The following is a 452,500-nucleotide window of genomic DNA, read 5'->3' as shown; positions in this document are numbered from 1 at the left end:
CTCACTCTGTCTCTCACTCTCACTCTCTCTCTCAGTCTCTCTCGCTCTCTCTTTGTCTCTCACTCTCTCTGTCTTGTCTCTCGCTCTCTCTCGCTCTCACTCTCTCTCTCTCTCTCCCTCTCTCTCTGTCACTCTCTCTCTCTGTGTCTCTCGCTCTCACTCTGTCTCTCGCTCTCACTCTGTCTCTCACTCTCTCTCTCTGTCTCTCCCCCTCTCTCTGTCTCTCTCTCTCTCACTCTCTGTCTCCCTCTCTCTCTCTGTCTCTCTCACTCTCTCTCTGTCTCTCTCTCTCTCTGTCTCTCACTCTCTATCTGTCTCTCTCTCTCTCACTCTCTGTCTCCCTCTGTCTCTGTCTCCGATTGTCTCTCTCTCTATTCACTCTCTCACTCTATCTCTGTCTCTCTCCCTCTCTCTCTGTCTCTCGCTCTCTCACTCTCTGTCTCCCTCTCTCACTCTGTCTCTCACTCTCTCTCTCAGTCTCTCTCGCTCTCTCTCTGTCTCTCTCTCTCTCTCTGTCTCTCTCGCTCTCTCTCTGTCTCTCTCTCTCTCACTCTCTGTCTCCCTCTATCTCTGTCTCCGATTGTGTCTCTCTATTCACTCTCTCTCACTCTCTCTCTGTCTCCCTCTCTCTCTCTCACTCACTCTGTCTCCTTCTCACTCTCTCTGTCTCCCTCTCACTCTCTCACACTCTCTCTGTCTGTCTCTCTCTCTCTGTCTCTCTCTCTCTCTCTCACACTCTCTCTGTCTGTCTCTCTCTCTCTGTCTCTCTCTCTCTCTCTCTTACTATCTCGCTCTCTTTGTCTCCCTCTCTCTCACTCTCTCTCTCTCACACTCTCTGCCTCTCTCTCTCAGTCTCTCACTCTCTCTGTCTCCTTCTCACTCTCCCTCTGTCTCACTGTCTCGCGCTCTGTCTCCCTCAGTCTCTCGCACTCTCTGTCTCTCTCTCACTCACTCTCACTCACTCTCTGTCTCTCTCTCACCCTCGTTCGGTCTCTCGCTCTCTGTCTGACTCTTGCTTTCTCTGTCTTTCCCACTCTCTCTGTCTCTCTCACACTCTCTGTCTCTGTCTCTCTCTCACGATTATGTCCATAATGTACTTATGAATGACTCCACGAGGCAATGTGTTATACTCAAACTGTGGTGACCTTGTTCCTTTATTTCAAACTCCAGAGTGAGGCAGCCGCATGGTGGCTCCGCTTTTATACAGCCCCCGCCAGCAGGGCAGGAAACCCCGGTCTCCACCAGTTGCACCCTCTAGTGGTGCCAGCATGTATATACACAGTGTAACCTTATTGACAGTATATCCGGTAAACAAGTCTCCATCTTATGCAACTATGCAGTGACTACACAGAGAGTATATCTATAGTCCGCATATATAACATCACTCTCCCCCAAGTCCTTTGTGCCAATTACCTTTGCATTATGTGCTCTGGCTTAGCTCTCCCCAGACGGAAGTGCCAATAACCCTTGCACTTTGGCTGTGCTTTGGCTTGGCTCTCTCCATGTTAACCCCCAAGTCATTTTGCCACAACGTTGGGTAGTGGTTACCAGTTTGGATGGTTTGATGATGCAGTGGAGGTTCCAGTGGGTTCTGGGTATGATCCATGTATTTGTCCATGGCTACATACATCCATTTCCCTCCCCCGAGACCGCCCCCTCCACCTCTCCCACAGCGAGATCATGCAGCTGGCCTGTTACATTAACATACAGGATCAGACACATTGCAAGTACAAAGAAAAGAAGAAAAAAACATTTTTTTTTAGTTTGTATTGTGACACCTTGGTTCAGTGACTTACATTCGTTATGTTTTACGGTCGTGCACCAGGATTGGATAGATTGCATTCATGGTTCAGTCATGGTCAGTACTGAGGTAGCAGTACGGTGTGCGAGGACTCTGGTTCCAGAGTGTCTGATGGCGGTGCTGCACCCCCTGCTAGCGCCTGCCATTCTGAAAAGGACCCGTTAATCCCGACTCTCTGCTTCCTGTCTGCCAACCAGTTCTCTGTCCATGTCAGTACATTACCCCCAATACCATGTGCTTTGATTTTGCACACCAATCTCTTGTGTGGAACCTTGTCAAACACCTTTTGAAAGTCCAAATACATCAGATCCACTGGTTCTCCCCTGTCCACTCTACTAGTTACATCCTCAAAAAATTCCAGAAGATTTGTCAAGCATGATTTCCCCTTCATAAATCCATGCTGACTTGGACCAATCCTATCACTGCTTTCCAAATGTGCTGCTATTTCATCCTTATTGATTGATTCCTACATTTTCCACACTACTGATGTCAGGCTAACTGGTCTATAATTACCCGTTTTCTCTCTCCCTCCTTTTTTAAAAAGTAGTGTTACATTAGCTACCCTCCAGTACATGGGAACTGATCCAGAGTCGATAGATTGTTGGAAAATTATCACCAATGCATCCACTATTTCTAGGGCCACTTCCTTAAGTAAACTGGGATGTAGACTATCAGGCCCTGGGGATTTATTGGCCTTCAATCCCGTTAATTTCCCGAACACAATTTCCCGCCTAATAAGGATATCCTTCAGTTCCTCCTTCTCACTCGACCTTCGGACCCCTAGTACATCGGGAAGGTTATTTGTGTCTTCCTTTGTGAAGACAGAACCAAAGTACTTGTTCAGTTGGTCTGCCATTTCTTTGTTCCCCATTATAAATTCACCTGAATCCGACTGCAAGGGACCAACGTTTGTCTTGACTAATCTTTTTTTCTTCAAATATCTATAGAAGATTTTGCAGTCATTTTTTATGTTTCCGGCAAGCTTCCTCTCGTACTCTATTTTCCCCCTCTTAATTAAACCCTTTGTCCTCCTCTGCTGTATTCTAAATTTCTCCCAGTCCTCCGGTTTGCTACTTTGTGTAGTTAATTTGTATGCCTCTTCCTTGGATTTAACACTATCCTTAATTTCCCTTGTTAGCCACGGTTGAGTCACCTTCCCCGTTTTATTTTTACTCCAGACAGGGATGTACAATTGTTGAAGTTCGTCCACATGATCTTTCAAGGTTTGCCATTGCCTCTCCACCGTCAACCCTTTAAGAATCATTTGCCAGTCTAATCTCGCCAATTCACGCCTCATACCATCAAAGTTACCTTTCCTTAGGTTCAGGACCCTAGTATCTGAATTAACTTTGTCACTCTCCATCTTAATAAAGAATTCTACCATGTTATGGTCACTCTTCCCCAAAGGGCCACGCACAATAAGATTGCTAATTAGTCCCTTCTCATTACACATCACCCAGTCTAGGATGGCCAGCTCTCTGGTTGGTTCCTCGACATATTGGTCGAGAAATCCATCCCTAATACACTCCAGGAAATCCTCCTCCACCGCATTGCTACCAGTTTGGTTCGCCCAATCAATATGTAGATTAAAGTCACCCATGATTACTGCTGTACCTTTATTGCATACATCCCTTATTTCTTGTTTGATGCTGTCCCCAACCTCACTACTACCTTTTGGTGGCCTGTACACAACTCCCACTAGCGTTTTCTGCCCTTTGGTATTCCATAGCTCCACCCATACCGATTCCACATCATCCAAGCTAATGTCCTTCCTTACTATTGCATTAATTTCCTCTTTAACCAGCAACGCCACCCCGCCTCTTTTTCATTTCTGTCTATCCTTCCTAAATGCTGAATACCCCTTGATGTTGAGTTCTCAGCCTTGGTCACCCTGGAGCCATGTACCGTGATGCCAATCACATCATACCCGTTAACTGCTATCTGCGCAGTTAATTCGTCCACCTTATTCCGAATACTCCTTGCATTGAGGCACAGAGCCTTAAGGCTTGTCTTTTTAACACACTTTGACCCTTTAGAATTCTGCTGTAAAGTGGCTCTTTTTGTTTTTTGCCTTAGGTTTCTCTGCCCTCCTCTTTTACTATTCTCCTTTCTATCTTTTGCTTCTGTCCCTATTTTATTCACCTCTGTCTCCCTGCATAGGTTCCCATCCCACTGCCATATTAGTTTAACTCCTCCCAAACAGCATGAGCAAACACTCCCCGTCGGACATTGGTCCTGGTCCTGCCCAGGTGCAAACCGTCCAGTTTGTACTGGTCTCACCTCCCCCAGAACCGGTTCCAATGTCCCAGGAATTTGAATCCCTCCCCTCTGCACCACTGCTCAAGCCACATATTCATCTGAGCTATCCTGCGATTCCTACTCTGACTACTCTGAGATTACTACTTTTGAGGTCCTACTTTTTAATTTAACTCCTAGCTCCCTAAATTCGTTTTGTCGGACCTCATCCCGTTTTTTACCTATATCGTTGGTACCTATATGCACCACGACAACTGGCTGTTCACGCTCACTTTTCAGAATGTCCTGCACCTGCTCCGAGACATCCTTGACCCTTGCACCAGGGAGGCAACATACCATCCTGAAGTCTCGGTTGCGGTCGCAGAAACGCCCATCTATTCCCCTTACAATCGAATCCCCTATCACTATTGCTCTCCCACAATTTTTCCTGCCCTCCTGTGCAGCAGAGCCAACCACGGTGCCATGAACTTGGCTGCTGCTGCCCTCCCCTGATGAGTCATACCCCTCAACAATACCCAAAGCGGTGTATCTGTTTTGCAGGGGGATGACTGCAGGGGTCCCCTGCACTACCTTCCTTGCATTGCTCTTCCTGTTGGTCTTCCATTCCCTATCTGGCTGTGTACCCTTTACCTGCGGTAAGACCAACTCACTAAATGTGCTATTCACATCATTCTCAGCATCGTGCATGCTCCAGAGTGAATCCACCCGGAGCTCCAGTTCCGCAACACGGTTCGCACACCTGGGGCAGGGTATCAGAATCAGCCCCTTTGCCCTCCCGAATTCGCTCGCTTACTACTTTTGGGGACACTTTATTCCCGACATCTCGCAGCAACATTTTGTTCTTTACATTCTTAATCATTTCGTTACATTGATTGCCATGCATACAATGTCTCTTTAAGTTCAGTTGGTTGCAGGTCTCCTTTAAGAAAACCCTGCCACGCCATGCTGCACCTCGCTGCAGCAGGGACGCCATCTTGCCTCTGTCCTCGAGGTCAACTGCCTTGATCCTTCTCTCCCACGATTCTGCCACAAAAGCTGGAAGAGTGCCTGTGAATTTGATCTTCTTCCCCAGGAGTCCTGCCATTGGAGTCAGGAAGGTACTTTTAGGTCGGATCATTGCCACGCAATCATGCTGGAAGGTCTGTGCCTCAGGTGCTGCACTGGTCTGTTCTCTGGTGCCTGGCCCAAGCGAAGGTGAGGTTTTGCTCCGCCTTTGAGCACGGGGGACATTGATTGCTGAAGTGAAGAGGTCTTCCCATTTCCACTGGATCTTCCCCATCTACCTTCTTCCGAGTAGCGTTGGACCATCACCTGCAACAATCCAGAGGTAACTTGTGCACCACGCCATTATGGATTACACTTACATCCGCACTACCAAGGACTGGGATCAGCTCCTTGGCGTAGGTGCGCAACTTTTCCTGTACTGGAACCAGCTCAGGTCGTTTTTCGTTCCATAGCATCGCAAAGGCATCCTGGCTTATCACTGACTGGCTAGCTCCTGTGTCCACTTCCATGAAGACTGGAATGCCATTTATCTCGACTTCCATCTTCACTGGAGGACAATCTGTGGTGCAGGTATACACTCCATACACTTCTTCTTGGGGCTGAGCTGCCTCTCTCGCCAAATCATCATACTCCTCGCTGGATTCAAAGTCATCTACCGACTCATCTGTTAGACGGTGAATCGTGTTTCTTTTACACATACGCTGGAGGTGGCCCTTCATGTTACAGGCTTTGCATATGTACTCAGCAAACCGACACTGGTGAGCCCTATGGTTTCCTCCGCAACACCAGCATGGGGCTACTCGATTAGCACCCCTCGGCAGACTCTGAGTTCTGGAACCCTGAGGTCTATATTCTCTACCCTGGGCAGAGCAACATTCTACAGTCTTGCCTGTGAAAGGCACCATTCCGTGTACAGTACTTGCCGGGTTTGAGTCCACAGGATGAATAATTTGCTTGGTGCTGCAGGTCGAGGTCATGAATGCCTGACTGATGCTGATGGCCTTCTGCAGGTTGACTGTGGTGTCGGCAGATAATAGCTTGTGAAGGAGGCCTTTGTTATATATGTAAACTTCTATATACTCTGTACAGCCACCAGAGGGCTCATCCCCTGGAGTCCCAAGGGGTCCCACAATCACTAGGGAGCACAGGTATTTAAGGAGGCCTCGCAGTTTGGAGAGGCACTCTGGAGACCTGCAATAGAAAACTAAGGTCACACTTTAATTTGAGCTCACAGTATTCAGTCTGACTCTTTCTTCATACATAACAACTGGCGACGAGATACAGATAACGAACCCAAAGATGCAGGGAACAGTGGGCATCCTGGAGAAATTCTCAGAGGGAAATGATTGGGAAACCTTTGTGGAGCGACTTGACCAATACTTCGTAGCCAACGAGCTGGATGGAGGAGATAACGTTGCCAATCGAAGGGCGATTCTCCTCACTGTCTGCAGGGCATCAACGTATGGCCTCATGAAGAATCTGCTTTCTCCAGCGAAACACTCGGAGAAATCATGTTATGATTTGTGCACACGGGTCTGGGAGCATTTGTACCATAAGGAAAGGTTTCTGATGGCGAGGTACTGGTTCCACATCTACAAAAGGCCTGAAGGCCAAGAATTGCTGAGCTAAGACACCTTGTAGGACATTGCGAATTTGAAGGACATTTGGAGCACATGCTCAGAGACTTTTTCGTACTTGGCATTGGCCACAAAACCATACTTCGCAAACTTTTGACTGCAGAGACCCCAACCTTGAGTACGGTCGTAGCGATAGCCCAGGTGTTCATTGCCACCAGTGACAATACTAAGCAAATCTCTCAGCACACAAGTGCTGCTACAAGTACTGTGAACAAAGTGATGTTGTTTTCAAATCACAACGTACAGGGCAGGTCACACATGCCTGCAGCTACACGTCCACAGATGTCTCAGAGTCCACAATCAAGAGTGATGAATGCAAGGCCATTAACACCTTGTTGGCGCTGCGGGGGTGATCATCGTTTCTATTCCTGTCGCTTCAAAGGGTACGTTTGCAAGGGCTGTGGAAGAATGGGACACCTCCAACGTATGTACAGGCGAGCTGCAAATCCTGTTAATCCCGCAAACCACCACCTTGCAGAGGAGGACAGATCCACGGTGGATCACGATGAACCAGAGCCGAGGAGGCAGAGGTACATGGGGTGCACACATTTACCACAAAGTGTCCCCCGATAATGCTGAATGTTAAACTAAATGGACTCCCGGTGTCAATGGAGCTGGACACGGGCGCGAGCCAGTCCATCATGAGCAAAAAGACTTTCGAAAAATTGTGGTGCAGCAAGACCTCAAGGCCAGTCTTAACTCCAATTCGCATGAAACTAAGAACTTACACAAAAGAACCGATTCCAGTAATCGGCAGTGCTACCGTAAAGGTCTCTTACGATGAAGCGGTGCACAAGCTAACACTCTGGGTGGTACCGGGCAATGGTCCCACGCTGCTCGACAGGAGCTGGCTGGGAAAGATACGCTGGAACTGGGACGATGTCTGAGCGCTATCGCCCGCTGTCAACACTTCGTGTGCCCTTCACTATTCGAACCAGGCATCGGGAAATTCCAAAGAGAAAAAGTGCAGATCCACCTAATTGCAGGGGCGCGACCCATTCATCACGAGGCAAGAGCAGTACCGTACATGATGAGAGAAAGGGTAGAGATCGAGCTAGACCGGATGCAAAGAGAGGGCATCATTTCACCAATCGAATTCAAAGAGTGGGCCAGTCCGATTGTTCCAGTCCTCAAGGGAGACGGCACCGTCAGAATCTGTGGCGATTACAAAGTAACTATCAATCGTTCCGTAAGGGCCATATTTAATTCCCTCTTGAATATATCCAATGAACTGGCATCAACAACACTCTGCGGTAGGGAATTCCACAGGTTAACAACTCTCTGAGTGAAGAGGTTTCTCCTCATCTCAGTCCTAAATGACTTATCCCTTATCCTTAGACTGTGTCCACTGGTTCTGGACTTTCCCAACATTGCAGTGAGTGGGTGAGTGGGTGTGTGAGTGAGTGAGTGTGAGTTTGTGTGAGGGTGAGTGGGTGAGTATGAGTGGGTGGGTGAGTGGGTGAGTGGGTGAGTGAGTGGGTGAGTGAGTGGGTGAGTGGGTGGGTGAGTGGGTGTGTGGGTGAGTGGGTGGGTGGGTGAGTGGGTGGGTGGTTGAGTGGGTGAGTGGGTGAGTGAGTGGGTGAGTGGGTGAGTGAGTGGGTATGTGGGTGCGTGGGTGAGTGAGTGGGTGAGTGGGTGAGTGAGTGGGTGGGTGTGTGGGTGAGTGGGTGTGTGGGTGAGTGGGTGAGTGAGTGGGTGTGTGAGTGGGTGAGTGGGTGGGTGAATGGGTGGGTGTGTGGGTGAGTGGGTGAGGGAGTGGGTGAGTGGGTGGGTGTGTGAGTGGGTGAATGGGTGAGTGGGTGAGTGTGTGGGTGGGTGAGTGGGTGAGTAGGTGAGTGGGTGGGTGAGTGGGTGAGTGAGTGGGTGAGTGGGTGAGTGGGTGGGTGAGTGGGTGAGTGGGTGAGTGGGTGGGTGGGTGAGTGGGTGGGTGAGTGGGTGAGTGAGTGGGTGAGTGGGTGGATGGGTGGGTGAGTGGGTGGGTGAGTGGGTGAGTGGGTGAGTGGGTGCGTGAGTGGGTGAGTGGGTGAGTGGGTGGGTGAGTGGGTGGGTGAGTGGGTGTGTGAGTGAGTGGGTGCGTGAGTGGGTGAGTGGGTGAGTGGGTGGGTGGGTGGGTGTGTGAGTGAGTGAGTGGGTGGGTGAGTGGGTGGGTGTGTGAGTGGGTGGGTGGGTGAGTGGGTGGGTGAGTGGGTGAGTGGGTGGGTGAGTAGGTGAGTGGGTGAGTGTGTGGGTGAGTGGGTATGTGGGTGAGTGGGTGAGTGAGTGGGTGAGTGGGTGGGTGGGTGAGTGGGTGAGTGGATGGGTGGGTGGGTGAGTGAGTGAGTGGGTGAGCGGGTGGGTGAGTGGGTGGGTGAGTGGGTGAGTGGGTGAGTGAGTGGGTGACTGGGTGGGTGAGTGGGTGGGTGGGTGAGCGGGTGGGTGAGTGGGTGGGTGAGTGGGTGAGTGGGTGGGTGAGTGGGTGGGTGAGTGGGTGGGTGAGTGGGTGAGTGGGTGAGTGGGTGGGTGAGTGGGTGAGTGGGTCGGTGAGTGCGTGAGTGGGTGGGTGTGTGAGTGGGTGAGTGGGTGGATGAGTGAATGTGTGAGTGTGTGAGTGCGTGAGTGGGTGAGTGGGTGTGTGAGTGTGTGAGTGAGTGAGTGAGTGGGTGAGTGGGTGGATGAGTGAATGTGTGAGTGTGTGAGTGGGTGAGTGGGTGGGTGAGTGGGTGAGTGGGTGGGTGTGTGGGTGAGTGGGTGGGTGAGTGGGTGAGTGGGTGAGTGGGTGGGTGGGTGAGTGAGTGAGTGGGTGAGTGAGTGGGTGTGTGGGTGAGTGGGTGAGTGAGTGGGTGAGTGAGTGGGTGAGTGGGTGAGTGAGTGGTGGGTGAGTGAATGGGTGAGTGGGTGGGTGAGTGGGTGTGTGGGTGAGTGGGTGAGTGAGTCGGTGTGTGGGTGACTGGGTGGGTTAGAGGGTGGGTGAGTGGGTGGGCGAGTGGGTGAGTGGGTGGGTGAATGAGTGGGTGTGTGGGTGAGTGGTTGAGTGAGTGGGTGAGTGGGTGAGTGGGTGGGTGGCTGAGTGGGTGAGTGGGTGAGTGGGTGAGTGTGTGGGTGGGTGAGTGGGTGAGTAGGTGAGTGAGTGGGTGAGTGGGTGGGTGAGTGGGTCAGTGGGTGGGTGAGTGGGTGAGTGGGTGAGTGAGTGGGTGAGTGGGTGGGTGGATGAGTGGGTGAGTAGGTGAGTGGGCGGGTGAGTGGGTGGGTGTGTGGGTGAGTGGGTGAGTGAGTGGGTGAGTGGGTGAGTGAGTGGGTGGATGTGTGGGTGGGTGGGTGTGTGGGTGAGTGGGTGGGTGTGTGGGTGAGTGGGTGGGTGGGTGGGTGAGTGAGTGGGTGGGTGAGTGGGTGGGTGAGTGGGTGCGTGGGTGGGTGGGTGAGTGAGTGGGTGAGTGGGTGAGTGAGTGGGTGAGTGGGTGGATGGGTGGGTGAGTGGGTCGGTGAGTGGGTGAGTGGGTGGGTGAGTGTGTGAGTGGGTGAGTGGGTGGGTGTGTGAGTGTGTGAGTGGGTGAGCGGATGAGTGAGTGGGTGAGTGAAAACATAGGAACATAGAAAATAGGTGCAGGAGTAGGCCATGCGGCCCTTCGAGCCTGCACCACCATTCAATAAGATCATGGCTGATCATTCCCTCAGTACCCCATTCCTGCTTTCTCTCCATACCCCTTGATCCCTTTAGCCGTAAGGGCCATATTTAATTCCCTCTTGAATATATCCAATGAACTGGCATCAACAACACTCTGCGGTAGGGAATTCCACAGGTTAACAACTCTCTGAGTGAAGAAGTTTCTCCTCATCTCAGTCCTTAATGACTTATCCCTTATCCTTAGACTGTGTCCACTGGTTCTGGACTTTCCCAACATTGGAGTGAGTGGGTGAGTGGGTGTGTGAGTGAGTGAGTGTGAGTTTGTGTGAGGGTGAGTGGGTGAGTATGAGTGGGTGGGTGAGTGGGTGAGTGGGTCAGTGGGTGGGTGAGTGGGTGAGTGAGAGGGTGAGTGGGTGGGTGAGTGGGTGTGTGGCTGAGTGGGTGGGTGTGTGGGTGAGTGGGTGGGTGAGTGGGTGAGTGAGTGGGTGGTTGAGTGGGTGGGTGAGTGGGTGGGTGAGTGGGTGAGTGGGTGGGTGAATGGGTGGGTGTGTGGGTGAGTGGGTGAGTGAGTGGGTGAGTGGGTGGGTGTGTGAGTGGGTGGGTGGGTGAGTGGGTGAGTGGGTGAGTGTGTGGGTGGGTGAGTAGGTGAGTGGGTGGGTGAGTGGGTGAGTGGGTGGGTGAGTGGGTGAGTGGGTGAGTGGGTGGGTGAGTGGGTGAGTGGGTGAGTGGGTGGGTGGGTGAGTGGGTGGGTGAGTGGGTGAGTGAGTGGGTGAGTGGGTGGATGGGTGGGTGAATGGGTGGGTGAGTGGGTGAGTGGGTGAGTGGGTGCGTGAGTGGGTGAGTGGGTGAGTGGGTGGGTGAGTGGGTGAGTGGGTGAGTGAGTGGGTGTGTGGGTGAGTGGGTGCGTGAGTGGGTGAGTGGGTGAGTGGGTGGGTGGGTGGGTGTGTGAGTGAGTGAGTGGGTGGGTGAGTGGGTGGGTGTGTGAGTGGGTGGGTGAGTGGTTGGGTGAGTGGGTGAGTGGGTGAGTGTGTGGGTGAGTGGGTGCGTGAGTGGGTGAGTGGGTGGGTGGGTGAGTGGGTGAGTGGATGGGTGGGTGGGTGAGTGAGTGAGTGGGTGAGCGGGTGGGTGAGTGGGTGGGTGAGTGGGTGAGTGGGTGAGTGAGTGGGTGAGTGGGTGAGTGGGTGGGTGAGTGGGTGGGTGAGTGGGTGAGTGGGTGGGTGAGTGAGTGGGTGAGTGGGTGAGTGAGTGGGTGAGTGGGTGGGTGAGTGCGTGAGTGGGTGTGTGAGTGGGTGAGTGGGTGGATGAGTGAATGTGTGAGTGTGTGATTGGGTGAGTGGGTGTGTGAGTGTGTGAGTGAGTGAGTGAGTGGGTGAGTGGGTGAGTGGGTGTGTGAGTGGGTGAGAGGGTGGATGAGTGAATGTGTGAGTGTGTGAGTGGGTGAGTAGGTGTGAGTGGGTGAGTGAGTGGGTGTGTGAGTGTGTGAGTAGGTGAGTGGGTGTGTGAGTGTGTGAGTGTGTGAGTGAGTGAGTGAGTGAGTGTGTGAGTGGGTGAGTGGGTAGGTGAGTGTGTGAGTGTGTGAGTGGGTGAGCGGGTGAGTGAGTGGGTGAGTGAAAACATAGGAACATAGAAAATAGGTGCGCGAGTAGGTCATTCGGCCCTTCGAGCCTGCACCATCATTCAATAAGATCATGGCTGATCATTTCCTTTGTACCCCATTCCTGCTTTCTCTCCATACCCCTTGATCCCTTTAGCCGTAAGGGCCATATCTAACTCCCTCTTGAATATATCCAATGAACTGGCATCAACAACTCTCTGCGGCAGGGAATTCCACAGGTTAACAACTCTCTGAGTGAAGAAGTTTCTCCTCATCTCAGTCCTAAATGACTTATCCCTTATCCTTAGACTGTGTCCACTGGTTCTGGACTTCCCCAACATTGGAGTGAGTGGGTGTGTGAGTGAGTGAGTGTGAGTTTGTGTGAGGGTGAGTGGGTGGGAGTGAGTGGGTGAGTGTGAGTTTGTGTGAGGGGGAGTGGGTGAATGAGTGGGTGAGTGTGAGTGGGTGGGTGGGTGAGTGGGTGAGTGTGAGTGGGTGAGTGGGTGGGAGTGAGTGGGTGTGTGAGTTAGTGAGTGTGAGTGTGTGAGTGGGTGGGTGAGTGAGTGGGAGTGAGTGGGTGTGTGAGTTAGTGAGTGTGAGTTTGTATGAGGGTGAGTGTGTGACTGGGTGAGTGGGTGGGTGAGTGAGTGGGTGTGTGAGTTAGTGAGTGTGAGTTTGTATGAGGGTGAGTGTGTGAGTGTGTGAGTGGGTGAGCGGATGAGTGAGTGGGTGAGTGAAAACATAGGAACATAGAAAATAGGTGCAGGAGTAGGCCATGCGGCCCTTCGAGCCTGCACCACCATTCAATAAGATCATGGCTGATCATTCCCTCAGTACCCCATTCCTGCTTTCTCTCCATACCCTCTGATCCCTTTAGCCGTAAGGGCCATATTTAATTCCCTCTTGAATATATCCAATGAACTGGCATCAACAACTCTCTGCGGTAGGGAATTCCACAGGTTAACAACTCTCTGAGTGAAGAAGTTTCTCCTCATCTCAGTCCTTAATGACTTATCCCTTATCCTTAGACTGTGTCCACTGGTTCTGGACTTTCCCAACATTGGAGTGAGTGGGTGAGTGGGTGTGTGAGTGAGTGAGTGTGAGTTTGTGTGAGGGTGAGTGGGTGAGTATGAGTGGGTGGGTGAGTGGGTGAGTGAGTGGGTGGGTGAGTGGGTGTGTGGGTGAGTGGGTGGGTGTGTGGGTGAGTGGGTGGGTGAGTGGGTGGGTGGGTGAGTGGGTGAGTGGGTGTGTGGGTGAGTGGGTGGGTGTGTGGGTGAGTGGGTGGGTGTGTGGGTGAGTGGGTGGGTGAGTGGGTGGGTGAGTGGGTGGGTGGTTGAGTGGGTGAGTGGATGAGTGAGTGGGTGAGTGGGTGAGTGAGTGGGTGTGTGGGTGAGTGGGTGAGTGAGTGGGTGAGTGGCTGAGTGAGTGGGTGAGTGGGTGGGTGTGTGGGTGAGTGAGTGGGTGAGTGAGTGGGTGTGTGAGTGGGTGGGTGAGTGGGTGGGTGAGTGGGTGAGTGGGTGGGTGAATGGGTGGGTGTGTGGGTGAGTGGGTGAGTGAGTGGGTGGGTGAGTGGGTGAGTGCGTGAGTGTGTGGGTGGGTGAGTAGGTGAGTGGGTGGGTGAGTGGGTGAGTGGGTGGGTGAGTGGGTGAGTGGGTGAGTGGGTGGGTGAGTGGGTGAGTGGGTGAGTGGGTGGGTGGGTGAGTGGGTGGGTGAGTGGGTGAGTGAGTGGGTGAGTGGGTGGATGGGTGGGTGAGTGGGTGGGTGAGTGGGTGAGTGGGTGCGTGAGTGGGTGAGTGGGTGAGTGGGTGGGTGAGTGGGTGAGTGGGTGAGTGAGTGGGTGTGTGGGTGAGTGGGTGCGTGAGTGGGTGAGTGGGTGAGTGGGTGGGTGGGTGTGTGAGTGAGTGAGTGGGTGGGTGAGTGGGTGGGTGTGTGAGTGGGTGGGTGAGTGGTTGGGTGAGTGGGTGAGTGGGTGAGTGTGTGGGTGAGTGGGTGCGTGAGTGGGTGAGTGGGTGGGTGGGTGAGTGGGTGAGTGGATGGGTGGGTGGGTGAGTGAGTGAGTGGGTGAGCGGGTGGGTGAGTGGGTGGGTGAGTGGGTGAGTGGGTGAGTGAGTGGGTGAGTGGGTGAGTGGGTGGGTGGGTGAGTGGGTGGGTGAGTGGGTGGGTGAGTGGGTGAGTGGGTGGGTGAGTGAGTGGGTGAGTGGGTGAGTGAGTGGGTGAGTGGGTGGGTGAGTGCGTGAGTGGGTGTGTGAGTGGGTGAGTGGGTGGATGAGTGAATGTGTGAGTGTGTGATTGGGTGAGTGGGTGAGTGGGTGTGTGAGTGTGTGAGTGAGTGAGTGAGTGGGTGAGTGGGTGAGTGGGTGTGTGAGTGGGTGAGTGGGTGGATGAGTGAATGTGTGAGTGTGTGAGTGGGTGAGTAGGTGTGAGTGGGTGAGTGAGTGAGTGTGTGAGTAGGTGAGTGGGTGTGTGAGTGTGTGAGTGTGTGAGTGAGTGAGTGAATGAGTGTGTGAGTGGGTGAGTGGGTAGGTGAGTGTGTGAGTGTGTGAGTGGGTGAGCGGGTGAGTGAGTGGGTGAGTGAAAACATAGGAATATAGAAAATAGGTGCGCGAGTAGGTCATTCGGCCCTTCGAGCCTGCACCATCATTCAATAAGATCATGGCTGATCATTTCCTTTGTACCCCATTCCTGCTTTCTCTCCATACCCCTTGATCCCTTTAGCCGTAAGGGCCATATCTAACTCCCTCTTGAATATATCCAATGAACTGGCATCAACAACTCTCTGCGGCAGGGAATTCCACAGGTTAACAACTCTCTGAGTGAAGAAGTTTCTCCTCATCTCAGTCCTAAATGACTTATCCCTTATCCTTAGACTGTGTCCACTGGTTCTGGACTTCCCCAACATTGGAGTGAGTGGGTGTGTGAGTGAGTGAGTGTGAGTTTGTGTGAGGGTGAGTGGGTGGGAGTGAGTGGGTGAGTGTGAGTTTGTGTGAGGGGGAGTGGGTGAATGAGTGGGTGAGTGTGAGTGGGTGGGTGGGTGAGTGGGTGAGTGTGAGTGGGTGAGTGGGTGGGAGTGAGTGGGTGTGTGAGTTAGTGAGTGTGAGTGTGTGAGTGGGTGGGTGAGTGAGTGGGAGTGAGTGGGTGTGTGAGTTAGTGAGTGTGAGTTTGTATGAGGGTGAGTGTGTGACTGGGTGAGTGGGTGGGTGAGTGAGTGGGTGTGTGAGTTAGTGAGTGTGAGTTTGTATGAGGGTGAGTGTGTGAGTGTGTGAGTGGGTGAGCGGATGAGTGAGTGGGTGAGTGAAAACATAGGAACATAGAAAATAGGTGCAGGAGTAGGCCATGCGGCCCTTCGAGCCTGCACCACCATTCAATAAGATCATGGCTGATCATTCCCTCAGTACCCCATTCCTGCTTTCTCTCCATACCCTCTGATCCCTTTAGCCGTAAGGGCCATATTTAATTCCCTCTTGAATATATCCAATGAACTGGCATCAACAACTCTCTGCGGTAGGGAATTCCACAGGTTAACAACTCTCTGAGTGAAGAAGTTTCTCCTCATCTCAGTCCTTAATGACTTATCCCTTATCCTTAGATTGTGTCCACTGGTTCTGGACTTTCCCAACATTGGAGTGAGTGGGTGAGTGGGTGTGTGAGTGAGTGAGTGTGAGTTTGTGTGGGTGAGTATGAGTGGGTGGGTGAGTGGGTGAGTGAGTGGGTGGGTGAGTGGGTGTGTGGGTGAGTGGGTGGGTGTGTGGGTGAGTGGGTGGGTGAGTGGGTGGATGGGTGAGTGGGTGAGTGGGTGGGTGGGTGAGTGGGTGAGTGAGTGGGTGAGTGAGTGGGTGAGTGGGTGGATGTGTGGGTGAGTGGGTGTGTGGGTGAGTGGGTGAGTGAGTGAGTGTGTGAGTGGGTGGGTGAGTGGGTGGGTGAGTGGGTGAATGGGTGGGTGTGTGGGTGAGTGGGTGAGTGAGTGGGTGAGTGGGTGGGTGTGTGAGTGGGTGGGTGGGTGAGTGGGTGAGTGGGTGAGTGGGTGAGTGTGTGGGTGGGTGAGTGGGTGAGTAGGTGAGTGTGTGAGTGGGTGAGTGGGTGAGTGGGTGGGTGAGTGGGTGAGTGGGTGAGTGGGTGGGTGAGTGGGTGAGTGAGTGGGTGAGTGGGTGGATGGGTGGGTGAGTGGGTGGGTGAGTTGGTGAGTGGGTGAGTGGGTGCGTGAGTGGGTGAGTGGGTGAGTGGGTGAGTGGGTGAGTGAGTGGGTGTGTGGGTGAGTGGGTGCGTGAGTGGGTGAGTGGGTGAGTGTGTGAGTGAGTGAGTGGGTGGGTGAGTGGGCGGGTGTGTGGGTGGGTGGGTGAGTGGGTGGGTGAGTGGGTGAGTGTGTGGGTGAGTGGGTGAGTGGGTGAGTGTGTGGGTGAGTGGGTGTGTGGGTGAGTGGGTGAGTGAGTGGGTGGGTGAGTGGGTGAGTGCGTGGGTGGGTGAGTGAGTGAGTGGGTGAGTGGGTGGGTGAGTGGGTGGGTGAGTGGGTGAGTGGGTGAGTGAGTGGGTGAGTGGGTGGGTGGGTGAGTGGGTGGGTGAGTGTGTGAGTGGGTGAGTGGGTGGGTGAGTGGGTGGGTGGGTGGGTGAGTGGGTGGGTGAGTGGGTGAGTGGGTGAGTGGGTGAGTGAGTGGGTGTGTGGGTGAGTGGGTGCGTGAGTGGGTGAGTGGGTGAGTGTGTGAGTGAGTGAGTGGGTGGGTGAGTGGGTGGGTGTGTGAGTGGGTGGGTGGGTGAGTGGGTGGGTGAGTGGGTGAGTGGGTCGGTGAGTGGGTGAGTGTGTGGGTGAGTGGGTGTGTGGGTGAGTGGGTGGGTGAGTGGGTGAGTGGGTGGGTGAGTGGGTGGGTGGGTGAGTGGGTGAGTGGGTGAGTGGGTGGGTGAGTGGGTGAGTGAGTGGGTGGGTGGGTGAGTGGGTGAGTGGGTGGGTGAGTGGGTGGGTGAGTGCGTGAGTGGGTGTGTGAGTGGGTGAGTGGGTGGATGAGTGAATGTGTGAGTGTGTGAGTGGGTGAGTGGGTGTGTGAGTGTGTGAGTGTGTGAGTGAGTGAGTGAGTGGGTGAGTGGGTGAGTGGGTGTGTGAGTGGGTGAGTGTGTGAGTGAGTGGGTGAGCGGGTGAGTGAGTGGGTGAGTGAAAACATAGGAACATAGAAAATAGGTGCACGAGTAGGCCATTCGGCCCTTCGAGCATGCACCATCATTCAATAAGATCATGGCTGATCATTTCCTTTGTACCCCATTCCTGCTTTCTCTCCATACCCCTTGATCCCTTTAGCCGTAAGGGCCATATCTAATTCCCTCTTGAATATATCCAATGAACTGGCATCAACAACTCTCTGCGGCAGGGAATTCCACAGGTTAACAACTCTCTGAGTGAAGAAGTTTCTCCTCATCTCAGTCCTAAATGACTTATCCCTTATCCTTAGACTGTGTCCACTGGTTCTGGACTTCCCCAACATTGGAGTGAGTGGGTGTGTGAGTGAGTGAGTGTGAGTTTGTGTGAGGGTGAGTGGGTGGGAGTGAGTGGGTGAGTGTGAGTTTGTGTGAGGGGGAGTGGGTGAATGAGTGGGTGAATGTGAGTGGGTGGGTGTGTGAGTGGGTGAGTGTGAGTGGGTGAGTGGGTGGGAGTGAGTGGGTGTGTGAGTTAGTGAGTGTGAGTGTGTGAGTGGGTGGGTGAGTGGGTGGGAGTGAGTGGGTGTGTGAGTTAGTGAGTGTGAGTTTGTATGAGGGTGAGTGTGTGAGTGGGTGAGTGGGTGAGTGGGTGGGTGAGTGGGTGAGTGGGTGGGTGAGTGGGTGAGTGGGTGGGTGAGTGGGTGAGTGGGTGGGTGAGTGTGTGAATGGGTGAGTGGGTGGGTGAGTGGGTGAGTGGGTGTGTGAGTGGGTGAGTGGGTGGGTGAGTGGGTGAGTGGGTGAGTGGGTGAGTGAGTGAATGAGTGGGTGAGTGGGTGAGCGAGTGAGTGGGTGAGTGGGTGGGTGAGTGGGTGGGTGAGTGGGTGAGTGGGTGGGTGAGTGGGTGAGTGGGTGAGTGGGTGAGTGAGTGAGTGGGTGAGTGAGTGAGTGGGTGAGTGGGTGAGTGGGTGGGTGAGTGAGTGAGTGGGTGAGTGGGTGGGGAGTGAGTGAGTGAGTGAGTGGGTGAGTGGGTGAGTGGGTGGGTGGATGATTGGGTGGGTGAGTGGGTGAGTGAATGAGTGGGTGGGTGAGTGAGTGAGTGGGTGGGTGAGTGGGTGAGTGTGAGTTTGTATGAGGGTGAGTGTGTGAGTGTGAGTGGGTGGGTGAGTGGGTGGGAGTTAGTGGGTGTGTGAGTTAGTGAGTGTGAGTTTGTATGAGGGTGAGTGGGTGAGTGGGTGAGTGGGTGGGTGAGTGGGTGAGTGGGTGAGTGGGTGGGTGAGTGGGTGAGTGGGTGGGTGGGTGAGTGAGTGGGTGGGTGAGTGGGTGAGTGTGAGTTTGTATGAGGGTGAGTGTGTGAGTGTGAGTGGGTGGGTGAGTGGGTGGGAGTTAGTGGGTGTGTGAGTTAGTGAGTGTGAGTTTGTATGAGGGTGAGTGGGTGAGTGGGTGAATGGGTGGGTGAGTGGGTGGGTGGGTGGATGATTGGGTGGGTGAGTGGGTGAGCGAGTGAGTGGTTATGGAAGCGTTCGAAAGTGAGCAATCACCCGTCACAGCCCGACAGATTATAACGTGGACGAGCCAGGACCACTTATTGTCCCTTGTTAAAAAGTGCGCGCTTCAGTCCAGTGTCCCAGTGGAAATGCAGGAAGAGATAAAACCGTTCCAGCAGCGCAAAGATGAAATGTCTATACAGGCAGACTGCCTTCTGTGGGGTAATTGGGTAGTGGTTCCCAAGAAGGGCAGAGACACCGTCATCAGTGACCTCCACAGTACCCACCCAGGCATCGTAATGATGAAAGCGATAGCCAGATCCCACGTGTGGTGGCACGGTATCGATGCGGACTTAGAGTCCTGTGTGCACAGATGTATCACATGCTCGCAGCTGAGCAATGTACCCAGGGAGGCGCCACTAAGTTTATGATCTTGGCCGTCTAGGGTCCATGTCGACTATGCAGCCCGCTCTTGGGAAAAATGTTCCTTGTGGTTATAGATGCGTAATTCAAATGGATTGAATGTGAGATAATGTCGGCAAGCATGTCCGCTGCCACCACAGTAAGCCTCCGGACCATGTTTGCCACGCACGGCCTGCCCGATGTCCTTGTGAGCGACAACTGGCCATGTTTTACCAGTGCTGAGTTCAAAGAATTCATGACCCACAACGGGCTCAAACATGTTACATCTGCCCTGTTTAAACCAGCATCCAATGGTCAGGCAGAGAGAGCAGTGCAAACCATCAAGCAAGGCTTGAAAAGGGTCACGGAAGGCTCACTGCAGACTCGCCTATCCCGAGTTCTGCTTAGCTACCGCATGAGACCCCACTCACTCACTGGGATCCCACCTGCTGAACTGCTCATGAAAAGAGCACTTAAGACAAGGCTCTCGTTAGTTCACCACGATCTACATGAAAAGGTAGAGAGCAGGCAGCTTCAACAAAGTCAATATCATGAAAGCACAAATGTGTCACACGAGTTTGAAATCAATGATCCTGTATTTGTATTGAATTATGGACAAGGTCCCAAGTGGCTTCCCGGCACCGTTGTGGCCAAAGAGGGGAGCAGGGTGTTTCGGATCAAACTGTCAAATGGAGTCATTCATCGGAAACACTTGGACCAAATCAAACTCAGATTCACGGACTACCCTGAGCAACCCACTTTGGACCCTATCTTCTTAGATCCCCCAACATACACACAGTGGCAACCGACACTTGGCCACGAAGCAGAACCCATCATCCACAGCAGCCCAGCAGGGCCCAACACACCAGGCAGCCCAGCAAGGCCAGCTCCACAGCAGCCCAGCGAGGGCTCAACAGACAATTCACCAATACCAGCATTTGCCCCGAGACGATCAACCAGGACAAGAAGGGCCCCTGTTCGATTACACTGTTGACTTTGGGGGGGTGGAGTGTTGTTATATATGTAAACTTGTATATACATTGTACAGCCACCAGAGGGCTCATCCCCTGGAGTCCCAAGGGATCCCATAATCCCTTGGGATCACAGTTATTTAAGGAGGCCTCACAGGTTGGAGAGGCACTCTGGAGACCTGCAATAAAAGACTAAGGTGACACTTTACTTTGAGCTCAGTATTCAGTCTGACTCTTTCTTCATACCTAACAGCCCTCATGGCCAATTCCTATAATGAAGATGTCTCGCAATACTTCATTGAGGTGCGTGGCAAAATAACACAGTGCCGCAAGTCTCCTGAGGTCGGCAGCATATTTTGTAATCTCCTGGCCCTCAGAACTGCGGTGAGTGTAGAATCTGTGCCTGGCCGTGAGGATGCTCTCTTTTAGTTTTAGTTGATCGTGAATTAGTTCAGTCAGCTCATCGTATGTCTTATCCTTGTCCTTTGTGGGTGCCAGCAAGTCCCTGACGAGGCGGTAGATCTCGGGCCCACAACTGGTCAGCAGTATAGCCTTGCGCTTCTCCGCCGATGTGTCCGTATCCCCTGCCAGGTTGTTTCCCATGAAATATAGCTCAAGCCTTTCCGTGAAGGCATCCCAATCATCAACCTCTGCAAAGTCTTTTAGTGTGCCAAAGGTAGCCACAATTGCATGAACGTCCGTATTCTCGTCGCCAGTTATTATGTCCGTAATGTACTTATGAATGACTTCACGAGGCAATGTGTTGTACTCAAACTGTAGTGATCTTGGTCCTTTATTTCAAACTCCAGAGTGAGGCAACCGCGTGGTGGCTCCCCTTTTACACAGTCACTGCCACCAGGGCAGGAAACCCCGGTCTCACCAGTTGCACCCTCTCGTGGTGCCAGCATGTATATACACACTGTAAACCTTACTGATAGTACATCAGGTAAACAAGTCTCCATCTTATGCAACTATATAGTGACTACACAGAGAGTATATCTTTTGTCTGCATACATAACACTCACTCTCTCTGTCTCTCTCGCTCTCTCTGTCTTTCTGTCTCTCTCACTCTCTGTCTCCCTCTCTGTCTCTCTCTCTCTCTCTCTCGCTCGCTCTCGCGCTCTCGCTCTGTCTCTTGCTCTCTGTCTCCCTCTCTCTGTCTGTGTGTGTCTCTCTCTCTCTGTCTCTCTCACTCTGTGTCTCTCTCACTCTGTGTCTCTGTCTCTCTCACTCTCTCTGTCTCTCTCGCTCTCTCTGTCTTTCTGTCTCTCTCACTCTCTGTCTCCCTCTCTGTCTCTCTCTCTCTCTCTCTCGCTCGCTCTCGCGCTCTCGCTCTGTCTCTTGCTCTCTGTCTCCCTCTCTCTGTCTGTGTGTGTCTCTCTCTCCCTGTCTCTCTCACTCTGTGTCTCTCTCACTCTGTGTCTCTGTCTCTCTCACTCTCTCTGTCTCTCTCACTCTCTCTGTCTCTCTCACTCTCTCTGCCTCTCTCTCTCTGCCTCTTTGTCTCACTGTCTCTTTGTCTCTCTCTGCCTCTCTCTCACTCTGTCTTCCTCTCTGTCTCTCTCTGTCTCTCCCGAACTGTCTTTCTTTGTCTTTTTCGCTCTCTCTATCTTTCTTTCTCTCTCTCTCTTTCTCTCTCTCTCTCTCACTCTGTCTCTGTGTCTCTTTATCACTCACTCTTTTTTGCTGTCAAAGGGTTGTGGGTTCAAATCCCCATTGCAGAGATTTTTAAGTGATGTTAGTTGAGGGATATTTATTGGTCCCAGGACACACTGCTTTTTCCACACTGTGGTCCTGGGATCTTTTACATCCACCTGAGAGGGTAGATGGGGCATCAGTTTAACATCTCATCATGAAAAGTGGCACCTCCGACAGTGCGGCATTCCCTCAGTATTGCCTTTTCGACAGTGCGTCGGTCCTTCATTACTGCCCCTCCGACAGTGCGGTGCTCCCTCAGTACTGCCCCTCCGACAGTGCGGGGCTCCCTCAGTACTGCCCCTCCGACAGTGCGGTGCTCCCTCAGTACTGCCCCTCCAACAGTGCGGTGCTCCCTCAGTACTTCCCCTCCGACAGTGCGGTGCTCCCTCAGTACTGCCCCTCCGACAGTGCGGGGCTCCCTCAGTACTGCCCCTCCGACAATGCGGTGCTCTCTCAGTACAGGAACACGAGGCCAATTCAGCCGCTCGAGCCTGTTACACAGGAACAGGAGGAGGCCCATTCAGCCCCTCGAGCCTGTTACATAGGAACAAGAGGAGGCTCATTCAGCCCCTCGAGCCTGTTAGACAGGAACAGGAGGAGGCCTATTCAGCCCCTCGAGCCTGTTACATAGGAACAAGAGGAGGCTCATTCAGCCCCTCGAGCCTGTTACATAGGAACAGGAGGAGGCCCATTCAGCCCTGCGAGCCTGTTGCACAGGAACAGGATAAGGACCATTCAGCTTCTCGAACCTGTTATATAGGAACTGAAGGAAGCCAATTCAGCTGCTCGAGCCTGTTATGTAGGAACAGAAGGAGACCAAACCCCTCGAGTTTGTTGAACAGGAACAATAGTTGGCCCATTCAGCCCCTTGAGCCTGTTACCATAGGAACAGGGGGAGGCCAATTAAGCCCCTCGAACTTGTTACAAATAGGAGGCCATTCAGCCCTACGAGCCTGTTACATCGGAACAGGAGTTAGACCCATTCTGCCCCTGGAGCCCGTTATATAAGAACAGGAGAAGGCCCATTTAGACACTTAAGCCTGTTACAGAGGAAGAGGAGGAGGCACATTCAGCCCCTCGAGCCTGTTACAAAGGAACAGGAGTTAGGCCCATTCAGCCCCTGGAGGTCATTACATAGGATAGGAGGAGACCCATTCAGCCCCTCTAACCTGTTACATAGGAACAGGAGGAGGTCCATTCAGCCCCTTGAGCCTGTTACATAGGAAACGGAGGAGACCATTGAGCCCCTCGAGCCTGTTACGTAGGAACAGGAGGAGACCATTGAGCCCCTCGAGCCTGTTACGTAGGAACAGGAGGAGACCATTGAGCTCCTCGAGCTTGTTGCACAGAAAAAGGAGGAGGCCCAGTCAGCCCCTCGGGCATGGTACATAGGAACAGGAGGGGTCCATTCAGACCCTGGAGGCCATTACAAAAGATAGCAGAATGCCCATTCGGCCCCTAATACATGTTACATAGGAGCAAGAGGAGGCCCATTCAGCCCTCGAGCCTGTTACGTAAGAACAGGAGGAGGTCCATTCAGTCCCTGGAGTCTATTACGTAGGAAAGGAGGAGACCATTCAATCCCTCGTGCCTGCTACATAGGAAGTTGAGCAGGCCCAGTCAGCCTCTCGAGCCTGTCACCATAGGAACAGGAGGAGGCCTATTCAGACCCTTGAGCCTGTTACATAGGAAGAGGATGAGACCCATTAGCTCCTCGAGCCTGTTACATAGGAACAGGAGGAGGCCCATTCAGCTCCTCGAGCCTGTTAAATAGGAACAGGAGGAGACCCATTACCTCTTGAGCCTGTTACATAGGAACAGGATTTAAGCCCATTCAGCCCCTCGAGCCTGTTACGTAGGAACAGGAGGAGGCCCATTCAGCCCTTTGAATCTTTTACCATAGGAACAGGAGGAGGCCTATTCAGCCCCTCGAGCCCATTACGTAGTGACAGGAGGAGGCCCATTCAGCACCGTGAATCTGTTACCATAGGAACAGGAATAGGTCCATTCAGCGCCTCAAGCCTGTTGCACAGGAGCAGGAGAAGGCATATTCAGCCCCTGGAGCCTGTTACATATGAACAGGAGGAAGCCCAATCATCCTCTTGAGCCAGTTATATAGGAGCAGGAGGAGACCCAATCAGCCCCTTGAGCCTGTTACCAGGAACAGGAGGATACCTATTCAGTCCCTTGAGTCTGTTACGTAGGAACAGGAGATGACAATTGAAACCCTCGAGTCTGTTGAACAGGAACAGGAGGAGGCCCAGTCAGTCCCTCGAGCCTGTTACAGAGGAACAGGAGGAGACCATTGAACCCCTCGAGCATGTTGAACGGGAACAGGAGGAGGCCCATTCTGCCCCTCGAGCCTGCTACCGAGGAATTTAAGAAAGCCCAGTCAGCCCCTCGAGCCTGTTACATAGGAATAGGAGGAGGTCCATTCAGTCCCTGGAGTCTGTTACGTAGGAACCCCTCGAGCCTGTTGAACAGGAACAGGAGGAGGCCCATTCAGTCCTTTGAGCCTGTTACGTAGAAACAGGAGGAAGCCCATTCAGACCCTCAAGCCTGTTATATAGGAATAGGAGGAGGCTCTGTCAACCGCTCGAGCCTGTTACATAGGAACAGGAGTTAGACCCATTCTGCCCTGGAGCCCGTTATGTATGAATAGGAGAAGGCCCATTTAGACCCTCAAGCCTGTTACATAGGAAGGGGAGGAGGTACATTCAGCCTCTCGAGCCTGTTACATAGGAACAGGAGGAGGCCCATTTCACACACAAGCCTGTTACATAAGAACAGGAGGAGACCATTGAACTCCTCGAGCCTGCTACCTAGGAATAGGAGGAGGCCCAGTCAGCCCCTCGAGCCTGATACACAGGAACCAGAAGAGACCATCAGCCCCTTGAGCCTGTTACCATAGGAACAGGAGGAGGCCAATTTAGCCCCTTGAGTCTGTTACCATAGCAACAGGTGTAGGCCTATTCAGCCCCTCAAGCCTGTTGAACAGGAACAGGAGGTGGCCCAGTCAACCCCTCGATCCTGCTGCCTAGGAATAGGAGGAGGCCCAGTCAACCCTGTTACATAGGAAGGGGAGGAGGTACATTCAGTCCCTGGAGCCTGTTACGTAGGAACAGGAGGTTGTCATGTTTGTAACCTTCATATAACTGCTATCTTATGTAACAACACTGGACACTGCACACAACTGTGAAATGCACACCTTGACCACAGGGGGTGAACTTGTGGGAGACACTCCTCACCTGGTCATCCACGTATTTAAAGGGAGGTCCCACGCAGGGTCATCACTTCTTGGTCCTGGGAATAAAGGTGCAGGTCACGTAGTGACCTTGTCTGCAGTACATGCCTCATGTGATTCTATAGTAAGGTGTAAGGACACTGCATTTGGCGACGAGAAACGGGAATCAACGACCCACGAGGATGGCCACCGGTAGCACAGAGGAACGGTACTGTGTAGGTGAGGACTGGGACAATTTCGTTGAGGGGCTCCAGCAGAGTTTTGTCACGAAGGACTGGCTGGGAGAGGACACGATTGCCAAGCGGAGGGTGCATCTACTGACCAGCTGTGGTTCCAAGACATATGCTCTGATGAAAGACTTGCTCGCACCTGAGAAGCCGGCAGACAAGTCCTTTGAGGAGCTCAGCACACTGATCAGTGAGCACCTCAAACCGGCGAGCAGTATACACATGGCCCGGCACCAGTTCTATATACACCGGCGTCGGGAGGGACAAAGCGTATCAGACTTCATTGCGGACCTTCGGCATTTGGCCAGCTTGTGTAAGTTCACAGATGCCTGCAGTGGGGAGATGTTAAGGGATTTCTTCATTGAGGGCATTAGTCATGCCGGGATTTTCAGGAAGCTCATTGAGACTAAGGACTTGACTTTGGAAAGGGCAGCTTTGATAGCTCAGACCTTCATGGCAGGGGAAGAGGACCAAGATAATTTATGCGCGCAGCCCTGGTTCAAACGTGGCGATGGACCAGGGAGTTAACATTGTAAACGCGATACAGATCCCCGCAGGCAGGCAAGGGCAATTTGACACCAGGCGAGGGCAATTCGACACCGCCCAGGTGGCAACAGACTCTAGGGTGGGCCAGCAACAGAGATAACGGCAGGGGGATCGGCAATTCATGCCATCACAAGGGACAATGCGTCCCGGGATGGGACCATTGACACCCACTAACAGAGTGCTCAGGAGCAATCTAAGAGACAATCAGAGAGGAATGCCTGGTAACAGTCCCTTTGTTCACAACAACCTCAGCTCATGCTGGAGGTACGGTGGCAGACATACTGCAAAAATCTGCAAGTTTCAGCAATTTATCTGTAGGAACTGCAATTTCAGTGGACATTTGGCCAGGATGTGCAGAAAGCCCATAGCGAGGCTAGTTTACGAGGCAGAGGAACCAGACGAGGGGTCTGCAAGGCAGATTGATGCTTGGGGAAAAGCCATGGACGCCGAAGTCCAGAGGGTTCACGTGGCAGACATCCACAGCTCATATACCAAAACGCCACCTATGATGATGAAAGTTCTATTAAATGGCATCCCGGTACGCATGGAGCTGGACACAGGAGCTAGCCAGTCTCTTATGAGTGCCCAACAATTTGAAAAACTATGGCCACACAAAGCTAACAGGCCCAAACTGGAACGCATTGACACGCAGTTATGGACGTACACCAGAGAGCTCATCCCAGTGCTAGGCAGTGCAAACTTGGTGGTCACACACAACAGATCGGAGAACCGACTGCCATTCTGGATTGTCCCGGGGAATGGTCCCGCGCTCTTGGGGAGGAGCTGGCTAGCCGAGATGAACTGGAAATGGGGGCACGTATACGTCATTAAAGCCAGGGCCATGCCATATGTGATGCGTGAGAAAATTGAGAGTGAATTGGACAGGCTGCTAAGAGAGGGCATAATATCGCCTGTTGAATTCAGTGACTGGTCAAGCCCCATTGTCCCTGTCCTTAAAGCAGATGACTCGGTCAGAATTTGTGGCGACTACAAGGCCACCATCAACCGAGTGTCACTACAGGACCAATACCCGCTTCTGAGGGCGGAGGATCTTTTCGCCACGCTGGCAGGTGGCAAGCTGTTCACCAAGTTGGACCTCACTTCAGCCTACATGACTCAGGAGCTGGCTGAAGAATCCAAGCTTCTGACCACCATCACTATGTACAAGGAGCTGTTTGTTTACAACAGGTGTCCATTTGGCATTCGTTCAGCAGCTGCTATCTTCCAGAGGAACATGGAAAGTTTGCTTAAATCCATTCATGGCACAATCGTATTCCAAGATGACATCCTAATCACGGGTCGTCACACGGAGGACCAACTCCACAACCTGGAGGAGGTGCTACGCCGACTGGACCAGGTAGGCCTGCGTCTGAAGAAGTCCAAGTGTGCGTTTTTGGCCCCAGTGGTCGAGTTTTTGGGCAGGAGGGTTGCCACAGACGGGATCCGGCCCACCGAATCCAAAACGGAGGCGATCCGTCGTGCGCCCAGGCCTGGCAACACATCGGAGTTGCGGTCATTCCTGGAACTCTTGAACTACTTCGGGAAATTTCTGCTGAACTTAAGCACATTGTTGGAGCCGCTACATGCGCTCCTGCGTAAGGGTTGCGAATGGTTTTGAGGGGACTGTCAAGAACGGGCTTTCAATCCGGCGCGGAACCTGCTTTGTTCGAATAAGCTGTTGACCTTGTATAACCCCTGTAAGAAACTAGTTTTAACGTGTGATGCATCATCCTATGGGGTTGGGTGTGTGTTACAGCAGAGTAATGATGAGGGCCGACTTCAACCTGTGGCTTATGCCTCCAGGTCGCTCTCCCAGACAGAGTGGGGATATGGGATGGTTGAAAAGGAAGCACTCGCATGTGTATACGGGGTGAAAAAGATGCACCAGTACCTCTTCGGCAGAAGGTTCGATTTGGAAACGGACCACAAGCCGTTAACATCCCTGTTGTCCGACAGCAAGGCTGTCAATGCCAATGCGTCAACTCGCATACAGCGGTGGGCCCTCACACTGGCTGTGTATGACTACACCATACGGCACCGGCCAGGCACCGAAAATTGCGCTAACGCGCTCAGCAGGCTCCCACTGGCAACCACTGAGGGGGCGTCGGAGCAAAGCGCTGAGATGGTCATGGCTGTTGAGACTTTCGACACAGCAGGCTCTCCCATCACAGCCCGCCAGATCAAAATCTGGACCAACAGAGATCCCCTCCTATCACTGATAAAAAAATGCGTCCTGACTGGGGATTGGGCGCCCGCACACGGCGCGTGCCCCGAGGAGGTCAGACCGTTTCACAGACGGATGGATGAGCTCTCCATCCAAGTCGACTGCCTGCTATGGGGCAGCCGGGTAGTCATGCCCCAGAAAGGAAGGGAAGCATTCATCAGGGAACTCCACAGCGAGCACCCAGGCATCGTGCTAATGAAGGCCATTGCCCGGTCACATGTATGGTGGCCGGGCATTGACTCAGACCTGGAACACTGGGTTCGCAGGTGAACGACGTATGCCCAGCTGGGCAATGCCCCCAGGGTGGCCCCACTCAGCCCGTGGCCCTGGCCCACCAAGCCATGGTCACGCATTCACGTACACTACACGGGCCCGTTCATGGGAAAAATGTTCCTGATCATTGTCGATGCATACTCGAAATGGATCGAGTGCATCACATTGAATTCGTGCACGACATCCACTACTGTGGAGAGTCTGCGCACTGTCTTTGCAACCCACAGCTCGCCGGACATCCTGGTTAGCGACAATGGCCCGTGTTTCACTAGCTATGAATTCCAGGAGTTTATGTCACGTAATTGTATTAAACACGTCAGGACAGCACCATTCAAGCCGGCTTCCAATGGCCAGGCGGAATGTGCGGTTCAAATCATAAAACAGGACATGCTCCGGATTCAAGGACCCTCCCTTCAGTACTATCTATCGCGCCTCCTGCTGGCCTATAGGTCCTGCCCGCATTCGCTCACGGGTGTCCCGCCCGCGGAACTACTCATGAAACGCACGCTTAAAACGCGGCTGTCCATCATTCATCCAGCCCTGTCAGACATTGTTGAGGGCAAGCGCCAGTCCCAAGTCGACTGCCATGATCGCAACTCTGTGGGGAGATGCATAGAAATCGATGACCCAGTATTCGTTCTCAATCACGCTTTGGGACCCAAGTGGCTTGAGGGCACTGTAATAAGCAAAGCGGGGAATAGGGTCACAGTGGTCAAACTTAACAATGGGCAGATATGCTGAAAACATCTGGACCAAGTAAAGAAAAGGTTCAGCATGGACACTGAGGAATCTGAGGGAGATCATGAGATGTCACCCACACCACTGCCAGTGAACGAGCAACAAGGACATTCACCAGCATGCACAGTCCCTGCGACCAGCCCGGACAGGCAGGAATCACCTCAGGCGACAGAGACGCATGCCAAGGCTCAAACAACAGAGCTCCAATTGCGGCGCTCCTCGAGAGAGAGCGTCAACCGCCTGAAAGACTCAATCTTTGACCCAAAGATGTTGGGGGGAGGTGATGTCATGTTTGTAATCTTCACATAACTGTAACCTTATGTAACAACACTGGACACTGTACACAACTGTGAAATGCACACCTTGACCACAGGGGGTGAACTTGCGAGAGAAACTCCTCACTGGTCATCCAGGTATTTAAAGGGAGGTCCCACGCAGGGTCATCACTTCTTGGTCCGGGGAATAAAGGTGCAGGTCATGTAGTGACCTTGTCTGCAGTACATGCCTCGTGTGATTCTATAGTAAGGTGTAAGGACACTACAGAGGTGGCCATTGAAACCCTCGAGCCTGTTACGTAGGAACAGGAGGAGACCATTGAGCCCCTCGAGTCTGTTACATAGGAACAGGAGGAGGCCCATTCAGCCCCTGGAGGCCATTATATAGGAGAGGAGGATGCCCATTCGGCCCCTCGAATCTGTTACATAGGAACAGGAGGAGGCCTATTCAGCCCCTCGAGCCTGTTACATGGAAACAGGAGGAGGCCCATTCAGCCCCTCGAGCCTGTTACATAGGAACAGGAGGAGGCCTATTCAGCCCCTCGAGCCTGTTACATAGGAACAGGAGGAGGCCCATTCAGTCCCGCGAGCCTGTTACATAGGAACAAGAGGAGGCCCATTCGGCCCCTCGAATCTGTTACATAGGAACAGGAGGAGGCCTATTCAGCCCCTCGAGCCTGTTACACAGGAACAGGAGGAGGCCTATTCAGCCCCTCAAGCCTGTTACACAGGAACAGGAGGAGGCCTATTCAGCCCCTCGAGCCTGTTACATAGGAACAGGAGGAGGCCCATTCAGCCCCTCAAGCCTGTTACATAGGAACAGGAGGAGGCCCATTCAGCCCCTCGAGCCTGTTACATAGGAACAGGAGGAGGCCTATTCAGCCCCTCGAGCCTGTTACACAGGAACAGGAGGAGGCCCATTCAGCCCCTCAAGCCTGTTACACAGGAACAGGAGGAGGCCTATTCAGCCCCTCGAGCCTGTTACATAGGAACAGGAGGAGGCCCATTCAGCCCCTCGAGCCTGTTACACAGGAACAGGAGGAGGCCCATTCAGTCCCGCGAGCCTGTTACATAGGAACAAGAGGAGGCCCATTCGGCCCCTCGAATCTGTTACATAGGAACAGGAGGAGGCCTATTCAGCCCCTCGAGCCTGTTACACAGGAACAGGAGGAGGCCCATTCAGCCCCTCAAGCCTGTTACACAGGAACAGGAGGAGGCCTATTCAGCCCCTCGAGCCTGTTACATAGGAACAGGAGGAGGGCCATTCAGCCCCTCGAGCCTGTTACACAGGAACAGGAGGAGGCCCATTCAGTCCCGCGAGCCTGTTACATAGGAACAAGAGGAGGCCCATTCGGCCCCTCGAATCTGTTACATAGGAACCGGAGGAGGCCTATTCAGCCCCTCGAGCCTGTTACACAGGAACAGGAGGAGGCCCATTCAGCCCCTCAAGCCTGTTACACAGGAACAGGAGGAGGCCTATTCAGCCCCTCGAGCCTGTTACATAGGAACAGGAGGAGGCCCATTCAGCCCCTCGAGCCTGTTACATAGGAACAGGAGGAGGCCTATTCAGCCCCTCGAGCCTGTTACATAGGAACAGGAGGAGGCCCATTCAGTCCCTCGAGCCTGTTACATAGGAACAGGAGGAGGCCTATTCAGCCCCTCGAGCCTGTTACATAGGAACAGGAGGAGGCCCATTCAGCCCCGCGAGCCTGTTGCAGAGGAACAGGATAACGTCCATTCAGCCCCTCGAACCTGTTTCATAGGAACTGGAGGAGGTCCATTCAGCCCCTCGAGTATGCTACTGAGGAATAGGAGGAATGTAACGGCCTCCGGGAGCTGAATGGGTCTTATCCTGTTCCTGTGCAACAGGCTCGAGGAGTGAATGGGCCTCCTGCTTTTCCTATGTAACAGGCTCGAGGGACTGAATGGGCATATTGCTGATCCTACGTAACAAATTTGAGAGACTGAATAGGCCTCCTCCTGAGGCCATTCAGTCCGTGGCGTCTATTATGTAGGAACAGGAGGAGACCATTGAACCTCTCCAGCCTATTGAACAGGAACAGGAGGAGGCCTATTCAGTCTCTCAAGCCTGTTACGTAGGATCAGCGGTAGGCCCATTCAGACCCTTGAGCCTGTTACACAGAAACAGGAGGAAGCCCAGTCTGCCCCTCGAGCTTATTACATAGGAACAGAAGGAGGCCCATTCAACTCCCGGAGGCCGTTACATAGGAACAGCAGGAGACCCATTCAACCCCTTGAGCCTGTTACGTAGGAACAGGAGGAGGTCCATTCAGTCCGTGGAGTCTGTTATGTAGGATCAGGAGGAGACCATTGAACCTCTCAAGCCTGTAGAACAGGAACGGGAGAGTGACCATTCAGCCCCTCGACCCTGTTACATAGGAACTGGAGAAGGCCCATTAAGCCCCTCGAGCCTGTTACACAGGAACAGGAGGAGGCCCATTCATCCCCTCGAGCCTGTTACACAGAAAAAGGAGGAGGTCCATTCAACCCCTCGACCCTGTTACATAGGAACTGGAGAAGGCCCATTAAGCCCCTCGAGCCTGTTACACAGGAACAGGAGGAGGCCCATTCATCCCCTCGAGCCTGTTACACAGAAAAAGGAGGAGGTCCATTCAACCCCTCGACCCTGTTGCAAAGGAACTGGAGGAAGCCCATTCAGCCCCTCGAGCCTGCTACCTAGGAATAGGAGGAGGCCCAGTCAGCCCCTCGAGCCTGTTGTGTCGGAACAGGAGGAGGTCAATTCACTCCGTGAAGTCTGTTAGTTAGGAACAGGAGGAGACCATTGAACCCCTCGAGCCTGTTGAACAGAAACAGGAGGCCCATTCAGTTCCTCGATCCTGTTACGTAGGAACAGGAGGAGGCCCTGTCAACACCTCGAGCCTGTTACATAGGTTCAGGAGGAGGTCCAGTCAGCCCCCCGAGCCTGTTACATAGGAAAAGGAGATGGCCCATTCAGTCCCTCGAGCCTGTTACACAGGAACCGGACAAGACCATTCAGCCCCTTGAGCCTATTACATAAGAACAGGAGGAGGCCTATTCAGCCCCTCGAGCCTGTTACGTAAGAACGGGAGGAGACCATTGAATCCCTCGAGCCTGTTGAACAGGAACAGGAGGAGGCCCATTCTGCTCCTCGAGCCTGCTACCTAGGAATATGAGAAGGCCCAGTCAGCCCCTCGATCCTGTTACGTAGGAATAGGAGGAGGTCCATTCAGTCCCTGGAGTCTGTTACGTAGGAACCCCTCGAGCCTGTTGAACAGGAACAGGAGGAAGCCCATTCAGCCTCTCGAACCTGTTACGTAGGAATTGGAAGAGGCTCTGTCAACCCCTCAAGCCTGTTACATAGGAACAGGAGTTAGACCCATTCTGCCCCTGGAGTCCATTATGTATGAATTGGAGAAGGCCCATTTCGACCCTCAAGCCTGTTACGTAAGAACAGGAGGAGACCATTGAACCCCTCGAACCTATTACATAGGAACAGGAGGAGGCCCAGTGAGGCCCTCGAGCCTGATACACAGGAACCAGAAGAGACCATCAGCCCCTTGAGCTGTTACCATAGGAACAGGAGGAGGCCCATACAGCCTCTCGAGCCTGCTACCTAGGAATAGGAGGAGGCCCAGTCAGCCCCTCAAGCCTGTTACGCAGGAACAGGAGGAGGTCCATTCAGTCCCTGGAGTCTGTTATGTAGGAACATAGAAATATAGAAAATAGGTGCAGGAGTAGGCCATTCGGCCCTTTGAGCCTGCACCACCATTCAATAAGATCATGGCTGATCATTCACCTCAGTACCCCTTTCCTGCTTTCTCTCCATACCCCTTGATCCTTTTAGTTATAAGGGCCATATCTAACACTCTCTTGAATATATCTAACAAAGTGGCATCAACAACTCTCTGCGGTAAAGAATTCCACAGGTTAACAACTCTCTGAGTGAAGAAGTTTCTCCTCATCTCGGTCTTAAATGTCTTACCCCTTATCCTTAGTCTGCGACCCCTGGTTCTGGACTTCCCCAACATCGGGAACATTCTTCCTGCATCTAACCTGTCCAATCCCATCAGAATTTTATATGTTTCTATGAGATCCCTTCTTATTCTTCTAAACTCCAGTGAATACAGGCCTAGTTGATCCAGTCTCTCCTCATATGTTAGTCCTACCATCCCGGGAATCAGTCTGGTGAACCTTCGCTACACTCCCTCAATAGCAAGAACGTCCTTCCTCAGATCAGGAGATCAAAACTGGACACAGCTGAGACCTCACCAAGGCCCTATGCAACTGCAGTAAAATCTTCCTGTACAAATGTCCTAGCTATGAAGTCCAACATGCCATTTGTCTTCTTCGTCGCCTGCTGTACCTGCATGCCAACTTTCAATGACTGATGTACCATGACACCCAGGTCTCGTTGCACCTCCGCTTTTCCTAATCTGCTGCCATTCAGATAACAGGAGCAGACCATTGAACCCCTCGAGCCTGTTGAACAGGAACAGGAGAAGGCCCAGTCAGTCCCTCGAGCCTGTTACGTAGAAACAGGAGGAGGCCCATTCAGTCCGTGGAGTCTGTTATGTAGGATCAGGAGGAGACCATTGAACCTCTCAAGCCTGTAGAACAGGAACGGGAGAGTGCCCATTCAGCCCCTCGACCCTGTTACATAGGAACTGGAGAAGGCCCATTAAGCCCCTCGAGCCTGTTACACAGAAACAGGAGGAGGCCCATTCATCCCCTCGAGCCTGTTACACAGAAAAAGGAGGAGGTCCATTCAACCCCTCGACCCTGTTACATAGGAACTGGAGAAGGCCCATTAAGCCCCTCGAGCCTGTTACACAGGAACAGGAGGAGGCCCATTCATCCCCTTGAGCCTGTTACACAGAAAAAGGAGGAGGTCCATTCAACCCCTCGACCCTGTTGCAAAGGAACTGGAGGAAGCCCATTCAGCCCCTCGAGCCTGCTACCTAGGAATAGGAGGAGGCCCAGTCAGCCCCTCGAGCCTGTTGTGTCGGAACAGGAGGAGGTCAATTCACTCCGTGGAGTCTGTTAGTTAGGAACAGGAGGAGACCATTGAACCCCTCGAGCCTGTTGAACAGAAACAGGAGGCCCATTCAGTTCCTCGATCCTGTTACGTAGGAACAGGAGGAGGCCCTGTCAACACCTCGAGCCTGTTACATAGGTTCAGGAGGAGGTCCAGTCAGCCCCCCGAGCCTGTTACATAGGAAAAGGAGATGGCCCATTCAGTCCCTCGAGCCTGTTACACAGGAACCGGACAAGACCATTCAGCCCCTTGAGCCTATTACATAAGAACAGGAGGAGGCCTATTCAGCCCCTCGAGCCTGTTACGTAAGAACGGGAGGAGACCATTGAATCCCTCGAGCCTGTTGAACAGGAACAGGAGGAGGCCCATTCTGCTCCTCGAGCCTGCTACCTAGGAATATGAGAAGGCCCAGTCAGCCCCTCGATCCTGTTACGTAGGAATAGGAGGAGGTCCATTCAGTCCCTGGAGTCTGTTACGTAGGAACCCCTCGAGCCTGTTGAACAGGAACAGGAGGAAGCCCATTCAGCCTCTCGAGCCTGTTACGTAGGAATTGGAGGAGGCTCTGTCAACCCCTCAAGCCTGTTATATAGGAACAGGAGTTAGACCCATTTTGCCCCTGGAGTCCATTATGTATGAATTGGAGAAGGCCCATTTCGACCCTCAAGCCTGTTACGTAAGAACAGGAGGAGACCATTGAACCCCTCGAACCTATTACATAGGAACAGGAGGAGGCCCAGTGAGGCCCTCGAGCCTGATACACAGGAACCAGAAGAGACCATCAGCCCCTTGAGCCTGTTACCATAGGAACAGGAGGAGGCCCATACAGCCTCTCGAGCCTGCTACCTAGGAATAGGAGGAGGCCCAGTCAGCCCCTCAAGCCTGTTACGTAGGAACAGGAGGAGGTCCATTCAGTCCCTGGAGTCTGTTATGTAGGAACATAGAAATATAGAAAATAGGTGCAGGAGTAGGCCATTCGGCCCTTTGAGCCTGCACCACCATTCAATAAGATCATGGCTGATCATTCACCTCAGTACCCCTTTCCTGCTTTCTCTCCATACCCCTTGATCCTTTTAGTTATAAGGGCCATATCTAACACTCTCTTGAATATATCTAACAAAGTGGCATCAACAACTCTCTGCGGTAAAGAATTCCACAGGTTAACAACTCTCTGAGTGAAGAAGTTTCTCCTCATCTCGGTCTTAAATGTCTTACCCCTTATCCTTAGTCTGCGACCCCTGGTTCTGGACTTCCCCAACATCGGGAACATTCTTCCTGCATCTAACCTGTCCAATCCCATCAGAATTTTATATGTTTCTATGAGATCCCTTCTTATTCTTCTAAACTCCAGTGAATACAGGCCTAGTTGATCCAGTCTCTCCTCATATGTCAGTCCTACCATCCCGGGAATCAGTCTGGTGAACCTTCGCTACACTCCCTCAATAGCAAGAACGTCCTTCCTCAGATCAGGAGACCAAAACTGGACACAGCTGAGACCTCACCAAGGCCCTATGCAACTGCAGTAAAATCTTCCTGTACAAATGTCCTAGCTATGAAGTCCAACATGCCATTTGTCTTCTTCGTCGCCTGCTGTACCTGCATGCCAACTTTCAATGACTGATGTACCATGACACCCAGGTCTCGTTGCACCTCCGCTTTTCCTAATCTGTTGCCATTCAGATAACAGGAGCAGACCATTGAACCCCTCGAGCCTGTTGAACAGGAACAGGAGAAGGCCCATTCAGTCCCTCGAGCCTGTTACGTAGAAACAGGAGGAGGCCCATTCAACCCCAAGAGCCTGTTAACATAGGTACAAGAGGAGGCCCAATCAGCCCCTTGATCCTGTTACATAGGAACAGGAGGAGGTCCATTCAGTCCCTCGAGCTTGCTACACAGGAAGAGGAGGAGACCCATCAACCCCAGTAGCCAGTTACACAGGAACAGGAGGAGACCCATTCAGCCCCTCGAGCCTGTTACACAGGAACAGGAGGAGACCCAGTCAGCCCCTCGGGCCTGTTACACAGGAACAGGGGGAGGCCCATTCAGTCCCTCAAGCCTGTTATGTAGGAACAGGAGGAGGCCCATTCAACCTCGAGAGCCTGTTAACATAGGTACAAGAGGAGGCCCAATCAGCCCCTTGATCCTGTTACATAGGAACAGGAGGAGGTCCATTCAGTCCCTCGAGCTTGCTACACAGGAAGAGGAGGAGACCCATCAACCCCAGTAGCCAGTTACACAGGAACAGGAGGAGACCCATTCAGCCCATTGTGCCTGTTACCATAGGAATAAGAGGAGGCTTATTCAGCCCCTCGAGCCTATTACCTAGCAACAGGAGGAGGCCCAGTCAACCCCTCGAACCTGTTACGTAGGAACAGGAGGAGGTCCATTCAGTCCATGGAGTCTATTATGTAGGAACAGGAGGAAACCATTGAACCCCTCGAGCCTGTTGAACAGGAACAGGAGGAGGCCCATTCAGTCCCTTGAGCCTGTTATGTAGGAACAGGAGGAGGTCCATTCAGTCCCTGGAGCCTGTTATGTAGGAACAGGAGGAGGCCCATTTAGCCCCTCAAGTCTGTTACGTAGGAAGAGGAGGAGGCACATTCAGCCCCACCAGTCTGTTACATAGGAACAGGAGGAGCCCACACAGCCCCTCTAATCAATTGCCATAGGAACAGGAGTAGGCCCATTCAGCCCCTCGAGCATGTTACATAGGATAGGAGGAGGCCCATTCAGTCCCTTGAGTCTGTTACCATAGGAAGATGAGGAGGCCTATTCAGCCCCTCAAGCCTGTTGAACAGGAACAGGAGGAGGCCCAGTCAGCCCCTCGAGCCTGTTACACAGCAACAGGAGGAGGCCCAGTCACCCCCTCGAGCCTGTTACATGGGAACAGGAGGAGGCCCAGTCAGCCCCTTGAGCCTGTTACATAGGAACAGGAGGAGGCCCTGTCAACCCCTCGAGCCTGTTACATAGGAACAGGAGGAGGCCCATTCAGCCCCTCGAGCCTGTTACATAGGAACAGGAGGAGGCCCATTCAGCCCCTCGAGCCTGTTACATAGGAACAGGAGGAGGTCCATTCAGCCCCTCGAGCCTGTTACATAGGAACAGGAGGAGACCATGTCAGCAACTCGAGCCTGTTGCATAGGAACAGGAGGAGGCCCATTCAGCCCCTCGAGCCTGTTACGGAGGAACAGGAGGATGTCCGTTCAATCCCTGGAGTCTGTTACATGGGAACATAGAAACATAGAAAATAGGTGCAGGAGTAGACCATTCGGCCCTTTGAGCCGGCACCAGGTCTCCTTGTGCCTCCCCTTTTCCTAATCTGCTGCCATTCAGATAACAGGTGGAGAACAGGAGGAGGCCCTGTTAACCCCTCGAGCCTGTTACATAGGAACAGGAGGAGGCCCAGTCAGCCACTCGAGCCTGTTACATAGAAACAAGAGGAGGCCCATTCAGTCCTTCGAGCCTGCTATCTAGGAATAAGAGGAGGCCCAATCAGCCCCTTGAGCCTGTTACATAGGAACAGGAGGAGGACAATTCAGTCCATGGAGTCTGTTACGTAGGAACAGGAGGAGACCATTGAACCTTCTGAGCCTGTTGAACAGGAATTGGAGGAGGCCCATTCAGTCCCTCGATCCTGTTATGTAGGAACAGGAGGAGGCCCATTCAGCCCCTCGAATCTGTTATATAGGAACAGGTGGAGGCCCATCCTGTCCCTCGAGCCCGTTACATAGGAACAGGAGTAGGCTCATTCAGCCCCTCGAATCTGTTACACAGGAACTGGAGTAGGCCCATTCAGCCCCTCGAGCCTGTTACATAGGAATAGGAGAGGAGGCCCATTCATCCCCTCGGGCCTATTGCACAGGAACAGGATACGGTCCATTCAGCCCCTCGAGCCCGTTACATAGAAACTGGAGGAGGCCTATTCAGCCACTTGAGACTGTTATGTAGGAACAGGAGGAGGCCCTGTCATCCCCTTGAGCCTGTTATGTAGGAACAGGAGGAGGCCCATTCATCCCCTCGGGTCTATTGCACAGGAACAGGATAAGGTCCATTCAGCCCCCCGAGCCCGTTACATAGGAACTGGAGGAGGCCTATTCAGCCCCTTGAGCCTGTTACGTAGGAAGAGGAGAAGGCACATTCAGCCCTTCGAATCTGTTACCACAGGAACAGGAAGAGGCCCATTCAGCCTCTCGAGCCTATTACTTAGGAACAGGAGGAGGCCCATTCAGCACTTTGAATCTGTTACCATAGGTACAGGAAGAGGCCCAATTCAGTGCCTGGAGCATGTTACACAGGAACCGGAGGAGACCATTCAGCCCCTTGAGCCTGTTACCATAGGAACAGGAGGAGGCCAATTAAGCCCCTTGAGCCTGTTACCATAGGTACAGAAGGAGACCATTCAGCCCCTCGAGCCTGTTACCATAGGAAGAGGAGTAGGCCCATTCAGCCCCTCGACCCTGTTACATCGGAACAGGAATAAGGCACATTCAACCCCTGGAGCCCGTTACATAGGAACAGGGGGAGCGCCATTCAGCCGCTCGAGACTGTTACATAGGAACAGGAGGAGACCATTGCACCCATCGAGCCAGTTTCACAGGAACAGGAAAAGGCCTATTCAGCCCCTTGAGCCTGTTTAACAGGAGGAGGCCCATTCATTCACTCGAGCCTGCTACATAAGAAGATGAGGAGGCCCAGTCAGCCCCTTGAGCCTTTTACATAGGAACAGGAGGAGGCCCATTCAGCCCCTCAAGTCTATTACAAAGGAACAGGAGGAGGCCCATTCAGCCTCTCGAGCCTGTCACCATACGAATAGGAGGAGGCCCATTCAGCTCCTCGAGCCTGTTACATAGGAACAGGAGGAGGGGCATTCAGCCCTTCAAATCTGTAACATAGGAACAGGAAGATGCCCATTCAGCCCCTCGAATCGGTTACCAGAGGAACAGGAGGAGGCCTATTCAGCCCTGTTCGAAATGTGGACTTATATTTACTCTGTGCAGCCACTAGAGGGCTCATCCCCTGGAGTCCCAAGGGATCCCAGTATCCCTTAGGAGCACAAGTATTTAAGGAGGCTTCACAGGCACTCTGGAGATCTGCAATAAATAACTAAGGTCACACTTTACTTTGAGCTCAGTGTTCAGTCTGACTCTTTCTCGATACACTACAACTGACGATGAGATACAGATAGCGAACCCAAAGATGCAGAGAACAGTGGGCATCCTGGAGAAATTTTCGGAGGGAGATGATTGGGAAACTTTTGTGGAGCGCCTCGACCAATACTTCGTGGCCAACGAGCTAGATGGGGAAGAGAGCACTGCCAAACGAAGGGCGATCCTCCTCACCGTCTGTGGGGCACCAACATGTGGCCTCATGAAGAATCTGCTCACTCCAGCGAAACCCAGGAGAAATCGTACGACGATTTGTGCACACTGGTCCGAGAGCATTTGAACCTGAAGGAAAGCGTTCTGATGGCGAGGTACCGGTTCTACACCGACAAAAGGTCTGAAGGCCAGGAGGTGGCGAGTTATATCGCCGAGCTAAGACGCCTTGCAGGACATTGCGAATTTGAAGGACATTTGGAGCACATGTTCAGAGACTTTTTCGTACCTGGCATTGGCCACGAAATCATACTTCGCAAACTTTTGACTGTAGAGACCCCAACCTTGAGTTCATTGCCACCAGTGACAATACTAAGCAAATCCCTTAGCACACAAGTGCTGCTACAAGTACTGTGAACAAAGTGATGTTGTTTTCGAATCGTAACGTACAGGGCAAGTCACACATATCTGCAGTTGCAGGTTTGCAGATGACACAGACTCCACCATCAAGGGTGATGAATGCAAGGCCATTAACACCTTGTTGTCGCTGCGGGGGTGATCATCGTTTCCATTCATGCCGATTCAAAGGGTACGTTTGCAAGGGCTGTGGAACAATGGGACACCTCCGAGTGTGCAGGCGAGCTGCTAAGCCTGTTAAACCTGCAAACCACCATGTTGCAGAGGAGGACAGATTCATGGAGGATCACGATGAACCAGAGCCTCAGATAGAGGAGGCAGAGGTACATGGGGTACACACATTCACCACGAATTGTCCCCCGATAATGCTGAATGTTGAACTAAATGGACTCCCGGTGTCAATGGAGCTGGACACGGGCCGAGCCAGTCCATCATCGGCAAAAAGATTTTCGAAAGGTTGTGGTGCAACAAGGCCTCAAGGCCAGTCTTAACTCCAGTTCACACGAAACTAAGAACTTACATTAAAGAACTGATTCCTGTAATCGGCAGTGCTACTGTAAAGGTCTCCTACGATGGAGCGGTGCACAAGCTACCACTCTGGGTGGTACCGGGCGACGGTCCCATGCTGCTCGGCAGGAGCTGGCTGGGAAAGATACCCTGGAACTGGGATGACCTCCGAGCGCCATCGCCCGCTGATGACACTTCGTGTGCCCAGGTCTTAAACAAATTTCCTTCGCTGTTTGAACCAGGCATCGGGAAATTCCAAGGAACAAAAGTGCAGATCCACCTAATTCTGGGGGTGTGACCCATCCATCACAAGGCGAGAGCAGTACCGTACATGGTGAGAGAAAGGGTTGAGATCGAGCGAGGTCGGCTACAAAGAGAGTGCATCATTTCACCGATCGAGTTCAGCGAGTGGTCCAGTCCTATTATAAGAACATAAGAATTAGGAACAGGAGTAGGCCATCTAGCCCCTCGAGCCAGCTCTGCCATTCAACAAGATCATGGCTGGTCTGGCCGTGGACTCAGCTCCACTTACCCGCCCGCTCCCCATAACCCTTAATTCCCTTATTGGTTAAAAATCTATCTATCTGTGATTTGAATATATTCAATGAGCTAGCCTCAACTGCTTCCTTGGGCAGAGAATTCCACAGATTCACAACCCTCTGGGAGAAGAAATTCCTTCTTAACTCGGTTTTAAATTGGTTCCCCCGTATTTTGAGGCTGTGCCCCCTAGTTCTAGTCTCCCCGACCAGTGGAAACAACCTCTCTGCCTCGATCCTGTCTATCCCTTTCATTATTTTAAATGTTTCTACAAGATCACCCCTCATCCTTCTGAACTCCAATGAGTAAAGACCCAGTCTACTCAATCTATCATCATAAGGTAACCCCCTCTTCTCCGGAATCAGCCAAGTGAATCGTCTCTGTACCCCCTCCGAAGCTAGTATATCCTTCCTTAAGTAAGGTGACCAAAACTGCACGCAGTACGCCAGGTACGGCCTCACCAATACCCTGTACAGTTGTAGCAGGACCTCCCTGCTTTTGTACTCCATCCCTCTTGCAATGAAGGCCAACATTCCATTCGCCTTCCTGATTACCTGCTGCACCTGCAAACTAACTTTTTGGGATTCATGGGGGGCCTGACCCATCCACCTCCATGGCACGAACCTGGTATTGCAGTATTTCCAGGAACGGTGCAGTGGCTCTAGGCCTTTTGGCTAAGAGCATTGGCGCAGAGTGATCCTTGATGTGTGCAAGGTGACCTCTGGCGTTTGTGATTTGACAAAGAATTGGAAAGATTGGCAACGAATAAAAAAAAAAAGCTCCAAAAGAGTTTCATGCACAAGGACCCCCAGGTCCCTCTGCACCACAGCATGTTGTAATTTCTCCCCATTCAAATAATATTCCCTTTTACTGTTTTTTTTTCCAAGGTGGATGACCTCACATTTTCCGACATTGTATTCCATCTGCCAAACCTTCGTCCATTCGCTTAACCTATCTAAATCTCTTTGCAGCCTCTGTGTGTCCTCTACACAACCCGCTTTCCCACTAATCTTTGTGTTATCTGCAAATTTTGTTACACTACACTCTGTCCCCTCTTTCAGTTCATCTATGTATATTGTAAACAGTTGTGGTCCCAGCACCGATCCCTGTGGCACACCACTAACAACCAATTTACAACCCGAAAAGGACCCATTTATCCCAACTCTCTGCTTTCTGTTAGCCAGCCAATTCTCTATCCATGCTAATACATTTCCTCTGACTCTGCATACCTTTATCTTCTGCAGTAACCTTTTGTCTGGCACATTATCGAAAGCCTTTTGGAAATCCAAATACACCACATCAATTGGGACACCTCTATCCACCATGCTCGTTGTATCCTCAAAGAATTTCAGTAAATTAGTTACACATGATTTCCCCTTCATGAATCCATGTTGTGTCTGCTTGATTGCACTATTCCTATCTAGATGTCCCGCTATTTCTTCCTTAATGATAGCTTCAAGCATTTTCCCCACTATAGATGTTAAACTAACCGGCCGATGGTTACCTGTCTTTTGTCTGCCCCCTTTTTTAAACAGAGGCATTACATTAGCTGCTTTCCAATCCGATGGTACCCCTCCAGAGTCCAGAGAATTTTGGTAGATTATAACGAATGCATCTGCTATAACTTCCGCCATCTCTGTTAATACCCTGGGATGCATGTCTACTTGAGTCCCATTAGCCTGTCCAGCACTACCCCCCGAGTGATAGTGATTGTGTCAAGGTCCTCCCTTCCCACATTCCCGTGACCAGCAATTTTTGGCATGGTTTTTGTGTCTTCCACTGTGAAGACCGAAGCAAAATAATTGTTGAAGGTCTCAGCCATTTCCACATTTCCCATTATTAAATCTCCCTTCTCATCTTCTAAGGGACCAACATTTGCTTTAGTCACTCTTTTCCGTTTTATATATCGGTAAAAGCTTTTACTATCTGTTTTTATGTTTTGTGCAAGTTTACTTTCGTAATCTATCTTTCCTTTCTTTATTGCTTTCTTAGTCATTCTTTGCTGTCGTTTAAAATTTTCCCAATTTTCTAGTTTCCCACGAACCTTGGCCACCTTATACGCATTGGTTTTTAATTTGATACTCTCCTTTATTTCCTTGGTTATCCATGGCTGGTTATGCCTTCTCTTACCGCCCTTCTTTTTCACTGAAATATAATTTTGTTGAGCACTATGAAAGAGCTCCTTAAAAGTCCTCCACTGTTCCTCAATTGTGCCACCGTTTAGTCTGTGTTCCCAGTCTACTTTAGCCAATTCTGCCCTCATCCCACTGTAGTCCCCTTTGTTTAAGTATAGTACGCTCGTTTGGGACACTACTTTCTCACCCTCAATCTGTATTACAAATTCAACCATACTGTGATCACTCATTCCAAGACGATATTTTACTAGGAGATCGTTTATTATTCCTGTCCCACTACACAGGACCTGATCTAAGATAACTTGCTCCCTTGTAGGTTCTGTAACATACTGTTCTAAGAAACAATCCCATTTGCATTCTATGAATTCCTCCTCAAGGCTACCCCATGCGATTTGATTTGACCAATCGATATGCAGGTCAAAATCCCCCATGATTACTGCCGTTCCTTTTTCACGTGCCTCCATTATTCTCCTGATTATTGTCTGCCCCACCGTGAAGTTATTATTTGGAGGCCTATAAGCTACGCCCACCAGTGACTTTTTCCCCTTACTATCTCTAATCTCCACCCACAATGATTCAATATTTTGTTCATTCGAGCCAATATCGTCTCTTACAACTGTCCTGATATCATCCTTCATTAACAGAGCTACCCCACCTCCCTTCCTCTCTTGTCTATCTTTCTGAATTGTCAGATACCCCTGTATGTTTAATTCCCAGTCTTGGCCACCCTGCAACCATGTTTCTGTAATGGCCACCAAATCATACCCATTTGTAATGATTTGTGCCGTCAACTCATTTACTTTGTTTTGAATGCTGCGTGCGTTTAGGTAAAGTGTTTTAATACTAATTTTTAAAATACTATTGTCCCACTCCTCAATGGAGAAGGCACCGTAAGAATCTGTGGCAATTGCAAAGTAACTATCAATCGTTTCTCCCTGCAGGACCAATACCCACTACCAAAGGCTGACGACCTCTTTGCAACGCTGGCGGGAGGAAAGACATTCACAAATCTGGATCTGACTTCAGCCTACATGATGCAGGAACTGGAGGAATCATCGAAGGCCCTCACCTGCATCAACATGCACAAAAGTCTTTTTGTTTACAACAGAAGTCCATTTGGAATCCGATCAGCGGCGGCGATATTCCGAAGAAACATGGAAAGTTTACTGAAGTCGGTCCCGCACACCGTGGTCTTCCAGGACGACATCTTGGTCACAGGTCGGAACACAGTCGAGCATCTGCAGAACCTGGAGGAGGTTCTTAGTCGACTCAACCACATGGGGCTCAGGTTAAAACGCTCGATGTGCGTTTTCCTATTGCCTGAAGTGGAGTTCTTGGGAAGGAGGATTGCAGCGGACGGCATCAGGCCTACCAACAGGAAGATGGAGGCAATCGAGAACGCACCGAGGCCACAGAACGTGATGGAGCTGCGGTCGTTTCTGGGACTCTTGAACTACTTTGGTAACTTCTTACCGGGTCTCAGCACACTGCTAGATCCACGACAAAAAGGGGGTGAATGGGTTTGGGGCAAAAGCCAAGAAAATGCCTTTGTTAAAGCGAGAAAATTGTTTTGCTCAAACAAATTGCTTGTGTTGTATGGTCCATGTAAGCGTTTGGTACTAGCTTGTGATGTGTTGTCATATGGCGTCGGGTGTGTATTGCAACAAGCTAATGATTTCGGGAAACTGCAACTGGTTGCTTATGCATCCAGAGATGGGCGCTCATGTTGTCCGCATAAAACTACGCCATCCACCACAGGCCAGGCACAAAAAACTGCGCCGATGCTCTCAGTAGGCTGCCATTGCCCACCACAGGGTGGAAATGGCGCAGACCACAGATCTAGCCATGGTTATGGAAGCATTTGAGAGTGAGCAATCACCCATCACTGCCCGGCAGATCAAAACCTGGACAAGCCAGGACCCCTTATTATCTCGAGTCAAAAGTTGTGTGCTTCACAGGAGCTGGTCCAGTGTCCCAGTGGAAATGCAGGAAGAAACATAGAAACACAGAAAATAGTTGCAGGAGTAGGCCATTCGGCCCTTCGAGCCTGCACCGCCATTCAACAAGATCATGGCTGATCACTCACCCCAGTACCTCGCCCCCCACGCCCCCTCCACATCTCCCACCCCACGCCCTGCCCCCAGCCGGAAGGACCACATCCAACTCCCTCCCGAACACATCAAATGAACTGACATCAACAATTCTCCGTGGCAGGGAACCCCACGGGCCAACAACTCCCCGAAGTCTCTCCCCATCCCAGCCCCAAACAGCCCACCCGCCATCCCAAGACCGTGCCCCCCACCCCGATCCGGACCCACCCAACATCGGGACCACTCCCCCCGCACCCAACCCGCCCCATCCTGCCAAATGCCGAACACCCGCGGATGTTGAGCCCCCAGCCCCGGCCACCCCGGAGCCACGCCCCCGCGACGCCAACCACACCACATCCACCAACCGCCATCTGCGCAGTTAACCCATCCACCCCACTCCGAACACTCCCCGCACCGAGGCACAGAGCCCCCAGGCCCACCCCTCCAACACACTTCGCACCCCCCAGACCTGCGCTACAATGTGGCCCCTCCCGTCCCCCGCCCTGGGTTTCTCCGCCCTCCACCTCCACCACTCTCCCCTCCATCCCCCGCACCCGTCTCCCCTCCACTTCCCTCTGATTCCCCGCACAGGCTCCCATCTTGTGGGTGGTAACCTTCTGGGGCCGGGAATTTTAGCCACCAATGTTGAAGTCCTGCTCCCGCCGCAGAATTGGCCTGACCACCCCTCAATGGAAGCGGAGTGCAATTTCCCACACTCCACTTCCTTTGGGGGCAGTTACCGGGGCACGACTGGATGCTTCTGTGACAGTTTGAACTGGTGCTCTCCACTCTCTGTCCTGTAACAGTGGGAACTGGTGCTCTCCACTCTCTGTCCTGTGACAGTGGGAACTGGTGCTCTCCACTCTCTGTCCTGTGACAGTGGGAACTGGTGCTCTCCACTCTCTGTCCTGTGACAGTTTGAACTGGTGCTCTCCACTCTCTGTCCTGTGACAGTTTGAAATGGTGCTCTCCACTCTCTGTCCTGTGACAGTGGGAACTGGTGCTCTCCACTCTCTGTCCTGTGACAGTGGGAACTGGTGCTCTCCACTCTCTGTCCTGTGACAGTGGGAACTGGTGCTCTCCACTCTCTGTCCTGAGACAGTGGGAAATGGTGCTCTCCACTCTCTGTCCTGTGACAGTTTGAACTGGTGCTCTCCACTCTCTGTCCTGAGACAGTGGGAACTGGTGCTCTCCACTCTCTGTCCTGTGAGAGTGGGAACTGGTGCTCTACACTCTCTGTCCTGTGACAGTGGGAACTGGTGCGCTCCACTCTCTGTCCTGTGACATTGGGAACTGGTGCTTTCCACTCTCTGTCCTGTGACAGTGGGAACTTGTGCTCTCCACTCTCTGTCCTGTGACAGTGGGAAATGGTGCTCACCACTCTCTGTCCTGTGACATTGGGAACTGGTGCTCTCCACTCTCTGTCCTGTGACAGTGGGAACTGGTGCTCTCCACTCTCTGTCCTGTGACAGTGGGAACTGGTGCTCTCCACTCTCTGTCCTGTGACAGTGGGAACTGGTGCTCTCCACTCAGTGTCCTGTGACAGTGGCAACTGGTGCTCTCCACTCTCTGTCCTGTGACAGTGGGAACTGGTGCTCTCCACTCATAGTCCTGTGACAGTGGGAACTGGTGCTCTCCATTCTTTGTCCTGTGACCGTGGGAACTGGTGCTCACCACTCCCTGTCCTGTGACAGTGGGAACTGGTGCTCTCCACTCTCTGGCCTGTGACAGCGGGAACTGGTGCTCTCCACTCTCTGTCCTGTGACAGTGGGAACTGGTGCTCTCCACTCTCCCATCCTGTGACAGTTTGAACTGGTGCTCTCCACTCTCTGTCCTGTGACAGTGGGAACTGGTGCTCTCCACTCTCTGTCCTGTGACAGTGGGAACTGTTGCTCTCCACTCTCTGTCCTGTGACAGTGGGAACTGGTGCTCTCCACTCTCCCGTCCTGAGACAGTTTGAACTGGTGCTCTCCACTCTCTGTCCTGTGACAGTGGGAACTGGTGCTCTCCACTCTCTGTCCTGTGACAGTGGGAACTGGTGCTCTCCACTCTCTGTCCTGTGACAGTGGGAACTGGTGCTCTCCACTCTCTGTCCTGTGACAGTTTGAACTGGTGCTCTCCACTCTCTATCCTGCGACAGTGGCAACTGGTGCTCTCCACGCTCTGTCCTGTGACAGTGGGAACTGGTGCTCTCCACTCTTTGTCCTGTGACAGTGGGAACTGGTGCTCTCCACTCTCTGTCCTCTGACAGTTTGAACTGGTGCTCTCCACTCTCTGTCCTGTGAGAGTGGGAACTGGTGCTCTCCACTCTCTGTCCTGTGACAGTGGGAACTGGTGCTCTCCACTCTCTGTCCTGTGACAGTGTGAACTGGTGCTCTCCACTCTCTGTCCTGTGGCAGTGGTTACTGGTGCTCTCCACTCTCTGTCCTGTGACAGTGGGATCTGGTGCTCTCCATTCTCTGTCCTGTGACAGTGGGAACTGGTGCTCTCCACTCTCTGTCCTGTGACAGTGGGAACTGGTGCTCTCCACTCTCTGTCCTGTGACAGTTTGAACTGGTGCTCTCAACTCTCTGTCCTGTGACAGTTTGAACTGGTGCTCTCCACTCTCTGTCCTGTGACAGTGGGAACTGGTGCTCTCCACTCTCTGTCCTGTGACAGTGGGAACTGGTGCTCTCCACTCTCTATCCTGTGACAGTGGGAACTGGTGCTCTCCACTCTCTGTCCTGTGACAGTGGGAACTGGTGCTCTCCACTCAGTGTCCTGTGACAGTGGGAACTGGTGCTCTCCACTCTCTGTCCTGTGACAGTGGGAACTGGTGCTCTCCACTCTCTGTCCTGTGACAGTGGGAACTGGTGCTCTCCATTCTTTGTCCTGTGACCGTGGGAGCTGGTGCTCTCCACTCCCTGTCCTGTGACAGTGGGAACTGGGGCTCTCCACTCTCTGTCCTGTGACAGTGGGAACTGGTGCTCTCCACTCTCCCGTCCTGTGACAGTTTGAACTGGTGCTCTCCACTCTCTGTCCTGTGACAGTGGGAACTGGTGCTCTCCACTCTCTGTCCTGTGACAGTGGGAACTGTTGCTCTCCACTCTCTGTCCTGTGACAGTGGGAACTGGTGCTCTCCACTCTCCCGTCCTGTGACAGTTTGAACTGGTGCTCTCCACTCTCTGTCCTGTGACAGTGGGAACTGGTGCTCTCCACTCTCTGTCCTGTGACAGTGGGAACTGGTGCACTCCACTCTCTGTCCCGTGACAGTTTGAACTGATGCTCTCCACTCTCTGTCCTGTGAAAGTGGGAACTGGTGCTCTCCATTCTCTGTCCTGTGACAGTGGGAACTGTGCTCTCCAATCTCTGTCCTGTGACAGTGGGAACTGGTGCTCTCCACTCCCTGTCCTGTGACAGTGGGAACTGGGGCTCTCCACTCTCTGTCCTGTGACAGTGGGAACTGTTGCTCTCCACTCTCTGTCCTGTGACAGTGGGAACTGGTGCTCTCCACTCTCCCGTCCTGTGACAGTTTGAACTGGTGCTCTCCACTCTCTGTCCTGTGACAGTTTGAATTGGTGCTCTCCACTCTCTGTCCTGTCACAGTGGGAACTGATGCTCTCCACTCTCTGTCCTGTGACAGTGGGAACTGGTGCTCTCCACTCTCTGTCCTGTGACAGTGGGAACTGGTGCTCTCCACTCTCTGTCCTGTGACAGTGGGAAATGGGGCTCTCCACTCTCTGTCCTGTGAGAGTGGGAACTGGTGCTCTCCACTCTCTATCCTGTGACAGTGGGAACTGGTGCTCTCCACTCTCTGTCCTGTGACAGTGGGAACTGGTGCTCTTCACTCTCTGTCCTGTGACAGTGGGAACTGGTGCTCTCCACTCTCTGTCCTGTGACAGTGGGAAATGGTGCTCTCCACGCTCTGTCCTGTGACAGTGTGAACTGGTGCTCTCCACTTTCCCGTCCTGTGACAGTTTGAACTGGTGCTCTCCACTCTCTGTCCTGTAACAGTGGGAACTGGTGCTCTCCACTCTCTGTCCTGTGACAGTGGGAAATGGTGCTCACCACTCTCTGCCCTGTGACAGTGGGAACTGGTGATCTCCACTCTCTGTCCTGTGACAGTTTGAACTGGTGCTCTCCACTCTCTGTCCTGTCACAGTGGGAACTGGCGCTCTCCACTCTCTGTCCTGTGACAGTGGGAACTGGTGCTCTCCACTCTCTGTCCTGTGACAGTGGGAACTGGTGCGCTCCACTCTCTGTCCTGTGACAGTGGGAACAGGTGATCTCCACTCTCTGTCCTGTGACAGTGGGAACTGGTGCTCTCCACTCTCTGTCCTGTGACAGTGGGAACTGGTGCTCTCCACTCTCTGTCCTGTGACAGTGGGAACTGGTGCTCTCCACTCTCTGTCCTGTGACAGTGGGAACTGGTGCTCTCCACTCTCTGTCCTGTGACAGTGGGAACTGGTGCTCTCCACTCTCTGTCCTGTGACAGTGGCACCTGGTGCTCTCCACTCTCCCGTCCTGTGACAGTGGGAACTGGTGCTCTCCACTCTCTGTCCTGTGACAGTGGGAACTGGTGCTCTCCACTCTCTGTCCTGTGACAGTGGGAACTGTTGCTCTCCACTCTCTGTCCTGTGACAGTGGGAACTGGTGCTCTCCACTTTCCCGTCCTGACAGTTTGAACTGGTGCTCTCCACTCTCTGTCCTGTAACAGTGGGAACTGGTGCTCTCCGCTCTCTGTCCTGTCACAGTGGGAAATGGTGCTCTCCACTCTCTGTCCTGTGACAGTGGGAACTGGTGCTCTCCACTCTCTGTCCTGTGACAGTTTGAAATGGTGCTCTCCACACTCTGTCCTGTGACAGTGGGAACTGGTGCTCCCCACTCTCTGTCCTGTGACAGTGGGAACTGGTGCTCTCCACTCTCTGTCCTGTGACAGTGGGAACTGGTGCTCTCCACTCTCTGTCCTGAGACAGTTTGAACTGGTGCTCTCCACTCTCTGTCCTGTGACATTGGGAACTGGTGCTCTCCACTCTCTGTCCTGTGACAGTGGGAACTGGTGCTCTCCACTCTCTATCCTGTGACAGTGGGAACTGGTGCTCTCCACTCTCTGTCCTGTGACAGTGGGAACTGGTGCTCTCCACTCTCTGTCCTGTGACAGTGGGAACTGGTGCTCTCCATTCTTTGTCCTGTGACCGTGGGAGCTGGTGCTCTCCACTCCCTGTCCTGTGACAGTGGGAACTGGGGCTCTCCACTCTCTGTCCTGTGACAGTGGGAACTGGTGCTCTCCACTCTCTGTCCTGTGACAGTGGGAACTGGTGCTCTCCACTCTCCCGTCCTGTGACAGTTTGAACTGGTGCTCTCCACTCTCTGTCCTGTGACAGTGGGAACTGGTGCTCTCCACTCTCTGTCCTGTGACAGTGGGAACTGTTGCTCTCCACTCTCTGTCCTGTGACAGTGGGAACTGGTGCTCTCCACTCTCCCGTCCTGTGACAGTTTGAACTGGTGCTCTCCACTCTCTGTCCTGTGACAGTGGGAACTGGTGCTCTCCACTCTCTGTCCTGTGACAGTGGGAACTGGTGCACTCCACTCTCTGTCCCGTGACAGTTTGAACTGATGCTCTCCACTCTCTGTCCTGTGAAAGTGGGAACTGGTGCTCTCCATTCTCTGTCCTGTGACAGTGGGAACTGTGCTCTCCAATCTCTGTCCTGTGACAGTGGGAACTGGTGCTCTCCACTCCCTGTCCTGTGACAGTGGGAACTGGGGCTCTCCACTCTCTGTCCTGTGACAGTGGGAACTGTTGCTCTCCACTCTCTGTCCTGTGACAGTGGGAACTGGTGCTCTCCACTCTCCCGTCCTGTGACAGTTTGAACTGGTGCTCTCCACTCTCTGTCCTGTGACAGTTTGAATTGGTGCTCTCCACTCTCTGTCCTGTCACAGTGGGAACCGATGCTCTCCACTCTCTGTCCTGTGACAGTGGGAACTGGTGCTCTCCACTCTCTGTCCTGTGACAGTGGGAACTGGTGCTCTCCACTCTCTGTCCTGTGACAGTGGGAAATGGCGCTCTCCACTCTCTGTCCTGTGAGAGTGGGAACTGGTGCTCTCCACTCTCTATCCTGTGACAGTGGGAACTGGTGCTCTCCACTCTCTGTCCTGTGACAGTGGGAACTGGTGCTCTTCACTCTCTGTCCTGTGACAGTGGGAACTGGTGCTCTCCACTCTCTGTCCTGTGACAGTGGGAAATGGTGCTCTCCACGCTCTGTCCTGTGACAGTGTGAACTGGTGCTCTCCACTTTCCCGTCCTGTGACAGTTTGAACTGGTGCTCTCCACTCTCTGTCCTGTAACAGTGGGAACTGGTGCTCTCCACTCTCTGTCCTGTGACAGTGGGAAATGGTGCTCACCACTCTCTGCCCTGTGACAGTGGGAACTGGTGATCTCCACTCTCTGTCCTGTGACAGTTTGAACTGGTGCTCTCCACTCTCTGTCCTGTCACAGTGGGAACTGGCGCTCTCCACTCTCTGTCCTGTGACAGTGGGAACTGGTGCTCTCCACTCTCTGTCCTGTGACAGTGGGAACTGGTGCGCTCCACTCTCTGTCCTGTGACAGTGGGAACAGGTGATCTCCACTCTCTGTCCTGTGACAGTGGGAACTGGTGCTCTCCACTCTCTGTCCTGTGACAGTGGGAACTGGTGCTCTCCACTCTCTGTCCTGTGACAGTGGGAACTGGTGCTCTCCACTCTCTGTCCTGTGACAGTGGGAACTGGTGCTCTCCACTCTCTGTCCTGTGACAGTGGGAACTGGTGCTCTCCACTCTCTGTCCTGTGACAGTGGCACCTGGTGCTCTCCACTCTCCCGTCCTGTGACAGTGGGAACTGGTGCTCTCCACTCTCTGTCCTGTGACAGTGGGAACTGGTGCTCTCCACTCTCTGTCCTGTGACAGTGGGAACTGTTGCTCTCCACTCTCTGTCCTGTGACAGTGGGAACTGGTGCTCTCCACTTTCCCGTCCTGACAGTTTGAACTGGTGCTCTCCACTCTCTGTCCTGTAACAGTGGGAACTGGTGCTCTCCGCTCTCTGTCCTGTCACAGTGGGAAATGGTGCTCTCCACTGTCTGTCCTGTGACAGTGGGAACTGGTGCTCTCCACTCTCTGTCCTGTGACAGTTTGAAATGGTGCTCTCCACTCTCTGTCCTGTGACAGTGGGAACTGGTGCTCCCCACTCTCTGTCCTGTGACAGTGGGAACTGGTGCTCTCCACTCTCTGTCCTGTGACAGTGGGATCTGGTGCTCTCCACTCTCTGTCCTGTGGCAGAGGGAAATGGTGCTCTCCACTCTCTGTCCTGTGACAGTGGGAACTGGTGCTCTCCACTCTCTGTCCTGTGACAGTTTGAACTTGTGCTCTCAACTCTCTGTCCTGTGACAGTTTGAACTGGTGCTCTCCACTCTCTGTCCTGTGACAGTGGGAACTGGTGCTCTCCACTCTCTGTCCTGTGACAGTGGAAACTGGTGCTCTCCACTCTCTATCCTGTGACAGTGGGAACTGGTGCTCTCCACTCTCTGTCCTGTGACAGTGGGAACTGGAGCTCTCCACTCAGTGTCCTGTGACAGTGGCAACTGGTGCTCTACACTCTCTGTCCTGTGACAGTGGGAACTGGTGCTCTCCACTCTCTGTCCTGTGACAGTGGGAACTGGTGCTCTCCATTCTTTGTCCTGTGACCGTGGGAATTGGTGCTCACCACTCCCTGTCCTGTGACAGTGGGAACTGGTGCTCTCCACTCTCTGGCCTGTGAGAGTGGGAACTGGTGCTCTCCACTCTCTGTCCTGTGACAGTGGGAACTGGTGCTCTCCACTCTCCCATCCTGTGACAGTTTGAACTGGGGCTCTCCACTCTCTGTCCTGTGACAGTTGGAACTGGTGCTCTCCACTCTCTGTCCTGTGACAGTGGGAACTGTTGCTCTCCACTCTCTGTCCTGTGACATTGGGAACTGGTGCTCTCCACTCTCCCGTCCTGTGACAGTTTGAATTGGTGCCCTCCACTCTCTGTCCTGTGACAGTGGGAACTGGTGCTCTCCACCCTCTGTCCTGTGACAGTGGGAACTGGTGCTCTCCACTCTCTGTCCTGTGACAATGGGAACTGGTGCTCTCCACTCTCTGTCCTGTGACAGTTTGAACTGGTGCTCTCCACTCTCTGTCCTGTGACAGTGGGAACTGGTGCTCTCCACTCTCTGTCCTGTGACAGTGGGAACTGGTTCTCTCCGCTCTCTGTCCTGCAACAGTGGCAACTGGTGCTCTCCACGCTCTGTCCTGTGACAGTGGGAACTGGTGCTCTCCACTCTTTGTCCTGTGACAGTGGGAACTGGTGCTCTCCACTCTCTGTCCTCTGACAGTTTGAACTGGTGCTCTCCACTCTCTGTCCTGTGACAGTGGGAACTGGTGCTCTCCACTCTCTGTCCTGTGACAGTGGGAACTGGTGCTCTCCACTCTCTGTCCTGTGACAGTGGGAACTGGTGCTCTCCAATCTCTGTCCTGTGACAGTGTGAACTGGTGCTGTCCACGCTCTGTCCTGTGGCAGTGGTTACTGGTGCTCTCCACTCTCTGTCCTGTGACAGTGGGATCTGGTGCTCTCCATTCTCTGTCCTGTGACAGTGGGAACTGGTGCTCTCCACTCTCTGTCCTGTGAAAGTGGGAACTGGTGCTCTCCACTCTCTGTCCTGTGACAGTTTGAACTGGTGCTCTCAACTCTCTGTCCTGTGACAGTGGGAACTGTTGCTCTCCACTCTCTGTCCTGTGACAGTGGGAACTGGTGCTCTCCACTCTCCCGTCCTGTGACAGTTTGAACTGGTGCTCTCCACTCTCTGTCCTGTGACAGTGGGAACTGGTGCTCTCCACTCTCTGTCCTGTGACAGTGGGAACTGGTGCACTCCACTCTCTGTCCCGTGACAGTTTGAACTGATGCTCTCCACTCTCTGTCCTGTGAAAGTGGGAACTGGTGCTCTCCATTCTCTGTCCTGTGACAGTGGGAACTGTGCTCTCCAATCTCTGTCCTGTGACAGTGGGAACTGGTGCTCTCCACTCCCTGTCCTGTGACAGTGGGAACTGGGGCTCTCCACTCTCTGTCCTGTGACAGTGGGAACTGTTGCTCTCCACTCTCTGTCCTGTGACAGTGGGAACTGGTGCTCTCCACTCTCCCGTCCTGTGACAGTTTGAACTGGTGCTCTCCACTCTCTGTCCTGTGACAGTTTGAATTGGTGCTCTCCACTCTCTGTCCTGTCACAGTGGGAACCGATGCTCTCCACTCTCTGTCCTGTGACAGTGGGAACCGGTGCTCTCCACTCTCTGTCCTGTGACAGTGGGAACTGGTGCTCTCCACTCTCTGTCCTGTGACAGTGGGAAATGGCGCTCTCCACTCTCTGTCCTGTGAGAGTGGGAACTGGTGCTCTCCACTCTCTATCCTGTGACAGTGGGAACTGGTGCTCTCCACTCTCTGTCCTGTGACAGTGGGAACTGGTGCTCTTCACTCTCTGTCCTGTGACAGTGGGAACTGGTGCTCTCCACTCTCTGTCCTGTGACAGTGGGAACTGGTGCTCTCCACTCTCTGTCCTGTGACAGTGGGAACTGTTGCTCTCCACTCTCTGTCCTGTGACAGTGGGAACTGGTGCTCTCCACTCTCCCGTCCTGTGACAGTTTGAACTGGTGCTCTCCACTCTCTGTCCTGTGACAGTGGGAACTGGTGCTCTCCACTCTCTGTCCTGTGACAGTGGGAACTGGTGCACTCCACTCTCTGTCCCGTGACAGTTTGAACTGATGCTCTCCACTCTCTGTCCTGTGAAAGTGGGAACTGGTGCTCTCCATTCTCTGTCCTGTGACAGTGGGAACTGTGCTCTCCAATCTCTGTCCTGTGACAGTGGGAACTGGTGCTCTCCACTCCCTGTCCTGTGACAGTGGGAACTGGGGCTCTCCACTCTCTGTCCTGTGACAGTGGGAACTGTTGCTCTCCACTCTCTGTCCTGTGACAGTGGGAACTGGTGCTCTCCACTCTCCCGTCCTGTGACAGTTTGAACTGGTGCTCTCCACTCTCTGTCCTGTGACAGTTTGAATTGGTGCTCTCCACTCTCTGTCCTGTCACAGTGGGAACCGATGCTCTCCACTCTCTGTCCTGTGACAGTGGGAACTGGTGCTCTCCACTCTCTGTCCTGTGACAGTGGGAACTGGTGCTCTCCACTCTCTGTCCTGTGACAGTGGGAAATGGCGCTCTCCACTCTCTGTCCTGTGAGAGTGGGAACTGGTGCTCTCCACTCTCTATCCTGTGACAGTGGGAACTGGTGCTCTCCACTCTCTGTCCTGTGACAGTGGGAACTGGTGCTCTTCACTCTCTGTCCTGTGACAGTGGGAACTGGTGCTCTCCACTCTCTGTCCTGTGACAGTGGGAAATGGTGCTCTCCACGCTCTGTCCTGTGACAGTGTGAACTGGTGCTCTCCACTTTCCCGTCCTGTGACAGTTTGAACTGGTGCTCTCCACTCTCTGTCCTGTAACAGTGGGAACTGGTGCTCTCCACTCTCTGTCCTGTGACAGTGGGAAATGGTGCTCACCACTCTCTGCCCTGTGACAGTGGGAACTGGTGATCTCCACTCTCTGTCCTGTGACAGTTTGAACTGGTGCTCTCCACTCTCTGTCCTGTCACAGTGGGAACTGGCGCTCTCCACTCTCTGTCCTGTGACAGTGGGAACTGGTGCTCTCCACTCTCTGTCCTGTGACAGTGGGAACTGGTGCGCTCCACTCTCTGTCCTGTGACAGTGGGAACAGGTGATCTCCACTCTCTGTCCTGTGACAGTGGGAACTGGTGCTCTCCACTCTCTGTCCTGTGACAGTGGGAACTGGTGCTCTCCACTCTCTGTCCTGTGACAGTGGGAACTGGTGCTCTCCACTCTCTGTCCTGTGACAGTGGGAACTGGTGCTCTCCACTCTCTGTCCTGTGACAGTGGGAACTGGTGCTCTCCACTCTCTGTCCTGTGACAGTGGCACCTGGTGCTCTCCACTCTCCCGTCCTGTGACAGTGGGAACTGGTGCTCTCCACTCTCTGTCCTGTGACAGTGGGAACTGGTGCTCTCCACTCTCTGTCCTGTGACAGTGGGAACTGTTGCTCTCCACTCTCTGTCCTGTGACAGTGGGAACTGGTGCTCTCCACTTTCCCGTCCTGACAGTTTGAACTGGTGCTCTCCACTCTCTGTCCTGTAACAGTGGGAACTGGTGCTCTCCGCTCTCTGTCCTGTCACAGTGGGAAATGGTGCTCTCCACTGTCTGTCCTGTGACAGTGGGAACTGGTGCTCTCCACTCTCTGTCCTGTGACAGTTTGAAATGGTGCTCTCCACTCTCTGTCCTGTGACAGTGGGAACTGGTGCTCCCCACTCTCTGTCCTGTGACAGTGGGAACTGGTGCTCTCCACTCTCTGTCCTGTGACAGTGGGATCTGGTGCTCTCCACTCTCTGTCCTGTGGCAGAGGGAAATGGTGCTCTCCACTCTCTGTCCTGTGACAGTGGGAACTGGTGCTCTCCACTCTCTGTCCTGTGACAGTTTGAACTTGTGCTCTCAACTCTCTGTCCTGTGACAGTTTGAACTGGTGCTCTCCACTCTCTGTCCTGTGACAGTGGGAACTGGTGCTCTCCACTCTCTGTCCTGTGACAGTGGAAACTGGTGCTCTCCACTCTCTATCCTGTGACAGTGGGAACTGGTGCTCTCCACTCTCTGTCCTGTGACAGTGGGAACTGGAGCTCTCCACTCAGTGTCCTGTGACAGTGGCAACTGGTGCTCTACACTCTCTGTCCTGTGACAGTGGGAACTGGTGCTCTCCACTCTCTGTCCTGTGACAGTGGGAACTGGTGCTCTCCATTCTTTGTCCTGTGACCGTGGGAATTGGTGCTCACCACTCCCTGTCCTGTGACAGTGGGAACTGGTGCTCTCCACTCTCTGGCCTGTGAGAGTGGGAACTGGTGCTCTCCACTCTCTGTCCTGTGACAGTGGGAACTGGTGCTCTCCACTCTCCCATCCTGTGACAGTTTGAACTGGGGCTCTCCACTCTCTGTCCTGTGACAGTTGGAACTGGTGCTCTCCACTCTCTGTCCTGTGACAGTGGGAACTGTTGCTCTCCACTCTCTGTCCTGTGACATTGGGAACTGGTGCTCTCCACTCTCCCGTCCTGTGACAGTTTGAATTGGTGCCCTCCACTCTCTGTCCTGTGACAGTGGGAACTGGTGCTCTCCACCCTCTGTCCTGTGACAGTGGGAACTGGTGCTCTCCACTCTCTGTCCTGTGACAATGGGAACTGGTGCTCTCCACTCTCTGTCCTGTGACAGTTTGAACTGGTGCTCTCCACTCTCTGTCCTGTGACAGTGGGAACTGGTGCTCTCCACTCTCTGTCCTGTGACAGTGGGAACTGGTTCTCTCCGCTCTCTGTCCTGCAACAGTGGCAACTGGTGCTCTCCACGCTCTGTCCTGTGACAGTGGGAACTGGTGCTCTCCACTCTTTGTCCTGTGACAGTGGGAACTGGTGCTCTCCACTCTCTGTCCTCTGACAGTTTGAACTGGTGCTCTCCACTCTCTGTCCTGTGACAGTGGGAACTGGTGCTCTCCACTCTCTGTCCTGTGACAGTGGGAACTGGTGCTCTCCACTCTCTGTCCTGTGACAGTGGGAACTGGTGCTCTCCAATCTCTGTCCTGTGACAGTGTGAACTGGTGCTGTCCACGCTCTGTCCTGTGGCAGTGGTTACTGGTGCTCTCCACTCTCTGTCCTGTGACAGTGGGATCTGGTGCTCTCCATTCTCTGTCCTGTGACAGTGGGAACTGGTGCTCTCCACTCTCTGTCCTGTGAAAGTGGGAACTGGTGCTCTCCACTCTCTGTCCTGTGACAGTTTGAACTGGTGCTCTCAACTCTCTGTCCTGTGACAGTTTGAACTGGTGCTCTCCACTCTCTGTCCTGTGACAGTGGGAACTGGTGCTTTCCACTCTCTGCCCTGTGACAGTGGGAACTGGTGCTCTCCACTCTCTATCCTGTGACAGTAGGAACTGGTGCTCTCCACTCTCTGTCCTGTGACAGTGGGAACTGGTGCTCTCCACTCAGTGTCCTGTGACAGTGGGAACTGGTGCTCTCCACTCTCTGTCCTGTGACAGTGGGAACTGGTGCTCTCCACTCTCTGTCCTGTGACAGTGGGAACTGGTGCTCTCCACTCTCCCGTCCTGTGACAGTTTGAACTGGTGCTCTCCACTCTCTGTTCTGTGACAGTGGGAACTGGTGCTCTCCACTCTCTGTCCTGTGACAGTGGGAACTGTTGCTCTCCACTCTCTGTCCTGTGACAGTGGGAACTGGTGCTCTCCACTCTCCCGTCCTGTGACAGTTTGAACTGGTGCTCTCCACTCTCTGTCCTGTGACAGTGGGAACTGGTTCTCTCCGCTCTCTGTCCTGCAACAGTGGCAACTGGTGCTCTCCACGCTCTGTCCTGTGACAGTGGGAACTGGTGCTCTCCACTCTTTGTCCTGTGACAGTGGGAACTGGTGCTCTCCACTCTCTGTCCTCTGACAGTTTGAACTGGTGCTCTCCACTCTCTGTCCTGTGACAGTGGGAACTGGTGCTCTCCACTCTCTGTCCTGTGACAGTGGGAACTGGTGCTCTCCACTCTCTGTCCTGTGACAGTGGGAACTGGTGCTCTCCAATCTCTGTCCTGTGACAGTGTGAACTGGTGCTGTCCACGCTCTGTCCTGTGGCAGTGGTTACTGGTGCTCTCCACTCTCTGTCCTGTGACAGTGGGATCTGGTGCTCTCCATTCTCTGTCCTGTGACAGTGGGAACTGGTGCTCTCCACTCTCTGTCCTGTGACAGTGGGAACTGGTGCTCTCCACTCTCTGTCCTGTGACAGTTTGAACTGGTGCTCTCAACTCTCTGTCCTGTGACAGTTTGAACTGGTGCTCTCCACTCTCTGTCCTGTGACAGTGGGAACTGGTGCTTTCCACTCTCTGCCCTGTGACAGTGGGAACTGGTGCTCTCCACTCTCTATCCTGTGACAGTGGGAACTGGTGCTCTCCACTCTCTGTCCTGTGACAGTGGGAACTGGTGCTCTCCACTCAGTGTCCTGTGACAGTGGGAACTGGTGCTCTCCACTCTCTGTCCTGTGACAGTGGGAACTGGTGCTCTCCACTCTCTGTCCTGTGACAGTGGGAACTGGTGCTCTCCATTCTTTGTCCTGTGACCGTGGGAGCTGGTGCTCTCCACTCCCTGTCCTGTGACAGTGGGAACTGGGGCTCTCCACTCTCTGTCCTGTGACAGTGGGAACTGGTGCTCTCCACTCTCTGTCCTGTGACAGTGGGAACTGGTGCTCTCCACTCTCCCGTCCTGTGACAGTTTGAACTGGTGCTCTCCACTCTCTGTTCTGTGACAGTGGGAACTGTTGCTCTCCACTCTCTGTCCTGTGACAGTGGGAACTGTTGCTCTCCACTCTCTGTCCTGTGACAGTGGGAACTGGTGCTCTCCACTCTCCCGTCCTGTGACAGTTTGAACTGGTGCTCTCCACTCTCTGTCCTGTGACAGTGGGAACTGGTGCTCTCCACTCTCTGTCCTGTGACAGTGCGAACTGGTGCTCTCCACTCTCTGTCCTGTGACAGTTTGAACTGGTGCTCTCCACTCTCTGTCCTGTGAAAGTGGGAACTGGTGCTCTCCAATCTCTGTCCTGTGACAGTGGGAACTGGTGCTCTCCAATCTCTGTCCTGTGACAGTGGGAACTGGTGCTCTCCACTCTCTGTCCTGTGACAGTGGGAACTGGTGCTCTCCACTCTCTGTCCTAAGACAGTTTGAACTGGTGCTCTCCACTCTCTGTCCTGTGACAGTGGGAACTGCTGCTCTCCACTCTCTGTCCTGTGACAGTGGGAACTGGTGCTCTCCACTCTCTGTCCTGTGACAGTGGGAACTGGTGCTCTCCACTCGCTGTCCTGTCACAGTGGGAACTGGTGCTCTCCAATCTCTGTCCTGTGACAGTGGGAACTGGTGCTCTCCACTCTCTGTCCTGTGACAGTGGGAAATGGTGCTCTGCACTCTCTGTCCTGCGACATTGGGAACTGGTGCTCTCCACTCTCTGTCCTGTGACAGTGGGAACTGGTGCTCTCCACTCTCTGTCCTGTGACAGTGGGAACTGGTGCTCTCTACTCTCTGTCCTGTGACAGTGGGAACTGTTGCTCTCCACTCTCTGTCCTGTGACATTGGGAACTGGTGCTCTCCACTCTCCCGTCCTGTGACAGTTTGAACTGGTGCTCTCCACTCTCTGTCCTGTGACAGTGGGAACTGGTGCTCTCCACCCTCTGTCCTGTGACAGTGGGAACTGGTGCTCTCCACTCTCTGTCCTGTGACAGTGGGAACTGTTGCTCTCCACTCTCTGTCCTGTGACAGTTTGAACTGGTGCTCTCCACTCTCTGTCCTGTGACAGTGGGAACTGGTGCTCTCCACTCTCTGTCCTGTGACAGTGGGAACTGGTTCTCCCCACTCTCTGTCCTGCAACAGTGGCAACGGGTGCTCCCCACGCTCTGTCCTGTGACAGTGGGAACTGGTGCTCTCCACTCTTTGTCCTGTGACAGTGGGAACTGGTGCTCTCCACTCTCTGTCCTCTGACAGTTTGAACTGGTGCTCTCCACTCTCTGTCCTGTGACAGTGGGAACTGGTGCTCTCCACTCTCTGTCCTGTGACAGTGGGAACTGGTGCTCTCCACTCTCTGTCCTGTGACAGTGGGAACTGGTGCTCTCCAATCTCTGTCCTGTGACAGTGGGAACTGGTGCTCTCCACTCTCCCATCCTGTGACAGTTTGAACTGGTGCTCTCCACTCTCTGTCCTGTGACAGTGGGAACGGGTGCTCTCCACTCTCTGTCCTGTGACAGTGGGAACTGTTGCTCTCCACTCTCTGTCCTGTGACATTGGGAACTGGTGCTCTCCACTCTCCCGTCCTGTGACAGTTTGAACTGGTGCTCTCCACTCTCTGTCCTGTGACAGTGGGAACTGGTGCTCTCCACCCTCTGTCCTGTGACAGTGGGAATAGGTGCTCTCCACTCTCTGTCCTGTGACAGTGGGAACTGGTGCTCTCCACTCTCTGTCCTGTGACAGTTTGAACTGGTGCTCTCCACTCTCTGTCCTGTGACAGTGGGAACTGGTGCTCTCCACTCTCTGTCCTGTGACAGTGGGAACTGGTGCTCTCCACTCTCTGTCCTGTGACAGTGGGAACTGGTGCTCTCCAATCTCTGTCCTGTGACAGTGTGAACTGGTGCTGTCCACGCTCTGTCCTGTGGCAGTGGTTACTGGTGCTCTCCATTCTCTGTCCTGTGACAGTGGGATCTGGTGCTCTCCATTCTCTGTCCTGTGACAGTGGGAACTGGTGCTCTCCACTCTCTGTCCTGTGACAGTGGGAACTGGTGCTCTCCACTCTCTGTCCTGTGACAGTTTGAACTGGTGCTCTCAACTCTCTGTCCTGTGACAGTTTGAACTGGTGCTCTCCACTCTCTGTCCTGTGACAGTGGGAACTGGTGCTTTCCACTCTCTGCCCTGTGACAGTGGGAACTGGTGCGCTCCACTCTCTGTCCTGTGACAGTGGGAACTGGTTGTCTCCACTCTCTGTCCTGTGACAGTGGGAACTGGTGCTCTCCACTCAGTGTCCTGTGACAGTGGGAACTGGTGCTCTCCACTCCCTGTCCTGTGACAGTGGGAACTGGGGCTCTCCACTCTCTGTCCTGTGACAGTGGGAACTGGTGCTCTCCACTCTCTGTCCTGTGACAGTGGGAACTGGTGCTCTCCACTCTCCCGTCCTGTGACAGTTTGAACTGGTGCTCTCCACTCTCTGTTCTGTGACAGTGGGAACTGGTGCTCTCCACTCTCTGTCCTGTGACAGTGGGAACTGTTGCTCTCCACTCTCTGTCCTGTGACAGTGGGAACTGGTGCTCTCCACTCTCCCGTCCTGTGACAGTTTGAACTGGTGCTCTCCACTCTCTGTCCTGTGACAGTGGGAACTGGTGCTCTCCACTCTCTGTCCTGTGACAGTGGGAACTGGTGCTCTCCACTCTCTGTCCTGTGAAAGTTTGAACTGGTGCTCTCCACTCTCTGTCCTGTGAAAGTGGGAACTGGTGCTCTCCAATCTCTGTCCTGTGACAGTGGGAACTGGTGCTCTCCAATCTCTGTCCTGTGACAGTGGGAACTGGTGCTCTCCACTCTCTGTCCTGTGACAGTGGGAACTGGTGCTCTCCACTCTCTGTCCGAAGACAGTTTGAACTGGTGCTCTCCACTCTCTGTCCTGTGACAGTGGGAACTGCTGCTCTCCACTCTCTGTCCTGTGACAGTGGGAACTGGTGCTCTCCACTCTCTGTCCTGTGACAGTGGGAACTGGTGCTCTCCACTCGCTGTCCTGTCACAGTGGGAACTGGTGCTCTCCACTCTCTGTCCTGTGACAGTGGGAACTGGTGCTCTCTACTCTCTGTCCTGTGACAGTGGGAACTGGTGCTCTCCACTCTCTGTCCTGTGACATTGGGAAATGGTGCTCTCCACGCTCTGTCCTGTGACAGTGGGAACTGGTGCTCTCCACTCTCTGTCCTGTGACAGTTTGAACTGGTGCTCTCCACTCTCTGTCCTGTGACAGTGGGAACTGGTGCTCTCCACTCTCTGTCCTGTGACAGTGGGAACTGGTGCTCTCCACTCTCTGTCCTGTGACAGTGGGAACTGGTGCTCTCCACTCTCTGTCCTGTGACAGTGTGAACTGGTGCTCTCCACTCTCTGTCCTGTGACAGTGGTTACTGGTGCTCTCCACTCTCTGTCCTGTGACAGTGGGATCTGGTGCTCTCCACTCTCTGTCCTGTGACAGTGGGAAATGGTGCTCTCCACTCTCTGTCCTGTGACAGTGGGAACTGGTGCTCTCCACTCTCTGTCCTGTGACAGTTTGAACTGGTGCTCTCAACTCTCTGTCCTGTGACAGTTTGAACTGGTGCTCTCCACTCTCTGTCCTGTGACAGTGGGAACTGGTGCTCTCCACTCTCTGTCCTGTGACAGTGGAAACTGGTGCTCTCCACTCTCTATCCTGTGACAGTGGGAACTGCTGCTCTCCACTCTCCCATCCTGTGACAGTTTGAACTGGTGCTCTCCACTCTCTGTCCTGTGACAGTGGGAACTGGTGCTCTCCACTCTCTGTCCTGTGACAGTGGGAACTGTTGCTCTCCACTCTCTGTCCTGTGACATTGGGAACTGGTGCTTTCCACTCTCCCGTCCTGTGACAGTTTGAACTGGTGCTCTCCACTCTCTGTCCTGTGACAGTGGGAACTGGTGCTCTCCACCCTCTGTCCTGTGACAGTGGGAACTGGTGCTCTCCACTCTCTGTCCTGTGACAGTGGGAACTGGTGCTCTCCACTCTCTGTCCTGTGACAGTTTGAACTGGTGCTCTCCACTCTCTGTCCTGTGACAGTGGGAACTGGTGCTCTCCACTCTCTGTCCTGTGACAGTGGGAACTGGTTCTCTCCGCTCTCTGTCCTGCAACAGTGGCAACTGGTGCTCTCCACGCTCTGTCCTGTGACAGTGGGAACTGGTGCTCTCCACTCTTTGTCCTGTGACAGTGGGAACTGGTGCTCTCCACTCTCTGTCCTCTGACAGGTTGAACTGGTGCTCTCCACTCTCTGTCCTGTGACAGTGGGAACTGGTGCTCTCCACTCTCTGTCCTGTGACAGTGGGAACTGGTGCTCTCCACTCTCTGTCCTGTGACAGTGGGAACTGGTGCTCTCCAATCTCTGTCCTGTGACAGTGTAAACTGGTGCTGTCCACGCTCTGTCCTGTGGCAGTGGTTACTGGTGCTCTCCACTCTCTGTCCTGTGACAGTGGGATCTGGTGCTCTCCATTCTCTGTCCTGTGACAGTGGGAACTGGTGCTCTCCACTCTCTGTCCTGTGACAGTGGGAACTGGTGCTTTCCACTCTCTGCCCTGTGACAGTGGGAACTGGTGCTCTCCACTCTCTATCCTGTGACAGTGGGAACTGGTGCTCTCCACTCTCTATCCTGTGACAGTGGGAACTGGTGCTCTCCACTCTCTGTCCTGTGACAGTGGGAACTGGTGCTCTCCACTCTCTGTCCTGTGACAGTGGGAACTGGTGCTCTCCACTCAGTGTCCTGTGACAGTGGGAACTGGTGCTCTCCACTCTCTGTCCTGTGACAGTGGGAACTGGTGCTCTCCACTCTCTGTCCTGTGACAGTGGGAACTGGTGCTCTCCATTCTTTGTCCTGTGACCGTGGGAGCTGGTGCTCTCCACTCCCTGTCCTGTGACAGTGTGAACTGGGGCTCTCCACTCTCTGTCCTGTGACAGTGGGAACTGGTGCTCTCCACTCTCTGTCCTGTGACAGTGGGAACTGGTGCTCTCCACTCTCCCGTCCTGTGACAGTTTGAACTGGTGCTCTCCACTCTCTGTTCTGTGACAGTGGGAACTGGTGCTCTCCACTCTCTGTCCTGTGACAGTGGGAACTGTTGCTCTCCACTCTCTGTCCTGTGACAGTGGGAACTGGTGCTCTCCACTCTCCCGTCCTGTGACAGTTTGAACTGGTGCTCTCCACTCTCTGTCCTGTGACAGTGGGAACTGGTGCTCTCCACTCTCTGTCCTGTGACAGTGGGAACTGGTGCTCTCCACTCTCTGTCCTGTGACAGTTTGAACTGGTGCTCTCCACTCTCTGTCCTGTGAAAGTGGGAACTGGTGCTCTCCAATCTCTGTCCTGTGACAGTGGGAACTGGTGCTCTCCAATCTCTGTCCTGTGACAGTGGGAACTGGTGCTCTCCACTCTCTGTCCTGTGACAGTGGGAACTGGTGCTCTCCACTCTCTGTCCTAAGACAGTTTGCACTGGTGCTCTCCACTCTCTGTCCTGTGACAGTGGGAACTGCTGCTCTCCACTCTCTGTCCTGTGACAGTGGGAACTGGTGCTCTCCACTCTCTGTCCTGTGACAGTGGGAACTGGTGCTCTCCACTCGCTGTCCTGTCACAGTGGGAACTGGTGCTCTCCAATCTCTGTCCTGTGACAGTGGGAACTGGTGCTCTCCACTCTCTGTCCTGTGACAGTGGGAAATGGTGCTCTGCACTCTCTGTCCTGCGACATTGGGAACTGGTGCTCTCCACTCTCTGTCCTGTGACAGTGGGAACTGGTGCTCTCCACTCTCTGTCCTGTGACAGTGGGAACTGTTGCTCTCCACTCTCTGTCCTGTGACAGTGGGAACTGGTGCTCTCTACTCTCTGTCCTGTGACAGTGGGAACTGTTGCTCTCCACTCTCTGTCCTGTGACATTGGGAACTGGTGCTCTCCACTCTCCCGTCCTGTGACAGTTTGAACTGGTGCTCTCCACTCTCTGTCCTGTGACAGTGGGAACTGGTGCTCTCCACCCTCTGTCCTGTGACAGTGGGAACTGGTGCTCTCCGCTCTCTGTCCTGTGACAGTTGGAACTGGTGCTCTCCACTCTCTGTCCTGTGACAGTGGGAACTGGTGCTCTCCAATCTCTGTCCTGTGACAGTGTGAACTGGTGCTGTCCACTCTCTGTCCTGTGACAGTGGGAACTGGTGCTCTCCATTCTTTGTCCTGTGACCGTGGGAATTGGTGCTCACAACTCCCTGTCCTGTGACAGTGGGAACTGGTGCTCTCCACTCTCTGGCCTGTGACAGTGGGAACTGGTGCTCTCCACTCTCTGTCCTGTGACAGTGGGAACTGGTGCTCTCCACTCTCCCATCCTGTGACAGTTTGAACTGGTGCTCTCCATTCTCTGTCCTGTGACAGTGGGAACTGGTGCTCTCCACTCTCTGTCCTGTGAGAGTGGGAACTGTTGCTCTCCACTCTCTGTCCTGTGACATTGGGAACTGGTGCTCTCCACTCTCCCGTCCTGTGACAGTTTGAACTGGTGCTCTCCAATCTCTGTCCTGTGACAGTGGGAACTGGTGCTCTCCACCCTCTGTCCTGTGACAGTGGGAACTGGTGCTCTCCACTCTCTGTCCTGTGACAGTGGGAACTGGTGCTCTCCACTCTCTGTCCTGTGACAGTTTGAACTGGTGCTCTCCACTCTCTGTCCTGTGACAGTGGGAACTGGTGCTCTCCACTCTCTGTCCTGTGACAGTGGGAACTGGTGCTCTCCACTCTCTGTCCTGTGACAGTGGGAACTGGTGCTCTCCACTCTCTGTCCTGTGACAGTGGGAACTGGTGCTCTCCACTCTCTGTCCTGTGACAGTTTGAACTGGTGCTCTCAACTCTCTGTCCTGTGACTGTTTGAACTGGTGCTCTCCACTCTCTGTCCTGTGACAGTGGGAACTGGTGCTTTCCACTCTCTGCCCTGTGACAGTGGGAACTGGTGCTCTCCACTCTCTATCCTGTGACAGTGGGAACTGGTGCTCTCCACTCTCTGTCCTGTGACAGTGGGAACTGGTGCTCTCCACTCAGTGTCCTGTGACAGTGGGAACTGGTGCTCTCCACTCTCTGTCCTGTGACAGTGGGAACTGGTGCTCTCCACTCTCTGTCCTGTGACAGTGGGAACTGGTGCTCTCCATTCTTTGTCCTGTGACCGTGGGAGCTGGTGCTCTCCACTCCCTGTCCTGTGACAGTGGGAACTGGGGCTCTCCACTCTCTGTCCTGTGACAGTGGGAACTGGTGCTCTCCACTCTCTGTCCTGTGACAGTGGGAACTGGTGCTCTCCACTCTCCCGTCCTGTGACAGTTTGAACTGGTGCTCTCCACTCTCTGTTCTGTGACAGTGGGAACTGGTGCTCTCCACTCTCTGTCCTGTGACAGTGGGAACTGTTGCTCTCCACTCTCTGTCCTGTGACAGTGGGAACTGGTGCTCTCCACTCTCCCGTCCTGTGACAGTTTGAACTGGTGCTCTCCACTCTCTGTCCTGTGACAGTGGGAACTGGTGCTCTCCACTCTCTGTCCTGTGACAGTGGGAACTGGTGCTCTCCACTCTCTTTCCTGTGAAAGTTTGAACTGGTGCTCTCCACTCTCTGTCCTGTGAAAGTGGGAACTGGTGCTCTCCAATCTCTGTCCTGTGACAGTGGGAACTGGTGCTCTCCAATCTCTGTCCTGTGACAGTGGGAACTGGTGCTCTCCACTCTCTGTCCTGTGACAGTGGGAACTGGTGCTCTCCACTCTCTGTCCTAAGACAGTTTGAACTGGTGCTCTCCACTCTCTGTCCTGTGACAGTGGGAACTGCTGCTCTCCACTCTCTGTCCTGTGACAGTGGGAACTGGTGCTCTCCACTCTCTGTCCTGTGACAGTGGGAACTGGTGCTCTCCACTCGCTGTCCTGTCACAGTGGGAACTGGTGCTCTCCACTCTCTATCCTGTGACAGTGGGAACTGGTGCTCTCTACTCTCTGTCCTGTGACAGTGGGAACTGTTGCTCTCCACTCTCTGTCCTGTGACATTGGGAACTGGTGCACTCCACTCTCCCGTCCTGTGACAGTTTGAACTGGTGCTCTCCACTCTCTGTCCTGTGACAGTGGGAACTGGTGCTCTCCACCCTCTGTCCTGTGACAGTGGGAACTGGTGCTCTCCACTCTCTGTCCTGTGACAGTGGGAACTGTTGCTCTCCACTCTCTGTCCTGTGACAGTTTGAACTGCTGCTCTCCACTCTCTGTCCTGTGACAGTGGGAACTGGTGCTCTCCACTCTCTGTCCTGTGACAGTGGGAACTGGTGCTCTCTACTCTCTGTCCTGTGACAGTGGGAACTGGTGCTCTCCAATCTCTGTCCTGTGACAGTGTGAACTGGTGCTGTCCACTCTCTGTCCTGAGGCAGTGGTTACTGGTGCTCTCCACTCTCTGTCCTGTGACAGTGGGATCTGGTGCTCTCCATTCTCTGTCCTGTGACAGTGGGAACTGGTGCTCTCCACTCTCTGTCCTGTGACAGTTTGAACTGGTGCTCTCAACTCTCTGTCCTGTGACAGTTTGAACTGGTGCTCTCCACTCTCTGTCCTGTGACAGTGGGAACTGGTGCTCTCCATCTCTGCCCTGTGACAGTGGGAACTGGTGCTCTCCACTCTCTATCCTGTGACAGTGGGAACTGGTGCTCTCCACTCTCTGTCCTGTGACAGTGGGAACTGGTGCTCTCCACTCAGTGTCCTGTGACAGTGGGAACTGGTGCTCTCCACTCTCTGTCCTGTGACAGTGGGAACTGGTGCTCTCCACTCTCTGTCCTGTGACAGTGGGAACTGGTGCTCTCCATTCTTTGTCCTGTGACCGTGGGAGCTGGTGCTCTCCACTCCCTGTCCTGTGACAGTGGGAACTGGGGCTCTCCACTCTCTGTCCTGTGACAGTGGGAACTGGTGCTCTCCACTCTCTGTCCTGTGACAGTGGGAACTGGTGCTCTCCACTCTCCCGTCCTGTGACAGTTTGAACTGGTGCTCTCCACTCTCTGTCCTGTGACAGTGGGAACTGGTGCTCTCCACTCTCTGTCCTGTGACAGTGGGAACTGTTGCTCTCCACTCTCTGTCCTGTGACAGTGGGAACTGGTGCTCTCCACTCTCCCGTCCTGTGACAGTTTGAACTGGTGCTCTCCAGTCTCTGTCCTGTGACAGTGGGAACTGGTGCTCTCCACTCTCTGTCCTGTGACAGTGGGAACTGGTGCTCTCCACTCTCTGTCCTGTGACAGTGGGAACTGGTGCTCTCCACTCTCTGTCCTGTGACAGTTTGAACTGGTGCTCTCCACTCTCTGTCCTGTGAAAGTGGGAACTGGTGCTCTCCACTCTCTGTCCTGTGACAGTGGGAACTGGTGCTCTCCAATCTCTGTCCTGTGACAGTGGGAACTGGTGCTCTCCACTCTCTGTCCTGTGACAGTGGGAACTGGTGCTCTCCACTCTCTGTCCTAAGACAGTTTGAACTGGTGCTCTCCACTCTCTGTCCTGTGACAGTGGGAACTGCTGCTCTCCACTCTCTGTCCTGTGACAGTGGGAACTGGTGCTCTCCACTCTCTGTCCTGTGACAGTGGGAACTGGTGCTCTCCACTCGCTGTCCTGTCACAGTGGGAACTGGTGCTCTCCAATCTCTGTCCTGTGACAGTGGGAACTGGTGCTCTCCATTCTTTGTCCTGTGACCGTGGGAGCTGGTGCTCTCCACTCCCTGTCCTGTGACAGTGGGAACTGGGGCTCTCCACTCTCTGTCCTGTGACAGTGGGAACTGCTGCTCTCCACTCTCTGTCCTGTGACAGTGGGAACTGTGCTCTCCACTCTCCCGTCCTGTGACAGTTTGAACTGGTGCTCTCCACTCTCTGTTCTGTGACAGTGGGAACTGGTGCTCTCCACTCTCTGTCCTGTGACAGTGGGAACTGTTGCTTTCCACTCTCTGTCCTGTGACAGTGGGAACTGGTGCTCTCCACTCTCCCGTCCTGTGACAGTTTGAACTGGTGCTCTCCACTCTCTGTCCTGTGACAGTGGGAACTGGTGCTCTCCACTCTCTGTCCTGTGACAGTGGGAACTGGTGCTCTCCACTCTCTTTCCTGTGAAAGTTTGAACTGGTGCTCTCCACTCTCTGTCCTGTGAAAGTGGGAACTGGTGCTCTCCACTCTCTGTCCTGTGACAGTGGGAACTGGTGCTCTCCACTCGCTGTCCTGTCACAGTGGGAACTGGTGCTCTCCACTCTCTGTCCTGTGACAGTGGGAACTGGTGCTCTCTACTCTCTGTCCTGTGACAGTGGGAACTGGTGCTCTCCACCCTCTGTCCTGTGACAGTGGGAACTGTTGCTCTCCACTCTCTGTCCTGTGACATTGGGAACTGGTGCTCTCTACTCTCCCGTCCTGTGACAGTTTGAACTGGTGCTCTCCACTCTCTGTCCTGTGACAGTGGGAACTGGTGCTCTCCACCCTCTGTCCTGTGACAGTGGGAACTGGTGCTCTCCACTCTCTGTCCTGTGACAGTGGGAACTGTTGCTCTCCACTCTCTGTCCTGTGACAGTTTGAACTGCTGCTCTCCACTCTCTGTCCTGTGACAGTGGGAGCTGGTGCTCTCCACTCTCTGTCCTGTGACAGTGGGAACTGGTTCTCTCCACTCTCTGTCCTGCAACAGTGGCAACTGGTGCTCTCCACTCTCCCGTCCTGTGACAGTTTGAACTGGTGCTCTCCACTCTCTGTTCTGTGACAGTGGGAACTGGTGCTCTCCACTCTCTGTCCTGTGACAGTGGGAACTGTTGCTCTCCACTCTCTGTCCTGTGACAGTGGGAACTGGTGCTCTCCACTCTCCCGTCCTGTGACAGTTTGAACTGGTGCTCTCCACTCTCTGTTCTGTGACAGTGGGAACTGGTGCTCTCCACTCTCTGTCCTGTGACAGTGGGAACTGGTGCTCTCCACTCTCTGTCCTGTGACAGTTTGAACTGGTGCTCTCCACTCTCTGTCCTGTGAAAGTGGGAACTGGTGCTCTCCAATCTCTGTCCTGTGACAGTGGGAACAGGTGCTCTCCAATCTCTGTCCTGTGACAGTGGGAACTGGTGCTCTCCACTCTCTGTCCTGTGACAGTGGGAACTGGTGCTCTCCACTCTCTGTCCTAAGACAGTTTGCACTGGTGCTCTCCACTCTCTGTCCTGTGACAGTGGGAACTGCTGCTCTCCACTCTCTGTCCTGTGACAGTGGGAACTGGTGCTCTCCACTCTCTGTCCTGTGACAGTGGGAACTGGTGCTCTCCACTCGCTGTCCTGTCACAGTGGGAACTGGTGCTCTCCAATCTCTGTCCTGTGACAGTGGGAACTGGTGCTCTCCACTCTCTGTCCTGTGACAGTGGGAAATGGTGCTCTGCACTCTCTGTCCTGCGACATTGGGAACTGGTGCTCTCCACTCTCTGTCCTGTGACAGTGGGAACTGGTGCTCTCCACTCTCTGTCCTGTGACAGTGGGAACTGGTGCTCTCCACTCTCTGTCCTGTGACAGTGGGAACTGGTGCTCTCTACTCTCTGTCCTGTGACAGTGGGAACTGTTGCTCTCCACTCTCTGTCCTGTGACATTGGGAACTGGTGCTCTCCACTCTCCCGTCCTGTGACAGTTTGAACTGGTGCTCTCCACTCTCTGTCCTGTGACAGTGGGAACTGGTGCTCTCCACCCTCTGTCCTGTGACAGTGGGAACTGGTGCTCTCCACTCTCTGTCCTGTGACAGTGGGAACTGGTGCTCTCCACTCTCTGTCCTGTGACAGTGGGAACTGGTGCTCTCCAATCTATGTCCTGTTACAGTGTGAACTGGTGCTGTCCACTCTCTGTCCTGTGACAGTGGGAACTGGTGCTCTCCATTCTTTGTCCTGTGACCGTGGGAATTGGTGCTCACAACTCCCTGTCCTGTGACAGTGGGAACTGGTGCTCTCCACTCTCTGGCCTGTGACAGTGGGAACTGGTGCTCTCCACTCTCTGTCCTGTGACAGTGGGAACTGGTGCTCTCCACTCTCTGTCCTGTGACAGTGGGAACTGGTGCTCTCCACTCGCTGTCCTGTCACAGTGGGAACTGGTGCTCTCCACTCTCTGTCCTGTGAGAGTGGGAACTGTTGCTCTCCACTCTCTGTCCTGTGACATTGGGAACTGGTGCTCTCCACTCTCCCGTCCTGTGACAGTTTGAACTGGTGCTCTCCAATCTCTGTCCTGTGACAGTGGGAACTGGTGCTCTCCACCCTCTGTCCTGTGACAGTGGGAACTGGTGCTCTCCACTCTCTGTCCTGTGACAGTGGGAACTGGTGCTCTCCACTCTCTGTCCTGTGACAGTGGGAACTGGTGCTCTCCACTCTCTGTCCTGTGACAGTTTGAACTGGTGCTCTCAACTCTCTGTCCTGTGACGGTTTGAACTGGTGCTCTCCACTCTCTGTCCTGTGACAGTGGGAACTGGTGCTTTCCACTCTCTGCCCTGTGACAGTGGGAACTGGTGCTCTCCACTCTCTATCCTGTGACAGTGGGAACTGGTGCTCGCCACTCTCTGTCCTGTGACAGTGGGAACTGGTGCTCTCCACTCAGTGTCCTGTGACAGTGGGAACTGGTGCTCTCCACTCTCTGTCCTGTGACAGTGGGAACTGGTGCTCTCCACTCTCTGTCCTGTGACAGTGGGAACTGGTGCTCTCCATTCTTTGTCCTGTGACCGTGGGAGCTGGTGCTCTCCACTCCCTGTCCTGTGACAGTGGGAACTGGGGCTCTCCACTCTCTGTCCTGTGACAGTGGGAACTGGTGCTCTCCACTCTCTGTCCTGTGACAGTGGGAACTGGTGCTCTCCACTCTCCCGTCCTGTGACAGTTTGAACTGGTGCTCTCCACTCTCTGTTCTGTGACAGTGGGAACTGGTGCTCTCCACTCTCTGTCCTGTGACAGTGGGAACTGTTGCTCTCCACTCTCTGTCCTGTGACAGTGGGAACTGGTGCTCTCCACTCTCCCGTCCTGTGACAGTTTGAACTGGTGCTCTCCACTCTCTGTCCTGTGACAGTGGGAACTGGTGCTCTCCACTCTCTGTCCTGTGACAGTGGGAACTGGTGCTCTCCACTCTCTTTCCTGTGAAAGTTTGAACTGGTGCTCTCCACTCTCTGTCCTGTGAAAGTGGGAACTGGTGCTCTCCAATCTCTGTCCTGTGACAGTGGGAACTGGTGCTCTCCAATCTCTGTCCTGTGACAGTGGGAACTGGTGCTCTCCACTCTCTGTCCTGTGACAGTGGGAACTGGTGCTCTCCACTCTCTGTCCTAAGACAGTTTGAACTGGTGCTCTCCACTTTCTGTCCTGTGACAGTGGGAACTGCTGCTCTCCACTCTCTGTCCTGTGACAGTGGGAACTGGTGCTCTCCACTCTCTGTCCTGTGACAGTGGGAACTGGTGCTCTCCACTCGCTGTCCTGTCACAGTGGGAACTGGTGCTCTCCACTCTCTCTCCTGTGACAGTGGGAACTGGTGCTCTCTACTCTCTGTCCTGTGACAGTGGGAACTGTTGCTCTCCACTCTCTGTCCTGTGACATTGGGAACTGGTGCTCTCCACTCTCCCGTCCTGTGACAGTTTGAACTGGTGCTCTCCACTCTCTGTCCTGTGACAGTGGGAACTGGTGCTCTCCACCCTCTGTCCTGTGACAGTGGGAACTGGTGCTCTCCACTCTCTGTCCTGTGACAGTGGGAACTGTTGCTCTCCACTCTCTGTCCTGTGACAGTTTGAACTGCTGCTCTCCACTCTCTGTCCTGTGACAGTGGGAACTGGTGCTCTCCACTCTCTGTCCTGTGACAGTGGGAACTGGTTCTCTCCACTCTCTGTCCTGCAACAGTGGCAACTGGTGCTCCCCACGCTCTGTCCTGTGACAGTGGGAACTGGTGCTCCCCACTCTTTGTCCTGTGACAGTGGGAACTGGTGCTCTCCACTCTCTGTCCTCTGACAGTTTGAACTGGTGCTCTCCACTCTCTGTCCTGTGACAGTGGGAACTGGTGCTCTCCACTCTCTGTCCTGTGACAGTGGGAACTGGTGCTCTCTACTCTCTGTCCTGTGACAGTGGGAACTGGTGCTCTCCAATCTCTGTCCTGTGACAGTGTGAACTGGTGCTGTCCACTCTCTGTCCTGAGGCAGTGGTTACTGGTGCTCTCCACTCTCTGTCCTGTGACAGTGGGATCTGGTGCTCTCCATTCTCTGTCCTGTGACAGTGGGAACTGGTGCTCTCCACTCTCTGTCCTGTGACAGTTTGAACTGGTGCTCTCAACTCTCTGTCCTGTGACAGTTTGAACTGGTGCTCTCCACTCTCTGTCCTGTGACAGTGGGAACTGGTGCTCTCCATCTCTGCCCTGTGACAGTGGGAACTGGTGCTCTCCACTCTCTATCCTGTGACAGTGGGAACTGGTGCTCTCCACTCTCTGTCCTGTGACAGTGGGAACTGGTGCTCTCCACTCAGTGTCCTGTGACAGTGGGAACTGGTGCTCTCCACTCTCTGTCCTGTGACAGTGGGAACTGGTGCTCTCCACTCTCTGTCCTGTGACAGTGGGAACTGGTGCTCTCCATTCTTTGTCCTGTGACCGTGGGAGCTGGTGCTCTCCACTCCCTGTCCTGTGACAGTGGGAACTGGGGCTCTCCACTCTCTGTCCTGTGACAGTGGGAACTGGTGCTCTCCACTCTCTGTCCTGTGACAGTGGGAACTGGTGCTCTCCACTCTCCCGTCCTGTGACAGTTTGAACTGGTGCTCTCCACTCTCTGTCCTGTGACAGTGGGAACTGGTGCTCTCCACTCTCTGTCCTGTGACAGTGGGAACTGTTGCTCTCCACTCTCTGTCCTGTGACAGTGGGAACTGGTGCTCTCCACTCTCCCGTCCTGTGACAGTTTGAACTGGTGCTCTCCAGTCTCTGTCCTGTGACAGTGGGAACTGGTGCTCTCCACTCTCTGTCCTGTGAAAGTGGGAACTGGTGCTCTCCACTCTCTGTCCTGTGACAGTTTGAACTGGTGCTCTCCACTCTCTGTCCTGTGAAAGTGGGAACTGGTGCTCTCCACTCTCTGTCCTGTGACAGTGGGAACTGGTGCTCTCCAATCTCTGTCCTGTGACAGTGGGAACTGGTGCTCTCCACTCTCTGTCCTGTGACAGTGGGAACTGGTGCTCTCCACTCTCTGTCCTAAGACAGTTTGAACTGGTGCTCTCCACTCTCTGTCCTGTGACAGTGGGAACTGCTGCTCTCCACTCTCTGTCCTGTGACAGTGGGAACTGGTGCTCTCCACTCTCTGTCCTGTGACAGTGGGAACTGGTGCTCTCCAGTCGCTGTCCTGTCACAGTGGGAAATGGTGCTCTCCAATCTCTGTCCTGTGACAGTGGGAACTGGTGCTCTCCATTCTTTGTCCTGTGACCGTGGGAGCTGGTGCTCTCCACAACCTGTCCTGTGACAGTGGGAACTGGGGCTCTCCACTCTCTGTCCTGTGACAGTGGGAACTGGTGCTCTCCACTCTCTGTCCTGTGACAGTGGGAACTGTGCTCTCCACTCTCCCGTCCTGTGACAGTTTGAACTGGTGCTCTCCACTCTCTGTTCTGTGACAGTGGGAACTGGTGCTCTCCACTCTCTGTCCTGTGACAGTGGGAACTGTTGCTTTCCACTCTCTGTCCTGTGACAGTGGGAACTGGTGCTCTCCACTCTCCCGTCCTGTGACAGTTTGAACTGGTGCTCTCCACTCTCTGTCCTGTGACAGTGGGAACTGGTGCTCTCCACTCTCTGTCCTGTGACAGTGGGAACTGGTGCTCTCCACTCTCTTTCCTGTGAAAGTTTGAACTGGTGCTCTCCACTCTCTGTCCTGTGAAAGTGGGAACTGGTGCTCTCCACTCTCTGTCCTGTGACAGTGCGAACTGGTGCTCTCCACTCGCTGTCCTGTCACAGTGGGAACTGGTGCTCTCCACTCTCTGTCCTGTGACAGTGGGAACTGGTGCTCTCTACTCTCTGTCCTGTGACAGTGGGAACTGGTGCTCTCCACCCTCTGTCCTGTGACAGTGGGAACTGTTGCTCTCCACTCTCTGTCCTGTGACATTGGGAACTGGTGCTCTCTACTCTCCCGTCCTGTGACAGTTTGAACTGGTGCTCTCCACTCTCTGTCCTGTGACAGTGGGAACTGGTGCTCTCCACCCTCTGTCCTGTGAAAGTGGGAACTGGTGCTCTCCACTCTCTGTCCTGTGACAGTGGGAACTGTTGCTCTCCACTCTCTGTCCTGTGACAGTTTGAACTGCTGCCCTCCACTCTCTGTCCTGTGACAGTGGGAGCTGGTGCTCTCCACTCTCTGTCCTGTGACAGTGGGAACTGGTTCTCTCCACTCTCTGTCCTGCAACAGTGGCAACTGGTGCTCCCCACGCTCTGTCCTGTGACAGTGGGAACTGGTGCTCTCCACTCTTTGTCCTGTGACAGTGGGAACTGGTGCTCTCCACTCTCTGTCCTGTGACAGTGGGAACTGGTGCTCTCCACTCTCTGTCCTGTGACAGTGGGAACTGGTGCTCTCTACTCTCTGTCCTGTGACAGTGGGAACTGGTGCTCTCCAATCTCTGTCCTGTGACAGTGTGAACTGGTGCTGTCCACTCTCTGTCCTGAGGCAGTGGTTACTGGTGATCTCCACTCTCTGTCCTGTGACAGTGGGATCTGGTGCTCTCCATTCTCTGTCCTGTGACAGTGGGAACTGGTGCTCTCCACTCTCTGTCCTGTGACAGTGGGAACTGGTGCTCTCCACTCTCTGTCCTGTGACAGTTTGAACTGGTGCTCTCAACTCTCTGTCCTGTGACAGTTTGAACTGGTGCTCTCCACTCTCTGTCCTGTGACAGTGGGAACTGGTGCTCTCCATCTCTGCCCTGTGACAGTGGGAACTGGTGCTCTCCACTCTCTATCCTGTGACAGTGGGAACTGGTGCTCTCCACTCTCTGTCCTGTGACAGTGGGAACTGGTGCTCTCCACTCAGTGTCCTGTGACAGTGGGAACTGGTGCTCTCCACTCTCTGTCCTGTGACAGTGGGAACTGGTGCTCTCCACTCTCTGTCCTGTGACAGTGGGAACTGGTGCTCTCCATTCTTTGTCCTGTGACCGTGGGAGCTGGTGCTCTCCACTCCCTGTCCTGTGACAGTGGGAACTGGGGCTCTCCACTCTCTGTCCTGTGACAGTGGGAACTGGTGCTCTCCACTCTCTGTCCTGTGACAGTGGGAACTGGTGCTCTCCACTCTCCCGTCCTGTGACAGTTTGAACTGGTGCTCTCCACTCTCTGTCCTGTGACAGTGGGAACTGGTGCTCTCCACTCTCTGTCCTGTGACAGTGGGAACTGGTGCTCTCCACTCTCTGTCCTGTGACAGTTTGAACTGGTGCTCTCCACTCTCTGTCCTGTGAAAGTGGGAACTGGTGCTCTCCACTCTCTGTCCTGTGACAGTGGGAACTGGTGCTCTCCAATCTCTGTCCTGTGACAGTGGGAAATGGTGCTCTCCACTCTCTGTCCTGTGACAGTGGGAACTGGTGCTCTCCACTCTCTGTGCTAAGACAGTTTGAACTGGTGCTCTCCACTCTCTGTCCTGTGACAGTGGGAACTGCTGCTCTCCACTCTCTGTCCTGTGACAGTGGGAACTGGTGCTCTCCACTCTCTGTCCTGTGACAGTGGGAACTGGTGCTCTCCACTCGCTGTCCTGTCACAGTGGGAACTGGTGCTCTCCAATCTCTGTCCTGTGACAGTGGGAACTGGTGCTCTCCACTCTCTGTCCTGTGACAGTGGGAAATGGTGCTCTCCACTCTCTGTCCTGTGACATTGGGAACTGGTGCTCTCCACTCTCTGTCCTGTGACAGTGGGAACTGGTGCTCTCCAGTCTCTGTCCTGTGACAGTGGGAACTGGTGCTCTCCACTCTCTGTCCTGTGACAGTGGGAACTGGTGCTCTCCACCCTCTGTCCTGTGACAGTGGGAACTGGTGCTCTCCACTCTCTGTCCTGTGACAGTGGGAACTGTTGCTCTCCACTCTCTGTCCTGTGACAGTTTGAACTGCTGCTCTCCACTCTCTGTCCTGTGACAGTGGGAACTGGTGCTCTCCACTCTCTGTCCTGTGACAGTGGGAACTGGTTCTCTCCACTCTCTGTCCTGCAACAGTGGCAACTGGTGCTCCCCACGCTCTGTCCTGTGACAGTGGAAACTGGTGCTCTCCACTCTTTGTCCTGTGACAGTGGGAACTGGTGCTCTCCACTCTCTGTCCTCTGACAGTTTGAACTGGTGCTCTCCACTCTCTGTCCTGTGACAGTGGGAACTGGTGCTCTCCACTCTCTGTCCTGTGACAGTGGGAACTGGTGCTCTCCACTCTCTGTCCTGTGACAGTTTGAACTGTTGCTCTCAACTCTCTGTCCTGTGACAGTTTGAACTGGTGCTCTCCACTCTCTGTCCTGTGACAGTGGGAACTGGTGCTCTCCATCTCTGCCCTGTGACAGTGGGAACTGGTGCTCTCCACTCTCTATCCTGTGACAGTGGGAACTGGTGCTCTCCACTCTCTGTCCTGTGACAGTGGGAACTGGTGCTCTCCACTCAGTGTCCTGTGACAGTGGGAACTGGTGCTCTCCACTCTCTGTCCTGTGACAGTGGGAACTGGTGCTCTCCACTCTCTGTCCTGTGACAGTGGGAACTGGTGCTCTCCATTCTTTGTCCTGTGACCGTGGGAGCTGGTGCTCTCCACTCCCTGTCCTGTGACAGTGGGAACTGGGGCTCTCCACTCTCTGTCCTGTGACAGTGGGAACTGGTGCTCTCAACTCTCTGTCCTGTGACAGTGGGAACTGGTGCTCTCCACTCTCCCGTCCTGTGACAGTTTGAACTGGTGCTCTCCACTCTCTGTCCTGTGACAGTGGGAACTGGTGCTCTCCACTCTCTGTCCTGTGACAGTGGGAACTGGTGCTCTCCACTCTCTGTCCTGTGACAGTTTGAACTGGTGCTCTCCACTCTCTGTCCTGTGAAAGTGGGAACTGGTGCTCTCCACTCTCTGTCCTGTGACAGTGGGAACTGGTGCTCTCCAATCTCTGTCCTGTGACAGTGGGAACTGGTGCTCTCCACTCTCTGTCCTGTGACAGTGGGAACTGGTGCTCTCCACTCTCTGTCCTAAGACAGTTTGAACTGGTGCTCTCCACTCTCTGTCCTGTGACAGTGGGAACTGCTGCTCTCCACTCTCTGTCCTGTGACAGTGGGAACTGGTGCTCTCCACTCTCTGTCCTGTGACAGTGGGAACTGGTGCTCTCCACTCGCTGTCCTGTCACAGTGGGAACTGGTGCTCTCCAATCTCTGTCCTGTGACAGTGGGAACTGGTGCTCTCCACTCTCTGTCCTGTGACAGTGGGAAATGGTGCTCTCCACTCTCTGTCCTGTGACATTGGGAACTGGTGCTCTCCACTCTCTGTCCTGTGACAGTGGGAACTGGTGCTCTCCAGTCTCTGTCCTGTGACAGTGGGAACTGGTGCTCTCCACTCTCTGTCCTGTGACAGTGGGAACTGGTGCTCCCCACTCTCTGTCCTGTGACAGTGTGAACTGGTGCTCTCCACTCTCTGTCCTGTGACAGTGGTTACTGGTGCTCTCCACTCTCTGTCCTGTGACAGTGGGATCTGGTGCTCTCCACTCTCTGTCCTGTGACAGTGGGAACTGGTGCTCTCCACTCTCTGTCCTGTGACAGTGGGAACTGGTGCTCTCCACTCTCTGTCCTGTGACAGTTTGAACTGGTGCTCTCCACTCTCTGTCCTGTGACAGTTTGAACTGGTGCTCTCCACTCTCTGTCCTGTGACAGTGGGAACTGGTGCTCTCCACTCTCTGTCCTGTGACAGTGGGAACTGGTGCTCTCCACTCTCTATCCTGTGACAGTGGGAACTGGTGCTCTCCACTCTCTGTCCTGTGACAGTGGGAACTGGAGCTCTCCACTCAGTGTCCTGTGACAGTGGCAACTGGTGCTCTCCACTCTCTGTCCTGTGACAGTGGGAACTGGTGCTCTCCACTCTCTGTCCTGTGACAGTGGGAACTGGTGCTCGCCATTCTTTGTCCTGTGACCGTGGGAACTGGTGCTCACCACTCCCTGTCCTGTGACAGTGGGAACTGGTGCTCTCCACTCTCTGGCCTGTGACAGTGGGAACTGGTGCTCTCCACTCTCTGTCCTGTGACAGTGGGAACTGGTGCTCTCCACTCTCCCATCCTGTGACAGTTTGAACTGGTGCTCTCCACTCTCTGTCCTGTGACAGTGGGAACTGGTGCTCTCCATTCTTTGTCCTGTGACCGTGGGAGCTGGTGCTCTCCACTCCCTGTCCTGTGACAGTGGGAACTGGGGCTCTCCACTCTCTGTCCTGTGACAGTGGGAACTGGTGCTCTCCACTCTCTGTCCTGTGACAGTGGGAACTGGTGCTCTCCACTCTCCCGTCCTGTGACAGTTTGAACTGGTGCTCTCCACTCTCTGTCCTGTGACAGTGGGAACTGGTGCTCTCCACTCTCTGTCCTGTGACAGTGGGAACTGTTGCTCTCCACTCTCTGTCCTGTGACAGTGGGAACTGGTGCTCTCCACTCTCCCGTCCTGTGACAGTTTGAACTGGTGCTCTCCACTCTCTGTCCTGTGACAGTGGGAACTGGTGCTCTCCACTCTCTGTCCTGTGACAGTGGGAACTGGTGCTCTCCACTCTCTGTCCTGTGACAGTTTGAACTGGTGCTCTCCACTCTCTGTCCTGTGAAAGTGGGAACTGGTGCTCTCCACTCTCTGTCCTGTGACAGTGGGAACTGGTGCTCTCCAATCTCTGTCCTGCGACAGTGGGAACTGGTGCTCTCCACTCTCTGTCCTGTGACAGTGGGAACTGGTGCTCTCCACTCTCTGTCCTAAGACAGTTTGAACTGGTGCTCTCCACTCTCTGTCCTGTGACAGTGGGAAATGGTGCTCTCCATTCTCTGTCCTGTGACATTGGGAACTGGTGCTCTCCACTCTCTGTCCTGTGACAGTGGGAACTGGTGCTCTCCAGTCTCTGTCCTGTGACAGTGGGAACTGGTGCTCTCCACTCTCTGTCCTGTGACAGTGGGAACTGGTGCTCCCCACTCTCTGTCCTGTGACAGTGTGAACTGGTGCTCTCCACTCTCTGTCCTGTGACAGTGGTTACTGGTGCTCTCCACTCTCTGTCCTGTGACAGTGGGATCTGGTGCTCTCCACTCTCTGTCCTGTGACAGTGGGAACTGGTGCTCTCCACTCTCTGTCCTGTGACAGTGGGAACTGGTGCTCTCCACTCTCTGTCCTGTGACAGTTTGAACTGGTGCTCTCCACTCTCTGTCCTGTGACAGTTTGAACTGGTGCTCTCCACTCTCTGTCCTGTGACAGTGGGAACTGGTGCTCTCCACTCTCTGTCCTGTGACAGTGGGAACTGGTGCTCTCCACTCTCTATCCTGTGACAGTGGGAACTGGTGCTCTCCACTCTCTGTCCTGTGACAGTGGGAACTGGAGCTCTCCACTCAGTGTCCTGTGACAGTGGCAACTGGTGCTCTCCACTCTCTGTCCTGTGACAGTGGGAACTGGTGCTCTCCACTCTCTGTCCTGTGACAGTGGGAACTGGTGCTCTCCATTCTTTTTCCTGTGACCGTGGGAACTGGTGCTCACCACTCCCTGTCCTGTGACAGTGGGAACTGGTGCTCTCCACTCTCTGGCCTGTGACAGTGGGAACTGGTGCTCTCCACTCTCTGTCCTGTGACAGTGGGAACTGGTGCTCTCCACTCTCCCATCCCGTGACAGTTTGAACTGGTGCTCTCCACTCTCTGTCCTGTGACAGTGGGAACTGGTGCTCTCCACTCTCTGTCCTGTGACAGTGGGAACTGGTGCTCTCCATTCTTTGTCCTGTGACCGTGGGAGCTGGTGCTCTCCACTCCCTGTCCTGTGACAGTGGGAACTGGGGCTCTCCACTCTCTGTCCTGTGACAGTGGGAACTGGTGCTCTCCACTCTCTGTCCTGTGACAGTGGGAACTGGTGCTCTCCACTCTCCCGTCCTGTGACAGTTTGAACTGGTGATCTCCACTCTCTGTCCTGTGACAGTGGGAACTGGTGCTCTCCACTCTCTGTCCTGTGACAGTGGGAACTGGTGCTCTCCACTCTCTGTCCTGTGACAGTTTGAACTGGTGCTCTCCACTCTCTGTCCTGTGAAAGTGGGAACTGGTGCTCTCCACTCTCTGTCCTGTGACAGTGGGAACTGGTGCTCTCCAATCTCTGTCCTGTGACAGTGGGAACTGGTGCTCTCCACTCTCTGTCCTGTGACAGTGGGAACTGGTGCTCTCCACTCTCTGTCCTCAGACAATTTGAACTGGTGCTCTCCACTCTCTGTCCTGTGACAGTGGGAACTGCTGCTCTCCACTCTCTGTCCTGTGACAGTGGGAACTGGTGCTCTCCACTCTCTGTCCTGTGACAGTGGGAACTGGTGCTCTCCACTCGCTGTCCTGTCACAGTGGGAACTGGTGCTCTCCAATCTCTGTCCTGTGACAGTGGGAACTGGTGCTCTCCACTCTCTGTCCTGTGACAGTGGGAAATGGTGCTCTCCACTCTCTGTCCTGTGACATTGGGAACTGGTGCTCTCCACTCTCTGTCCTGTGACAGTGGGAACTGGTGCTCTCCAGTCTCTGTCCTGTGACAGTGGGAACTGGTGCTCTCCACTCTCTGTCCTGTGACAGTGGGAACTGGTGCTCTCCACCCTCTGTCCTGTGACAGTGGGAACTGGTGCTCTCCACTCTCTGTCCTGTGACAGTGGGAACTGTTGCTCTCCACTCTCTGTCCTGTGACAGTTTGAACTGCTGCTCTCCACTCTCTGTCCTGTGACAGTGGGAACTGGTGCTCTCCACTCTCTGTCCTGTGACAGTGGGAACTGGTTCTCTCCACTCTCTGTCCTGCAACAGTGGCAACTGGTGCTCCCCACGCTCTGTCCTGTGACAGTGGGAACTGGTGCTCTCCACTCTTTGTCCTGTGACAGTGGGAACTGGTGCTCTCCACTCTCTGTCCTCTGACAGTTTGAACTGGTGCTCTCCACTCTCTGTCCTGTGACAGTGGGAACTGGTGCACTCCACTCTCTGTCCTGTGACAGTGGGAACTGGTGCTCTCTACTCTCTGTCCTGTGACAGTGGGAACTGGTGCTCTCCAATCTCTGTCCTGTGGCAGTGTGAACTGGTGCTGTCCACTCTCTGTCCTGAGGCAGTGGTTACTGGTGATCTCCACTCTCTGTCCTGTGACAGTGGGATCTGGTGCTCTCCATTCTCTGTCCTGTGACAGTGGGAACTGGTGCTCTCCACTCTCTGTCCTGTGACAGTGGGAACTGGTGCTCTCCACTCTCTGTCCTGTGACAGTTTGAACTGGTGCTCTCAACTCTCTGTCCTGTGACAGTTTGAACTGGTGCTCTCCACTCTCTGTCCTGTGACAGTGGGAACTGGTGCTCTCCATCTCTGCCCTGTGACAGTGGGAACTGGTGCTCTCCACTCTCTATCCTGTGACAGTGGGAACTGGTGCTCTCCAGTCTCTGTCCTGTGACAGTGGGAACTGGTGCTCTCCACTCTCTGTCCTGTGACAGTGGGAACTGGTGCTCTCCACTCTCTGTCCTGTGACAGTGTGAACTGGTGCTCTCCACTCTCTGTCCTGTGACAGTGGTTACTGGTGCTCTCCACTCTCTGTCCTGTGACAGTGGGATCTGGTGATCTCCACTCTCTGTCCTGTGACAGTGGGATCTGGTGCTCTCCATTCTCTGTCCTGTGACAGTGGGAACTGGTGCTCTCCACTCTCTGTCCTGTGACAGTGGGAACTGGTGCTCTCCACTCTCTGTCCTGTGACAGTTTGAACTGGTGCTCTCAACTCTCTGTCCTGTGACAGTTTGAACTGGTGCTCTCCACTCTCTGTCCTGTGACAGTGGGAACTGGTGCTCTCCATCTCTGCCCTGTGACAGTGGGAACTGGTGCTCTCCACTCTCTATCCTGTGACAGTGGGAACTGGTGCTCTCCACTCTCTGTCCTGTGACAGTGGGAACTGGTGCTCTCCACTCAGTGTCCTGTGACAGTGGGAACTGGTGCTCTCCACTCTCTGTCCTGTGACAGTGGGAACTGGTGCTCTCCACTCTCTGTCCTGTGACAGTGGGAACTGGTGCTCTCCATTCTTTGTCCTGTGACCGTGGGAGCTGGTGCTCTCCACTCCCTGTCCTGTGACAGTGGGAACTGGGGCTCTCCACTCTCTGTCCTGTGACAGTGGGAACTGGTGCTCTCCACTCTCTGTCCTGTGACAGTGGGAACTGGTGCTCTCCACTCTCCCGTCCTGTGACAGTTTGAACTGGTGCTCTCCACTCTCTGTCCTGTGACAGTGGGAACTGGTGCTCTCCACTCTCTGTCCTGTGACAGTGGGAACTGGTGCTCTCCACTCTCTGTCCTGTGACAGTTTGAACTGGTGCTCTCCACTCTCTGTCCTGTGAAAGTGGGAACTGGTGCTCTCCACTCTCTGTCCTGTGACAGTGGGAACTGGTGCTCTCCAATCTCTGTCCTGTGACAGTGGGAACTGGTGCTCTCCACTCTCTGTCCTGTGACAGTGGGAACTGGTGCTCTCCACTCTCTGTCCTAAGACAGTTTGAACTGGTGCTCTCCACTCTCTGTCCTGTGACAGTGGGAACTGCTGCTCTCCACTCTCTGTCCTGTGACAGTGGGAACTGGTGCTCTCCACTCTCTGTCCTGTGACAGTGGGAACTGGTGCTCTCCACTCGCTGTCCTGTCACAGTGGGAACTGGTGCTCTCCAATCTCTGTCCTGTGACAGTGGGAACTGGTGCTCTCCACTCTCTGTCCTGTGACAGTGGGAAATGGTGCTCTCCACTCTCTGTCCTGTGACATTGGGAACTGGTGCTCTCCACTCTCTGTCCTGTGACAGTGGGAACTGGTGCTCTCCAGTCTCTGTCCTGTGACAGTGGGAACTGGTGCTCTCCACTCTCTGTCCTGTGACAGTGGGAACTGGTGCTCTCCACTCTCTGTCCTGTGACAGTGTGAACTGGTGCTCTCCACTCTCTGTCCTGTGACAGTGGTTACTGGTGCTCTCCACTCTCTGTCCTGTGACAGTGGGATCTGGTGCTCTCCACTCTCTGTCCTGTGACAGTGGGAACTGGTGCTCTCCAGTCTCTGTCCTGTGACAGTGGGAACTGGTGCTCTCCACTCTCTGTCCTGTGACAGTTTGAACTGGTGCTCTCCACTCTCTGTCCTGTGACAGTTTGAACTGGTGCTCTCCACTCTCTGTCCTGTGACAGTGGGAACTGGTGCTCTCCACTCTCTGTCCTGTGACAGTGGGAACTGGTGCTCTCCACTCTCTATCCTGTGACAGTGGGAACTGGTGCTCTCCACTCTCTGTCCTGTGACAGTGGGAACTGGAGCTCTCCACTCAGTGTCCTGTGACAGTGGCAACTGGTGCTCTCCACTCTCTGTCCTGTGACAGTGGGAACTGGTGCTCTCCACTCTCTGTCCTGTGACAGTGGGAACTGGTGCTCTCCATTCTTTGTCCTGTGACCGTGGGAACTGGTGCTCACCACTCCCTGTCCTGTGACAGTGGGAACTGGTGCTCTCCACTCTCTGGCCTGTGACAGTGGGAACTGGTGCTCTCCACTCTCTGTCCTGTGACAGTGGGAACTGGTGTTCTCCACTCTCCCATCCTGTGACAGTTTGAACTGGTGCTCTCCACTCTCTGTCCTGTGACAGTGGGAACTGGTGCTCTCCATCCTTTGTCCTGTGACCGTGGGAGCTGGTGCTCTCCACTCCCTGTCCTGTGACAGTGGGAACTGGGGCTCTCCACTCTCTGTCCTGTGACAGTGGGAACTGGTGCTCTCCACTCTCTGTCCTGTGACAGTGGGAACTGGTGCTCTCCACTCTCCCGTCCTGTGACAGTTTGAACTGGTGCTCTCCACTCTCTGTCCTGTGACAGTGGGAAATGGTGCTCTCCACTCTCTGTCCTGTGACAGTGGGAACTGTTGCTCTCCACTCTCTGTCCTGTGACAGTGGGAACTGGTGCTCTCCACTCTCCCGTCCTGTGACAGTTTGAACTGGTGCTCTCCACTCTCTGTCCTGTGACAGTGGGAACTGGTGCTCTCCACTCTCTGTCCTGTGACAGTGGGAACTGGTGCTCTCCACTCTCTGTCCTGTGACAGTTTGAACTGGTGCTCTCCACTCTCTGTCCTGTGAAAGTGGGAACTGGTGCTCTCCACTCTCTGTCCTGTGACAGTGGGAACTGGTGCTCTCCAATCTCTGTCCTGCGACAGTGGGAACTGGTGCTCTCCACTCTCTGTCCTGTGACAGTGGGAACTGGTGCTCTCCACTCTCTGTCCTAAGACAGTTTGAACTGGTGCTCTCCACTCTCTGTCCTGTGACAGTGGGAACTGCTGCTCTCCACTCTCTGTCCTGTGACAGTGGGAACTGGTGCTCTCCACTCTCTGTCCTGTGACAGTGGGAACTGGTGCTCTCCACTCGCTGTCCTGTCACAGTGGGAACTGGTGCTCTCCAATCTCTGTCCTGTGACAGTGGGAACTGGTGCTCTCCACTCTCTGTCCTGTGACAGTGGGAAATGGTGCTCTCCACTCTCTGTCCTGTGACATTGGGAACTGGTGCTCTCCAGTCTCTGTCCTGTGACAGTGGGAACTGGTGCTCTCCAGTCTCTGTCCTGTGACAGTGGGAACTGGTGCTCTCCACTCTCTGTCCTGTGACAGTGGGAACTGGTGCTCCCCACTCTCTGTCCTGTGACAGTGTGAACTGGTGCTCTCCACTCTCTGTCCTGTGACAGTGGTTACTGGTGCTCTCCACTCTCTGTCCTGTGACAGTGGGATCTGGTGCTCTCCACTCTCTGTCCTGTGACAGTGGGAACTGGTGCTCTCCACTCTCTGTCCTGTGACAGTGGGAACTGGTGCTCTCCACTCTCTGTCCTGTGACAGTTTGAACTGGTGCTCTCCACTCTCTGTCCTGTGACAGTTTGAACTGGTGCTCTCCACTCTCTGTCCTGTGACAGTGGGAACTGGTGCTCTCCACTCTCTGTCCTGTGACAGTGGGAACTGGTGCTCTCCACTCTCTATCCTGTGACAGTGGGAACTGGTGCTCTCCACTCTCTGTCCTGTGACAGTGGGAACTGGAGCTCTCCACTCAGTGTCCTGTGACAGTGGCAACTGGTGCTCTCCACTCTCTGTCCTGTGACAGTGGGAACTGGTGCTCTCCACTCTCTGTCCTGTGACAGTGGGAACTGGTGCTCTCCATTCTTTGTCCTGTGACCGTGGGAACTGGTGCTCACCACTCCCTGTCCTGTGACAGTGGGAACTGGTGCTCTCCACTCTCTGGCCTGTGACAGTGGGAACTGGTGCTCTCCACTCTCTGTCCTGTGACAGTGGGAACTGGTGCTCTCCACTCTGCCATCCTGTGACAGTTTGAACTGGTGCTCTCCACTCTCTGTCCTGTGACAGTGGGAACTGGTGCTCTCCACTCTCTGTCCTGTGAGAGTGGGAACTGTTGCTCTCCACTCTCTGTCCTGTGACAGTGGGAACTGGTGCTCTCCACTCTCCCGTCCTGTGACAGTTTGAACTGGTGCTCTCCACTCTCTGTCCTGTGACAGTGGGAACTGGTGCTCTCCACTCTCTGTCCTGTGACAGTGGGAACTGGTGCTCTCCACTCTCTGTCCTGTGACAGTGGGAACTGGTGCTCTCCACTCTCTGTCCTGTGACAGTTTGAACTGGTGCTCTCCAATCTCTGTCCTGTGACAGTGGGAACTGGTGCTCTCCAGTCTCTGTCCTGTAACAGTGGGAACTGGTTCTCTCCACTCTCTGTCCTGCAACAGTGGCAACTGGTGCTCTCCACGCTCTGTCCTGTGACAGTGGGAACTGGTGCTCTCCACTCTTTGTCCTGTGACAGTGGGAACTGGTGCTCTCCACTCTCTGTCCTGTGACAGTTTGAACTGGTGCTCTCCACTCTCTGTCCTGTGACAGTTTGAACTGGTGCTCTCCACTCTCTGTCCTGTGACAGTGGGAACTGGTGCTCTCCACTCTCTGTCCTGTGACAGTGGGAACTGGTGCTCTCCACTCTCTGTCCTGTGACAGTTTGAACTGCTGCTCTCCACTCTCTGTCCTGTGACAGTGGGAACTGGTGCTCTCCACTCTCTGTCCTGTGACAGTGGGAACTGGTTCTCTCCACTCTCTGTCCTGCAACAGTGGCAACTGGTGCTCCCCACGCTCTGTCCTGTGACAGTGGGAACTGGTGCTCTCCACTCTTTGTCCTGTGACAGTGGGAACTGGTGCTCTCCACTCTCTGTCCTCTGACAGTTTGAACTGGTTCTCTCCACTCTCTGTCCTGTGACAGTGGGAACTGGTGCTCTCCACTCTCTGTCCTGCGACAGTGGGAACTGGTGCTCTCTACTCTCTGTCCTGTGACAGTGGGAACTGGTGCTCTCCAATCTCTGTCCTGTGACAGTGTGAACTGGTGCTGTCCACTCTCTGTCCTGAGGCAGTGGTTACTGGTGCTCTCCACTCTCTGTCCTGTGACAGTGGGATCTGGTGCTCTCCATTCTCTGTCCTGTGACAGTGGGAACTGGTGCTCTCCACTCTCTGTCCTGTGACAGTTTGAACTGGTGCTCTCAACTCTCTGTCCTGTGACAGTTTGAACTGGTGCTCTCCACTCTCTGTCCTGTGACAGTGGGAACTGGTGCTCTCCATCTCTGCCCTGTGACAGTGGGAACTGGTGCTCTCCACTCTCTATCCTGTGACAGTGGGAACTGGTGCTCTCCACTCTCTGTCCTGTGACAGTGTGAACTGGTGCTCTCCACTCAGTGTCCTGTGACAGTGGGAACTGGTGCTCTCCACTCTCTGTCCTGTGACAGTGGGAACTGGTGCTCTCCACTCTCTGTCCTGTGACAGTGGGAACTGGTGCTCTCCATTCTTTGTCCTGTGACCGTGGGAGCTGGTGCTCTCCACTCCCTGTCCTGTGACAGTGGGAACTGGGGCTCTCCACTCTCTGTCCTGTGACAGTGGGAACTGGTGCTCTCCACTCTCTGTCCTGTGACAGTGGGAACTGGTGCTCTCCACTCTCCCGTCCTGTGACAGTTTGAACTGGTGCTCTCCACTCTCTGTCCTGTGACAATGGGAACTGGTGCTCTCCACTCTCTGTCCTGTGACAGTGGGAACTGTTGCTCTCCACTCTCTGTCCTGTGACAGTGGGAACTGGTGCTCTCCACTCTCCCGTCCTGTGACAGTGGGAACTGGTGCTCTCCACTCTCTGTCCTGTGACAGTGGGAACTGGTGCTCTCCACTCTCTGTCCTGTGACAGTGGGAACTGGTGCTCTCCACTCTCTGTCCTGTGACAGTTTGAACTGGTGCTCTCCACTCTCTGTCCTGTGAAAGTGGGAACTGGTGCTCTCCACTCTCTGTCCTGTGACAGTGGGAACTGGTGCTCTCCAATCTCTGTCCTGTGACAGTGGGAACTGGTGCTCTCCACTCTCTGTCCTGTGACAGTGGGAACTGGTGCTCTCCACTCTCTGTCCTAAGACAGTTTGAACTGGTGCTCTCCACTCTCTGTCCTGTGACAGTGGGAACTGCTGCTCTCCACTCTCTGTCCTGTGACAGTGGGAACTGGTGCTCTCCACTCTCTGTCCTGTGACAGTGGGAACTGGTGCTCTCCACTCGCTGTCCTGTCACAGTGGGAACTGGTGCTCTCCACTCTCTGTCCTGTGACAGTGGGAACTGGTGCTCTCCACTCTCTGTCCTGTGACAGTGGGAACTGGTGCTCTCCACTCTCTATCCTGTGACAGTGGGAACTGGTGCTCTCCACTCTCTGTCCTGTGACAGTGGGAACTGGAGCTCTCCACTCAGTGTCCTGTGACAGTGGCAACTGGTGCTCTCCATTCTCTGTCCTGTGACAGTGGGAACTGGTGCTCTCCACTCTCTGTCCTGTGACAGTGGGAACTGGTGCTCTCCATTCTTTGTCCTGTGACCGTGGGAACTGGTGCTCACCACTCCCTGTCCTGTGACAGTGGGAACTGGTGCTCTCCACTCTCTGGCCTGTGACAGTGGGAACTGGTGCTCTCCACTCTCTGTCCTGTGACAGTGGGAACTGGTGCTCTCCACTCTCCCATCCTGTGACAGGTTGAACTGGTGCTCTCCACTCTCTGTCCTGTGACAGTGGGAACTGGTGCTCTCCACTCTCTGTCCTGTGAGAGTGGGAACTGTTGCTCTCCACTCTCTGTCCTGTGACAGTGGGAACTGGTGCTCTCCACTCTCCCGTCCTGTGACAGTTTGAACTGGTGCTCTCCACTCTCTGTCCTGTGACAGTGGGAACTGGTGCTCTCCACTCTCTGTCCTGTGACAGTGGGAACTGGTGCTCTCCACTCTCTGTCCTGTGACAGTGGGAACTGGTGCTCTCCACTCTCTGTCCTGTGACAGTTTGAACTGGTGCTCTCCAATCTCTGTCCTGTGACAGTGGGAACTGGTGCTCTCCAGTCTCTGTCCTGTAACAGTGGGAACTGGTTCTCTCCACTCTCTGTCCTGCAACAGTGGCAACTGGTGCTCTCCACGCTCTGTCCTGTGACAGTGGGAACTGGTGCTCTCCACTCTTTGTCCTGTGACAGTGGGAACTGGTGCTCTCCACTCTCTGTCCTGTGACAGTTTGAACTGGTGCTCTCCACTCTCTGTCCTGTGACAGTTTGAACTGGTGCTCTCCACTCTCTGTCCTGTGACAGTGGGAACTGGTGCTCTCCACTCTCTGTCCTGTGACAGTGGGAACTGGTGCTCTCCACTCTCTGTCCTGTGACAGTTTGAACTGCTGCTCTCCACTCTCTGTCCTGTGACAGTGGGAACTGGTGCTCTCCACTCTCTGTCCTGTGACAGTGGGAACTGGTTATCTCCACTCTCTGTCCTGCAACAGTGGCAACTGGTGCTCCCCACGCTCTGTCCTGTGACAGTGGGAACTGGTGCTCTCCACTCTTTGTCCTGTGACAGTGGGAACTGGTGCTCTCCACTCTCTGTCCTCTGACAGTTTGAACTGGTGCTCTCCACTCTCTGTCCTGTGACAGTGGGAACTGGTGCTCTCCACTCTCTGTCCTGTGACAGTGGGAACTGGTGCTCTCTACTCTCTGTCCTGTGACAGTGGGAACTGGTGCTCTCCAATCTCTGTCCTGTGACAGTGTGAACTGGTGCTGTCCACTCTCTGTCCTGAGGCAGTGGTTACTGGTGCTCTCCACTCTCTGTCCTGTGACAGTGGGATCTGGTGCTCTCCATTCTCTGTCCTGTGACAGTGGGAACTGGTGCTCTCCACTCTCTGTCCTGTGACAGTTTGAACTGGTGCTCTCAACTCTCTGTCCTGTGACAGTTTGAACTGGTGCTCTCCACTCTCTGTCCTGTGACAGTGGGAACTGGTGCTCTCCATCTCTGCCCTGTGACAGTGGGAACTGGTGCTCTCCACTCTCTATCCTGTGACAGTGGGAACTGGTGCTCTCCACTCTCTGTCCTGTGACAGTGTGAACTGGTGCTCTCCACTCAGTGTCCTGTGACAGTGGGAACTGGTGCTCTCCACTCTCTGTCCTGTGACAGTGGGAACTGGTGCTCTCCACTCTCTGTCCTGTGACAGTGGGAACTGGTGCTCTCCATTCTTTGTCCTGTGACCGTGGGAGCTGGTGCTCTCCACTCCCTGTCCTGTGACAGTGGGAACTGGGGCTCTCCACTCTCTGTCCTGTGACAGTGGGAACTGGTGCTCTCCACTCTCTGTCCTGTGACAGTGGGAACTGGTGCTCTCCACTCTCCCGTCCTGTGACAGTTTGAACTGGTGCTCTCCACTCTCTGTCCTGTGACAATGGGAACTGGTGCTCTCCACTCTCTGTCCTGTGACAGTGGGAACTGTTGCTCTCCACTCTCTGTCCTGTGACAGTGGGAACTGGTGCTCTCCACTCTCCCGTCCTGTGACAGTGGGAACTGGTGCTCTCCACTCTCTGTCCTGTGACAGTGGGAACTGGTGCTCTCCACTCTCTGTCCTGTGACAGTGGGAACTGGTGCTCTCCACTCTCTGTCCTGTGACAGTTTGAACTGGTGCTCTCCACTCTCTGTCCTGTGAAAGTGGGAACTGGTGCTCTCCACTCTCTGTCCTGTGACAGTGGGAACTGGTGCTCTCCAATCTCTGTCCTGTGACAGTGGGAACTGGTGCTCTCCACTCTCTGTCCTGTGACAGTGGGAACTGGTGCTCTCCACTCTCTGTCCTAAGACAGTTTGAACTGGTGCTCTCCACTCTCTGTCCTGTGACAGTGGGAACTGCTGCTCTCCACTCTCTGTCCTGTGACAGTGGGAACTGGTGCTCTCCACTCTCTGTCCTGTGACAGTGGGAACTGGTGCTCTCCACTCGCTGTCCTGTCACAGTGGGAACTGGTGCTCTCCACTCTCTGTCCTGTGACAGTGGGAACTGGTGCTCTCCACTCTCTGTCCTGTGACAGTGGGAACTGGTGCTCTCCACTCTCTATCCTGTGACAGTGGGAACTGGTGCTCTCCACTCTCTGTCCTGTGACAGTGGGAACTGGAGCTCTCCACTCAGTGTCCTGTGACAGTGGCAACTGGTGCTCTCCATTCTCTGTCCTGTGACAGTGGGAACTGGTGCTCTCCACTCTCTGTCCTGTGACAGTGGGAACTGGTGCTCTCCATTCTTTGTCCTGTGACCGTGGGAACTGGTGCTCACCACTCCCTGTCCTGTGACAGTGGGAACTGGTGCTCTCCACTCTCTGGCCTGTGACAGTGGGAACTGGTGCTCTCCACTCTCTGTCCTGTGACAGTGGGAACTGGTGCTCTCCACTCTCCCATCCTGTGACAGGTTGAACTGGTGCTCTCCACTCTCTGTCCTGTGACAGTGGGAACTGGTGCTCTCCACTCTCTGTCCTGTGAGAGTGGGAACTGTTGCTCTCCACTCTCTGTCCTGTGACAGTGGGAACTGGTGCTCTCCACTCTCCCGTCCTGTGACAGTTTGAACTGGTGCTCTCCACTCTCTGTCCTGTGACAGTGGGAACTGGTGCTCTCCACTCTCTGTCCTGTGACAGTGGGAACTGGTGCTCTCCACTCTCTGTCCTGTGACAGTGGGAACTGGTGCTCTCCACTCTCTGTCCTGTGACAGTTTGAACTGGTGCTCTCCAATCTCTGTCCTGTGACAGTGGGAACTGGTGCTCTCCAGTCTCTGTCCTGTAACAGTGGGAACTGGTTCTCTCCACTCTCTGTCCTGCAACAGTGGCAACTGGTGCTCTCCACGCTCTGTCCTGTGACAGTGGGAACTGGTGCTCTCCACTCTTTGTCCTGTGACAGTGGGAACTGGTGCTCTCCACTCTCTGTCCTGTGACAGTTTGAACTGGTGCTCTCCACTCTCTGTCCTGTGACAGTTTGAACTGGTGCTCTCCACTCTCTGTCCTGTGACAGTGGGAACTGGTGCTCTCCACTCTCTGTCCTGTGACAGTGGGAACTGGTGCTCTCCACTCTCTGTCCTGTGACAGTTTGAACTGCTGCTCTCCACTCTCTGTCCTGTGACAGTGGGAACTGGTGCTCTCCACTCTCTGTCCTGTGACAGTGGGAACTGGTGCTCTCCACTCTCTGTCCTGTGACAGTGGGAACTGGTGCTCTCCACTCTCTGTCCTGTGACAGTTTGAACTGGTGCTCTCCACTCTCTGTCCTGTGAAAGTGGGAACTGGTGCTCTCCACTCTCTGTCCTGTGACAGTGGGAACTGGTGCTCTCCAATCTCTGTCCTGTGACAGTGGGAACTGGTGCTCTCCACTCTCTGTCCTGTGACAGTGGGAACTGGTGCTCTCCACTCTCTGTCCTAAGACAGTTTGAACTGGTGCTCTCCACTCTCTGTCCTGTGACAGTGGGAACTGCTGCTCTCCACTCTCTGTCCTGTGACAGTGGGAACTGGTGCTCTCCACTCTCTGTCCTGTGACAGTGGGAACTGGTGCTCTCCACTCGCTGTCCTGTCACAGTGGGAACTGGTGCTCTCCACTCTCTGTCCTGTGACAGTGGGAACTGGTGCTCTCCACTCTCTGTCCTGTGACAGTGGGAACTGGTGCTCTCCACTCTCTATCCTGTGACAGTGGGAACTGGTGCTCTCCACTCTCTGTCCTGTGACAGTGGGAACTGGAGCTCTCCACTCAGTGTCCTGTGACAGTGGCAACTGGTGCTCTCCATTCTCTGTCCTGTGACAGTGGGAACTGGTGCTCTCCACTCTCTGTCCTGTGACAGTGGGAACTGGTGCTCTCCATTCTTTGTCCTGTGACCGTGGGAACTGGTGCTCACCACTCCCTGTCCTGTGACAGTGGGAACTGGTGCTCTCCACTCTCTGGCCTGTGACAGTGGGAACTGGTGCTCTCCACTCTCTGTCCTGTGACAGTGGGAACTGGTGCTCTCCACTCTCCCATCCTGTGACAGGTTGAACTGGTGCTCTCCACTCTCTGTCCTGTGACAGTGGGAACTGGTGCTCTCCACTCTCTGTCCTGTGAGAGTGGGAACTGTTGCTCTCCACTCTCTGTCCTGTGACAGTGGGAACTGGTGCTCTCCACTCTCCCGTCCTGTGACAGTTTGAACTGGTGCTCTCCACTCTCTGTCCTGTGACAGTGGGAACTGGTGCTCTCCACTCTCTGTCCTGTGACAGTGGGAACTGGTGCTCTCCACTCTCTGTCCTGTGACAGTGGGAACTGGTGCTCTCCACTCTCTGTCCTGTGACAGTTTGAACTGGTGCTCTCCAATCTCTGTCCTGTGACAGTGGGAACTGGTGCTCTCCAGTCTCTGTCCTGTAACAGTGGGAACTGGTTCTCTCCACTCTCTGTCCTGCAACAGTGGCAACTGGTGCTCTCCACGCTCTGTCCTGTGACAGTGGGAACTGGTGCTCTCCACTCTTTGTCCTGTGACAGTGGGAACTGGTGCTCTCCACTCTCTGTCCTGTGACAGTTTGAACTGGTGCTCTCCACTCTCTGTCCTGTGACAGTTTGAACTGGTGCTCTCCACTCTCTGTCCTGTGACAGTGGGAACTGGTGCTCTCCACTCTCTGTCCTGTGACAGTGGGAACTGGTGCTCTCCACTCTCTGTCCTGTGACAGTTTGAACTGCTGCTCTCCACTCTCTGTCCTGTGACAGTGGGAACTGGTGCTCTCCACTCTCTGTCCTGTGACAGTGGGAACTGGTTATCTCCACTCTCTGTCCTGCAACAGTGGCAACTGGTGCTCCCCACGCTCTGTCCTGTGACAGTGGGAACTGGTGCTCTCCACTCTTTGTCCTGTGACAGTGGGAACTGGTGCTCTCCACTCTCTGTCCTCTGACAGTTTGAACTGGTGCTCTCCACTCTCTGTCCTGTGACAGTGGGAACTGGTGCTCTCCACTCTCTGTCCTGTGACAGTGGGAACTGGTGCTCTCTACTCTCTGTCCTGTGACAGTGGGAACTGGTGCTCTCCAATCTCTGTCCTGTGACAGTGTGAACTGGTGCTGTCCACTCTCTGTCCTGAGGCAGTGGTTACTGGTGCTCTCCACTCTCTGTCCTGTGACAGTGGGATCTGGTGCTCTCCATTCTCTGTCCTGTGACAGTGGGAACTGGTGCTCTCCACTCTCTGTCCTGTGACAGTTTGAACTGGTGCTCTCAACTCTCTGTCCTGTGACAGTTTGAACTGGTGCTCTCCACTCTCTGTCCTGTGACAGTGGGAACTGGTGCTCTCCATCTCTGCCCTGTGACAGTGGGAACTGGTGCTCTCCACTCTCTATCCTGTGACAGTGGGAACTGGTGCTCTCCACTCTCTGTCCTGTGACAGTGTGAACTGGTGCTCTCCACTCAGTGTCCTGTGACAGTGGGAACTGGTGCTCTCCACTCTCTGTCCTGTGACAGTGGGAACTGGTGCTCTCCACTCTCTGTCCTGTGACAGTGGGAACTGGTGCTCTCCATTCTTTGTCCTGTGACCGTGGGAGCTGGTGCTCTCCACTCCCTGTCCTGTGACAGTGGGAACTGGGGCTCTCCACTCTCTGTCCTGTGACAGTGGGAACTGGTGCTCTCCACTCTCTGTCCTGTGACAGTGGGAACTGGTGCTCTCCACTCTCCCGTCCTGTGACAGTTTGAACTGGTGCTCTCCACTCTCTGTCCTGTGACAATGGGAACTGGTGCTCTCCACTCTCTGTCCTGTGACAGTGGGAACTGTTGCTCTCCACTCTCTGTCCTGTGACAGTGGGAACTGGTGCTCTCCACTCTCCCGTCCTGTGACAGTGGGAACTGGTGCTCTCCACTCTCTGTCCTGTGACAGTGGGAACTGGTGCTCTCCACTCTCTGTCCTGTGACAGTGGGAACTGGTGCTCTCCACTCTCTGTCCTGTGACAGTTTGAACTGGTGCTCTCCACTCTCTGTCCTGTGAAAGTGGGAACTGGTGCTCTCCACTCTCTGTCCTGTGACAGTGGGAACTGGTGCTCTCCAATCTCTGTCCTGTGACAGTGGGAACTGGTGCTCTCCACTCTCTGTCCTGTGACAGTGGGAACTGGTGCTCTCCACTCTCTGTCCTAAGACAGTTTGAACTGGTGCTCTCCACTCTCTGTCCTGTGACAGTGGGAACTGCTGCTCTCCACTCTCTGTCCTGTGACAGTGGGAACTGGTGCTCTCCACTCTCTGTCCTGTGACAGTGGGAACTGGTGCTCTCCACTCGCTGTCCTGTCACAGTGGGAACTGGTGCTCTCCACTCTCTGTCCTGTGACAGTGGGAACTGGTGCTCTCCACTCTCTGTCCTGTGACAGTGGGAACTGGTGCTCTCCACTCTCTATCCTGTGACAGTGGGAACTGGTGCTCTCCACTCTCTGTCCTGTGACAGTGGGAACTGGAGCTCTCCACTCAGTGTCCTGTGACAGTGGCAACTGGTGCTCTCCATTCTCTGTCCTGTGACAGTGGGAACTGGTGCTCTCCACTCTCTGTCCTGTGACAGTGGGAACTGGTGCTCTCCATTCTTTGTCCTGTGACCGTGGGAACTGGTGCTCACCACTCCCTGTCCTGTGACAGTGGGAACTGGTGCTCTCCACTCTCTGGCCTGTGACAGTGGGAACTGGTGCTCTCCACTCTCTGTCCTGTGACAGTGGGAACTGGTGCTCTCCACTCTCCCATCCTGTGACAGGTTGAACTGGTGCTCTCCACTCTCTGTCCTGTGACAGTGGGAACTGGTGCTCTCCACTCTCTGTCCTGTGAGAGTGGGAACTGTTGCTCTCCACTCTCTGTCCTGTGACAGTGGGAACTGGTGCTCTCCACTCTCCCGTCCTGTGACAGTTTGAACTGGTGCTCTCCACTCTCTGTCCTGTGACAGTGGGAACTGGTGCTCTCCACTCTCTGTCCTGTGACAGTGGGAACTGGTGCTCTCCACTCTCTGTCCTGTGACAGTGGGAACTGGTGCTCTCCACTCTCTGTCCTGTGACAGTTTGAACTGGTGCTCTCCAATCTCTGTCCTGTGACAGTGGGAACTGGTGCTCTCCAGTCTCTGTCCTGTAACAGTGGGAACTGGTTCTCTCCACTCTCTGTCCTGCAACAGTGGCAACTGGTGCTCTCCACGCTCTGTCCTGTGACAGTGGGAACTGGTGCTCTCCACTCTTTGTCCTGTGACAGTGGGAACTGGTGCTCTCCACTCTCTGTCCTGTGACAGTTTGAACTGGTGCTCTCCACTCTCTGTCCTGTGACAGTTTGAACTGGTGCTCTCCACTCTCTGTCCTGTGACAGTGGGAACTGGTGCTCTCCACTCTCTGTCCTGTGACAGTGGGAACTGGTGCTCTCCACTCTCTGTCCTGTGACAGTTTGAACTGCTGCTCTCCACTCTCTGTCCTGTGACAGTGGGAACTGGTGCTCTCCACTCTCTGTCCTGTGACAGTGGGAACTGGTTATCTCCACTCTCTGTCCTGCAACAGTGGCAACTGGTGCTCCCCACGCTCTGTCCTGTGACAGTGGGAACTGGTGCTCTCCACTCTTTGTCCTGTGACAGTGGGAACTGGTGCTCTCCACTCTCTGTCCTCTGACAGTTTGAACTGGTGCTCTCCACTCTCTGTCCTGTGACAGTGGGAACTGGTGCTCTCCACTCTCTGTCCTGTGACAGTGGGAACTGGTGCTCTCTACTCTCTGTCCTGTGACAGTGGGAACTGGTGCTCTCCAATCTCTGTCCTGTGACAGTGTGAACTGGTGCTGTCCACTCTCTGTCCTGAGGCAGTGGTTACTGGTGCTCTCCACTCTCTGTCCTGTGACAGTGGGATCTGGTGCTCTCCATTCTCTGTCCTGTGACAGTGGGAACTGGTGCTCTCCACTCTCTGTCCTGTGACAGTTTGAACTGGTGCTCTCAACTCTCTGTCCTGTGACAGTTTGAACTGGTGCTCTCCACTCTCTGTCCTGTGACAGTGGGAACTGGTGCTCTCCATCTCTGCCCTGTGACAGTGGGAACTGGTGCTCTCCACTCTCTATCCTGTGACAGTGGGAACTGGTGCTCTCCACTCTCTGTCCTGTGACAGTGGGAACTGGTGCTCTCCACTCAGTGTCCTGTGACAGTGGGAACTGGTGCTCTCCACTCTCTGTCCTGTGACAGTGGGAACTGGTGCTCTCCACTCTCTGTCCTGTGACAGTGGGAACTGGTGCTCTCCATTCTTTGTCCTGTGACCGTGGGAGCTGGTGCTCTCCACTCCCTGTCCTGTGACAGTGGGAACTGGGGCTCTCCACTCTCTGTCCTGTGACAGTGGGAACTGGTGCTCTCCACTCTCTGTCCTGTGACAGTGGGAACTGGTGCTCTCCACTCTCCCGTCCTGTGACAGTTTGAACTGGTGCTCTCCACTCTCTGTCCTGTGACAATGGGAACTGGTGCTCTCCACTCTCTGTCCTGTGACAGTGGGAACTGTTGCTCTCCACTCTCTGTCCTGTGACAGTGGGAACTGGTGCTCTCCACTCTCCCGTCCTGTGACAGTGGGAACTGGTGCTCTCCACTCTCTGTCCTGTGACAGTGGGAACTGGTGCTCTCCACTCTCTGTCCTGTGACAGTGGGAACTGGTGCTCTCCACTCTCTGTCCTGTGACAGTTTGAACTGGTGCTCTCCACTCTCTGTCCTAAGACAGTTTGAACTGGTGCTCTCCACTCTCTGTCCTGTGACAGTGGGAACTGCTGCTCTCCACTCTCTGTCCTGTGACAGTGGGAACTGGTGCTCTCCACTCTCTGTCCTGTGACAGTGGGAACTGGTGCTCTCCACTCGCTGTCCTGTCACAGTGGGAACTGGTGCTCTCCAATCTCTGTCCTGTGACAGTGGGAACTGGTGCTCTCCATTCTTTGTCCTGTGACCGTGGGAGCTGGTGCTCTCCACTCCCTGTCCTGTGACAGTGGGAACTGGGGCTCTCCACTCTCTGTCCTGTGACAGTGGGAACTGGTGCTCTCCACTCTCTGTCCTGTGACAGTGGGAACTGTGCTCTCCACTCTCCCGTCCTGTGACAGTTTGAACTGGTGCTCTCCACTCTCTGTTCTGTGACAGTGGGAACTGGTGCTCTCCACTCTCTGTCCTGTGACAGTGGGAACTGTTGCTCTCCACTCTCTGTCCTGTGACAGTGGGAACTGGTGCTCTCCACTCTCCCGTCCTGTGACAGTTTGAACTGGTGCTCTCCACTCTCTGTCCTGTGACAGTGGGAACTGGTGCTCTCCACTCACTGTCCTGTGACAGTGGGAACTGGTGCTCTCCACTCTCTTTCCTGTGAAAGTTTGAACTGGTGCTCTCCACTCTCTGTCCTGTGAAAGTGGGAACTGGTGCTCTCCACTCTCTGTCCTGTGACAGTGGGAACTGGTGCTCTCCACTCGCTGTCCTGTCACAGTGGGAACTGGTGCTCTCCACTCTCTGTCCTGTGACAGTGGGAACTGGTGCTCTCTACTCTCTGTCCTGTGACAGTGGGAACTGTTGCTCTCCACTCTCTGTCCTGTGACATTGGGAACTGGTGCTCTCCACTCTCCCGTCCTGTGACAGTTTGAACTGGTGCTCTCCACTCTCTGTCCTGTGACAGTGGGAACTGGTGCTCTCCACCCTCTGTCCTGTGACAGTGGGAACTGGTGCTCTCCACTCTCTGTCCTGTGACAGTGGGAACTGTTGCTCTCCACTCTCTGTCCTGTGACAGTTTGAACTGCTGCTCTCCACTCTCTGTCCTGTGACAGTGGGAACTGGTGCTCTCCACTCTCTGTCCTGTGACAGTGGGAACTGGTTCTCTCCACTCTCTGTCCTGCAACAGTGGCAACTGGTGCTCCCCACGCTCTGTCCTGTGACAGTGGGAACTGGTGCTCTCCACTCTTTGTCCTGTGACAGTGGGAACTGGTGCTCTCCACTCTCTGTCCTCTGACAGTTTGAACTGGTGCTCTCCACTCTCTGTCCTGTGACAGTGGGAACTGGTGCTCTCCACTCTCTGTCCTGTGACAGTGGGAACTGGTGCTCTCTACTCTCTGTCCTGTGACAGTGGGAACTGGTGCTCTCCAATCTCTGTCCTGTGACAGTGTGAACTGGTGCTGTCCACTCTCTGTCCTGAGGCAGTGGTTACTGGTGATCTCCACTCTCTGTCCTGTGACAGTGGGATCTGGTGCTCTCCATTCTCTGTCCTGTGACAGTGGGAACTGGTGCTCTCCACTCTCTGTCCTGTGACAGTGGGAACTGGTGCTCTCCACTCTCTGTCCTGTGACAGTGGGAACTGGTGCTCTCAACTCTCTGTCCTGTGACAGTTTGAACTGGTGCTCTCCACTCTCTGTCCTGTGACAGTGGGAACTGGTGCTCTCCATCTCTGCCCTGTGACAGTGGGAACTGGTGCTCTCCACTCTCTATCCTGTGACAGTGGGAACTGGTGCTCTCCACTCTCTGTCCTGTGACAGTGGGAACTGGTGCTCTCCACTCAGTGTCCTGTGACAGTGGGAACTGGTGCTCTCCACTCTCTGTCCTGTGACAGTGGGAACTGGTGCTCTCCACTCTCTGTCCTGTGACAGTGGGAACTGGTGCTCTCCATTCTTTGTCCTGTGACCGTAGAGCTGGTGCTCTCCACTCCCTGTCCTGTGACAGTGGGAACTGGGGCTCTCCACTCTCTGTCCTGTGACAGTGGGAACTGGTGCTCTCCACTCTCTGTCCTGTGACAGTGGGAACTGGTGCTCTCCACTCTCCCGTCCTGTGACAGTTTGAACTGGTGCTCTCCACTCTCTGTCCTGTGACAGTGGGAACTGGTGCTCTCCACTCTCTGTCCTGTGACAGTGGGAACTGTTGCTCTCCACTCTCTGTCCTGTGACAGTGGGAACTGGTGCTCTCCACTCTCCCGTCCTGTGACAGTTTAGACTGGTGCTCTCCACTCTCTGTCCTGTGACAGTGGGAACTGGTGCTCTCCACTCTCTGTCCTGTGACAGTGGGAACTGGTGCTCTCCACTCTCTGTCCTGTGACAGTTTGAACTGGTGCTCTCCACTCTCTGTCCTGTGAAAGTGGGAACTGGTGCTCTCCACTCTCTGTCCTGTGACAGTGGGAACTGGTGCTCTCCAATCTCTGTCCTGTGACAGTGGGAACTGGTGCTCTCCACTCTCTGTCCTGTGACAGTGGGAACTGGTGCTCTCCACTCTCTGTCCTAAGACAGTTTGAACTGGTGCTCTCCACTCTCTGTCCTTTGACAGTGGGAACTGCTGCTCTCCACTCTCTGTCCTGTGACAGTGGGAACTGGTGCTCTCCACTCTCTGTCCTGTGACAGTGGGAACTGGTGCTCTCCACTCGCTGTCCTGTCACAGTGGGAACTGGTGCTCTCCAATCTCTGTCCTGTGACAGTGGGAACTGGTGCTCTCCACTCTCTGTCCTGTGACAGTGGGAAATGGTGCTCTCCACTCTCTGTCCTGTGACATTGGGAACTGGTGCTCTCCACTCTCTGTCCTGTGACAGTGGGAACTGGTGCTCTCCAGTCTCTGTCCTGTGACAGTGGGAACTGGTGCTCTCCACTCTCTGTCCTGTGACAGTGGGAACTGGTGCTCCCCACTCTCTGTCCTGTGACAGTGTGAACTGGTGCTCTCCACTCTCTGTCCTGTGACAGTGGTTACTGGTGCTCTCCACTCTCTGTCCTGTGACAGTGGGATCTGGTGCTCTCCACTCTCTGTCCTGTGACAGTGGGAACTGGTGCTCTCCACTCTCTGTCCTGTGACAGTGGGAACTGGTGCTCTCCACTCTCTGTCCTGTGACAGTTTGAACTGGTGCTCTCCACTCTCTGTCCTGTGACAGTGGGAACTGGTGCTCTCCACTCTCTGTCCTCTGACAGTTTGAACTGGTGCTCTCCACTCTCTGTCCTGTGACAGTGGGAACTGGTGCTCTCCACTCTCTGTCCTGTGACAGTGGGAACTGGTGCTCTCTACTCTCTGTCCTGTGACAGTGGGAACTGGTGCTCTCCAATCTCTGTCCTGTGACAGTGTGAACTGGTGCTGTCCACTCTCTGTCCTGAGGCAGTGGTTACTGGTGCTCTCCACTCTCTGTCCTGTGACAGTGGGATCTGGTGCTCTCCATTCTCTGTCCTGTGACAGTGGGAACTGGTGCTCTCCACTCTCTGTCCTGTGACAGTGGGAACTGGTGCTCTCCACTCTCTGTCCTGTGACAGTTTGAACTGATGCTCTCAACTCTCTGTCCTGTGACAGTTTGAACTGGTGCTCTCCACTCTCTGTCCTGTGAAAGTGGGAACTGGTGCTCTCCATCTCTGCCCTGTGACAGTGGGAACTGGTGCTCTCCACTCTCTATCCTGTGACAGTGGGAACTGGTGCTCTCCACTCTCTGTCCTGTGACAGTGGGAACTGGTGCTCTCCACTCAGTGTCCTGTGACAGTGGGAACTGGTGCTCTCCACTCTCTGTCCTGTGACAGTGGGAACTGGTGCTCTCCACTCTCTGTCCTGTGACAGTGGGAACTGGTGCTCTCCATTCTTTGTCCTGTGACCGTGGAGCTGGTGCTCTCCACTCCCTGTCCTGTGACAGTGGGAACTGGGGCTCTCCACTCTCTGTCCTGTGACAGTGGGAACTGGTGCTCTCCACTCTCTGTCCTGTGACAGTGGGAACTGGTGCTCTCCACTCTCCCGTCCTGTGACAGTTTGAACTGGTGCTCTCCACTCTCTGTCCTGTGACAGTGGGAACTGGTGCTCTCCACTCTCTGTCCTGTGACAGTGGGAACTGTTGCTCTCCACTCTCTGTCCTGTGACAGTGGGAACTGGTGCTCTCCACTCTCCCGTCCTGTGACAGTTTGAACTGGTGCTCTCCACTCTCTGTCCTGTGACAGTGGGAACTGGTGCTCTCCACTCTCTGTCCTGTGACAGTGGGAACTGGTGCTCTCCACTCTCTGTCCTGTGACAGTTTGAACTGGTGCTCTCCACTCTCTGTCCTGTGAAAGTGGGAACTGGTGCTCTCCACTCTCTGTCCTGTGACAGTGGGAACTGGTGCTCTCCACTCTCTGTCCTGTGACAGTGGGAACTGGTGCTCTCCACTCTCTGTCCTAAGACAGTTTGAACTGGTGCTCTCCACTCTCTGTCCTGTGACAGTGGGAACTGCTGCTCTCCACTCTCTGTCCTGTGACAGTGGGAACTGGTGCTCTCCACTCTCTGTCCTGTGACAGTGGGAACTGGTGCTCTCCACTCGCTGTCCTGTCACAGTGGGAACTGGTGCTCTCCAATCTCTGTCCTGTGACAGTGGGAACTGGTGCTCTCCACTCTCTGTCCTGTGACAGTGGGAAATGGTGCTCTCCACTCTCTGTCCTGTGACATTGGGAACTGGTGCTCTCCACTCTCTGTCCTGTGACAGTGGGAACTGGTGCTCTCCAGTCTCTGTCCTGTGACAGTGGGAACTGGTGCTCTCCACTCTCTATCCTGTGACAGTGGGAACTGGTGCTCCCCACTCTCTGTCCTGTGACAGTGTGAACTGGTGCTCTCCACTCTCTGTCCTGTGACAGTGGTTACTGGTGCTCTCCACTCTCTGTCCTGTGACAGTGGGATCTGGTGCTCTCCACTCTCTGTCCTGTGACAGTGGGAACTGGTGCTCTCCACTCTCTGTCCTGTGACAGTGGGAACTGGTGCTCTCCACTCTCTGTCCTGTGACAGTTTGAACTGTTGCTCTCCACTCTCTGTCCTGTGACAGTGGGAACTGGTGCTCTCCACTCTCTGTCCTCTGACAGTTTGAACTGGTGCTCTCCACTCTCTGTCCTGTGACAGTGGGAACTGGTGCTCTCCACTCTCTGTCCTGTGACAGTGGGAACTGGTGCTCTCTACTCTCTGTCCTGTGACAGTGGGAACTGGTGCTCTCCAATCTCTGTCCTGTGACAGTGTGAACTGGTGCTGTCCACTCTCTGTCCTGAGGCAGTGGTTACTGGTGCTCTCCACTCTCTGTTCTGTGACAGTGGGATCTGGTGCTCTCCATTCTCTGTCCTGTGACAGTGGGAACTGGTGCTCTCCACTCTCTGTCCTGTGACAGTTTGAACTGGTGCTCTCAACTCTCTGTCCTGTGACAGTTTGAACTGGTGCTCTCCACTCTCTGTCCTGTGACAGTGGGAACTGGTGCTCTCCATCTCTGCCCTGTGACAGTGGGAACTGGTGCTCTCCACTCTCTATCCTGTGACAGTGGGAACTGGTGCTCTCCACTCTCTGTCCTGTGACAGTGGGAACTGGTGCTCTCCACTCAGTGTCCTGTGACAGTGGGAACTGGTGCTCTCCACTCTCTGTCCTGTGACAGTGGGAACTGGTGCTCTCCACTCTCTGTCCTGTGACAGTGGGAACTGGTGCTCTCCATTCTTTGTCCTGTGACCGTGGGAGCTGGTGCTCTCCACTCCCTGTCCTGTGACAGTGGGAACTGGGGCTCTCCACTCTCTGTCCTGTGACAGTGGGAACTGGTGCTCTCCACTCTCTGTCCTGTGACAGTGGGAACTGGTGCTCTCCACTCTCCCGTCCTGTGACAGTTTGAACTGGTGCTCTCCACTCTCTGTCCTGTGACAGTGGGAACTGGTGCTCTCCACTCTCTGTCCTGTGACAGTGGGAACTGTTGCTCTCCACTCTCTGTCCTGTGACAATGGGAACTGGTGCTCTCCACTCTCCCGTCCTGTGACAGTTTGAACTGGTGCTCTCCACTCTCTGTCCTGTGACAGTGGGAACTGGTGCTCTCCACTCTCTGTCCTGTGACAGTGGGAACTGGTGCTCTCCACTCTCTGTCCTGTGACAGTTTGAACTGGTGCTCTCCACTCTCTGTCCTGTGAAAGTGGGAACTGGTGCTCTCCACTCTCTGTCCTGTGACAGTGGGAACTGGTGCTCTCCAATCTCTGTCCTGTGACAGTGGGAACTGGTGCTCTCCACTCTCTGTCCTGTGACAGTGGGAACTGGTGCTCTCCACTCTCTGTCCTAAGACAGTTTGAACTGGTGCTCTCCACTCTCTGTCCTGTGACAGTGGGAACTGCTGCTCTCCAGTCTCTGTCCTGTGACAGTGGGAACTGGTGCTCTCCACTCTCTGTCCTGTGACAGTGGGAACTGGTGCTCTCCACTCGCTGTCCTGTCACAGTGGGAACTGGTGCTCTCCAATCTCTGTCCTGTGACAGTGGGAACTGGTGCTCTCCATTCTTTGTCCTGTGACCGTGGGAGCTGGTGCTCTCCACTCCCTGTCCTGTGACAGTGGGAACTGGGGCTCTCCACTCTCTGTCCTGTGACAGTGGGAACTGGTGCTCTCCACTCTCTGTCCTGTGACAGTGGGAACTGTGCTCTCCACTCTCCCGTCCTGTGACAGTTTGAACTGGTGCTCTCCACTCTCTGTTCTGTGACAGTGGGAACTGGTGCTCTCCACTCTCTGTCCTGTGACAGTGGGAACTGTTGCTCTCCACTCTCTGTCCTGTGACAGTGGGAACTGGTGCTCTCCACTCTCCCGTCCTGTGACAGTTTGAACTGGTGCTCTCCACTCTCTGTCCTGTGACAGTGGGAACTGGTGCTCTCCACTCTCTTTCCTGTGAAAGTTTGAACTGGTGCTCTCCACTCTCTGTCCTGTGAAAGTGGGAACTGGTGCTCTCCACTCTCTGTCCTGTGACAGTGGGAACTGGTGCTCTCCACTCGCTGTCCTGTCACAGTGGGAACTGGTGCTCTCCACTCTCTGTCCTGTGACAGTGGGAACTGGTGCTCTCTACTCTCTGTCCTGTGACAGTGGGAACTGTTGCTCTCCACTCTCTGTCCTGTGACATTGGGAACTGGTGCTCTCCACTCTCTGTCCTGTGACAGTGGGAACTGGTTCTCTCCACTCTCTGTCCTGCAACAGTGGCAACTGGTGCTCCCCACGCTCTGTCATGTGACAGTGGGAACTGGTGCTCTCCACTCTTTGTCCTGTGACAGTGGGAACTGGTGCTCTCCACTCTCTGTCCTCTGACAGTTTGAACTGGTGCTCTCCACTCTCTGTCCTGTGACAGTGGGAACTGGTGCTCTCCACTCTCTGTCCTGTGACAGTGGGAACTGGTGCTCTCTACTCTCTGTCCTGTGACAGTGGGAACTGGTGCTCTCCAATCTCTGTCCTGTGACAGTGTGAACTGGTGCTGTCCACTCTCTGTCCTGAGGCAGTGGTTACTGGTGATCTCCACTCTCTGTCCTGTGACAGTGGGATCTGGTGCTCTCCATTCTCTGTCCTGTGACAGTGGGAACTGGTGCTCTCCACTCTCTGTCCTGTGACAGTGGGAACTGGTGCTCTCCACTCTCTGTCCTGTGACAGTTTGAACTGGTGCTCTCAACTCTCTGTCCTGTGACAGTTTGAACTGGTGCTCTCCACTCTCTGTCCTGTGACAGTGGGAACTGGTGCTCTCCATCTCTGCCCTGTGACAGTGGGAACTGGTGCTCTCCACTCTCTATCCTGTGACAGTGGGAACTGGTGCTCTCCACTCTCTGTCCTGTGACAGTGGGAACTGGTGCTCTCCACTCAGTGTCCTGTGACAGTGGGAACTGGTGCTCTCCACTCTCTGTCCTGTGACAGTGGGAACTGGTGCTCTCCACTCTCTGTCCTGTGACAGTGGGAACTGGTGCTCTCCATTCTTTGTCCTGTGACCGTGGAGCTGGTGCTCTCCACTCCCTGTCCTGTGACAGTGGGAACTGGGGCTCTCCACTCTCTGTCCTGTGACAGTGGGAACTGGTGCTCTCCACTCTCTGTCCTGTGACAGTGGGAACTGGTGCTCTCCACTCTCCCGTCCTGTGACAGTTTGAACTGGTGCTCTCCACTCTCTGTCCTGTGACAGTGGGAACTGGTGCTCTCCACTCTCTGTCCTGTGACAGTGGGAACTGTTGCTCTCCACTCTCTGTCCTGTGACAGTGGGAACTGGTGCTCTCCACTCTCCTGTCCTGTGACAGTTTGAACTGGTGCTCTCCACTCTCTGTCATGTGACAGTGGGAACTGGTGCTCTCCACTCTTTGTCCTGTGACAGTGGGAACTGGTGCTCTCCACTCTCTGTCCTCTGACAGTTTGAACTGGTGCTCTCCACTCTCTGTCCTGTGACAGTGGGAACTGGTGCTCTCCACTCTCTGTCCTGTGACAGTGGGAACTGGTGCTCTCTACTCTCTGTCCTGTGACAGTGGGAACTGGTGCTCTCCAATCTCTGTCCTGTGACAGTGTGAACTGGTGCTGTCCACTCTCTGTCCTGAGGCAGTGGTTACTGGTGATCTCCACTCTCTGTCCTGTGACAGTGGGATCTGGTGCTCTCCATTCTCTGTCCTGTGACAGTGGGAACTGGTGCTCTCCACTCTCTGTCCTGTGACAGTGGGAACTGGTGCTCTCCACTCTCTGTCCTGTGACAGTTTGAACTGGTGCTCTCAACTCTCTGTCCTGTGACAGTTTGAACTGGTGCTCTCCACTCTCTGTCCTGTGACAGTGGGAACTGGTGCTCTCCATCTCTGCCCTGTGACAGTGGGAACTGGTGCTCTCCACTCTCTATCCTGTGACAGTGGGAACTGGTGCTCTCCACTCTCAGTCCTGTGACAGTGGGAACTGGTGCTCTCCACTCAGTGTCCTGTGACAGTGGGAACTGGTGCTCTCCACTCTCTGTCCTGTGACAGTGGGAACTGGTGCTCTCCACTCTCTGTCCTGTGACAGTGGGAACTGGTGCTCTCCATTCTTTGTCCTGTGACCGTGGAGCTGGTGCTCTCCACTCCCTGTCCTGTGACAGTGGGAACTGGGGCTCTCCACTCTCTGTCCTGTGACAGTGGGAACTGGTGCTCTCCACTCTCTGTCCTGTGACAGTGGGAACTGGTGCTCTCCACTCTCCCGTCCTGTGACAGTTTGAACTGGTGCTCTCCACTCTCTGTCCTGTGACAGTGGGAACTGGTGCTCTCCACTCTCTGTCCTGTGACAGTGGGAACTGTTGCTCTCCACTCTCTGTCCTGTGACAGTGGGAACTGGTGCTCTCCACTCTCCTGTCCTGTGACAGTTTGAACTGGTGCTCTCCACTCTCTGTCCTGTGACAGTGGGAACTGGTGCTCTCCACTCTCTGTCCTGTGACAGTGGGAACTGGTGCTCTCCACTCTCTGTCCTGTGACAGTTTGAACTGGTGCTCTCCACTCTCTGTCCTGTGAAAGTGGGAACTGGTGCTCTCCACTCTCTGTCCTGTGACAGTGGGAACTGGTGCTCTCCAATCTCTGTCCTGTGACAGTGGGAACTGGTGCTCTCCACTCTCTGTCCTGTGACAGTGGGAACTGGTGCTCTCCACTCTCTGTCCTAAGACAGTTTGAACTGGTGCTCTCCACTCTCTGCCCTGTGACAGTGGGAACTGCTGCTCTCCACTCTCTGTCCTGTGACAGTGGGAACTGGTGCTCTCCACTCTCTGTCCTGTGACAGTGGGAACTGGTGCTCTCCACTCGCTGTCCTGTCACAGTGGGAACTGGTGCTCTCCAATCTCTGTCCTGTGACAGTGGGAACTGGTGCTCTCCACTCTCTGTCCTGTGACAGTGGGAAATGGTGCTCTCCACTCTCTGTCCTGTGACATTGGGAACTGGTGCTCTCCACTCTCTGTCCTGTGACAGTGGGAACTGGTGCTCTCCAGTCTCTGTCCTGTGACAGTGGGAACTGCTGCTCTCCACTCTCTGTCCTGTGACAGTGGGAACTGGTGCTCCCCACTCTCTGTCCTGTGACAGTGTGAACTGGTGCTCTCCACTCTCTGTCCTGTGACAGTGGTTACTGGTGCTCTCCACTCTCTGTCCTGTGACAGTGGGATCTGGTGCTCTCCACTCTCTGTCCTGTGACAGTAAAAACTGGTGCTCTCCACTCTCTGTCCTGTGACAGTGGGAACTGGTGCTCTCCACTCTCTGTCCTGTGACAGTTTGAACTGGTGCTCTCCACTCTCTGTCCTGTGACAGTTTGAACTGGTGCTCTCCACTCTCTGTCCTGTGACAGTGGGAACTGGTGCTCTCCACTCTCTGTCCTGTGACAGTGGGAACTGGTGCTCACCACTCTCTATCCTGTGACAGTGGGAACTGGTGCTCTCCACTCTCTGTCCTGTGACAGTGGGAACTAGAGCTCTCCACTCAGTGTCCTGTGACAGTGGCAACTGGTGCTCTCCACTCTCTGTCCTGTGACAGTGGGAACTGGTGCTCTCCACTCTCTGTCCTGTGACAGTGGGAACTGGTGCTCTCCATTCTTTGTCCTGTGACCGTGGGAACTGGTGCTCACCACTCCCTGTCCTGTGACAGTGGGAACTGGTGCTCTCCACTCTCTGGCCTGTGACAGTGGGAACTGGTGCTCTCCACTCTCTGTCCTGTGACAGTGGGAACTGGTGCTCTCCACTCTCCCATCCTGTGACAGTTTGAACTGGTGCTCTCCACTCTCTGTCCTGTGACAGTGGGAACTGGTGCTCTCCATTCTTTGTCCTGTGACCGTGGGAGCTGGTGCTCTCCACTCCCTGTCCTGTGACAGTGGGAACTGGGGCTCTCCACTCTCTGTCCTGTGACAGTGGGAACTGGTGCTCTCCACTCTCTGTCCTGTGACAGTGGGAACTGGTGCTCTCCACTCTCCCGTCCTGTGACAGTTTGAACTGGTGCTCTCCACTCTCTGTCCTGTGACAGTGGGAACTGGTGCTCTCCACTCTCTGTCCTGTGACAGTGGGAACTGTTGCTCTCCAATCTCTGTCCTGTGACAGTGGGAACTGGTGCTCTCCACTCTCCCGTCCTGTGACAGTGGGAACTGGTGCTCTCCAGTCTCTGTCCTGTGACAGTGGGAACTGGTGCTCTCCACTCTCTGTCCTGTGACAGTGGGAACTGGTGCTCCCCACTCTCTGTCCTGTGACAGTGTGAACTGGTGCTCTCCACTCTCTGTCCTGTGACAGTGGTTACTGGTGCTCTCCACTCTCTGTCCTGTGACAGTGGGATCTGGTGCTCTCCACTCTCTGTCCTGTGACAGTGGGAACTGGTGCTCTCCACTCTCTGTCCTGTGACAGTGGGAACTGGTGCTCTCCACTCTCTGTCCTGTGACAGTTTGAACTGGTGCTCTCCACTCTCTGTCCTGTGACAGTTTGAACTGGTGCTCTCCACTCTCTGTCCTGTGACAGTGGGAACTGGTGCTCTCCACTCTCTGTCCTGTGACAGTGGGAACTGGTGATCTCCACTCTCTATCCTGTGACAGTGGGAACTGGTGCTCTCCACTCTCTGTCCTGTGACAGTGGGAACTGGAGCTCTCCACTCAGTGTCCTGTGACAGTGGCAACTGGTGCTCTCCACTCTCTGTCCTGTGACAATGGGAACTGGTGCTCTCCACTCTCTGTCCTGTGACAGTGGTTACTGGTGCTCTCCATTCTCTGTCCTGTGACAGTTTGAACTGGTGCTCTCCACTCTCTGTTCTGTGACAGTGGGAACTGGTGCTCTCCACTCTCTGTCCTGTGACAGTGGGAACTGTTGCTCTCCACTCTCAGTCCTGTGACAGTGGGAACTGGTGCTCTCCACTCTCCCGTCCTGTGACAGTTTGAACTGGTGCTCTCCACTCTCTGTCCTGTGACAGTGGGAACTGGTGCTCTCCACTCTCTGTCCTGTGACAGTGGGAACTGGTGCTCTCCACTCTCTTTCCTGTGAAAGTTTGAACTGGTGCTCTCCACTCTCTGTCCTGTGAAAGTGGGAACTGGTGCTCTCCACTCTCTGTCCTGTGACAGTGGGAACTGGTGCTCTCCACTCGCTGTCCTGTCACAGTGGGAACTGGTGCTCTCCACTCTCTGTCCTGTGACAGTGGGAACTGGTGCTCTCTACTCTCTGTCCTGTGACAGTGGGAACTGTTGCTCTCCACTCTCTGTCCTGTGACATTGGGAACTGGTGCTCTCCACTCTCCCGTCCTGTGACAGTTTGAACTGGTGCTCTCCACTCTCTGTCCTGTGACAGTGGGAACTGGTGCTCTCCACCCTCTGTCCTGTGACAGTGGGAACTGGTGCTCTCCACTCTCTGTCCTGTGACAGTGGGAACTGTTGCTCTCCACTCTCTGTCCTGTGACAGTTTGAACTGCTGCTCTCCACTCTCTGTCCTGTGACAGTGGGAACTGGTGCTCTCCACTCTCTGTCCTGTGACAGTGGGAACTGGTTCTCTCCACTCTCTGTCCTGCAACAGTGGCAACTGGTGCTCCCCACGCTCTGTCATGTGACAGTGGGAACTGGTGCTCTCCACTCTTTGTCCTGTGACAGTGGGAACTGGTGCTCTCCACTCTCTGTCCTCTGACAGTTTGAACTGGTGCTCTCCACTCTCTGTCCTGTGACAGTGGGAACTGGTGCTCTCCACTCTCTGTCCTGTGACAGTGGGAACTGGTGCTCTCTACTCTCTGTCCTGTGACAGTGGGAACTGGTGCTCTCCAATCTCTGTCCTGTGACAGTGTGAACTGGTGCTGTCCACTCTCTGTCCTGAGGCAGTGGTTACTGGTGATCTCCACTCTCTGTCCTGTGACAGTGGGATCTGGTGCTCTCCATTCTCTGTCCTGTGACAGTGGGAACTGGTGCTCTCCACTCTCTGTCCTGTGACAGTGGGAACTGGTGCTCTCCACTCTCTGTCCTGTGACAGTTTGAACTGGTGCTCTCAACTCTCTGTCCTGTGACAGTTTGAACTGGTGCTCTCCACTCTCTGTCCTGTGACAGTGGGAACTGGTGCTCTCCATCTCTGCCCTGTGACAGTGGGAACTGGTGCTCTCCACTCTCTATCCTGTGACAGTGGGAACTGGTGCTCTCCACTCTCTGTCCTGTGACAGTGGGAACTGGTGCTCTCCACTCAGTGTCCTGTGACAGTGGGAACTGGTGCTCTCCACTCTCTGTCCTGTGACAGTGGGAACTGGTGCTCTCCACTCTCTGTCCTGTGACAGTGGGAACTGGTGCTCTCCATTCTTTGTCCTGTGACCGTGGAGCTGGTGCTCTCCACTCCCTGTCCTGTGACAGTGGGAACTGGGGCTCTCCACTCTCTGTCCTGTGACAGTGGGAACTGGTGCTCTCCACTCTCTGTCCTGTGACAGTGGGAACTGGTGCTCTCCACTCTCCCGTCCTGTGACAGTTTGAACTGGTGCTCTCCACTCTCTGTCCTGTGACAGTGGGAACTGGTGCTCTCCACTCTCTGTCCTGTGACAGTGGGAACTGTTGCTCTCCACTCTCTGTCCTGTGACAGTGGGAACTGGTGCTCTCCACTCTCCCGTCCTGTGACAGTTTGAACTGGTGCTCTCCACTCTCTGTCCTGTGACAGTGGGAACTGGTGCTCTCCACTCTCTGTCCTGTGACAGTGGGAACTGGTGCTCTCCACTCTCTGTCCTGTGACAGTTTGAACTGGTGCTCTCCACTCTCTGTCCTGTGAAAGTGGGAACTGGTGCTCTCCACTCTCTGTCCTGTGACAGTGGGAACTGGTGCTCTCCAATCTCTGTCCTGTGACAGTGGGAACTGGTGCTCTCCACTCTCTGTCCTGTGACAGTGGGAACTGGTGCTCTCCACTCTCTGTCCTAAGACAGTTTGAACTGGTGCTCTCCACTCTCTGCCCTGTGACAGTGGGAACTGCTGCTCTCCACTCTCTGTCCTGTGACAGTGGGAACTGGTGCTCTCCACTCTCTGTCCTGTGACAGTGGGAACTGGTGCTCTCCACTCGCTGTCCTGTCACAGTGGGAACTGGTGCTCTCCAATCTCTGTCCTGTGACAGTGGGAACTGGTGCTCTCCACTCTCTGTCCTGTGACAGTGGGAAATGGTGCTCTCCACTCTCTGTCCTGTGACATTGGGAACTGGTGCTCTCCACTCTCTGTCCTGTGACAGTGGGAACTGGTGCTCTCCAGTCTCTGTCCTGTGACAGTGGGAACTGGTGCTCTCCACTCTCTGTCCTGTGACAGTGGGAACTGGTGCTCCCCACTCTCTGTCCTGTGACAGTGTGAACTGGTGCTCTCCACTCTCTGTCCTGTGACAGTGGTTACTGGTGCTCTCCACTCTCTGACCTGTGACAGTGGGATCTGGTGCTCTCCACTCTCTGTCCTGTGACAGTGGGAACTGGTGCTCTCCACTCTCTGTCCTGTGACAGTGGGAAATGGTGCTCTCCACTCTCTGTCCTGTGACAGTTTGAACTGGTGCTCTCCACTCTCTGTCCTGTGACAGTTTGAACTGGTGCTCTCCACTCTCTGTCCTGTGACAGTGGGAACTGGTGCTCTCCACTCTCTGTCCTGTGACAGTGGGAACTGGTGCTCACCACTCTCTATCCTGTGACAGTGGGAACTGGTGCTCTCCACTCTCTGTCCTGTGACAGTGGGAACTGGAGCTCTCCACTCAGTGTCCTGTGACAGTGGCAACTGGTGCTCTCCACTCTCTGTCCTGTGACAGTGGGAACTGGTGCTCTCCACTCTCTGTCCTGTGACAGTGGGAACTGGTGCTCTCCATTCTTTGTCCTGTGACCGTGGGAACTGGTGCTCACCACTCCCTGTCCTGTGACAGTGGGAACTGGTGCTCTCCACTCTCTGGCCTGTGACAGTGGGAACTGGTGCTCTCCACTCTCTGTCCTGTGACAGTGGGAACTGGTGCTCTCCACTCTCCCATCCTGTGACAGTTTGAACTGGTGCTCTCCACTCTCTGTCCTGTGACAGTGGGAACTGGTGCTCTCCATTCTTTGTCCTGTGACCGTGGGAACTGGGGCTCTCCACTCTCTGTCCTGTGACAGTGGGAACTGGTGCTCTCCACTCTCTGTCCTGTGACAGTGGGAACTGGTGCTCTCCACTCTCCCGTCCTGTGACAGTTTGAACTGGTGCTCTCCACTCTCTGTCCTGTGACAGTGGGAACTGGTGCTCTCCACTCTCTGTCCTGTGACAGTGGGAACTGTTGCTCTCCAATCTCTGTCCTGTGACAGTGGGAACTGGTGCTCTCCACTCTCCCGTCCTGTGACAGTGGGAACTGGTGCTCTCCAGTCTCTGTCCTGTGACAGTGGGAACTGGTGCTCTCCACTCTCTGTCCTGTGACAGTGGGAACTGGTGCTCCCCACTCTCTGTCCTGTGACAGTGTGAACTGGTGCTCTCCACTCTCTGTCCTGTGACAGTGGTTACTGGTGCTCTCCACTCTCTGTCCTGTGACAGTGGGATCTGGTGCTCTCCACTCTCTGTCCTGTGACAGTGGGAACTGGTGCTCTCCACTCTCTGTCCTGTGACAGTGGGAACTGGTGCTCTCCACTCTCTGTCCTGTGACAGTTTGAACTGGTGCTCTCCACTCTCTGTCCTGTGACAGTTTGAACTGGTGCTCTCCATTCTCTGTCCTGTGACAGTGGGAACTGGTGCTCTCCACTCTCTGTCCTGTGACAGTGGGAACTGGTGCTCTCCACTCTCTATCCTGTGACAGTGGGAACTGGTGCTCTCCACTCTCTGTCCTGTGACAGTGGGAACTGGAGCTCTCCACTCAGTGTCCTGTGACAGTGGCAACTGGTGCTCTCCACTCTCTGTCCTGTGACAGTGGGAACTGGTGCTCTCCACTCTCTGTCCTGTGACAGTGGGAACTGGTGCTCTCCATTCTTTGTCCTGTGACCGTGGGAACTGGTGCTCACCACTCCCTGTCCTGTGACAGTGGGAACTGGTGCTCTCCACTCTCTGGCCTGTGACAGTGGGAACTGGTGCTCTCCACTCTCTGTCCTGTGACAGTGGGAACTGGTGCTCTCCACTCTCCCATCCTGTGACAGTTTGAACTGGTGCTCTCCACTCTCTGTCCTGTGACAGTGGGAACTGGTGCTCTCCACTCTCTGTCCTGTGAGAGTGGGAACTGTTGCTCTCCACTCTCTGTCCTGTGACAGTGGGAACTGGTGCTCTCCACTCTCCCGTCCTGTGACAGTTTGAACTGGTGCTCTCCACTCTCTGTCCTGTGACAGTGGGAACTGGTGCTCTCCACTCTCTGTCCTGTGACAGTGGGAACTGGTGCTCTCCACTCTCTGTCCTGTGACAGTTTGAACTGGTGCTCTCCACTCTCTGTCCTGTGAAAGTGGGAACTGGTGCTCTCCACTCTCTGTCCTAAGACAGTTTGAACTGGTGCTCTCCACTCTCTGTCCTGTGACAGTGGGAACTGGTGCTCTCCATTCTTTGTCCTGTGACCGTGGAGCTGGTGCTCTCCACTCCCTGTCCTGTGACAGTGGGAACTGGGGCTCTCCACTCTCTGTCCTGTGACAGTGGGAACTGGTGCTCTCCACTCTCTGTCCTGTGACAGTGGGAACTGGTGCTCTCCACTCTCCCGTCCTGTGACAGTTTGAACTGGTGCTCTCCACTCTCTGTCCTGTGACAGTGGGAACTGGTGCTCTCCACTCTCTGTCCTGTGACAGTGGGAACTGTTGCTCTCCACTCTCTGTCCTGTGACAGTGGGAACTGGTGCTCTCCACTCTCCCGTCCTGTGACAGTTTGAACTGGTGCTCTCCACTCTCTGTCCTGTGACAGTGGGAACTGGTGCTCTCCACTCTCTGTCCTGTGACAGTGGGAACTGGTGCTCTCCACTCTCTGTCCTGTGACAGTTTGAACTGGTGCTCTCCACTCTCTGTCCTGTGAAAGTGGGAACTGGTGCTCTCCACTCTCTGTCCTGTGACAGTGGGAACTGGTGCTCTCCACTCTCTGTCCTGTGACAGTGGGAACTGGTGCTCTCCACTCTCTGTCCTAAGACAGTTTGAACTGGTGCTCTCCACTCTCTGTCCTGTGACAGTGGGAACTGCTGCTCTCCACTCTCTGTCCTGTGACAGTGGGAACTGGTGCTCTCCACTCTCTGTCCTGTGACAGTGGGAACTGGTGCTCTCCACTCGCTGTCCTGTCACAGTGGGAACTGGTGCTCTCCAATCTCTGTCCTGTGACAGTGGGAACTGGTGCTCTCCACTCTCTGTCCTGTGACAGTGGGAAATGGTGCTCTCCACTCTCTGTCCTGTGACATTGGGAACTGGTGCTCTCCACTCTCTGTCCTGTGACAGTGGGAACTGGTGCTCTCCAGTCTCTGTCCTGTGACAGTGGGAACTGGTGCTCTCCACTCTCTGTCCTGTGACAGTGGGAACTGGTGCTCCCCACTCTCTGTCCTGTGACAGTGTGAACTGGTGCTCTCCACTCTCTGTCCTGTGACAGTGGTTACTGGTGCTCTCCACTCTCTGTCCTGTGACAGTGGGATCTGGTGCTCTCCACTCTCTGTCCTGTGACAGTGGGAACTGGTGCTCTCCACTCTCTGTCCTGTGACAGTGGGAACTGGTGCTCTCCACTCTCTGTCCTGTGACAGTTTGAACTGGTGCTCTCCACTCTCTGTCCTGTGACAGTGGGAACTGGTGCTCTCCACTCTCTGTCCTCTGACAGTTTGAACTGGTGCTCTCCACTCTCTGTCCTGTGACAGTGGGAACTGGTGCTCTCCACTCTCTGTCCTGTGACAGTGGGAACTGGTGCTCTCTACTCTCTGTCCTGTGACAGTGGGAACTGGTGCTCTCCAATCTCTGTCCTGTGACAGTGTGAACTGGTGCTGTCCACTCTCTGTCCTGAGGCAGTGGTTACTGGTGCTCTCCACTCTCTGTCCTGTGACAGTGGGATCTGGTGCTCTCCATTCTCTGTCCTGTGACAGTGGGAACTGGTGCTCTCCACTCTCTGTCCTGTGACAGTTTGAACTGGTGCTCTCAACTCTCTGTCCTGTGACAGTTTGAACTGGTGCTCTCCACTCTCTGTCCTGTGACAGTGGGAACTGGTGCTCTCCATCTCTGCCCTGTGACAGTGGGAACTGGTGCTCTCCACTCTCTATCCTGTGACAGTGGGAACTGGTGCTCTCCACTCTCTGTCCTGTGACAGTGGGAACTGGTGCTCTCCACTCAATGTCCTGTGACAGTGGGAACTGGTGCTCTCCACTCTCTGTCCTGTGACAGTGGGAACTGGTGCTCTCCACTCTCTGTCCTGTGACAGTGGGAACTGGTGCTCTCCATTCTTTGTCCTGTGACCGTGGGAGCTGGTGCTCTCCACTCCCTGTCCTGTGACAGTGGGAACTGGGGCTCTCCACTCTCTGTCCTGTGACAGTGGGAACTGGTGCTCTCCACTCTCTGTCCTGTGACAGTGGGAACTGGTGCTCTCCACTCTCCCGTCCTGTGACAGTTTGAACTGGTGCTCTCCACTCTCTGTCCTGTGACAGTGGGAACTGGTGCTCTCCACTCTCTGTCCTGTGACAGTGGGAACTGTTGCTCTCCACTCTCTGTCCTGTGACAATGGGAACTGGTGCTCTCCACTCTCCCGTCCTGTGACAGTTTGAACTGGTGCTCTCCACTCTCTGTCCTGTGACAGTGGGAACTGGTGCTCTCCACTCTCTGTCCTGTGACAGTGGGAACTGGTGCTCTCCACTCTCTGTCCTGTGACAGTTTGAACTGGTGCTCTCCACTCTCTGTCCTGTGAAAGTGGGAACTGGTGCTCTCCACTCTCTGTCCTGTGACAGTGGGAACTGGTGCTCTCCAATCTCTGTCCTGTGACAGTGGGAACTGGTGCTCTCCACTCTCTGTCCTGTGACAGTGGGAACTGGTGCTCTCCACTCTCTGTCCTAAGACAGTTTGAACTGGTGCTCTCCACTCTCTGTCCTGTGACAGTGGGAACTGCTGCTCTCCACTCTCTGTCCTGTGACAGTGGGAACTGGTGCTCTCCACTCTCTGTCCTGTGACAGTGGGAACTGGTGCTCTCCACTCGTTGTCCTGTCACAGTGGGAACTGGTGCTCTCCAATCTCTGTCCTGTGACAGTGGGAACTGGTGCTCTCCATTCTTTGTCCTGTGACCGTGGGAGCTGGTGCTCTCCACTCCCTGTCCTGTGACAGTGGGAACTGGGGCTCTCCACTCTCTGTCCTGTGACAGTGGGAACTGGTGCTCTCCACTCTCTGTCCTGTGACAGTGGGAACTGTGCTCTCCACTCTCCCGTCCTGTGACAGTTTGAACTGGTGCTCTCCACTCTCTGTTCTGTGACAGTGGGAACTGGTGCTCTCCACTCTCTGTCCTGTGACAGTGGGAACTGTTGCTCTCCACTCTCTGTCCTGTGACAGTGGGAACTGGTGCTCTCCACTCTCCCGTCCTGTGACAGTTTGAACTGGTGCTCTCCACTCTCTGTCCTGTGACAGTGGGAACTGGTGCTCTCCACTCTCTTTCCTGTGAAAGTTTGAACTGGTGCTCTCCACTCTCTGTCCTGTGACAGTGGGAACTGGTGCTCTCCACTCTCTGTCCTGTGACAGTGGGAACTGGTGCTCTCTACTCTCTGTCCTGTGACAGTGGGAACTGTTGCTCTCCACTCTCTGTCCTGTGACATTGGGAACTGGTGCTCTCCACTCTCTGTCCTGTGACAGTGGGAACTGGTTCTCTCCACTCTCTGTCCTGCAACAGTGGCAACTGGTGCTCCCCACGCTCTGTCATGTGACAGTGGGAACTGGTGCTCTCCACTCTTTGTCCTGTGACAGTGGGAACTGGTGCTCTCCACTCTCTGTCCTCTGACAGTTTGAACTGGTGCTCTCCACTCTCTGTCCTGTGACAGTGGGAACTGGTGCTCTCCACTCTCTGTCCTGTGACAGTGGGAACTGGTGCTCTCTACTCTCTGTCCTGTGACAGTGGGAACTGGTGCTCTCCAATCTCTGTCCTGTGACAGTGTGAACTGGTGCTGTCCACTCTCTGTCCTGAGGCAGTGGTTACTGGTGATCTCCACTCTCTGTCCTGTGACAGTGGGATCTGGTGCTCTCCATTCTCTGTCCTGTGACAGTGGGAACTGGTGCTCTCCACTCTCTGTCCTGTGACAGTGGGAACTGGTGCTCTCCACTCTCTGTCCTGTGACAGTTTGAACTGGTGCTCTCAACTCTCTGTCCTGTGACAGTTTGAACTGGTGCTCTCCACTCTCTGTCCTGTGACAGTGGGAACTGGTGCTCTCCATCTCTGCCCTGTGACAGTGGGAACTGGTGCTCTCCACTCTCTATCCTGTGACAGTGGGAACTGGTGCTCTCCACTCTCTGTCCTGTGACAGTGGGAACTGGTGCTCTCCACTCAGTGTCCTGTGACAGTGGGAACTGGTGCTCTCCACTCTCTGTCCTGTGACAGTGGGAACTGGTGCTCTCCACTCTCTGTCCTGTGACAGTGGGAACTGGTGCTCTCCATTCTTTGTCCTGTGACCGTGGAGCTGGTGCTCTCCACTCCCTGTCCTGTGACAGTGGGAACTGGGGCTCTCCACTCTCTGTCCTGTGACAGTGGGAACTGGTGCTCTCCACTCTCTGTCCTGTGACAGTGGGAACTGGTGCTCTCCACTCTCCCGTCCTGTGACAGTTTGAACTGGTGCTCTCCACTCTCTGTCCTGTGACAGTGGGAACTGGTGCTCTCCACTCTCTGTCCTGTGACAGTGGGAACTGTTGCTCTCCACTCTCTGTCCTGTGACAGTGGGAACTGGTGCTCTCCACTCTCCTGTCCTGTGACAGTTTGAACTGGTGCTCTCCACTCTCTGTCATGTGACAGTGGGAACTGGTGCTCTCCACTCTTTGTCCTGTGACAGTGGGAACTGGTGCTCTCCACTCTCTGTCCTCTGACAGTTTGAACTGGTGCTCTCCACTCTCTGTCCTGTGACAGTGGGAACTGGTGCTCTCCACTCTCTGTCCTGTGACAGTGGGAACTGGTGCTCTCTACTCTCTGTCCTGTGACAGTGGGAACTGGTGCTCTCCAATCTCTGTCCTGTGACAGTGTGAACTGGTGCTGTCCACTCTCTGTCCTGAGGCAGTGGTTACTGGTGATCTCCACTCTCTGTCCTGTGACAGTGGGATCTGGTGCTCTCCATTCTCTGTCCTGTGACAGTGGGAACTGGTGCTCTCCACTCTCTGTCCTGTGACAGTGGGAACTGGTGCTCTCCACTCTCTGTCCTGTGACAGTTTGAACTGGTGCTCTCAACTCTCTGTCCTGTGACAGTTTGAACTGGTGCTCTCCACTCTCTGTCCTGTGACAGTGGGAACTGGTGCTCTCCATCTCTGCCCTGTGACAGTGGGAACTGGTGCTCTCCACTCTCTATCCTGTGACAGTGGGAACTGGTGCTCTCCACTCTCAGTCCTGTGACAGTGGGAACTGGTGCTCTCCACTCAGTGTCCTGTGACAGTGGGAACTGGTGCTCTCCACTCTCTGTCCTGTGACAGTGGGAACTGGTGCTCTCCACTCTCTGTCCTGTGACAGTGGGAACTGGTGCTCTCCATTCTTTGTCCTGTGACCGTGGAGCTGGTGCTCTCCACTCCCTGTCCTGTGACAGTGGGAACTGGGGCTCTCCACTCTCTGTCCTGTGACAGTGGGAACTGGTGCTCTCCACTCTCTGTCCTGTGACAGTGGGAACTGGTGCTCTCCACTCTCCCGTCCTGTGACAGTTTGAACTGGTGCTCTCCACTCTCTGTCCTGTGACAGTGGGAACTGGTGCTCTCCACTCTCTGTCCTGTGACAGTGGGAACTGTTGCTCTCCACTCTCTGTCCTGTGACAGTGGGAACTGGTGCTCTCCACTCTCCTGTCCTGTGACAGTTTGAACTGGTGCTCTCCACTCTCTGTCCTGTGACAGTGGGAACTGGTGCTCTCCACTCTCTGTCCTGTGACAGTGGGAACTGGTGCTCTCCACTCTCTGTCCTGTGACAGTTTGAACTGGTGCTCTCCACTCTCTGTCCTGTGAAAGTGGGAACTGGTGCTCTCCACTCTCTGTCCTGTGACAGTGGGAACTGGTGCTCTCCAATCTCTGTCCTGTGACAGTGGGAACTGGTGCTCTCCACTCTCTGTCCTGTGACAGTGGGAACTGGTGCTCTCCACTCTCTGTCCTAAGACAGTTTGAACTGGTGCTCTCCACTCTCTGCCCTGTGACAGTGGGAACTGCTGCTCTCCACTCTCTGTCCTGTGACAGTGGGAACTGGTGCTCTCCACTCTCTGTCCTGTGACAGTGGGAACTGGTGCTCTCCACTCGCTGTCCTGTCACAGTGGGAACTGGTGCTCTCCAATCTCTGTCCTGTGACAGTGGGAACTGGTGCTCTCCACTCTCTGTCCTGTGACAGTGGGAAATGGTGCTCTCCACTCTCTGTCCTGTGACATTGGGAACTGGTGCTCTCCACTCTCTGTCCTGTGACAGTGGGAACTGGTGCTCTCCAGTCTCTGTCCTGTGACAGTGGGAACTGCTGCTCTCCACTCTCTGTCCTGTGACAGTGGGAACTGGTGCTCCCCACTCTCTGTCCTGTGACAGTGTGAACTGGTGCTCTCCACTCTCTGTCCTGTGACAGTGGTTACTGGTGCTCTCCACTCTCTGTCCTGTGACAGTGGGATCTGGTGCTCTCCACTCTCTGTCCTGTGACAGTAAAAACTGGTGCTCTCCACTCTCTGTCCTGTGACAGTGGGAACTGGTGCTCTCCACTCTCTGTCCTGTGACAGTTTGAACTGGTGCTCTCCACTCTCTGTCCTGTGACAGTTTGAACTGGTGCTCTCCACTCTCTGTCCTGTGACAGTGGGAACTGGTGCTCTCCACTCTCTGTCCTGTGACAGTGGGAACTGGTGCTCACCACTCTCTATCCTGTGACAGTGGGAACTGGTGCTCTCCACTCTCTGTCCTGTGACAGTGGGAACTAGAGCTCTCCACTCAGTGTCCTGTGACAGTGGCAACTGGTGCTCTCCACTCTCTGTCCTGTGACAGTGGGAACTGGTGCTCTCCACTCTCTGTCCTGTGACAGTGGGAACTGGTGCTCTCCATTCTTTGTCCTGTGACCGTGGGAACTGGTGCTCACCACTCCCTGTCCTGTGACAGTGGGAACTGGTGCTCTCCACTCTCTGGCCTGTGACAGTGGGAACTGGTGCTCTCCACTCTCTGTCCTGTGACAGTGGGAACTGGTGCTCTCCACTCTCCCATCCTGTGACAGTTTGAACTGGTGCTCTCCACTCTCTGTCCTGTGACAGTGGGAACTGGTGCTCTCCACTCTCTGTCCTGTGACCGTGGGAGCTGGTGCTCTCCACTCCCTGTCCTGTGACAGTGGGAACTGGGGCTCTCCACTCTCTGTCCTGTGACAGTGGGAACTGGTGCTCTCCACTCTCTGTCCTGTGACAGTGGGAACTGGTGCTCTCCACTCTCCCGTCCTGTGACAGTTTGAACTGGTGCTCTCCACTCTCTGTCCTGTGACAGTGGGAACTGGTGCTCTCCACTCTCTGTCCTGTGACAGTGGGAACTGTTGCTCTCCAATCTCTGTCCTGTGACAGTGGGAACTGGTGCTCTCCACTCTCCCGTCCTGTGACAGTGGGAACTGGTGCTCTCCAGTCTCTGTCCTGTGACAGTGGGAACTGGTGCTCTCCACTCTCTGTCCTGTGACAGTGGGAACTGGTGCTCCCCACTCTCTGTCCTGTGACAGTGTGAACTGGTGCTCTCCACTCTCTGTCCTGTGACAGTGGTTACTGGTGCTCTCCACTCTCTGTCCTGTGACAGTGGGATCTGGTGCTCTCCACTCTCTGTCCTGTGACAGTGGGAACTGGTGCTCTCCACTCTCTGTCCTGTGACAGTGGGAACTGGTGCTCTCCACTCTCTGTCCTGTGACAGTTTGAACTGGTGCTCTCCACTCTCTGTCCTGTGACAGTTTGAACTGGTGCTCTCCACTCTCTGTCCTGTGACAGTGGGAACTGGTGCTCTCCACTCTCTGTCCTGTGACAGTGGGAACTGGTGATCTCCACTCTCTATCCTGTGACAGTGGGAACTGGTGCTCTCCACTCTCTGTCCTGTGACAGTGGGAACTGGAGCTCTCCACTCAGTGTCCTGTGACAGTGGCAACTGGTGCTCTCCACTCTCTGTCCTGTGACAGTGGGAACTGGTGCTCTCCACTCTCTGTCCTGTGACAGTGGTTACTGGTGCTCTCCATTCTCTGTCCTGTGACAGTTTGAACTGGTGCTCTCCACTCTCTGTTCTGTGACAGTGGGAACTGGTGCTCTCCACTCTCTGTCCTGTGACAGTGGGAACTGTTGCTCTCCACTCTCAGTCCTGTGACAGTGGGAACTGGTGCTCTCCACTCTCCCGTCCTGTGACAGTTTGAACTGGTGCTCTCCACTCTCTGTCCTGTGACAGTGGGAACTGGTGCTCTCCACTCTCTGTCCTGTGACAGTGGGAACTGGTGCTCTCCACTCTCTTTCCTGTGAAAGTTTGAACTGGTGCTCTCCACTCTCTGTCCTGTGAAAGTGGGAACTGGTGCTCTCCACTCTCTGTCCTGTGACAGTGGGAACTGGTGCTCTCCACTCGCTGTCCTGTCACAGTGGGAACTGGTGCTCTCCACTCTCTGTCCTGTGACAGTGGGAACTGGTGCTCTCTACTCTCTGTCCTGTGACAGTGGGAACTGTTGCTCTCCACTCTCTGTCCTGTGACATTGGGAACTGGTGCTCTCCACTCTCCCGTCCTGTGACAGTTTGAACTGGTGCTCTCCACTCTCTGTCCTGTGACAGTGGGAACTGGTGCTCTCCACCCTCTGTCCTGTGACAGTGGGAACTGGTGCTCTCCACTCTCTGTCCTGTGACAGTGGGAACTGTTGCTCTCCACTCTCTGTCCTGTGACAGTTTGAACTGCTGCTCTCCACTCTCTGTCCTGTGACAGTGGGAACTGGTGCTCTCCACTCTCTGTCCTGTGACAGTGGGAACTGGTTCTCTCCACTCTCTGTCCTGCAACAGTGGCAACTGGTGCTCCCCACGCTCTGTCATGTGACAGTGGGAACTGGTGCTCTCCACTCTTTGTCCTGTGACAGTGGGAACTGGTGCTCTCCACTCTCTGTCCTCTGACAGTTTGAACTGGTGCTCTCCACTCTCTGTCCTGTGACAGTGGGAACTGGTGCTCTCCACTCTCTGTCCTGTGACAGTGGGAACTGGTGCTCTCTACTCTCTGTCCTGTGACAGTGGGAACTGGTGCTCTCCAATCTCTGTCCTGTGACAGTGTGAACTGGTGCTGTCCACTCTCTGTCCTGAGGCAGTGGTTACTGGTGATCTCCACTCTCTGTCCTGTGACAGTGGGATCTGGTGCTCTCCATTCTCTGTCCTGTGACAGTGGGAACTGGTGCTCTCCACTCTCTGTCCTGTGACAGTGGGAACTGGTGCTCTCCACTCTCTGTCCTGTGACAGTTTGAACTGGTGCTCTCAACTCTCTGTCCTGTGACAGTTTGAACTGGTGCTCTCCACTCTCTGTCCTGTGACAGTGGGAACTGGTGCTCTCCATCTCTGCCCTGTGACAGTGGGAACTGGTGCTCTCCACTCTCTATCCTGTGACAGTGGGAACTGGTGCTCTCCACTCTCTGTCCTGTGACAGTGGGAACTGGTGCTCTCCACTCAGTGTCCTGTGACAGTGGGAACTGGTGCTCTCCACTCTCTGTCCTGTGACAGTGGGAACTGGTGCTCTCCACTCTCTGTCCTGTGACAGTGGGAACTGGTGCTCTCCATTCTTTGTCCTGTGACCGTGGAGCTGGTGCTCTCCACTCCCTGTCCTGTGACAGTGGGAACTGGGGCTCTCCACTCTCTGTCCTGTGACAGTGGGAACTGGTGCTCTCCACTCTCTGTCCTGTGACAGTGGGAACTGGTGCTCTCCACTCTCCCGTCCTGTGACAGTTTGAACTGGTGCTCTCCACTCTCTGTCCTGTGACAGTGGGAACTGGTGCTCTCCACTCTCTGTCCTGTGACAGTGGGAACTGGTGCTCTCCACTCTCCCGTCCTGTGACAGTTTGAACTGGTGCTCTCCACTCTCTGTCCTGTGACAGTGGGAACTGGTGCTCTCCACTCTCTGTCCTGTGACAGTGGGAACTGGTGCTCTCCACTCTCTGTCCTGTGACAGTTTGAACTGGTGCTCTCCACTCTCTGTCCTGTGAAAGTGGGAACTGGTGCTCTCCACTCTCTGTCCTGTGACAGTGGGAACTGGTGCTCTCCAATCTCTGTCCTGTGACAGTGGGAACTGGTGCTCTCCACTCTCTGTCCTGTGACAGTGGGAACTGGTGCTCTCCACTCTCTGTCCTAAGACAGTTTGAACTGGTGCTCTCCACTCTCTGCCCTGTGACAGTGGGAACTGCTGCTCTCCACTCTCTGTCCTGTGACAGTGGGAACTGGTGCTCTCCACTCTCTGTCCTGTGACAGTGGGAACTGGTGCTCTCCACTCGCTGTCCTGTCACAGTGGGAAGTGGTGCTCTCCAATCTCTGTCCTGTGACAGTGGGAACTGGTGCTCTCCACTCTCTGTCCTGTGACAGTGGGAAATGGTGCTCTCCACTCTCTGTCCTGTGACATTGGGAACTGGTGCTCTCCACTCTCTGTCCTGTGACAGTGGGAACTGGTGCTCTCCAGTCTCTGTCCTGTGACAGTGGGAACTGGTGCTCTCCACTCTCTGTCCTGTGACAGTGGGAACTGGTGCTCCCCACTCTCTGTCCTGTGACAGTGTGAACTGGTGCTCTCCACTCTCTGTCCTGTGACAGTGGTTACTGGTGCTCTCCACTCTCTGACCTGTGACAGTGGGATCTGGTGCTCTCCACTCTCTGTCCTGTGACAGTGGGAACTGGTGCTCTCCACTCTCTGTCCTGTGACAGTGGGAAATGGTGCTCTCCACTCTCTGTCCTGTGACAGTTTGAACTGGTGCTCTCCACTCTCTGTCCTGTGACAGTTTGAACTGGTGCTCTCCACTCTCTGTCCTGTGACAGTGGGAACTGGTGCTCTCCACTCTCTGTCCTGTGACAGTGGGAACTGGTGCTCACCACTCTCTATCCTGTGACAGTGGGAACTGGTGCTCTCCACTCTCTGTCCTGTGACAGTGGGAACTGGAGCTCTCCACTCAGTGTCCTGTGACAGTGGCAACTGGTGCTCTCCACTCTCTGTCCTGTGACAGTGGGAACTGGTGCTCTCCACTCTCTGTCCTATGACAGTGGGAACTGGTGCTCTCCATTCTTTGTCCTGTGACCGTGGGAACTGGTGCTCACCACTCCCTGTCCTGTGACAGTGGGAACTGGTGCTCTCCACTCTCTGGCCTGTGACAGTGGGAACTGGTGCTCTCCACTCTCTGTCCTGTGACAGTGGGAACTGGTGCTCTCCACTCTCCCATCCTGTGACAGTTTGAACTGGTGCTCTCCACTCTCTGTCCTGTGACAGTGGGAACTGGTGCTCTCCATTCTTTGTCCTGTGACCGTGGGAACTGGGGCTCTCCACTCTCTGTCCTGTGACAGTGGGAACTGGTGCTCTCCACTCTCTGTCCTGTGACAGTGGGAACTGGTGCTCTCCACTCTCCCGTCCTGTGACAGTTTGAACTGGTGCTCTCCACTCTCTGTCCTGTGACAGTGGGAACTGGTGCTCTCCACTCTCTGTCCTGTGACAGTGGGAACTGTTGCTCTCCAATCTCTGTCCTGTGACAGTGGGAACTGGTGCTCTCCACTCTCCCGTCCTGTGACAGTGGGAACTGGTGCTCTCCAGTCTCTGTCCTGTGACAGTGGGAACTGGTGCTCTCCACTCTCTGTCCTGTGACAGTGGGAACTGGTGCTCCCCACTCTCTGTCCTGTGACAGTGTGAACTGGTGCTCTCCACTCTCTGTCCTGTGACAGTGGTTACTGGTGCTCTCCACTCTCTGTCCTGTGACAGTGGGATCTGGTGCTCTCCACTCTCTGTCCTGTGACAGTGGGAACTGGTGCTCTCCACTCTCTGTCCTGTGACAGTGGGAACTGGTGCTCTCCACTCTCTGTCCTGTGACAGTTTGAACTGGTGCTCTCCACTCTCTGTCCTGTGACAGTTTGAACTGGTGCTCTCCATTCTCTGTCCTGTGACAGTGGGAACTGGTGCTCTCCACTCTCTGTCCTGTGACAGTGGGAACTGGTGCTCTCCACTCTCTATCCTGTGACAGTTGGAACTGGTGCTCTCCACTCTCTGTCCTGTGACAGTGGGAACTGGAGCTCTCCACTCAGTGTCCTGTGACAGTGGCAACTGGTGCTCTCCACTCTCTGTCCTGTGACAGTGGGAACTGGTGCTCTCCACTCTCTGTCCTGTGACAGTGGGAACTGGTGCTCTCCATTCTTTGTCCTGTGACCGTGGGAACTGGTGCTCACCACTCCCTGTCCTGTGACAGTGGGAACTGGTGCTCTCCACTCTCTGGCCTGTGACAGTGGGAACTGGTGCTCTCCACTCTCTGTCCTGTGACAGTGGGAACTGGTGCTCTCCACTCTCCCATCCTGTGACAGTTTGAACTGGTGCTCTCCACTCTCTGTCCTGTGACAGTGGGAACTGGTGCTCTCCACTCTCTGTCCTGTGAGAGTGGGAACTGTTGCTCTCCACTCTCTGTCCTGTGACAGTGGGAACTGGTGCTCTCCACTCTCCCGTCCTGTGACAGTTTGAACTGGTGCTCTCCACTCTCTGTCCTGTGACAGTGGGAACTGGTGCTCTCCACTCTCTGTCCTGTGACAGTGGGAACTGGTGCTCTCCACTCTCTGTCCTGTGACAGTTTGAACTGGTGCTCTCCACTCTCTGTCCTGTGAAAGTGGGAACTGGTGCTCTCCACTCTCTGTCCTGTGACAGTGGGAACTGGTGCTCTCCAATCTCTGTCCTGTGACAGTGGGAACTGGTGCTCTCCACTCTCTGTCCTGTGACAGTGGGAACTGGTGCTCTCCACTCTCTGTCCTAAGACAGTTTGAACTGGTGCTCTCCACTCTCTGCCCTGTGACAGTGGGAACTGCTGCTCTCCACTCTCTGTCCTGTGACAGTGGGAACTGGTGCTCTCCACTCTCTGTCCTGTGACAGTGGGAACTGGTGCTCTCCACTCGCTGTCCTGTCACAGTGGGAACTGGTGCTCTCCAATCTCTGTCCTGTGACAGTGGGAACTGGTGCTCTCCACTCTCTGTCCTGTGACAGTGGGAAATGGTGCTCTCCACTCTCTGTCCTGTGACATTGGGAACTGGTGCTCTCCACTCTCTGTCCTGTGACAGTGGGAACTGGTGCTCTCCAGTCTCTGTCCTGTGACAGTGGGAACTGGTGCTCTCCACTCTCTGTCCTGTGACAGTGGGAACTGGTGCTCCCCACTCTCTGTCCTGTGACAGTGTGAACTGGTGCTCTCCACTCTCTGTCCTGTGACAGTGGTTACTGGTGCTCTCCACTCTCTGACCTGTGACAGTGGGATCTGGTGCTCTCCACTCTCTGTCCTGTGACAGTGGGAACTGGTGCTCTCCACTCTCTGTCCTGTGACAGTGGGAAATGGTGCTCTCCACTCTCTGTCCTGTGACAGTTTGAACTGGTGCTCTCCACTCTCTGTCCTGTGACAGTTTGAACTGGTGCTCTCCACTCTCTGTCCTGTGACAGTGGGAACTGGTGCTCTCCACTCTCTGTCCTGTGACAGTGGGAACTGGTGCTCACCACTCTCTATCCTGTGACAGTGGGAACTGGTGCTCTCCACTCTCTGTCCTGTGACAGTGGGAACTGGAGCTCTCCACTCAGTGTCCTGTGACAGTGGCAACTGGTGCTCTCCACTCTCTGTCCTGTGACAGTGGGAACTGGTGCTCTCCACTCTCTGTCCTGTGACAGTGGGAACTGGTGCTCTCCATTCTTTGTCCTGTGACCGTGGGAACTGGTGCTCACCACTCCCTGTCCTGTGACAGTGGGAACTGGTGCTCTCCACTCTCTGGCCTGTGACAGTGGGAACTGGTGCTCTCCACTCTCTGTCCTGTGACAGTGGGAACTGGTGCTCTCCACTCTCCCATCCTGTGACAGTTTGAACTGGTGCTCTCCACTCTCTGTCCTGTGACAGTGGGAACTGGTGCTCTCCATTCTTTGTCCTGTGACCGTGGGGACTGGGGCTCTCCACTCTCTGTCCTGTGACAGTGGGAACTGGTGCTCTCCACTCTCTGTCCTGTGACAGTGGGAACTGGTGCTCTCCACTCTCCCGTCCTGTGACAGTTTGAACTGGTGCTCTCCACTCTCTGTCCTGTGACAGTGGGAACTGGTGCTCTCCACTCTCTGTCCTGTGACAGTGGGAACTGTTGCTCTCCAATCTCTGTCCTGTGACAGTGGGAACTGGTGCTCTCCACTCTCCCGTCCTGTGACAGTGGGAACTGGTGCTCTCCAGTCTCTGTCCTGTGACAGTGGGAACTGGTGCTCTCCACTCTCTGTCCTGTGACAGTGGGAACTGGTGCTCCCCACTCTCTGTCCTGTGACAGTGTGAACTGGTGCTCTCCACTCTCTGTCCTGTGACAGTGGTTACTGGTGCTCTCCACTCTCTGTCCTGTGACAGTGGGATCTGGTGCTCTCCACTCTCTGTCCTGTGACAGTGGGAACTGGTGCTCTCCACTCTCTGTCCTGTGACAGTGGGAACTGGTGCTCTCCACTCTCTGTCCTGTGACAGTTTGAACTGGTGCTCTCCACTCTCTGTCCTGTGACAGTTTGAACTGGTGCTCTCCACTCTCTGTCCTGTGACAGTGGGAACTGGTGCTCTCCACTCTCTGTCCTGTGACAGTGGGAACTGGTGCTCTCCACTCTCTATCCTGTGACAGTGGGAACTGGTGCTCTCCACTCTCTGTCCTGTGACAGTGGGAACTGGAGCTCTCCACTCAGTGTCCTGTGACAGTGGCAACTGGTGCTCTCCACTCTCTGTCCTGTGACAGTGGGAACTGGTGCTCTCCACTCTCTGTCCTGTGACAGTGGGAACTGGTGCTCTCCATTCTTTGTCCTGTGACCGTGGGAACTGGTGCTCACCACTCCCTGTCCTGTGACAGTGGGAACTGGTGCTCTCCACTCTCTGGCCTGTGACAGTGGGAACTGGTGCTCTCCACTCTCTGTCCTGTGACAGTGGGAACTGGTGCTCTCCACTCTCCCATCCTGTGACAGTTTGAACTGGTGCTCTCCACTCTCTGTCCTGTGACAGTGGGAACTGGTGCTCTCCACTCTCTGTCCTGTGAGAGTGGGAACTGTTGCTCTCCAGTCTCTGTCCTGTGACAGTGGGAACTGGTGCTCTCCACTCTCCCGTCCTGTGACAGTTTGAACTGGTGCTCTCCACTCTCTGTCCTGTGACAGTGGGAACTGGTGCTCTCCACTCTCTGTCCTGTGACAGTGGGAACTGGTGCTCTCCACTCTCTGTCCTGTGACAGTGGGAACTGGTGCTCTCCACTCTCTGTCCTGTGACAGTTTGAACTGGTGCTCTCCAATCTCTGTCCTGTGACAGTGGGAACTGGTGCTCTCCAGTCTCTGTCCTGTAACAGTGGGAACTGGTGCTCTCCACTCTCTGTCCTCTGACAGTGGGAACTGGTGCTCACCACTCTCTATCCTGTGACAGTGGGAACTGGTGCTCTCCACTCTCTGTCCTGTGACAGTGGGAACTGGAGCTCTCCACTCAGTGTCCTGTGACAGTGGCAACTGGTGCTCTCCACTCTCTGTCCTGTGACAGTGGGAACTGGTGCTCTCCACTCTCTGTCCTGTGACAGTGGGAACTGGTGCTCTCCATTCTTTGTCCTGTGACCGTGGGAACTGGTGCTCACCACTCCCTGTCCTGTGACAGTGGGAACTGGTGCTCTCCACTCTCTGGCCTGTGACAGTGGGAACTGGTGCTCTCCACTCTCTGTCCTGTGACAGTGGGAACTGGTGCTCTCCACTCTCCCATCCTGTGACAGTTTGAACTGGTGCTCTCCACTCTCTGTCCTGTGACAGTGGGAACTGGTGCTCTCCATTCTTTGTCCTATGACCGTGGGAGCTGGTGCTCTCCACTCCATGTCCTGTGACAGTGGGAACTGGGGCTCTCCACTCTCTGTCCTGTGACAGTGGGAACTGGTGCTCTCCACTCTCTGTCCTGTGACAGTGGGAACTGGTGCTCTCCACTCTCCCGTCCTGTGACAGTTTGAACTGGTGCTCTCCACTCTCTGTCCTGTGACAGTGGGAACTGGTGCTCTCCACTCTCTGTCCTGTGACAGTGGGAACTGTTGCTCTCCAATCTCTGTCCTGTGACAGTGGGAACTGGTGCTCTCCACTCTCCCGTCCTGTGACAGTGGGAACTGGTGCTCTCCAGTCTCTGTCCTGTGACAGTGGGAACTGGTGCTCTCCACTCTCTGTCCTGTGACAGTGGGAACTGGTGCTCCCCACTCTCTGTCCTGTGACAGTGTGAACTGGTGCTCTCCACTCTCTGTCCTGTGACAGTGGTTACTGGTGCTCTCCACTCTCTGTCCTGTGACAGTGGGATCTGGTGCTCTCCACTCTCTGTCCTGTGACAGTGGGAACTGGTGCTCTCCACTCTCTGTCCTGTGACAGTGGGAACTGGTGCTCTCCACTCTCTGTCCTGTGACAGTTTGAACTGGTGCTCTCCACTCTCTGTCCTGTGACAGTTTGAACTGGTGCTCTCCACTCTCTGTCCTGTGACAGTGGGAACTGGTGCTCTCCACTCTCTGTCCTGTGACAGTGGGAACTGGTGCTCTCCACTCTCTATCCTGTGACAGTGGGAACTGGTGCTCTCCACTCTCTGTCCTGTGACAGTGGGAACTGGAGCTCTCCACTCAGTGTCCTGTGACAGTGGCAACTGGTGCTCTCCACTCTCTGTCCTGTGACAGTGGGAACTGGTGCTCTCCACTCTCTGTCCTGTGACAGTGGGAACTGGTGCTCTCCATTCTTTGTCCTGTGACCGTGGGAACTGGTGCTCACCACTCCCTGTCCTGTGACAGTGGGAACTGGTGCTCTCCACTCTCTGGCCTGTGACAGTGGGAACTGGTGCTCTCCACTCTCTGTCCTGTGACAGTGGGAACTGGTGCTCTCCACTCTCCCATCCTGTGACAGTTTGAACTGGTGCTCTCCACTCTCTGTCCTGTGACAGTGGGAACTGGTGCTCTCCACTCTCTGTCCTGTGAGAGTGGGAACTGTTGCTCTCCACTCTCTGTCCTGTGACAGTGGGAACTGGTGCTCTCCACTCTCCCGTCCTGTGACAGTTTGAACTGGTGCTCTCCACTCTCTGTCCTGTGACAGTGGGAACTGGTGCTCTCCACTCTCTGTCCTGTGACAGTGGGAACTGGTGCTCTCCACTCTCTGTCCTGTGACAGTGGGAACTGGTGCTCTCCACTCTCTGTCCTGTGACAGTTTGAACTGGTGCTCTCCAATCTCTGTCCTGTGACAGTGGGAACTGGTGCTCTCCAGTCTCTGTCCTGTAACAGTGGGAACTGGTTCTCTCCACTCTCTGTCCTGCAACAGTGGCAACTGGTGCTCTCCACGCTCTGTCCTGTGACAGTGGGAACTGGTGCTCTCCACTCTTTGTCCTGTGACAGTGGGAACTGGTGCTCTCCACTCTCTGTCCTGTGACAGTTTGAACTGGTGCTCTCCACTCTCTGTCCTGTGACAGTTTGAACTGGTGCTCTCCAATCTCTGTCCTGTGACAGTGTGAACTGGTGCTCTCCACTCTCTGTCCTGTGGCAGTGGTTACTGATGCTCTCCACTCTCTGTCCTGTGACAGTGGGATCTGCTGCTCTCCATTCTCTGTCCTGTGACAGTGGGAATTGGTGCTCTCCACTCTCTGTCCTGTGACAGTGGGAACTGGTGCTCTCCACTCTCTGTCCTGTGACAGTTTGAACTGGTGCTCTCAACTCTCTGTCCTGTGACAGTTTGAACTGGTGCTCTCCACTCTCTGTCCTGTGACAGTGGGAACTGGTGCTCTTCACTCTCTGTCCTGTGACAGTTTGAACTGGTGCTCTCCACTCTCTGTCCTGTGAAAGTGGGAACTGGTGCTCTCCACTCTCTGTCCTGTGACAGTGGGAACTGGTGCACTCCAGTCTCTGTCCTGTGACAGTGGGAACTGGTGCTCTCCACTCTCTGTCCTGTGACAGTTTGAACTGGTGCTCTCCACTCCCTGTCCTGTCACAGTGGGAACTGGTGCTCTCCACTCTCTGTCCTGTGACAGTGGGAACTGGTGCTCTCCACTCTCTGTCCTGTGACAGTGGGAACTGGTGCTCTCCACTCTCAGTCCTGTGACAGTGTGAAATGGCGCTCTCAAATCTCTGTCCTGTGAGAGTGGGAACTGGTGCTCTCCACTCTCTATCCTGTGACAGTGGGAACTGGTGCTCTCCACTCTCTGTCCTGTGACAGTGGGAACTGGTGCTATTCACTCTCTGTCCTGTGACAGTGGGAACTGGTGCTCTCCACTCTCTGTCCTGTGACAGTGGGAAATGGTGCTCTCCACTCTCTGTCCTGTGACAGTGGGAACTGGTGCTCTCCACTCTCTGTCCTGTGACAATGGGAACTGGTGCTCTCCATTCTCTGTCCTGTGACAGTGGGAACTGGTGCTCTCCACTCTCTGTCCTGTGACAGTGGGAACTGGTGCTCTCCACTTTCCCGTCCTGTGACAGTTTGAAATGGTGCTCTCCACTCTCTGTCCTGTAACAGTGGGAACTGGTGCTCTCCACTCTCTGTCCTGTGACAGTGGGAAATGATGCTCACCACTCTCTGCCCTGTGACAGTGGGAACTGGTGATCTCCACTCTCTGTCCTGTGACAGTTTGAACTGGTGCTCTCCACTCTCTGTCCTGTCACAGTGGGAACTGGTGCTCTCCACTCTCTGACCTGTGACAGTGGGAACTGGTGCTCTCCACTCTCTGTCCTGTGACAGTGTGAACTGGTGCTCTCCAGTCTCTGTCCTGTGACAGTGGGAATTGGTGCTCTCCACTCTCTGTCCTGTGACAGTGGGAACTGGTGCACTCCATTCTTTGTCCTGTGACCGTGGGAACTGGTGCTCACCACTCCCTGTCCTGTGACAGTGGGAACTGGTGCTCTCCACTCTCTGGCCTGTGACAGTGGGAACTGGTGCTCTCCACTCTCTGTCCTGTGACAGTGGGAACTGGTGCTCTCCACTCTCCCATCCTGTGACAGTTTGAACTGGTGCTCTCCACTCTCTGTCCTGTGACAGTGGGAACTGGTGCTCTCCACTCTCTGTCCTGTGACAGTGGGAACTGGTGCTCTCCACTCTCTGTCCTGTGACAGTTTGAACTGGTGCTCTCCACTCTCTGTCCTGTGACAGTTTGAACTGGTGCTCTCCACTCTGTCCCGTGACAGTGGGAACTGCTGCTCTCCACGATCTGTCCTTTGACAGTGGGAACTGGTGCTCTCCACTCTCTGTCCTCTGACAGTTTGAACTGGTGCTCTCCACTCACTGTCCTGTGACAGTGGGAACTCGTGCTCTCCACTTTCTGTCCTGTGACAGTGGAAAATGGTGCTCTCCACTCTCAGTCCTGTGACAGTGGGAACTGGTGCTCTCCACTCTCCCGTCCTGTGACAGTGTGAACTGGTGCTGTCCACGCTCTGTCCTGTGGCAGTGGTTACTGGTGCTCTCCACTCTCTGTCCTGTGACAGTGGGATCTGGTGCTCTCCATTCTCTGTCCTGTGACAGTGGGAACTGGTGCTCTCCACTCTCTGTCCTGTGACAGTTTGAACTGGTGCTCTCAACTCTCTGTCCTGTGACAGTTTGAACTGGTGCTCTCCACTCTCTGTCCTGTGACAGTGGGAACTGGTGCTTTCCACTCTCTGCCCTGTGACAGTGGGAACTGGTGCTCTCCACTCTCTATCCTGTGACAGTGGGAACTGGTGCTCTCCACTCTCTGTCCTGTGACAGTGGGAACTGGTGCTCTCCACTCAGTGTCCTGTGACAGTGGGAACTGGTGCTCTCCACTCTCCGTCCTCTGACAGTGGGAACTGGTGCTCTCCACTCTCTGTCCTGTGACAGTGGGAACTGGTGCTCTCCATTCTTTGTCCTGTGACAGTGGGAGCTGGTGCTCTCCACTCCCTGTCCTGTGACAGTGGGAACTGGGGCTCTCCACTCTCTGTCCTGTGACAGTGGGAACTGGTGCTCTCCACTCTCTGTCCTGTGACAGTGGGAACTGGTGCTCTCCACTCTCCCGTCCTGTGACAGTTTGAACTGGTGCTCTCCACTCTCTGTCCTGTGACAGTGGGAACTGGTGCTCTCCACTCTCTGTCCTGTGACAGTGGGAACTGTTGCTCTCCACGCTCTGTCCTGTGACAATGGGAACTGGTGCTCTCCACTCTCCCGTCCTGTGACAGTTTGAACTGGTGCTCTCCACTCTCTGTCCTGTGACAGTGGGAACTGGTGCTCTCCACTCTCTGTCCTGTGACAGTGGGAACTGGTGCTCTCCACTCTCTGTCCTGTGAAAGTGGGAACTGGTGCTCTCCAATCTCTGTCCTGTGACAGTGGGAACTGGTGCTCTCCACTCTCTGTCCTGTGACAGTGGGAACTGATGCTCTCCACTCTCTGTCCTAAGACAGTTTGAACTGGTGCTCTCCACTCTCTGTCCTGTGACAGTGGGAACTGGTGCTCTCCACTCTCTGTCCTGTGACAGTGGGAACTGGTGCTCTCCACTCGCTGTCCTGTCACAGTGGGAACTGGTGCTCTCCAATCTCTGTCCTGTGACAGTGGGAACTGGTGCTCTCCACTCTCTGTCCTGTGACAGTGGGAAATGGTGCTCTGCACTCTCTGTCCTGCGACATTGGGAACTGGTGCTCTCCACTCTCTGTCCTGTGACAGTGGGAACTGGTGCTCTCCACTCTCTGTCCTGTGACAGTGGGAACTGGTGCTCTCCACTCTCTGTCCTGTGACAGTGGGAACTGGTGCTCTCCACTCTCTGTCCTGTGACAGTTTGAACTGGTGCTCTCCACTCTCTGTCCTGTGAAAGTGGGAACTGGTGCTCTCCAATCTCTGTCCTGTGACAGTGGGAACTGGTGCTCTCCAATCTCTGTCCTGTGACAGTGGGAACTGGTGCTCTCCACTCTCTTTCCTGTGACAGTGGGAACTGGTGCTCTCCACTCTCTGTCCTGTGACAGTGGGAACTGGTGCTCTCCACTCTCTGTCCTGTGACAGTGGGAACTGGTGCTCTCCACTCTCTGTCCTGTGACAGTGGGAACTGTTGCTCTCCACTCTCTGTCCTGTGACATTGGGAACTGGTGTTCTCCACTCTCCCGTCCTGTGACAGTTTGAACTGGTGCTCTCCACTCTCTGTCCTGTGACAGTGGGAACTGGTGCTCTCCACCCTCTGTCCCGTGACAGTGGGAACTGGTGCTCTCCACTCTCTGTCCTGTGACAGTGGGAACTGTTGCTCTCCACTCTCTGTCCTGTGACAGTTTGAACTGGTGCTCTCCACTCTCTGTCCTGTGACAGTGGGAACTGGTGCTCTCCACTCTCTGTCCTGTGACAGTGGGAACTGGTTCTCTCCACTCTCTGTCCTGCAACAGTGGCAACTGGTGCTCCCCACGCTCTGTCCTGTGACAGTGGGAACTGGTGCTCTCCACTCTTTGTCCTGTGACAGTGGGAACTGGTGCTCTCCACTCTCTGTCCTCTGACAGTTTGAACTGGTGCTCTCCACTCTCTGTCCTGTGACAGTGGGAACTGGTGCTCTCCACTCTCTGTCCTGTGACAGTGGGAACTGGTGCTCTCCACTCTCTGTCCTGTGACAGTTTGAACTGGTGCTCTCAACTCTCTGTCCTGTGACAGTTTGAACTGGTGCTCTCCACTCTCTGTCCTGTGACAGTGGGAACTGGTGCTCTTCACTCTCTGTCCTGTGACAGTTTGAACTGGTGCTCTCCACTCTCTGTCCTGTGAAAGTGGGAACTGGTGCTCTCCACTCTCTGTCCTGTGACAGTGGGAACTGGTGCACTCCAGTCTCTGTCCTGTGACAGTGGGAACTGGTGCTCTCCACTCTCTGTCCTGTGACAGTTTGAACTGGTGCTCTCCACTCCCTGTCCTGTCACAGTGGGAACTGGTGCTCTCCACTCTCTGTCCTGTGACAGTGGGAACTGGTGCTCTCCACTCTCTGTCCTGTGACAGTGGGAACTGGTGCTCTCCACTCTCTGTCCTGTGAAAGTGTGAAATGGCGCTCTCAAATCTCTGTCCTGTGAGAGTGGGAACTGGTGCCCTCCACTCTCTATCCTGTGACAGTGGGAACTGGTGCTCTCCACTCTCTGTCCTGTGACAGTGGGAACTGGTGCTATTCACTCTCTGTCCTGTGACAGTGGGAACTGGTGCTCTCCACTCTCTGTCCTGTGACAGTGGGAAATGGTGCTCTCCACTCTCTGTCCTGTGACAGTGGGAACTGGTGCTCTCCACTCTCTGTCCTGTGACAATGGGAACTGGTGCTCTCCATTCTCTGTCCTGTGACAGTGGGAACTGGTGCTCTCCACTCTCTGTCCTGTGACAGTGGGAACTGGTGCTCTCCACTTTCCCGTCCTGTGACAGTTTGAAATGGTGCTCTCCACTCTCTGTCCTGTAACAGTGGGAACTGGTGCTCTCCACTCTCTGTCCTGTGACAGTGGGAAATGGTGCTCACCACTCTCTGCCCTGTGACAGTGGGAACTGGTGATCTCCACTCTCTGTCCTGTGACAGTTTGAACTGGTGCTCTCCACTCTCTGTCCTGTCACAGTGGGAACTGGTGCTCTCCACTCTCTGTCCTGTGACAGTGGGAACTGGTGCTCTCCACTCTCTGTCCTGTGACAGTGTGAACTGGTGCTCTCCAGTCTCTGTCCTGTGACAGTGGGAATTGGTGCTCTCCACTCTCTGTCCTGTGACAGTGGGAACTGGTGCACTCCATTCTTTGTCCTGTGACCGTGGGAACTGGTGCTCACCACTCCCTGTCCTGTGACAGTGGGAACTGGTGCTCTCCACTCTCTGGCCTGTGACAGTGGGAACTGGTGCTCTCCACTCTCTGTCCTGTGACAGTGGGAACTGGTGCTCTCCACTCTCCCATCCTGTGACAGTTTGAACTGGTGCTCTCCACTCTCTGTCCTGTGACAGTGGGAACTGGTGCTCTCCACTCTCTGTCCTGTGACAGTGGGAACTGGTGCTCTCCACTCTCTGTCCTGTGACAGTTTGAACTGGTGCTCTCCACTCTCTGTCCTGTGACAGTTTGAACTGGTGCTCTCCACTCTGTCCTGTGACAGTGGGAACTGCTGCTCTCCACGATCTGTCCTTTGACAGTGGGAACTGGTGCTCTCCACTCTCTGTCCTCTGACAGTTTGAACTGGTGCTCTCCACTCACTGTCCTGTGACAGTGGGAACTCGTGCTCTCCACTTTCTGTCCTGTGACAGTGGGAAATGGTGCTCTCCACTCTCAGTCCTGTGACAGTGGGAACTGGTGCTCTCCAATCTCTGTCCTGTGACAGTGTGAACTGGTGCTGTCCACGCTCTGTCCTGTGGCAGTGGTTACTGGTGCTCTCCACTCTCTGTCCTGTGACAGTGGGATCTGGTGCTCTCCATTCTCTGTCCTGTGACAGTGGGAACTGGTGCTCTCCACTCTCTGTCCTGTGACAGTTTGAACTGGTGCTCTCAACTCTCTGTCCTGTGACAGTTTGAACTGGTGCTCTCCACTCTCTGTCCTGTGACAGTGGGAACTGGTGCTTTCCACTCTCTGCCCTGTGACAGTGGGAACTGGTGCTCTCCACTCTCTATCCTGTGACAGTGAGAACTGGTGCTCTCCACTCTCTGTCCTGTGACAGTGGGAACTGGTGCTCTCCACTCAGTGTCCTGTGACAGTGGGAACTGGTGCTCTCCACTCTCCGTCCTCTGACAGTGGGAAATGGTGCTCTCCACTCTCTGTCCTGTGACAGTGGGAACTGGTGCTCTCCATTCTTTGTCCTGTGACCGTGGGAGCTGGTGCTCTCCACTCCCTGTCCTGTGACAGTGGGAACTGGGGCTCTCCACTCTCTGTCCTGTGACAGTGGGAACTGGTGCTCTCCACTCTCTGTCCTGTGACAGTGGGAACTGGTGCTCTCCACTCTCCCGTCCTGTGACAGTTTGAACTGGTGCTCTCCACTCTCTGTCCTGTGACAGTGGGAACTGGTGCTCTCCACTCTCTGTCCTGTGACAGTGGGAACTGTTGCTCTCCACTCTCTGTCCTGTGACAATGGGAACTGGTGCTCTCCACTCTCCCGTCCTGTGACAGTTTGAACTGGTGCTCTCCACTCTCTGTCCTGTGACAGTGGGAACTGGTGCTCTCCACTCTCTGTCCTGTGACAGTGGGAACTGGTGCTCTCCACTCTCTGTCCTGTGAAAGTGGGAACTGGTGCTCTCCAATCTCTGTCCTGTGACAGTGGGAACTGGTGCTCTCCACTCTCTGTCCTGTGACAGTGGGAACTGATGCTCTCCACTCTCTGTCCTAAGACAGTTTGAACTGGTGCTCTCCACTCTCTGTCCTGTGACAGTGGGAACTGGTGCTCTCCACTCTCTGTCCTGTGACAGTGGGAACTGGTGCTCTCCACTCGCTGTCCTGTCACAGTGGGAACTGGTGCTCTCCAATCTCTGTCCTGTGACAGTGGGAACTGGTGCTCTCCACTCTCTGTCCTGTGACAGTGGGAAATGGTGCTCTGCACTCTCTGTCCTGCGACATTGGGAACTGGTGCTCTCCACTCTCTGTCCTGTGACAGTGGGAACTGGTGCTCTCCACTCTCTGTCCTGTGACAGTGGGAACTGGTGCTCTCCACTCTCTGTCCTGTGACAGTGGGAACTGGTGCTCTCCACTCTCTGTCCTGTGACAGTTTGAACTGGTGCTCTCCACTCTCTGTCCTGTGAAAGTGGGAACTGGTGCTCTCCAATCTCTGTCCTGTGACAGTGGGAACTGGTGCTCTCCAATCTCTGTCCTGTGACAGTGGGAACTGGTGCTCTCCACTCTCTTTCCTGTGACAGTGGGAACTGGTGCTCTCCACTCTCTGTCCTGTGACAGTGGGAACTGGTGCTCTCCACTCTCTGTCCTGTGACAGTGGGAACTGGTGCTCTCCACTCTCTGTCCTGTGACAGTGGGAACTGTTGCTCTCCACTCTCTGTCCTGTGACATTGGGAACTGGTGTTCTCCACTCTCCCGTCCTGTGACAGTTTGAACTGGTGCTCTCCACTCTCTGTCCTGTGACAGTGGGAACTGGTGCTCTCCACCCTCTGTCCCGTGACAGTGGGAACTGGTGCTCTCCACTCTCTGTCCTGTGACAGTGGGAACTGTTGCTCTCCACTCTCTGTCCTGTGACAGTTTGAACTGGTGCTCTCCACTCTCTGTCCTGTGACAGTGGGAACTGGTGCTCTCCACTCTCTGTCCTGTGACAGTGGGAACTGGTTCTCTCCACTCTCTGTCCTGCAACAGTGGCAACTGGTGCTCCCCACGCTCTGTCCTGTGACAGTGGGAACTGGTGCTCTCCACTCTTTGTCCTGTGACAGTGGGAACTGGTGCTCTCCACTCTCTGTCCTCTGACAGTTTGAACTGGTGCTCTCCACTCTCTGTCCTATGACAGTGGGAACTGGTGCTCTCCACTCTCTGTCCTGTGACAGTGGGAACTGGTGCTCTCCACTCTCTGTCCTGTGACAGTGGGAACTGGTGCTCTCCAATCTCTGTCCTGTGACAGTGTGAACTGGTGCTGTCCACTCTCTGTCCTGTGGCAGTGGTTACTGGTGCTCTCCACTCTCTGTCCTGTGACAGTGGGATCTGGTGCTCTCCATTCTCTGTCCTGTGACAGTTTGAACTGGTGCTCTCCACTCTCTGTCCTGTGACAGTGGGAACTGGTGCTCTCCATCTCTGCCCTGTGACAGTGGGAACTGGTGCTCTCCACTCTCTATCCTGTGACAGTGGGAACTGGTGCTCTCCACTCTCTGTCCTGTGACAGTGGGAACTGGTGCTCTCCACTCAGTGTCCTGTGACAGTGGGAACTGGTGCTCTCCACTCTCTGTCCTGTGACAGTGGGAACTGGTGCTCTCCACTCTCTGTCCTGTGACAGTGGGAACTGGTGCTCTCCATTCTTTGTCCTGTGACCGTGGGAGCTGGTGCTCTCCACCCCCTGTCCTGTGACAGTGGGAACTGGGGCTCTCCACTCTCCCGTCCTGTGACAGTTTGAACTGGTGCTCTCCACTCTCTGTCCTGTGACAGTGGGAACTGGTGCTCTCCACTCAGTGTCCTGTGACAGTGGGAACTGGTGCTCTCCACTCTCTGTCCTGTGACAGTGGGAACTGGTGCTCTCCACTCTCTGTCCTAAGACAGTTTGAACTGGTGCTCTCCACTCTCTGTCCTGTGACAGTGGGAACTGGTGCTCTCCACTCTCTGTCCTGTGACACTGGGAACTGGTGCTCTCCACTCGCTGTCCTGTCACAGTGGGAACTGGTGCTCTCCAATCTCTGTCCTGTGACAGTGGGAACTGGTGCTCTCCACTCTCTGTCCTGTGACAGTGGGAAATGGTGCTCTGCACTCTCTGTCCTGCGACATTGGGAACTGGTGCTCTCCACTCTCTGTCCTGTGACAGTGGGAACTGGTGCTCTCCACTCTCTGTCCTGTGACAGTGGGAACTGGTGCTCTCCACTCTCTGTCCTGTGACAGTGGGAACTGGTGCTCTCCACTCTCTGTCCTGTGACAGTTTGAACTGGTGCTCTCCACTCTCTGTCCTGTGAAAGTGGGAACTGGTGCTCTCCAATCTCTGTCCTGTGACAGTGGGAACTGGTGCTCTCCAATCTCTGTCCTGTGACAGTGGGAACTGGTGCTCTCCACTCTCTGTCCTCTGACAGTGGGAACTGGTGCTCTCCACTCTCTGTCCTGTGACAGTGGGAACTGGTGCTCTCCACTCTCTGTCCTGTGACAGTGGGAACTGGTGCTCTCCACTCTCTGTCCTGTGACAGTGGGAACTGTTGCTCTCCACTCTCTGTCCTGTGACATTGGGAACTGGTGCTCTCCACTCTCCCGTCCTGTGACAGTTTGAACTGGTGCTCTCCACTCTCTGTCCTGTGACAGTGGGAACTGGTGCTCTCCACCCTCTGTCCCGTGACAGTGGGAACTGGTGCTCTCCACTCTCTGTCCTGTGACAGTGGGAACTGTTGCTCTCCACTCTCTGTCCTGTGACAGTTTGAACTGGTGCTCTCCACTCTCTGTCCTGTGACAGTGGGAACTGGTGCTCTCCACTCTCTGTCCTGTGACAGTGGGAACTGGTTCTCTCCAGTCTCTGTTCTGCAACAGTGGCAACTGGTGCTCCCCACGCTCTGTCCTGTGACAGTGGGAACTGGTGCTCTCCACTCTTTGTCCTGTGACAGTGGGAACTGGTGCTCTCCACTCTCTGTCCTCTGACAGTTTGAACGGGTGCTCTCCACTCTCTGTCCTGTGACAGTGGGAACTGGTGCTCTCCACTCTCTGTCCTGTGACAGTGGGAACTGGTGCTCTCCACTCTCTGTCCTGTGACAGTGGGAACTGGTGCTCTCCAATCTCTGTCCTGTGACAGTGTGAACTGGTGCTGTCCACTCTCTGTCCTGTGGCAGTGGTTACTGGTGCTCTCCACTCTCTGTCCTGTGACAGTGGGATCTGGTGCTCTCCATTCTCTGTCCTGTGACAGTGGGAACTGGTGCTCTCCACTCTCTGTCCTGTGACAGTGGGAACTGGTGCTCTCCACTCTCTGTCCTGTGACAGTTTGAACTGGTGCTCTCAACTCTCTGTCCTGTGACAGTTTGAACTGGTGCTCTCCACTCTCTGTCCTGTGACAGTGGGAACTGGTGCTCTCCATCTCTGCCCTGTGACAGTGGGAACTGGTGCTCTCCACTCTCTATCCTGTGACAGTGGGAACTGGTGCTCTCCACTCTCTGTCCTGTGACAGTGGGAACTGGTGCTCTCCACTCAGTGTCCTGTGACAGTGCGAACTGGTGCTCTCCACTCTCTGTCCTGTGACAGTGGGAACTGGTGCTCTCCACTCTCTGTCCTGTGACAGTGGGAACTGGTGCTCTCCATTCTTTGTCCTGTGACCGTGGGAGCTGGTGCTCTCCACTCCCTGTCCTGTGACAGTGGGAACTGGGGCTCTCCACTCTCTGTCCTGTGACAGTGGGAACTGGTGCTCTCCACTCTCTGTCCTGTGACAGTGGGAACTGGTGCTCTCCACTCTCCCGTCCTGTGACAGTTTGAACTGGTGTTCTCCACTCTCTGTCCTGTGACAGTGGGAACTGGTGCTCTCCACTCTCTGTCCTGTGACAGTGGGAACTGTTGCTCTCCGCTCTCTGTCCTGTGACAGTGGGAACTGGTGCTCTCCACTCTCCCGTCCTGTGACAGTTTGAACTGGTGCTCTCCACTCTCTGTCCTGTGAAAGTGGGAACTGGTGCTCTCCACTCTCTGTCCTGTGACAGTGGGAACTGGTGCTCTCCACTCTCTGTCCTGTGACAGTTTGAACTGGTGCTCTCCACTCTCTGTCCTGTGAAAGTGGGAACTGGTGCTCTCCACTCTCTGTCCTGTGACAGTGGGCACTGGTGCTCTCCACTCTCTGTCCTGTGACAGTGGGAACTGGTGCTCTCCACTCTCTGTCCTGTGACAGTGGTTACTGGTGCTCTCCACTCTCTGTCCTGTGACAGTGGGATCTGGTGCTCTCCACTCTCTGTCCTGTGACAGTGGGAACTGGTGCTCTCCACTCTCTGTCCTGTGACAGTGGGAACTGGTGCTCTCCACTCTCTGTCCTGTGACAGTTTGAACTGGTGCTCTCAACTCTCTGTCCTGTGACAGTTTGAACTGGTGCTCTCCACTCTCTGTCCTGTGACAGTGGGAACTGGTGCTCTCCACTCTCTGTCCTGTGACAGTGGGAACTGGTGCTCTCCACTCTCTATCCTGTGACAGTGGGAACTGGTGCTCTCCACTCTCTGTCCTGTGACAGTGGGAACTGGAGCTCTCCACTCAGTGTCCTGTGACAGTGGCAACTGGTGCTCACCACTCTCTGTCCTGTGACAGTGGGAACTGGTGCTCTCCACTCTCTGTCCTGTGACAGTGGGAACTGGTGCTCTCCATTCTTTGTCCTGTGACCGTGGGAACTGGTGCTCACCACTCCCTGTCCTGTGACAGTGGGAACTGGTGCTCCCCACTCTCTGGCCTGTGACAGTGGGAACTGGTGCTCTCCACTCTCTGTCCTGTGACAGTGGGAACTGGTGCTCTCCACTCTCCCATCCTGTGACAGTTTGAACTGGTGCTCTCCACTCTCTGTCCTGTGACAGTGGGAACTGGTGCTCTCCACTCTCTGTCCTGTGAGAGTGGGAACTGTTGCTCTCCACTCTCTGTCCTGTGACAGTGGGAACTGGTGCTCTCCACTCTCCCGTCCTGTGACAGTTTGAACTGGTGCTCTCCACTCTCTGTCCTGTGACAGTGGGAACTGGTGCTCTCCACTCTCTGTCCTGTGACAGTGGGAACTGGTGCTCTCCACTCTCTGTCCTGTGACAGTGGGAACTGGTGCTCTCCACTCTCTGTCCTGTGACAGTTTGAACTGGTGCTCTCCACTCTCTGTCCTGTGACAGTGGGAACTGGTGCTCTCCAGTCTCTGTCCTGTAACAGTGGGAACTGGTTCTCTCCACTCTCTGTCCTGCAACAGTGGCAACTGGTGCTCTCCACGCTCTGTCCTGTGACAGTGGGAACTGGTGCTCTCCACTCTTTGTCCTGTGACAGTGGGAACTGGTGCACTCCACTCTCTGTCCTGTGACAGTTTGAACTGGTGCTCTCCACTCTCTGTCCTGTGACAGTTTGAACTGGTGCTCTCCACTCTCTGTCCTGTGACAGTGGGAACTGGTGCTCTCCACCCTCTGTCCCGTGACAGTGGGAACTGGTGCTCTCCACTCTCTGTCCTGTGACAGTGGGAACTGTTGCTCTCCACTCTCTGTCCTGTGACAGTTTGAACTGGTGCTCTCCACTCTCTGTCCTGTGACAGTGGGAACTGGTGCTCTCCACTCTCTGTCCTGTGACAGTGGGAAGTGGTTCTCTCCACTCTCTGTCCTGCAACAGTGGCAACTGGTGCTCCCCACGCTCTGTCCTGTGACAGTGGGAACTGGTGCTCTCCACTCTTTGTCCTGTGACAGTGGGAACTGGTGCTCTCCACTCTCTGTCCTGTGACAGTGGGAACTGGTGCTCTCCACTCTCTGTCCTGTGACAGTGGGAACTGGTGCTCTCCACTCTCTGTCCTGTGACAGTGGGAACTGGTGCTCTCCAATCTCTGTCCTGTGACAGTGGGCACTGGTGCTGTCCATTCTCTGTCCTGTGGCAGTGGTTACTGGTGCTCTCCACTCTCCCGTCCTGTGACAGTTTGAACTGGTGCTCTCCACTCTCTGTCCTGTGACAGTGGGAACTGGTGCTCTCCACTCTCTGTCCTGTGACAGTGGGAACTGGTGCTCTCCACTCTCTGTCCTGTGACAGTTTGAACTGGTGCTCTCCACTCTCTGTCCTGTGAAAGTGGGAACTGGTGCTCTCCACTCTCTGTCCTGTGACAGTGGGAACTGGTGCTCTCCAATCTCTGTCCTGTGACAGTGGGAACTGGTGCTCTCCACTCTCTATCCTGTGACAGTGGGAACTGGTGCTCTCCACTCTCTATCCTAAGACAGTTTGAACTGGTGCTCTCCAATCTCTGTCCTGTGACAGTGGGAACTGCTGATCTCCACTCTCTGTCCTGTGACAGTGGGCACTGGTGCTCTCCACTCTCTGTCCTGTGACAGTGGGAACTGGTGCTCTCCACTCTCTGTCCTGTGACAGTGGTTACTGGTGCTCTCCACTCTCTGTCCTGTGACAGTGGGATCTGGTGCTCTCCACTCTCTGTCCTGTGACAGTGGGAACTGGTGCTCTCCACTCTCTGTCCTGTGACAGTGGGAACTGGTGCTCTCCACTCTCTGTCCTGTGACAGTTTGAACTGGTGCTCTCAACTCTCTGTCCTGTGACAGTTTGAACTGGTGCTCTCCACTCTCTGTCCTGTGACAGTGGGAACTGGTGCTCTCCACTCTCTGTCCTGTGACAGTGGGAACTGGTGCTCTCCACTCTCTATCCTGTGACAGTGGGAACTGGTGCTCTCCACTCTCTGTCCTGTGACAGTGGGAACTGGAGCTCTCCACTCAGTGTCCTGTGACAGTGGCAACTGGTGCTCACCACTCTCTGTCCTGTGACAGTGGGAACTGGTGCTCTCCACTCTCTGTCCTGTGACAGTGGGAACTGGTGCTCTCCATTCTTTGTCCTGTGACCGTGGGAACTGGTGCTCACCACTCCCTGTCCTGTGACAGTGGGAACTGGTGCTCCCCACTCTCTGGCCTGTGACAGTGGGAACTGGTGCTCTCCACTCTCTGTCCTGTGACAGTGGGAACTGGTGCTCTCCACTCTCCCATCCTGTGACAGTTTGAACTGGTGCTCTCCACTCTCTGTCCTGTGACAGTGGGAACTGGTGCTCTCCACTCTCTGTCCTGTGAGAGTGGGAACTGTTGCTCTCCACTCTCTGTCCTGTGACAGTGGGAACTGGTGCTCTCCACTCTCCCGTCCTGTGACAGTTTGAACTGGTGCTCTCCACTCTCTGTCCTGTGACAGTGGGAACTGGTGCTCTCCACTCTCTGTCCTGTGACAGTGGGAACTGGTGCTCTCCACTCTCTGTCCTGTGACAGTGGGAACTGGTGCTCTCCACTCTCTGTCCTGTGACAGTTTGAACTGGTGCTCTCCACTCTCTGTCCTGTGACAGTGGGAACTGGTGCTCTCCAGTCTCTGTCCTGTAACAGTGGGAACTGGTTCTCTCCACTCTCTGTCCTGCAACAGTGGCAACTGGTGCTCTCCACGCTCTGTCCTGTGACAGTGGGAACTGGTGCTCTCCACTCTTTGTCCTGTGACAGTGGGAACTGGTGCACTCCACTCTCTGTCCTGTGACAGTTTGAACTGGTGCTCTCCACTCTCTGTCCTGTGACAGTTTGAACTGGTGCTCTCCACTCTCTGTCCTGTGACAGTGGGAACTGGTGCTCTCCACTCTCTGTCCTGTGACAGTTTGAACTGGTGCTCTCCACTCTCTGTCCTGTGACAGTGGGAACTGGTGCTCTCCACCCTCTGTCCCGTGACAGTGGGAACTGGTGCTCTCCACTCTCTGTCCTGTGACAGTGGGAACTGTTGCTCTCCACTCTCTGTCCTGTGACAGTTTGAACTGGTGCTCTCCACTCTCTGTCCTGTGACAGTGGGAACTGGTGCTCTCCACTCTCTGTCCTGTGACAGTGGGAACTGGTTCTCTCCACTCTCTGTCCTGCAACAGTGGCAACTGGTGCTCTCCACTCTCTGTCCTGTGACAGTGGGAACTGGTGCTCTCCACTCTCTGTCCTGTGACAGTGGGAACTGGTGCTCTCCAATCTCTGTCCTGTGACAGTGGGCACTGGTGCTGTCCATTCTCTGTCCTGTGGCAGTGGTTACTGGTGCTCTCCACTCTCTGTCCTGTCACAGTGGGATCTGGTGCTCTCCATTCTCTGTCCTGTGACAGTGGGAACTGGTGCTCTCCACTCTCTGTCCTGTGACAGTGGGAACTGGTGCTCTCCACTCTCTGTCCTGTGACAGTTTGAACTGGTGCTCTCAACTCTCTGTCCTGTGACAGTTTGAACTGGTGCTCTCCACTCTCTGTCCTGTGACAGTGGGAACTGGTGCTCTCCATCTCTGCCCTGTGACAGTGGGAACTGGTGCTCTCCACTCTCTATCCTGTGGCAGTGGGAACTGGTGCTCTCCACTCTCTGTCCTGTGACAGTGGGAACTGGTGCTCTCCACTCAGTGTCCTGTGACAGTGGGAACTGGTGCTCTCCACTCTCTGTCCTGTGACAGTGGGAACTGGTGTTCTCCACACTCTGTCCTGTGACAGTGGGAACTGGTGCTCTCCATTCTTTGTCCTGTGACCGTGGGAGCTGGTGCTCTCCAATCTCTGTCCTGTGACAGTGGGCACTGGTGCTGTCCATTCTCTGTCCTGTGGCAGTGGTTACTGGTGCTCTCCACTCTCTGTCCTGTCACAGTGGGATCTGGTGCTCTCCATTCTCTGTCCTGTGACAGTGGGAACTGGTGCTCTCCACTCTCTGTCCTGTGACAGTGGGAACTGGTGCTCTCCACTCTCTGTCCTGTGACAGTTTGAACTGGTGCTCTCAACTCTCTGTCCTGTGACAGTTTGAACTGGTGCTCTCCACTCTCTGTCCTGTGACAGTGGGAACTGGTGCTCTCCATCTCTGCCCTGTGACAGTGGGAACTGGTGCTCTCCACTCTCTATCCTGTGGCAGTGGGAACTGGTGCTCTCCACTCTCTGTCCTGTGACAGTGGGAACTGGTGCTCTCCACTCAGTGTCCTGTGACAGTGGGAACTGGTGCTCTCCACTCTCTGTCCTGTGACAGTGGGAACTGGTGTTCTCCACACTCTGTCCTGTGACAGTGGGAACTGGTGCTCTCCATTCTTTGTCCTGTGACCGTGGGAGCTGGTGCTCTCCACTCCCTGTCCTGTGACAGTGGGAACTGGGGCTCTCCACTCTCTGTCCTGTGACAGTGGGAACTGGTGCTCTCCACTCTCTGTCCTGTGACAGTGGGAACTGGTGCTCTCCACTCTCCCGTCCTGTGACAGTTTGAACTGGTGTTCTCCACTCTCTGTCCTGTGACAGTGGGAACTGGTGCTCTCCACTCTCTGTCCTGTGACAGTGGAAACTGTTGCTCTCCACTCTCTGTCCTGTGACAGTGGGAACTGGTGCTCTCCACTCTCCCGTCCTGTGACAGTTAGAGCTGGTGCTCTCCACTCTCTGTCCTGTGACAGTGGGAACTGGTGCTCTCCACTCTCTGTCCTGTGACAGTGGGAACTGGTGCTCTCCACTCTCTGTCCTGTGACAGTTTGAACTGGTGCTCTCCACTCTCTGTCCTGTGAAAGTGGGAACTGGTGCTCTCCACTCTCTGTCCTGTGACAGTGGGAACTGGTGCTCTCCAATCTCTGTCCTGTGACAGTGGGAACTGGTGCTCTCCACTCTCTGTCCTGTGACAGTGGGAACTGGTGCTCTCCACTCTCTATCCTAAGACAGTTTGAACTGGTGCTCTCCAATCTCTGTCCTGTGACAGTGGGAACTGCTGCTCTCCACTCTCTGTCCTGTGACAGTGGGCACTGGTGCTCTCCACTCTCTGTCCTGTGACAGTGGGAACTGGTGCTCTCCACTCGCTGTCCTGTCACAGTGGGAACTGGTGCTCTCCAATCTCTGTCCTGTGACAGTGGGAACTGGTGGTCGCCACTCTCTGTCCTGTGACAGTGGGAAATGGTGCTCTCCACTCTCTGCCCTGTGACATTGGGAACTGGTGCTCTCCACTCTCTGTCCTGTGACAGTGGGAACTGGTGCTCTCCACTCTCTGTCCTGTGACAGTGGGAACTGGTGCTCTGCACTCTCTGTCCTGTGACCGTGTGAACTGGTGCTCTCCACTCTCTGTCCTGTGACAGTGGTTACTGGTGCTCTCCACTCTCTGTCCTGTGACAGTGGGATCTGGTGCTCTCCACTCTCTGTCCTGTGACAGTGGGAACTGGTGCTCTCCACTCTCTGTCCTGTGACAGTGGGAACTGGTGCTCTCCACTCTCTGTCCTGTGACAGTTTGAACTGGTGCTCTCAACTCTCTGTCCTGTGACAGTTTGAACTGGTGCTCTCCACTCTCTGTCCTGTGACAGTGGGAACTGGTGCTCTCCACTCTCTGTCCTGTGACAGTGGGAACTGGTGCTCTCCACTCTCAATCCTGTGACAGTGGGAACTGGTGCTCTCCACTCTCTGTCCTGTGACAGTGGGAACTGGAGCTCTCCACTCAGTGTCCTGTGACAGTGGCAACTGGTGCTCACCACTCTCTGTTTGTGACAGTGGGAACTGGTGCTCTCCACTCTCTGTCCTGTGACAGTGGGAACTGGTGCTCTCCATTCTTTGTCCTGTGACCGTGGGAACTGGTGCTCAACACTCCCTGTCCTGTGACAGTGGGAACTGGTGCTCCCCACTCTCTGGCCTGTGACAGTGGGAACTGGTGCTCTCCACTCTCTGTCCTGTGACAGTGGGAACTGGTGCTCTCCACTCTCCCATCCTGTGACAGTTTGAACTGGTGCTCTCCACTCTCTGTCCTGTGACAGTGGGAACTGGTGCTCTCCACTCTCTGTCCTGTGAGAGTGGGAACTGTTGCTCTCCACTCTCTGTCCTGTGACAGTGGGAACTGGTGCTCTCCACTCTCCCGTCCTGTGACAGTTTGAACTGGTGCTCTCCACTCTCTGTCCTGTGACAGTGGGAACTGGTGCTCTCCACTCTCTGTCCTGTGACAGTGGGAACTGGTGCTCTCCACTCTCTGTCCTGTGACAGTGGGAACTGGTGCTCTCCACTCTCTGTCCTGTGACAGTTTGAACTGGTGCTCTCCACTCTCTGTCCTGTGACAGTGGGAACTGGTGCTCTCCAGTCTCTGTCCTGTAACAGTGGGAACTGGTTCTCTCCACTCTCTGTCCTGCAACAGTGGCAACTGGTGCTCTCCACGCTCTGTCCTGTGACAGTGGGAACTGGTGCTCTCCACTCTTTGTCCTGTGACAGTGGGAACTGGTGCACTCCACTCTCTGTCCTGTGACAGTTTGAACTGGTGCTCTCCACTCTCCGTCCTGTGACAGTTTGAACTGGTGCTCTCCACTCTCTGTCCTGTGACAGTGGGAACTGGTGCTCTCCACTCTCTGTCCTAAGACAGTTTGAACTGGTGCTCTCCACTCTCTGTCCTGTGACAGTGGGAACTGGTGCTCTCCACTCTCTGTCCTGTGACAGTGGGAACTGGTGCTCTCCACTCGCTGTCCTGTCACAGTGGGAACTGGTGCTCTCCAATCTCTGTCCTGTGACAGTGGGAACTGGTGCTCTCCACTCTCTGTCCTGTGACAGTGGGAAATGGTGCTCTGCACTCTCTGTCCTGCGACATTGGGAACTGGTGCTCTCCACTCTCTGTCCTGTGACAGTGGGAACTGGTGCTCTCCATTCTCTGTCCTGTGACAGTGGGAACTGGTGTTCTCCACTCTCTGTCCTGTGACAGTGGGAACTGGTGCTCTCCACTCTCTGTCCTGTGACAGTTTGAACTGGTGCTCTCAACTCTCTGTCCTTGTGACAGTTTGAACTGGTGCTCTCCACTCTCTGTCCTGTGACAGTGGGAACTGGTGCTCTCCACTCTCTGTCCTGTGACAGTGGGAACTGGTGCTCTCCACTCTCTATCCTGTGACAGTGGGAACTGGTGCTCTCCACTCTCTGTCCTGTGACAGTGGGAACTGGTGCTCTCCACTCAGTGTCCTGTGACAGTGGGAACTGGTGCTCTCCACTCTCTCTCCTGTGACAGTGGGAACTGGTGCTCTCCACTCTCTGTCCTGTGACAATGGGAAATGGTGCTCTCCATTCTTTGTCCTGTGACCGTGTAAGCTGGTGCTCTCCACTCCCTGTCCTGTGACAGTGGGAACTGGGGCTCTCCACTCTCTGTCCTGTGACAGTGGGAACTGGTGCTCTCCACTCTCTGTCCTGTGACAGTGGGAACTGGTGCTCTCCACACTCCCGTCCTGTGACAGTTTGAACTGGTGCTCTCCACTCTCTGTCTTGTGACAGTGGGAACTGGTGCTCTCCACTCACTGTCCTGTGACAGTGGGAACTGGTGCTCTCCACTCTCTGTCCTGTGACAGTTTGAACTGGTGCTCTCCACTCTCTGTCCTGTGAAAGTGGGAACTGGTGCTCTCCACTCTCTGTCCTGTGACAGTGGGAACTGGTGCACTCCAGTCTCTGTCCTGTGACAGTGGGAACTGGTGCTCTCCACTCTCTGTCCTGTGACAGTTTGAACAGGTGCTCTCCACTCCCTGTCCTGTCACAGTGGGAACTGGTGCTCTCCACTCTCTGTCCTGTGACAGTGGGAACTGGTGCTCTCCACTCTCTGTCCTGTGACAATGGGAACTGGTGCTCTCCACTCTCTGTCCTGTGACAGTGGGAAATGGCGCTCTCAAATCTCTGTCCTGTGAGAGTGGGAACTGGTGCTCTCCGCTCTCTATCCTGTGACAGTGGGAACTGGTGCTCTCCACTCTCTGTCCTGTGACAGTGGGAACTGGTGCTCTTCACTCTCTGTCCTGTGACAGTGGGAACTGGTGCTCTCCACTCTCTGTCCTGTGACAGTGGGAAATGGTGCTCTCCACTCTCTGTCCTGTGACAGTGGGAACTGGTGCTCTCCACTCTCTGTCCTGTGACAATGGGAACTGGTGCTCTCCATTCTCTGTCCTGTGACAGTGGGAACTGGTGCTCTCCACTCTCTGTCCTGTGACAGTGGGAACTGGTGCTCTCCACTCGCTGTCCTGTCACAGTGGGAACTGGTGCTCTCCAATCTCTGTCCTGTGACAGTGGGAACTGGTGCTCTCCACTCTCTGTCCTGTGACAGTGGGAAATGGTGCTCTGCACTCTCTGTCCTGCGACATTGGGAACTGGTGCTCTCCACTCTCTGTCCTGTGACAGTGGGAACTGGTGTTCTCCACTCTCTGTCCTGTGACAGTGGGAACTGGTGCTCTCCACTCTCTGTCCTGTGACAGTTTGAACTGGTGCTCTCAACTCTCTGTCCTTGTGACAGTTTGAACTGGTGCTCTCCACTCTCTGTCCTGTGACAGTGGGAACTGGTGCTCTCCACTCTCTGTCCTGTGACAGTGGGAACTGGTGCTCTCCACTCTCTATCCTGTGACAGTGGGAACTGGTGCTCTCCACTCTCTGTCCTGTGACAGTGGGAACTGGTGCTCTCCACTCAGTGTCCTGTGACAGTGGGAACTGGTGCTCTCCACTCTCTCTCCTGTGACAGAGGGAACTGGTGCTCTCCACTCTCTGTCCTGTGACAATGGGAAATGGTGCTCTCCATTCTTTGTCCTGTGACCGTGTAAGCTGGTGCTCTCCACTCCCTGTCCTGTGACAGTGGGAACTGGGGCTCTCCACTCTCTGTCCTGTGACAGTGGGAACTGGTGCTCTCCACTCTCTGTCCTGTGACAGTGGGAACTGGTGCTCTCCACACTCCCGTCCTGTGACAGTTTGAACTGGTGCTCTCCACTCTCTGTCTTGTGACAGTGGGAACTGGTGCTCTCCACTCACTGTCCTGTGACAGTGGGAACTGGTGCTCTCCACTCTCTGTCCTGTGACAGTTTGAACTGGTGCTCTCCACTCTCTGTCCTGTGAAAGTGGGAACTGGTGCTCTCCACTCTCTGTCCTGTGACAGTGGGAACTGGTGCACTCCAGTCTCTGTCCTGTGACAGTGGGAACTGGTGCTCTCCACTCTCTGTCCTGTGACAGTTTGAACAGGTGCTCTCCACTCCCTGTCCTGTCACAGTGGGAACTGGTGCTCTCCACTCTCTGTCCTGTGACAGTGGGAACTGGTGCTCTCCACTCTCTGTCCTGTGACAGTGGGAACTGGTGCTCTCCACTCTCTGTCCTGTGACAGTGGGAAATGGCGCTCTCAAATCTCTGTCCTGTGAGAGTGGGAACTGGTGCTCTCCGCTCTCTATCCTGTGACAGTGGGAACTGGTGCTCTCCACTCTCTGTCCTGTGACAGTGGGAACTGGTGCTCTTCACTCTCTGTCCTGTGACAGTGGGAACTGGTGCTCTCCACTCTCTGTCCTGTGACAGTGGGAAATGGTGCTCTCCACTCTCTGTCCTGTGACAGTGGGAACTGGTGCTCTCCACTCTCTGTCCTGTGACAATGGGAACTGGTGCTCTCCATTCTCTGTCCTGTGACAGTGGGAACAGGTGCTCTCCACTCTCTGTCCTGTGACAGTGGGAACTGGTGCTCTCCACTTTCCCGTCCTGTGACAGTTTGAACTGGTGCTCTCCACTCTCTGTCCTGTAACAGTGGGAACTGGTGCTCTCCACTCTCTGTCCTGTGACAGTGGGAACTGGTGCTCTCCACTCTCTGTCCAGTGACAGTGGGAACTGGTGCTCTCCAGTCTCTGTCCTGTGACAGTGGGAACTGGTGCTCTCCACTCTCTGTCCTGTGACAGTGGGAACTGGTGCACTCCATTCTTTGTCCTGTGACCGTGGGAACTGGTGCTCACCACTCCCTGTCCTGTGACAGTGGGAACTGGTGCTCTCCACTCTCTGGCCTGTGACAGTGGGAACTGGTGCTCTCCAGTCTCTGTCCTGTGACAGTGGGAACTGGTGCTCTCCACTCTCCCATCCTGTGACAGTTTGAACTGGTGCTCTCCACTCTCTGTCCTGTAACAATGGGAACTGGTGCTCTCCACTCTCTGTCCTGTGACAGTGGGAACTGGTGCTCTCCACTCTCTGTCCTGTGACAGTGGGAACTGGTGCTCTCCATTCTTTGTCCTGTGACCGTGGGAACTGGTGCTCACCACTCCCTGTCCTGTGACAATGGGAACTGGTGCTCTCCAGTCTCTGTCCTGTGACAGTGGGAACTGGTGCTCTCCATTCTCTGTCCTGTGACAGTGGGAACTGGTGCACTCCATTCTTTGTCCTGTGACCGTGGGAACTGGTGCTCACCACTCCCTGTCCTGTGACAGTGGGAACTGGTGCTCTCCACTCTCTGGCCTGTGACAGTGGGAACTGGTGCTCTCCAGTCTCTGTCCTGTGACAGTGGGAACTGGTGCTCTCCACTTTCCCGTCCTGTGACAGTTTGAACTGGTGCTCTCCACTCTCTGTCCTGTGACAGTGGGAACTGGTGCTCTCCACACTCTGTCCTGTGACAGTGGTAACTGGTGCTCTCCACTCTCTATCCTGTGACAGTGGGAACTGGTGCTCTCCACTCTCTGTCCTGTGACAGTTGGAACTGGGGCTCTCCACTCTCTGTCCTGTGACAGTGGGAACTGGTGCTCTCCACTCTCTGTCCTGTGACAGTGGGAACTGGTGCTCTCCACTCTCCCGTCCTGTGACAGTTTGAACTGGTGCTCTCCACTCTCTGTCCTGTGACAGTGGGAACTGGTGCTCTCCACTCTCTGTCCTGTGACAGTGGGAACTGGTGCTCTCCACTCTCTGTCCTGTGACAGTGGGAACTGGTGCTCTCCACTCTCTGTCCTGTGACAGTTTGAACTGGTGCTCTCCACTCTCTGTCCTGTGACAGTGGGAACTGGTGCTCTCCAGTCTCTGTCCTGTAACAGTGGGAACTGGTTCTCTCCACTCTCTGTCCTGCAACAGTGGCAACTGGTGCTCTCCACGCTCTGTCCTGTGACAGTGGGAACTGGTGCTCTCCACTCTTTGTCCTGTGACAGTGGGAACTGGTGCACTCCACTCTCTGTCCTGTGACAGTTTGAACTGGTGCTCTCCACTCTCTGTCCTGTGACAGTTTGAACTGGTGCTCTCCACTCTCTGTCCTGTGACAGTGGGAACTGGTGCTCTCCACCCTCTGTCCCGTGACAGTGGGAACTGGTGCTCTCCACTCTCTGTCCTGTGACAGTGGGAACTGTTGCTCTCCACTCTCTGTCCTGTGACAGTTTGAACTGGTGCTCTCCACTCTCTGTCCTGTGACAGTGGGAACTGGTGCTCTCCACTCTCTGTCCTGTGACAGTGGGAAGTGGTTCTCTCCACTCTCTGTCCTGCAACAGTGGCAACTGGTGCTCCCCACGCTCTGTCCTGTGACAGTGGGAACTGGTGCTCTCCACTCTTTGTCCTGTGACAGTGGGAACTGGTGCTCTCCACTCTCTGTCCTGTGACAGTGGGAACTGGTGCTCTCCACTCTCTGTCCTGTGACAGTGGGAACTGGTGCTCTCCACTCTCTGTCCTGTGACAGTGGGAACTGGTGCTCTCCAATCTCTGTCCTGTGACAGTGGGCACTGGTGCTGTCCATTCTCTGTCCTGTGGCAGTGGTTACTGGTGCTCTCCACTCTCCCGTCCTGTGACAGTTTGAACTGGTGCTCTCCACTCTCTGTCCTGTGACAGTGGGAACTGGTGCTCTCCACTCTCTGTCCTGTGACAGTGGGAACTGGTGCTCTCCACTCTCTGTCCTGTGACAGTTTGAACTGGTGCTCTCCACTCTCTGTCCTGTGAAAGTGGGAACTGGTGCTCTCCACTCTCTGTCCTGTGACAGTGGGAACTGGTGCTCTCCAATCTCTGTCCTGTGACAGTGGGAACTGGTGCTCTCCACTCTCTATCCTGTGACAGTGGGAACTGGTGCTCTCCACTCTCTATCCTAAGACAGTTTGAACTGGTGCTCTCCAATCTCTGTCCTGTGACAGTGGGAACTGCTGATCTCCACTCTCTGTCCTGTGACAGTGGGCACTGGTGCTCTCCACTCTCTGTCCTGTGACAGTGGGAACTGGTGCTCTCCACTCTCTGTCCTGTGACAGTGGTTACTGGTGCTCTCCACTCTCTGTCCTGTGACAGTGGGATCTGGTGCTCTCCACTCTCTGTCCTGTGACAGTGGGAACTGGTGCTCTCCACTCTCTGTCCTGTGACAGTGGGAACTGGTGCTCTCCACTCTCTGTCCTGTGACAGTTTGAACTGGTGCTCTCAACTCTCTGTCCTGTGACAGTTTGAACTGGTGCTCTCCACTCTCTGTCCTGTGACAGTGGGAACTGGTGCTCTCCACTCTCTGTCCTGTGACAGTGGGAACTGGTGCTCTCCACTCTCTATCCTGTGACAGTGGGAACTGGTGCTCTCCACTCTCTGTCCTGTGACAGTGGGAACTGGAGCTCTCCACTCAGTGTCCTGTGACAGTGGCAACTGGTGCTCACCACTCTCTGTCCTGTGACAGTGGGAACTGGTGCTCTCCACTCTCTGTCCTGTGACAGTGGGAACTGGTGCTCTCCATTCTTTGTCCTGTGACCGTGGGAACTGGTGCTCACCACTCCCTGTCCTGTGACAGTGGGAACTGGTGCTCCCCACTCTCTGGCCTGTGACAGTGGGAACTGGTGCTCTCCACTCTCTGTCCTGTGACAGTGGGAACTGGTGCTCTCCACTCTCCCATCCTGTGACAGTTTGAACTGGTGCTCTCCACTCTCTGTCCTGTGACAGTGGGAACTGGTGCTCTCCACTCTCTGTCCTGTGAGAGTGGGAACTGTTGCTCTCCACTCTCTGTCCTGTGACAGTGGGAACTGGTGCTCTCCACTCTCCCGTCCTGTGACAGTTTGAACTGGTGCTCTCCACTCTCTGTCCTGTGACAGTGGGAACTGGTGCTCTCCACTCTCTGTCCTGTGACAGTGGGAACTGGTGCTCTCCACTCTCTGTCCTGTGACAGTGGGAACTGGTGCTCTCCACTCTCTGTCCTGTGACAGTTTGAACTGGTGCTCTCCACTCTCTGTCCTGTGACAGTGGGAACTGGTGCTCTCCAGTCTCTGTCCTGTAACAGTGGGAACTGGTTCTCTCCACTCTCTGTCCTGCAACAGTGGCAACTGGTGCTCTCCACGCTCTGTCCTGTGACAGTGGGAACTGGTGCTCTCCACTCTTTGTCCTGTGACAGTGGGAACTGGTGCACTCCACTCTCTGTCCTGTGACAGTTTGAACTGGTGCTCTCCACTCTCTGTCCTGTGACAGTTTGAACTGGTGCTCTCCACTCTCTGTCCTGTGACAGTGGGAACTGGTGCTCTCCACTCTCTGTCCTGTGACAGTTTGAACTGGTGCTCTCCACTCTCTGTCCTGTGACAGTGGGAACTGGTGCTCTCCACCCTCTGTCCCGTGACAGTGGGAACTGGTGCTCTCCACTCTCTGTCCTGTGACAGTGGGAACTGTTGCTCTCCACTCTCTGTCCTGTGACAGTTTGAACTGGTGCTCTCCACTCTCTGTCCTGTGACAGTGGGAACTGGTGCTCTCCACTCTCTGTCCTGTGACAGTGGGAACTGGTTCTCTCCACTCTCTGTCCTGCAACAGTGGCAACTGGTGCTCCCCACGCTCTGTCCTGTGACAGTGGGAACTGGTGCTCTCCACTCTTTGTCCTGTGACAGTGGGAACTGGTGCTCTCCACTCTCTGTCCTGTGACAGTGGGAACTGGTGCTCTCCACTCTCTGTCCTGTGACAGTGGGAACTGGTGCTCTCCACTCTCTGTCCTGTGACAGTGGGAACTGGTGCTCTCCAATCTCTGTCCTGTGACAGTGGGCACTGGTGCTGTCCATTCTCTGTCCTGTGGCAGTGGTTACTGGTGCTCTCCACTCTCTGTCCTGTCACAGTGGGATCTGGTGCTCTCCATTCTCTGTCCTGTGACAGTGGGAACTGGTGCTCTCCACTCTCTGTCCTGTGACAGTGGGAACTGGTGCTCTCCACTCTCTGTCCTGTGACAGTTTGAACTGGTGCTCTCAACTCTCTGTCCTGTGACAGTTTGAACTGGTGCTCTCCACTCTCTGTCCTGTGACAGTGGGAACTGGTGCTCTCCATCTCTGCCCTGTGACAGTGGGAACTGGTGCTCTCCACTCTCTATCCTGTGGCAGTGGGAACTGGTGCTCTCCACTCTCTGTCCTGTGACAGTGGGAACTGGTGCTCTCCACTCAGTGTCCTGTGACAGTGGGAACTGGTGCTCTCCACTCTCTGTCCTGTGACAGTGGGAACTGGTGTTCTCCACACTCTGTCCTGTGACAGTGGGAACTGGTGCTCTCCATTCTTTGTCCTGTGACCGTGGGAGCTGGTGCTCTCCAATCTCTGTCCTGTGACAGTGGGCACTGGTGCTGTCCATTCTCTGTCCTGTGGCAGTGGTTACTGGTGCTCTCCACTCTCTGTCCTGTCACAGTGGGATCTGGTGCTCTCCATTCTCTGTCCTGTGACAGTGGGAACTGGTGCTCTCCACTCTCTGTCCTGTGACAGTGGGAACTGGTGCTCTCCACTCTCTGTCCTGTGACAGTTTGAACTGGTGCTCTCAACTCTCTGTCCTGTGACAGTTTGAACTGGTGCTCTCCACTCTCTGTCCTGTGACAGTGGGAACTGGTGCTCTCCATCTCTGCCCTGTGACAGTGGGAACTGGTGCTCTCCACTCTCTATCCTGTGGCAGTGGGAACTGGTGCTCTCCACTCTCTGTCCTGTGACAGTGGGAACTGGTGCTCTCCACTCAGTGTCCTGTGACAGTGGGAACTGGTGCTCTCCACTCTCTGTCCTGTGACAGTGGGAACTGGTGTTCTCCACACTCTGTCCTGTGACAGTGGGAACTGGTGCTCTCCATTCTTTGTCCTGTGACCGTGGGAGCTGGTGCTCTCCACTCCCTGTCCTGTGACAGTGGGAACTGGGGCTCTCCACTCTCTGTCCTGTGACAGTGGGAACTGGTGCTCTCCACTCTCTGTCCTGTGACAGTGGGAACTGGTGCTCTCCACTCTCCCGTCCTGTGACAGTTTGAACTGGTGTTCTCCACTCTCTGTCCTGTGACAGTGGGAACTGGTGCTCTCCACTCTCTGTCCTGTGACAGTGGAAACTGTTGCTCTCCACTCTCTGTCCTGTGACAGTGGGAACTGGTGCTCTCCACTCTCCCGTCCTGTGACAGTTAGAACTGGTGCTCTCCACTCTCTGTCCTGTGACAGTGGGAACTGGTGCTCTCCACTCTCTGTCCTGTGACAGTGGGAACTGGTGCTCTCCACTCTCTGTCCTGTGACAGTTTGAACTGGTGCTCTCCACTCTCTGTCCTGTGAAAGTGGGAACTGGTGCTCTCCACTCTCTGTCCTGTGACAGTGGGAACTGGTGCTCTCCAATCTCTGTCCTGTGACAGTGGGAACTGGTGCTCTCCACTCTCTGTCCTGTGACAGTGGGAACTGGTGCTCTCCACTCTCTATCCTAAGACAGTTTGAACTGGTGCTCTCCAATCTCTGTCCTGTGACAGTGGGAACTGCTGCTCTCCACTCTCTGTCCTGTGACAGTGGGCACTGGTGCTCTCCACTCTCTGTCCTGTGACAGTGGGAACTGGTGCTCTCCACTCGCTGTCCTGTCACAGTGGGAACTGGTGCTCTCCAATCTCTGTCCTGTGACAGTGGGAACTGGTGCTCGCCACTCTCTGTCCTGTGACAGTGGGAAATGGTGCTCTCCACTCTCTGCCCTGTGACATTGGGAACTGGTGCTCTCCACTCTCTGTCCTGTGACAGTGGGAACTGGTGCTCTCCACTCTCTGTCCTGTGACAGTGGGAACTGGTGCTCTGCACTCTCTGTCCTGTGACCGTGTGAACTGGTGCTCTCCACTCTCTGTCCTGTGACAGTGGTTACTGGTGCTCTCCACTCTCTGTCCTGTGACAGTGGGATCTGGTGCTCTCCACTCTCTGTCCTGTGACAGTGGGAACTGGTGCTCTCCACTCTCTGTCCTGTGACAGTGGGAACTGGTGCTCTCCACTCTCTGTCCTGTGACAGTTTGAACTGGTGCTCTCAACTCTCTGTCCTGTGACAGTTTGAACTGGTGCTCTCCACTCTCTGTCCTGTGACAGTGGGAACTGGTGCTCTCCACTCTCTGTCCTGTGACAGTGGGAACTGGTGCTCTCCACTCTCAATCCTGTGACAGTGGGAACTGGTGCTCTCCACTCTCTGTCCTGTGACAGTGGGAACTGGAGCTCTCCACTCAGTGTCCTGTGACAGTGGCAACTGGTGCTCACCACTCTCTGTTTGTGACAGTGGGAACTGGTGCTCTCCACTCTCTGTCCTGTGACAGTGGGAACTGGTGCTCTCCATTCTTTGTCCTGTGACCGTGGGAACTGGTGCTCAACACTCCCTGTCCTGTGACAGTGGGAACTGGTGCTCCCCACTCTCTGGCCTGTGACAGTGGGAACTGGTGCTCTCCACTCTCTGTCCTGTGACAGTGGGAACTGGTGCTCTCCACTCTCCCATCCTGTGACAGTTTGAACTGGTGCTCTCCACTCTCTGTCCTGTGACAGTGGGAACTGGTGCTCTCCACTCTCTGTCCTGTGAGAGTGGGAACTGTTGCTCTCCACTCTCTGTCCTGTGACAGTGGGAACTGGTGCTCTCCACTCTCCCGTCCTGTGACAGTTTGAACTGGTGCTCTCCACTCTCTGTCCTGTGACAGTGGGAACTGGTGCTCTCCACTCTCTGTCCTGTGACAGTGGGAACTGGTGCTCTCCACTCTCTGTCCTGTGACAGTGGGAACTGGTGCTCTCCACTCTCTGTCCTGTGACAGTTTGAACTGGTGCTCTCCACTCTCTGTCCTGTGACAGTGGGAACTGGTGCTCTCCAGTCTCTGTCCTGTAACAGTGGGAACTGGTTCTCTCCACTCTCTGTCCTGCAACAGTGGCAACTGGTGCTCTCCACGCTCTGTCCTGTGACAGTGGGAACTGGTGCTCTCCACTCTTTGTCCTGTGACAGTGGGAACTGGTGCACTCCACTCTCTGTCCTGTGACAGTTTGAACTGGTGCTCTCCACTCTCCGTCCTGTGACAGTTTGAACTGGTGCTCTCCACTCTCTGTCCTGTGACAGTGGGAACTGGTGCTCTCCACTCTCTGTCCTAAGACAGTTTGAACTGGTGCTCTCCACTCTCTGTCCTGTGACAGTGGGAACTGGTGCTCTCCACTCTCTGTCCTGTGACAGTGGGAACTGGTGCTCTCCACTCGCTGTCCTGTCACAGTGGGAACTGGTGCTCTCCAATCTCTGTCCTGTGACAGTGGGAACTGGTGCTCTCCACTCTCTGTCCTGTGACAGTGGGAAATGGTGCTCTGCACTCTCTGTCCTGCGACATTGGGAACTGGTGCTCTCCACTCTCTGTCCTGTGACAGTGGGAACTGGTGCTCTCCATTCTCTGTCCTGTGACAGTGGGAACTGGTGTTCTCCACTCTCTGTCCTGTGACAGTGGGAACTGGTGCTCTCCACTCTCTGTCCTGTGACAGTTTGAACTGGTGCTCTCAACTCTCTGTCCTTGTGACAGTTTGAACTGGTGCTCTCCACTCTCTGTCCTGTGACAGTGGGAACTGGTGCTCTCCACTCTCTGTCCTGTGACAGTGGGAACTGGTGCTCTCCACTCTCTATCCTGTGACAGTGGGAACTGGTGCTCTCCACTCTCTGTCCTGTGACAGTGGGAACTGGTGCTCTCCACTCAGTGTCCTGTGACAGTGGGAACTGGTGCTCTCCACTCTCTCTCCTGTGACAGTGGGAACTGGTGCTCTCCACTCTCTGTCCTGTGACAATGGGAAATGGTGCTCTCCATTCTTTGTCCTGTGACCGTGTAAGCTGGTGCTCTCCACTCCCTGTCCTGTGACAGTGGGAACTGGGGCTCTCCACTCTCTGTCCTGTGACAGTGGGAACTGGTGCTCTCCACTCTCTGTCCTGTGACAGTGGGAACTGGTGCTCTCCACACTCCCGTCCTGTGACAGTTTGAACTGGTGCTCTCCACTCTCTGTCTTGTGACAGTGGGAACTGGTGCTCTCCACTCACTGTCCTGTGACAGTGGGAACTGGTGCTCTCCACTCTCTGTCCTGTGACAGTTTGAACTGGTGCTCTCCACTCTCTGTCCTGTGAAAGTGGGAACTGGTGCTCTCCACTCTCTGTCCTGTGACAGTGGGAACTGGTGCACTCCAGTCTCTGTCCTGTGACAGTGGGAACTGGTGCTCTCCACTCTCTGTCCTGTGACAGTTTGAACAGGTGCTCTCCACTCCCTGTCCTGTCACAGTGGGAACTGGTGCTCTCCACTCTCTGTCCTGTGACAGTGGGAACTGGTGCTCTCCACTCTCTGTCCTGTGACAATGGGAACTGGTGCTCTCCACTCTCTGTCCTGTGACAGTGGGAAATGGCGCTCTCAAATCTCTGTCCTGTGAGAGTGGGAACTGGTGCTCTCCGCTCTCTATCCTGTGACAGTGGGAACTGGTGCTCTCCACTCTCTGTCCTGTGACAGTGGGAACTGGTGCTCTTCACTCTCTGTCCTGTGACAGTGGGAACTGGTGCTCTCCACTCTCTGTCCTGTGACAGTGGGAAATGGTGCTCTCCACTCTCTGTCCTGTGACAGTGGGAACTGGTGCTCTCCATTCTCTGTCCTGTGACAGTGGGAACTGGTGCTCTCCACTCTCTGTCCTGTGACAGTGGGAACTGGTGCTCTCCACTCGCTGTCCTGTCACAGTGGGAACTGGTGCTCTCCAATCTCTGTCCTGTGACAGTGGGAACTGGTGCTCTCCACTCTCTGTCCTGTGACAGTGGGAAATGGTGCTCTGCACTCTCTGTCCTGCGACATTGGGAACTGGTGCTCTCCACTCTCTGTCCTGTGACAGTGGGAACTGGTGTTCTCCACTCTCTGTCCTGTGACAGTGGGAACTGGTGCTCTCCACTCTCTGTCCTGTGACAGTTTGAACTGGTGCTCTCAACTCTCTGTCCTTGTGACAGTTTGAACTGGTGCTCTCCACTCTCTGTCCTGTGACAGTGGGAACTGGTGCTCTCCACTCTCTGTCCTGTGACAGTGGGAACTGGTGCTCTCCACTCTCTATCCTGTGACAGTGGGAACTGGTGCTCTCCACTCTCTGTCCTGTGACAGTGGGAACTGGTGCTCTCCACTCAGTGTCCTGTGACAGTGGGAACTGGTGCTCTCCACTCTCTGTCCTGTGACAGTTTGAACAGGTGCTCTCCACTCCCTGTCCTGTGACAGTTTGAACAGGTGCTCTCCACTCCCTGTCCTGTCACAGTGGGAACTGGTGCTCTCCACTCTCTGTCCTGTGACAGTGGGAACTGGTGCTCTCCACTCTCTGTCCTGTGACAATGGGAACTGGTGCTCTCCACTCTCTGTCCTGTGACAGTGGGAAATGGCGCTCTCAAATCTCTGTCCTGTGAGAGTGGGAACTGGTGCTCTCCGCTCTCTATCCTGTGACAGTGGGAACTGGTGCTCTCCACTCTCTGTCCTGTGACAGTGGGAACTGGTGCTCTTCACTCTCTGTCCTGTGACAGTGGGAACTGGTGCTCTCCACTCTCTGTCCTGTGACAGTGGGAAATGGTGCTCTCCACTCTCTGTCCTGTGACAGTGGGAACTGGTGCTCTCCACTCTCTGTCCTGTGACAATGGGAACTGGTGCTCTCCATTCTCTGTCCTGTGACAGTGGGAACTGGTGCTCTCCACTCTCTGTCCTGTGACAGTGGGAACTGGTGCTCTCCACTCGCTGTCCTGTCACAGTGGGAACTGGTGCTCTCCAATCTCTGTCCTGTGACAGTGGGAACTGGTGCTCTCCACTCTCTGTCCTGTGACAGTGGGAAATGGTGCTCTGCACTCTCTGTCCTGCGACATTGGGAACTGGTGCTCTCCACTCTCTGTCCTGTGACAGTGGGAACTGGTGTTCTCCACTCTCTGTCCTGTGACAGTGGGAACTGGTGCTCTCCACTCTCTGTCCTGTGACAGTTTGAACTGGTGCTCTCAACTCTCTGTCCTTGTGACAGTTTGAACTGGTGCTCTCCACTCTCTGTCCTGTGACAGTGGGAACTGGTGCTCTCCACTCTCTGTCCTGTGACAGTGGGAACTGGTGCTCTCCACTCTCTATCCTGTGACAGTGGGAACTGGTGCTCTCCACTCTCTGTCCTGTGACAGTGGGAACTGGTGCTCTCCACTCAGTGTCCTGTGACAGTGGGAACTGGTGCTCTCCACTCTCTCTCCTGTGACAGAGGGAACTGGTGCTCTCCACTCTCTGTCCTGTGACAATGGGAAATGGTGCTCTCCATTCTTTGTCCTGTGACCGTGTAAGCTGGTGCTCTCCACTCCCTGTCCTGTGACAGTGGGAACTGGGGCTCTCCACTCTCTGTCCTGTGACAGTGGGAACTGGTGCTCTCCACTCTCTGTCCTGTGACAGTGGGAACTGGTGCTCTCCACACTCCCGTCCTGTGACAGTTTGAACTGGTGCTCTCCACTCTCTGTCTTGTGACAGTGGGAACTGGTGCTCTCCACTCACTGTCCTGTGACAGTGGGAACTGGTGCTCTCCACTCTCTGTCCTGTGACAGTTTGAACTGGTGCTCTCCACTCTCTGTCCTGTGAAAGTGGGAACTGGTGCTCTCCACTCTCTGTCCTGTGACAGTGGGAACTGGTGCACTCCAGTCTCTGTCCTGTGACAGTGGGAACTGGTGCTCTCCACTCTCTGTCCTGTGACAGTTTGAACAGGTGCTCTCCACTCCCTGTCCTGTCACAGTGGGAACTGGTGCTCTCCACTCTCTGTCCTGTGACAGTGGGAACTGGTGCTCTCCACTCTCTGTCCTGTGACAGTGGGAACTGGTGCTCTCCACTCTCTGTCCTGTGACAGTGGGAAATGGCGCTCTCAAATCTCTGTCCTGTGAGAGTGGGAACTGGTGCTCTCCGCTCTCTATCCTGTGACAGTGGGAACTGGTGCTCTCCACTCTCTGTCCTGTGACAGTGGGAACTGGTGCTCTTCACTCTCTGTCCTGTGACAGTGGGAACTGGTGCTCTCCACTCTCTGTCCTGTGACAGTGGGAAATGGTGCTCTCCACTCTCTGTCCTGTGACAGTGGGAACTGGTGCTCTCCACTCTCTGTCCTGTGACAATGGGAACTGGTGCTCTCCATTCTCTGTCCTGTGACAGTGGGAACAGGTGCTCTCCACTCTCTGTCCTGTGACAGTGGGAACTGGTGCTCTCCACTTTCCCGTCCTGTGACAGTTTGAACTGGTGCTCACCACTCCCTGTCCTGTGACAGTGGGAACTGGTGCTCTCCACTCTCTGGCCTGTGACAGTGGGAACTGGTGCTCTCCAGTCTCTGTCCTGTGACAGTGGGAACTGGTGCTCTCCACTCTCCCATCCTGTGACAGTTTGAACTGGTGCTCTCCACTCTCTGTCCTGTAACAATGGGAACTGGTGCTCTCCACTCTCTGTCCTGTGACAGTGGGAACTGGTGCTCTCCACTCTCTGTCCTGTGACAGTGGGAACTGGTGCTCTCCATTCTTTGTCCTGTGACCGTGGGAACTGGTGCTCACCACTCCCTGTCCTGTGACAATGGGAACTGGTGCTCTCCAGTCTCTGTCCTGTGACAGTGGGAACTGGTGCTCTCCATTCTCTGTCCTGTGTCAGTGGGAACTGGTGCACTCCATTCTTTGTCCTGTGACCGTGGGAACTGGTGCTCACCACTCCCTGTCCTGTGACAGTGGGAACTGGTGCTCTCCACTCTCTGGCCTGTGACAGTGGGAACTGGTGCTCTCCAGTCTCTGTCCTGTGACAGTGGGAACTGGTGCTCTCCACTTTCCCGTCCTGTGACAGTTTGAACTGGTGCTCTCCACTCTCTGTCCTGTGACAGTGGGAACTGGTGCTCTCCACACTCTGTCCTGTGACAGTGGTAACTGGTGCTCTCCACTCTCTATCCTGTGACAGTGGGAACTGGTGCTCTCCACTCTCTGTCCTGTGACAGTTGGAACTGGGGCTCTCCACTCTCTGTCCTGTGACAGTGGGAACTGGTGCTCTCCACTCTCTGTCCTGTGACAGTGGGAACTGGTGCTCTCCACACTCCCGTCCTGTGACAGTTTGAACTGGTGCTCTCCACTCTCTGTCTTGTGACAGTGGGAACTGGTGCTCTCCACTCTCTGTCCTGTGACAGTGGGAACTGGTGCTCTCCACTCTCTGTCCTATGACAGTTTGAACTGGTGCTCTCCACTCTCTGTCCTGTGAAAGTGGGAACTGGTGCTCTCCACTCTCTGTCCTGTGACAGTGGGAACTGGTGCACTCCAGTCTCTGTCCTGTGACAGTGGGAACTGGTGCTCTCCACTCTCTGTCCTGTGACAGTTTGAACTGGTGCTCTCCACTCCCTGTCCTGTCACAGTGGGAACTGGTGCTCTCCACTCTCTGTCCTGTGACAGTGGGAACTGGTGCGCTCCACTCTCTGTCCTGTGACAGTGGGAACTGGTGCTCTCCACTCTCTGTCCTGTGACAGTGGGAAATGGCGCTCTCAAATCTCTGTCCTGTGAGAGTGGGAACTGGTGCTCTCCACTCTCTGTCCTGTGACAGTGGGAAATGGTGCTCTCCACTCTCTGTCCTGTGACAGTGGGAACTGGTGCTCTCCACTCTCTGTCCTGTGACAATGGGAACTGGTGCTCTCCATTCGCTGTCCTGTGACAGTGGGAACTGGTGCTCTCCACTCTCTGTCCTGTGACAGTGGGAACTGGTGCTCTCCACTTTCCCGTCCTGTGACAGTTTGAACTGGTGCTCTCCACTCTCTGTCCTGTAACAGTGGGAACTGGTGCTCTCCACTCTCTGTCCTGTGACAGTGGGAAATGGTGCTCACCACTCTCTGCCCTGTGACAGTTTGAACTGGTGCTCTCCACTCTCTGTCTTGTGACAGTGGGAACTGGTGCTCTCCACTCACTGTCCTGTGACAGTGGGAACTGGTGCTCTCCACTCTCTGTCCTGTGACAGTTTGAACTGGTGCTCTCCACTCTCTGTCCTGTGAAAGTGGGAACTGGTGCTCTCCACTCTCTGTCCTGTGACAGTGGGAACTGGTGCACTCCAGTCTCTGTCCTGTGACAGTGGGAACTGGTGCTCTCCACTCTCTGTCCTGTGACAGTTTGAACAGGTGCTCTCCACTCCCTGTCCTGTCACAGTGGGAACTGGTGCTCTCCACTCTCTGTCCTGTGACAGTGGGAACTGGTGCTCTCCACTCTCTGTCCTGTGACAGTGGGAACTGGTGCTCTCCACTCTCTGTCCTGTGACAGTGGGAAATGGCGCTCTCAAATCTCTGTCCTGTGAGAGTGGGAACTGGTGCTCTCCGCTCTCTATCCTGTGACAGTGGGAACTGGTGCTCTCCACTCTCTGTCCTGTGACAGTGGGAACTGGTGCTCTTCACTCTCTGTCCTGTGACAGTGGGAACTGGTGCTCTCCACTCTCTGTCCTGTGACAGTGGGAAATGGTGCTCTCCACTCTCTGTCCTGTGACAGTGGGAACTGGTGCTCTCCACTCTCTGTCCTGTGACAATGGGAACTGGTGCTCTCCATTCTCTGTCCTGTGACAGTGGGAACTGGTGCTCTCCACTCTCTGTCCTGTGACAGTGGGAACTGGTGCTCTCCACTTTCCCGTCCTGTGACAGTTTGAACTGGTGCTCTCCACTCTCTGTCCTGTAACAGTGGGAACTGGTGCTCTCCACTCTCTGTCCTGTGACAGTGGGAACTGGTGCTCTCCACTCTCTGTCCTGTGACAGTGGGAACTGGTGCTCTCCAGTCTCTGTCCTGTGACAGTGGGAACTGGTGCTCTCCACTCTCTGTCCTGTGACAGTGGGAACTGGTGCACTCCATTCTTTGTCCTGTGACCGTGGGAACTGGTGCTCACCACTCCCTGTCCTGTGACAGTGGGAACTGGTGCTCTCCACTCTCTGGCCTGTGACAGTGGGAACTGGTGCTCTCCAGTCTCTGTCCTGTGACAGTGGGAACTGGTGCTCTCCACTCTCCCATCCTGTGACAGTTTGAACTGGTGCTCTCCACTCTCTGTCCTGTAACAATGGGAACTGGTGCTCTCCACTCTCTGTCCTGTGACAGTGGGAACTGGTGCTCTCCACTCTCTGTCCTGTGACCGTGGGAACTGGTGCTCACCACTCCCTGTCCTGTGACAATGGGAACTGGTGCTCTCCAGTCTCTGTCCTGTGACAGTGGGAACTGGTGCTCTCCATTCTCTGTCCTGTGACAGTGGGAACTGGTGCACTCCATTCTTTGTCCTGTGACCGTGGGAACTGGTGCTCACCACTCCCTGTCCTGTGACAGTGGGAACTGGTGCTCTCCACTCTCTGGCCTGTGACAGTGGGAACTGGTGCTCTCCAGTCTCTGTCCTGTGACAGTGGGAACTGGTGCTCTCCACTTTCCCGTCCTGTGACAGTTTGAACTGGTGCTCTCCACTCTCTGTCCTGTGACAGTGGGAACTGGTGCTCTCCACACTCTGTCCTGTGACAGTGGTAACTGGTGCTCTCCACTCTCTATCCTGTGACAGTGGGAACTGGTGCTCTCCACTCTCTGTCCTGTGACAGTTGGAACTGGGGCTCTCCACTCTCTGTCCTGTGACAGTGGGAACTGGTGCTCTCCACTCTCTGTCCTGTGACAGTGGGAACTGGTGCTCTCCACACTCCCGTCCTGTGACAATTTGAACTGGTGCTCTCCACTCTCTGTCTTGTGACAGTGGGAACTGGTGCTCTCCACTCTCTGTCCTGTGACAGTGGGAACTGGTGCTCTCCACTCTCTGTCCTATGACAGTTTGAACTGGTGCTCTCCACTCTCTGTCCTGTGAAAGTGGGAACTGGTGCTCTCCACTCTCTGTCCTGTGACAGTGGGAACTGGTGCACTCCAGTCTCTGTCCTGTGACAGTGGGAACTGGTGCTCTCCACTCTCTGTCCTGTGAGAGTTTGAACTGGTGCTCTCCACTCCCTGTCCTGTCACAGTGGGAACTGGTGCTCTCCACTCTCTGTCCTGTGACAGTGGGAACTGGTGCGCTCCACTCTCTGTCCTGTGACAGTGGGAACTGGTGCTCTCCACTCTCTGTCCTGTGACAGTGGGAAATGGCGCTCTCAAATCTCTGTCCTGTGAGAGTGGGAACTGGTGCTCTCCACTCTCTGTCCTGTGACAGTGGGAACTGGTGCTCTTCACTCTCTGTCCTGTGACAGTGGGAACTGGTGCTCTCCACTCTCTGTCCTGTGACAGTGGGAACTGGTGCTCTCCACTCTCTGTCCTGTGACAGTGGGAACTGGTGCTCTCCACTCTCTGTCCTGTGACAATGGGAACTGGTGCTCTCCATTCGCTGTCCTGTGACAGTGGGAACTGGTGCTCTCCACTCTCTGTCCTGTGACAGTGGGAACTGGTGCTCTCCACTTTCCCGTCCTGTGACAGTTTGAACTGGTGCTCTCCACTCTCTGTCCTGTAACAGTGGGAACTGGTGCTCTCCACTCTCTGTCCTGTGACAGTGGGAAATGGTGCTCACCACTCTCTGCCCTGTGACAGTGGGAACTGGTGATCTCCACTCTCTGTCCTGTGACAGTTTGAACTGGTGCTCTCCACTCTCTGTCCTGTCACAGTGGGAACTGGTGCTCTCCACTCTCTGTCCTGTGACAGTGGGAACTGGTGCTCTCCACTCTCTGTCCTGTGACAGTGGGAACTGGTGCTCTCCAGTCTCTGTCCTGTGACAGTGGGAACTGGTGCTCTCCACTCCCTGTCCTGTGACAGTGGGAACTGGTGCACTCCATTCTTTGTCCTGTGACCGTGGGAACTGGTGCTCACCACTCCCTGTCCTGTGACAGTGGGAACTGGTGCTCTCCACTCTCTGGCCTGTGACAGTGGGAACTGTTGCTCTCCAGTCTCTGTCCTGTGACAGTGGGAACTGGTGCTCTCCACTCTCCCATCCTGTGACAGTTTGAACTGGTGCTCTCCACTCTCTGTCCTGTGACAGTGGGAACTGGTGCTCTCCACTCTCTGTCCTGTGACAGTGGGAACTGGTGCTCTCCACGCTCTGTCCTGTGACAGTGGGAACTGGTGCTCTCCATTCTTTGTCCTGTGACCGTGGGAACTGGTGCTCACCACTCCCTGTCCTGTGACAATGGGAACTGGTGCTCTCCACTCTCTGTCCTGTGACAGTGGGAACTGGTGCTCTTCACTCTCTGTCCTGTGACAGTGGGAACTGGTGCTCTCCACTCTCTGTCCTGTGACAGTGGGAAATGGTGCTCTCCACTCTCTGTCCTGTGACAGTGGGAACTGGTGCTCTCCACTCTCTGTCCTGTGACAATGGGAACTGGTGCTCTCCATTCTCTGTCCTGTGACAGTGGGAACTGGTGCTCTCCACTCTCTGTCCTGTGACAGTGGGAACTGGTGCTCTCCACTTTCCCGTCCTGTGACAGTTTGAACTGGTGCTCTCCATTCTCTGTCCTGTAACAGTGGGAACTGGTGCTCTCCACTCTCTGTCCTGTGACAGTGCGAAATGGTGCTCACCACTCTCTGCCCTGTGACAGTGGGAACTGGTGATCTCCACTCTCTGTCCTGTGACAGTGGGAACTGGTGCTCTCCACTCTCAGTCCTGTGACAGTGGGAACTGGTGCTCTCCACTCTTTGTCCTGTGACAGTGGGAACTGGTGCTCTCCACTCTCTGTCCTGTGACAGTGGGAACTGGTGCTCTCCACTCTCCCGTCCTGTGACAGTGGGAACTGGTGCTCTCCACTTTCTGTCGTGTGACAGTGGGAACTGGTGCTCTCCACGCTCTGTCCTGTGACAGTGGGAACTGGTGCTCTCCACTCTCTGTCCTGTGACAGTGGGAACTGGTGCTCTCCACTCTCTGTCCTGTGATAGTGGGAACTGGTGCTCTCCACTCTCTGTCCTGTGAAAGTGGGAGCTGGTGGTCTCCACTCTCTGTCCTGTGACAGTGGGATCTGGTGCTCTCCACTCTCTGTCCTGTGACAGTTTGAATTGGTGCTCTCCACTCTCTGTCCTGTGACAGTGGGAACTGGTGCTCCCATTCTCTGTCCTGTGATAGTGGAAACTGGTGCTCTCCACTCTCTGTCCTGTGACAGTGGGAACTGGTGCTCTCCAATCTCTGTCCTGTGACAGTGGGAACTGGTGCTCTCCACTCTCTGTCCTGTGAAAGCGCGAGCTGGTGGTCTCCACTCTCTGTCCTGTGACAGTAGGAACTGGTGCTCTCCACTCTCTGTCCTGTGACAGTGGGAACTGGTGCTCTCCACTCTCTGTCCTGTGACCGTGGGAACTGGTGCTCTCCCCTCTCTGTCCTGTGACAGTGGGAACTGGTGCTCTCCACTCTCTGTCCTGTGACAGTTTGAATTGGTGCTCTCCACTCTCTGTCCTGTGACAGTGGGAACTGGTGCTCTCCAAACTCTGTCCTGTGACCGTGGGAACTGGTGCTCTCCCCTCTCTGTCCTGTGACAGTGGGAACTGGTGCTCTCCACTCTCTGTCCTGTGACAGTTTGAATTGGTGCTCTCCACTCTCTGTCCTGTGACAGTGGGAACTGGTGCTCTCCACTCTCTCTCCTGTGACAGTTTGAACTGGTGCTCTCCACTCTCTGTCCTGTGACAGTGGGAACTGGTGCTCTCCACTATCTGTCCTGTGACAGTGTGAACTGGTGCTCTCCACTCTCTGTCCTGTGATAGTGGGAACTGGTGCTCTCCAAACTCTGTCCTGTGAGAGTGGGAAATGGTGCTCTCCACTCTCTGTCCTGTGACAGTGGGAACTGGAGCTCTCCACTCTCTGTCCTGTGACAGTGGGAACTGGTGCTCTCCACTCTCTGTCCTGTGACAGTTTGAACTGGTGCTCTCCACTCTCTGTCCTGTGACAGTGGGAACTGGTGCTCTCCACTCTCTGTCCTGTGACAGTTTGAACTGGTGCTCTCCACTCTCTGTCCTGTGACAGTGGGAACTGCTTCTCTCCACTATCTGTCCTTTGACAGTGGGAACTGGTGTTCTCCACTCTCTGTCCTGTGACAGTGGGTAATGGTGCTCTCCACTCTCTGTCCTGTGACAGTTTGAACTGGTGCTCCCCACTCTCTGTCCTGTGACAATGGGAACTGGTGCTCTCCACTCTCTGTCCTGTGACAGTGGGAACTGGTGCTCTCCACTCTCAGTCCTGTGACAGTGGGAACTGGTGCTCTCCACTCTCTGTCCTGTGACAGTGGGAACTGGTGCTCTCCACTTTCTGTCCTGTAACAGTGGGAACTGGTGCTCTCCACTCTCCGTCCTGTGACAGTGGGAACTGGTGCTATCCAATCTCTGCCCTGTGACAGTGGGAACTGGTGCTCTCCACTCTCTGTCCTGTGACCGTGGGATCTGGTGCTCTCCAGTCTCTGTCCTGCTACAATGGCAACTGGTACTCTCCACGCTCTGTCCTGTGACAGTGGGAACTGGTGCTCTCCACTCTTAGTCCTGTGACAGTGGTAACTGGTGCTCTCCACTCTCTGTCCTGTGACAGTTTGAACTGGTGCTCTCCACTCTCTGTCCTGTGACAGTGGGAACTGGTGCTCTCCAATCTCTGTCCTGTGACAGTGGGAACTGGTGCTCTCCACTCTCTGTCCTGTGACAGTTTGAACAGGTGCTCTCCACTCTCTGTCCTGTGACAGTGGGAACTGGTGCTCTCCACTCTCTGTCCTGTGACAGTGGGAACTGGTGCTCTCCACTCTCTGTCCTGTGAAAGTGGGAGCTGGTGGTCTCCACTCTCTGTCCTGTGACAGTGGGAACTGGTGCTCTCCATTCTTTGTCCTGTGACCGTGGGAACTGGTGCTCTCCACTTTCTGTCGTGTGACAGTGGGAACTGGTGCTCTCCACGCTCTGTCCTGTGACAGTGGGAACTGGTGCTCTCCACTCTCTGTCCTGTGACAGTGGGAACTGGTGCTCTCCACTCTCTGTCCTGTGATAGTGGGAACTGGTGCTCTCCACTCTCTGTCCTGTGAAAGTGGGAGCTGGTGGTCTCCACTCTCTGTCCTGTGACAGTGGGATCTGGTGCTCTCCACTCTCTGTCCTGTGACAGTTTGAATTGGTGCTCTCCACTCTCTGTCCTGTGACAGTGGGAACTGGTGCTCCCATTCTCTGTCCTGTGATAGTGGAAACTGGTGCTCTCCACTCTCTGTCCTGTGACAGTGGGAACTGGTGCTCTCCAATCTCTGTCCTGTGACAGTGGGAACTGGTGCTCTCCACTCTCTGTCCTGTGAAAGCGCGAGCTGGTGGTCTCCACTCTCTGTCCTGTGACAGTAGGAACTGGTGCTCTCCACTCTCTGTCCTGTGACAGTGGGAACTGGTGCTCTCCACTCTCTGTCCTGTGACCGTGGGAACTGGTGCTCTCCCCTCTCTGTCCTGTGACAGTGTGAACTGGTGCTCTCCACTCTCTGTCCTGTGATAGTGGGAACTGGTGCTCTCCAAACTCTGTCCTGTGACCGTGAGAACTGGTGCTCTCCCCTCTCTGTCCTGTGACAGTGGGAACTGGTGCTCTCCACTCTCTGTCCTGTGACAGTTTGAATTGGTGCTCTCCACTCTCTGTCCTGTGACAGTGGGAACTGGTGCTCTCCACTCTCTCTCCTGTGACAGTTTGAACTGGTGCTCTCCACTCTCTGTCCTGTGACAGTGGGAACTGGTGCTCTCCACTATCTGTCCTGTGACAGTGTGAACTGGTGCTCTCCACTCTCTGTCCTGTGATAGTGGGAACTGGTGCTCTCCAAACTCTGTCCTGTGAGAGTGGGAAATGGTGCTCTCCACTCTCTGTCCTGTGACAGTGGGAACTGGAGCTCTCCACTCTCTGTCCTGTGACAGTGGGAACTGGTGCTCTCCACTCTCTGTCCTGTGACAGTTTGAACTGGTGCTCTCCACTCTCTGTCCTGTGACAGTGGGAACTGGTGCTCTCCACTCTCTGTCCTGTGACAGTTTGAACTGGTGCTCTCCACTCTCTGTCCTGTGACAGTGGGAACTGCTTCTCTCCACTATCTGTCCTTTGACAGTGGGAACTGGTGTTCTCCACTCTCTGTCCTGTGACAGTGGGTAATGGTGCTCTCCACTCTCTGTCCTGTGACAGTTTGAACTGGTGCTCCCCACTCTCTGTCCTGTGACAATGGGAACTGGTGCTCTCCACTCTCTGTCCTGTGACAGTGGGAACTGGTGCTCTCCACTCTCTGTCCTGTGAAAGTGGGAACTGGTGCTCTCCACTCTCTGTCGTGTGACAGTTGGAACTGGTGCTCTCCACTCTCAGTCCTGTGACAGTGGGAACTGGTGCTCTCCACTCTCTGTCCTGTGACAGTGGGAACTGGTGCTCTCCACTTTCTGTCCTGTAACAGTGGGAACTGGTGCTCTCCACTCTCCGTCCTGTGACAGTGGGAACTGGTGCTATCCAATCTCTGCCCTGTGACAGTGGGAACTGGTGCTCTCCACTCTCTGTCCTGTGACCGTGGGATCTGGTGCTCTCCAGTCTCTGTCCTGCTACAATGGCAACTGGTACTCTCCACGCTCTGTCCTGTGACAGTGGGAACTGGTGCTCTCCACTCTTAGTCCTGTGACAGTGGTAACTGGTGCTCTCCACTCTCTGTCCTGTGACAGTTTGAACTGGTGCTCTCCACTCTCTGTCCTGTGACAGTGGGAACTGGTGCTCTCCAATCTCTGTCCTGTGACAGTGGGAACTGGTGCTCTCCACTCTCTGTCCTGTGACAGTTTGAACAGGTGCTCTCCACTCTCTGTCCTGTGACAGTGGGAACTGGTGCTCTCCACTCTCTGTCCTGTGACAGTGGGAACTGGTGCTCTCCACTCTCTGTCCTGTGAAAGTGGGAGCTGGTGGTCTCCACTCTCTGTCCTGTGACAGTGGGAACTGGTGCTCTCCACTCTCTGTCCTGTGACAGTTTTAATTGGTGCTCTCCACTCTCTGTCCTGTGACAGTGGGAAATGGTGCTCTCCACTCTCTGTCCTGTGACAGTGGGAACTGGTGCTCTCCACTCTCTGTCCTGTGACCGTGGGAACTGGTGCTCTCCACTCTCTGTCCTGTGACAGTGGGAACTGGTGCTCTCCACTCTCTGTCCTGTGACAGTTTTAATTGGTGCTCTCCACTCTCTATCCTGTGACAGTGGGAAATGGTGCTCCCCACTCTCTGTCCTGTGATAGTGGGAACTGGTGCTCTCCACTCTCTGTCCTGTGACAGTTTGAACTGGTGCTCTCCACTCTCTGTCCTGTGACAGTGGGAACTGGTGCTCTCCACTCTTAGTCCTGTGACAGTGGTAACTGGTGCTCTCCACTCTCTGTCCTGTGACAGTGGGAACTGGTGCTCTCCACTCTCTGTCCTGTGACAGTGGGAACTGGTGCTCTCCACTCTCTGTCCTGTGACAGTTTGAACTGGTGCTCTCCACTCTCTGTCCTGTGACAGTTTGAACTGGTGCTCTCCACTCTCTGTCCTGTGACAGTGGGAACTGCTGCTCTCCACGATCTGTCCTTTGACAGTGGGAACTGGTGTTCTCCACTCTCTGTCCTGTGACAGTGGGTAATGGTGCTCTCCACTCTCTGTCCTTTGACAGTATGAACTGGTGCTCCCCACTCTCTGTCCTGTGACAGTGGGAACTGGTGCTCTCCACTCTCTGTCCTGTGACAGTGGGAACTGGTGCTCTCCACTCTCTGTCCTGTGACAGTGAGAACTGGTGCTCTCCACTCTCTGTCGTGTGACAGTGGGAACTGGTGCTCTCCACTCTCTGTCCTGTGACAGTGGGAACTGGTGCTCTCCACTCTCTGTCCTGTGACAGTGGGAACTGGTGCTCTCCACTCTCTGTCGTGTGACAGTTGGAACTGGTTCTCTCCACTCTCTGTCCTGTGACAGTGGGAACTGGTGCTCTGCATTCTCTGTCCTGTGACAGTGGGAACTGGTGCTCTCCACTCTCTACCCTGTGACAGTGGGAACTGGTGCTCTCCACTCTCTGTCCTGTGACAGTGGGAACTGGTGCTCTCCACTCTCTGTCCTGTGACAGTTTGAACAGGTGTTCTCCACTCTCTGTCCTGTGACAGTGGGAACTGATGCTCTCCACTCTCTGTCCTGTGACAGTGTGAACTGGTGCTCTCCACTCTACCGTCCTGTGACAGTGGGAACTGGTGCTCTCCACTTTCTGTCCTGTGACAGTGGGAACTGGTGCTCTCCACTCTCCGTCCTGTGACAGTGGGAACTGGTGCTCTCCAATCTCTGCCCTGTGACAGTGGGAACTGGTGCTCTCCACTCTCTGTCCTGTGACAGTGGGATCTGGTGCTCTCCAGTCTCTGTCCTGCTACAGTGGCAACTGCTACTCTCCACGCTCCGTCCTGTGACAGTGGGAACTGGTGCTCTGCACTCTTTGTCCTGTGACAGTGGGAACTGGTGCTCTCCACTCTCTGTCCTGTGACAGTTTGAACAGGTGCTCTCCACTCTCTGTCCTGTGACAGTGGGAACTGGTGCTCTCCACTCTCTGTCCTGTGACAGTGGGACCTGGTGCTCTCCAAACTCTGTCCTGTGACAGTGGGAACTGGTGCTCTCCACTCTCTGTCCTGTGACAGTTTGAACTGGTGCTCTCCACTCTCTGTCCTGTGACAGTGGGAACTGGTGCTCTCCACTCGCTGTCCTGTGACAGTGGGAACTGGTGCTCTCCACTCTCTGTCCTGTGACAGTGGGAACTGGTGCTCTCCACTCTCTGTCCTGTCACAGTGGGAACTGGTGCTCTCCATTCTCTGTCCTGTGACAGTGGGAACTGGTGCTCTCCACTCTCTGTCCTGTGACAGTGGGAACTGGTGCTCTCCACTCTCTGTCGTGTGACAGTGGGAACTGTTGCTCTCCACTCTCTGTCCTGTGACAGTGGGAACTGGTGCTCTCCACTCTCTGTCCTGTGACAGTGGGAACTTGTGCTCTCCACTCTCTGTCGTGTGACAGTTGGAACTGGTTCTCTCCACTCTCTGTCCTGTGACAGTGGGAACTGGTGCTCTGCATTCTCTGTCCTGCGACAGTGGGAACTGGTGCTCTCCACTCTCTGTCCTGTGACAGTGGGATCTGGTGCTCTCCACTCTCTACCCTGTGACAGTGGGAACTGGTGCTCTCCACTCTCTGTCCTGTGACAGTGGGAACTGGTGCCCTCCACTCTCTGTCCTGTGACAGTTTGAACAGGTGCTCTCCACTCTTTGTCCTGTGACAGTGGGAACTGGTGCTCTCCACTCTCTGTCCTGTGACAGTGGGAACTGGTGCTCTCCACTCTCCCGTCCTGTGACAGTGGGAACTGGTGCTCTCCACTTTCTGTCGTGTGACAGTGGGAACTGGTGCTCTCCACGCTCTGTCCTGTGACAGTGGGAACTGGTGCTCTCCACTCTCTGTCCTGTGACAGTGGGAACTGGTGCTCTCCACTCTCTGTCCTGTGATAGTGGGAACTGGTGCTCTCCACTCTCTGTCCTGTGAAAGTGGGAGCTGGTGGTCTCCACTCTCTGTCCTGTGACAGTAGGATCTGGTGCTCTCCACTCTCTGTCCTGTGACAGTTTGAATTGGTGCTCTCCACTCTCTGTCCTGTGACAGTGGGAACTGGTGCTCCCATTCTCTGTCCTGTGATAGTGGAAACTGGTGCTCTCCACTCTCTGTCCTGTGACAGTGGGAACTGGTGCTCTCCAATCTCTGTCCTGTGACAGTGGGAACTGGTGCTCTCCACTCTCTGTCCTGTGAAAGCGCGAGCTGGTGGTCTCCACTCTCTGTCCTGTGACAGTAGGAACTGGTGCTCTCCACTCTCTGTCCTGTGACAGTGGGAACTGGTGCTCTCCACTCTCTGTCCTGTGACCGTGGGAACTGGTGCTCTCCCCTCTCTGTCCTGTGACAGTGGGAACTGGTGCTCTCCACTCTCTGTCCTGTGACAGTTTGAATTGGTGCTCTCCACTCTCTGTCCTGTGACAGTGGGAACTGGTGCTCTCCACTCTCTCTCCTGTGACAGTTTGAACTGGTGCTCTCCACTCTCTGTCCTGTGACAGTGGGAACTGGTGCTCTCCACTCTCTGTCCTGTGACAGTGTGAACTGGTGCTCTCCACTCTCTGTCCTGTGATAGTGGGAACTGGTGCTCTCCAAACTCTGTCCTGTGACCGTGGGAACTGGTGCTCTCCCCTCTCTGTCCTGTGACAGTGGGAACTGGTGCTCTCCACTCTCTGTCCTGTGACAGTTTGAATTGGTGCTCTCCACTCTCTGTCCTGTGACAGTGGGAACTGGTGCTCTCCACTCTCTCTCCTGTGACAGTTTGAACTGGTGCTCTCCACTCTCTGTCCTGTGACAGTGGGAACTGGTGCTCTCCACTATCTGTCCTGTGACAGTGTGAACTGGTGCTCTCCACTCTCTGTCCTGTGATAGTGGGAACTGGTGCTCTCCAAACTCTGTCCTGTGACAGTGGGAACTGGAGCTCTCCACTCTCTGTCCTGTGACAGTGGGAACTGGTGCTCTCCACTCTCTGTCCTGTGACAGTTTGAACTGGTGCTCTCCACTCTCTGTCCTGTGACAGTGGGAACTGGTGCTCTCCACTCTCTGTCCTGTGACAGTTTGAACTGGTGCTCTCCACTCTCTGTCCTGTGACAGTGGGAACTGCTTCTCTCCACTATCTGTCCTTTGACAGTGGGAACTGGTGTTCTCCACTCTCTGTCCTGTGACAGTGGGTAATGGTGCTCTCCACTCTCTGTCCTGTGACAGTTTGAACTGGTGCTCCCCACTCTCTGTCCTGTGACAATGGGAACTGGTGCTCTCCACTCTCTGTCCTGTGACAGTGGGAACTGGTGCTCTCCACTCTCTGTCCTGTGAAAGTGGGAACTGGTGCTCTCCACTCTCTGTCGTGTGACAGTTGGAACTGGTGCTCTCCACTCTCAGTCCTGTGACAGTGGGAACTGGTGCTCTCCACTCTCTGTCCTGTGACAGTGGGAACTGGTGCTCTCCACTTTCTGTCCTGTAACAGTGGGAACTGGTGCTCTCCACTCTCCGTCCTGTGACAGTGGGAACTGGTGCTATCCAATCTCTGCCCTGTGACAGTGGGAACTGGTGCTCTCCACTCTCTGTCCTGTGACCGTGGGATCTGGTGCTCTCCAGTCTCTGTCCTGCTACAATGGCAACTGGTACTCTCCACGCTCTGTCCTGTGACAGTGGGAACTGGTGCTCTCCACTCTTAGTCCTGTGACAGTGGTAACTGGTGCTCTCCACTCTCTGTCCTGTGACAGTTTGAACTGGTGCTCTCCACTCTCTGTCCTGTGACAGTGGGAACTGGTGCTCTCCAATCTCTGTCCTGTGACAGTGGGAACTGGTGCTCTCCACTCTCTGTCCTGTGACAGTTTGAACAGGTGCTCTCCACTCTCTGTCCTGTGACAGTGGGAACTGGTGCTCTCCACTCTCTGTCCTGTGACAGTGGGAACTGGTGCTCTCCACTCTCTGTCCTGTGAAAGTGGGAGCTGGTGGTCTCCACTCTCTGTCCTGTGACAGTGGGAACTGGTGCTCTCCACTCTCTGTCCTGTGACAGTTTTAATTGGTGCTCTCCACTCTCTGTCCTGTGACAGTGGGAAATGGTGCTCTCCACTCTCTGTCCTGTGACAGTGGGAACTGGTGCTCTCCACTCTCTGTCCTGTGACCGTGGGAACTGGTGCTCTCCACTCTCTGTCCTGTGACAGTGGGAACTGGTGCTCTCCACTCTCTGTCCTGTGACAGTTTTAATTGGTGCTCTCCACTCTCTATCCTGTGACAGTGGGAAATGGTGCTCCCCACTCTCTGTCCTGTGATAGTGGGAACTGGTGCTCTCCACTCTCTGTCCTGTGACAGTTTGAACTGGTGCTCTCCACTCTCTGTCCTGTGACAGTGGGAACTGGTGCTCTCCACTCTCTGTCCTGTGACAGTGGGAACCGGTGCTCTCCACTCTCTGTCCTGTGACAGTGGGAACTGGTGCTCTCCAAACTCTGTCCTGTGACAATGGGAACTGGTGCTGTCCACTCTCTGTCCTGTGACAGTGGGAACTGGTGCTCTCCACTCTCTGTCCTGTGACAGTGGGAACTGGTGCTCTCCACTCTCTGTCCTGTGACAGTTTGAACTGGTGCTCTCCACTCTCTGTCCTGTGACAGTTTGAACTGGTGCTCTCCACTCTCTGTCCTGTGACAGTGGGAACTGCTGCTCTCCACGATCTGTCCTTTGACAGTGGGAACTGGTGTTCTCCACTCTCTGTCCTGTGACAGTGGGTAATGGTGCTCTCCACTCTCTGTCCTTTGACAGTATGAACTGGTGCTCCCCACTCTCTGTCCTGTGACAGTGGGAACTGGTGCTCTCCACTCTCTGTCCTGTGACAGTGGGAACTGGTGCTCTCCACTCTCTGTCCTGTGACAGTGAGAACTGGTGCTCTCCACTCTCTGTCGTGTGACAGTGGGAACTGGTGCTCTCCACTCTCTGTCCTGTGACAGTGGGAACTGGTGCTCTCCACTCTCTGTCCTGTGACAGTGGGAACTGGTGCTCTCCACTCTCTGTCGTGTGACAGTTGGAACTGGTTCTCTCCACTCTCTGTCCTGTGACAGTGGGAACTGGTGCTCTGCATTCTCTGTCCTGTGACAGTGGGAACTGGTGCTCTCCACTCTCTACCCTGTGACAGTGGGAACTGGTGCTCTCCACTCTCTGTCCTGTGACAGTGGGAACTGGTGCTCTCCACTCTCTGTCCTGTGACAGTTTGAACAGGTGTTCTCCACTCTCTGTCCTGTGACAGTGGGAACTGATGCTCTCCACTCTCTGTCCTGTGACAGTGTGAACTGGTGCTCTCCACTCTACCGTCCTGTGACAGTGGGAACTGGTGCTCTCCACTTTCTGTCCTGTGACAGTGGGAACTGGTGCTCTCCACTCTCCGTCCTGTGACAGTGGGAACTGGTGCTCTCCAATCTCTGCCCTGTGACAGTGGGAACTGGTGCTCTCCACTCTCTGTCCTGTGACAGTGGGATCTGGTGCTCTCCAGTCTCTGTCCTGCTACAGTGGCAACTGCTACTCTCCACGCTCCGTCCTGTGACAGTGGGAACTGGTGCTCTGCACTCTTTGTCCTGTGACAGTGGGAACTGGTGCTCTCCACTCTCTGTCCTGTGACAGTTTGAACTGGTGCTCTATACTCTCTGGCCTGTGACAGTGGGAACTGGTGCTCTCCACTCGCTGTCCTGTGACAGTGGGAACTGGTGCTCTCCACTCTCTGTCCTGTGACAGTGGGAACTGGTGCTCTCCACTCTCTGTCCTGTCACAGTGGGAACTGGTGCTCTCCATTCTCTGTCCTGTGACAGTGGGAACTGGTGCTCTCCACTCTCTGTCCTGTGACAGTGGGAACTGGTGCTCTCCACTCTCTGTCGTGTGACAGTGGGAACTGTTGCTCTCCACTCTCTGTCCTGTGACAGTGGGAACTGGTGCTCTCCACTCTCTGTCCTGTGACAGTGGGAACTTGTGCTCTCCACTCTCTGTCGTGTGACAGTTGGAACTGGTTCTCTCCACTCTCTGTCCTGTGACAGTGGGAACTGGTGCTCTGCATTCTCTGTCCTGCGACAGTGGGAACTGGTGCTCTCCACTCTCTGTCCTGTGACAGTGGGATCTGGTGCTCTCCACTCTCTACCCTGTGACAGTGGGAACTGGTGCTCTCCACTCTCTGTCCTGTGACAGTGGGAACTGGTGCTCTCCACTCTCTGTCCTGTGACAGTTTGAACAGGTGCTCTCCACTCTCTGTCCTGTGACAGTGGGAACTGGTGCTCTCCACTCTCTGTCCTGTGACAGTGGGAACTGGTGCTCTCCAAACTCTGTCCTGTGACAGTGGGAACTGGTGCTCTCCACTCTCTGTCCTGTGACAGTTTGAACTGGTGCTCTCCACTCTCTGTCCTGTGACAGTGGGAACTGGTGCTCTCCACTCGCTGTCCTGTGACAGTGGGAACTGGTGCTCTCCACTCTCTGTCCTGTGACAGTGGGAACTGGTGCTCTCCACTCTCTGTCCTGTCACAGTGGGAACTGGTGCTCTCCATTCTCTGTCCTGTGACAGTGGGAACTGGTGCTCTCCACTCTCTGTCCTGTGACAGTGGGAACTGGTGCTCTCCACTCTCTGTCGTGTGACAGTGGGAACTGTTGCTCTCCACTCTCTGTCCTGTGACAGTGGGAACTGGTGCTCTCCACTCTCTGTCCTGTGACAGTGGGAACTTGTGCTCTCCACTCTCTGTCGTGTGACAGTTGGAACTGGTTCTCTCCACTCTCTGTCCTGTGACAGTGGGAACTGGTGCTCTGCATTCTCTGTCCTGCGACAGTGGGAACTGGTGCTCTCCACTCTCTGTCCTGTGGCAGTTTGAACTGGTGCTCTCCACTCTCTGTCCTGTGACAGTGAGAAATGGTGCTCTCCACTCTCTGTCCTGTGACAGTGGGAACTGGTGCTCTCCACTCTCTGTCCTGTGACAGTGGGAACTGGTGCTCTCCACTCTCTGTCCTGTGACATTTTGAACAGGTGCTCTCCACTCTCTGTCCTGTGACAGTCGGAACTGGTGCTCTCCACTCTGTCCTGTGACAGTGGGAACTGGTGCTCTCCACTCTCTGTCCTGTGACAGTTTGAACTGGTGCTCTCCACTCTCTGTCCTGTGACAGTGAGAAATGGTGCTCTCCACTCTCTGCCCTGTGACAGTGGGAACTGGTGCTCTCCACTCTCTGTCCTGTGACAGTGGGAAATGGTGCTCTCCACTCTCTGTCCTGTGAAAGTGGAAACTGGTGCTCTCCACTCTCTGTCCTGTGACAGTGGGAACTGGTGCTCTCCACTCTCTGTCCTGTGACAGTGGGAACTGGTGCTCTCCACTCTCTGTCCTGTGACAGTGGCAACTGGTGCTCTCCACTCTCTGTCCTGTGACAGTGGGAACTGGTGCTCTCCACTCTCTGTCCTGTGACAGTTTGAACAGGTGCTCTCCACTCTCTGTCCTGTGACAGTCGGAACTGGTGCTCTGCACTCTGTCCTGTGACAGTGGGAACTGGTGCTCTCCACTCTCTGTCCTGTGACAGTTTGAACTGGTGCTCTCCACTCTCTGTCTTGTGACAGTGGGAACTGGTGCTCTCCACTCTCTGTCCTGTGACAGTGGGAACTGGTGCTCTCCACTCTCTGCCCTGTGACAATTTCAACTGGTGCTCTTCACTCTCTGTCCTGTGACAGTGGGAACTGGTGCTCTCCACTCTCTGTCCTGTGATAGTTTGAACTGGTACTCTCCATTCTCTGTCCTGCGACAGTGGGAACTGGTGCTCTCCACTCTCTTTCCTGTGACAGTGGGAACTGGTGCTCTCCACTCTCTGTCCTGTGACAGTGGGAACTGCTGCTCTCCACTCTCTGTCCTGTGACAGTGGGAACTGGTGCTCTCCACTCTCTGTCCTGTGACAGTTTGAACAGGTGCCCTCCACTCTCTGTCCTGTGACAGTCGGAACTGGTGCTCTCCACTCACTGTCCTGTGACAGTGGGAACTGGTGCTCTCCACTCTCTGTCCTGTGACAGTTTGAACTGGTGCTCTCCACTCTCTGTCTTGTGACAGTGGGAACTGGTGCTCTCCACTCTCTGTCCTCTGACTGTGGGAACTGGTGCTCTCCACTCTCTGTCCTGTGACAATATCAACTGGTGCTCTCCACTCTCTGTCCTGTGACAGTGGGAACTGGTGCTCTCCACTCTCTGTCCTGTGACAGTTTGAACTGGTGCTCTCCACTCTCTGTCCTGTGACAGTGGGAACTGGTGCTCTCCACTCTCTGTCCTTTGACAGTGGGAACTGGTGCTCTCCACTCTCTGTCCTGTGACAGTGGGAAATGGCGCTCTCAAATCTCTGTCCTGTGAGAGTGGGAACTGGTGCTCTCCACTCTCTGTCCTGTGACAGTGGGAACTGGTGCTCTTCACTCTCTGTCCTGTGACAGTGGGAACTGGTGCTCTCCACTCTCTGTCCTGTGACAGTGGGAAATGGTGCTCTCCACTCTCTGTCCTGTGACAGTGGGAACTGGTGCTCTCCACTCTCTGTCCTGTGACAATGGGAACTGGTGCTCTCCATTCGCTGTCCTGTGACAGTGGGAACTGGTGCTCTCCACTCTCTGTCCTGTGACAGTGGGAACTGGTGCTCTCCACTTTCCCGTCCTGTGACAGTTTGAACTGGTGCTCTCCACTCTCTGTCCTGTAACAGTGGGAACTGGTGCTCTCCACTCTCTGTCCTGTGACAGTGGGAAATGGTGCTCACCACTCTCTGCCCTGTGACAGTGGGAACTGGTGATCTCCACTCTCTGTCCTGTGACAGTTTGAACTGGTGCTCTCCACTCTCTGTCCTGTCACAGTGGGAACTGGTGCTCTCCACTCTCTGTCCTGTGACAGTGGGAACTGGTGCTCTCCACTCTCTGTCCTGTGACAGTGGGAACTGGTGCTCTCCAGTCTCTGTCCTGTGACAGTGGGAACTGGTGCTCTCCACTCCCTGTCCTGTGACAGTGGGAACTGGTGCACTCCATTCTTTGTCCTGTGACCGTGGGAACTGGTGCTCACCACTCCCTGTCCTGTGACAGTGGGAACTGGTGCTCTCCACTCTCTGGCCTGTGACAGTGGGAACTGTTGCTCTCCACTCTCTGTCCTCTGACAGTGGGAACTGGTGCTCTCCACTCTCCCATCCTGTGACAGTTTGAACAGGTGCTCTCCACTCTCTGTCCTGTGACAGTGGGAACTGGTGCTCTCCACTCTCTGTCCTGTGACAGTGGGAACTGGTGCTCTCCACGCTCTGTCCTGTGACAGTGGGAACTGGTGCTCTCCATTCTTTGTCCTGTGACCGTGGGAACTGGTGCTCACCACTCCCTGTCCTGTGACAATGGGAACTGGTGCTCTCCACTCTCTGTCCTGTGACAGTGGGAACTGGTGCTCTTCACTCTCTGTCCTGTGACAGTGGGAACTGGTGCTCTCCACTCTCTGTCCTGTGACAGTGGGAAATGGTGCTCTCCACTCTCTGTCCTGTGACAGTGGGAACTGGTGCTCTCCACTCTCTGTCCTGTGACAATGGGAACTGGTGCTCTCCATTCTCTGTCCTGTGACAGTGGGAACTGCTGCTCTCCACTCTCTGTCCTGTGACAGTGGGAACTGGTGCTCTCCACTCTCTGTCCTGTGACAGTTTGAACAGGTGCCCTCCACTCTCTGTCCTGTGACAGTCGGAACTGGTGCTCTCCACTCACTGTCCTGTGACAGTGGGAACTGGTGCTCTCCACTCTCTGTCCTGTGACAGTTTGAACTGGTGCTCTCCACTCTCTGTCTTGTGACAGTGGGAACTGGTGCTCTCCACTCTCTGTCCTCTGACTGTGGGAACTGGTGCTCTCCACTCTCTGTCCTGTGACAATATCAACTGGTGCTCTCCACTCTCTGTCCTGTGACAGTGGGAACTGGTGCTCTCCACTCTCTGTCCTGTGACAGTTTGAACTGGTGCTCTCCACTCTCTGTCCTGTGACAGTGGGAACTGGTGCTCTCCACTCTCTGTCCTTTGACAGTGGGAACTGGTGCTCTCCACTCTCTGTCCTGTGACAGTGGGAAATGGCGCTCTCAAATCTCTGTCCTGTGAGAGTGGGAACTGGTGCTCTCCACTCTCTGTCCTGTGACAGTGGGAACTGGTGCTCTTCACTCTCTGTCCTGTGACAGTGGGAACTGGTGCTCTCCACTCTCTGTCCTGTGACAGTGGGAAATGGTGCTCTCCACTCTCTGTCCTGTGACAGTGGGAACTGGTGCTCTCCACTCTCTGTCCTGTGACAATGGGAACTGGTGCTCTCCATTCGCTGTCCTGTGACAGTGGGAACTGGTGCTCTCCACTCTCTGTCCTGTGACAGTGGGAACTGGTGCTCTCCACTTTCCCGTCCTGTGACAGTTTGAACTGGTGCTCTCCACTCTCTGTCCTGTAACAGTGGGAACTGGTGCTCTCCACTCTCTGTCCTGTGACAGTGGGAAATGGTGCTCACCACTCTCTGCCCTGTGACAGTGGGAACTGGTGATCTCCACTCTCTGTCCTGTGACAGTTTGAACTGGTGCTCTCCACTCTCTGTCCTGTCACAGTGGGAACTGGTGCTCTCCACTCTCTGTCCTGTGACAGTGGGAACTGGTGCTCTCCACTCTCTGTCCTGTGACAGTGGGAACTGGTGCTCTCCAGTCTCTGTCCTGTGACAGTGGGAACTGGTGCTCTCCACTCCCTGTCCTGTGACAGTGGGAACTGGTGCACTCCATTCTTTGTCCTGTGACCGTGGGAACTGGTGCTCACCACTCCCTGTCCTGTGACAGTGGGAACTGGTGCTCTCCACTCTCTGGCCTGTGACAGTGGGAACTGTTGCTCTCCACTCTCTGTCCTCTGACAGTGGGAACTGGTGCTCTCCACTCTCCCATCCTGTGACAGTTTGAACAGGTGCTCTCCACTCTCTGTCCTGTGACAGTGGGAACTGGTGCTCTCCACTCTCTGTCCTGTGACAGTGGGAACTGGTGCTCTCCACGCTCTGTCCTGTGACAGTGGGAACTGGTGCTCTCCATTCTTTGTCCTGTGACCGTGGGAACTGGTGCTCACCACTCCCTGTCCTGTGACAATGGGAACTGGTGCTCTCCACTCTCTGTCCTGTGACAGTGGGAACTGGTGCTCTTCACTCTCTGTCCTGTGACAGTGGGAACTGGTGCTCTCCACTCTCTGTCCTGTGACAGTGGGAAATGGTGCTCTCCACTCTCTGTCCTGTGACAGTGGGAACTGGTGCTCTCCACTCTCTGTCCTGTGACAATGGGAACTGGTGCTCTCCATTCTCTGTCCTGTGACAGTGGGAACTGGTGCTCTCCACTCTCTGTCCTGTAACAGTGGGAACTGGTGCTCTCCACTTTCCCGTCCTGTGACAGTTTGAACTGGTGCTCTCCATTCTCTGTCCTGTAACAGTGGGAACTGGTGCTCTCCACTCTCTGTCCTGTGACAGTGCGAAATGGTGCTCACCACTCTCTGCCCTGTGACAGTGGGAACTGGTGATCTCCACTCTCTGTCCTGTGACAGTGGGAACTGGTGCTCTCCACTCTCAGTCCTGTGACAGTGGGAACTGGTGCTCTCCACTCTTTGTCCTGTGACAGTGGGAACTGGTGCTCTCCACTCTCTGTCCTGTGACAGTGGGAACTGGTGCTCTCCACTCTCCCGTCCTGTGACAGTGGGAACTGGTGCTCTCCACTTTCTGTCGTGTGACAGTGGGAACTGGTGCTCTCCACGCTCTGTCCTGTGACAGTGGGAACTGGTGCTCTCCACTCTCTGTCCTGTGACAGTGGGAACTGGTGCTCTCCACTCTCTGTCCTGTGATAGTGGGAACTGGTGCTCTCCACTCTCTGTCCTGTGAAAGTGGGAGCTGGTGGTCTCCACTCTCTGTCCTGTGACAGTGGGATCTGGTGCTCTCCACTCTCTGTCCTGTGACAGTTTGAATTGGTGCTCTCCACTCTCTGTCCTGTGACAGTGGGAACTGGTGCTCCCATTCTCTGTCCTGTGATAGTGGAAACTGGTGCTCTCCACTCTCTGTCCTGTGACAGTGGGAACTGGTGCTCTCCAATCTCTGTCCTGTGACAGTGGGAACTGGTGCTCTCCACTCTCTGTCCTGTGAAAGCGCGAGCTGGTGGTCTCCACTCTCTGTCCTGTGACAGTAGGAACTGGTGCTCTCCACTCTCTGTCCTGTGACAGTGGGAACTGGTGCTCTCCACTCTCTGTCCTGTGACCGTGGGAACTGGTGCTCTCCCCTCTCTGTCCTGTGACAGTGGGAACTGGTGCTCTCCACTCTCTGTCCTGTGACAGTTTGAATTGGTGCTCTCCAATCTCTGTCCTGTGACAGTGGGAACTGGTGCTCTCCACTCTCTCTCCTGTGACAGTTTGAAGTGGTGCTCTCCACTCTCTGTCCTGTGACAGTGGGAACTGGTGCTCTCCACTCTCTGTCCTGTGACAGTGGGAACTGGTGCTCTCCACTCTCTGTCCTGTGACAGTGGGAACTGGTGCTCTCCACTCTCCCGTCCTGTGACAGTGGGAACTGGTGCTCTCCACTTTCTGTCGTGTGACAGTGGGAACTGGTGCTCTCCACGCTCTGTCCTGTGACAGTGGGAACTGGTGCTCTCCACTCTCTGTCCTGTGACAGTGGGAACTGGTGCTCTCCACTCTCTGTCCTGTGATAGTGGGAACTGGTGCTCTCCACTCTCTGTCCTGTGAAAGTGGGAGCTGGTGGTCTCCACTCTCTGTCCTGTGACAGTGGGATCTGGTGCTCTCCACTCTCTGTCCTGTGACAGTTTGAATTGGTGCTCTCCACTCTCTGTCCTGTGACAGTGGGAACTGGTGCTCCCATTCTCTGTCCTGTGATAGTGGAAACTGGTGCTCTCCACTCTCTGTCCTGTGACAGTGGGAACTGGTGCTCTCCAATCTCTGTCCTGTGACAGTGGGAACTGGTGCTCTCCACTCTCTGTCCTGTGAAAGCGCGAGCTGGTGGTCTCCACTCTCTGTCCTGTGACAGTAGGAACTGGTGCTCTCCACTCTCTGTCCTGTGACAGTGGGAACTGGTGCTCTCCACTCTCTGTCCTGTGACAGTTTGAATTGGTGCTCTCCACTCTCTGTCCTGTGACCGTGGGAACTGGTGCTCTCCCCTCTCTGTCCTGTGACAGTGGGAACTGGTGCTCTCCACTCTCTGTCCTGTGACAGTTTGAATTGGTGCTCTCCAATCTCTGTCCTGTGACAGTGGGAACTGGTGCTCTCCACTCTCTCTCCTGTGACAGTTTGAAGTGGTGCTCTCCACTCTCTGTCCTGTGACAGTGGGAACTGGTGCTCTCCACTCTCTGTCCTGTGACAGTGTGAACTGGTGCTCTCCACTCTCTGTCCTGTGATAGTGGGAACTGGTGCTCTCCAAACTCTGTCCTGTGACCGTGAGAACTGGTGCTCTCCCCTCTCTGTCCTGTGACAGTGGGAACTGGTGCTCTCCACTCTCTGTCCTGTGACAGTTTGAACTGGTGCTCTCCACTCTCTGTCCTGTGACAGTGGGAACTGGTGCTCTCCACTCTCTGTCCTGTGACAGTTTGAACTGGTGCTCTCCACTCTCTGTCCTGTGACAGTGGGAACTGCTTCTCTCCACTATCTGTCCTTTGACAGTGGGAACTGGTGTTCTCCACTCTCTGTCCTGTGACAGTGGGTAATGGTGCTCTCCACTCTCTGTCCTGTGACAGTTTGAACTGGTGCTCCCCACTCTCTGTCCTGTGACAATGGGAACTGGTGCTCTCCACTCTCTGTCCTGTGACAGTGGGAACTGGTGCTCTCCACTCTCTGTCCTGTGAAAGTGGGAACTGGTGCTCTCCACTCTCTGTCGTGTGACAGTTGGAACTGGTGCTCTCCACTCTCAGTCCTGTGACAGTGGGAACTGGTGCTCTCCACTCTCTGTCCTGTGACAGTGGGAACTGGTGCTCTCCACTTTCTGTCCTGTAACAGTGGGAACTGGTGCTCTCCACTCTCCGTCCTGTGACAGTGGGAACTGGTGCTATCCAATCTCTGCCCTGTGACAGTGGGAACTGGTGCTCTCCACTCTCTGTCCTGTGACCGTGGGATCTGGTGCTCTCCAGTCTCTGTCCTGCTACAATGGCAACTGGTACTCTCCACGCTCTGTCCTGTGACAGTGGGAACTGGTGCTCTCCACTCTTAGTCCTGTGACAGTGGTAACTGGTGCTCTCCACTCTCTGTCCTGTGACAGTTTGAACTGGTGCTCTCCACTCTCTGTCCTGTGACAGTGGGAACTGGTGCTCTCCAATCTCTGTCCTGTGACAGTGGGAACTGGTGCTCTCCACTCTCTGTCCTGTGACAGTTTGAACAGGTGCTCTCCACTCTCTGTCCTGTGACAGTGGGAACTGGTGCTCTCCACTCTCTGTCCTGTGACAGTGGGAACTGGTGCTCTCCACTCTCTGTCCTGTGAAAGTGGGAGCTGGTGGTCTCCACTCTCTGTCCTGTGACAGTGGGAACTGGTGCTCTCCACTCTCTGTCCTGTGACAGTTTTAATTGGTGCTCTCCACTCTCTGTCCTGTGACAGTGGGAAATGGTGCTCTCCACTCTCTGTCCTGTGACAGTGGGAACTGGTGCTCTCCACTCTCTGTCCTGTGACCGTGGGAACTGGTGCTCTCCACTCTCTGTCCTGTGACAGTGGGAACTGGTGCTCTCCACTCTCTGTCCTGTGACAGTTTTAATTGGTGCTCTCCACTCTCTATCCTGTGACAGTGGGAAATGGTGCTCCCCACTCTCTGTCCTGTGATAGTGGGAACTGGTGCTCTCCACTCTCTGTCCTGTGACAGTTTGAACTGGTGCTCTCCACTCTCTGTCCTGTGACAGTGGGAACTGGTGCTCTCCACTCTTAGTCCTGTGACAGTGGTAACTGGTGCTCTCCACTCTCTGTCCTGTGACAGTGGGAACTGGTGCTCTCCACTCTCTGTCCTGTGACAGTGGGAACTGGTGCTCTCCACTCTCTGTCCTGTGACAGTTTGAACTGGTGCTCTCCACTCTCTGTCCTGTGACAGTTTGAACTGGTGCTCTCCACTCTCTGTCCTGTGACAGTGGGAACTGCTGCTCTCCACGATCTGTCCTTTGACAGTGGGAACTGGTGTTCTCCACTCTCTGTCCTGTGACAGTGGGTAATGGTGCTCTCCACTCTCTGTCCTTTGACAGTATGAACTGGTGCTCCCCACTCTCTGTCCTGTGACAGTGGGAACTGGTGCTCTCCACTCTCTGTCCTGTGACAGTGGGAACTGGTGCTCTCCACTCTCTGTCCTGTGACAGTGAGAACTGGTGCTCTCCACTCTCTGTCGTGTGACAGTGGGAACTGGTGCTCTCCACTCTCTGTCCTGTGACAGTGGGAACTGGTGCTCTCCACTCTCTGTCCTGTGACAGTGGGAACTGGTGCTCTCCACTCTCTGTCGTGTGACAGTTGGAACTGGTTCTCTCCACTCTCTGTCCTGTGACAGTGGGAACTGGTGCTCTGCATTCTCTGTCCTGTGACAGTGGGAACTGGTGCTCTCCACTCTCTACCCTGTGACAGTGGGAACTGGTGCTCTCCACTCTCTGTCCTGTGACAGTGGGAACTGGTGCTCTCCACTCTCTGTCCTGTGACAGTTTGAACAGGTGTTCTCCACTCTCTGTCCTGTGACAGTGGGAACTGATGCTCTCCACTCTCTGTCCTGTGACAGTGTGAACTGGTGCTCTCCACTCTACCGTCCTGTGACAGTGGGAACTGGTGCTCTCCACTTTCTGTCCTGTGACAGTGGGAACTGGTGCTCTCCAGTCTCCGTCCTGTGACAGTGGGAACTGGTGCTCTCCAATCTCTGCCCTGTGACAGTGGGAACTGGTGCTCTCCACTCTCTGTCCTGTGACAGTGGGATCTGGTGCTCTCCAGTCTCTGTCCTGCTACAGTGGCAACTGCTACTCTCCACGCTCCGTCCTGTGACAGTGGGAACTGGTGCTCTGCACTCTTTGTCCTGTGACAGTGGGAACTGGTGCTCTCCACTCTCTGTCCTGTGACAGTTTGAACAGGTGCTCTCCACTCTCTGTCCTGTGACAGTGGGAACTGGTGCTCTCCACTCTCTGTCCTGTGACAGTGGGACCTGGTGCTCTCCAAACTCTGTCCTGTGACAGTGGGAACTGGTGCTCTCCACTCTCTGTCCTGTGACAGTTTGAACTGGTGCTCTCCACTCTCTGTCCTGTGACAGTGGGAACTGGTGCTCTCCACTCGCTGTCCTGTGACAGTGGGAACTGGTGCTCTCCACTCTCTGTCCTGTGACAGTGGGAACTGGTGCTCTCCACTCTCTGTCCTGTCACAGTGGGAACTGGTGCTCTCCATTCTCTGTCCTGTGACAGTGGGAACTGGTGCTCTCCACTCTCTGTCCTGTGACAGTGGGAACTGGTGCTCTCCACTCTCTGTCGTGTGACAGTGGGAACTGTTGCTCTCCACTCTCTGTCCTGTGACAGTGGGAACTGGTGCTCTCCACTCTCTGTCCTGTGACAGTGGGAACTTGTGCTCTCCACTCTCTGTCGTGTGACAGTTGGAACTGGTTCTCTCCACTCTCTGTCCTGTGACAGTGGGAACTGGTGCTCTGCATTCTCTGTCCTGCGACAGTGGGAACTGGTGCTCTCCACTCTCTGTCCTGTGACAGTGGGATCTGGTGCTCTCCACTCTCTACCCTGTGACAGTGGGAACTGGTGCTCTCCACTCTCTGTCCTGTGACAGTGGGAACTGGTGCCCTCCACTCTCTGTCCTGTGACAGTTTGAACAGGTGCTCTCCACTCTTTGTCCTGTGACAGTGGGAACTGGTGCTCTCCACTCTCTGTCCTGTGACAGTGGGAACTGGTGCTCTCCACTCTCCCGTCCTGTGACAGTGGGAACTGGTGCTCTCCACTTTCTGTCGTGTGACAGTGGGAACTGGTGCTCTCCACGCTCTGTCCTGTGACAGTGGGAACTGGTGCTCTCCACTCTCTGTCCTGTGACAGTGGGAACTGGTGCTCTCCACTCTCTGTCCTGTGATAGTGGGAACTGGTGCTCTCCACTCTCTGTCCTGTGAAAGTGGGAGCTGGTGGTCTCCACTCTCTGTCCTGTGACAGTGGGATCTGGTGCTCTCCACTCTCTGTCCTGTGACAGTTTGAATTGGTGCTCTCCACTCTCTGTCCTGTGACAGTGGGAACTGGTGCTCCCATTCTCTGTCCTGTGATAGTGGAAACTGGTGCTCTCCACTCTCTGTCCTGTGACAGTGGGAACTGGTGCTCTCCAATCTCTGTCCTGTGACAGTGGGAACTGGTGCTCTCCACTCTCTGTCCTGTGAAAGCGCGAGCTGGTGGTCTCCACTCTCTGTCCTGTGACAGTAGGAACTGGTGCTCTCCACTCTCTGTCCTGTGACAGTGGGAACTGGTGCTCTCCACTCTCTGTCCTGTGACCGTGGGAACTGGTGCTCTCCCCTCTCTGTCCTGTGACAGTGGGAACTGGTGCTCTCCACTCTCTGTCCTGTGACAGTTTGAATTGGTGCTCTCCACTCTCTGTCCTGTGACAGTGGGAACTGGTGCTCTCCACTCTCTCTCCTGTGACAGTTTGAACTGGTGCTCTCCACTCTCTGTCCTGTGACAGTGGGAACTGGTGCTCTCCACTCTCTGTCCTGTGACAGTGTGAACTGGTGCTCTCCACTCTCTGTCCTGTGATAGTGGGAACTGGTGCTCTCCAAACTCTGTCCTGTGACCGTGGGAACTGGTGCTCTCCCCTCTCTGTCCTGTGACAGTGGGAACTGGTGCTCTCCACTCTCTGTCCTGTGACAGTTTGAATTGGTGCTCTCCACTCTCTGTCCTGTGACAGTGGGAACTGGTGCTCTCCACTCTCTCTCCTGTGACAGTTTGAACTGGTGCTCTCCACTCTCTGTCCTGTGACAGTGGGAACTGGTGCTCTCCACTATCTGTCCTGTGACAGTGGGAACTGGTGCTCTCCACTCTCTGTCCTGTGACAGTTTGAACTGGTGCTCTCCACTCTCTGTCCTGTGACAGTGGGAACTGGTGCTCTCCACTCTCTGTCCTGTGATAGTGGGAACTGGTGCTCTCCAAACTCTGTCCTGTGAGAGTGGGAAATGGTGCTCTCCACTCTCTGTCCTGTGACAGTGGGAACTGGAGCTCTCCACTCTCTGTCCTGTGACAGTGGGAACTGGTGCTCTCCACTCTCTGTCCTGTGACAGTTTGAACTGGTGCTCTCCACTCTCTGTCCTGTGACAGTGGGAACTGGTGCTCTCCACTCTCTGTCCTGTGACAGTTTGAACTGGTGCTCTCCACTCTCTGTCCTGTGACAGTGGGAACTGCTTCTCTCCACTATCTGTCCTTTGACAGTGGGAACTGGTGTTCTCCACTCTCTGTCCTGTGACAGTGGGTAATGGTGCTCTCCACTCTCTGTCCTGTGACAGTTTGAACTGGTGCTCCCCACTCTCTGTCCTGTGACAATGGGAACTGGTGCTCTCCACTCTCTGTCCTGTGACAGTGGGAACTGGTGCTCTCCACTCTCTGTCCTGTGAAAGTGGGAACTGGTGCTCTCCACTCTCTGTCGTGTGACAGTTGGAACTGGTGCTCTCCACTCTCAGTCCTGTGACAGTGGGAACTGGTGCTCTCCACTCTCTGTCCTGTGACAGTGGGAACTGGTGCTCTCCACTTTCTGTCCTGTAACAGTGGGAACTGGTGCTCTCCACTCTCCGTCCTGTGACAGTGGGAACTGGTGCTATCCAATCTCTGCCCTGTGACAGTGGGAACTGGTGCTCTCCACTCTCTGTCCTGTGACCGTGGGATCTGGTGCTCTCCAGTCTCTGTCCTGCTACAATGGCAACTGGTACTCTCCACGCTCTGTCCTGTGACAGTGGGAACTGGTGCTCTCCACTCTTAGTCCTGTGACAGTGGTAACTGGTGCTCTCCACTCTCTGTCCTGTGACAGTTTGAACTGGTGCTCTCCACTCTCTGTCCTGTGACAGTGGGAACTGGTGCTCTCCAATCTCTGTCCTGTGACAGTGGGAACTGGTGCTCTCCACTCTCTGTCCTGTGACAGTTTGAACAGGTGCTCTCCACTCTCTGTCCTGTGACAGTGGGAACTGGTGCTCTCCACTCTCTGTCCTGTGACAGTGGGAACTGGTGCTCTCCACTCTCTGTCCTGTGAAAGTGGGAGCTGGTGGTCTCCACTCTCTGTCCTGTGACAGTGGGAACTGGTGCTCTCCACTCTCTGTCCTGTGACAGTTTTAATTGGTGCTCTCCACTCTCTGTCCTGTGACAGTGGGAAATGGTGCTCTCCACTCTCTGTCCTGTGACAGTGGGAACTGGTGCTCTCCACTCTCTGTCCTGTGACCGTGGGAACTGGTGCTCTCCACTCTCTGTCCTGTGACAGTGGGAACTGGTGCTCTCCACTCTCTGTCCTGTGACAGTTTTAATTGGTGCTCTCCACTCTCTATCCTGTGACAGTGGGAAATGGTGCTCCCCACTCTCTGTCCTGTGATAGTGGGAACTGGTGCTCTCCACTCTCTGTCCTGTGACAGTTTGAACTGGTGCTCTCCACTCTCTGTCCTGTGACAGTGGGAACTGGTGCTCTCCACTCTCTGTCCTGTGACAGTGGGAACCGGTGCTCTCCACTCTCTGTCCTGTGACAGTGGGAACTGGTGCTCTCCAAACTCTGTCCTGTGACAATGGGAACTGGTGCTGTCCACTCTCTGTCCTGTGACAGTGGGAACTGGTGCTCTCCACTCTCTGTCCTGTGACAGTGGGAACTGGTGCTCTCCACTCTCTGTCCTGTGACAGTTTGAACTGGTGCTCTCCACTCTCTGTCCTGTGACAGTTTGAACTGGTGCTCTCCACTCTCTGTCCTGTGACAGTGGGAACTGCTGCTCTCCACGATCTGTCCTTTGACAGTGGGAACTGGTGTTCTCCACTCTCTGTCCTGTGACAGTGGGTAATGGTGCTCTCCACTCTCTGTCCTTTGACAGTATGAACTGGTGCTCCCCACTCTCTGTCCTGTGACAGTGGGAACTGGTGCTCTCCACTCTCTGTCCTGTGACAGTGGGAACTGGTGCTCTCCACTCTCTGTCCTGTGACAGTGAGAACTGGTGCTCTCCACTCTCTGTCGTGTGACAGTGGGAACTGGTGCTCTCCACTCTCTGTCCTGTGACAGTGGGAACTGGTGCTCTCCACTCTCTGTCCTGTGACAGTGGGAACTGGTGCTCTCCACTCTCTGTCGTGTGACAGTTGGAACTGGTTCTCTCCACTCTCTGTCCTGTGACAGTGGGAACTGGTGCTCTGCATTCTCTGTCCTGTGACAGTGGGAACTGGTGCTCTCCACTCTCTACCCTGTGACAGTGGGAACTGCTGCTCTCCACTCTCTGTCCTGTGACAGTGGGAACTGGTGCTCTCCACTCTCTGTCCTGTGACAGTTTGAACAGGTGTTCTCCACTCTCTGTCCTGTGACAGTGGGAACTGATGCTCTCCACTCTCTGTCCTGTGACAGTGTGAACTGGTGCTCTCCACTCTACCGTCCTGTGACAGTGGGAACTGGTGCTCTCCACTTTCTGTCCTGTGACAGTGGGAACTGGTGCTCTCCACTCTCCGTCCTGTGACAGTGGGAACTGGTGCTCTCCAATCTCTGCCCTGTGACAGTGGGAACTGGTGCTCTCCACTCTCTGTCCTGTGACAGTGGGATCTGGTGCTCTCCAGTCTCTGTCCTGCTACAGTGGCAACTGCTACTCTCCACGCTCCGTCCTGTGACAGTGGGAACTGGTGCTCTGCACTCTTTGTCCTGTGACAGTGGGAACTGGTGCTCTCCACTCTCTGTCCTGTGACAGTTTGAACTGGTGCTCTATACTCTCTGGCCTGTGACAGTGGGAACTGGTGCTCTCCACTCGCTGTCCTGTGACAGTGGGAACTGGTGCTCTCCACTCTCTGTCCTGTGACAGTGGGAACTGGTGCTCTCCACTCTCTGTCCTGTGACAGTGGGAACTGGTGCTCTCCAAACTCTGTCCTGTGACAGTGGGAACTGGTGCTCTCCAAACTCTGTCCTGTGACAGTGGGAACTGGTGCTCTCCACTCTCTGTCCTGTGACAGTTTGAACTGGTGCTCTCCACTCTCTGTCCTGTGACAGTGGGAACTGGTGCTCTCCACTCGCTGTCCTGTGACAGTGGGAACTGGTGCTCTCCACTCTCTGTCCTGTGACAGTGGGAACTGGTGCTCTCCACTCTCTGTCCTGTCACAGTGGGAACTGGTGCTCTCCATTCTCTGTCCTGTGACAGTGGGAACTGGTGCTCTCCACTCTCTGTCCTGTGACAGTGGGAACTGGTGCTCTCCACTCTCTGTCGTGTGACAGTGGGAACTGTTGCTCTCCACTCTCTGTCCTGTGACAGTGGGAACTGGTGCTCTCCACTCTCTGTCCTGTGACAGTGGGAACTTGTGCTCTCCACTCTCTGTCGTGTGACAGTTGGAACTGGTTCTCTCCACTCTCTGTCCTGTGACAGTGGGAACTGGTGCTCTGCATTCTCTGTCCTGCGACAGTGGGAACTGGTGCTCTCCACTCTCTGTCCTGTGGCAGTTTGAACTGGTGCTCTCCACTCTCTGTCCTGTGACAGTGAGAAATGTTGCTCTCCACTCTCTGTCCTGTGACAGTGGGAACTGGTGCTCTCCACTCTCTGTCCTGTGACAGTGGGAACTGGTGCTCTCCACTCTCTGTCCTGTGACATTTTGAACAGGTGCTCTCCACTCTCTGTCCTGTGACAGTCGGAACTGGTGCTCTCCACTCTGTCCTGTGACAGTGGGAACTGGTGCTCTCCACTCTCTGTCCTGTGACAGTTTGAACTGGTGCTCTCCACTCTCTGTCCTGTGACAGTGAGAAATGGTGCTCTCCACTCTCTGCCCTGTGACAGTGGGAACTGGTGCTCTCCACTCTCTGTCCTGTGACAGTGGGAAATGGTGCTCTCCACTCTCTGTCCTGTGAAAGTGGAAACTGGTGCTCTCCACTCTCTGTCCTGTGACAGTGGGAACTGGTGCTCTCCACTCTCTGTCCTGTGACAGTGGGAACTGGTGCTCTCCACTCTCTGTCCTGTGACAGTGGCAACTGGTGCTCTCCACTCTCTGTCCTGTGACAGTGGGAACTGGTGCTCTCCACTCTCTGTCCTGTGACAGTTTGAACAGGTGCTCTCCACTCTCTGTCCTGTGACAGTCGGAACTGGTGCTCTGCACTCTGTCCTGTGACAGTGGGAACTGGTGCTCTCCACTCTCTGTCCTGTGACAGTTTGAACTGGTGCTCTCCACTCTCTGTCTTGTGACAGTGGGAACTGGTGCTCTCCACTCTCTGTCCTGTGACAGTGGGAACTGGTGCTCTCCACTCTCTGCCCTGTGACAATTTCAACTGGTGCTCTTCACTCTCTGTCCTGTGACAGTGGGAACTGGTGCTCTCCACTCTCTGTCCTGTGATAGTTTGAACTGGTACTCTCCATTCTCTGTCCTGCGACAGTGGGAACTGGTGCTCTCCACTCTCTTTCCTGTGACAGTGGGAACTGGTGCTCTCCACTCTCTGTCCTGTGACAGTGGGAACTGCTGCTCTCCACTCTCTGTCCTGTGACAGTGGGAACTGGTGCTCTCCACTCTCTGTCCTGTGACAGTTTGAACAGGTGCCCTCCACTCTCTGTCCTGTGACAGTCGGAACTGGTGCTCTCCACTCACTGTCCTGTGACAGTGGGAACTGGTGCTCTCCACTCTCTGTCCTGTGACAGTTTGAACTGGTGCTCTCCACTCTCTGTCTTGTGACAGTGGGAACTGGTGCTCTCCACTCTCTGTCCTCTGACTGTGGGAACTGGTGCTCTCCACTCTCTGTCCTGTGACAATATCAACTGGTGCTCTCCACTCTCTGTCCTGTGACAGTGGGAACTGGTGCTCTCCACTCTCTGTCCTGTGACAGTTTGAACTGGTGCTCTCCACTCTCTGTCCTGTGACAGTGGGAACTGGTGCTCTCCACTCTCTGTCCTTTGACAGTGGGAACTGGTGCTCTCGACTCCCTGTCCTGTGACAGTTTGAACTGGTGCTCTCCACTCTCTGTCCTGTGACAGTGGGAACTGGTGCACTCCACTCTCCCGTCCTGTGACAGTGGGAACTGGTGCTCTCCACTCTCTGTCCTGTGACAGTTTGAACTGGTGCTGTCCACTCTCTGTCCTGTGACAGTGGGAACTGGTGCTCTCCACTCTCTGTCCTGTGACAGTGGAAACTGGTGCTCTCCACTCTCTGTCCTGTGACAGTGGGAACTGGTGCTCTCCACTATCTGTCCTGTGACAGTGGGAACTGGTGCTCTCCACTCTCTGTCGTGTGACAGTGGGAACTGGTTCTCTCCAATCTCTGTCCTGTGACAGTGGGAACTGTTGCTCTCCATTCTCTGTCCTGTGACAGTGGGAACTGGTGCTCTCCACTCTCTGTCCTGTGACAGTCGGAACTGGTGCTCTCCACTCTGTCCTGTGACAGTGGGAACTGGTGCTCTCCACTCTCTGTCCTGTGGCAGTTTGAACTGGTGCTCTCCACTCTCTGTCCTGTGACAGTGAGAAATGGTGCTCTCCACTCTCTGTCCTGTGACAGTGGGAACTGGTGCTCTCCAATCTCTGTCCTGTGACAGTGGGAACTGGTGCTCTCCACTCTCTGTCCTGTGACAGTTTGAACAGGTGCTCTCCACTCTCTGTCCTGTGACAGTCAGAACTGGTGCTCTCCAGTCTCTGTCGTGTGACAGCGGGAACTGGTTCTCTCCACTCTCTGTCCTGTGACAGTGGGAACTGGTGCTCTCCACTCTCACATCCTGTGACAGTGGGAACTGGTGCTCTCCACTCTCTGTCCTGTGACAGTTTGAACTGGTGCTCTCCACTTTCTGTCCTGTGACAGTGGGAACTGGTGCTCTCCACTCTCCGTCCTGTGACAGTGGGAACTGGTGCTCTCCAATCTCTGCCCTGTGACAGTGGGAACTGGTGCTCTCCACTCTCTGTCCTGTGACAGTGGGATCTGGTGCTCTCCAGTCTCTGTCCTGCTACAGTGGCAACTGCTACTCTCCACGCTCCGTCCTGTGACAGTGGGAACTGGTGCTCTGCACTCTTTGTCCTGTGACAGTGGGAACTGGTGCTCTCCACTCTCTGTCCTGTGACAGTTTGAACTGGTGCTCTATACTCTCTGGCCTGTGACAGTGGGAACTGGTGCTCTCCACTCGCTGTCCTGTGACAGTGGGAACTGGTGCTCTCCACTCTCTGTCCTGTGACAGTGGGAACTGGTGCTCTCCACTCTCTGTCCTGTCACAGTGGGAACTGGTGCTCTCCATTCTCTGTCCTGTGACAGTGGGAACTGGTGCTCTCCACTCTCTGTCCTGTGACAGTGGGAACTGGTGCTCTCCACTCTCTGTCGTGTGACAGTGGGAACTGTTGCTCTCCACTCTCTGTCCTGTGACAGTGGGAACTGGTGCTCTCTACTCTCTGTCCTGTGACAGTGGGAACTTGTGCTCTCCACTCTCTGTCGTGTGACAGTTGGAACTGGTTCTCTCCACTCTCTGTCCTGCGACAGTGGGAACTGGTGCTCTCCACTCTCTGTCCTGTGACAGTGGGATCTGGTGCTCTCCACTCTCTACCCTGTGACAGTGGGAACTGGTGCTCTCCACTCTCTGTCCTGTGACAGTGGGAACTGGTGCTCTCCACTCTCTGTCCTGTGACAGTTTGAACAGGTGCTCTCCACTCTCTGTCCTGTGACAGTGGGAACTGGTGCTCTCCACTCTCTGTCCTGTGACAGTGGGAACTGGTGCTCTCCAAACTCTGTCCTGTGACAGTGGGAACTGGTGCTCTCCACTCTCTGTCCTGTGACAGTTTGAACTGGTGCTCTCCACTCTCTGTCCTGTGACAGTGGGAACTGGTGCTCTCCACTCGCTGTCCTGTGACAGTGGGAACTGGTGCTCTCCACTCTCTGTCCTGTGACAGTGGGAACTGGTGCTCTCCACTCTCTGTCCTGTCACAGTGGGAACTGGTGCTCTCCATTCTCTGTCCTGTGACAGTGGGAACTGGTGCTCTCCACTCTCTGTCCTGTGACAGTGGGAACTGGTGCTCTCCACTCTCTGTCGTGTGACAGTGGGAACTGTTGCTCTCCACTCTCTGTCCTGTGACAGTGGGAACTGGTGCTCTCCACTCTCTGTCCTGTGACAGTGGGAACTTGTGCTCTCCACTCTCTGTCGTGTGACAGTTGGAACTGGTTCTCTCCACTCTCTGTCCTGTGACAGTGGGAACTGGTGCTCTGCATTCTCTGTCCTGCGACAGTGGGAACTGGTGCTCTCCACTCTCTGTCCTGTGGCAGTTTGAACTGGTGCTCTCCACTCTCTGTCCTGTGACAGTGAGAAATGGTGCTCTCCACTCTCTGTCCTGTGACAGTGGGAACTGGTGCTCTCCACTCTCTGTCCTGTGACAGTGGGAACTGGTGCTCTCCACTCTCTGTCCTGTGACATTTTGAACAGGTGCTCTCCACTCTCTGTCCTGTGACAGTCGGAACTGGTGCTCTCCACTCTGTCCTGTGACAGTGGGAACTGGTGCTCTCCACTCTCTGTCCTGTGACAGTTTGAACTGGTGCTCTCCACTCTCTGTCCTGTGACAGTGAGAAATTGTGCTCTCCACTCTCTGCCCTGTGACAGTGGGAACTGGTGCTCTCCACTCTCTGTCCTGTGACAGTGGGAAATGGTGCTCTCCACTCTCTGTCCTGTGAAAGTGGAAACTGGTGCTCTCCACTCTCTGTCCTGTGACAGTGGGAACTGGTGCTCTCCACTCTCTGTCCTGTGACAGTGGGAACTGGTGCTCTCCACTCTCTGTCCTGTGACAGTGGCAACTGGTGCTCTCCACTCTCTGTCCTGTGACAGTGGGAACTGGTGCTCTCCACTCTCTGTCCTGTGACAGTTTGAACAGGTGCTCTCCACTCTCTGTCCTGTGACAGTCGGAACTGGTGCTCTGCACTCTGTCCTGTGACAGTGGGAACTGGTGCTCTCCACTCTCTGTCCTGTGACAGTTTGAACTGGTGCTCTCCACTCTCTGTCTTGTGACAGTGGGAACTGGTGCTCTCCACTCTCTGTCCTGTGACAGTGGGAACTGGTGCTCTCCACTCTCTGCCCTGTGACAATTTCAACTGGTGCTCTTCACTCTCTGTCCTGTGACAGTGGGAACTGGTGCTCTCCACTCTCTGTCCTGTGATAGTTTGAACTGGTACTCTCCATTCTCTGTCCTGCGACAGTGGGAACTGGTGCTCTCCACTCTCTTTCCTGTGACAGTGGGAACTGGTGCTCTCCACTCTCTGTCCTGTGACAGTGGGAACTGCTGCTCTCCACTCTCTGTCCTGTGACAGTGGGAACTGGTGCTCTCCACTCTCTGTCCTGTGACAGTTTGAACAGGTGCCCTCCACTCTCTGTCCTGTGACAGTCGGAACTGGTGCTCTCCACTCACTGTCCTGTGACAGTGGGAACTGGTGCTCTCCACTCTCTGTCCTGTGACAGTTTGAACTGGTGCTCTCCACTCTCTGTCTTGTGACAGTGGGAACTGGTGCTCTCCACTCTCTGTCCTCTGACTGTGGGAACTGGTGCTCTCCACTCTCTGTCCTGTGACAATATCAACTGGTGCTCTCCACTCTCTGTCCTGTGACAGTGGGAACTGGTGCTCTCCACTCTCTGTCCTGTGACAGTTTGAACTGGTGCTCTCCACTCTCTGTCCTGTGACAGTGGGAACTGGTGCTCTCCACTCTCTGTCCTTTGACAGTGGGAACTGGTGCTCTCGACTCCCTGTCCTGTGACAGTTTGAACTGGTGCTCTCCACTCTCTGTCCTGTGACAGTGAGAACTGGTGCACTCCACTCTCCCGTCCTGTGACAGTGGGAACTGGTGCTCTCCACTCTCTGTCCTGTGACAGTTTGAACTGGTGCTGTCCACTCTCTGTCCTGTGACAGTGGGAACTGGTGCTCTCCACTCTCTGTCCTGTGACAGTGGAAACTGGTGCTCTCCACTCTCTGTCCTGTGACAGTGGGAACTGGTGCTCTCCACTATCTGTCCTGTGACAGTGGGAACTGGTGCTCTCCACTCTCTGTCGTGTGACAGTGGGAACTGGTTCTCTCCAATCTCTGTCCTGTGACAGTGGGAACTGTTGCTCTCCATTCTCTGTCCTGTGACAGTGGGAACTGGTGCTCTCCACTCTCTGTCCTGTGACAGTCGGAACTGGTGCTCTCCACTCTGTCCTGTGACAGTGGGAACTGGTGCTCTCCACTCTCTGTCCTGTGGCAGTTTGAACTGGTGCTCTCCACTCTCTGTCCTGTGACAGTGAGAAATGGTGCTCTCCACTCTCTGTCCTGTGACAGTGGGAACTGGTGCTCTCCAATCTCTGTCCTGTGACAGTGGGAACTGGTGCTCTCCACTCTCTGTCCTGTGACAGTTTGAACAGGTGCTCTCCACTCTCTGTCCTGTGACAGTCAGAACTGGTGCTCTCCAGTCTCTGTCGTGTGACAGCGGGAACTGGTTCTCTCCACTCTCTGTCCTGTGACAGTGGGAACTGGTGCTCTCCACTCTCACATCCTGTGACAGTGGGAACTGGTGCTCTCCACTCTCTGTCCTGTGACAGTTTGAACTGGTGCTCTCCACTTTCTGTCCTGTGACAGTGGGAACTGGTGCGCTCCACTCTCTGTCCTGTGACAGTGGGAACTGGTGCTCTCCATTCTCTGTCCTGTGACAATGAGAACTGGTGCTCTCCACTCTCTGTCCTGTGACAGTGGGAACTGCTGCTCTCCACTATCTGTCCTTTGACAGTGGGAACTGGTGTTCTCCAAACTCTGTCCTGTGACAGTGGGAAATGGTGCTCTCCACTCTCTGTCCTGTGACAGTTTGAACTGGTGCTGTCCACTCTCTGTCCTGTGACAGTGGGAACTGGTGCTCTCCACTCTCTGTCCTGTGACAGTGGAAACTGGTGCTCTCCACTCTCTGTCCTGTGACAGTGGGAACTGGTGCTCTCCACTCTCTGTCCTGTGACAGTGGGAACTGGTGCTCTCCACTCTCTGTCGTGTGACAGTGGGAACTGGTTCTCTCCAATCTCTGTCCTGTGACAGTGGGAACTGTTGCTCTCCATTCTCTGTCCTGTGACAGTGGGAACTGGTGCTCTCCACTCTCTGTCCTGTGACAGTCGGAACTGGTGCTCACCACTCACTGTCCTGTGACAGTGGGAACTGGTGCTCTCCACTCTCTGTCCTGTGACAGTTTGAACTGGTGCTCTCCACTCTCCGTCTTGTGACAGTGGGAACTGGTGCTCTCCACTCTCTGTCCTCTGACTGTGGGAACTGGTACTCTCCACTCTCTGTCCTGTGACAATATCAACTGGTGCTCTCCACTCTCTGTCCTGTGACAGTGGGAACTGGTGCTCTCCACTCTCTGTCCTGTGACAGTTTGAACTGGTGCTCTCCACTCTCTGTCCTGTGACAGTGGGAACTGGTGCTCTCCACTCCCTGTCCTTTGACAGTGGGAACTGGTGCTCCCGACTCCCTGTCCTGTGACAGTTTGAACTGCTGCTCTCCACTCTCTGTCCTGTGACAGTGGGAACTGGTGCACTCCACTCTCCCGTCCTGTGACAGTGGGAACTGGTGCTCTCCACTCTCTGTCCTGTGACAGTTTGAACTGGTGCTGTCCACTCTCTGTCCTGTGACAGTGGGAACTGGTGCTCTCCACTCTCTGTCCTGTGACAGTGGAAACTGGTGCTCTCCACTCTCTGTCCTGTGACAGTGGGAACTGGTGCTCTCCACTATCTGTCCTGTGACAGTGGGAACTGGTGCTCTCCACTCTCTGTCGTGTGACAGTGGGAACTGGTTCTCTCCAATCTCTGTCCTGTGACAGTGGGAACTGTTGCTCTCCATTCTCTGTCCTGTGACAGTGGGAACTGGTGCTCTCCACTCTCTGTCCTGTGACAGTCGGAACTGGTGCTCTCCACTCTGTCCTGTGACAGTGGGAACTGGTGCTCTCCACTCTCTGTCCTGTGGCAGTTTGAACTGGTGCTCTCCACTCTCTGTCCTGTGACAGTGAGAAATGGTGCTCTCCACTCTCTGTCCTGTGACAGTGGGAACTGGTGCTCTCCAATCTCTGTCCTGTGACAGTGGGAACTGGTGCTCTCCACTCTCTGTCCTGTGACAGTTTGAACAGGTGCGCTCCACTCTCTGTCCTGTGACAGTCGGAACTGGTGCTCTCCAGTCTCTGTCGTGTGACAGCGGGAACTGGTTCTCTCCACTCTCTGTCCTGTGACAGTGGGAACTGGTGCTCTCCACTCTCACATCCTGTGACAGTGGGAACTGGTGCTCTCCACTCTCTGTCCTGTGACAGTTTGAACTGGTGCTCTCCACTTTCTGTCCTGTGACAGTGGGAACTGGTGCGCTCCACTCTCTGTCCTGTGACAGTGGGAACTGGTGCTCTCCACTCTCTGTCCTGTGACAATGAGAACTGGTGCTCTCCACTCTCTGTCCTGTGACAGTGGGAACTGCTGCTCTCCACTATCTGTCCTTTGACAGTGGGAACTGGTGTTCTCCAAACTCTGTCCTGTGACAGTGGGAAATGGTGCTCTCCACTCTCTGTCGTGTGACAGTGGGAACTGGTTCTCTCCAATCTCTGTCCTGTGACAGTGGGAACTGTTGCTCTCCATTCTCTGTCCTGTGACAGTGGGAACTGGTGCTCTCCACTCTCTGTCCTGTGACAGTCGGAACTGGTGCTCTCCACTCTGTCCTGTGACAGTGGGAACTGGTGCTCTCCACTCTCTGTCTTGTGGCAGTTTGAACTGGTGCTCTCCACTCTCTGCCCTGTGACAGTGAGAAATGGTGCTCTCCACTCTCTGTCCTGTGACAGTGGGAGCTGGTGCTCTCCACTCTCTGTCCTGTGACAGTGGGAACTGGTGCTCTCCACTCTCTGTCCTGTGACAGTTTCAACAATGCTCTCCACTCTCTGTCCTGTGACAGTCGGAACTGGTGCTCTCCACTCTGTCCTGTGACAGTGGGAACTGGTGCTCTCCACTCTCTGTCCTGTGACAGTTTGAACTGGTGCTCTCCACTCTCTGTCCTGTGACAGTGAGAAGTGGTGCTCTCCACTCTCTGTCCTGTGACAGTGGGAACTGGTGCTCTCCACTCTCTGTCCTGTGAAAGTGGAAACTGGTGCTCTCCACTCTCTGTCCTGTGACAGTGGGAATTGGTGCTCTCCACTCTCTGTCCTGTGACAGTGGGAACTGGTGCTCTCCACTCTCTATCCTGTGACAGTGGGAACTGGTGCTCTCCACTCTCTGTCCTGTGACAGTTTGAACTGGTGCTCTCCACTCTCTGTCTTGTGACAGTGGGAACTGGTGCTCTCCACTCTCTGTCCTGTGACAGTGGGAACTGGTGCTCTCCACTCTCTGCCCTGTGACAATTTCAACTGGTGCTCTCCACTCTCTGTCCTGTGACAGTGGGAACTGGTGCTCTCCACTCTCTGTCCTGTGATAGTTTGAACTGGTACTCTCCACTCTCTGTCCTGCGACAGTGGGAACTGGTGCTCTCCACTCTCTTTCCTGTGACAGTGGGAACTGGTGCTCTCCACTCTCTGTCCTGTGACAGTGGGAACTGCTGCTCTCCAATCTCTGTCCTGTGATAATTTGAACTGGTACTCTCCACTCTCTGTCCTGTGACAGTTTGAACAGGTGCCCTCCAATCTCTGTCCTGTGACAGTCGGAACTGGTGCTCTCCACTCACTGTCCTGTGACAGTGGGAACTGGTGCTCTCCACTCTCTGTCCTGTGACAGTTTGAACTGGTGCTCTCCACTCTCTGTCTTGTGACAGTGGGAACTGGTGCTCTCCAATCTCTGTCCTCTGACTGTGGGAACTGGTGCTCTCCACTCTCTGTCCTTTGACAATTTCAACTGGTGCTCTCCACTCTCTGTCCTGTGACAGTGGGAACTGGTGCTCTCCACTCTCTGTCCTGTGACAGTGTGAACTGGTGCTCTCCACTCTCTGTCCTGTGACAGTGGGAACTGGTGCACTCCACTCTCCCGTCCTGTGACAGTGGGAACTGGTGCTCTCCACTCTCTGACCTGTGACAGTGAGAACTGGTGCTCTCCACTCTCTGTCCTCTGACTGTGGGAACTGGTGCTCTCCACTCTCTGTCCTGTGACAATTTCAACTGGTGCTCTCCACTCTCTGTCCTGTGACAGTGGGAACTGGTGCTCTCCACTCTCTGTCCTGTGACAGTTTGAACTGGTGCTCTCCACTCTCTGTCCTGTGACAATTTCAACTGGTGCTCTCCACTCTCTGTCCTCTGACTGTGGGAACTGGTGCTCTCCACTCTCTGTCCTGTGAAAATTTCAACTGGTGCTCTCCACTCTCTGTCCTGTGACAGTGGGAACTGGTGCTCTCCACTCTCTGTCTTGTGACAGTGGGAACTGGTGCTCTCCACTCTCTGTCCTGTGACAGTGGGAACTGGTGCTCTCCACTCTCTGTCCTGTGACAGTGGGAACTGGTGCTCTCCACTCTCTGTCCTGTGACAGTTTGAACTGGTGCTCTCCACTCTCTGTCCTGTGACAGTGGGAACTGGTGCTCTCCACTCTCTGTGCTGTGACAGTGGGAACTGGTGCTCTCCACTCTCTGTCCTGTGACAGTGAGAAATGGTGCTCTCCACTCTCTGTCCTGTGACAGTTTGAACTGGTGCTCTCCACTCTCTGTCCTGTGACAGTGGGAAATGGTGCTCTCCACTCTCTGTCCTGTGAAAGTGGAAACTGGTGCTCTCCACTCTCTGTCCTGTGACAGTGGGAACTGGTGCTCTCCACTCTCTGTCCTGTGACAGTGGGAACTGGTGCTCTCCACTCTCTGTCCTGTGACATTGGGAACTGGTGCTCTCCAGTCTCTGTCCTGTGACAGTGGGAACTGGTGCTCTCCACTCTCTGTCGTGTGACAGTGGGAACTGGTTCTCTCCAATCTCTGTCCTGTGACAGTGGGAACTGTTGCTCTCCATTCTCTGTCCTGTGACAGTGGGAACTGGTGCTCTCCACTCTCTGTCCTGTGACAGTGGGAACTGGTGCTCTCTACTCTCTGTCCTGTGACAGTGGGAACTGGTGCTCTCCACTCTCTGTCCTGTGACAGTGGGAACTGGTGCTCTCCACTCTCTGTCCTGTGACAGTGGGAACTGGTGCTCTCCACTCTCTGTCCTGTGAAAGTTTGAACAGGTGCTCTCCACTCTCTGTCCTGTGCCAGTCGGAACTGGTGCTCTCCACTCTGTCCTGTGACAGTGGGAAATGGTGCTCTCCACTCTCTGTCCTGTGACAGTTTGAACTGGTGCTCTCCACTCTCTGTCTTGTGACAGTGGGAACTGGTGCTCTCCACTCTCTGTCCTGTGACAATGGGAACTGGTGCTCTCCACTCTCTGTCCTGTGACAGTGGGAACTGGTGCTCTCCACTCTCTGTCCTGTGACAGTGGGAACTGGTGCTCTCCACTCTCTGTCCTGTGACATTTTGAACAGGTGCTCTCCACTCTCTGTCCTGTGACAGTCGGAACTGGTGCTCTCCACTCTGTCCTGTGACAGTGGGAACTGGTGCTCTCCACTCTCTGTCCTGTGACAGTTTGAACTGGTGCTCTCCACTCTCTGTCCTGTGACAGTGAGAAATTGTGCTCTCCACTCTCTGCCCTGTGACAGTGGGAACTGGTGCTCTCCACTCTCTGTCCTGTGACAGTGGGAAATGGTGCTCTCCACTCTCTGTCCTGTGAAAGTGGAAACTGGTGCTCTCCACTCTCTGTCCTGTGACAGTGGGAACTGGTGCTCTCCACTCTCTGTCCTGTGACAGTGGGAACTGGTGCTCTCCACTCTCTGTCCTGTGACAGTGGCAACTGGTGCTCTCCACTCTCTGTCCTGTGACAGTGGGAACTGGTGCTCTCCACTCTCTGTCCTGTGACAGTTTGAACAGGTGCTCTCCACTCTCTGTCCTGTGACAGTCGGAACTGGTGCTCTGCACTCTGTCCTGTGACAGTGGGAACTGGTGCTCTCCACTCTCTGTCCTGTGACAGTTTGAACTGGTGCTCTCCACTCTCTGTCTTGTGACAGTGGGAACTGGTGCTCTCCACTCTCTGTCCTGTGACAGTGGGAACTGGTGCTCTCCACTCTCTGCCCTGTGACAATTTCAACTGGTGCTCTTCACTCTCTGTCCTGTGACAGTGGGAACTGGTGCTCTCCACTCTCTGTCCTGTGATAGTTTGAACTGGTACTCTCCATTCTCTGTCCTGCGACAGTGGGAACTGGTGCTCTCCACTCTCTTTCCTGTGACAGTGGGAACTGGTGCTCTCCACTCTCTGTCCTGTGACAGTGGGAACTGCTGCTCTCCACTCTCTGTCCTGTGACAGTGGGAACTGGTGCTCTCCACTCTCTGTCCTGTGACAGTTTGAACAGGTGCCCTCCACTCTCTGTCCTGTGACAGTCGGAACTGGTGCTCTCCACTCACTGTCCTGTGACAGTGGGAACTGGTGCTCTCCACTCTCTGTCCTGTGACAGTTTGAACTGGTGCTCTCCACTCTCTGTCTTGTGACAGTGGGAACTGGTGCTCTCCACTCTCTGTCCTCTGACTGTGGGAACTGGTGCTCTCCACTCTCTGTCCTGTGACAATATCAACTGGTGCTCTCCACTCTCTGTCCTGTGACAGTGGGAACTGGTGCTCTCCACTCTCTGTCCTGTGACAGTTTGAACTGGTGCTCTCCACTCTCTGTCCTGTGACAGTGGGAACTGGTGCTCTCCACTCTCTGTCCTTTGACAGTGGGAACTGGTGCTCTCGACTCCCTGTCCTGTGACAGTTTGAACTGGTGCTCTCCACTCTCTGTCCTGTGACAGTGGGAACTGGTGCACTCCACTCTCCCGTCCTGTGACAGTGGGAACTGGTGCTCTCCACTCTCTGTCCTGTGACAGTTTGAACTGGTGCTGTCCACTCTCTGTCCTGTGACAGTGGGAACTGGTGCTCTCCACTCTCTGTCCTGTGACAGTGGAAACTGGTGCTCTCCACTCTCTGTCCTGTGACAGTGGGAACTGGTGCTCTCCACTATCTGTCCTGTGACAGTGGGAACTGGTGCTCTCCACTCTCTGTCGTGTGACAGTGGGAACTGGTTCTCTCCAATCTCTGTCCTGTGACAGTGGGAACTGTTGCTCTCCATTCTCTGTCCTGTGACAGTGGGAACTGGTGCTCTCCACTCTCTGTCCTGTGACAGTCGGAACTGGTGCTCTCCACTCTGTCCTGTGACAGTGGGAACTGGTGCTCTCCACTCTCTGTCCTGTGGCAGTTTGAACTGGTGCTCTCCACTCTCTGTCCTGTGACAGTGAGAAATGGTGCTCTCCACTCTCTGTCCTGTGACAGTGGGAACTGGTGCTCTCCAATCTCTGTCCTGTGACAGTGGGAACTGGTGCTCTCCACTCTCTGTCCTGTGACAGTTTGAACAGGTGCTCTCCACTCTCTGTCCTGTGACAGTCAGAACTGGTGCTCTCCAGTCTCTGTCGTGTGACAGCGGGAACTGGTTCTCTCCACTCTCTGTCCTGTGACAGTGGGAACTGGTGCTCTCCACTCTCACATCCTGTGACAGTGGGAACTGGTGCTCTCCACTCTCTGTCCTGTGACAGTTTGAACTGGTGCTCTCCACTTTCTGTCCTGTGACAGTGGGAACTGGTGCGCTCCACTCTCTGTCCTGTGACAGTGGGAACTGGTGCTCTCCATTCTCTGTCCTGTGACAATGAGAACTGGTGCTCTCCACTCTCTGTCCTGTGACAGTGGGAACTGCTGCTCTCCACTATCTGTCCTTTGACAGTGGGAACTGGTGTTCTCCAAACTCTGTCCTGTGACAGTGGGAAATGGTGCTCTCCACTCTCTGTCCTGTGACAGTTTGAACTGGTGCTGTCCACTCTCTGTCCTGTGACAGTGGGAACTGGTGCTCTCCACTCTCTGTCCTGTGACAGTGGAAACTGGTGCTCTCCACTCTCTGTCCTGTGACAGTGGGAACTGGTGCTCTCCACTCTCTGTCCTGTGACAGTGGGAACTGGTGCTCTCCACTCTCTGTCGTGTGACAGTGGGAACTGGTTCTCTCCAATCTCTGTCCTGTGACAGTGGGAACTGTTGCTCTCCATTCTCTGTCCTGTGACAGTGGGAACTGGTGCTCTCCACTCTCTGTCCTGTGACAGTCGGAACTGGTGCTCACCACTCACTGTCCTGTGACAGTGGGAACTGGTGCTCTCCACTCTCTGTCCTGTGACAGTTTGAACTGGTGCTCTCCACTCTCTGTCTTGTGACAGTGGGAACTGGTGCTCTCCACTCTCTGTCCTCTGACTGTGGGAACTGGTACTCTCCACTCTCTGTCCTGTGACAATATCAACTGGTGCTCTCCACTCTCTGTCCTGTGACAGTGGGAACTGGTGCTCTCCACTCTCTGTCCTGTGACAGTTTGAACTGGTGCTCTCCACTCTCTGTCCTGTGACAGTGGGAACTGGTGCTCTCCACTCTCTGTCCTTTGACAGTGGGAACTGGTGCTCTCGACTCCCTGTCCTGTGACAGTTTGAACTGCTGCTCTCCACTCTCTGTCCTGTGACAGTGGGAACTGGTGCACTCCACTCTCCCGTCCTGTGACAGTGGGAACTGGTGCTCTCCACTCTCTGTCCTGTGACAGTTTGAACTGGTGCTGTCCACTCTCTGTCCTGTGACAGTGGGAACTGGTGCTCTCCACTCTCTGTCCTGTGACAGTGGAAACTGGTGCTCTCCACTCTCTGTCCTGTGACAGTGGGAACTGGTGCTCTCCACTATCTGTCCTGTGACAGTGGGAACTGGTGCTCTCCACTCTCTGTCGTGTGACAGTGGGAACTGGTTCTCTCCAATCTCTGTCCTGTGACAGTGGGAACTGTTGCTCTCCATTCTCTGTCCTGTGACAGTGGGAACTGGTGCTCTCCACTCTCTGTCCTGTGACAGTCGGAACTGGTGCTCTCCACTCTGTCCTGTGACAGTGGGAACTGGTGCTCTCCACTCTCTGTCCTGTGGCAGTTTGAACTGGTGCTCTCCACTCTCTGTCCTGTGACAGTGAGAAATGGTGCTCTCCACTCTCTGTCCTGTGACAGTGGGAACTGGTGCTCTCCAATCTCTGTCCTGTGACAGTGGGAACTGGTGCTCTCCACTCTCTGTCCTGTGACAGTTTGAACAGGTGCTCTCCACTCTCTGTCCTGTGACAGTCGGAACTGGTGCTCTCCAGTCTCTGTCGTGTGACAGCGGGAACTGGTTCTCTCCACTCTCTGTCCTGTGACAGTGGGAACTGGTGCTCTCCACTCTCACATCCTGTGACAGTGGGAACTGGTGCTCTCCACTCTCTGTCCTGTGACAGTTTGAACTGGTGCTCTCCACTTTCTGTCCTGTGACAGTGGGAACTGGTGCGCTCCACTCTCTGTCCTGTGACAGTGGGAACTGGTGCTCTCCACTCTCTGTCCTGTGACAATGAGAACTGGTGCTCTCCACTCTCTGTCCTGTGACAGTGGGAACTGCTGCTCTCCACTATCTGTCCTTTGACAGTGGGAACTGGTGTTCTCCAAACTCTGTCCTGTGACAGTGGGAAATGGTGCTCTCCACTCTCTGTCGTGTGACAGTGGGAACTGGTTCTCTCCAATCTCTGTCCTGTGACAGTGGGAACTGTTGCTCTCCATTCTCTGTCCTGTGACAGTGGGAACTGGTGCTCTCCACTCTCTGTCCTGTGACAGTCGGAACTGGTGCTCTCCACTCTGTCCTGTGACAGTGGGAACTGGTGCTCTCCACTCTCTGTCTTGTGGCAGTTTGAACTGGTGCTCTCCACTCTCTGCCCTGTGACAGTGAGAAATGGTGCTCTCCACTCTCTGTCCTGTGACAGTGGGAGCTGGTGCTCTCTACTCTCTGTCCTGTGACAGTGGGAACTGGTGCTCTCCACTCTCTGTCCTGTGACAGTTTCAACAATGCTCTCCACTCTCTGTCCTGTGACAGTCGGAACTGGTGCTCTCCACTCTGTCCTGTGACAGTGGGAACTGGTGCTCTCCACTCTCTGTCCTGTGACAGTTTGAACTGGTGCTCTCCACTCTCTGTCCTGTGACAGTGAGAAGTGGTGCTCTCCACTCTCTGTCCTGTGACAGTGGGAACTGGTGCTCTCCACTCTCTGTCCTGTGAAAGTGGAAACTGGTGCTCTCCACTCTCTGTCCTGTGACAGTGGGAATTGGTGCTCTCCACTCTCTGTCCTGTGACAGTGGGAACTGGTGCTCTCCACTCTCTATCCTGTGACAGTGGGAACTGGTGCTCTCCACTCTCTGTCCTGTGACAGTTTGAACTGGTGCTCTCCACTCTCTGTCTTGTGACAGTGGGAACTGGTGCTCTCCACTCTCTGTCCTGTGACAGTGGGAACTGGTGCTCTCCACTCTCTGCCCTGTGACAATTTCAACTGGTGCTCTCCACTCTCTGTCCTGTGACAGTGGGAACTGGTGCTCTCCACTCTCTGTCCTGTGATAGTTTGAACTGGTACTCTCCACTCTCTGTCCTGCGACAGTGGGAACTGGTGCTCTCCACTCTCTTTCCTGTGACAGTGGGAACTGGTGCTCTCCACTCTCTGTCCTGTGACAGTGGGAACTGCTGCTCTCCAATCTCTGTCCTGTGATAATTTGAACTGGTACTCTCCACTCTCTGTCCTGTGACAGTTTGAACAGGTGCCCTCCAATCTCTGTCCTGTGACAGTCGGAACTGGTGCTCTCCACTCACTGTCCTGTGACAGTGGGAACTGGTGCTCTCCACTCTCTGTCCTGTGACAGTTTGAACTGGTGCTCTCCACTCTCTGTCTTGTGACAGTGGGAACTGGTGCTCTCCAATCTCTGTCCTCTGACTGTGGGAACTGGTGCTCTCCACTCTCTGTCCTTTGACAATTTCAACTGGTGCTCTCCACTCTCTGTCCTGTGACAGTGGGAACTGGTGCTCTCCACTCTCTGTCCTGTGACAGTGTGAACTGGTGCTCTCCACTCTCTGTCCTGTGACAGTGGGAACTGGTGCACTCCACTCTCCCGTCCTGTGACAGTGGGAACTGGTGCTCTCCACTCTCTGACCTGTGACAGTGAGAACTGGTGCTCTCCACTCTCTGTCCTCTGACTGTGGGAACTGGTGCTCTCCACTCTCTGTCCTGTGACAATTTCAACTGGTGCTCTCCACTCTCTGTCCTGTGACAGTGGGAACTGGTGCTCTCCACTCTCTGTCCTGTGACAGTTTGAACTGGTGCTCTCCACTCTCTGTCCTGTGACAATTTCAACTGGTGCTCTCCACTCTCTGTCCTCTGACTGTGGGAACTGGTGCTCTCCACTCTCTGTCCTGTGAAAATTTCAACTGGTGCTCTCCACTCTCTGTCCTGTGACAGTGGGAACTGGTGCTCTCCACTCTCTGTCTTGTGACAGTGGGAACTGGTGCTCTCCACTCTCTGTCCTGTGACAGTGGGAACTGGTGCTCTCCACTCTCTGTCCTGTGACAGTGGGAACTGGTGCTCTCCACTCTCTGTCCTGTGACAGTTTGAACTGGTGCTCTCCACTCTCTGTCCTGTGACAGTGGGAACTGGTGCTCTCCACTCTCTGTGCTGTGACAGTGGGAACTGGTGCTCTCCACTCTCTGTCCTGTGACAGTGAGAAATGGTGCTCTCCACTCTCTGTCCTGTGACAGTTTGAACTGGTGCTCTCCACTCTCTGTCCTGTGACAGTGGGAAATGGTGCTCTCCACTCTCTGTCCTGTGAAAGTGGAAACTGGTGCTCTCCACTCTCTGTCCTGTGACAGTGGGAACTGGTGCTCTCCACTCTCTGTCCTGTGACAGTGGGAACTGGTGCTCTCCACTCTCTGTCCTGTGACATTGGGAACTGGTGCTCTCCAGTCTCTGTCCTGTGACAGTGGGAACTGGTGCTCTCCACTCTCTGTCGTGTGACAGTGGGAACTGGTTCTCTCCAATCTCTGTCCTGTGACAGTGGGAACTGTTGCTCTCCATTCTCTGTCCTGTGACAGTGGGAACTGGTGCTCTCCACTCTCTGTCCTGTGACAGTGGGAACTGGTGCTCTCTACTCTCTGTCCTGTGACAGTGGGAACTGGTGCTCTCCACTCTCTGTCCTGTGACAGTGGGAACTGGTGCTCTCCACTCTCTGTCCTGTGACAGTGGGAACTGGTGCTCTCCACTCTCTGTCCTGTGAAAGTTTGAACAGGTGCTCTCCACTCTCTGTCCTGTGCCAGTCGGAACTGGTGCTCTCCACTCTGTCCTGTGACAGTGGGAAATGGTGCTCTCCACTCTCTGTCCTGTGACAGTTTGAACTGGTGCTCTCCACTCTCTGTCTTGTGACAGTGGGAACTGGTGCTCTCCACTCTCTGTCCTGTGACAATGGGAACTGGTGCTCTCCACTCTCTGCCCTGTGACAATTTCAACTGGTGCTCTCCACTCTCTGTCCTGTGACAGTGGGAACTGGTGCTCTCCACTCTCTGTCCTGTGATTGTTTGAACTGGTACTCTCCACTCTCTGTCCTGCGACAGTGGGAACTGGTGCTCTCCACTCTCTTTCCTGTGACAGTCGGAACTGGTGCTCTCCACTCACTGTCCTGTGACAGTGGGAACTGCTGCTCTCCACTCTCTGTCCTGTGACAGTTTGAACTGGTGCTCTCCACTCTCTGTCTTGTGACAGTGGGAACTGGTGCTCTCCACTCTCTGTCCTCTGACTGTGGGAACTGGTGCTCTCCACTCTCTGTCCTGTGACAATTTCAACTGGTGCTCTCCACTCTCTGTCCTGTGACAGTGGGAACTGGTGCTCTCCACTCTCTGTCCTGTGACAGTTTGAACTGGTGCTCTCCACTCTCTGTCCTGTGACAGTGGGAACTGGTGCTCTCCACTCTCTGTCCTGTGACAGTGGGAACTGGTGCTCTCGACACCCTGTCCTGTGACAGTTTGAACTGGTGCTCTCCACTCTCTGTCCTGTGACAGTGGGAACTGGTGCACTCCACTCTCCCGTCCTGTGACAGTGGGAACTGGTGCTCTCCACTCTCTGACCTGTGACAGTGGGAACTGGTGCTCTCCACTCTCTGTCCTGTGACAGTGGGAACTGGTGCTCTCCACTCTCTGTCCTGTGACAGTGGGAACTGGTGCTCTCCACTCTCTGTCCTGTGACAGTTTGAACTGGTGCTCTCCACTCTCTGTCCTGTGACAGTGGGAACTGGTGCTCTCCACTCTCTGTCCTGTGACAGTGGGAACTGGTGCTCTCCACTCTCTGTCCTGTGACAGTGAGAAATGGTGCTCTCCACTCTCTGTCCTGTGACAGTTTGAACTGGTGCTCTCCACTCTCTGTCCTGTGACAGTGGGAAATGGTGCTCTCCACTCTCTGTCCTGTGAAAGTGGAAACTGGTGCTCTCCACTCTCTGTCCTGTGACAGTGGGAACTGGTGCTCTCCACTCTCTGTCCTGTGACAGTGGGAACTGGTGCTCTCCACTCTCTGTCCTGTGACATTGGGAACTGGTGCTCTCCAGTCTCTGTCTTGTGACAGTGGGAACTGGTGCTCTCCACTCTCTGTCCTGTGACAGTGGGAACTGGTGCTCTCCACTCTCTGCCCTGTTACAATTTCAACTGGTGCTCTCCACTCTCTGTCGTGTGACAGTGGGAACTGGTGCTCTCCACCATCTGTCCTGTGATAGTTTGAACTGGTACTCTCCACTCTCTGTCCTGCGACAGTGGGAACTGGTGCTCTCCTCTCTCTTTCCTGTGACAGTTTGAACAGGTGCTCTCCACTCTCTGTCCGGTGACAGTCGGAACTGGTGCTCTCCACTCTGTCCTGTGACAGTGGGAACTGGTGCTCTCCACTCTCTGTCCTGTGACAGTTTGAACTGGTGCTCTCCACTCTCTGTCTTGTGACAGTGGGAACTGGTGCTCTCCACTCTCTGTCCTGTGACAGTGGGAACTGGTGCTCTCTACTCTCTGCCCTGTGACAATTTCAACTGGTGCTCTCCACTCTCTGTCCTGTGACAGTGGGAACTGGTGCTCTCCACTCTCTGTCCTGTGATAGTTTGAACTGGTACTCTCCACTCTCTGTCCTGCGACAGTGGGAACTGGTGCTCTCCATTCTCTTTCCTGTGACAGTGGGAACTGGTGCTCTCCACTCTCTGTCCTGTGACAGTGGGAACTGCTGCTCTCCACTCTCTGTCCTGTGACAGTGGGAACTGGTGCTCTCCACACTCTGTCCTGTGACAGTTTGAACAGGTGCCCTCCACTCTCTGTCCTGTGACAGTCGGAACTGGTGCTCTCCACTCACTGTCCTGTGACAGTGGGAACTGGTGCTCTCCACTCTCTGTCCTGTGACAGTTTGAACTGGTGCTCTCCACTCTCTGTCTTGTGACAGTGGGAACTGGTGCTCTCCACTCTCTGTCCTCTGACTGTGGGAACTGGTGCTCTCCACTCTCTGTCCTGTGACAATTTCAACTGGTGCTCTCCACTCTCTGTCCTGTGACAGTGGGAACTGGTGCTCTCCACTCTCTGTCCTGTGACAGTGGGAACTGGTGCTCTCCACTCTCTGATCTGTGACAGTGGGAACTGGTGCTCTCCACTCTCTGTCCTCTGACTGTGGGAACTGGTGCTCTCCACTCTCTGTCCTGTGACAATTTCAACTGGTGCTCTCCACTCTCTGTCCTGTGACAGTGGGAACTGGTGCTCTCCACTCTCTGTCCTGTGACAGTTTGAACTGGTGCTCTCCACTCTCTGTCCTGTGACAGTGGGAACTGGTGCTCTCCACTCTCTGTCCTGTGACAGTGGGAACTGGTGCTCTCGACTCCCTGTCCTGTGACAGTGGGAACTGGTGCTCTCCACTCTCTGTCCTGTGACAATTTCAACTGGTGCTCTCCACTCTCTGTCCTGTGACAGTGGGAACTGCTGCTCTCCACTCTCTGTCCTGTGACAGTGGGAACTGGTGCTCTCCACTCTCTGTCCTGTGACAGTTTGAACAGGTGCCCTCCACTCTCTGTCCTGTGACAGTCGGAACTGGTGCTCTCCACTCACTGTCCTGTGACAGTGGGAACTGGTGCTCTCCACTCTCTGTCCTGTGACAGTTTGAACTGGTGCTCTCCACTCTCTGTCTTGTGACAGTGGGAACTGGTGCTCTCCACTCTCTGTCCTCTGACTGTGGGAACTGGTGCTCTCCACTCTCTGTCCTGTGACAATTTCAACTGGTGCTCTCCACTCTCTGTCCTGTGACAGTGGGAACTGGTGCTCTCCACTCTCTGTCCTGTGACAGTTTGAACTGGTGCTCTCCACTCTCTGTCCTGTGACAGTGGGAACTGGTGCTCTCCACTCTCTGTCCTGTGACAGTGGGAACTGGTGCTCTCGACACCCTGTCCTGTGACAGTTTGAACTGGTGCTCTCCACTCTCCGTCCTGTGACAGTGGGAACTGGTGCACTCCACTCTCCCGTCCTGTGACAGTGGGAACTGGTGCTCTCCACTCTCTGACCTGTGACAGTGGGAACTGGTGCTCTCCACTCTCTGTCCTCTGACTGTGGGAACTGGTGCTCTCCACTCTCTGTCCTGTGACAATTTCAACTGGTGCTCTCCACTCTCTGTCCTGTGACAGTGGGAACTGGTGCTCTCCACTCTCTGTCCTGTGACAGTTTGAACTGGTGCTCTCCACTCTCTGTCCTGTGACAGTGGGAACTGGTGCTCTCCACTCTCTGTCCTGTGACAGTGGGAACTGGTGCTCTCGACTCCCTGTCCTGTGACAGTTTGAACTGGTGCTCTCCACTCTCTGTCCTGTGACAGTGGGAACTGGTGCACTCCACTCTCCCGTCCTGTGAAAGTGGGAACTGGTGCTCTCCACTCTCTGACCTGTGACAGTGGGAACTGGTGCTCTCCACTCTCTGTCCTGTGACAGTGGGAACTGGTGCTCTCCACTCTCTGTCCTGTGACAGTGGGAACTGGTGCTCTCCACTCTCTGTCCTGTGACAGTTTGAACTGGTGCTCTCCACTCTCTGTCCTGTGACAGTGGGAACTGGTGCTCTCCACTCTCTGTCCTGTGACAGTGGGAACTGGTGCTCTCCACTCTCTGTCCTGTGACAGTGAGAAATGGTGCTCTCCACTCTCTGTCCTGTGACAGTTTGAACTGGTGCTCTCCACTCTCTGTCCTATAAACAGTGGGAAATGGTGCTCTCCACTCTCTGTCCTGTGAAAGTGGAAACTGGTGCTCTCCACTCTCTGTCCTGTGACAGTGGGAACTGGTGCTCTCCACTCTCTGTCCTGTGACAGTGGGAACTGGTGCTCTCCACTCTCTGTCCTGTGACATTGGGAACTGGTGCTCTCCAGTCTCTGTCCTGTGACAGTGGGAACTGGTGCTCTCCACTCTCTGTCGTGTGACAGTGGGAACTGGTTCTCTCCAATCTCTGTCCTGTGACAGTGGGAACTGTTGCTCTCCATTCTCTGTCCTGTGACAGTGGGAACTGGTGCTCTCCACTCTCTGTCCTGTGACAGTGGGAACTGGTGCTCTCCACTCTCTGTCCTGTGACAGTGGGAACTGGTGCTCTCCACTCTCTGTCCTGTGACAGTGGGAACTGGTGCTCTCCACTCTCTGTCCTGTGACAGTTTGAACAGGTGCTCTCCACTCTCTGTCCTGTGACAGTCGGAACTGGTGCTCTCCACTCTGTCCTGTGACAGTGGGAACTGGTGCTCTCCACTCTCTGTCCTGTGACAGTTTGAACTGGTGCTCTCCACTCTCTGTCTTGTGACAGTGGGAACTGGTGCTCTCCACTCTCTGTTCTGTGACAGTGGGAACTGGTGCTCTCTACTCTCTGCCCTGTGACAATTTCAACTGGTGCTCTCCACTCTCTGTCCTGTGACAGTGGGAACTGGTGCTCTCCACTCTCTGTCCTGTGATAGTTTGAACTGGTACTCTCCACTCTCTGTCCTGCGACAGTGGGAACTGGTGCTCTCCATTCTCTTTCCTGTGACAGTGGGAACTGGTGCTCTCCACTCTCTGTCCTGTGACAGTGGGAACTGCTGCTCTCCACTCTCTGTCCTGTGACAGTGGGAACTGGTGCTCTCCACTCTCTGTCCTGTGATAGTTTGAACTGGTACTCTCCACTCTCTGTCCTGCGACAGTGGGAACTGGTGCTCTCCATTCTCTTTCCTGTGACAGTCGGAACTGGTGCTCTCCACTCACTGTCCTGTGACAGTGGGAACTGGTGCTCTCCACTCTCTGTCCTGTGACAGTTTGAACTGGTGCTCTCCACTCTCTGTCTTGTGACAGTGGGAACTGGTGCTCTCCACTCTCTGTCCTCTGACTGTGGGAACTGGTGCTCTCCACTCTCTGTCCTGTGACATTTTCAACTGGTGCTCTCCACTCTCTGTCCTGTGACAGTGGGAACTGGTGCTCTCCAATCTCTATCCTGTGACAGTTTGTACTGGTGCTCTCCACTCTCTGTCCTGTGACAGTGGGAACTGGTGCAGTCCACTCTCCCGTCCTGTGACAGTGGGAACTGGTGCTCTCCACTCTCTGACCTGTGACAGTGGGAACTGGTGCTCTCCACTCTCTGTCCTGTGAGAGTGGGAACTGGTGCTCTCCACTCTCTGTCCTGTGACAGTGGGAACTGGTGCTCTCCACTCTCTGTCCTGTGACAGTTTGAACTGGTGCTCTGCACTCTCTGTCCTGTGACAGTGGGAACTGGTGCTCTCCACTCTCCTGTCCTGTGACAGTGGGAACTGGTGCTCTCCACTCTCCCGTCCTGTGACAGTGGGAACTGGTGCTCTCCACTCTCTGTCCTGTGACAGTGGGAACTGGTGCTCTCCACTCTCTGTCCTGTGACAGTTTGAACTGGTGCTCTCCACACTCTGTCTTGTGACAGTGAGAACTGGTGCTCTCCACTCTCTGTCCTGTGACAGTGGGAACTGGTGCTCTCCACTCTATGTCCTATGACAATCTCAACTGGTGCTCTCCGCTCTCTGTCCTGTGACAGTGGGAACTGGTGCTCTCCACTCTCTGTCCTGTGACAGTGGGAACTGGTGCGCTGCACTCTCTGTCCTGTGACAGTGGGAACTGGTGCTCTCCACTCTCGGTCCTGTGGCAGTGGGAACTGGTGCTCTCCACTCTCTGTCCTGTGACAGTGGGAACTGGTGCTCCCCACTCTCTGTCCTGTGACAGTTTGAACTGGTGCTCTCCACTCTCTGTCCTGTGACACTTTGAACTGGTGCTCTCCACTCTCTGTCCTGTAACGGTGGGAACTGCTGCTCTCCACTATCTGTCCTTTGACCGTGGGAACTGGTGTTCTCCACTCTCTGTCCTGTGACAGTGGGAAATGGTGCTCTCCACTCTCTGTCCTGTGACATTTTGAACTGGTTCTCTCCACTCTCTGTCCTGTGACAGTGGGAACTGGTGCTCGCCACTCTCTGTGCTGTGACAGTGGGAACTGGTCCTCTCCACTCTCTGTCCTGTGACATTGAGAACTGGTGCTCTCCACTCTCTGTCCTGTGACAGTGGGAACTGGTGCTCTCCACTCTCTGTCCTGTGACAGTGCGAACTGGTGCTCTCCACTCTCTGTCCTGTGGCAGTGGGAACTGTTGCTCTCCACTCTCTGGCCTGTCACAGTTTGAACTGGTGCTCTCCACTCTCTGTCCTGTGACAGTGGGAACTGATACACTCCACACTCTGTCCTGTGACAGTGGGAACTGGTGCTCTCCACTCTCTGTCCTGTGACAGTGGTAACTGGTGTTCTCCACTCTCTGTCCTGTGACAGTGGGAACTGGTGCTCTCCACTCTCTGTCCTGTGACAGTTTGAACTGGTGCTCTCCACATTCTGTCCTGTGACAGTGGGAACTGGTGTCCTCCACTCTCTATCCTGTGACAGTGGGGACTGGTGCTCTCCAATCTCTGTCCTGTGACAGTGGGAACTGGTGGTCTCCACTCTCTGTCCTGTGACAGTTTGAACTGGTGCTCTCCACTCTCTGTCCTGTGACAGTGGGAACTGGTGCGCTGCACTCTCTGTCCTGTGACAGTGGGAACTGGTGCTCTCCACTCTCTGTCCTGTGACAGTGGGAACTGGTGCTCTCCACTCTCTGTCTTGTGACAGTGGGAACTGGTGCTCTCCACTCTCTGTCCTGTGACAGTGGGAACTGCTGCTCTCCACTATCTGTCCTTTGACCGTGGGAACTGGTGTTCTCCACTCTCTGTCCTGTGAGAGTGGGAAATGGTGCTCTCCACTCTCTGTCCTGTGACAGTTTGAACTGGTTCTCTCCACTCTCTGTCCTGTGACAGTGGGAACTGGTGCTCTCCACTCTCTGTCCTGTGACAGTGGGAACTGGTGCTCTCCAGTCTCTGCCGTGTGACAGTGGGAACTGGTGCTCCCCAGTCTCTGTACTGTGACAGTGTGAACTGGTGCTCTCCACTCTCTGTCCTGTGACAGTGGGAACTGGTTCTCTCCACTCTCTGTCCTGTGACAGTCGGAACTGGTGCTCTCCACTCTCTGTCCTGTGACAGTTTGAACAGGTGCCCTCCACTCTCTGTCCTGTGACAGTCGGAACTGGTGCTCTCCACTCACTGTCCTGTGACAGTGGGAACTGGTGCTCTCCACTCTCTGTCCTGTGACAGTTTGAACTGGTGCGCTCCACTCTCTGTCTTGTGACAGTGGGAACTGGTGCTCTCCACTCTCTGTCCTCTGACTGTGGGAACTGGTGCTCTCCACTCTCTGTCCTGTGACAATTTCAACTGGTGCTCTCCACTCTCCCGTCCTGTGACAGTGGGAACTGGTGCTCTCCACTCTCTGTCCTGTGACAGTGGGAACTGGTGCTCTCCACTCTCTGTCCTGTGACAGTTTGAACTGGTGCTCTCCACTCTCTGTCTTGTGACAGTGAGAACTGGTGCTCTCCACTCTCTGTCCTGTGACAGTTGGAACTGGTGCTCTCCACTCTATGTCCTGTGACAATCTCAACTGGTGCTCTCCACTCTCTGTCCTGTGACAGTGGGAACTGGTGCTCTCCACTCTCTGTCCTGTGACATTGGGAACTGGTGCGCTGCACTCTCTGTCCTGTGACAGTGGGAACTGGTGCTCTCCACTCTCGGTCCTGTGACAGTGGGAACTGGTGCTCTCCACTCTCTGTCCTGTGACAGTGGGAACTGGTGCTCCCCAGGCTCTGTACTGTGACAGTGTGAACTGGTGATCTCCACTCTCTGTCCTGTGACAGTGGGAACTGGTGCTCTCCACTCTCTGTCCTGTGACAGTTTGAACTGGTGCTCTCCACTCTCTGTCCTGTGACACTTGGAACTGGTGCTCTCCACTCTCTGTCCTGTAACAGTGGGAACTGCTGCTCTCCACTGTCTGTCCTTTGACCGTGGGAACTGGTGCTCTCCACTCTCTGTCCTGTGATAGTTTGAACTGGTACTCTCCACTCTCTGTCCTGCGACAGTGGGAACTGGTGCTCTCCATTCTCTTTCCTGTGACAGTCGGAACTGGTGCTCTCCACTCACTGTCCTGTGACAGTGGGAACTGGTGCTCTCCACTCTCTGTCCTGTGACAGTTTGAACTGGTGCTCTCCACTCTCTGTCTTGTGACAGTGGGAACTGGTGCTCTCCACTCTCTGTCCTCTGACTGTGGGAACTGGTGCTCTCCACTCTCTGTCCTGTGACATTTTCAACTGGTGCTCTCCACTCTCTGTCCTGTGACAGTGGGAACTGGTGCTCTCCAATCTCTATCCTGTGACAGTTTGTACTGGTGCTCTCCACTCTCTGTCCTGTGACAGTGGGAACTGGTGCAGTCCACTCTCCCGTCCTGTGACAGTGGGAACTGGTGCTCTCCACTCTCTGACCTGTGACAGTGGGAACTGGTGCTCTCCACTCTCTGTCCTGTGAGAGTGGGAACTGGTGCTCTCCACTCTCTGTCCTGTGACAGTGGGAACTGGTGCTCTCCACTCTCTGTCCTGTGACAGTTTGAACTGGTGCTCTGCACTCTCTGTCCTGTGACAGTGGGAACTGGTGCTCTCCACTCTCCTGTCCTGTGACAGTGGGAACTGGTGCTCTCCACTCTCCCGTCCTGTGACAGTGGGAACTGGTGCTCTCCACTCTCTGTCCTGTGACAGTGGGAACTGGTGCTCTCCACTCTCTGTCCTGTGACAGTTTGAACTGGTGCTCTCCACACTCTGTCTTGTGACAGTGAGAACTGGTGCTCTCCACTCTCTGTCCTGTGACAGTGGGAACTGGTGCTCTCCACTCTATGTCCTATGACAATCTCAACTGGTGCTCTCCGCTCTCTGTCCTGTGACAGTGGGAACTGGTGCTCTCCACTCTCTGTCCTGTGACAGTGGGAACTGGTGCGCTGCACTCTCTGTCCTGTGACAGTGGGAACTGGTGCTCTCCACTCTCGGTCCTGTGGCAGTGGGAACTGGTGCTCTCCACTCTCTGTCCTGTGACAGTGGGAACTGGTGCTCCCCACTCTCTGTCCTGTGACAGTTTGAACTGGTGCTCTCCACTCTCTGTCCTGTGACACTTTGAACTGGTGCTCTCCACTCTCTGTCCTGTAACGGTGGGAACTGCTGCTCTCCACTATCTGTCCTTTGACCGTGGGAACTGGTGTTCTCCACTCTCTGTCCTGTGACAGTGGGAAATGGTGCTCTCCACTCTCTGTCCTGTGACATTTTGAACTGGTTCTCTCCACTCTCTGTCCTGTGACAGTGGGAACTGGTGCTCGCCACTCTCTGTGCTGTGACAGTGGGAACTGGTCCTCTCCACTCTCTGTCCTGTGACATTGAGAACTGGTGCTCTCCACTCTCTGTCCTGTGACAGTGGGAACTGGTGCTCTCCACTCTCTGTCCTGTGACAGTGCGAACTGGTGCTCTCCACTCTCTGTCCTGTGGCAGTGGGAACTGTTGCTCTCCACTCTCTGGCCTGTCACAGTTTGAACTGGTGCTCTCCACTCTCTGTCCTGTGACAGTGGGAACTGATACACTCCACACTCTGTCCTGTGACAGTGGGAACTGGTGCTCTCCACTCTCTGTCCTGTGACAGTGGTAACTGGTGTTCTCCACTCTCTGTCCTGTGACAGTGGGAACTGGTGCTCTCCACTCTCTGTCCTGTGACAGTTTGAACTGGTGCTCTCCACATTCTGTCCTGTGACAGTGGGAACTGGTGTCCTCCACTCTCTATCCTGTGACAGTGGGGACTGGTGCTCTCCAATCTCTGTCCTGTGACAGTGGGAACTGGTGGTCTCCACTCTCTGTCCTGTGACAGTTTGAACTGGTGCTCTCCACTCTCTGTCCTGTGACAGTGGGAACTGGTGCGCTGCACTCTCTGTCCTGTGACAGTGGGAACTGGTGCTCTCCACTCTCTGTCCTGTGACAGTGGGAACTGGTGCTCTCCACTCTCTGTCTTGTGACAGTGGGAACTGGTGCTCTCCACTCTCTGTCCTGTGACAGTGGGAACTGCTGCTCTCCACTATCTGTCCTTTGACCGTGGGAACTGGTGTTCTCCACTCTCTGTCCTGTGAGAGTGGGAAATGGTGCTCTCCACTCTCTGTCCTGTGACAGTTTGAACTGGTTCTCTCCACTCTCTGTCCTGTGACAGTGGGAACTGGTGCTCTCCACTCTCTGTCCTGTGACAGTGGGAACTGGTGCTCTCCAGTCTCTGCCGTGTGACAGTGGGAACTGGTGCTCCCCAGTCTCTGTACTGTGACAGTGTGAACTGGTGCTCTCCACTCTCTGTCCTGTGACAGTGGGAACTGGTTCTCTCCACTCTCTGTCCTGTGACAGTCGGAACTGGTGCTCTCCACTCTCTGTCCTGTGACAGTTTGAACAGGTGCCCTCCACTCTCTGTCCTGTGACAGTCGGAACTGGTGCTCTCCACTCACTGTCCTGTGACAGTGGGAACTGGTGCTCTCCACTCTCTGTCCTGTGACAGTTTGAACTGGTGCGCTCCACTCTCTGTCTTGTGACAGTGGGAACTGGTGCTCTCCACTCTCTGTCCTCTGACTGTGGGAACTGGTGCTCTCCACTCTCTGTCCTGTGACAATTTCAACTGGTGCTCTCCACTCTCCCGTCCTGTGACAGTGGGAACTGGTGCTCTCCACTCTCTGTCCTGTGACAGTGGGAACTGGTGCTCTCCACTCTCTGTCCTGTGACAGTTTGAACTGGTGCTCTCCACTCTCTGTCTTGTGACAGTGAGAACTGGTGCTCTCCACTCTCTGTCCTGTGACAGTTGGAACTGGTGCTCTCCACTCTATGTCCTGTGACAATCTCAACTGGTGCTCTCCACTCTCTGTCCTGTGACAGTGGGAACTGGTGCTCTCCACTCTCTGTCCTGTGACATTGGGAACTGGTGCGCTGCACTCTCTGTCCTGTGACAGTGGGAACTGGTGCTCTCCACTCTCGGTCCTGTGACAGTGGGAACTGGTGCTCTCCACTCTCTGTCCTGTGACAGTGGGAACTGGTGCTCCCCAGGCTCTGTACTGTGACAGTGTGAACTGGTGATCTCCACTCTCTGTCCTGTGACAGTGGGAACTGGTGCTCTCCACTCTCTGTCCTGTGACAGTTTGAACTGGTGCTCTCCACTCTCTGTCCTGTGACACTTGGAACTGGTGCTCTCCACTCTCTGTCCTGTAACAGTGGGAACTGCTGCTCTCCACTGTCTGTCCTTTGACCGTGGGAACTGGTGTTCTCCACTCTCTGTCCTGTGACAGTGGGAAATGGTGCTCTCCACTCTCTGTCCTGTGACAGTTTGAACTGGTGCTCTCCACTCTCTGTCCTATAAACAGTGGGAAATGGTGCTCTCCACTCTCTGTCCTGTGAAAGTGGAAACTGGTGCTCTCCACTCTCTGTCCTGTGACAGTGGGAACTGGTGCTCTCCACTCTCTGTCCTGTGACAGTGGGAACTGGTGCTCTCCACTCTCTGCCCTGTGACATTGGGAACTGGTGCTCTCCAGTCTCTGTCCTGTGACAGTGGGAACTGGTGCTCTCCACTCTCTGTCGTGTGACAGTGGGAACTGGTTCTCTCCAATATCTGTCCTGTGACAGTGGGAACTGTTGCTCTCCATTCTCTGTCCTGTGACAGTGGGAACTGGTGCTCTCCACTCTCTGTCCTGTGACAGTGGGAACTGGTGCTCTCCACTCTCTGTCCTGTGACAGTGGGAACTGGTGCTCTCCACTCTCTGTCCTGTGACAGTGGGAACTGGTGCTCTCCACTCTCTGTCCTGTGACAGTTTGAACAGGTGCTCTCCACTCTCTGTCCTGTGACAGTCGGAACTGGTGCTCTCCACTCTGTCCTGTGACAGTGGGAACTGGTGCTCTCCACTCTCTGTCCTGTGACAGTTTGAACTGGTGCTCTCCACTCTCTGTCTTGTGACAGTGGGAACTGGTGCTCTCCACTCTCTGTTCTGTGACAGTGGGAACTGGTGCTCTCTACTCTCTGCCCTGTGACAATTTCAACTGGTGCTCTCCACTCTCTGTCCTGTGACAGTGGGAACTGGTGCTCTCCATTCTCTGTCCTGTGATAGTTTGAACTGGTACTCTCCACTCTCTGTCCTGCGACAGTGGGAACTGGTGCTCTCCATTCTCTTTCCTGTGACAGTGGGAACTGGTGCTCTCCACTCTCTGTCCTGTGACAGTGGGAACTGCTGCTCTCCACTCTCTGTCCTGTGACAGTGGGAACTGGTGCTCTCCACTCTCTGTCCTGTGGCAGTTTGAACAGGTGCCCTCGACTCTCTGTCCTGTGACAGTCGGAACTGGTGCTCTCCACTCACTGTCCTGTGACAGTGGGAACTGGTGCTCTCCACTCTCTGTCCTGTGACAGTTTGAACTGGTGCTCTCCACTCTCTGTCTTGTGACAGTGGGAACTGGTGCTCTCCACTCTCTGTCCTCTGACTGTGGGAACTGGTGCTCTCCACTCTCTGTCCTGTGACATTTTCAACTGGTGCTCTCCACTCTCTGTCCTGTGACAGTGGGAACTGGTGTTCTCCACTCTCTATCCTGTGACAGTTTGTACTGGTGCTCTCCACTCTCTGTCCTGTGACAGTGGGAACTGGTGCTCTCCACTCTCTGTCCTGTGACAGTGGGAACTGGTGCTCTCGACTCCCTGTCCTGTGACAGTTTGAACTGGTGCTCTCCACTCTCTGTCCTGTGACAGTGGGAACTGGTGCAGTCCACTCTCCCTTCCTGTGACAGTGGGAACTGGTGCTCTCCACTCTCTGACCTGTGACAGTGGGAACTGGTGCTCTCCACTCTCTGTCCTGTGAGAGTGGGAACTGGTGCTCTCCACTCTCTGTCCTGTGACAGTGGGAACTGGTGCTCTCCACTCTCTGTCCTGTGACAGTTTGAACTGGTGCTCTGCACTCTCTGTCCTGTGACAGTGGGAACTGGTGCTCTCCACTCTCCTGTCCTGTGACAGTGGGAACTGGTGCTCTCCACTCTCCCGTCCTGTGACAGTGGGAACTGGTGCTCTCCACTCTCTGTCCTGTGACAGTGGGAACTGGTGCTCTCCACTCTCTGTCCTGTGACAGTTTGAACTGGTGCTCTCCACACTCTGTCTTGTGACAGTGAGAACTGGTGCTCTCCACTCTCTGTCCTGTGACAGTGGGAACTGGTGCTCTCCACTCTATGTCCTATGACAATCTCAACTGGTGCTCTCCGCTCTCTGTCCTGTGACAGTGGGAACTGGTGCTCTCCACTCTCTGTCCTGTGACAGTGGGAACTGGTGCGCTGCACTCTCTGTCCTGTGACAGTGGGAACTGGTGCTCTCCACTCTCGGTCCTGTGGCAGTGGGAACTGGTGCTCTCCACTCTCTGTCCTGTGACAGTGGGAACTGGTGCTCCCCAGTCTCTGTACTGTGACAGTGTGAACTGGTGCTCTCCACTCTCTGTCCTGTGACAGTGGGAACTGGTGCACTCCACTCTCTGTCCTGTGACAGTTTGAACTGGTGCTCTCCACTCTCTGTCCTGTGACACTTTGAACTGGTGCTCTCCACTCTCTGTCCTGTAACAGTGGGAACTGCTGCTCTCCACTATCTGTCCTTTGACCGTGGGAACTGGTGTTCTCCACTCTCTGTCCTGTGACAGTGGGAAATGGTGCTCTCCACTCTCTGTCCTGTGACATTTTGAACTGGTTCTCTCCACTCTCTGTCCTGTGACAGTGGGAACTGGTGCTCGCCACTCTCTGTGCTGTGACAGTGGGAACTGGTCCTCTCCACTCTCTGTCCTGTGACATTGAGAACTGGTGCTCTCCACTCACTGTCCTGTGACAGTGGGAACTGGTGCTCTCCACTCTCTGTCCTGTGACAGTGCGAACTGGTGCTCTCCACTCTCTGTCCTGTGGCAGTGGGAACTGTTGCTCTCCACTCTCTGGCCTGTCACAGTTTGAACTGGTGCTCTCCACTCTCTGTCCTGTGACAGTGGGAACTGATACTCTCCACACTCTGTCCTGTGACAGTGGGAACTGGTGCTCTCCACTCTCTGTCCTGTGACAGTGGGAACTGGTGTTCTCCACTCTCTGTCCTGTGACAGTGGGAACTGGTGCTCTCCACTCTCTGTCCTGTGACAGTTTGAACTGGTGCTCTCCACATTCTGTCCTGTGACAGTGGGAACTGGTGTCCTCCACTCTCTATCCTGTGACAGTGGGGACTGGTGCTCTCCAATCTCTGTCCTGTGACAGTGGGAACTGGTGGTCTCCACTCTCTGTCCTGTGACAGTTTGAACTGGTGCTCTCCACTCTCTGTCCTGTGACAGTGGGAACTGGTGCGCTGCACTCTCTGTCCTGTGACAGTGGGAACTGGTGCTCTCCACTCTCTGTCCTGTGACAGTGGGAACTGGTGCTCTCCACTCTCTGTCTTGTGACAGTGGGAACTGGTGCTCTCCACTCTCTGTCCTGTGACAGTGGGAACTGCTGCTCTCCACTATCTGTCCTTTGACCGTGGGAACTGGTGTTCTCCACTCTCTGTCCTGTGAGAGTGGGAAATGGTGCTCTCCACTCTCTGTCCTGTGACAGTTTGAACTGGTTCTCTCCACTCTCTGTCCTGTGACAGTGGGAACTGGTGCTCTCCACTCTCTGTCCTGTGACAGTGGGAACTGGTGCTCTCCAGTCTCTGCCGTGTGACAGTGGGAACTGGTGCTCCCCAGTCTCTGTACTGTGACAGTGTGAACTGGTGCTCTCCACTCTCTGTCCTGTGACAGTGGGAACTGGTTCTCTCCACTCTCTTTTCTGTGACAGTGGGAACTGGTGCTCTCCACTCTCTGTCCTGTGACAGTGGGAACTGCTGCTCTCCACTCTCTGTCCTGTGACAGTGGGAACTGGTGCTCTCCACTCTCCCGTCCTGTGACAGTGGGAACTGGTGCTCTCCACTCTCTGTCCTGTGACAGTGGGAACTGGTGCTCTCCACTCTCTGTCCTGTGACAGTTTGAACTGGTGCTCTCCACTCTCTGTCTTGTGACAGTGAGAACTGGTGCTCTCCACTCTCTGTCCTGTGACAGTTGGAACTGGTGCTCTCCACTCTATGTCCTGTGACAATCTCAACTGGTGCTCTCCACTCTCTGTCCTGTGACAGTGGGAACTGGTGCTCTCCACTCTCTGTCCTGTGACATTGGGAACTGGTGCGCTGCACTCTCTGTCCTGTGACAGTGGGAACTGGTGCTCTCCACTCTCGGTCCTGTGACAGTGGGAACTGGTGCTCTCCACTCTCTGTCCTGTGACAGTGGGAACTGGTGCTCCCCAGGCTCTGTACTGTCACAGTGTGAACTGGTGATCTCCACTCTCTGTCCTGTGACAGTGGGAACTGGTGCTCTCCACTCTCTGTCCTGTGACAGTTTGAACTGGTGCTCTCCACTCTCTGTCCTGTGACACTTGGAACTGGTGCTCTCCACTCTCTGTCCTGTAACAGTGGGAACTGCTGCTCTCCACTGTCTGTCCTTTGACCGTGGGAACTGGTGTTCTCCACTCTCTGTCCTGTGACAGTGGGAAATGGTGCTCTCCACTCTCTGTCCTGTGACAGTTTGAACTGGTGCTCTCCACTCTCTGTCCTATAAACAGTGGGAAATGGTGCTCTCCACTCTCTGTCCTGTGAAAGTGGAAACTGGTGCTCTCCACTCTCTGTCCTGTGACAGTGGGAACTGGTGCTCTCCACTCTCTGTCCTGTGACAGTGGGAACTGGTGCTCTCCACTCTCTGTCCTGTGACATTGGGAACTGGTGCTCTCCAGTCTCTGTCCTGTGACAGTGGGAACTGGTGCTCTCCACTCTCTGTCGTGTGACAGTGGGAACTGGTTCTCTCCAATCTCTGTCCTGTGACAGTGGGAACTGTTGCTCTCCATTCTCTGTCCTGTGACAGTGGGAACTGGTGCTCTCCACTCTCTGTCCTGTGACAGTGGGAACTGGTGCTCTCCACTCTCTGTCCTGTGACAGTGGGAACTGGTGCTCTCCACTCTCTGTCCTGTGACAGTGGGAACTGGTGCTCTCCACTCTCTGTCCTGTGACAGTTTGAACAGGTGCTCTCCACTCTCTGTCCTGTGACAGTCGGAACTGGTGCTCTCCACTCTGTCCTGTGACAGTGGGAACTGGTGCTCTCCACTCTCTGTCCTGTGACAGTTTGAACTGGTGCTCTCCACTCTCTGTCTTGTGACAGTGGGAACTGGTGCTCTCCACTCTCTGTTCTGTGACAGTGGGAACTGGTGCTCTCTACTCTCTGCCCTGTGACAATTTCAACTGGTGCTCTCCACTCTCTGTCCTGTGACAGTGGGAACTGGTGCTCTCCATTCTCTGTCCTGTGATAGTTTGAACTGGTACTCTCCACTCTCTGTCCTGCGACAGTGGGAACTGGTGCTCTCCATTCTCTTTCCTGTGACAGTGGGAACTGGTGCTCTCCACTCTCTGTCCTGTGACAGTGGGAACTGCTGCTCTCCACTCTCTGTCCTGTGACAGTGGGAACTGGTGCTCTCCACTCTCTGTCCTGTGGCAGTTTGAACAGGTGCCCTCGACTCTCTGTCCTGTGACAGTCGGAACTGGTGCTCTCCACTCACTGTCCTGTGACAGTGGGAACTGGTGCTCTCCACTCTCTGTCCTGTGACAGTTTGAACTGGTGCTCTCCACTCTCTGTCTTGTGACAGTGGGAACTGGTGCTCTCCAATCTCTGTCCTCTGACTGTGGGAACTGGTGCTCTCCACTCTCTGTCCTGTGACATTTTCAACTGGTGCTCTCCACTCTCTGTCCTGTGACAGTGGGAACTGGTGTTCTCCACTCTCTATCCTGTGACAGTTTGTACTGGTGCTCTCCACTCTCTGTCCTGTGACAGTGGGAACTGGTGCTCTCCACTCTCTGTCCTGTGACAGTGGGAACTGGTGCTCTCGACTCCCTGTCCTGTGACAGTTTGAACTGGTGCTCTCCACTCTCTGTCCTGTGACAGTGGGAACTGGTGCAGTCCACTCTCCCGTCCTGTGACAGTGGGAACTGGTGCTCTCCACTCTCTGACCTGTGACAGTGGGAACTGGTGCTCTCCACTCTCTGTCCTGTGAGAGTGGGAACTGGTGCTCTCCACTCTCTGTCCTGTGACAGTGGGAACTGGTGCTCTCCACTCTCTGTCCTGTGACAGTTTGAACTGATGCTCTGCACTCTCTGTCCTGTGACAGTGGGAACTGGTGCTCTCCACTCTCCTGTCCTGTGACAGTGGGAACTGGTGCTCTCCACTCTCCCGTCCTGTGACAGTGGGAACTGGTGCTCTCCACTCTCTGTCCTGTGACAGTGGGAACTGGTGCTCTCCACTCTCTGTCCTGTGACAGTTTGGACTGGTGCTCTCCACACTCTGTCTTGTGACAGTGAGAACTGGTGCTCTCCACTCTCTGTCCTGTGACAGTGGGAACTGGTGCTCTCCACTCTATGTCCTATGACAATCTCAACTGGTGCTCTCCGCTCTCTGTCCTGTGACAGTGGGAACTGGTGCTCTCCACTCTCTGTCCTGTGACAGTGGGAACTGGTGCGCTGCACTCTCTGTCCTGTGACAGTGGGAACTGGTGCTCTCCACTCTCGGTCCTGTGGCAGTGGGAACTGGTGCTCTCCACTCTCTGTCCTGTGACAGTGGGAACTGGTGCTCCCCAGTCTCTGTACTGTGACAGTGTGAACTGGTGCTCTCCACTCTCTGTCCTGTGACAGTGGGAACTGGTGCTCTCCACTCTCTGTCCTGTGACAGTTTGAACTGGTGCTCTCCACTCTCTGTCCTGTGACACTTTGAACTGGTGCTCTCCACTCTCTGTCCTGTAACAGTGGGAACTGCTGCTCTCCACTATCTGTCCTTTGACCGTGGGAACTGGTGTTCTCCACTCTCTGTCCTGTGACAGTGGGAAATGGTGCTCTCCACTCTCTGTCCTGTGACATTTTGAACTGGTTCTCTCCACTCTCTGTCCTGTGACAGTGGGAACTGGTGCTCGCCACTCTCTGTGCTGTGACAGTGGGAACTGGTCCTCTCCACTCTCTGTCCTGTGACATTGAGAACTGGTGCTCTCCACTCTCTGTCCTGTGACAGTGGGAACTGGTGCTCTCCACTCTCTGTCCTGTGACAGTGCGAACTGGTGCTCTCCACTCTCTGTCCTGTGGCAGTGGGAACTGTTGCTCTCCACTCTCTGGCCTGTCACAGTTTGAACTGGTGCTCTCCACTCTCTGTCCTGTGACAGTGGGAACTGATACTCTCCACACTCTGTCCTGTGACAGTGGGAACTGGTGCTCTCCACTCTCTGTCCTGTGACAGTGGGAACTGGTGTTCTCCACTCTCTGTCCTGTGACAGTGGGAACTGGTGCTCTCCACTCTCTGTCCTGTGACAGTTTGAACTGGTGCTCTCCACATTCTGTCCTGTGACAGTGGGAACTGGTGTCCTCCACTCTCTATCCTGTGACAGTGGGGACTGGTGCTCTCCAATCTCTGTCCTGTGACAGTGGGAACTGGTGGTCTCCACTCTCTGTCCTGTGACAGTTTGAACTGGTGCTCTCCACTCTCTGTCCTGTGACAGTGGGAACTGGTGCGCTGCACTCTCTGTCCTGTGACAGTGGGAACTGGTGCTCTCCACTCTCTGTCCTGTGACAGTGGGAACTGGTGCTCTCCACTCTCTGTCTTGTGACAGTGGGAACTGGTGCTCTCCACTCTCTGTCCTGTGACAGTGGGAACTGCTGCTCTCCACTATCTGTCCTTTGACCGTGGGAACTGGTGTTCTCCACTCTCTGTCCTGTGAGAGTGGGAAATGGTGCTCTCCACTCTCTGTCCTGTGACAGTTTGAACTGGTTCTCTCCACTCTCTGTCCTGTGACAGTGGGAACTGGTGCTCTCCACTCTCTGTCCTGTGACAGTGGGAACTGGTGCTCTCCAGTCTCTGCCGTGTGACAGTGGGAACTGGTGCTCCCCAGTCTCTGTACTGTGACAGTGTGAACTGGTGCTCTCCACTCTCTGTCCTGTGACAGTGGGAACTGGTTCTCTCCACTCTCTGTCCTGTGACAGTCGGAACTGGTGCTCTCCACTCTCTGTCCTGTGACATTTTCAACTGGTGCTCTCCACTCTCTGTCCTGTGACAGTGGGAACTGGTGTTCTCCACTCTCTATCCTGTGACAGTTTGTACTGGTGCTCTCCACTCTCTGTCCTGTGACAGTGGGAACTGGTGCTCTCCACTCTCTGTCCTGTGACAGTGGGAACTGGTGCTCTCGACTCCCTGTCCTGTGACAGTTTGAACTGGTGCTCTCCACTCTCTGTCCTGTGACAGTGGGAACTGGTGCAGTCCACTCTCCCGTCCTGTGACAGTGGGAACTGGTGCTCTCCACTCTCTGACCTGTGACAGTGGGAACTGGTGCTCTCCACTCTCTGTCCTGTGAGAGTGGGAACTGGTGCTCTCCACTCTCTGTCCTGTGACAGTGGGAACTGGTGCTCTCCACTCTCTGTCCTGTGACAGTTTGAACTGGTGCTCTGCACTCTCTGTCCTGTGACAGTGGGAACTGGTGCTCTCCACTCTCCTGTCCTGTGACAGTGGGAACTGGTGCTCTCCACTCTCCCGTCCTGTGACAGTGGGAACTGGTGCTCTCCACTCTCTGTCCTGTGACAGTGGGAACTGGTGCTCTCCACTCTCTGTCCTGTGACAGTTTGAACTGGTGCTCTCCACACTCTGTCTTGTGACAGTGAGAACTGGTGCTCTCCACTCTCTGTCCTGTGACAGTGGGAACTGGTGCTCTCCACTCTATGTCCTATGACAATCTCAACTGGTGCTCTCCGCTCTCTGTCCTGTGACAGTGGGAACTGGTGCTCTCCACTCTCTGTCCTGTGACAGTGGGAACTGGTGCGCTGCACTCTCTGTCCTGTGACAGTGGGAACTGGTGCTCTCCACTCTCGGTCCTGTGGCAGTGGGAACTGGTGCTCTCCACTCTCTGTCCTGTGACAGTGGGAACTGGTGCTCCCCAGTCTCTGTACTGTGACAGTGTGAACTGGTGCTCTCCACTCTCTGTCCTGTGACAGTGGGAACTGGTGCTCTCCACTCTCTGTCCTGTGACAGTTTGAACTGGTGCTCTCCACTCTCTGTCCTGTGACACTTTGAACTGGTGCTCTCCACTCTCTGTCCTGTAACAGTGGGAACTGCTGCTCTCCACTATCTGTCCTTTGACCGTGGGAACTGGTGTTCTCCACTCTCTGTCCTGTGACAGTGGGAAATGGTGCTCTCCACTCTCTGTCCTGTGACATTTTGAACTGGTTCTCTCCACTCTCTGTCCTGTGACAGTGGGAACTGGTGCTCGCCACTCTCTGTGCTGTGACAGTGGGAACTGGTCCTCTCCACTCTCTGTCCTGTGACATTGAGAACTGGTGCTCTCCACTCTCTGTCCTGTGACAGTGGGAACTGGTGCTCTCCACTCTCTGTCCTGTGACAGTGCGAACTGGTGCTCTCCACTCTCTGTCCTGTGGCAGTGGGAACTGTTGCTCTCCACTCTCTGGCCTGTCACAGTTTGAACTGGTGCTCTCCACTCTCTGTCCTGTGACAGTGGGAACTGATACTCTCCACACTCTGTCCTGTGACAGTGGGAACTGGTGCTCTCCACTCTCTGTCCTGTGACAGTGGGAACTGGTGTTCTCCACTCTCTGTCCTGTGACAGTGGGAACTGGTGCTCTCCACTCTCTGTCCTGTGACAGTTTGAACTGGTGCTCTCCACATTCTGTCCTGTGACAGTGGGAACTGGTGTCCTCCACTCTCTATCCTGTGACAGTGGGGACTGGTGCTCTCCAATCTCTGTCCTGTGACAGTGGGAACTGGTGGTCTCCACTCTCTGTCCTGTGACAGTTTGAACTGGTGCTCTCCACTCTCTGTCCTGTGACAGTGGGAACTGGTGCGCTGCACTCTCTGTCCTGTGACAGTGGGAACTGGTGCTCTCCACTCTCTGTCCTGTGACAGTGGGAACTGGTGCTCTCCACTCTCTGTCTTGTGACAGTGGGAACTGGTGCTCTCCACTCTCTGTCCTGTGACAGTGGGAACTGCTGCTCTCCACTATCTGTCCTTTGACCGTGGGAACTGGTGTTCTCCACTCTCTGTCCTGTGAGAGTGGGAAATGGTGCTCTCCACTCTCTGTCCTGTGACAGTTTGAACTGGTTCTCTCCACTCTCTGTCCTGTGACAGTGGGAACTGGTGCTCTCCACTCTCTGTCCTGTGACAGTGGGAACTGGTGCTCTCCAGTCTCTGCCGTGTGACAGTGGGAACTGGTGCTCCCCAGTCTCTGTACTGTGACAGTGTGAACTGGTGCTCTCCACTCTCTGTCCTGTGACAGTGGGAACTGGTTCTCTCCACTCTCTTTTCTGTGACAGTGGGAACTGGTGCTCTCCACTCTCTGTCCTGTGACAGTGGGAACTGCTGCTCTCCACTCTCTGTCCTGTGACAGTGGGAACTGGTGCTCTCCACTCTCTGTCCTGTGACAGTTTGAACAGGTGCCCTCCACTCTCTGTCCTGTGACAGTCGGAACTGGTGCTCTCCACTCACTGTCCTGTGACAGTGGGAACTGGTGCTCTCCACTCTCTGTCCTGTGACAGTTTGAACTGGTGCGCTCCACTCTCTGTCTTGTGACAGTGGGAACTGGTGCTCTCCACTCTCTGTCCTCTGACTGTGGGAACTGGTGCTCTCCACTCTCTGTCCTGTGACAATTTCAAATGGTGCTCTCCACTCTCCCGTCCTGTGACAGTGGGAACTGGTGCTCTCCACTCTCTGTCCTGTGACAGTGGGAACTGGTGCTCTCCACTCTCTGTCCTGTGACAGTTTGAACTGGTGCTCTCCACTCTCTGTCTTGTGACAGTGAGAACTGGTGCTCTCCACTCTCTGTCCTGTGACAGTTGGAACTGGTGCTCTCCACTCTATGTCCTGTGACAATCTCAACTGGTGCTCTCCACTCTCTGTCCTGTGACAGTGGGAACTGGTGCTCTCCACTCTCTGTCCTGTGACATTGGGAACTGGTGCGCTGCACTCTCTGTCCTGTGACAGTGGGAACTGGTGCTCTCCACTCTCGGTCCTGTGACAGTGGGAACTGGTGCTCTCCACTCTCTGTCCTGTGACAGTGGGAACTGGTGCTCCCCAGGCTCTGTACTGTGACAGTGTGAACTGGTGATCTCCACTCTCTGTCCTGTGACAGTGGGAACTGGTGCTCTCCACTCTCTGTCCTGTGACAGTTTGAACTGGTGCTCTCCACTCTCTGTCCTGTGACACTTGGAACTGGTGCTCTCCACTCTCTGTCCTGTAACAGTGGGAACTGCTGCTCTCCACTGTCTGTCCTTTGACCGTGGGAACTGGTGTTCTCCACTCTCTGTCCTGTGACAGTGGGAAATGGTGCTCTCCACTCTCTGTCCTGTGACATTTTGAACTGGTCCTCTCCAATCTCTGTCCTGTGACATTGGGAACTGGTGCTCTCCACTCTCTGTCCTGTGACAGTGGGAACTGGTGCTCTCCACTGTCTGTCCTGTGACAGTGCGAACTGGTGCTCTCCACTCTCTGTCCTGTGGCAGTGGGAACTGTTGCTCTCCACTCTCTGGCCTGTCACAGTTTGAACTGGTGCTCTCCACTCTCTGTCCTGTGACAGTGGGAACTGATACTCTCCACACTCTGTCCTGTGACAGTGGGAACTGGTGCTCTCCACTCTCTGTCCTGTGACAGTGGGAACTGGTGTTCTCCACTCTCTGTCCTGTGACAGTGGGAACTGGTGCTCTCCACTCTCTGTCCTGTGACAGTTTGAACTGGTGCTCTCCACTTTCTGTCCTGTGACAGTGGGAACTGGTGTCCTCCACTCTCTATCCTGTGACAGTGGGAACTGGTGCTCTCCAATCTCTGTCCTGTGACAGTGGGAACTGGTGGTCTCCACTCTCTGTCCTGTGACAGTTTGAACTGGTGCTCTCCACTCTCTGTCCTGTGACAGAGGGAACTGGTGCGCTGCACTCTCTGTCCTGTGACAGTGGGAACTGGTGCTCTCCACTCTCTGTCCTGTGACAGTGGGAACTGGTGCTCTCCAATCTCTGTCTTGTGACAGTGGGAACTGGTGCTCTCCACTATCTGTCCTGTGACAGTGGGAACTGCTGCTCTCCACTATCTGTCCTTTGACCGTGGGAACTGGTGTTCTCCACTCTCTGTCCTGTGAGAGTGGGAAATGGTGCTCTCCACTCTCTGTCCTGTGACAGTTTGAACTGGTTCTCTCCACTCTCTGTCCTGTGACAGTGGGAACTGGTGCTCTCCACTCTCTGTCCTGTGACAGTGGAAACTGGTGCTCTCCACTCTCTGTCCTGTGACAGTGGGAACTGGTGCTCTTCAGTCTCTGCCGTGTGACAGTGGGAACTGATTCTCTCCACTCTCTGTCCTGTGACAGTGGGAACTGGTGCTCTCCATTCTCTGTCCTGTGAGAGTGGGAACTGGTGCTCTCCACTCTCTGTCCTGTGACAGTGGGAACTGGTGCTCGCCACTCTCTGTCCTGTGACAGTGGGAACTGGTGCTCTCCACTCTATGTCCTGTGACAGTGGGAACTGGTGCTCTCCACTCTCTGCCCTGTGACAGTTTGAACAGGTGCTCTCCAATCTCTGTCCTGTGACAGTCGGAACTGGTGCTCTCCACTCTCTGTCCTGTGACAGTGGGAACTGGTGCTCTCCACTCTCTGTCCTGTGATAGTTTGAACTGATGCTCTCCACTCTCTGTCCTGTGACAGTGAGAACTGCTGCTGTCCACTCTCTGTCCTGTGACAGTGGGAACTGGTGCTCTCCACTCTCTGTCCTGTGACAGTGGGAACTAGTGCACTCCACTCTCCCGTCCTGTGACAGTGGGAACTGGTGCTCTCCAATCTCTGACCTGTGACAGTGGGAACTGGTGCTCTCCACTCTCTGTCCTGTGACAGTCGGAACTGGTGCTCTCCACTCTGTCCTGTGACAGTGGGAACTGGTGCTCTCCACTCTCTGCCCTGTGACAGTGGGAACTGGTGCTCTCCACTCTCTGCCCTGTGAAAATTTCAACTGGTGCTCTCCACTCTCTGTCCTGCGACAGTGGGAACTGGTGCTCTCCACTCTCTGTCCTATGACAGTGGGAACTGGTGCTCTCCACTCTCTGCCTTTGACAGTGGGAACTGGTGCTCTCCACTCTCTGTCCTCTGACAGTGAGAAATGGTGCTCTCCACTCTCTGTCCTGTGACAGTTTGAACTGGTGCTCTCCACTCTCTGTCCTGTGACAGTGGGAACTGGTGCTCTCCACTCTCTGTCCTGTGAAAGTGGAAACTGGTGCTCTCCACTCTCTGTCCTGTGACAGTGGGAACTGGTGCTCTCCACTCTCTGTCCTGTGACAGTGGGAACTGGTGCTCTCCAATCTCTGTCCTGTGACAGTTTGAACTGGTGCTCTGCACTCTCTGTCCTGTGACAGTGGGAACTGGTGCTCTCCACGCTCCCATCCTGTGACAGTGGGAACTGGTGCTCTCCACTCTCACGTCCTGTGACAGTGGGAACTGTTGCTCTCCATTCTCTGTCCTGTGACAGTGGGAACTGGTGCTCTCCACTCTCTGTCCTGTGACAGTTTGAACAGGTGCCCTCCACTCTCTGTCCTGTGACAGTCGGAACTTGTGCTCTCCACTCTCTGTCCTGTGACAGTGGGAACTGGTGCTCTCCACTCTCTGTCCTGTGACAGTTTGAACTGGTGCTCTCCACTCTCTGTCTTGTGACAGTGGGAACTGGTGCTCTCCACTCTCTGTCCTGTGACAGTGGGAACTGGTGCTCTCCACTCTCTGTCCTGTGACAATTTCAACTGGTGCTCTCCACTCTCTGTCCTGTGACAGTGGGAACTGGTGCTCTCCACTCTCTGTCCTGTGACAGTTTGAACTGGTGCTCTCCACTCTCTATCCTGTGACAGTGGGAACTGGTGCTCACCACTCTCTGTCCTGTGACAGTGGGAACTGGTGCTCTCGACTCCCTGTCCTGTGACAGTTTGAAATGGTGCTCTCCACTCTCTGTCCTGTGACAGTGGGAACTGGTGCACTCCACTCTCCCGTCCTTTGACAGTGGGAACTGGTGCTCCCCACTCTCTGACCTGTGACAGTGGGAACTGGTGCTCTCCACTCTCTGTCCTGTGACAGTGGGAACTGGTGCTCTCCACTCTCTGTCCTGTGACTGTGGGAACTGGTGCTCTCCACTCTCTGTCCTGTGACAGTTTGAACTGGTGCTCTGCACTCTCTGTCCTGTGACAGTGGGAACTGGTGCTCTCCACTCTCCTGTCCTGTGACAGTGGGAACTGGTGCTCTCCACTCTCCCGTCCTCTGACAGTTGGAACTGGTGCTCTCCACTTTCTGTCCTGTGACAGTTTGAACTGGTGCTCTCCACGCTTTGTCCTGTGACAGAGAGAACTGTTGCTCTCCACAATCTGTCCTGTGACAGTGAGAACTGGTGCTCTCCACTCTCTGTCCTGTTACAGTGGCAACTGGTACTCTCCACTCTCTGTCCTGTGACAGTGGGAACTGGTGCTCTCCACTTTCTGTCCTGTGACAGTGGGAACTGGTGCGCTCCACTCTCTGTCCTGTGACAGTGGGAACTGTTGTCCTCCACTCGCTGTCCTGTGACAGTGGTTAATGGTGCTCTCCACTCTCTGTCCTGTGACAGTTTGAACTGGTGCTCTGCACTCTCTGTCCTGTGACAGTGGGAACTGGTGCTCTCCACTCTCTGTCCTGTGACAGTGGGAACTGGTGCTCTCCACTCTCTGTCGTGTGACAGTGGGAACTGGTTCTCATCAATCTCTGACCTGTGACAGTGGGAACTGTTGCTCTCCATTCTCTGTCCTGTGACAGTGGGAACTGGTGCTCTCCACTCTCTGTCGTGTGACAGTGGGAACTGGTGCTCTCCAATCTCTGTCCTGTGACAGTGGGAACTGTTGCTCTCCATTCTCTGTCCTGTGACAGTGGGAACTGGTGCTCTCCACTCTCTGTCCTGTGACAGTGGGAACTGGTGCTCTCCACTCTCTGTCCTGTGACAGTGGGAACTGGTGCTCTCCACTCTCTGTCCTGTGAAAGTGGAAACTGGTGCTCTCCACTCTCTGTCCTGTGACAGTGGGAACTGGTGCTCTCCACTCTCTGTCCTGTGACAGTGGGAACTGGTGCTCTCCAATCTCTGTCCTGTGACAGTTTGAACTGGTGCTCTGCACTCTCTGTCCTGTGACAGTGGGAACTGGTGCTCTCCACGCTCCCATCCTGTGACAGTGGGAACTGGTGCTCTCCACTCTCACGTCCTGTGACAGTGGGAACTGTTGCTCTCCATTCTCTGTCCTGTGACAGTGGGAACTGGTGCTCTCCACTCTCTGTCCTGTGACAGTTTGAACAGGTGCCCTCCACTCTCTGTCCTGTGACAGTCGGAACTTGTGCTCTCCACTCTCTGTCCTGTGACAGTGGGAACTGGTGCTCTCCACTCTCTGTCCTGTGACAGTTTGAACTGGTGCTCTCCACTCTCTGTCTTGTGACAGTGGGAACTGGTGCTCTCCACTCTCTGTCCTGTGACAGTGGGAACTGGTGCTCTCCACTCTCTGTCCTGTGACAATTTCAACTGGTGCTCTCCACTCTCTGTCCTGTGACAGTGGGAACTGGTGCTCTCCACTCTCTGTCCTGTGACAGTTTGAACTGGTGCTCTCCACTCTCTATCCTGTGACAGTGGGAACTGGTGCTCTCCACTCTCTGTCCTGTGACAGTGGGAACTGGTGCTCTCGACTCCCTGTCCTGTGACAGTTTGAAATGGTGCTCTCCACTCTCTGTCCTGTGACAGTGGGAACTGGTGCACTCCACTCTCCCGTCCTTTGACAGTGGGAACTGGTGCTCCCCACTCTCTGACCTGTGACAGTGGGAACTGGTGCTCTCCACTCTCTGTCCTGTGACAGTGGGAACTGGTGCTCTCCACTCTCTGTCCTGTGACTGTGGGAACTGGTGCTCTCCACTCTCTGTCCTGTGACAGTTTGAACTGGTGCTCTGCACTCTCTGTCCTGTGACAGTGGGAACTGGTGCTCTCCACTCTCCTGTCCTGTGACAGTGGGAACTGGTGCTCTCCACTCTCCCGTCCTCTGACAGTTGGAACTGGTGCTCTCCACTTTCTGTCCTGTGACAGTTTGAACTGGTGCTCTCCACGCTTTGTCCTGTGACAGAGAGAACTGTTGCTCTCCACAATCTGTCCTGTGACAGTGAGAACTGGTGCTCTCCACTCTCTGTCCTGTTACAGTGGCAACTGGTACTCTCCACTCTCTGTCCTGTGACAGTGGGAACTGGTGCTCTCCACTTTCTGTCCTGTGACAGTGGGAACTGGTGCGCTCCACTCTCTGTCCTGTGACAGTGGGAACTGTTGTCCTCCACTCGCTGTCCTGTGACAGTGGTTAATGGTGCTCTCCACTCTCTGTCCTGTGACAGTTTGAACTGGTGCTCTCCACTCTCTGTCCTGTGACAGTGGGAACTGGTGCTCTCCACTCTCTGTCCTGTGACAGTGGGAACTGGTGCTCTCCACTCTCTGTCGTGTGACAGTGGGAACTGGTTCTCATCAATCTCTGACCTGTGACAGTGGGAACTGTTGCTCTCCATTCTCTGTCCTGTGACAGTGGGAACTGGTGCTCTCCACTCTCTGTCGTGTGACAGTGGGAACTGGTGCTCTCCAATCTCTGTCCTGTGACAGTGGGAACTGTTGCTCTCCATTCTCTGTCCTGTGACAGTGGGAACTGGTGCTCTCCACTCTCTGTCCTGTGACAGTGGGAACTGGTGCTCTCCACTCTCTGTCCTGTGACAGTGGGAACTGGTGCTCTCTACTCTCTGTCCTGTGACAGTGGGAACTGGTGCTCTCCACTCTCTGTCCTGTGACAGTTTGAACAGGTGCTCTCCAATCTCTGTCCTGTGACAGTCGGAACTGGTGCTCTCCACTCTGTCCTGTGACAGTGGGAACTGGTGCTCTCCACTCTCTGTCCTGTAACAGTTTGAACTGGTGCTCTCCACTCTCTGTCTTGTGACAGTGGGAACTGGTGCGCTCCACTCTCTGTCCTGTGACAGTGGGAACTGGTGCTCTCCACTCTCTGCCCTGTTACAATTTCAACTGGTGCTCTCCAGTCTCTGTCCTGTGACAGTGGGAACTGGTGCTCTCCACCATCTGTCCTGTGATAGTTTGAACTGGTACTCTCCACTCTCTGTCCTGCGACAGTGGGAACTGGTGCACTCCACTCTCTTTCCTGTGACAGTGGGAACTGGTGCTCTCCACTCGATGTCCTGTGACAGTGGGAACTGGTGCTCTCCACTCTCTGTCCTGTGACAGTAGGAACTGGTGCTCTCCACTCTCTGTCCTGTGACAGTTTGAACAGGTGCCCTACACTCTCTGTCCTGTGACAGTCGGAACTGGTGCTCTCCACTCTCTGTCCTGTGACAGTGGGAACTGGTGCTCTCCACTCTCTGTCCTGTGACAGTTTGAACTGGTGCTCTCCACTCTCTGTCTTGTGACAGTGGGAACTGGTGCTCTCCACTCTCTGTCCTGTGACAGTGGGAACTGGTGCTCTCCACTCTCTGTCCTGTGACAATTTCAACTGGTGCTCTCCACTCTCTGTCCTGTGACAGTGGGAACTGGTGCTCTCGACTCCCTGTCCTGTGACAGTTTGAACTGGTGCTCTCCACTCTCTGTCCTGTGACAGTGGGAACTGGTGCACTCCACTCTCCCGTCCTGTGACAGTGGGAACTGTTGCTCCCCACTCTCTGACCTGTGACAGTGGGAACTGGTGCTCTCCACTCTCCTGTCCTGTGACAGTGGGAACTGGTGCTCTCCACTCTCCCGTCCTGTGACAGTGGGAACTTGTGCTCTCCACTCTCTGTCCTGTGACAGTTTGAACTGGTGCTCTCCACGCTTTGTCCTGTGACAGAGGAAACTGGTGCTCTCCAAACTCTGTCCTGTGACAGTGAGAACTGGTGCTCTCCACTCTCTGTCCTGTTACAGTGGCAACTGGTACTCTCCACTCTCTGTCCTGTGACAGTGGGAACTGGTGCTCTCCACTCTCTGTCCTGTGACAGTTTGAACTGGTGCTCTCCACTTTCTGTCCTGTGACAGTGGGAACTGGTGCGCTCCACTCTCTGTCCTGTGACAGTGGGAACTGGTGTCCTCCACTCGCTGTCCTGTGACAGTGGGAAATGGTGCTCTCCACTCTCTGTCCTGTGACAGTTTGAACTGGTGCTCTCCACTCTCTGTCCTGTGACAGTGGGAACTGGTGCTCTCCACTCTCTGTCGTGTGACAGTGGGAACTGGTTCTCTCCAATCTCTGTCCTGTGACAGTGGGAACTGGTGCTCTCCACGCTCTGTCCTGTGACAGTCGGAACTGGTGCTCTCCACTCTGTCCTGTGACAGTGGGAACTGGTGCTCTCCACTCTCTGTCCTGTAACAGTTTGAACTGGTGCTCTCCACTCTCTGTCTTGTGACAGTGGGAACTGGTGCTCTCCACTCTCTGTCCTGTGACAGTGGGAACTGGTGCTCTCCACTCTCTGCCCTGTTACAATTTCAACTGGTGCTCTCCACTCTCTGTCGTGTGACAGTGGGAACTGGTGCTCTCCACCATCTGTCCTGTGATAGTTTGAACTGGTACTCTCCACTCTCTGTCCTGCGACAGTGGGAACTGGTGCTCTCCTCTCTCTTTCCTGTGACAGTGGGAACTGGTGCTCTCCACTCTCTGTCCTGTGACAGTGGGAACTGGTGCTCTCCACTCTCTGTCCTGTGACAGTAGGAACTGGTGCTCTCCACTCTCTGTCCTGTGACAGTTTGAACAGGTGCCCTCCACTCTCTGTCCTGTGACAGTCGGAACTGGTGCTCTCCACTCTCTGTCCTGTGACAGTGGGAACTGGTGCTCTCCACTCTCTGTCCTGTGACAGTTTGAACTGGTGCTCTCCACTCTCTGTCTTGTGACAGTGGGAACTGGTGCTCTCCACTCTCTGTCCTGTGACAGTGGGAACTGGTGCTCTCCACTCTCTGTCCTGTGACAATTTCAACTGGTGCTCTCCACACTCTGTCCTATGACAGTGGGAACTGCTGCTCTCGTCTCCCTGTCCTGTGACAGTTTGAACTGGTGCTCTCCACTCTCTGTCCTGTGACAGTGGGAACTGGTGCACTCCACTCTCCCGTCCTGTGACAGTGGGAACTGGTGCTCCCCACTCTCTGACCTGTGGCAGTGGGAACTGGTGCTCTCCACTCTCTGTCCTGTGACAGTGGGAACTGTTGCTCTCCACTCTCTGTCCTGTGACAGTGGGAACTGGTGCTCTCCACTCTCTGTCCTGTGACAGTTTGAACTGGTGCTCTGCACTCTCTGTCCTGTGACAGTGGGAACTGGTGCTCTCCACTCTCCTGTCATGTGACAGTGGGAACTGGTGCTCTCCACTCTCTGTCCTGTGACAGTAGGAACTGGTGCTCTCCACTCTCTGTCCTGTGACAGTTTGAACAGGTGCCCTCCACTCTCTGTCCTGTGACAGTCGGAACTGGTGCTCTCCACTCTCTGTCCTGTGACAGTTTGAACTGGTGCTCTCCACTCTCTGTCTTGTGACAGTGGGAACTGGTGCTCTCCACTCTCTGTCCTGTGACAGTGGGAACTGGTGCTCTCCACTCTCTGTCCTGTGACAATTTCAACTGGTGCTCTCCACACTCTGTCCTATGACAGTGGGAACTGTTGCTCTCGTCTCCCTGTCCTGTGACAGTTTGAACTGGTGCTCTCCACTCTCTGTCCTGTGACAGTGGGAACTGGTGCACTCCACTCTCCCGTCCTGTGACAGTGGGAACTGGTGCTCCCCACTCTCTGACCTGTGGCAGTGGGAACTGGTGCTCTCCACTCTCTGTCCTGTGACAGTGGGAACAGTTGCTCTCCACTCTCTGTCCTGTGACAGTGGGAACTGGTGCTCTCCACTCTCTGTCCTGTGACAGTTTGAACTGGTGCTCTGCACTCTCTGTCCTGTGACAGTGGGAACTGGTGCTCTCCACTCTCCTGTCATGTGACAGTGGGAACTGGTGCTCTCCACTCTCTGTCCTGTGACAGTAGGAACTGGTGCTCTCCACTCTCTGTCCTGTGACAGTTTGAACAGGTGCCCTCCACTCTCTGTCCTGTGACAGTCGGAACTGGTGCTCTCCACTCTCTGTCCTGTGACAGTGGGAACTGGTGCTCTCCACTCTCTGTCCTGTGACAGTTTGAACTGGTGCTCTCCACTCTCTGTCTTGTGACAGTGGGAACTGGTGCTCTCCACTCTCTGTCCTGTGACAGTGGGAACTGGTGCTCTCCACTCTCTGTCCTGTGACAATTTCAACTGGTGCTCTCCACACTCTGTCCTATGACAGTGGGAACTGTTGCTCTCGTCTCCCTGTCCTGTGACAGTTTGAACTGGTGCTCTCCACTCTCTGTCCTGTGACAGTGGGAACTGGTGCACTCCACTCTCCCGTCCTGTGACAGTGGGAACTGGTGCTCCCCACTCTCTGACCTGTGGCAGTGGGAACTGGTGCTCTCCACTCTCTGTCCTGTGACAGTGGGAACTGTTGCTCTCCACTCTCTGTCCTGTGACAGTGGGAACTGGTGCTCTCCACTCTCTGTCCTGTGACAGTTTGAACTGGTGCTCTGCACTCTCTGTCCTGTGACAGTGGGAACTGGTGCTCTCCACTCTCCTGTCATGTGACAGTGGGAACTGGTGCTCTCCACTCTCCCGTCCTGTGACAGTGGGAACTGGTGCTCTCCACTCTCTGTCCTGTGACAGTTTGAACTGGTGCTCTCCACGCTTTGTCCTGTGACAGAGGGAACTGGTGCTCTCCACACTCTGTCCTGTGACAGTGGGAACTGGTGCTCTCCACTCTCTGTCCTGTTACAGTGGCAACTGATACTCTCCACTCTCTGTCCTGTGACCGTCTGAACAGGTGCTCTCCACTCTCTGTCCTGTGACAGTCGGAACTGGTGCTCTCCAATCTGTCCTGTGACAGTGGGAACTGGTGCTCTCCACTCTCTGTCCTGTGACACTTTCAACTGGTGCTCTCCACTCTCTGTCCTGTGACAGTGGGAACTGGTGCTCTCCACTCTCTGCCCTTTGACAATTTCAACTGGTGCTCTCCACTCTCTGTCCTGTGACAGTGGGAACTGGTGCTCTCCACTCTCTGTCCTGTGATAGTTTGAACTAGTACTCTCCACTCTCTGTCCTGCGACAGTGGGAACTGGTGCTCTCCACTCTCTGTCCTGTGACAGTGGGAACTGGTGCTCTCCACTCTCTGTCCTGTGACAGTGGGAACTGGTGCTCTCCACTCTCTGTCCTGTGACAGTGGGAAATGGTACTCTCCACTCTCTGTCCTGTGACAGTTTGAACTGGTGCTCTCCACTCTCTGTCCTGTGACAGTTTGAACTGGTGCTCTCCACGCTTTGTCCTGTGACAGAGGGAACTGGTGCTCTCCACACTCTGTCCTGTGACAGTGGGAACTGGTGCTCTCCACTCTCTGTCCTGTTACAGTGGCAACTGATACTCTCCACTCTCTGTCCTGTGACAGTGGGAACTGGTGCTCTCCACTCTCTGTCGTGTGACAGTGGGAACTGGTTCTTTCCAATCTCTGTCCTGTGACAGTGGGAACTGTTGCTCTCCATTCTCTGTCCTGTGACAGTGGGAACTGGTGCTCTCCACTCTCTGTCCTGTGACAGTTTGAACTGGTGCTCTGCACTCTCTGTCCTGTGACAGTGGGAACTGGTGCTCTCCACTCTCCTGTCATGTGACAGTGGGAACTGGTGCTCTCCACTCTCCCGTCCTGTGACAGTGGGAACTGGTGCTCTCCACTCTCTGTCCTGTGACAGTTTGAACTGGTGCTCTCCACGCTTTGTCCTGTGACAGAGGGAACTGGTGCTCTCCACACTCTGTCCTGTGACAGTGGGAACTGGTGCTCTCCACTCTCTGTCCTGTTGCAGTGGCAACTGATACTCTCCACTCTCTGTCCTGTGACAGTGGGAACTGGTGCTCTCCACTCTCTGTCGTGTGACAGTGGGAACTGGTTCTTTCCAATCTCTGTCCTGTGACAGTGGGAACTGTTGCTCTCCATTCTCTGTCCTGTGACAGTGGGAACTGGTGCTCTCCACTCTCTGTCCTGTGACAATGGGAACTGGTGCTCTCCAGTCTCTGTCCTGTGACCGTCTGAACAGGTGCTCTCCACTCTCTGTCCTGTGACAGTCGGAACTGGTGCTCTCCACTCAGTCCTGTGACAGTGGGAACTGGTGCTCTCCACTCTCTGTCCTGTGACACTTTCAACTGGTGCTCTCCACTCTCTGTCCTGTGACAGTGGGAACTGGTGCACTCCACTCTCTTTCCTGTGACAGTGGGAACTGGTGCTCTCCACTCGATGTCCTGTGACAGTGGGAACTGGTGCTCTCCACTCTCTGTCCTGTGACAGTAGGAACTGGTGCTCTCCACTCTCTGTCCTGTGACAGTTTGAACAGGTGCCCTACACTCTCTGTCCTGTGACAGTCGGAACTGGTGCTCTCCACTCTCTGTCCGGTGACAGTGGGAACTGGTGCTCTCCACTCTCTGTCCTGTGACAGTTTGAACTGGTGCTCTCCACTCTCTGTCTTGTGACAGTGGGAACTGGTGCTCTCCACTCTCTGTCCTGTGACAGTGGGAACTGGTGCTCTCCACTCTCTGTCCTGTGACAATTTCAACTGGTGCTCTCCACTCTCTGTCCTGTGACAGTGGGAACTGGTGCTCTCGACTCCCTGTCCTGTGACAGTTTGAACTGGTGCTCTCCACTCTCTGTCCTGTGACAGTGGGAACTGGTGCACTCCACTCTCCCGTCCTGTGACAGTGGGAACTGGTGCTCCCCACTCTCTGACCTGTGACAGTGGGAACTGGTGCTCTCCACTCTCCTGTCCTGTGACAGTGGGAACTGGTGCTCTCCACTCTCCCGTCCTGTGACAGTGGGAACTGGTGCTCTCCACTCTCTGTCCTGTGACAGTTTGAACTGGTGCTCTCCACGCTTTGTCCTGTGACAGAGGAAACTGGTGCTCTCCAAACTCTGTCCTGTGACAGTGAGAACTGGTGCTCTCCACTCTCTGTCCTGTTACAGTGGCAACTGGTACTCTCCACTCTCTGTCCTGTGACAGTGGGAACTGGTGCTCTCCACTCTCTGTCCTGTGACAGTTTGAACTGGTGCTCTCCACTTTCTGTCCTGTGACAGTGGGAACTGGTGCGCTCCACTCTCTGTCCTGTGACAGTGGGAACTGGTGTCCTCCACTCGCTGTCCTGTGACAGTGGGAAATGGTGCTCTCCACTCTCTGTCCTGTGACAGTTTGAACTGGTGCTCTCCACTCTCTGTCCTGTGACAGTGGGAACTGGTGCTCTCCACTCTCTGTCCTGTGACAGTGGAAACTGGTGCTCTCCGCTCTCTGTCCTGTGACAGTGGGAACAGGTGACCTCCACTCTCTGTCGTGTGACAGTGGGAACTGGTTGTCTCCAATCTCTGTCCTGTGACAGTGGGAACTGGTGCTCTCCACGCTCTGTCCTGTGACAGTCGGAACTGGTGCTCTCCACTCTGTCCTGTGACAGTGGGAACTGGTGCTCTCCACTCTCTGTCCTGTAACAGTTTGAACTGGTGCTCTCCACTCTCTGTCTTGTGACAGTGGGAACTGGTGCTCTCCACTCTCTGTCCTGTGACAGTGGGAACTGGTGCTCTCCACTCTCTGCCCTGTTACAATTTCAACTGGTGCTCTCCACTCTCTGTCGTGTGACAGTGGGAACTGGTGCTCTCCACCATCTGTCCTGTGATAGTTTGAACTGGTACTCTCCACTCTCTGTCCTGCGACAGTGGGAACTGGTGCTCTCCTCTCTCTTTCCTGTGACAGTGGGAACTGGTGCTCTCCACTCTCTGTCCTGTGACAGTGGGAACTGGTGCTCTCCACTCTCTGTCCTGTGACAGTAGGAACTGGTGCTCTCCACTCTCTGTCCTGTGACAGTTTGAACAGGTGCCCTCCACTCTCTGTCCTGTGACAGTCGGAACTGGTGCTCTCCACTCTCTGTCCTGTGACAGTGGGAACTGGTGCTCTCCACTCTCTGTCCTGTGACAGTTTGAACTGGTGCTCTCCACTCTCTGTCTTGTGACAGTGGGAACTGGTGCTCTCCACTCTCTGTCCTGTGACAGTGGGAACTGGTGCTCTCCACTCTCTGTCCTGTGACAATTTCAACTGGTGCTCTCCACACTCTGTCCTATGACAGTGGGAACTGTTGCTCTCGTCTCCCTGTCCTGTGACAGTTTGAACTGGTGCTCTCCACTCTCTGTCCTGTGACAGTGGGAACTGGTGCACTCCACTCTCCCGTCCTGTGACAGTGGGAACTGGTGCTCCCCACTCTCTGACCTGTGGCAGTGGGAACTGGTGCTCTCCACTCTCTGTCCTGTGACAGTGGGAACTGTTGCTCTCCACTCTCTGTCCTGTGACAGTGGGAACTGGTGCTCTCCACTCTCTGTCCTGTGACAGTTTGAACTGGTGCTCTGCACTCTCTGTCCTGTGACAGTGGGAACTGGTGCTCTCCACTCTCCTGTCATGTGACAGTGGGAACTGGTGCTCTCCACTCTCCCGTCCTGTGACAGTGGGAACTGGTGCTCTCCACTCTCTGTCCTGTGACAGTTTGAACTGGTGCTCTCCACGCTTTGTCCTGTGACAGAGGGAACTGGTGCTCTCCACACTCTGTCCTGTGACAGTGGGAACTGGTGCTCTCCACTCTCTGTCCTGTTACAGTGGCAACTGATACTCTCCACTCTCTGTCGTGTGACAGTGGGAACTGGTTCTTTCCAATCTCTGTCCTGTGACAGTGGGAACTGTTGCTCTCCATTCTCTGTCCTGTGACAGTGGGAACTGGTGCTCTCCACTCTCTGTCCTGTGACAATGGGAACTGGTGCTCTCCACTCTCTGTCCTGTGACCGTCTGAACAGGTGCTCTCCACTCTCTGTCCTGTGACAGTCGGAACTGGTGCTCTCCACTCTGTCCTGTGACAGTGGGAACTGGTGCTCTCCACTCTCTGTCCTGTGACACTTTCAACTGGTGCTCTCCACTCTCTGTCCTGTGACAGTGGGAACTGGTGCTCTCCACTCTCTGCCCTTTGACAATTTCAACTGGTGCTCTCCACTCTCTGTCCTGTGACAGTGGGAACTGGTGCTCTCCACTCTCTGTCCTGTGATAGTTTGAACTGGTACTCTCCACTCTCTGTCCTGCGACAGTGGGAACTGGTGCTCTCCACTCTCTGTCCTGTGACAGTGGGAACTGGTGCTCTCCACTCTCTGTCATGTGACAGTGGGAACTGGTGCTCTCCACTCTCTGTCCTGTGACAGTGGGAAATGGTACTCTCCACTCTCTGTCCTGTGACAGTTTGAACTGGTGCTCTCCACTCTCTGTCCTGTGACAGTTTGAACTGGTGCTCTCCACGCTTTGTCCTGTGACAGAGGGAACTGGTGCTCTCCACACTCTGTCCTGTGACAGTGGGAACTGGTGCTCTCCACTCTCTGTCCTGTTACAGTGGCAACTGATACTCTCCACTCTCTGTCCTGTGACAGTGGGAACTGGTGCTCTCCACTCTCTGTCGTGTGACAGTGGGAACTGGTTCTTTCCAATCTCTGTCCTGTGACAGTGGGAACTGTTGCTCTCCATTCTCTGTCCTGTGACAGTGGGAACTGGTGCTCTCCACTCTCTGTCCTGTGACAATGGGAACTGGTGCTCTCCACTCTCTGTCCTGTGACCGTCTGAACAGGTGCTCTCCACTCTCTGTCCTGTGACAGTCGGAACTGGTGCTCTCCACTCAGTCCTGTGACAGTGGGAACTGGTGCTCTCCACTCTCTGTCCTGTGACACTTTCAACTGGTGCTCTCCACTCTCTGTCCTGTGACAGTGGGAACTGGTGCTCTCCACTCTATGCCCTTTGACAATTTCAACTGGTGCTCTCCACTCTCTGTCCTGTGACAGTGGGAACTGGTGCTCTCCACTCTCTGTCCTGTGATAGTTTGAACTGGTACTCTCCACTCTCTGTCCTGCGACAGTGGGAACTGGTGCTCTCCACTCTCTGTCCTGTGACAGTGGGAACTGGTGCTCTCCACTCTCTGTCCTGTGACAGTGGGAACTGGTGCTCTCCACTCTCTGTCCTGTGACAGTGGGAACTGGTGCTCTCCACTCTCTGTCGTGTGACATTGGGAACTGGTGCTCTCCACTCTCTGTCCTGTGACAGTGGGAACTGGTGCTCTCCACTCTCTGTCGTGTGACAGTGGGAACTGGTTCTCTCCAATCTCTGTCCTGTGACAGTGGGAGCTGTTGCTCTCCATTCTCTGTCCTGTGACAGTGGGAAATGGTGCTCTCCACTCTCTGTCCTGTGACAGTGTGAACTGGTGCTCTCCACTCTCTGCCCTGTGACATTGGGAACTGGTGCTCTCCACTCTCTGTCCTGTGACAGTGGGAACTGGTGCTCTCCACTCTCTGTCCTGTGATAGTTTGAACTGGTACTCTCCACTCTCTGTCCTGCGACAGTGGGAACTTGTGCTCTCCACTCTCTGTCCTGTGACAGTGGGAACTGGTGCTCTCCACTCTCTGTCCTGTGACAGTGCGAACTGGTGCTCTCCACTCTCTGTCCTGTGACAGTGGGAACTGGTGCTCTCCACTCTCTGTCCTGTGAACATTTCAACTGGTGCTCTGCACTCTCTGTCCTGTGACAGTGGGAACTGGTGCTCTCCACTCTCCTGTCCTGTGACAGTGGGAACTGGTGCTCTCCACTCTCTGTCCTGTGACAATGGGAACTGGTGCTCTCCACTCTCTGTCCTGTGACCGTCTGAACAGGTGCTCTCCACTCTCTGTCCTGTGACAGTCGGAACTGGTGCTCTCCACTCTGTCCTGTGACAGTGGGAACTGGTGCTCTCCACTCTCTGTCCTGTGACACTTTCAACTGGTGCTCTCCACTCTCTGTCCTGTGACAGTGGGAACTGGTGCTCTCCACTCTCTGCCCTTTGACAATTTCAACTGGTGCTCTCCACTCTCTGTCCTGTGACAGTGGGAACTGGTGCTCTCCACTCTCTGTCCTGTGATAGTTTGAACTGGTACTCTCCACTCTCTGTCCTGCGACAGTGGGAACTGGTGCTCTCCACTCTCTGTCCTGTGACAGTGGGAACTGGTGCTCTCCACTCTCTGTCCTGTGACAGTGGGAACTGGTGCTCTCCACTCTCTGTCCTGTGACAGTGGGAAATGGTACTCTCCACTCTCTGTCCTGTGACAGTTTGAACTGGTGCTCTCCACTCTCTGTCCTGTGACAGTGGGAACTGGTGCTCTCCAATCTCTGTCCTGTGACAGTGGAAACTGGTGCTCTCCACTCTCTGTCCTGTGACAGTGGGAACTGGTGCTCTCCACTCTCTGTCCTGTGACAGTGGGAACTGGTGCTCTCCACTCTCTGTCGTGTGACATTGGGAACTGGTGCTCTCCACTCTCTGTCCTGTGACAGTGGGAACTGGTGCTCTCCACTCTCTGTCGTGTGACAGTGGGAACTGGTTCTCTCCAATCTCTGTCCTGTGACAGTGGGAACTGGTGCTCTCCACTCTCTGTCCTGTGACAGTTTGAACTGGTGCTCTCCACGCTTTGTCCTGTGACAGAGGGAACTGGTGCTCTCCACTCTCCCGTCCTGTGACAGTGGAAACTTGTGCACTCCACTCTCTGTCCTGTGACAGTTTGAACTGGTGCTCTCCACTCTCTGTCCTGAGACAGTTTGAGCTGGTGCTCTCCACTCTCTGTCCTGTGACAGTTTGAGCTGGTGCTCTCCACTCTCTGTCCTGTGACAGTGGGAACTGGTGCTCTGCACTCTCTGTCCTGTGAGAGTGGGAAATGGTGCTCTCCACTCTCCCATCCTGTGACAGTGGGAACTGGTGCACTCCACTCTCACGTCCAGTGACAGTGGGAACTGGTGCTCTCCACTCTCTGTCCTGTGACAGTTTGAACTGGTGCTCTCCACGCTCTGTACTGTGACAGTGGGAACTGGTGCTCTCCACTCTCCCGTGCTGTGACAGTGGGAACTGGTGCTCTCCACTCTCTGTGCTGTGACAGTCGGAACTGGTGCTCTCCACTTTCTGTCCTGTGACAGTTTGAACTGGTGCTCTCCACTTTCTGTCCTGTGACAGTGGGAACTGGTGCACTCCACTCTCCCGTCCTGTGACAGTGGGAACTGGTGCTCTCCACTCTCTGACCTGTGACAGTGGGAACTGGTGCTCTCCACTCTCTGTCCTGTGACAGTGGGAACTTGTGCTCTCCACTCTCTGTCCTGTGACAGTGGAAACTGGTGCTCTCCACTCTCTGTCCTGTGACAGTGGGAACTGGTGCTCTCCATTCTCTGTCCTGTGACAGTGGGAACTGGTGCTCTCCACTCTCTGTCCTGTGACAGTGGGAACTGGTGCTCGCCACTCTCTGTCCTGTGACAGTGGGAACTGGTGCTCTCCACTCTATGTCCTGTGACAGTGGGAACTGGTGCTCTCCACTCTCTGTCCTGTGACAGTTTGAACAGGTGCTCTCCACTCTCTGTCCTGTGACAGTCGGAACTGGTGCTCTCCACTCTCTGTCCTGTGACAGTGGGAACTGGTGCTCTCCACTCTCTGTCCTGTGATAGTTTGAACTGATGCTCTCCACTCTCTGTCCTGTGACAGTGAGAACTGCTGCTCTCCACTCTCTGTCCTGTGACAGTGGGAACTGGTGCTCTCCACTCTCTGTCCTGTGACAGTGGGAACTAGTGCACTCCACTCTCCCGTCCTGTGACAGTGGGAACTGGTGCTCTCCAATCTCTGACCTGTGACAGTGGGAACTGGTGCTCTCCACTCTCTGCCCTGTGACAGTGGGAACTGGCGCTCTGCACTCTCTGTCCTGTGACAGTGGGAACTGGTGCTCTCCACTCTCTGTCCTGTGACAGTGGGAACTGGTGCTCTCCACTCTCTGTCCTGTGACAGTGGGAACTGGTGCTCTCCAATCTCTGTCCTGTGACAGTTTGAACTGGTGCTCTGCACTCTCTGTCCTGTGACAGTGGGAACTGGTGCTCTCCACTCTCCCATCCTGTGACAGTGGGAACTGGTGCTCTCCACTCTCACGTCCTGTGACAGTGGGAACTGGTGCTCTCCACTCTCTGTCCTGTGACAGTTTGAACTGGTGCTCTCCACGCTCTGTCATGTGACAGTGGGAACTGGTGCTCTCCACTCTCCCGTGCTGTGAGAGTGGGAACTGGTGCTCTCCACTCTCTGTCCTGTGACAGTTTGAACTGGTGCTCTCCACTCTCTGTGCTGTGAAAGTGGGAACTGGTGCTCTCCACTCTCTGTCCTGTGACAGTGGGAACTGGTGCTCTCCACTCTCTGTCCTGTGACAGTGGGAACTGGTGCTCCCCACTCTCTGTCCTGTGACAGTGGGAACTGGTGCTCTCCAATCTCTGTCCTGTGACAGTGGGAACTGGTGCTCTCCACTCTCTGTCCTGTGACTGTGGGAACTGGTGCTCTCCACTCTCTGTCCTGTGACAGTGGGAACTAGTGCACTCCACTCTCCCGTCCTGTGACAGTGGGAACTGGTGCTCTCCAATCTCTGACCTGTGACAGTGGGAACTGGTGCTCTCCACTCTCTGCCCTGTGACAGTGGGAACTGGCGCTCTGCACTCTCTGTCCTGTGACAGTGGGAACTGGTGCTCTCCACTCTCTGTCCTGTGACAGTGGGAACTGGTGCTCTCCACTCTCTGTCCTGTGACAGTGGGAACTGGTGCTCTCCAATCTCTGTCCTGTGACAGTTTGAACTGGTGCTCTGCACTCTCTGTCCTGTGACAGTGGGAACTGGTGCTCTCCACTCTCCCATCCTGTGACAGTGGGAACTGGTGCTCTCCACTCTCACGTCCTGTGACAGTGGGAACTGGTGCTCTCCACTCTCTGTCCTGTGACAGTTTGAACTGGTGCTCTCCACGCTCTGTCATGTGACAGTGGGAACTGGTGCTCTCCACTCTCCCGTGCTGTGAGAGTGGGAACTGGTGCTCTCCACTCTCTGTCCTGTGACAGTTTGAACTGGTGCTCTCCACTCTCTGTGCTGTGAAAGTGGGAACTGGTGCTCTCCACTCTCTGTCCTGTGACAGTGGGAACTGGTGCTCTCCACTCTCTGTCCTGTGACAGTGGGAACTGGTGCTCCCCACTCTCTGTCCTGTGACAGTGGGAACTGGTGCTCTCCAATCTCTGTCCTGTGACAGTGGGAACTGGTGCTCTCCACTCTCTGTCCTGTGACTGTGGGAACTGGTGCTCTCCACTCTCTGTCCTGTGACAGTGGGAACTGGTAATCTCCACACTCTGTCCTGTGACAGTGGGAACTGGTGCTCTCCACTCTCTGCCCTATTACAGTGGCAACTGGTACTCTCCACCCTCTGTCCTGTGACAGTGGGAACTGGTGCTCTCCACTCTCTGTCCTGTGACAGTTTGAACTGATGCTCTCCACTTTCTGTCCTGTGACAGTGGGAACTGGTGCGCTCCACTCTCTGTCCTGTGACAGTGGGAACTGGTGCTCTCCACTCTCTGTCCTGTGACAATGAGAACTGGTGCTCTCCACACTCTGTCCTGTGACAGTGGGAACTGCTGCTCTCCACTATCTGTCCTTTGACAGTGGGAACTGGTGTTCTCCACTCTCTGTCCTGTGACAGTGGGAAATGGTGCTCTCCACTCTCTGTCCTGTGACAGTTTGAACTGGTGCTCTCCACTCTCTGTCCTGTGACAGTGGGAACAGGTGCTCTCCACTCTCTGTCCTGTGACAGTGGAAACTGGTGCTCTCCACTCTCTGTCCTGTGACAGTGGGAACTGGTGCTCTCCACTCTCTGTCCTGTGACAGTGGGAACTGGTGCTCTCCACTCTCTGTCGTGTGACAGTGGGAACTGGTTCTCTCCAATCTCTGTCCTGTGACAGTGGGAACTGTTGCTCTCCATTCTCTGTCCTGTGACAGTGGGAACTGGTGCTCTCCACTCTCTGTCCTGTGACAGTGGGAACTGGTGCTCTCCACTCTCTGTCCTGTGACAGTGGGAACTGGTGCTCTCCACTCTCTGTCCTGTGATAGTGGGAATTGGTGCTCTCCACTCTCTGTCCTGTGACAGTTTGAACAGGTGCTCTCCACTCTCTGTCCTGTGACAGTCGGAACTGGTGCTCTCCACTCTGTCCTGTGACAGTGGGAACTGGTGCTCTCCACTCTCCCATCCTGTGACAGTGGGAACTGGTGCTCTCCACTCTCACGTCCTGTGACAGTGGGAACTGGTGCTCTCCACTCTCTGTCCTGTGACAGTTTGAACTGGTGCTCTCCACGCTCTGTCATGTGACAGTGGGAACTGGTGCTCTCCACTCTCCCGTGCTGTGATAGTGGGAACTGGTGCTCTCCACTCTCTGTCCTGTGACAGTTTGAACTGGTGCTCTCCACTCTCTGTGCTGTGAAAGTGGGAACTAGTGCTCTCCACTCTCTGTCCTGTGACAGTGGGAACTGGTGCTCTCCACTCTCTGTCCTGTGAAAGTGGGAACTGGTGCTCTCCACTCTCTGTCCTGTGACAGTGGGAACTGGTGCTCTCCACTCTCTGTCCTGTGACAGTGGGAACTGGTGCTCTCCACTCTCTGTCCTGTGACAGTGGGAACTGGTGCTCTCCACTCTCTGTCCTGTGACAGTCGGAACTGCTGCTCTCCAGTCTCTTTCCTGTGACAGTGGGAAGTGGTGCCCTCCACTCTCTGTCCTGTGACAATGGGAACTGTTGCTCTCCACTCTCTGTCCTGTGACAGTGGGAATGGTGCTCTCCACTCTCTGTCCTGTGACAGTTTGAACTGGTGCACTCCACTCTATGTCCTGTGACTGTGGGAACTGTTGCTCTCCACTCTCTGGCCTGTGACAGTGGGGACTGGTGCCCTCCACTCTCTGTCCTGTGACAGTGGGAACTGGTGCTCTCCACTCTCTGTGCTGTGACTGTGGGAACTGGTGCTCTCAACTCTCTGTCCTGTGACAGTGGGAACTGGTGCTCCCCACTCTCTGTCCTGTGACAGTGGGAACTGGTGCTCTCCAATCTCTGTCCTGTGACAGTGGGAACTGGTGCTCTCCACTCTCTGTCCTGTGACAGTGGGAACTGGTGCCAACCACTCTCTGTCCTGTGACAGTGGGAACTGGTGCTCTCCAGTCTCTGCCGTGTGACAGTGGGAACTGGTTCTCTCCACTCTCTGTCCTGTGACAGTGGGAACTGGTGCTCTCCATTCTCTGTCCTGTGACAGTGGGAACTGGTGCTCTCCACTCTCTGTCCTATGACAGTGGGAACTGGTGCTCGCCACTCTCTGTCCTGTGACAGTGGGAACTGGTGCTCTCCATTCTCTGTCCTGTGACAGTTTGAACAGGTGCTCTCCACTCTCTGTCCTGTGACAGTCGGAACTGGTGCTCTCCACTCTCTGTCCTGTGACAGTGGGAACTGGTGCTCTCCACTCTCTGTCCTGTGATAGTTTGAACTGATGCTCTCCACTCTCTGTCCTGTGACAGTGAGAACTGCTGCTCTCCACTCTCTGTCCTGTGACAGTGGGAACTGGTGCTCTCCACTCTCTGTCCTGTGACAGTGGGAACTAGTGCACTCCACTCTCCCGTCCTGTGACAGTGGGAACTGGTGCTCTCCAATCTCTGACCTGTGACAGTGGGAACTGGTGCTCTCCACTCTCTGTCCTGTGACAGTGGGAACTGGTGCTCTGCACTCTCTGTCCTGTGACAGTGGGAACTGGTGCTCTCCACTCTCTGTCCTGTGACAGTGGGAACTGGTGCTCTCCACTCTCTGTCCTGTGACAGTGGGAACTGGTGCTCTCCAATCTCTGTCCTGTGACAGTTTGAACTGGTGCTCTGCACTCTCTGTCCTGTGACAGTGGGAACTGGTGCTCTCCACTCTCCCATCCTGTGACAGTGGGAACTGGTGCTCTCCACTCTCACGTCCTGTGACAGTGGGAACTGGTGCTCTCCACTCTCTGTCCTGTGACAGTTTGAACTGGTGCTCTCCACGCTCTGTCATGTGACAGTGGGAACTGGTGCTCTCCACTCTCCCGTGCTGTGACAGTGGGAACTGGTGCTCTCCACTCTCTGTCCTGTGACAGTTTGAACTGGTGCTCTCCACTCTCTGTGCTGTGAAAGTGGGAACTGGTGCTCTCCACTCTCTGTCCTGTGACAGTGGGAACTGGTGCTCTCCACTCTCTGTCCTGTGACAGTGGGAACTGGTGCTCTCCACTCTCTGTCCTGTGACAATTTCAACTGGTGCTCTCCACACTCTGTCCTATGACAGTGGGAACTGTTGCTCTCGACTCCCTGTCCTGTGACAGTTTGAACTGGTGCTCTCCACTCTCTGTCCTGTGACAGTGGGAACTGGTGCACTCCACTCTCCCGTCCTGTGACAGTGGGAACTGGTGCTCCCCACTCTCTGACCTGTGGCAGTGGGAACTGGTGCACTCCACTCTCTGTCCTGTGACAGTGGGAACTGTTGCTCTCCACTCTCTGTCCTGTGACAGTGGGAACTGGTGCTCTCCACTCTCTGTCCTGTGACAGTTTGAACTGGTGCTCTGCACTCTCTGTACTGTGACAGTGGGAACTGGTGCTCTCCACTCTCCTGTCATGTGACAGTGGGAACTGGTGCTCTCCACTCTCCCGTCCTGTGACAGTGGGAACTGGTGCTCTCCACTCTCTGTCCTGTGACAGTTTGAACTGGTGCTCTCCACGCTTTGTCCTGTGACAGAGGGAACTGGTGCTCTCCACACTCTGTCCTGTGACAGTGGGAACTGGTGCTCTCCACTCTCTGTCCTGTTACAGTGGCAACTGATACTCTCCACTCTCTGTCCTGTGACAGTGGGAACTGGTGCCCTCCACTCTCTGTCGTGTGACAGTGGGAACTGGTTCTTTCCAATCTCTGTCCTGTGACAGTGGGAACTGTTGCTCTCCATTCTCTGTCCTGTGACAGTGGGAACTGGTGCTCTCCACTCTCTGTCCTGTGACAATGGGAACTGGTGCTCTCCACTCTCTGTCCTGTGACCGTCTGAACAGGTGCTCTCCACTCTCTGTCCTGTGACAGTCGGAACTGGTGCTCTCCACTCTGTCCTGTGACAGTGGGAACTGGTGCTCTCCACTCTCTGTCCTGTACACTTTCAACTGGTGCTCTCCACTCTCTGTCCTGTGACAGTGGGAACTGGTGCTCTCCACTCTCTGCCCTTTGACAATTTCAACTGGTGCTCTCCACTCTCTGTCCTGTGACAGTGGGAACTGGTGCTCTCCACTCTCTGTCCTGTGATAGTTTGAACTGATACTCTCCACTCTCTGTCCTGCGACAGTGGGAACTGGTGCTCTCCACTCTCCGTCCTGTGACAGTGGGAACTGGTGCTCTCCACTCTCTGTCCTGTGACAGTGGGAACTGGTGCTCTCCACTCTCTGTCCTGTGACAGTGGGAAATGGTACTCTCCACTCTCTGTCCTGTGACAGTTTGAACTGGTGCTCTCCACTCTCTGTCCTGTGACAGTGGGAACTGGTGCTCTCCAATCTCTGTCCTGTGACAGTGGAAACTGGTGCTCTCCACTCTCTGTCCTGTGACAGTGGGAACTGGTGCTCTCCACTCTCTGTCCTGTGACAGTGGGAACTGGTGCTCTCCACTCTCTGTCGTGTGACATTGGGAACTGGTGCTCTCCACTCTCTGTCCTGTGACAGTGGGAACTGGTGCTCTCCACTCTCTGTCGTGTGACAGTGGGAACTGGTTCTCTCCAATCTCTGTCCTGTGACAGTGGGAGCTGTTGCTCTCCATTCTCTGTCCTGTGACAGTGGGAAATGGTGCTCTCCACTCTCTGTCCTGTGACAGTGTGAACTGGTGCTCTCCACTCTCTGCCCTGTGACATTGGGAACTGGTGCTCTCCACTCTCTGTCCTGTGACAGTGGGAACTGGTGCTCTCCACTCTCTGTCCTGTGATAGTTTGAACTGGTACTCTCCACTCTCTGTCCTGCGACAGTGGGAACTGGTGCTCTCCACTCTCTGTCCTGTGACAGTGGGAACTGGTGCTCTCCACTCTCTGTCCTGTGACAGTGCGAACTGGTGCTCTCCACTCTCTGTCCTGTGACAGTGGGAACTGGTGCTCTCCACTCACTGTCCTGTGAACATTTCAACTGGTGCTCTCCACTCTCTGTCCTGTGACAGTGGGAACTGGTGCTCTCCACTCTCTGTCCTGTGACAGTTTGAACTGGTGCTCTCCACGCTCTGTCATGTGACAGTGGGAACTGGTGCTCTCCACTCTCCCGTGCTGTGAGAGTGGGAACTGGTGCTCTCCACTCTCTGTCCTGTGACAGTTTGAACTGGTGCTCTCCACTCTCTGTGCTGTGAAAGTGGGAACTGGTGCTCTCCACTCTCTGTCCTGTGACAGTGGGAACTGGTGCTCTCCACTCTCTGTCCTGTGACAGTGGGAACTGGTGCTCCCCACTCTCTGTCCTGTGACAGTGGGAACTGGTGCTCTCCAATCTCTGTCCTGTGACAGTGGGAACTGGTGCTCTCCACTCTCTGTCCTGTGACTGTGGGAACTGGTGCTCTCCACTCTCTGTCCTGTGACAGTGGGAACTGGTAATCTCCACACTCTGTCCTGTGACAGTGGGAACTGGTGCTCTCCACTCTCTGCCCTATTACAGTGGCAACTGGTACTCTCCACCCTCTGTCCTGTGACAGTGGGAACTGGTGCTCTCCACTCTCTGTCCTGTGACAGTTTGAACTGATGCTCTCCACTTTCTGTCCTGTGACAGTGGGAACTGGTGCGCTCCACTCTCTGTCCTGTGACAGTGGGAACTGGTGCTCTCCACTCTCTGTCCTGTGACAATGAGAACTGGTGCTCTCCACACTCTGTCCTGTGACAGTGGGAACTGCTGCTCTCCACTATCTGTCCTTTGACAGTGGGAACTGGTGTTCTCCACTCTCTGTCCTGTGACAGTGGGAAATGGTGCTCTCCACTCTCTGTCCTGTGACAGTTTGAACTGGTGCTCTCCACTCTCTGTCCTGTGACAGTGGGAACAGGTGCTCTCCACTCTCTGTCCTGTGACAGTGGAAACTGGTGCTCTCCACTCTCTGTCCTGTGACAGTGGGAACTGGTGCTCTCCACTCTCTGTCCTGTGACAGTGGGAACTGGTGCTCTCCACTCTCTGTCGTGTGACAGTGGGAACTGGTTCTCTCCAATCTCTGTCCTGTGACAGTGGGAACTGTTGCTCTCCATTCTCTGTCCTGTGACAGTGGGAACTGGTGCTCTCCACTCTCTGTCCTGTGACAGTGGGAACTGGTGCTCTCCACTCTCTGTCCTGTGACAGTGGGAACTGGTGCTCTCCACTCTCTGTCCTGTGATAGTGGGAATTGGTGCTCTCCACTCTCTGTCCTGTGACAGTTTGAACAGGTGCTCTCCACTCTCTGTCCTGTGACAGTCGGAACTGGTGCTCTCCACTCTGTCCTGTGACAGTGGGAACTGGTGCTCTCCACTCTCCCATCCTGTGACAGTGGGAACTGGTGCTCTCCACTCTCACGTCCTGTGACAGTGGGAACTGGTGCTCTCCACTCTCTGTCCTGTGACAGTTTGAACTGGTGCTCTCCACGCTCTGTCATGTGACAGTGGGAACTGGTGCTCTCCACTCTCCCGTGCTGTGATAGTGGGAACTGGTGCTCTCCACTCTCTGTCCTGTGACAGTTTGAACTGGTGCTCTCCACTCTCTGTGCTGTGAAAGTGGGAACTAGTGCTCTCCACTCTCTGTCCTGTGACAGTGGGAACTGGTGCTCTCCACTCTCTGTCCTGTGAAAGTGGGAACTGGTGCTCTCCACTCTCTGTCCTGTGACAGTGGGAACTGGTGCTCTCCACTCTCTGTCCTGTGACAGTGGGAACTGGTGCTCTCCACTCTCTGTCCTGTGACAGTGGGAACTGGTGCTCTCCACTCTCTGTCCTGTGACAGTCGGAACTGCTGCTCTCCAGTCTCTTTCCTGTGACAGTGGGAAGTGGTGCCCTCCACTCTCTGTCCTGTGACAATGGGAACTGTTGCTCTCCACTCTCTGTCCTGTGACAGTGGGAATGGTGCTCTCCACTCTCTGTCCTGTGACAGTTTGAACTGGTGCACTCCACTCTATGTCCTGTGACTGTGGGAACTGTTGCTCTCCACTCTCTGGCCTGTGACAGTGGGGACTGGTGCCCTCCACTCTCTGTCCTGTGACAGTGGGAACTGGTGCTCTCCACTCTCTGTGCTGTGACTGTGGGAACTGGTGCTCTCAACTCTCTGTCCTGTGACAGTGGGAACTGGTGCTCCCCACTCTCTGTCCTGTGACAGTGGGAACTGGTGCTCTCCAATCTCTGTCCTGTGACAGTGGGAACTGGTGCTCTCCACTCTCTGTCCTGTGACAGTGGGAACTGGTGCCAACCACTCTCTGTCCTGTGACAGTGGGAACTGGTGCTCTCCAGTCTCTGCCGTGTGACAGTGGGAACTGGTTCTCTCCACTCTCTGTCCTGTGACAGTGGGAACTGGTGCTCTCCATTCTCTGTCCTGTGACAGTGGGAACTGGTGCTCTCCACTCTCTGTCCTATGACAGTGGGAACTGGTGCTCGCCACTCTCTGTCCTGTGACAGTGGGAACTGGTGCTCTCCATTCTCTGTCCTGTGACAGTTTGAACAGGTGCTCTCCACTCTCTGTCCTGTGACAGTCGGAACTGGTGCTCTCCACTCTCTGTCCTGTGACAGTGGGAACTGGTGCTCTCCACTCTCTGTCCTGTGATAGTTTGAACTGATGCTCTCCACTCTCTGTCCTGTGACAGTGAGAACTGCTGCTCTCCACTCTCTGTCCTGTGACAGTGGGAACTGGTGCTCTCCACTCTCTGTCCTGTGACAGTGGGAACTAGTGCACTCCACTCTCCCGTCCTGTGACAGTGGGAACTGGTGCTCTCCAATCTCTGACCTGTGACAGTGGGAACTGGTGCTCTCCACTCTCTGTCCTGTGACAGTGGGAACTGGTGCTCTGCACTCTCTGTCCTGTGACAGTGGGAACTGGTGCTCTCCACTCTCTGTCCTGTGACAGTGGGAACTGGTGCTCTCCACTCTCTGTCCTGTGACAGTGGGAACTGGTGCTCTCCAATCTCTGTCCTGTGACAGTTTGAACTGGTGCTCTGCACTCTCTGTCCTGTGACAGTGGGAACTGGTGCTCTCCACTCTCCCATCCTGTGACAGTGGGAACTGGTGCTCTCCACTCTCACGTCCTGTGACAGTGGGAACTGGTGCTCTCCACTCTCTGTCCTGTGACAGTTTGAACTGGTGCTCTCCACGCTCTGTCATGTGACAGTGGGAACTGGTGCTCTCCACTCTCCCGTGCTGTGACAGTGGGAACTGGTGCTCTCCACTCTCTGTCCTGTGACAGTTTGAACTGGTGCTCTCCACTCTCTGTGCTGTGAAAGTGGGAACTGGTGCTCTCCACTCTCTGTCCTGTGACAGTGGGAACTGGTGCTCTCCACTCTCTGTCCTGTGACAGTGGGAACTGGTGCTCTCCACTCTCTGTCCTGTGACAATTTCAACTGGTGCTCTCCACACTCTGTCCTATGACAGTGGGAACTGTTGCTCTCGACTCCCTGTCCTGTGACAGTTTGAACTGGTGCTCTCCACTCTCTGTCCTGTGACAGTGGGAACTGGTGCACTCCACTCTCCCGTCCTGTGACAGTGGGAACTGGTGCTCCCCACTCTCTGACCTGTGGCAGTGGGAACTGGTGCACTCCACTCTCTGTCCTGTGACAGTGGGAACTGTTGCTCTCCACTCTCTGTCCTGTGACAGTGGGAACTGGTGCTCTCCACTCTCTGTCCTGTGACAGTTTGAACTGGTGCTCTGCACTCTCTGTACTGTGACAGTGGGAACTGGTGCTCTCCACTCTCCTGTCATGTGACAGTGGGAACTGGTGCTCTCCACTCTCCCGTCCTGTGACAGTGGGAACTGGTGCTCTCCACTCTCTGTCCTGTGACAGTTTGAACTGGTGCTCTCCACGCTTTGTCCTGTGACAGAGGGAACTGGTGCTCTCCACACTCTGTCCTGTGACAGTGGGAACTGGTGCTCTCCACTCTCTGTCCTGTTACAGTGGCAACTGATACTCTCCACTCTCTGTCCTGTGACAGTGGGAACTGGTGCCCTCCACTCTCTGTCGTGTGACAGTGGGAACTGGTTCTTTCCAATCTCTGTCCTGTGACAGTGGGAACTGTTGCTCTCCATTCTCTGTCCTGTGACAGTGGGAACTGGTGCTCTCCACTCTCTGTCCTGTGACAATGGGAACTGGTGCTCTCCACTCTCTGTCCTGTGACCGTCTGAACAGGTGCTCTCCACTCTCTGTCCTGTGACAGTCGGAACTGGTGCTCTCCACTCTGTCCTGTGACAGTGGGAACTGGTGCTCTCCACTCTCTGTCCTGTACACTTTCAACTGGTGCTCTCCACTCTCTGTCCTGTGACAGTGGGAACTGGTGCTCTCCACTCTCTGCCCTTTGACAATTTCAACTGGTGCTCTCCACTCTCTGTCCTGTGACAGTGGGAACTGGTGCTCTCCACTCTCTGTCCTGTGATAGTTTGAACTGATACTCTCCACTCTCTGTCCTGCGACAGTGGGAACTGGTGCTCTCCACTCTCCGTCCTGTGACAGTGGGAACTGGTGCTCTCCACTCTCTGTCCTGTGACAGTGGGAACTGGTGCTCTCCACTCTCTGTCCTGTGACAGTGGGAAATGGTACTCTCCACTCTCTGTCCTGTGACAGTTTGAACTGGTGCTCTCCACTCTCTGTCCTGTGACAGTGGGAACTGGTGCTCTCCAATCTCTGTCCTGTGACAGTGGAAACTGGTGCTCTCCACTCTCTGTCCTGTGACAGTGGGAACTGGTGCTCTCCACTCTCTGTCCTGTGACAGTGGGAACTGGTGCTCTCCACTCTCTGTCGTGTGACATTGGGAACTGGTGCTCTCCACTCTCTGTCCTGTGACAGTGGGAACTGGTGCTCTCCACTCTCTGTCGTGTGACAGTGGGAACTGGTTCTCTCCAATCTCTGTCCTGTGACAGTGGGAGCTGTTGCTCTCCATTCTCTGTCCTGTGACAGTGGGAAATGGTGCTCTCCACTCTCTGTCCTGTGACAGTGTGAACTGGTGCTCTCCACTCTCTGCCCTGTGACATTGGGAACTGGTGCTCTCCACTCTCTGTCCTGTGACAGTGGGAACTGGTGCTCTCCACTCTCTGTCCTGTGATAGTTTGAACTGGTACTCTCCACTCTCTGTCCTGCGACAGTGGGAACTGGTGCTCTCCACTCTCTGTCCTGTGACAGTGGGAACTGGTGCTCTCCACTCTCTGTCCTGTGACAGTGCGAACTGGTGCTCTCCACTCTCTGTCCTGTGACAGTGGGAACTGGTGCTCTCCACTCACTGTCCTGTGAACATTTCAACTGGTGCTCTCCACTCTCTGTCCTGTGACAGTGGGAACTGGTGCTCTCCACTCTCTGTCCTGTGACAGTTTGAACTGGTGCTCTCCACTCTCTGTCCTGTGACAGTGGGAACTTATGCTCTCCAATCTCTGTCCTGTGACAGTGGGAACTAGTGCTCTCGACTCCCTGTCCTGTGACAGTTTGAACTGGTGCTCTCCACTCTCTGTCCTGTGACAGTGGGAACTGGTGCACTCCACTTTCCCGTCCTGTGACAGTGGGAACTGGTGCTCTCCACTCTCTGACCTGTGACAGTGGGAACTGGTGCTCTCCACTCTCTGTCCTGTGACAGTGGGAACTTGTGCTCTCCACTCTCTGTCCTGTGACAGTGGAAACTGGTGCTCTCCACTATCTGTCCTGTGACAGTCTGAACTGGTGCTCTGCACTCTCTGTCCTGTGAAAGTGGGAACTGGTGCTCTCCACTCTCCTGTCCTGTGACAGTGGGAACTGGTGCTCTCCACTCTCCCGTCCTGTGACAGTGGGAACTCTTGCTCTCCACTCTCTGTCCTGTGACAGTTTGAACTGGTGCTCTCCACGCTTTGTCCTGTGACAGAGGGAACTGGTGCTCTCCACTCTCCCGTCCTGTGAAAGTGGAAACTTGTGCTCTCCACTCTCTGTCCTGTGACAGTTTGAACTGGTGCTCTCCACTCTCTGTCCTGAGACAGTTTGAGCTGGTGCTCTCCACTCTCTGTCCTGTGACAGTTTGAGCTGGTGCTCTCCACTCTCTGTCCTGTGACAGTGGGAACTGGTGCTCTGCACTCTCTGTCCTGTGAGAGTGGGAAATGGTGCTCTCCACTCTCCCATCCTGTGACAGTGGGAACTGGTGCACTCCACTCTCACGTCCAGTGACAGTGGGAACTGGTGCTCTCCACTCTCTGTCCTGTGACAGTTTGAACTGGTGCTCTCCACGCTCTGTACTGTGACAGTGGGAACTGGTGCTCTCCACTCTCCCGTGCTGTGACAGTGGGAACTGGTGCTCTCCACTCTCTGTCCTGTGACAGTGGGAAATGGTGCTCTCCACTCTCTGTCCTGTGACAGTGTGAACTGGTGCTCTCCACTCTCTGCCCTGTGACATTGGGGACTGGTGCTCTCCACTCTCTGTCCTGTGACAGTGGGAACTGGTGCTCTCCACTCTCTGTCCTGTGATAGTTTGAACTGGTACTCTCCACTCTCTGTCCTGCGACAGTGGGAACTGGTGCTCTCCACTCTCTGTCCTGTGACAGTGGGAAATGGTGCTCTCCACTCTCTGTCCTGTGACAGTGCGAACTGGTGCTCTCCACTCTCTGTCCTGTGACAGTGGGAACTGGTGCTCTCCACTCTCTGTCCTGTGAACATTTCAACTGGTGCTCTCCACTCTCTGTCCTGTGACAGTGGGAACTGGTGCTCTCCACTCTCTGTCCTGTGACAGTTTGAACTGGTGCTCTCCACTCTCTGTCCTGTGACAGTGGGAACTGGTGCTCTGCACTCTCTGTCCTGTGAGAGTGGGAAATGGTGCTCTCCACTCTCCCATCCTGTGACAGTGGGAACTGGTGCACTCCACTCTCACGTCCAGTGACAGTGGGAACTGGTGCTCTCCACTCTCTGTCCTGTGACAGTTTGAACTGGTGCTCTCCACGCTCTGTACTGTGACAGTGGGAACTGGTGCTCTCCACTCTCCCGTGCTGTGACAGTGGGAACTGGTGCTCTCCACTCTCTGTGCTGTGACAGTCGGAACTGGTGCTCTCCACTTTCTGTCCTGTGACAGTTTGAACTGGTGCTCTCCACTTTCTGTCCTCTTACAGTGGGAACTGGTGCACTCCACTATCTGTCCTGTGACAGTGGGAACTGGTGCTCGCCACTCTCTGTCCTGTGACAGAGGGAACTGGTGCTCTCCACTCTATGTCCTGTGACAGTGGGAACTGGTGCTCTCCACTCTCTGTCCTGTGACAGTTTGAACAGGTGCTCTCCACTCTCTGTCCTGTGACAGTCGGAACTGGTGCTCTCCACTCTCTGTCCTGTGACAGTGGGAACTGGTGCTCTCCACTCTCTGTCCTGTGACAGTGGGAACTGGTGCTCTCCACTCTCTGTCCTGTGACAGTTTGAACTGGTGCTCTCCACTCTCTGTCCTGTGAAAGTGGGAACTGGTGCTCTCCACTCTCTGTCCTGTGACAGTGGGAACTGGTGCTCTCCAATCTCTGTCCTGTGACAGTGGGAACTGGTGCTCTCCACTCTCTGTCCTGTGACAGTGGGAACTGGTGCTCTCCACTCTCTGTCCTAAGACAGTTTGAACTGATGCTCTCCACTCTCTGTCCTGTGACAGTGAGAACTGCTGCTCTCCACTCTCTGTCCTGTGACAGTGGGAACTGGTGCTCTCCACTCTCTGTCCTGTGACAGTGGGAACTAGTGCACTCCACTCTCCCGTCCTGTGACAGTGGGAACTGGTGCTCTCCAATCTCTGACCTGTGACAGTGGGAACTGGTGCTCTCCACTCTCTGTCCTGTGACAGTGGGAACTGGCGCTCTGCACTCTCTGTCCTGTGACAGTGGGAACTGCTGCTCTCCACTCTCTGTCCTGTACCAGTGGGAACTGGTGCTCTCCACTCTCTGTCCTGTGACAGTGGGAACTGGTGCTCTCCAATCTCTGTCCTGTGACAATTTGAACTGGTGCTCTGCACTCTCTGTCCTGTGACAGTGGGAACTGGTGCTCTCCACTCTCCCATCCTGTGACAGTGGGAACTGGTGCTCTCCACTCTCTGTCCTGTGACAGTGGGAACTGGTGCTCTCCACTCTCTGTCCTGTGACAGTTTGAACTGGTGCTCTCCACGCTCTGTCATGTGACAGTGGGAACTGGTGCTCTCCACTCTCCCGTGCTGTGAGAGTGGGAACTGGTGCTCTCCACTCTCTGTCCTGTGACAGTTTGAACTGGTGCTCTCCACTCTCTGTGCTGTGAAAGTGGGAACTGGTGCTCTCCACTCTCTGTCCTGTGACAGTGCGAACTGGTGCTCTCCACTCTCTGTCCTGTGACAGTGGGAACTGGTGCTCCCCACTCTCTGTCCTGTGACAGTGGGAACTGGTGCTCTCCAATCTCTGTCCTGTGACAGTGGGAACTGGTGCTCTCCACTCTCTGTCCTGTGACTGTGGGAACTGGTGCTCTCCACTCTCTGTCCTGTGACAGTGGGAACTGGGAATCTCCACACTCTGTCCTGTGACAGTGGGAACTGGTGCTCTCCACTCTCTGCCCTATTACAGTGGCAACTGGTACTCTCCACCCTCTGTCCTGTGACAGTGGGAACTGGTGCTCTCCACTCTCTGCCCTGTGACAGTTTGAACTGGTGCTCTCCACTTTCTGTCCTGTGACAGTGGGAACTGGTGCGCTCCACTCTCTGTCCTGTGACAGTGGGAACTGGTGCTCTCCACTCTCTGTCCTGTGACAATGAGAACTGGTGCTCTCCACACTCTGTCCTGTGACAGTGGGAACTGCTGCTCTCCACTATCTGTCCTTTGACAGTGGGAACTGGTGTTCTCCACTCTCTGTCCTGTGACAGTGGGAAATGGTGCTCTCCACTCTCTGTCCTGTGACAGTTTGAACTGGTGCTCTCCACTCTCTGTCCTGTGACAGTGGGAACTGGTGCTCTCCACTCTCTGTCCTGTGATAGTTTGAACTGATGCTCTCCACTCTCTGTCCTGTGACAGTGAGAACTGCTGCTCTCCACTCTCTGTCCTGTGACAGTGGGAACTGGTGCTCTCCACTCTCTGTCCTGTGAAAGTGGGAACTGGTGCTCTCCACTCTCTGTCCTGTGACAGTGGGAACTGGTGCTCTCCACTCTCTGTCCTGTGACAGTGGGAACTGGTGCTCTCCACTCTCTGTCCTGTGACAGTGCGAACTGGTGCTCTCCACTCTCTGTCCTGTGACAGTCGGAACTGCTGCTCTCCAGTCTCTTTCCTGTGACAGTGGGAAGTGGTGCCCTCCACTCTCTGTCCTGTGACAATGGGAACTGTTGCTCTCCACTCTCTGTCCTGTGACAGTGGGAATGGTGCTCTCCACTCTCTGTCCTGTGACAGTTTGAACTGGTGCACTCCACTCTATGTCCTGTGACTGTGGGAACTGTTGCTCTCCACTCTCTGGCCTGTGACAGTGGGGACTGGTGCCCTCCACTCTCTGTCCTGTGACAGTGGGAACTGGTGCTCTCCACTCTCTGTGCTGTGACAGTGGGAACTGGTGCTCTCCACTCTCTGTCCTGTGACAGTGGGAACTGGTGCTCCCCACTCTCTGTCCTGTGACAGTGGGAACTGGTGCTCTCCACTCTATGTCCTGTGACAGTGGGAACTGGTGCTCTCCACTCTCTGTCCTGTGACAGTTTGAACAGGTGCTCTCCACTCTCTGTCCTGTGACAGTCGGAACTGGTGCTCTCCACTCTCTGTCCTGTGACAGTGGGAACTGGTGCTCTCCACTCTCTGTCCTGTGATAGTTTGAACTGATGCTCTCCACTCTCTGTCCTGTGAGAGTGAGAACTGCTGCTCTCCACTCTCTGTCCTGTGACAGTGGGAACTGGTGCTCTCCACTCTCTGTCCTGTGACAGTGGGAACTAGTGCACTCCACTCTCCCGTCCTGTGACAGTGGGAACTGGTGCTCTCCACTCTCTGTCCTGTGACAGTGGGAACTGGTGCTCTGCACTCTCTGTCCTGTGACAGTGGGAACTGGTGCTCTCCACTCTCTGTCCTGTGACAGTGAGAACTGGTGCTCTCCACTCTCTGTCCTGTGACAGTGGGAACTGGTGCTCTCCAATCTCTGTCCTGTGACAGTTTGAACTGGTGCTCTGCACTCTCTGTCCTGTGACAGTGGGAACTGGTGCTCTCCACTCTCCCATCCTGTGACAGTTGGAACTGGTGCTCTCCACTCTCACGTCCTGTGACAGTGGGAACTGGTGCTCTCCACTCTCTGTCCTGTGACAGTTTGAACTGGTGCTCTCCACGCTCTGTCATGTGACAGTGGGAACTGGTGCTCTCCACTCTCCCGTGCTGTGACAGTGGGAACTGGTGCTCTCCACTCTCTGTCCTGTGACAGTTTGAACTGGTGCTCTCCACTCTCTCTGCTGTGAAAGTGGGAACTGGTGCTCTCCACTCTCTGTCCTGTGACAGTGGGAACTGGTGCTCTACACTCTCTGTCCTGTGACAGTGGGAACTGGTGCTCTCCACTCTCTGTCCTGTGACAGTGGGAACTGGTGCTCTCCAATCTCTGTCCTGTGACAGTTTGAACTGGTGCTCTCCACTCTATGTCCTGTGACTGTGGGAACTGTTGCTCTCCACTCTCTGGCCTGTGACAGTGGGGACTGGTGCCCTCCACTCTCTGTCCTGTGACAGTGGGAACTGGTGCTCTCCACTCTCTGTGCTGTGACAGTGGGAACTGGTGCTCTCCACTCTCTGTCCTGTGACAGTGGGAACTGGTGCTCCCCACTCTCTGTCCTGTGACAGTGGGAACTTGTGCTCTCCAATCTCTGTCCTGTGACAGTGGGAACTGGTGCTCTCCACTCTCTGTCCTGTGACTGTGGGAACTGGTGCTCTCCACTCTCTGTCCTGTGACAGTGGGAACTGGTAATCTCCACACTCTGTCCTGTGACAGTGGGAACTGGTGCTCTCCACTCTCTGCCCTGTTACAGTGGCAACTGGTACTCTCCACTCTCTGTCCTGTGACAGTGGGAACTGGTGCTCTCCACTCTCTGTCCTGTGACAGTGAGAACTGGTGCTCTCCACTCTCTGTCCTGTGACAGTGGGAACTGGTGCTCTCCAATCTCTGTCCTGTGACAGTTTGAACTGGTGCTCTGCACTCTCTGTCCTGTGACAGTGGGAACTGGTGCTCTCCACTCTCCCATCCTGTGACAGTTGGAACTGGTGCTCTCCACTCTCACGTCCTGTGACAGTGGGAACTGGTGCTCTCCACTCTCTGTCCTGTGACAGTTTGAACTGGTGCTCTCCACGCTCTGTCATGTGACAGTGGGAACTGGTGCTCTCCACTCTCCCGTGCTGTGACAGTGGGAACTGGTGCTCTCCACTCTCTGTCCTGTGACAGTTTGAACTGGTGCTCTCCACTCTCTCTGCTGTGAAAGTGGGAACTGGTGCTCTCCACTCTCTGTCCTGTGACAGTGGGAACTGGTGCTCTCCACTCTCTGTCCTGTGACAGTGGGAACTGGTGCTCTCCACTCTCTGTCCTGTGACAGTGGGAACTGGTGCTCTCCACTCTCTGTCCTGTGACAGTCGGAACTGCTGCTCTCCAGTCTCTTTCCTGTGACAGTGGGAAGTGGTGCCCTCCACTCTCTGTCCTGTGACAATGGGAACTGTTGCTCTCCACTCTCTGTCCTGTGACAGTGGGAATGGTGCTCTCCACTCTCTGTCCTGTGACAGTTTGAACTGGTGCACTCCACTCTATGTCCTGTGACTGTGGGAACTGTTGCTCTCCACTCTCTGGCCTGTGACAGTGGGGACTGGTGCCCTCCACTCTCTGTCCTGTGACAGTGGGAACTGGTGCTCTCCACTCTCTGTGCTGTGACAGTGGGAACTGGTGCTCTCCACTCTCTGTCCTGTGACAGTGGGAACTGGTGCTCCCCACTCTCTGTCCTGTGACAGTGGGAACTGGTGCTCTCCAATCTCTGTCCTGTGACAGTGGGAACTGGTGCTCTCCACTCTCTGTCCTGTGACTGTGGGAACTGGTGCTCTCCACTCTCTGTCCTGTGACAGTGGGAACTGGTAATCTCCACACTCTGTCCTGTGACAGTGGGAACTGGTGCTCTCCACTCTCTGCCCTGTTACAGTGGCAACTGGTACTCTCCACTCTCTGTCCTGTGACAGTGGGAACTGGTGCTCTCCACTCTCTGTCCTGTGACAGTTTGAACTGGTGCTCTCCACCTTCTGTCCTGTGACAGTGGGAACTGGTGCGCTCCACTCTCTGTCCTGTGACAGTGGGAACTGGTGCTCTCCACTCTCTGTCCTGTGACAATGAGAACTGGTGCTCTCCACACTCTGTCCTGTGACAGTGGGAACTGCTGCTCTCCACTATCTGTCCTTTGACAGTGGGAACTGGTGTTCTCCACTCTCTGTCCTGTGACAGTGGGAAATGGTGCTCTCCACTCACTGTCCTGTGACAGTTTGAACTGGTGCTCTCCACTCTCTGTCCTGTGACAGTGGGAACAGGTGCTCTCCACTCTCTGTCCTGTGACAGTGGAAACTGGTGCTCTCCACTCTCTGTCCTGTGACAGTGGGAACTGGTGCTGTCCACTCTCTGTCCTGTGACAGTGGGAACTGGTGCTCTCCACTCTCTGTCGTGTGACAGTGGGAACTGGTTCTCTCCAATCTCTGTCCTGTGACAGTGTGAACTGTTGCTCTCCATTCTCTGTCCTGTGACAGTGGGAACTGGTGCTCTCCACTCTCTGTCCTGTGACAGTGGGAACTGGTGCTCTCCACTCTCTGTCCTGTGACAGTGGGACCTGGTGCTCTCCACTCTCTGTCCTGTGATAGTGGGAATTGGTGCTCTCCAATCTCTGTCCTGTGACAGTTTGAACAGGTGCTCTCCACTCTCTGTCCTGTGACAGTCGGAACTGGTGCTCTCCACTCTGTCCTGTGACAGTGGGAACTGGTGCTCTCCACTCTCTGCCCTGTGACAGTGGGAACTGGTGCTCTCCACTCTCTGCCCTGTGAAAATTTCAACTGGTGCTCTCCACTCTCTGTCCTGCGACAGTGGGAACTGGTGCTCTCCACTCTCTGTCCTATGACAGTGGGAACTGGTGCTCTCCACTCTCTGTCCTGTGACAGTGGGAACTGGTGCTCTCCACTCTCTGTCCTCTGACAGTGAGAAATGGTGCTCTCCACTCTCTGTCCTGTGACAGTTTGAACTGGTGCTCTCCGCTCTCTGTCCTGTGACAGTGGGAACTGGTGCTCTCCACTCTCTGTCCTGTGAAAGTGGAAACTGGTGCTCTCCACTCTCTGTCCTGTGACAGTGGGAACTGGTGCTCTCCAATCTCTGTCCTGTGACAGTTTGAACTGGTGCTCTGCACTCTCTGTCCTGTGACAGTGGGAACTGGTGCTCTCCACGCTCCCATCCTGTGACAGTGGGAACTGGTGCTCTCCACTCTCACGTCCTGTGACAGTGGGAACTGTTGCTCTCCATTCTCTGTCCTGTGACAGTGGGAACTGGTGCTCTCCACCATCTGTCCTGTGATAGTGGGAACTGGTGCTCTCCACTCTCTGTCCTGTGACAGTTTGAACAGGTGCCCTCCACTCTCTGTCCTGTGACAGTCGGAACTGGTGCTCTCCACTCTCTGTCCTGTGACAGTGGGAACTGGTGCTCTCCACTCTCTGTCCTGTGACAGTTTGAACTGGTGCTCTCCACTCTCTGTCTTGTGACAGTGGGAACTGGTGCTCTCCACTCTCTGTCCTGTGACAGTGGGAACTGGTGCTCTCCACTCTCTGTCCTGTGACAATTTCAACTGGTGCTCTCCACTCTCTGTCCTGTGACAGTGGGAACTGGTGCTCTCCACTCTCTGTCCTGTGACAGTTTGAACTGGTGCTCTCCACTCTCTATCCTGTGACAGTGGGAACTGGTGCTCTCCACTCTCTGTCCTGTGACAGTGGGAACTGGTGCTCTCGACTCCCTCTCCTGTGACAGTTTGAAATGGTGTTCTCCACTCTCTGTCCTGTGACAGTGGGAACTGGTGCACTCCACTCTCCCGTCCTTTGACAGTGGGAACTGGTGCTCCCCACTCTCTGACCTGTGACAGTGGGAACTGGTGCTCTCCACTCTCTGTCCTGTGACAGTGGGAACTGGTGCTCTCCACTCTCTGTCCTGTGACTGTGGGAACTGGTGCTCTCCACTCTCTGTCCTGTGACAGTTTGAACTGGTGCTCTGCACTCTCTGTCCTGTGACAGTGGGAACTGGTGCCCTCCACTCTCCTGTCCTGTGACAGTGGGAACTGGTGCTCTCCACTCTCCCGTCCTGTGACAGTTGGAACTGGTGCTCTCCACTCTCTGTCCTGTGACAGTTTGAACTGGTGCTCTCCACGCTTTGTCCTGTGACAGAGGGAACTGTTGCTCTCCACAATCTGTCCTGTGACAGTGGGAACTGGTGTCCTCCACTCGCTGTCCTGTGACAGTGGGAAATGGTGCTCTCCACTCTCTGTCCTGTGACAGTTTGAACTGGTGCTCTCCACTCTCTGTCCTGTGACAGTGGGAACTGGTGCTCTCTACTCTCTGTCCTGTGACAGTGGGAACTGGTGCTCTCCACTCTCTGTCCTGTGACAGTTTGAACAGGTGCTCTCAAATCTCTGTCCTGTGACAGTCGGAACTGGTGCTCTCCACTCTGTCCTGTGACAGTGGGAACTGGTGCTCTCCACTCTCTGTCCTGTAACAGTTTGAACTGGTGCTCTCCACTCTCTGTCTTGTGACAGTGGGAACTGGTGCGCTCCACTCTCTGTCCTGTGACAGTGGGAACTGGTGCTCTCCACTCTCTGCCCTGTTACAATTTCAACTGGTGCTCTCCACTCTCTGTCCTGTGACAGTGGGAACTGGTGCTCTCCACCATCTGTCCTGTGATAGTTTGAACTGGTACTCTCCACTCTCTGTCCTGCGACAGTGGGAACTGGTGCTCTCCACTCTCTTTCCTGTGACAGTGGGAACTGGTGCTCTCCACTCGATGTCCTGTGACAGTGGGAACTGGTGCTCTCCACTCTCTGTCCTGTGACAGTAGGAACTGGTGCTCTCCACTCTCTGTCCTGTGACAGTTTGAACAGGTGCCCTACACTCTCTGTCCTGTGACAGTCGGAACTGGTGCTCTCCACTCTCTGTCCTGTGACAGTGGGAACTGGTGCTCTCCACTCTCTGTCCTGTGACAGTTTGAACTGGTGCTCTCCACTCTCTGTCTTGTGACAGTGGGAACTGGTGCTCTCCACTCTCTGTCCTGTGACAGTGGGAACTGGTGCTCTCCACTCTCTGTCCTGTGACAATTTCAACTGGTGCTCTCCACTCTCTGTCCTGTGACAGTGGGAACTGGTGCTCTCGACTCCCTGTCCTGTGACAGTTTGAACTGGTGCTCTCCACTCTCTGTCCTGTGACAGTGGGAACTGGTGCACTCCACTCTCCCGTCCTGTGACAGTGGGAACTGGTGCTCCCCACTCTCTGACCTGTGACAGTGGGAACTGGTGCTCTCCACTCTCCTGTCCTGTGACAGTGGGAACTGGTGCTCTCCACTCTCCCGTCCTGTGACAGTGGGAACTGGTGCTCTCCACTCTCTGTCCTGTGACAGTTTGAACTGGTGCTCTCCACGCTTTGTCCTGTGACAGTGGGAACTGGTGCTCTCCAAACTCTGTCCTGTGACAGTGAGAACTGGTGCTCTCCACTCTCTGTCCTGTTACAGTGGCAACTGGTACTCTCCACTCTCTGTCCTGTGACAGTGGGAACTGGTGCTCTCCACTCTCTGTCCTGTGACAGTTTGAACTGGTGCTCTCCACTTTCTGTCCTGTGACAGTGGGAACTGGTGCGCTCCACTCTCTGTCCTGTGACAGTGGGAACTGGTGTCCTCCAGTCGCTGTCCTGTGACAGTGGGAAATGGTGCTCTCCACTCTCTGTCCTGTGACAGTTTGAACTGGTGCTCTCCACTCTCTGTCCTGTGACAGTGGGAACTGGTGCTCTCCACTCTCTGTCCTGTGACAGTGGAAACTGGTGCTCTCCGCTCTCTGTCCTGTGACAGTGGGAACTGGTGACCTCCACTCTCTGTCGTGTGACAGTGGGAACTGGTTCTCTCCAATCTCTGTCCTGTGACAGTGGGAACTGTTGCTCTCCATTCTCTGTCCTGTGACAGTGGGAACTGGTGGTCTCCACTCTCTGTCGTGTGACAGTGGGAACTGGTTCTCTCCAATCTCTGTCCTGTGACAGTGGGAACTGTTGCTCTCCATTCTCTGTCCTGTGACAGTGGGAACTGGTGCTCTCCACTCTCTGTCCTGTGACAGTGGGAACTGGTGCTCTCCACTCTCTGTCCTGTGACAGTGGGAACTGGTGCTCTCCACACTCTGTCCTGTGACAGTGGGAACTGGTGCTCTCCACTCTCTGTCCTGTGACAGTTTGAACAGGTGCTCTCCACTCTCTGTCCTGTGACAGTCGGAACTGGTGCTCTCCACTCTGTCCTGTGACAGTGGGAACTGGTGCTCTCCACTCTCTGTCCTGTAACAGTTTGAACTGGTGCTCTCCACTCTCTGTCTTGTGACAGTGGGAACTGGTGCTCTCCACTCTCTGTCCTGTGACAGTGGGAACTGGTGCTCTCCACTCTCTGCTCTGTTACAATTTCAACTGGTGCTCTCCACTCTCTGTCGTGTGACAGTGGGAACTGGTGCTCTCCACCATCTGTCCTGTGATAGTTTGAACTGGTACTCTCCACTCCCTGTCCTGTCACAGTGGGAACTGGTGCTCTCCACTCTCTGTCCTGTGACAGTGGGAACTGGTGCTCTGCACTCTCTGTCCTGTGAGAGTGGGAAATGGTGCTCTCCACTCTCCCATCCTGTGACAGTGGGAACTGGTGCACTCCACTCTCACGTCCAGTGACAGTGGGAACTGGTGCTCACCACTCTCTGTCCTGTGACAGTTTGAACTGGTGCTCTCCACCTTCTGTCCTGTGACAGTGGGAACTGGTGCGCTCCACTCTCTGTCCTGTGACAGTGGGAACTGGTGCTCTCCATTCTCTGTCCTGTGACAATGAGAACTGGTGCTCTCCACACTCTGTCCTGTGACAGTGGGAACTGCTGCTCTCCACTATCTGTCCTTTGACAGTGGGAACTGGTGTTCTCCACTCTCTGTCCTGTGACAGTGGGAAATGGTGCTCTCCACTCACTGTCCTGTGACAGTTTGAACTGGTGCTCTCCACTCTCTGTCCTGTGACAGTGGGAACAGGTGCTCTCCACTCTCTGTCCTGTGACAGTGGAAACTGGTGCTCTCCACTCTCTGTCCTGTGACAGTGGGAACTGGTGCTGTCCACTCTCTGTCCTGTGACAGTGGGAACTGGTGCTCTCCACTCTCTGTCGTGTGACAGTGGGAACTGGTTCTCTCCAATCTCTGTCCTGTGACAGTGTGAACTGTTGCTCTCCATTCTCTGTCCTGTGACAGTGGGAACTGGTGCTCTCCACTCTCTGTCCTGTGACAGTGGGAACTGGTGCTCTCCACTCTCTGTCCTGTGACAGTGGGAACTGGTGCTCTCCACTCTCTGTCCTGTGATAGTGGGAATTGGTGCTCTCCACTCTCTGTCCTGTGACAGTTTGAACAGGTGCTCTCCACTCTCTGTCCTGTGACAGTCGGAACTGGTGCTCTCCACTCTGTCCTGTGACAGTGGGAACTGGTGCTCTCCACTCTCTGCCCTGTGACAGTGGGAACTGGTGCTCTCCACTCTCTGCCCTGTGAAAATTTCAACTGGTGCTCTCCACTCTCTGTCCTGCGACAGTGGGAACTGGTGCTCTCCACTCTCTGTCCTATGACAGTGGGAACTGGTGCTCTCCACTCTCTGTCCTGTGACAGTGGGAACTGGTGCTCTCCACTCTCTGTCCTCTGACAGTGAGAAATGGTGCTCTCCACTCTCTGTCCTGTGACAGTTTGAACTGGTGCTCTCCGCTCTCTGTCCTGTGACAGTGGGAACTGGTGCTCTCCACTCTCTGTCCTGTGAAAGTGGAAACTGGTGCTCTCCACTCTCTGTCCTGTGACAGTGGGAACTGGTGCTCTCCAATCTCTGTCCTGTGACAGTTTGAACTGGTGCTCTGCACTCTCTGTCCTGTGACAGTGGGAACTGGTGCTCTCCACGCTCCCATCCTGTGACAGTGGGAACTGGTGCTCTCCACTCTCACGTCCTGTGACAGTGGGAACTGTTGCTCTCCATTCTCTGTCCTGTGACAGTGGGAACTGGTGCTCTCCACCATCTGTCCTGTGATAGTGGGAACTGGTGCTCTCCACTCTCTGTCCTGTGACAGTTTGAACAGGTGCCCTCCACTCTCTGTCCTGTGACAGTCGGAACTGGTGCTCTCCACTCTCTGTCCTGTGACAGTGGGAACTGGTGCTCTCCACTCTCTGTCCTGTGACAGTTTGAACTGGTGCTCTCCACTCTCTGTCTTGTGACAGTGGGAACTGGTGCTCTCCACTCTCTGTCCTGTGACAGTGGGAACTGGTGCTCTCCACTCTCTGTCCTGTGACAATTTCAACTGGTGCTCTCCACTCTCTGTCCTGTGACAGTGGGAACTGGTGCTCTCCACTCTCTGTCCTGTGACAGTTTGAACTGGTGCTCTCCACTCTCTATCCTGTGACAGTGGGAACTGGTGCTCTCCACTCTCTGTCCTGTGACAGTGGGAACTGGTGCTCTCGACTCCCTCTCCTGTGACAGTTTGAAATGGTGTTCTCCACTCTCTGTCCTGTGACAGTGGGAACTGGTGCACTCCACTCTCCCGTCCTTTGACAGTGGGAACTGGTGCTCCCCACTCTCTGACCTGTGACAGTGGGAACTGGTGCTCTCCACTCTCTGTCCTGTGACAGTGGGAACTGGTGCTCTCCACTCTCTGTCCTGTGACTGTGGGAACTGGTGCTCTCCACTCTCTGTCCTGTGACAGTTTGAACTGGTGCTCTGCACTCTCTGTCCTGTGACAGTGGGAACTGGTGCCCTCCACTCTCCTGTCCTGTGACAGTGGGAACTGGTGCTCTCCACTCTCCCGTCCTGTGACAGTTGGAACTGGTGCTCTCCACTCTCTGTCCTGTGACAGTTTGAACTGGTGCTCTCCACGCTTTGTCCTGTGACAGAGGGAACTGTTGCTCTCCACAATCTGTCCTGTGACAGTGGGAACTGGTGTCCTCCACTCGCTGTCCTGTGACAGTGGGAAATGGTGCTCTCCACTCTCTGTCCTGTGACAGTTTGAACTGGTGCTCTCCACTCTCTGTCCTGTGACAGTGGGAACTGGTGCTCTCTACTCTCTGTCCTGTGACAGTGGGAACTGGTGCTCTCCACTCTCTGTCCTGTGACAGTTTGAACAGGTGCTCTCCAATCTCTGTCCTGTGACAGTCGGAACTGGTGCTCTCCACTCTGTCCTGTGACAGTGGGAACTGGTGCTCTCCACTCTCTGTCCTGTAACAGTTTGAACTGGTGCTCTCCACTCTCTGTCTTGTGACAGTGGGAACTGGTGCGCTCCACTCTCTGTCCTGTGACAGTGGGAACTGGTGCTCTCCACTCTCTGCCCTGTTACAATTTCAACTGGTGCTCTCCACTCTCTGTCCTGTGACAGTGGGAACTGGTGCTCTCCACCATCTGTCCTGTGATAGTTTGAACTGGTACTCTCCACTCTCTGTCCTGCGACAGTGGGAACTGGTGCTCTCCACTCTCTTTCCTGTGACAGTGGGAACTGGTGCTCTCCACTCGATGTCCTGTGACAGTGGGAACTGGTGCTCTCCACTCTCTGTCCTGTGACAGTAGGAACTGGTGCTCTCCACTCTCTGTCCTGTGACAGTTTGAACAGGTGCCCTACACTCTCTGTCCTGTGACAGTCGGAACTGGTGCTCTCCACTCTCTGTCCTGTGACAGTGGGAACTGGTGCTCTCCACTCTCTGTCCTGTGACAGTTTGAACTGGTGCTCTCCACTCTCTGTCTTGTGACAGTGGGAACTGGTGCTCTCCACTCTCTGTCCTGTGACAGTGGGAACTGGTGCTCTCCACTCTCTGTCCTGTGACAATTTCAACTGGTGCTCTCCACTCTCTGTCCTGTGACAGTGGGAACTGGTGCTCTCGACTCCCTGTCCTGTGACAGTTTGAACTGGTGCTCTCCACTCTCTGTCCTGTGACAGTGGGAACTGGTGCACTCCACTCTCCCGTCCTGTGACAGTGGGAACTGGTGCTCCCCACTCTCTGACCTGTGACAGTGGGAACTGGTGCTCTCCACTCTCCTGTCCTGTGACAGTGGGAACTGGTGCTCTCCACTCTCCCGTCCTGTGACAGTGGGAACTGGTGCTCTCCACTCTCTGTCCTGTGACAGTTTGAACTGGTGCTCTCCACGCTTTGTCCTGTGACAGTGGGAACTGGTGCTCTCCAAACTCTGTCCTGTGACAGTGAGAACTGGTGCTCTCCACTCTCTGTCCTGTTACAGTGGCAACTGGTACTCTCCACTCTCTGTCCTGTGACAGTGGGAACTGGTGCTCTCCACTCTCTGTCCTGTGACAGTTTGAACTGGTGCTCTCCACTTTCTGTCCTGTGACAGTGGGAACTGGTGCGCTCCACTCTCTGTCCTGTGACAGTGGGAACTGGTGTCCTCCAGTCGCTGTCCTGTGACAGTGGGAAATGGTGCTCTCCACTCTCTGTCCTGTGACAGTTTGAACTGGTGCTCTCCACTCTCTGTCCTGTGACAGTGGGAACTGGTGCTCTCCACTCTCTGTCCTGTGACAGTGGAAACTGGTGCTCTCCGCTCTCTGTCCTGTGACAGTGGGAACTGGTGACCTCCACTCTCTGTCGTGTGACAGTGGGAACTGGTTCTCTCCAATCTCTGTCCTGTGACAGTGGGAACTGTTGCTCTCCATTCTCTGTCCTGTGACAGTGGGAACTGGTGGTCTCCACTCTCTGTCGTGTGACAGTGGGAACTGGTTCTCTCCAATCTCTGTCCTGTGACAGTGGGAACTGTTGCTCTCCATTCTCTGTCCTGTGACAGTGGGAACTGGTGCTCTCCACTCTCTGTCCTGTGACAGTGGGAACTGGTGCTCTCCACTCTCTGTCCTGTGACAGTGGGAACTGGTGCTCTCCACACTCTGTCCTGTGACAGTGGGAACTGGTGCTCTCCACTCTCTGTCCTGTGACAGTTTGAACAGGTGCTCTCCACTCTCTGTCCTGTGACACTCGGAACTGGTGCTCTCCACTCTGTCCTGTGACAGTGGGAACTGGTGCTCTCCACTCTCTGTCCTGTAACAGTTTGAACTGGTGCTCTCCACTCTCTGTCTTGTGACAGTGGGAACTGGTGCTCTCCACTCTCTGTCCTGTGACAGTGGGAACTGGTGCTCTCCACTCTCTGCTCTGTTACAATTTCAACTGGTGCTCTCCACTCTCTGTCGTGTGACAGTGGGAACTGGTGCTCTCCACCATCTGTCCTGTGATAGTTTGAACTGGTACTCTCCACTCCCTGTCCTGTCACAGTGGGAACTGGTGCTCTCCACTCTCTGTCCTGTGACAGTGGGAACTGGTGCTCTGCACTCTCTGTCCTGTGAGAGTGGGAAATGGTGCTCTCCACTCTCCCATCCTGTGACAGTGGGAACTGGTGCACTCCACTCTCACGTCCAGTGACAGTGGGAACTGGTGCTCACCACTCTCTGTCCTGTGACAGTTTGAACTGGTGCTCTCCACGCTCTGTACTGTGACAGTGGGAACTGGTGCTCTCCACTCTCCCGTGCTGTGACAGTGGGAACTGGTGCTCTCCACTCTCTGTGCTGTGACAGTCGGAACTGGTGCTCTCCACTTTCTGTCCTGTGACTGTTTGAACTGGTGCTCTCCACTTTCTGTCCTCTTACAGTGGGAACTGGTGCGCTCCACTATCTGTCCTGTGACAGTGGGAACTGGTGCTCGCCACTCTCTGTCCTGTGACAGTGGGAACTGGTGCTCTCCACTCTCTGTCCTGTGACAGTGGGAACTGGTGCTCTCCACTCTCTGTCCTGTGACAGTTTGAACAGGTGCTCTCCACTCTCTGTCCTGTGACAGTCGGAACTGGTGCTCTCCACTCTCTGTCCTGTGACAGTGGGAACTGGTGCTCTCCACTCTCTGTCCTGTGACAGTGGGAACTGGTGCTCTCCATTCTCTGTCCTGTGACAGTGGGAACTGGTGCTCTCCACTCTCTGTCCTGTGACAGTGGGAACTGGTGCTCGCCACTCTCTGTCCTGTGACAGTGGGAACTGGTGCTCTCCACTCTATGTCCTGTGACAGTGGGAACTGGTGCTCTCCACTCTCTGTCCTGTGACAGTTTGAACAGGTGCTCTCCACTCTCTGTCCTGTGACAGTCGGAACTGGTGCTCTCCACTCTCTGTCCTGTGACAGTGGGAACTGGTGCTCTCCACTCTCTGTCCTGTGATAGTTTGAACTGATGCTCTCCACTCTCTGTCCTGTGACAGTGAGAACTGCTGCTCTCCACTCTCTGTCCTGTGACAGTGGGAACTGGTGCTCTCCACTCTCTGTCCTGTGACAGTGGGAACTAGTGCACTCCACTCTCCCGTCCTGTGACAGTGGGAACTGGTGCTCTCCAATCTCTGACCTGTGACAGTGGGAACTGGTGCTCTCCACTCTCTGTCCTGTGACAGTGGGAACTGGCGCTCTGCACTCTCTGTCCTGTGACAGTGGGAACTGGTGCTCTCCACTCTCTGTCCTGTGACAGTGGGAACTGGTGCTCTCCACTCTCTGTCCTGTGACAGTGGGAACTGGTGCTCTCCACTCTCTGTCCTCTGACAGTGAGAAATGGTGCTCTCCACTCTCTGTCCTGTGACAGTTTGAACTGGTGCTCTGCACTCTCTGTCCTGTGACAGTGGGAACTGGTGCTCTCCACTCTCCCATCCTGTGACAGTGGGAACTGGTGCTCTCCACTCTCACGTCCTGTGACAGTGGGAACTGGTGCTCTCCACTCTCTGTCCTGTGACAGTTTGAACTGGTGCTCTCCACGCTCTGTCATGTGACAGTGGGAACTGGTGCTCTCCACTCTCCCGTGCTGTGAGAGTGGGAACTGGTGCTCTCCACTCTCTGTCCTGTGACAGTTTGAACTGGTGCTCTCCACTCTCTGTGCTGTGAAAGTGGGAACTGGTGCTCTCCACTCTCTGTCCTGTGACAGTGGGAACTGGTGCTCTCCACTCTCTGTCCTGTGAAAGTGGGAACTGGTGCTCTCCACTCTCTGTCCTGTGACAGTGGGAACTGGTGCTCTCCACTCTCTGTCCTGTGACAGTGGGAACTGGTGCTCTCCACTCTCTGTCCTGTGACAGTGGGAACTGGTGCTCTCCAATCTCTGTCCTGTGACAGTCGGAACTGCTGCTCTCCAGTCTCTTTCCTGTGACAGTGGGAAGTGGTGCCCTCCACTCTCTGTCCTGTGACAATGGGAACTGTTGCTCTCCACTCTCTGTCCTGTGACAGTGGGAATGGTGCTCTCCACACTCTGTCCTGTGACAGTTTGAACTGGTGCACTCCACTCTATGTCCTGTGACTGTGGGAACTGTTGCTCTCCACTCTCTGGCCTGTGACAGTGGGGACTGGTGCCCTCCACTCTCTGTCCTGTGACAGTGGGAACTGGTGCTCTCCACTCTCTGTGCTGTGACAGTGGGAACTGGTGCTCTCCACTCTCTGTCCTGTGACAGTGGGAACTGGTGCTCCCCACTCTCTGTCCTGTGACAGTGGGAACTGGTGCTCTCCAATCTCTGTCCTGTGACAGTGGGAACTGGTGCTCTCCACTCTCTGTCCTGTGACTGTGGGAACTGGTGCTCTCCACTCTCTGTCCTGTGACAGTGGGAACTGGTAATCTCCACACTCTGTCCTGTGACAGTGGGAACTGGTGCTCTCCACTCTCTGCCCTATTACAGTGGCAACTGGTACTCTCCACCCTCTGTCCTGTGACAGTGGGAACTGGTGCTCTCCACTCTCTGTACTGTGACAGTTTGAACTGGTGCTCTCCACTTTCTGTCCTGTGACAGTGGGAACTGGTGCGCTCCACTCTCTGTCCTGTGACAGTGGGAACTGGTGCTCTCCACTCTCTGTCCTGTGACAATGAGAACTGGTGCTCTCCACACTCTGTCCTGTGACAGTGGGAACTGCTGCTCTCCACTATCTGTCCTTTGACAGTGGGAACTGGTGTTCTCCACTCTCTGTCCTGTGACAGTGGGAAATGGTGCTCTCCACTCTCTGTCCTGTGACAGTTTGAACTGGTGCTCTCCACTCTCTGTCCTGTGACAGTGGGAACAGGTGCTCTCCACTCTCTGTCCTGTGACAGTGGAAACTGGTGCTCTCCACTCTCTGTCCTGTGACAGTGGGAACTGGTGCTCTCCAATATCTGTCCTGTGACAGTGGGAACTGTTGCACTGCATTCTCTGTCCTGTGACAGTGGGAACTGGTGCTCTCCACTCTCTGTCCTGTGACAGTGGGAACTGGTGCTCTCCACTCTCTGTCCTGTGACAGTGGGAACTGGTGCTCTCCACTCTCTGTCCTGTGATAGTGGGAATTGGTGCTCTCCACTCTCTGTCCTGTGACAGTTTGAACAGGTGCTCTCCACTCTCTGTCCTGTGACAGTCGGAACTGGTGCTCTCCACTCTGTCCTGTGACAGTGGGAACTGGTGCTCTCCACTCTCCCATCCTGTGACAGTGGGAACTGGTGCTCTCCACTCTCACGTCCTGTGACAGTGGGAACTGGTGCTCTCCACTCTCTGTCCTGTGACAGTTTGAACTGGTGCTCTCCACGCTCTGTCATGTGACAGTGGGAACTGGTGCTCTCCACTCTCCCGTGCTGTGATGGTGGGAACTGGTGCTCTCCACTCTCTGTCCTGTGACAGTTTGAACTGGTGCTCTCCACTCTCTGTGCTGTGAAAGTGGGAACTGGTGCTCTCCACTCTCTGTCATGTGACAGTGGGAACTGGTGCTCTCCACTCTCTGTCCTGTGAAAGTGGAACTGGTGCTCTCCACTCTCTGTCCTGTGACAGTGGGAACTGGTGCTCTCCACTCTCTGTCCTGTGACAGTGGGAACTGGTGCTCTCCACTCTCTGTCCTGTGACAGTGGGAACTGGTGCTCTCCATTCTCTGTCCTGTGACAGTCGGAACTGCTGCTCTCCAGTCTCTTTCCTGTGAAAGTGGGAAGTGGTGCCCTCCACTCTCTGTCCTGTGACAATGGGAACTGTTGCTCTCCACTCTCTGTCCTGTGACAGTGGGAATGGTGCTCTCCACTCTCTGTCCTGTGACAGTTTGAACTGGTGCACTCCACTCTATGTCCTGTGACTGTGGGAACTGTTGCTCTCCACTCTCTGGCCTGTGACAGTGGGGACTGGTGCCCTCCGCTCTCTGTCCTGTGACAGTGGGAACTGGTGCTCTCCACTCTCTGTGCTGTGACAGTGGGAACTGGTGCTCTCCACTCTCTGTCCTGTGACAGTGGGAACTGGTGCTCCCCACTCTCTGTCCTGTGACAGTGGGAACTGGTGCTCTCCAATCTCTGTCCTGTGACAGTGGGAACTGGTGCTCTCCACTCTCTGTCCTGTGACTGTGGGAACTGGTGCTCTCCACTCTCTGTCCTGTGACAGTGGGAACTGGTGCTCTCCACTCTCTGTCCTGTGACAGTTTGAACTGGTGCTCTCCACTCTCTGTCCTGTGACAGTGGGAACAGGTGCTCTCCACTCTCTGTCCTGTGACAGTGGAAACTGGTGCTCTCCACTCTCTGTCCTGTGACAGTGGGAACTGGTGCTCTCCACTCTCTGTCCTGTGACAGTGGGAACTGGTGCTCTCCACTCTCTGTCGTGTGACAGTGGGAACTGGTTCTCTCCAATCTCTGTCCTGTGACAGTGGGAACTGTTGCTCTCTATTCTCTGTCCTGTGACAGTGGGAACTGGTGCTCTCCACTCTCTGTCCTGTGACAGTGGGAACTGGTGCTCTCCACTCTCTGTCCTGTGACAGTGGGAACTGGTGCTCTCCACTCTCTGTCCTGTGATAGTGGGAATTGGTGCTCGCCACTCTCTGTCCTGTGACAGTTTGAACAGGTGCTCTCCACTCTCTGTCCTGTGACAGTCGGAACTGGTGCTCTCCACTCTGTCCTGTGACAGTGGGAACTGGTGCTCTCCACTCTCTGCCCTGTGACAGTGGGAACTGGTGCTCTCCACTCTCTGCCCTGTGAAAATTTCAACTGGTGCTCTCCACTCTCTGTCCTGCGACAGTGGGAACTGGTGCTCTCCACTCTCTGTCCTGTGACAGTGGGAACTGGTGCTCTCCACTCTCTGTCCTGTGACAGTGGGAACTGGTGCTCTCCAATATCTGTCCTGTGACAGTGGGAACTGTTGCACTGCATTCTCTGTCCTGTGACAGTGGGAACTGGTGCTCTCCACTCTCTGTCCTGTGACAGTGGGAACTGGTGCTCTCCACTCTCTGTCCTGTGACAGTGGGAACTGGTGCTCTCCACTCTCTGTCCTGTGATAGTGGGAATTGGTGCTCTCCACTCTCTGTCCTGTGACAGTTTGAACAGGTGCTCTCCACTCTCTGTCCTGTGACAGTCGGAACTGGTGCTCTCCACTCTGTCCTGTGACAGTGGGAACTGGTGCTCTCCACTCTCCCATCCTGTGACAGTGGGAACTGGTGCTCTCCACTCTCACGTCCTGTGACAGTGGGAACTGGTGCTCTCCACTCTCTGTCCTGTGACAGTTTGAACTGGTGCTCTCCACGCTCTGTCATGTGACAGTGGGAACTGGTGCTCTCCACTCTCCCGTGCTGTGATGGTGGGAACTGGTGCTCTCCACTCTCTGTCCTGTGACAGTTTGAACTGGTGCTCTCCACTCTCTGTGCTGTGAAAGTGGGAACTGGTGCTCTCCACTCTCTGTCATGTGACAGTGGGAACTGGTGCTCTCCACTCTCTGTCCTGTGAAAGTGGAACTGGTGCTCTCCACTCTCTGTCCTGTGACAGTGGGAACTGGTGCTCTCCACTCTCTGTCCTGTGACAGTGGGAACTGGTGCTCTCCACTCTCTGTCCTGTGATAGTGGGAATTGGTGCTCTCCACTCTCTGTCCTGTGACAGTTTGAACAGGTGCTCTCCACTCTCTGTCCTGTGACAGTCGGAACTGGTGCTCTCCACTCTGTCCTGTGACAGTGGGAACTGGTGCTCTCCACTCTCCCATCCTGTGACAGTGGGAACTGGTGCTCTCCACTCTCACGTCCTGTGACAGTGGGAACTGGTGCTCTCCACTCTCTGTCCTGTGACAGTTTGAACTGGTGCTCTCCACGCTCTGTCATGTGACAGTGGGAACTGGTGCTCTCCACTCTCCCGTGCTGTGATGGTGGGAACTGGTGCTCTCCACTCTCTGTCCTGTGACAGTTTGAACTGGTGCTCTCCACTCTCTGTGCTGTGAAAGTGGGAACTGGTGCTCTCCACTCTCTGTCATGTGACAGTGGGAACTGGTGCTCTCCACTCTCTGTCCTGTGAAAGTGGAACTGGTGCTCTCCACTCTCTGTCCTGTGACAGTGGGAACTGGTGCTCTCCACTCTCTGTCCTGTGACAGTGGGAACTGGTGCTCTCCACTCTCTGTCCTGTGACAGTGGGAACTGGTGCTCTCCATTCTCTGTCCTGTGACAGTCGGAACTGCTGCTCTCCAGTCTCTTTCCTGTGAAAGTGGGAAGTGGTGCCCTCCACTCTCTGTCCTGTGACAATGGGAACTGTTGCTCTCCACTCTCTGTCCTGTGACAGTGGGAATGGTGCTCTCCACTCTCTGTCCTGTGACAGTTTGAACTGGTGCACTCCACTCTATGTCCTGTGACTGTGGGAACTGTTGCTCTCCACTCTCTGGCCTGTGACAGTGGGGACTGGTGCCCTCCGCTCTCTGTCCTGTGACAGTGGGAACTGGTGCTCTCCACTCTCTGTGCTGTGACAGTGGGAACTGGTGCTCTCCACTCTCTGTCCTGTGACAGTGGGAACTGGTGCTCCCCACTCTCTGTCCTGTGACAGTGGGAACTGGTGCTCTCCAATCTCTGTCCTGTGACAGTGGGAACTGGTTCTCTCCACTCTCTGTCCTGTGACTGTGGGAACTGGTGCTCTCCACTCTCTGTCCTGTGACAGTGGGAACTGGTGCTCTCCACTCTCTGTCCTGTGACAGTTTGAACTGGTGCTCTCCACTCTCTGTCCTGTGACAGTGGGAACAGGTGCTCTCCACTCTCTGTCCTGTGACAGTGGAAACTGGTGCTCTCCACTCTCTGTCCTGTGACAGTGGGAACTGGTGCTCTCCACTCTCTGTCCTGTGACAGTGGGAACTGGTGCTCTCCACTCTCTGTCGTGTGACAGTGGGAACTGGTTCTCTCCAATCTCTGTCCTGTGACAGTGGGAACTGTTGCTCTCTATTCTCTGTCCTGTGACAGTGGGAACTGGTGCTCTCCACTCTCTGTCCTGTGACAGTGGGAACTGGTGCTCTCCACTCTCTGTCCTGTGACAGTGGGAACTGGTGCTCTCCACTCTCTGTCCTGTGATAGTGGGAATTGGTGCTCGCCACTCTCTGTCCTGTGACAGTTTGAACAGGTGCTCTCCACTCTCTGTCCTGTGACAGTCGGAACTGGTGCTCTCCACTCTGTCCTGTGACAGTGGGAACTGGTGCTCTCCACTCTCTGCCCTGTGACAGTGGGAACTGGTGCTCTCCACTCTCTGCCCTGTGAAAATTTCAACTGGTGCTCTCCACTCTCTGTCCTGCGACAGTGGGAACTGGTGCTCTCCACTCTCTGTCCTGTGACAGTGGGAACTGGTGCTCTCCACTCTCTGTCCTGTGACAGTGGGAACTGGTGCTCTCCACTCTCTGTCCTCTGACAGTGAGAAATGGTGCTCTCCACTCTCTGTCCTGTGACAGTTTGAACTGGTGCTCTCCACTCTCTGTCCTGTGACAATGAGAACTGGTGCTCTCCACACTCTGTCCTGTGACAGTGGGAACTGCTGCTCTCCACTATCTGTCCTTTGACAGTGGGAACTGGTGTTCTCCACTCTCTGTCCTGTGACAGTGGGAAATGGTGCTCTCCACTCTCTGTCCTGTGACAGTTTGAACTGGTGCTCTCCACTCTCTGTCCTGTGACAGTGGGAACAGGTGCTCTCCACTCTCTGTCCTGTGACAGTGGAAACTGGTGCTCTCCACTCTCTGTCCTGTGACAGTGGGAACTGGTGCTCTCCACTCTCTGTCCTGTGACAGTGGGAACTGGTGCTCTCCACTCTCTGTCGTGTGACAGTGGGAACTGGTTCTCTCCAATCTCTGTCCTGTGACAGTGGGAACTGTTGCTCTCCATTCTCTGTCCTGTGACAGTGGGAACTGGTGCTCTCCACTCTCTGTCCTGTGATAGTGGGAATTGGTGCTCTCCACTCTCTGTCCTGTGACAGTTTGAACAGGTGCTCTCCACTCTCTGTCCTGTGATAGTCGGAACTGGTGCTCTCCACACTGTCCTGTGACAGTGGGAACTGGTGCTCTCCACTCTCCCATCCTGTGACAGTGGGAACTGGTGCTCTCCACTCTCACGTCCTGTGACAGTGGGAACTGGTGCTCTCCACTCTCTGTCCTGTGACAGTTTGAACTGGTGCTCTCCACGCTCTGTCATGTGACAGTGGGAACTGCTGCTCTCCACTCTCCCGTGCTGTGATAGTGGGAACTGGTGCTCTCCACTCTCTGTCCTGTGACAGTTTGAACTGGTGCTCTCCACTCTCTGTGCTGTGAAAGTGGGAACTGGTGCTCTCCACTCTCTGTCCTGTGACAGTGGGAACTGGTGCTCTCCACTCTCTGTCCTGTGAAAGTGGGAACTGGTGCTCTCCACTCTCTGTCCTGTGACAGTGGGAACTGGTGCTCTCCACTCTCTGTCCTGTGACAGTGGGAACTGGTGCTCTCCAGTCTCTGTCCTGTGACAGTGGGAACTGGTGCTCTCCACTCTCTGTCCTGTGACAGTCGGAACTGCTGCTCTCCAGTCTCTTTCCTGTGACAGTGGGAAGTGGTGCCCTCCACTCTCTGTCCTGTGACAATGGGAACTGTTGCTCTCCACTCTCTGTCCTGTGACAGTGGGAATGGTGCTCTCCACTCTCTGTCCTGTGACAGTTTGAACTGGTGCACTCCAATCTCTGTCCTGTGACAGTGGGAACTGGTGCTCTCCACTCTCTGTCCTGTGACTGTGGGAACTGGTGCTCTCCACTCTCTGTCCTGTGACAGTGGGAACTGGTGCTCTCCACTCTCTGTCCTGTGACAGTTTGAACTGGTGCTCTCCACTCTCTGTCCTGTGACAGTGGGAACTGGTGCTCTCCACTCTCTGTCGTGTGACAGTGGGAACTGGTTCTCTCCAATCTCTGTCCTGTGACAGTGGGAACTGTTGCTCTCCATTCTCTGTCCTGTGACAGTGGGAACTGGTGCTCTCCACTCTCTGTCCTGTGACAGTGGGAACTGGTGCTCTCCACTCTCTGTCCTGTGACAGTGGGAACTGGTGCTCTCCACTCTCTGTCCTGTGACAATTTCAACTGGTGCTCTCCACTCTCTGTCCTGTGACAGTGGGAACTGGTGCTCTAGACTCCCTGTCCTGTGACAGTTTGAACTGGTGCTCTCCACTCTCTGTCCTGTGAAAGTGGGAACTGGTGCTCTCCACTCTCTGTCCTGTGACAGTTTGAACAGGTGCTCTCCACTCTCTGTCCTGTGACAGTCGGAACTGGTGCTCTCCACTCTCTGTCCTGTGACAGTGGGAACTGGTGCTCTCCACTCTCTGTCCTGTGACAGTGGGAACTGCTGCTCTCCATTCTCTGTCCTGTGACAGTGGGAACTGGTGCTCTCCACTCTCTGTCCTGTGACAGTGGGAACTGGTGCTCGCCACTCTCTGTCCTGTGACAGTGGGAACTGGTGCTCTCCACTCTATGTCCTGTGACAGTGGGAACTGGTGCTCTCCACTCTCTGTCCTGTGACAGTTTGAACAGGTGCTCTCCACTCTCTGTCCTGTGACAGTCGGAACTGGTGCTCTCCACTCTCTGTCCTGTGACAGTGGGAACTGGTGCTCTCCACTCTCTGTCCTGTGATAGTTTGAACTGATGCTCTCCACTCTCTGTCCTGTGACAGTGAGAACTGCTGCTCTCCACTCTCTGTCCTGTGACAGTGGGAACTGGTGCTCACCACTCTCTGTCCTGTGACAGTGGGAACTAGTGCACTCCACTCTCCCGTCCTGTGACAGTGGGAACTGGTGCTCTCCAATCTCTGACCTGTGACAGTGGGAAATGGTGCTCTCCACTCTCTGTCCTGTGACAGTGGGAACTGGCGCTCTGCACTCTCTGTCCTGTGACAGTGGGAACTGGTGCTCTCCACTCTCTGTCCTGTGACAGTGGGAACTGGTGCTCTCCACTCTCTGTCCTGTGACAGTGGGAACTGGTGCTCTCCAATCTCTGTCCTGTGACAGTTTGAACTGGTGCTCTGCACTCTCTGTCCTGTGACAGTGGGAACTGGTGCTCTCCACTCTCCCATCCTGTGACAGTGGGAACTGGTGCTCTCCACTCTCACGTCCTGTGACAGTGGGAACTGGTGCTCTCCACTCTCTGTCCTGTGACAGTTTGAACTGGTGCTCTCTACGCTCTGTCATGTGACAGTGGGAACTGGTGCTCTCCACTCTCCCGTGCTGTGAGAGTGGGAACTGGTGCTCTCCACTCTCTGTCCTGTGACAGTTTGAACTGGTGCTCTCCACTCTCTGTGCTGTGAAAGTGGGAACTGGTGCTCTCCACTCTCTGTCCTGTGACAGTGGGAACTGGTGCTCTCCACTCTCTGTCCTGTGAAAGTGGGAACTGGTGCTCTCCACTCTCTGTCCTGTGACAGTGGGAACTGGTGCTCTCCACTCTCTGTCCTGTGACAGTGCCAACTGGTGCTCTCCACTCTCTGTCCTGTGACAGTGGGAACTGGTGCTCTCCACTCTCTGTCCTGTGACAGTCGGAACTGCTGCTCTCCAGTCTCTTTCCTGTGACAGTGGGAAGTGGTGCCCTCCACTCTCTGTCCTGTGACAATGGGAACTGTTGCTCTCCACTCTCTGTCCTGTGACTGTGGGAACTGGTGCTCTCCACTCTCTGTCCTGTGACAGTGGGAACTGGTAATCTCCACACTCTGTCCTGTGACAGTGGGAAATGGTGCTCTCCACTCTCTGCCCTATTACAGTGGCAACTGGTACTCTCCACCCTCTGTCCTGTGACAGTGGGAACTGGTGCTCTCCACTCTCTGTCCTGTGACAGTTTGAACTGGTGCTCTCCACTTTCTGTCCTGTGACAGTGGGAACTGGTGCGCTCCACTCTCTGTCCTGTGACAGTGGGAACTGGTGCTCTCCACTCTCTGTCCTGTGACAATGAGAACTGGTGCTCTCCACACTCTGTCCTGTGACAGTGGGAACTGCTGCTCTCCACTATCTGTCCTTTGACAGTGGGAACTGGTGTTCTCCACTCTCTGTCCTGTGACAGTGGGAAATGGTGCTCTCCACTCTCTGTCCTGTGACAGTTTGAACTGGTGCTCTCCACTCTCTGTCCTGTGACAGTGGGAACAGGTGCTCTCCACTCTCTGTCCTGTGACAGTGGAAACTGGTGCTCTCCACTCTCTGTCCTGTGACAGTGGGAACTGGTGCTCTCCACTCTCTGTCCTGTGACAGTGGGAACTGGTGCTCTCCACTCTCTGTCGTGTGACAGTGGGAACTGGTTCTCTCCAATCTCTGTCCTGTGACAGTGGGAACTGTTGCACTGCATTCTCTGTCCTGTGACAGTGGGAACTGGTGCTCTCCACTCTCTGTCCTGTGACAGTGGGAACTGGTGCTCTCCACTCTCTGTCCTGTGACAGTGGGAACTGGTGCTCTCCACTCTCTGTCCTGTGATAGTGGGAATTGGTGCTCTCCACTCTCTGTCCTGTGACAGTTTGAACAGGTGCTCTCCACTCTCTGTCCTGTGACAGTCGGAACTGGTGCACTCCACTCTGTCCTGTGACAGTGGGAACTGGTGCTCTCCACTCTCCCATCCTGTGACAGTGGGAACTGGTGCTCTCCACTCTCACGTCCTGTGACAGTGGGAACTGGTGCTCTCCACTCTCTGTCCTGTGACAGTTTGAACTGGTGCTCTCCACGCTCTGTCATGTGACAGTGGGAACTGGTGCTCTCCACTCTCCCGTGCTGTGATAGTGGGAACTGGTGCTCTCCACTCTCTGTCCTGTGACAGTTTGAACTGGTGCTCTCCACTCTCTGTGCTGTGAAAGTGGGAACTGGTGCTCTCCACTCTCTGTCATGTGACAGTGGGAACTGGTGCTCTCCACTCTCTGTCCTGTGAAAGTGGGAACTGGTGCTCTCCACTCTCTGTCCTGTGACAGTGGGAACTGGTGCTCTCCACTCTCTGTCCTGTGACAGTGGGAACTGGTGCTCTCCACTCTCTGTCCTGTGACAGTGGGAACTGGTGCTCTCCATTCTCTGTCCTGTGACAGTCGGAACTGCTGCTCTCCAGTCTCTTTCCTGTGACAGTGGGAAGTGGTGCCCTCCACTCTCTGTCCTGTGACAATGGGAACTGTTGCTCTCCACTCTCTGTCCTGTGACAGTGGGAACTGGTGCTCTCCACTCTCTGTCCTGTGACAGTGGGAACTGGTGCTCTCCACTCTCTGTCCTGTGACAGTGGGAACTGGTGCTCTCCACTCTCTGTCCTGTGATAGTGGGAATTGGTGCTCTCCACTCTCTGTCCTGTGACAGTTTGAACAGGTGCTCTCCACTCTCTGTCCTGTGACAGTCGGAACTGGTGCTCTCCACTCTGTCCTGTGACAGTGGGAACTGGTGCTCTCCACTCTCTGCCCTGTGACAGTGGGAACTGGTGCTCTCCACTCTCTGTCCTGTGATAGTGGGAATTGGTGCTCTCCACTCTCTGTCCTGTGACAGTTTGAACAGGTGCTCTCCACTATCTGTCCTGTGACAGTCGGAACTGGTGCTCTCCACTCTCTGTCCTGTGACAGTGGGAACTGGTGCTCTCCACTCTCTGTCCTGTGACAGTGGGAACTGGTGCTCTCCACTCTCTGTCCTCTGACAGTGAGAAATGGTGCTCTCCACTCTCTGTCCTGTGACAGTTTGAACTGGTGCTCTCCACTCTCTGTCCTGTGACAATGAGAACTGGTGCTCTCCACACTCTGTCCTGTGACAGTGGGAACTGCTGCTCTCCACTATCTGTCCTTTGACAGTGGGAACTGGTGTTCTCCACTCTCTGTCCTGTGACAGTGGGAAATGGTGCTCTCCACTCTCTGTCCTGTGACAGTTTGAACTGGTGCTCTCCACTCTCTGTCCTGTGACAGTGGGAACAGGTGCTCTCCACTCTCTGTCCTGTGACAGTGGAAACTGGTGCTCTCCACTCTCTGTCCTGTGACAGTGGGAACTGGTGCTCTCCACTCTCTGTCCTGTGACAGTGGGAACTGGTGCTCTCCACTCTCTGTCGTGTGACAGTGGGAACTGGTTCTCTCCAATCTCTGTCCTGTGACAGTGGGAACTGTTGCTCTCCATTCTCTGTCCTGTGACAGTGGGAACTGGTGCTCTCCACTCTCTGTCCTGTGACAGTGGGAACTGGTGCTCTCCACTCTCTGTCCTGTGACAGTGGGAACTGGTGCTCTCCACTCTCTGTCCTGTGATAGTGGGAATTGGTGCTCTCCACTCTCTGTCCTGTGACAGTTTGAACAGGTGCTCTCCACTCTCTGTCCTGTGACAGTCGGAACTGGTGCTCTCCACACTGTCCTGTGACAGTGGGAACTGGTGCTCTCCACTCTCCCATCCTGTGACAGTGGGAACTGGTGCTCTCCACTCTCACGTCCTGTGACAGTGGGAACTGGTGCTCTCCACTCTCTGTCCTGTGACAGTTTCAACTGGTGCTCTCCACGCTCTGTCATGTGACAGTGGGAACTGCTGCTCTCCACTCTCCCGTGCTGTGATAGTGGGAACTGGTGCTCTCCACTCTCTGTCCTGTGACAGTTTGAACTGGTGCTCTCCACTCTCTGTGCTGTGAAAGTGGGAACTGGTGCTCTCCACTCTCTGTCCTGTGACAGTGGGAACTGGTGCTCTCCACTCTCTGTCCTGTGAAAGTGGGAACTGGTGCTCTCCACTCTCTGTCCTGTGACAGTGGGAACTGGTGCTCTCCACTCTCTGTCCTGTGACAGTGGGAACTGGTGCTCTCCAGTCTCTGTCCTGTGACAGTGGGAACTGGTGCTCTCCACTCTCTGTCCTGTGACAGTCGGAACTGCTGCTCTCCAGTCTCTTTCCTGTGACAGTGGGAAGTGGTGCCCTCCACTCTCTGTCCTGTGACAATGGGAACTGTTGCTCTCCACTCTCTGTCCTGTGACAGTGGGAATGGTGCTCTCCACTCTCTGTCCTGTGACAGTTTGAACTGGTGCACTCCAATCTCTGTCCTGTGACAGTGGGAACTGGTGCTCTCCACTCTCTGTCCTGTGACTGTGGGAACTGGTGCTCTCCACTCTCTGTCCTGTGACAGTGGGAACTGGTGCTCTCCACTCTCTGTCCTGTGACAGTTTGAACTGGTGCTCTCCACTCTCTGTCCTGTGACAGTGGGAACTGGTGCTCTCCACTCTCTGTCGTGTGACAGTGGGAACTGGTTCTCTCCAATCTCTGTCCTGTGACAGTGGGAACTGTTGCTCTCCATTCTCTGTCCTGTGACAGTGGGAACTGGTGCTCTCCACTCTCTGTCCTGTGACAGTGGGAACTGGTGCTCTCCACTCTCTGTCCTGTGACAGTGGGAACTGGTGCTCTCCACTCTCTGTCCTGTGACAATTTCAACTGGTGCTCTCCACTCTCTGTCCTGTGACAGTGGGAACTGGTGCTCTAGACTCCCTGTCCTGTGACAGTTTGAACTGGTGCTCTCCACTCTCTGTCCTGTGAAAGTGGGAACTGGTGCTCTCCACTCTCTGTCCTGTGACAGTTTGAACAGGTGCTCTCCACTCTCTGTCCTGTGACAGTCGGAACTGGTGCTCTCCACTCTCTGTCCTGTGACAGTGGGAACTGGTGCTCTCCACTCTCTGTCCTGTGACAGTGGGAACTGCTGCTCTCCATTCTCTGTCCTGTGACAGTGGGAACTGGTGCTCTCCACTCTCTGTCCTGTGACAGTGGGAACTGGTGCTCGCCACTCTCTGTCCTGTGACAGTGGGAACTGGTGCTCTCCACTCTATGTCCTGTGACAGTGGGAACTGGTGCTCTCCACTCTCTGTCCTGTGACAGTTTGAACAGGTGCTCTCCACTCTCTGTCCTGTGACAGTCGGAACTGGTGCTCTCCACTCTCTGTCCTGTGACAGTGGGAACTGGTGCTCTCCACTCTCTGTCCTGTGATAGTTTGAACTGATGCTCTCCACTCTCTGTCCTGTGACAGTGAGAACTGCTGCTCTCCACTCTCTGTCCTGTGACAGTGGGAACTGGTGCTCTCCACTCTCTGTCCTGTGACAGTGGGAACTAGTGCACTCCACTCTCCCGTCCTGTGACAGTGGGAACTGGTGCTCTCCAATCTCTGACCTGTGACAGTGGGAACTGGTGCTCTCCACTCTCTGTCCTGTGACAGTGGGAACTGGCGCTCTGCACTCTCTGTCCTGTGACAGTGGGAACTGGTGCTCTCCACTCTCTGTCCTGTGACAGTGGGAACTGGTGCTCTCCACTCTCTGTCCTGTGACAGTGGGAACTGGTGCTCTCCAATCTCTGTCCTGTGACAGTTTGAACTGGTGCTCTGCACTCTCTGTCCTGTGACAGTGGGAACTGGTGCTCTCCACTCTCCCATCCTGTGACAGTGGGAACTGGTGCTCTCCACTCTCACGTCCTGTGACAGTGGGAACTGGTGCTCTCCACTCTCTGTCCTGTGACAGTTTGAACTGGTGCTCTCTACGCTCTGTCATGTGACAGTGGGAACTGGTGCTCTCCACTCTCCCGTGCTGTGAGAGTGGGAACTGGTGCTCTCCACTCTCTGTCCTGTGACAGTTTGAACTGGTGCTCTCCACTCTCTGTGCTGTGAAAGTGGGAACTGGTGCTCTCCACTCTCTGTCCTGTGACAGTGGGAACTGGTGCTCTCCACTCTCTGTCCTGTGAAAGTGGGAACTGGTGCTCTCCACTCTCTGTCCTGTGACAGTGGGAACTGGTGCTCTCCACTCTCTGTCCTGTGACAGTGGGAACTGGTGCTCTCCACTCTCTGTCCTGTGACAGTGGGAACTGGTGCTCTCCACTCTCTGTCCTGTGACAGTCGGAACTGCTGCTCTCCAGTCTCTTTCCTGTGACAGTGGGAAGTGGTGCCCTCCACTCTCTGTCCTGTGACAATGGGAACTGTTGCTCTCCACTCTCTGTCCTGTGACTGTGGGAACTGGTGCTCTCCACTCTCTGTCCTGTGACAGTGGGAACTGTTAATCTCCACACTCTGTCCTGTGACAGTGGGAAATGGTGCTCTCCACTCTCTGCCCTATTACAGTGGCAACTGGTACTCTCCACCCTCTGTCCTGTGACAGTGGGAACTGGTGCTCTCCACTCTCTGTCCTGTGACAGTTTGAACTGGTGCTCTCCACTTTCTGTCCTGTGACAGTGGGAACTGGTGCGCTCCACTCTCTGTCCTGTGACAGTGGGAACTGGTGCTCTCCACTCTCTGTCCTGTGACAATGAGAACTGGTGCTCTCCACACTCTGTCCTGTGACAGTGGGAACTGCTGCTCTCCACTATCTGTCCTTTGACAGTGGGAACTGGTGTTCTCCACTCTCTGTCCTGTGACAGTGGGAAATGATGCTCTCCACTCTCTGTCCTGTGACAGTTTGAACTGGTGCTCTCCACTCTCTGTCCTGTGACAGTGGGAACAGGTGCTCTCCACTCTCTGTCCTGTGACAGTGGAAACTGGTGCTCTCCACTCTCTGTCCTGTGACAGTGGGAACTGGTGCTCTCCACTCTCTGTCCTGTGACAGTGGGAACTGGTGCTCTCCACTCTCTGTCGTGTGACAGTGGGAACTGGTTCTCTCCAATCTCTGTCCTGTGACAGTGGGAACTGTTGCACTGCATTCTCTGTCCTGTGACAGTGGGAACTGGTGCTCTCCACTCTCTGTCCTGTGACAGTGGGAACTGGTGCTCTCCACTCTCTGTCCTGTGACAGTGGGAACTGGTGCTCTCCACTCTCTGTCCTGTGATAGTGGGAATTGGTGCTCTCCACTCTCTGTCCTGTGACAGTTTGAACAGGTGCTCTCCACTCTCTGTCCTGTGACAGTCGGAACTGGTGCACTCCACTCTGTCCTGTGACAGTGGGAACTGGTGCTCTCCACTCTCCCATCCTGTGACAGTGGGAACTGGTGCTCTCCACTCTCACGTCCTGTGACAGTGGGAACTGGTGCTCTCCACTCTCTGTCCTGTGACAGTTTGAACTGGTGCTCTCCACGCTCTGTCATGTGACAGTGGGAACTGGTGCTCTCCACTCTCCCGTGCTGTGATAGTGGGAACTGGTGCTCTCCACTCTCTGTCCTGTGACAGTTTGAACTGGTGCTCTCCACTCTCTGTGCTGTGAAAGTGGGAACTGGTGCTCTCCACTCTCTGTCATGTGACAGTGGGAACTGGTGCTCTCCACTCTCTGTCCTGTGAAAGTGGGAACTGGTGCTCTCCATTCTCTGTCCTGTGACAGTCGGAACTGCTGCTCTCCAGTCTCTTTCCTGTGACAGTGGGAAGTGGTGCCCTCCACTCTCTGTCCTGTGACAATGGGAACTGTTGCTCTCCACTCTCTGTCCTGTGACAGTGGGAATGGTGCTCTCCACTCTCTATCCTGTGACAGTTTGAACTGGTGCACTCCACTCTATGTCCTGTGACTGTGGGAACTGTTGCTCTCCACTCTCTGGCCTGTGACAGTGGGGACTGGTGCCCTCCGCTCTCTGTCCTGTGACAGTGGGAACTGGTGCTCTCCACTCTCTGTGCTGTGACAGTGGGAACTGGTGCTCTCCACTCTCTGTCCTGTGACAGTGGGAACTGGTGCTCCCCACTCTCTGTCCTGTGACAGTGGGAACTGGTGCTCTCCAATCTCTGTCCTGTGACAGTGGGAACTGGTGCTCTCCACTCTCTGTCCTGTGACTGTGGGAACTGGTGCTCTCCACTCTCTGTCCTGTGACAGTGGGAACTGGTGCTCTCCACTCTCTGTCCTGTGACAGTGGGAACAGGTGCTCTCCACTCTCTGTCCTGTGACAGTGGAAACTGGTGCTCTCCACTCTCTGTCCTGTGACAGTGGGAACTGGTGCTCTCCACTCTCTGTCCTGTGACAGTGGGAACTGGTGCTCTCCACTCTCTGTCGTGTGACAGTGGGAACTGGTTCTCTCCAATCTCTGTCCTGTGACAGTGGGAACTGTTGCTCTCTATTCTCTGTCCTGTGACAGTGGGAACTGGTGCTCTCCACTCTCTGTCCTGTGACAGTGGGAACTGGTGCTCTCCACTCTCTGTCCTGTGACAGTGGGAACTGGTGCTCTCCACTCTCTGTCCTGCGATAGTGGGAATTGGTGCTCTCCACTCTCTGTACTGTGACAGTTTGAACAGGTGCTCTCCACTCTCTGTCCTGTGACAGTCGGAACTGGTGCTCTCCACTCTGTCCTGTGACAGTGGGAACTGGTGCTCTCCACTCTCTGCCCTGTGACAGTGGGAACTGGTGCTCTCCACTCTCTGCCCTGTGAAAATTTCAACTGGTGCTCTCCACTCTCTGTCCTGCGACAGTGGGAACTGGTGCTCTCCACTCTCTGTCCTGTGACAGTGGGAACTGGTGCTCTCCACTCTCTGTCCTGTGACAGTGGGAACTGGTGCTCTCCACTCTCTGTCCTCTGACAGTGAGAAATGGTGCTCTCCACTCTCTGTCCTGTGACAGTTTGAACTGGTGCTCTCCACTCTCTGTCCTGTGACAATGAGAACTGGTGCTCTCCACACTCTGTCCTGTGACAGTGGGAACTGCTGCTCTCCACTATCTGTCCTTTGACAGTGGGAACTGGTGTTCTCCACTCTCTGTCCTGTGACAGTGGGAAATGGTGCTCTCCACTCTCTGTCCTGTGACAGTGGGAACAGGTGCTCTCCACTCTCTGTCCTGTGACAGTGGAAACTGGTGCTCTCCACTCTCTGTCCTGTGACAGTGGGAACTGGTGCTCTCCACTCTCTGTCCTGTGACAGTGGGAACTGGTGCTCTCCACTCTCTGTCGTGTGACAGTGGGAACTGGTTCTCTCCAATCTCTGTCCTGTGACAGTGGGAACTGTTGCTCTCCATTCTCTGTCCTGTGACAGTGGGAACTGGTGCTCTCCACTCTCTGTCCTGTGACAGTGGGAACTGGTGCTCTCCACTCTCTGTCCTGTGACAGTGGGAACTGGTGCTCTCCACTCTCTGTCCTGTGATAGTGGGAATTGGTGCTCTCCACTCTCTGTCCTGTGACAGTTTGAACAGGTGCTCTCCACTCTCTGTCCTGTGACAGTCGGAACTGGTGCTCTCCACTCTGTCCTGTGACAGTGGGAACTGGTGCTCTCCACTCTCCCATCCTGTGACAGTGGGAACTGGTGCTCTCCACTCTCACGTCCTGTGACAGTGGGAACTGGTGCTCTCCACTCTCTGTCCTGTGACAGTTTGAACTGGTGCTCTCCACGCTCTGTCATGTGACAGTGGGAACTGGTGCTCTCCACTCTCCCGTGCTGTGATAGTGGGAACTGGTGCTCTCCACTCTCTGTCCTGTGACAGTTTGAACTGGTGCTCTCCACTCTCTGTGCTGTGAAAGTGGGAACTGGTGCTCTCCACTCTCTGTCCTGTGACAGTGGGAACTGGTGCTCTCCACTCTCTGTCCTGTGAAAGTGGGAACTGGTGCTCTCCACTCTCTGTCCTGTGACAGTGGGAACTGGTGCTCTCCACTCTCTGTCCTGTGACAGTGGGAACTGGTGCTCTCCAGTCTCTGTCCTGTGACAGTGGGAACTGGCGCTCTCCACTCTCTGTCCTGTGACAGTCGGAACTGCTGCTCTCCAGTCTCTTTCCTGTGACAGTGGGAAGTGGTGCCCTCCACTCTCTGTCCTGTGACAATGGGAACTGTTGCTCGTCACTCTCTGTCCTGTGACAGTGGGAATGGTGCTCTCCACTCTCTGTCCTGTGACAGTTTGAACTGGTGCACTCCAATCTCTGTCCTGTGACAGTGGGAACTGGTGCTCTCCACTCTCTGTCCTGTGACTGTGGGAACTGGTGCTCTCCACTCTCTGTCCTGTGACAGTGGGAACTGGTGCTCTCCACTCTCTGTCCTGTGACAGTTTGAACTGGTGCTCTCCACTCTCTGTCCTGTGACAGTGGGAACTGGTGCTCTCCACTCTCTGTCGTGTGACAGTGGGAACTGGTTCTCTCCAATCTCTGTCCTGTGACAGTGGGAACTGTTGCTCTCCATTCTCTGTCCTGTGACAGTGGGAACTGGTGCTCTCCACTCTCTGTCCTGTGACAGTGGGAACTGGTGCTCTCCACTCTCTGTCCTGTGACAGTGGGAACTGGTGCTCTCCACTCTCTGTCCTGTGACAATTTCAACTGGTGCTCTCCACTCTCTGTCCTGTGACAGTGGGAACTGGTGCTCTCGACTCCCTGTCCTGTGACAGTTTGAACTGGTGCTCTCCACTCTCTGTCCTGTGAAAGTGGGAACTGGTGCTCTCCACTCTCTGTCCTGTGACAGTGGGAACTGGTGCTCTCCACTCTCTGTCCTGTGACAGTGGGAACTGGTGCTCTCCACTCTCTGTCCTGTGACAGTGGGAACTGGTGCTCTCCACTCTCTGTCCTGTGACAGTCGGAACTGCTGCTCTCCAGTCTCTTTCCTGTGACAGTGGGAAGTGGTGCCCTCCACTCTCTGTCCTGTGACAATGGGAACTGTTGCTCTCCACTCTCTGTCCTGTGACAGTGGGAATTGTGCTCTCCACTCTCTGTCCTGTGACAGTTTGAACTGGTGCACTCCACTCTATGTCCTGTGACTGTGGGAACTGTTGCTCTCCACTCTCTGGCCTGTGACAGTGGGGACTGGTGCCCTCCACTCTCTGTCCTGTGACAGTGGGAACTGGTGCTCTCCACTCTCTGTGCTGTGACAGTGGGAACTGGTGCTCTCCACTCTCTGTCCTGTGACAGTGGGAACTGGTGCTCCCCACTCTCTGTCCTGTGACAGTGGGAACTGGTGCTCTCCAATCTCTGTCCTGTGACAGTGGGAACTGGTGCTCTCCACTCTCTGTCCTGTGACTGTGGGAACTGGTGCTCTCCACTCTCTGTCCTGTGACAGTGGGAACTAGTAATCTCCACACTCTGTCCTGTGACAGTGGGAACTGGTGCTCTCCACTCTCTGCCCTATTACAGTGGCAACTGGTACTCTCCACCCTCTGTCCTGTGACAGTGGGAACTGGTGCTCTCCACTCTCTGTCGTGTGACAGTTTGAACTGGTGCTCTCCACTTTCTGTCCTGTGACAGTGGGAACTGGTGCGCTCCACTCTCTGTCCTGTGACAGTGGGAACTGGTGCTCTCCACTCTCTGTCCTGTGACAATGAGAACTGGTGCTCTCCACACTCTGTCCTGTGACAGTGGGAACTGCTGCTCTCCACTATCTGTCCTTTGACAGTGGGAACTGGTGTTCTCCACTCTCTGTCCTGTGACAGTGGGAAAAGATGCTCTCCACTCTCTGTCCTGTGACAGTTTGAACTGGTGCTCTCCACTCTCTGTCCTGTGACAGTGGGAACAGGTGCTCTCCACTCTCTGTCCTGTGACAGTGGAAACTGGTGCTCTCCACTCTCTGTCCTGTGACAGTGGGAACTGGTGCTCTCCACTCTCTGTCCTGTGACAGTGGGAACTGGTGCTCTCCACTCTCTGTCGTGTGACAGTGGGAACTGGTTCTCTCCAATCTCTGTCCTGTGACAGTGGGAACTGTTGCTCTCCATTCTCTGTCCTGTGACAGTGGGAACTGGTGCTCTCCACTCTCTGTCCTGTGACAGTGGGAACTGGTGCTCTCCACTCTCTGTCCTGTGACAGTGGGAACTGGTGCTCTCCACTCTCTGTCCTGTGATAGTGGGAATTGGTGCTCTCCACTCTCTGTCCTGTGACAGTTTGAACAGGTGCTCTCCACTCTCTGTCCTGTGACAGTCGGAACTGGTGCTCTCCACTCTGTCCTGTGACAGTGGGAACTGGTGCTCTCCACTCTCCCATCCTGTGACAGTGGGAACTGGTGCTCTCCACTCTCACGTCCTGTGACAGTGGGAACTGGTGCTCTCCACTCTCTGTCCTGTGACAGTTTGAACTGGTGCTCTCCACGCTCTGTCATGTGACAGTGGGAACTGGTGCTCTCCACTCTCCCGTGCTGTGATAGTGGGAACTGGTGCTCTCCACTCTCTGTCCTGTGACAGTTTGAACTGGTGCTCTCCACTCTCTGTGCTGTGAAAGTGGGAACTGGTGCTCTCCACTCTCTGTCCTGTGACAGTGGGAACTGGTGCTCTCCACTCTCTGTCCTGTGAAAGTGGGAACTGGTGCTCTCCACTCTCTGTCCTGTGACAGTGGGAACTGGTGCTCTCCACTCTCTGTCCTGTGACAGTGGGAACTGGTGCTCTCCACTCTCTGTCCTGTGACAGTGGGAACTGGTGCTCTCCATTCTCTGTCCTGTGACAGTCGGAACTGCTGCTCTCCAGTCTCTTTCCTGTGACAGTGGGAAGTGGTGCCCTCCACTCTCTGTCCTGTGACAGTGGGAACTGGTGCTCTCCACTCTCTGTCCTGTGACAGTGGGAACTGGTGCTCTCCACTCTCTGTCCTGTGACAGTCGGAACTGCTGCTCTCCAGTCTCTTTCCTGTGACAGTGGGAAGTGGTGCCCTCCACTCTCTGTCCTGTGACAATGGGAACTGTTGCTCTCCACTCTCTGTCCTGTGACAGTGGGAATGGTGCTCTCCACTCTCTGTCCTGTGACAGTTTGAACTGGTGCACTCCACTCTATGTCCTGTGACTGTGGGAACTGTTGCTCTCCACTCTCTGGCCTGTGACAGTGGGGACTGGTGCCCTCCACTCTCTGTCCTGTGACAGTGGGAACTGGTGCTCTCCACTCTCTGTGCTGTGACAGTGGGAACTGGTGCTCTCCACTCTCTGTCCTGTGACAGTGGGAACTGGTGCTCCCCACTCTCTGTCCTGTGACAGTGGGAACTGGTGCTCTCCAATCTCTGTCCTGTGACAGTGGGAACTGGTGCTCTCCACTCTCTGTCCTGTGACTGTGGGAACTGGTGCTCTCCACTCTCTGTCCTGTGACAGTGGGAACTAGTAATCTCCACACTCTGTCCTGTGACAGTGGGAACTGGTGCTCTCCACTCTCTGCCCTATTACAGTGGCAACTGGTACTCTCCACCCTCTGTCCTGTGACAGTGGGAACTGGTGCTCTCCACTCTCTGTCGTGTGACAGTTTGAACTGGTGCTCTCCACTTTCTGTCCTGTGACAGTGGGAACTGGTGCGCTCCACTCTCTGTCCTGTGACAGTGGGAACTGGTGCTCTCCACTCTCTGTCCTGTGACAATGAGAACTGGTGCTCTCCACACTCTGTCCTGTGACAGTGGGAACTGCTGCTCTCCACTATCTGTCCTTTGACAGTGGGAACTGGTGTTCTCCACTCTCTGTCCTGTGACAGTGGGAAAAGATGCTCTCCACTCTCTGTCCTGTGACAGTTTGAACTGGTGCTCTCCACTCTCTGTCCTGTGACAGTGGGAACAGGTGCTCTCCACTCTCTGTCCTGTGACAGAGGAAACTGGTGCTCTCCACTCTCTGTCCTGTGACAGTGGGAACTGGTGCTCTCCACTCTCTGTCCTGTGACAGTGGGAACTGGTGCTCTCCACTCTCTGTCGTGTGACAGTTGGAACTGGTTCTCTCCAATCTCTGTCCTGTGACAGTGGGAACTGTTGCTCTCCATTCTCTGTCCTGTGACAGTGGGAACTGGTGCTCTCCACTCTCTGTCCTGTGACAGTGGGAACTGGTGCTCTCCACTCTCTGTCCTGTGACAGTGGGAACTGGTGCTCTCCACTCTCTGTCCTGTGATAGTGGGAATTGGTGCTCTCCACTCTCTGTCCTGTGACAGTTTGAACAGGTGCTCTCCACTCTCTGTCCTGTGACAGTCGGAACTGGTGCTCTCCACTCTGTCCTGTGACAGTGGGAACTGGTGCTCTCCACTCTCCCATCCTGTGACAGTGGGAACTGGTGCTCTCCACTCTCACGTCCTGTGACAGTGGGAACTGGTGCTCTCCACTCTCTGTCCTGTGACAGTTTGAACTGGTGCTCTCCACGCTCTGTCATGTGACAGTGGGAACTGGTGCTCTCCACTCTCCCGTGCTGTGATAGTGGGAACTGGTGCACTCCACTCTCTGTCCTGTGACAGTTTGAACTGGTGCTCTCCACTCTCTGTGCTGTGAAAGTGGGAACTGGTGCTCTCCACTCTCTGTCCTGTGACAGTGGGAACTGGTGCTCTCCACTCTCTGTCCTGTGAAAGTGGGAACTGGTGCTCTCCACTCTCTGTCCTGTGACAGTGGGAACTGGTGCTCTCCACTCTCTGTCCTGTGACAGTGGGAACTGGTGCTCTCCACTCTCTGTCCTGTGACAGTGGGAACTGGTGCTCTCCATTCTCTGTCCTGTGACAGTCGGAACTGCTGCTCTCCAGTCTCTTTCCTGTGACAGTGGGAAGTGGTGCCCTCCACTCTCTGTCCTGTGACAATGGGAACTGTTGCTCTCCACTCTCTGTCCTGTGACAGTGGGAATGGTGCTCTCCACTCTCTGTCCTGTGGCAGTTTGAACTGGTGCACTCCACTCTATGTCCTGTGACTGTGGGAACTGTTGCTCTCCACTCTCTGGCCTGTGACAGTGGGGACTGGTGCCCTCCGCTCTCTGTCATGTGACAGTGGGAACTGGTGCTCTCCACTCTCTGTGCTGTGACAGTGGGAACTGGTGCTATCCACTCTCTGTCCTGTGACAGTGGGAACTGGTGCTCCCCACTCTCTGTCCTGTGACAGTGGGAACTGGTGCTCTCCAATCTCTGTCCTGTGACAGTGGGAACTGGTGCTCTCCACTCTCTGTCCTGTGACTGTGGGAACTGGTGCTCTCCACTCTCTGTCCTGTGACAGTGGGAACTGGTGCTCTCCACTCTCTGTCCTGTGACAGTTTGAACTGGTGCTCTCCACTCTCTGTCCTGTGACAGTGGGAACAGGTGCTCTCCACTCTCTGTCCTGTGACAGTGGAAACTGGTGCTCTCCACTCTCTGTCCTGTGACAGTGGGAACTGGTGCTCTCCACTCTCTGTCCTGTGACAGTGGGAACTGGTGCTCTCCACTCTCTGTCGTGTGACAGTGGGAACTGGTTCTCTCCAATCTCTGTCCTGTGACAGTGGGAACTGTTGCTCTCCATTCTCTGTCCTGTGACAGTGGGAACTGGTGCTCTCCACTCTCTGTCCTGTGACAGTGGGAACTGGTGCCCTCCACTCTCTGTCCTGTGACAGTGGGAACTGGTGCTCTCCACTCTCTGTTCTGTGATAGTGGGAATTGGTGCTCTCCACTCTCTGTCCTGTGACAGTTTGAACAGGTGCTCTCCACTCTCTGTCCTGTGACAGTCGGAACTGGTGCTCTCCACTCTGTCCTGTGACAGTGGGAACTGGTGCTCTCCACTCTCTGCCCTGTGACAGTGGGAACTGGTGCTCTCCACTCTCTGCCCTGTGAAAATTTCAACTGGTGCTCTCCACTCTCTGTCCTGCGACAGTGGGAACTGGTGGTCTCCACTCTCTGTCCTGTGACAGTGGGAACTGGTGCTCTCCACTCTCTGTCCTGTGACATTGGGAACTGGTGCTCTCCACTCTCTGTCCTCTGACAGTGAGAAATGGTGCTCTCCACTCTCTGTCCTGTGACAGTTTGAACTGGTGCTCTCCACTCTCTGTCCTGTGACAATGAGAACTGGTGCTCTCCACACTCTGTCCTGTGACAGTGGGAACTGCTGCTCTCCACTATCTGTCCTTTGACAGTGGGAACTGGTGTTCTCCACTCTCTGTCCTGTGACAGTGGGAAATGGTGCTCTCCACTCTCTGTCCTGTGACAGTTTGAACTGGTGCTCTCCACTCTCTGTCCTGTGACAGTGGGAACAGGTGCTCTCCACTCTCTGTCCTGTGACAGTGGAAACTGGTGCTCTCCACTCTCTGTCCTGTGACAGTGGGAACTGGTGCTCTCCACTCTCTGTCCTGTGACAGTGGGAACTGGTGCTCTCCACTCTCTGTCGTGTGACAGTGGGAACTGGTTCTCTCCAATCTCTGTCCTGTGACAGTGGGAACTGTTGCTCTCCATTCTCTGTCCTGTGACAGTGGGAACTGGTGCTCTCCACTCTCTGTCCTGTGACAGTGGGAACTGGTGCTCTCCACTCTCTGTCCTGTGACAGTGGGAACTGGTGCTCTCCACTCTCTGTCCTGTGACAGTTTGAACAGGTGCTCTCCACTCTCTGTCCTGTGACAGTCGGAACTGGTGCTCTCCACTCTGTCCTGTGACAGTGGGAACTGGTGCTCTCCACTCTCTGTGCTGTGACAGTGGGAACTGGTGCTCTCCACTCTCTGTCCTGTGACAGTGGGAACTGGTGCTCCCCACTCTCTGTCCTGTGACAGTGGGAACTGGTGCTCTCCAATCTCTGTCCTGTGACAGTGGGAACTGGTGCTCTCCACTCTCTGTCCTGTGACTGTGGGAACTGGTGCTCTCCACTCTCTGTCCTGTGACAGTGGGAACTGGTGCTCTCCACTCTCTGTCCTGTGACAGTTTGAACTGGTGCTCTCCACTCTCTGTCCTGTGACAGTGGGAACAGGTGCTCTCCACTCTCTGTCCTGTGACAGTGGAAACTGGTGCTCTCCACTCTCTGTCCTGTGACAGTGGGAACTGGTGCTCTCCACTCTCTGTCCTGTGACAGTGGGAACTGGTGCTCTCCACTCTCTGTCGTGTGACAGTGGGAACTGGTTCTCTCCAATCTCTGTCCTGTGACAGTGGGAACTGTTGCTCTCCATTCTCTGTCCTGTGACAGTGGGAACTGGTGCTCTCCACTCTCTGTCCTGTGACAGTGGGAACTGGTGCCCTCCACTCTCTGTCCTGTGACAGTGGGAACTGGTGCTCTCCACTCTCTGTTCTGTGATAGTGGGAATTGGTGCTCTCCACTCTCTGTCCTGTGACAGTTTGAACAGGTGCTCTCCACTCTCTGTCCTGTGACAGTCGGAACTGGTGCTCTCCACTCTGTCCTGTGACAGTGGGAACTGGTGCTCTCCACTCTCTGCCCTGTGACAGTGGGAACTGGTGCTCTCCACTCTCTGCCCTGTGAAAATTTCAACTGGTGCTCTCCACTCTCTGTCCTGCGACAGTGGGAACTGGTGTTCTCCACTCTCTGTCCTGTGACAGTGGGAACTGGTGCTCTCCACTCTCTGTCCTGTGACATTGGGAACTGGTGCTCTCCACTCTCTGTCCTGTGACATTGGGAACTGGTGCTCTCCACTCTCTGTCCTCTGACAGTGAGAAATGGTGCTCTCCACTCTCTGTCCTGTGACAGTGGGAACTGGTGCTCTCCACTCTCTGTCGTGTGACAGTGGGAACTGGTTCTCTCCAATCTCTGTCCTGTGACAGTGGGAACTGTTGCTCTCCATTCTCCGTCCTGTGACAGTGGGAACTGGTGCTCTCCACTCTCTGTCCTGTGACAGTGGGAACTGGTGCTCTCCACTCTCTGTCCTGTGACAGTGGGAACTGGTGCTCTCCACTCTCTGTCCTGTGATAGTGGGAATTGGTGCTCTCCACTCTCTGTCCTGTGACAGTTTGAACAGGTGCTCTCCACTCTCTGTCCTGTGACAGTCGGAACTGGTGCTCTCCACTCTGTCCTGTGACAGTGGGAACTGGTGCTCTCCACTCTCCCATCCTGTGACAGTGGGAACTGGTGCTCTCCACTCTCACGTCCTGTGACAGTGGGAACTGGTGCTCTCCACTCTCTGTCCTGTGACAGTTTGAACTGGTGCTCTCCACGCTCTGTCATGTGACAGTGGGAACTGGTGCTCTCCACTCTCCCGTGCTGTGATAGTGGGAACTGGTGCTCTCCACTCTCTGTCCTGTGACAGTTTGAACTGGTGCTCTCCACTCTCTGTGCTGTGAAAGTGGGAACTGGTGCTCTCCGCTCTCTGTCCTGTGACAGTGGGAACTGGTGCTCTCCACTCTCTGTCCTGTGAAAGTGGGAACTGGTGCTCTCCACTCTCTGTCCTGTGACAGTGGGAACTGGTGCTCTCCACTCTCTGTCCTGTGACAGTCGGAACTGCTGCTCTCCAGTCTCTTTCCTGTGACAGTGGGAAGTGGTGCCCTCCACTCTCTGTCCTGTGACAATGGGAACTGTTGCTCTCCACTCTCTGTCCTGTGACAGTGGGAATGGTGCTCTCCACTCTCTGTCCTGTGACAGTTTGAACTGGTGCACTCCACTCTATGTCCTGTGACTGTGGGAACTGTTGCTCTCCACTCTCTGGCCTGTGACAGTGGGGACTGGTGCGCTCCACTCTCTGTCCTGTGACAGTGGGAACTGGTGCTCTCCACTCTCTGTGCTGTGACAGTGGGAACTGGTGCTCTCCACACTCTGTCCTGTGACAGTGGGAACTGGTTCTCTCCAATCTCTGTCCTGTGACAGTGGGAACTGTTGCTCTCCATTCTCTGTCCTGTGACAGTGGGAACTGGTGCTCTCCACTCTCTGTCCTGTGACAGTGGGAACTGGTGCTCTCCACTCTCTGTCCTGTGACAGTGGGAACTGGTGCTCTCCACTCTCTGTCCTGTGACAGTTTGAACTGGTGCTCTCCACTCTCTGTCCTGTGACAATGAGAACTGGTGCTCTCCACACTCTGTCCTGTGACAGTGGGAACTGCTGCTCTCCACTATCTGTCCTTTGACAGTGGGAACTGGTGTTCTCCACTCTCTGTCCTGTGACAGTGGGAAATGGTGCTCTCCACTCTCTGTCCTGTGACAGTTTGAACTGGTGCTCTCCACTCTCTGTCCTGTGACAGTGGGAACAGGTGCTCTCCACTCTCTGTCCTGTGACAGTGGAAACTGGTGCTCTCCACTCTCTGTCCTGTGACAGTGGGAACTGGTGCTCTCCACTCTCTGTCCTGTGACAGTGGGAACTGGTGCTCTCCACTCTCTGTCGTGTGACAGTGGGAACTGGTGCTCTCCACTCTCTGTCCTGTGACAGTGGGAACTGGTGCTCTCCACTCTCTGTCGTGTGACAGTGGGAACTGGTTCTCTCCAATCTCTGTCCTGTGACAGTGGGAACTGTTGCTCTCCATTCTCTGTCCTGTGACAGTGGGAACTGGTGCTCTCCACTCTCTGTCCTGTGACAGTGGGAACTGGTGCCCTCCACTCTCTGTCCTGTGACAGTGGGAACTGGTGCTCTCCACTCTCTGTTCTGTGATAGTGGGAATTGGTGCTCTCCACTCTCTGTCCTGTGACAGTTTGAACAGGTGCTCTCCACTCTCTGTCCTGTGACAGTCGGAACTGGTGCTCTCCACTCTGTCCTGTGACAGTGGGAACTGGTGCTCTCCACTCTCTGCCCTGTGACAGTGGGAACTGGTGCTCTCCACTCTCTGCCCTGTGAAAATTTCAACTGGTGCTCTCCACTCTCTGTCCTGCGACAGTGGGAACTGGTGTTCTCCACTCTCTGTCCTGTGACAGTGGGAACTGGTGCTCTCCACTCTCTGTCCTGTGACATTGGGAACTGGTGCTCTCCACTCTCTGTCCTGTGACATTGGGAACTGGTGCTCTCCACTCTCTGTCCTCTGACAGTGAGAAATGGTGCTCTCCACTCTCTGTCGTGTGACAGTGGGAACTGGTGCTCTCCACTCTCTGTCGTGTGACAGTGGGAACTGGTTCTCTCCAATCTCTGTCCTGTGACAGTGGGAACTGTTGCTCTCCATTCTCCGTCCTGTGACAGTGGGAACTGGTGCTCTCCACTCTCTGTCCTGTGACAGTGGGAACTGGTGCTCTCCACTCTCTGTCCTGTGACAGTGGGAACTGGTGCTCTCCACTCTCTGTCCTGTGATAGTGGGAATTGGTGCTCTCCACTCTCTGTCCTGTGACAGTTTGAACAGGTGCTCTCCACTCTCTGTCCTGTGACAGTCGGAACTGGTGCTCTCCACTCTGTCCTGTGACAGTGGGAACTGGTGCTCTCCACTCTCCCATCCTGTGACAGTGGGAACTGGTGCTCTCCACTCTCACGTCCTGTGACAGTGGGAACTGGTGCTCTCCACTCTCTGTCCTGTGACAGTTTGAACTGGTGCTCTCCACGCTCTGTCATGTGACAGTGGGAACTGGTGCTCTCCACTCTCCCGTGCTGTGATAGTGGGAACTGGTGCTCTCCACTCTCTGTCCTGTGACAGTTTGAACTGGTGCTCTCCACTCTCTGTGCTGTGAAAGTGGGAACTGGTGCTCTCCGCTCTCTGTCCTGTGACAGTGGGAACTGGTGCTCTCCACTCTCTGTCCTGTGAAAGTGGGAACTGGTGCTCTCCACTCTCTGTCCTGTGACAGTGGGAACTGGTGCTCTCCACTCTCTGTCCTGTGACAGTCGGAACTGCTGCTCTCCAGTCTCTTTCCTGTGACAGTGGGAAGTGGTGCCCTCCACTCTCTGTCCTGTGACAATGGGAACTGTTGCTCTCCACTCTCTGTCCTGTGACAGTGGGAATGGTGCTCTCCACTCTCTGTCCTGTGACAGTTTGAACTGGTGCACTCCACTCTATGTCCTGTGACTGTGGGAACTGTTGCTCTCCACTCTCTGGCCTGTGACAGTGGGGACTGGTGCGCTCCACTCTCTGTCCTGTGACAGTGGGAACTGGTGCTCTCCACTCTCTGTGCTGTGACAGTGGGAACTGGTGCTCTCCACACTCTGTCCTGTGACAGTGGGAACTGGTTCTCTCCAATCTCTGTCCTGTGACAGTGGGAACTGTTGCTCTCCATTCTCTGTCCTGTGACAGTGGGAACTGGTGCTCTCCACTCTCTGTCCTGTGACAGTGGGAACTGGTGCTCTCCACTCTCTGTCCTGTGACAGTGGGAACTGGTGCTCTCCACTCTCTGTCCTGTGACAGTTTGAACTGGTGCTCTCCACTCTCTGTCCTGTGACAATGAGAACTGGTGCTCTCCACACTCTGTCCTGTGACAGTGGGAACTGCTGCTCTCCACTATCTGTCCTTTGACAGTGGGAACTGGTGTTCTCCACTCTCTGTCCTGTGACAGTGGGAAATGGTGCTCTCCACTCTCTGTCCTGTGACAGTTTGAACTGGTGCTCTCCACTCTCTGTCCTGTGACAGTGGGAACAGGTGCTCTCCACTCTCTGTCCTGTGACAGTGGAAACTGGTGCTCTCCACTCTCTGTCCTGTGACAGTGGGAACTGGTGCTCTCCACTCTCTGTCCTGTGACAGTGGGAACTGGTGCTCTCCACTCTCTGTCGTGTGACAGTGGGAACTGGTTCTCTCCAATCTCTGTCCTGTGACAGTGGGAACTGTTGCTCTCCATTCTCTGTCCTGTGACAGTGGGAACTGGTGCTCTCCACTCTCTGTCCTGTGACAGTGGGAACTGGTGCTCTCCACTCTCTGTCCTGTGACAGTGGGAACTGGTGCTCTCCACTCTCTGTCCTGTGATAGTGGGAATTGGTGCTCTCCACTCTCTGTCCTGTGACAGTTTGAACAGGTGCTCTCCACTCTCTGTCCTGTGACAGTGGGAACTGGTGCTCTCCACTCTCCCATCCTGTGACAGTGGGAACTGGTGCTCTCCACTCTCACGTCCTGTGACAGTGGGAACTGGTGCTCTCCACTCTCTGTCCTGTGACAGTTTGAACTGGTGCTCTCCACTCTCTGTCCTGTGACTGTGGGAACTGGTGCTCTCCACTCTCTGTCCTGTGACAGTGGGAACTGGTGCTCTCCACTCTCTGTCCTGTGACAGTTTGAACTGGTGCTCTCCACTCTCTGTCCTGTGACAGTGGGAACAGGTGCTCTCCACTCTCTGTCCTGTGACAGTGGAAACTGGTGCTCTCCACTCTCTGTCCTGTGACAGTGGGAACTGGTGCTCTCCACTCTCTGTCCTGTGACAGTGGGAACTGGTGCTCTCCACTCTCTGTCGTGTGACAGTGGGAACTGGTTCTCTCCAATCTCTGTCCTGTGACAGTGGGAACTGTTGCTCTCCATTCTCTGTCCTGTGACAGTGGGAACTGGTGCTCTCCACTCTCTGTCCTGTGACAGTGGGAACTGGTGCCCTCCACTCTCTGTCCTGTGACAGTGGGAACTGGTGCTCTCCACTCTCTGTTCTGTGATAGTGGGAATTGGTGCTCTCCACTCTCTGTCCTGTGACAGTTTGAACAGGTGCTCTCCACTCTCTGTCCTGTGACAGTCGGAACTGGTGCTCTCCACTCTGTCCTGTGACAGTGGGAACTGGTGCTCTCCACTCTCTGCCCTGTGACAGTGGGAACTGGTGCTCTCCACTCTCTGCCCTGTGAAAATTTCAACTGGTGCTCTCCACTCTCTGTCCTGCGACAGTGGGAACTGGTGGTCTCCACTCTCTGTCCTGTGACAGTGGGAACTGGTGCCCTCCACTCTCTGTCCTGTGACAGTGGGAACTGGTGCTCTCCACTCTCTGTTCTGTGATAGTGGGAATTGGTGCTCTCCACTCTCTGTCCTGTGACAGTTTGAACAGGTGCTCTCCACTCTCTGTCCTGTGACAGTCGGAACTGGTGCTCTCCACTCTGTCCTGTGACAGTGGGAACTGGTGCTCTCCACTCTCTGCCCTGTGACAGTGGGAACTGGTGCTCTCCACTCTCTGCCCTGTGAAAATTTCAACTGGTGCTCTCCACTCTCTGTCCTGCGACAGTGGGAACTGGTGTTCTCCACTCTCTGTCCTGTGACAGTGGGAACTGGTGCTCTCCACTCTCTGTCCTGTGACATTGGGAACTGGTGCTCTCCACTCTCTGTCCTGTGACATTGGGAACTGGTGCTCTCCACTCTCTGTCCTCTGACAGTGAGAAATGGTGCTCTCCACTCTCTGTCCTGTGACAGTGGGAACTGGTGCTCTCCACTCTCTGTCGTGTGACAGTGGGAACTGGTTCTCTCCAATCTCTGTCCTGTGACAGTGGGAACTGTTGCTCTCCATTCTCCGTCCTGTGACAGTGGGAACTGGTGCTCTCCACTCTCTGTCCTGTGACAGTGGGAACTGGTGCTCTCCACTCTCTGTCCTGTGACAGTGGGAACTGGTGCTCTCCACTCTCTGTCCTGTGATAGTGGGAATTGGTGCTCTCCACTCTCTGTCCTGTGACAGTTTGAACAGGTGCTCTCCACTCTCTGTCCTGTGACAGTCGGAACTGGTGCTCTCCACTCTGTCCTGTGACAGTGGGAACTGGTGCTCTCCACTCTCCCATCCTGTGACAGTGGGAACTGGTGCTCTCCACTCTCACGTCCTGTGACAGTGGGAACTGGTGCTCTCCACTCTCTGTCCTGTGACAGTTTGAACTGGTGCTCTCCACGCTCTGTCATGTGACAGTGGGAACTGGTGCTCTCCACTCTCCCGTGCTGTGATAGTGGGAACTGGTGCTCTCCACTCTCTGTCCTGTGACAGTTTGAACTGGTGCTCTCCACTCTCTGTGCTGTGAAAGTGGGAACTGGTGCTCTCCGCTCTCTGTCCTGTGACAGTGGGAACTGGTGCTCTCCACTCTCTGTCCTGTGAAAGTGGGAACTGGTGCTCTCCACTCTCTGTCCTGTGACAGTGGGAACTGGTGCTCTCCACTCTCTGTCCTGTGACAGTCGGAACTGCTGCTCTCCAGTCTCTTTCCTGTGACAGTGGGAAGTGGTGCCCTCCACTCTCTGTCCTGTGACAATGGGAACTGTTGCTCTCCACTCTCTGTCCTGTGACAGTGGGAATGGTGCTCTCCACTCTCTGTCCTGTGACAGTTTGAACTGGTGCACTCCACTCTATGTCCTGTGACTGTGGGAACTGTTGCTCTCCACTCTCTGGCCTGTGACAGTGGGGACTGGTGCGCTCCACTCTCTGTCCTGTGACAGTGGGAACTGGTGCTCTCCACTCTCTGTGCTGTGACAGTGGGAACTGGTGCTCTCCACACTCTGTCCTGTGACAGTGGGAACTGGTTCTCTCCAATCTCTGTCCTGTGACAGTGGGAACTGTTGCTCTCCATTCTCTGTCCTGTGACAGTGGGAACTGGTGCTCTCCACTCTCTGTCCTGTGACAGTGGGAACTGGTGCTCTCCACTCTCTGTCCTGTGACAGTGGGAACTGGTGCTCTCCACTCTCTGTCCTGTGACAGTTTGAACTGGTGCTCTCCACTCTCTGTCCTGTGACAATGAGAACTGGTGCTCTCCACACTCTGTCCTGTGACAGTGGGAACTGCTGCTCTCCACTATCTGTCCTTTGACAGTGGGAACTGGTGTTCTCCACTCTCTGTCCTGTGACAGTGGGAAATGGTGCTCTCCACTCTCTGTCCTGTGACAGTTTGAACTGGTGCTCTCCACTCTCTGTCCTGTGACAGTGGGAACAGGTGCTCTCCACTCTCTGTCCTGTGACAGTGGAAACTGGTGCTCTCCACTCTCTGTCCTGTGACAGTGGGAACTGGTGCTCTCCACTCTCTGTCCTGTGACAGTGGGAACTGGTGCTCTCCACTCTCTGTCGTGTGACAGTGGGAACTGGTTCTCTCCAATCTCTGTCCTGTGACAGTGGGAACTGTTGCTCTCCATTCTCTGTCCTGTGACAGTGGGAACTGGTGCTCTCCACTCTCTGTCCTGTGACAGTGGGAACTGGTGCTCTCCACTCTCTGTCCTGTGACAGTGGGAACTGGTGCTCTCCACTCTCTGTCCTGTGATAGTGGGAATTGGTGCTCTCCACTCTCTGTCCTGTGACAGTTTGAACAGGTGCTCTCCACTCTCTGTCCTGTGACAGTGGGAACTGGTGCTCTCCACTCTCCCATCCTGTGACAGTGGGAACTGGTGCTCTCCACTCTCACGTCCTGTGACAGTGGGAACTGGTGCTCTCCACTATCTGTCCTGTGACAGTTTGAACTGGTGCTCTCCACTCTCTGTCCTGTGACTGTGGGAACTGGTGCTCTCCACTCTCTGTCCTGTGACAGTGGGAACTGGTGCTCTCCACTCTCTGTCCTGTGACAGTTTGAACTGGTGCTCTCCACTCTCTGTCCTGTGACAGTGGGAACAGGTGCTCTCCACTCTCTGTCCTGTGACAGTGGAAACTGGTGCTCTCCACTCTCTGTCCTGTGACAGTGGGAACTGGTGCTCTCCACTCTCTGTCCTGTGACAGTGGGAACTGGTGCTCTCCACTCTCTGTCGTGTGACAGTGGGAACTGGTTCTCTCCAATCTCTGTCCTGTGACAGTGGGAACTGTTGCTCTCCATTCTCTGTCCTGTGACAGTGGGAACTGGTGCTCTCCACTCTCTGTCCTGTGACAGTGGGAACTGGTGCCCTCCACTCTCTGTCCTGTGACAGTGGGAACTGGTGCTCTCCACTCTCTGTTCTGTGATAGTGGGAATTGGTGCTCTCCACTCTCTGTCCTGTGACAGTTTGAACAGGTGCTCTCCACTCTCTGTCCTGTGACAGTCGGAACTGGTGCTCTCCACTCTGTCCTGTGACAGTGGGAACTGGTGCTCTCCACTCTCTGCCCTGTGACAGTGGGAACTGGTGCTCTCCACTCTCTGCCCTGTGAAAATTTCAACTGGTGCTCTCCACTCTCTGTCCTGCGACAGTGGGAACTGGTGGTCTCCACTCTCTGTCCTGTGACAGTGGGAACTGGTGCTCTCCACTCTCTGTCCTGTGACATTGGGAACTGGTGCTCTCCACTCTCTGTCCTCTGACAGTGAGAAATGGTGCTCTCCACTCTCTGTCCTGTGACAGTTTGAACTGGTGCTCTCCACTCTCTGTCCTGTGACAATGAGAACTGGTGCTCTCCACACTCTGTCCTGTGACAGTGGGAACTGCTGCTCTCCACTATCTGTCCTTTGACAGTGGGAACTGGTGTTCTCCACTCTCTGTCCTGTGACAGTGGGAAATGGTGCTCTCCACTCTCTGTCCTGTGACAGTTTGAACTGGTGCTCTCCACTCTCTGTCCTGTGACAGTGGGAACAGGTGCTCTCCACTCTCTGTCCTGTGACAGTGGAAACTGGTGCTCTCCACTCTCTGTCCTGTGACAGTGGGAACTGGTGCTCTCCACTCTCTGTCCTGTGACAGTGGGAACTGGTGCTCTCCACTCTCTGTCGTGTGACAGTGGGAACTGGTTCTCTCCAATCTCTGTCCTGTGACAGTGGGAACTGTTGCTCTCCATTCTCTGTCCTGTGACAGTGGGAACTGGTGCTCTCCACTCTCTGTCCTGTGACAGTGGGAACTGGTGCTCTCCACTCTCTGTCCTGTGACAGTGGGAACTGGTGCTCTCCACTCTCTGTCCTGTGACAGTTTGAACAGGTGCTCTCCACTCTCTGTCCTGTGACAGTCGGAACTGGTGCTCTCCACTCTGTCCTGTGACAGTGGGAACTGGTGCTCTCCACTCTCTGTGCTGTGACAGTGGGAACTGGTGCTCTCCACTCTCTGTCCTGTGACAGTGGGAACTGGTGCTCCCCACTCTCTGTCCTGTGACAGTGGGAACTGGTGCTCTCCAATCTCTGTCCTGTGACAGTGGGAACTGGTGCTCTCCACTCTCTGTCCTGTGACTGTGGGAACTGGTGCTCTCCACTCTCTGTCCTGTGACAGTGGGAACTGGTGCTCTCCACTCTCTGTCCTGTGACAGTTTGAACTGGTGCTCTCCACTCTCTGTCCTGTGACAGTGGGAACAGGTGCTCTCCACTCTCTGTCCTGTGACAGTGGAAACTGGTGCTCTCCACTCTCTGTCCTGTGACAGTGGGAACTGGTGCTCTCCACTCTCTGTCCTGTGACAGTGGGAACTGGTGCTCTCCACTCTCTGTCGTGTGACAGTGGGAACTGGTTCTCTCCAATCTCTGTCCTGTGACAGTGGGAACTATTGCTCTCCATTCTCTGTCCTGTGACAGTGGGAACTGGTGCTCTCCACTCTCTGTCCTGTGACAGTGGGAACTGGTGCCCTCCACTCTCTGTCCTGTGACAGTGGGAACTGGTGCTCTCCACTCTCTGTTCTGTGATAGTGGGAATTGGTGCTCTCCACTCTCTGTCCTGTGACAGTTTGAACAGGTGCTCTCCACTCTCTGTCCTGTGACAGTCGGAACTGGTGCTCTCCACTCTGTCCTGTGACAGTGGGAACTGGTGCTCTCCACTCTCTGCCCTGTGACAGTGGGAACTGGTGCTCTCCACTCTCTGCCCTGTGAAAATTTCAACTGGTGCTCTCCACTCTCTGTCCTGCGACAGTGGGAACTGGTGTTCTCCACTCTCTGTCCTGTGACAGTGGGAACTGGTGCTCTCCACTCTCTGTCCTGTGACATTGGGAACTGGTGCTCTCCACTCTCTGTCCTGTGACATTGGGAACTGGTGCTCTCCACTCTCTGTCCTCTGACAGTGAGAAATGGTGCTCTCCACTCTCTGTCCTGTGACAGTGGGAACTGGTGCTCTCCACTCTCTGTCGTGTGACAGTGGGAACTGGTTCTCTCCAATCTCTGTCCTGTGACAGTGGGAACTGTTGCTCTCCATTCTCCGTCCTGTGACAGTGGGAACTGGTGCTCTCCACTCTCTGTCCTGTGACAGTGGGAACTGGTGCTCTCCACTCTCTGTCCTGTGACAGTGGGAACTGGTGCTCTCCACTCTCTGTCCTGTGATAGTGGGAATTGGTGCTCTCCACTCTCTGTCCTGTGACAGTTTGAACAGGTGCTCTCCACTCTCTGTCCTGTGACAGTCGGAACTGGTGCTCTCCACTCTGTCCTGTGACAGTGGGAACTGGTGCTCTCCACTCTCCCATCCTGTGACAGTGGGAACTGGTGCTCTCCACTCTCACGTCCTGTGACAGTGGGAACTGGTGCTCTCCACTCTCTGTCCTGTGACAGTTTGAACTGGTGCTCTCCACGCTCTGTCATGTGACAGTGGGAACTGGTGCTCTCCACTCTCCCGTGCTGTGATAGTGGGAACTGGTGCTCTCCACTCTCTGTCCTGTGACAGTTTGAACTGGTGCTCTCCACTCTCTGTGCTGTGAAAGTGGGAACTGGTGCTCTCCGCTCTCTGTCCTGTGACAGTGGGAACTGGTGCTCTCCACTCTCTGTCCTGTGAAAGTGGGAACTGGTGCTCTCCACTCTCTGTCCTGTGACAGTGGGAACTGGTGCTCTCCACTCTCTGTCCTGTGACAGTCGGAACTGCTGCTCTCCAGTCTCTTTCCTGTGACAGTGGGAAGTGGTGCCCTCCACTCTCTGTCCTGTGACAATGGGAACTGTTGCTCTCCACTCTCTGTCCTGTGACAGTGGGAATGGTGCTCTCCACTCTCTGTCCTGTGACAGTTTGAACTGGTGCACTCCACTCTATGTCCTGTGACTGTGGGAACTGTTGCTCTCCACTCTCTGGCCTGTGACAGTGGGGACTGGTGCGCTCCACTCTCTGTCCTGTGACAGTGGGAACTGGTGCTCTCCACTCTCTGTGCTGTGACAGTGGGAACTGGTGCTCTCCACACTCTGTCCTGTGACAGTGGGAACTGGTTCTCTCCAATCTCTGTCCTGTGACAGTGGGAACTGTTGCTCTCCATTCTCTGTCCTGTGACAGTGGGAACTGGTGCTCTCCACTCTCTGTCCTGTGACAGTGGGAACTGGTGCTCTCCACTCTCTGTCCTGTGACAGTGGGAACTGGTGCTCTCCACTCTCTGTCCTGTGACAGTTTGAACTGGTGCTCTCCACTCTCTGTCCTGTGACAATGAGAACTGGTGCTCTCCACTCTCTGTCCTGTGACAGTGGGAACTGGTGCTCTCCACTCTCTGTCCTGTGACAGTGGGAACTGGTGCTCTCCACTCTCTGTCCTGTGACAGTTTGAACTGGTGCTCTCCACTCTCTGTCCTGTGACAATGAGAACTGGTGCTCTCCACTCTCTGTCCTGTGACAGTGGGAACTGGTGCTCTCCACTCTCTGTCCTGTGACATTGGGAACTGGTGCTCTCCACTCTCTGTCCTCTGACAGTGAGAAATGGTGCTCTCCACTCTCTGTCCTGTGACAGTTTGAACTGGTGCTCTCCACTCTCTGTCCTGTGACAATGAGAACTGGTGCTCTCCACACTCTGTCCTGTGACAGTGGGAACTGCTGCTCTCCACTATCTGTCCTTTGACAGTGGGAACTGGTGTTCTCCACTCTCTGTCCTGTGACAGTGGGAAATGGTGCTCTCCACTCTCTGTCCTGTGACAGTTTGAACTGGTGCTCTCCACTCTCTGTCCTGTGACAGTGGGAACAGGTGCTCTCCACTCTCTGTCCTGTGACAGTGGAAACTGGTGCTCTCCACTCTCTGTCCTGTGACAGTGGGAACTGGTGCTCTCCACTCTCTGTCCTGTGACAGTGGGAACTGGTGCTCTCCACTCTCTGTCGTGTGACAGTGGGAACTGGTTCTCTCCAATCTCTGTCCTGTGACAGTGGGAACTGTTGCTCTCCATTCTCTGTCCTGTGACAGTGGGAACTGGTGCTCTCCACTCTCTGTCCTGTGACAGTGGGAACTGGTGCTCTCCACTCTCTGTCCTGTGACAGTGGGAACTGGTGCTCTCCACTCTCTGTCCTGTGACAGTTTGAACAGGTGCTCTCCACTCTCTGTCCTGTGACAGTCGGAACTGGTGCTCTCCACTCTGTCCTGTGACAGTGGGAACTGGTGCTCTCCACTCTCTGTGCTGTGACAGTGGGAACTGGTGCTCTCCACTCTCTGTCCTGTGACAGTGGGAACTGGTGCTCCCCACTCTCTGTCCTGTGACAGTGGGAACTGGTGCTCTCCAATCTCTGTCCTGTGACAGTGGGAACTGGTGCTCTCCACTCTCTGTCCTGTGACTGTGGGAACTGGTGCTCTCCACTCTCTGTCCTGTGACAGTGGGAACTGGTGCTCTCCACTCTCTGTCCTGTGACAGTTTGAACTGGTGCTCTCCACTCTCTGTCCTGTGACAGTGGGAACAGGTGCTCTCCACTCTCTGTCCTGTGACAGTGGAAACTGGTGCTCTCCACTCTCTGTCCTGTGACAGTGGGAACTGGTGCTCTCCACTCTCTGTCCTGTGACAGTGGGAACTGGTGCTCTCCACTCTCTGTCGTGTGACAGTGGGAACTGGTTCTCTCCAATCTCTGTCCTGTGACAGTGGGAACTATTGCTCTCCATTCTCTGTCCTGTGACAGTGGGAACTGGTGCTCTCCACTCTCTGTCCTGTGACAGTGGGAACTGGTGCCCTCCACTCTCTGTCCTGTGACAGTGGGAACTGGTGCTCTCCACTCTCTGTTCTGTGATAGTGGGAATTGGTGCTCTCCACTCTCTGTCCTGTGACAGTTTGAACAGGTGCTCTCCACTCTCTGTCCTGTGACAGTCGGAACTGGTGCTCTCCACTCTGTCCTGTGACAGTGGGAACTGGTGCTCTCCACTCTCTGCCCTGTGACAGTGGGAACTGGTGCTCTCCACTCTCTGCCCTGTGAAAATTTCAACTGGTGCTCTCCACTCTCTGTCCTGCGACAGTGGGAACTGGTGTTCTCCACTCTCTGTCCTGTGACAGTGGGAACTGGTGCTCTCCACTCTCTGTCCTGTGACATTGGGAACTGGTGCTCTCCACTCTCTGTCCTGTGACATTGGGAACTGGTGCTCTCCACTCTCTGTCCTCTGACAGTGAGAAATGGTGCTCTCCACTCTCTGTCCTGTGACAGTGGGAACTGGTGCTCTCCACTCTCTGTCGTGTGACAGTGGGAACTGGTTCTCTCCAATCTCTGTCCTGTGACAGTGGGAACTGTTGCTCTCCATTCTCCGTCCTGTGACAGTGGGAACTGGTGCTCTCCACTCTCTGTCCTGTGACAGTGGGAACTGGTGCTCTCCACTCTCTGTCCTGTGACAGTGGGAACTGGTGCTCTCCACTCTCTGTCCTGTGATAGTGGGAATTGGTGCTCTCCACTCTCTGTCCTGTGACAGTTTGAACAGGTGCTCTCCACTCTCTGTCCTGTGACAGTCGGAACTGGTGCTCTCCACTCTGTCCTGTGACAGTGGGAACTGGTGCTCTCCACTCTCCCATCCTGTGACAGTGGGAACTGGTGCTCTCCACTCTCACGTCCTGTGACAGTGGGAACTGGTGCTCTCCACTCTCTGTCCTGTGACAGTTTGAACTGGTGCTCTCCACGCTCTGTCATGTGACAGTGGGAACTGGTGCTCTCCACTCTCCCGTGCTGTGATAGTGGGAACTGGTGCTCTCCACTCTCTGTCCTGTGACAGTTTGAACTGGTGCTCTCCACTCTCTGTGCTGTGAAAGTGGGAACTGGTGCTCTCCGCTCTCTGTCCTGTGACAGTGGGAACTGGTGCTCTCCACTCTCTGTCCTGTGAAAGTGGGAACTGGTGCTCTCCACTCTCTGTCCTGTGACAGTGGGAACTGGTGCTCTCCACTCTCTGTCCTGTGACAGTCGGAACTGCTGCTCTCCAGTCTCTTTCCTGTGACAGTGGGAAGTGGTGCCCTCCACTCTCTGTCCTGTGACAATGGGAACTGTTGCTCTCCACTCTCTGTCCTGTGACAGTGGGAATGGTGCTCTCCACTCTCTGTCCTGTGACAGTTTGAACTGGTGCACTCCACTCTATGTCCTGTGACTGTGGGAACTGTTGCTCTCCACTCTCTGGCCTGTGACAGTGGGGACTGGTGCGCTCCACTCTCTGTCCTGTGACAGTGGGAACTGGTGCTCTCCACTCTCTGTGCTGTGACAGTGGGAACTGGTGCTCTCCACACTCTGTCCTGTGACAGTGGGAACTGGTTCTCTCCAATCTCTGTCCTGTGACAGTGGGAACTGTTGCTCTCCATTCTCTGTCCTGTGACAGTGGGAACTGGTGCTCTCCACTCTCTGTCCTGTGACAGTGGGAACTGGTGCTCTCCACTCTCTGTCCTGTGACAGTGGGAACTGGTGCTCTCCACTCTCTGTCCTGTGACAGTTTGAACTGGTGCTCTCCACTCTCTGTCCTGTGACAATGAGAACTGGTGCTCTCCACACTCTGTCCTGTGACAGTGGGAACTGCTGCTCTCCACTATCTGTCCTTTGACAGTGGGAACTGGTGTTCTCCACTCTCTGTCCTGTGACAGTGGGAAATGGTGCTCTCCACTCTCTGTCCTGTGACAGTTTGAACTGGTGCTCTCCACTCTCTGTCCTGTGACAGTGGGAACAGGTGCTCTCCACTCTCTGTCCTGTGACAGTGGAAACTGGTGCTCTCCACTCTCTGTCCTGTGACAGTGGGAACTGGTGCTCTCCACTCTCTGTCCTGTGACAGTGGGAACTGGTGCTCTCCACTCTCTGTCGTGTGACAGTGGGAACTGGTGCTCTCCACTCTCTGTCCTGTGACAGTGGGAACTGGTGCTCTCCACTCTCTGTCGTGTGACAGTGGGAACTGGTTCTCTCCAATCTCTGTCCTGTGACAGTGGGAACTGTTGCTCTCCATTCTCTGTCCTGTGACAGTGGGAACTGGTGCTCTCCACTCTCTGTCCTGTGACAGTGGGAACTGGTGCCCTCCACTCTCTGTCCTGTGACAGTGGGAACTGGTGCTCTCCACTCTCTGTTCTGTGATAGTGGGAATTGGTGCTCTCCACTCTCTGTCCTGTGACAGTTTGAACAGGTGCTCTCCACTCTCTGTCCTGTGACAGTCGGAACTGGTGCTCTCCACTCTGTCCTGTGACAGTGGGAACTGGTGCTCTCCACTCTCTGCCCTGTGACAGTGGGAACTGGTGCTCTCCACTCTCTGCCCTGTGAAAATTTCAACTGGTGCTCTCCACTCTCTGTCCTGCGACAGTGGGAACTGGTGTTCTCCACTCTCTGTCCTGTGACAGTGGGAACTGGTGCTCTCCACTCTCTGTCCTGTGACATTGGGAACTGGTGCTCTCCACTCTCTGTCCTGTGACATTGGGAACTGGTGCTCTCCACTCTCTGTCCTCTGACAGTGAGAAATGGTGCTCTCCACTCTCTGTCCTGTGACAGTGGGAACTGGTGCTCTCCACTCTCTGTCGTGTGACAGTGGGAACTGGTTCTCTCCAATCTCTGTCCTGTGACAGTGGGAACTGTTGCTCTCCATTCTCCGTCCTGTGACAGTGGGAACTGGTGCTCTCCACTCTCTGTCCTGTGACAGTGGGAACTGGTGCTCTCCACTCTCTGTCCTGTGACAGTGGGAACTGGTGCTCTCCACTCTCTGTCCTGTGATAGTGGGAATTGGTGCTCTCCACTCTCTGTCCTGTGACAGTTTGAACAGGTGCTCTCCACTCTCTGTCCTGTGACAGTCGGAACTGGTGCTCTCCACTCTGTCCTGTGACAGTGGGAACTGGTGCTCTCCACTCTCCCATCCTGTGACAGTGGGAACTGGTGCTCTCCACTCTCACGTCCTGTGACAGTGGGAACTGGTGCTCTCCACTCTCTGTCCTGTGACAGTTTGAACTGGTGCTCTCCACGCTCTGTCATGTGACAGTGGGAACTGGTGCTCTCCACTCTCCCGTGCTGTGATAGTGGGAACTGGTGCTCTCCACTCTCTGTCCTGTGACAGTTTGAACTGGTGCTCTCCACTCTCTGTGCTGTGAAAGTGGGAACTGGTGCTCTCCGCTCTCTGTCCTGTGACAGTGGGAACTGGTGCTCTCCACTCTCTGTCCTGTGAAAGTGGGAACTGGTGCTCTCCACTCTCTGTCCTGTGACAGTGGGAACTGGTGCTCTCCACTCTCTGTCCTGTGACAGTCGGAACTGCTGCTCTCCAGTCTCTTTCCTGTGACAGTGGGAAGTGGTGCCCTCCACTCTCTGTCCTGTGACAATGGGAACTGTTGCTCTCCACTCTCTGTCCTGTGACAGTGGGAATGGTGCTCTCCACTCTCTGTCCTGTGACAGTTTGAACTGGTGCACTCCACTCTATGTCCTGTGACTGTGGGAACTGTTGCTCTCCACTCTCTGGCCTGTGACAGTGGGGACTGGTGCGCTCCACTCTCTGTCCTGTGACAGTGGGAACTGGTGCTCTCCACTCTCTGTGCTGTGACAGTGGGAACTGGTGCTCTCCACACTCTGTCCTGTGACAGTGGGAACTGGTTCTCTCCAATCTCTGTCCTGTGACAGTGGGAACTGTTGCTCTCCATTCTCTGTCCTGTGACAGTGGGAACTGGTGCTCTCCACTCTCTGTCCTGTGACAGTGGGAACTGGTGCTCTCCACTCTCTGTCCTGTGACAGTGGGAACTGGTGCTCTCCACTCTCTGTCCTGTGACAGTTTGAACTGGTGCTCTCCACTCTCTGTCCTGTGACAATGAGAACTGGTGCTCTCCACACTCTGTCCTGTGACAGTGGGAACTGCTGCTCTCCACTATCTGTCCTTTGACAGTGGGAACTGGTGTTCTCCACTCTCTGTCCTGTGACAGTGGGAAATGGTGCTCTCCACTCTCTGTCCTGTGACAGTTTGAACTGGTGCTCTCCACTCTCTGTCCTGTGACAGTGGGAACAGGTGCTCTCCACTCTCTGTCCTGTGACAGTGGAAACTGGTGCTCTCCACTCTCTGTCCTGTGACAGTGGGAACTGGTGCTCTCCACTCTCTGTCCTGTGACAGTGGGAACTGGTGCTCTCCACTCTCTGTCGTGTGACAGTGGGAACTGGTTCTCTCCAATCTCTGTCCTGTGACAGTGGGAACTGTTGCTCTCCATTCTCTGTCCTGTGACAGTGGGAACTGGTGCTCTCCACTCTCTGTCCTGTGACAGTGGGAACTGGTGCTCTCCACTCTCTGTCCTGTGACAGTGGGAACTGGTGCTCTCCACTCTGTCCTGTGATAGTGGGAATTGGTGCTCTCCACTCTCTGTCCTGTGACAGTTTGAACAGGTGCTCTCCACTCTCTGTCCTGTGACAGTGGGAACTGGTGCTCTCCACTCTCCCATCCTGTGACAGTGGGAACTGGTGCTCTCCACTCTCACGTCCTGTGACAGTGGGAACTGGTGCTCTCCACTCTCTGTCCTGTGACAGTTTGAACTGGTGCTCTCCACGCTCTGTCATGTGACAGTGGGAACTGGTGCTCTCCACTCTCCCGTGCTGTGATAGTGGGAACTGGTGCTCTCCACTCTCTGTCCTGTGACAGTTTGAACTGGTGCTCTCCACTCTCTGTGCTGTGAAAGTGGGAACTGGTGCTCTCCACTCTCTGTCCTGTGACAGTGGGAACTGGTGCTCTCCACTCTCTGTCCTGTGAAAGTGGGAACTGGTGCTCTCCACTCTCTGTCCTGTGACAGTGGGAACTGGTGCTCTCCACTCTCTGTCCTGTGACAGTGGGAACTGGTGCTCTCCAGTCTCTGTCCTGTGACAGTGGGAACTGGTGCTCTCCACTCTCTGTCCTGTGACAGTCGGAACTGCTGCTCTCCAGTCTCTTTCCTGTGACAGTGGGAAGTGGTGCCCTCCACTCTCTGTCCTGTGACAATGGGAACTGTTGCTCTCCACTCTCTGTCCTGTGACAGTGGGAATGGTGCTCTCCACTCTCTGTCCTGTGACAGTTTGAACTGGTGCTCTCCAATCTCTGTCCTGTGACAGTGGGAACTGGTGCTCTCCACTCTCTGTCCTGTGACTGTGGGAACTGGTGCTCTCCACTCTCTGTCCTGTGACAGTGGGAACTGGTGCTCTCCACTCTCTGTCCTGTGACAGTTTGAACTGGTGCTCTCCACTCTCTGTCCTGTGACAGTGGGAACTGGTGCTCTCCACTCTCTGTCGTGTGACAGTGGGAACTGGTTCTCTCCAATCTCTGTCCTGTGACAGTGGGAACTGTTGCTCTCCATTCTCTGTCCTGTGACAGTGGGAACTGGTGCTCTCCACTCTCTGTCCTGTGACAGTGGGAACTGGTGCTCTCCACTCTCTGTCCTGTGACAGTGGGAACTGGTGCTCTCCACTCTCTGTCCTGTGACAATTTCAACTGGTGCTCTCCACTCTCTGTCCTGTGACAGTGGGAACTGGTGCTCTAGACTCCCTGTCCTGTGACAGTTTGAACTGGTGCTCTCCACTCTCTGTCCTGTGAAAGTGGGAACTGGTGCTCTCCACTCTCTGTCCTGTGACAGTGGGAACTGGTGCTCTCCACTCTCTGTCCTGTGACAGTGGGAACTGGTGCTCTCCACTCTCTGTCCTGTGACAGTGGGAACTGGTGCTCTCCACTCTCTGTCCTGTGACAGTCGGAACTGCTGCTCTCCAGTCTCTTTCCTGTGACAGTGGGAAGTGGTGCCCTCCACTCTCTGTCCTGTGACAATGGGAACTGTTGCTCTCCACTCTCTGTCCTGTGACAGTTGGGAATGGTGCTCTCCACTCTCTGTCCTGTGACAGTTTGAACTGGTGCACTCCACTCTCTGTCCTGTGACAGTGGGAACTGGTGCTCTCCACTCTCTGTGCTGTGACAGTGGGAACTGGTGCTCTCCACTCTCTGTCCTGTGACAGTGGGAACTGGTGCTCCCCACTCTCTGTCCTGTGACAGTGGGAACTGGTGCTCTCCAATCTCTGTCCTGTGACAGTGGGAACTGGTGCTCTCCACTCTCTGTCCTGTGACTGTGGGAACTGGTGCTCTCCACTCTCTGTCCTGTGACAGTGGGAACTAGTAATCTCCACACTCTGTCCTGTGACAGTGGGAACTGGTGCTCTCCACTCTCTGCCCTATTACAGTGGCAACTGGTACTCTCCACCCTCTGTCCTGTGACAGTGGGAACTGGTGCTCTCCACTCTCTGTCCTGTGACAGTTTGAACTGGTGCTCTCCACTTTCTGTCCTGTGACAGTGGGAACTGGTGCGCTCCACTCTCTGTCCTGTGACAGTGGGAACTGGTGCTCTCCACTCTCTGTCCTGTGACAATGAGAACTGGTGCTCTCCACACTCTGTCCTGTGACAGTGGGAACTGCTGCTCTCCACTATCTCTCCTTTGACAGTGGGAACTGGTGTTCTCCACTCTCTGTCCTGTGACAGTGGGAAATGGTGCTCTCCACTCTCTGTCCTGTGACAGTTTGAACTGGTGCTCTCCACTCTCTGTCCTGTGACAGTGGGAACAGGTGCTCTCCACTCTCTGTCCTGTGACAGTGGAAACTGGTGCTCTCCACTCTCTGTCCTGTGACAGTGGGAACTGGTGCTCTCCACTCTCTGTCCTGTGACAGTGGGAACTGGTGCTCTCCACTCTCTGTCGTGTGACAGTGGGAACTGGTTCTCTCCAATCTCTGTCCTGTGACAGTGGGAACTGTTGCTCTCCATTCTCTGTCCTGTGACAGTGGGAACTGGTGCTCTCCACTCTCTGTCCTGTGACAGTGGGAACTGGTGCTCTCCACTCTCTCTCCTGTGACAGTGGGAACTGGTGCTCTCCACTCTCTGTCCTGTGATAGTGGGAATTGGTGCTCTCCACTCTCTGTCCTGTGACAGTTTGAACAGGTGCTCTCCACTCTCTGTCCTGTGACAGTCGGAACTGGTGCTCTCCACTCTGTCCTGTGACAGTGGGAACTGGTGCTCTCCACTCTCCCATCCTGTGACAGTGGGAACTGGTGCTCTCCACTCTCACGTCCTGTGACAATGGGAACTGGTGCTCTCCACTCTCTGTCCTGTGACAGTTTGAACTGGTGCTCTCCACGCTCTGTCATGTGACAGTGGGAACTGGTGCTCTCCACTCTCCCGTGCTGTGATAGTGGGAACTGGTGCTCTCCACTCTCTGTGCTGTGAAAGTGGGAACTGGTGCTCTCCACTCTCTGTCCTGTGACAGTGGGAACTGGTGCTCTCCACTCTCTGTCCTGTGAAAGTGGGAACTGGTGCTCTCCACTCTCTGTCCTGTGACAGTGGGAACAGGTGCTCTCCACTCTCTGTCCTGTGAAAGTGGGAACTGGTGCTCTCCACTCTCTGTCCTGTGACAGTGGGAACTGGTGCTCTCCATTCTCTGTCCTGTGACAGTCGGAACTGCTGCTCTCCAGTCTCTTTCCTGTGACAGTGGGAAGTGGTGCCCTCCACTCTCTGTCCTGTGACAATGGGAACTGTTGCTCTCCACTCTCTGTCCTGTGACAGTGGGAATGGTGCTCTCCACTCTCTGTCCTGTGACAGTTTGAACTGGTGCACTCCACTCTATGTCCTGTGACTGTGGGAACTGTTGCTCTCCACTCTCTGGCCTGTGACAGTGGGGACTGGTGCCCTCCGCTCTCTGTCATGTGACAGTGGGAACTGGTGCTCTCCACTCTCTGTGCTGTGACAGTGGGAACTGGTGCTCTCCACTCTCTGTCCTGTGACAGTGGGAACTGGTGCTCCCCACTCTCTGTCCTGTGACAGTGGGAACTGGTGCTCTCCAATCTCTGTCCTGTGACAGTGGGAACTGGTGCTCTCCACTCTCTGTCCTGTGACTGTGGGAACTGGTGCTCTCCACTCTCTGTCCTGTGACAGTGGGAACTGGTGCTCTCCACTCTCTGTCCTGTGACAGTTTGAACTGGTGCTCTCCACTCTCTGTCCTGTGACAGTGGGAACAGGTGCTCTCCACTCTCTGTCCTGTGACAGTGGAAACTGGTGCTCTCCACTCTCTGTCCTGTGACAGTGGGAACTGGTGCTCTCCACTCTCTGTCCTGTGACAGTGGGAACTGGTGCTCTCCACTCTCTGTCGTGTGACAGTGGGAACTGGTTCTCTCCAATCTCTGTCCTGTGACAGTGGGAACTGTTGCTCTCCATTCTCTGTCCTGTGACAGTGGGAACTGGTGCTCTCCACTCTCTGTCCTGTGACAGTGGGAACTGGTGCCCTCCACTCTCTGTCCTGTGACAGTGGGAACTGGTGCTCTCCACTCTCTGTCCTGTGATAGTGGGAATTGGTGCTCTCCACTCTCTGTCCTGTGACAGTTTGAACAGGTGCTCTCCACTCTCTGTCCTGTGACAGTCGGAACTGGTGCTCTCCACTCTGTCCTGTGACAGTGGGAACTGGTGCTCTCCACTCTCTGCCCTGTGACAGTGGGAACTGGTGCTCTCCACTCTCTGCCCTGTGAAAATTTCAACTGGTGCTCTCCACTCTCTGTCCTGCGACAGTGGGAACTGGTGGTCTCCACTCTCTGTCCTGTGACAGTGGGAACTGGTGCTCTCCACTCTCTGTCCTGTGACATTGGGAACTGGTGCTCTCCACTCTCTGTCCTCTGACAGTGAGAAATGGTGCTCTCCACTCTCTGTCATGTGACAGTTTGAACTGGTGCTCTCCACGCTCTGTCCTGTGACAATGAGAACTGGTGCTCTCCACACTCTGTCCTGTGACAGTGGGAACTGCTGCTCTCCACTATCTGTCCTTTGACAGTGGGAACTGGTGTTCTCCACTCTCTGTCCTGTGACAGTGGGAAATGGTGCTCTCCACTCTCTGTCCTGTGACAGTTTGAACTGGTGCTCTCCACTCTCTGTCCTGTGACAGTGGGAACAGGTGCTCTCCACTCTCTGTCCTGTGACAGTGGAAACTGGTGCTCTCCACTCTCTGTCCTGTGACAGTGGGAACTGGTGCTCTCCACTCTCTGTCCTGTGACAGTGGGAACTGGTGCTCTCCACTCTCTGTCGTGTGACAGTGGGAACTGGTTCTCTCCAATCTCTGTCCTGTGACAGTGGGAACTGTTGCTCTCCATTCTCTGCCCTGTGACAGTGGGAACTGGTGCTCTCCACTCTCTGTCCTGTGACAGTGGGAACTGGTGCTCTCCACTCTCTGTCCTGTGACAGTGGGAACTGGTGCTCTCCACTCTCTGTCCTGTGACAGTTTGAACTGGTGCTCTCCACGCTCTGTCATGTGACATTGGGAACTGGTGCTCTCCACTCTCCCGTGCTGTGATAGTGGGAACTGGTGCTCTCCACTCTCTGTCCTGTGACAGTTTGAACTGGTGCTCTCCACTCTCTGTGCTGTGAAAGTGGGAACTGGTGCTCTCCACTCTCTGTCCTGTGACAGTGGGAACTGGTGCTCTCCACTCTCTGTCCTGTGAAAGTGGGAACTGGTGCTCTCCACTCTCTGTCCTGTGACAGTGGGAACTGGTGCTCTCCACTCTCTGTCCTGTGACAGTTTGAACTGGTGCTCTCCACTCTCTGTCCTGTGACAGTGGGAACTGGTGCTCTCCATTCTCTGTCCTGTGACAGTCGGAACTGCTGCTCTCCAGTCTCTTTCCTGTGACAGTGGGAAGTGGTGCCCTCCACTCTCTGTCCTGTGACAATGGGAACTGTTGCTCTCCACTCTCTGTCCTGTGACAGTGGGAATGGTGCTCTCCACTCTCTGTCCTGTGACAGTTTGAACTGGTGCACTCCACTCTATGTCCTGTGACTGTGGGAACTGTTGCTCTCCACTCTCTGGCCTGTGACAGTGGGGACTGGTGCCCTCCGCTCTCTGTCATGTGACAGTGGGAACTGGTGCTCTCCACTCTCTGTGCTGTGACAGTGGGAACTGGTGCTCTCCACTCTCTGTCCTGTGACAGTGGGAACTGGTGCTCCCCACTCTCTGTCCTGTGACAGTGGGAACTGGTGCTCTCCAATCTCTGTCCTGTGACAGTGGGAACTGGTGCTCTCCACTCTCTGTCCTGTGACTGTGGGAACTGGTGCTCTCCACTCTCTGTCCTGTGACAGTGGGAACTGGTGCTCTCCACTCTCTGTCCTGTGACAGTTTGAACTGGTGCTCTCCACTCTCTGTCCTGTGACAGTGGGAACAGGTGCTCTCCACTCTCTGTCCTGTGACAGTGGAAACTGGTGCTCTCCACTCTCTGTCCTGTGACAGTGGGAACTGGTGCTCTCCACTCTCTGTCCTGTGACAGTGGGAACTGGTGCTCTCCACTCTCTGTCGTGTGACAGTGGGAACTGGTTCTCTCCAATCTCTGTCCTGTGACAGTGGGAACTGTTGCTCTCCATTCTCTGTCCTGTGACAGTGGGAACTGGTGCTCTCCACTCTCTGTCCTGTGACAGTGGGAACTGGTGCCCTCCACTCTCTGTCCTGTGACAGTGGGAACTGGTGCTCTCCACTCTCTGTCCTGTGATAGTGGGAATTGGTGCTCTCCACTCTCTGTCCTGTGACAGTTTGAACAGGTGCTCTCCACTCTCTGTCCTGTGACAGTCGGAACTGGTGCTCTCCACTCTGTCCTGTGACAGTGGGAACTGGTGCTCTCCACTCTCTGCCCTGTGACAGTGGGAACTGGTGCTCTCCACTCTCTGCCCTGTGAAAATTTCAACTGGTGCTCTCCACTCTCTGTCCTGCGACAGTGGGAACTGGTGGTCTCCACTCTCTGTCCTGTGACAGTGGGAACTGGTGCTCTCCACTCTCTGTCCTGTGACATTGGGAACTGGTGCTCTCCACTCTCTGTCCTCTGACAGTGAGAAATGGTGCTCTCCACTCTCTGTCCTGTGACAGTTTGAACTGGTGCTCTCCACTCTCTGTCCTGTGACAATGAGAACTGGTGCTCTCCACACTCTGTCCTGTGACAGTGGGAACTGCTGCTCTCCACTATCTGTCCTTTGACAGTGGGAACTGGTGTTCTCCACTCTCTGTCCTGTGACAGTGGGAAATGGTGCTCTCCACTCTCTGTCCTGTGACAGTTTGAACTGGTGCTCTCCACTCTCTGTCCTGTGACAGTGGGAACAGGTGCTCTCCACTCTCTGTCCTGTGACAGTGGAAACTGGTGCTCTCCACTCTCTGTCCTGTGACAGTGGGAACTGGTGCTCTCCACTCTCTGTCCTGTGACAGTGGGAACTGGTGCTCTCCACTCTCTGTCCTGTGATAGTGGGAATTGGTGCTCTCCACTCTCTGTCCTGTGACAGTTTGAACAGGTGCTCTCCACTCTCTGTCCTGTGACAGTCGGAACTGGTGCTCTCCACTCTGTCCTGTGACAGTGGGAACTGGTGCTCTCCACTCTCCCATCCTGTGACAGTGGGAACTGGTGCTCTCCACTCTCACGTCCTGTGACAGTGGGAACTGGTGCTCTCCACTCTCTGTCCTGTGACAGTTTGAACTGGTGGTCTCCACGCTCTGTCATGTGACAGTGGGAACTGGTGCTCTCCACTCTCCCGTGCTGTGATAGTGGGAACTGGTGCTCTCCACTTTCTGTCCTGTGACAGTTTGAACTGGTGCTCTCCACTCTCTGTGCTGTGAAAGTGGGAACTGGTGCTCTCCACTCTCTGTCCTGTGACAGTGGGAACTGGTGCTCTCCACTCTCTGTCCTGTGAAAGTAGGAACTGGTGCTCTCCACTCTCTGTCCTGTGACAGTGGGAACTGGTGCTCTCCACTCTCTGTCCTGTGACAGTGGGAACTGGTGCTCTCCAGTCTCTGTCCTGTGACAGTGGGAACTGGTGCTCTCCACTCTCTGTCCTGTGACAGTCGGAACTGCTGCTCTCCAGTCTCTTTCCTGTGACAGTGGGAAGTGGTGCCCTCCACTCTCTGTCCTGTGACAATGGGAACTGTTGCTCTCCACTCTCTGTCCTGTGACAGTGGGAATGGTGCTCTCCACTCTCTGCCTGTGACAGTTTGAACTGGTGCACTCCACTCTATGTCCTGTGACTGTGGGAACTGTTGCTCTCCACTCTCTGGCCTGTGACAGTGGGGACTGGTGCCCTCCACTCTCTGTCCTGTGACAGTGGGAACTGGTGCTCTCCACTCTCTGTGCTGTGACAGTGGGAACTGGTGCTCTCCACACTCTGTCCTGTGACAGTGGGAACTGGTGCTCCCCACTCTCTGTCCTGTGACAGTGGGAACTGGTGCTCTCCAATCTCTGTCCTGTGACAGTGGGAACTGGTGCTCTCCACTCTCTGCCCTGTGAAAATTTCAACTGGTGCTCTCCACTCTCTGTCCTGCGACAGTGGGAACTGGTGGTCTCCACTCTCTGTCCTGTGACAGTGGGAACTGGTGCTCTCCACTCTCTGTCCTGTGACATTGGGAACTGGTGCTCTCCACTCTCTGTCCTCTGACAGTGAGAAATGGTGCTCTCCACTCTCTGTCCTGTGACAGTTTGAACTGGTGCTCTCCACTCTCTGTCCTGTGACAATGAGAACTGGTGCTCTCCACACTCTGTCCTGTGACAGTGGGAACTGCTGCTCTCCACTATCTGTCCTTTGACAGTGGGAACTGGTGTTCTCCACTCTCTGTCCTGTGACAGTGGGAAATGGTGCTCTCCACTCTCTGTCCTGTGACAGTTTGAACTGGTGCTCTCCAATCTCTGTCCTGTGACAGTGGGAACTGTTGCCCTCCATTCTCTGTCCTGTGACAGTGGGAACTGGTGCTCTCCACTCTCTGTCCTGTGACAGTGGGAACTGGTGCTCTCCACTCTCTGTCCTGTGACAGTGGGAACTGGTGCTCTCCACTCTCTGTCCTGTGATAGTGGGAATTGGTGCTCTCCACTCTCTGTCCTGTGACAGTTTGAACAGGTGCTCTCCACTCTCTGTCCTGTGACAGTCGGAACTGGTGCTCTCCACTCTGTCCTGTGACAGTGGGAACTGGTGCTCTCCACTCTCCCATCCTGTGACAGTGGGAACTGGTGCTCTCCACTCTCACGTCCTGTGACAGTGGGAACTGGTGCTCTCCACTCTCTGTCCTGTGACAGTTTGAACTGGTGCTCTCCACGCTCTGTCATGTGACAGTGGGAACTGGTGCTCTCCACTCTCCCGTGCTGTGATAGTGGGAACTGGTGCTCTCCACTCTCTGTCCTGTGACAGTTTGAACTGGTGCTCTCCACTCTCTGTGCTGTGAAAGTGGGAACTGGTGCTCTCCACTCTCTGTCCTGTGACAGTGGGAACTGGTGCTCTCCACTCTCTGTCCTGTGAAAGTGGGAACTGGTGCTCTCCACTATCTGTCCTGTGACAGTGGGAACTGGTGCTCTCCACTCTCTGTCCTGTGACAGTGGGAACTGGTGCTCTCCAGTCTCTGTCCTGTGACAGTGGGAACTGGTGCTCTCCACTCTCTGTCCTGTGACAGTCGGAACTGCTGCTCTCCAGTCTCTTTCCTGTGACAGTGGGAAGTGGTGCCCTCCACTCTCTGTCCTGTGACAATGGGAACTGTTGCTCTCCACTCTCTGTCCTGTGACAGTGGGAATGGTGCTCTCCACTCTCTGTCCTGTGACAGTTTGAACTGGTGCACTCCACTCTATGTCCTGTGACTGTGGGAACTGTTGCTCTCCACTCTCTGGCCTGTGACAGTGGGGACTGGTGCCCTCCACTCTCTGTCCTGTGACAGTGGGAACTGGTGCTCTCCACTCTCTGTGCTGTGACAGTGGGAACTGGTGCTCTCCACACTCTGTCCTGTGACAGTGGGAACTGGTGCTCCCCACTCTCTGTCCTGTGACAGTGGGAACTGGTGCTCTCCAATCTCTGTCCTGTGACAGTGGGAACTGGTGCTCTCCACTCTCTGTCCTGTGACTGTGGGAACTGGTGCTCTCCACTCTCTGTCGTGTGACAGTGGGAACTGGTGCTCTCCAATCTCTGTCCTGTGACAGTGGGAACTGTTGCTCTCCATTCTCTGTCCTGTGACAGTGGGAACTGGTGCTCTCCACTCTCTGTCCTGTGACAGTGGGAACTGGTGCTCTCCACTCTCTGTCCTGTGACAGTGGGAACTGGTGCTCTCCACTCTCTGTCCTGTGATAGTGGGAATTGGTGCTCTCCACTCTCTGTCCTGTGACAGTTTGAACAGGTGCTCTCCACTCTCTGTCCTGTGACAGTCGGAACTGGTGCTCTCCACTCTGTCCTGTGACAGTGGGAACTGGTGCTCTCCACTCTCTGCCCTTTGACAGTGGGAACTGGTGCTCTCCACTCTCTGCCCTGTGAAAATTTCAACTGGTGCTCTCCACTCTCTGTCCTGCGACAGTGGGAACTGGTGCTCTCCACTCTCTGTCCTGTGACAGTGGGAACTGGTGCTCTCCACTCTCTGTCCTGTGACAGTGGGAACTGGTGCTCTCCACTCTCTGTCCTCTGACAGTGAGAAATGGTGCTCTCCACTCTCTGTCCTGTGACAGTTTGAACTGGTGCTCTCCACTCTCTGTCCTGTGACAGTGGGAACTGGTGCTCTCCACTCTCTGTCCTGTGAAAGTGGAAACTGGTGCTCTCCACTCTCTGGCCTGTGACAGTGGGAACTGGTGCTCTCCACTCTCTGTCCTGTGACAGTTTGAACAGGTGCCCTCCACTCTCTGTCCTGTGACAGTCGGAACTGGTGCTCTCCACTCTCTGTCCTGTGACAGTGGGAACTGGTGCTCTCCACTCTCTGTCCTGTGATAGTGGGAATTGGTGCTCTCCACTCTCTGTCCTGTGACAGTTTGAACAGGTGCTCTCCACTCTCTGTCCTGTGACAGTCGGAACTGGTGCTCTCCACTCTGTCCTGTGACAGTGGGAACTGGTGCTCTCCACTCTCTGCCCTGTGACAGTGGGAACTGGTGCTCTCCACTCTCTGCCCTGTGAAAATTTCAACTGGTGCTCTCCACTCTCTGTCCTGCGACAGTGGGAACTGGTGCTCTCCACTCTCTGTCCTGTGACAGTGGGAACTGGTGCTCTCCACTCTCTGTCCTGTGACAGTGGGAACTGTTGCTCTCCATTCTCTGTCCTGTGACAGTTTGAACTGGTGCTCTCCACTCTCTGTCTTGTGACAGTGGGAACTGGTGCTCTCCACTCTCTGTCCTGTGACAGTGGGAACTGGTGCTCTCCACTCTCTGTCCTGTGACAATTTCAACTGGTGCTCTCCACTCTCTGTCCTGTGACAGTGGGAACTGGTGCTCTCCACTCTCTGTCCTGTGACAGTTTGAACTGGTGCTCTCCACTCTCTATCCTGTGACAGTGGGAACTGGTGCTCTCCACTCTCTGTCCTGTGACAGTGGGAACTGGTGCTCCCCACTCTCTGTCCTGTGACAGTGGGAACTGGTGCTCTCCAATCTCTGTCCTGTGACAGTGGGAACTGGTGCTCTCCACTCTCTGTCCTGTGACTGTGGGAACTGGTGCTCTCCACTCTCTGCCCTGTGACAGTGGGAACTGGTGCTCTCCACTCTCTGTCCTGTGACAGTTTGAACTGGTGCTCTCCACTCTCTGTCCTGTGACAGTGGGAACAGGTGCTCTCCACTCTCTGTCCTGTGACAGTGGAAACTGGTGCTCTCCACTCTCTGTCCTGTGACAGTGGGAACTGGTGCTCTCTACTCTCTGTCCTGTGACAGTGGGAACTGGTGCTCTCCACTCTCTGTCGTGTGACAGTGGGAACTGGTTCTCTCCAATCTCTGTCCTGTGACAGTGGGAACTGTTGCTCTCCATTCTCTGTCCTGTGACAGTGGGAACTGGTGCTCTCCACTCTCTGTCCTGTGACAGTGGGAACTGGTGCTCTCCACTCTCTGTCCTGTGACAGTGGGAACTGGTGCTCTCCACTCTCTGTCCTGTGATAGTGGGAATTGGTGCTCTCCACTCTCTGTCCTGTGACAGTTTGAACAGGTGCTCTCCACTCTCTGTCCTGTGACAGTCGGAACTGGTGCTCTCCACTCTGTCCTGTGACAGTGGGAACTGGTGCTCTCCACTCTCTGCCCTGTGACAGTGGGAACTGGTGCTCTCCACTCTCTGCCCTGTGAAAATTTCAACTGGTGCTCTCCACTCTCTGTCCTGCGACAGTGGGAACTGGTGCTCTCCACTCTCTGTCCTGTGACAGTGGGAACTGGTGCTCTCCACTCTCTGTCCTGTGACATTGGGAACTGGTGCTCTCCACTCTCTGTCCTCTGACAGTGAGAAATGGTGCTCTCCACTCTCTGTCCTGTGACAGTTTGAACTGGTGCTCTCCACTCTCTGTCCTGTGACAATGAGAACTGGTGCTCTCCACACTCTGTCCTGTGACAGTGGGAACTGCTGCTCTCCACTATCTGTCCTTTGACAGTGGGAACTGGTGTTCTCCACTCTCTGTCCTGTGACAGTGGGAAATGGTGCTCTCCACTCTCTGTCCTGTGACAGTTTGAACTGGTGCTCTCCACTCTCTGTCCTGTGACAGTGGGAACAGGTGCTCTCCACTCTCTGTCCTGTGACAGTGGAAACTGGTGCTCTCCACTCTCTGTCCTGTGACAGTGGGAACTGGTGCTCTCCACTCTCTGTCCTGTGACAGTGGGAACTGGTGCTCTCCACTCTCTGTCGTGTGACAGTGGGAACTGGTTCTCTCCAATCTCTGTCCTGTGACAGTGGGAACTGTTGCTCTCCATTCTCTGTCCTGTGACAGTGGGAACTGGTGCTCTCCACTCTCTGTCCTGTGACAGTGGGAACTGGTGCTCTCCACTCTCTGTCCTGTGACAGTGGGAACTGGTGCTCTCCACTCTCTGTCCTGTGATAGTGGGAATTGGTGCTCTCCACTCTCTGTCCTGTGACAGTTTGAAAAGGTGCTCTCCACTCTCTGTCCTGTGACAGTCGGAACTGGTGCTCTCCACTCTGTCCTGTGACAGTCGGAACTGGTGCTCTCCACTCTCCCATCCTGTGACAGTGGGAACTGGTGCTCTCCACTCTCACGTCCTGTGACAGTGGGAACTGGTGCTCTCCACTCTCTGTCCTGTGACAGTTTGAACTGGTGCTCTCCACGCTCTGTCATGTGACAGTGGGAACTGGTGCTCTCCACTCTCCCGTGCTGTGATAGTGGGAACTGGTGCTCTCCACTCTCTGTCCTGTGACAGTTTGAACTGGTGCTCTCCACTCTCTGTGCTGTGAAAGTGGGAACTGGTGCTCTCCACTCTCTGTCCTGTGACAGTGGGAACTGGTGCTCTCCACTCTCTGTCCTGTGAAAGTGGGAACTGGTGCTCTCCACTCTCTGTCCTGTGACAGTGGGAACTGGTGCTCTCCACTCTCTGTCCTGTGACAGTGGGAACTGGTGCTCTCCAGTCTCTGTCCTGTGACAGTGGGAACTGGTGCTCTCCACTCTCTGTCCTGTGACAGTCGGAACTGCTGCTCTCCAGTCTCTTTCCTGTGACAGTGGGAAGTGGTGCCCTCCACTCTCTGTCCTGTGACAATGGGAACTGTTGCTCTCCACTCTCTGTCCTGTGACAGTGGGAATGGTGCTCTCCACTCTCTGTCCTGTGACAGTTTGAACTGGTGCACTCCACTCTATGTCCTGTGACTGTGGGAACTGTTGCTCTCCACTCTCTGGCCTGTGACAGTGGGGACTGGTGCCCTCCACTCTCTGTCCTGTGACAGTGGGAAATGGTGCTCTCCACTCTCTGTGCTGTGACAGTGGGAACTGGTGCTCTCCACTCTCTGTCCTGTGACAGTGGGAACTGGTGCTCCCCACTCTCTGTCCTGTGACAGTGGGAACTGGTGCTCTCCAATCTCTGTCCTGTGACAGTGGGAACTGGTGCTCTCCACTCTCTGTCCTGTGACTGTGGGAACTGGTGCTCTCCACTCTCTGTCCTGTGACAGTGGGAACTGGTGCTCTCCACTCTCTGTCCTGTGACAGTTTGAACTGGTGCTCTCCACTCTCTGTCCTGTGACAGTGGGAACTGGTGCTCTCCACTCTCTGTCCTGTGACTGTGGGAACTGGTGCTCTCCACTCTCTGTCCTGTGAAAGTGGGAACTGGTGCTCTCCAATCTCTGTCCTGTGACAGTGGGAACTGGTTCTCTCCAATCTCTGTCCTGTGACAGTGGGAACTGTTGCTCTGCATTCTCTGTCCTGTGACAGTGGGAACTGGTGCTCTCCACTCTCTGTCCTGTGACAGTGGGAACTGGTGCTCTCCACTCTCTGTCCTGTGACAGTGGGAACTGGTGCTCTCCACTCTCTGTCCTGTGATAGTGGGAATTGGTGCTCTCCACTCTCTGTCCTGTGACAGTTTGAACAGGTGCTCTCCACTCTCTGTCCTGTGACAGTCGGAACTGGTGCTCTCCACTCTGTCCTGTGACATTGGGAACTGGTGCTCTCCACTCTCTGCCCTTTGACAGTGGGAACTGGTGCTCTCCACTCTCTGCCCTGTGAAAATTTCAACTGGTGCTCTCCACTCTCTGTCCTGCGACAGTGGGAACTGGTGCTCTCCACTCTCTGTCCTGTGACAGTGGGAACTGGTGCTCTCCACTCTCTGTCCTGTCACAGTGGGAACTGGTGCTCTCCACTCTCTGTCCTCTGACAGTGAGAAATGGTGCTCTCCACTCTCTGTCCTGTGACAGTTTGAACTGGTGCTCTCCACTCTCTGTCCTGTGACAGTGGGAACTGGTGCTCTCCACTCTCTGTCCTGTGAAAGTGGAAACTGGTGCTCTCCACTCTCTGGCCTGTGACAGTGGGAACTGGTGCTCTCCACTCTCTGTCCTGTGACAGTTTGAACAGGTGCCCTCCACTCTCTGTCCTGTGACAGTCGGAACTGGTGCTCTCCACTCTCTGTCCTGTGACAGTGGGAACTGGTGCTCTCCACTCTCTGTCCTGTGATAGTGGGAATTGGTGCTCTCCACTCTCTGTCCTGTGACAGTTTGAACAGGTGCTCTCCACTCTCTGTCCTGTGACAGTCGGAACTGGTGCTCTCCACTCTGTCCTGTGACAGTGGGAACTGGTGCTCTCCACTCTCTGCCCTGTGACAGTGGGAACTGGTGCTCTCCACTCTCTGCCCTGTGAAAATTTCAACTGGTGCTCTCCACTCTCTGTCCTGCGACAGTGGGAACTGGTGCTCTCCACTCTCTGTCCTGTGACAGTGGGAACTGGTGCTCTCCACTCTCTGTCCTGTGACAGTGGGAACTGTTGCTCTCCATTCTCTGTCCTGTGACAGTTTGAACTGGTGCTCTCCACTCTCTGTCTTGTGACAGTGGGAACTGGTGCTCTCCACTCTCTGTCCTGTGACAGTGGGAACTGGTGCTCTCCACTCTCTGTCCTGTGACAATTTCAACTGGTGCTCTCCACTCTCTGTCCTGTGACAGTGGGAACTGGTGCTCTCCACTCTCTGTCCTGTGACAGTTTGAACTGGTGCTCTCCACTCTCTATCCTGTGACAGTGGGAACTGGTGCTCTCCACTCTCTGTCCTGTGACAGTGGGAACTGGTGCTCCCCACTCTCTGTCCTGTGACAGTGGGAACTGGTGCTCTCCAATCTCTGTCCTGTGACAGTGGGAACTGGTGCTCTCCACTCTCTGTCCTGTGACTGTGGGAACTGGTGCTCTCCACTCTCTGCCCTGTGACAGTGGGAACTGGTGCTCTCCACTCTCTGTCCTGTGACAGTTTGAACTGGTGCTCTCCACGCTCTGTCCTGTGACAGTGGGAACAGGTGCTCTCCACTCTCTGTCCTGTGACAGTGGAAACTGGTGCTCTCCACTCTCTGTCCTGTGACAGTGGGAACTGGTGCTCTCTACTCTCTGTCCTGTGACAGTGGGAACTGGTGCTCTCCACTCTCTGTTGTGTGACAGTGGGAACTGGTTCTCTCCAATCTCTGTCCTGTGACAGTGGGAACTGTTGCTCTCCATTCTCTGTCCTGTGACAGTGGGAACTGGTGCTCTCCACTCTCTGTCCTGTGACAGTGGGAACTGGTGCTCTCCACTCTCTGTCCTGTGACAGTGGGAACTGGTGCTCTCCACTCTCTGTCCTGTGATAGTGGGAATTGGTGCTCTCCACTCTCTGTCCTGTGACAGTTTGAACAGGTGCTCTCCACTCTCTGTCCTGTGACAGTCGGAACTGGTGCTCTCCACTCTGTCCTGTGACAGTGGGAACTGGTGCTCTCCACTCTCTGCCCTGTGACAGTGGGAACTGGTGCTCTCCACTCTCTGCCCTGTGAAAATTTCAACTGGTGCTCTCCACTCTCTGTCCTGCGACAGTGGGAACTGGTGCTCTCCACTCTCTGTCCTGTGACAGTGGGAACTGGTGCTCTCCACTCTCTGTCCTGTGACATTAGGAACTGGTGCTCTCCACTCTCTGTCCTCTGACAGTGAGAAATGGTGCTCTCCACTCTCTGTCCTGTGACAGTTTGAACTGGTGCTCTCCACTCTCTGTCCTGTGACAATGAGAACTGGTGCTCTCCACACTCTGTCCTGTGACAGTGGGAACTGCTGCTCTCCACTATATGTCCTTTGACAGTGGGAACTGGTGTTCTCCACTCTCTGTCCTGTGACAGTGGGAAATGGTGCTCTCCACTCTCTGTCCTGTGACAGTTTGAACTGGTGCTCTCCACTCTCTGTCCTGTGACAGTGGGAACAGGTGCTCTCCACTCTCTGTCCTGTGACAGTGGAAACTGGTGCTCTCCACTCTCTGTCCTGTGACAGTGGGAACTGGTGCTCTCCACTCTCTGTCCTGTGACAGTGGGAACTGGTGCTCTCCACTCTCTGTCGTGTGACAGTGGGAACTGGTTCTCTCCAATCTCTGTCCTGTGACAGTGGGAACTGTTGCTCTCCATTCTCTGTCCTGTGACAGTGGGAACTGGTGCTCTCCACTCTCTGTCCTGTGACAGTGGGAACTGGTGCTCTCCACTCTCTGTCCTGTGACAGTGGGAACTGGTGCTCTCCACTCTCTGTCCTGTGATAGTGGGAATTGGTGCTCTCCACTCTCTGTCCTGTGACAGTTTGAAAAGGTGCTCTCCACTCTCTGTCCTGTGACAGTCGGAACTGGTGCTCTCCACTCTGTCCTGTGACAGTGGGAACTGGTGCTCTCCACTCTCCCATCCTGTGACAGTGGGAACTGGTGCTCTCCACTCTCACGTCCTGTGACAGTGGGAACTGGTGCTCTCCACTCTCTGTCCTGTGACAGTTTGAACTGGTGCTCTCCACGCTCTGTCATGTGACAGTGGAAACTGGTGCTCTCCACTCTCCCGTGCTGTGATAGTGGGAACTGGTGCTCTCCACTCTCTGTCCTGTGACAGTTTGAACTGGTGCTCTCCACTCTCTGTGCTGTGAAAGTGGGAACTGGTGCTCTCCACTCTCTGTCCTGTGACAGTGGGAACTGGTGCTCTCCACTCTCTGTCCTGTGAAAGTGGGAACTGGTGCTCTCCACTCTCTGTCCTGTGACAGTGGGAACTGGTGCTCTCTACTCTCTGTCCTGTGACAGTGGGAACTGGTGCTCTCCAGTCTCTGTCCTGTGACAGTGGGAACTGGTGCTCTCCACTCTCTGTCCTGTGACAGTCGGAACTGCTGCTCTCCAGTCTCTTTCCTGTGACAGTGGGAAGTGGTGCCCTCCACTCTCTGTCCTGTGACAATGGGAAATGTTGCTCTCCACTCTCTGTCCTGTGACAGTGGGAATGGTGCTCTCCACTCTCTGTCCTGTGACAGTTTGAACTGGTGCACTCCACTCTATGTCCTGTGACTGTGGGAACTGTTGCTCTCCACTCTCTGGCCTGTGACAGTGGGGACTGGTGCCCTCCACTCTCTGTCCTGTGACAGTGGGAAATGGTGCTCTCCACTCTCTGTGCTGTGACAGTGGGAACTGGTGCTCTCCACTCTCTGTCCTGTGACAGTGGGAACTGGTGCTCCCCACTCTCTGTCCTGTGACAGTGGGAACTGGTGCTCTCCAATCTCTGTCCTGTGACAGTGGGAACTGGTGCTCTCCACTCTCTGTCCTGTGACTGTGGGAACTGGTGCTCTCCACTCTCTGTCCTGTGACAGTGGGAACTGGTGCTCTCCACTCTCTGTCCTGTGACAGTTTGAACTGGTGCTCTCCACTCTCTGTCCTGTGACAGTGGGAACTGGTGCTCTCCACTCTCTGTCGTGTGACAGTGGGAACTGGTTCTCTCCAATCTCTGTCCTGTGACAGTGGGAACTGTTGCTCTCCATTCTCTGTCCTGTGACAGTGGGAACTGGTGCTCTCCACTCTCTGTCCTGTGACAGTGGGAACTGGTGCTCTCCACTCTCTGTTCTGTGACAGTGGGAACTGGTGCTCTCCACTCTCCGTCCTGTGATAGTGGGAATTGGTGCTCTCCACTCTCTGTCCTGTGACAGTTTGAACAGGTGCTCTCCACTCTCTGTCCTGTGACAGTCGGAACTGGTGCTCTCCACTCTGTCCTGTGACAGTGGGAACTGGTGCTCTCCACTCTCTGCCCTGTGACAGTGGGAACTGGTGCTCTCCACTCTCTGCCCTGTGAAAATTTCAACTGGTGCTCTCCACTCTCTGTCCTGCGACAGTGGGAACTGGTGGTCTCCACTCTCTGTCCTGTGACAGTGGGAACTGGTGCTCTCCACTCTCTGTCCTGTGACAGTGGGAACTGGTGCTCACCACTCTCTGTCCTCTGACAGTGAGAAATGGTGCTCTCCACTCTCTGTCCTGTGACAGTTTGAACTGGTGCTCTCCACTCTCTGTCCTGTGACAGTGGGAACTGGTGCTCTCCACTCTCTGTCCTGTGAAAGTGGAAACTGGTGCTCTCCACTCTCTGTCCTGTGACAGTGGGAACTGATGCTCTCCACTCTCTGTCCTGTGACAGTGGGAACTGGTGCTCTCCAATCTCTGTCCTGTGACAGTTTGAACTGGTGCTCTGCACTCTCTGTCCTGTGACAGTGGGAACTGGTGCTCTCCACTCTCCCATCCTGTGACAGTGGGAACTGGTGCTCTCCACTCTCACGTCCTGTGACAGTGGGAAATGTTGCTCTCCATTCTCTGTCCTGTGACAGTGGGAACTGGTGCTCTCCACTCTCTCGCCTGTGACAGTGGGAACTGGTGCTCTCCACTCTCTGTCCTGTGACAGTTTGAACAGGTGCCCTCCACTCTCTGTCCTGTGACAGTCGGAACTGGTGCTCTCCACTCTCTGTCCTGTGACAGTGGGAACTGGTGCTCTCCACTCTCTGTCCTGTGATAGTGGGAATTGGTGCTCTCCACTCTCTGTCCTGTGACAGTTTGAACAGGTGCTCTCCACTCTCTGTCCTGTGACAGTCGGAACTGGTGCTCTCCACTCTGTCCTGTGACAGTGGGAACTGGTGCTCTCCACTCTCTGCCCTGTGACAGTGGGAACTGGTGCTCTCCACTCTCTGCCCTGTGAAAATTTCAACTGGTGCTCTCCACTCTCTGTCCTGTGACAGTGGGAACTGGTGCTCTCCACTCTCTGTCCTGTGACAGTGGGAACTGGTGCTCTCCACTCTCTGTCCTGTGACAGTGGCATATGTTGCTCTCCATTCTCTGTCCTGTGACAGTTTGAACTGGTGCTCTCCACTCTCTGTCGTGTGACAGTGGGAACTGGTGCTCTCCACTCTCTGTCCTGTGACAATTTCAACTGGTGCTCTCCACTCTCTGTCCTGTGACAGTGGGAACTGGGGCTCTCCACTCTCTGTCCTGTGACAGTTTGAACTGGTGCTCTCCACTCTCTATCCTGTGACAGTGGGAACTGGTGCTCTCCACTCTCTGTCCTGTGACAGTGGGAACTGGTGCTCTCGACTCCCTGTCCTGTGACAGTTTGAAATGGTGCTCTCCACTCTCTGTCCTGTGACAGTGGGAACTGGTGCACTCCACTCTCCCGTCCTTTGACAGTGGGAACTGGTGCTCCCCACTCTCTGACCTGTGACAGTGGGAACTGGTGCTCTCCACTCTCTGTCCTGTGACAGTGGGAACTGGTGCTCTCCACTCTCTGTCCTGTGACTGTGGGAACTGGTGCTCTCCACTCTCTGTCCTGTGACAGTTTGAAATGGTGCTCTGCACTCTCTGTCCTGTGACAGTGGGAACTGGTGCTCTCCACTCTCCTGTCCTGTGACAGTTTGAACTGGTGCTCTCCACGCTTTGTCCTGTGACAGAGGGAACTGGTGCTCTCCACAATCTGTCCTGTGACAGTGAGAACTGGTGCTCTCCACTCTCTGTCCTGTTACAGTGGCAACTGGTACTCTCCACTCTCTGTCCTGTGACAGTGGGAACTGGTGCTCTCCACTTTCTGTCCTGTGACAGTTTGAACTGGTGCTCTCCACGCTTTGTCCTGTGACAGAGGGAACTGGTGCTCTCCAAACTCTGTCCTGTGACAGTGAGAACTGGTGCTCTCCACTCTCTGTCCTGTTACAGTGGCAACTGGTACTCTCCACTCTCTGTCCTGTGACAGTTTGAACTGGTGCTCTCCACTTTCTGTCCTGTGACAGTGGGAACTGGTGCGCTCCACTCTCTGTCCTGTGACAGTGGGAACTGGTGTCCTCCACTCGCTGTCCTGTGACAGTGGGAAATGGTGCTCTCCACTCTCTGTCCTGTGACAGTTTGAACTGGTGCTCTCCACTCTCTGTCCTGTGACAGTGGGAACTGGTGCTCTCCACTCTCTGTCCTGTGACAGTGGAAACTGGTGCTCTCCGCTCTCTGTCCTGTGACAGTGGGAACTGGTGCCCTCCACTCTCTGTCGTGTGACAGTGGGAACTGGTTCTCTCCAATCTCTGTCCTGTGACAGTGGGAACTGTTGCTCTCTATTCTCTGTCCTGTGACAGTGGGAACTGGTGCTCCCCACTCTCTGTCGTGTGACAGTGGGAACTGGTTCTCTCCAATCTCTGTCCTGTGACAGTGGGAACTGTCGCTCTCCATTCTCTGTCCTGTGACAGTGGGAACTGGCTCTCTCCACTCTCTGTCCTGTGACAGTGGGAACTGGTGCTCTCCACTCTCTGTCCTGTGACAGTGGGAACTGGTGCTCTCCACACTCTGTCCTGTGACAGTGGGAACTGGTGCTCTCCACTCTCTGTCCTGTGACAGTTTGAACAGGTGCTCTCCACTCTCTGTCCTGTGACAGTCGGAACTGGTGCTCTCCACTCTGTCCTGTGACAGTGGGAACTGGTGCTCTCCACTCTCTGTCCTGCAACAGTTTGAACTGGTGCTCTCCACTCTCTGTCTTGTGACAGTGGGAACTGGTGCTCTCCACTCTCTGTCCTGTGACAGTGGGAACTGGTGCTCTCCACTCTCTGCCCTGTTACAATTTCAACTGGTGCTCTCCACTCTCTGTCGTGTGACAGTGGGAACTGGTGCTCTCCACCATCTGTCCTGTGATAGTTTGAACTGGTACTCTCCACTCTCTGTCCTGCGACAGTGGGAACTGGTGCTCTCCACTCTCTTTCCTGTGACAGTGGGAACTGGTGCTCTCCACTCTCTGTCCTGTGACAGTGGGAACTGGTGCTCTCCACTCTCTGTCCTGTGACAGTAGGAACTGGTGCTCTCCACTCTCTGTCCTGTGACAGTTTGAACAGGTGCCCTCCACTCTCTGTCCTGTGACAGTCGGAACTGGTGCTCTCCACTCTCTGTCCTGTGACAGTGGGAACTGGTGCTCTCCACTCTCTGTCCTGTGACAGTTTGAACTGGTGCTCTCCACTCTCTGTCTTGTGACAGTGGGAACTGGTGCTCTCCACTCTCTGTCCTGTGACAGTGGGAACTGGTGCTCTCCACTCTCTGTCCTGTGACAATTTCAACTGGTGCTCTCCACACTCTGTCCTATGACAGTGGGAACTGGTGCTCTCGACTCCCTGTCCTGTGACAGTTTGAACTGGTGCTCTCCACTCTCTGTCCTGTGACAGTGGGAACTGGTGCACTCCACTCTCCCGTCCTGTGACAGTGGGAACTGGTGCTCCCCACTCTCTGACCTGTGGCAGTGGGAACTGGTGCTCTCCACTCTCTGTCCTGTGACAGTGGGAACTGTTGCTCTCCACTCTCTGTCCTGTGACAGTGGGAACTGGTGCTCTCCACTCTCTGTCCTGTGACAGTTTGAACTGGTGCTCTGCACTCTCTGTCCTGTGACAGTGGGAACTGGTGCTCTCCACTCTCCTGTCATGTGACAGTGGGAACTGGTGCTCTCCACTCTCCCGTCCTGTGACAGTGGGAACTGGTGCTCTCCACTCTCTGTCCTGTGACAGTTTGAACTGGTGCTCTCCACGCTTTGTCCTGTGACAGAGGGAACTGGTGCTCTCCACACTCTGTCCTGTGACAGTGGGAACTGGTGCTCTCCACTCTCTGTCCTGTTACAGTGGCAACTGATACTCTCCACTCTCTGTCCTGTGACAGTGGGAACTGGTGCTCTCCACTCTCTGTCCTGTGACAGTTTGAACTGGTGCTCTCCACTTTCTGTCCTGTGACAGTGGGAACTGGTGCGCTCCACTCTCTGTACTGTGACAGTGGGAACTGGTGTCCTCCACTCGCTGTCCTGTGACAGTGGGAAATGGTGCTCTCCACTCTCTGTCCTGTGACAGTTTGAACTGGTGCTCTCCACTCTCTGTCCTGTGACAGTGGGAACTGGTGCTCTCCACTCTCTGTCCTGTGACAGTGGAAACTGGTGCTCTCCACTCTCTGTCCTGTGACAGTGGGAACTGGTGCTCTCCACTCTCTGTCCTGTGACAGTGGGAACTGGTGCTCTCCACTCTCTGTCGTGTGACAGTGGGAACTTGTTCTTTCCAATCTCTGTCCTGTGACAGTGGGAACTGTTGCTCTCCATTCTCTGTCCTGTGACAGTGGGAACTGGTGCTCTCCACTCTCTGTCCTGTGACAGTGGGAACTGGTGCTCTCCACTCTCTGTCCTGTGACCGTCTGAACAGGTGCTCTCCACTCTCTGTCCTGTGACAGTCGGAACTGGTGCTCTCCACTCTGTCCTGTGACAGTGGGAACTGGTGCTCTCCACTCTCTGTCCTGTGACACTTTCAACTGGTGCTCTCCACTCTCTGTCCTGTGACAGTGGGAACTGGTGCTCTCCACTCTCTGCCCTGTGACAATTTCAACTGGTGCTCTCCACTCTCTGTCCTGTGACAGTGGGAACTGGTACTCTCCACTCTCTGTCCTGCGACAGTGGGAACTGGTGCTCTCCACTCTCTGTCCTGTGACAGTGGAAACTGGTGCTCTCCACTCTCTGTCCTGTGACAGTGGGAACTGGTGCTCTCCACTCTCTGTCCTGTGACAGTGGGAAATGGTACTCTCCACTCTCTGTCCTGTGACAGTTTGAACTGGTGCTCTCCACTCTCTGTCCTGTGACAGTGGGAACTGGTGCTCTCCAATCTCTGTCCTGTGACAGTGGAAACTGGTGCTCTCCACTCTCTGTCCTGTGACAGTGGGAACTGGTGCTCTCCACTCTCTGTCCTGTGACAGTGGGAACTGGTGCTCTCCACTCTCTGTCGTGTGACATTGGGAACTGGTGCTCTCCACTCTCTGTCCTGTGACAGTAGGAACTGGTGCTCTCCACTCTCTGTCTTGTGACAGTGGGAACTGGTTCTCGCCAATCTCTGTCCTGTGACAGTGGGAGCTGTTGCTCTCCATTCTCTGTCCTGTGACAGTGGGAAATGGTGCTCTCCACTCTCTGTCCTGTGACAGTGTGAACTGGTGCTCTCCACTCTCTGCCCTGTGACATTGGGAACTGGTGCTCTCCACTCTCTGTCCTGTGACAGTGGGAACTGGTGCTCTCCACTCTCTGTCCTGTGATAGTTTGAACTGGTACTCTCCACTCTCTGTCCTGCGACAGTGGGAACTGGTGCTCTCCACTCTCTGTCCTGTGACAGTGGGAACTGGTGCTCTCCACTCTCTGTCCTGTGACAGTGCGAACTGGTGCTCTCCACTCTCTGTCCTGTGACAGTGGGAACTGGTGCTCTCCACTCTCTGTCCTGTGAACATTTCAACTGGTGCTCTCCACTCTCTGTCCTGTGACAGTGGGAACTGGTGCTCTCCACTCTCTGTCCTGTGACAGTTTGAACTGGTGCTCTCCACTCTCTGTCCTGTGACAGTGGGAACTTATGCTCTCCACTCTCTGTCCTGTGACAGTGGGAACTAGTGCTCTCGACTCCCTGTCCTGTGACCGTTTAAACTGGTGCTCTCCACTCTCTGTCCTGTGACAGTGGGAACTGGTGCACTCCACTCTCCCGTCCTGTGACAGTGGGAACTGGTGCTCTCCACTCTCTGACCTGTGACAGTGGGAACTGGTGCTCTCCACTCTCTGTCCTGTGACAGTGGGAACTGGTGCTCTCCACTCTCTGTCCTGTGACAGTGGAAACTGGTGCTCTCCACTCTCTGTCCTGTGACAGTTTGAACTGGTGCTCTTCACTCTCTGTCCTTTCAAAGTGGGAACTGGTGCTCTCCACTCTCCTGTCCTGTGACAGTGGGAACTGGTGCTCTCCACTCTCCCGTCCTGTGACAGTGGAAACTTGTGCTCTCCACTCTCTGTCCTGTGACAGTTTGAACTGGTGCTCTCCACTCTCTGTCCTGAGACAGTTTGAGCTGGTGCTCTCCACTCTCTGTCCTGTGACAGTGGGAACTGGTGCTCTCCACTCTCTGTCCAGTGACAGTGGGAACTGGTGCTCTGCACTCTCTGTCCTGTGAAAGTGGGAACTGGTGCTCTCCACTCTCTGTCCTGTGACAGTGGGAAATGGTGCTCTCCACTCTCTGTCCTGTGACAGTGGGAACTCGTGCTCTCCAATCTCTGTCCTGTGACAGTTTGAACTGGTGCTCTGCACTCTCTGTCCTGTGACAGTGGGAAATGGTGCTCTCCACTCTCCCATCCTGTGACAGTGGGAACTGGTGCACTCCACTCTCACGTCCAGTGACAGTGGGAACTGGTGCTCTCCACTCTCTGTCCTGTGACAGTTTGAACTGGTGCTCTCCACGCTCTGTACTGTGACAGTGGGAACTGGTGCTCTCCACTCTCCCGTGCTGTGACAGTGGGAAATGGTGCTCTCCACTCTCTGTGCTGTGACAGTCGGAACTGGTGCTCTCCACTTTCTGTCCTGTGACAGTTTGAACTGGTGCTCTCCACTTTCTGTCCTCTTACAGTGGGAACTGGTGCGCTCCACTATCTGTCCTTTGACAGTGGGAACTGGTGGTCTCCACTCTCTGTCCTGTGACAGTGGGAAATGGTGCTCTCCACTCTCTGTCCTGTGACAGTGGGAACTGGTGCTCTCCACTCTCTGTCCTGTGACAGTGGGAACTGGTGCTCTCCACTCTCTGTCCTTTGACAGTGGGAACTGGTGCACTCCACTCTCTGTCCTGTGACAGTGGGAACTGGTGCTCTCCACTCTCTTTCCTGTGACATTGGGAACTGGTGCTCTCTACTCTCTGTCCTGTGACAGTGGGAACTAGTGCTCTCCACTCTCTGTCGTGTGACAGTGGGAACTGGTTCTCTCCAATCTCTGTCCTGTGACAGTGGGAACTGGTGCTCTCCACTCTCTGTCCTGTGACAGTGGGAACTGGTGCTCTCCAATCTCTGTCCTGTGACAGTGGAAACTGGTGCTCTCCACTCTCTGTCCTGTGACAGTGGGAACTGGTGCTCTCCACTCTCTGTCCTGTGACAGTGGGAACTGGTGCTCTCCACTCTCTGTCGTGTGACATTGGGAACTGGTGCTCTCCACTCTCTGTCCTGTGACAGTAGGAACTGGTGCTCTCCACTCTCTGTCTTGTGACAGTGGGAACTGGTTCTCGCCAATCTCTGTCCTGTGACAGTGGGAGCTGTTGCTCTCCATTCTCTGTCCTGTGACAGTGGGAAATGGTGCTCTCCACTCTCTGTCCTGTGACAGTGTGAACTGGTGCTCTCCACTCTCTGCCCTGTGACATTGGGAACTGGTGCTCTCCACTCTCTGTCCTGTGACAGTGGGAACTGGTGCTCTCCACTCTCTGTCCTGTGATAGTTTGAACTGGTACTCTCCACTCTCTGTCCTGCGACAGTGGGAACTGGTGCTCTCCACTCTCTGTCCTGTGACAGTGGGAACTGGTGCTCTCCACTCTCTGTCCTGTGACAGTGCGAACTGGTGCTCTCCACTCTCTGTCCTGTGACAGTGGGAACTGGTGCTCTCCACTCTCTGTCCTGTGAACATTTCAACTGGTGCTCTCCACTCTCTGTCCTGTGACAGTGGGAACTGGTGCTCTCCACTCTCTGTCCTGTGACAGTTTGAACTGGTGCTCTCCACTCTCTGTCCTGTGACAGTGGGAACTTATGCTCTCCACTCTCTGTCCTGTGACAGTGGGAACTAGTGCTCTCGACTCCCTGTCCTGTGACCGTTTAAACTGGTGCTCTCCACTCTCTGTCCTGTGACAGTGGGAACTGGTGCACTCCACTCTCCCGTCCTGTGACAGTGGGAACTGGTGCTCTCCACTCTCTGACCTGTGACAGTGGGAACTGGTGCTCTCCACTCTCTGTCCTGTGACAGTGGGAACTGGTGCTCTCCACTCTCTGTCCTGTGACAGTGGAAACTGGTGCTCTCCACTCTCTGTCCTGTGACAGTTTGAACTGGTGCTCTTCACTCTCTGTCCTTTCAAAGTGGGAACTGGTGCTCTCCACTCTCCTGTCCTGTGACAGTGGGAACTGGTGCTCTCCACTCTCCCGTCCTGTGACAGTGGAAACTTGTGCTCTCCACTCTCTGTCCTGTGACAGTTTGAACTGGTGCTCTCCACTCTCTGTCCTGAGACAGTTTGAGCTGGTGCTCTCCACTCTCTGTCCTGTGACAGTGGGAACTGGTGCTCTCCACTCTCTGTCCAGTGACAGTGGGAACTGGTGCTCTCCACTCTCTGTCCTGTGATAGTTTGAACTGGTACTCTCCACTCTCTGTCCTGCGACAGTGGGAACTGGTGCTCTCCACTCTCTGTCCTGTGACAGTGGGAACTGGTGCTCTCCACTCTCTGTCCTGTGACAGTGGGAACTGGTGCTCTCCACTCTCTGTCCTGTGACAGTGGGAACTGGTGCTCTCCACTCTCTGTCCTGTGACAGTTTGAACTGGTGATCTCCACTCTCTGTCTTGTGACAGTGGCAACTGGTGCTCTCCACTCTCTGTCCTGTGACAGTGGGAACTGGTGCTCTCCACTCTCTGTCCTGTGACAATTTCAACTGGTGCTCTCCACTCTCTGTCCTGTGACAGTGGGAACTGGTGCTCTCGACTCCCTGTCCTGTGACAGTTTGAACTGGTGCTCTCCACTCTCTGTCCTGTGACAGTGGGAACTGGTGCACTCCACTCTCTGACCTGTGACAGTGGGAACTGGTGCTCTCCATTCTCTGTCCTGTGACAGTGGGAACTGGTGCTCTCCACTCTCTGTCCTGTGACAGTTTGAACAGGTGCTCTCCACTCTCTGTCCTGTGACAGTGGGAACTGGTGCTCTCCACTCTCTGTCCTGTGACAGTTTGAACTGGTGATCTCCACTCTCTGTCTTGTGACAGTGGCAACTGGTGCTCTCCACTCTCTGTCCTGTGACAGTGGGAACTGGTGCTCTCCACTCTCTGTCCTGTGACAATTTCAACTGGTGCTCTCCACTCTCTGTCCTGTGACAGTGGGAACTGGTGCTCTCGACTCCCTGTCCTGTGACAGTTTGAACTGGTGCTCTCCACTCTCTGACCTGTGACAGTGGGAACTGGTGCTCTCCATTCTCTGTCCTGTGACAGTGGGAACTGGTGCTCTCCACTCTTTGTCCTGTGACAGTGGGAACTGGTGCACTCCACTCTCTGACCTGTGACAGTGGGAACTGGTGCTCTCCATTCTCTGTCCTGTGACAGTGGGAACTGGTGCTCTCCACTCTCTGTCCTGTGACAGTTTGAACAGGTGCTCTCCACTCTCTGTCCTGTGACAGTGGGAACTGGTGCTCTCCACTCTCTGTCCTGTGACAGTTTGAACTGGTGATCTCCACTCTCTGTCTTGTGACAGTGGCAACTGGTGCTCTCCACTCTCTGTCCTGTGACAGTGGGAACTGGTGCTCTCCACTCTCTGTCCTGTGACAATTTCAACTGGTGCTCTCCACTCTCTGTCCTGTGACAGTGGGAACTGGTGCTCTCGACTCCCTGTCCTGTGACAGTTTGAACTGGTGCTCTCCACTCTCTGACCTGTGACAGTGGGAACTGGTGCTCTCCATTCTCTGTCCTGTGACAGTGGGAACTGGTGCTCTCCACTCTTTGTCCTGTGACAGTGGGAACTGGTGCTCTCCACTCTCTGTCCTGTGACAGTTTGAACTGGTGCTCTGCACTCTCTGTCCTGTGACAGTGGGAACTGGTGCTCTCCACTCTCCCGTCCTGTGACAGTGGGAACTGGTGCTCTCCACTCTCTGTCCTGTGACAGTTTGAACTGGTGCTCTCCACGATTTGTCCTGTGACAGAGGGAACTGGTGCTCTCCACTCTCCCGTCCTGTGACAGTGGGAACTGGTGCTCTCCACTCTCTGTCCTGTGACAGTTTGAACTGGTGCTCTCCACTCTCTGTCCTGTGACAGTTTGAACTGGTGCTCTCCACTCTCTGTCCTGTGACAGTGGGAACTGGTGCTCTCCACTCTCTGTCCTGTGAAAGTGGGAACTGGTGCTCTCCACTCTCTGTCCTGTGACAGTGGGAACTGGTGCTCTCCACTCTCTGTCCTGTGACAGTGGGAACTGGTGCTCTCCACTCTCTGTCCTGTGACAGTTTGAACTGTTGCTCTCCACTCTATGTCCTGTGACAGTGGGAACTGGTGCTCTCCACTCTCTGTCCTGTGACAGTTTGAACTGGTGCTCTCCACTCTCTGTCCTGTGACAGTTTGAACTGGTGCTCTCCACTCTCTGTCCTGTGACAGTGGGAACTGGTGCTCTCCACTCTCTGTCCTGTGAAAGTGGGAACTGGTGCTCTCCACTCTCTGTCCTGTGACAGTGGGAACTGGTGCTCTCCACTCTCTGTCCTGTGACAGTGGGAACTGGTGCTCTCCACTCTCTGTCCTGTGACAGTGGGAACTGGTGCTCTCCACTCTCTGTCCTGTGACAGTTTGAACAGGTGCTCTCCACTCTCTGTCCTGTGACAGTGGGAACTGGTGCTCTCCACTCTCTGTCCTGTGACAGTTTGAACTGGTGATCTCCACTCTCTGTCTTGTGACAGTGGCAACTGGTGCTCTCCACTCTCTGTCCTGTGACAGTGGGAACTGGTGCTCTCCACTCTCTGTCCTGTGACAATTTCAACTGGTGCTCTCCACTCTCTGTCCTGTGACAGTGGGAACTGGTGCTCTCGACTCCCTGTCCTGTGACAGTTTGAACTGGTGCTCTCCACTCTCTGTCCTGTGACAGTGGGAACTGGTGCACTCCACTCTCTGACCTGTGACAGTGGGAACTGGTGCTCTCCATTCTCTGTCCTGTGACAGTGGGAACTGGTGCTCTCCACTCTTTGTCCTGTGACAGTGGGAACTGGTGCTCTCCACTCTCTGTCCTGTGACAGTTTGAACTGGTGCTCTGCACTCTCTGTCCTGTGACAGTGGGAACTGGTGCTCTCCACACAACCCGTCCTGTGACAGTGGGAACTGGTGCTCTCCAATCTCGCGTCCTGTGACAGTGGGAACTGGTGCTCTCCACTCTCTGTCCCGTGACAGTTTGAACTGGTGCTCTCCACGATTTGTCCTGTGACAGAGGGAACTGGTGCTCTCCACTCTCCCGTCCTGTGACAGTGGGAACTGGTGCTCTCCACTCTCTGTCCTGTGACAGTTTGAACTGGTGCTCTCCACTCTGTCCTGTGACAGTGGGATCTGGTGCTCTCCACTCTCTGTCCTATGACAGTTTGAACTGGTGCTCTCCACTCTCTGTCCTGTGACAGTGGGAACTGGTGCTCTCCACTCTCTGTCCTGTGACAGTGGGAACTGGTGCTCTCCACTCTCTGTCCTGTGATAGTTTGAACTGGTACTCTCCACTCTCTGTCCTGCGACAGTGGGAACTGGTGCTCTCCACTCTCTGTCCTGTGACAGTGGGAACTGGTGCTCTCCACTCTCTGTCCTGTGACAGTGGGAACTGGTGCTCTCCACTCTCTGTCCTGTGACAGTTTGAACAGGTGCTCTCCACTCTCTGTCCTGTGACAGTGGGAACTGGTGCTCTCCACTCTCTGTCCTGTGACAGTTTGAACTGGTGATCTCCACTCTCTGTCTTGTGACAGTAGCAACTGGTGCTCTCCAATCTCTGTCCTGTGACAGTGGGAACTGGTGCTCTCCACTCTCTGTCCTGTGACAGTTTGAACTGGTGCTCTCCACTCTGTCCTGTGACAGTGGGATCTGGTGCTCTCCACTCTCTGTCCTATGACAGTTTGAACTGGTGCTCTCCACTCTCTGTCCTGTGACAGTGGGAACTGGTGCTCTCCACTCTCTGTCCTGTGACAGTGGGAACTGGTGCTCTCCACTCTCTGTCCTGTGATAGTTTGAACTGGTACTCTCCACTCTCTGTCCTGCGACAGTGGGAACTGGTGCTCTCCACTCTCTGTCCTGTGACAGTGGGAACTGGTGCTCTCCACTCTCTGTCCTGTGACAGTGGGAACTGGTGCTCTCCACTCTCTGTCCTGTGACAGTTTGAACAGGTGCTCTCCACTCTCTGTCCTGTGACAGTGGGAACTGGTGCTCTCCACTCTCTGTCCTGTGACAGTTTGAACTGGTGATCTCCACTCTCTGTCTTGTGACAGTAGCAACTGGTGCTCTCCAATCTCTGTCCTGTGACAGTGGGAACTGGTGCTCTCCACTCTCTGTCCTGTGACAATTTCAACTGGTGCTCTCCACTCTCTGTCCTGTGACAGTGGGAACTGGTGCTCTCGACTCCCTGTCCTGTGACAGTTTGAACTGGTGCTCTCCACTCTCTGTCCTGTGACAGTGGGAACTGGTGCACTCCACTCTCTGACCTGTGACAGTGGGAACTGGTGCTCTCCATTCTCTGTCCTGTGACAGTGGGAACTGGTGCTCTCCACTCTCTGTCCTGTGACAGTTTGAACAGGTGCTCTCCACTCTCTGTCCTGTGACAGTGGGAACTGGTGCTCTCCACTCTCTGTCCTGTGACAGTTTGAACTGGTGATCTCCACTCTCTGTCTTGTGACAGTGGCAACTGGTGCTCTCCACTCTCTGTCCTGTGACAGTGTGAACTGGTGCTCTCCACTCTCTGCCCTGTGACATTGGGAACTGGTGCTCTCCACTCTCTGTCCTGTGACAGTGGGAACTGGTGCTCTCCACTCTCTGTCCTGTGATAGTTTGAACTGGTACTCTCCACTCTCTGTCCTGCGACAGTGGGAACTGGTGCTCTCCACTCTCTGTCCTGTGACAGTGGGAACTGGTGCTCTCCACTCTCTGTCCTGTGACAGTGGGAACTGGTGCTCTCCACTCTCTGTCCTGTGACAGTGGGAACTGGTGCTCTCCACTCTCTGTCCTGTGACAGTTTGAACAGGTGCTCTCCACTCTCTGTCCTGTGACAGTGGGAACTGGTGCTCTCCACTCTCTGTCCTGTGACAGTTTGAACTGGTGATCTCCACTCTCTGTCTTGTGACAGTGGCAACTGGTGCTCTCCACTCTCTGTCCTGTGACAGTGGGAACTGGTGCTCTCCACTCTCTGTCCTGTGACAATTTCAACTGGTGCTCTCCACTCTCTGTCCTGTGACAGTGGGAACTGGTGCTCTCGACTCCCTGTCCTGTGACAGTTTGAACTGGTGCTCTCCACTCTCTGTCCTGTGACAGTGGGAACTGGTGCACTCCACTCTCTGACCTGTGACAGTGGGAACTGGTGCTCTCCATTCTCTGTCCTGTGACAGTGGGAACTGGTGCTCTCCACTCTCTGTCCTGTGACAGTTTGAACAGGTGCTCTCCACTCTCTGTCCTGTGACAGTGGGAACTGGTGCTCTCCACTCTCTGTCCTGTGACAGTTTGAACTGGTGATCTCCACTCTCTGTCTTGTGACAGTGGCAACTGGTGCTCTCCACTCTCTGTCCTGTGACAGTGGGAACTGGTGCTCTCCACTCTCTGTCCTGTGACAATTTCAACTGGTGCTCTCCACTCTCTGTCCTGTGACAGTGGGAACTGGTGCTCTCGACTCCCTGTCCTGTGACAGTTTGAACTGGTGCTCTCCACTCTCTGTCCTGTGACAGTGGGAACTGGTGCACTCCACTCTCTGACCTGTGACAGTGGGAACTGGTGCTCTCCATTCTCTGTCCTGTGACAGTGGGAACTGGTGCTCTCCACTCTTTGTCCTGTGACAGTGGGAACTGGTGCTCTCCACTCTCTGTCCTGTGACAGTTTGAACTGGTGCTCTGCACTCTCTGTCCTGTGACAGTGGGAACTGGTGCTCTCCACTCTCCCGTCCTGTGACAGTGGGAACTGGTGCTCTCCACTCTCGCGTCCTGTGACAGTGGGAACTGGTGCTCTCCACTCTCTGTCCTGTGACAGTTTGAACTGGTGCTCTCCACGATTTGTCCTGTGACAGAGGGAACTGGTGCTCTCCACTCTCCCGTCCTGTGACAGTGGGAACTGGTGCTCTCCACTCTCTGTCCTGTGACAGTTTGAACTGGTGCTCTCCACTCTCTGTCCTGTGACAGTTTGAACTGGTGCTCTCCACTCTCTGTCCTGTGACAGTGGGAACTGGTGCTCTCCACTCTCTGTCCTGTGAAAGTGGGAACTGGTGCTCTCCACTCTCTGTCCTGTGACAGTGGGAACTGGTGCTCTCCACTCTCTGTCCTGTGACAGTGGGAACTGGTGCTCTCCACTCTCTGTCCTGTGACAGTTTGAACTGTTGCTCTCCACTCTATGTCCTGTGACAGTGGGAACTGGTGCTCTCCACTCTCTGTCCTGTGACAGTTTGAACTGGTGCTCTCCACTCTCTGTCCTGTGACAGTTTGAACTGGTGCTCTCCACTCTCTGTCCTGTGACAGTGGGAACTGGTGCTCTCCACTCTCTGTCCTGTGAAAGTGGGAACTGGTGCTCTCCACTCTCTGTCCTGTGACAGTGGGAACTGGTGCTCTCCACTCTCTGTCCTGTGACAGTGGGAACTGGTGCTCTCCACTCTCTGTCCTGTGACAGTTTGAACTGTTGCTCTCCACTCTATGTCCTGTGACAGTGGGAACTGTTGCTCTCCACTCTCTGTCCTGTGACAGTGGGAACTTTTGCTCTCCACTCTCTGTCCTGTGACTGTGGGAACTGGTGCTCTCCACTCTCTGTCCTGTGACAGTGGGAACTGGTGCTCTCCGTTCTCTGTCCTGTGACAGTGGGAACTGGTGCTCTCCACTCTCTGTCCTGTGACAGTGGGAACTGGTGCTCTCCACTCTCTGTCCTGTGACAGTTTGAACTCGTGCTCTCAACTCTCTGTCCTGTGACAGTGGGAACTGGTGCGCTCCACTCTCTGTCCTGTGACAGTGGGAACTGGTGCTCTCCACTCTCTGTCCTGTGACAGTGGGAACTGGTGGTCTTTACTCTCTGTCCTGTGACAGTGGAAACTTGTGCTCTCCACTTTCTGTCCTGTGACAGTTTGAACTGGTGCTCTCCACTCTCTGTCCTGTGACAGTGGGAACTGGTGCTCTCCACTCTCTGTCCTGTGACAGTGGGAACTGGTGCTCTCCACTCTCTGTCCTGTGACAGTGGGAACTGGTGCTCTCCACTCTCTGTCCTGTGACAGTTTGAACTGGTGCTCTCCTCTCTCTGTCCTCTGACAGTTTGAACTGGTGCTCTCCACTCTCCCATTCTGTGACAGTTTGGACAGGTTAGGTGAGTGGGCAAATGCCTGGCAGATGCACTATAATGTGGATAAATGTGAGGTTATCCACTTTGGTGGCGAAAACAGGAAGGCAGAATATTATCTGAATGGTGACAGATTAGTAAAATGCGAGGTACAACGAGACCTGGGTGTCATGGCACATCAGTTATTGAAGGTAGGCATGCAGATACAGCAGGCAGTAAAGAAAGCAAATGGCATGTTGCCCCTCATCGCGAGAGGATTTGAGTATAGGAGCAGGGAGATCATACTGCAGTTAGACAGGGCCTTGGTGAGACCACACCTTGAGTATTGTGTGCAGTTTTGGCCTCCTAATCTGAGGAAGGGCATTCTTGCTTTTGAGGGAGTGCAGCGAAGGTTCACCGGACTGATTCCCGGGATGACAGGACTGACATATGAAGAAAGACTGGATCAACTAGGCCTGTATTCACTGGAATTTAGAAGAATGAGAGGGGATCTCATAGAAACATATACAATTCTGACGGGATTGGACAGGTTAGATACAGGAAGAATGTTCTCGATGTTGGGGAAGTGCAGAACCAGGGGTCACAGTCTAAGGATAAGCGGTAAGCCATTTAGGACTGAGATGAGGAGAAACTTCTTCACCCAGAGAATTGTAAACTTATGGAATTCCCTATCACAGAAAGTTGTTGAGACCAATTCATTACATATATATTCAAAGGGGAGTTATTAGGCTGGGCTAATGGGATCAGCGGGTATGGAGAGAAAGCAGGAATGGGGTACTGAAGCTCCATGATCAACCATGATATTGAATGGTGGTGCAGGCTCGAAGAGCCGAATGGCCTGCTCCTGCACCTACTTTTTATGTTTCTATGTACCCCTGTCACTGGAGTCAATGTCCATCCCTTCCACCACCGGCACACTGTCGCTACAGTGTACACTATGGAAAGATGCACTGTAAGAACTCATCAAGCTTACTTCAACAACAACTCTCAGCCCCAGGACCTCTACATCCAAGAAGGACAAGAGCAGTAAAATTATACCAAGACCATCACCCTGGGAGAACTATCCTGACTTGGACATACATTGCCATTCCTTCATTGTTGCTGGGTCAAAATCCTGGAAATCCCGACCTAACACTGTTGTGGGAGCACCATCAGCACAAAGATTCAAACAAGAGTTCCCACAACCACCCTCCGGGCACCTGGAGATGGTCAATATATGCAGCTTCGCCCATGTTGAGAACAAATTGAAAAATAAATTATTCAATGTACTTCGGCCAGAGATTGCAGAGCTCAACACCTGGTTGTAATTTGGGTAAAAGAATTGACAATGCTGCCAGAATGAAGTTGGGAGTCAGCATAGCTTGGGAAGGGGTGTGGAGAGAAGATCACATAACTGAGTGCAAATTGTAAAGAGGCAGTGTTCCCAAGAATGACATGCCTGATGTATAGGGGCACTTCTCGAACTGGATATGGTTGTTGAACTTCATTCAAACAATGAGGAAGCTGTAACCGACAGGAAGTAATGTTCAGTGTCTATTATTTTCAGAGAGGGAAGATGCCCCAAGTGTTTTCCCCAGCTGATAAATCACGGAACGATCGTACTTGTATGTGAGGGCTAAATTGTAATCGCACAATGCCATTTTGGGAAGGTCAGTAGTGCTGCCATTTTGGGAAGGTCAGTAGTGCTGCCATTGACTGTGTTCGCTCCAGATATTTAGATGAGGCAGATCGTGATGTCAGTGAGTGAGGAACGCTGATGTGACGCAATATCTGCCATTGTCGACGTTGCCACTCCATTTTGTGCCCTCGCCCCATCACGACCAGCTGACCATGTGTTCAGCAGCAGGAAGGAGCGCCAGCAGCGATATTTAAAGATCATCAACCACTTGCAGCTGACTTGCTGTTTGATTGTCCTGGCTCTGTCAGTGTCACACCCCCGTCCCCACCACACCCTCCCCCTGCTCCCTCACTGGATATATCGAGGCCATTATCTTTCGTATCTACACTGAAGTGATTGGTCTTCACTGAGTGTCCGCTCCTCACAACATGTTTAAAGTTGAATTTTGGCCATGACTGGGGACACGTTAGAAACATAGAAAATAGGTGCAGGAGTAGGCCATTCGGCCCTTCTAGCCTGCACCGCCATTCAATGAGTTCATGGCTGAACATGCAACTTCAGTACCCCATTCCTGCTTTCTCGCCATACCCCTTGATCACCCTAGTAGTAAGGACTTCATCTAACTCCTTTTTGAGTTCTGTCATTCTAACACACAATACTAATATGCTTTTCATTCTGTATTTATTTTGCAATTATAACTTGTCTTTGGCTGCTTAAGCTTTTATATGTTATGTTCCAGATTTGTTAACTGTGCCAGAAAGGAGGAGGAACAGCACCTTGTAGCCTTTCAACACTGCGGCAAAATTTATTACCGGACCTGCAAGCCTGTTCCTCCTCGGTGCGAGCTGCTGGTCTGGTACGGTGATGAATATGCCAAGGAACTCTGTATCAAAAGGACCACAATGTGCATGGCAAAACAAGAACCAAAATGTTATGATTCTGACCAAAATACAAACTGTAGCCAAAGTATCATTTGTTTTTGTTGCAATCTCAAATGTGATTGATAAAGTGCCACATAATAGACTTGTTAGCAAAATTGAAGCCCATCGGATCAAACGAGCAGTGGTAGCGTGGATTCTAAAATGGCTAAGAGACAGAAAGCAGAGAGTAGTGCTGAATGGTTGTTTATCAGACTGGAGGGAAGTATACAGTGTTATCCCCCAGGGCTCAGTATTAGGACCCCTGCTCTTTCTGATGTACATTAATGATCTGGACTTGGGTATTGGGGGCAGAATTTCAAAGTTTGCAGATGGCACAAAGTTTGGAAATGTAGTAAACAGTGAAGATGATAGTAGAAGTGTTCAGGAAGACGTAAATAAACTGGTGACATGGGAAGACACGGCAAATTAAATTTAATGTGGAGCAGTGTGAAGTGATACATTTTGGAAGGAAAAATGAGTGGAGGCAATATAAATTACATGTGTAACATGTTAAACTGGATGCAGCAACTGGGGATTCACACACACAAATCTTTGAAGTGGCAGGAAAAGTTGCTAAGGCTAATAAATCATATGGGACCCTGGGCTTTATCAATACTGGGATAAAATTCAAAGGCACGGGATTATGGTAAACCTTTATAAATCACTGTTTGAGCCTCTGCTAGAATATTGGGGTTGAATTTCGGTACTGCCGTTTTTGAGGTGTTGCTACCGGCTGAGTGCTGATTTTAGCACCAAACGTCAGGTCCAGCCTCGGTCCGAAATTCAGTTTTTACGCCCAAAGATGAGAGCAGCGGTAAAAAGTGTAGTTGCACACTCATCCTCGGGCAGCAGCTCAGGAGGCCGACTGAATTCCCGCTGGGAAACTGCCGCCATGCTCGGAAAAAAACGGGAAGGAAAAAAAAATGAAAACTTCTCCGATCCAAACACACTTCCCCACTCTTAAAACTAATGAAAACATGCAGAAATAAATAGAGAAAAACTTGCCTTCCTTTGTAGGCGATTCCACCCGAGATCCGATCTGTTACGACCACATTTTCCTGGCTGTGCAGCTGCCAGTTTGTACGGCAGTCATACAAAGCAAATGTCGCGATAGAGGCATCAAAGAGGCGTTGTATGCTGGATGACGTCATAATTTCCATGGTGTTTATGGGCGGTACGTTAAGTGTTTACGACCCTAAAGAAAATTCAAGCGAATTTCGCATTGGGCATGAACAGCACCGAGCGCCACTCCCAGACACCTAACTCCCAGTTAACACCTAACACCGGTGTTATCAGCATGTGTTATCAACTGAATTTTGACCCCATTGTGTCCAAACCTACATACCACACTTTAGAAAGAATATCAAAGCCTTGGAGAGGGTGCAGAGGAGATTTACCAGAAGGGGACCAGGGAAGGGAGACTTCAGTTCTGTATAGAGACTAAAGAAGCTGGGATTGTTCTCCTTAGAGCAGAGAAGGTTAAGGGCACTTTTAATCGAGGTGTTTAAAATTATGTGGGGGTTTTGATAAGAGCAGATAGAGAGAGACTGTTTCCACTGCAGGAAGGTCGATAACCAGAGGACACGGGTAATTGGTATAAAAGTCAGGGGAGATGAGGACAAATCTTTTTAGGCCGTGAGTTGTTAGGATCTGTAACGGACTGCCTTAAAGGGTGATGGAAACAGCTTCAATCGTATCTGGAAAAGGGATTTGCAAATAGACTTGACCAGGAACAAATGAAAAAGGTAATGAATTACTTTTAGAAGCTTCCCACACCACTGATTGGGACAGTTCCCCTCAAACTCTTATCCTGCCCACTAATCCATTGTCCCCACACCCTCTGTCGAGGCCATGTTACACTCTCCCATTTCCCCCTCTCTCATTCTCTCTTCCACACCTTGGTCCCGTCATTCCCCCATTCTCTAACCTTGCTTGGCTTGTCACTGCCCAATGGGAGTGAAAATTGACTAATTATATAGTTCTTATCCATTTTATAATTTTTTATAATTTTATACATATATATTTCTTGAATATTGATGTTATTAGAAAACTTAGTTGGAGTGGCTCAAGCTGAATAATTGAGCATTTATAAAGATACAATGAGCATCATTGCACTGTTGGGGTCACTGGCAACTCCCAACCAGCTCCCCTGCTCTTTTATTCAACACTTGTTGTTTAATATCCTTTCCCCTGTTTTAACAAAGCTGATTTTCACACTGGTTTATGACAATTCTTAAAAAGGTGTTGATGTGTACCTTGTTCCTTGGAGGCTATCAAAGCCTGAATGCATGGAGCTTGAAACGTGATAGTAATCTGTAAATATGAATGCCCTATTGATGATCCCCTCATCACTTCTTTCACTAGGGGCTCTGAATTCACAAAATTAATGTCTTATCAGCCCAATTTTAATACTGACACAACCATGAATTGTACTTCCAAAAGAAAGATCTACATGTTTCATTATGCTGATAATTTCTCTCTTCCTTCTCCAGCAGGGCAACAAGTGCACCGAGATCAGTGCCATCCTTGCCCTCATTGCAATGTTACATTTACCAAAACAGATTTTCATCAGAAGAACATCAGAAAACATCCTGAATCTGGTGGACAGATTTCAGCCGGACAATCTTCTCCCAGCACAAAATATCTTTTGCAACGCAAAACAGGTCAGGGATTGTTCACACAAGCTATCCAGAGGAGAGAATTTATAAAATCAGTAGATCTTCACCTGCACACAGGAGAGAGACCGTATAAATATACTGAATGTGGAAAGAGTTTGTGTCAGGGCACCTCCAGAGACACCAGTGGATCCACACAGGAGAGAGACCGTATAAATGTACTGAGTGTGGAGAGAGTTTCAGTGTCAGGGAACCTCCAGAGACACCAGTGGGTCCACACAGGAGAGAGACTGTATAAATGTACTGAGTGTGGAGAGAGTTTCAGTGTCAGGGCACCTCCAGAGACACCAGTGGATCCACACAGGAGAGAGACTGTATAAATGTACTGAGTGTGGAGAGAGTTTCAGTGTCAGGGCACCTCCAGAGACACCAGTGGGTCCACACAGGAGAGAGACTGTATAAATGTACTGAGTGTGGAGAGAGTTTCAGTGTCAGGGCACCTCCAGAGACACCAGTGGATCCACACAGGAGAGAGACTGTATAAATATACTGAATGTGGAAAGAGTTTGTGTCAGGGCACCTCCAGAGACACCAGTGGATCCACACAGGAGAGAGACCGTATAAATGTACTGAATGTGGAGAGAGTTTCAGTGTCAGGGAACCTCCAGAGACACCAGTGGATCCACACAGGAGAGAGACTGTATAAATGTACTGAATGTGGAGAGAGTTTCAGTGTCAGGGCACCACTAGAGACACCAGTGGATCCACACAGGAGAGAGACCCTATAAATGTACTGAATGTGGAGAGAGTTTCAGTGTCAGGGCACCTCCAGAGACACCAGTGGGTCCACACAGGAGAGAGACCCTATAAATGTACTGAATGTGAAGAGAGTTTTGCTTCTATCTCTCATGTACTTTGAAACCTGCCGTCATTGGGAAAGTCTTCAAGGATTCCGCATCTTTCAAAGTTCACTTGAGAAAGTGTTCTGAAACATAATGAAGAGAAGGGTAACCAATTTATAATGTGACTAAGTTTGAATATTACTTTCCATTTGAATGAACTTCAGTAAGCACTAGTTTTCTCGAACTACTCCGATTTATAACTTTTGTCTTTCACTCTTTATGATAATCTTTGTGTGTATTAAGATGGAATATGAGGATATGTTCCACGATTTCTCGCTGCCAGTGAGGGTCAGAGATTTGGGACGATGTTGTTGTAGCCTAATGTCTGATCCTCTCGCTCCTGAAATTGTATCTTCTGGCAGGGATTTCAAAATGTTCCCTCTGATATAAACTGCAGCATCTGCAGAATGTGTTTAATCTCCGAGAGTCTTTGTCCCACCGAGCTGTCACAGCCCCTTTAGTCTGATGGTGAGAGATCGCTGGGATCGATTCTGTCAGACCTCCAGAAACACCAGCAGATCCACACAGGAGAGAGTCTGTATAAATGCACTGAATGTGGAGAGAGTTTTACTTCTATCTATCAGCTGAAAGCTCACCCGTGCTTTGAAACCTGCCGTCAGAGTGGGAAAGTCTTCAAGGACTCTGCAGCTTTCAAAGTTCACGTGAGAAAATCTTCTGAAACACAATGAAGAGAAAGGTGACCACTTTATAACGTGACTAAGTTTGAATATATCTTTATATTTGAATGGCATGGTTAAGGTAATTGACTAAATCCATTGTTGGAGCTTGGGCGTTGCACACTCACTGATGTAACGATCTCCACCATGGAGAGGTCCCTGGCGATCGAGGTTACCGACAGCACTACCGGCACCACCGATATAGTGTGTGATACTGGAACCGGCATCAGTTGTTGTTACAGCGGTCAGTGGCACTTTAGCGGCATCTCCTGGTGGTAACGTGTGGCACAAGACGCAGACATTTCTCCCCGTTGCTGTTTAATGTTTTTTATTTCCCCCATCTTAACAAAGCTGATTTTCACAATGGTTTATAACAATACTTAAAAGGGTATTGATGTGCACCTTGTTCCTTGGAGGATTTCACAGACTGAATACATGAACCGTGAAACATTGGACAGTAATCTTTAAATGGACATGCCCTATTGATGATCCCCCACCACTTCTTCCACAGGAGGAGGCTCTAAATTCACATAATTATAATTTTAACAGCCTTCCTTTCAAACTGAAATAATCATCATTTGTACTTCCAAAAGAAACTTCGAGATGTTTCAATACACTGACAATTTCTCTTTCTTTCTTCTCCAGCAGGGCAACAAGTGCACTGAGATGAGTGCCATCCTTGCCCTCATTGCAATGTTGCTTTTACTTCTGCACATTTTCTCCAGAAGCACATCAGAAGACATCCTGAATCGGGTGGGCAGATTTCAGCCGGACAATCTTCTCTTTCCAGCATAAAGTATCTTTCTCCACGCAACAATGGGCAGGGATTATTTCGACAATCTGTCCAGAGGAGAGAATTTATAAAATCAGGAGATCTTCACCTGCACCAGCGGATCCACACAGGAGAGAGACAGTATAAATGTACTGAATGTGGAAAGAGTTTCACATGGGCAGGGCACCTCCATAGACACCAGCGGATCCACACAGGAGAGAGGTCGTATAAATGTACGGAATGTGGAAAGAGTTTCACACGGGCAGGGCACCTCCATAGACACCAGTGGATCCACACAGGAGAGAGACAGTATAAATGTACTGAATGTGGAAAGAGTTTCACACGGGCAGGGAACTTCCATAAACACCATTGGATCCACACAGGAGAGAGACAGTATAAATGTACTGAATGTGGAAAGAGTTTCACAAGGGCAGGGAACCTCCATAAACATCAGTGGATCCACACAGGAGAGAGGTCGTATAAATGTACTGAATGTGGAGAGTTTTGCTTTTATCGATCAGCTGAAAACTCACAAGTGCTTTGAAACCTGCCATCATTGTGGGAAAGTCTTCAAGGATTCAACAGCTTTCAAGGTTCACATGAGAAAGTATTCTGAAATATAATAGACAGAATGGTAAACAATTTATATTTTTGACATTTGAATATTTATTTCTTTGGCCTTCAATAATCACTTGCTACCTCAAACATTACTCCTATTTATACTTTTTATCTTTCACTCTTTATGATATTTTTATGTGGATGCAGATGGAATATAAGGGTAAATTTCATGATTCCTCACTGCCAGTGGATTTGGGATTATGTTGTTGTTGCCTAATGTCTGACCCTCTCGCTCTGAAATTGTATCTTGTGACTGGAATTTCAAAATGTTCCCTCTGCTATAAACTGCAGCTTCTGCAGAATGTGTTTAATCTCCGAGAGTCTTTGTCCCACCGAGCTGTCACAGCCCCTTTATTCTGATGGTGATGTCAGACCTGCAGAAACACCAGCGGATCCACACAGGAGAGAGACAGTATAAATGTACTGAATGTGGAAAGAATTTCACACGGGCAGGGCACCTCCATAGACACCAGTGGATCCACACAGGAGAGAGACAGTATAAATGTACTGAATGTGGAAAGAGTTTCACACGGGCAGGGAACCTCCATAGACACCAGCGGATCCACACAGGAGAGAGACAGTATAAATGTACTGAATGTGGAAAGAGTTTCACACGGGCAGGGCACCTCCATAGACACCAGTGGATCCACACAGGAGAGAGACAGTATAAATGTATTTACCCTAACCTGCTGTTGGCACCAAATCCACCATTCCACGGACAGCGGAGCAATGCGGCAAAACATTGGGCCCAAGTTTCCACATGATTTGCGCCTGATTTTTAGGAGCAACTGGTGGAGAACGGACTATCTTAGAAATCGCAATTCTCCACATTTTTTTTTCTGCAGTTCTAGTCAGGTAGAACAGTTCTACTTTGGAACAGAATTTTTTTCTTCAAAAGGGGGCGTGTCCAGCCACTGACGCCTGATTTCAAAGTTTCCACAGTGAAAACGTACTCCGAACTAAGTTAGAATGGAGCAAGTGAAGATTTTTGTAGAACTGAAAAAACCTGTTCTACACATTAAAAAATCAGGCACAGGTTACAAATTAGGCGTCCAGAACGAGGTGGGGAAGGGAAGTCATTAAATTCTACAATAAATCCTTAGTTATACTTATACAAATATTATACAAATAAATCCAACCTGAATAAACATTTATAAGCAAAGAAAAGATCAAATAAACCATGTTTCTACCTGTGTGAAAGTTCTTCAGACAGGCCTTTAGGAAGCGGTTTGCCGTCGGGACCAAAGGCTGAACGGGCCAGGCCTGAGATTTCGGGCAGGGCCCGTCCCCAGCACCAGAGGTAGGTGGCGTTGGGTCGGGTCGGGGAGAGAGGTTCGGTTCGGGTCGGCGGGGGAAGGAGGGAGAGAGGGGGAGGGAGGGAGAGAGGAGGAGAGAGGGAGGGGGAGGGAGGGAAAGGGAGAGAGGGAGGTGGAGGGAGGGAGAGAGGGAGGGAGGGAAATCAGGTCGGGGAGGGAGGTCAGGTCGGGGAGAGGGAGGGAGGTCAGGTCGGGGAGGGAGGTCAGGTCAGGTCGGGGAGGGAGGTCAGGTCGGGGAGGGGGAGGTCAGGTCGGATCCAGTCCGGGGGCGAGAGTAGAGTCGGGTGGGAGCGGGGGCGGCAGCGGCAGATGCAAGCGGGTCGAGTCGGGTCCGGTCGGGGGGGGCGGCGGGGCGGAAGCAGGAGCGGCGGGGAAGCAGGAGGGGCAGCGACAGGCGGGTCGAGTCAGGTCCGGTCGGGGGTGGGGGGGGGGAGCAGGAGCGGCAGCTCGTCTTCTCTGAGGAGCAGTTCCTTCAGCTGCTCAGGGTGGGGACACACTGGAGGATGGGCAGGGTGCTTGATCTCGGAGCTGGAGACGTAGAGGTTACTAAAACCATCAGCCCCCATTTTGACGAGGTCGATGTGACTGAAGTGTCTCCCACCATGAAGTGGCAACTTAAAAAGAAACAGTACAGAGTTCTAGGTCGGGTCGGGTCTGGTCCGGGGGGGGGCGGGGTGGAAAGCAGGAGCGGGAGTCGGCAGGAAGCAGGAGCTGGCCGTGGGAGGAGCCTTATTCACGCAGCCCCAGTGAGGCCATTCGGCCAGGGCTAGGGGCTGTGTGCTTCGGGCCCCTCCCACACAGTTTCGGCGCCTGGAGCTACTGCACTTGCATGCCCACTGTAGCGCGCATGTGCAGAGGTCCCGGCACTGTTTTCGGCGCAGGGTCCTAGCTCCGCCCCCTACAGCTCCTGCTGCGCCGCGCCGAGGGCCAGAGGACCTGCAGGGAGGTGGAGAATACGGAGGGTTTTTTTAGGCGCACTTTGTGGCGTGAAAAACGGGCGCCCAGCTCGGAGGGGAGCCCGTTTTGTATCGTGTGGAAACTTGGGCCCATTGAGTTATTTGATGCAATCTGCCAGGGTTTGTACAGTTACTGCAAATGTAAAATGTAAAGTTTGGTAACATGTAACAACTTTTTTATTTTCAATGCCATTGTGAAGTGACTTCATTCTCCAGGCAGCTGAGCTCGTAAAGTTTTCTGGTTTGTTAGCTGATTGGGGTCAAAAAAAGTCCTTATGAACACCTTATCTGCTCCCGAGATTTGAGGTGTGAAATTTCAATTGGTTCACAAAACCCTGTCTGCAGAGCAAGTAGGAGGTCTCTGGATAAAACACGTGTTCTTTAATGTTCAATTTGAATGTTGGTGTTATTTCTGATTGAACTATTTAATTTAATATTTATAGCCTGGAGTCACTTTTGATTTTTTTCAAATTTTTTATTAACATCCAATTTAACATTTCAGCTGTTTGCAAAATAGATACGAGCTTGTTTACATCTTGTTTGTCTTTATTGCACTGAGAAACCAAAAAAGTCACTTTACACTGTTTACCTGTTTTTATTAAACACTTTATCATTGCAGATGTTTACAAAGTAGAAAATAGCTCTCTAACAATTTGTATTTAAAGATAAAAAAATCTTCAATAAAGTCAATCAAGTCTTTGCTGCAACAAAAGTTCACTTTCCCTTTAAATTGCGTGTGTTTTCTGTGCCTTGCTGGGGTAGGGGGAGGGAGGAGGCCTCAGCATCAGTATAAATTGCAGCCTCTCCATGTGCGTAGGATGTGTGCACACGCCCGAAGAGGCCCCACAAGATAGGGGTTTAGGCACGCGAAGCACATGCCCCTGAACCCAGCACTTCTGATCTGGCAATTTATTTAGATAATTCCAACGCTTCCCCGGGAGAAGGGCCTTCGTGGCTGGAGGTTTGGGATCTTTGCCCACCTCCTGCCCAGCCAATCTTCTTCAAACTCTTACACCTGTCAGACGTAAGGCCTGCTTTTACCAGTGTAAGAGTTTCAGTAGATAGAAAAAATAAATGTTATTACTTATGTTTTATATTAAAATCCCTGTTTATGAAAGCAAATTTATTTTAACACCATAAAGAATTTTTTTAAATTGCAAAAAAATTCTCATTTTAATGCAATTTCTGTTCATCTAAAAAAGTGTTTTTTATATTTATGTTCGTGTTTTATTTGATTTCAGAGATATTCTCATTGATAGTAATGGGTCAGTGAGAATACTCCCAAAACACACACACAATACATACATTGATAGTAATGGGTTAGTGAGAAGACTCCAAAACACACACACAATACATACATTGATAGTAATGGGTTAGTGAGAATACTCCAAAACACACACACAATACATACATTGATAATAATGGGTTAGTGAGAGTACTCCAAAACACACACACAATACATACATTGATAATAATGGGTTAGTGAGAGTACTCCAAAACACACACACAATACATACATTGATAGTAATGGGTCAGTGAGAATACTCCCAAAACACACACACAATACATACATTGATAGGAATGGGTCAGTGAGAGTACTCCCCAAAACACACACACAATACATACATTGATAGCAATGGGTCAGTGAGAATAGTCCAAAACACACACACAATACATACATTGATAGTAATGGGTCAGTGAGAGTACTCCCCAAAACACACACACAATACATACATTGATAGGAATGGGTCAGTGAGAGTACTCCCAAAACACACATTCAATACATACATTGATAGTAATGGGTTGTGAGAATACTCCCCAAAACACACACACAATACATGCATTGATAGTAATGGGTTAGTGAGAATACTCCAAAACACACACACAATACATAGATTGAGAGTAATGGGTTAGTGAGAGTACTCCAAAACACACACACAATACATACATTGATAGTAATGGGTTAGTGAGAATACTCCAAAACACACACACAATACAGACATTGATAGTAATGGGTTAGTGAGAATACTCCAAAACACACACACAATACATACATTGATAGTAATGGGTTAGTGAGAATACTCCCCAAAACACACACACAATACATACATTGATAGTAATGGGTCAGTGAGAGTACTCTCCAAAACACACACACAATACATACATTGATAGTAATGGGTCAGTGAGAGTACTCCCAAAACACACACACAATACATACATTGATAGTAATGTGTTGTGAGAATACTCCCCAAAACACACACACAATACATGCATTGATAGTAATGGGTCAGTGAGAATACTCCAAAACACACACACAATACATAGATTGATAGTAATGGGTCAGTGGGAGTACTCCAAATCACACACACAATACATACACTGATAGTAATGGGTCAGTGAGAGTACTCCAAAACACACACACAATACATACATTGATAGTAATGGGTCAGTGAGAATAGTCCAAAACACACACACAATACATACATTGATAGTAATGGGTCAGTGAGAGTACTCCCCAAAACACACAGACAATACATACATTGATAGTAATGGGTCAGTGAGAGTACTCCCCAAAACACACACACAATACATACATTGATAGTAATGGGTCAGTGAGAATACTCCAAAACACACACACAATACATACATTGATAGTAATGGGTTAGTGAGAATACTCCAAAACACACACACAATACATAGATTGAGAGTAATGGGTCAGTGAGAGTACTCCAAATCACACACACAATACATACATTGATAGTAATGGATCAGTGAGAGTACTCCAAAACACACACACAATACATACATTGAGAGTAATGGATCAGTGAGAGTACTCCAAAACACACACACAATACATACATTGATAGTAATGGGTCAGTGAGAGTACTCCCCAAAACACACAGACAATACATACATTGATAGTAATGGGTCAGTGAGAGTACTCCCCAAAACACACAGACAATACATACATTGATAGTAATGGGTCAGTGAGAGTACTCCCCAAAACACACACACAATACATACATTGATAGTAATGGGTCAGTGAGAATAATCCAAAACACACACACAATACATACATTGATAGTAATGGGTCAGTGGGAGTACTCCAAAACACACACACAATACATACATTGATAGTAATGGGTCAGTGAGAATAGTCCAAAACACACACACAATACATACATTGATAGTAATGTGTTGTGAGAATACTCCCCAAAACACACACACAATACATGCATTGATAGTAATGGGTCAGTGAGAATACTCCAAAACACACACACAATGCATACACTGATGGTAATGGGTCAGTGAGAATAGTCCAAAACACACACACAATACATACATTGATAGTAATGGGTCAGTGAGAGTACTCCCCAAAACACACACACAATACATACATTGATAGTAATGGGTCAGTGAGAATACTCGAAAGCACACACACAATACATACATTGATAGTAATGGGTCAGTGAGAGTACTCCCCAAAACACACACACAATACATACATTGATAGTAATGGGTCAGTGAGAGTACTCTCCAAAACACACACACAATACATACATTGATAGTAATGGGTCAGTGAGAGTACTCCCAAAACACACACACAATACATACATTGATAGTAATGTGTTGTGAGAATACTCCCCAAAACACACACACAATACATGCATTGATAGTAATGGGTCAGTGAGAGTACTCCCCAAAACACACACACAATACATACATTGATAGTAATGGGTCAGTGAGAATACTCCAAAACACACACACAATACATACATTGATAGTAATGGGTCAGTGGGAGTACTCCAAAACACACACACAATACATACATTGATAGTAATGGGTCAGTGAGAGTACTCCCCAAAACACACACACAATACATACATTGATAGGAATGGGTGTGGAAATGTATTTTTATCTAAGCTGATACCATACGGTATTTGTGTGCCTTTTGATTAAAATGGAGTCCTGGCCCTTCCAGAACTTTCTGCATTTTAGCAGCCAGCTTGTATAAACAGCCAAACCTGCTGTTAGATGGCTGATGGTTATCAGACAGCTAGGAGACAAGTCATGCTGAGACAAGTAACCCCCATGGTGCTCTCCTATTGTCTACACTACAGGAGTTCCATGTCACCCCACCCTTATCTTCTAGCCATTATCTCTTTCCGAGACCTCATCCATTTGAAGCAAACAGGTAAACTGACCAGGAAATTGGATAATCCTGACACAATACAAGACAGGTGATAGCCCATTACCTATGACTCATGGAGTAATGGCCGTTTGGCTTTCTGATAACCCTGACAAAAGGAAATATCTTGACACCATTTCAGGACCAGGATATAGTAATTAACTCTTTATCTGTATTCACTGACTGTGAGACAGAGCAATACACAGGGAGAGGCCAGAACTTGGGTTTTACTGTATAAATATCTTGTGAAGCTGTACCATTGCGGAGGTGTTCATTTAGCCCTTGACTGAGTGAAACCTACCCCTTGCGAGCAAGTAAATTAAAAGAGAAACTTCCATCGGAGCTGTAAGTGTCGGAGTCATTCTTTTCTGAGGTCGAGATTTCGACAGTTATTGGAGGTTCCACCGAGATGCATACTCTCTGTCCTGTGAGTAAAACGGATACAGGCATAGTGCCTCTCCAGTGAAAGGCTTCGGTGGCCAAACAAGGTGAGCCTTTGCTCACAAGAGGTTTCTTCACTGTTGAATCGCAGATGTAATCTGTTGTCCACAGCTGAGGTACTGCATCTACAAGACTCGGCATTTAAAAGTTAAAGGTATTTTTTTATAACCATTTCTTTCTCAGCTCGCCAGCAGAAGAGAACAGGTTCTGGAAAAAAACCTCGAGACAGCCCGGGGAAGGTTTCAGTAGGTAAGAAAGCGCTAGTCGATCGAAAAGGGTTCCAGGTTCTTATGTGATAAGATTTTTATTGTTTTTAATTCGGAAGGGGTTCTTATGTGATAAGACTATTAAAAAAAAAAAGCGCTAATCGATCGAAGGTTCTTATGTGATAAGATTTTTATTGTTTTTAATTCGGAAGGGGTTCTTATGTGATAAGACTATTAAAAAAAAAAGAGCGCAATCGATCAAAGAGTTTGGGTACGGAACCTTAAGTTTTATCAGCTGTTATTAGGATAAGTTAAGGACTCGGTCTGTAGTGGCGTACAACGCAGACTGAGAATTTGTTTAGAGGTTATGATTTGTGTACTCACGGGAATATTGTTTGTTGTCCTTGTATTACTGTTGTGTGCAATACCTTTGTGAGTCATTGCCATTGGAGAAACGGGAAGAGTCACTAGGGAATATTGTGATTCGAAAAAAAAAAACCACAAGGATTGATTAAGAAAAGAAACAGTAACTGATTGATCAACTACGATTGGTTCGTGCCAACATATTTCACACACCCAGACTGAGCCCGAATTAAGAGCCTTTTCAGGCCACGTAACGGCCAGGAGAAGTGGGCGTAGAGAACTCGGTTGGCCGAAAGGATTGTGAGATCAGAAACTGGAAAATCTTAAATCATCCAGAATAGGTGCCGGAGCAAGTTAAAACACCACAAAAGGCACACCAGCCTATGTCATGCTCCAGAATTGTGGTCAGTCTTCAATTGACCAAAGAAACAAAAACCAGTAAAGTGGACTAAGGGTGAAAACAGGCCATTTCCACCCGATGGTTCATTTAATTTAGAGAGAACAACTTGTCTCCAGGAGTGTCTTATAAACAGAGATCCAGGAAAAAAAAAAGGAAAGTAATAGAAAAGGCCTGGGTTCCGATTCTTCAAGCCCATGTAAAATTAACAGAGGAAGTAAATCAAATGAAAAAAAAAGAGAGAACCTGATAGTGACTTATGAAAAAAAAAATGAAGCTAGTAAAAGAAAAAGCTTTATTGAATGGAGAGAGACTTGTGAATGTCTTGTCTTTGAATGAGAGTGCGTGAATGTCTTGTCTTTGAATGAGAGTGCTTCTGTCTTTTTTCCTTGTGTCTGGAAACCTGTTTGGAAAGGTTGTGGAACTGCCTGTTTGTTTTAGCTCCACCCACTTTTTCAAACAAAGTGAAGTTTTTTAACCCTTCATAGTGTTGTCCTGTATGTGGGAAGTTTAAGACATTTTAAGTTAGAAGAGCAGGTGTGGATTTATTCGGATGAGAGGTTACGGAGCTAGGAAATGCACAAAGGATAGGTTTGTTGAGACATGGTCCCGGTGGTTAAAAGTTGTAATGCCTTTTTTTTTAAAAAGCCTTTGTGGGTCTCTCGAGGTGCAGGCTGGGGGAGTACACTCTCATTGTCCTTGGTGTAAAATCTTGGTACAAAAGCTTCTAACTCAGTAGGAGGATTTTTTTTGGATAAAGAGTGGCAGTACAATAATTGAATTGAGATTTTGAGATATTTCAGGTGATCTCCTTGATCAACATTTTGAGTGTATTGGAAAAATCTTGGGTTTGGAAGCCTTTTAATAAGATTAGAAAACAAGTACTTTACATTCTGTGATCTGTGAATCACTATAAGCATAAATGAGAAGTCCGTGTAACACACAGATTTGTCCAGTTCAGAAGCCCACACAAATGGAGGTTTGTCCATGACCTACGAGCTGTGAATGAATCTACTATATTCTCACAATGCTTAAAGGATGTGGAATGAAGTATCCCGGAATGCTTTCCAGAACCTTAAGCAGTCCCTCACTTCAGCACCAGCCTTGGGATTACCAGATTACACTAAGCTATTCAACTTATTTGTGCATCACAAGTCGGGTTTTGCACAATCTGTTTTGACTCAGTTACATGGGGACAGGCAGCGACCAGTAGCATATTTCAGTACCCAACTAGACCCAGTGGCACGCGGACTACCAGGATGTCTTCCTTTGTTGGCAGCAGCTTATTATGCTATGCAACAGGCTCAGACAATTTTGTATATCCCACACTCTGTTGAGATTTTACTTACTAAATGTGCCACCCAACACCTAACCTCCGCAAGAACCACTAAATACGAGGTCGAACTGTTATCAAATCCGAACCTTGTCATCAAAAGATGTACTACCTTAAATCCAGCCATTCTACTCCCCACGGAAGACGACAGCGAACCCCATTCATGTGAAATGGTAACCGAATTAGTGACTAAACCACGTATCAATCTAACAGATGTACCAATGTGTAACCCTGAGCTAGTGTACTATGTTGATGGATCAGCCTTACGAAATGATAGGGGCCAACCTAGAGCGGCTTATGCAATTGTAACTCAGTTTAATGTTGTCGAAACAGCCTCTCTTCCAGACTCCTTTTCAGCCCAACAAGCCGAATTGTTTGCGTTAACTCGAGCCTGTATTCTGGCTGAAGGACACACAGTTAATATCTACACTGACTCCAGGTATGCTTTTGGGGTATCACATGACTATGGACAAATTTGGAAGATTCGCGGGTACCTGACTTCTTCAGGAACCCCTATCAAAAATGTAGAACAAGTGGAAAATCTCCTGCGAGCCATTCAATGCCCCTTAAAACTTGCCATTATCAAATGCCAAGCACATACAGGCCAGTCGAATGAGGTGGCACTTGGGAATGCCAGAGCTGATAATGCAGCTAAGTCAGCAGCTCTGTCGAAAGGGGGGATGCAGGTGTCATTGTTCCCACTAAGGAAAAATAATTGCTCAGACCCGCCACCCACTATTAATGACGTGCTGGCCTTTCAGACACAGGCCAGTACGGAGGAGGTGGTGACCTGGACGAAGGATCAATGTTATAAAAATCCAGAAGGAATATGGGTTCACCATGACGGCCGCGTGGTGGCCCCTAGATCCTTACTTCCATGGATTGCCCGATGTGTTCATACATTCACACATGCAGGCAAAGGGGGATTGGCAGATTATATTTTGGCAACTTGGTATGCACCAGGTATTTCGGCAATTGCAAAACAAATCTGTGAAAATTGTGTTACCTGTCAGACAATGAATCCGGGTAAGACGGAAAAAGTAGAATCTGCCTCCCACCCAAATCCAGTCGGGCCTTTTGTACATTTACAAATGGATTTTATTGAATTACCTATGTGTATGGGATTCAAGTATGTATTAGTTATTGTAGATGTGTTCTCTAGATGGATTGAAGCCTTTCCATGTAAAAAGGCCGATGCCACTACTGTTGCTAAATGTTTGTTAAAAGAAATTGTACCGCGCTTCGGAATCCCTGCTAAGCTTTCCAGTGATAACGGGTCACATTTCACGGGAGCTGTCATAAGAGAAATGTGTAAAGCTTTACAGATTAATCAACGTTTTCATTGCAGTTATCATCCACAATCAGCTGGACTTGTTGAAAGATATAATGGAATGCTTAAAAATAAGCTGGCAAAACTATGCAATGACACTGGACTGAAATGGACAGAACTGCTGCCCTTAGCTTTGATGGTAATGCGATCTGCAACCAACAGAACAACAGGCCTGTCACCACATGAGATAGTTATGGGACGTCCCCAACGACTACCTTTTACAGCACCATTTACTGCAAAACAGATGGACATCCACAAAATGGAGGAAAATATGTTGAATTATTGTATTGCACTAACCAAATGTATTTCCAGCTTTCATTCACAGGTAAAGGAAGCCCAAGTCAAGCCAGCGGAAGGGAAGTGTCATAACCTGGAGCCAGGGGAATTTGTTTACATCAAGATTTTTAAAAGGAAAAGCAGACTACAGCCAAGATTCGAAGGACCATACCAGGTCTTGCTGGCGACCAATACTGCAATCAAGGTAAAGGAAAGACCAACATGGATCCACGCATCCCATTGCAAACGGGCACCCGACCAGGAGGAAGGGACGAAGGAATCAGAGGAACAGAAAAAGGAAGACTGAATAAGGAACTGTATGGACTATGGGGACTGATGGTGCTGGGCTTGACAGGGTTTTACTTCGCATTATTGATTACACCAGGGGTACAGACCCACCACCGAAGGGAATTGCACGTAAACGTATTTATGGCACTGAGTCATAGGTATGCTCAAGAAAGAAACTTGTCGAGTTGTTGGATATGTTCCCATGTACCTGTCCACTCCAGGGGGGTATTCCCCTGAGATCTGTCCCCTTTAACGAATCAGAAATGGTAGAATGGTTGACAGTGCAAAACAGGACAAAACTAACTAAGGGGCCAGAAACGAAGGAGCAAACAGAATGGAGGTCGGCAGGGTATAAACTTACAGCCTTCCAGGGATGGTACCAGCCCAATTATGATAATAACCATCAGCCTCCCTTCCTAAGCATTACTCCCAGAATAAGAAATCCTGAAGGTATAATATGCCGAGTGAGTAATGAAACTAAAGAAATGGAAATGGAGAGACTGTACAAGATCAGAATGGATTGAGTTGTCCTTGTGAAGGACAAAATGGGGGAATGTGGAAATGTATTTTTATCTAAGCTGATACCATACGGTATTTGTGTGCCTTTTGATTAAAATGGAGTTCTGGCCCTTCCAGAACTTTCTGCATTTTAGCAGCCAGCTTGTATAAACAGCCAAACCTGCTGTTAGATGGCTGATGGTTATCAGACAGCTAGGAGACAAGTCATGCTGAGACAAGTAACCCCCATGGTGCTCTCCTATTGTCTACACTACAGGAGTTCCATGTCACCCCACCCTTATCTTCTAGCCATTATCTCTTTCCGAGACCTCATCCATTTGAAGCAAACAGGTAAACTGACCAGGAAATTGGATAATCCTGACACAATACAAGACAGGTGATAGCCCATTACCTATGACTCATGGAGTAATGGCTGTTTGGCTTTCTGATAACCCTGACAAAAGGAAATATCTTGACACCATTTCAGGACCAGGATATAGTAATTAACTCTTTATCTGTATTCACTGACTGTGAGACAGAGCAATACACAGGGAGAGGCCAGAACTTGGGTTTTACTGTATAAATATCTTGTGAAGCTGTACCATTGCGGAGGTGTTCATTTAGCCCTTGACTGAGTGAAACCTACCCCTTGCGAGCAAGTAAATTAAAAGAGAAACTTCCATCGGAGCTGTAAGTGTCGGAGTCATTCTTTTCTGAGGTCGAGATTTCGACATGGGTCAGTGAGAGTACTCCAAAACACACACACAATATATATATTAATAGTAATGGGTCAGTGAGAATACTCCAAAACACACACACAATACATACATTGATAGTAATGGGTTAGTGAGAATACTCCAAAACACACACACAATACATACATTGATAGTAATGGGTCAGTGAGAATACTCCCCAAAACACACACACAATACATACGTTGATAGTAATGGGTCAGTGAGAGTACTCCCCAAAACACACACACAATACATACATTGATAGTAATGGGTCAGTGAGAGTACTACCCAAAACACACACACAATACATACATTGATAGTAATGGGTCAGTGAGAGTACTCCCCAAAACACACACACAATACATGCATTGATAGTAATGGGTTAGTGAGAGTACTCCCCAAAACACACACACAATACATACATTGATAGTAATGGGTCAGTGAGAGTACTCCCCAAAACACACACACAATACATAGATTGAGAGTAATGGGTCAGTCAGAATACTCCAAAACACACACACAATACATACATTGATAGTAATGGGTCAGTCAGAATACTCCAAAACACACACACAATACATACATTGATAGTAAAGGGTCAGTGAGAATCGTCCCCAAAACACACACACAATTCATACATTGATAGTAATGGGTTAGTGAGAGTACTCCCCAAAACACACACACAATACATACATTGATAGTAATGGGTCAGTGAGAATACTCCAAAACACACAAACAATACATACATTGATAGTAATGGGTCAGTGAGAATACTCCAAAACACACAAACAATACAGACATTGATAGCAATGGGTCAGTGAGAATACTCCCCAAAACACACACACAATACATACATTAAACAAGCACCTCATATCGTTAAAATTAATGAACATTAAATTAATGTTTTAGATTTTTTTTTGTTTCAATAAGGTTAAAAATAAAATTCTCAATGCACACAGTTTTTAATGTAAAAATTAGTGATATAATTACATTTTTCTATCTTTTAAAACACTTCCGCTGGTAAAAGTAGGCCTGGTGCCGGCTTTTTCCGGGTGCAAGAGTTTTCTGGACATTTGCTGGGCAGAAAGTGGGCAAATGGCCCAAACCTCCACCTGCGAAGGCCCTTCACCCGGGGATACATGTGATCTGTCAAAAGAAATGTTGACAGAGTGCAAGTGCCGGGTTTAGGCACATGGGATTTTCTCACCCGAACCTGGATATTGGGGATCTCTTCAGGTGTGTGCACACATCACATTTTAATATCTGTATATTGTTAAAATGTCTGCTGACATGGATTGAGAACTGGTTTGCAGACTGGAAGCAAAGAGTAGGAGTAAATGGGTACTTTTCAGAATGGCAGGCAGTGACTAGTGGGGTACCGCAAGGTTCTGTGCTGGGGCCCCAGCTGTTTACATTGTACATTAATGATTTAGACGAGGGGATTAAATGTAGTATCTCCAAATTTGCGGATGACACTAAGTTGGGTGGCAGTGTGAGCTGCAAGGAGGATGCTATGAGGCTGCAGAGTGACTTGGATAGGTTAGGTGAATGGGCAAATGCATGGCAGATGAAGTATAATGCGGATAAATGTGAGGTTATCCACTTTGGTGGTAAAAACAGAGAGACAGACTATTATCTGAATGGTGACAGATTAGGAAAAGGGGAGGTGCAACGCGACCTGGGTGTCATGGTACATCAGTCATTGAAGGTTGGCATGCAGGTACAGCAGGCGGTTAAGAAAGCAAATGGCATGTTGGCCTTCATGGCGAGGGGATTTGAGTATAGGGGCAGGGAGGTGTTACTACAGTTGTACAGGGCCTTGGTGAGGCCACACCTGGAGTATTGTGCACAGTTTTGGTCTCTTAACTTGAGGAAGGACATTCTCGCTATTGAGGGAGTGCAGCGAAGGTTCACCAGACTGATTCCCGGGATGGTGGGACTGACATATCAAGAAAGACTGGATCAACTGGGCTTGTATTCACTGGAGTTCAGAAGTATGAGAGGGGATCTCAAAGAAACATTTGGAATTCTGACAGGTTTCGACAGGTTAGATGCAGGAAGAATGTTCCCAATGTTGGGGAAGTCCAGAACCAGGGGTCACAGTCTGAGGATAAGGGGTAAGCCATTTAGGACCGAGATGAGGAGAAACTTCTTCACCCAGAGAGTGGTGAACCTGTGGAATTCTCTACCACAGAAAGTTGTTGAGGCCAATTCACTAAATATATTCAAAAAGGAGTTAGATGTAGTCCTTACTACTAGGGGGATCAAGGGGTATGGCGAGAAATCAGGAATCGGGTACTGAAGTTGCATGTTCTGCCATGAACTCATTGAATGGCGGTGCAGGCTAGAAGGGGCGAATGGCCTACTCCTGCACCTATTTTCTATGTTTCTACTGGCAATTTTCTTGCCCCCACTCATTTAGATTCTTGTTTCCATGATTTTTATTATCATACGAGTACATTCACGACAAAGATAGATAGATTTTTAGATATTAAGGAAATCAAGGGATATGGGATAGTGCAGGAAAGTGGAGTTGAGGTAGAATATCAGCCATGATCTTATTGAATGGCAGAGCAGGCTCAAGGGGCCGAATGGCCTACTCCTATTATGTTCTTATACTTCTTCTGTCAACATTCAATATTGTGAATTGCTATGACAACATTTCCTGTTCAATTTCACCTCTCCACCACCTCCCATGACTGCCATTGCCCGAATACTCATTTGGATTCCAGCCTGCAACATATTCCCAGGTACCTTTTTGTTTCAGTTGAAACACTTGATTAGATTAAGGCAGGTACCGCACGGGTTGGATACAGAGTAAAGCTCCCTCTACATTGTCCCATCAAACACTCCCAGGGCAGGTACAGCACGGGTTAGATACAGAGTAAAGCTCCCTCTACATTGTCCCATCAAACACTCCCAGGGCAGGTACAGCACGGGTTAAATACAGAGTAAAGCTCCCTCTACACTGTCCCATCAAACACTCCCAGGGCAGGTACAGCACAGGGTTAAATACAGAGTAAAGCTCCCTCTACACTGTCCCATCAAACACTCCCCGGGCAGGTACAGCATGGGTTAGATACAGAGTAAAGCTCCCCCTACACTGTCCCATCAAACACTCCCAGGGCAGGTACAGCACGGGTTAGGTACAGAGTAAAGCTCCCCCTACACTGTCCACGGGTCTTCACTGGGACAGATGCAGTTCAATATGGCGAAGTTTGAGGTCATCACTTTCGACACAACAATAATAGATCAGAGTATTTTCTAAATGTTGTGAAGCTCGGAACTGTGGCGGTGCCGAGAGATTTCGGGTCCAAATACAGAAATCACTGAAAGCTAGTGGGCAGGTACAGTCCCACTCCCCTACTCTTCCCATAGTTCTGCAATGTTTTCCTTTTCAAGTATCTATTCAATTCCCTTCTGAAAGTTACTATTGAAGCTGCTTCCACCACTCTGTCAGGCAGTCCGTTACAGATCCTAACAACTCAAAGATTGTTCCTCATCTCCCATGACCTTTTTTGTCTGTTCCCTGTGTCCTCTGGTTATCAACACTCCTGCCAGTGGAAGCAATTTCTCTCTATCTAGTCTGATCAAAACCCCACACATTTTTTGAACAGCTGTATTAACACTCACCTTGACCTTCTCTGCTATAAGAAGAAATACCTCAGCTTCTTTAATCGCTACACATAACATAAGAACATAAGAATTAGGAGCAGGAGTCGGCCATTCGGCTCCTCCAGCCTGCTCCATTCAATAAGATCATGGCTGATCTTTGATCTGAACTCCACTTTCCTGCCCGATCTCCACATCCCTTCAATCGCTAGATTCCAAAATATCTATCATGGCCTTGAATATACTCAAGGATTCAGCATTCACAGCCCTTTGGGTTAGAGAATTCTAAAGATTCACAACCCTCTGAGTGAAGAAATTCCTCCTCATCTCAGTCTTATATGGTCACCCGTTTATCCTGAGACTGTGTCCTCTCGTTCTAGACTCTCCAACCAGGAGAAACTGCCTCTCAGCATCTACCCTGTCAATCCCCCTCAGAATCTTATGTTTCAATAAGATCACCTCTCATTCTTCTCAACTCCTGAGAGTACAGACCCAATCTACTCAGTCTCTCCTCAGTGTCAACTGTGGCTCAGTGGGTAGCACACTCGCCTCTGAGTCCAAAGGTTGTGTGTTCAAATCCCCCTCCAGAGATTTAAGCCCATAAATCTAGGCTGATAGCCCAGTGCAGTGCTGAGGGAATGCTGCACTGTTGGAGGTGCTGTTGTTTGGATGAGGCCCTGTCTGGTCTCTCAGGTGAATAACAAACAATAACGTATTTATATAGCACCTTTAACATAATGAAACTTTGCAAGGCACTTAATAGGTACGTTAAAATAAAACAAACAAATTTGAAACCGAGTCACATGAGAAGAAATTACGGCAGATGACCAAAAGCTGGGTCAAAGGGGTAGGTATTAAGGAGCATCATGTATGGAGGAAAGAGAGGCGGAGAGGTTTAGGGAGGGAGTTCCAGAGCTTGGGGCCCAGGCAGCTGAAGGCACGGCCACCGATGGTTGAGCGACTATAATCAGGGATGCTCAGGGGGACAGAGTTAGAGGAGCTCAGACATAAGAACATAAGGAATAATAGGAACAAGAGTAGGCCATACGGCCACTTGAGCCTGCTCCACTATTCAATAAGATCATGTCTGATCTGATTATGGACTCAGCTCCACTTCCCCGCCCGCTCCCCATAACTCCATATCCCCTTATCGTCTATTTCTGTCTTAAATGTATTCAATGTCCCAGCTTCGACAGCTCTCTGAGGCAGCAAATTCCACAGATTAACAACCCTCAGAGAAGAAATTCTCCTCATCTCTGTTTTAAATGGGTGGCCCCTTATTCTAAGATCATGCCCCCTAGTTCTAGTCTCCTCCATCAGTGGAAATACCCGATCTCGGACTCAGACTCGGAGCTCGGGCGGTGTGTTTGGGCCGGGAGCCGGTGACGGCACGCTGCGCCCTTGGGTCGGTGAGTTGGAGCCGGTGGGAGTGGCTGGCCACTGCCTGGATTTATATTCCGGGGTGGGTGAGGGCTGGGGTAAGGGGGGGGATGAGGGTGAGGGCTGGGGTCAGGGGGGATGGGGGTGAGGGCTGGGGTAAGGGGGGATGGGGGTGAGGGCTGGGGTAAGGGGGGATGGGGGTGAGGGCTGGGGTAAGGGGGGATGGGGGGTGAGGGCTGGGGTCAGGGGGGATGGAGGTCAGGGCTGGGGTAAGGAGGATGGGGGTGAGGGCTGGGGTAAGGGGGGATGGGGGGTGAGGGCTGGGGTAAGGGGGGATGGGGGTGAGGGCTGGGGTAAGGGGGATGGGGGTGAGGGCTGAGGTAAGGGGGATGGGGGTGAGGGCTGGGGTAAGGGGGGATGGGGGGTGAGGGCTGAGGTAAGGGGGATGGGGGTGAGGGCTGAGGTAAGGGGGATGGGGGTGAGGGCTGGGGTAAGGGGGGATGGGGGTGAGGGCTGGGGTAAGGGAGGGTGGGGGTGAGGAGTTTGCTCCAGTCTGTACTGTATATAATGTGTTGTTCTATCAAGGGGTATGGAGCAAAAGCAGGAAAGGGGTATGAGAGAGAGATTAGCCATGATCTTATTGAATGGCGGTGCAGGTTTGAAGGGCCGAATGGCCTACTCCTGCAACTATTTTCTATGTTTCTCTGTTTCCATCTGCATCCACCTTGTCAAGCCCCCTCATAATCTTATACGTTTCGATAAGTTCACCTCTCATTCATCTAAATTCCAATGAGTAGAGGCCCAAGCTACTCAACCTTTCCTCATAAGTCAACCCCCTCAAACCCAGAATCAACCTCGTGAACCTTCTCTGAACTGCCTCCAAAGCAAATATATCCTTTGGTAAATATGGAAACCAAAACTGCACGCAGTATTCCAGGTGTGGCCTCACCAATACCTTGCATAGCTGCAGCAAGACTTCCCTGCTTTTATACTCCATCCCCTTTGCAATATCCTTATTAGGCGGGAAATTGTGTTAGGGAAATTGATGGGATTGAAGGCCGATAAATCCCCGGGGCCTGATAGTCTGCATCCCAGGGTACTTAAGGAAGTGGCCCTAGAAATAGTGGATGCATTGGTGATCATTTTCCAATGGTCTATCGACTCTGGATCAGTTCCTATGGACTGGAGGGTAGCTAATGTAACACCACTTTTAAAAAAAGGAGGGAGAGAGAAAACGGGTAATTATAGACCGGTTAGCCTGACATCAGTAGTGGGGAAAATGTTGGCAGCAATCATTAAGGATGAAATAGCAGCGCATTTGGAAAGCAGTGACAGGATCGGTCCAAGTCAGCATGGATTTATGAAAGGAAAATCATGCTTGATGAATCTTCTGGAATTTTTTGAGGATGTAACTAGTAGAGTGGACAAGGGAGAACCAGTGGGTGTGGTGTATTTGGACTTTCAAAAGGCATTTGACAAATTCCCACACAAGAGATTGGTGTGCAAAATCAAAGCACATGGTATTGGGGGTAATGTACTGACATGGATAGAGAACTGGTTGGCAGACAGGAAGCAGAGAGTCAGGATAAACGGGTCTTTTCAGAATGGCAGTCAGTGACTAGTCGAGTGCCGCAGGGCTCAGTGCTGGGACCCCAGCTCTTTACAATATACATTAACGATTTAGATGAAGGAATTGAATGTAATATCTCCAAGTTTGCAGATGACACTAAATTGGGTGGCGGTGTGAGCTGTGAGGAGGACGCTAAGAGGCTGCAGGGTGACTTGGACAGGTTCGGTGAGTGGGCAAATGCATGGCAGATGCAGTATAATGTGAATAAATGTGAGGTTATCCATTTTGGGGACAAAAACACAAAGGCAGAATATTATCTGAATGGTGGCAGATTAGGAAAAGGGGAGATGCAACGAGACCTGGGTGTCATGGTTCATCAGTCATTGAAAGTTGGCATGCAGGTACAGCAGGCGGTGAAGAAGGCAAATGGTATGTTGGCCTTCATAGCTCGGGGATTTGAGTATAGGAGCAGGGAGGTCTTACTGCAGTTGTACAGGGCCTTAGTGAGGCCTCACCTGGAATATTGTGTTCAGTTTTGGTCTCCTATTCAGAGGAAGGATGTTCTTGCTATTGGGGGAGTGCAGCGAAGGTTCACCAGACTGATTCCAGGGATAGCTGAACTGTCATATGAGGAGAGACTGGATCAACTGGACGTTTATTCACTGGAGTTTAGAGGGATGAGAGGGGATCTCATAGAAACGTATAAGATTTGACGGGACTGGACAGGTTAGATGCGGGAAGAATGTTCCTGATGTTGGGGAAGTCCAGAACCAGGAGACATAGTCTTAGGATAAGGAGTAGGCCATTTAGGACTGAGATGAGAAGAAATGTCTTCACTCAGAGAATTGTTAACCTGTGGAATTCCCTGCTGCAGAGAGTTGGCGATGCCAGTTCATTGGATATATTCAAGAGGGAGTTAGATATGGCCCTTAAGGCTAGAGGGATCAAGGAGTATGGAGAGAAAGCAGGAAAGGGGTACTGAGGGAATGATCAGCCAAGATCTTATTGAATAGCGGTGCAGGCTCGAAGGGCCAAATGGCCTACTCCTGCACCTATTTTCTATGTTTCTATGTTTCTATAAAGGCCAAGATACCATTGGCCTTCCTGATCACTTGCTGTACCTGCATACTATCCTTTTGTGTTTCATGCACAAGCACCCCCAGGTCCCGCTGTACTGCAGCACTTTGCTATCATTCTCCATTTAAATAATAATTTGCTCTTTGATTTTTTTTCTGCCAAAGTGCATGACCTCACACTTTCCAACATTATACTCCATCTGCCAAATTTTTGCCCACTCACTTAACTTGTCTATGTCCTTTTGCAGATGTTTTGTGTTTTCCTCACACATTGCTTTTCCTCCCATCTTTGTATCGTCAGCAAACCTGGCTACGTTACACTCAGTCCTTTGTTCCAAGTCGTTAATATAGATTGTAAATAATTAGGGTCCCAGCACTGATCCCTGCAGTACCCCACTAGTTCCTGGTTGCCAACCAGAGAATGAACCAGTTATTCCGACTCTCCGTTCTCTGTTAGTTAGCTAATCCTCTATCCATGCTAATATATTACCCCCAACCCCGTGAACTTTTATCTTGTGCAATAACCTTTTATGTGGCACCTTGTCAAATGCCTTCTGGAAGTCCAAATACACCACATCCACTGATTACACTTTATCCACCCAGTTCATTACATCCTCAAAGAACTCCAGCAAATTTGTCAAACATGACTTCCCCTTCATAAATCCATGCTGACTCTGCCTGACCAAATTTTGCTTTTGCAAATGTCCTGCTACTGCTTCTTTAATAATGGACTCCAAAATTTTCCCAACCACAGATGTTAGACTAACTGGTCTGTAGTTTCCTGCTTTTTGTCTGCCTCCTTTTTTAAGTAGGGGCGTTACATTTGCAGTTTTCCAATCTGCTGGGACCTCCCCAGAATCCAGGGAATTTTGGTAAATTACAACCAATGCATCCACAATCCCTGCCGTTACTTCTCTTTAGACCCTTGGATGCAAGCCATTAGGTCCAGGGGATTTATCTGCCTTTAGTTCCATTAGCTTACTGAGTACCACTCCTTCGTGATTGTGATTGTGTTCAGTTCCTCCCCCCGCCCCACACCCCCCTATAGCCCCTTGAATATCCACTGTTGGAATGTTGTTAGTGTCCTCTACCGTAAAGACTGATACAAAATATTTGTTCAGAGTTTCTGCCATCTCCATGTTCCCCATTACTAAGGGACCAGCATTTACTTTAGCCACTCTTTTACTTTTTACATACCTATAGAAACTCTTGCTATCTGTGTTTATATTTTGTGCTAGTTTACATTCATAGTCTATCTTCCCTTTCTTAATCATTTTTTTAGTTATTCTTTGCTGGCTTTTAAAAGCTTCCTAGTCTTCTGCCCTCCCACTAGTTTTGGCCACTTTGTATGCCCTTGTTTTGAATTGGATACCGTCCTTTATTTCTTTAGTTAGTCACGGATGGCTATCTTTTCTCTTACACCCTTTCCTCCTCACTGGAATATAATTTTCTTGAGAGTTATGAAATATCTCCTTAAATGTACATCACTGTTCATCAACCGTCCTACACTTTAATCTATTTTCCTCGTCCAGTTTACACAACTCTGCCCTCATACCTTCATAGTCTCCTTTATTTAAGCTTAGTACGCTGGTTAGAGATCCAACTTTCTCACCCTCCATCTGAATTTCAAATTCAATCATGCTATGATCACTTATTCCAAAGGAATCCTTTACGAGGAGATTGTTTATTAACCTGTCTCATTACACAGGCCCAGATCAAAGAGAGCCTGTCCCCTGGTTGGCTCGAGGAACCGTCCCCAATACCCAAGTCCAGATCATTAATGTACATCAAAAAGAGCAGGGGCCCTAATACTGACCCATGGGGGATAACCCTGTATATTTCCCTCCAGTCTGATAAACAACCTTTCAGTACTACTCTCTGCTTTCTGTCCCTTAGCCATTATCCGGATCCACACTATTACTGCCCCTTTGATCCCATGGGCTTCAATTTTGCTAACAAGTCTATTATGTAGCACTTTATCAATTACCTTTGAGATTGTAACAAAAAAATTGATACTTTGGCTGCAGTTTGGATTTTGGTCAGAATCCTTACAATTTGATTCTTGTTTTGCCATGCACATTGCGGTGCTTTTGATACCGAGTTCCTTGGCATATTCATCACCGTACCAGACCAGCAGCTCACACCGAGGAGGAACAGGCTTGTAGGTCCGGTAATAAATTTTGCCGCAGTGTTGAAAGGCTACAAGGTTCTAGTCCTCCTCCGTTCTGACACAGTTAACAAATCTGGAACATAACAAACAAATACTGAAGTACAGTGTCAGTTGTGGCGCAGTGGGTCACACGATCGCAAGTGAGTCAGAAGGTTGTGGGTTCAAATCCCACTCCAGGAACAAGCACATAAATCTAGGCTGATGCTCCAGTGCAGTGCTGAGGTAATGCTGCACTGTCAGAGGTGCCTTCTTTCGGATGAGCCATTAAACTGAATTGGACTCTCAGTTGGACGTAAGAGATCCCTTGGCACTCTTTCGAAGAAGAGCAGGGGAGCTATCCCCGGTGTCCTGGCCAATATTTATTCCACAATCAACATAACAAAAACAGATTATCCGGTCATTATCACATTGCTGCTTGTGGGAGCTTGCTGTGCGCAAGTTGGCTGCCGCGTTTCCCACATTACAACAGCGACTGCACTCCAAAAGTACTTCATTGTCTGTAAAGTGCTTTGAGATGTCCCGTGATCATGAAAGGCACTAAATTAATGCAAGTCTTTGTTTCTTTAAGTGGACAAAAATAAGTTAACATTTTGACTTGATTACAGAATGAAAAGCATATTAGTATAGTGTGTTAGAATGACAGGACATGTCCCCAGCCATGGACAAATTTAAACTTTAAACATGCTGTGAGGAGTGGAGGGGCGGAGGCGGGGGAGGTGCAGAGACCCAGAAATACGGGTTTCCCAGATCCAGCTGAATTTAACGCCTAGAGCTGATTTAAAATGTTGTACTCGGTTTCCCCGCCACACCACCCAGAATGAGAGGCTGACTGGATGTTGGGCAGAGATTGTCCTGGATGATCAAATGAAACGGGAGAAATGATCTTCCTCATCCATTACTGTCTTGTGATCCTCACAGTATACTATCAGTCTTGCCTCACCTCATCCAATTTGATGTTGCTTCATCCTTCACATCAATGGATTCAAAATCTTTGGATTTGCTGATCTGCAGAGAGGTGTTTTGATAAAAAGTCTGGATTAACAAAAATTTCACAAGTAACTGTTTCTTTATTTTAGCCATTAATCAGGCTTAACACGTATTGCAAGATTCTATTACTGACCATCCCCTTACCTTTTTAGTGTGATTATACCTTTGCATCAGGGTGCTCTGATCAGCAAAATGGCTGGGACTGAAATGATGCAGCATCAGAGCTACAAAAATAGAATAATGGGGCTGAACAGTTTCAGGAAGCTTTGTCCAGTTGGGAAGGGTCCCTGAATTACTGTATTGTCAGAGCACCCAGGATGTGTATTTGGCAAATACTGTTCAATGCATTCTGAAACTAGGAACGATGAGAGTCGGTTAACGTGTCGCCTGACTTTCCTCTGTCCATAAATACAATGACAGCAGGCTCTGGGAATCTCCTGGAACTGCTTTAATAGGAGAATACCTGAATTAGAACAGCAGGACTGCATCAATCAGACTATGAACAAAGTACAAGGGACTAGAATGTCGGCTCATTCTTAGTTGACATTGGCTCCAGTACAAAGTAATTGGATTAAAATGATAACAGCTACAAGGCAATTCATTACCAAGAGTCTCTGTTCCTTAAACACAGGAGTGGGGAATCGAGCTAAGAATACCATAGACAGAGGCCGAGAGATTGGATAAGGCCTGAAAACGGGCATGGGCAGCGTAGTGCAGACAGCCTGCTCATTATAACGATTGTAGCGCTGATCTCAGGGCTAAACGCACTGCTGATTGGCTTAGTGTGGAATAGCGGGGGGCAATATTTGCACTAATAAAGGGGAAGTGCTTTGTTGCTGGGACGCCTCATTGTCATTGTGGAGAAAGCCACGGCCCAAAAGACAAGAGAAAGGGCAAGGAGATTTTCTGATGTTCCACTGGAGACCTTAGTCCCAAAGGTTCAAAGCCGACATCAGGCCCTCAACACACAACGGGGCAGGAGGCCTGTGTACACAGAAAGGCCATGGGAGGAGATCGCTGAAGCCATCAGATGGGTGTTGTCCACAGGACCTGGATCCAGTGCCGCAGAAAGTTTAGGACCTGACCTGACTAGTCACGGTCAGTGAATGTATCTTTAAATTCCATATCCCACTAGCCTCACACACTGCTCAATGCACCACACCCCCATCACTCACACACCGACAATCTCTAGCTATCACCACTCATATCTCACACTCATAGCTTCACTTCACCCTCACACACTTACCAATGCTAGAAGACTCACACCCACATCTCACACAGTGCACATATTGCCTGCTATGCAACCATGGCAGGTACATCACCCAAACATATTGCACCACACTTACTGACACTTCCTTTTCACTCGCAGGCCAAGTTGCCTCACAACCGTCAGCAGCACCAGCAAACGGGTGGAGGGTGAACCAGAATTGAGAACGTTACAGACCTTGGGGAAGCAGTGCTCGCAGAAATTGTGGGGGGGGTGGGGGGGGCAGTGACAGAGTCCATGATGAGCGGGGAAGTGGAAACCATTGCTGATGATGAGGATATGCTCATACCTAATCCTTCTTCAGCCTGGTGCAGAGCGGATAGCCCTTGTCTCCGAGCAGCCACTCTCGGGTTTGACGTGGTGTTTGGAAGATTGCTGGAACACCAGACTGGTGAAAGATCAAGTCATCATGACTGCTGCCAGGATACCAGTCATTTACCATCATGATGCACTGGGCATGGTCGCACAACTGCCCATTAAGTAAGTGGTAGCCTTTGCAGTTACGGAACATCTCAGGATTGGTGTGTGGTGCCCACAAAGCCACATGTGGGCAGTCAATGATGCCCTGCACCATGAGGAAGCCCGCTAGCCTGGTAAATCCACATGCCCACTCCTCCTATTTCTTCCTGTTCAGAGAGAAGACAATGAAGTCCCTTCTCCAAGAGTACGCAGACTCTGTGACCTCCTGTTTGCAGTGATGGACATCAAACTGGGAGAGGTTAACCACGTCTCCTGGCCCAGACTGGCGATAAAAATACTGACCTTCAGGTTCACTGGGAGAGCCGTCGCCCTGCTCTGAGGCTGCAGGTTTGGCTGCAGGAGGCAGCAGAGTTCTGTGACCACTTCCTCGGTGAAGCCAAGCCTCCTAACACTCTGCTCCTGCTTAAGTGCAGGTAGAAGTGCTCTTGGATGACCCTAAGTGGGTAAGGCCTCTTGCTGAGAGCTCTCCTGCCCCTCCCTCTGTGAGCACCTTGTCCTCTTCTTTGCTGCCTCTGCTCCATTTCCGTCATACTTGAGCATCAGGGGGACTGCAAGTAGAGACCCCATGACTGGGAGCAAGTGGTGTGAGCAGAAGCCTTTAAATGAGAAGCAAGGTGTTCTCCACTTGCAGCAACACTGTCCGTTACCTCAACAACTTTAAATAACTGCAGAAAGCTCCAAACAGTTGCAGATACAGTGACAGAGCCAGGACAATCAAACAGCAAGTCAGCTGCAAGTGGTTGATGATCTTTAAATATCGCTGCTGGGGCTCCTTCTTGCTGCTGAACACATGGTCAGCTGGTCGTGATGGGGCGAGGGCACAAAATGGAGCAGCAACGTCGACAATGGCAGATATTGCGTCACATCACTCACTGACATCACGATCTGCCTCATCTAAATATCTGGAGCGAACACAGTCAATGGCAGCACTACTGACCTTCCCAAAATGGCAGCACTACTGACCTTCCCAAAATGGCGACGGCCACAGGACCCAGCAGAAGCGATGCAGCCGCCATCTTTTCAGCATAAACCGACCTTAATGTCTGAATTTGGCTGCACGAAGTTCCATGTTAGCCTGAGCTGGTGGGGGAAGGATCCTCGTGAGGGGTTTTGCCTCAGACAGGTTCTGGTGGGAGAATGTTGCCTCAGTTGGGGGCCAGATCTGGCAGAGATTTAATATAAAGTTGTGGGGCTGGGGAGGCTGATTTGGCCTCAGCGGAGGGAGAGGATTTATGTCTGTGAGGTGAGTGCGATTTTTCTCTCAGCACTGACACTATCAGCCCTGGGGAAGGTGCTGTTAACTTTGATACACCTTTGGTCTCAGTGGGGTGAATTGCAACTGTTTCCCCTGTGGGGGTGTTCGGTGGGTTTCAGTCAGATAGAGACATGTTTGCTTTCTCCCTTCCTGATGGTGGTGATTCATGTTTGGATAGTTCCATGGCTGCTGCCAGCCCTTCAATAAACACACCCAGTAATCCATTCTTCATTTGTGAACATTTCCATGTGTTGGCAGGCTTGTTGAACACAAGAGGAATCACAGCAAAGACTAATTATGTCTTCACTCGCAATCTACTTACCAGTAGGACTCACTGAGTAGCAACCAGGAATGGGAACTTTAGATAATATATATAAAATAAATTGAAATAGGTAGTGAACATTTATTTAATAAAATAGGGACCTTGATGGTCACTTACCGCCCATGTATATCCACTGACAGCAGCTGTTTCTTCATTTGATACTGCTCCTTCATAGGGTCCAAAGTGAACCTTTGGGAATAACCTGCTCTTCATTCCATACACCAAGACCAGCTTTTGGAATGTTTGAAGTCACTATGCTGAGACCTCTGGAAGGGTTAAACGTGCTCTGTCTGGCTGACTGAATTCCAGCACCGTGTCCTTTATGAACACTGGAGGACCATGCACAGGGCATTCTTCAACAAAAAATGTCTCACAGTCTTCACAAACTAACATAAAATACAAATTAAAATGGATCAGTGTCTCGGTTCATTATTCAGTGATCATTGAGGTGAAGGGGGTTAGTACTGAGAAAGGATAGATTATCTATCATAGCTTTGATCTTCCTCATTGTTTGATTGCAATTCAGTCTGCACATACAGGTACGATACTTCCGTGATCTATCAGCTGGGGAAAACACTTGGGGCATCTTCTCTCTCTATGAAAATTACACCCCCAGTGCCAGTCAGATCTTCCCCCACTCTGTTGTATACAAGAGCTTGTTCTGGGCAACATGTTTGGATCTTTACTCCATGTTCGAATCACTCTAATCCCGTTTCTGCTCCTGCCACAGTACTGAAAGGCTCTCATCAAAGTCACAAATGACACCCTTTGTGATTGTGATGAAGGCATCTGTCCTTCCTCGTCCTTCTTGGCTTGTCTGCAGCCTTTGACACGGTTGACCATCCTATCCTTCTCCAACGCCTTGTCATCGTCGTCCAGCTGGGTGGAACTGCATTCGCCTGGTTCCATTCTTATCTATCTAATGGTAACCAGAGAATCACCTGCATCAGCTTCTCTTCCCGCCCCTGCATCATTAACTCAGGTGCCCCCCAAGGATGGGCAGAAATTTTCTCCACTTGAATATTGGGAAGACCAAAGCCATTGTTTTCAGTCCCCACCACAAACTTCCTTCCCTAGCCACTGACTCCATCCTTCTCCCCAACTTCTATCTGAGGCTGAACCAGACTGTTCACAACCTTGGTGTTATATTTGACCCTGAAATGAGCTTTCGACCACATATCCATAGCATAATTAAGATCGCCTATTTCCACTTCCATAACATTGCCCGTCTCAGCCCTTGCCTCAGCTATTCTGCTACTAAAGCCCTCGTCCATGCCTTTGCTAACTGTAGACTTAACTATTCCAACACATTCCTGGCTGACCTCCCACATTCTACCCAACGAAAACTAGAGTTGATCCAAAACTCGGCTGCCCATGTCCTAATTTGCACCAGGTCCCGCTCACACATTACCCCTGTGCTCGCCGACCTACATTGGCTTCCGGTTAAGCAATGCCTTGATTTCAAAATTCTCATCCTTATTTTCAAATCGCTCCATGGCCTCGCCCCTTCCTATTTCTGTAAATTCCTCCAGCCTCATATCCCCCGAGATGTCTGCGCTCCTCTAATTCTGCCCTTTTGAGCATCCCTGATTATAGTCGCTCAACCATCGGTGGCCGTGCCTTCTGTTGCCTAGGCCCCAAGCTCTGGAACTTCTTCGCTAAACCTTTCTGCCTCTCTACCTCTCTTTCCTACTTCAACATGCTACTTAAATCATACCTCTTTGACCAAGCTTTTGGTCACCTGCTCTAATTTATACTTAAGTGGCTCGGTGTCAAATTTTTATCTCCTAATACTCCTGTGAAGCACCTTGGGATGTTTCACGACCATAAAGGCACTATATAAATTCAGGTTGTTGTTGTTGTTTACTCCAAGAATGCAGTACTGACATCAATTAACAGCAACAATGTAAAAACTGGAAACAGGATCTCCAAGCTGTGCCACACTGGATAAGATTGGGAATGGGCAGGAAGGGAATTTTGCACAAGGAGGCTGAATTACTTCCTTTAGGTTATAGTTTCCTCATTCTTTGAATGAAATTCAGCCTGGCACAGGATGCTTCACAAACTTAGACAAGCAGCTGCTGTTCCCTATAATCGGGGGCCATTTGTTTATGATTAATGAAAGTCTTATTCTATTTTATTACAAGATTTCAGAATTAGCAATAGTTTGGGATCATATTTGTGATTGTTTTTCCTTAATGAAAAAGAACAATCGGTGCCTGTTTGTGGGCAAACACAGGCCTGCACTCCTGTCCCACCACTCTGACATGCTGTATTGCTCCACCAATCCCCTGGCCTACCAAGACCCTGTGTCATCTCACAAAACACCCAATAAATTATTCCTGCCCTGAGGAAATGGATAGGTTACTTTGCACATACACAGGTAATCATCGTCACAAAGTTCCCTTTCTTCAGTGTAAACTTTTCTCTCTCTATTTCTCAAACTGTATCTTCTGCTTTCAGTCTCTTTGGTTGTTTCTTCATTTGCTGAATCCAAAATCTTTCCAGTGCAGAAAACTGTGGAATAAATCAAAAAGATCGTGGACAAAAATTCAACCAATTAATTGTAATATTCTTGCATGTAAGGTTTGTTTTTGGTTGAGCAGGAGATGCTGAAGTTATTTACATAATAATGCAAGACATTGTGTTAATCTGATCTGAATGACTAATGCAGTGATCATGTTATCAACATAGAGCATCTCTTCTTCATTATAACACCCTCAATTATAAAAAATAGAAATAGTTTACTGAAATCGTTTGTTCCACGACAGATACCTTTATTGGATTCACTGCAAGCTTCACTTTCACAAACCAAGGTTCTCGTTTCTCTGTTGATCTTTTGAACTGAAACTGTCTCTTCCATAGCTGAGGCTGTGTCCTCAGTTAAGCCTCTGAAACCTTCATCTTTGTCCTCTTCTGAATGGGACGCCATCTGTGATGGGGCTTTTTGGTTCTGAAATACAGAATGTGAGGGTAAAACTATATTTCACAGCTCCTGAATTCGAGAACAGCTGCCCGAAGGCAGCCTGTATTACTTAAGGGATTATGCACAAGTTAAAGTATTTTTCTATGTTCCCTCTACAGTAGTTCCTGTAGCATATTAACAAAGTTACCCAACTACCCATTGGATAAATGCAGTCGCTCCCCAGTGTATTACTGAGCCACACATATCAGAAAGTTCCCATGTTTGATACTGAACTGATGTGTTGAGTTCAATGATCTGAGCAAATGTGGTAAACCTGTCACAATTAACCTCAGCATGCTTTTGCAAGGGAGGGAATACAATTAGCCAGGATTCCCACTGATTGCTGACTAATCATCACATCTGGAAAGGGTGTGTGCGTGAATATGATAACAGGATTGACCTTCTCGAACAATGAAAAGCCGAATACATGAAGAATAGCCATTTAGCAATTACCAAGAGAGCTGCCCATTAATCAGCACAAACATATCTACTCGTCAATCAGTGCCTTCAGGAAAAGGGGAAAGGAGGAGATTTGACACATAGTTTAACTACTTCACATTTGGTCTTCCCACACCACACACAATCCCTGAAAGAGAGGTAATATTTGACAGTGTCTAAAAACTAACATTGAATTCCAGCTGATGTACACAAGCAACTGGAGACAAAGATCTTCATTCTGTGGAACATGATATTATCTTTCCGAACTTCAGCACATCCACTCCACCAGCTGTGTGTGTGAGGGCTGTCCACAGGGATTTAGAATACAAAATCAAAATGAGAGATAAGGTATTAACTGTATGAATAATTACCGATCAGCTACGATACTTGCTTTCCCTGTTTTCTCCTTACTGTCCTGAAAGGGTTGAAATACAGTCCTATAGGAGCTAATTGTCCTCCAGTGCCCTGTCCAAGTGTCTGGACAATAAATATTGGCAGGAATCAAGTTTCAGGAGGCACCAAAGCCCAGCTTGATCATGGTCTCCTCTAACACTACACACACATATATTTTGAGCTCATTAGAAAGTGCATATCAAGAGCAGGGACCCTGGCTAATCCTTTACAGGGAACCCTGAAGCCCAGTGGTACTGCCCCACTGCCAAATCCCAGCACACAGCAAGAATCAAACATGGCTTGTTGTACCACAAATGGAGAGAATTACTTCAGATTGCAACCACATTGCACACAGAATATTATGCTTCAGGTAAAGGCTAACTGCTCATTCATGAAGCATGATAGCTTGGAGAAGTTAGTCAGAGGCAAGAGCCCAGGAGAGGAAATAAATGGAGGATGCAGAAACAGAAAAAAAATGATTTACCTTATCTGCCATACTGGTTACCAAAATTAGGGTGGATCTTTCTGCAGCCCTGAGACACTGGGAATATCACCCTTCAGATTGAGTTCCCAACATGAGACGTGCAATTCTTGATTATAACAACAGGAATAACTAGGAGCCTTAGTTAGTCAGTGGTGGATTTTGTCTTTGGGAATCAGTTAGATCTATATTATGGAGTCCCACAGGCAACATATAACATTTATGTCCATGTTCCAATTAACTTGCAGTTATTTCAAGCTGCTCATGTTCGAAACATAGAAACATAGAAAATAGGTGCAGGAGTAGGCCATTTGGCCCTTCGAGCCTGCACCGCCATTCAATAAGATCATGGCTGATCATTCACCTCAGTACCCCTTTCCTGCTTTCTCGCCATACCCCTTGATACCTTTAGCCGTAAGGGCCATATCTAACTCCCTCTTGAATATATCCAATGAACTGGCATCAACAACTCTCTGTGGGAGAGAATTCCACAGGTTAACAACTCTCTGAGTGAAGAAGTTTCTCCTCATCTCAGTCCTAAATGGCTTACTCCTTATCCTTCGACTGTGTACCCTGGTTCTGGACTACCCCAAAATCGGGAACATTCTTCCTGCATCTAACCTGTCCAGTCCCGTCAGAATTTTATATGTTTCTCTGAGATCCCCTCGCAACCTTCTAAATTAATACAGGCCCAGTAGATCCAGTCTCTCCTCATATGTCAGTCCTGCCATCCCTGGAATCAGTCTGGTGAACCTTCGCTGCACTCCCTCAATAGCAAGAACGTCCTTCCTCAGATTAGGAGACCAAAACTGAACACAATATTCCAGGTGAGGCCTCATCAAGGCCCTGTACAACTGCAGTAAGATCTCCCTGCTCCTATACTCAAATCCCCTAGCTATGAAGGCCAACATGCCATTTGCCTTCTTCACCGCCTGCTGTACCTGCATGCCAACTTTCAATAACTGATGTACCATGACACCCAGGTCTCGTTGTATCTCCCTTTTTCCTAATCTGCCGCCATTCAGATAATATTCTGCCTTTGTGTTTTTGCCACTAAAGTGGATAACCACACATTTATCCACATTATACTGCATCTGCCATGCATTTGCCCACTCACTTAACCTGTCCAAGTCACCCTGCAGCCTCTTAGCATCCTCCTCATAGCTCACACCGCCACCCAGCTTAGTGTCATCTGCAAACTTGGAGATATTACACTCAATTTCTTCATCTAAATCATTGATGTATATTGTAAATAGCTGGGATCCCAGCACTGAGCCCTGCGGCACCTCACTAGTCACTGACTGCCATTCTGAAAAGGACCTGTTTATCCCGATTCTCTGCTTCCTGTCTGCCAACCAGTTCTCTATCCACATCAACACATTACCCCAATATCATGTGCTTGAATTTTGCACACCAATCTCTTGTGTGGGTCCTTGTCAAAAGCCTTTTGAAAGTCCAAATACACCACATCCACTGGTTCTCCCTTGTCCACTCTACTCGTTACATCCTCAAAAAATTCCAGAAGATTTGTCAAGCATGATTTCCCTTTCATAAATCCATGCTGACTTGGACCGATCCTCTCACTACTTTCCAAATGCGCTGCTATTTCATCTTTAATAATTGATTCCAACATTTTCCCCACTACTGATGTCAGGCTAACCGGTCTATAATTCCCTGTTTTCTCTCTCCCTCCTTTCTCAAAACGTGGTGTTACATTAGCTACCCTCCAGAATCGATAGACTGTTGGAAAATGATCACCAATGCATCCACTATTTCTAAGGCCACTTCCTTAAGTACTCTGGGATGCAGACTATTAGGATTTATTGGCCTTCAATCCCATCAATTTCCCAAACACAATTTCCTGACTAATAAGGATTTCCTTCGGTCCCTCCTTCTCACTAGACCCTCAATCCCCTAGTATTTCCGGAAGGTTATTTGTGTCTTGATTCGTGAAGACAGAACCAAAGTATTTGTTCAATTTGTCTGCCGTTTCTTTGTTTGCCATTATAAATTCACCTGATTCTGACTGCAAGGACCGACGTTTGTCTTCACTAATATTCACAGAGTATCCACCAACAGTGCTAAGGGACCTTTCCAACTCTCCTGGCCTTACATTTTAAGGACAAGTAAGCAAGTAAGAAAAATAAATACAAATAGAACCAAGTTGCCTGGACCACGGGCACAAATTGGACACTCATGTCGCAAAATTAAAGAGAAAAATTGATTGCTGGAAATCTGAGATGAAGACAGAAAATGCTGGCAATATGTAGCAGCTCAATTTGTGTCTGAAGGAGAAAGAACGGTTAATGTGTGAGTGGGATCCTGTATCAATATATCCTTCAGATACTGACAGGCCTGCTGTGAATATCAGGTTAATGTGTGAGTGTGACCCTGTATCAATATATCCTTCAGATACTGACAGGACTGATGTGAATATCTGGTTAATGTGTGAGTGGGACCCTGTATCAATATATCCTTCAGATACTGACAGGCCTGATGTGAATATCTGGTTAATGTGTGAGTGTGATCCTGTATCAATATATCCTTCAGATACTGACAGGCCTGCTGTGAATATCTGGTTAATGTGTGAGTGTGATCCTGTATCAATATATCCTTCAGATACTGACAGGCCTGCTGTGAATATCTGGTTAATGTGTGAGTGGGATCCTGTATCAATATATCCTTCAGATACTGACAGGCCTGATGTGAATATCTGGTTAATGTATGAGTGTGATCCTGTATCAATATATCCTTCAGATGCTGACAGGACTGATGTGAATATCTGGTTAATGTGTGAGTGTGATCCTGTATCAATATATCCTTCAGATACTGACAGGCCTGCTGTGAATATCTGGTTAATGTGTGAGTGGGACCCTGTATAAATATATCCTTCAGATACTGACAGGCCTGCTGTGAATATCTGGTTAATGTGTGAGTGGGACCCTGTATAAATATATCCTTCAGATACTGACAGGCCTGCTGTGAATATCTGGTTAATGTGTGAGTGTGACCCTGTATCACTATATCCTTCAGATACTGACAGGCCTGCTGTGAATATCTGGTTAATGTGTGAGTGGGAGGGACCCTGTATAAATATATCCTTCAGATGCTGACAGGCCTGCTGTGAATATCTGGTTAATGTGTGAGTGTGACCTTGTATAAATATATCCTTCAGATGCTGACAGGCCTGATGTGAATATCTCAGCTTGTTTCCATCTCGACTCATTAGTCGGATAAGTATTTCTGTTCACACTGAATTACCTTTCTGGTATTTTCTTTCTCAGTCTTCTTGGTATCTTCATTCTTAAAATGATGCTCAAAGATTCTCACCTCTTGAAATAAAAGTAAGACATCAGTGCTGATTGGGATAATTTCGGTTTATTTATGTTAACAGCCTGACGATTCTCAAAATATCTAGTTTATTCAGGCCCAAAAAAGAATCATACATTATGCAGACTACTGTGGTAATGCAACTGCTGTTGTAAATACAATAATGTCATGGAGCGATCTTGTATTCTGTGTGTGTTTGTGATGTCGGAAAGAATATATCACATTTGACGATGTAGGATAGGATAACTGGAATCCCTGGCTGAAACTTTTGTTGGTGAATGATTCCAGCCAAACAACAGAGAAAGTTTGAGAGGTTCTTTGTTTTGCAGCACAGCTAAAAATCCACGTAAATTTCAAGCACACTGTTGACATTCCCAGAGTCCAGATGTCCATGCCTATGGGAATAATAGGGTGCTTGGGTGAGTTCCATCACCATCGAGAGACTTTCGGAGCTTATGTGGAGCGGCTAGAAATGTTTTTCACTGGGAATAGTATCGTCAATATCCCCGGTGATGAAAACTGTAACCGGGTGGTGTTAGAAACAAAACGGTCTATTTTCTTGACTGAAGCAGGCCCCGAGGTGTATGTTACCCTGAAAAATGTGTTTGTTCCTGTCAAGCCAAAGGACACACCACTGAAGGAGAGAACAGCACCACAGTCCTGAGCCTCTGGAAATTGCTGAAAATTATTGTTTTGGAACACAAGATCAATTACATGACGAGAGTATCAGTGAGTACATTGTGAGCTAGACTTTACATCTTGGTCTATATGCCCAGAAATGGGCGATATTTCAGGCGTTAGTGGTAATATCAATTTTTGGGATCGCCAGAACATTGCCTATTTTAAAACTCGCCAGTTTCCATTTTTTAATTTGGGCATTAGCCGTAGCGATGTGAAATGGACATTAGCGATTTATTCCATCGTGCAAGGCCAGTGTCCATAGCAATGGCCATTCTGCACATGCGTGTTTTTTTTGTTCATTAACTTTTCCCGCGATTCGGGAGGTTAGGGGTCATCTGCACATGTGCAGACCAGAGAGAAAGAGAGGAGTGTGGTTGTGGGAGGAAAGTGGTTTCGAGATTTGATTGAGAATAATAGATTTTTGGACGAAACAAATTGCAAATAATTTTATTAGAAATGGAGCATGCAGATGAGGTGATGGCTGATGTCATAGAGGTGGAGGAGGTGGTTGAAGGGACTGACCTCCTCTCAGTGCCCTCATATAAGAGGTAAAAAGCCGCTGGGCCCAATTGACCCAGAGTGGTTGTGGGAAACCAACCCCCAGGGTTTACCAATGTATTTGGGCAGAGATCACCAAAGTGGTCTCATCTGTAGATCATGAGGTCCGTGAGCCAAACCAGTGCTGCAAGCGCTGGAACGACCTTGTTGGTTCCGGAAGAGCAAGTATTAAATTCATTCAATTTATAAATTGCATTGATGCAATGACTCATTTATTCAAATATAGATCTGCTGGATTGTAATTAAGCTGGTAATCTTGGTGTCATGTGTTAGTTCCTAACCATCTTATTAAATTTATTCTCAGACTGTCGATATAATCATGCATTCAATTGCATACAACGCGTATTAGCATATAACGTTAACGATGAATAGCAAGGGCGATGACTAATTGGGGATTATCTGTGTGTTGTGTTGCGTGTGTTGTGTAATAGTAATAGTTTCTATTCATATCTGTAATATCTATAATAGTACCCAGGCAATGAGCTTATACCATGCTTCTGTCACCTTTGCTGAAGAAACTGTCGAAAAAGCGGGTGGAACAGAAGCGTACTGGAGGAGGACCGGCAGACCTCTGCCAACTGACTGACCTTGAGGACTGGGCCTTGGCGTAAGTGGGGTCCACAATCGGTCGGCCACCCATGGTGGTGCTGAGCCTGTTCTTGTGCCACGTGACTAATGTATGAACCATTGGTGATTTAAAGTAATTTAATGGCATTTCAGTACAACATGTGATTGATGTAATGTTATGTAATTGATGATGGGATCATGAAATATCATTGTAATGCAATGCAGATTCTGCACTATCATGATGTTAATTATATGTGACGTCTGTAGTGATATTTATAGCAGTAGTGTTGCTCCTCGTACATATGACTGCGTAGAGTAAGTATTCTCATGTCACCCTGGCATCCCCTTCTCTTCCACTACCCTTGTTTCAGTTTTCTAGGTCCCCAGACTCCCCAGACTCCCCAGACTCCCCAGGCCCCCCAGACTCCCCAGACTCCCCAGACTCCCCAGGCCCCCCAGACTCCCCAGGCTCCCCAGACTCCCCAGACTCCCCAGACTCCCGAAGCTCCCCAGACTCCCCAGACTCCCCAGACTCCCCAGACTCCCCAAGCCCCCCCAGACTCCCCAGACTCCCCAGACTCCCCAGACTCCCCAGGCCCCCCAGACTCCCCAGACTCCCCAGACTCCCCAGACTCCCCTGGCTCCCGAAGCTCCCCAGGCTCCCCAGGCTCCCCAGACTCCCCAGACTCCTGAAGCTCCCCAGACTCCCCAGACTCCCCAGACTCCCGAAGCTCCCCAGGCTCCCCAGACTCCCCAGACTCCCCAGGCTCCCCAGACTCCCCAGGCTCCCCAGACTCCCCAGACTCCCCAGGCTCCCCAGACTCCCCAGGCTACCCAGACTCCCCAGACTCCCCAGACTCCCCAGGCCCCCCAGACTCCCCAGGCCCCCCAGACTCCCCAGGCCCCCCAGACTCCTGAAGCTCCCCAGACTCCCCAGACTCCCCAGGCTCCCGAAGCTACCCAGGCTCCCCAGGCTCCCCAGACTCCCCAGACTCCCCAGGCTCCCGAAGCTCCCCAGGCTCCCCAGACTCCCCAGACTCCCCAGACTCCCCAGACTCCCCAGACTCCCCAGGCCCCCCAGGCTCCCCAGACTCCCCAGGCTGTATCTGGAGGTAAGGAGGCAGGAGCCTCTCCTCTATTGGTGCAGGTCCTCTTGTCCACCGAGGACAGTGAGGAGGTGGAGGAAGAGCCTGCAGCAGGGTTCTCAAATGTTCAATGCCTGCGCCGATCCCACGTAGGTTGGTTCTGTGAGGTCGGATTGATCCAAGACTGCCAGATGTCAGCATGGACATGGTGCAACTGTCTCGGATGAGGGTCGACATTGGTCGAGAGCTCCTCCAGGCAATGGGAGAGTTAACTGGGCACGTTGCCGCTCTTACCGCGATAGTCTCGGAGGAGATGTTGTGGATGGTAGCGGTAATGGTGAGAATAGCCGAGTCCATGGATGTCAGATGGCAGCCTGTGGTCTCGGAATACAGCACTGCACCCCAAGGTGCCGTACTGCCATTGTCGATGCATGGGAGTCAGGAGGAAGCAGTTGCTTCTGACTCGGGGCACGTTTCTTTACAAACATCCTCTCCATCTTCTCCAGCCCCATCTTTGACTCTGCCGTCAGCCCCCACACAGCAGCAGTGCTCGAGGTGCCCTGCTACAAGGCGGCTTGGTGTGGGTACAAGGGGGAGAGGTGGTGTTCAGACCATGGTGGGGGTAAAGGCAAGGTGAGGCATGGCCACAAGTAGGGGAGGGGGGAATGTATTTATTTCTATTGTTGTTATTTATAAATTTGCTGACTGTTGGTTGTGTGTTTGTTATATTTATAATTGTTTTTGAAAGTTTGTTGTTGCTGTTGTTATACCGTTATATATTATGCTGTTGTTAATGTTGTTATTGTTATTATTAAAATGTTCACTGTCGGGGTGGGGGTAGGGAGTAGATGGGTATTTATTGTTCAAAAAATGTCTTTCAAATTTTTGTATTCATTAAATGTTTTAAATTTAACTTAACATTGTTGTGCAGTGTCTTCCAAAAACAGAAACGTTAAACAGCAATACAAAGTTTGCAAACAATGGCCAGGCCAGGTCAGGCAAGGATGAAATGTAACGTAACACAACTGTAACTACCACCAATGTAACTTCACGCAAAGTGTTCATTTATGAGCTGCGGACACAACAGTCTTGCAGCTGTAAAACTACCACGGGGCTTTTCCTGCGGTCTAGCGTGGGGTGGGGGCATGGTTTCAACACCAGCCCGATTGTCCTCCCAGAGGTCCTCGTCCACCTCCTCATCCTCCTCTTCTGTCTCCCCTCTTTCCTGAGGTGGACCGGCAGACCCATCTGGCAATTCTGGTCCCCTCCTGATAGCTAAGTTATCCAACATGCAGCACACCACAATGAACTGCTCAGGGTTGTATTGTATGTCGCCTCCTGAGTGGTCCAGGCATCTGAAGCGCTACTTAAGCACTCCAATTGTCTTTGACGATATTGCGTGTGGCTGTATGGCTTTCATTGTAGCGTTTCTCAGCTTCCATCTGGGTCTTATGCAGGCGAGTCATTCGCCAGCTGGCAAGGCCATATCCTTTATCCCCCAGCATCCATCCGGGACCTTGTGGCTGACTCTTAAACAGGCCAGAGACAGTGCTCTCACGCAAGATGTGCGCATCATGGATGCTCCCTGGAAATTTTGCAGTTACTGCCATTATTATTTGCTTTTGGTCGACAATGAGTTGCACATTCGGGGAGTGGAATTCCTTTTGGTTCTGAAACACCTTTGCATCCTGAAAAGGTGCTCGCAGGGCGATTGCTCCCTGCACCTTGGGAAAGTTTGCTGTTCTCGAGAAACCCAAAGCCCTGTCAGTCTGTGCCTCCCTGGTTATAGGGAAGATTATGAAGTCCATCCTACGAGCATAAAGGGCTTCAGGCACCTGTCGAATGCAGCAATGTGTGGTGTGCTGAGAGTTACTGCAAATGTCACCAACTAAGACCTGAAAGGAGCCCAATGCATAGAAGGAAAGTGCTGCAGTAACCTTGACCTCAACGGACAGTGCAATCCTGTTAGGCTGCAGATCTCCCTCAATTAGCTGGCATATCTCACTGATGACCTCATTTTGGAAGCGCAGCCTCCGAAGGCACATGTTATCGGACAAGTCCAGGTATGATCACTTATCCCTGTAAGTGCGTTGGGTAAGTGCTCCACAGTCTGTCACTTCTTTGATTGGGCACATAATGCTCTTCAATAATGCTCCCATCTCCAGTCTGCAGCATGTGAGTAGTCATTAATACTGGCTGATAAATTACAGGCCCCATTACTATAAATGTCCCATTTATATGTCTTCAAAATTATTAAATTCTGCTCTAAAAATACAATAGAAACTCAAAATTCACCACAATCTGATTAGATGGTTGTTCAAGAGATTTTAAAACCACCTTAAAAGCACTCACGCATTACTTCAAAGCTCCCATAAACTTGAAGCAACCTTTTATAAAATGTCCTCCGAATTGCTAAATGCTGTCCATACTGCTGGGTTAAGGTCAGGTGAGTACAGCTTTTTTTGAGCGTCTTTTTGGGCGGTATATGGGCGAAATGCCAAAAGTAATGCTCGGTGATAATCTGGGCAGTATTTGGCCGTTAGTTTCCATTATAAACGGTCTTCTGGGCGGTGCACAAGTGATGACGTCAGATTTTTTAAAAATATGGGCGGGCGGTTCAGCTAATTCCTGGCATTAACTGTATGCCGAAAGTTACGCCGGCAATAAATGGGCGATAATCGGGCATTAGTTTCCATTTTTAATCAAATATGGGGGTTAAACTCAATCTCAGCGGTTAAATGGGCGGTTACTGGGTGGTAACTGGGCGGTCCCTATTCAAAGTCTAGCCCATGTAGCTTTAAAAAATCTATCCATTCACTGTCATTTCGGAAACTTTCAGGACTGAACATTGCGTAACTGCTGTGTTTGTGGGATGAAAACTGAAGCAATCAGAAGAAAGTTGTGGACAACTCCTAACTTGACTTTTGATTTAGCTTGTCAGACAGCTAGGTCGATGGATGTGGCCAACCAATACTCCCGAGAATTTTGTGCAATTTCCAGTTGTCAGATAACCAAGATAAGTCACCTACAGGTTAAAAGTAAATGGCAGTTGGGCCCCAAGGCCTCAGAAAATGGCCACGGTAACAGTAAATTGAAGTTGTGCTATTGGTGCCTGGGACAACACATCGCTCAAATGTGAAGGCAGAGTGTTTCTTCTGCAGGAAAACTGGGCATCCTGAAGAGTTAACTGGGCCAACTGAAGAGTTAATCAACTATCAATGCCATAAGTAGAAATTGCCAGAGATTACACAGCATTGAAGAGAAGCAACAGGATGAGGAGGTTCTGGAGATACACATCATCAGGAGCACAAGGTTATCTAACAGCGATTCACAAAGTACTGTCATCCAAGTAAACATTGCAGGACCCAGGATATACAAGGAACTCGACACTGGTGCATCCATGAGCGAAGTACCGGAATCGCTATATCTCAACAAGTTCAGTGAGTTTCCACTAGAGAAGTTGTAGATCGAGCTGCGAGGCTGCTCAGGAGAGAAAATCCCTGTTGTAGAACGTATCACCGTACCGGTGAATACAAAGATCCATTTCAGAGCTTGCCTCTCTTGTAGTGGCAGGAGGCAAGCCTGCCTTAATAGGTAGAAATTGTTTGGAATCACTGAAGCTGAATTGAAATGAGATTTTTCGTGTTGAAATGAGATTTGCATCGAAGGATGATGTCATCAAGAGTTATCCGAAGGTATTCCCTTAAACAGGCAGTCCGATCCAAGATAAGTGTCAGGGTACAGAAGGAAGCTAGACCAGTTTTCTGCAAGCCACGTCCCGTATCATATGCACTCAAGGGAACGTTGAGCAAGAACTCAAAGACTAGAAACTGAGATCTTTGGTCCTGAAATTCCGGTCGGGGGCTTCTTTCGGCCAAATACCTCCGACCAGAGAATTTTTCTGAAAGTACCTGATGGTCCCACAGGAGCGTGGAATTCCGGTGGGGAGGCCTTCTCTTCCCGCACTGCAAAGCGTGCTCCCGTCCTCCAGATTCCCACGAGGAAGGTGCAGTCACGTGTGACTGCTCAACCAATCAGGTAAAGTATTCTCAATTAATAGCAATGGGAACTCCGTATCTACAAGTTCTCATCGCTATTAATTGAGTAAAAAAAAATGAAAAACAATAACACCAAATAAAAAAGTATCTCATGTAATTAAAATTAATTGAAATTAAAGTTAATAAATATCTTGGATAAAAAAATATTTTCTGAGTTTTCAAAAAGTTTTTTACATTATGGTTTAAAATAAATTTAATATAGTGGGCAGGATTTAAAAAAATAATACGTGTTTTTTTAATTTTATTTTTTATGTTTTAAGTGTGTTTAAAACTCTTACTCCTGTAAAGGTACGCTATGTGCCTGTTGTAATCAGGAGCAAGAGTTTTGAGGACATTTGCTGGACAAGATATGTGTAAATACCGCAATCTTGTCCATGCAAATGTCCTCGTTCCCGATATGTGGATGATCTGTCAAGCTGGAGCTGAAAACGGGCTTTTGCGCTGAAAACGGGCTTTTGCGCTGAAAACGGGCTTTAGTGATGCCTTCCCGATTCCGTACAGACCCGGGAAGGCCAGAATTTCTGGGCCATTACTCTAAGATTGATCCAAGGAATTGGACAACACCCATTGGTGTTGTGCCCAGAAGAGCTGAGGGCCCAGGGGCAGCACGGGCCAGCCCACACTACGGTATGTGTGCACGCTAGGTCTGTGCAGCAGAGCAGGTCTCCAGTCGTCCTGGTTAACCCTTGCCATTGGATAAAGGCCTAGCTCTGTCAGGCCTGTGTGATGGCTGGTGTGCAACGGTCACCACATGTTAAAACAATTCACATACAACCATCTTCCACCCCCTCAATTGGAGTTCAGGACTGGAACATCGGGTCCTTCATCGAAACACCTGTGATCTAGTGGAAGCAAGTCATCCTCGTTCGAGGGACCGCCTATGATGATGATCTAAGTCAGGTAGTAAAGCTGATGCCATCCCCATCACAAGTTACACCCAATAGGGAAGAAGTGTTCTATTTTTCATACATTGATGAACTGCCAGTCACAGCTGAAGAGATTGGTAGAGCAACCAAACGTGACCCAGTTATGTCAAAGGTCTATGATTACATAGCAAATGGCTGGTCAAACCAGTTATCAGAGAAAGATATTTATCATACATCGTTCATAGGAATTAATTACCAGTGGATAAAGATTGTATCATGTGGAGTACAAGAGTAGTTATCTCAAATAAGTTCAGGTCCAAATTATTGGGAGATCTTCATGACCAGCACCTGGGACAGACAGTTTTGCACGCAGTTACTTATGGTGGCCAGATTTAGAGAAAGTTACGTCGTACATCGTTGGTCACTGTACAAGATATCAATCGGTAAGCAAGAAACCACCATCAGTACCATGTGGCAAAGGTTACATGTAGACTTTGCTGAGTTAGAAGGACAGCAATTGTTCATTGTGATTGACAGCCATTCGAAGTGGGTAGAGGTATTTCCAATGTGGTAAATAACAAGTAAAACACAAGACAATTTGTGAAGATTGTTTTCTTCATAGAGACTCCCAAAAAAAATTGTGTCTGATAATGAGCTGCAATTTTGTTCAGAAGAATTTGCAGAGTTCATGAGCAGAAATGATGTGAAACATACCAAAGTAAAACCGTACCCAGCTTCAAATGGTGCAACTGAGCACACAGTACAAATAGTAAAACGTGCCCTCATCAAGCAAATGTTGGATCCAAATCAAAAGAAACAATAGTTTTTGTTGGACCACAAATTGGCAAATTTTGAAAATGACTTATCATAATATTCCTCATATAACTACTGGGAGAACACCAGCAGAGTTGTTTCTCAAATGACAGCCATGAACCAAGTTTTCGTTATTAAAGCCAAATTTGGTACAGTCATTCGAAGAGAAATAATTAAGACAGAAATAGAGTAAGAGAGAGAAATGTGAAATTAAATCAGAAGGTTAGAGTGAAGAACCATCACCATAAATGGTTAAAGTGGTAATCAGGAAGAATAGTAAAAATATGTGGCCCTTGCACATATTTGGTCAAAATGTTTGATCATGGAAAGGTTCGGTTTGTTCACATTGATCATATTTTACCTGCAGCTGTGGAAGGAGTTGAAAGTCGGAAAGTTTTGATTATTTCTGATGAGTCAGATGGTCTTGTGACAAGTAGAATACCAGTAGCAAATCCAACATCAGATGTATTAGAACCAAGTCCAAGAGAAAGTCAGAATTTAAGTTTGAGTCCGAGTCAGGCAGACAGTCTGAAGTTGTCGAGAGTGAAAATGAAATCACGGGTTACCCTTGGAGGAAAACTATCCTCAAGCCCAGCCTAGAATGAGTAAGTTCGATACCAAGTTTGGAAAGTTCTGTTCGAGAGCGAAGGTATCCTCTTCGAAACAGAAAACTAGTGGTCAAGTTTGAATGTGAATATGGCAAAATAAGTCCATATCTTTTGTTATGTATAACCATGCATGATATGTATTTGTTATGATTACTTCTTCATTCAGGAGGGAGAGGTGTAATATAGAGCTCCACCTAGACAACTACTGCCCCATCTAGTGGACTACTGCGGCAATACAACTGCTGCTGTAAATACAATAAAAGTCACATGATCTAACGGAACCATCTTGAACTCTATGTTTGTGATGTCATAAAGAATATATCACCCAGACAATTTACTTATCTTTCCCGCTCTCCAAAACTTCAAAGTAACTGCATCCTGACAAAAAATATGTCCCAGCTGCTGGGCAAACTGGTTATAGTCAGGGTAGTGAAAAAACACATTTAATACTTTAATAAAGAAAACACATCTACTTTACTTGTTGGGTTGTTCATAAGAAGTTTAGGCGTCCAATCCTCATCTGAGTCACTAGATTCATACACACAGGGTTGGGGCCCTCTGCTGGGTCTTGTCATGAATGCTGGTTTAGGTACATTCAATCCTGTGAAAATTTAAATATTCCAATCACCTGCTGTTGATTATTCCCTGTATTTAATTTGCCTTAACTTACTGATGTGAGGCATCTGTTGAATCGAACCATTTTAGAATAATATCAGGTAAGAGCAGCACAGAGGCTTTCCTTCATCAATGGCATCTGGATTTAAATCCAGTCCTGACTGATCAGATGCAAAGGAGCTTTTATGGTATGCTGGGAGCACATCCCTTCCCCCAGGACCTTTAAGAGCCGAGTTCTCCCAGTAGTTTTTCACTATTATGCCACAGATTCCTATTTACATTGTGACAGCTGACGGTCACTCTCAGTACCGAGAGAAAGGAGGGTCCTTGATGGTATCTGAGATGCAGAGTTCACCTCCCTATTGCAAAATTTACTGTTTTTATTCTTCATTTAATTTTTAATGACAATCATTTATTGGTTTTGCACAAAGAGTGGGGGACAGGCCACACGGATACAATAGGAGGTGATCTGATAGTCAGCGGAGATCCGGATCAGCTGTGCTGTCCCCACATCACAAGCCGACCAACACACAGACAGGATTTTATTCAAAGCAATTAAATTAATATTCAGTGAATCACAGGTTGGAGGTTCTGCATTTCATGTTGTACATTCCTAATGTGTGTCCACAGCGGTGAAATGGAAAATCACAACCAAAATGTCTAACCACATATGGGGAGAAAGTCCACTTGGGTGTAATATTGGAAGAATTGTTTGCCAATGTGAATGAGAATGATCAGGAGAGGAAGGGAGAATTATTCAAAACAAGAAAATAATTGATTTTGTGCAAACCTATTGCAATCATGGTTTTAAAGTTCTGCTGCACATTCTTACACTAGATGTCTACCCACTCACTGAGCTCTGCCCAATCATCTTTGGAAAGATAAACGGCAATGTCTTTAAGCTTCTCAAGAATCTGCAGACAAAATAAGTGACATTTCTGATATATCTAGGCATTAAATCTGTAATCTTCACAAACTAAGGCTCTACAAATGTAAGATTAGCTACCTTGTCAGATCACCCAATCTTTAAAAGAATACCCTCCACACCACTTGAATGGGCCGGCACAGCCAGCCTTTATTGGGGGCCATCAATATCATGGCAACGTGATGTTGAATGGTCTTGAAGGAAAGTTGTCTCAAGACCTTCAACAATCAGTGTTGGTGCTACCATGCTCCAGAGAGTGTCTGAGAAGGTAAAACAAAATGGCTAAAATGCTCCCACACACCACCCCATTTCTAAATGATTCTTCCTCACCTTCTTTCTGCTCACATACAACATTCCCCAGCTAATTGTAGTCAAACAACTTACAGCAGGTTTTCTGGCACTGCTGTTTTTGAGCCAGTTGTTCCAGGACACCCATAGTGAATGCCTCCGATCCCTCCCCCTCAGTGTGACACTCTCCACACTCACCCCAATGTCATAGTCGAGATCAGTCTGGTAACTTCAAGGAACACAGCAAAAGACCATTCAGCAAATTTCGCCATGTTGTAAATTGTGGTAGATCTGCTTTTTTTAAAAACTAATTTTGCCACTTTCTCCATTCACTTAATATCCAAACAACCCAATATCTTTCCCTTTTTAAATACCTGAATTAAATCTGCACCAATGGCCTCCTGTGGGAGTGCGTTTCACATTCCCACAACATGTTCCATTAAGAATTATTTCCTGGATTACCTTTACAACAGCTGAGTTGAAATTTAAAATGGATGCCATTGATTACATATTCCCCAATGATAAACATGAGTTTTAGAAATCTTTTTTTGGTCAATTCCCTCTTTAATTTTTACTCAGGATATGAACAATGCTGACAAGACCATCTTTAATGCCCATCCATAGTTGCCTTGAGAAGATGGTGCTGGGCTTCTTTTTGAACACCTCAATCAGATCACTCCTCATCTTTTGGGAGGTCACAGAAAGAATGATCCGTTCCTGAAATGGTCGCCTGGGGAGGATGATAGAGGCAAAAAAAAATAATGAATTAATTTCAACAGTTCGATATTGTGAAAGGGAATCTTAAGTTTCTACTGGAGGATAAGTTTGATGGACCAATATTAATGTTAATTGTATGAGGAATATTATGATAAGTCATTTTCAAAATTTGCCAATTTGTGGTCCAACAAAAACTATTGTTTCTTTTGATTTGGATCCAACATTTGCTTGATGAGGGCACGTTTTACGATTTGTACTGTGTGCTCAGATGCACCATTTGAAGCTGGGTACGGTTTTACTTTGGAATGTTTCACACCATTTCTGCTCATGAACTGTGCAAATTCTTCTGAACAAAATTGCAGCTCATTATCAGACACAATTTCTTCTGGGAGTCTCTATGAAGAAAACAATCTTCACAAATTGTCTTGTGTTTTACTTGTTATTTACCGCATTGGAAACACCTCTACCCACTTCGAATGGCTGTCAATCACAATGAACAATTGCTGTCCTTCTTACTCAGCAAAATCTCCATGTAACCTTTGCCACATGGTACTGATGGTGGTTTCTTGCTTACCGATTGATATCTTGTACACTGACCAACGATGTACGACGTAACTTTATCTAAATCTGTCCACCATAAGTAACTGCGTGCAAAACTGTCTGTCCCAGGTGCTGGTCATGAAGATCTCCCAATAATTTGGACCTGAACTTATTTGGGATAACTACTCTTGTACTCCACATGATACAATCTTTATCCACTGATAATTAATTCCTATGAACGACGTATGATAAATATCTTTCTCTGATAACTGGTTTGGAGAGCCATTTGCTATGTAATCATAGACCTTTGACATAACTGGGTCACGTTTGGTTGCTCTACCAATCTCTTCAGCTGTGACTGGCAGTTCATCAATGTATGAAAAATAGAACACTTCTTCCCTATTGGGTGTAACTTGTGATGGGGATGGCATCAGCGTTACTACCTGACTTAGATCATCATCATAGGCGGTCCCTCGAACGAGGATGACTTGCTTCCACTAGTTCACAGGTGTTTCGATGAAGGACCCGATGTTCCAGTCCTGAACTCCAATTGAGGGGGTGGAAGATGGTTGTATGTGAATTGTTTTAACATGTGGTGACCGTTGCACACCAGCCATCACACGGGCCTGACAGAGCTAGGCCTTTATCCAATGGCAAGGGTTAACCAGGACGACTGGAGACCTGCTCTGCTGCACAGACCTAGCGTGTACACATACCGTAGTGTGGGCTGGCCCGTGCTGCCCCTGGGCCCTCAGCTCTTCTGGGCACAACACCAATGGGTGTTGTCCAATTCCTTGAATCAACCTTAGAGATAATGGCCCAGAAATTCTTGCCTCCCCGGGTCTGTACGGAATCGGGAAGGCATCGCTAAAACCCGTTTTCAGCTGCAGCTTGACAGATCATCCACATATCGGGAATGAGGACATTTGCATGGACAAGCCTGCGGTATTTACGCAAATCTTGCCCAGCAAATGTCCTCAAAACTCTTGCTCCTGATTACAACAGGCACATAGCGTACCTTGAAAGGAGTAAGAGTTTTAAACACACTTAAAACATAAAAATAAAATCAAAAAAACACATTTTATTTTTTTAAATCCTGCTCACGATATTAAATTCATTTTAAACCATAATGTAAAAAACTTTTAAATTTTTTTCTCTAAGATATTTATTAACTTTAATTTCAATTAATTTTAATTACATGAGATACTTTTTTATTTGGTGTTATTGTTTTTCTTTTTTACTCAATTAATAGCGATGAGAACTTGTAGATACGGAGTTCCCATTGCTATTAATTGAGAATACTTCACCTGATTGGTTGAGCAGTCACACGTGACTGCACCTTCCTCGTGGGAATCTGGAGGACGGGAGCACGCTTTGCAGTGCGGGAAGAGAAGGCCTCCCCACCGGAATTCCACGCTCCTGTGGGACCATCAGGTACTTTCAGAAAAATTCTCTGGTCGGAGGTATTTGGCCGAAAGAAGCCCCCGACCGGAATTTCAGGACCAATGATCTCAGTTTCTAGTCTTTGAGTTCTTGCTCAACGTTCCTTTGAGTGCGTATGATACGGGACGTGGCTTGCAGTAATCTGGTCTAGCTTCTTTCTGTACCCTGACACTTATCTTGGATCGGACTGCCTATTTAAGGGAACACCTTCGGATAACGCTTGATGACATCATCCTTCGATGCAAATCTCATTTCAACACGAAAAATCTCATTTCAATTCAGCTTCAGTGATTCCAAACAATTTCTACCTATTAAGGCAGGCTTGCCTCCTGCCACTACAAGAGAGGCAAGCTCTGAAATGGATCTTTGTATTCACCGGTACGGTGATACGTTCTACAACAGGGATTTTCTCTCCTGAGCAGCCTCGCAGCTCGATCTACAACTTCTCTGGTGGAAACTCACTGAACTTGTTGAGATATAGCGATTCCGGTACTTCGCTCATGGATGCACCAGTGTCGAGTTCCTTGTGTATCCTGGGTCCTGCAATGTTTACTTGGATGACAGTACTTTGTGAATCGCTGTTAGATAATCTTGTGCTCCTGATGATGTGTATCTCCAGAACCTCCTCATCCTGTTGCTTCTCTTCAATGCTGTGTATTCTCTGGCAATTTCTACTTATGGCATTGATAGTTGATTAACTCTTCAGTTGGCCCAGTTAACTCTTCAGGATGCCCAGTTTTCCTGCAGAAGAAACACTCTGCCTTCACATTTGAGCGATGTGTTGTCCCAGGCACCAATAGCACAACTTCAATTTACTGTTACCGTGGCCATTTTCTGAGGCCTTGGGGCCCAACTGCCATTTACTTTTAACCTGTAGGTGATTTATCTTGGTTATCTGACAACTGGAAATTGCACAAAATTCTCGGGAGTATTGGTTGGCCACATCCATCGACCTAGCTGTCTGACAAGCTAAATCAAAAGTCAAGTTAGGGGTTGTCAACAACTTTCTTCTGATTGCTTCAGTTTACCTCCCACAAACAAAGCAGTTACGCAATGTTCAGCCCTGAAAGTTTCCGAAATGACAGTGAATGGATAGATTTTTTAAAGCTACATGGGCTAGACTTTGAATAGGGACCGTCCAGTTACCACCCAGTAACCGCCCATTTAACCGCTGAGATTGAGTTTAACCCCCATATTTGATTAAAAATGGAAACTAATGCCCAATTATCGCCCATTTATTGCCGGCGTAACTTTCGGCATACAGTTAATGCCAGGAATTAGCTGAACTGCCCGCCCACATTTTTTTTTAAATCTGACGTCATCACTTGTGCACCGCCCAGAAGACTGTTTATAATGGAAACTAACGGCCAAATACTGCCCAGATTATCACCGAGCGTTACTTTTGGCATTTCGCCCATATACCGCCCAAATGATCGCTCGCCCAAAAAGACGCTCAAGAAAAGCTGTAATCACCTGACCTTAACCCAGCAGTCTGGATGGCATTTTGTAATTCGGAGGACGTTTTATAAAAGGCTGCTTCATGTTTATGGGAGCTTTGAAGTAATGCGTGAGTGCTTTTAAGGTGGTTTTAAAATCTCTTGAACAACCATCTAATCAGATTGTGGTGAATTTTGAGTTTCTATTGTATTTTTAGAGGAGAATTTAATAATTTTGAAGACATATAAATGGGACATTTATAGTAATGGGGCCTGTAATTTATCAGCCAGTATTAATGACTACTCACATGCTGCAGACTGGAGATGGGAGCATTATTGAAGAGCATTATGTGCCCAATCAAAGAGGTGACAGACTGTGGAGCACTTACCCAACGCACTTACAGGGATAAGTGATCATACCTGGACTTGTCCGATAACACGTGCCTTAGGAGGCTGCGCTTCCAAAATGAGGTCATCAGTGAGATATGCCAGCTAATTGAGGGAGATCTGCAGCCTAACAGGACTGCACTGTCCGTTGAGGTCAAGGTTACTGCAGCACTTTCCTTCTATGCATTGGGCTCCTTTCAGGCCTTAGTTGGTGACATTTGCAGTATCTCTCAGCACACCACACATTGCTGCATTCGACAGGTGACTGAAGCCCTTTATGCTCGTAGGATGGACTTCATAAACTTCCCTATGACCAGGGAGGCACAGACTGACAGGGCTTTGGGTTTCTCGAGAATAGCAAACTTTCCCAAGGTGCAGGGAGCAATCGCCCTGCGAGCACCTTTTCAGGATGCAAAGGTGTTTCTGAACCAAAAGGAATTCCACTCCCCGAATGTGCAACTCATTGTCGACCACAAGCAAATAATAATGGCAGTAACTGCAAAATTTCCAGGGAGCATCCATGATGCGCACATCTTGCGTGAGAGCACTGTCTCTGACCTGTTTAAGAGTCAGCCACAAGGTCCCGGATGGATGCTGGGGGATAAAGGATATGGCCTTGCCAGCTGGCGAATGACTCGCCTGCATAAGACCCAGATGGAAGCCGAGAAACGCTACAATGAAAGCCATACAGCCACACGCAATATCGTCAAAGACAATTGGAGTGCTTAAGCAGTGCTTCAGATGCCTGGACCACTCAGGAGGCGACATACAATACAACCCTGAGCAGTTCATTGTGGTGTGCTGCATGTTACATAACTTAGCTATCAGGAGGGGACCAGAATTGCCAGATGGGTCTGCCGGTCCACCTCAGGAAAGAGGGGAGACAGAAGAGGAGGATGAGGAGGTGGACGAGGACCTCTGGGAGGACAATGGGCTGGTGTTGAAACCATACCCCCACCCCACGCTAGACCGCAGGAAAAGCCCCGTGGTAGTTATGCAGCTGCAAGACTGTTGTGTCCACAGCTCATAAATGAACACTTTGCGTGAAGTTACATTGGTGGTAGTTACAGTTATGTTACGTTACGTTTCATCCTTGCCAGGGGATTGGTGGAGCAATATGGCATGTCAGAGTGGTGGGACAGGAGTGCAGGCCTGTGTTTGCCCACAAACAGGCACCAATTGTTCTTTTTTCATGGCCGCTTTTTATTGGGAATAGCAGCTCCTTGTCTGAGGTTGTGAAGCATCCTATGCCAGCCTACAGCAGGACCTGGACAACATCCAGGAAATACAATTGATGAACTGGGCAGGATTTAAATCCAGATGCCATTGACGAAAGGAATGCCTCTGTGCTGATCTTCCAACAACAACTTGTATTTCTATAGCGCTTTTAAAACAGTAAAATGTCCCAAGGTGCTTCACAGGAGTGTTATAAGGGATAACATTTGACACAGAGGCAAAAGCTTTATCAAAGATGTAGGTATTAACGAGCGTATTAAAGGAGGAAAGAGAGATAGAGAGGCGGAGAGGTTTAGGCAGCAATTCCAGACCCTGGGGCCTAGGCAACAGAAAGCACAGCCACCAATGGTTGAGTGATTATAATCAGGGATGTCCAAGAGGGTTGAATTAGAGGAGTGCAGACATCTCGGGAGGTTGTGGGGCTGGTGGAGATTACAGAGATAGGAATGAGCGAGGACATCGAGAGATTTGAAAACAAGGATGAGAATTTCAAAATCAAGGTGTTGCTTAACCAGGAGCCAATGTCGGTCAGTGAGCAGAGGGGTGAGTGGGACTTGGTGCGAATTAGGACACGAGCAGCCGAGCTTTGAATGACCTCAAGTCTTCAAAAGGTAGAATATGGGAGACCAGCCGGGAGTGCGTTGGAATAGTCAAGTCTCGAGGCAAGGGAGGAGACAGGCGATGTTACAGAGGTAGAAATAGGCGGTATTAGTTATGCAGTGGGTATGTGGTCGGAAGCTCATTTCAGGGTCAAGTATGACACCAAGGTTGCAAACGGTCTGGTTCAGCCTCAGACAGAAGTTGGGGAGAGGGATGGAGTCAGTGGCTCGGGAACGGAGTTTGTGGTGGGGACCGAAAACAATGGCTTTGATCTTCCCAATATTCAGTTGGTGAAAAACTCTGCTCATGCACAATTGGATGTCGAGAGAAGTGGTAGTGAGGTAGAGCTGGGTGTCATCAGCGTACATGTGCAAACTGAAGCGGTGTTTTGAATGATGTCGCTAAGGGGCAACATGTAGATGAGGAATAGAATGGGGCCAAGGTTAGATCCTTTGGGGACACCAGAGCTAATGATGTGGGGACGGGGAGGGAAGCCGTTGCAGGTAATTCTCAGGCTACAGTTCGATAGATAAGATTGGAAGCAGACAAGGGCAGTCCCACCCAGTTGGACGACGGTGGAGGGGTGCTGGAGGAGGATGGAGTGGTCAACTGTGTCAAAGGCTGCAGACAGGTCGAGAAGGACGGGGAGGGATAGTTTGCCATTGTCACAGTCACAAATGATGTCATTTATGACTTTGATGAAAGCCATTTTGGTACTGTGGTCGGCACGGAAACGGGATTGGAGGGATTCAAACATGGAATTGTGGGAAAGTGGGGCACAGATTGGGAGGTGACAACACGTTCAAGGACTTTGGAGAGGAAAGGGAGTTTGGAGATGGGCGGTAGGTTGTGAGGACGGAGGGGGTCGAGGGTTGTTTTTTTGAGGAGAAGGGTGATGATGACAGATTTGAGGGAGAGGGGGACAGTACCTGAGGAGAGAGAACCGTTAACAATGTCAGCTAACATAGGAGCCAGAAAAGGAAGTTGGGTGGTCAGCATTTTAATGGGAATAGGGTCAAGGGAGCAGGAAGTGGGTCTCATGGACAGGATTAGCTCGGAATAGTCATGATGGGAGATCGGAGAGAAACTGGAGAGAGATGTGAGGTCAGGGCTCGGGCAGGGGGCTTCCTTAGAGGAAGTTTGGCTCGGTGGGCGAGGGTAAGGAAGGGAAGAGGCAGAGGCGGCCGAACAACTGGTCTCAATCTTAGAGACAAGAAAGTCCATGAGCTCCTCACACGTATTGTCGAAGGTGAGGGTGGAATCTAGGGAGAAGGGTTTAAAAAGACAGTTAGCAGTGGAGAATAGAAGCCGGGGTTTGTCTTTACATTCCAGAATGATTCTGGAATAGAGAGCAATTTTGGCAGACGAGAGCAGGACCCGATAGTGCAGTGCGCATGTGCCGAAAACCGGCTTTTCCGATCTGTCCTCCGCATCCCAGCAGGAAGGACATTCGCGCGGGAGAGACATTTACAAACTCTGTTTTGCATTTAAAACTCTGTCCCTTAAGGTAAGTTTATATTAAACCGTATTAAAACACATTTAAAAAAATGTCAAAAAATATGTATTTTTTCTAAAACATTTTAATTAACTTTAATTTCAATTAAATTAAATATGTGAGGTGTTTTATTTATTTATTATGATGTGTTTGGGTGTTTTGGGGTTTTCTCATTGATAGTAATGGGAACTCGTAAAGTCGGCATTCCCATTATTATAATGAGAATACTGCATTGTGATTGGTTGCCCAGGCCCTTGTGACTCCAGCTTGGTCTTGCGTACCTTGAAGACAGGTCCCCATGTGATACGCAGCGAAGCTCGGCCTCCGACCGAGATCCTACATTTCTCCAGGACCAGCAGGTAGATTCGTAAATTATTTCCGGGTCGGAGGTGTTTGTACGACGGAAGCCACCGTCCGGAATTGTATCCCCATCATCTTTGTAATCCTTCACTCCTGTGTACAAAGTGAATCTCACGGCCTAAAATTCATACAAATCTCAGTAAGGATACTCAGAACATATTTTAATTGTCTTTTATTTGCTTCATTTTTCTCAGATGAACTCCGATATCTTCAGACCAACATTCTTCGACATGGTAGGGGAGTTTTTCTATCTTGTCTTGGGCTTTAGTTTAAATTAAGAGTCGGGATTCAAAACTAAATGTTAAACACTTGAGAACTTAATGAATGAAATACATTAGAGATGGCAGGGGAGGGTGTTACTGCTGTTACAGGTGGGAGCTGGTTGACCCGATTGAGGTCCACGGCGACCACATCTGCAGGAAGTGTCTGCAGCTGGAGGAACTTCAGCTCCGAGTTGATGAGCTGGAGTCTGAGCTCGGACACTAGGACACATCAGGGATGGGGAGAGTTACCTGGACGCTGTGTTCCAGGATGCATGTCACACCCCTTAGATTAATTCACTCAAATTCGGTCCGTTGTCGGGGACAGTAGGGTGTGACTGAGTGAGGCAGGTATGGGGACCCAGAATGTAGTGATGGAGGAGCCTCAGCCCTTACAATTGTCGACCAGGTATGAGATTCTTGCTCCCTGTGTGGACGAGAGCAAAGACTGCAGGGAGGATGAGCAAACTGACCACAGCACCGTGGTACAGGGGACCATTCAAGTGGGGGAGTAAAAAGAAATGTGGTAGTGGTAGGTGGCAGTATAGTTAGGGGGATAGATACTGTTCTCTGCAGCCGAGAGCGTGAATCCCAAAGGCTGTGTTCCCTTGGGTTAAGGGCATCTCCTCGACTGGAGAGGAACTTGGAGTGGGAGGTGAAGATCCAGTTGTCGTGAGCCACGAAGGTACCAATGACATAGATAGAACAAAGAAAAAGGTTCTGCTGAGGGAGTGTGAGCAGCTAGGTGCTAAATTAAAAAGCAGAACCACAAAGGTAATAATCTCTGGATCACTACCTGAGCCGCGAGTAAATTTGCATCGGGTAAATAAGATCAGTGAGATGAACATGTGGCTCAAAGACTGGTGTGGGAGAAATGGGTTTCGATTCATGGGGCACTGGCACCAGTACTGGGGCAAGAGTGAGCTGTTCCGTTGGAACTGGCTTCACTTGAACCATGCTGGGACCAGTGTCCTGGTGAATCAAATAACTAGGGCTATAGAGAGGGCATTAAATTAAATAGTGGGGGGTGGGGGAGGGTTCAGGTGAGCAGAGCGACCCCCTCGATTGCCATCTGCCTGGACCGGTTAATAGTCACCTTGGCCATGTCCAGGAGCAGTCCTACGAGGAGGCCTTCCGACCTTCCCGCTCCGCGCCGCACAGGATACCCAAAGATCAGGATCATGGGACTTAATTGCAACCAGAATTTGAGGAGCAGCCCCTTCAAATATTGGAACAGGGGCTGCAACCTGACACAGTCCACATAAACATGGAACACGGTCTCTTCCAGACCGCAGAAATTACAGGCAGCCTGGGAGTCTGTGCATGGACTTAAAAACCGATTGCACGGGACTGCCCCATGTTACACCCTCCAGACCAAGTCTCCAATAAATAAAGGGAGGACTCCTACGTAGCGAGCACTCAATTGGAGACCCCCATCTCCTCCGAACAGCTAGGTGGTGTGCCGTGATGTGTCCAAATGGCAGACGAGGATGGTAAAGTGGAGAATATGCAAGAGCAGCCCATACAGGAATCCCCTCAAACTAAAGGTGGACAAGTCCCCTGAACCTGAAGGCCTGCATCCTAGGGTCTTAAAAGAAGTGGCTTCAGAGATCGTGGATACATTGGTTGTAATCTAACAAAATTCTCTGGGTGCTGGGGGAGGTCCCAGCAGCTTGGAAAACCATAAATGTAATGCCCCTATTTTAAAAAAAGGAGGGAGACAGAAAACAGGAAACTATCGACCAGTTAACCAACCATCTGTCGTTGGAAAAATGCTGGAGTCCATTATTAAGGAAGCAGTAGTGGGACATTTGGAAAAGCATGATTCAATCAATCACAGTCAGCATGGTTTTATAAAAGGGAAATCATGTTTGACAAATTTGCTGGAGTTCTTTGAGGATGTAATAAGCAGGGTGGATAAGGGTGAACCAGTGGATGTGGTGTATTTGGGTTTCCAGAAGGCATTCAATATAATGCCACAAAAAAGGTTAATGCACAAGATAAGGGTTGGGGATAGTATATTAGCCTGGATAACAGATTGGCTAACTAACAGCAAACAGAGAGTCGGGATGAATGGGTCATTTTCCGTTTGGCAAAAGGTAACGAGTGGGATGCCACAGGGATTTATAATCTGTATTAATGACTTGGATAAAGGGACTGAATGTAATGTAGGCAAGTTTGCTGATGATGCAAAAATGGGCGGGAAAGCAAATTGTGAGGAGGACCCAAAAAATCTGCAAAGGGATATAGACCGGCTCAGTGAGTGGGATATAGACCGGCTCAGTGAGTGGGATATAGACAGGCTCAGTGAGTGGGATATAGACAGGCTCAGTGAGTGGGATATAGACAGGCTCAGTGAGTGGGATATAGACAGGCTCAGTGAGTGGGATATAGACAGGCTCAGTGAGTGGGATATAGACAGGCTCAGTGAGTGGGATATAGACAGGTTCAGTGAGTGGGATATAGACAGGCTCAGTGAGTGGGATATAGACAGGCTCAGTGAGTGGGATATAGACAGGCTCAGTGAGTGGGATACAGACAGGCTCAGTGAGTGGGATATAGACAGGCTCAGTGAGTGGGATACAGACAGGCTCAGTGAGTGGGATATAGACAGGCTCAGTGAGTGGGATATAGACAGGCTCAGTGAGTGGGATATAGACCGGCTCAGTGAGTGGGATATAGACCGGCTCAGTGAATGGGATATAGACCGGCTCAGTGAGTGGGATATAGACAGGCTCAGTGAGTGGGATATAGACCGGCTCAGTGAGTGGGATATAGACAGGCTCAGTGAGTGGGATATAGACAGGCTCAGTGAGTGGGATATCGACCGGCTCAGTGAGTGGGATATAGACAGGCTCAGTGAGTGGGATATAGACCGGCTCATTGAGTGGGATATAGACCGGCTCAGTGAGTGGGATATAGACAGGCTCAGTGAGTGGGATATAGACAGGCTCAGTGAGTGGGATATAGACAGGCTCAGTGAGTGGGATATAGACAGGCTCAGTGAGTGGGATATAGACCGGCTCAGTGAGTGGGATATAGACAGGCTCAGTGAGTGGGATATAGACAGGCCCAGTGAGTGGGATATAGACAGGCTCAGTGAGTGGGATATCGACCGGCTCAGTGAGTGGGATATAAACAGGCTCAGTGAGTGGGATATAGACCGGCTCAGTGAGTGGGATATAGACAGGCTCAGTGAGTGGGATATAGACAGGCTCAGTGAGTGGGATATAGACCGGCTCAGTGAGTGGGATATAGACAGGCTCAGTGAGTGGGATATAGACCGGCTCAGTGAGTGGGATATAGACAGGCTCAGTGAGTGGGATATAGACAGGCTCAGTGAGTGGGATATAGACCGGCTCAGTGAGTGGGACATAGACCGGCTCAGTGAGTGGGATATAGACAGGCTCAGTGAGTGGGATATAGACCGGCTCAGTGAGTGGGATATAGACAGGCTCAGTGAGTGGGATATAGACAGGTTCAGTGAGTGGGATATAGACCGGCTCAGTGAGTGGGATATAGACAGGCTCAGTGAGTGGGATATAGACAGGCTCAGTGAGTGGGATATAGACAGGCTCAGTGAGTGGGATATAGACAGGCTCAGTGAGTGGGATATAGACCGGCTCAGTGAGTGGGATATAGACAGGCTCAGTGAGTGGGATATAGACAGGCTCAGTGAGTGGGATATAGACAGGCTCAGTGAGTGGGATATAGACAGGCTCAGTGAGTGGGATATAGACAGGCTCAGTGAGTGGGCTATAGACAGGCTCAGTGAGTGGGATATAGACCGGCTCAGTGAGTGGGATATAGACAGGCTCAGTGAGTGGGATATAGACAGGCTCAGTGAGTGGGATATAGACAGGCTCAGTGAGTGGGATATAGACAGGCTCAGTGAGTGGGATACAGACAGGCTCAGTGAGTGGGATATAGACAGGCTCAATGAGTGGGATATAGACAGGCTCAGTGAGTGGGATATAGACAGGCTCAGTGAGTGGGATATAGACAGGCTCAGTGAGTGGGATATAGACAGGCTCAGTGAGTGGGATATAGACAGGCTCAGTGAGTGGGATATAGACAGGCTCAGTGAGTGGGATATAGACAGGCTCAGTGAGTGGGATACAGACAGGCTCAGTGAGTGGGATATAGACAGGCTCAGTGAGTGGGATATAGACAGGCTCAGTGAGTGGGATATAGACAGGCTCAGTGAGTGGGATATAGACCGGCTCAGTGAGTGGGATATAGACAGGCTCAGTGAGTGGGATATAGACAGGCTCAGTGAGTGGGATATAGACAGGCTCAGTGAGTGGGATATAGACAGGCTCAGTGAGTGGGATATAGACAGGCTCAGTGAGTGGGATATAGACAGGCTCAGTGAGTGGGATATAGACAGGCTCAGTGAGTGGGATATAGACAGGCTCAGTGAGTGGGATATAGACAGGCTCAGTGAGTGGGCTATGGACAGGCTCTGTGAGTGGGATACAGACAGGCTCAGTGAGTGGGATACAGACAGGCTCAGTGAGTGGGATATAGACAGGCTCAGTGAGTGGGATATAGACAGGCTCAGTGAGTTGGATAGAGACAGGCTCAGTGAGTGGGATACAGACAGGCTCAGTGAGTGGGATATAGACAGGCTCAGTGAGTGGGATATAGACCGGCTCAGTGAGTGGGATATAGACAGGCTCAGTGAGTGGGATATATACCGGCTCAGTGAGTGGGATACAGACCGGCTCAGTGAGTGGGATATAGACCGGCTCAGTGAGTGGGATATAGACAGGCTCAGTGAGTGGGATATAGACAGGCTCAGTGAGTGGGATATAGACAGGCTCAGTGAGTGGGATATAGACAGGCTCAGTGAGTGGGATATAGACAGGCTCAGTGAGTGGGATATAGACAGGCTCAGTGAGTGGGATATAGACAGGCTCAGTGAGTGGGATACAGACAGGCTCAGTGAGTGGGATATAGACAGGCTCAGTGAGTGGGATATAGACAGGCTCAGTGAGTGGGATATAGACAGGCTCAGTGAGTGGGATATAGACCGGCTCAGTGAGTGGGATATAGACAGGCTCAGTGAGTGGGATATAGACAGGCTCAGTGAGTGGGATATAGACAGGCTCAGTGAGTGGGATATAGACAGGCTCAGTGAGTGGGATATAGACAGGCTCAGTGAGTGGGATACAGACAGGCTCAGTGAGTGGGATATAGACAGGCTCAGTGAGTGGGATATGGATAGGCTCAGTGAGTGGGATATAGACAGGCTCAGTGAGTGGGATATAGACAGGCTCAGTGAGTGGGATATAGACAGGCTCAGTGAGTGGGATATAGACAGGCTCAGTGAGTGGGCTATAGACAGGCTCAGTGAGTGGGATACAGACAGGCTCAGTGAGTGGGATACAGACAGGCTCAGTGAGTGGGATATAGACAGGCTCAGTGTGTGGGATACAGACCGGCTCAGTGAGTGGGATATAGACAGGCTCAGTGAGTGGGATATAGACAGGCTCAGTGAGTGGGATATAGACAGGCTCAGTGAGTGGGCTATAGACAGGCTCAGTGAGTGGGATACAGACAGGCTCAGTGAGTGGGATACAGACAGGCTCAGTGAGTGGGATATAGACAGGCTCAGTGAGTGGGATACAGACCGGCTCAGTGAGTGGGATATAGACCGGCTCAGTGAGTGGGATACAGACCGGCTCAGTGAGTGGGATATAGACAGGCTCAGTGTGTGGGATACAGACCGGCTCAGTGAGTGGGATACAGACCGGCTCAGTGAGTGGGATATAGACAGGCTCAGTGAGTGGGATATAGACAGGCTCAGTGAGTGGGATATAGACAGGCTCAGTGAGTGGGATATAGACAGGCTCAGTGAGTGGGATATAGACAGGCTCAGTGAGTGGGATACAGACAGGCTCAGTGAGTGGGATATAGACAGGCTCAGTGAGTGGGATATAGACAGGCTCAGTGAGTGGGATATAGACAGGCTCAGTGAGTGGGATATAGACCGGCTCAGTGAGTGGGATATAGACAGGCTCAGTGAGTGGGATATAGACAGGCTCAGTGAGTGGGATATAGACAGGCTCAGTGAGTGGGATATAGACAGGCTCAGTGAGTGGGATACAGACAGGCTCAGTGAGTGGGATATAGACAGGCTCAGTGAGTGGGATATAGACAGGCTCAGTGAGTGGGATATAGACAGGCTCAGTGAGTGGGATATAGACCGGCTCAGTGAGTGGGATATAGACAGGCTCAGTGAGTGGGATATAGACAGGCTCAGTGAGTGGGATATAGACAGGCTCAGTGAGTGGGATATAGACAGGCTCAGTGAGTGGGATATAGACAGGCTCAGTGAGTGGGATATAGACCGGCTCAGTGAGTGGGATATAGACAGGCTCAGTGAGTGGGATATAGACAGGCTCAGTGAGTGGGATATAGACAGGCTCAGTGAGTGGGATATAGACAGGCTCAGTGAGTGGGATATAGACAGGCTCAGTGAGTGGGCTATAGACAGGCTCAGTGAGTGGGATATAGACCGGCTCAGTGAGTGGGATATAGACAGGCTCAGTGAGTGGGATATAGACAGGCTCAGTGAGTGGGATATAGACAGGCTCAGTGAGTGGGATATAGACAGGCTCAGTGAGTGGGATACAGACAGGCTCAGTGAGTGGGATATAGACAGGCTCAGTGAGTGGGATATAGACAGGCTCAGTGAGTTGGATAGAGACAGGCTCAGTGAGTGGGATACAGACAGGCTCAGTGAGTGGGATATAGACAGGCTCAGTGAGTGGGATATAGACAGGCTCAGTGAGTGGGATATAGACAGGCTCAGTGAGTGGGATATAGACAGGCTCAGTGAGTGGGATATAGACAGGCTCAGTGAGTGGGATATAGACAGGCTCAGTGAGTGGGATATAGACAGGCTCAGTGAGTGGGATATAGACAGGCTCAGTGAGTGGGATACAGACAGGCTCAGTGAGTGGGATATAGACAGGCTCAGTGAGTGGGATATAGACAGGCTCAGTGAGTGGGATATAGACAGGCTCAGTGAGTGGGATTTTGACCGGCTCAGTGAGTGGGATATAGACAGGCTCAGTGAGTGGGATATAGACAGGCTCAGTGAGTGGGATATAGACAGGCTCAGTGAGTGGGATATAGACAGGCTCAGTGAGTGGGATATTGACAGGCTCAGTGAGTGGGATACAGACAGGCTCAGTGAGTGGGATATAGACAGGCTCAGTGAGTGGGATATAGATAGGCTCAGTGAGTGGGATATAGACAGGCTCAGTGAGTGGGATATAGACAGGCTCAGTGAGTGGGATATAGACAGGCTCAGTGAGTGGGATATAGACAGGCTCAGTGAGTGGGCTATAGACAGGCTCAGTGAGTGGGATACAGACAGGCTCAGTGAGTGGGATACAGACAGGCTCAGTGAGTGGGATATAGACAGGCTCAGTGAGTGGGATATAGACAGGCTCAGTGAGTGGGATATAGACAGGCTCAGTGAGTGGGATATAGACAGGCTCAGTGAGTGGGATATAGACAGGCTCAGTGAGTGGGCTATAGACAGGCTCAGTGAGTGGGATATAGACAGGCTCAGTGAGTGGGATATAGACAGGCTCAGTGAGTGGGATATAGACAGGCTCAGTGAGTGGGATATAGACCGGCTCAGTGAGTGGGATATAGACAGGCTCAGTGAGTGGGATATAGACAGGCTCAGTGAGTGGGATATAGACAGGCTCAGTGAGTGGGATATAGACAGGCTCAGTGAGTGGGATATAGACAGGCTCAGTGAGTGGGATATAGACAGGCTCAGTGAGTGGGATATAGACCGGCTCAGTGAGTGGGATATAGACAGGCTCAGTGAGTGGGCTATAGACAGGCTCAGTGAGTGGGATATAGACAGGCTCAGTGAGTGGGATATAGACAGGCTCAGTGAGTGGGATATAGACAGGCTCAGTGAGTGGGATATAGACCGGCTCAGTGAGTGGGATATAGACAGGCTCAGTGAGTGGGATATAGACAGGCTCAGTGAGTGGGATATAGACAGGCTCAGTGAGTGGGATATAGACAGGCTCAGTGAGTGGGATATAGACCGGCTCAGTGAGTGGGATATAGACCGGCTCAGTGAGTGGGATATAGACAGGCTCAGTGAGTGGGATATAGACCGGCTCAGTGAGTGGGATATAGACCGGCGCAGTGAGTGGGATATAGACAGGCTCAGTGAGTGGGATATAGACAGGCTCAGTGAGTGGGATATAGACAGGCTCAGTGAGTGGGATACAGACCGGCTCAGTGAGTGGGATATAGACCGGCTCAGTGAGTGGGATACAGACCGGCTCAGTGAGTGGGATATAGACAGGCTCAGTGTGTGGGATACAGACCGGCTCAGTGAGTGGGATACAGACCGGCTCAGTGAGTGGGATATAGACAGGCTCAGTGAGTGGGATATAGACAGGCTCAGTGAGTGGGATATAGACAGGCTCAGTGAGTGGGATATAGACAGGCTCAGTGAGTGGGATATAGACAGGCTCAGTGAGTGGGATACAGACAGGCTCAGTGAGTGGGATATAGACAGGCTCAGTGAGTGGGATATAGACAGGCTCAGTGAGTGGGATATAGACAGGCTCAGTGAGTGGGATATAGACCGGCTCAGTGAGTGGGATATAGACAGGCTCAGTGAGTGGGATATAGACAGGCTCAGTGAGTGGGATATAGACAGGCTCAGTGAGTGGGATATAGACAGGCTCAGTGAGTGGGATATAGACAGGCTCAGTGAGTGGGATACAGACAGGCTCAGTGAGTGGGATATAGACAGGCTCAGTGAGTGGGATATAGACAGGCTCAGTGAGTGGGATATAGACAGGCTCAGTGAGTGGGATATAGACCGGCTCAGTGAGTGGGATATAGACAGGCTCAGTGAGTGGGATATAGACAGGCTCAGTGAGTGGGATATAGACAGGCTCAGTGAGTGGGATATAGACAGGCTCAGTGAGTGGGATATAGACAGGCTCAGTGAGTGGGATATAGACCGGCTCAGTGAGTGGGATATAGACCGGCTCAGTGAGTGGGATATAGACAGGCTCAGTGAGTGGGATATAGACCGGCTCAGTGAGTGGGATATAGACCGGCGCAGTGAGTGGGATATAGACAGGCTCAGTGAGTGGGATATAGACAGGCTCAGTGAGTGGGATATAGACAGGCTCAGTGAGTGGGATACAGACCGGCTCAGTGAGTGGGATATAGACCGGCTCAGTGAGTGGGATACAGACCGGCTCAGTGAGTGGGATATAGACAGGCTCAGTGTGTGGGATACAGACCGGCTCAGTGAGTGGGATACAGACCGGCTCAGTGAGTGGGATATAGACAGGCTCAGTGAGTGGGATATAGACAGGCTCAGTGAGTGGGATATAGACAGGCTCAGTGAGTGGGATATAGACAGGCTCAGTGAGTGGGATATAGACAGGCTCAGTGAGTGGGATACAGACAGGCTCAGTGAGTGGGATATAGACAGGCTCAGTGAGTGGGATATAGACAGGCTCAGTGAGTGGGATATAGACAGGCTCAGTGAGTGGGATATAGACCGGCTCAGTGAGTGGGATATAGACAGGCTCAGTGAGTGGGATATAGACAGGCTCAGTGAGTGGGATATAGACAGGCTCAGTGAGTGGGATATAGACAGGCTCAGTGAGTGGGATATAGACAGGCTCAGTGAGTGGGATACAGACAGGCTCAGTGAGTGGGATATAGACAGGCTCAGTGAGTGGGATATGGATAGGCTCAGTGAGTGGGATATAGACAGGCTCAGTGAGTGGGATATAGACAGGCTCAGTGAGTGGGATATAGACAGGCTCAGTGAGTGGGATATAGACAGGCTCAGTGAGTGGGCTATAGACAGGCTCAGTGAGTGGGATACAGACAGGCTCAGTGAGTGGGATACAGACAGGCTCAGTGAGTGGGATATAGACAGGCTCAGTGAGTGGGATATAGACAGGCTCAGTGAGTGGGATATAGACAGGCTCAGTGAGTGGGATATAGACAGGCTCAGTGAGTGGGCTATAGACAGGCTCAGTGAGTGGGATATAGACAGGCTCAGTGAGTGGGATATAGACAGGCTCAGTGAGTGGGCTATAGACAGGCTCAGTGAGTGGGATACAGACAGGCTCAGTGAGTGGGATACAGACAGGCTCAGTGAGTGGGATATAGACAGGCTCAGTGAGTGGGATATAGACAGGCTCAGTGAGTGGGATATAGACCGGCTCAGTGAGTGGGATATAGACAGGCTCAGTGAGTGGGATATAGACAGACTCAGTGAGTGGGATATAGACAGGCTCAGTGAGTGGGATATAGACAGGCTCAGTGAGTGGGATATAGACAGGCTCAGTGAGTGGGCTATAGACAGGCTCAGTGAGTGGGATATAGACCGGCTCAGTGAGTGGGATATAGACAGGCTCAGTGAGTGGGATATAGACAGGCTCAGTGAGTGGGATATAGACAGGCTCAGTGAGTGGGATATAGACAGGCTCAGTGAGTGGGATACAGACAGGCTCAGTGAGTGGGATATAGACAGGCTCAATGAGTGGGATATAGACAGGCTCAGTGAGTGGGATATAGACAGGCTCAGTGAGTGGGATATAGACAGGCTCAGTGAGTGGGATATAGACAGGCTCAGTGAGTGGGATATAGACAGGCTCAGTGAGTGGGATATAGACAGGCTCAGTGAGTGGGATATAGACAGGCTCAGTGAGTGGGATATAGACAGGCTCAGTGAGTGGGATACAGACAGGCTCAGTGAGTGGGATATAGACAGGCTCAGTGAGTGGGATATAGACAGGCTCAGTGAGTGGGATATAGACAGGCTCAGTGAGTGGGATATTGACCGGCTCAGTGAGTGGGATGTAGACAGGCTCAGTGAGTGGGATATAGACAGGCTCAGTGAGTGGGATATAGACAGGCTCAGTGAGTGGGATATAGACAGGCTCAGTGAGTGGGATATAGACAGGCTCAGTGAGTGGGATATAGATAGGCTCAGTGAGTGGGATATAGACAGGCTCAGTGAGTGGGATATAGACAGGCTCAGTGAGTGGGATATAGACAGGCTCAGTGAGTGGGATATAGACAGGCTCAGTGAGTGGGCTATAGACAGGCTCTGTGAGTGGGATACAGACAGGCTCAGTGAGTGGGATACAGACAGGCTCAGTGAGTGGGATATAGACAGGCTCAGTGAGTGGGATATAGACAGGCTCAGTGAGTTGGATAGAGACAGGCTCAGTGAGTGGGATACAGACAGGCTCAGTGAGTGGGATATAGACAGGCTCAGTGAGTGGGATATAGACAGGCTCAGTGAGTGGGATATAGACAGGCTCAGTGAGTGGGATATAGACAGGCTCAGTGAGTGGGATATAGACAGGCTCAGTGAGTGGGATATAGACAGGCTCAGTGAGTGGGATATAGACAGGCTCAGTGAGTGGGATACAGACAGGCTCAGTGAGTGGGATATAGACAGGCTCAGTGAGTGGGATATAGACAGGCTCAGTGAGTGGGATATAGACAGGCTCAGTGAGTGGGATTTTGACCGGCTCAGTGAGTGGGATATAGACAGGCTCAGTGAGTGGGATATAGACAGGCTCAGTGAGTGGGATATAGACAGGCTCAGTGAGTGGGATATAGACAGGCTCAGTGAGTGGGATATTGACAGGCTCAGTGAGTGGGATACAGACAGGCTCAGTGAGTGGGATATAGACAGGCTCAGTGAGTGGGATATAGATAGGCTCAGTGAGTGGGATATAGACAGGCTCAGTGAGTGGGATATAGACAGGCTCAGTGAGTGGGATATAGACAGGCTCAGTGAGTGGGATATAGACAGGCTCAGTGAGTGGGCTATAGACAGGCTCAGTGAGTGGGATACAGACAGGCTCAGTGAGTGGGATACAGACAGGCTCAGTGAGTGGGATATAGACAGGCTCAGTGAGTGGGATATAGACAGGCTCAGTGAGTGGGATATAGACAGGCTCAGTGAGTGGGATATAGACAGGCTCAGTGAGTGGGCTATAGACAGGCTCAGTGAGTGGGATATAGACAGGCTCAGTGAGTGGGATATAGACAGGCTCAGTGAGTGGGATATAGACCGGCTCAGTGAGTGGGATATAGACAGGCTCAGTGAGTGGGATATAGACAGGCTCAGTGAGTGGGATATAGACAGGCTCAGTGAGTGGGATATAGACAGGCTCAGTGAGTGGGATATAGACAGGCTCAGTGAGTGGGATATAGACAGGCTCAGTGAGTGGGATATAGACCGGCTCAGTGAGTGGGATATAGACAGGCTCAGTGAGTGGGCTATAGACAGGCTCAGTGAGTGGGATATAGACAGGCTCAGTGAGTGGGATATAGACAGGCTCAGTGAGTGGGATATAGACAGGCTCAGTGAGTGGGATATAGACCGGCTCAGTGAGTGGGATATAGACAGGCTCAGTGAGTGGGATATAGACAGGCTCAGTGAGTGGGATATAGACAGGCTCAGTGAGTGGGATATAGACAGGCTCAGTGAGTGGGATATAGACCGGCTCAGTGAGTGGGATATAGACCGGCTCAGTGAGTGGGATATAGACAGGCTCAGTGAGTGGGATATAGACCGGCTCAGTGAGTGGGATATAGACCGGCGCAGTGAGTGGGATATAGACAGGCTCAGTGAGTGGGATATAGACAGGCTCAGTGAGTGGGATATAGACAGGCTCAGTGAGTGGGATACAGACCGGCTCAGTGAGTGGGATATAGACCGGCTCAGTGAGTGGGATACAGACCGGCTCAGTGAGTGGGATATAGACAGGCTCAGTGTGTGGGATACAGACCGGCTCAGTGAGTGGGATACAGACCGGCTCAGTGAGTGGGATATAGACAGGCTCAGTGAGTGGGATATAGACAGGCTCAGTGAGTGGGATATAGACAGGCTCAGTGAGTGGGATATAGACAGGCTCAGTGAGTGGGATATAGACAGGCTCAGTGAGTGGGATACAGACAGGCTCAGTGAGTGGGATATAGACAGGCTCAGTGAGTGGGATATAGACAGGCTCAGTGAGTGGGATATAGACAGGCTCAGTGAGTGGGATATAGACCGGCTCAGTGAGTGGGATATAGACAGGCTCAGTGAGTGGGATATAGACAGGCTCAGTGAGTGGGATATAGACAGGCTCAGTGAGTGGGATATAGACAGGCTCAGTGAGTGGGATATAGACAGGCTCAGTGAGTGGGATACAGACAGGCTCAGTGAGTGGGATATAGACAGGCTCAGTGAGTGGGATATGGATAGGCTCAGTGAGTGGGATATAGACAGGCTCAGTGAGTGGGATATAGACAGGCTCAGTGAGTGGGATATAGACAGGCTCAGTGAGTGGGATATAGACAGGCTCAGTGAGTGGGCTATAGACAGGCTCAGTGAGTGGGATACAGACAGGCTCAGTGAGTGGGATACAGACAGGCTCAGTGAGTGGGATATAGACAGGCTCAGTGAGTGGGATATAGACAGGCTCAGTGAGTGGGATATAGACAGGCTCAGTGAGTGGGATATAGACAGGCTCAGTGAGTGGGCTATAGACAGGCTCAGTGAGTGGGATATAGACAGGCTCAGTGAGTGGGATATAGACAGGCTCAGTGAGTGGGCTATAGACAGGCTCAGTGAGTGGGATACAGACAGGCTCAGTGAGTGGGATACAGACAGGCTCAGTGAGTGGGATATAGACAGGCTCAGTGAGTGGGATATAGACAGGCTCAGTGAGTGGGATATAGACCGGCTCAGTGAGTGGGATATAGACAGGCTCAGTGAGTGGGATATAGACAGGCTCAGTGAGTGGGATATAGACAGGCTCAGTGAGTGGGATATAGACAGGCTCAGTGAGTGGGATATAGACAGGCTCAGTGAGTGGGCTATAGACAGGCTCAGTGAGTGGGATATAGACCGGCTCAGTGAGTGGGATATAGACAGGCTCAGTGAGTGGGATATAGACAGGCTCAGTGAGTGGGATATAGACAGGCTCAGTGAGTGGGATATAGACAGGCTCAGTGAGTGGGATACAGACAGGCTCAGTGAGTGGGATATAGACAGGCTCAATGAGTGGGATATAGACAGGCTCAGTGAGTGGGATATAGACAGGCTCAGTGAGTGGGATATAGACAGGCTCAGTGAGTGGGATATAGACAGGCTCAGTGAGTGGGATATAGACAGGCTCAGTGAGTGGGATATAGACAGGCTCAGTGAGTGGGATATAGACAGGCTCAGTGAGTGGGATATAGACAGGCTCAGTGAGTGGGATACAGACAGGCTCAGTGAGTGGGATATAGACAGGCTCAGTGAGTGGGATATAGACAGGCTCAGTGAGTGGGATATAGACAGGCTCAGTGAGTGGGATATTGACCGGCTCAGTGAGTGGGATGTAGACAGGCTCAGTGAGTGGGATATAGACAGGCTCAGTGAGTGGGATATAGACAGGCTCAGTGAGTGGGATATAGACAGGCTCAGTGAGTGGGATATAGACAGGCTCAGTGAGTGGGATATAGATAGGCTCAGTGAGTGGGATATAGACAGGCTCAGTGAGTGGGATATAGACAGGCTCAGTGAGTGGGATATAGACAGGCTCAGTGAGTGGGATATAGACAGGCTCAGTGAGTGGGCTATAGACAGGCTCTGTGAGTGGGATACAGACAGGCTCAGTGAGTGGGATACAGACAGGCTCAGTGAGTGGGATATAGACAGGCTCAGTGAGTGGGATATAGACAGGCTCAGTGAGTTGGATAGAGACAGGCTCAGTGAGTGGGATACAGACAGGCTCAGTGAGTGGGATATAGACAGGCTCAGTGAGTGGGATATAGACAGGCTCAGTGAGTGGGATATAGACAGGCTCAGTGAGTGGGATATAGACAGGCTCAGTGAGTGGGATATAGACAGGCTCAGTGAGTGGGATATAGACAGGCTCAGTGAGTGGGATATAGACAGGCTCAGTGAGTGGGATATAGACAGGCTCAGTGAGTGGGATACAGACAGGCTCAGTGAGTGGGATATAGACAGGCTCAGTGAGTGGGATATAGACAGGCTCAGTGAGTGGGATATAGACAGGCTCAGTGAGTGGGATTTTGACCGGCTCAGTGAGTGGGATATAGACAGGCTCAGTGAGTGGGATATAGACAGGCTCAGTGAGTGGGATATAGACAGGCTCAGTGAGTGGGATATAGACAGGCTCAGTGAGTGGGATATTGACAGGCTCAGTGAGTGGGATACAGACAGGCTCAGTGAGTGGGATATAGACAGGCTCAGTGAGTGGGATATAGATAGGCTCAGTGAGTGGGATATAGACAGGCTCAGTGAGTGGGATATAGACAGGCTCAGTGAGTGGGATATAGACAGGCTCAGTGAGTGGGATATAGACAGGCTCAGTGAGTGGGCTATAGACAGGCTCAGTGAGTGGGATACAGACAGGCTCAGTGAGTGGGATACAGACAGGCTCAGTGAGTGGGATATAGACAGGCTCAGTGAGTGGGATATAGACAGGCTCAGTGAGTGGGATATAGACAGGCTCAGTGAGTGGGATATAGACAGGCTCAGTGAGTGGGATATAGACAGGCTCAGTGAGTGGGCTATAGACAGGCTCAGTGAGTGGGATATAGACAGGCTCAGTGAGTGGGATATAGACAGGCTCAGTGAGTGGGATATAGACAGGCTCAGTGAGTGGGATATAGACCGGCTCAGTGAGTGGGATATAGACAGGCTCAGTGAGTGGGATATAGACAGGCTCAGTGAGTGGGATATAGACAGGCTCAGTGAGTGGGATATAGACAGGCTCAGTGAGTGGGATATAGACAGGCTCAGTGAGTGGGATATAGACAGGCTCAGTGAGTGGGATATAGACCGGCTCAGTGAGTGGGATATAGACAGGCTCAGTGAGTGGGCTATAGACAGGCTCAGTGAGTGGGATATAGACAGGCTCAGTGAGTGGGATATAGACAGGCTCAGTGAGTGGGATATAGACAGGCTCAGTGAGTGGGATATAGACCGGCTCAGTGAGTGGGATATAGACAGGCTCAGTGAGTGGGATATAGACAGGCTCAGTGAGTGGGATATAGACAGGCTCAGTGAGTGGGATATAGACCGGCGCAGTGAGTGGGATATAGACAGGCTCAGTGAGTGGGATATAGACAGGCTCAGTGAGTGGGATATAGACAGGCTCAGTGAGTGGGATACAGACCGGCTCAGTGAGTGGGATATAGACCGGCTCAGTGAGTGGGATACAGACCGGCTCAGTGAGTGGGATATAGACAGGCTCAGTGTGTGGGATACAGACCGGCTCAGTGAGTGGGATACAGACCGGCTCAGTGAGTGGGATATAGACAGGCTCAGTGAGTGGGATATAGACAGGCTCAGTGAGTGGGATATAGACAGGCTCAGTGAGTGGGATATAGACAGGCTCAGTGAGTGGGATATAGACCGGCTCAGTGAGTGGGATATAGACAGGCTCAGTGAGTGGGATATAGACAGGCTCAGTGAGTGGGATATAGACAGGCTCAGTGAGTGGGATATAGACAGGCTCAGTGAGTGGGATATAGACCGGCTCAGTGAGTGGGATATAGACCGGCTCAGTGAGTGGGATATAGACAGGCTCAGTGAGTGGGATACAGACAGGCTCAGTGAGTGGGATATAGACAGGCTCAGTGAGTGGGATATAGACAGGCTCAGTGAGTGGGATATAGACAGGCTCAGTGAGTGGGATTTTGACCGGCTCAGTGAGTGGGATATAGACAGGCTCAGTGAGTGGGATATAGACAGGCTCAGTGAGTGGGATATAGACCGGCGCAGTGAGTGGGATATAGACAGGCTCAGTGAGTGGGATATAGACAGGCTCAGTGAGTGGGATATAGACAGGCTCAGTGAGTGGGATACAGACCGGCTCAGTGAGTGGGATATAGACCGGCTCAGTGAGTGGGATACAGACCGGCTCAGTGAGTGGGATATAGACAGGCTCAGTGTGTGGGATACAGACCGGCTCAGTGAGTGGGATACAGACCGGCTCAGTGAGTGGGATATAGACAGGCTCAGTGAGTGGGATATAGACAGGCTCAGTGAGTGGGATATAGACCGGCTCTGTGAGTGGGATATAGACCGGCTCAGTGAGTGGGATATAGACAGGCTCAGTGAGTGGGATATAGACAGGCTCAGTGAGTGGGATATAGACAGGCTCAGTGAGTGGGATATAGACAGGCTCAGTGAGTGGGATATAGACCGGATCAGTGAGTGGGATATAGACCGGCTCAGTGAGTGGGATATAGACAGGCTCAGTGAGTGGGATATAGACCGGCTCAGTGAGTGGGATATAGACCGGCGCAGTGAGTGGGATATAGACAGGCTCAGTGAGTGGGCTATAGACAGGCTCAGTGAGTGGGATATAGACAGGATCAGTGAGTGGGATACAGACCGGCTCAGTGAGTGGGATATAGACCGGCTCAGTGAGTGGGATACAGACCGGCTCAGTGAGTGGGATATAGACAGGCTCAGTGAGTGGGATACAGACCGGCTCAGTGAGTGGGATATAGACCGGCTCAGTGAGTGGGATATAGACTGGCTCAGTGAGTGGGATATAGACCGGCTCAGAGAGTGGGATATAGACCGGCTCAGTGAGTGGGATACAGACCGGCTCAGTGAGTGGGATATAGACCGGCTCAGTGAGTGGGATATAGACCGGCTCAGTGAGTGGGATATAGACAGGCTCAGTGAGTGGTATATCGACAGGCTCAGTGAGTGGGATATAGACAGGCTCAGTGAGTGGGATATAGACCGGCTCAGTGAGTGGGCAAACATTTGGCAGATGGAGTATAATGTGGGAAAGTGTGAGGTTTCCCACTTTGGCAGGAAAAATAACAAATAAAATTATTCTTTAAATGGAGATTACAAAATGCTGCAGTACAGAGGGACCTGGGGGTCCCTGTGCATGAAACACAAAGAGTTAGCATGTCGGTACAGCAAGTGATCAGGAAGGCCAATGGAATATTGGCCTTCATTGCAAGGGGATAGAGTATAAAAGGGAAGTCCTGCTACAACTGTACAGGGTATTGGTGAGGCCACACCTATGAGTCCTGTGTATAGTTTTGGTCTCCTTATTTAAGGAGTGATATACTTGCAATGGAGGCAGTTCAGAGAAGGTTCACTTGGTCGATTCCTGAGATGAAAGGGTTGACTTATGAAGAAAGGTTGAGCAGGTTGGGCTTCTACCCTTTGGAATTTAGAAGAATGAGAGGTGATCTTATTGAAACATATAAGATACTGAGGGGGCTCAACAGGATAGATGCAGAGAGGATGTTTTCACTCATAGGGGAATCTAGAACAAGGAGGCATAGTTTAAGAATAAGGGGTCACCCATTTAGAACTGAGATGAGGAAGAATATCTCCTCTCAGAGGATTGTAAATCTGTGGAATTCTCTGCCCCAGAGACATGTGGAGGCTGGGTCATTGAACATACTTCAGGTGGAGATGGACAGATTTTTGAAAGATAAGGGAGTAAAGGGTTATGGGGAGCGGGCGGGGAAGTGGAGCTGAGCCCAAGGTCAGAGCAGCCATGATCTTACTAAATGGCGGAGTCGGCTCGAGGGGCCGAATGGCCTACTCCTGCTCCTATTTCTTATGTTCTTATCCCTCCTCTCCATTTACATCAAATTTATAATTGATAGACCCCCTCACTATAACCTGATTTCATAAATAGTGTGAGGGAACTTGAAACACAAACCATGCTGTACCTGTCCTGCGAGTGTTTGATGGGACAGTGTAGATGGAACTTTACTCTGTGTCTAAATCGTGCTGTACCTGTCCTGCGAGTGTTTGATGGGACAGTGTCGACAGAACTTTACTCTGTATCTAACCCATGCTGTACCTGTCCTGCGAGTGTTTGATGGGACAGTATAGAGGGAGCTTTACTCTGTATCTAGACTGTGCTATACCTGCCCTGGGAGTGTTTGATGGGACAGTGTTTAGGGAGCGTTACTCTGTATCTAACCTATGCTGTACCTGCCCTGGGAGTGTTTGATGGGACAGTGTAGAGGAAGCTTTACTCTGTATCTAGGCTGTGCAATCCTGTCGTGGCAGGGATTGGTGGAACAGTGCAAAGGGAATGTTACTCTGTATCTAACCCGTGCTATAGAGTACCATGGAGTGTTTGATGGGGCAGTTCAGAGGGATCAGACAGGGCTCCTGTTTCTGATCACTGTCCACTGATCCCTGTGTTGGAGAGAGTGGAAATTATCCAGGGTTCCTGTTCCTGATTACCACCCAGTGACCCCTGGATTACAGTCGGCTAAATCAGACAGAGTTCCTGCTGGTGATCATTGTCCAGTATATCCTTTCCTGCCATTGTATTACACAACCATCTCATCGCTTTAACACCGCCTCAGACTTACAAAGCACAATTTTGTGCCCTCGACCGCTATCTATAACTGGCTAGAGGGTTAAATATATCAGAGTTAAATAAACTGCTCAATGACAATTAATCAGATCACAATTTGCTTGTTTAATAATGTTCGAATAACACTGTACATCAACATAGATTTTACTAGGACAATGTAGACGCAGATCAATCAGTTTGTATGGAAATATTTAAAATACAATCCAGAATAATACAAATTAAAGCACATTTCAACCCGTCGAGTCTGTCAAATATATTATACGTTTCAACACATCCAACTTTTCAATTTTCAGCTTCAGATTCTGCTTAAACTTTTGTCGACACTTTCTTAAACTTTGAAAACTACAATAACAGCATTTTACTGAACATCTGTTCACGAAATCTCATGGAACATAATTTTTCAGTCGCTATATTTATTAACACAGTATATTTTGTGATAGGCACCTTTACCAACGCAGATGTAACCAGACTGCAGAAAGACAGCATCGATCCCAGCGATCTCTCACCATCAGATTAAAGGGGCTGTGACAGCTCAGTGGGACAAAGACTCTCGGAGATTAAACACATTCTGAAGATGCTGCAGTTTATATCAGAGGGAACATTTTGAAATCGCAATTGGAAGATACAATTTCAGAGCAAGAGGGTCAGACATTAGACTACAACAACACAGCCCCAAATCTCCAACCCTCACTATCAGTGAGACATCATGGAATTTATCCTTATATTCCATCTTAATCCACACAAATATTATCATAAAGTGTGAAAGGTAAGAAGTATAAATATGAGTAATGTTTGAGGTAACAAGTGATTATTGAAGGCCATTCAAATAGAAAGAAAAATTCAAAATCAGTAAAATTATTAATTGGTTACCGTTCTCTACATTTATATGGCCTCTCTCCTGTGTGGATCCGCTGGTGTCTATGGAGGGTCCCTGCCCGTGTGAAACTCTTTCCACATTCAGTACATTTGTACGGTCTCTCTCCTGTGTGGATCCACTGGTGTCTATGGAGGTTCCCTGCCCGTGTGAAACTCTTTCCACATTCAGTACATTTATACTGTCTCTCTCCGGTGTGGATCCACTGGTGTCTATGGAGGTTCCCTGCCCGTGTGAAACTCTTTCCACATTCAGTACATTTGTACGGTCTCTCTCCTGTGTGGATCCACTGGTGTCTATGGAGGTTCCCTGCCCGTGTGAAACTCTTTCCACATTCAGTACATTTATACTGTCTCTCTCCGGTGTGGATCCACTGGTGTCTATGGAGGTTCCCTGCCCGTGTGAAACTCTTTCCACATTCAGTACATTTATACGGCCTCTCTCCTGTGTGGATCCACTGGTGTCTATGGAGGTTCCCTGCCCGTGTGAAACTCTCTCTCCATTCAGTACATTTATACGGCCTCTCTCCTGTGTGGATCCGCTGGTGTCTATGGAGGTGCCCTGCCCATGTGAAACTCTTTCCACATTCAGTACATTTATACGGCCTCTCTCCGGTGTGGATCCGTTGGTGTCTATGGAGGCTCCCTGACACTGTGAAACTCTTTCCACACTCCGTACATTTATACGGCCTCTCCTGTGTGGATCCACTGGTGTAGGTGAAGATCTCCTGATTTTTGATATTCTCTGCTTTGGACAGATTGTGTAAACGATCGCTGCCCACTTTCCCGTTGAAAAGGATATTTTATACTCGGTGGAGAAGATTGTCCGGCTGAAATCTGCCCACCCGATTCAGGTTGTCTTCTGATGTGCTTCTGGAGAAAATGTGCAGAAGTAAATGCAACATTGCAATGAGGGCAAGGATGGCACTCATCTCGGTGCACTTGTTGTCCTGCTGGAGAAGGAAGAAAGAGAAATTGTCAGTGTATTGAAACATCTCAAAGTTTCTTTTGGAAGTACAAATGATGATTATTTCAGTATTAAAGCAGGGCTCTTAAGATGTTAATTTCGTGAATTTAGAGCCATCTCCTGTAGAAGAAGTGGTGGGGGATCATCAATAGGACATGTCCATTTAAAGATTACTGTCTAATGTTTCATGGTTCATGTATTCAGTCTGTGAAATCCTCCAAGGAACAAGGTGTACATCAATACCCTTTTAGTAGTGTTATAAACCAGCGGGAAAATCAGCTTTGTTAAAACAGGGGAAAGAAAAATATATATATATGTACACACACATATATATATATATATATATACACACACACATATACATATATACATACACACATATACATATATATATATATACACACATATACATATATACACACACATATACATACATTTAGAACTAACACAACTAGCTAAAAGTTCGATTGGAAGAAAACAATCTGGAGGAGATTAATAACTGAACAATTTACTGAAAAGACTCACCTTCATTAACTGGAGCACAAAATAAAATAAATCGGTATTGAATGTATTACCTCAACCCGACACCCCTTGATGCGCTAATTGTCCAACAATCTATCGATCTAATTCTTGAATGCACTCAACGACTGAGCATCCACGGGTCTCTGGTGCAGAGAACTCCAAAGATTCACAACCCTCAGAATGAAGTCATTTCTCCTCCTCCTTATTCTAAATAGCCAACCCATTATGCTGAGATTTTAACTCCTAGTTCTCATCTCGCCAGTCAGGGGTAAACAGCCTCTCAGCAGCTCCTCTGTCGAAGCAGATAAAACTTTTATACTTTTCAATGAGATCACGTGTCATTCTTCGAAGCACTGGAGAATGTGGGCCCGCTTCACTCAATGTCTCCTCATAGGACACACCTCTCATCCCATGAATCAATTTAGACAAGTATATCCTTCCTTAGGAACAGATCCAATTGTATGCAATACTCCAGGCGTGGTTTCAGCAAAGGCATATATAATTGCATTGACTTCTTTACTCTTATAATCCAACCTCCTTCCAATACAGGCTAACATACCATGTGCCTTCTGAATTGCTTGCTGACCTGCATATTGACTTTCTGTGATTGGTGTACAAGGACACCCAAAACCCTCTGCACACCAAAATTTGCACCCCGCTTTTACATTCTGCCTGCCAATATTGTAAATGTCATGTTTCTCCACAAAATACTCCACCTGCCACATTCTTGCCCACTTACTGAACCTGTCTACATCACTTTGCATTCTCCTTGTGTCCTTATCACAGCTTAGGTTCCCTCTCAGCTTTTTATCACCAGAAAACTTGGATTATATTACATATGTTCTCCCAAACAATTTATATAAATTATAAGTAGCTGAGGGCCAAGCACTGATCCTTGCAACATCCCACTAGTTACAGCCTTACAAACCAAAAATGTCCCGATTATTCTGAGAATGCATACTGAAAATGGATATTGAATGTATACAGACATTGAAGTTGAGAACGTGGGAATTGTATTGGGACAGTAAAAGCTAACAAAGGATTCATGGAGGAATAGCCATAAAAATCTCAGACTGGAGACTGCAAATGTTACAATACTGACACAGCTTGCAAAATAACTTCAAGGTCTTATTAGATCATACCATTAACCTGAAACATTAACAGAAGAAGAATAATGGGTCTTTGTGTAAAAACAGACCATACAGAGTCTGCTCATGAGTGGACAAAGGGAAGGAGGGATCAAAGGGGATAGGCTGAACTAGGATGTCACTCTAATTGTATCTTGTTATCTTTTACCGAAAATGTATAACCGTCGTGCCTTTACAATGTAACGTCACTTTGTCCGTAGGAAGTGGGTGCGATCTATCAAGAAAGCATTCCTTCTGTCTGGTAAAGTCCCCGGCCGGTGTAAGAAAAATAAAAGCCTGCTTTGTTATAAGCAGTAACGGTATTCGACTCAGTGAATTCGCTGAACCAGATTGAGGGAAAAGAATCCACATTTTACATTTGGTATCAGAAGTGGGATCTCAACGGACGAGTGCCGAAAACTTGCAAATTAAGAGCCAGACTAGCCTTGGACGAGACGAGAGGAAAGTGGCCACTGGAGTGAGTATAATTTCAATACTGCTCCAGTTTCCTCTGGTTTCAAAAGTCTGAGGAAAGTTTAGCCACTCGCTGGTTCTCAGGTAGTGTCTGAACGAGATCCAGGACAATCTGGTGAATACCTTTCAAACTTAGAATAGGGAAAGATAGGGAAATTGCGCAGCGACGCAAACCGAGCGGTGACTCGGAAGGATAGGTTAGAATAAGTAAATCTGGAACCTAGAACAAATTAATTGCGCGGCGACGCAAACCGTGCGGCGACACAGAGGGATAGAAATCGTGCGGCGACGCGAACAGGAAAACCGCGCGGCGACACGGAGGGATAGAGAATCGCGCGAACCGCGTGGGAGACACGGAGGTTAGGGAATTACGTAAAATTAAGCCGCGGGACTACGCGGAACTGTGTAAATTTAAAATTGTACTTATTTCAGGTACACGTCGATCTTGTATATCACTTGGTCCGCCGAGGCTCTGGATAAGATAACTTAAGCCACCACGGGGCGACGTGGGGACAATCGGGACTAATTAGGACCCTGATCCAACACGGGGCGACGTGAGGATGGGTAATTTAGATAAAACTACGAATTCCCTGAAAGGTCATGGATCCAAAAATAGAGCCGGCCAAAACAATTAATAGGAAAGAAGAGAGACTCTTGTGAACATCTGTTTTAAAATGAGAAATGCTTGTGTGATTTTGACTGTGGATAAGAAAGCCTGTTTGGGAAACCGGGGAGTTGTGGTTTGTTTTAGCTCCACCCACTTTTTCAAACAGAGTGAAAGTTTTTTTAACCCTTCGTAGTGTTGTCCTGTATGTGGGAAGTTTAAGAGTGTGAACCTTATTGAATTACATATATTCGGATGATAAGTTACGGAGCCAGGAAATGCACAAAGGATAGGTTTGTTGAGTAAAAGATAAAAAAAAATACATGGTCCCGGTGGTTAAAAAATTATTTATTTGACATGCTCACTTACTTGTCGAAAGAAAACATGCAATGATTGATTACATTGGGTTGAAAGACATAAATTTAGTCTCGGAATGAGATAAAGAATGCCTTAAAAAAAAGCTTCTAAGCTCAAAAAGTTTTAAATAAAGATTGAAATTACAAAGTTTGAATTGGGATTTTGAGATATTCAGAGAAGGCACAGCAAAATACTGAGATGGATTCAAAAGGATTCAAAAAAATTATTATTATATTAAATCTGCAGTTTAGAAGAGACAGTATAACACGACCTTGAGGCTGGAACAATTGAGATAACGAAAAGCAGCCCTCAGCCTACGTGCCAGACTTCCCTCTAGTTATGGAAAAGACGGGAAAAAAAAGACGCAATCTTGAAAGAAAACAAATTGAACGAATATTGAAAGAAAAAGTGTCTTCGATTGTCTGAGATTTTAAATTAACAAATTTACCGAGACCTGAGCCCTCTGTGTAAAATACAAAACCTAATTTGAAGAAAGGAGATTTAAAAAAAAAACGTAGATGTCTGAAAGAAAGAGTGCGCACACGAGAAACGTACTAAGAGTTCCACTGGGACCTCTGAGAAAGGTATCGATAGACTACGTAGTCAAATGGTTGGCTTTGCATTGACCGAGGCTGATGATGAAATTGAATTTCAGTAAACAAATAGCTATTAAAAATGTGTGGTCTCGATTTAAATCAATTTAAAAAAAAAAATTATCTTTGGCAAGTACTTGAATTAGAAGTTAAAAAAAAATTGGAGTTTAATCAAATGCTGCCTTTCCTGATGAGAAGACTTTTTTTTCAGATGGTTACGTGAAGTCACGTAATGACATCAGGTCTTCTTACAAACCTGTAAAGGAGTTAATCCTTTCCATTGACAGCCGTTTTATACTGAACATTATTAATACTTGCCTGATACAATAAAGAAATAGATACTCAAACAAAACAAATTGAAGAGTTAAAAGGCTAAGATAAATAAGCTGAAAGGGATCCACAAACCCAACTTAACCCTGACCTCCGATTTCACGGAGTGACTTCGACATGCATGGATAAAAGGTGAGTCAGACTACTAGTCGTGAAAGGCAAAACAAACATTCCCGCCGATCGGGGTGCAGAGGTGCTGCGCAGTCAGACAGCTCTGAACTACCCCACCATAGATGTCTATGTGCCTTGGAAACCGAACAAAATTATGGCCATTCTGGCCACTATGCCAGATCGAAAGAGAGAACCTGTCAAGTTTATAGATCATCTTTGAATTACCATTGCAGTTTATAACGCAGAATCAAGGGACCTGTGGGCCCTGGTACAGCAGACCCTGAGCCCAACTGAGCATGCCCGATTTCTAAGTCACCTAGGACGTGCAACCCATGATACATTGGTGGCTGCTCACCCTAACAATGCCCAGGACCGCCTAAACGCTATCTTTAATGCCCTCGGCACGACCCTTCAGAAGCCCATCAGTATGGCAGCAGTATTAGAAATTAAACCCAAACGAGAAGAAACTGCCGACGAATTCATGGAAAGATTTATTGAAATATATGGAGGTCAATCAGGAGATAATGCCTTCAGGGCAGGAGAGGATTCTCCTCAATTCTGCGCTATCCTACTTCAGTGCCTGCCCTATTCGGTTGCTCACGCTATCCGGACAAATAATATGAATTGGGCAGATAGCAGTAAAGCCAGATGGAAAGGGCAGTTAAATATTATTAGCGGGAAAAGAAAGGAGAGGGGGGAGGTGCGCCCCCAACCCGGGTCAAGCCTGAATACGTGACCAGAAAGAAAGAGCCGTCTCGGGTGGAAGGACCAAAACCCGACCCACGGGGATACCAGATGGAACCGCAGTATTGCGTGCAGGGTTGGGTGGATAAACAGGGATACGGTTATAACAAACACCCAAATGGCCCGGGTCCTGCTAATTACGGACTGCCCTATTGTCCCCAAGCTGGTATGGGAAGAGGTCAGGGCTGGGGAAGACGAGATGGATGCTTTGATTGTGGGCAAGAAGGACATTGGAGTAGAGAGTGTCCCTCCCGTCGGCACGAAAGAGGAAGAGGAGGAAGAGGAGGGGGGCAAGGGGGGAGAGGACAGGGATCTTACACTAACTTCTCCCAGAACAACCCCTTTGGCCAACCGTCCCCCGATTATTCGTATTGACTACGTAGCTTGATTGTGCAGGGACCCTCCCTGGATGACGAACCGATTTGCCAGTTTCCAGTCCCTAGCATGGCTAAACAAATGCGACAGTGGTTGGGGATGATCAATTACTGCAGATCCTGGATCCCTAATGTCGCCCTGATGACTAAGCACCTCACACTGTATACAAACAAGGAAGGCAGCTTTGAAATAAAAACCGCAGACGTCCAAGCCTTTAAGGAACTAAACACAGCCCTGCTGCAAGTTCCGGCTTTGGGCCGGCCCCTCTATGACCGGCCCTTTCAACTGTATTGTACAATCCTGAAAGACTGTGCTACCGTTGTCTTTACACCTCTCACTCCGTAGCTGCCCTCCTGGGCCAACTGCAAATCAACACCTTACCATGGCCAGGCAAAGCAGATATGAGATCTACCTACTAAATAATCCTAAGCTGACCTTTCGGCACTGTACTGCCATTAATCCGGCCTGTTTTCTTACTGAGCCACCCCAAGATGAGGAAGAACCCAGTCATGATTGTTTATCTTTAATTCAAGAGGCCACATCGGTCAGGGAAGATTTAGTTGATGTACCAATGGAGGACCCAGACTGTATTATGTATGTTGACGGAAGCTCTTCTATTGATCCAGAAGGTGCATGAATTTCAGGATACGCCATAGTAAACCAGGAGAATCAGGTCTTGGAATCTGCCGCCTTTGAAACCGCCTATTCCGCTCAACAAGCTGAACTATTCCCACAGGGGAATGAGATATCCCATAGGCAACCAGTATCTGACTTGTTGCAAGCCCTCATGCTCCCCAAGCACATTGCCATTGTTAAATGTACCGACCACACCACCGGAAAATCCCCGGTTGATATAGGGAACCATTGTGCTGACGAAGAGGCCAAACAGGCCTCTCGTGGACAACAAATGGTAGTGCCCAGAATGATGAGTCAGACTAAAAGTCCTGCAAAGGATAAGTTAGCCTCGGAAAAACCAATGCCAACCATCCAAGATGAAATTAAAGTACACAAGGGTGCTCCTGAAAAAGATAAACTGTTGTGGAAAAATTATGGATGTACTTATGACAATGTTTCTAAACTCTGGATCACTCCCACAGAACAGACTTGCATGTCTGACGAGTTGGCTCTATGGGTTATTGAATGTATGTATTTTGCTACTCATTGTGGAGCAAGGACAACAAGTGACACACTTTTGGCTACTTGGTGGCACCCTAGACTCCAGGCGTTGGCCCAGAACATCAATAGTCATTGCCTGGTTTGCCAGCAGCATAATCCAGTGGAGGGAGTCCCCTGTGATTGGGGTAAGACGCCCCTACCAGAAGGTCCCTTTGAGACATTGCAATTGGACTACATTGAGTTGCAAAAAGTTCAGTGTTACAAATATGTGTTAGTAATAGTAGATGTGTTTAGCAGATGGATTGAAGCCTACCCTACCCTGGACAATAAGGCTCAAACTGTTGTTAAGGTGTTAATGAGGGAAATTGTTCCTAGATATGGTATCCCAGCTCGACTGATGACCACCTATGTTCTTTCTCTGACACAGGCTCTGCGAATAGCCCACAACCAGGTTCGAGAGGCTCACCTCGACCTCCCAGTTTTACCCGAATCGTCCCTCGTGGTACCAGGGAAGTATGTCCTGATTAAGAAATGGATTCGGAACGGATTAGAGCCACGACGGGAGGGGCCTTTTCAGGTGTTACTTGATCCGATCATGGACTCAGCTCCACTTCCCTGTCCGCTCCCCACAACCCATTATCCCCTTATCGTTTAAGAAACTGTCTATCTCCGTCTTAAATTTATTCAATGTCCCAACTTCCACAGCTCTCTGGGGCAGAGAACTCCACAGATTTACAACCCTCTGAGAGAAGAAATTCCTCCTCATCTCAGTTTTAAATGGGCGGTCCCTTATTCTAAGATTGTGCCCTCTAATTCTAGTCTCCCCCATCAGTGGAAACATCCTCTCTTTGGCACTTTGTCAAGCCCCCTCATAACCTTATACGTTTCGATAAGATCACCTCTCATTCTTCCTCCCACCTTGCCCAAGCTTTTGGTCACCTGTCCTAATACCTCTGTGTGTGGATCAGTGTCAGATTCACATGGCGGGTGCCTCCTGCCCTGTGGCCTTTTGACCGTTCCTCTCGGTTTCTCGCTCGAACACCGAGCATTGTTGGAGGATGGCGGACCTCGCTAAAAAACGCATGCAACCCGTTCCCTCCTGAGCAAGTTCTTCAAGGCTTCCTGGAAAGTAAAAGTGAACTCTCAGAGTCCCTTCGACAGGCCGATGTAACCCTGACGGCGAGAGAGAAGGAGCTCGCATGTACAGTTCTCCGAAAGCCCACGGTGCTGACGGCCAATCAGCGCTGGCGCCGGAGAGGGGTCAAGAGTTCGCGCTGGGGTCAAGAGTCAATGGGGTCGGCATCCTTTCCTTCTCAGAGTGGACCTTTTCAGACAGCTTTAGCATCTCACAGCACGGATTGAGGCCATTCGGCCCATCGTTACTGTGCAAGAGCTGTCCAATTAGACCCACTCCTACCGCTCCTCCTCCACACCGCTTGTCCTTGCCCCACTTGTGATCAAGTGAGGAATCTCGGTGTAAGTGGATGGCCCCTCGGTGTTTACCTGACTCGGACTCAGAAACACGCCCGACTTTCCCCTAGCTCGGGATGGCCGAAAGCACTTTGCAGCCAATAAACACGTTTTGGAGTGTTGTCGCCGTTGTAACGTGGGAAATGCGGCAGCCACATTGCGCACAGCCAGCTCCCACAAACGGCAGTAAGGTCGTGAGCAGTGATGTTGGTTGAGGGGTGAATATTGGCCCCCAGGACACTGCCCAGAACTCCCCTGTTCTTCCAACAATGGCTGTGGGACCGGAGAGGGAAGACATGGTTAAAGGTCTCAGTAGAACGACACTCCCCCGACAGCGATAGAGAATATGCTGAAGCAGAAAAAGAGGGTGTATGACAGATGTCAGTTTGCAAATACATCCGAGAATCCGGCTATATATAGAGAGGAGAAGTGAACTAGAAAATAAAAAGGGAAAAGAGAGGGTCTGAGAATCGCATGGCAGCTAACATAAACAGTAATCTAAAAGTCTTCTATAGGCATATAAATAGTAAAAGGGTAGTAAGTGGAGGGCTGAGGCTGATTAGGGAGCAGAAAAGGAGGCCTATGTTTGGAGCAGAGGCTGTGGTGAGGTACTAAATGAGTACTTCACCAAGGAAGAGGACACTGCTGAAGTCGGAGGTAGTGGAGACACTTGATAGGATAAAAAAAGTATTCGAAAGGCTGGCTGTAGCTAAAGTAGATAAATCTTCTGGAGCGGAGGGCATGCATCTGAGGTTGCTGAGGGAACTGAGGGCGGATATCGCGGAGGCACTGGCCATAATATTCCAATTCTCCGTAGATACTGGGGTGGTGCCAGGGGATTGGAGAATTGCAAATGTTACACCAGTGTTTAAAAAAGGGTGTAAGGATAAACCCAGCAACGACAGACCGGTCAGTTTAACCTCGTTGGTGGGGGAGCTTTTAGAGACAGTAATCAGGGACAACATTAACAGTAAAAAACAACATCTTATATTTATATAATGTCCCAAGGCGCTTCACAGGAGGGTTGTAAGACTAAAAACTTGACACCGAGCCACATAAGACGAAATTACGGCAGTTCACCAAAAGCTGGGTCAAAGAGGTAGGTTTTAAGGAGCATCTTAAAGGAGGAAAGAGAGGTAGAGAGGCGGAGAGGTTTAGGGAGGGAGTTCCAGAGCTTGGGGCCCAGGCAGCTGAAGGCACGGCCACCGATGGTGGAGCGATTAAATTCAGGGATGGTCAGGAGGGCAGAGTTAGAGGAGTGCAGACATCTCGGGGGGTTGTGGGACTGGAGATTACAGAGATAGGGAGGGGCGAGGGC

The 452,500-nt window shown here is 52.8% G+C and overlaps 2 protein-coding genes and 1 pseudogene across 4 annotated transcripts in view; 1 reads left to right on the top strand and 2 right to left on the bottom strand.

The window, feature by feature from the left end:
• The window catches only part of LOC139240828 (sialic acid-binding Ig-like lectin 13), a 45,248-nt gene extending 44,097 nt beyond the window's left edge, over positions 1–1,151 (bottom strand). For all 3 annotated transcript variants that reach the window (XM_070869315.1, XM_070869318.1, XM_070869317.1), the window contains exon 1: positions 1–1,151. This exon is cut by the window's left edge and continues 2,794 nt beyond it. The gene's annotated coding sequence lies outside the window, so the exon portion shown is untranslated.
• A 43,292-nt stretch (positions 1,152–44,443) lies between these two features.
• Positions 44,444–366,457, top strand: LOC139240784 (zinc finger protein 23-like; annotated as a pseudogene).
• Positions 366,458–442,322: 75,865 nt separating this feature from the next.
• Positions 442,323–449,250, bottom strand: LOC139240783 (zinc finger protein 724-like). The gene is made up of 2 exons (XM_070869260.1): positions 449,166–449,250; positions 442,323–443,173 (listed from the first exon to the last, which is right to left on the bottom strand). Exons 1-2 carry the CDS (start codon positions 449,248–449,250, stop codon positions 442,386–442,388), a joined length of 873 nt encoding a protein of 290 aa, XP_070725361.1. The 3' UTR covers positions 442,323–442,385.
• Positions 449,251–452,500: the final 3,250 nt, after the last annotated feature.

The sequence above is a fragment of the Pristiophorus japonicus genome, chromosome X (assembly GCF_044704955.1).
Source record: "Pristiophorus japonicus isolate sPriJap1 chromosome X, sPriJap1.hap1, whole genome shotgun sequence".
In the NCBI taxonomy this organism is placed as follows: domain Eukaryota; kingdom Metazoa; phylum Chordata; class Chondrichthyes; family Pristiophoridae; genus Pristiophorus; species Pristiophorus japonicus.
This window is presented reverse-complemented; position numbering and strand designations above follow the sequence as displayed.

Coding starts and splice junctions, on each gene's coding strand:
- LOC139240783 (XM_070869260.1), bottom strand. CDS start 449,250: ATGGCGTATCCTGAAATTCATGCACCTTCTGGATCAATAGAAGAGCTT. Junction 443,174..449,165: donor ACAGTCTGGGTCCTCCATTG/GTACATCAACTA, acceptor TCAACGGGAAAG/TGGGCAGCGATCGTTTACAC.